Genomic DNA, 576,716 nt, shown 5'->3' on the forward strand with positions numbered 1-576,716 from the left:
CCAAGAAGTCAAAGTATCATGCCTACAGGAAATAATCCTGCATTACTAGGAGCATGGACTAGATCAGGGGTGACCAACCTGCAGCACGTGCTACAAATTGCGCAGACTGCCTCTATGTGTGACACATGACAGACTGAGGAGGGGGCAGGAAGCAGACAGGGCAGCAAGTAGAAATTGTGGAAGAGCACTGGAAGAGCATTCAGGGATAGCGTGGGGCTAACATGTGGCCTTCCTGACAAAAAAATCACCACCACTCAGAGGGCCTGATGTGCCTAATAGCTGCATAACAAAAATTTAAAACAAACGAGAAAAATGGTAACATTCTATCCATTTTATAAACACTGTTTAACTTTGTAAATACAGTCTTCTACTTTGGTTCTCAGAATTTCCTGGATAACTCTTGAAAAGGGTCTTATCTTATAAACTCTTTCAGGCTTGATTACTTGTATAACCTTCTATTAACGCTTGGAAAAAATTTTACAGAGTGCAGTCAGAGCCCTGGATATAGTAAGATCACGTATTTTTATTCCAGTTTTACAAGTGAAAAACCCATCTCAAGATGCTTCAAGATTCCACCACATTCTACATTCAAGCAGCCAGGGGTGTGTTGCAGCCTTAGGGAAGGGAACAGTCTCCATATTATGCACAGCTGAAACATCCACAGAGAACTCAAGGTTCCTCTCTATTGCTCAAAACCATTTTCTTATTTGATTCCTTGGGTGCCCAATCTAAGACACTCCTGATTCGAGTTCTTCAGAATTCTTAGACTTACAAGTTCAAAGAACAGCTTCTATTACCTTTAGTTACTTCCAGCATTCAGCACATCTGCAAAGCGCAGAGCAGGTGATCAAATCAGGCATCCAGAAAAGAAGAGGTACACAATTAATGACCAAATCTGAAAAGTTTCATTTAAATCAGTAGCTCACAATTTTTCTTGGCAGATGACATCCACTTCTGCAGTGAGTCCAACTATTACAATGAAAAGTCTGTAAGGCTTAAGAGTCCGCTTTTTAGTGCTGTGACCCCTCATTTTGGAACTTTGTGGCAGTGTCAGGGATAGAATTCTATTGTCCAGGACATCATTCAACTGCTTTAACCAGGAGATGTGGACAGACACAACAAGTAAAACATTTCAGGCACCTCTAAAACATACAAAGATAAAAGCCCTCTGAAACATCCCAGAAGTGGCTGAAAACGAGATACTGTTTTGGAGCATTTCACTTTTTGTCCTGTCTCCATGGGAGGAGATTAGAGTGTGCAACTCTTGCTGGACCCCTGCCCCCACCAGACCTGAAGCCAAGCTTAGCTCACTTTAAATTAATAGTAGCTGAAAACTTACTACATTACCAGGCTTGTAAACTGGATTGTCACACAGATGAGTAGCATTTATTGGGCACCCTCTACTGGGCAAATTAGGTATTGGTACTCAAAGACAGTGGCAAGCTGAGCAAGCATGGCCCCTACAAATATTTTAGTTGCAAAAATACTAGCCTTAATGGGTATTAGACCTGTAAATACTCTGAAGTCAGAATGAATTAAAGATATGGTTTTACCTCTCACCCTAAACTGTTTCAGTCATGGTACACCATATATCTCTCAGTCAACTTCTTATAAACAAAACTATACAAGTGATCCAAGTGTATTAGAAGAAAACTAAACCATGCTTAAATTTAATTTAAAGCATCAAGGCTGCTTACAAATGTGGAAAAAAACAAAACAGCACTTTACTTTCAGCTCAGTGCACCCCCATGCTGAGCACAGTGCAATGCCCAAAAGAGGCATTGCATTAGCTTGATCCAGCTCGCTCAACATCTGTATAGATAGTGTGCTTCAGCAGGGCTTTTTGGTGTTTTTATCTAACAACTTATTGAATCAGCTCTAGATAAGAGTGCCAAATAGCCCTGCTGAAGTGTTTGATCAATATAGACACTGGGGAGCTGGGTCAAACTAACATGATTCCTCTTCTGGTAAAGTGCTGTTTGTTTGTTTTTTTCACATCTGTCAGTGCCCCTAGATACTGCCTAAACTTCTTCACACAAATATGTACTAATGTACCTTCATCTAAACTACATTGGAACCCTGTTGTGTACAGACTGTCATTCTATTTCCACATGCAGTGAAATACTGTCAAGTATTTTAATCTATGCATCTGAAAATCTAAACTGCATGTTCTGGAGACAAAAGATCAATGCATTCACTCAGTGAGCTATATAGCCTTTACATTTTCATTATGGCCATCTTTATTAATTCCTTCAGTCATGGTTCCTCAGGGAACAATGGGTTGTTTAACAAATTATTATAATTCCCCAAAAAGTAGTGACCTGTTCAGGTGGCCAATTTCATAGATAATGCGTGCTACACTGTTCAAAATACCAAGGTGATGATAGTTACCTACCAATAGTAATATAGATCTCTTGATTCCCAGTCTAAAGTCAGCATTTAAAAAAAAAAGCAATTCTAGCCCCAGTTCAGAAAAAAAATAATTAAACACGTGCTTATAGTCCCTTCTTAAAAAAAAAAAAATCTTTTCTGTATCTGAATTTCAGTTTGGACAAAGCTGAGTATTCACAGAACTGTAGCAAATTAGTGTTGGACGGGACCTCAGAAGATCATCTAGTCCAACCCCCTGCTCAAAGCAGGACCATCCCCAACTGGATCATCCCAGTTAAGGCTTTGTCTAGCTGGGTCTTAAAAACGTCCAAGGATAGAGATTCCACAACCTCTCCGAGCAGCCTTTTCCAGTGCTTTACTACCCTCCAAAGTTTTTCCTACTATCTAACCTAAACTTCTCTTGCTGCAACTTGAGACCATTGCTCTTTGTTCTGTCATCTGCCGCCACTAAAAACAGTCTTGCTCCATCCTCTTTGGAACCACCCTTCAGTTAGTTGAAGGCTGCTATTAAATACCCCCCACTCAGTCTTCTCTAGACTAAGTAAACCCAGTTCCTTCCCAATAAGCCTCTCTACGTAAGTCATGTGCCCCAGCCCCCTAACCATTTTCACTGCACTCTGGCTGGACTCGCCCCAATTTGTCCACATCCTTTCTGTACTGGGGCACCCAAACCTGAACTCACTACTCCAGATGTGGTTTCACCAGTGCTGAATAGAGTGAAATAATCACTTCCCTCAATCTGTTGGCACCGCTTCTACTAACACAGCCCAGTATGCTTTTAGCCTTCTTAGCAAGAAAAGCACACTGTTGGCTCATATTAAACTTACTGTCCACTATAACCTCCAAGTCTTTTTCTGTAGAGCTGCTGATTAGCCAGGCAGTCCCCAACCATGTACCGGTACATGGGCTTATTCTGCAAGCAATCCTTGAAATATTCTATACCAGATTTTGTAAAAAATCTAGTTATATAGATCCAGTTCTTACTATCATTTTGACTATGTTAAAATGTCTACACTCACAATTACTCTTTAGTATGTATAGTCTGAGTCACTGGCAATTAACAAGTCAAACCATTAATGATGCCTCCCTTGTTTTTCTCCTATCACTATTATTTCCATATTAGAGGCATGATTTAGTGAAACAAACTTTTTATTTATTTCTCTAATACAGAAAACTTATGAGTTTACAGCTAAAAGGTTGACTAATTTAAATTTATACCATGTCTCCATTTCAATTTTGAAACAGAAAATGTTTTATACAAACAACAATTAACAACAGTATAAAAAGCTGTCAGTGTCCACAGGAATCGTGTCAAGTCATCTAGTCACGTTTTCAGTCAGTCAGTTGGAGGTCAGGTCATTATTTAATCTCTGCTCTGTAGAAAGAACACAAGTATGAAATTGTATCAAAGGTGAAACACCCATTTTTATTTAAAAACAAACATATAAAAAGGATATTTCTTACAACGGCACCATGTGTCATACACAGAAAGTTGCATATGGTCAATACACTTAAAAAAGATAATACCATATTCCATTTATGATTACTTGACATAGCCTAATAAGATTCTGTCTCTCTCGAGTTTGGTGTGGGAGCCAATATTTTTCCTCATATAATGTTTCTCATATATTTTGGAACGTAAGTGATATTGTAGCAGAAAGCCCCTTTTCCTCTTGCCCGCAGTTGCTCTCCCCTCCTTGGATATGTTTTTCCTCTTCTACCTTTTCTTCCTTCCTCTTTCTTTCATTTTAAGATAAGGAATTGTGTTTTGAAATTTGTATGTGTGCATTTTGTATCTCCCCTTGTAGTTTGGTATTTTTATCTATTTGTGTGCCATGGCATTACATTTGTAGCTTATATTTTATACTCCTCACCTTTCAACTTTCAACTAAATGTGTTTAGTTTCATAAGTAAGTTATACATTGTAACAATGTTAACAAGGGCAGGAATCAAACTGCCCTTCCCTGTATCAGGCTGGCCCCTGAAAGAGTGAGTGAATCAGCGATTGAATGTGTAACACAGTGGCAGGCAGCAATTAACACCTAAGAAAACTGCAGATCAACCAACGGAAGAACTCAATAGAAGACAATGTAACAACCGGGAAATCTCTAAACCTCACTGATCAAGGGCTAGAAGCCTTGGCCTGAGTTAATCAACACCAGGGACCAACTTTTGGGCTGAATATCTCCAAATCGACCGCTCCCAGAGCCCTATTCAAAATTCATCAACGGACTCCCAAACCTGCACGTACATGCGGATGACCCCTGGGGCTGACAGATGCCATCCAGTAGCCACCGAGGGGGGAAGTCCCACGAGGGTCAATGACCCCTGGATTGGGCAAACCTGAAAACTGGGAAGTCACCAAAGTCTGCTAAGGACAGATAAAAAGCAGTGAAAAAATGACCCTCAGTGGCGCCCTCTTGATCTCCAACTTGACCAGCACTCGACCTGTCCAGCCAGAAGGACCAGCCGGCGACCCCCTTCTGGAAGATAACACCACACTGAAAGAAGCTTCAACGACAGACTCCAGCGCCTGTGGGATAGGTATACCTGACTCTTGTAGCTTGCTACTGTGTGTGTGTGTGTGTGTGTGTGTGTGTGTGTGTGTGTGTGTGTGTGTGTGTGTGTGTGTGTGTGTGTGTGTGTGTGTGTGTGTGTGTGTAAGGACCAGCCCCAAGGTTTATGATTTAACTCATTACAGCGTTTCAATCCGCTTAATAAACCAGAATTTTAAGGATCCCAAGTTGGACATTTGTAGCCAACAACATAATTGCATTTTGAATACGTGTATACAGAAATAAACAATTATAAACGCGCACACACACACACACACGTATATTATAAAATTCCCCTTTTCCACAATTTTTTTTTACTTAAAAAATTGTATGCAAAAGAAACTGATGAAACAAAACTTATTCAGAATAAGAACAATAAAAGATATGAAGCTTAAGTTAATTCTTAGAGAACACATTGTGGATTCCTACCACTGGATATTAGAGATTCTATTTTAAAAAATCAAATTCTGTGACTCCAGCTAGGGGGGAAAAAAAACCTACAACAGGTTTATAAAAACAGTAACTCAGCAAGATATGGCAAAAATCAAGAACAAAAACCCTACCATCATCTACAATGGTGAAATAATGTAATGATACCTCTTTGTATAGGGCTACTGGGATTCAGTAGCAAAGATTTATTGCATTATGTAGAGACTTTGTTTTATTCATTTTCAAGATGATGTTACTATGAAACCCTACTCTTTTAGAAAGCATTCTGTGGGTCAAGGCTGCAACAAACATGAAAGTCAATATTCCATAACACAGTTCTCTGGAAAAAAAACTTGATTATTTCCTTCATTTTTTATAGCATAGAGCATTAAATGCCTTGGTAAAGCAATGACATTATAATAGAAGAATGGTAAGGTATTGGCTAAGGAGAGATCTAGGGACAGTCAATGTAAAGAGCTGTAATACAATATAAATTTGTAAGCACCATTGAAATCCAGTCACCTGTGTGGCGTAAAGAAACAGCCAGCTGTTCTGCTACACGAAAAGGGCCCTTGTGGGAGATTTTTTTCAGAGGAAAGTGAGACAATTTCTCTATCTGAAAATTCAAAGGTGTTTTAGGTAAGCAGTCTATAAGTACTCAGAAAGAAAACTAGTAAGAACACCAGGCTTGGTGTTCACAATATTCCACTATTTAAGAGGTAAATGGCAAGAGATTGTACATTGATTGTATTCTCCATTACTGATTCCAAACAATCACTTACTACAAAAGTTAAATAAAGCTACTGCTGGTCAGCCAGCTCAGTGCAGCTTTCTGCTGTGATAAACCTGATTTGTCGGAATGAGGTTAGAAACAGATGTTGCCAAATGAAATGGATCAGCTATGCCACAAGGTGTCAGAGCACAGCTAATCTGTTTCACTGGGGGAAGCATGTGACCCCTTGTCCTCCCCACTGATAGTGCAGGACAAGAAGAGATGGGGTTCTCCCAGGGTTTGAGGAGCCCAGTCTTGCAAACTCTGGGAATTCCCAGACAGGATGAGCCCTTCAAGTCCTGAGAACACCTGCCAAGCCTCCTCCTCCAGCCCTTACCCAGACTTGCCACAAGGATCTCCAAAGATGATCTGGGTAAACAGACTTCTCCTGCTTATCAGGGCTGAGCCCAGCAGGGGCTAAAGGTCCAGGAAGGACAACAGCCTGGAACTGCCAGAGCCAGGGAGCCTGGAGATCCCTACTGGCCTGTGAGCAGGGCCACGGCCCAGAAAGGACCAAAGGTCTGAGATGGGCCACTGCCAGAGACTGACAGAGTCAGGGTTCTGCAGGCAGGGAGGCTAAAGCCTAGAAGCCATGTCCTTTACCATAGGCCTTGGCTAAAGGATCCAGCAAGAGCCTAGTGGGAGGAGTCTTATAAGGCCCCCTACAGAGTGAATGATAGTACAACACCACCCATGAGGGTGTGGTGTAGGGAAGGATGGAGCCATGCAATGAGCCTTTAAGGCTACAGGTGCTCTGGAGGGGGCAGATGCACAATTAGCTGTTCAGACCACAGGTGCCTTACAGGGACATGAACAAACCAAGAGGGTCTATTGAGCTTAAGGGTCAGAGCAAGACTGGTAGAGTCTGAGAGGGGCTTGATTGGATGGAGGCTCACTCTAAAGCCTGTGGGCAGCCTCCCTTATTAAACCTTGATAAGAACAAGACATGGTGGGAGAGCAAACAAGGGAGACTGAATCAGGCAGGAGTTTCATGGCCACCTCTACGGCTCAAACCTTCCACAGTTGGGTATTAAATACGATGAGAAAGCAGCTGTACTGTCGCTACCAGACAGGGTATAGCTTAAGGTACTACTAACAAGTCTCCTTTTTTATTGTCTTCGATGATTCACAGATATTAAGGAAGGGAACAGTTATGATCTAGTCTCATGCCCTAAATAACACAGACACAGAATTTTACTCAGTAATGTCTGTGTCTGAATAAAAAGGTGACCAAATGCCAGTCCACATGCCAGACCAATGTAAAGCACGAGAGCAAGTTATGCTTGGGGTGTGAAAACCTCATGATCACAGTGCTGACAGGCGCGTGATCAGATGGCCTCAGCCAATCAGAGGCTACATGAAGCATGTGACTGCAAGGCCGGCAGTCACGGGCTCCTGACTGAAAATCAGCAGCACATTCTAATTGGCTCACTAGCTTATAAAAGGGACAGAACTCCAGAGCTTAGGGGGGATCCACGCATCAGTTTGGAGAGGCCTGATCACCCTTTCCAGGATCCCATGTCCCCTAGGTTGAAAGTATACTCGATACCCAAACATAGTGAGCTCTCATGTGGCAGTTATTGTTGCTGTTGTCGTTATTGCAATCGCTCTCCGACTGTAACATCGCAAACATTTGTTAAAGAGTTTTCTGTCTTCTTACGCAAGTTGTAAGTAACACTTCATTTTACCATACCATCTTCATTTGGGTCAGTGTCCCTTTCGTCCCCGGCCTGGTCGTACTGGAGGGGTGGCTATTCACCCACCGCAGTTTACCACAGTCTGCATCAATCTATCACTGATCTACAGTAGGAGTGTCCAGCATATGGGCCTGTAAACTGAAACTAGCCTACGGGACTCCCAGATGGACTAGGGATTCAAGGGCGGGACAGAGCTGACTGGGGACATAAGTTGGAGGCTGGGAATAAGCAACAGCCATGTTCACCCCCAGTCCAGGAGACGCTCTGCAGTCCAATTCTCCCCAGTCTTATGGTCCAGATCTGGCCCAAGAAGCTGAATATCATTCTAAAATCCATGCTATAGATCAGAAGAGTCAATCTTAAAGAATTTCAGCAATAGAGTACCTGTCCTGCCCTTATACAAATGGTTCAAATGGCTAATTACCACATTAAAAAATTAATGCCTTATTCTTATCTCACTAATGTCATATATGGAAATAATGTTACATCCCTAACTCTACTGAACATTCCTTGCATAAACATACAAAGAGAATGTCAGCTGTCATGGCTACTTTTATCATGGGAAACTTATAGTGAGTTGCTTACTTGGAAGGTTTAAGCCCCTTGCAAAATCGCTACTTTCCAGAATGCATCCCACTTACAGGATGGCAACACAATCACTTGAGGAGTAAATCTAATCTGAAACTTCACTTTTGAAGAACAAGCTATTTCCACAAATGCATAACTGAGCAGTTGCAGAATGACAGGTTAATCTCAAAGGCATGCTTCTAAACAGTTTAATAGGAAAAGGAAAATCTGAAAATTCAATATCTGGTTGAAATTGCGAAAAATTGTTAGACAGGAGGATACATGCCCTCCTTAAATTACATATTAGTTGAAGAAAATAAACATATTACCATAGCAACCGGTACTTACAACAGCAGTTATAATTTGATAGCAAAGCACAATTTAAATATGCTGAGCAATCTCCGCTTTCTCATATGTTTATTTTTAAAGAAAATACTTTGAATTGCTGTTATGCTGAGCCTCCTAAGCATTCCCAGTAGGAATGTCAACAGCACTCCAACTTCAAGCCACAATTCCAATGGCTTAAGTACTTTGAGTTAAAATACCACTTCAACTATATGTTTGTGTACATGTGAAGCAGTAGTTAGAGATTAAGACTGCAGTGAGAACAAGTCCAGCATAGCACTAGAAAGATATAATTTGCTATAACTGTACAATAACACACATTATCATCCTAATAACTAATTCCCTATTGCAAAGTAAGACTTCAAAGAATCTGCTTTCTGGGTGCGTCTACACATCGCCGTGCTTTAGTACTCCCTTTTAGAAGGCATCTCCTCCTAGAGGACCTTCTTGAAGTCACTCCCAGATCTCTATTTCTATTATTCTGATTAGGATGGCTGCTTGTTAGCTACTTTTAACCATTACTGTTATAAAACCTGTACATTCTTGTACATCACCAAGTGATGCCCTCCTACATTTGGAGTTGCACAGCTTGGCTTGCACTATTTTACTAATGATGTGATGGGGATAAGAAAAGAAAAATCCCAGCTTAGTTCAAAGATTCAGGATGAGGCTGCAGAGCTACAAGTTAGAAAAATGTTGTTTTATTTATGAACTGAGCTACCTGTAATAAAAGAACAGTGAGAAAAAAATGGAACACAGCAATGCTACTTTTAGTACACTGGTAGCCAATCTTTATGGTAGGTGTGCCACAAGTTAACCTGCACTGTCCCAGAGCGCCGGTCTGATCCCCACCCCTTGAGGTGTACCTAAAGAGTTTGCACCCTGGGGCACCATGCAGCTTTCAGCCACAGTGATGCAGAATGGAACCGGGGTTGGATGGTACTGCAAGAGTAGGTATCACCACCAAGAGCCTTCCCTGGTCCCACAGCCACTGCAATTTTGTATGTTGAGGAAGGATCCAGAGCCCTAAATTCCACAACAATTGCAGGGCCAAGGAAAGCTTAACTTGGTTTTTGGTATTGACACCTCCTCTGACAACAGCATCCTGTGTCACATCTTGTCCCCGCTCCAGTCCAAGGAGCGCTCTGCTCCCTGTCAGCATTCCAGTGCCTCCCTTTACTGAGTGCCCCAGACTCACGTGCCACATGCAACAGCTGCCTGTGTCACTTGTGTGACGTAGGTTAGACACCCCTGTTTTAGAAGTATATTTTAACTAATAAATTACAATGTATGTTGTATTTCAGAATTAGAAAGGCAAGGCATATACCCTTATGCACTTATTCCAATTTAGCATAAACATTCAAAACCAATTAACTGCAGCACTGTCTTCTCTGTGGGATGAGCAGCCCTAAAATTCCTCTCATACACACAGTTTCTAATAGACTCTCTCAGGCTACTATTAGAAGTTGAAAATGAGGGAAGATGGCAGCTGCAAAAGTGACTAGTCCCCATCATTTTCAAAGCTTCTTCTAACACCCTTTGACAGCTGCTATCCATTCACCACATCTGGCACAATTAACTGGAGTAAAACCAAATTACAAAGCAGACAACAGGGCTGAAAGATGGTATACACTTAATGTGGTTTATGCACCTAACTGACATGCAAATAACTGAAATTTTTTGGAAGCAACAGGCATCTAGCTGAAACTTCCATTACAATATGCAGTTAAATGAACAATACTGTTGTGGAGGGGAGTAAGAATTATGTACAGACTTCATTAACTTTGGTAACTGCCTTTAAAGTTTATTGTAGCACCTACAGTGCAGTCAAACTTTCACAAACTGCTTTGTTCTTGTGTCTTGGACCTTGTCTTGGACTTGCCTTGTATACATAGGCTATATTAATGACAAACCTATACAATAGCTTATATTGATATGACTGACCATCCTTTAACTTCCTTTAGATTCTTCAGTAGTGAAAAAGAGGTTTTAATTTTATTCTTTCAAGTGAAAAGCAGAGTCTAGATGCAAGGGAAAAGCATGGCCACTCGCTGTAAAAGGCACATTCCTCCGTGTTGCTGTTTTTCAAAGAAATGAGCTAGCAAAAGCCCTTTAAAATATTCCAGTCTATTTCAATGCAAATAGAGTAGTGTTTAAAATGTTATGCAGGATACTGGTTTTTTGTATAAGGTTAAGGGCTACATCTTGCATTTGTCCTAGAGATTCTAAATTTTTTTGCATTTACAAGTGGCAGAACCAGACCTGCGAAGACTGGCTGGACATGTGATATAGAAAAAGATGTAAGTATGGATGTAAGACGTAACTCCTTAGAATGAGGAACTGCATCTTAGAAAAATCAACTCCATTAAATCAATTAAGGATAATATAGCAAAAGATAGTGGGTTCCAGAATTCCATAGGAGAAACTTCCATGTTTCCAAGAGATTCTGCAATAAAGAATGGCCAACTCAATACTATTGATGATTAAACTAACATACAATGAACTAGTTAACAAAGACATAAGTAAAAATCCTGATGCAATTTCCTCACTCTTTACAAGCTCCACTTCTCAAATGCAATCCCATGCAGTTAAGAGATTGTGACACCTCTGAAATAAGTCTGAGCCTCTGAGCATGATGTTAATTATTCAGTCAACAAAAGGAAAAGGATGAGCAACTTTGTTCAAATTATCAGGTAATTAATCACTTTTACACACACCTCACCATTACACAAGCTGAAATCTAGGGTCAGCCTTACTCTCCTCACTAGACTATACATGGTTTATGAAAGGGATTTTTTGATGAAATATAGCTGGTATGTTTCTGACTACAACACAACAAACATACCAGAACAACAGGGCTCTATACTCCAGTGGCCCCCTAGAAATGGATCTTTACGCTAAAACCTTTGCTTTAACTAAGCAGTTTCTCTCAAATCACTCAGGCCTCCTGCAAATACCGTATACAATATATTTACCTAATAATCAGTGTCTCAATCAGGGTGACATGAGATATTAACACTATTAGACCTATACATGATTCACAAGATTTCATAGACATTAGGGCTGGAAGGGACCTCGGAAAATCATCGAGTCCAGCCCCCTGCCCAAAGGGCAGGAAGTCAGCTGGGTTCATAGGATCCCAGCAAGATAAGCATCCAGTTTGCTCTTGAAGGTGTTCAATGTAGGCGCTTGAACCACCTCCGGTGGCAGGCTGTTCCAGACCTTGGGGGCTCGGACAGTAAAGAAATTCTTCCTTATCTCCAGCCTGAAACGGTCTTGTAGTAGTTTATAACCATTCAACCTAGTCGTCTTCCCTTGGGGCACTCTGGTGAACAAACGTTCCCCCAGATACTGGTGGTCACCCCTGATAAACTTATAGGTGGCCATCAGATCACCCGAGCCTGCGCTTTTCCAGGCTAAAGAGCCCCAGGGCTCTCAGCCTGTCATTGTAGGGTCTGCTTCCCTGACCTCTGATCATGCACGTGGCTCTTCTCTGGACTCTCTCAAGCTTCTCCACATCCTTTCTGAATTGTGGAGCCCAAAACTGGACGCAGTACTCCAGCTGCAGCCTCACTAAGGCCGAGTACAAGGGGAGAATGATGTCCCGGGATTTGCTTGAGAAGCATCTATGGATGCAAGCCAGCATTTTGGTCACTTTACTAGCCGCAGCATCGCACTGCAGGCTCATGTTTATCTTGTGGTCAATGATGACCCCCAAGTCTCTTTCTTCCACAGTGCTAGCCAACATAGCACTGCCGAACCTATAAAGATGCTGCAGGTTTTTCTTCCCAAGGTGGAGAACCTTGCATTTATCGGCGTTGAACACCATCAGATTCTCGTCCGCCCACTTGCTGAGCCTGTCCAGGTCAGCCTGGATCACCCGCCTGTCTTCTGGTGTGGATGCTTTTCCCCAAAGTTTGGTGTCATCGGCAAACTTGGCCAGTCCGCTTCTGACTCCAGTGTCCACATCATTAATGAAGATGTTGAACAGTATGGGTCCAAGGACAGAGCCTTGGGGGACCCCACCAGTCACAGGACACCACAATGATTGACTTCCATCAATTACTACCCTCTGGGTCTGACCCCGGAGCCAATTTTCCAGCCAGTGGATCGTGGATGACCCAAGGCGACAACTGGCCAGTTTCTCCAAGAGGTGATCATGGGAAACCAGATCAAAGGCTTTTTTGAAGTCAAGCTATATGACATCAATCTCTTCTCCCTTATCCAGGTGATAGGTCACCTGGTCGTAGAAGGAAATGAGATTGGTCAAGCAAGACCTACCCGCAACAAACCCGTGCTGGCTATCCCTTAAGATGTTGGCGTCGGCCAATCCATTAAGGATGGCCTCTTTAATAAACTTTTCTAAGATCTTCCCTGGGACAGAAGTCAGGCTAATGGGCCTATAGTTAGCCAGATCCACTTTCTTCCCTTTCTTGAAGATACGCACCACATTGGCCTTCTTCCAGTCTTCGGGCACTTCACCAGAGCGCCAAGAGTTTTCAAAGATCCATGCTAGAGGCTGGGCTATGATGCTCGCCAGCTCCTTGAGTACCCTGGGGTGAAGATTGTCAGGGCCGGCTGACTTGAAGGTATCCAGCTTCTCAAGATGTTCCTTCACGAAGTCAGCATTAATGGAGGGCAGGGGATCACCCTCACCCGGACTTCCCGGCCCTGTAGCGGGCATGGGCGTCCCATGGGACTGATGAAAGACCGACGCAAAGTACCTATTTAATAGGTTGGCTTTTTCCTGGGCGTCAGTTGTCAGTTGCCCCATCTGGTTCAGCAGGGGTCCAACGTTGCCCCTGCCTTTCCTCCGGCTCCCCACATATCTGAAAAAGGACTTTTTATTGTCCTTGATGCTCAAAGCTAGTTGGAGTTCAGTTGCAGCCTTGGCTTTCCTGGTCTGCTCCCTACAGGACCGGACCAGTGCAGAATAATCCTCTTTGGAGGTGACTCCCATCCTCCACCCTTTGTAGGCCTTTCTTTTTAGCCTCAGGAGGTCTGCTAGATCCCTGGAGAGCCAGGGGGGGTGCTGTGCCCTCTTGCTGCCTTTCCTTCAAGATGGAATAGACTTAGTTTGTGCATTGAGGATCGCTCCCTTAAGGAGCAACCACTCTTCTTGAACTCCCCTCTCCCCATGGTCACGGTCCCTTAGGGCCTCACTGATAAGCCTCCTGAGCTTGTCAAGTCAGCTTTCCTGAAGTCAAGGACTTCCGTGTTGCTGACTGACTTGCCAGCTTTTCGGCGGATGGTGAAGGTGATCAGCTCGTGGTCGCTGTCACCCAGCTTCCCATCGACCACTAGGTCGCCGACTAGGTCATCCCCAGTAGCCAGTACCAGGTCGAGCAGCGCTTTGCCTCTTGTTGGCCCATAGACTTCTTGAGTCAGGTAAAGGTCATCCACGCACGAGAGGAAGCTTTGCAACCGCTCAGATTTAGCTGAGCGATCCTCCCACGAGATGTCCGGGTAATTGAAGTCACCCATGACAACCATGGTCCTGGAGCATGCTGCCTCAGCCAGTTCCCGGGCAAACTCTTGGTCAAGCTCAGGACTTTAGGTGGGAGGTCTGTAGTAGACCCCCACCATTGTGTCCCCTGTGCCGTGTTCCCCACAGATTTTAACCCAGAGGGTCTCCAGCTGTCCACCCTGGCCGCCAATATCGGCTTGCAGGGACGTGTAGCTTTCCTTAACATAGAGAGCTACACCCCCGCCCCTTTTCTTTACACGATCCCTCCTGTACAGGGTATAGCCATCTATACCCGTGGTCCAGTCTTGGGTGGAGTCCCACCAGGTCTCCGTTATCCCTATGACATCATAATTATTTGCATTGAGCAGGAGGATGAGTTCCTCCTGCTTATTCCCCAAGCTCCTGGCATTTGTGTACAGGCAAGCAAGTGCCCCCTGGGGGGCTCCTTCCTTGCCCACAGATTTTACCAGGGCAGGGGCAGGGGTGGGCTCCCTTAAGTGCCTTGAACTGCTGGCTTTGCAAGGATTGCTCAGCGGGCCAGCAGTGGCGGTAGTCCCCCCCGTCCCCCAGCGGGCTTAGTTTAAAGCCCGGTGGAGCAGGTCAGCCAGTCTGGCTGAGAAGAGCCTCCTCCCTAGGGGAGAGAGGTGGAGGTCATCTCTTCCCAGCAGCTCGCTGCCTCTCTCACCAAAGAGCGGGCTGTGGTCATGAAAGAGAAACCCAGAGATTTCAAATAGGAATTGATAGTGTCAAAATCATTCTGACCTGTTGTGATCTTCTTGAGTTCTTGCAACAGAAGAATTCCTTTATTATTTTTCTGTTGTTAAAAAATGAATGAAAGCTAAGAAATGGCATTTTCTGAGGGGTGCCTCAAGTCTCAAAAGATTGAGAACCATTGTAATAAATAAAACAATACAATAGACTTATTTTGTCCTATGTGACAGATCTGAACTGAAAAGAGTGACTTCCCTAGCACCTAGTCAATCAGCACGCTCCCTTTAAATATCTAAGCTCAATTCAGATTTTAAATTCATTAACTACGAAATCTCTCAGAAATTTGTCTCAGAGCTATCAAAAAATCTAATGGATGGAAAAACCAGCTAGAGCTTCACCAGTACCCACTTGCCCTATAAAGAAAAGAATCACCATAAAACAAGCATATTTTGATTTATAACAGACAAAGCCTGGACTTCACCTGTAACTGCCAACCTCCAACCAAAGGATTCCATCATCAGTACTGATTTATTCATGAAAAAGGGATGGTTTTATTTAATATATTCATAGTCTTCTGATGTTTGTCTTTATGAAGCAATCCCTACCCAAGTAACATAATAAAATTCTTCATAAAGACCCCTGGTCGTTACTTAACATAAAACCATTAGATCTAATTGAAAGCCCTTTATGTCATTTCCCTTAAATTCCAAGCATGCTCTTAAAGTCCCACAAACTTGAGCAAGTTCTGTTGATAAAACATTATTTAGATGCATTGTTTCCATTTGGAAAACATAGGTTAATAAACAATGGTCATCGATACTGCAATAATTAATATATATGACTACCATTTTCCATTCCCTTAGACAAGTGGTTGTCAAGTTAAAGTTATAGCCACTTATATTCATTTTATGCTATCCTTTTTGTATCTCCATATTATTTAGTTTCTATGTAACTTAGCATAAGTGTAATGTCATTTTGTTTGAATGTGGTATGCATGTGAAGGGAAGCTTGTTCTAACAACCAAGGATCACCATGACCTCTTGCCCCTATGATTTTTTGCCTCCACAGCTGAAAACTGCAGATGCAGCAAAGTCTGACCCTAAAGACAGGAACAACACATCAAGAGGAACAAGACTGAAGACTGCCTGTAACCATTCAATGACAGAGACCTATCGGTAAACAAGCCTGTAAAATCAGCACCTGGGATCATGACAGATCAGCCTGGTCAGAATGGAAAATTACTACACGCTGGACAAAGACTTGAAGCACCCTATAAAAAGGAGAGATTTAGCAGCAAGAAATTGGGCTAGTTCCTCACAACAACAATGAAGTATTGGTATGTATCTGACAGAAGCCCAGCTCCCTCCTTGTGCTCAGCTTAGCTGGCCACTAAGCTGACTTGAGCAACTAAAGACTGGTAACATCTTAGCATCTGCAGAACTGTTTGTGTATAGAGTATGTGTGTGAATGCAAATGTGATGCTCTAATGTTTTTGTATACTCAGTAAACATAGATTCATAGATGTTAGGGTCGGAAGGGACCTCAACAGATCATCGAGTCCGACCCCCAACATGGTGTATTGCCTTATCCCGATAAGGATCTTGCTTGTTTTCAATACACTGTATGCCCAGTACATACAACTTGGTGGGCAATTATTTGAACTGGAGGGCTAATCAGGGAGCTTTGGCGAGTTGTTGCAGGCTGGGTCAGCACTCCCACTTCCCTGGAACAGCTCACCAAAAGTCCCTAAGAGGCTCTGCCCCTCACAGGCAGATGGGATGGGGCTACAGACAGGCACAGAATGGCATCTGGGAGTGGGATGGGCAGATGGGGCTGAGGCTGGGACTGCAGGGAAGTGACAGAGTGAGGCTGTGACCCAGTGCAGAGCTATGATCCGATTCCCAAATGCTCATGATAGGCGCCAGTTCTGTGGGCAAGGTCACGCAGGGAGCAGATTGCAGCTCTGTCCCAGGCCCCAGCCCTGTGCTGTCACTATCCCATGATCCCAAGGTCACAATGGAGACCATCTGGGACCCACATGGGTAGTATGCACAGCCAGGTGGACAGGATGGGGCCAGAGGCAGGTAGGAAGCAAGGTCCAGGAGTGGACAGGTGGGGCCAGGGCTGGGATTGTAGGGCTGTGATAGCATGGAGCTGGGGCAAAGGGCAGAGCTGTGACCTGCTCCCAGCATGCCCCTGCCCATGGAACCAGAGCCTATGTGTGTGAGGAGCAGATCACAGCTCTGCCCTGAGCTCTGGCCTCACAGTGTCACTGCCTGGCAATTCGAACCCATCCCACTCCAGGACACTGCTCCCCATTTGCCCACAGCCCCATCCCATCCACCTGGCCATGTGCCTTGCCTGCATGGGTCCCAACTCAGCGGGTGTGGGGTAGACGGGCCGGGGTTCTCAAGCAGTGGGGCCAGGTCTGGCAACAAAGGCAACACTGGCAGCAGCAGTTGGAAGGAGCCACCAGCCACCAAATAGCCCCAGCTCTGCTGTGTACCCTGGGGGGTGGTGAAACCAGCCTCATGCTCTATGGCCCGAGCTGCCCCCCGTGCCTGGGCTGAGCCAGACAAAATCCCTTGGTGAGCCAGATTCCCACCCCTGTATTTTGCCCACCCCTGTATTAGACCCTCAAACCTCCTGAAATCACAGAACCCTTTCATATCACTTCTCCTGTGGAGACCCCTACCCGTATCCTAAACGCTGGCATGGAGCCAGGTAACTCAGCCCATCAGTGGTGGTGCACCACCTTCCAGCCCACTGCACTATTACCCCCAATCTCTTTGAAGAACACCTGATGACCTTATGTGTAACCCTAGAGTTCCACAGAACAGAGTTTGAAAATCATTGCCTTTAACCAAATCTAAGTGGCATTTTAATACAGTTTAGATTGATTCTGTTGTAGACCAGTTACCTCACACTTTGCAACTCCAGAACAATTGCTTTTCTTGGTCTTGCAGAAGATACATCACTGAATGGAATTTCCATTTTAACCTATATAGGAGGAGTTCTCAGATATCCACATTATGGTCTTTGCTAATCCTTACTTTCTTATTTTCAGTGATCATACTGAAGAATCACGAAGCACAGTGCAAAAAATACCACCAATTTTGATCTTTGCATATGGAGATAAAAATCATTCTTCCCAGGAAATGTAACTTAAATCTAATGGGCAAGACTTTCAAAAGTGCATTAATGACTTATGAGAACAAGTCCAATCTACTTTGTATAGGTCTTCCATTTCCAACTCCATTGAAAAATCTTTCATTCCCTCTTTTCTGGGAGATTCTATAGGACATCTAAAAGATATAATCCCCCCAAAAGGGCTCAACTCTCCAAAACATTTGGGTTCTAACCTGGCATGTTTCCTTCTCCTCCCTAGATGTGCCTAATTTGAACTTCCTTCCTCTATTCTCTTTTTGGCACCTAAACTCTTTGTCCTTATTAAACACCACTGTGATAGCAGATGTGTTCTTTAATGAAAGAATGATACAGACACGTTGATTATCAGACTTTTTATTCTTTTATACTTTCATCCCCCTCACTTTCATCAACACTGAAATTTTCAAGTACATAATGTGATTATTTTAATTTGAATGAAAAGATAGTTATTTATCAACTGGTAAATATCTCCTTGTATATTACAAAAATATAATAAATATTCAGTTTAACTTAAAAAATAAGTCTCTTTCTGGCCAATAACCTTATATTCCAAATGTATTATGAGGCAAGTGTAGACAACCAATTTAAACTGCTGTAAATGAGATCAATCAATTTCACTAGCTACATTTTAGTTTACATAATAATACAGATCAACTACTTACCCACTGTGTCAATAAGTTCTCTGACGTTTGTTGGACTCTTCTGTAGGTGAATCTGCCAGTCTTACTTTAAGTCTGACGCCATTCACAACCTTGCCATGTAATGCAGTTATAGCATTGTTGGCGCTCGTTCTGTCTGCAAACTTGGCATAGCCCACATTTTTTCCTGGCACACGGTAAACCTCAATAAGGTGTCCAAACCGACTAGAAAATACCAACAAGGAAAAAACAAGTGAAGTTATAAACTGCATAATATTACCAACTTGTAAACACTGCTAAGCTATGATACCCACAATTCTGCATCAACTACATACTACTTTAACAGTGACAGTAAGTTTTACTTCCACGGATCTGGCAGCTGATTTTGCGCTGCCCTCCCCCATATCTCCCTCCATTTTAATTGCCCCAGAAGATGAAGAAAGAAAAGCAAGAACTGTTATACCAGAACCTCTAAGCTAGGGCTGTCCACCTTATTTGGCCCCATGAATCCAGTACTTCTTATGGACCAGACAACCAACTTCTAGCAGCAGGAGGCAGCACTGACACAGCTTCAGAATCCAGGGATGAGTGCTGGCACCATTCACCCCTGCTTCTTCCCGCTGATGCTGATTTGAGTTGCCAGTGATGACTGAAAACCCTGAATTTAGTTGCAAGCAGGGAGGCTGGAGGGTGAAGAGCAGCAGTGTTCCCCCTGGGTTCCAGAACCATGCCAACAGTGACCCTGGCATCTGCACTGACAAACCCTGCAGGCCCCAGTTTCATCCTTTATGGGCCACACACAGGCCATGGGCTGCCCCTTGGAGAGCCCTGGTCTAAGCAAACCAACAATAAGCCTACACCATATGAATTACCAACGTTTTGCCTAATACACCAGGGAAAGTATATTAGGTAATACACCTGATTGACATCTTGGTTGGAAAAGATAAGTGGCAGTATTTCTGGCAAAAGTTCTTGAGCTCCAGTGTGACCAATGGAAATGGATGTTTGTTCACTTATGATTTCCATTTTGAGAATAAAATGACTAAAAAAAAAAAAAAAAAAAGATATTTTAACGTTTTTACAAAAAAGTGTCATCCCTTCCTAAGTTACTAGGTAGTTCCAAAGCAGGGTCACAATGTACAGAAAAAGAAAAAACCCCCACTTGTATATTATGTACTTTTTACTAGGTTGTAATTTAGATGCAAAGACAATAATGAGTTGCTGTCCTTAGCTCTAGACTCCAAGACCCCAAAGAGGTACATTTTAAATTCCTTATAACTCAACATTATCAGTTTCTTCTGTTTACCTGCTTTAAAGTAGTTGAAATTTTTAAAGAGCTGTTCTAAGTCTCTCCAATAGAGATGCCAGAAAGTTGTCTTTGTGGACAGTAAGCCCTGCTACAAAAACTTAAACTTAGAGAACAACTATATGGTGAAACAGAATTTTCCCACCGTGAGAGCTTGACCTAAAAGAACAGGAACTTTCCTTAAACATAAAAATCTTGACATACTATAAAATAGTGTTCCTGTATTCATAATTAAACTAAAGCTGCTGCTGCATTTTACACTATATAGGTTCTTTGTTAAAAAGGATTGTTTAAAAATTTGTGTTTTTCTGGAATACCATTCTTGTATTCATTATTATTGCTACATCCACTATTACTTTGTCAGAGTTTATTAATGTTACTTTTTCACCTAGTTTATTAATAATAAGTTGCCTATTGTTTCTCTCTTACTTACGCCATTTATTCCATGTGTGGAGGCACATGTACCATGCCAAACATAACACTTAATTTTTTACTAACTGAATCATTGTTGTACTGTGTCTGTTGGTCAGCTTGGCCTTAAGAGAATACTCAACATCAGAGATTCCCATTTCAGAGTGGTAAAATGTTGACTCTTTCAGAAATATATAATAATCCAATAATGCAAGTAGACAAAGCAATACTAAAACTGGTTTTAGAAGACTGAAAGCAAGAATTGTATCTCAGGTCTTGGGGCTGACATGCTAGTTGCCTAAAATGATTCCTTGAAGAAAGCACCAAAAAAAATACGTATTACATTGATAAACTTTACACTGTTTCAGATCAAATGTCTGCCCAAGACTAGACGATCCATGGAGTTGCTGTGGATTAGATATATCAGTTTCTGTAGCCAACAGCACACAAGGGAGCAATGTGGATTGCAAATTGGCTGAAGGGTCATACTCAGAGGGTGGTGGTGGACAGGTCATATTCAACCTGGGGGGAAGTGGGCAGCAAAATCCCCCAGGGCTCGGTCCTTGGGCCCGCACTGTTCAATTTCTTTATCAGCAATTTGGATGACGGGGTGAAAAGCAACCTGTTTAAATTTGCTGATGATACCAAAATTTGGGGTGAGGTGGGCACGCTAGTAGGGAGGGAAAGACTGCAGAAAGACCTGGATACGTTGCAGGGGTGGGCTAACAAAAACAGAATGCGTTTCAATATGGACAAGTGCATGGTGCTGCACTTGGGCAGTAGTAACCAGCAGCACACTTATAAGATGGGAAACTCCCTTCTTGAGAGCACGGAGGCAGAAAGGGATCTTGGAGTCATTATTGACTCCAAGATAAGCATGGGCCGACAATGCGAGGTCACGGTCAGCAGGGCCAACCAGACCCTATCGTGCATCCACAGGTGCATCTCAAGTAGGGCCAAGGAGGTGATTCTCCCCCTCTATGCGACACTGGTCAGGCCACAGCTGGAGTACTGTGTCCAGTTCTGGGCACCTCACTTCAAGAGGGATGTGGACAACATTGAGAGGGTCCAGAGGAGGGCCACCCGCATGATCCGGGGACAGCAGGGCAGACCCTGCAATGAGAGGTTATGGGACCTGAACCTGTTCAGCCTTCACAAGAGAAGGCTGAGGGGGGACCTGGTGACTGTCTATAAACTCACTAGGGGGAACCAGAAGGGTTTGGGGGAGACCTTGTTTCCCCTAGCGCCCCCCAGGATAACAAGGAATAATGGCCACAAGTTGCTGGAGAGTTGGACAGTAGGTAAGAACTACTTCACAGTAAGGGCGGCTAGGATCTGGAGCCAACTTCCAAGGGAAGTGGTGCTGGCTCCTACCCTGGGGGTCTTTAAGAAGAGGCTTGATGCCTACCTGGCTGGGGTCATTTGAGTCCAGTTTTCCTCCTGCCCAGGCAGAGGGTCGGACTTGAAGATCTACAAGGTCCCTTCCAACCCTACTTCTATGATTCTATAATATGAATGTGGTTTTCACAGAGGTGGGCAATTATTTTGTTAAAGGACCACTTAGGGAGTTTTAGTGAGCTGTCATAGGCTATGTCAGCACCCACAGCATCCCTCCACAACAGCTCACCAAAACTCCCTAAGTGCTCCCTGCACACTGCCGGGATGGGGCGCAGGGAGCAGCATCTAGGAGCAAGGTAGGTGGGTGGGCCAGGCCTGGGATCACAGGCCAGTCACAGTGTGGGGCCAAGGCCTGGAGCAGAGCTGCAATCTGCAGCCTGCAGGTATCTGCAATGGGTGTCAGTACCACAGGCAGGGGTGTGCAGGGGAGCAGATCATGCCTGTGTCCTGGGTCCTGGCCCTGCACTGTCAACACCCCATGATTCTAGTCCTAACTCCACCCACCCATCCCGCTCCCAGACGCACCTCACCACCTGCCTGCGACCCCATCCCATCAATTCAGCTGCATGCCCTGCCCACATGGGTCCTGCCCCCAGTGGCAGGAGGAGTGGCAGACAGGTCAGGTCCAGCAGAGGTCCTGATCATTAGGACAGGAAGTCAAAGATGGATGGATGACGTACTGATAACCCAGGGGTGGGCAAAATATGGCCCACAGGCTGGGTCTGGCCCATGAAGGCATTTTGTCTGGCCCACACAAGATCCCTTGGCTCTGTCTGGCCAAGGTGCAAGGTGCTGCCTGGCCAAGGTGTAGGAATCTAAGTTACCATGCAAGCATCTCAGCATATCTCAAATGAAAAAAAAAAAATGCTCATTTCCAAAATGAAATAGATGCAAGATAAAATTTCAATGAAATGCTAAAGGAGTCAGTAATACAACCATTTTCTGCAAATAAACCTTATGAAACTAAACACATCACTTTAGATTAAGTTATCCACAGAGCAAGTTAATGTATTAGTAATGTGCTGCACTTTTTCAGGCTTTCACCAAATACTGACAAGTCCTCAAAAATGGATTATGATTTACTGACCACTTTAGCTGCTGTTATTTCCTGATATAATTTTCATGATTTTGATCTTTTAAATTTTTTGCACTATTTCTAAATTTTGCAAAATTTATTCCACTATTTTATTTATAAAAATTACCTAAATGGAAACTTACCAAAACACATCCTCAAATACATGTACAGGTAAAGGGTGGGGATTAAACACTATAAAAAGCCTTTCCTTCACAGAAGTATCAGGTGGAGCTTTTTTTTTGTGTGATGGAAGCAGAGCATCTGTTTGGGGCTGAAGTAACTGAAAGCCAGAACTTTCTCCATAAGCCTGGTAAAATGAAAAGAAAAGGTAAAGGAAGTTTTCTATTTCATCCCACTTAAGACTTCTGTAACTGTTCTAGAGCTTTGGAGTGCTGGATTATATAGTGATTCTCTGATAGCCAAAGCTTAAGTAATATCTTTTTCTTGCACATTTCAATGACAATATTGTTCATGGGCAATATATCCTATTAAGACCAGATCATCTTTAAAAAGAACAGACATTTACAAATCCATCAGCTATATTGGTTTTTTTAAAAACCAAACAGTTCCTAAAGCAGAAAGGGATAAAAGAAGATTTTGGATACTGATCTTCATCAGACACTTCAATTTTTTACAAAAATTGAGCATTGAGGAGAAAATATTAATAGTATACATGGTAATTACTTACAGAAGATGTCCTGTGCTGCTGACTAACTAGATTACTATTCCACACCACTGAGGACACTTGTGCAGTCACCAACTGTGTTGCCATTTTTCTGATAAGGCTACAAACAGAAGTGTCTTTAGAAAAAAGCCACCTTACTACAGTCTTAAGAAATTTGACAATGCAAGAAGATACATCCCAATACACACCTAAAATTATATGTATAGTATAAAATCTAGTCAAGCTTTTCACTTTGCCATGCATAATTTTGAATGTATATATACTTATCACTTTAGCACTTAACATAGACAAAGTAGGATGTACTATGTAGTTCTCTTTTACTTTGTAAAAAATAATTCCACATATCTTGATGTAATAAAACAATTTGCAGCCCACCCACCGCATTTGGGGGTCGGACTCGATGATCTATTGAGGTCCCTTCCAACCCTAACATCTATGAATCTATGAATCTATGTGGCCCATGAGGTGTTAAACTGAGGCCCCCAGAATCCCTGCCCAGCCTCGCCATAGCTCCAGCTGCAACAGCAGTTAAAGTCTCCATGCTTCCCTTCACTCCTCTGGCTGCTGCTTCCTGCCCTTGCCCCAGGGGATCAGGCAGTGCATCAACAGAGTGAGCCAAAAGCCATCTCAGGCCACACAATCCCAGGATGGTGGGGGTAAGGCTGCAGGTGTGAGGTGTAGTGGGGAGGACCTGTGCAGGTACACAGCATGGGGAGGGGAGGATGACCACATGGGTGAGCAAGGTTTATGGGCATGAAGTGCAGTGGTAGGAGGAGGGTCATGGACAAATGATGCAGTGGTGGGTATGGGCATCTATGGGGCATGCAGCTCAGTGGCCATGGCTCACCCTGCAGAGCATGTAGCCCCAGCTGATGCAGCCTGCGGAGCACATGACCCCTGGCTGCTTGGAAGTTGGACAGCCCTGATAAGGCATCCTTCAGATACATGAAAAATGCACCCTTTTCTGTAAGCAATGAATAAAAAACAGAAGGGACCGACAGAAATTTTAGTAGACGTATGAAAAATGATTTTCACAAAGTGGAAAGTAATACTTTGATGCCACAAGAATGGACTGTGTAAAGGATGGATGTGGCAAATTAGCAGCTTCTTTTCTCCATATATTTATTAAATCAAAGCTTTCACAGAGGAAAAAAGCCAATTGAGAAAACTGTTTGTTCAGTCTTCCATTATATGTTCTAGGAACATCCAAAAGTAAACAAATACTTGAAAATTTGTCTTGTTCATAATCCAGAATCAGCTACATGTATCCCAATATTTTATATTTGGTTATCAATATAGTGAAATGGTAGACTACCTTTTTTGGCAGAGGACCACAATGATCCACCCTGAGTCAGAGGCAGGCAGACAAGCAGGCACTAGGACTCTGCCAGCTTGTCTCCCCAGCAACAGAAGGAGAGCACCTGCCACCAGCATTTGTCCCCTTGGCAGTACAAGGAGAGTACCTGCAAAATGTACCCACCCTGCTGCCAAGTATCACCAAAGTCCACAGTTGCCAACCCATGATATAGTGCATTTTGATCATCATCCTTGTTGCATCAGAAGCATACAAAGATCCCATTCACAAGTTAAGAACTGTTCTGAGTTGCCTGAAGTATTTCTTGCACCAAGTTCATTTTTAAATGTCCACCTTTCTTATAATTCTCTTATCCAACAACCACACCCTTGAATTCAGCATTAAAAGAAGGTTTAAAATAGCTTTTGATATATCGCATGTTGGCTCATAATGAGTACTTTCATATACAGACTTAAGAATTTTCTCTTAAAGATGATTTATGAAATAAACTGGGTATTCAAGGGAGTATTTTGTTTTGTTTTTTGATAACGCATATCTGAGAAACATCAGGAAGATGAAGTCCTTGCTTTCTCTATTTTTCTGTATGGTCTCCTGGAAAAAAATGAGAAAAAGGAGCTCACCCAAATTTTTAAATGGAGAAACAGTCTGCTGAATCCTTAACACAGATCTTTCATTTTATTTGTAAAGAGTTTAAGTTAAATAACATCTGACCAAAAAATTTCTTCCCTATGTCTGCTCAGGTTCCCTTCTTTGATACCTGTGGAACCAAAACCCTGATGTTTTTACAGTCATGCAGAAAAGTCTCTCAAAAAGTCTCTTCAAATCAGAAGAGTTCTGTCCAATTTTTATTTTCAAGAAGTCTTCTTAAATATTTTCCCTTTTCCTTTTAAGGAAAAGCAGTGATGTTTGGTGTGTCAAAAAACTTCCCTCTCTGGGAAGTTTGGATGAAACACCTGAAATATAAGAGGACATAACTGTGTAATAGGCACGAAACTGTACAGCAGCAGTAGCTAGGTTTTATTCCCCAACACCAAACATAACTACTGAAGAGCAACATGACTCTCCAAAATGTGCAGGTCACAACCTACGTGGGTTGCTACTCACTCTGATCCATCATTTCCATCTTCAAGGAAAGCGACTGCCAGCCGATTTCCAGGTGGGTATTCAAAACCATGTAGCTTGTATTTAGCATATACAGCTGATGCTGCACTGCTGTACTGAATCACAGCATACCCTAGAGATGGATAAATGATATATACTTTCAACAGTATCTGGGTAAGTTTAACATTCTGAAAACACTATTAAAGTGAGGTATAAAAAAGCAAACAATGCAGCAGGGTCCAATTTCAAATGAGTCATTACTTTAGTTTTAACATTTTAGAAATCCTTCCCTTCTTTTATTGGCCAAAACTATTCACTGAATATGACCTGTATTTGCAAATAGTTTCACTAATCCTCAAACTCCGTTTTTCAATTAATTTACTATTTGTCAAAGAAATGTCACCCAACTTTTCTTATAAACAGCAGCTTAAAGAAGAATACACCTTGGTGTCTCATATCATATCAACCAAACTGCTGATAAAAAAAATACTTAACAATGCCCCAGTAAACTAATTTATCTTGTTCCACCACAGCAGTATCAGTAGTGAAATATTAGTGAAGAAATAATAAAATATTTAATTTTAAAAGGTATGAAAGATGAAAGCAACTTACACAAAAAACACATACACATTTCATTTAACAATTCTAGCTATTGTTGATGTCATAAATCTATTGATGACAGGAGTCTATTATGAAATAGCTTTCATTTGATTTCAGCTTCCAAGCATTTGAAACCTGGGGGTACCTGTACACAAGCACAGAGGCTGCTCCAACGTGTTGTGATTACAGCACATCACAGAGCATACTTAATTAATCAAGTCTACTGGACCATGGCAATTACTGTACTCTAGCAGCCTTCTACATCTCGTGTGTCAGCATCACCATATTTCAAAATGGCAGCGGGGGCGCTTGAACTAAAAGCTCATTGGATGGGCTTTAGTTCAACGAGCTAAATGAGATTGAATTCAAGCACTCCCACTGCTATTGTGAAGCATGGGGATGCTGATACACAAAGCGTGGCAGTGCTTTAATTAGAGTGGTTCTTGGAGCCACTTTAATTAAAATGCCACTCCCCCCACCCCCAAAGCATGTGTAAAACTTCCCTAAGAGTTGTTGTCAGCTGATCCCATATATGAAAAGTATCAGGTACTTTCAGGAATCTAGTAAGGGAGATAACCCGTTCAGACCTACTGGTTAGTCAAATGTGGTGATACAGAGTAGAAAGAGTAGGAGAAAAACAGCATGGGTATGTCCAGAGGACCGCGCACATGTAGTTTGCAGTGCTACAGACCCATCTATGGCACCACAAACCACACATGCAAGCAGTCGCCACACTAATTTGTGGCGTGGCAGGTTTTTTTGATGCCAGGAGATCCTAGCGTCAAAAAAACCTGAGGCAGAAAAAAGCAGGGCAGTGCAAGTGGCAGCAGCATATGCCACCTGAAACCAGATCTTGCTGGCCAGAGCCAAACTCCATCTGACAGCCAAGCTCTATGTGCCTGGATTGCCAACAATGGAGCCCTAAGAAACGCCCACAACCTGAGGTAAGGCTGCTGAGGCCAGCCCAGGTGCTGGTCTCAGCCTCCCATTCCCCACCCAGACAAGTAGCAGCACCACAGCTATGTGCCACGGCTATGTCTCTCCTGGTAAACGCATGTGCACACTTGTCTGGATGCACCCCATGAGTACCAAATTAGTTTATACTCCATTCCCAAAGAAATATGTATTTTTGAACAAAGGCAACTAAGGAAAAAAAAAAAAGGGAAAATATTTTCAGAGGCATACATTTTTAAGAAGAAAGGGGTTCCATGCATATTGCCATTTACCATAGTTAGTATGAGGATCTCGCTGCACATCACAGTATTCCAGCCCTGGAACTAGATCAAAGAGGGTAAACAGCTGCTCTTTTATGAAGGGGAGTCGTGATGCCACTGACAGGCGTTTGGAGACTGATTTCTGAATTCTGGTCTCATTTTTTTCAAAACTGCAAAATTCTGTCTGCCCTCCTCAACAGCCAATAAAAAACAAGAATAAAAATAAATTACAAGTCATGATACTGTTATGTCTTAAAGTCAAACATCATTTTAAAAATGTCTAGGACCTAAGTCAAGTAAAAATGAAGTGTTTATTTCATCAATGCACACTTATTTTCTTCAAACAATTAACACAAGGCAAAGTGTAAACAAATAAAATAGACAGGAAGCCTGAACACAAAAATTATGCGTCTGAATTGGAAATGAAACCAGACACCCAGGGTGTGTCCAAACGAGCCCACACATGTCTCTTGCCGCATCTCAAAGCAGTTTGAGACGTGGCAAGAGGCACACTGAGAACAAAAAAAAACCATTCCCAGCGCTGCATATTTGCAGTGCAGGCTCAAAATTTGATACCTGGATAGCCAGGACAGCCCCCAGGCAGGTCCATGCACGCAGGACCCAGCCTGTCACATAGGCCGTCCCCGCGAGCAGCACTGGCCCCCAGGTGACATCCTGAGCAGCCCAGAGCTCCCCGAAGGGGCATGGCCCCGCACTGAGCCAAGCCAGGCCCACACGGTGTGGCATAAGCACCATCAGGTGCCAGGCACCTGGAGCCGAGCCACGCTGCCCCACACCACATGGGGCAGGGCTGTGCCAGGAGGGCCCCCGAGCACCCACTGCTGCTGTGGGGGTGAGCTGTAGGCCCTGGTGGTGGTGGTGGGGGGGGGGCTGTAGCCCTTGGGCATGTAGGCCCTGCAGGGGGGCTTTGGCTCCTGCGGTGGGCTGTGGACCCTGTTGGGGGGGGCTGTGTCCCCTGCGGGGGACAGGGGGCTCACCCCTCCTGAGCAGCCCCCCTACACAGCTCCCCACACCCACAGTTCCCCCATAATCTACCCACAAACTCCACACACCTCTCACCCACATACCTGGCTCCATGGGCAGGAGTGAGGGGATTGGGGCAGGCTGTGGGTTCAGAGTGAGGGGCGAGGGCAGGGGCAGGGCACTGGCATATCAGTGCTGCTCAGCACTGCACATCCTGGTGAACTAAGGGGGTAGAGACAGCTCTGAATTTTCTATGACAAAAAAGCCAAAAGTAAATGCCAAAGTGTATAGATTTAGAATTTATTATGATGCTAGAGGCACTGGTAGGCTTCCAAACTGCTTTAAACTTGTAAATATATCAATAAAACATTGCCCAATTGATCTCTCTGTAACTAGTGGCATTTCATTTTAATAGCGAAAAGACACTATTCAGGGTATTTTAATGAGTGAATGTCTGGGCACGTGTGCCGAGGCAAAAAGCCCTGGCTCAAATTTGTGCAGCTCCTCTTTGAGCTGCTGCAAGCACACATGTCTGCATGCGTGGATGCGCCCCTAAACTCTGTGTTTTAAACACTAATGGAGTGTACTTATTGCTTCTCTGTTCTACACAAACATCCCTCTGAAACACCCTTATCATTATTTTATGATCATATTAAGAGACTTACAAAACATTACTAACATGATCAAGTTGTTACTTACCAAATGGAAACATATTCCCTCTTGATTCCTGCTCAGCACTACCATAACTAATGTAATTTTCATGTTCAGAGGATTCACATGGCTTTTTTCTAGGTTCAGCCAAAATGGCCCTGTAATCTGAAAAATCAGCCACACGTATTTCAAGTTCCTCGATGCATTTTCGTACATCTATAACCACATTAATGAAGCATCATATTTTAAGAGTATGACACAGAAAGCCCAATTAGTTACCACTTCTTTACAAAAACAAAACACAAAAAAAAATAAAGAAGTAGTTAGGGTAGAGATGTACCTTATAAACAAGAAAGAACAACAAAAACCTTTCATCTATAAGAAATCAGAACTCATGGCAGAAGTGATATCTTTTATTAGACCAACTATATATTTGCAAAAAAAAAATCTTTACTTGCAAGCTTTTCAGCGCGCACACCCTTTTTCAGGCCTAGGTGAATACAAAGATTGTAAAATTTCTCCTAAATGAAATATGCATTTTCAATTTCACAGGACAGCTTAAGGTGTTGTAAGATCTCCAGGTGCAAATTAGGCTCAGATAAGTTAGAACAGCCTTTTTACCTCAAAGTTGTCTGGTGGTATGATACCGCTATAACCTGTATACCTGAAACATGGAAAATACTGAATTTTAGCTATTTTTTAAACTGAAAACTTCATAATTTTGTAACAAGGAAACAAAATGTACCATCTGGAAACCTGAAAGCTGACATCCTGCTCCTGCCTGTTGTTCAAACTAAATTTGCATTTTCACAGAACTTAGAAGCACCTCAATACAAAATAAATTCCTGCCCAGGAGAGCATTTCATCTCCCCACTCTCCTGTGAAATATGAAACATCATAACTAGAAGGAAATACAATTCTACATCCCGCTTGACACCACACAACTTCGAGGTAAAAAGACTGTTCCAACTTTTATCTGAACCTAATTCCCTACACGGAAGTCCTTGACTTCAGGAAAGCCGACTTTGACAAGCTCAGGAGGCTTATCAGTGAGGCCCTAAGGGACCGTGACCACAGGGAGAGGGGAGTTCAAGAAGAGTGGTTGCTCCTCAAGGGAGCGATCCTCAATGCACAAACTAAGTCTATTCCATCTCGAAGGAAAGGCAGCAAGAGGGCACAGCAGCCCCCCTGGCTCTCCAGGGACCTAGCAGACCTCCTGAGGCTTAAAAGAAAGGCCTACAAAGGATGGGAGTCACCTCCAAGGAGGATTATTCTGCACTGGTCCGGTCCTGTAGGGAGCTGACCAGGAAAGCCAAGGCTGCAACTGAACTCCAGCTAGCTTTGAGCATCAAGGACAATAAAAAGTCCTTTTTCAGATATGTGGGGAGCCGAGGAAAAGCAGGGGCAACGTTGGACCCCTGCTGAACCAGATGGGGCAACTGACAACTGACACCCAGGAAAAAGCCAACCTATTAAATAGGTACTTTGCGTCGGTCTTTCATCAGCCCCATGGGACGCCCATGCCCGCTACAGGGCTGGGAAGTCCGGGTGAGGGTGATCCCCTGCCCTCCATTAATGCTGACTTCGTGAAGGAACATCTTGAGAAGCTGGATACCTTCAAGTCAGCTGGCCCTGACAATCTTCACCCCAGGGTACTCAAGGAGCTGGCAAGCATCATAGCCCAGCCTCTAGCGCGGATCTTTGAAAATTCTTGGTGCTCTGGTGTAGTGCCCGAAGACTGGAAGAAGGCCAATGTGGTGCCTATCTTCAAGAAAGGGAGGAAAGTGGATCCGGCTAACTATAGGCCCATCAGCCTGACTTCTATCCCGGGGAAGATCTTAGAAAAGTTTATTAAGGAGGCCATCCTTAATGGACTGGCCGACGCCAACATCTTAAGGGATAGCCAGCACGGGTTTGTTGCGGGTAGGTCTTGCTTGACCAATCTCATTTCCTTCTATGACCAGGTGACCTATCACCTGGACAAGGGAGATGAGATTGATGTCATGTATCTTGACTTCAAAAAAGCCTTCGATCTGGTGTCCCATGATCGTCTCTTGGAGAAACTGGCCAATTGTCACCTTGGGTTCTCCACGATCCACTAGCTGGAAAATTGGCTCCGGGGTCGGACCCAGAGGGTAGTAACTGATGGAAGTCACTCATCGTGGTGTCCTGTGACCAGTGGGGTCCCCCAGGGCTCTGTCCTTGGACCCATACTGTTCAACATCTTCATTAATGATGTGGACACTGGAGTCAGAAGCGGACTGGCCAAGTTCGCAGATGACACCAAACTTTGGGGCAAAGCATCCACACCAGAAGACAGGCAGATGATCCAGGCGGACCTAGACAGGCTCAGCAAGTGGGCGGACGAGAATCTGATGGTGTTCAACGCTGATAAATGCAAGGTTCTCCACCTTGGGAAAAAAAACCCGCAGCATCCTTATAGGCTCGGCAGTGCTATGTTGGCTAGCACTATGGAAGAAAGAGACTTGGGGGTCATCATTGACCACAAGATGAACATGAGCCTGCAATGCGATGCTGCGGCTAGTAAAGCGACCAAAACGCTGGCTTGCATCCATAGATGCTTCTCAAGCAAATCCCGGGACGTCATTCTCCCCTTGTACTCGGCCTTAGTGAGGCCGCAGCTGGAGTACTGCATCCAGTTTTGGGCTCCACAATTGAAAAAGGATGTGGAGAAGCTTGAGAGAGTCCAGAGAAGAGCCACGTGCATGATCAGAGGTCAGGGAAGCAGACCCTACAATGACAGGCTGAGAGCCCTGGGGCTCTTTAGCCTGGAAAAGCGCAGGCTCAGGGGTGATATGATGGCCACCTACAAGTTTATCAGGGGTGACCACCAGTATCTGGGGGAACGTTTGTTCACCAGAGCGCCCCAAGAGATGACGAGGTTGAATGGTCACAAACTACTACAAGATCGTTTCAGGCTGGACATAAGGAAGAATTTCTTTACTGTCCGAGCCCCCAAGGTCTGGAACAGCCTGCCACCAGAGGTGGTTCAAGCGCCTTCATTGAACACCTTCAAGATGAAACTGGATGCTTATCTTGCTGGGATCCTATGACCCCAGCTGACTTCCTGCCCTTTGGGCGGCCGGCTGGACTCGATGATCTTCCGAGGTCCCTTCCAGTCCTAATGTCTATGAAATCTATGAAATCTATGAAATAATTTGCACAAAATGAATTATTCCAACCTGGAGATTTTACAATCCCGTCATCAGCTCTCCTGTGAAACATGAATTTTCATTTCCACCTAAGAGAAATTTTACAATCTTTGAATTCTCCTATGCATGAAGAAGGGTGAATGTGCCCAAAAGCTTGCAAATAAAGACATTTTTTTGTAAATACCTAATCTAATAAAAGACATCACTTCTGCCACAAGTTCTGATTCCTTTTGCCTGTAAATCAGTATGGCTATGGGGTGTATACCCTCATCTCCAATTCATTTAATCTAACCTAATTAGAAAACTGAAAGCAGTTATCTCAGAATCTCTTCTTTCACAAGTAATCTATAAAGAACTTATTTTATAGCATCAAGAAATACTGTTATTCTGGGCATAAACAACACAGAAGAAGGCAATCAGAAGCTGGACATCCATGCAGGCTCAGTATTACTACTGCTGAACACAATACGTTTAAAATTAGGCACTGCTCTTGTGTTAACAATTTAGTCAGCTCTCAAATGACCCAATTAATTTCTTTCAGGCCAAACGTGAAAAAGGATTTAAAGAGAAACACTAAATTTTTAGCAGTGTCATAGAATCATGGGGTTGGAGGGACTTCAGGAGGTCACATCTAATCCCACCCCCTGCTCAAAGCAGGACCATCCCCAGCTGGATCATCCCAGCTAAGGCTTTGTCTAGCTGGGTCTTAAAAACCTCCAAGGATGGAGATTCCACAACCTCTCTGGGTAACCTGCTCCAGTGCTTTACTATCCTCCTAGGAAGAAAGTTTTTCCTAATATCTGACCTACATATTCTGACACTCTTTACACTGTGACTAAATGTGGCTCAGGGTATGGACATTTCAATGCATGTGTTTCTGCATACTGATTTTAGTTATGTTACATTAAGCTTTATTTACTTGTGTATTAAAAATGAACATTCATATTTTGGGATACATGTACAGTCTTTATAAACTATTACAGATTGGGGTTAATAATGTTAGCTGTTATCTTTCCATCCCAACCCACTCAGAACAAAGTTATCCTAATATATATCATGATTTGTTGGCAGATTCAATCTCTAACTGTTTGTTGGCTCATGAAGGAAGATTTGAAGAATCTCTTTTACTAAAATCACAACAAGTGCTAGTGACTGCTTAACACATTTGTGAGGGAGTAGTGTCAAATACTGCTACTTTATAAAACGAGACAGTGAAACAAATAGCTATCATACAGCAGCTAAGAAGCATAAAACATTCCAAAAAGGTGAGCTTTATCATTTCCATTTACAGATGGAAAAACTAAGATACAAAAAAAAAAAAAAAAAATTAACTGCCCAAGGTCAAAACGAGAACCAACACCCATCTCTTGACTCTCAAACCTGTGCTCTAATCACCAGACAACAATTTTAACTGCAATACAGTTAAATTGTAATATTTAACACATTATTATAGTCTGAAAAGTCATTATTTAAATAAATCTTCCTTCAATGCTATATATACTTTACACAGAAGTCATCATAATACAGTTTATTTTTATCTTTGTAAATTATCATGCTCACTATTTCGTACGGATCCTGCACACACTGAGAATTTTGTAAAATGGGGGTTCAGCCCATGCACTGAATCTACATATACTGCACCATACTTGTGTGATACAGCATCAAGAAAATCACTGTAGTCATTCATACAGTCATTTCACTATTTTTATTTTTAATCAAAGACCTTGAAAGTACTTATTCAGGTGATTAGTCAGATGGGTCCTAACTGTGTGTGTGTTTGTGGGATTAAATCCTACAGAAGTTACACATACTATGGTGTAGTTAAACCATAAATAATTTCTCTGCTAATAATAACCAAAGACATGAGGCCAGTGTTACTTAAAGCTACACCAAAGAGTACGCAGCGTCTAACAATAAATGTGCATAGAAAAATAATACAATTACACTCTTACTTCGATCACACTCTTCTATTGCCAGGGCAGCTTGAGATGGTTTTATATACTTCACATAGCCCAAACCTTTACTTTCTCCTGTGTTCTTGTTCTTAATAATGCTGCAGTAGTCAATATCTCCATATATCTAGGATATTTAAAGAGTTAAGTTATTATATAGCATTTTACAAAACAACAGATTTTTAATCTCTTCTGACAAAAAAATAAAATGAAAAAAATTCAATTAGAAAAAATAATTAACTAGGTGTCAATTAGTACCTTAAATTTATCTCGCAAATCCTCCTCCGTATAGGACTTCGGTATCATAACAAAAATTCGTGTAAGTTCTTCATCTTCAACATCTCGGTGGCTTCCAGAAGCTCTAGACTGCGCAATTAATACCTAACAGAAGAATTAAATAAAGCATTAACTAACAGACAAGGAGACAAATGCATGCATGGATAAGCAAGACAAATAACTGGATGCTGTTAAAAAGCTCTGCATATTTTCCCTACTCCTGAAATAAAAAGCACAAAAGACTGTCTAGTATCAGCATTCATGACAAAATACCTGCTACTGCAACCAGTGTAAGCCCCTCCAGCCAGGAACCCAGCTGAGAACAATCCTTCGTACATTTTAGGTAGAATAGAGGGGAACGGACAGAGTGCCTAGCCTGGCTTACTGTCAGCAGTGCTGCTATCATAGCTGCCCCCTAAGAATGTGCTGCAGTAACAAAATGTACTGCTATTGAAGTCCATCCATGATTCTAACCACATTTAACAATTTTGTGTTGATGCTCTCTTTACTTTAATGAGAGTCTGTACATTTATTGATTGATTGCTCAGTCGCTGTGCCACCTTTCCCATAAGCTTCAGGGCATCTTACAATAAAAGCATGTTGCATGCAATATAGGAGAAATTAGGCCTTGTTCTTAACTATACTTCTAATAATATTATTCATTTCTATTGCATCCTTCAGAAGATTCCAAGGCAAATGCTTGGATAGGAAGTAAATCCACCCAAGGTCATCCTGTAGCAGATGGATCAGAACCTGTTCTTCTAACTCCCAGTCACAAGCTCTATTAAAAACCATCCTGCCTATCTGCATGACTTGCTGTGAACAAGTAACCCTTCCTGACTGTCTAGGCTCATTTATACTTAGTTCCGATAACAAGAAAACAAGTCAACAGGCAGAAAACCTTTGATTCCACTCACTTGCACAAGTCTTGCTTCTGAAGTGCCACACTTCATCAGTGAGGCATCCCCTGGCCTTAAAATCCAACCCAGGAGTGTCAAATATACAGCCCACTGGACCAACCCCATGTGCGGGCCCTGTGTGCTGCACATGATGTGTGGGCTGGACCTGACATTGCATGCGCTGCAGACGGTCCTAGGTGCTGCCAGCCCCAGGGGTTGCATGCACAGCAAGCCCCAGGCCAGTGCACGCTGCACGTGGTGTGCAGGGCTGGACCAGCCGCACACAATTCATGCAGCACAGGGGGTTGGCACAGGGCACGTCTCGCATGCAGCACCCAGCCAGACTGGCCCTGCACACTGGCTCCAAAGCCGGTCCAGCTCCCTGTGCCAGGGGCTGGTCCCATGGGGTGGAAAGTTTGACATCCCTGCCCTAAACCATTTAAACAAAGAAGATAAAAACTCATCTCGGGAATCTTATCTTTCCCTGAGCTTCCTCTTGCAGATGCAGGGTCATCTTTCCCTCCCTGTTTCTCTCCCCTCATCCTTTCCTGCATTGAGGAAGAGGCAAACAGGCAGTCTGACTACCGACAGGCCAGGAGAAATACTGTCAAATGCACAGAAACAAGCGCAGCGTGGACAAGCCTTGGCTCCAAGGGGCTACTTGTGACAGTGGTGGTTGACGCGGATCAGCGGGGAAGTGTCTGAACCCCCGAGGCCCAGCGGGGACCAGTCTTGAGAGGAAGGAAGTGAGGAGAAGCGGGGCGCCAGCTCTCCAAGCCCCGACCCCGATCCCCACTCCAGTCTGCCCAGGCGGGACCAGGGCTTTGCCACGTGCATAAGAAAGCAGCATCCTTGACACGGGTAAAAGCCACCGCGCCGTGGCCACGGCCTGCTCGTCTCGTCCGTCGCCCCTGAGCACGGCGGCCCCAGGACCAGCCAGCGGGGCCGGCCGGCCGGGCGGTACCTTGATGGGCTTGGTGTCGGGCGCCAGGCTGCGGCCGTGCAGCGCCTCCATGGCCCGGCAGGCCTGCGAGCTGCGCGCGAACTTGACGTAGGCGACGCCGCGGGACTCGCTCGTGAGCCTGTCGCGCACCAGGCAGATGTTCTGGATGTCGCCGAAGGGCGCGAAGCGCTCGCGGATCAGCGCCTTGCCCGCGTCCTTGCCCAGCACAACGAACAGGCGGCTGTTGGGCGGCTCGTCCACACACTCGGCCGCCAGCCCGGCCCCGCCGCCCTCCTCCATGACCGCCGCCAGCCCCGCCCCCCCACGCCCTCTACGTGTGCGTGCGTGCGTGCGTGCGCGCGTGAGCCCCGCAGACGGACACCGCGCGTTTCACAGCGGAGGCAAACGCAGGGGGCCGGGTCTGCCCTTCTTAGCGTTTTCCAGCCACTGTCTTGTCTGCACAGAGCAGAAGGACGTAGCCGCGGGCGGGTTTGCGTCGCAGCTCGTCCGGCGGTTGTTATCATCGGGTTGCAAACCTGACACCATCCAATCTCCTGTGTTTCGGGGCTCTCATTTAGATTCTGCCTTCGTCTCCGTCCTGCTTTGTTAATGCAAAGAGTGTATTAGACTAAAGCCCATAAAAAGACCTTAAATTTTAAGTCAATTTCACATGATTTTTGTTCTCTGTTTCACACAAAACAACATGAATTGCAACGCCCGGGTTATTCATGTGTCACCATCACATACAATTCTCCTATGAAAGACCTGTTCCTGTAGGGCCTTCGGGTACGATCCCACAAGGCGGCCCTTGGCCTTCACACTAGAGATTCCTTTTCGGGACAGGATTCTCACCAGTGGCTATTTTAGAGGAGTATTTTGCTGGGAATTTTTCTTTTCTCTTTTATTTTTTTATATAGCATAATAAAGCGGGTATTTTTATCCAGTGGCAGATTTGGCATAGCAAAGACTGTGTTTTAGTTAGCATTTTAGGATCTAGCATATAACAGGTGTTCTCTGAATGTCGAGGCAATGCTTTAGGGCAACAATTCCCAATCCATGATACCGGGTACCACCAGTGGTATGCAGACACCCTGTCAGTGGTACAGATTAACAGATAGATTATAATGACTTTATATGACAAAAAATTAGTGGTGGTATTTAAGGTTGAACTGAAAAATTTGCTGGTGGTACTTAAGGTTGTATCATTTTAAGTTAGTGGTGTGCAGTCTGTCAGAGTTTGGGAACTCTGCGGGGTTTTTGACCCAGGGCGGGGGTTTTGAGTGGGGATTTTGACCCAGAGCAGGGGTTTTGACCCAGGGAGATCCTGGGGTCAAAAAACGCACGCAGAAAAATGCGGGGCAGCACATGTGGTGGCAGCATCCACAGCCCAAAACCAGAGCCTGGCCAGCCGGAGCCACAGTCCAGCTGTTGGCTAGGTTTCCAGCTGCAGGATTGCCACAGCTGCAGCTTCCTCAACTCCCAGGGCCCACAGGTGAGGTTGCTGGCCCCAGCCTTCCCTACCCCCCAGGGTGACCTACCGCACACTACAGCGCGCATGGCACAGGTATTCCCCAGGGACAAGCAGCAGGCACACCATGTGCTACTGCTGCTTTGTCCCCAGGTAACCAATGTCTGTGCTTGTCTGGACACAGCCCAAGGTTGTACTCTGGTGATGTTTTGAGGTTGAGTGAAAGCCGTTTTTCTACAGTGCACTATATAGCATTTTGAACACATTTTGAGTAATGAGTTGCGAATGTCTCTGAAAGGGTCATTGTGTTTGGTACACTGTGAGAAGCAACATTGCTCTGGAGGAGGGCATAGACATGGTGCTTTTGAGGGTATAGTGTGATAGAACTGTCTCGGGGAGCAGCAGTGTATCTGAGAGCATGCATTTGATTTATCTCAGAGCTTTTGGACTGTTGTGTAACGGAGCGGTTTGGACAACTAGAGTGCCAGCTTTTTAGCTTAGTGGGGAGTTTGTCTGGAGTGGTAGGCCCCAGGGCACAACACAGCAGGAACTGAGTCTGGAGGAGGAAAGATGTTGCTGCAATATGAGCATTGCAGAGTGAGACAGCTTGGGAGTGACAGACAGCTTGTAGAAAAGGCCTAGGTAGCAGAGCTGGGGTCCAAGGGCTGTGCTTGGAGGACACAGGGAAAGGGGAAAAGCTTGTGGGGAACTTGCTCAGCAGACGCAATGCAGTTTGGGAACTGCTGGGATGCATTACATTTGGAAGTGCTTTAGTTTATGAAAGAGTTTTATGGATAAGAAGTGAGGTTTGGGTTTAGGGTGGAGAATTTTCACTGGGCAGCCCGCAACATCCTCACTAGCACCAAGGGCAAGGCAGCGCAACAGCACGTGCGGGCGAAAGCGAAGAGGGGAAGGGTGGGAGAGAGGGGAAAGCTCCTATTGGCTGAATCGGAGCCAATAGGATCCTTCCGTTTCGCGCGGACAGTTGGAAGCTGAACAGACCACTCCCAAGCCGTTGACACGCCGCGCACGTGTAGCGTCCATAGCACCCCCCAAAGCCCGCCTCCATGAGCATGGCAACCAATGAGCAGGCGGGGTGTCGAGCCCTGCCACCTGTGATTGGACAATTTCGTTGCGTTCTGTCTCAGGGGCGGAGAGGCGAGGGCAAGGCAGCTCCACGCGGGTCAGTGCGGGCGTGGGCCCGCCGGCGGGAGGGGTGGGGTGCTTCCTTGTATGTTCAAGCGCCGGCTTCTGCCCCGCGGGGCTTGTCCCGGGGCAGGAGGGGCGCTTGGGTCCTGCGCACTGCCGCCCGGCTGTGGCCGCGGGGCGGGACGGCGTCTTTCCCGGACGCCGCGTGTGCCGCTCTCTGAGGCTGTGGAGGGGACTTCCTCCGCCGCCCGTGGGATGCTGTTATCAGCATCTCGATTATCTCGCTCTCGGGAGTCTCGATTTTAATTACTTCCACCCAGTCACTGCTAAGTGCGTCGTCTTGCAGCTCCTTATATAATAACCCTTCCTCCTCCTGCAATGCTTGTAGATAATTGCGGTTTTCTCCCACGCCTCTTGGTGTTACTTAGCCAGACCCTGCCTCCTGCTTCAAACTATTCACCACAGTAATGTGTTCATTGAATGATCTTAATGCAAACTATTCCTCTCCTGTATAGAATATAAAGGTAACAAACGTCTACATAAGCTCTTCCAGCCTAACGCAACAGAAGGGGAAAAGTCATACACTGACAACCTAGCAAATCAATAAATATTTAAAATGTTTACTTATACTCACTCTTTTGTTAACCACCAGCATGAAGGTAGTACTTGTCTTAAATAGACGGACAACTAAAATTGGCCAGCGATCACCTTTACTACACTTGAAGTAAAGGTTGGAATAAATTTTCAAGCAGGAAACACACTATTGCTAGAGCAAAATGTCATGGCCCCCCCAACCCCCCCCCCCCCCTTTCAATTTAAACTTAAAGTGTTTCTTTTAGGGTTGTTTTTTTTAAGTTGTCTATGCTCAGTTTCTGGCTTTAGATGCATACAGTTACAACTGGATTCTTAAGCCACGTCCAGATGAGCGCGGGCAGCCAGGTGGTACGTGGTGCTGCAGACCTGCTTGTGGTGCCACGCATGGCACGTGCAGGTGTTCTCCGTGCTGCAAGGTAGTAGCATGGGGGTGGGGGTTGAGTCCGGAAGGTCCTGTGTTCAAAAAAACCCATGCAAAAAAAAAAGGCACACATGGGCAGTGCGCTCTGCCCAAAACTGGAGCCTGGCCAACTCTGAGTCATTCTCCAGAGTTCAGTGACTTTTGCCAACATTTTTAAACCTAGGTGCCTAAAATTAGGCTCCCAATTCTTAGTCTAGGCATCTTTATATTTAGCCTAATGTTGATATGGAATTCTTGTGAAATTCTGAGCCCTTTCATTTGTTTAAATTTGTATTTGGGAGCCTAAGTGTAGGCAGTCAGGCTTGAAAATCTTGGCACTGTACTGAAAATGTATGACAATAATTAGAAACATATTTTATATCGATGTGTAAATGCAAAAGGGTTGATTCAGGTGAACATTGCATCCTTTTGCAATCAAATTTTAAGGCCAGTCTTGTTTTACTTCTTATGTTTCTTGTTTCACATCATACTGTTGGATACTTACTTGGATATGATTTATTGTATATGTCTGCATGCTATTATGTTTCACTTTTTTTTAAGCAAAAATTCTTTGTGAATATAAAATTTAATGTGTGTTCATTTTTAACATCCTTTCTGGGTATAAGGACAGTATTTTTTCTTACAATTCTTCTTAGTCTTTAATTAGAAACATGCTGTTTATTGTGGTTTTTTTAAGTTTAAATAAAGAGGAAAATAATTCACATAGAGGGAAATTTAAATCTAAAGGGGGTTGCAACTTTCCATGCTTCCCTCCCTAGAAAAGTACTTGTCATGATATGACCATCTTGATATCAGGACTTTACAGTTTAAGGGGAAATCCACTGTTGGTGTCTATTCCTTTTATATGAAGGACTGGAGGTAATATATATTAAACAAGTTCTCAACTTTTTAGGCTTAAGACAGTCCTCATTAAACTCAAGGCAGCCCTTGGAAAATGCCAACTCTTAGTTTTCACTCATTTTTTACCTATAGAATAATAGAGCAATTTTTCTATTGCAAAGACCTCAGAAAGCTCACAGCAAGTTAAAACAATTTTGGAATCTTGTATGAAATCATTGGCTTTATCTTATGCCCTAAGAGTGCTAACATTGTGTCGCACCCTATGGCATCCTTGGAAGGATCTCAAGGCTCTCCATGCTTGGTTGAGAATTACTGCATTAAACTGTAGACACTGCATTAATTGAGTGTTAAAAGTGCATTTATACAGTGTGTGAAGGGTAAGAAACCAGGACCCTTGCAGACATTACACTTAAGACATGATTAACCAGTTAATCTCATCTTAAGTGGTAACAGGGCCACATGTTCATGCAATTAATGGCATGGTAAAACAGGGAATAAGCCACAAACTTATTACCGAAAATATGCGTAATAATTTTGAGGCTGATTTCCATCACACCTTAAACTGAACATGTGGCTGGGGCTGAGAGAGCAGATCAACTGATCAGTGCTCCCAGTTGCAGGAGTCCCAGTTAGCTAATCAGAGCTCCCAACCACAGAAGCAACAGTCAGCTGATTGGCACTCTCAACCACAGGGACAGGCATGCTACTTACCAGTGCAGAAGGAGCCCAGGGTCATGATCCCAGACTCCCTTTACTGGCAGTAGGGTTTCATTGGATATGATTTCCAATCCCACAATCACAGATGGCATGGCAGGAGGCGTGATCATTGGGATTGGGGATCAGATGAGATTGGGCAGGACCTGGTGGTGCTGCCAGATCCTTTGAAGGGTGCCACAAGGGGAGGTATGAAGAGATAAGCAGATAAGGATAGACTCAAGCTTGTCGTTGCCTACTAACCCCTCACTCCCACTGTCCAACCTCTCTGGTAGGAGGTAAGCACTGTAATATATAAATTAGTTTTGAAACTGTGCACCACTCAATTCACAAAACTTATGGAGGGGTCCCTCGAGTCCACTGAGGAGTGCCTTGTGGACTTCCTAGCCAAAAAGGCTAGGAACTACTGGGATAAAGGGATCCTAAAGATTCAGGTTCTGCCAGGATTTTTATGATAAAAGTACAATAGAGGTATCTGGAGGGCTTTTGAACATGTCCTTCAAAGTCCTGGTGTAGGGGGTGAATGGAACAAAGCCACAGTACTGCAGACATTCTGTGGAGCACTTTGTCTGTGCAATTATAGGAGGCTAATGTTATTTAATAGGTTCCCCAGAGGTGCCTCAAGCCACAGAGCAACCGAGAAGTGGTGGCTTGAAGTACTCTTAACTGTCTTTTAACTTTTAAAGATACAACACAGTATCTTGCATCTCACATTTTAGCTTATTTCAGTATTAGGTTGTCTCTAAAACTTTATTCATAATCATAAATTGCTAAATGATACAAAGGACTCTGAAGTTTACTAGAGTGTCCCACAAATTCTCCTATTCAGATTAAGTTCAACTCAACAATTCCATTAGCTAGCTTCAGAAACTGTCTTTTCTTCTTAACTTAGCTTGCAAGATGGAAATTATATATGTGTAGATGGTATACCTGATAAACAAGCATTATGTTTTCAGAAACATTTTTTAGTTTCTTGTTTGCATTTTGCTTTATAATAGATCGATATGGGTGATGTTGAAAAGGGCAAGAAAATCTTTGTACAGAAATGCTCTCAGTGCCACACAGTTGAAAAAGGTGGAGTGCACAAGACTGGCCCAAATCTTTGGAGTTTATTTGGTCGCAAAACAGGACAAGCTGCAGGATTCTCTTATTCAGAGTCAAATAAGAACAAAGGTAAAAAATAAAGGGTGACATGAGTGGGGTGAAGAACCAGAGGGGAGGTATAAAGAAGGAAATCTCTTAGGTAAACTTGAAACCATATTAAAAAAAAATCACTGTCACAGCTATTGAATAACAGACTTATAAGATGAACCTGAACCATGTTGTTGAAAACAGAATGCTGTTGTCCAGCCACTGATTTAAGATGAGGTTTTAGTAACCTACAGCATATAACAATTTTTTGAGATTGGAATCTCTCATCCTTTCCAGAATTTTGAAGATGTTAATGTCAGTTTCTTGGAGTGATAGCTCTTAGTATGATTTTGTTACAGCTGGTCATCACCCTCTACTGGTATTCCTCTGCTCTGCATTCATTATGCTTACTGGCATTTATTAACTTCAATTGTCTAATACAGGAAACCCTTGCTATTCGCAGGTTTGGCATTCACAGTTTCAAATATTAGCAAATGCCAAACCTTCATCTTAAATACACTTATAGGAGCTCCTCGGGAGCTCCGTGCTTGCCGCCGCCATGCTTCCGCTGCCGCCACTGGGCTCCCACCGTCACCACTGGGCTCCTGCCGTCGCCAGTGCAGCCGTGCCCTGCCTCCCCACCCCACTCCCAGCCACCAGGGGCACTGCATTCATGACGTTCCTAAACACAGTGTTGTATTTGCGGATTTCACTATTCACAGGGATATCAAGAACGTATCCCCTGCGAATGGCGAAGGTTGCCTGTATTATATGACAGTGTATTCATGTATTTTAATTCAGATAATTCTGAATTATCTGAAAGCCAAACAGGTATTTTTATGTAATTAAATAGAAGGGTGTTCATATTGGGAGTAAAGATATTGGCCACAAATGTTTTGTTTCAGTTATTCAAATAAATTCCAAAACTACTTTAATCTTTGGTTTTACTTACTGAAAGACTTCTTAGGATATTCAGTCTTATACTGGGACTTCATTGGTAGGAGAAGAGTATTCCTTCATACAAACAAATATATATTTGGCAGTTACTGGCAGTTTCTACTCAGAAAATGTAATTCTGTGAACTAATAATACAAGTGATACCACATGTATTTAAAAATAAACTGGCTGTGTGGTATCTAAGTGGACTTTAAACATGGATTCATCTTAGAAATCATGGTAACTAATTATACGCTGAAAATGAATGAAATGAGTGATGCTGTTGCTGCTTGATCTGTTAATGGTCTTCAGTTCTGTTTGTGTGAAGCCTTTATTGATAGGATCACAGGACCTGGCAGGGCTGGAAGGAATTGAAATTAAGTGTTTGAGAATTAATTTGATAATAAATAGAAAATCTTTGGATTCAATTTGAAATCTACTCCTAGGTAGAAGTCTGTGTTGCCGGAATGTATGGTCTCTTTTTCCAGATACTGAAACTATATTTATTACTTTAAAGTAGAAAATATTCAAAATGTGAACTGGCTTTAATACATTCAGCTCTCCAAAATGCTCAAGTGATTGCACTTTTTAATTCTGGCTTACTAAAATGAATCAAAGTAAATTTAACAGTTGTGTGTGAAATATGAAATGTATTCAGGCACTATTGAAAATTGGATGTCATATATCATTCATTTGCATACTCCCCTGACAGTCTAAGTAGATTATTTTCAAAAATGCATACTCTAGATCTTGACATGTTTTGAGTGTGTAGGTTGTAGCTCTGTTGGTCTAAGGACATAGGCAGACAAGGTTCTTTGGGTAAACGTGATATATTTTATTAGAACAACTGAATCATTGGAAAAATTGTTCTTTGCAAGCTTTCAGGAACAAGCACCCTTCTTCAGGCAGAGGGAGACTGAGACCCAAAGAACCTTGCCTGCCTATACCCTAGATCTTGAGACTCAATATGTTTGATATACTTAGCTATCTGTTGAATCAGCTGTTAAGAGAGTAGTACATAATTCTTAATTATATTTCAGGTATCATCTGGAATGAAAATACATTGATGGAGTATTTGGAGAACCCTAAGAAATATATTCCTGGAACAAAAATGATTTTTGCTGGCATTAAAAAGAGCAGTGAGAGAGCAGATCTTATTGCATACTTGAAAAAAGCAACCTCTTAAAATGTTACTGCAACAGTTGTAAAGTCAGTGAGAAAATGTTTTTAAAATGTTAATACCTCTTGTGTCAAAGTTCATGTTTCAGTATTTTGTTAATATTTGTTCATTAGGTACTGGCAAAATCAAATAAAATCTAATATTTTTAGAGGTTAACAAAATCGGGGGGAGAACTATATGTTGGGGTGATGTAGGTTCCATTGCCCTTACTATGCTGATCCGTTTTCCAAGTAGCTTCTGATCTAAGGACCCAGTCCTCCAAATATGTATGTGCATAATTTCATTTAAGTCAATATTAATTATTGAAGTGAGTATGGATTCAATTATAAAAGCATTAGGCTATGTTACTACCTTGACATTTTTACTGAGGAAAAATTAATCAGAATCTGAGAGATGTAGGTAACCAGCACATAGCAGGATTTAGCCCTAATGTAAAAGAGCATGGACAGACAAACAAAATGGAACCAGATTATAGGGAAAAGACTGTTAACTGATAGTTTTATGATAAAAGTCACCTTTGAGTTAAGATATTATATAGAGAATCTTGAGGATGATACAGCTACAGTTTGGTCTTTTCTTTGGTCTTAGTTTCACTTCTTGGCCTCTTAGATCGCTTCTCAGCCTCTTGAAGGCTCAGATCAAGTGTAGTATCATTAGTGTTTCTTTACATATTAAAATGACTTTACTGTCCATGAACTGGCAGACTCCTTACTACAGTTATGAGCCTGTTCACTGAGTCAAGTATTTTGAAGCAGGGACCAGGTCATCCCCCCCACTGGAATCCCCGATAGTCCCAGGGGAGGCACAGCCAGGCCCAGGGTCAGAGAGGACCTAGTGAGGGAACTTCTGGTGGGACTGGACATATTCAAATCAGCAGGTCCTGATGATCTCCACCCCAGAGTGCTGAGGGAATTAGTAGAGGTCATTGCGGGACCCCTGGCACAGCTTTACGAGCACTCATGGTGCTCTGGTGAGGTGCCAGGGGACTGGAAAAGGGCCAATGTGGTCCCCATTTTCAAAAAAGGGAGGAAGGAGGACCCAGGAAATTATAGGCCTGTTAGTCTTACCTTGGTCTTGGGGAAGCTCTTTGAGAAAATTATCCAGGTGCACATCTGCGAGGGACAAGCAGGGGAGTGTATGCTTAGGGGCAACCAACATGAGTTCATTAAAGGCAGGTCCTGTCAGACCAAACCTGGTGGCTTTCTATGACCAGGTCACAAGATCCTTGGAAGCAGATGTCACAGTGGATGTAGTATTTCTGGACTTTAGGAAGGTCTTCGACACTGTCTCTCACCCCATTCTCGTTAAAAAATTAGGAGATTGTTGTGTCGGTGCCTACAGTCAGATGGGTCACCAATTGACTGGAGGGTCTCACCCAGAGGGTGGTGGTGGACGGGTCTTATTCAACCTGGAGAGATGTGGACAGTGTGGTCCCCCAGGGCTTGGTCCTCGGGCCCGCACTGTTCAACATCTTCATCAGCGACTTGGACGAGGGGGTGAAAAGCACCTTGTTCAAATTCACAGGTGACACTAGGATGTGGGGAGAAGTGGGCACACTAGAAGGGAGGGACAGGCTGCAATTGGATCTGGACAGGTTACAGGGGTGGGAGGATGAGAATAAGATGGGATTCAATACTGACAAGTGCAAGGTACTGCACCTAGGGAGAAAGAACCAGCAGCATACCTACAGGCTGGGGATCACCGTTCTCGTCAGCACAGAGGCAGAAAAGGATCTTGAAGTCATTATAGACTCCAAGATGAACATGGGCTGCCAATGTGGGGACGCAGTCAGGAAGGCTAACCGCACCTTGTCATGCATCCATAGATGCATCACGAGCAGGTCCAAGGAGGTGATCCTCCCCCTCTGTATGACATTGGTCAGGCCGCAGTTGGAGTAGCGCATCCAGTTCTGGGTGCCTCACTTCAGGAGGGATGTGGACAACATCGAGAGTGTCCAGAGGAGGGCCACTCACATGATCAGGGAGCAGGCCCTATGAGGAGAGGCTATGAAACCTGAACCTATTCAGCCTCCACAAGAGAAGGCTGAGAGGGGATCTGGTGGCCCTCTATAAACTGGCCAAGGGAGACCAGCAGACAATAGGAGAGTCCTTGTTCCCCTGAGCACTACTGGGAGTAACAAGGAATAACGGCCATAGGTTGGCGGAGAGTAGATTCAGGCTAGATATCGGGAGGCACTACTTCACAATCAGGGTGGCTAGGATCTGGAACCAGCTTCCAAGGGAAGTGGTGCTCGCTCCTACCCTGAGGATCTTTAAAAGGAGGCTGGATAATCACCTAGCCAGGGTCATTTAACCCCAGCATTCTTTCCTGCCCCTGGCAGGGAGTCGGACTCAATGATCTGCCCAGGTCCCTTCTGACCCTACTAACTATGAAACTATAAAGTGGTTGGACACTTTAGGAGAGAGAAACAAATGAAAAAATCAAGCAGTTTGTATTGGTAACAGATACATTTCCCTTCACCAGCGGTAGAAGGGAAATGAGTGTAATTGCAACCTCTGAAACCTCTTCCTTTCTACCTCCTGGATTATATAACTAACAGGTTGGTCCCTACTTTAAAATGTATTTCACTCAACTAAGGCTCAAGGAAACAGGAGTACAAAAGCCCTTAATCATCAACTATTAAGGTACCTAAATATTACTTACAAATACATACTAGGCATATCTACTTAAAATGTTGACTGCGCAGTGGCTGAAAACTACTGCACAGTAGCACATCGCAGCACAGACAGTGCTAATACACTACTGCTCTGTACTATTAGGCTATTATGTAGTAGCATCACCTAAAAGACATTTGTGGGCACTACTGTGCAGTAGCTCTGGTTACTGCACTTTTATTTAGTACTTGCTAATACAAGTACTAAATAAATGTGCAGTAATGACTGCACAGCAGTATCTCATGTAATTTGCCCATTGCATTGTCTCACTGTGCTACTTCGAGACTTTTATGTAGGTATTATTTTTATTTTATGGAATGAGTAACAGGCCAAAGCACTTAAGTGATCAAGTCTATGGTACGCTTCAGCCTAGAACCCAGTTTTCTTTCTTATGCCTTAGGTACAAGACAGTCCTTTCATCTTACAGATAACGTTTTCAGTTAATGACATTAGACCGGGGTCAGCAATATTTTGTACAGGCAGGGGGCTGCTTTAAGGGAGCTTATATCTGTGTCTGGGCAACTTGCAACCTTCTCTGCATGCCTGGATCTGGACCATACCGCTCTTGCTCAGCCCCATGTGCCAGGATCAGGGTCCTGGGACCCTGTGCTACCCATGCTTGGCTCCATGTACTCAGATCAAGGCCCTGGGACCATCACCAGCCTCCGCACATTGGGATCAAGGCCCCAGTACCTTGCACTACTGCCCAGCTCATTGCTTCTGCCCATGCTGGGATTGGGGCCCTGGGACCTCGTGTGCCAGGACATGGGCCCCAGAATCCTGTGCTGCCTCTGCGAGGCTCTGTGCGCTGGGATCAGGGCCACAGAACCCTATGCCACCTCTACCAGGACCCGTGTGCTGGGATTGGGCCCTGGGGCCCCCTGCCACCGCTGCCCAGCCCTGTGTGCCAGGATCATGGTCCTGGGACTTTGTGCCATCTTTGCTGGGCACTATGCATTGGGATTGGCTCCCCCACTGCCCTGTGCACCAGATCTAGCATGCAAGGCCACATTTACAACGTGCTGAGTGCTGGATTTGGCCCTTATGCAGGGGGGCGTTGAGCACCCTTGTGTTAAATGATTAAATTAATGCATGCAGTAGTAACTTGGAGTGCCAAGAAGCTTGTTTCTTAAGCAGCACTTTAAAACCTGCTTTCATTGACACTATGCCACTTTTGCCTGTATTGGTTGTCAATGATAGGATTTATTTATTCGATTTATATGCTGCCCTTCCCAGAAGGGCTCAGGGAGGTTTACAAAAAAAATTATAAAAAGCATCAAATATTAAAACTACATACATATTATTATATGTAATAATAAGCACAAACAGTGCCTCAAAACTTAACCCCTCCTGCTAAAATCCTACCCATTAAAACATGCTAAAACACTTCCTGAAGTTGTCCAGACTCAGGTTCAGATGAACTGCAAGGTGGAAGTTCAAGAGCTGAATTTTAATGACCATGAATGGTTTCCTACATCTTTTCATCAAACAAACTTGGTGCACAGATGGTACTTGTAGAAGGTTGCCCTTGGCTGACCTGCAAGATTGTGATGGAACATAAGCAAGAAGTGGTCCCTTAGGACTTGATTCCACTACTGACAAATCCAGGGAGGCTTCTCATTTTGACCTGTCAGGCTAGTAAAAACTAGACTATCTCTGCTTTAATTTTCATTTGTCTCATAAAAATATAGACATTTGTCTCATAAAAATATAGACATTCTCATTTAAATTAAATATTATTTGTACCAAAAATATTTTAGATACACTACTTCAAACAATAACACAAACTTTGGGGCTTGAAATGTTTGCATCCTTAAATCAAATATTTGATAGAAACTGCCAATACGAAGATTTTTTTCTATAATACAAGCTAACATTTTGAATGTAGCATATAATCATTTGCCTTACTAGTTTGATTCAAATATTCACTAGAAACATATTATTTGCATTACCAATTAGATTCAAATATTCACTTGAAACATATTATGAAAATACTACCAGGAAAACTGAGATCCTGCTTTTCTACACATAGACTTGCACAAAAACCTGTATTGAATTTAATTCAAACTTTGGGCACAAGATTATGTAAGCATCCACAGAGGGGCCTGAAAGGTATTAAGAATGGCTGCAAAGTAAAAATGATGTTGTTATTTTGGTGAAAGATCACAGAAAATTAGGGTTGGAAGGGACCTCAGAAAGTCATCTAGTCCAACTCCCTGCTCAAAGCAGGACCAACCCCAGCTACGCTGCATTATGTACACCAACCCCCAGTCATTGTCTTAGCAACATGTAATAAACATCCCCCTCCCCTCCCCACCCCCCGGGCGCCATAAATGAGAGGCCTGTAATGTGGAGAAATGTTGGTTCATCATAGAACAAGGTGTAGAATCTAAACCGTTTTATTTGCCTGTTATTTCTTTACATTTCTTTACATGTGAGTTGCTTGTGCCACATGGTGTTGGGGAAAACAAACTCAAAGTCCTATGTGAGAGGTGGTTCTGATAGTGCCAGCAGCTGAGGGGCCAGGGCTGGCCAGCCTGCAAAGGAGAATCAGCTCTGAGCTATAGCACTGCAGTCAGCGGTCATGGCATGTGCAGATGTAGCTAACAAAGTGAATGCCACAGAGACCAACAGGCACACTGCGAATCCAGGGCGGCATCTCAGTGGTTCCCTTCCCGAAAACAGAGTGGGCCCTGGGTTGCACACCCACCACTTTAGGTGGAATTATTGGGGGGGGGGGCTGAGCCCCCAATAAGGGAGGATAACCCCCCTATAAGATTTGAAACTCATAACTGGGGGGTCTCTGATCTTATTAGGGCCTGGTGATGGACAACCCAATTTTTTTTGCAGACCCCAACAAAAGTCAAAGTGTAATTGGAGCCCAGGTTGAAGTGCTGCTCCCACTGCCCTAATGGAAGCTCCTTGGGTTCAGGGCTGTTGGTTGTAGCCATGCCATGTTGGTCTCAGGACACAGGTAGACAGGGTTCTTTGAGTAGATGGGATAGCTTTCATTAGACCAGCTAAACAGTTGGAAAACATGTTCTTTGCAAGCTTTAGGGCAGTGTTTCTCAACCAGCCCCTGTCAGAAATAAAGGGGTATGCGGTGGAGTTTTTCCATGGCAATGAGCTACAATAGGTACGAGGATGGATGAGGCTGAGGTTGGTTCCTTATTCCCAGTTCCTTGTTCCTTATTCCTGGTTACCGGTTCCTTTGTCAGAGAGAATCTAGACCCAATAAAAACTTGTTATTAATGAATTGCACATCCTAAAGAAAGAGAATTTCATTACCTATGCATATGTAGTAATTAATATGTAAAATAATATTCCACATCAAGTACAGAGCCCTAAATGAAGGTCAGATTAGGATGGGATTATGCGCAAAATACTTCTTGGGCCACCCCAAATTTTGTGGCGATGCCACTGGGGAACTGTCCCAAAGAACCCCGAACACAGTCCCGCCCAGCCCAAAGCACGGTTTGGCTGTGCCATGCTGCCAACTAACAGCCCCCATGCCCTCTATACTAAGTATAAAGGCTTGAATAAAGAACTAGCTTTCAGGCTGGGATTATGGCTAGAAATTCTGCTTAGGCCACTCATCAGAATACCTCTGTGCCATGGGGGGACTGTCCTGGACATCTGTGACCAGAGACTTCTCTGGTCCAAACTGCGGTTTGGCTGTGCCAGGCTGACAACAGACAGCACCCCAGCTGCTGTGCTAAATACATGGAACTGAATAAGGAACTGGATTTTGGACTGGGATTAAACCAAGAAATCCTTCTTGGGCCACCCCAAACCATGTCTCTGTGCCACCAGGGGACACTCCTGGATATCTCTGACCAGATATTTGCCCGGACCAAAACGCAGTTTGGCCATGCCAGGATGCCAACTAACAGAACTGAATAAGGAACTGCATTTTGGGCTGGGATTATAGCTGGAAAGCTGTCCTGGGCCACCCGAGACCACATCTCTGTCCCACCAGGGTACTGTCCTGGACATCTCTGAGCAGAGACTTACCCAAACCAAAAATGGTTTGGCTGTGCCAGGCTGCCAACAGACACCCCCCCCGCCCCCCCTCACCGACGCTGTGCTAAGTATCTGGAACTGAATAAGGACCTGGATTTTGGCCTGGGATTACACCCAGAAATCCTTCTTGGGCCACCCAGACCATGTCTCTGTGACACCAGGTGCTCTCGTGGACATCTCTGACCAGAGATCTGCCTGGCCCAAAATGTGGTTTGGCCTTACCAGGCTGCCAACAGACAGCATGCTAGCCACTGTACTAAATATAAGGATCCAAATAAGGAACTGGATTCTGGGCTGGGATTATACCCAGAAATCCTTCTTGGACCACCCCAGCCCATGTCTCTGTGCCAGCAGGGGACATTCCTGGATATCTCTGACTGGAGACTTACCCGGCCCAAAATGCAGTTTGGCCGCGCCAGGTTGCCAACTGACACCACACTCCAGGCACTGTGTTATGTATATGGATCCACATAAGGAACTGGATTTTGGGCTGGGAGTGTACCCAGAAATCCTTCTTGGGCCACCCCAGACCACACCTCTGTGGTACCAGAGGTCTCTCCTGGACATCACTGACCAGAGATTTGCCTGGCCCAAAACACGGCTTGGTCATGCCAGGTTGCCAAAAGACAGCACCTAAACCACTGTGCTAAGTATACAGTCCTGAATTAGGAATTGGTTGGTGGATGGGATTAGAGATGGAAATGCTTGTTGGGCCACCCCATGCCATGACTCTGCGGCACCGGGCCACTTTCCTGGGCACCTCTAACCAGAATCTTGCCTGGCCCAAAGTGCAGCTTGGTGGTGCCAGGCTGCTGACTAACAGCCCCCCATTCGCACCGTACGAAATGCATTATCTTGAATAAGGAATTGGCTTTTGGGCTGGGATTATACCTAGAAATTCTTTTTGGGCCACTCCTTGATTTACCTCTGTGCTACTGGGGAACTCTCATGGACATCTCTGACAAGAGACTTGCCTGGCCTAAAAGGTGGTTTGGCCGTGCCAGGGTGCTAACTGACAGCACCCCAGCCACTGTGCTAGATATACGGATCCGAATAAGGACCAGGCTTTTGGGCTAGGTCACCACTGGGGGGTGATGTCTGTTGGCAGCCTGGCACAGCCAAACCATTTTTTGGTCCGGGCAAGTCTCCACTCAGAGATGTCCAGGACAGTACCCCAGTGGGACAGAGACATGGTCTGGGGTGGCCCAGGACAGCTTTCCAGCTATAATACCAGCCCAAGATCCAGTTCCTGATTCAGTTCTACATACTAAGAACAGTGGCTGGGGTGCTGTTACTCGGCACCCTGGCACGGCCAAAATGCGTTTTGCACTGGGCAAGTCTCTGGTCAGAGATGTGCAGGAGTGTCCCCTGGTGGCACAGAGAAGTGGTCTGGAGTGGGCCAAGAAGGATTTCTGAGTATAATCCCAGTCCAAAATCCCGTTCCTTATTTGGGTCCATTAATTTAGCACGGTGGCTGGGGTGCTGTCTGTTGTCAGCCTGGCACGGCCAAACTGCAGTTTGAACCGGAGAAATCTCTGGTCACAGATGTCCAGGACAGTCCCCCAGTGCCACAGAGGTGAGGTCTGGGGTGGCCCAAGGAAGATTTCTGGGTATAATCCCAGCCCATAATCCAGTTCTTTATTCGGTTCCATATATTTAGCACAGTGGCTGGGGTACTGTTAGTTGGCAGCCTGGCACGGCCAAACTGTGCTTTGGGCCAGGCAAATCTCTGGTCAGAGATATCCAGAAGTGGGTGGCACAGAGACATGGTTTGGGGTGGCCTAAAAAGGATTTCTTGGTTTAATCCCAGCCCAAAATCCAGTTCCTTATTCAGTTCCATGTATTTAGCACAGCGGCTGGGGTGTTGTCTGTTGTCAGCCTGGCACGGCCAAACCGCAGTTTGGACCAGAGAAGTCTCTGGTCACAGATGTCCAGGACAGTCCCCCCATGGCACAGAGGTATTCTGATGAGTGGCCCAAGCAGAATTTCTAGCCATAATCCCAGCCTGAAAGCTAGTTCTTTATTCAAGCCATTATACTTAGTATAGAGGGCTTGGGGGCTATTAGTTGGCAGCCTGGCACAGCCAAACCGTGCTTTGGGCTGGGCGGGACTGTGTTCGGGGTTCTTTGGGACAGTTCCCCAGTGGCATCGCCACAAAATTTGGGGTGGCCCAAGAAGTATTTTGCGCATAATCCCATCCTAATCTGACCTTCATTTAGGGCTCTGTACTTGATGTGGAATATTATTTTACATATTAATTAGTACATATAGATAGTTAATGAAATTCTCTTTCTTTAGGATGTGCAATTCATTAATAACAAGTTTTTATTGGGTCTAGATTCTCTTTGAAAAAGGAACCAGGAACCAGGACTAGGGAACCGGGAAAAGGAACTGGGAATAAGGAACCAACTTCGGCCTCACTGAGGATGTGGAATGCCTTAACAGGTGTGCCGCGGAAAATTTTTATTGCTGTAAATTTGCCTTGGGCTGGAAAAGGTTGGGAAACATTGCTTTAGGGGACAAACACCCTTCTTCAGGCACAGGAAAGGAACCCCTGGCAGCATCTTTCACTGGGCGAGGGGTTCAGCGACGCTCCAGGCGGGATGCTTCAGCCGGGAAACTCCCCCCTCCCCACAGGCGCTGGCGGGGGGCCGGGCGGGAGTCCCCGCACTGAAAGGGACGCAGCGAGCGGCCGCGCTGTAGCTGGGTGGAGCTGGGCGGCTTCCGCTGCGTCCCCGCGGGGGGCCCCGAGCTCCGCGTCACGCAGGAGGGGAGCAGAGGCTCCGGCCCCCCCGGTGCTTGCGCAGGGCGCTGCTCTCCTGCTCCGCTACTGGCGGGTTCCCGGGGCGGCCGCGCCAGATTTCTCAATGAAAGCGGCGCTGTAAGAGACTCCCGAAGCTGTGCGGATCCAGCCCGGCAGAGACCAGCACTGAGCGATGCCGGAGCTGAGCTGCATCGTCCGAGCGAGGGGCGGGCAGGCAGGGGCGGGCGCTGGCAAGCCGGTGCCTTTGTCCAAGCTCGTGTCCGGGAGTGACCGGCGTCAGCACCCCCTTAGGTTACGCGGAGCCTGCTTCCGCCTCTCAGAGGCTGGGCACCTGCGGCAAGCAGAGCGGATCAGCTGTTAGGGGCACCCCCCCGCCCCGCAGCTGTTGCACAGACGTGCACTATTTTCACAGGCTCCCTCCCTCTGGGCACGGCTCATGCCGGAGGGGCCGCGGGCCGGCACGGATTAGCTCTGCGGCCCCCGAGGAGCGCTCTGCAGGGACACACGGAGCCGCCCCATTCGTGACTCGCCGCATCCAGCCTTCTCCGCTCCGCCGCACGTGCTCGGGACCGCGGCGCCAGGCTCGCCAGCCCTCCTGCGCAGGCACCGCCGAGCAGTGCACTGCGTTGCTCCACGTGCGCTCAAAACTCACCCTGGCTCGTCTGTCCCGCCCCGGGCCTTGCGGCGGCAGCTCCCGGCGCCCGCGGACCCGCACCTGCCCGGGGACAAGTGACCACGTGCGACCCCGCGGGATGGAAAGGGGGGAGGGGGGCAAAGACCACAGCACCCCTCGCGCATCGTGTCCCCCAGGCGGCCGGGACCGTGAGCCCAGCCCCCGTTTTGCGCGGGCCTGGCGGGCAAATGAAGAGGCGGGAAGCGCGGGGCTCCCCGCGAACACCTCGCGGGCGACAAGCCGGGCACAGCACCGACCCCTTCCCGCGCCGCGCACACTCCGAGCGCCGCCGCGGCTGCCTCCGGGGGAGAAGATGCCGCCGCCGCCGCCTCCCTTCCCGTCCCCGGCGCTCGCTCTCCGCCCGCCCCCCGGCTCTGCCGTCCCCCGCCCCGCGCAGGTCTCCGTGCCCGGCTTGCGCAGGAGGCAGGAGCTCGGTGCAGCGCCAGAGGGAGCCGCGGCGGCGCCCGCCCCCTCATCCGCCCCGAGCGCCGCCGGGCAGGACGCGGGGCACAGCCCGGCCCGGCACAGCTCGGCGCCCCGGAGGGAGGGAGGGAGGGAGCGGCGCGGGCGGCACGTCGCGGCCCGGCCCGGGGGGCGCCTCTGCCATGCCTGCGCGGGTGCTGAGTTATTGGCACTTGGCGAAGTGAGGAGCCGCCGCAGCCCGCCAGCATGTCGGCCGCACCCGCCGCCGCCCTGGACTTCGTGGCGGTGGAAAGTTTCCTGGACCGGCACCCGGAGCTGGTGGAGAAGTGGCTCAAGAGGAGGAAGCAGCTGAGCCCAGCGCCTCCCGGAAGCGCCGGCCCCGGCCCCGGCCCCGGCCCCGGCGGTGCGGACGAGCGCAGGAGCAGCGTCTGGGCCGGGGCCGGGGAGGCGGGCGAGCTGCAGCGGAGGGCGTCGCAGAAGGAGCTGCGCCAGAGCTTCGCCCGCTCCAAGGCCATCCCGGTCAACCGCACCTACGACGAGCACGTGCACGGCCGGGCCCAGGAGCCGCTGAGCAGCATGAGGCGCCGCGCGCTGCTGCGCAAGGCCAGCTCCCTGCCGCCCACCACGGCGCACATCCTCAGCGCCCTGCTCGAGTCCCGCGTCAGCCTGCCCCAGTACCCGCCCAGCGCGCTGGACTACAAGCGCCACCTCAAGGAGCACAACGAGCGGCAGTTCTTCCTCGAGCTGGTCAAGGACGTCTCCAACGACCTGGACCTCACCAGCCTCAGCTACAAGATCCTCATCTTCGTTTGCCTGCTGGTGGATGCGGACCGCGGCTCCCTCTTCCTGGTGGAGGGCGCCGCAGGGGGCAAGAAGAGCCTGGTGTCCAAGGTCTTTGACGTGCATGCAGGGACCCCGCTGCTGCCCTGCTGCAGCACCGAGAACTGCAATGAGGTGCAGGTGCCCTGGGGCAAGGGCATCATCGGCTATGTGGCGGAGCACGGCGAGACAGTCAACATCCCTGATGCCTACCAGGTAGGCCTGCCCTGAGTGTGTGTGCAGAGACTTGCAAACTTGGTGCATGTCCTGCTGTGTCTGATGCCCTGCCCTTTACCACACAGGGAGCAGAGAAGGGTGATCCCCTCCCCCTTGCTGGCTCACCCCCATGCTGTGGGTCTGGATAGGCCTCTCTCTAGGGCTAAGAAGCTAAGTGGAAATCCCGGAGGCCTCTAGCTACTGAGCTCTTGATCAGATCCTTAGATCAATCACAAGGTCCTGGCTTGCCACTCTGTGGCAGGGCAGACCACTCAACTACACTGTGCCTTCCTTCAGTTTTTGAATGGACCTCTTTTGCCTTGGTAATGCAGTGGCTCTCAATCTTTTTAGACTTGAAGCACCTCTGGATAGACTCTAGGAGCCCCTGGATAGACTCAAGGCACCCCTTGGAAAATGCCAGCTCTTAGTTTTTCATTTTTTTTGCCTACTGAAAAATAATGGAGCAGTTGTTTCTGTTGCTAAGAACTCAGAAAGACAACACACGGAGCTGCCCCATTCATGACTCGCCGCATGTGACAACTGTGAATTTCTGTTTGAAGTCTCCAGGCTTGTCTTGTGGGTCATGTTTGTAAACCTGACTGCTAACATTGTATGGCACCCTTGAAAGGATCTCAAGGCACTCCAGGGGTCTGTAGCACCCTGGCTGAGAGTCACAGTGGTAGCATAAGAGTGATAGTGTAGCCATGACGGTCCAGAAGTTATACAAGTGGCAAGCATTTCTTAGGGCGATATCTTTTATTGGACCAACTGGGTTGTTGGGATAGACTTGATGAAGAATATCTTGCATTCAAAAGCTTGTCTAAGTCTGTCCCAACAACCCAGTTGGTCCAATAAAAGATATCACCCTAAGAAATCCTTTCCTCTTTTGTTAGATGTAGTCTTCTCACATCCAAAGCCTAAGAAATCATAGTAACGTATTGTGGCAACATTACTTCAGAGCAACATGACATGTTACCGCACTGTGATTATGTGTCGAGGGTTCTTCAAGCTGGATTTAGGAACTATGACTATTTCATGAGCCAGGACCTCGTCTAGGAACTATGACTATTTCATAGACATAAGATTGTGGGTCTTTCTGATCTTCTTTTAAACAAGATTTGGGGTAGCTGGCACAGCTGGCTTAAATGATTGTAAAAGGAGTACAACTAATGTTTTGTACCTTACAGGGATTTTTTAAGCTTTAATTCACATTTATAACATGCTTCAAAATCTTCTGATGAGAAATGGTATTAAAGTGAATATTATTTTTATTATTTCTCTCTAAGTTAACCTTCCCTGCCTATCAAACCAATCTAAAGATAAAGTGTTTTCAGGAAGTATCATATTTATTCAATTCTAGGACAGGGTTTCCCTTCCCCTCCCTCCCAGCACATTTAACGTGGTGGGGAAAAAGTATCTCCTTAGATTCACATAGAGGGTGGTGGTGGGGTAGGGGCAGGTGGCTGCTGTGGCTCAGGCTCCAGCCCCTACCTGAGGTTGAGGCCATAGCCACCTTCTCTCTTGCTGTCCCCTCTCTGCTACCTCTGCACCCCACCATCTCCCCCCTGCAGCCTTTTCTCCCCCCCCCAATTCCAGGCTCCACTCCTGTGCCTGCCCCTCTGCCTCCCCCCTTACCTTTGCTTCGTGCTAGCAGGCTCAGTTCACACTGCAGCCTGGAGTTCTGAGCATGGCCCCAGCCCAGCCAGGAAAAGTGGTAGAGGCTGGGCTTGGGACAGATTAGAATGGGGATGGAACAGAGACTGGGGGAAGGGTGTAAGCAGAAGCTGGGGGGGAAAGGCACAAGCAGGGGCAAGCTGCCTGACCTCCGCATACCACCTGCCTCCCCACTGCAGCGGTGGGAGGAATGAATTAAAGATGACTCTCCAATAATTAGAATAATTGTAACAAATTGATAAATTGTCCATATATAGTATCTAATAATTGGGAGGGAAGGTCATCCTAAATTCAGGGTCATCTTAGATTTGAGTAACTGCAGTATATACTTTGATCTTTGCAAAATGTGCCCAATTTTGACTTTCTGGCATGTTTTTTAAAACCTTTCCTGGGGAATATGATAACGAATCCTGTCTCCTTTTACAAGGACTTTCTTCGTGGATTAATTTACTTTGAACACTAAACATGAAACCCTGGCTGCAGGGAAAGCAATTAAAAAAAAAAAAACTTCCATTGATTTCAAAAGGGCTTGGATGCATCCTGGTTGTACTTAAGTACAAGGCAGCTTATTCATTTTATTAGATCAACATTCATTTCTCTCCTTCTCAGACCTATGTATTATCTTTAGCATTCATTTTTGTGAGTTCCTATCAGAAATAAAAAGATATTTAGAAGCAAAGAATCACATGTCACTTCAGCTTTCGTGCCTTACCTGTTATTTGTCTCATTTTTCATTTTTGCCACCTGTAAAAACAGACTGTCACATTTAGGTCAGAGAAATACATAGCATTGATGTATCTGTCTCCACGATCAGAGACTTCAACATTTAACTACAGTACAATCTCACTATAACAACTCTGCTTATAACAAACCCTTGGTTTCAACAATCCCGACAGCAGGAACTGTTTTTTTTCCCCATTATTATGACAGCAAATTGATTAACTGTGTTAAAGCAAATACCTTTTTATGAAATTTTCTTCTAGTCCCAGGGCAGTTCATTATATTAAGGTTGTACCCTGTAGCATGATAAACATTTGCCCAGTGTCTAACCTTGCCCTAAAATGACATAACACATAATAACAAAAATAGTTTATAGCACTGGCTAGTAAACCGTGCAGAGAAGACACTTGGACAGTTAAGAACTGAGTGTGGATTTGCTTTTAAATACAGGAAAGTCAAGATTAATTTTTGTGATTTGAATGGAACAATTATTTATCATTTGTCAAGTAACTAAGTATGCTAGGCAACTCATAAATCTAGGCTGAAAGAACTTCTGGCCCAGAGACTTTACAAGCTGAAGTGAAAGAATAGGCAGAGGTTAGAAGAAACGAAAGTGACTTAGGAAGCAAAATAACTGAAGCTAAGTGTTGCTCTCATCTTGTATGTTCTATAATTGTTTTTCTTCCTTCTCTCCATTATCTGTTTCCCAAAGCCATCTATTTCTGATCCAGCTCTACCATTTAAAGTGGTACCCTCTTCCTCTATCCATGTATCCCTCTCCTCTTTCCTTACCATTGACACTGGTTTGGATTTAAAAGGGATGCAACATGAGGAAAATAAAACTGAATATGTATTTCAGTCATTTTGAGCATGCATAGAATCTAAAAGGTAGTTTGCTGGTGTTAGGGCCTTTGCACTCATTACATATTCTGTTTTCCCTGTTCTTCAAAATGTTGGACAGCTCCATTTTCTTCTTTTGCAGGAGGTGAGAGTGCTACTGATGAGAGGATTTCCTAGGAGTGAAGGACTGAGTTCTTTTTTTAATCTTTCTCCTGTTCCTTTTTTTGGTTTTGTTTTGTTTTTTTGCTTACTGTAAAAATTCCCATTCAAATAATTTACTGTGGCTAGTTGGTTGGTTAGTGTGACGAGGAAGATCATGTGGCCGGTCACAGTGCTGGCCCACCCCTCTGTCTAGGGTAGTCCACCCTGTCTCTCCTGCCACGACTTGCTGTTCAATAATACAAGATGAAATAAGCAGGAGGCTGCCCATTTAATGCCCCGATGCCATGGGGTCTACACATGACTCTAATCCTGCCATCTGCAAGGCATGAGACACATCGAAAGTTACTAGTTGCTCTCGCCAGAGGCCAAGGCAAACTGTCCCTTGCTGGGCCTCTCACACACTACACATACATTCTGCCCCCTCTCACAGGGCCTCTTTCATACTGCCCCTCACTGGGGCAACCTACGCTGCTCCTCTTTAGCAGCCCCTTCGGGCCATCAGGCTTACCTACTTCCACTCTGGGCGATCCCCCCTCAGCCCTTTGGGTGCCTCCTGCAGCCTACTCTGTGGGTAACAGTTCTTGTACCTAACTCTAGGCCAACTCTAGCCACTAGCCCTTCACCAGGCACCAGGCTCTTCCTGCCCCCCTTTCTGGGGACATTCTCTACCCCTTCACTGAAGCTAACTTTATGCCCCCTTCCTGGGGCTTGGGGTTTTATATCCCCAGAGACTCAGGTGCCTTTCCCTTGGCGTGCCTGGCTCCACTGTCTGTTCTATCACCAATGAGTAGTGGGGGCTAGGGTTATAAGGCACCCCTACCCACCTTTCCCTGGGGAGGCAACTGGCCTGGCATTTCTGGGGAGCTGCCCTGCCACAGGCAGCCCTACCAGGCCATCATTCCCCAGCAGAGTGCAGTTTCAAGTCATACCCAGGACCAGGAGCCTCCTGCCATCCCCATAGCTCCTGCCCTTAACTCCAAAGTGTTCTTGAGTAGTCACTCAGCTGGCTGTTGTTCTGTCAGCTGCCAACAACAGACTGCTTGGTCAGCTTTGAGGGCCTGAGCTAAAACGGAGTCCGCTTAGCCTCCTCCTCCAATCACAATGGCTTTCACCGGGTCATGTGACTGCCTCATCAGGGCTGGCCTGCACCTGCTGACTGCCTTGCTGCCACTCAAAGCCCTTAAAGTGACAGGCACCAAAGCTGCTCTGTCACAGTTGTTTGTGAAAGAAAATGAAGAAATGCAATCAAGGCTTTGCCATTAACCATCTGATTAATATTTATTTTGTATTGTTTCTTATGACCGGGTTCTATTTTCCACAGTGATCAGACTAAAATTTTATAACACACTTTTTTAAGTGTTAAAATTGCAAATCTGTGCTTAGTCATAGGTGGAAAAGATCTTGAGATCAGTTCCCTGCTTACTATTTTGGATTTATACTGGTGCAGTTCCATTGAATTCAGTGGCATTACTTTTGACTACTTTTCATGTGAGAAGAACTTCAGGTCCTTTGATCTTAATAAGGGTTTTGTTTGAGAATGGGTGTGGTTTCTCTTTTGTTTAAACTGTATGCTTGTGAGTTAGCACAGTTTACCTTCTTGTACCTGGCACACACATGATCATTGTGTATCTGTGAGGAAAGAGTAGGCCTACTCAATATTGTCAAGAATAAAGAGCTCTAAAGAGTTTTGGTTATATGTCCATAGACAAGTGACAGATGTTCCATTTCAGGTGATTGTTAGCATTCACAATAGACTACTTTAAAAATTAATACAAATGTGATAGGATTTTTGTTAATGTTGCTAATGATGGTGCAGATTGATCACCTGTGAAGTGAAAATTTATAATTGGGTAGCATTATCAGTTGACAGATGGAGATGGAAAAAAAGGGATGATACTGTAAGTCTTTTGTATTTTGGGGAGAATGACAACTTTGAAGTTGCTCAGGTGTTTTCTTGTAAGAGATACGAGATGAACACCCACAGCTTAATTTAAAGTGTTTCAGAACATAAACCAAGGTGTTTATAAAGAAACAAAGATATTCTCCTTATACCATTCAACTTGGTTACAGAAAATATCCCACAATCATTTGGGAGGTTTATCCAACATCTTTTCCTCATCGGGCCTGATTAAATATCAGCTGAAATCATGGGAAGTATTTCAGTTGACTTAGTGGAGATTGCTCTTATTATATACACAATATCTTTAACTACTACTTAAGTCAATGGGAGTTAAAAGTGATCATAGCCGTGTAAGTTTGAGGATAATATTGTAAGCCACAGTCCTGCATCCTGCTGTGCCTATCCAGAGCTCTGTTAGTTCCACTAGTTTGTAAGGGACTTCCAGTAGTGTTTTCAAAGATGATATAATATTTTCACTGTAAATGCCCTTTTCTAAAAGAGGGAAAGTAACAAGAAATGAAATCAAGTAATAGGTGGGGGCTATATATGAATAATTCTGGTGGATATTACTGTTATTGGGTCAGACATTCAAATCCTTACTCATACAAGCAATCCCATTTATGTCAAGGAGTCTACATACATGTATAATGTTTTGTATCATGACCAGAATTAACTATAAATTAATTTGAGGATTGAATAGTAATCAAGTTTTTAATATGAAATAATAAATAATTAACTGGCTCTGTAATTCCACAAGGCAAGTTGATTTATGATGTTTAACAAATATAAAACAAACATTTTATAGGTCAGCAGCAGCACAGAATGGCAAATTTTAGCTTATGGTGAGTATGAGAATCCTGCTGACATACATTCTAGTTCTATGATATGATTTTTCTTCATTATGTTCCATTTTAAGACAAAGCATTAGTAATTAAAGCACAATATCATCTGTTTTGACTGGAAGCAAGACTTTAAAAGGTATATCAGCAGAAAAAACTAAAGACAATTGTCAATTTTGAGCTATATCATTATGGATACAGGCAGCTGATAAAAAGTTTGTGCTAGTAAAAATTTTAAAACTTGAATGAAGATATTTTCAGTGCATATACATTCATTCTGTCAGTTTAGGATTCTAATCTTACCAACTTTACTGGTATCACTAAGTGGGACTTTTAGCCAGATTTAGTTTAAAACATATATGTCCCTTGGCCATTGACACTGGGATGGCTTGTATCAGTAAGATTGCTCTAGCAGTTTGTGTTTATTGGAGAATATTGCAATTAGAACAGAAAGTAGGTAACAATTTTTCATTCAAATTTCTTGGAACATCCTATATTCTTAACTACTTTGCTGTAAGATTGCCAAGTCTCCTAAATGAGAATGTTTTCGGAATCAGATTGTTTTAATCAGTAAGGAAATCAGGACCTAGTGCAGCAAGGTATTGAACTCAATTCTTGTTATCTTCCTTGAGAGTTAGGCATCTTACCACTTGATAACGACGATCAGCAGCTTGCTTTATGCTGATAATGCGTTTGTTTATCAAAAAGTCCTCAGATTCAGCATACCTTTTCTTTAGGCAAGCACAGGAGAAACTGCAACTCACACTTCATTTATCTTAACTCTGGTTCTCTAGGCCTTCAAGCAATAACTGGGAAGTCTTGACTTGTCTCTCTAATAAAAACAAGGCAGAAAAAAACACAGGAAGAACTGCCATCTTATCATGTGTATGAAGTTTTGCACTCTGCCATTAGAGCAGTGATTCTCAGCCAGGGTGATGTGACACCCTGGGGTACTGCCAGATTCTTTGATTCCTCAAGATGTGAAGGGGCGATGAACAGATAAGCACAGGCTCAGGCTTGTCCCTGCCAGGGTGACCCCCCACCTGCACTGCCCAGCCTATCTGCAAAGAGATATATAAATTAGTTTTGAAATTGGGTGCCAATCAATTAACAAGTTATGGAGGGGTGCCTTGAGTCCAAAAAGAATGAGAACCACTGTATTAAGTTAACTAGTCCAGGGGCAGAACCAGAGTGGGTGCAGTTCACAATTACACCCCCCACCCCTTTTTGGACCATGGTGCAGAAGCAGTAGCTGAGGACTTTAATTCCCAGTGGGTAAGAATCCCCCCTCCCCGCTCCTCTCAGCTTGCCTTCCCTTGCCCTTCTTGCTCAGTGGCACCTCCCCTTCTTTCCCATTCTCCCCCTCCCCTGTCCACCACTGCCATTGTCCCTGGCTGATTGGGGGGATGGGAGGTCAGACCTCCAAAGCTGCTCCTATCCCATTCCAGCCAAGCTGTGCAGCGAGCCTAGATTTGCCTATGAATGAATGCGTTATAAATATATAGACAGAGCAACAGAAGTGACATGAAAAATCATTTGCAATCCTTTAATCATTTTATTTAAAATGTTTCAGTTACTTTCAGCAATTTAAAGTTTCAGATAGGTGTTATCCCTTTTTCTCAGTTTTCCTGCTTTTCAGCCTTGATAACTGATTGTTTCAATCTTACTCTGACTTTGTACAGTAGCAGGGCGTGTTGGGATCCCAGGGATAGCTGTGACACCTCCCGCTGGCTCTGCAACCATGCCCTGTTCTGCCCCTAGAGCACCTTCCCTTCTTGCCCACCACACCTTGATGTAATAGTAATGATCATAGGGAGGCTGCCTACAGGCTTTCACATGGCCCCAGTCCAAATGGATCCCTACTGGCCTTTACTGTTCTCAGGCCTCTTGCTGGGCCTCTCTATGGCTGTGCTGCTGCAGGGCACCTAAAGCCTTAGGGACTAATTGTTGGCTTTAAAACCTCCCCTATACCATACCCCAAGCCTTGCAGTGTTACTGTAATGATGTTTGGCCCTTTAGGACACCAGGCCCCAGCCCCCTGTCTGGCTGCACCCCTTTCAGGCACCAGGTTCCCTGGCAGGGAACTGCTCCCCTGGCCTCAGCCCCTAGGGTTTATAAGGGAGCCAGGCCCTGCCCCTTTCAGTCAGCTGACCGCTAGCAGGTGTGGGTTGGTCGCTAACTCCATTTTTGCCCTAGTGACCAACAGCTGGGCTCCTTCCTCACTGCTAGGGCTCTTTCCCTACCAGTTTCCTGTCTTTAGGAGCAGGGCACCTTAGTGCTCTGCGACACTCTCCTGGACAGGAGCTCCTAACCCTGTGGCTGGCAGGACTAGGTCCCCTGACTGGCTCAGGTTATGGGCTTATATAGCTCCAGCCTGAGCCTTCTTCCAATCATATGAGCCTCTCCTTAGCTCCCTGCCCCACCTGCCAGCAGCCTGTGCGCGTGCTAGCTCCTTTAAAGTGCCCTGCTTCAGTCAGTAAATAAAGCAGTATTTTAAATGATAATGTTATAGGAAACATTAAACTGTGTTTTGTATAAAAAGATACTACTTTAGCTGGGGAGGTAATTTGATAGCAACTTAACTTCTTCCTCAGATCAGTGGGAACAGAGAATTTTCTCAGATGAAGAGATCCATAGATCCAAAATTGGTGAAAATTATACTCTGTTTTTCATAGTGTTAGTTATTTTAAGGAACATGGTCTTATAGTAAAAAACAGAAGTTAGAATGGAATTGATCATTTAGAGGTGATTTTTCAATAAGGTGGGAGCAAAAAAGAGGAATAAGCCTATCAGAAGAGAATCATACAAGGACCATTTCAATTATATGTTTTTTAATCTGATGGGGTAACAGCATAAATAAAACCAGGAAACAAACATGACATTTTTTCCAACAGAAGCAAATCTTTATAGAAGTGAATAAAAACAAGTTAACAAAATTAAATCTAAGTAGAACAAAAACAAACAATGTTCTGTTTCCTCCTTTCCAAATTGCCCCCAAACTCAGCAAACCCAAGTATCTGTAGGCTGGAGTTTTTCAAAAGTCATTAAAACCTCCGTGGGTATTGTCTCCCTATCAGAACTCTTTTCTGAGTGATTTTCAGCAGGCATTCTAAGAGGCTTTTCTCTCTGAACACTTGCTACTAGGTAAGGGAAAAAGAAATCAGAGAATTCTTGTTGCTTACTGGAAACGTGTTATTGCTTTGCAATTTGTCACAGTTCTGTGCGTTTCTTTATGATGTACAGATCTTGACAATACGAATGTGCATGGATTACGGTTTTTGGCATCACACAGTAGTATTACAAAGGCTCACACTTGTTTGTATAAGCCTTACAGGCTAGGATTCCCTTGTTGGAAAGACCAGCTGGATGAAGGAAGGTCAGGGACAGAGGGAGAGCTGTTCTCTGTTATGAAAGGTAACTTAGTTATCAGTATTAATACTATGCCTCTTGCAACTTCAAAGAGCTGTTAAATCATTGACAGCAGAGATCCTGGGAGGTGCAATTCAATGTGAGAGAAACATTTGAAGAATTATTTAATTCAGCATCTCTTGGGAAGCAAACACCAGCTGGTAGTGTTGTATTCATTTTAGTACTAGCCAATTGCAATCCTCTCTCTAAGGACAGAATGATATTTATTAAAGAGCAAGGATCATAAAACATGGCAAACATGAATATAAGAAAGTCATCAAGTACATGAAATACAGAAAAAAATTAAATAAGACAATTTTGCAGCATGTTAAACATCAGTAGAGAGGACAGAAGGAAATGGTGGGGGAGAATTAAAATAGTAGAGGAATATGATATTGCTTTCATGTGCAGTTGCACATATACACATTACTATATTTTCCAGAACAAAAAATTATTTTGTTTTAAAATGAAATTAAGGCTGAGAGTATAAATCTGTAATGTAATGATAAAAAACCCATTGTAGTCATTGAAGAGATTTTGTAACTATCATAAATTAAAAGTTACAGGCCCATGAAACTCAGATGTAAATTTAAAATATTCTAAAATTCAAGCAAGTAAATGAACAGTTAAGACATCTCAGCAGTCTTAACTGTACCATATATTGGTGCTGTACAATACCCATTTAATTCTGTTTAAGGCATCTGTTTAACTATCCGTCATTACAGATTAAACTGATTTTTAGAGCTACATTAGGGATTTTTTCATATACTTTCTTCCCTTCTGATGTCACTACAAGACATGGAGTATGGATGGATGTCTCAACCATGTTTCCATACCAGTTTTAAAAACACTGAATAACAACTATTCCAGTGGACATGAATGCAAATTATGGGTTGTCCGCATCTGTGAAAATCAGACATATAAATTTCTTTCAACTTTTACATTCACCTTTCTTTTATTATGCTGCAGAATTGTTTCAGTTAATTTGTTCTTTACATGAATAAATACATATATGTACACATAACAAGTGTGAAATACAAGTGAGTAAAGAAATCAGAATCAAAACAAAATAAAAATCAAAATTAAGAAATTAGAGAACTCATGAATATTGAATGCCAATATTCCTTAAAGTAAGGAAGCATAAAAGTCAGTAATAGGAATTCAGAGGAGAAGCTAGCACTGATAGTTGAAATAACAGGTCACCAAAGATCTGGAATAAGAGAGATAATGCAGAGATTTGTTAGTCCCAAATTTGCTAATCCCGTAAATTTATTAATATGTCCAACAGAAATATAGCCTTAAAGATGGTGATTCCTTAGAAAAAATAGCACTATTTAAAAATTGACACTCAGAAAAACTCATATGATAATAGGAATTTGCTTTGAGAAGGTGACTTGACTTCTGATTCTGAGAACCAGCAGCTTCGTTCTGTATTTCTCAGTCTATGAAGAATCCTGGTACAAGAATAAGGACTAAGAACTGTAGAATTGCAGTTGGAACAATTTTCTTGTCACTTGAGAGTTGTCTACTCCTTAAAGTTGTTATTAGCTTTTGGTTTTCTATGGTGATTGGACGGTTAATTCTATCATTTTTAGTTGCATGCCATTGTGTATATATTCCCCATGAAACTTCTGGTGAAATTACCACCTCAATATCATTTTGTGTGTGTGTGTGTGTGTGTGTGTGTGTGTGTGTGGTGGGATGGGTATGTATGTGTGTGTGTAAAAGGACCAGGTATACAAATTAACTCACTTATTAGCTTTATTTTTATTTTATAGTAGTATTATATAATTAACCATTACAAATATAAATGTCTCAAACTAAGTCAGGTGCTCTCTTTTTTTAGAAGAGGAGGATTGTGTCCAAATACACCACCATACAATAATCAGTCTAACTGTAGCTCAACAATATACAATGCCTCATTGCAACTGAAATGCCGGGAGTTTGTTCACAACATTTAATAACATACAGTGAATTTGTTAACAACGTTATCTCTTATTACCCAGGGATATTACCAAGGGTGACAGAACTCTAAGATCTTGATCATACATGTGCAATTTTTAAAAAGTGACTTAAAAAAGTCTATTCACCCTTTTGGGCCAAACATGTAATGTTATTCACATGAGTAAGCATTTGTGGAATCTAGACTTAAACCTGTAAAAAAAAATCCACTGAAGTCCATGGGAGTTTGGGCACCTCTTTGACCTGAAGATGTGTCAGTTCTGAAGCCATTCAGTATTTTGTACATTGATGGGCTGACATCTAAAAATAAATGTGGAGAAGAGGAACATACAGAATGTCATTGAATTATAGACAGTAGGGCTGGAAAGGACCTCAGGAGGTCATCTAGTTCAACCCCCTGCTTAAGACACAATCATCCCTGTCTAAACCATCCTAGACAAGGCAATCTGCTCTTGAAAACTTTGGGAACAAACAGTCACACACAACTACCGGGCATAGTTCAGAAACAACAAACATAATAATAAATATTAAAATAGATAAGGACTTCAGATCATTGCTCTAATAACAACAAATATAACCTTTAACTGCCCACAGGTGAGCAAGGGGACCAGGTCACTATCAATGTCCTGTCACTGAAAAAACAAGAGGTAGTTTCCTAAAATACCTAAAATACATTCAACAGATTTTAGGAAGATGACCATCCCCATGCTGCAGAGGAAGGTGAAAACTCCTAAGTTTGTGCCAATTTAAAGTTTTTCCTGATATGTAATCTAAATCTATTTGTTGCAATGTGAAGTCAGCGCTTCAATCTTATAGTCTTTCGTGGAGGAGAACAATTGTTTGAGGCAAATCCCTTCCTGTTGGTGAATGACCGGCTCTCCTGGGATGGGGATAGGACTGGGATGTGTGTGCTGTCTAGTGTACCCACACAGTTAGAGAATCCCATGGCCCTGAAGCCTTCAACAACTTCCCAGGAGTTATGGAGGCAGATGAACATGTTCACCACAATGTCCTGCAGCAGCTGGCATACCTCATGTACCACCACCCTGGCCATGCAGGAAGCCACACTGAGCTGGTTCCTGATGATGTGGAGGCTGGTGGGGGTGGCCTGTTTTGCAGTGGCGATGCGTAGGGGATGCACGGGGGTGCACGTTCACCCTGAGAGCACTGGTGCACCACCTGACAGGCCTCACTCCCCACATAGGTGATGGGCAGGGGGGGCAGGCAGGAGTGCTGGTGCTCTTCCTGCGAGTGCCAGCCAGGGAATGAGAGTGCCACAGCCACTTCCAGGAGTGTTGCAGCCATTTTTGGGAGCTCTGCTTCCCACTCTGCATGATCGGCTGTGGAGTAACACCTCCCCACCCCCATCAGCGAGACCCCTGATCAGTGAGATTAGCTGTGGGGGGTCGCTGGTGGGGGCACGTGCCCCCCCCGACTAAGGTGGCACCAGTTGCCCATGCAGTTTCATGATGGCTATGGCCACCCTCTTTTCTGGTGTGATGTGGTGACGCATGACATTCTCCTGGCAATCAATGTGCAGCAACAGTAGCGAGACTGTGGAAAAATTAGGGATGCACCGATAGAGGTTTTTGGGGGCGATACCGATATCCGATTTTTAAGGAGGCATATTGGCCAATGCCAATCCAATTTCTGATATAGCGTGGAGAGCTGTCTCCAGCTGGTAGATCCGTTGTGGAAGGGGAGGGGAGCAGATCAACCCCCTCCTACAATGAGGGAGGAGGCAGGGGCAGTCACTGCCCAGCTGGGTCAGGGCACAGGGCGGAGGCACAGCTCATGGGGGGGTGGCTCCTACCGCTGCTTGCACCCCAGGAGCATGGGGTGGGGGTGAATGTGCCCCTGGATCTGCGCAGGGTGAGCAGGTGGGCTGCAGCTGCAGACTGGAGCTGGGCTCTTCTCGCCAGGGACTCAGAGCGGGGGCTATGGAGGGGGCTGCAGCCACCCCAAATTTTGCCATAGCTCCCTCCCAGTGCCACTGCTGCTGCCGCACATCCAGCACAGCCGCAGCTCTTCCTGGCTCAACCCCAGCCTCCCCCCACATGCTGGGAAGAGCCAGGGCTGTGCCAAGTGCACAGCGGCAGTGGTGCTGGGAGGGAGCTGTTCCCCTCCCCAATGAGCCACGCCTCCATCCCGCGCCCCACATGGGGGGAAGTGGGGGTAGAGCTAGGAAGAGCCCATGTTGCACCAGGTGCGCAGCAGCACTGGGAGGGAGCTATGGTGAAATGTGAGGTGGCTGCAGCCCCCTCCATAGCCCCCACTCCAAGCCCAGCCCTCGGCGAGAAGAGCCTCAGCCTGCCCGCTTGCCCTGCGCAGATCTGGGAGGCAACATGCCCCCGTCCTTCTGGGGTGCAAGCAGTGGAAGGAGCTGCCCCCCCCCCACAAGCTGCACCTCCACCCCATGTCCCACTACTCCCTAGCTGGGCAGCACCTGCCACTGCCCCCTCCCTCCCTTACTGCATTGATCTACCCCCACCCCATGCCTCTTCCCTCCCTCCTCCCCTTCCACCACACCAGACTTACCACCTGGAAGCAGCTCTCCATGCTGCAGACTGTGCTTCTCATTGCCTGAGTGCATGCGCACACTGGCATTTATCAGCCCCATCAGGCCGATTTCTGATGAAGCCAATTTTCTTTATATCAGTACAAATCTGATATCAGATTGATGTATCGGTACTGATCTGATATCAGACTGATGTATTGGTGCATGAGTCCCTGCTCATGCAAAGGTCTCGACCCACTGCTGATTATCCCAAGTCAACACTACAATGCTTTCCCACCAGTCAGAACTCCTAGCGTGTGTCCAGACCTTGTGATTGTTGCTCTGTAGGCTGATCCACAGAACCCTTTCAGCTGCGAGATCCATGGCTCGAGAGCCTCTTGGCTCATAAACTCCAGCTGATGGCCCATTGCCTTGTATAACAAAGCATGTGAAGCTGCTACCCTGCACTGGCGGCTCTGTAGAAGGGATAGCATAGTCTGCATTGTGTTCAATAGCAGCATCTCTGCATTATCGAGTGCCTCCATTCTCCAGTTGGACACCTGCAGGGCATCCAACAGCTTCTGATTCTCCTTGGATATTCCATCAGGAATCAGCGAATCCATTTTGTTTTGCAGAAAACAACTCTTTTGCTCAAAGCTTGTGTTAAAGGGGTTGACTAGGTAGGACTTTTGAACAGAGTTATTAGCATTATAAAAGACATGCTTTTTAAATTTCTGTTCCTACGCAGCTCAGGTTCCTGTGATTGCCACTCCTGTAAAAATGTGGGGTATCCGATGGCCCTGGAAACCTGTGATTGATCCAGGGCTGCAGATAATAGCCTATTAGTGGAACAATGACTAGACCAGCCACAAAGCATCACCCCAGCAAGCACCTCCAAATAGGAAGCTAGGGAAGAAAGGTGGGTCTGAGGTTCGTGTGCCCCTTTTTTGAATAGGTCCCACCAGTGCATCAGGAGTTATGCCAGAATTGAGGAGCCAAAAGCAACAAGTAAAATCAAAGTCACAAATATCCGAAATCTCCCAACACCCAGTTTTTGATGACACGTGTTCAGTGGAAAAAAAGCAGGTGCTGAAATGAATACTAAAATGGCCGAGCCCCAATTTAAGGCTTGGTGAATAGCAAGACATGAGCCTTGACAGCTTTAACAACCCTGCTCTTTACATTTTAATTCCTACACATCCCAGGGAGAAAAGGGGGAGTGTGCTTGAAGGGACAGCCGAAATTCCTTTAATTCAAGCTGCATTGCAAGCTGCCAGACACTGAATTTTGGGTGTTTGTGCCAGTGAGCCATTAAGAATGATTGTTTTGGACAGTGGGGCATCTGGGGGACAATTTGGGGCTGGCTATGATTTGCAAAGGTGTTCTGTTAGGAAGGGTAACATGAGCAGATTTGCTTGAGTGCCAGTACTGAGACACAGTTCGCATCTGTATAGGTATGCGTATGTGGCAAGTCAGAAGTGCACAAAAAGGTTCCATACAAATATCTATATAACTTCTCTCAGCTGTGTGCAGAAAACATCTGGCAACTCTGGTCAGAACGCAGTGACTCCTCTATCAGTGACTCATTTTGGCCCTGAAAATATACTTGATAGAGGCACAAAAGAACAAGCAATGTCTGCCAGGCTTGGAGCAGCAGCTAGATACATTTCAAAGCTGTGGCCCCAACTGGGCCCGGGAAGAACTGGACTATTTGATTGATATTTGGGAGGAACGATAGGTTCTGGTGCAGCTGGAAAATCCATGAAATAAGTCTATGCGTCCATTGCCGAGCAAATGAAGGAGTGCAGCCACAACTGTGACTGGGTCCCATGCTGCAGCAAGATGAAGGCCCTGAAATGTGCTTTCCATTGGGCCAAGGACCAGCGTTTTCGTTCGGGGTGCAGGATGCACATTAGCTCCATACTATGATAAATTGTCCTGCATTCTTGCAAAGGATGCAAGAGATGCTTGCCTCTGATCCTTCGGCATAGCGGGGTTGCAGGATGCCACAGAGTCATCTACCACACAAGATGCCACAGACTGTCTTGCCACTGTAACGAGCAGTGTGATATGCACTACACAGCCTTCAGGTCACCAGTCAGAGGCAGGGGACAAGTGCTACAGAACACAGAGGACCAAGATGAAGTTGTCTTGACAATGATCGCAATCTCCCCAACCTTTTTCCTGCGTATCCCAGAAGAGGAGGATGCATCAGATTCCATGATGATACTGACCTCAGATTTGTTTGGCATGCCAGAAACTCCAGAGACCCAAATATCTGTGTCGGTGTCCAAGATGCCCAAGGTTCCTGGGGACTTGTAAGTTACAGGGAAGGAGCAATAGATTGGTTTGGGCAGCTAGGGCTTATGTGGACCTAGCTTCACTTTTGCACCAGGGTCAAGCGTGGTGATGTGGGAGGGAGGGTGTTAACGCTGTAAGCGGCAAATATGTCCGCTGCTTGCAGTCCTGCGATATTTCGTGTACAGGAGGGTGGATGTGCTGGACTGTCTAAGTTGTTTGGGGGTGGGGGAAGTGTTAGTTCATTTAGCATCAGGAATTTGTGTTGCTGAGAGATGTACAATGATCTTCTTAATGGACTGGGGAGACATCTGGGTTCCTGCATAGTCATCCTTTGCGGGTGACTGTATTAATTCACCAAGTGGCAGGAATAATGTCTCCTGATCACCAATAATCAGTTCAGTACAGGGAGTGGGGATAAGACCATCAGCACTTTTTTTTTTTCAAATTCCTGTTACCAGCTACCACATCCACTGAAATTTTGGGACATGTGCCTGAAGCATGGACACCAGCATGGACCAGAGCTGAGCAATGTATGAACACCACTACCAGCAGTGACCATCAAAAAAAATCATGATGGAGGCTTTTGTGGCAGCCTTTGAATCGCATGGTCCATGGATGATTGGCAGGACAAACTCCGGGAGGTGTACTGAAAGGTTGAAGAGTGAGAGGCAGCAGCTCACTAGGACATCATGGACATCACAGTAAAATTCCTTGACCTGACCAATAAGTGCTGTGAGAACATCGCTCCTTAAATGCATGACTCCAGCCCCCATTCCTGAGCTGACCCCAACCCCCCCAGGACCACCCATGTGACAACCACTATGTTTACTCCTAACTGTGAGCTGACCCCCATAGAGATCCCTATCTGTGATCAGCCCCCCATAGCGAGAACCTCAGCGACAGCCAGTGTGCCTATGAGTAAGGGGCGCCCCCTACTCTAGCAGGACAAAGAGAGCACCACAATGCTTTAGGGATGAAGGGGAGGGTGAGGCAGAGGGGGTGGTGCGGGAAGAAGAGCCAGTGACATGTGGTGGGTTTTTAGCTGTTAGTGTTGTGCTGATGCTTCTGTAGCAAATCAGGGGGATGGGTATTGTGCTCCTGTGTTATTTCTGTTGTGCGTTGGTTTACTGACAATCTAATAAATGCTTTGTTGAAATTAAAATGAATTTTCATCCATGCCTGTCTGCTGACAGGGGAAGGGTTGTAATGGCATGGCCTGCTTGCACTTTCCCGAGCCCCAGGTTCCCCCTCCCTCAGCATGCAGAGAGGTGGGACACAGTTCAAACTTTTATTAAGAAGCCCATATCCCCACAGCTGGGTGACACAGGCCTCGCATGCTGAGGAAGGCATCATTGCTGGCGGCAATATCCTCCTCAGCAGTGGGGGGCAGCGATATATAGCACTGTGACAGGTAGCCCTACAGGTGGTGGCAGAGGTTGCTGGGCAGCCAGCTTGCCCCCCAACCTGTCGTAGCTCAGAGTCCTGAATCAGAACCGTAGGTATCAGCGGGATCAGCAACAGCAAGGTGTAGTGGCTTGGGCACCCCTCCGCCTGTACAAACAGCTCATTGCACACCACCTGGGGAACACACAGCAAGGGCATGCTTGGGGGATGGTGGTGGCACGGGGGGTGGTCCCATGGCTCCTCCTTCGAGAGGCAGGGGCATGGGAGGGTGGGGGCATGGCCAACCCCTTGTCCCAGTTGTCTGGGAACCCTGTGTGCCCCAAGTCTGGGCACTGTGGGCTGGGCAGCAGTGCAGCAGCAGAGCAGCTGGCCTGCAGGGAGAGAGCAGGGGGCAGTGGGGTCTGGAGCTGCGGCAGCAGGTGCTGCAAGTAGCCTGGCTTGGCCAACCTGGGGAAGGGGGCAGGGAAGGCAGGGTACCTGCATCCAGTATCCAGTGGACTGCTGGTCCCAGAGGAGTGAGCAAGCCTGGGGAGCTCAGCCGGCAGCCACCTGGACACCACCCTACCCAAACAGCTTACTGTGTTACCTGGGCATCTGCGCACAGCTGACTTCCAATCCAAGGCCAGGCAGCACAGGGCCTCTGGAGCAGAGCATCTTATCTTTGCAATGTTGCAAACTGGCACAAAAGGCTTATACCTCTTGCCTCTGCAAGGCCAACATCTGTATGCGGAGGAGAGGCTGCAGGCATCTATGGGAGTGACACCTCAGGGTCACTGCCACCTGCTGCTGGAGCCATGGGACAAGACTGGACCCTCCTGCTCCAGCATTGAGCCCATAAAATTTCTTCCGAGCTCATAGGAATCAGAACTTGTGGTAGGCGTGATATCTTTTATTAGACTAACTAGATTTTTGGGGAAAAAAATCTTTATTTGCAAGCTTTCAGGCACAAGCACCCTTCTTCAGGCATAGGAGAAAAGATTGTAAAAGTTCTCCTAGGTAGAAATGAAAATTCATATTTCATAGGAGAGTTGAAGGTGTGGTAAAATCTCCTGTTTGGAACAGTTCATTTTATGCAGATTAGGCTCAGAGAAAAGTTGGAATAGTCTGTCTATCTCAAAGTTATTTGGTGGCAAGCAGGATGTAGAGTCATATTTCCTTTTGGTTATGATTCATATTTCACAGAAGAGTAAAATGATGGAATACTCTTCTGGGCAGGAATTGTTTATGTGATGAAGTATCTCTGGGCTCTGTGATAATGCAAATTACCTCAAACAAAGGCAGGAGCAGGGTCTCAGGTTTCAGGTGGTAAAACTTGCTTCCTTCTTGTAAAATTAAGAAGATTTCATTAAAAAAATTATGAAGATTTCATTGCAAAAATCTAGTTGGTCTAATAAAAGATATCACTTCTACCATGAGCTCTGATTCCCCAGGGCTTCACATATCAGCTGAGAATGTTGAGCTGTGCAGTCTATCCTCCTCAGAGGAAGTGAAAGGTGACATGACTGGGACCCTGCTGCTATCTTCTCCCCTGGATTTCCCACGACCTGCAGTGCTGGTTGGCGACACCTCACCAGGCAAAGAAGTCCTTGGAGGCCTCTGTCCCTTTGCATTCACGTTAATCCAGTACCTCTATTAGTGGATAGAGGTATCTGTAGCAGGCCACATCATGCAGTGGGGAGCCCTGCTACTGTGCTCTAGTGACATCCCTGCAGAAGGCAGCCCACAGCATCTTTGCCTTGACTTGATACAGGAGCGGGATCCAGTTGTGCCCCTGTTCTGCCATTCTCCTTGCAACATCAAGGTAGATGTGCCAGTTGGCTACTCTGATTCTGTAGGCAGAATTCTGAAAGTGAGAAGATTCAAAGGTAAGGTACATTTTCAGACTGTATACAATCAAGGCCTGATGCAGGCAACTTGTGGTACATTGGGTCATGTGGCTCGTGCACCTGTGGCCTTACCCACGCTGGATCCAACCCCACATTTAAAAGTATAGGATGTGGAATAACCCATTCGTAGAGTGCCTGCTTGGGTAATTTGGCAGGGGGGGGGGAGCGAGGCTTGTGGTCTGTGCATCTCCTCTCTAGCTACCTGTGGGATCCTCTACTGGGCTTGTGCTTAGAGAAAGGAATTTGGGAGATAAGGCCTTACTGCCATGACTTCATCCTGCTCACAGCAGTTTTTCCAAGCTGTGGGCCTTCTCAAGCAGATCTGTTACTTATTCCCTTGGTCACACTTTCAAGATTGGTAACAACCTTAAGGGCTAGAAATATCCCTTTTTGTCCTGAATGGTGAGATTGTGATATAATCTCATGATTCAGGAAGTGTAACCACAAGTCTGAAATGACTGTTTGCTAATTTGGTTCTGTGTATACCATAAGAACACCTAGTTGTCTGAAAGTATCTTACATATTTCTAATATGTGAGACTAGATAAGACAGAGAGCAGTTGTACTATAATGTTGTTGCTGCAGCAGCTAAATAATTGGTGTTTGGATTGATAAATCAAGTCTTCTTTCCTTTCTTTCTCTAATCGACCATCACATTTTACAGGGCAGTACTTTCCCCAAAGAGGAATTTACGATCAATAAAACAGTTGCAGACAAGAGGTGCTTTGTCCTCTAGGTTGTTCCTTAAATATAGTTTTCTAAGTGTTTACAATAATTGTTTTTCCACATCTGGAAGTGTATAGTTCACTAAAGGGTTAAAAAAAAGACAGGATTTTATTCAATATTCTCTTCTCTACCCCATCCCTCCACCCCCATAAATTGCATTTTATAATTCCTGTGTGTTTTATTAAATGACACAATCAGTGCAATTTGTAATCATAGTGACATATCTCGTATAAAAAGGAAGTTTCATATCTTGTTAGAGTTTTTTATTAAAACTGATAAAATACCGAAGCAAGCATTTGGAGATGTATTTACTATTACTACTGTTATTGTTATTTATTATTCCTTATATTCTGGTAGTATCCAAAAGCTCCAGTTCAGGTTAGGGTCTTGTGAGAGGTGCAGTTAAAGCTAATGTCTTTTTAATTAAAGACAATGTGCTGAGGAAAAAACACAAAGTGTGCACAAATTTTAATTTTTACAGCTTGGGTTTTCTAATTGGACAAAACGGTAAAAAGCTGGTTGTTATGAGGCCATTGCATATTTTGTTTACTTATGCCTGTCTTTCCTCTTAAATTCTTACTAACAATCATTGAAACCAATTTCCTGCCTACCAACCTCCCCCTGCTACACATGCATCCCACCCCTCCCAGCTAAGTGCCAGGCAGGCAGCAGCCTCACACCCTCCTGGCTGCACACACCATGCAGGCAGTCCACTTGCACCATGCAGCATAGGCAGCCTAGCTCCTTTCTTTGCTGGACTGTGCATGCTGCATTGGGCTCGCTGCATTGGCCTGACTCCCTTCCACTGTGCCACCGTGCCTCCAGGAGCTAGAACAGGAAGCAGAAGCTGGAGGAAAAGGGCAGACTGGAAACCCTGGTCCTGCTGCCACAAGAGCAATGGGTAGTAGCCAGCCAGGCTGGAGGCTGCATGTAACGTCCTTGTAGGCTGCATGTGGCCTGTGAGCTGCCAGCTGGACAGCCCTGCTGTAGATAACATAACTTTGTCAAGTTGGCAGGCTGTGTCAAAAAGTACTTGGAGTGACTATTTTGGGAAGTTTTATAGGATGAGAAAGAAGTAATGTCACTAACATTCCAATAACTAGCATGGTGTTATGGTGAGGTAAAAAAATTACAGTGTGTGCACATTACAGCAGTCCCATGCCCTTCCCCTGAAGTGGCTGGATTCCCCAAACTCCAGCCACTGTGTGCATTCACCTGAAGAAAGCCTGGCAACTACATTTTTAGGTTAGTAAAGTGAATCATCACAATTTTAATAAAACTAAGTAGCATCTTTGGTGTTACCTTTTATCCTGATGAAAACCTGAGTTTCCACACATAGAAATATTGCAGAATATTTATAATATATTATAATATATATAATATAATTATATATAATATAATGATGTAATAGCTTCCAAAATTGATACTCTGATGGGGGGAGGGGAGAAACTTTGAAAAAGCACAGGTTTGAAATCCTACAATGCAGTAAATCAAGCAGCACGTTCAGCTTCCCACTTCCACCTGCTTGAGGTGGATTTAAGAGTTTGGATTAACCTCAAATCTTGTGTCGTATTGACTTAATATCCTTCGCTTTATATAAATTTGGGCTATTCCCTGAAATTGCTATTTTTTCTGAACTTTCAGGAAACTGACACATGATTATATCACGATCTACAAAATTGTAAGATGTTAGAGATTTTTTTTTGGCGGACAGGTGTCTCTAGAGCAGTCCACAATTTAATCTGTATCCTATCAATCCTTCATGGAGTGTGCATGGAGATTTATTTCTCGATGATGGAAGAACTCTGTACCCGCCAGGCCTCGTACATCTTACCTCGGGCTTCCTTGATCCAAGTGCTTGCCGGTACTTGCCTTGCCATCGCAGGTGGCCTTCCGGGAGGTCTTCCCATGCGCCGCAACCTGCCCCTTCTCGCCTGCCACGACTTGAATCTTTCAGTGGGTGGGGCTTCGTGCAGCTCGGTTGCCCTTGTTGGTCAACTGCTTCTTAGATGTCTTCTGCGAGGCTCCTCCTCCCCTGCACCTCGCCCTTTACCCAGCCTGGTGGATCTTGGCCATTTCCGTGGTTGACCAAATATTCCCTAGATACTTAAACAATGAGCTCACCTCTCGCTCCAACTCCCTGCCTCCACCACCACAGCCCCTTCTAATGCGGGGAAACACAAAACTCCCTCCGGAACTCAAACGAAAAGCTCAATGAGCCTCAAGAGAGGCATAACCCTGCCCCTATTGGGCTTCCTTATGGAGCCAACAGCCTCTCTATCCCTCTGCTTGTTGACAGGGCCACCTGCCCGTGGCTCGGTTCTGTGGCCCCTCTCCACCTATCCCAGCCTCACGCCACTCCTTCTCCGGTACCCTACCAGTATGACCCTCTGTCTGGGTCCCCTGGGAGCAGTGTCCCTCTCTCCAGGTCTTCCCCGAACTGCAGCCCTCTCTCCGGGTCTTCCCCGAACTGCGGCCCTCTCTCCGGGTCTTCTCCAGCCCGTTGATCTCTCCGCGCCGCTGGGGCTCTTACCGTTTCCTCTCCCGGCTCGCCTGCAGCTGTCATGCTGGTCTCGGGTGCTGGCTCACCCCTGGGTTCCTTTAGTTCCCCGTGGTGAGCACGGGCAGTCACCTCTGGCGTTCCACGTCTCCAGCTGACTCCCCTGGCCAGGCTCCCTCCCAGCAGCCATGTGCGCGCCCCGCTCCTTTTTGCCACTGGCCCTTTTATTTCCGCTGGCCGGTGATTGGGAGTGACGTCATCCGCCAGCCGCCAGTAACTTAAGGCGTGATCTACACCCCGCGCGGGCTTCTCCTGCCGTCCCTGCTCCTGGCTCTGAGGCTCCCCCCATGGACTCGGGAGTCTCCCCGGTCTTTCTCCCCCTGTGACAAACTCCATTCAGCAAATCAGGAGATCTTCTTTTCACTGATGTGCTGGGGACAGTTGTTAAAATTCTATCATCAAAGCTGAATGTCAGATTGGCATAATGTTTTAACTTCAAATGTATTTCACCCTCCCTCTTTTTACCAAGTCCTAAATTACCACATTGATTTAACTCAGGGGATTGTAACAGTGTATTAAGTATTTTGTCCTATTAATGGGTCATTTGTCACTAAATGACAGGGATTTAAAAAAATCTGGGGATGCCGCCCACCCCAATCTCAATAAGACTACATAGTCTTTAATATCACTTTGCACACCAAATTACACAAGATGAATGCTGCTATATTGTTATACTATCAAGATTTTTTCAATAATAAATTATCAACATTCAACTAAGTGGTGTTTAATCCAAGTTCCTTTGTCAGCAGTGTTGCTTCATTAATTTATTCAGCTTGTAAGAAATCTTTTGTAAGGGCAAGAGTGACAATGTAGGAGCCTAATGTTAAAATATTGGCAACACAATGTTATGTTTTTGCTTCATACGTGACCATAGTTTCCAGGTTCTAATATTCTTAAAACAAGCCAGAGCTGCTCACATGGACTTGAAGTCCCCTCTCCTTTCTCCTCCTTCAGATCTTGCCAATCACCATGCCTCTCTGCCTCAGTAAAAGCATCTCTGCCTATACCAACTAGATCAGTGCTTGCCTGCTCTGCCAAATGCTTTCCTTTGTTGGATGACTGTGAAAATTCCCTGCTCACTGTACAACAGCTGGCTGATACATGCTGTATGGCCTGATTAAAAGTGGAGCCAGGAAAAAATAGATATAACCCAAAACAAAATTATAGTGTAGCAAAATGTAAAAATGAGTAGTTTCCACCCCTTCTCCTTCCCCAAACTATAAAGCACTGTTCTTGCTGTGATGCCATAAGCCAAGCATTTGGGCCCTTACCATACCATGAGTCTCCTTATTGTATACAGAAACATTCTTTCTGCAGGCCGGTCAGTTAAGGGGAGATATTACATATACCCTGCTTTCCTGGATTTTCACTTTCATTTTTAAGCTCCTTTTTTCCTCAGAAAACAAACTATGATGGCTGGTTGTCACTGGAGGATTTATATAATCAGAAAACAATCTTTCAAAAGAGGCATTAAATATATTGTCATAATTAATTGAAATATTAAGTAAGTTTGTAGAAATGCTGCTATTACCAGCATTATAAGGGGAGTCTATGGCAACCAAAGTAACACCTTTCACAGTAAAGGAATACGTAGCCTTTCTTATACAAGTACACTCACATTCAAAGTACAGGCAGTCCTCGACTGACAACGTTTTAACTTACAACCTTTCGCACTTACAACATTTATAAATTGACACCGTTTGAGCTTTATGAGGTCAGTTTTGACTTTACAGTGCTTGATCCGATGAGACGCCATGCCAGTGAGCAAGTTCACTGCGTTGCCCGTCTCCCTGGAGAACATCTGTCCAAACTTCCTTGGACACTTTCTTTAAGAAAGCAGACAAAACTCCAGAAAAACCTGCAGCCAAGACTCCTGAGAAGACTCCAGCCAAAAACCCTTCAAAAAGTCCAACCAAGAGCCCTTCAAAAAGTCCAGCAAAGTCACCTCAAAGAAGTCCTTCCAAATCAATATGATTGCTATTTACAATATAAATACATTAATGTACTCATCTGTAATTGATTGAGTACAAAATTCTAGGGTATTTTTGGTGAAAATAGGGTATCAGGCCTCGGTTCAGGAACCAATCCCACATTTATAACGTTGTTTCTTATGAGAAAATTGGTTCCAGATTACAATATTTCAATTTAAGATGTGGTTTTCAGGAACCAATTGTGTTGTAAGTCCGAGGACTGCCTGTAATTACACTGAGAGCTAAAATTCAGCTTTATAGCAGAAATTATCTTTAAATAAAGAGTGACCAAAAGTGAATATGAAATGTTTTGTTTTACTTCTAAGGAGGCCTTTTAACAATATTGGTCAGCTGGAGGAAGCCCTGAGCATTCATTTCACTACCTTTCCAAAACAAATGTGCTATTGAACTATCAACTAAACTCAGTACTTTCTGGAAACTGAATCAATAGATCTATATCTGGAAAAGCATCTGTCTGTGACTGACAGCTGTGACTGCACCCAGTCTTCTTGTAGTCTGGAGTGAGAGATTAATCTGAACCTGATGGAGTAGTGGAGACATATAAAAATACAGCTCTGGACATGCAAGATTACACATACTCCTGTTTCAAGTGATATAATGAACACTATTTTATTTGCACAGTACTTAATAATTGAGATTTAAAGTAGTATCATTTAGACATTGGATTATGATATTAAGAAGCATATTCACGGAACATCTTTAGTGATATAAGAAAATTCATATTCATTTCCAACTGCTTTATAGATTTAACTGTAAATTATCTAATTAAAGATGCATGGATTTTTGTGAGTGTTATCTTTTATTGGACTAACTCTTTAGTTGGGAGGTATATAGATGAGCATACCAACCTGCTCAGGTCTCCAATGAGAAAAAAGCAAATTCAGCTTAAACTAAGTAGCAGGTAGAACAAAGGCATGTATAAAATTCTATGTATAAATTAAAACAGGATATAAGGCACATTCTCTCAGATAGCTAGCAGACAAGAGAAATGCAGTAGAAAGGGTAACCTGGTAAGTGGAAGAGCAAAGCCAGTCAGAGGAGGTCCTTATCACCTGCGCAGTGTAGAGATTAGCGGAGATCACGTAGATTATAATCAGGGATCCTGATTTTCTGTTTCCCATGGAAAAACAGAGAAAACCACAGATTTCCCATTTTTATCAGAGAAAACATGGATTTTCCCTTTTAGAAGAGAAACCCATGGATTTCCCCTCTTTTGTAAAGAGCTTTGAAGGCTGGCAGAGTTCCAGCCTGTAAGAGCTCTTTGCAAAAAGGGTGGGGAAACCCTCAACCCTGCTGGGAGAGGAAGGGAGGAGGGAAGGGCAGGGCCCAACACTCACACTTACCTAAGGCTGCTTCAGGCTCACTCTTCTTGCTGGAGATAGGTGGGGCTGGTGGGCAAGGAGCACAAGCAGGGCTGGGGGGCTGTGAGGGGGAGTGAGGGAAACCAGCAGAGCTGTGGGGGGCATTTAATTTTAACCACAGATTTTGGGTTTTTTATCAGAGAATTTGTGATTTTTTATCACGGAAAACCAGGATCCCTGATTATAATAAACCATAAAGCCAATGTCTTTGTTAAATTCCTGTGTCTTAGCATTCAGTAAGCTAATGAATATTTGTTCATGGGCCCATCTCTTAAAGGTATTTTGTAAATTTCTCTTGAGCACAAGGTCTGAGAGGGCAGAAAGGGAGTGTGTTTTCTGTGAAAGATGTTCTCCTTCCTGTGTTTTAGTGTTTCTGTCCTTTATTTTTTGTTCTGTGATTGTTCATTCTGGTGTGTAATTTTTGTCTAGTTTTACTCTTATAGTGTCCATGAGGGCATTTGGTACACTGGATGAGATTATACCACATTCTGGGAAAGACATGTTGAATCTACGGATTCTGATGGTTTCATTGTGGGGGTGCTGAGTTGACAGGTTTTGCATTTATTATTAAGGAAGGGTTGTGTCCCGTTTGGTGCCAGGTGATCAGCTAGGAGTTCTCTTCTGGTGATGAGTTGGTTGACGAATAAACCACTCCCTTTGTACTGTATTGCTCTTATCTGTCAGCTTCCTATAAATCCTTTTTTTATTTATATCCTGTTTTTATTTGCATATGGAATTTTATGCAGGCCTTTCTTCTATCTGCTGTTTAGTACAAGCTATTGGCTTTTTTCTGAGACCTGAGGAAGGGTTTTGGTACCCGAAAGCATGTCTCTATCCTTTCCAACTATACAGTTGGTCCAATAGAAGTTATCCCAGAAATCCTTGCCTCTTGCATTTTTTCATGGACCATCACAGCTACATCATCATCCCAACACTAATTTGGGAAGACATTTCTGGGCACACATTACACTCTAATCCAAACTATCTATATTAGTCTGTTCTAAATTTTATGTTCTACATTAGGCCTATCCAATTGGCAACTTTTGGGCCACATGTGGCCTACAAGGGGTTAATGCATGGCTCACAGGCTCTTATCTACCTGTCGCTCTCCCCCATCACTCCAAGTGCTAGAGTGTCTGGGGTTTCCCCACCCTCCTCTAGCTGCCACTTCCTGCCTTTGCCCCAGGGAGTGGGACCGTGCAGGGAGCTGAGGGTGAGTCTGGGACTTAACCCCAGACAGAGGGATCACACATGTGCAGGGCAGCAGTGATGGGGGATATGCTGGGGGGGATAGTGCCCATGCAGAACAACAGTGGGAGGGGCACCTGCATGAAGTGCCTGGTGTGGCCCCCAGGGCTTAGAACTTGGACAACTCTGCTCTACATTTTTTAATTATAGATATAAATTATATTCTGACCTGTAAGTATGGTTTCCTGTTACATGTGGTTGCAAGCTGCAGGTTACAGAAACAGATCACTTTAGTCACCTTAGAAAAATCAAATACCTTGTGATTTAATGTTCAGGCAGCTAAGTAACTGAGGCATGTACTTGGCCATCTTAATGTCACTTAAGTTATTTATTTTTTATCAATATGAAAAGTACTGACCACAGTTTTCAGATCTCAATTACTGTGATCTGTCCCAATCAGCTTAGGGTTTGTTTGGTTCTGTTTAATCTTTTTATAATTCTGTAACTTTATTAGGAGTTGTTGTTCTTCCTTGGGCCTGTTTGTGCCTCAGGAGTGTAGTAACTATCTTGTGTCTCTACAGAGTGGGTTATTAACTGTAATCATTGCTTTATCAGGGAGATTCCCTTGAGTTACTTGTCTGACAATTTCCTTAACAGAGCTAGAAAACTCCAAGATGAATTATTTTAATAATGGTATCAAGGGCCCTGTCTTGCATAGTATTTGAACCCCTGAAAACTGCTATGCACCATCACTTAATTTCAGAAGAAACTGAGGATTTTCAGGCTCCTAATAGCTTGAAAAGAGCTTTGCACCATGCAGGATCATGCCTGTAAATGTGTGTTTTAAACCTGTAATAAATTAAATATAGTATAATTATAAGAGTAAGCTTCCACAGTTCATAAAGAGAAACAGCACAAAGGTTAAATCTGTTACTATTTCATCAACTATTTCTTCATTACATCTGAATTATTTTCTACAATGTTTTATTATTCCTGGAGCGCTGATAATGTGCTTTGCATTATTTAAGAGACTGAAAGTACACGGTCCTTACCTCCTGGGATCCTGGTGGTAGCAACCATCAATCCTCCTGGATGATGGTGTATACATGAGGGCCACCCAGACCTTCAATGCATACGTGTGGGCAGGAATTTTCAGAGGAGTGGAGGCTGCCCAGACCTGCCATCCTCCTTTTAGGCCACTGAGACAAAATTCAAAGACCAGATGGAGTCCAGGTGTTTGATGCCTCGATGGCTGTAGGTGTATAAGTATCTAGGAATCAAACCCAGGTCTCCTGTGTGGTAAACAAGGATTCTACCACTGAATCACAGGCAACTCCTCCTAGACTCTTACTCTCATGAAAATATAGTAAACTGGAAATAACAGAGCGAGCTGGAACCTCTATTTTACCATTAGCGTCATTGTGTCATTGTTGAATCACCTCTTGCGGGCATTATAAAAAGTGAACCTTTAGGATGGATTTCAACGAAATAGAGTAGCAGCTTGGCAGACTACAATAGGGGTGGCATTCTGTGTAGGGATAGGCTTAAACACAGACAGCTGAAAAACAGATCAATGAGGCAAGAATTAAGATAATTTATCTGTGAGATATGAAAATACCTTTTAAGTAGTAGGGTCTACAGATTAACTGCAATAGGAACTTCAGCCTGCTTACAGCTTGAGGATAGAATCAGCAGAGGGGGATATCCAGTATCTTGAAGTGCAAAAAATGTGACAAAACATCAATAACAAGAATAACTACATTCTGTTCTCCTACATTACAAAGAGGTTAACCATGCAATCAACTCAATTTGGAGCAATCAAATGCACAAATACAAACTGGGGAATGACTACACAGACTGCAGTACTGCAGAAAAGGACCTGCATATGAGTCAACAGTGGTAGAATATGAGAGTCAACAACATATTCTTTTTTCAAAAACATGCCAAAAGTATACCAGCTTGTATTAACAGAGGTATTGCTTGCAAGTCAAGGAAGTGATTCTTTGGCTCATCTACACGTTACACTTAAGGTGTGATTAACCAGTTAATTGCACCTTAAGTTGTTACCCAGTCACATGTTCAATCAATAAATGGTGTGATAAAACAAGAAATACATCACAAAGTTATTCTACAGAAAATGTTTAATAACTTTGTGGCTTGTTCTTATAATGTCATTAATTGAATGTGTGGCCAGATGCTCCCCTGTGGCTGGGAGTCCCATCAACTGAGGAGGTGCATTTATCAGCTTGCCTTGCAGCTGATGAGACTTGCAGCAATGGCAATGTGGAATGCTGACCTGCTGTGAGCCCTGCAGCTGATGAAGCTTGTGGGGTGGGAAGCAGCATGTGGAACTGCTACCCTTGTCACAAGCCCTATTAGCTGCGGTGCTTGCAGCAGCAGAAGCCAATGCAGGGGGAGCTTGGAATGATCCCCGGAATCCCAGGCTCCCCCTGCAGTGGTAGTAAGGCGTGATAGGATCTGGTGCGTGATCCCACAACCATGCTTCCTGACATGCGCATGGTCCTGGGTTAGTGCCCCAGTTGCCCCCACCATGATGCTACTGGTTTAGATGGCTTTGCTTTTGTGTAGAGCAGGGGGGAAGACTAGGTAACTTTGTGAGATCCCTTCCAGCCCTATTTTTCAATTATTCTATGATAACCTGAAGTATAAGTACAGCAGTTTATCCTACTGTAAAACATGTGAAATTTCCCCTAAAAAATCATCCCCTAGCCTTTAGATATCAGTTTCATCTCTATTCTGACTGACATATATGTCTGCAGAGTGGGTTAGATCTATAGACCTTATTTCTTAAGGACACTTTGACTTTTGTTAGGTTAATCAGGCCTCAAAATCACAGCCTCTTCAGCCTGAAAGGCATACACCAGAGGTTCCCAAACTTTTTCTTATTGCGTACCCCCTTCTAGATTTACCACCTGCCCACATACCAGCATACATTTTATATTTTAACCCCTTAAATGCCAATTATAATGAAAATCAAATCTGCCATTACACAGTTTCTCCCATGTACCCCCTAGAGATGTTCTGTGAGCCCCACAGGGTATGTGTACAACAGTTTGGGAACCCCTGGTATACACAGTATCTCCATGTCTTTCCCCTTTCTGTTCCTGAACGGTGCAGTGGAAAAGGTGGAAAGGCATAGAACAAAGATCTTGCCCTCCTTGTGCACGATCATCTGTCAGTTCATACCTGCTGCCTCTTGATACCTGCAGAGGTCACAGGGTATTTAATTGTTGTTTTCAGATGTGAAGAGGTCAACCACCAGTCCATCAAACTGACTTAGGATGAGTAAGGTAATTTCCGGGCACAGATTTCATTCCTTTTAATCTGACTTTTTCTTTAATTGTCTTTGTATTCATCTCCCTCTTGGTGAGCGCTGCAGAGTGATAGGAAATTTTGCTCTGTCAGGGACTGAAAGCATTGGCCTTCTTTCTGGTGTTGGGCCAATCATGTTCTTTCTAGTTCATTTATCAGCTCCTCATTAGACTATCCAAATGAAAACAAATCTATTATTCATGGAAGGAACAGTGTTCCATAATCTCAGTGAATCTTTATATTCCAGCATGTGGATGCTGTACAGTGGCCCAGTGGAGAGTATCAGACACAGTGGGTGCATCTAGGTGTGCATATTAACGTGTGTGAATAAAACTTGGAGCTTATCACTTTGGAGTTTATTGGTTCCAGGCACATCTCTTTATGTGGACTGAGGACTGCAACATTGTGTGCCGGGGTGGAGCAGCCCCAACTGGCAGGGATCCTGGAGGCTGCCAGCCCAGGGCTGCTTCCCTCAGCTCAATGTGCTGTGGAAAGGCTGGCTGGGCTCTGTGCAGGGCTAGCCAGAAGGCAGCCCCTGCACTGAAGCACCCTCATTCCCCAGCCAGCCAGGGCAGCGTCTATATGTGCACTGCTATGGAGTAAATTAGTTTACTCCAGCCCAATAGGGACGCATGTGTAGACTCGAGAGGTTTGCTGCACAGGTAATTAGTATACTGCACAGTACGTGTCTCATGTAGACATGCCCAGTGTGGACACTTCCAATTCTATAAAGTGCAGTGAGGGGTCTTTGAGCATGACTCCTTCCTGCTGTTACCACCACTGTAACAGGCCTCTCTGAAACTCCCTGCTTAGCATTTAGAATTTTAGATCTCAAGCAGCATGCTAAATGCTATGTGATTTAGCAAATATGTTGCCAAAAAGACAACAAGGATTTGGGTTGAAAAGAGCAATTTCCATGTTCTGGCAGAGTAAATTTGAGCATCCAGAGGAGTGGGGCTGAACCCAATGATCTCACGAGATCCCTTTCAGCCCTAAACTTCTGTGAATCTGTGAATCCACATAGAATACCTGTGAAGTAGCAATGTGATCCAGCATGCTTACATTTTCTAGTCTTACCTTCATTGAATGCCCTATTCAAAAAATGTTCAGCATAGTAATGTATTTTTAGTTATAAAAATCAGACATATGTCAGTTTTCACTTGATATTTCTTTGTTATACTTGATTGCATTCCTATAATGAGAATGGATGGATGTGCACTTTCTTTTTATATGCTGAGGTATTTGTTCTACCTTCATCACTGCAATCTGCGTGGCTAGGGTCAAACATTCAAAAAGCCCGAGACTGAATTGATTCAATCTTTGCAGGTTTGTCTAACCTGCAGAGATTGAACCAATTTGCAAGTAGACAGCCATCCACTGAAAATGTAGGCACATGCCTGCAGTGGTTCAGGCCAGAAGCTTGGGGTCACTAGAGCAGTCCTCCCTTCCCTTCCAATGTTGACTTGACATGCGCCAGATCAACACTCAGGATCATTGCGCTGTTAGACAGGAGGGCATGATACAAAATTATATACAGACACACAACCTACACAAACACTCTGTGGGTTCGTACAAAACTATATGCACATACCTAAACACACAAAGATGCACTTTCATGGCTGTGTGTTAACACTAGGGGGCATTTGGGGTAACTTGGTGCTTGGAGTTACCTGAGGTCAAATGGCCCCGGGGTTACTCGAGGTTAAGTGGCCCCTGGAGTTACTTGGGGTCAATGTACCCCGGGGTTACTTGGGGTCATTTGGGGTTGGAGTAACTCAAGGTTAATTGGGGTTGATTGATCAAAGGAAAAGCCAAAAGGCAGCAGGGCAAAGGAGCGGTGCCAGGGAGAAGCCGGCACAGAAGCCAGGGCCGGGGCCGGGGGCAGGGCCGGGGCCGGGGCCAGAGCCATAGTGGAGAGACTGTGGGGGAGCCGGGAACTGGGTTGAGGAAGCTGCGGGTGCCCAGGTAGCTGCAGAGGAACTGGGAGAAAGCTGTGGGTGCCAGGGGAAGAAAGCGAGGAGCCGCTGGAGGTGGTGGAGGCAAGCCAGATCGGGGGATGCTATGGGAGGTGCCGGGGAGATTGGGGAGAAGGCAGAGGCAGTGAGGCACACCAGAGAAGCCGGGGACGGACAGACAGAGGAATGGAGGGAGAGATCAGGATCAGGGAGAAGGCAGTGGTGGCAAGACACAAGTGGGAATGGAGAGAGAGAGATCATGGAGAAGACAGAGGCAGAAGACAGAGTGGGGGCTAGAGCTGGGAAGCCAAGGAATAGGGCCGGGAGGTCAGCGGAGAGGGAGAGAAAGCCAGAGCTGGGGGAGATAGAGACGACAGAGAGGAATGAAGCCCAGAGGGACGTCAGAGAGACGGGGATTTAGTTGGGAGCCAGCAGCAAGACAGAGACCAACGTGGGGTCAAAAAATATATATATCAGTTTTATTAGACAATCAATGTACTATACAGCTCACGAAGTTATTGGTTCCTATACACATAAGCACTCACACACACACCCACACAACAGTAGCAGGAGAGGAAAGGCTTGGTGGAGGGATTGAACTCAGGGTGTGTAGGAACAGAGTCCAGGCCCTTTGCTTGGGGAGGAAAGGTGGGTGATAGCTATCTATCCTGGGCTGTGAGTTGATCCTCGATGGCCAGTTGGGGTCTTCCCCAGCAAGGTGTTGTTCAGAGGCGGTCGGCGGCAGGGCCTCTGGGTGGATAGGTGGTATGGCATGGTGCTGGTCCAGATGGAGAGGGCGTCTCAAAGAGATCACACTCTTCCACCCCTTTTATAGGGGTGGGCTACCTGTGTCTCCTATGGGAAGGACATGTCCAGGCAAGGACAGTTCTGCTCAGATGCATAGTGAAGATCCAGGTGTCCTCATTGTCTGATGGAACACAATGGTGAGGTTGCTGGTTTCTGTATGGTCTTTGTCTTCCAAATGTTGGGTTCCTGTAGGTTCTTTATCTTTCAAATGTTGGGTTTTGTTTCTGTTCCTGGGTGAGGTCTGTGGTTCCTGGGTGAGTCAATGCAAGGCAGTGGTCTGTTTGTTGAATTGATGGTCCAGTTGTGGAGTTGATGGTCCAGTCATTGAGTTAGTTGATCATTCAGTAGAGGCCTGCTACCATTGTACCTCAAGCACCTTCATTCATTCCCATTCATCCAGGAACCAATTTACATGAGACTAGTTAGACATGAGTCACAGTTATAACATATTATAAAATAGGTTATACCAGGGCAGAGGACACAAAGTGGAGGCTTGACATACAAAATGGAAGCTTGACATTACTTGACATTACTTTACAGACACAGGCCTAAATCATATCAATTAAAACAGTAAAAATCAATACAAACATAATAGAACACTATTTACAATGTAAAAGGGGCTTGTTACTATAAGGGAGTATAATAACTTAACTTAGTTTACCTAGTACAACTTGTAATCATGTATAAGGGTTAGAGAGAGCAGAGAGAAAGTAAAAAATGGTTGGGGAAGGGGAGGGAATATATTTTCAAATGAAAAAAAGAAAAACTGGGGGTTTTGCTAAACCACAGGGAAGCTGAGCTGGCGGGGGGAGGAGGGGGGCAGGTCCCAGCAGTCCTGAGTAAGACTGAGGAGGGGTTTAAACCTCCACCTTGGCCTGCAGGGTTCAGAGGGTGGGGGAAGAGGGAGTATGACCAGATGGGGACATAATCTGACTCCGATGGCAGAACAAAAGGAGGAGGGGGAGAGTGAGTGGCGGCAGCGGGGAATTAAACCCCCTCATTGGGCAGTTCACTCCAGTCTGCTGCCAGGGCTGACCATGCCCCCGCTGCTGGAATAGCCAGTGGAGAAATGCAGGTCACGCTGGTTGGACAGGGGATGAAAGGGGGGTGGGAATTAACCTCTTCCCTGGGCTGGCGTCTGGCCAGGCCCCCACCCCCGCCAGTTCCTGCTCCAACTAGGGAGCAGAGGGGTGGGGCCAGGCCTGTTGCTGGAGCAGAGAGCCCAGTCCAGAGAGCATGTCAGGATGCAAAGGGACTCTGGTTTAACTTAAACCAGGAAGGGGTCTGGGACAGAAGTTGCATAAACCAGTTTGAGCTCAATCAGTTAAGTTTGATACTACATTCAACCAGGTTTATCGCAAACTGGTTTCGACCATTTTGAAACTGATTTATGTGCACTGAACTTATGTTCTGTTACAGGTTTAAACCAGTTTTTGAACACTTAAACCGGTTTAGTATAATGTCTGTTCCTAGCCTTTATGTTCTGGTACAGGTTGAAACCAGTTTCTCATCACTTAAACCAGTTTATGTGTAACTTGTATCCATAGCTGGTGTGTCTCAGAGACAACACTGAGTGTCTAGTAGTTTCACTGATGGGCGACTGGTGTTGTCCTTAGTCGGGGGGGCATGTGGCACCGGTGTTCCCACCTGTCCGCTGTACCCATTGCCTAAGTGGCAAGCGCGGCCGGTCAGGTGGTGTGCTCTCGGGGTGCACATGCCCCCCCGTGGTGCACCCCCTACGTATCGCCACTGGTCTCACTACATCTAAACTGGAAGCAAAATCAACCGTGAACTGTAAAATCAATTTTAGTATCTATTAAATTATTTTAAATGTCAATCTTGAAAATTGAGGTCTTTTGATTAAACAGAAGGAACAAGCATTGTTAATAATTTAGCTTTTAGGTACATGCTTCCCTAACAAGGTATATCTATGTGTTATCTTAGAATACATTTTCAGTACAGAATACTACTATTTCTGCATAGTTGAGTGTGGTTATGGTATTTTCACTTTTGGTTATGCTGTCTATTACTGAAATTCCTGTGTTAATTGGATTTTTAAGTACAATCAAACAGGTTTTCATAATCCTATTGAGAGAAGTCCTTTATGCTCATAATATACATTCACATGAATATTAAATGTATGATTTCTCTGAGAAAATATACATTTCATTATTTCTTATGTGGATTATAAATATCTTTATTGATAATTTAATTCAGTTTATGATCTGGAAATTATATACCTACATTCACTAACATAGTTCATGAAATCCTGAGATGATAAAACCTAAGTGAAAACAGATTAATCAGAATGTAAAAATCAGGCTAATACATATTTTTCACACTCATTGTAGTATAAAGAAGTATCTAGTCTGTTTAATGTAACATACAGTGTCTGGTCTGCCTAATATAAAAATAAATAACATTAAGTTTGCAAATTCCTTGAATAAATAATCTCTACTTGCCATGTAATTAATACTTAGGGGTAGATTTAAATTTCAGTCACACTGATCCCATTAACATTAATGAAAGTTGTGCTACTAAATCCTGTACACCATACTGAAAACATACCCCTTAGAATGCTACAAATAAATGTGAACATGAAGCCAGTTAATGAACAGTACATTTTAAGAACATTCAGGTTAACATAGTATTATCCTCTACATGAATAGGAGTATTGATATTGTAGAATTAACATTGCAGGCAATACTAATATTGTGGGAAAAACTCTGGACACCACTTTGATAATACAGGGGTTGTTGTTTAATTTTATATTGTTATTCATATGGCCTCTATGAAATCTTTCATTGTTTCAAAACCCATGCATTTCTATGTGGCAAACTGGCAAACTTAATTGTCCAGCATCATCATTGGCTTCAACATAGCATTTCTGTTTGTTTCTGTGACATTACTTGTCTAATTTCTTGACTGTGGGGAGTACTGCTGGCTGGATGACATGGCCTGGAGCACTAGATCACATCGGTGTGCAGTCAGGCTGGTGTGCAGAGTTGCTCTGTAGCTAGATCTGGGTGCATGAGGCCAGATCGGTATACAGAGTTACTCTGGTCCTGTGGACCGACTCTGCCCAGGGTCCAGCCTGTGGACAATCCCCATTTCACTCCTCCAGTCTGGGGCTGCAAGGTTGCATATGACGTTGCAAGGGATCATAAAGCAAAGAGAAAGAAAAGATCCTGGTTTTCTTCTCAGAATGCAGGATGATATTTTTGTTACTTTCAAAGATCCTACACCACTCTTCTCCTCCCTAAATCCTCTAATATTGTATTAGTTTCCCCTCTATGTTCCTCATAAGCTTCTATCTGTGATGTTTCATTTATATTCTTCTTGCAATATCTTCTGGGTACCTACCTTTGTGCTGTAGAATGGTGCAGTTATCTCCAGTGTCCTCTTTGCCACTGGAATGTAGGATGGACATAGGCGTTGTGATGTTTGGACAGCCCTTATAAAGTAGACTTATTTCTCTCAGTATATTACCTAAGAAATGCAGTTCTGAAGCATGGTACAGTAATTTAACAATATAATGCCACTATTGTCAAGACACTGAAGAAAGTATTTAGTGAACTCCTATCCTTGAAGAAAACTCAGACATATAAGATGCAAGAATACTTACCTTGTTTCCTTTTGTAGGATCGTCGCTTTAATGATGAAATTGACAAACTGACTGGATACAAGACAAAATCATTGTTGTGCACGCCCATTAGAAACAGCGATGGAGAAATTATTGGTGTTGCCCAAGCGATAAATAAGACGCCTGGAGGTGCCCCTTTTACAGATGATGATGAAAAAGTAAGATTGTGTTTATTTTGTATGCTTCATTTCCTTAGTATTTTCAGAGGTATTCTCTGCAGATGTTATTGTTTCACCACTTATCTAATTATGTAAGATGAAACTCTTATCATCTGTAATCAATTGACTTTTTTTGTCAGGGTGATAATATTATTATATTTTGATACCTTGCAGGTTCCTTGTGTACTTATTCTAAGTTATTTTAGTATTTATGCTGTCAGCTCAGTTAGTTTGTTGCTTCATCTATCTGGATGGGTTTTCTAATTGAGAATGTGTCTTCTCAACTCTTACATAAAGGTCTAGGTAGAACTAATAAAATGTTGCTGTCCCAGCCTTGTGATATAATGATCGTCACACACCGCAGTAGAGCTCTATCCTACCTATTCCTTATTTCATGAAGTCAACTGTTAGTTTTCTATTATTGTTTTATTCATTAGTTATTATTAAAAAGAAGCATTGTTTAAAAGAGTTAGTATATGTGGTATTTCACTTTCTTTATATTTCACTTAATAAAGACATGATATAGGAATAAAAATTCACATTCTATTATTTTTATTTATGCTTGATGTAATCACCACATTTGATTGTGTGCTGCCTCACATTGTTAACCTTCTGAAAGTAAAATAATAGAGGAGCCACAATTACTAATACAAAATGATTAAAAGAAAGTATTTCAGAGTTTTGTGTGTTAAAAAGTTATGATACAATATGCATAGCTTTTGCATTAGGACACATCCTCTTAGATAATTTAATTTTAATAAGAGTCATTGCATTAAAAATCTATTTAAAGTGGGAGGGAATTTATTATTCATGATCTCTTTTTATTTTACAGTAAACTAATTGTTTTTGACAGTCCTTTGGCTGTGTCCTTATGAGACAATCTTTGCTAATCTTTCCCGCTATTGGAATCATTAGTTCAGCCCCACTGATGGGAGCCAGAGCCAGATTTACACTTCACTTGCTCATAGGCACAGGATCTTTGGCACTGCCTATCCAGACACGAGAGGGAGGGGGTGGTGCACGGCTGAACGTGGAATGGGGAGGAGGGGATGGCTCACAGGCGGGTGGGGATGGAGCGCCACTGCCTCCCAGGAGCAGTGCTGGGGCAGCGGTGGCAGCAGCACCCTTCTGCGGTGGGGAAGGGGAGTTAGTGGGTGGTGGCAGCTGCCACCGCCTCTGGTACGTCGGCACCCCTTTGCATGTGCCTGCTTTGTCTTACAGGTAGTCTGGCTCTGATGGGAGCGTTAGTGCAGATGTGATTATAGGTGGGAGTTAGTTTTTTAAAGCAGTGGGTGTCAACCCTTTTGACAGGCATACCACGTATTAGCCCTATAGTCTCCATGAGTGCCACTCCAATCCCTTTCCCCTGTCTGATCTTCTGTTTGCTTTCTGCTCCCTGCCTGGTTTCCTGACTATTCTACTGCTCTGCTTTTCACTCCCTGACCTATCTGCTGCTATGCTACCTGCTTTCTCCCTGATCTGCTATGTGTTATACACAGAGGCTGCCCATTTATGATGTCTGCAATATATCTACATGTCTAGTATATTCTGCATCACATATCTAATGCTAAATACTGATATTTCTTCATGGAATGTTCTCCATAGATTTCTGATTTGGGATTTTGATGCACTCAAGGCTGTTTAAAAATTAATAACGTAGAAAGAGTCCTATGTCCTAATACGTAAACCAATATGTATCCACCAAAAACTTACATCATTAGTTCCTGTTTTTCTCTCTGTTAGCAATGCAAGTATGTCATAGTCTAGAAGAAAATCAGATATAATATGGGCATACACCGACATTGTGTGTGTGTATAATCTTATTTTCTTTTAGAACATGATAAACGAATTTAACATTGCCTATAAAATGTATAGTCTATATTACAAAAAACAATTTAACCTGGATATGTATTTAACATATTATCATATATTATTTCTCTTGGAACATGGCATATGCATTATATGTGTGGCTGTATATAGACACATACACACAAACCTGCTTTTATGGTATGTGACACTTCACTCTAAAGGTTCTCATTATATTCTCAGTGCACTTTTATCATTGTGAGCTAAAATTATGTGTAGAATGCTCTTATGTCTTCTTATTGTTTCAGATATTGTCAGGTGCACCTAGACTGAAGTCATTTGACACCTTATTGTGTGTTTGTTTGAGAACTTGGTGAATGTGTCTTGTAGTAGAATCCAGCTTCTCCGATATCAGTATCTTCAGAACTGACAGTTCTTTGACTACAGGTCTGCCTTTGAACACCACTCCATGGCACATCTTTTCTTACACAGCTTTCAGTCTTTGAAATGTTAAATATTTTTATGTGAGCCATGTTTAGGTAGTTACTTTTATACTACAACTGTCATTTTCCATGTCTAGCCCTCGGTTTGCACTGGGTTCCACACCCTGGCTAACATTTTAGAGTATATTATCTTGCGTTGTGGAATCTAAGAGGGTCTTAAAGTTATACACCTGGATACTTACACATTAGGAGTTCTGGTTTTTTTAACCACTCAGGAAAAAGCCCCATGCAGCATTATGGGGGTGACTCAAAGCCAATGTGTACTGAATATCCTAAATGTTCAGTTGTAGTTCAGATAAGATTTTAACGTTAAGAAGAGAGGCAGTGGATAATAATTTACCTTCCTTCACACACACATGTGTGTACAAACAAAGAGTATAGTATGAATATTGACTCTATATACACGACTCACACATTTTTAGTCACCAATTATAAATTTTAGTCAGCCATTGAGGTTAACTAATATAGTGAAGTGCATGTTGTGTGGATCAGAGATAGAAGAGACAAAGATAAACCTTGTCTTGTCTTGTCTTTAACCCCTTAAATGCCAATTATTATTCTAATGAAAATTAAATGCACCATTACACAATTTCTCCCATGTATCTCCCCAGAGATGTTGTGTGTAACCCCAGGGGTACACATACCACAGTTTGGGAACCTAATCTAATCCAACCCCCTGCTTCCAGGAGTTTGTAACTATTACTTCTGGTTTTCCCCAAGGGTGCCTTGGTGAACAGTTTTCACCGAGCACTTGGTGTATGCCCCTGATGTAGTGGTAAGCCACTCTCAAGTCCCCTCTCACCCTTCTCTTTTTCAGGCTGAAGAGTCCCAGGTCCCTCAGTCTTTCTTCGTATGGCTTGCCACGCAAATCTCTGATCATATGGGTGGCCCTTCTCTGGACTGTCCCAAGCTTTACCACTTCCTTGTTGAAGTGCGGTGCCCAGTACTGAACTCAGAACTCTAGTTGCAGTCTCACCAATGCCGAGTAGAGTGGAAGAATCACTTCCCTAGTTTTGCTGGAGATGCATTGATTAATGCATGCCAGGGTATTATTTGCCCTGTTGGCTATAGCATCGCACTGCTGACTCATATTCATACGGTGGTCTATTATTACCCCCAGGTCCCTTTCATTTGGGGAGCTGGTCAGTTTGGCGTTGCCAAGCTTGTAGGTGTGTAATGCGGGGGGGTTTGTCCCTAGGTGGAGCATTTTAATTTCTCAACATTTAACTTCATCTGATTCCGATCCACCCTGCTAGCCTGTCTAGGTCCACCTGTATCTGCAGCTTATCTTCAAGCGTGACCACGCTTCCCCATAATTTGGTGTCGTCTGCGAACTTGGCCACTGAGCTCTTTACCCCCACATCCAAATCATTGATAAAGATGTTGAAAAGCACTGGATCAAGCACTTTGCATGCTGTGATGTGCTGCTGTGCAGTATTATTAGGCTACTGTGCAGTTAGAGTCTCTTGTAGACGTGCTCTCTGATTCAATGGGTATCTTTTGGAAAGAAGCATTTTTGATTAATGGTAATGTTTTGCTTATTGTTATGCAAAGGTTCTCCTTAAATAGAGGCTGGTGCATAAAATGTTCTCCTTCAGAGAAATCCACAAGAATTGCCATCATTAAAAATGACCACCTTCTATCAGTGTTCTCAGTGTCTACTGCTTACAGCGTGTGCAAAAGAAACTAAGCTTACTGTAGAGAATACAACACCTGCTTATGCTTTTGGAGTGAGAGTAAAACTGCAAGAAAGAGGAATATGCAGGGACAGAGAGGTAAGAAAGAAGCAGTGGTTGTGTGTGATGGGGACTGTGGACTGTAAGAGGGAGTTAAAGGGGCAGGAAAATAAGAGAAGCAGTAGAGAAAAGTTGGCATAAGAGACAGGGAGGGTAGAAGTGAGAGCAAAGATTGAGAAAACAGGAGTGTGCATTGCAAAAAGAAGCTTATGAATGAGCATGGTGGGAAACTGAATGAAGAGTGGGTGGGGCAGAGAGAGTTGATGGCAGGTTAGTGATTGAAGAGCAGTAGAATAGCAATCCACCCAACTCAGGTATTAGGATAGGGCTAAGTTGAGTCTGATCAAAGCCGATATTGGAAAGGCTCAATTTGTGTGTGCGTGTGAGTGGGGAGTTAATCAGGATTGACTCCCACTGTATGCAGACATATAGTAAGAGGCAGACCTTGCTCTGAAGAGATGACCATGCAAAAGTTTGGAATATTTTATAACTGGTAATTTATAGTATAAAATATATTTTTACTTTACTACACAATGACAATAAAAGTACAAGTTTATACTTAGTGACTAATAAGGTCTCTTAATAAAATTCCTGGCTTTGTGGTTCATCTCCAAAATAGAGAATGATTTTTCCAGAACAGAGAAAGATATGGCATTAGTGAAATGAGTTAGACAACTGAAACTAAATCCACATTTGATCTGGTGTGAAATGCTGCATAAATTTAGCATGTTTTCTAATAAGTGTGAGTGAGAAGAATACTGTGAATATCCTTTTTTGTCAGTATTATGTGCTTTTTATTTATTAGTAATAAATATAAAACTTTAAATCAAAAACTGTACAAAAATAAAATGTTGCTGGAAAAAGTGAGTTGTTACAAGAATTACTGTTTGGTAATAATAATAATATGTATCTTAACATGGATAATGGTTTTTAATAGAATTGGAGATATTTAATAGATATTGATTTGGTGTATACTGCAAGTAATTCAAAACTGATTGCCTTTCTGAGGTTTCATTATGTGATGGAATCACATAAGGCAGCTGAGAAGGGAAAATCCTTGCCAACTGAAACTAATAACTAGGTACACATTGATGCTGAGAGAGATGAAGGGTTATTGTTTCTGCAATTGATATAAACTGTGAGATGTCTTAATACAGAGACAGGGAAGAATAGATATTTCTCTGTATTTCTGGGAGTCTCGCTGCTATGGTACCTTCCTGCTAGCAGATGGAGACTTCTCAATATATAGGCCAGTGATTCTCAATGGTGGTGCCACAGCACACTGTGGTGCCATGAGATCCTTCTAAGAGTATTGTGGGGTGCCACACAGTCTTAGCGTTGTTAGGTGTGCAAATACCTACAAAAGATTCACAAACTAAACCCAAAGATTTCAACTAGGAACCCACAAACTAAGAGAGGCAATGCACCATCAATTTGTATATAAGAAGCTATCTTATCCAAATCACACTTGTTTCCATCTCTAGCAGGTTGAATTATCTATTTTGTTTTCTTTGTTCTAAATGTGTTTTACTTGTATTTTCTAGTCTGGTGCTTACATTAACTGACTGAACTAAGCTTGTAGTTTTTGTTCTTTGTTCAAACCGAGTTGTTTGAAACCTGTTTAAAAGGTGAGACTAGGATTCGGATTATCAAAATTCAATAAGATGAAGGAATGAAGAATAAATTAGGTTATTAGTAATAAACTTCTGTTGTACAACAGGCTAACAGTACCCAGGACTTGAAATTTTCAAACTACTTTAGAAGCAGCATGTGTGAGTTTTTAGACTTCTTTCTTTTATAAATATCAGTTTACACTTGGCTGTTCCTTACCCCAGCAATTTTTAATTATGATAATTTTTAAAACTGAAAATGATAATCACATAGAAATGTTAATTACAGTAAATATGTATAATTTAGATCTACTACTGGTTTGACTTTCTTTACAGCATGAGGGGGATGACATGGACAAAAGTGGCATTTTTGTCTATGTCAGCAACACCAGATGTGGCAAAAAAAAAATCATTCTAGCACTGCACTGAAGATAGTATTTCCCTCATGTAGAAATTGTATAGTACATGAACATGGATGTGAAGATGGATGATGCTAATGTCTCGGGTTTTAACTTTACCTGTCATATAATAGGATACTGAAGGTAAAGTAAGAGAAAATTGTCTTTCCCAGTTGCTACTTTCATAGTTGCTACTGGTCATTAACACATTGTTATTCTAAATTAGTTTGTCAGAATTATGTCAGGATACATTAAAAGGCCTCTAGTCTAAGGAAAAATGAGAACATACATGGGAATATCCCTAACTAGTGCCATTTCATAGTATTCAGATTCAGTGGAGCCTAACATTTTCTGTGGTAGATCTCTTGTTTAGGTGTTTTCCCCCAAAACTGGTATGCTCTCAGATTTTTTCAGTCAATGCTAACTTAAAATGCATTACAAATTGTAAGGCAGACAAGGTTCCTTGGGTGAATTTGATATCTTTTATTAGACCAACCCAAATGGTTGGAGATGTCCTTAGACCAACACGGCTACAACCTAAACCCTTACAAATTGTAATGCACTACAAACTCTGGGAAGCCACAGAGTATATTACATAAGATTTCAGTAGAACATCTTGCAGGGTTTAACAGGCAAGCTTAGTGTGATAGTGTTAATAAAGGTGTGGACACTTGTTAAAGCTGAGGAAGACAGCAAGGAAGTACTTTTAGATAGACTTTTCTGAGTGAACAGGGCAAGGGGCATACATTCAAGAAGTCCGAGCCTGAATTGATTCAATCTTTGCAGGTTAGTCTAACCTGCAGAGCTTGAACCTATTTGCAAGTGGACAGACATCTACTTTTGAGTCAGGAAATCCAGGCACATGCCTTCAGTGGCTTAGGCTAGAAGCCAAGGGGTGCTAAAGCAAGCCTTCTCCTCCCTTCTACAATGCTGAACGGGGGGGGGGATGGCCAGGCCCCTGCAGGACACTATGATTAGGGAAAGGTTTAAGCTCAGGGAGCAGGGAGTGTTGCCAGCCTCCAGCTAGCACTCTAAGGCAAAGGGTTGGTAGGGGGGGTGGGGGGAGGGAGGACTGCTTGTGTGGAATACATGCATCTTTTGATGATACTGAGCTTTTCAGTCTCCTTCTCCCTGCTTCATAGATTCATAGATTTCATAGACATAGGGCTGGAAGGGACCTTGGAAGATCACTGAGTTCAGCCCCCCGCCCGAAGGGCAGGAAGTCAGCTGGGGCCATAGGATTCTTAGTATTGCTTCTTAGTATGCTGTCTGTAGCAAACTGACGGCACCACAGGTCCCATGCATTGCAAACCAAGTCATTTCTCACACCTCTCTCTGCTCCCTCCTGAACACTGTCATACTGCGGCCTTTGAAGCAAGCCAGCAGGGAACTTATCAGAACACAAAGCTTACCAGCTTATGAAGAAAACTGAAGCCTGTCTCACATTAGTCCAAGCTCTTCTTAAACAGCTTTTTCCAAGGCATTTGTAATGAAGAATGGAGGGACATTACCAGCTGATCTGCTGATTAATTCCAAAAAGCCCTAAGTGGACACCGTTCTGTCTGCCTTTGTTCCAGTGAAATTGGAGACACACACACATAGACACCCCTCAGCATTAGCTACTGTGGGGGTGGTGTGACCATGACCAGATGCTGGCTGGGGTCCGTACCACTGGGGTCCCTGCTGTGGGAGAGGGGAGAATCTCTGTTTGAGCAGCGAGTGTTAGGGGGGGTGTGAAGGTCAGGGAGAAGCCAGGCAGATGTTGCTGTGCCTGGAGTCTCTACCTCCTTCTCAGCCAGCTGGAGCTCTAGCTAGGGAGGAGAGGGGTAGGGCCAGCCCCAAGAGCAATACATAGGGGGTGTACGCAGGTACGTGTGCACCCCCTAAGTGTGGTGGAGCATCCCCTACAAAAAGGATCTGCTGACATTGTTGGTGCCTGCGGGTGGTCACAACTCTCCGCTCGCCACCCCCCTGCCCACCGCTGATAGTGCCAGTGGCACCTGCAGGAGCTCCCGCTTACTGCCGCCATGTTTGCCGCCACGAGTGCTGCTGCCACTGCACTCCAGGCACCAGTGTCCCCTCCCAGCTGCTTGGGGCACATATTGTTCATGGCCAGCCCTGATCTCTGAAGTGGACAGCCCAGCCCAGGGCTGAAAAGCATGCTGGGATGCTGGGGGACTCTGATTTAACTTAAACCAGGACAGGGTCTGGGACACAAATTCCATAAACCAGTTTGACCCAAACCAGTTAAGTCTGATACTACATTCAAACAGGTTTACCTTAAACCAGTTTTGGCCATTTTGAAACTGGTTTATGTATATCACTTAAACTGTTTTTTGTGTAACTTCTCTCCCTAGCCCAAGTGTTCAGGTTCTGAGTGTTGAAGTTCAAAAGGATGGTGTGCCCACCTGGCTTCAAATATCTGTTCCCGTGCTGCCTTGGTGTGGGCGCCTGGTGGTGGGCATGGTGAGGCTTCATGCAACCACTGAGAGGGACCTTGATCACCCCAGAGAAGACCCCTAAACTCACCTGCCACAACTTTGAGTGTATCTTCAGTAGTGTGGTCTCCTGTCAAAGGTCCCTCATGGTTGGTCACTCCTCCTGGCAGATATTCGTGGGGCTCCACCTCCCCTACACCTCTTCCTTATGCCAAACTCGGGTGGGCCACTTGATCTTGGTATGGCTGGCCCTCCAGTCTTGATGATCTGTGTTCTTCATGCCCTTGCTGGTATCGATTATTATCCTTGTTTTTCTTGCTGCGGTGTACAGGTCTGCTGGGTTTCACCCCTCTTGGTTACCTCTCCTGCTGTATGCCAGCTACTCATCGAATCTCGGGAGCATCCCCTTTGTTTGGGTCTCAATCTAACTCTCGACGTGGGCTTAACAACAATATAGCAGAACAAGACAAAACCATAAGAAACAACACACAAAATACACACAGGCAGGAGGAAATGAAAGAGAAAAAGGACTTCAAGGAGGGCGGATAGGAAACAAGAGATCAGGCTAGATAGCCCCTGCTTTCTCTCCACCCTGAAGCCTGTGCCTGATTGTGTCCCCCGATGCTGCTCCTCTCTCTGTCTCTGTTGAGAGCATCCTCCATTTCTTCCCTGGTCAGCCCCTCTCCTACACTTCAGAGCTGTGGGATCTCGGTGTGGAGAGCCTCTGTGGTCTCCCGCGTTCCTATGGCTCCCCCTGGAATGAGGTCTTCCCCTATACGCTGGTGTTGCCTGTGACCAGCATGGGGTCGCGCTGCATTCGTTGCCACCTGAGGAGCCTCTCCCCAAGTGGGATCTTCCTTTCCATGCCGGCGCGGACTCCTGCTGGCATGGAGAGCTTCTGCAGCCTCCACTACCTTTCCCTCTCTCCCCGCTTCTCTCCACATGTTCACTTTTATCCCAGCCGGGCAGCAATAACTCCTGATGTCACCCGCCAGCCCCAGCTGTAGATAAGCGCGCCTGGTGAACCACGCAGGCTTCTCTCGTCGCTTGTCCTGCGTCTGGAGTCCTGTAGCAGGTAAGTAACTTCTGATTTGGGGGTCTTTCATTTCAGAGTGTGTAGCCCCCGTCCCCGGTCCCCCTGTGGGGAGGGTTTCTAGTTCCCCCGTGGTTGTACCCCTGGGACAGATGGTATGCTGGCTTGTTCTTAAAATGTGGTTTATCCATTATCAATGTTAACTGATTCTAGTATGCAAATGAACCAAACTGATCAATATCTTGATTGTTTTTGGCAGCAGTTTCAGAAAGCATTAAAAAAATGAAAGTATATAACTTTCATTATAAGGTGTGTTATTTCCTTCTAAGTCTGTTGTTTCTACTCCCAGAATTACACAAAGCAATTAAGAAATAGTCTGTTTTTTTCAAGACCAGAAGACTAACTTGTATAATAAAATTACACTTGGGAGCACTAGTAAAAAGAATTATATTTTCAATTAGAATTAAGTAGATATTAGCATTTTAGGAAGTTGTTAACAGAAAATGATATATTCAACATTTGTGGAATTTTTAATGCCCCTTAACTGTAACTAGGTTTATATTTTGCATTATGTAGCATTGTGGAATGTTAGGTTTCACATTTTGAAAGGTATTTTCTATTTTTTAAGGCATATATTCAGTTTCCTATTTTCTATAGTCTCAATGCAGCTGCAATAAAAGTATTAATAATGAGTCTGAGTGACTTTTCCATACACATTGGATATTTTTCACTATGCAGTAAATTTCTTCCTGCTAAGGCCCACAGATCTGTCAGAATGGATTCTTCGGCCTGCTTGCAGCTTGGAGGCAGAACCAGACCTGTCAGTGCCACACATTCATTTGACTCAGCCAGGCCTCTTGGCTTTAGAGCTTTTCTTATTTAAAATAAGTTTAAAAATAGGATGGTTTATTTGGTTTTGGTAGCATATTTTATTACATTTTGTAAAAATTTATAGGGGTTGGCACTACCCTGGGAGGATAGAAAGGAGGGTTTGATTCCACTCTTCCCTTTGTAATGGTCGGAAAGGAAACACTGGGACTCCTTGCCCTAGGCTGGGCAGAACCCAGGTGCAGCTGCCCCATGGTGGGAGGTTGTGGTGACCCCGTGTGTCCCTCACCCTGATCTTACAATTTGCTGACATAGAGAGCTATTGCTGTGCGCTGGGTAAAGTGAGGCTGGAGTGGGTGGGAATATTGTACCAACTGCAGTGGCACCCCACCTGTACTCCACGCTCCCCAGAGAGCAGAAGTAGCTCTTCATATTTCTGCTTGGCCAACGCTGAGTTAGAGAGAGCCTGGGGGAACCATGTGAGCTCCCTTATAGGCACTCTCCCTTCAACTTCTCAGTGAGGAGCTGGGAGCCTCCTCCATACACCCTGAGCAGGAATCAAAGCGGGTGCAACTTTACTACTGCACCTACTTGACCCTACCTGTGGCCACCACAACGCTTTCCATTGTGTTAGGGAATATTTCTGGACACAGGTGACTGGTGCCTCCCAAGGCTGGGGAGGCACCCCGCAGGTGCTGCTGGCAGCGTTGGCAGTGGGGCCAGAGTTAATGAGCTCCCACAGGTGCCACCAGTGGTGTTGGTGGCAGGGCCAGAGCTGGCGAGCTCCCACAGGTGCCACTGACGGTATTGGTGGTGTGACAGAATGCCACCTGTCTCTCCCCAAAAACTCTGCTCTGTGACAATTTGGTTAACATGGTCCCTGTGGAGGGCACACATCTCATCTCTTTAGGTAACCTGAGTTGGATACATTTCTGAGGGACGGGGGGAACCTGCTCCCTCTGCCTACGTGACTGGCATCACAAACCTGGGTGAGGGGCTTATGCTTCCTATTGTTCTAAGCAATGCCAACCTAATTGGGAGGGGGCTAGAGACCCTGCCAGTCTGCCCAGCAACCAGTGATGCATTTCAAATTGGTTGGCTGGCAGCCAACAGGTGCTGGCCTCCATTGGACCAGGTAAATGAGGTCATAAGGTCTATATAAGTTAAGGACTGCCCAGGAGGAGGGACAGCAGCCATGATGAAAACTAAGAAAGAGAAGAGCTGGACCATCTGAAACTTGCTCTCTCTTGAAACTCATGATCAATGAACTGCGTGCCTCCAGAGGGAATCTCCACCTGCCTCTGGATGATACTCGTGAGTAAGCTACCTGAGATCTAACTAGATATATAGCTTGCAGTAACTCAGATGTGTGATCAAAGGCTACCCAGCTACCCTGTTTGCTCTATGGGATTTCTCTGATATTGCTTTACCCTGTACCTTATTTCAAACCTACTCCTTGTAACCAATAAAGTTCTCCTTTGTACCTAGCATGGGAGACTTACTGGGAGAGGGGCTAGATTTTGCCTTGGGGTCCCCTTGGTTTGGCTGACTAAGGGAGACCACTATTTGTGCTTCAGTCTGAGGGAAGCACCCCAAGTTCTTGAAGTGGGTTGAATACCCTTGAGGGCTACTAGGCCTGTGTTTCCCAGGGGGCACAGTGCCAAGATCAGACCAGATCATGGGTGGTGGTAGCACTACCCCCAGGCTAGTGGGTGTACTCCAGGAAGAAGGTCAGCCAGATGTGAGGTGCCCCCAGGGAGGCACTCAGAGCCTGGAAGGTGGTCAGGCACAGTGAGGTGGGTAGCTCAGCACAGGAGCACCCCCTACTGGCCCACCACACGCAGTGGAGCTGGCAAGCACCCGCAGCAGCCCTGTTCATGGGGGGCAAGTCCCACCCTCCGTGTTCCCTCCTACATGTCGCCTCTGTTTCTGGAAACTATACTGATATTTACTATTTTTACTTATATTTTGTATACTTTTTTGTTTCTATTGTACTCAAATTTTAAATGTATTATGCAAGCAGGGAACATAAGTTCTAAGAAGGCTTGAGGTTAGGAGGGCTCAAGGAATAACGCACTGAGAGTAGGTTTGTTTGTATTTCTGGTGTTTTCTCATTAGCAGATTTTAAAATATTCTCAGTGTTAGCAAATAGACGTATCCCATAACTAGTGAAAAACCCAACCTAACAGGAGCTTAAACAGCTGTGATTTAGAATGTGTGTTTTTGTTTTGTTTTGTTTTTTACCTTTTTTAGTCAGGCAAATAGAGAAACAAAACTTCCAACACTCAAGTAAAATACAGGGATTGCATGAGGTTAGAATTATTAAATATTTACAGAAAAAATAATGTGTAACGATTCTTATAACTTATCAATATTATCAATATAATGTTTATATATGTAAATATACTCATTAACACTCAAAATCTGACTACAGATACTGGCTTACTGGCTGGTAAAAATTGTTTATGTGTACGTGTGCGTATAAAATTATTTTGAACTGCCTTCATGTCTTTATAAACTAAGAAATAAAGATATCTAGATTTATGTTATATGTACTTAATATAACTGCAGTAGTGTTTTAGTCCATGTGTATTCTTTAATACATTCTTGTCCTAAAATTAACTTTATATACTAAAGACCCCCATCCCCCCATAATTTTACTCAGTCCAGTTTCCCTCCCCTTTAGATTTCCAAACAGTCCTTATGTGTGTACCTTTTTGCCCCTTTCCTAAAATGTTGAGATTCGCCCTAACCCCCAGATGGAAGAGACTATTTAACTCTTCCACACCTGAGTAGAGAACTCTTTCCTGGGAGGTTCCTGACTCCTACGCTATATGGTAGTTTGTTGGATACTGTTTTTTGGAGGGAGCTGTGTAGAGCCATGTTTCATGCCTCTCTGATGTTTCTTCCCATGTTGCACTATATTTAAACCCTCCCCCATTTCCTTACCCTTTTGCTTTTAACCCTAGAATGTATTTTTACTTTCCCATTTTCCTAATTATTTTGGTTCCCAACACTGCCATTTTAATTTTTTTTCTTTCCCCTGTGATATTCCCCTTCATTTTTCCTTTTCGTCTCCCTTATACTGTCATTCAGTCCCACTCAAATCCTTTTGAATACACCTGGTTTTGTACTTCTCCCAGTCCTCTGGTTTTTGTACTTTAGTATCTTCTTACTCTTGGGTTTAACAGTTTTCCAATCTGTATTATGATGTTCCTTCATGCTCAACATGTCAGTCTCAGGCTGAGATTCCAGAGTGCTTTCCAGTAAGTTTAATTTCTCGAAGATCTTAAGACCTTTTTTCTTCTTTATGATGTACTGCTGTTGTTGATGTGGAAAGATAAGGTTAAAAGGAAAGCCCCATCTGTATCTTATATTTTCTTCTCTGAGAGATTCTGTAATTTCAGTCAGTTCCTCCCTTCTCCTTAATGTTGCCTGTGAAAAGAAGACTTGAAACATTTGTATTTTATATCCTCCCAGAGTACCTTCAGAATCTGCTGCTTTTGTTCAAAACAGAGAAAATGTAGTATTATGTCTCTTGGGCTGATTGAATGAGGGGAGTGTAAATAATTCTCTGTGCTTTACCTGCAAGGACTGTTGCCTTTTTCCAGCAGTAAATATGTAAATATTTATATCTAAACATTGTTATACATTCTTTAAATATTCTGATGGATCTCCCTTCTCCTCACCTTCCAGGAGACCTCTTATTCTAATTTTCTTCTCTCAAGAATGTCTATAATCTCAGTTTTCTCTGCAAGCTCCTTTTCATTTTTTCAATCATCTTTATTTTATTTTGCAGATTTACTGATGATTGCAGGTTTCCCTCCACTTCTGTCTCTAGGTTTGTGACCCTGCCCCTTATTTTCTCTTATTGTTGCTTTGATTTTTATCAAACTGTGCCTCTGTAAAGGATTGTAAAACTCTGATTTCTGAGATTAACCCATCCAACTCCTCCCTGGTCAAAGGTGCTGTTGTGTCTTCTTTTCCCTGCCTATTCTGTTTCCCCCTGTAGCAGCCATTTTGATTCTACAGACTCTGTGAGCTGTTTTGAATGAAGCTCTCCCAGCAAGTTTTTTTCAGGGAAGTAGCTTTGGAGCTGGAAGGCTTATAGAACAACAGGTATCTCACGCTTATTTAAATTGGAAGTCTCAACCCCTTTAGTCTTGGCATCCTCCTGGCCTTGAAAGGAATAATGCATCTGCAGGGAAATTGTACAGAATCACCAGTTTGAGCTAAATCCTGCTTGACTTAAGTAGTTTCATTGACTGCAATGATATTAGTCATGGCAGGATTAGGCTGTTTATACTCTGAACATGCTTTCATGAAACATTGCATATTTAGCTTTCTGGCCTCTATGCAACTGATTGTATTAATTGTGATTCTCATAAGTGATGGACACTGTCTCTTCAGTACTGTGGGCTATACTAGTGATAAGAGTTGCAGATAATTTTTACTTTTTCTGTTTTTTTTCTGCAAATTGTTGCAGAGATGCTCATTTAAGGGGCCTTTTCACCCACAGAGATGTATGGTAGAAAAACAATTCTGACTAGTTCTTTAATATATGGAAGTACTAATCTGGGAAGGGAAAAATGCAGATTGGGAAAAAATGATTGGCTACCATTTGTCTGACTGTTGAGAAAAGAAAGCCAGCCAGCCAATCTGTACTGGTTGCCCAAAAACGTGTCACCCAAATGCCATTATGATGGGCTGTCTGGATAAATAGGAAGGAAATGTTTATGTATTTAATATTTCATACGCAATTGCAGTATATGTTAATTGTGTTTCTGAATTACTGGAGCCCTCTCAAGTACATAGAAAGCACAAATTGGCATAATCCTCAAAGGATGTTATTCCTGTGCTGCATGGCACTTGCCAGAGGATTTGCTGAAGGAAAATAGGCATTTGAAGGATGAGGAGGTTCCCAAATTAGAATTGCCTGGGAAACTCTAAGTCTGTTAGACATTGTTCTTTCAAAAGTCATTTACACAACATCAGATGAAGATAAAACACATTAAACGAACTCTCTTCCTGGATAAATTTTAAATTCATGTGTCACAAGAATTGATTAGATCAGCAGCACTTAACCCCATGGGCCAGGTAAGCGGCTTGGGGTTGATCGTTGGGCCAGATGGAGCCCTGTGTGCTAAAACTGGGCCCCTTGGACTAGGATTGGTACCTCACACTGACCCTGTCTGGCCCTTCATGCTTGGATCAGGAACTCAACCCAGGGTCCCCAAAGGTCTAAAATTTAGCAGCAAGGGAGCAGTGCCACTGCCCCATTGCTAGCTTTCTGGACCTGTAGGGAGTCCTGTGGGCTGGATGACATAGTGCTGTGGGCCAGGAGTTGAGCACCTTTGGGCTAGGACTGGTCAAGAGGCTTACACTATTTCCACACCATTGGTGCACATCTTGTGTAGCACCAAGGGCTGCACTTAACTTGCATAATTTACTCAGGATTTCAATAAAGTATAAATACCCAGTTTTGCATTATTTTATTATTATCATGATTATTGTTGGTTGTTTTATTATTATTGATATTGTTGTTGGTATAGTTGTTACTGTTATTATTATTTTTGTTCCATAAGTAATACAAGGTACTTCACAAAATACATTAAAAAAAATATAACTGAATTTTTGAGGCCATAGAGGAATGAGTACTAAGGTAAAACATTTTGGAACACAGTGAAAGCATTATTTTTCCAGAGCTAGGAACTGATGACTGGAGTCTTTTGATCTTTTAAGTTTGGACTAGCAAATACAAAACTATTAGCACCTTGGAGCTGAGGCTACTTTTACATTATATGTGTACATAGAAGCTAACAAAAAACAGTGTCCTGATACATACTCTAAACCCTACCATAATACAAATAATAAATAAGCAAAGCCTGGAGCAAATAGTAGCTCTGTTCTGTAATGAGAGCTATCACTTGCCAGACATTTATAGTAGAAAAGAACATTGATTTTCTAGAATAATTAGTGTCACCATCATTCTCAAGAATCAATTTTTTTCCAGATAATAAAAACACCACTGTATAAATTGTGGAAAACGATACTTTAATTACTGTACTGTAGAGCAAATATTAGAAAAACAACAAGAAATAAATGTATGGTACTGTGCAGTCTTTTAAAATCTTAAAGCACTAGTAAGTAACAATACACAGTTATCTTGCTGACAAGCAAAACTCAACTGTGGGCTGATGCTTTTGTTAATACAAAATCTTCTGGTTAATTGACTTTCTGGATAATTAACTCTTTACTGTAATAAATTCATAGCCTGACCCAAAACCCTTGGGAAGGGTCTCCCCCAGTTGAATTCAGAGGCTTCCTTAATCTTCCTTAAAAACTAGTCAATCTTTCATATTAGGATATTTCATTGACTTTAGGCCCCTACAAAACTTATATTGGTCTGGGTCAGACCACTGTAATGAAATCAGTTCCACCTGAACATTGGTTTAATGTTCTTTTTGTTTGGATGCAAATTGGTCCACAGATAATCTGAACTTGGGTTTCTTTGAAAGACTGGACTGTTGATAAAAAAATTCTTGAGGCTTTTTAATCCATTCAGCACAGGATCAAGAAGACCCCTGTATTCACTTAATGCATTTTTATTGGTAGTTCAGAAAGTGGAAAAGTTTATTCTGCTGTTCAATCTATGAAAACACTTCTAACTGGGAGTTTAATGTTAAAACTTTTAAGGTAGTATTTTGCCATCTGTTTTGAAGTCTGAAGTCACGTCTTGATTTGAAATGAATGGTAAAATATAAGTTACTACTGACCCAGGTAGAAAGTAGAGTTGCACTGATATAAAGGTGCCATATTGGATCAACACCGATAAAATAAATTAACTTTATTGGCTATTGGCTTTTTTTGGCTGGTGTAGCCAATAATGTACCAATAAATATGCCTTCTGGCTGGGGCACCCAAATGCCATGTGCATGTGCGCAGTCAGAGCATGCACGTGGCTAGGAGCACAGCTGGGCAGTGTGGAGACCAGCACCCTGCAGGTAGGTCTGTGGAGGGGAAGGGGTATGGAGGAGGGAAGGAGAGTGGGGGGACCAAGGCCCCAGTGGTGAAGGATGGAGTGGGGCAGGGGCAAAGGCTGGAGCTGGGTGGGGGCGCTAACTAGCCAGGGTGGTGAATGGGACACTGGGGCTGGGGCTGGGGTGGAGACTGAAACAGATCTGCAGGCAGCGCATCCGGGGGGCACAGGGGGGAGTGGGATGGGGGGGTGGCTCCTCACTGTTGTGTACATCCCTGGGGGAGGCATGGGGGGGTGTGCCCACCTGGATTTGTGCGCAGGATGGAGGTGGGCTGCCTGCTGTGGCTCTCCACCATGCTGACTTTTGCCCTGGGAGCCCTGTGCCAACCACATGCCCATTGCCCGCTTGGCGGTGGTGGGGGCAGCGAGTTGTGCCTTGCGCCACTGGATGAGCAGGGGATGTGGCGCAGCCAGCACACAGGTCTTGGGGCAAAGGCAGCAGAGCCAAAAACCCTGAGCCCACAGTGGGCAGCCCGCCTCTGCCCTTTCCCCACCTGGCTCCACTCCTAAAAACATCCCTGCGCTTAGAAATGGTGGCGGTGATCCTCACAGCCATTTTTAAATGCTGGGATGCTATTCCCCTGGATGAGCTGCCTGTGGCTCCATCCTGCTTTCCGCACCGGCTGTGGGGTCTCATTAACTGCCCTGGCTGGGCAGTGCACCCCGTCCCAGCCCCTGCCCGTGCTCCACTTCCTCCCTTACTGTGGGGACCTTGATTTGCCCCACCATGGCTCTTCCCTCTCCCCTGCCCCTTCTCCTCCACAGATTTATCTGTAGTGTGCTGCCCTTCACACTGCTCAACTGTGCTCCTGTAAATCAGTTATTGGTTTGCTATCAGCCAATATGCCTGGTGAATAATCAGCTCTTGGTATTGGCCAAGAAAATCTGTTTTGGTGCACCCCTAGTAGAAAGTCATGTTGCAGTTAAATGGAAATTGGTTCTTCCATGAACTTTCCTTTGCTGGTGAGTGTTGAATTGCCTGGATTTGTTATCTTCTGTAGCATTCACAAGAATTCCCTACACCTTTTCCTGTTGCTGCCTCTTACTCTTATTCCATGTTTCAAGAACTGTATTGAAACCAGGCCTAGGAGAATTAATATTCTTACACAAGAGACTGTCTGTAAGTTCTGCCTTATTAAAGCTGACTGGATAGACATGTTAATTAGATCTTTCTTCTAAAGTTAACAGTCGGAGTTAGAAATATTGATATTTAAATTGGTGTCAGTTCATCAGAGTTAGCACTACTGAGATTAATGGGGAGGTTCACGTGTATTTTGGACTAGATGTTTCAGGCTATCTGACTGAAGAATCCTGAAAATATCATTTCAGTGGTTTATATCACAATTCCATAAGTACTGGATAAGTACTCCATATTGTATGATATATATAATATACTTATACATAAAGCACTAATATATATATATATATATATATAAACATGCAAAAACTGAGGGGGTCCTGGGTTGTCTGCAACCTGAAATAATTGAGATCATATGCAAACATTACTGTCATGTTTGGCAATATGACAGGCCCAGCTGTCATAAATATATTACAAATTATTGTAGTATACCAAACATGGGAAATCAGTTCGTTTTCTTCAGGGGTTTTGTACAGAATTTAATAGCACTAAGTAATTATGTCCACTATGAAATTTGGAAACACTAATAGAGAAGCAACTCTGCTTCTTTGTTGCTTGGCAATTCAGTATTGTTCATTTTATCAAAATTACCCCACTATGATTTCTCTTAACAGTGTTCTTGTTTACAGAGGAGCTGTGAGAATGAGGGATCAATTTAAAAATACATTAATTTTACGAGAAAGAAAACAACCCCCAAATCTCTAATTATAAAATTTAGGGGTAAATCAAACTGGGGACTTCATGGCTAAGTCTTCTGAGCATCTGCACATTTTGAAGCATGAGACTAGCAGTGGAAATTGTTCAGCATAATTCATGCTTGCTGTAATGATCAGGGTGTTGCAGATCTATGGAAAACCTTTATAGCTCAAACATGTGGTCAGATTAAAAGGCTTATATCTGGAACGAGATTTTTGTATGTGTTATTAGTTCATGGGGCCTTTTTCCTTACAGAGAAGCATGGAATATGTTCCTTAGCTGTTCTCCTGCCTAGATTTGCATAACTGGAACTAATTGTATCTGAAGCATATTTCTGTTTGTTCTAGTAGATTAATGAGTAATAATTAATGCAAAAGATTGTGCAGCATGGTTTATCTCATGGTGTATTTTAAGGAAAATAGTATATAGTACATACTTAAAACTCCATTGCTTGCCCTTCTGTGCAGCCATATTTACTAGACTCAGGTGAACGGAAAAGCAATCTAGAGCTCAATCTTTTGGCCCTGTGAGCCAGATAAGTGGTACAAGGCTGGTCTGTGGACCAGACTGGGCCCTGCTCTCTCCCGCCCCTTGTATGCCAGAATTGGGTGTTGGGGACCCTGACAATACCTGTTCCTGCCTGCTACACCTTGGGATTAGTTCCTGGGGACCTAGAGCTGCTGCCCCTCCCTTTGCTCCAGGACTGGCTCCTGAGAGCCCAGCAGTGCCCCTTCCTGTCCCACCCCCGCTTGCACCAGGATCAGGTCCCAGGGGGCCCAGCACCACCCCCTTCTGGATCCCCACACTGGGATTGGGCCCTGAGGCCTGGTGCCACCCCCACCCTGTCCTGTGTGCTGGGATTGGGTGCCCAATCCAGTGTGTAGGGCACAGGAAGCAATTTCTGGATCCATAGGAAGTCCTTGCCCTTGAGGTTGAACACCCCTCATCTAGAAGTTTCAGTACAAGGACTGAAAGATTGGCATTTCTGAGTTCAGATCCAGGTTTTGACACCACTCTGGCTTTAACCTTGACCTTTTCTTCTTAGTATCCATTATTATAAGATTAAGATATTACTTATTACTTGTAGATATTGAATGTTAATTCAATTTATGAAGGGCATTGAATTTGAAAGTGCTACTGTTAATAGTAACAATACAGTAAGCGAAATCAGTAGACATTACAATATTTTGTGGTGTATGGGTTAGTAAAGGGGAAGACATACTACAAAACAGCTCTTTAGCTGTATTTCTTACACTGTCGTATGTCTATTGAACCTTGTCTACATGGGGAAATTGACTGGAAAAGCTATTCTGGAATAGCTCCTCATGTGAACATTGTTATGGAATAAACCTCTCTTTCAGAATATTTGGTTTTCTTTGTGAGTTTATTTTTCAGCAGCTATTCCAATCATTTTACTGGTGTGACCAAGGCCTTATAATAGGATATGTGGCATTGTCTAATTGTCCCATTATGGTTAAAAACAGTTGATTTGTATAAATAACCCTATGTCAGTCACCCAAAGTTGACAGCACTTTTGCTGTTTAAAATTTTTGGAATAGACAAGGCCTATGCCTTCCTCTTCCTTGATATAAATCGCACAAGATGCCTGTCAGCTCAAGGGTAGTACAAGAATTTGCTAATGCCTGTGTAGCACATTGAAAATTTCAAGTGCAGAATAGTATTTTAGATTACATGACATAAAGGATGAAAATAATTTGGTACCACAATAGACTTGTTAACCAATAAAAAGATGACACACCAACTATTTTCCCTTTCATAAAACTTTGCAGCAATAAGTATATGCAGTAAATGCATTGCCAATGTCTAGTTCTAAAAAGATTGTTTCTCTACATGCTTCTATGCTGCAGCTGAGAGCCTTCATTTCTGCTGATTGAGATCTGCCCTGTGGGTTGGTTGGAAGGATTTAGTCCCTGGCAGAGTATTTGTCTGAACTTCATTCAGTCTGTTCAGTTCCCTATAGCTGCTCTTCATAATAACGTGAAGGACTGATATCCTTTTAGAAAACAGCATTTCACATCTCTTGTGAATTGCTTATTTTTCCTAGAGCAGAATGAGATGTTCATACAGCAGTTCTCGCCATCAAAAGTATTTCCCTCTGGAATCATGGTGTTGGGGCTTTCTGTTTCTTTAGCTTATATGATTGAGTATAGAGACCTGCTTAGCAAATCATTCTGCTTACCAATCCAATTGACCTCTGGCCTTCACCATGCTTATACTGGATTCATGTGAAAACTGGAATCAAGCCTATATTACTAGACTCTGGCACTGATTCATTTTGTGCTCTTGGGCAAGTTATTTAAAGTGTAGTTCTTTTTTGAAAAGTGACTATAGAATAGCATCATGCAGTTCCCTATTGATTGTCTCTCAGTAATTTCAGTTTCATATAAACCTCCCCTTTACAAATAGGAAGCTGTTTTTCTCCTAACCATCAAACCTATGGACAGTCTGAGATTTTAGAGTCAAACTGAGCTATTTCTGTCTCGCAAATTACCTGTAATTAGAGATGGATCCACCCAGAACAGCAAAAACAAACAAAACAAAAAACCTTTCATAAAAAAATTAAATGACTTTTTAACTAATATGGTCAACTTTCTATATAATAAAGGTTCAGCCAGCTAATTAAGCATATTAATGACTACTGTGCAACCTCACTGTTTTTGGTGTTGCACAAGTGTGATCAGTTTGGATTTGGGAAACAATACCAATGAAGGTACATAATGTGGACTAGATTCCTGCCGATGTTCTGTAACTGGTTCCTTTCCTTCGATGTGTGCCTTCATCCCTGAAAATAAACTGTGGAGAAGAGTTCCATTACAGGAATGAAGGGCCCTTTGCCCTCAGGAACATAACCAAATCAAGCTTCCTGATGTCCCTGTTTCTCATTCAGAAATGCCATAATCCCTCTTTCTTAGGGCCTTACAATATCTAAGGCAGAGAGAAAGGATTTAAACCACACACTGCAGAACTTCATTGTAGAAACTGGTACCAAATTGTTCGTCTTATAGTAGGGCCACCTGACACTGATATCCAGAAATTAAAGGAAGAACTTGGGTTGTTCATTGACATTTTGATGTCATGGCACTACCAAAACACTTCAAAAACCTTTGTTTTGTTCATCAGTTAATATAATTGGCCTACTTTGCTAATTGTCAGTTTTAACAGAAACTTTTTTTATTGGTCTTACGAAAGGTTTCAGAGCTCACTTGTGTGTAGATTTTGTGACGTTCTATTAATGAAAGAACAAAGCACACAAAGTAAAATATGTCAGGTCACCACTGATGCTTAGACAACAGGGCTAACAATTCTTGTGGCAAGGTAGAACCTTTTAGAAGTCCAGCCAACTAAAATTATGGGAAAATTATAGTAAATTAACTAATTAAGTTGCTAATGATAATTGCCTTCACCCTTTTGCTTTGACAAGCAGACATAACTAGGTGTTTACAAAAATAAAATCAATTTTATGATTATATTTTTCAGTTGCAACATTGTTAGAGCTGTCAGAGTTAATTGAGGCTCAGCATTAATTGAGGCTCATAATCCTGTGTAGTGACTAAGAATTTCAGCAACAGCAAAATGTTGAATGCTTTTATAGCTCAAGTTTAATAAGAGAAATGTGTGCAGAAAGAGAATTTCCTGTGTATAGCACATCCATGCAGTGGAACCTGTAAAAATATTTCATTCCAGGATGTATTCATTCCAGTCAGCTCTGACAGCATCACAGTGCTAATTGCAGGGGAGATCCAAAAAAACAGAGTCTAGAAACGGAGCTGAGCAGGGTCAGGACATCAGAGAGCACGCTGATCAGAGAAGCTGTACATCACCAGAGCAGATGTACAGAAGACCTGCTGGCTGGGCTACCGCTTGCTGCCACAGGTAGAACCAAATGAAGAGGCCACTCTCCCCAGTAGCCAGTGCTGACAGAAGGTCCTGACAGTGGCCAGCTAGCTTATTAGCTGTGATACGGCTTCCAGTTATGGCCTCAGACAGGTTTGGCCACCTGGGCAATCAGCCCAGGCTGGGCTGCCTGTTAGGACCCCTGACAATTTTGGCCCACAATCTGAAAAGGTTGCCAACCACTGCTCTGTGTCATGTGGTAGTGTGCTGGTGGAATTTCTGGTGTTGTGTCTTGTAGTTTTGTGAGAGGGGGTTGAAGTAACTAGGTAACCCTTGGGTAAATGGTTGCCTGAGAAAGCAGGGGAAGGGACTTGATGGTTATGTTCCTATGCAGAAACTCAGGTTTTTAGGTCTGGCTCTTCACTTCAGTGCACAGTACTGGCCAATTTGGCTGCTGTTGTGTATGTGCAAACAGTAGAAATGTACTGCAGGAATTGAGGCCTAAAATCACTGTGATAAAGAGATGTACAATAATCTCTGTGTTTGGAACAACATCCAATAAACAGTTATTTTTATGTGAAAGTTGGCAATGCTGTCATTTGAACTGTCAGTTGGCACAGAGCTGTCATTTGAACTCTGAAAGTAAATATGAAACACATTGGTTTTGAGAAGAGTAGGTAGTACTTTCAAGAGGGTAATTTACCCTAGAGCTGTGGCTGCTTCAGTAAGGAACGAAAGTTAAAAAAAACAGGCTAATATGCTTCTCTGTGATTTTAACAAGAAGCACGTAAGCAACAAAGTGGAGAAGTGCAAAAAGATCTGATTTAAGATGATAAGAACTGTACAGTACATAGCCTCTGCATTTTTCTATATATGTGGATAGAAGATTATGTCCTCCATGTGGAAAGATGATTTCTGTACTTGGTTGAATAGCAATTGATTTTATGAATATCTGCCAAAATGTGATCACTGAGCAATAACCTCATTAGTTGCTTACCATCACAGATCATTACACAGATGAAACTTTATTTTTTTTTGTAAACTGTGGCTTGAGAGCAGAGAGGAAAGACCATATCTGAGCAGAAATGTAAATGTTAGGAGAGCTTATAGCAGTGGAGATCTCAAGCATATTGTTTGTACTCAGCTGCCTGTCTTCAGTAACTTGGCATTTATATTTTACATTTGGAAGGACCATGAGTGATTTTTAGATGATAATAGAGGCAGACAGAGTCTAAGATCACAGATGAAGCTTCAAAGAAAGAAATTATGAGAGAGAACATATGAGAAACATGGTTTAGTGGATTTTATCTGGACCTCCTATATATATAACCCAGATGCACTGAATAAACTAATTCATCAACTAAATAATCAATTCCAATGAAATCTGATCAGCAAGCTTCCTTTCCCAGTGCTTTAATGTATAACGATTTACACTTCAGTTACTTATTTTTTCCACAAATGCTCACATTTTTTTTTCGTTTTAATTTTCACTGAGCTGTGAAATAAGTAAATTGATTCTGAATCTAATTCAGTAGCATTGGGTGCATCTACACATGCATATTAATGTGGAGCAATAAACTCTGGAGCTTGTTGCTCCAGAGTTTATTGCCCTGAGCACACCATTTGCATGTGTGCCTGGGACTAAAGCAAGTTGAGCTGGATCAGAGCAGCCTTGGCTGGCAGAGGGTCTCATAGGTCAGCCTGCCAGCCCGAGAATGCTCCCCTCAGCTCAACATGTTGCAAAGGGGCAGGCTAGGGCACAAGGGTGCTTCAGTGCAGGGCTAGCCAACAAGCAGCCGCTGCACTGACTCACCCTTTTGCCCCAGCCAGCTGGGGCAGCGTCTACACATGCACTGCTGTGGAGTTTTTTACTCAAGTATTATCCTGCTGCAGAGTAAATTAAGTTACTCCAACCTAATAGGGGCACACTTGTAGACATGTGATGTTTAGTGCACAGCTGATTAGTTTACCATGCAGTAAACATTGCGTGTAGACACACCTATTATGATCATAAAAGAAACCACTAAATTATCCTTTTGTATTAACACTTCTGTTTTCAAATTTATGGGTAGCTATGATAACTTGGTGGTTAAGATTATATCTTTGTCTGCCAGAAAAGCTAATTGATATGCTGATTCTTCTATACTTTGTAGGAGTTTCATTTTAAAGTGCATAAATAAAGGTTATAACTATGCATATGGTATAGCTTAAAATGATACTCACTTTTTTGGAATCTCTTTGCTGCAGTTCTGACATGCAATTAATCAAGGCAGTGCCATTTTATGAAAATGCTTAAAGTATTTTACTGATTATTAAAGCCATGAAAGTGAGTATTAGGAATAACAATTAGTGGATTGTAGAATAGCATGTGTCCACTGTGGGGACCGAGGGTTGGTCTAAGGCTATGGCCAGTAGCCCGGACCGTCAGGTGGGGTTTTTCCATGACAGAGTAGAGTTAGGCACAGAAGCATATTGGTTTTATAAAGAAAGCTTTACTTACACTGCCGATGGTCACAGTGCAGGAAGGAAACTTGCTTGAGTTGCAGTTGCACACAAACAAACACAAGTGAGATCTCTTCCGAACCGAACCGAGATGAGTTGTCGATGTACGACTCCACAAGCGCTTAACACGGGGGATACGTCAAATTTCCACTATGACGGGGAGTGGCTAGAAGCTGATCAGGCCTCTATATCCTCCTCCAAGACACACGCAGAGTTTGCTAGGCTCCACAGCGCACTCAGAGTTCCCCACGAGATGGTTGTGGAGTCCTCCAACTTGGGCAGAAGCCGCTCTGACCTTTTGTACGGCTAGCGAGCCAATTGCTAGCCGCCATGTAGGAATAATTTAGAATTGACCAATAGTGGGACACTAATTTGCATATGTGTGGTGGGAACTCTTTGCACCAGGGATTTCTCTCTGCAGCTGAGAAATCCACCGTGCAAAGAAAGCTCCATGTGGCGGGAAAATTCCAATGTTCCGAGGCACTAAAAAACATTGGGTTATGACATCCACTAGTAGATTTTAAAAAATATTAACCAAAAAGAGAATAACAGCAGGAGAAGATTCTTTTTTAAATAAAAATCTTGTATATCTGCTTCTCTCTATTTTTCATTTCTGACTCAGTCCTACATTGAATTTTATCTAGACTGCAGGGATCTATGATTGGTTGGTTGTTGTCTGCTACAATTGAGGATGGAAGCAGTCAGTATCGCTGCCAAGTATAGTTGAATCTAACAATCAAACTACATACTCTGTGGCTGAAGATCTCTTTGCTAGGCTGGTACTGTAGTTAGTGAATGCTGAATTAGAACATGATCTCCTTATCCTTATTATTCAGGATTTCATGTTGATGTTTGCTTATCTTCTTTCACAGTTACTGTTACCATGAAAGAAAATCCAGAAGAACAAGTAGGTATGCAGACATTTTTGTTTCACCTTTTTTTGTACGGAGATGTTATCAAAGGCTCTGTTATGCCTTTAAAATAGTATTCTGTTCAGGCAGTACAAAACCACATTTGCCCCAATGGAAAGTCAGGGAGACATTGCACTAACATGCCTCTTGGGGCTTTGAGGGCCTGGATGCTGCCCCACACTTGAGGGGGCAGGATATGCTTTCATCTGCATCTCGTTAGCTTCATGGGTGAGCTCCAAAAATGGCAGTAGTCTGCAGAGTCCTTACATTCTTAAACACAAATTCTCCCATGATGCTTGATATAAAAAGAGCCAGTCTCATAATGTTATGCCCCAATCCAGACTTGAAAATTATGTGGCTGGGACCTTGATAAGGGATTTATTGATTTAGATATTTTATAAGTAAAGCTGGCAGCAGCACCAGTGATTAAAATGACCTAGTATTTTCCATTGTAAGACCCTGTTTTCATTTGCTTATAACTTTGCCAATATTCAGCTGTTCTGGCTGAAATTTTCCATGCTGGATGTCAGCCACAAGCTGATTTGTTTTGTTTTGTGTTTTATGGGGGAGATTCTAGCAAAAACAGTTCAGTTCCTTCAGAGTAAAAGTTGGCAATTAAAAATTAGGGCTAAATCTTTCTTAAAACATGAAACTGCACAAAATAATGGCTCAAGATTTTGGTTCCATTTATTTACCTTCTGATTTCTGATCCTTTAGGATTTACTTGTTAAGATTTTCCCAGCAACTGTGAGGGCTAAACATGGGGGTTACATGAGAATTTATAATGTATTCAGTTCATGTATTCAGTCCTCCAGACCTCCAAGATGTTAAGTTTAGGAAGAACACTACTTTCATTACAAGATGCTGGTAAAATTGTAAAATCAGGAAACATGCTGTTTCACTAAATATATACACAGATTTCAGTGAAAAACGTTACGAGTTTCTTTGAAGTAAAGATTGTCTACTTGGCAGAGATTTTCCCCCACTATCTCTTTTATGTGCACTGTAAAAATCTACTCTAAGATAGGCAAATAAAGGCCTCTGAAAATCTCTATTAGCATTTGCTTTGCTTTGCCAGACCTGGCAACAAAAGTATTTTGAATGCTTCATCTCCAGTATACCTGTTCCACTTTTCCCTGGCTTTTTACAAGCAACGTTCAGATTTTATTACTAACACAAAGCTCATTGAGCATCCTGGGAATGAGCATGACTTTTTCTCCAATATCTTCTCTTAGATGCATGTGGAGATTACTGTGGCACCAGATTCCAGAACTGAGAGCAAGGATTCTCTTATTCCTTTGTCCTTATTTCTCCTTCTCTTGGCATCCATACCTGTGGGAGGAGAAAGCAGGCTGACCACAATGCAGAGGAGTGAGGAGCAGAAAAAGACAGAGGAAAAGGAACAGGAGCAGCAGGATAGAATCAAGGAGGATAGAGAATTAAGGGGACAGGCTTTGGGCAGGCGTAGGCTGGGGAAGACAAGGACAGTATGTTCTATAATCAGAAGAGCACGCTCACCACCAGGACTTGGAACAGACACCTGAATTCCTGCTCCTTGACGTTCCTCTGCTTTTGACATTCTGTGAAATGCACCAGCAGAGTGCATCTCATCCCCCTCTAGTGGCTTGTCTTGTGAGTGCTTGACTTCCTAATTTCAACTTCTTTGTTTGTAATAGCAATAAAAAGTGAATGTGATTAGAATATAGTTGCTATTAAAAGGCATGACTGTCTGTTGACTTCTATCTTAATGTTTCTGATAAGTGTTATAGCTAACTAAAGAGGTTATACACTTTATAAGCTTTAATTCACCGTAAAATCCTAATTACCTTTATGTTCTTTTCATATTTTGAGATTCTGTGGCATTTTGAGGCTATAAATTTAATCTTAAACCTAAGAGTTTCACTAGTTTTTAAAGCTCAGACATGACAAACCAGTGTCTTTAAGTAGATGAGAATTCAGATAATTCTGTTCCGCATAATCATATTATATACATAGAAATAGTTATGCACAGTGCCATCAAGTGGATGCAAGGTATTATAACACCAACTCTAGGTTTGGTTTATGGAGATGACCTCAGGTCTGAGAAACTCCCGTTGCCTGTGCAGCTGTATTTAGTGTATCTTGGAAGGTACTTAATGACATTGACAGCTATTCCATAATTTGTTCTCTCCACATTGTTCAACATGTCTAGTCCTTCCTTACATGTTGCACACTATTCAATCCTTGTTCTGAAGACAGATTAATTTCCACAGCACTCATTATAATACTGAGTGCTTCACAAACATTGATTAATTTACCATCACAATATCACCAGGAATTGAGGAGACCAAATTATCCTAATTTTGAAGTTGGTGACAGAAATTGACTTACAAAGGTTTCACTCGGTTTAGGTGCCCAATTTGGAATGACCAGAATGAGTACTTGGCATCATAGGACACTTCTATATGTTCAAAGCATAGCTCTCAATTGACTTAAGTTGTATCTGCAAATGTTCAGCATGTCTATGCTGCAGACCCCAGGGTCCCAAGCTGGGTACCCAGAAAGTGAGAAATACAGTCAATGACCACTTGTGAAAAACTTGGTTTAAGTGACTTGACTAACACTACATGGAGCTCAATGGCAGAAGCGGGGATAAAACCCAGTTCTCCAGAACAGCATTCAACTGCCTTAAACATGAGACTGTCTCTTCTCTTCCTACAGTCCCCTGCATCATTCACTACTTTACAACAAATGAAGCAGCAATCCTACAAGAAATGGCTTCCTTTTTTACAATGCCTAGATTCAGCCCGTGGGCAGGGGGATCCTGTGTACTGAGACAGGATGAAAAAAATAGATGTCATCACAGAATTAAAGATTATATCATAATGCATCTACAGAAGGGGCACAGATTACTTCAATTCTTATATTTCCTGACTTTTGACTGCTTGACTTTGTCATTTTGGGGGTACAGTTTCCTAGGTTAAAAAACAAACAAACAACCAGAAATATCAGGTGGCATCCTATTGACACTCACATTGCTCATCAACAGTGAGAGTGCTGGTGCACCCCCTGACAGGCTGCGCTCCCCGCTTAGGCGATGGGCAGGGGGGGCAGGTGGGAATGCCAGTGCCCCCCCATGAATGCCGGCTGGGGACTGGGAGCACCGGATGAAGTGCTGCGGCTGCTTTCTGGTCGGTGAGATTGACCTCAGGGGACACCTCTCCTCCCTGGTCAGTAAGATTGGCTGTGGGGGGAGCCCCCTGGTTACTGACTGGTTGCTGGGGGGAGGGCATGTTACCAGTCACCCATGCTCATCAACAAGGTTATGTTACACCTCAGCTCTGTATTCTTGGGCAACCCTGGCACAGGATGCAGTCTGTCTGACTCACAAAGGACTCCCCCCCCCTCCTCTACATAAACGAAACTGATTAAGATGCAGTGAGAGACGCACCTAAAACTCTCCAGATAAGGGTGATAAGAGTGAACAACTGCCCTCGGTCTCATCTGCATCTGAGATGGAACCAGATGACCATTCATTTACATGAGAGATGGAAAACAGAAAGCCTGAAGCAGAGACTGCAGTGAATTCTGGGACCAGAGAAGCAGGAGAGCGCTGCATGATGGGGAATCTGTGCTTCCAATGTTAATCAACCCATGTTCACACACACCCAGCTCAGCATTTATCAGACCAGTTCTAATCTGGATTTGCTAAGGACTTTTCTCCCCCCAGACACACACACACAGCTCTAAGTTTAATAGGCATCTCGGGCCGTACATTCCCCGGTCCCACTATGGGAGGCCTATTTAAACTTGATTGACTAAAACTCGGTTGCCGGGCTAGGGAATGCTGAGGCAAGAGACCGAGTCCGAGGGGGTACGGGCAACATTTGAACAATGGTTAAGGGTTCATCACAGCATCCAGCCTGCTGGAGCCCTAATCCCAGGTGTTGTCGTATCTTTCCCGAGACAACTGGTGGGAGTCCTCTCCACAAAAGGTTTTGAGCACCCCAATAATTGTTTTAAGTCTGTTGAAAGACTATAGTAAAATCTGGAAAAGTCATGCTAAGCTGAGGCTTGTGCACAACAAGTAAAAATCCAAAATCCTGATGCTGCAAGCTATCTATTGTTCCTGAAGAAACCATGAGATATCCCATCAGGATATCTGCCATCCATAGGAATCTCAAGCTGGCTCCCAAGTATTTGGGTTACTCCCTAATCTTAAGTGTTTCCTGATTATCAATCAGTTTCCTGAGATGGTCCAAACCAGATAACCCCTTGTCAATAGAAAAGACAATGATTTACACTACTGAGGGTGCTTCAAAGCAGCTGAACTGAGGGTATAAAAATCTGTAAGTGTGTGTGCTTAAAAAGAAGAAAGAGAAGAAAGAAAAAGAAGAAGCAGGAGGAAAGAGGGAGAAAAGGAAAGAAGAAGAAAACTCCTGTGCTGACACCATCCCCTGTCATTCTTGGGACGCTGGTAGAACAGATCATCTCTCTCTTCAAGGACTGTGCTACGGACTGTGCCTGTCAGCTTTGCAGCCTGCGTACCGTGGACTAGGTGAGATTCCCAGCGTTCTCTCTCGTCTGTCTAGGCATAAACTTCTGAACCTGCACTGTATTAATTAAGCTTGAGCTAAGTTTCCCCAAATACTCAGTGAAACCAGAATATTATTGTCATTGTTTGTGTTTGTTTTTCTTTTGCATGTCTATTACTACTAGTACTATTATATATTTCATATGCTTAGCAATAAATAACTTTTATAGGCAAACTGGTAGTAATTGGGTATATTTTTCCTTCTCTGCTTCTTTTTCCTCCTGTGCTCTGCAGCAACGCTTCTTTTACCTATGCTAAAGATCCCTGTGAAGCCTAAATTATTGTGGGGTCTGCTCATCAAGAGGCCAAAGATTGGGACGTGCTGAGTTTGAAACACATAAGGGGATCAGCTTGTACAGGCTGATTGACCCAGTTTGACTCAGACGTGCCCTTATGAACTGAATGCTGGCCCATGAGGGTGTCAGCTGGACACCCAGCCGGATTCAGAGGGATTCTGTTTACCTGTGTGCTTGTGTTTGACTGCATTTTATTGTTGCTCTTATGAACTGATTCTTGGCATATGAGGGTGTCAGCCTGTCCATGCTGATCAGCCCGGCCAGGTCAGGCGTGTCACGTTAATTTGTGTGTGTTTGTGTGTATGACTGATTTGGTGACTGGAGGAACCCAGTCCCATTGAGATTGAGTCCTGCAAGATAGCTCCACTGGGGATGAGGGCTTGCAGAAGGGAGAAATACAGCTCCGTATAGTAACACAAGCAGCACATTGACAGAATCACTAAGACCCTAGAAACTATCCCTAAGAAATGAGCACACCCCAAAGTAATGGGCAAATTTGGTAACAGTTAGCACCTTGGACCTCTGCCATTTAAGACTGGGCAGCATGCATTGCTGAAAAATGAAGTCAGGCCAGCTGGATAATATTCAAGCTCTTCTTAAACAACTATTTCCAAGGAAAGAACGGAGGGGCATTACCAGCTACCTGTTCATTAGCTCCAAAAAGCCCTAAGCTGACGCTGTCCTGTCTGCCTTTGTCCTGTCTCCTATAGCGTGGACCGTAGCCAGCATGGGATATGCTAGCTAATGCTGAGAGGTGTCTGTGTAAGGCAGAGGGAAGGAGGGCATCCCTGCTTGAGCAGAAAGTGGTGAAGGGGAGGGGGGAGCAGGAGGAAGCCAGGCAGACCCCCTGTACCTGCAGTCTCTGCCAGACCTGCAGCCAGGGAGCAGAGGGGAGGGACCAGCCCTGCTGGGCTGGAGCAGAGAGCAGAGCCCCGCCCAGAGTTGTAAAGCATCTGGGATGTTGGAGGATTCTGATTTAACTTAAGCCAGCAAGGGTCTGGGACAGACATTGCATAAACCAGTTTGACCCAAATCTGTTAAGTCTGATACTATATTCAACCAAGTTATCTCAAACTGGTTTCAGACATTTTCAAACTGGTTTATGTGCACTGAACATCTGTTCAGTTACAGGTTTAAACCAGTTTCTGATCACTTAAGCTGGTTTATGTGTAATGTCTGTCCCTAGCCTTAGAGGGAATATGCATCTATTGGTACTATAGGAGGGTAATGCTCTGGAAAAAGACTGTTTTTGTCACTTCTAACTTTTTTCTTATAATATTTGGTATTTAACCTAGGTTCCCGAAGTTGTGTAATTTTATGAAAACTCAACTGTCATTTTAAAAGGAAGACACTGTTGAGGTCTCAGGGTTGAAGGCAAAAGGTTAAAATCCTAAAGATTCAAACAACAGAATATAGATTACAATAACTCCAAATGTGTGACTTTTAAACCACTCTCGTACTTTTGGTGGGCCTGACTGATGATTTTATTTTTAACATTTGGGTTTGGCAGACCTGGAGACTACAGTATGATTTTATCAGCCCACAGTTGGAAACAGGGGTGTAAGGATCAGGGTTTGTACCCTGGCACCTGTGCCAGAGGGGACAGGGTGCAAAGAACCAGCAGGGTAGAAGTCTTTCCTATTCTGGGAACTCAAAAACGGTCCCCAGCAACTGCTGCCACAGTGTAATCTGCACAGCTTGGTTATTGCTCCTATAACTTCAGTGCATTGTCTATGTGCTGGGCTGCTGCTGGTGCAACAGCAACACTGTGGGGCTGTTTCTGCTGTCAGGGCACAACTCTTCTGTAGTGGCAGCACCATTCTGGCACCCATGTAAGCTGGCCCTGGGGCTGGTGCTCTGCTCACCTCCTCCCTCAAGATATGATACTGAGTAAAATAAGCCTTAATCTCACCCTACTTGGTCTAAAGAAGAAAGAGGGTGCAGTAGGGAGAGCAATAAGTAGACTTCAGGGAGTTGAGGGATTAAGGGGGAAATGGTGAAGGGCAAGGTAATATTCCCAGTAGTGAAAGCAGTTGTGGAGGACAGTGTGTCCAGATGGAGTAGAACCATGCTTGTTTTGTGACTAGAACTAGTATTTCAAAAAGGGTAGTGAAACAAAAAATAATCACCAAACAACAGGAAACTTCCATGTAAGTGTTTGAACAATGGAACATTTTTTGAAAACTTTATTTTCATAACTATGCTATCTGGAAAATAGTCAAATGTTGTTCAAAGAAAAAATTTCAAATTGCTTAAACTGTTAAATATTAAACTGTTTCTACCCCTGATGTCTATGAGTCCCTAGATTCCTTCTTTATACAGTTGTATCTTTCACATCATTCTGTAGAAGGGGGATAGAAGAACAGATACATCGTTTTCTACCATTTCAACATATTTATCATTCTCTCTCTTTCTGCCTTCCTATAAATTTTCCCTTGCTTAATGTAAAGCATCTTTAACCCATTTAGATATGGGTCTTGTGTGTTTCCTTGCATTGTTTTTGCTTCTTTCTAATTTTGTTATCCTTCTGTGTTCCCCTTTCTATTACATGCACATGTGTGTAGGCATTTCTCACTAGGTTTGCTGTTTAATATAATTCAGAATATATCAGTTCTTGCCCAAATATCCAAATGTGTCAATCATACAGAAAAGGTCATTTCATATTCTGTGCTGATGGTACATGAATTTCTGCATGATGAAGAAGCTACTGGATTTCAGGACAGTGCAAACTGTCATTTATGATTATCACAAATACATGCAACTTGGCATATAGAATTGTGTCCCACACAAAAAGAGTATGTCTCCACATTCAGGTGTTGATAATGACTTAAATGAGTCATGCATTATGAAGAGCCAGAACACACTTCATGTCACTACTATATTATACAAGGCAGGAATAACTAGATACATACAGTGCATACTGGATACTATAGTGTCTGTTTCTGTCTCTACTCCTCATTTGGATCTCAGTTTTCCTTGTTAGTTCTTTGTCTTAAAACTTACTTTTTTAATTTTTAGGGCTTTATTTTTCATATTGTGTTTATTACCTTCCTTTATTTCCTTTCTTTGTATTGTGGAACTTCATTTTTACCAAATCTTTCTACTGTAATTTGCTGTAACTATAACTTATTTTCTGTATTGCTAAGGGATTTTTCTTGCAATTTATCATGCTTTTGTGGTTGATTTATGTTTAAATTTTATTTATGTTATTCTGGTTCTTCTTACTTGCTATTTTTGGAAATTTTTGTAATTTAACAAGTTATTTCTTTGCATTTGTGCTCTTCTCCCTCAATTATTTTGTCCTTTGTTCAAATTAGCTACTGAATTGGTGCATCTACACATTCATTAATGCGCTTTTGCTTCAGCACATTAAATTTAGTACTTCTAATGTGAGGTACTAAATTCATGCACAATAGGCTGCCCTAATGCACAGTAGCGAAAATGCATGCTTTTTTAGTGATGCTTAATGCTCAGTAGCCTATTAGTGTGTCTAGATGCCATTTAGTATTCAATAACTATCCTGCAGTTACAATTAGCAGTTTCTCCTGATTCATCTTTTAACTCCTAAGAATGATATCCTACTGCTTTATTTGTGTGTTGGAAATGTATACAAAGACAACCGAGTTAAATAAAACTCTTTTTACTAACTTCTTCCTAAGAAACCTACCAGTTTTGAATCTTGCCTGTTCATACCCCTTCTGCTTTTAGTAGAGAACATTGATCAAAATACACTGTAATCACAGCAGTTATTACTGTGGATTCCATTTCTTCTCTCTGCATCAGTGCATATGCATTATTTGGTGTGGAATATAAAGGGGCAGATTCTCCAGTCTGCGTAGTCCACTTTGCAGTGGTGTAAAAGAAGGGATAAGGAGGAGTGTATTCAGCAAAAGGGAGTAGTGGAGAAGAGGTGCTATGTTCTTTGACTAATGAAAGGTAGTATATATTAGAGCTGTTTTAAGATCAGGTAGCACCAGCCAGCACCTCAATGATCTGTTGTGTCTGAGCAAGGACACAACTGAAAACCTGCCCTTTTCAACCTTCTATTCTTATACTTGGCACTAGAAGGATCCCTGATTCTTAGATCTTTTCATTGGTTCCTGAGCATTTTCCTTTATTAATGTAACGTATTCTACCTCCCTGCACTCTAAACTGTTATCTTTGGGAAATATCCAGATTGCCTTAAGTTATCTAGTACCTATGTTGTACCAATTAGAAACCCAATTTGTACCTCATCTAGATGCATAGTCCTCTCATTCCTGCCTGAAAATTCCAGGGGCTACATATCTATAAGTTGATTTTTGTTTCTAGAGGAAATGGTTGGGGGCATCTGAGCAGCAGGTGAAGTAACACAGAGTGACAAAGGAAACTAATATACCAACAGCCCAAGTGGAGCAATTCAAGGGAAGGATATAACAAGATGACACTTCAGGCAAGACAAAGCTGGAAAATCAAAAATTGAAGAATTTAGAATATATAGGAAGGGCAGTGATAGAGAGACTTTCCTGGACATGACAGAGTGGGATTTCTTGGAAAAGAGCATAGCTGGGGTGACAGCACCTTCCAAGGGGGAACAGGACTTAGTAAATTCTTTAATAGATAGTATGCTATCAGGCAAATACCTGAGTCCACTTTCAGTATAACAGAGAGCTCAGGCTCTCTGTTACTTTAAGATAAAGGCAGCTCAGCCAGGGAGTGCTGCAGGGCAGGCAGGGCACAGCAGCTGCTAGTTGCCAGGACAACCAGGCAAATGAGGCAGTTAGCAGACACCTGCATGCAGTCAGCTGATGAGATGTAGGCAGGGCCCGGGGTACATATAAGCCCAATGCTGGGGCTAGTAGGGGAGCCTCTCCCTGGCAGGAGCCTAGAAGAGACACCCAGGGATGCTTGACTCTGTTTTACTGCCCACAGGAGTAGCGAGGCCCCAGGAGCTCACAAGGCAGCCTGACAGGGAAGCAAGCTATACTAAGGGTAAAGGTTTACCCTCTTAAAGGGGCAGAGGCCTGTTTCCATTATTATTATTATTATGTTATAGGCCAGGGGCTTATGTTTATGTTGCCATTTGTACTGGAGGTTTGGGCTGGGACCATAAGGGGTGGTTTTGGAGGTCCCCATTAGTGTCTGCGAGGCACACAATTGCCTGGAGCCCTTGCCAGGGGTGGGCTCAAGGACTGAACGATTATTGAGCCCTGGAGAGGCAGTACAAGGCTACAGAGCAGATGGGAGTCAGAGGCCCAGTGCCTGAGAGGCTCACGCTGAGGCCTGCTGGTAGACTCCCTTAAACATTTCTTAATAATAAGATCAAGGCACAGTGGGCAAGTGAACGAAGAGGGAGTGGCCATAGAGTTTGAGCCAGACAGGAGTTGCAGTTTCACTGAGAGGTATCATAGCCACCCCAGCGGTTGTGACCTGTTACAGTCAGTGTCTCTTTTTAACTGAAACAGCCTCAAATTTTGCTGACCATCCAGGTCAAAAATGGGGGTTGCAATATATAACATTATTTAGTGTTTGTAACTTCAATACTTTCATTAGCAATAGCACCTCTTAATTTTACATGTTCTTGGCCTTGGAAAATATCCTCACAGATGAGGCAATTTATGTATTAACTGAAAGCTACAGACAAAACTGAGAGGTTGCTACTGGACACAAAGAAGTGGAAAGCTATTCTGATCAGTGGAGCCCAGGCTGCTCACAGTGGTAGGACACTTGGACCAACAGCATTTGTGGTACAGGCAAAGGAAATGGCATGGTAGGCTTCTTTTGATTGGCAGTGCAAATAAAATCACGGTAAGGAGGTCGCAAAACCCAAGGCATGTTAGGAAACAGACTGTACCTGGAAACACGTAGATTTAGTCTGCTTTCTACATTCAAGCTTCATTGGTGAAATCTTAATCCCATTGAAGCCATTGGCAGAGCTGCCATTAGCTTCACTGTGTTCATGTTTTCCCCTGCTAGCTTTATATTTGATCACTGATGGGTGCATCTATATGAGATGCCTATATACACAGTAGTGTAGTTTACTGCACAGTGAGCATGTTCATCTATATGCGTGCGTGCTTACTGCGCAGTAAAAACGCTTAATCCTGCATAAATTTGCTACCTGGAAATGCAGGTAGCAAATATAAGTGGGATTAGTTACCGTGCAGTAACAAATGTGTAGATGCGACCTAGGAGCAAGTTTGCTCCTGGGTCTGCCCTGCCATTAGATTTCATAGATTTCATAGACATTAGGGCTGGAAGGGACCTCGGAAGATCATCGAGTCCAGCCCCCTACCCAAAGGGCAGGAAGTCAGCTGGGTTCATAGGATCCCAGCAAGATAAGCATCCAGTTTGCTCTTGAAGGTGTTCAATGTAGGCGCTTGAACCACCTCCGGTGGCAGGCTGTTCCAGACCTTGGGGGCTCGGACAGTAAAGAAATTCTTCCTTATGTCCAGCCTGAAACGGTCTTGTAGTAGTTTATGACCATTCGACCTAGTCGTCATCCCTTGGGGCACTCTGGTGAACAAATGTTCCCCCAGATACTGGTGGTCACCCCTGATAAACTTATAGGTGGCCATCAGATCACCCCTGAGCCTGCGCTTTTCCAGGCTAAAGAGCCCCAGGGCTCTCAGCCTGTCATCGTAGGGTCTGCTTCCCTGACCTCTGATCATGCACGTGGCTCTTCTCTGGACTCTCTCAAGCTTCTCCACATCCTTTTTGAATTGTGGAGCCCAAAACTGGACGCAGTACTCCAGCTGCGGCCTCACTAAGGCCGAGTACAAGGGGAGAATGACGTCCCGGGATTTGCTTGAGAAGCATCTATGGATGCAAGCCAGCGTTTTGGTCGCTGTACTAGCCACAGCATCGCACTGCAGGCTCCTGTTCATTGGGGAGCCAGCTTCAGCCTAGCCCCAGGGCTCTGGGCTAGGAGCCTGTCCTGCCTCAGGGCTGGACTGCCTCTATGGCAGCCCCCGTCTCAGGCTTTAAAAGCCTATAGGCATTTTGAGCCCTGCGGCACACCAGAAAGGAGCCTGAGGGCACTCCAGGTTCTGTGTCCCCCTGGGTAGCCTGCAGCTTAGCTCTGCCAGCCTGCCTGCAACTCAGTGCTACTGCCTGGCACAGCAGCGCTGCATGGCTACCAGGACAGCACTGTCCAGGCCAGCAGGGTGTTGCAGGCTGCTGCCCAGGCCCAGCAGGACAGGGACAGCTGCTTGGGGACCCAGAGAGCTGGCATGGGACCCATGATGTCCTCCACCTCCTTGCCCAGGCCCATACCCATGTCAATGCCCAGGCCCATGACTTCCACCCAGGGCCCCAACTGGACCAAGTTGGAGACTGGTGACCTCGTGCTGCTGTGGGGTGAGACAGAGGTGCAGCACCAGTTTGAGCGGGATGAGTACTCCAATGGCCACATCTATGAGGCCCTGTCAGACTGGATGCGGGAGCGTGGGCTTGACTGGGTGGTGCAGCAGTACCACATAAAGGTCGTCTTGAGGGTATAGTGGTTCTCCATGACCAACCACAGTTGTCAGTCCGGGAGTGCTTGTAAGTTCATGCCCTTTACTTGGCAACTGACAGCCATCCTTGTGCCCTGGGACCCACACCAAGTTGAGGCTTGGGTTGAGGTTGGGGTGTTTTTTGGCATGCCAGCCAGAAACATTGTCAATCGCTGCTCTATTTCATTAATAAAATGTCAGCTATTATATTCTTTGGGTAAACCCTACCAGTGGAACTAGGAAGGAAAGCATTGACATACATGCCTTCTCAGTCAAAGAAAAGATGGCAGGTAGCAACAATAGCTAAGAGAGCTGGGGTGGGGGGAAAGAAAGGTTGGGGACCATGCACAAGAAATAAATTGAATCCATTCTATTTCTTTCTAAAAGACAAGTACAGTGTCACTATTAAGTATCTAATGAAGGGTTTTAATCAAATTTAAACCAAAAAGATTTCCACAGGGTTGTCAAAAATTAACATTAGCTTCTGTATTAACATTAGCTTCTGTATCAGAACTATCACCTGGTCCATTCAAACTGATGAAATAATATCTCAGAACAATTGGACAACCTAGTTAAACTGACCAGTGTTATCTTTCTCTTTTGTGGATTGCTTCTATTCAACAGCTGCTTATTCTCTCCTTTTCATATACTTGTTTCTTTTCTAACTAATTTAACCTAAGGCAGGAAGTGTTCTCATTTTTATGACGAACACAAAACAAATTTTGAGCTCTGGAGATAGGAATAAAGCTCTATTAATCAAAGCTGTCAGCTTCATATAAAAGAAAGAACGAAAGGATGACTTCATGCAGAGTTTCATAAGCTTGAACAGAAGATTTTTACCACTGGTGCCTGAAAATAAACTGATGCAGCTGGCTTGAGGCTAAGTTCATAAATAGAATAACAAAACAGTAAAAATATATTTGTTAATACTTTGGTTGGGAAAATTAACAATCCCAAAATATTTTTGTAACTACTGTCTTGTCAAGCATTTTTGTTAGTACAAACTAATAAAAAAAATCAGTAATGATGACAAAAGGGAACTGGGAGCCTAGATAATGGCAAACTGGTAATTAAAATACACTTGTGCTGAAATTTCACATCATTTTCCAAGCATGCTTGCTTGAAAAGCCAAGTTTAGATAACTTCAAAAATATTAAACTTGCTATTAGCCTCATTGTGTTCATGTTTCCCCCCTGGGGCAGATGGCAGGGAAACTGCAAGGGGCCTGATCCTCGTTGCTAGCAGCGGGTGTATGCACGCCTCTGGGTGCACCTCAGAGGAGGGGCCAGGTTTGCACTGCTCCAGCTCCTTCCCTGCCATACACTCAGAAGTGCATGTGCAGCCACCACCAGCTGTAGAGCTTGGGTTGCTCACAACAGGCAGGAGGCAGGCTGCGAATAACTGCACTGGTATCTGAAGCTGTGGTGGTCCCGACCCTTCCCCTGCCATCTTCTCAAAGGTACACATGCAACCACTGCTGCCACAGAGCCTGGACAGGCTCCAGACCCCAGTGCAGCTGTTTGCACCTTCCTAGCTGCCCACCACAGCCAGCTCTGGCTCTGCAAACAACTGTACCTGTGTCCAGAGCCCCAGCACCAGCTCCGTGGTAGCATCAGCTACACGTGCGCCTTTGTGGGGGGGACCAACCTGGCTGCTGCAGTGCCAGTGTGGCTTTCAAGGCAACTTCCTGCATGCCTGCTCGCTCCTTTTCCCCTTCCCCAAAGTCTAATTATAGCTCAAGCCAATTATAGCTCAAGCTGCTCCCCTTGCAGCCCCTGCTGAGCGAGCCAGTGGGGCCGGGCACCAGCAGCAGCAACCAGCAGAGGCAGCGTGTGGAGTTAGAACTTTGGTGGCTTACCCCACCCTGCCCTGAGTTCAAACCTGAGCTCTGCTGCCCCCCACCCCACACTGCCCTGGGCTAGGATGGACAGACAGCTCCAATGAGAGGAGTGCAGTGCAGCCCACCCATGCCGCAATCCCCACTGGGGCATGTGGACACGGTGGAACATGGGAGCAGTAGCTGGGAGGCTGCAAATAACTGCACTAGTGTCCAGAGCCCCAGCACTGGCTCTGTGGTGGTGGTGGCTGCACACATACCTCTGGGTCAACAGTAGAGGAGGGACCGGGCTTGTACTGCCGCAGGCTCCCCCCCTCCCCGGCCCAAAGGCTTGCATGCAGCCACCACTGCCATGGAGCCGGTGCTAGAGCTCTGGACACCAGTGTAGCTGTTTGCAGCCTCCTGGCTAGCTGCCACAGCTGGCTCAGGCTCTGGGCAGCTGCCACTGGCCACGGAGCCCAAGCTGCTTGCAACAAGGCTTGCAGCTTCCCAGCTGCCTGTTACAAGCAGACTAGTTCCATGGTCAGCAGCAGTTGCCCAGAGCCTGGGCTGGCTGTGGTGTGCCATGCTTTGGCATGTGTATGGGGCATTGCTGACCCCTGAAATAAAGATTATCAAGATGAACATAGTGAGGGTATTCCAGACCTGATTCAGGCCCTGTATGCTGCTCCTGTTCTTTCAGAATACATAGTTGTTGCAGCTTACAAAACAAAACTCAAGTCACCTATCATAATTTGGTTTTATGATGATCATAATTTGGTGTTATGATGAGGCCAGTATGGACCAGGTATGATCCCAAGCATCAGAGAGATTAAAAATTTATTTACAATGAAAAGGCTTTTTTTTTACACCAAAGTAAATTGGTTATTTAAAGTGGTGTTACACCACTATATATATATAATAAATTTTGCTGACATGTTTGTAAACATGGAGTGAAAACTGGAGTGAAGCAACGTTGTGTCATTGCTCCAACTTTGTTTTCCGTCTTCATCTCCACCATAATGCACCTCGTTGATAGAAAGCTCCAACCTGGAATTGAAATTGTGTATAGGATGGACTGAAGATTCTTCAGCGTCAACAGACTCAAGTCCAAAATGAAGACCACAACAGTATCCATAGGGAAGCTCCAGTATGCAGCTGACAATGCTGTCATTGCTCAATCTGAATAAGACCTCCAAACCATTCTTAATGTATTCTCAGAAGTCTACGAGAGTATTGGCCAAACTCTAAACATCAGGAAAATGCAAGTCCTTTACCAACCTGCTCCAAATGGAGAAACAAATCCCCCCTCCATTCAAATCAACAGAGAATTGCTGGAGAACGTGGATCACTTTGCCTATCTTGGAAGCCATCTTTCATCAAAGGCAGACATCAACGCAGAAATACAACACCGCTTAAAATGTGCGAGCACAGCCTTGGGTTTTTGAGTAATAGAGTCTTCTTAAATCATGACATCTTTGCTGAAATGAAGCTCTTGATTTATCGAGCCATTGTCATTCCAACTCTGCTGTATGGCTTGGAAATTTGGACCACATACAGAAGACATTTCAAGAGCTTGGAAAAATACCACTAACAGTGCCTTTGCAAGATCCTTCAGATTAGCTGGGAGGATGGACGCACAAACATCAGCGTCTTGGCCAAAGCAAATTCCAACAGCATTGAGGCCATGATCATCCAAAACCAACTTCGCTGGACAGGTTATGTTGTTCTCATGCCTGACTCCTGCCTTCCAAAGAGAATCTTCTTCTCACAGCTGAAAGAAGGTCAGCGAAGTAGTGGCGGGGAAAAAAGCGCTTCAAAGACACCTTGAAGGCAAACATGAAGAGGTGTAACATTGACATTAACACTTGGGAGACCCTTGCTCAGGACCTACCAAAATGGAGAAAGACTCTTTGTGAGGGACCTCAACACTTTGAAACAGCTCGTCAACAGGCAAAAGAGGAAAAGAGGAACAAGTGAAAAGAACATCAGAACATCCAACGCAGCAACACAGTGCCCATCCCTCCTGGAAACACCTGTCCTCACTGTGACAAGACATGTGGATCTAGAATTGGGCTATGGAGCAACCTACAGACTCACTATTAAGATCTATGGAAGACTATCTTACTTGCTCACAAGTGATCACCCATCATCAGAATAAATCATAATAGAATTAAGTTTCCTTCCCTTTATAAACTGTAAGCTATATAACTGTGCTCACTTGTTCTGTCTCCCCTTTTATCTTTAGACAGAACAGTGCTTGAAAGATTTCAGAATCACCTGTCCATCATTTACTATATTCGCATCCATAATTAAAATGTGAAAACTACCTCATCTGAATAAGTCTGATCTGGGTTCTTTGATATTTGCTGTTAAAAAGCTATACTGTACATTTGTAACTAGGTATCTCATTCTTCTACTCATCATTTAGACTGTTGTTATTAAATATTGAGTTTAACACTACATACTGAGACATATCAGTGCCCTCCAGCTACTACAAATTAACAAAAATGTTTTTAACTATTAAAATGGTGAACTGTGCTACAGGGCTAGGGACAGACATTCAAAGAGCCTTAATTGATTCGATCTTTGCCGGTTACTCTAACCTGCCTAGGTCTAACCAGTTTGCAACTGCACAGACATCCCCTCTGGACTGAGGAAATGCAGGCACATGCCTGCAGTGGCTCAGGCTAGGCGCTGGGAGACGCTAGAGGAGCCCTCCCTTCCTCCACAGTGCTGAGCTGGGAGGGGCATGGCCAGGCTCCAGCAGGACCCTCTGATTAAGGAGGGGTGTAAACCCCTACCCTGCCTGTACCAACCCAGGCTTTTTTCCACTTGCTGCTCAAGGGGCAGGAGTGTTACCAGACCCCATTCCTGGGCTAGCACTCTGAGGCAAAGAGGGGGTATGCAGTGTATGCATCTGTTGATGATACTGAACTTTTCAATCTCCCTCTTCCTGCTTCTTCATACTGTTTGCAAACCTGTCAGATGAGGGATCCAGCAGGAAGCTGATAACACAGTGTTTATTAGCCCATCAACAAAACAAAAGCCTCTCTCATTAGTTCTAGCTCTTCTTAAACAGCTTTTTCCAAGGAAGGAATGGAGGGACATTACCAACTGACCTGTTGATTAGCTCCAAAAAGTCCTAAGTGAACATTGTTTTGTCAGCCTGTTCCAGTGAAATTGGAGACACACACACAGACACCTCTCAGCATTAGCTAGCATACCACATGCCTAGGGTCCATGGGGCTGGGATCCATGCTGTAGGAGATGGGAGAGAGGGAGGGGGGAATCCCTGTTTGAGCAGTGAAGGGGGTGGGACAGGGGGAAGCAAGGCAGACCCTGCTGTGCCTGCAGTCTCTGCTGGAGCTCTGGCTAGGGAGCAGAGGGGCAGAGCCAGCCCTGTTCTCTGGAGCAGAGAGCACAGCCCAGCCCAGCCCAGCTCAAGGCTGCAAAGCATCTGGGATGCTGGGGGACTCTGGTTTAACTTCAGCCAGTAAAGAGCCAGGGATGGACATTGCATAAACTGGTTTTACCCAAATCAGTTAAGTCTGATACTGCATTCAACCAGATTTATAATAAAGCATTTTCAGCCATTTTGAAACTGCTTTAAGTGCAATGAACTTATGTTGTATCACAGGTTTAAACCAGGTTCTGATCACTTCAACCACTTTATGTGTAGCCCTGATAGGCAAGCTACACAAGAGGTGACAGGAAATTGGTGCCCTGAACAGTAGAAGAAAAAGATTCTTCTATTTTTATGTGTTGTTAATTTAGGTCTCTCCTTTTGATTAGTGATGTATTTCTTCTGCTTTACCTGTTTAAGAGCATATTATAGCTGTTTCTCAGAACCCACTGAATATTGTTGCTTTGTTTTGAATTATAGAAAATCAGAATTCTGTGGAATTTCGGCATCATCCCCAGTGTAATTTTTTTTACATTGGGTTTTATGAAGGGGATCCTACCAAAGATAGATAGATGCTGCAAGTGTTCTTTGTAGGTGTTGGTATTAAATAGTTGCTATCTCTTGGAAGACAAAATGGGACTTTTGTTCAATTTGTATTTGTTAATTGCCTTTTGGAAAATGTTTTAAATAAATTAACTATCTTAGATAGCAGACTGCCATAACAAACGTTTGCATTCCAGAGAGAGAGTTACATTGTCTTTCTGGATACTATTTTGGTGTTTACAAAAATAATTGTTCAATAGAAACCTAGTAGAGATTGGGAAAATACTGTTTTTCTTTCAAACATAATATTCTTCTGTTATAAGAAAGTGTAAGTTTTAAGTTCTGATTTCTCTTTTCAGTATCATTCAATATTTTGTATACCTTTACCATTTAGTACCTATTGGAACACCTGCTGTTCTTTTAAGACAGCATCTAACCCTTAGCATAAACATTCAAATACAGTAATACTGCAGGATAACTATGTTTCTTCCCTTTGTGAAACTGGAAATTTTTATGGACAGGATTTTTTTTTTCTGCTTCTAGCTAGAGAAATAAAACTTTTCTCTATTTAGTGGTAGTGTTTATGGAACAAACATTTAAAAATGAAAACCAGCATTTGATAATTTATACATTCTTAGCTGTTGTATTAATTCCTTGCTTAGGATCAAATGTTGTTTAATTATATTTAAGAAGTTTGTTTATAGCTTGAAACAAAGTATAAGGGGTATATATTTAAGTGTTGTGCATTAATATAACTACACAAATCCCAGTGATATTACAGGGAGTCATGTGATTAGATCCTTATGCATTACCTGAAGAATTTATCCCTTACTCTCATAATTTGCTGTTCCCACTTACATTTCTGATAAAGTGAAGCAGTATTTATTTTGCTCCTTTTTAGAATTACTGAAGAGCATGAATTAAGTATACTGCTTTCAATAATTTTAATTTAAGTTTATAGTTATAAATTATTACCAAAGGATAATAAATTATTTCTACATGGTAGAAATTTAATATGAATTGGGTGCTGTTGCAGGTACATATTGTAAGGCTTAAGTTCCTTCTTAATTGAGGCCTTACCCCTGTGTGACGTCAGGGTGGGATCCTAAGTAGTGTCACCTACGGGTTCTGATCATTGTTCCTGCTTTCCGGCCACGACTTGATGTTCGTCTTGGGAGACAGTTCCCACAGGTAGGTTACAAGGTCCCACACCTTTGTTTTTTTGTGGGGCTCTGACCTCCCCTTTATCCCACCCTTACTGCATCCAGGGCTGGAACGGACATTATTGTCTTGAGACTTCACAGGTGATTGCCTCTCACCTGCCCATCCCACTGTTACAGAGATGAGAGACCTCTTGGCTGGAAGTTCCTTTTAGACTGTCCTTTGGCTACAGGCTGATGTCCCTGTAACTGGACTCACCGCAGCTTTACGCTAATGAAGTTTTTGTAAGGAAAACTTAAAATAAATCCAACGTAAAGTACAACCCAATCAGGTTCTGCTGCAACGCACTTGTGGCCATGTTCCTTGCCACTTTGTGCTCTACAGGCTTGTCAGCTTCTTACTGCGCCCTTGCAGCTGTACTAGGGGCCCTTACTGTGTCTTCACCACTTTATCTGCAACCCTACGCCTCTGTGCTGTTAGTTGTCTTGGCCTGGCTAGGCCCTAAACTTCTGCCCGTCCGCAGGGCCTCTCTGTGCCTGGGCCTCCCAGCTTTCCACCGGCTGCCTCCCTCTTGCTCTCTCTCTCTTGGCCTGGATCCAGGTTACTGGCCTGCCTCATTTGGTGGTGCTACTTGGCTCCCTTCCCTGCACTTCCCCATGGGGTACCTGTCCGGTCAGATGCAGGCTTTTCTGGCTGTGCTCTGCGTTGCTCTCCACTTTGCAGCCAGGCTCAACAGCCTCTCTAGGACTCTCTCCTGGGGCTTTGCCTCGGTGGGCCTCTGCTGGGGCACACAAACAGCTCGGCTCTCCTCATGGGGCTTGCGTGGCTCCCTGGCTCCAGTCTGTGGCTGTCCCTTCTTTCCTGCCTGGCTCAGCCTCTCTGAGACACTCTCCTGGGGCTTTGCCTCCGCATGCCCTTACCAGGGCACACAAACAGCCCGGCTCCCCTCCTGGGGGTTGTGTGGCTTCCCAGCTCCAGCCTCCCTCCCCTCCTAGTGTTACCTAGCCACTCTCTCCATTTCTTCTGGCCCGCTTCACTCTTGGGCCCCACCCTTATCTCCTTTTAATTGGCAAGCTCAGGCCCGCCAGTTTAGTAGTAGCCTGAACCTGCAAACCTGCAGGGAGAGCTGCTTCTAAACTGGTGTGCCTGATTCTGCCATCTTGGCGTTTCCCCACAGGATGTGGAGCCTGGGGAAAATGGGGAAAGCTTCCGTTGGCTGTCTCTTCCCCTTTCACAGGTGAATACAGATGTTCAGGGAGGTTAGATTGCATTAAAAATGGCCACCCAATCTGACGTAATTCACCCAAATGCACACTTTATGCTTAGATCCCTAGCTAAATTAATCTGAGTGTGAAATAGACAGAAGTTCAGGAAGGTTAGATTGATCTGACTTGATCTAAGTTAACCCTACCTCTGAGGTAGTCTAACTTAGATCAGGTTGATCATTTTTAGACTGATCTAATTGTCCTGAACTTCTGCACAGTTCCCAGGGCTAGAAAAGCCCAGCTGCTGCTCACATCTCCAGGGCCGTGCTTTTCCTAACAACCCTCTGGTCCCAGGCTATTTTTAGCCCCCCAGCCTCTTGCCTCACTCCCAGATGGACAGGCCCCACCCTCATGGACCAAGCCAGCCTCCCCTACCCCTGAGCCCACCGAATCCCCATCCCACAAGCTGCACCAGGTTCCAGTTTTATCAGCATTCACCGATGCCAGGAGCAGAGCCGGGTTAACCCTCTAGTGGGTCCTAGGTAAACAAACTCATGAGCCCCTACTATTTTTCACTCAATAATTATAATATAATAATTACAATATAATAATATGTAAAACAAAGAAGGGACCTGAAGATGTCTGAAACAGGCACAATCTCCCTTTCAGCAGTAGTAGCACTGTGTACCAGGACAGTGAATGCAGTAGACAGAAAATGAGCATGAGTACAGTAGCTGGAACATAATGTTTAAAGTGCTCCTTTCTGACTCTCCTTTGTATAACACCTGTTCCCTATTTCTGACACAGCTGTGTCCAACTGGAGTATACTTCCTCGGTTCCTGGCCAGGGACGGATTAATGCACAGGCAAACTAGGCACATACCTAGAGCCCTAAGTGAAGAAGGGGCCCTGTTGTGCTTATTTTACGTATTATAATTATTGACTGAAAAATAGTAGGGGCCCATGAGTTTGTTTACCTAGGACCCACTAGAGGGTTAATCCAGCTCTGCTCCTGGCATCAGCGAATGATGATAAAACTGAAACCTGGTGCAGCTTGCGGGATGGGGGTTCAGTGGGCTTGAGGGAGCGGGGGCTGGCTTGGTCCATGGGGGTGGGACCTGTCCCACTGGGTTTGGGGCAAGAGGCTGAGGGGCTAAAAATAGCCTGGGACTGGAGGGTGGTTAGGAAAAGCACAGCCCTGGGGCTGTGGCCAGCAGCTGGGCTTTCCTAGCCCTGAGGCTGCCCTGGGAACTTTACAGAAGTTCAGGACAATTAGATCAGTCTAAAAATGATCAGCCTGATCTAAGTTAGACTACCTCAGAGGTAGGGTTAACTTAGATCAAGTCAGGTCCCTCCTGTGTTGAAGATTCCATAACTCCATAGAGTTTTGGGGTTTTTTTAGCTTAAAAAGTAACAAGACATTCTGAGTTTAATTTTTTTCACAGAGCAGCTGCTATGCTGTTATTGTTAGGTATGCATGGTCCTGTAGGAATACAAAAAGCTAAATTGCTCCAACTTTCACCTTGGATGAAGCAGCATTAATAATATTGGAGCAATTTTGCAACATGTGTATTGCAAGTTGCAATTTGTAATACACACCTAACTGTTTACAGCATAGCAACAGCAGCTTCCCCTTCCCCTTTGTAGTTGCTACAAGTGTACATTTATTACCCTCTAACAATCAGCAGTATTATTAATGTGTATTGTGAGGAAGCTACTGCTATGAGAACTTAACAGTGGCATTTTCTTATTCTTTTGACATGCATATGTATTAAATTAGTAAAAACTGCACAAGCTCAATGTTGTTGTATAGGCATTTGAATCCATTTATAAATGTTATATTTAATAATTTAGAGGGGGAGGTGATTTGACTTAATTTGTTTTCCATCTGTGGGTACTAAGTGATACAGGTCATTTACCACCAGTCTCCAGCTGAATTTTATCAGATACTGTCTGAAACTAGAATCTGACCAGGATAGCTTATATATTCATGGATTCATAGATTGTAAGGGGCAGGAAGGGAGCTTGCGAGATCATCGGGTCCAGCCCCCTGCACTAGACAGGAAAGATAACTGGGGTCAGGTGATCCCAGCGAGGTGACTGTCCAGTCTCCTTTTGAAGATTTCCAGGTAGGCGATTGCACCACCTCTGGAGGGAGTTTATTCCACAGTCTGGACACCCTGACTGTGAAGAAGTTTTTCCTAGTGTTAAGCCTGAAACAGTTTTAACTACACAAACATTTCTGAGTATGAACTCCATGATTTTTGCCACATCTCAAGCATAGATGTTGAAAGGTTTGGTGAAAGGCAGGGTAGATAAGCACTTTATAGACTAACCAAATAAGATATTTATAGAGCACAAGCTTTCACGAACTTGAGTTCACTTGGTCAGATGCTGTGAAAGGACCATGTGGAGCAGTGTATAACGTGGAGTTAGTGATTTGAATGCAAAAGGGAGGGAAACAGAAGGGGGCTGGGAGAGAGGGACAGTGCTGAGGGAAGCAAACGAGCAAAGAACCCATTAGGAACAAAGAGGTCACAACAGCTGAACCAGGTAATGGGATAAGAATTTGTAATCCCCATTTAAACTGTACTTATCACAGTCTAGTCTGTGGATTTCTTGTTCCACAGTTTCCCATTCAAACTTTTAAAAAAAATTTTGCTCCCTGAGAACAGCAAACCTGAAGTCAGCAATGGAGCATCCATGGAGATGAAAGTGTTCTGAAACAGACTTTTTTGTCTTTCTGCGCCTGATGTCAGCTCAATGTTCATTCATTCTTGCAAATAAAGATCACCCTGTCTGAAGTAGACAGCAGATGGGCATTATAAGCAGGTGATGTCATATATGACATTGGTAGAGTTGGAGGTGAATGAATCTCAGATGTTGTAGCTCTCATTATTCAATCTGGTGATGATGTGGTCTGTATTAATGTGGGGGTACATCAGGCATTTTGGTCTATTGCAAGGCCCAGTACCTTCGTGAGATTGGAAGTTAGTTAGTCTGTTGCTTGAGAGTTGTCATTTGAGGTTGGGGAGGCTATTGGTAAGCCAGGACAGGTTTGTCACCCGTGGCTACCTTGAGACAGACAACCTTTTCCAGGAAGGGTTGGAGGTCATTAATGATGTGTCTAAGGCATTCAAGGTGACAGTTGTAGGTGACAACCAGAGGGAGTCTGTTGTCCTTTTCCTCAGGCTGGTATTGTAGCAGGGCAGAGTAAGGCCTGAGTCTGGCTTTCTTGATTTGAGTGGCTTCATTTTTGGGATTGTATTATAATTGTAGGAATCCTTAAGTTGTGCATCCCAGTCAGTGGCATCAGAGCAGATAGAGTTGTAACTTATAGCTTGGCCATAGACAATGGACTTAGTAGTATGCTTAGAGTAAAGCTGGTATTGTGAATGTAGGTTTGGAGGTTGGTTGGTTTCCTGTTCTTTGGTGTCCTTATACAACATCCAATAAAGTGAACTTCAGTTCACAAAAGCCTGTCCTCTCTATATAGCTTAGTTGGTCTAAGTTAGTTTAAGGTGCATATCTCCCCTGCCTTCTGTCTGACTTCAGAGTAACACAGCCAACTGCCTCTTTGTTGAAAGGTTGAACAAGGTGTGATGGTTTTGTCAGATAAGTTTCCCTTAACTGAAATTACTTCATTTTGTACATAGTTTAATATTTCCATGTTATGGTGTTGCTTTTAATTATGTTAGTAAAATAAATATGAGAATTTGCACCCCCAAAACTGGTTTAATTTATTCAGTTAAGTGCTTTTTCTGTCTCTATGAAACTCCTGAAGTGAAACTCCATTCAGTCTGGCAGCTTTCAAGCCCTCACTCCTCTGCCTTTTATCCTGGTAGTGCTTCAGTAGCCTTGAGAAGCCTGGCACTAGAGTGGAATTAGGTAAGAGAATTTCTCTTCTACTGAAGTTGTCAGAAGACTGTAGCCTCTCCTGGTTTAGCACAAACTGCAAACCATTCAGCTTCAAGGTTAGCAATCCTCTGATTAACTTCAAAAGCAGTTAGATGCAGCAGTGCATTTTGGGAATCTCTGAGAAAAAAATGAGGGGCAGGGGGTGAATCTTTTTAACATCTTAGCAATGCAATTGAATTTGGGAAAGTGTATATAGTACACCTGTTTCTCACATGTACTCACTCCCTTCAGGTGTGTGTTTGCATGAATGCACACCAAGTGGGTGATAGAAATGGGAGTTAGAGTGTCTTCTAAATACAAGTAAGATTTTTAAAGAATGAGAAAGCATCCTAATAAATTGAAAATGGAGTTACTGTTTTCACTGCATAGGAGCTTCACTGACTGGAATCTCTCAAGGGAAAAAAAGCAGAAAAAAATAAAAAGAAAAAAGGCTTATTCCTGTAACATCTGTAATGCTTCTGATAGTCTCCCCTGCAGCATTCTCTTTAATGGGGTTGGGGAGAGGAATCTCACAAATCAAGTCCTGCTCCAAACAAGAAATCTAAGCAGGCTGCCCTGCCAGAGCTATCAGTGTACACTGGATCTTCCTGAATTTTGAGGAAGTTAAACAATTCTGCCCTTAGTGAACTTGTTAGAAGCACACTTACTGCTCTCTTTTTGATTTGCCAATATTTCTCACCTTTATCATCAACCTGTTTCATCAAACCAGCTTTTAAAATTATATGAATAATGTTGAAAATTATTATCTCTATGGCCAGGTTATCCGTCTGTTGGGAGACATGCCCCTGAGGAGGTTCTAGGGCAAGTCCAAAATATAGCCCTGTTGTCTTGGAAGGACATTGGGACCTTGTCAAAGGTCTAGTTTTGGGTTTCATAAATGGTAATAGAAACATGTCCTATACAAAATGTTATGTTAGGAGATGAAATGGGTTGTGATATGTATTCCCTTTTTCAGTTTTGATTGTTGGATGCTGATAAAGGACTGAGAGTTGCTCTTCGTGCCTCTAATTTTGATTCCCTTGCCAAAGCGTGATCCATAAAGTTCACAAACAAAACAGATAAAAGGACAAGTTCTTCTGCCTGAGGAAGAATCCCACTGGGTTACTTCCCAGCTGTGTCAGCAGGCTTATCTTTATAGAGCCGGAGCCAAATTAGTAAACTAAGTGCCTAAAACAGGACATAGGTGCCCAAATTCTGCTTAAATTACAAAAAGCAATTCAGGAAAAACACTTTTGTTTTAGCAGCCAGACAACTCCTACATTTGGATTGCAAAGCTATATAAATACCTAAACTTAGGCTTCTGTGCATGTGTGAAAGCCTGCAATCTAAGCAGGTAGACATCTAGTCCCACCACGCTCTATTATGATCTAGACACGGGTGCACAGGGCATAAACTCTGCCCAGATCATGTGCCCAATCTGGTAGATGTGCTCAGAGTACATCAAACAGATACCACAAGTACAGAGTTCAGTGCAGAAGCACGAGTCATTTTCACTTCAAAACACTGAAGGGGGAGATGTATCCACATTTTGCAAAATAACCTATTGCTTAGAGCAGGGGTCAGTGATGTTTTTGGCCATTCAAAAGCAATGGGTAGCACCATGTTCTTGCAGCTTGTTCCTGCTGTGGCAGCCAAGGGCTCATGGTGTCAGGCTTCTTCCTGCAGTGCTGCCAGGGCTCCAGTGCTGAAGCTGTCACCCAGGCATTGGGTTGCCACCACAAGAGGAAGCCACAGTGCTTCTGGGGCTCCAGGGGTGTAGCTCTCACCTGGGCACTTGGCTACAGCCAGGGGAAGAATTTGCAATATTGCTGAGACTCCAGCACTGCAGCTCTTGCTGGCTTAGCTGCCAAACATGTAAGCAAGAGCAGTGGTGCTGGAGTTTAGGAGCACTGCAGAGAGAAGTATGGCACCACAGGTTATTCCCACAGTGGCAACCAGGCACCCATGATGCCAGGCCTCTTCCCACTGGGTCCTGGACCAGCTGGAAGAGTGCCTCATGAGCTGGAACAGGCAAGGCATGGAAGGGGTCCATGGGCCCGATCCGGCTTGTATATCTGTCCTGCATTACTTATCCAGCCTTCAGGCCAGACAGGTTTGATGCCCCTGGCATACATTATTAGCTAATTACTTCTCTGTCATTACAATGACTGAGGACTGGCAGTCAGCTTGTAGGGTGTTTCTGGTTTTGTGCATTGTAGTTGTGAATGAGGACACAGAGCTGATTTTTCAAGAATCTTTGGGGAAATATGTATCTGCAAACACATTTGTGCATCCCATCAGGGGACTGGACTATGTGACTCCTCCCAATCCTACATTACTTAGCGTGCAGTGGGAAAATGTATGTGTTCATTAAATGCTGTGTGTGTACATAGAACTTTGAAAGATAAGTAAAATCTTATCATGATATTCACAGTGTTCCAGTCCATGAGCTAGGAAGCAAAACTTGCAAGCATCAGCTTATTTCCCAGTTTGACCTATACTCTTATTTTTTGTTAGTTGAAAACAAATCATATATACATGTGCAAGATTTTTGTTTTGCCACAGGCCTAATTAGTATGGTTTGTTTGACCCAGCAAGCATAAGAAGATTTAATATCTTTTTTTTAACCTAAAAAGATTCCTGTGTTCTTATCTGGAAAAGAAGATTCTTTCATCTTGAAAACTGGGGAAAAAATAAAATTAAATCATTAAAATTGAAGGTCGTGAGTTTAAACAATGTACTTCAGGACCAAATTCTTCTTGCCTTATCCATACACATTGTGTTATTGATTTAAAAGAGAATGCTTGTAAGAGTAAGTTGAACAGGGTTCAGATTAAAATAAATAAAAACTCTTACTTGGCTAAGCAGAGTAGGTAAACCTTTCCTGTACTATCTTCTTCAGTCCTAGGAAGATCATTTCTGGCTGCCACATGTAAAGCAGGAGCTACCTGCCTGATATGGTCCCTACTCTGCATTCACTTTGTTATATAAGCTTTTCCCAGTCCTGTCTGAAAAGAAAAGAAGGTGGGAAAAAGGTTGATGAGGACCAAGTTGTTGGAGAAGCCGTGACTTCACACTGTTGTTCAATAGTTAGAGTTGTTGGCTGGGTAAGTAAAGCTGCTTAGCCAGAAAGTAGCTTGCTTCCTTCGCTGAGACAAGTTCAGTGAAGGAATTGCAACTTGGATTTCCAGTGTATTCTTAGATCTGTCCTAGGAGTGAGGCACCCCTGTATCACCCTCACTTTAGGGTAGGCTGTAAAGGTACATTCTCAACCTGAGCTGTTAGCCTCTTCTGCTTAGCTAGATAACTGCAGGCATACTGCAAGCGAGCAACAGATCTAGAATGCCAGAAAATAAAAACGGAGTATTTGAAACAAGATAATATCAGAAAAATATAGATTAATAAAATATCAGAAATAGTAATATTTTACAGTTCTACAGAGCCTTTCACTGGAGGACCTTAAAGCTCACTGAAGCTATTAATTATTTCTAGTAAGGTTGGCAAGTGTTTTTATATTCACTTTACACACAGAAAATTTCAGTCACACAAATGTGAAACCCCTTGTCAAGTAGACCTGACCCCCCCTGCCTTAGTCACTAGACTGTATTTATTAATGGCAACAAAGTTAATCAGCTGAAAAATCATTGTAAAATGCAAAATAGAAATGGAAATTGGAATACATAGATCCAAATTAGTAGGCAATGAAAAAAGTAAGGAAAGTGCAAAAATAACTAATGCTTTTTGTTTTAGGTTCATAGCTATTACAAAAAATCACAGAGAAACACTCCAGCACATGTAGGAAAATGTCTAGGCGCCAAATTACTGTAGCTGTTCAGAACTGACTCCCTTAGCAAAGAAACAACTGATACTGTTTTTGTTTAGGACAGCGATTCTGATTTAGGGTGCTGTGGCATGCTGGAATGCTGAGAGATCCTTTCAAAGGTGCTGTGCAATATTAGCACTGTTAGGTGTGCAGACACCTACGCATGATTAAAAAAGGAATCTATAGTGTAAAAAATATTCTGACCTGTGGTGGTCTCTCTGAGTTCTTTGCACAAGAAGAGTTGCTCTATTATTTTTCTGCAGCAAGAAATGAGTAAAAGCTAAGAGCTGTCATTTTCTGAGGAGTTCCATGAGTCAGTGCCTTGATTCTAAAAAGGGGTGTAGACAGAAGCGCTCCCTGCTGTAACTGAGAACACTTTGCAGGAAGCGTTCTGAGTTACAGTGATCTCCTGGAGTAAACACAAGCTCGCTGTTGGTTCCAGCTGTTGGCTGGGAGCCTGCGGCGGGTTTCCCCTAGCAATAGCCCCTCCTCTCTCTCAGCCTATTCCTGTTTCAGAATGGGAGCAGGGAAAGCTCATTCTAGGGGTTCCCCAGCCGGCACTGGAAGGTAGGATGGGTGTACTGGAGCCCCACAACACAGTGGGAGCTCCAAAACCTGCCCCCTCCTCCAGCAGGGACTGAAAAACTCCAGACTGAACTCCCTCCCTTCCCTTTCCCCTCCCATTCTGAAAACAGCATCAGTCTGGTAGGCAGGTGGACAGAAGTTACAGAAGACACTCTGTTTTGAAATATTTTCATCTGACCCCTCATGCAATGGGGGTTCAGATTTTCATTTAATCTGCCATTTCTGAAGCTGTCTGCAGCCATGGACTTGTGTTTCTTTACGGCTATAAACCACTTTCTGTGGCCAGATTGAGCAAGAATTGTCACCTCTGTCTGCATCCAAGGTTGAGAACCACTGGTTTAAGGGGTTTTGTGTCCTAGCAATTGGTAGAGGGATGTGGAGCTTTTAACTGCACTTCAGAGATGGTGGTATTGTTACTATTATTTGGGTTTTTGCATTGAATGAAATGAGTTTATGATCTAAATTTGGTTCTTAGGAGACATCAAAAAAGCTACCATCATGCTTGGTGCCATTAAGCAACACTGGCATTTTTACTAATTACCACATTTTTACCTCCATTAATGTGTATGGAGTGCAAACGAGCTAAAGTTTCAAGTGTATGAGTGAGTAAAGCTCTCCCATTTTAGCTGAAGCAATGCCACTTTTGGGAAAAAACAAAACCGAAAAAAAACAACCTTCCTTTTTTATGATGGTATATCCTGGTCATTTAGAAAGCAATAGAATTCTTTTAAAATTAAGGGATTGTAGCATTCTTTGGAGAGGAGATGGCTACATTAAAGCTGGTTGCCGCCCAGTAAAAGAGGGAGTTGGAAATGTGAATGTTGTCTTGAGTAAAAAGTATAAGCTAGTATTGAAGGAAGGGATGAGGCTTGAACTAAGATTGAATGATGATACAAGATGAACATGAGCCTGCAATATGATGCTGTAGCCAGTAAAGCAAGCAAAATGCTGGATTGCATCCATAGATGCTTCTCAAGCAAATCCCGGGACGTCATTCTCCCATTGTACTTGGCCTTGATGAGGCCGCAGCTGGAGTACTGCGTTCAGTTTTGGGCTCCACAATTCAAAAAGGATGTGGAGAAGCTTGAGAGAGTGCAGAGGAGAGCCACGTGCATGATCAGAGGTCAGGAATACAGACCTTATGACGAGAGGCTGAGAGCCATGGGACTTTTCAGCCTGGAAAAGTGCAGGCTCAAGGGCAACCTGGTGGCCACCTATAAGTTTATAAGGGGTGTTCACCAGGACCTGGGGGAATATTTGTTCACCAGAGTGCCCCAAGGGATTACAAGGTTGAACACTTATAAACTGCAAGACCGTTTCAGGCTGGACATAAGGAAGAATTTCTTTACTGTCTGAGCCCCCAAGGTCTGGAATGGCCTGCTGCTGGAGGTGGTTCAAGCACCTACTTTGAACGCCTTCAAGAGAGACCTAGATGTTTTTCTTGCTGGGATCCTATGACCCCAGCTGACTTCCTGTCCCTTGGGCGGGGGGCTGGACCCAATGATCTTCCGAGGTCCCTTCTAGCCCTAATGTCTATGAAATCTATGAATGTCTTTTTCAAAAGAGTTGGAGCCTTGTTGTACCTGTGATGGCCCAGAATCAATAAAAGATATCACAAAAAAACCCTCACTTTATCAAAAGAAAAACCTGACAGAAAACTGAGGCTCTTAGGCAGAGAAAGCGAAGATAACAGTTTTGAACATATGGAAAGAGGGTTCACGATCTTGTGAAAAAGAAAAACAACCAAATATCAAAAGCCCATGGGATAAGCTGAATATTGCTCTTCGTTAGAGGTGAAAAGTGTATCTGGATGATGCATAAGTGGAATTAACTTGTTTATGCAATCAGTTATTTCTGTGAAATTGCTTTTTCAGCACCAAGAACTTTTTGGTTAAATGTATGACTTTATCTTAGGACCAAAATGTAGTGTGACATGCAGGATGCAGTGTCGTATAATACCTATACAGTACCAGGTCTAATATTAGAATTTTTAAAATTTACATTGCAACAAATCACTATTTAATATTTACAGGGATGTAACTCATAATTATTTATAATGCTATTCATACAGAGGGTTCAACCAACCATTTGTTCTGCATTGTTATTTTTTACCATGCCTTTCAAAAAATTACCCTGAAGCAAGAAAGGAAGACAAATGGCTTCATCTGAAGCTGTTCTAAAACTATTTCATGGCCAAGTTGCAGAGGAAGGAAAGAAGAGATATGTAATTGTCACCAAGGTTTGATGCTTCTGCACTCCCAACTTTGGCAAAACACCCACTGACTACAATGAAACGTTTATCTGAATAAAGTGGAGAGCGTGTGGTCCATGCTTTATAACACTACTCTGGATTAGAGACTGAAATATTTCAGGTTACTCTGTCATAAGGCAACCAGCAGATAAAGCTTTTGTTTAAATAAAATAGCTGTTTTTTCTATAGCAAGAAATGAGTGAAAACTAAGAGCTGGCATTTTATGAAAGGTTCCGTGAGTCTAACAAGGGGTACCTTGAGTTTAGCAAGGTTGAGAACCACTGGGTTAGGAGGTTGTGCGTCCTAGCAATTGGTAGAGGGATGTAGGGACAAAGAATACAATGTCTACAATAGCATTGCAGACATGTCCCCAGGCACAGAGGGCAGTGCTACTTGCACATTACATCTGAGGAGCTAATGTGCAAGATCTGTTTTCCTTAGGGTGGGTCTGGTAGATCCATGACAGTGAATATCCAGTAGCCTATCTTCTCACCTCCAAGGCTAAGTACAGACATTTGGAGGCACTAGGGGGGGGTTAAATCAGATCAAAATGGCTGCCTAATAGATAAGTCAGGATTGGGGGGCTAGTGGAAGATGGGGAGGTCAAGCAGGCTGGAGGGAGTAGGGGGTCTGCTGTGGAATGGGGGGAGGTGCAACCTATGGGTGGTGTGGGCAGGGCTGACATGACCCATGGTGGGGAAGGCACAATGTGCAGGTAGGGTGGGTGGGGCTGACATGACCCAGAGGGGGTTGGGGCAGTTGTAACCCATGTGTGGGGTGAATGTGGCTGGCATGATTAGTGGGGGGGGGGGAGGGCAGGAGCGGCAAACGCTAATAAAAGTGGCCGCACCTGGAGCAACTTGCAGGATGGGAGTTAAGAGGGCTGGCTGGCCTGGAGGGTGGGGAGGAACAAGAGGCTGGGGGAGGCAAAAAATAGCCCGGTGCAGGGTTGGAGGGGTGGGTGTGAAAAGAACAGCCCTGGGGCTGGGGAGAGTGCCTGGGGTTTCCCAGCCCCAGGGCTGTGCAGGGAAAGTGTACAGAAGTTTCATGCACTGGTTTGACCTACTGGTAAGTCAAATAATTTTGGTACTATGTAGATCCAGGTTTATCTTAAACTGGGTTCTGCCATTTTTAAACAGGTTTGTATGCATGGAACTTCTGTACAATTACCGGGTTAAACTGATTACAGGTCACTGAGATGGGGCCTGTAAGTGTAAGGTTGGCATCGGGACAAGCTGAGTTTAAATCATGTGGCTGTTTTGAACCCAATTTAACCTCCCCAAATGTCTATACTTAGCTCAGGTAAAAGGAAGATTTACAACAAGTAGGCTACAAAAGACCTGGTGATATGCTTGAAACTACTGAGCACTACCGTGGCCTGAGTGGTCTAGAATTCGTTGTTTCAATCTGTCCTACCACACTTGGACTATACTTTAGAGAGGTTCCCAGACTTTTTCTTATTGAGTACCCCCTTCCAGATTTACCAGTTGCCCACGTATCCCTACTAGCATACATTTTATGCTTTAACCCCTTAAATGTCTATTATTATTATTATTATCATGAAAATTAAATCTGCCATTATACAATTTCTTCTGCGTACTCCACAGAGATGTCTTGCATCCCCCCAGGGGTATACATACCACAGTTTGGGAATCTCTAGACTATAGGACTAGAAGTTAGGAGGATATGGGTCTGCAGTTCCAGTGTATAAATAGCCTTGGTACAGCTCAGGTAGCAGTAAGTGCAGGTGTTAAGCATTAGTACAGGAGATACAGTGATGTGTGGGATAGTCATGGCTTGCATCTAAATCAGCCCACACGCTTTCATCAATCCCTTGAAGTCTGCAGCACAGAAAAAGCAAATTAGTGAGGTCCGGCTACCACAGCTTACATCAGCTTTAAAACTCAAAGATGCTGCACTGTGGCAGTATCAGGTGGTACTTTCCCTAGCAGTCTGTGCATCAGTATTACTTTGAAGATTTTAAAGATCTGGCAGCTAAGCATTTACTGTAAAATTAATATATTTTTAATTTTAACAAATAAAATTAATTTTAACAACAAAAATGCTGTAAATTAACACTGATAAGAGATTTTTTTGGATTAAATAGTTTACCTATGAAAAAACAAGGGTTCTTTATCATCATTTCTCGACAGCCAACATTTTAAAGAATATTTAATATCACTATATGTAAGAACTTGTAATGCCTCTTTGATTATAAGACCTTCCGAGAAGTGTCCAATATAATCTGAGGACATTTTTCTAACCATGAAAAAGTACACTGAGATGAAAGTTGTTATATGTATATTGTACTGGACCAAATGAAGGAAGGGGAGTATTTAATTACTCCTGGCATTTTTAGATTCAGAATTTCAAAAACACATTGTTATTTTTCCTGCTTTTTAGTCAAGTGCAGTGGGCTTTAGGGCAATCTCCTAGAATAAGGGGGCAATCTATAAAATGCACGTTTGGCATTTCTTAGTATTTACTTTAGAATAATCTTTTATAAAAATGTGAAGAATGAAAAAGGCATCTTTTTTTTTAAAAGAATCTGGACACTTCAGATTACTCATGTGACTACATAGAGCTAAATCAAAGAAAAAATCAACAGGAAATAAAAGCTCAGACCAGGTGCTGTCAGAGAGAATACCAAATGTCCTTGGAGAAACAATAGGGAAGCAGTTAATAGGGGAATAGCCTTAATTTCGTACCAAAGAAGACTGGCAACATTCCTTTTTCTGTCTTCTTTTTTAGGCTCAGAGAGGAGAGTAGTGCTTTAAAAGTTAAGGGGTTGAGATGTTCAGCAGCAGCTCTCTGAAGGAGAGTCTCACCCAGTAATGCAGTCTGCTTTCCTAAGAAATGGATGTATCTGGGATGGATGGCTTTTACCAAATCTGGTAATGTCTGAAGTGTAGGTCTAGGGAAATTTGCACGTAGGCCTTTGTTTTTGCCCTTTGCTTTGCATGCTATTTCTTGTGCATAAATACATACTGTTTTATTTTAATTAGCCAATGCCAAAACCTTCCAGAGGAAAAGGTCTTGCCAGTGCCAGATACAGCAATTTATCAAGTTAACATGGCTGGGAAATGGGATCTTCAACCTAGGAATCTAGTCTAACAGTGATATGACTGTTGTTCCATACACAGGTGGAGAGTTGATGAAGTAGCAAACCTTGTGCTTTAAGTATGTTAGAGAGGGAATATAAAGGGATTAAGGAAATGCTTGTCAAGCCTGTTAGACTTAAGGCACCCCTCAGAAAATGCCGACTCTTTATCTTTCTGTAGTCAAAAGCAAGTGGAAACTAAAAGGGCAATTCTTTTGTTGCAAAAAATACAGGAAGACCACAACAGGTCAGAATAGCTTTGACACTGTGAATTCCTATGTGAAATCTCTGATTTAGTCGTGTGAATCATGTTTGCACCTAATAGTGCTAACATTGCTTGACACCCTGTGGCTCCCTTGAAAAGATTTCCAGGCACTCCATGGTGCTGCAGCACCCTGGTCGAGAATCACTGGGGTAAGGTGCGGCTTGCCTTAGAACTGTAGCAAGTATAATCAGTACTTGAAGTCCAACATATCATTTGCCATCTTCATGGATTCATTAATGGCATTCCCCTTATAAGAAGATTCTGGCTGGGGTTCAATTTACCCTTTATTAGGAGCTGTACAGATAAAGATGGGCTATGGGCATCTGTGTTGCCATGAGGGGAAGGGGAGAATGCTTGATGGGTAAGAAATCCCAGGCTTCCTTTCTTAATCAGGCCTACTTAAGACTCTGAAAAAGATGGTAGAATTCAGGAAGTGCTAAGAAGCTGCAATAATTTAGGACCTAGGCATACCAGATTTCATGGATATAAAACATGATTTGCATATTCAAATAAGCATGTTCTCAGAACTCCATCATAAACTGTAGGCCTTTGCTTTGTGAAGGTCCAGTTCTACAAGTTGCTTGGCACCTTTCTTTTCCTACATTTCCTTTTCTTTCTCCTTTAAGTGGTCTGTTAGACATAGTACAGTGAAGAGACAAGGAATGTCAAATCACAGTGTCTGTCTTACAAATTGCAGGATTCTAGAGTAGCACAGTAAATATTTATGGTTGGCTTCTTCTGAATTGCATTCGGCTGGGAAGGTTAAAGACATTTTAATGTCAATGTAACTTCTCTACACTTGATAAGGCCAGAAACGTTGAAAAGGTCCTTGAGGCATAAACCAGTGAACTAGGGCTGGGTTTTTTTCACTTTCTCATGTGAAATTTACGTAGATTCGCTTGTGAGTGTTAGAAATGCCCCTAATCAGTTCTGAAATATGTCAGAATAGTCTGTCTCAGATTCTGTTTCATAGAGTCAGAGTCAGTTCCCAAGGTAAGAGACAAACTTTCTTGTGCTCATTCCCTATTTTTATCATTTGTATTCAATTATGTTATCTAGTTTACTAGATTGTATTATAAATTATCATCTTATGTATGAGAAATATCACTGTTCGCAACTGTTGGGAGGAATAGAGCCAGATCTGAAGCAGCATAAGTTCTGTTCTGACAATATTGAGTTTCTTTGTTAAAATTTAAATCAAGAAAGGAGCCAATATTGTATATTTTTGCTATACACCCACAAAGTAGAACAAAAAAAGTAAAATCAATACATGGGTAAAAGTAAAATATTAGAAAGCTGGTTATGAGGACTTCTCGTAGTTGTGTTGAATTACCAAAAGACTATAAATCTGCCATTGATTTGCCTCCTAAAAATAGGAAGGAGAATAGAGCCTTCTTTGGAAAAATGAATGAAGAATTATGTCACTAGCAAAAAGGTGCAGTGACATGTTGTGACAATGACATTTGTCACATTAATACCAAATGTATCTAGCTCAAAATAGGCAAGTATAGAACACCAGTGTCAAATGTCACAGTATTCAAAGAAAAGTCAAAAACTGATGCATGGATGTGTTTCAAAAAGGTAGAATATAAGACTGTATGAACCTGATTCTATATCTTATATACTAACTTATTTTATTATATAATACAATAATTAAGTAGTCAGTAGTTACACATATAATCCAGCTATCAAAGATGGATAGAAATATTGTGGTAAAAGAAGTTGTAAATTATGCTACATTTTGTCCTTTGCGAGTTATTTCTATTCCCCATAAGAATTCCTGTACACATCATTCTCTTTGGGGGTTAAATGCTACTGCAGAAAAGGCACCAGTTCTACCCTGATTAACTACTAAAAACATTAATGTAGTGTCAAAGTCTGTTAATAGCTTCCGAATTCTGAATATTTCACTTTATTTTCCAAATCCTAGGTTTTACATACCAGCTTATCAATACCTGCCTGTACTCAGATTTTTCTTTCTTTGTAGAAAAAGAGAAGAAAAATGCAACAAGTCCATATTGTGTCAATACAACAAATAGCAGGCAATTCAGTGGAGCTGTGCCAGCTTATATGAGCTGAAGATCTAGCTGAAGAAGCCTGGTTTTTGTAATTATTCTCCCCAGGCTTTCACTGCTTCTAGGGGATTAGAGCTGTATGTAAAGACTGCCATTAACTTCAATCAGAAGTGAGGGATTGTATCACTTAGGAACCACAGCAATGCACACCTGTGCATTATCTTTAGCTATAATTTAATTGATAGAAAAAGTAAAGTAAGGAAAGAAATTTAGGTCCCAGTGTAATCTAGGAACAACTAGAAATATATAGACCTGATGAAAAATGTCTTGCATTTAAAAGCTTGTCTAACTCTATCCCAGTTATGCAGTTGGTCCAGGAAGAGATATCATCCTAAGAAATCCTGTCCACTTACATAGAAATATGTACTTATATTCTAATGCAGGGGTTGTCAGCCAGGGGTACGTGTACCCCTGGGGGTACTTGGACTGGTCCTAGGTGGTACACGTGGGCAGGTAGGGATGGGGTGAGGGCAGTGCTGCCCCTCTGTGGGGTGGGAAAGCTCGCATGCGGCCACCACCACCACACACCAGCCCAATGACCTTCCCCAGTCCACAGAGGGGCGCTGCTGCTTTCACCCAGCCCAGTGAGCTTCCCTGCCCCACCCCGGCCCTGCTCCTGGGAGGCAGCAGTGCTCTGTCCCTGCCTGCTCGCACGCCATCCCTGCCTCCCTGCTCCATGTCCAGCTATGCGCTCCCCCCCCCCCCCTCCGGCTCGCCATTCAGCTGTGTGTGTCCCGTCCTGTTCCCCCCCCCCCTCCCCATTCAGCATCTGGCCACCAGGGGTACTTAGAATAAAAAAGGTTGAAAACCCCTGTTCTAATATGTAAAGTTCTCTGCAAGTAGAGGCTTAAGGATTAATTCTTATTGTTGATAGGAATATAGAATTGAATTTATAATTGTTTTTTAAATAGAGTTGTCACTTAAAATTATGTATGTATCTTATGTGTGCATAACATAAAGCTATGTATGTAGAGTTAATTCCTGATTTTTTTCAAAGCCACTTTAATTAGAATGCACTTACAATACTCCCTTTGTATATTTGGTGCCATTGAGGGCTTTTGTCCTGCCTTATCAGCTGTTTTAGTGTGGCATAGCACAGCTATCCACATGTTTGTGCTGTTTGTTTTGCTAAAAAAAATGGCTGATTTGCCACAATAATAACAGATTCATGACAAAGAAGTTGTTTGAAAGGTCAACTTCTTTGTCTTTCCAGGACATATTTAATGTGTGGACAGGTCTGAAAGACCCCCACTAACCTACAGTGCTTTCCTTCCCCCAGTACAAGGAGAAAGGAGGGAAGTAGAGTACCCGGGTCCCTGATAACCTGCCTGACAGGGAACAGCTTCCAGGCAGCCATGTCTCAGTTGCAGCACTGGTCTCAGGTGTCAGAGACCGCTGTAGTGGTTTGGTCTTGGGCTGCCTGCCAGCTGGGCATTTTGACGGGCTGCTGGTTCTGAAGTTCCTTTCTATTTTTGACCATTGGGCTAATTGACGTGTTCCCCTGGAGCAGGGGGAGATAAGGTGCAGTCCACTGTGGCCCCTGGCTGCAGTGTGTGCCCTGCAACAACTTTGCCCTGCTCCAGCCATAACATTCTGTTTTTGTAATGCTACAAACTTGGTAGCACAAGAAAAATACTTTCCAGAGCCCTGAGACTGATCTAAGAACTTGAAGACTAAAAGCAGAAATATTTTATTTAGAAAACTAAACTTCACAAGGATTTACACTAATACAACCTTCACAGTTTAATGTTCTAATCCACAGCTTCTATTTTCACAGGATTAAATTAACATCAGCTGCTGTCAGCCTTTACATATCTTGTTCTATGATTGCACTTCCAGGATCATCATGCTTCATTAAATGAGCTTCATGAAATTTTATAACTTTTGAATGCTTCAGCCATTGTCAAAGTATGGTCTAATGATTCATTGAGAAACAGAAGCTGTTTTTTTTTCCTAACTTAGTTAAAGATTAGGTTCATTACTCTAGGTAAATAATTTAACCCTTTAGTACCTCAATTTGTCTACCTGTTGGAAAAAGATAATACCTACATCATACTGGTATGTTAAAGCTTGGCTCCTTAATGTTGTAATGCATTTTCAGATGCCAAGATTTAACACATTGCAATATTGTCAAGCATTTCTACAGAATGACCTATGGCTGCATTTGGAACTGTTCCTTAGTGATGAGCTGCCCATGAGAGAGATGGCAACAGGTGATAATGCATCAGTTTATCACCTCTGAGATAAAACAGGCATGTGGTATTGTTACTTGGTTTTGTATCTCTTGTGGTTCTTGCAGGTATGGGTTGTGGTCACAAAGGAATATTTCAATGATATTCTCACCTGAGTGCATTTAATCACAGAAAGATAGAAGCCTTGGCTGACATTGTATTTATGCAGATGTTCCTTGTTTCCTTTATTTCCCTGCTCATTCAAAAGCTATCACATCTGACCTCAATAAGCAACTGAAAACAAAGCCTTATAATTAGAAGTGTATGACAACCTTAAGAACCTGCTATGAATCCCACCTATAATTATATGATTGCTTTAAGTGTTCTGCATAGATTGAACTCTTATCTTATTATTAGCTCAAAGAATCAATACATGCCTTTTTGAGCCAATTATTGTAATTTCCTCTTAATAGGACTTCCAGCAGAATTTTTCCATAGCTTGTAACTTGTTAAGAAGGCAGAAGCATTTCTGCTCCCTGGCTTTATTAGCCATGTTCATATAATGCTAACTCTGTAGTATTTTATACATACTGGGTGCATCTACATGTGCACTTTATTATGGAGCTGACTAATTAGCTCTGCAGTAAAGCATCACCATTTATACTTGTTCCCATATGAGGATGCAGTAAATTAATTAACTCCACTGTAGGATAGTAGGAAAAGTACTATCCTACAGTGGAGTAGTTACGTACACTGAAACGCAAATATAGGTGGTGACTGGGGCTGGCTGGGGCATGAGGGTGCTACAGCATGGGGGCGGCTTGCTGGCTAGCCTGCACTGTAGCACCCTCATGCCCCAGCCAGCCCCTCTGTGGCATGTTGAGCTGGGGCAGAGCAGCCCTGGGTTGGCCCCCCAGGTCCCCTGCCAGCTGGAGCTTCTCTGCCCTGGCTCAATGTGTTGCCGTCAGTCCCAGGCGCACATGTAAGTGCTGCACCGGCGAGTAATAAACTCCAGCACAAACTGCCAGAGTTTATTGCTATGTGCTAATTCCCTGTGTAGATGCATTCACTGTCTATAAAGTAACAAGTTGTCCTTTGGCCCTATTGTAAACTTTTTTATCTGTTTAAAACTTTCTCCTTGAACATCCTTATCATTGACACCATCTTCAGCTTCAGGGTTTCATGGTCATGCAGTAGGTTTGCAAGTGATTGTGCCTTTGATGGACCCTAGAATGTAGCACTTTGTTCATCCTTGTCATTCATCTCAGGCCACCCTTCCTCATTTCTACTCTTCAAAACTTCTCTGCCCCATCTTTATTTCTAGGATGATTATGATTGTTCCTACTGTAATTTGGCCTGTCCTTTCAGACATCCTGCTTTTATGCTACATTTTGAATTACACTGTGGCAATTTAAGTGAGATTTGTTTAGAATAATATCACCATTAAAGAGTCAAGTAGGTAAAACTTACAATAACCAATAGAAGGAGTCTTTTTCTTGAGTAGGGCCTCAGGATTTGGTCCCTTAAAAAGTCACTTTCCCCAATCTCTCAGTACTTGCATAAATCTCTTTTAGCTTTGGAATCTTTAACAGACATATTTCAGATGTACTTGAAACAGAAAAATGTATTAAGAGGTTTTTATGGATATTTGCATACAAATTATTGCACACTGAATGCTAAATAGAAGAAAACATTTAAGCATTTAGGTATGATTAATGGAACATAACTAAAACAAATTCAATAAAGCTTCCCAACAGTTTTTTGTACATCACAGAACAGTCCACAACATGATTTATCTAGTGTTGTATTGTTTGTTTGTTTTTGAAACTTCAACTCCTTGTAGTGATGACAGATATTAATAATGCTGAACAATCAAGTGAAGTGGCTGAGGTAAGAAGCCTACAAAGATTATAGAAAGAGAGATGAAATAGGGTTAAAAGGTAGGTGTAGCTCTGATTATATATAAACAATTTCAGAACTTTTATTATTATAAATCAAATTTAACAAAAGGCTGTGGGGATTTCTTGGTCTCTTTTATTCTGTGGTTTTAGGCAGATATTAGAAAAGATATGGTTACCATAGGAGATCCAGTTTTCCTGTTTGTAATGCCACAGGTCCTAAAACAGTTTCTAACAATATTTTGGTAGCTCACAGACCTCCATATAATGGTCTTGTCCCTTATTTTACCTCCAATAGTTCCTCCAACACCAGGGATTATGGGTTTAGGGTCCTACATAGGAGTCTTTTTTTAACTTCTAAAGGATCTTACTGTCGCTAGGATTTTGCTGGAGAAGCAACAGTATAGCTTCAGTGTGCACTAAGAATTATACGAGGCAACCCAGTACAGTGTCTGTGTTGTGGAAATCCTGTCTGTGGCAGGCTGTTTAGGGTATCTGTGTGCTGCCAGAGTTCAGATTGCAATTTTTTTAAAACAAGCATATTGCCTTTCATTTCTCTGTGAAACATAAGGCGTTTTATAGTCCTGTATAAATATTAGCATGCAAACAAAGATTTAAAAAAAAACCTCAGCGGTAATGGGGGAAAAGGGCCATGTTCTGTATATCTTTCATTGATGCAGGAAGGAATTACAGTTCCTAAATCAAGGTAGATAGTTCACAGAATGCTCATAAGATGTAGGAATTTGACCGTAAACTAAATTCAAAACTCTGGTCTTGGAAAATGTTTCTATGAAGTGCAAACTTGACCTAAACTCTGATTTGTTCAAAGACATGGAGATAAGAATAGACAGACTCTGCACAGGTGACAGAATGTAATGCAGTTTGGAGCAGTGTTTGGACTTAACCATATTGCAATTGATTTTGGTCTTTGGATTTTTTAACTTAATGAAACATTTCATACAGTATAGCTATTTTAAGAACATAATGGTTAAAATGGCAGCTGGCATCCATGAACAGCTTTTTAATAAGTCAGGATGAATGAAAAACAAATTTTAGGAATTACAAACCCTATATTCTAACCACATTCCCTGTTCTTTCTGTTTCCCTGTCTTACCCCCAGCACCAGAAGTGGCAAGAGTAGGGAGCATAGATTATGTATTGTGTTAGGTATATGTATTGTGCACTCTTGCCAGGAAGCTGGGGCTATTAGGGCTGTGCGAAACTTTGCTGGGTGCTTCATTTCAAAGCCGTTTCAATGCATTTCGAGTTTGAAACAGCAAAATTGAAACAAAACAAAATGCTTTGAAACAGTTTCAAAATGAAACAAGGGCACTCAAAATGTTTCAAAGTTTCAAGTTTCGAAGCCAGGGTTACTTGGCTTCAGTGCTGGTTCCAGGTGGCAGCAGCAGCCTCCTGCCATCTGGCATGCAGATCCAGCGGCTTGCACCCCTGGGAGGAGTCTGGCACAGCTTGGCAGCACTCCCGGGGGTGCGAGCCCCCAGATCTGCGTGCCAGATGACAGGAGGCTGCCATTGCCACCCGTGACCAGCAGCAGCAATCTTTACTGGCACTGGGTGCAGGCTGTGCCAGCGCCAGTCCCAGGCAGCAGCCTGAGCCTCTTGTCATCCGGCACATATCTGGGAACTCGCATGCCCAGGAGGAGTACGGCACAGCCCAGCAGCCCTCCCAGGGGTGTGAGCCCCTGGATCTGCGCCCTGGTGAGAGAAAGCTCAGCATGCTTCTGCCACCTGGGACTGGCACCCCCCAACTTGCCTCCCCACCTGGCTCCAGCCCCCCGTGTGGCCCCTACCCGGGTGCAGCTCCCCCACATTCTCTCCGCCCAGCTCCAGTCCCCTCTGCCTCCCCCACAGCTTACCAGATTCAGCAACCATGCTTTTGGCCCCCTGCATGGTGGGGGGCAATGCGGCTTAGCTCCAGCCACCAGGTATCCGCCGCCTCTGCCACAGTGCAGTGCTGCTGCCCAGTGTGGCATGGTGTGGCGTGGGGCCATCTGCTTTCAGGCAGCTCCATCTGGGGCTGCAGGCCACTCGCGGGAACCGCCGGCCACACCGGCCCAGTCCTGTGTGCATGAGCCCTGCATGCTGCTTCTGCTGGGTTGTGCTGGACTCCTCCCAGGGGTGTGAGCCCCTGGATCTGTGCTGGATGACAGGAGGTTCAGGCTGCTGCTTGGGACCAGCACTGGGTGCAGCCTGTGCTCAGTGCCTGGAAAGATTGCTGCTGCCGTCAGCCTCAGGTGGTAGCAGCAGCCTCCTGTCATCTGGCACGCAGATCCAGGGGATCACACCCCCAGGAGGAATCTGGCACAGCCTCACAGCCCTCGTGGGGGCCTAAGACCCTGGATCTGTGCGCTGGATGACAGGAGGCTGCTGCTGCCGGCAAGTGTCAGGACTTTTGGTTTGATCACTTTGAGGTATAGTTTCCCAGAAACCTCTGCACCTATCTCTTTGAAACTTGTCAGGCTTCATGTCCTCAGAAGGGGCTACCATCCCTGCAATTTTCATTCAAATCAGGCAAGAAATGACAAAGTTGTAGGCATTTTCATGATTCCCCATTATAGCCTATGGGCAACACATCGAAACTCGTTGAAACAGCAAAACAGTTTTGACGAAACAAAACAGGACAGTGCTTTGAAATGAAATGATGAAACCAAACACTGTCCCTTTGAAATGGTGAAATAAATGTTGAAATGAAACAATTGTGTTTTGCAGAGCCCTAAGAGCTATTCCATGTTGTGTTTGGGGCTTGTCACATGTTCCTTTGCAACAGTTGCAAATCATTGGAATGTAGTGATCTAACAGCATATTGTATGCCTCTTTTTTGCAGCATCATTGGGTATCAGTTCATAGAGAAATTACTAAAAAAGCTAATAGTATCGCAGAATTGGAAGTGTCAGTGCCTGAATGTCTATATAGAGGTAGCATCAGACAAAATTATTTCCTACTGTTGCTGTTCTGTGATTGTATGCTCTTTGAGCCATTTGTGGAGACAAAGCAAAGATTTACTCATTTTGGAGACAGGTATTTTTACACCATGATCATCTAAATTTTTTTCCAGTCAGATGCCTTCCCATTTTCTATCTTCCCTCTATCATCAGAGAAGAAAGGGGCTCAGTGGTTTATTGTGGATATTGTGCTCATCAGCTTTTTGAGGGGAGGGGTGGAGGGGGAGGGAAGGAATTCTTGCCTTTCTGCCAAATTGGCAGAGGCAGGACTGTTTTTTTCACCTTTTCAGGTCAGAGACTGGGTGGGTAGCAGAGCAGTTTAAAGTCAAATTGTTGTAGATTAGCAGGTGACAGGTGTACAGTGCAGGTCCTTGTCCAGTGACAAGTGTCCAGTGCAGAGTCTGTTTACTTAGTTAGTTGGAATTGGAAATGGGCTTAAAGGAAGGTTCTTGTTCTGACCACCAAGAAAGGAGAAGAAACATTCCACCATATCTGGCTCTCATCTTTGACCCAGCCACAATGAGACCTTAAATGGAGCAGGGAGCCAGTGGGCTGACGAAGTAGCCACAGTTTAGGCGGGCACCCAACGTCTTTACACTTTATTGTAAACAATGGTACTAGTTAAAACTCTATTGTTTTTATATATATATCTGCCTGGGTTTGACAGTGTTTGATTGGGAAAATATGACTCAACAAAACTGTGAGTTTGTAAACTGGGAATGTTTTGGCTCACATTTCTGTCACTTAAAGGGTCCAGAATTAAAGAAAACTACTCTTGCAGACATCCATTTTCCTGAATGATTAGGTGGGATACTGAGACTTAGACTAGGAGACAAAATACAATTTATAATAAATATAAAGTGCAGTGATCAATGCCTAACTTATAGATTCTGAGTGTTTAGCATGTTTGAAATCAAAATGAGGGGAGCATGCATAACTTGGAAAAACAGGTGATTCACTAGTATAGTGAATAAATATTGTTGCAGATGCCTACATTTAGGCATACAAGGTTGCAGTCTTTGGCCTCTGATATTGCAGTGATGAATAGTAGAAAACAAAATAGAAGACTGTCATCTTAAATTCTGTGGATGAACTGTCTTAGTTGACCTGCAGTTCAAAACCATCATAAAGATAATAAAATAGAAGCATAATTATTTGCATATTTTTGTACTAGTGTGCAAACACATTGGGATTTGGGGATGCTTTTTGTCTCTGTCTGAAAATCAGACTACTTTTTAAGGTACTTGTATATAAATTTAGGTGTCTAACTTGGGGCATCTCAGTTTGAACATTTTGGCTCAACTACCTAGACAGGGGCATATCTAAGGGAGGTGCAGTGGCATGGTTTCACTCTCCTTCTGCAGTGAAAGTCACACGCTTCATTTCCCTGTGGCTCTAGATGCCTGGGTCACCTCTATCAGGGTTGGAGTCCCAGGCTGGACTGGGACATCCAGGGGGACCAAGTGGGGAGTAAGTGAGGACAGGAAGAACTGTCTGCTGCCTCCATAGGTGACATGGAGGCCCAGGAACCCCAAACTACTCACACCATGCTCCATCCAAGGCCTGTGGGGAGCAGCTGTGCAGGGTGCTGGGCTTGGTGCCAGGGGCATGGGGCAGGTCCCTGATCTTTCCCCCTCCACCACATTTCTCTCAGTGGTCCAGGGCTTCCAGCTGCGGGGAGCAGTTGTGCAGTGTATAAGGCAGGGCTGGGGTCACCAGCATCAATGGGTGGTCCCTCCCCTTCTAGGCACTCCCTGTGACCGGAGAGCCAGCAAACAGGGACTGCAAATGGGCCCATATCCAGGATGGGGCAGAGAGGATTCCTAAACTCATCTGGCCCTCTGACCACTACCCCATGCTCCTCATCCATGTGGGAACAAATGATACAGCTCAGAGCAATCCTGGCCGGGTCATGAGTGACTACAGGGCTCTGGGGGCTGGGCTCAGAGGGCTGGCGGTGCAGGTAGTTTTCTCCTCGATCCTTCTGGTTACAGGTCATGGACACAGGAGGGAGAGACTTATTGAAGAAGTCGACCGTGGCGTTGGTGCCATCACAAAGGCTTTGGCTTCTTCAATCGCGGTCTTCACTTCAGAGGCAAAGGCAGCGGTTTGTTGGGAAGAGACGGCCTCCACCTCACTACAATGGGAAAGAAGCTTTTCTCGACCAGACTGGCTGACCTGCTTGACAGAGCTTTAAACTAAGTATCCCAGGGGATGGGTGGATAACCATCAGTGCAAGCCCAGGAAGTGACAAACACATAATCAGCAGGTCAGGTAACACAAGGACCCTAGCCCAAGGATGGGACTCTCCTAAGTGCACAAAGAAGCCTAGGGCTTCCAATGGCAGGCTTAGCTGCCTGTACACAAATACCAGGAGCATGTGGAGCAAACAGAAGGAACTGGCCTTTCTGCTGAGCAGTTAACAAATACAATCTCATAGGGATAGTGGAGACCCAGTATAGATGGCTATACCTTGTACCTTGTTAGGAGGACATTGGCATCCAAGAAGGGTGACTCAAAACTCTCAAAACCCTCTGGGTTAGAATACAGGAAGAATGTGGTGAAGGGGACGTAACTGTAGGAGTCTATTGCAGACCTCCTACCCAGGAGGAAGAGCTTGACTATGAATCCTCTAGGGAACTGGCTCTGCGGTCAGACCCAGAGTGTGACTGTCAATGGAACCAAGTCAACATGGTGCATGGTGACCAGTGGCATCCCCCAGGGTTGAGTTCTTGGACCAGTACTCTTTAATATATTCATAAATGATCTGGATTCAGGTGTCAGAAGTGGACTGGCTAAGTTCACAGATGACACCAAATTATGGGAAGCACAGTCACTCTAGAGGATAGGCTGGGGATTCAGGCTGACTTGGACAGTCTTGCAAGGTGGGTGGATCAAAACCTGATGACATTGAACGTAAAGAAATGCAAGGTGCTCCACCTCGGGAGAAAGAACCCACATCATACCTATAGGCTCAGCAGTGGTACACTCACTAGCACTATGACCAAAAAAGAGTTGGGGGTCATGATTGGCCATAAGATGAATATGAGCCACCAATGCAATGCCGCAGCTGGCAAGGCAAATAAAATTGTGGCTTGCATCTACCGATGCATCTCAAGCAAGACCCAAGATGTCATCCTCCTGCTTTACGTGGCCTTGGTGAGGCCACAGCTGGAGTACTGCATCCAATTCTGGGCTCCACACTTTAAAAGTGGAGAAGCTTGAAAGAGTCCAGAGAAGAGCCACACACATGATCAGAAGTCAAGAGAGCAGGCCTTGTGAGGAGAGGCTAAGAGGCATGGGACTTTTCAGCCTGGAGAAGCAGAGGCTCCGGGGGTACTTGGTAGCAGCCTATAAGTACATAAGGGGAGTGCATCAGGATCTGGGAGAACATCTGTTCACCAGGGCACCCTGAGGGAAGACAAGGTCAAACAGTCACAAAATGCTGGAAGACTGTTTTCGACTGGACATAGAAAAAGCTTCTTTACTGTTTGAGTCTCCAGAGTCTGGAATAGACTCTCCCCGGAAATGGTGGAAGCACCTACTCTGAACATGTTCAAGAAGTGTTTGGATGATTATCTTGCTGGGGTTATGTTACTGGGTTCCTGCCCTTTGGGCAGAGGGCTGAACCTGATGATCTCATGAGGTCCCTTCCAGTCCTAATGTCTATGAGTCTATAAGCCTATGAGTCACTCCTGCTCTCTGCCCACTCCATATGTATTCCCTGTAGTCTGGGAGCAGGACTGCAGCGGGGTGGGAACACTGTAACCTCCCCTGCATCACCAGTGCCATCTCCTGTCCTCCCTCCCTCCCTCCCTTTGAATTTTTAGATCTGCTCGTCTATGTGTGGAGATATATCAAGCAATTCTGACCAATATCTCTGTTCAAGAAAAAATAGCGGTAAGTTTGTGCCAAATTTTGCCTCCCTCTTTTATAGTAAAGGAACTCTGATACTTGCTAAAATTAGAATGGGTGTGACTGCATTTTGAGGTTTTTTGTTTTTGTCTTTTAAAATTCTCTTTGTGTCCACATTCTAAAGTTCCTAGAATAAAATAATCCTGCAACAAATAAAAGGACCTAGAGGTGAAAGGAACTAAATATAGAAATGGTGTTCCTCAGTTTGTTCTCTCTCCATAAAATTCCTTGTCCTGATAAAATTTTAAACAGATTGTAACTCAGCCCAGCCTTTTATGTTTTGTGAGTCATTGTCAATTTGTGAGGTAAGTGTAATTCCTGCCCGAGGACATCAGAATTGCTGTTAGAGGGTAAGTCTTGAGACACTGTATCCAATTAACTGGACCCCATATGTTCATGTAATTTTACACTATGTTCTTGCTAACTTGCACTTCTTTTATCCTCCACTTTTTGATTGGCACCAAAAATGGTGGTCTCTCCCAAATTCTGAACAGATTAGTGAGATTAATTTATTACTAAAACTGCATTATTTTGCTGAAATGCTGTTGCACAATTGCTAATATGCTATATATCATTATAAATCATAAAACCTAAATTACAGTTGTGGAAACAAATGAAAAAGTATGTTTTGTGAAGCTGCTACCTTTGTTTTTCACATATTGTGTTTGTTTGTGTTATTAACAGTTTGCACTGCTTAATAAATTGCAGTAACCCCCCTAGTCATTACTGCAAATTAGATCAAATAGAAATTATCTTAGTAAGAAATTACTTTCATGAAGCTAAGTAATCTCCTAGTGGCTTTAAATTTAAAAATACCTACTAATTACTCATTGGGCATAGTAAGGAAAATACCTTCACTTCTTAAGCTTCAATTTTTCTGTGTGTTCTATACTGATGGTCCTTCCATTGGTGTGATTGAAAGTCATAGCTGTGACCTTCCCATTTATTGCACATTTGGGGATGGACAGAATGAATTTTACTCTTACAAACTCAAGTTTTAGACTGATTATCAGCAACTACTAGTACAAGGCCAAGAAATGACAAACATGGAACCAGCAAACCGGGGAACAATATGAAACATATTCTGACACCAGCCAAAGGATAGGATTTTCCGCAGCACACCAGGAAGCCTAGGGCCTGCAATGGCAGGCTTAGTTGCCTGTAAACAAATGCCAGGAGCATGGGGAACAAGTAGGGGGACCTAACCCTCCCGCTAACCAACAAGCAATACGATCTCATAGGGATTGGACCACAAGCATACAGAGCTACATCTTGCATAGGAGGCATCATGTTGCGAAGAAGGGTAAAGCAGTTGCCCTCTATGTGAAGCAACAGTACACCTCCCTAGAAGCTGAGATTGGCAATAAAGAAGGGTGATTTGAAACCTTCTGGGTCAAGATACAGGGAGCATACAGGGAAGGGTATTTGACTATAAGAGTTTACTACAGACCTCCAAACCAAGAGGAAGAGATCCACCAAGAATTCTCTAGAGAACAGATAGAAGCTTCACACTCCAGAGCATGGTCATTTTTGGTAACTTCAACTACCAAGACATTTCGTGGGATGAGCACTCAACAAGATCTGATCATTCACAAAGCTTCCTCACTTGCATTGAAAAGCTCTATCTGACTCAAGAAGTCTATGGACCGACCAGGGATAAGGCACTCCTAGACTTGGTTCTGGCCAAAGGGGACAATCTAGTGAGCAACCTGAGGATCGAAGGGAAACTAAACTAGGCGACAGTGACCATGAGATGATCACTTTTTGCATCTACCGTAACACAGGGAAATCAGTCAGTAGGGTAGAAATCCTTGATTTTAGGAAAGCTGACTTCCACAAGCTTAGAAGATTGGTTGGCAAGGCCCTGCAGGACCATGGTCCAGTGGGGAAGGGAGTACAAGAAGAGTTGTCATTTCTTAAGGAAGCAATCCTAGCACAAAGGAAGTCCATTCCTTTTCTTAAGAAAGGCAGCAAAAGGGCTGGAAGACCACCTTGGCTCAATAGGGAAGTCATGGTCCTCCTGACATTGAAAAGAGAAACTTATAAGGGATGGAAGTCAGAAATTACCGCCAAAGAGGAGTACTCAGCAATAGCCCACACCTTTAGGGAGCAGATTAGGAAAGCAAAGGCAGAAACCAAATACAAATTGGCAGCCGGAATCAAGGACAACAAAAAGTCCTTCTTTAAATATGTAGGAAGTCGGAAAAAGAATAAGGGAAGCATAGGGCCCCTGACGAACAAAATGGGACAGCTGATAACTGATATTCAGGAGAAAACCAAACTCCTAAATGAATACTTTGCATTGGTATTCCACAGTCCAAGGGTGTTAGCCTGCTTGACAGGATACAAGATGATAAAGGTGGAATTGATCACCCTCCCATAGTTGGCAAATATCCTGTGGGGGAACATCTAGAGAGGCTGGATATGTACAAGTCAGCAAGACTGGATGAACTACACCCAAGAGTGCTAAAAGAACTGGCTGACATCACTCGACTTATGGCAAAGCTATTTGAGGACTCATTGCACTTAGGAGAGGTCCCAGAAGACTGGAAGAGGGCCAATATGGTGCCTATCTTCAAGGAAGGGAGGAAGGAGAACCCAGGGAATTACAGGACAATCAATTTGACCTCGATCCCTGGGAAAATCCTGAAAACAATTATTAAGGAATCCATTATTGATAGGCTAACTGAAGGTGGTGTTCTAAAAGACAGCCAACATGGCTTCATTGCGGGCAGGTCAGGCATGACTAGCCTCATTTCTTTCTACGATTAGGTAACTTGCCACCTGGATAAGGGAAATGAGTCTGATGTGATACACTTGCATTTCAAAAAGGTCTTTGACTTTGTCTCCCATGATGTCCTCATGGTAAAATCAGGAAAATGCAGCCTTGACTACTTTATGGTCTGGTGATTAGGTATGTGGCTCTGAGGTAGAACCCAGAGAGTATTAATAGATGGAACTGAGTCAACATAGTGGAAGGTGACCAGTGGCATCCCTCAGGGTTCAGTACTTGGACTAGTGCAGGCTGTGCAAAAAAGCAGCGTTTCATTTTGATTTCAGATTCTCCATTTTGAAGGGACAGTGTTTCATTTTGCTGTTTTGAAGCACTGTTCTGTTTCGTTTCACTGACACTGTTTTGCTGTTTTGTCACTGTTTCAGTGTTTTGCCCACAGGCTATAATGGGGAATCATGAAAATGGCTATAACTTTGTCATTTCTTTGCCTGATTCAGATGAAAACAGCAAGGATGGTAGCCTCTTCTGAGGCCATGAATCCTGTCATGTTTCAAGGAGATAGGTGCAAGGGTTTCTGAGAAACTGCACCTCAAACTGTTCAGAGCAAAACTCATGACATGTGTGACTTTGTGTGTATGTTAAGGCAGAGCAGGATGAAAACAGCAGGGATGCTAGCCCCTTCTGATGCCATGAAGCCTGCCAGCTTTTAAGGAGATACATACAGGGGTTCTTGGGAAACTGCACTTGTCACGGAGTAGGGTCCCTAGAGATGGCTGTGATACCCCTAGGGCCCTGTGACCGTGCCAGCTCCACCTTGCGGGTGCCTTCTCTTCTCACCTGCCACCACGTTTTGTTGGACAAGATAATACATAAGGAGGCCCCCACTAATGGACCCCACTAAACCCTGTAGATTCTTGGACCCCATGCTGGGACCCACTCTAATTAGGTGCCTCAAGTGCCTTCTGGGGAAGGATACCTGGCTCTAGGGGACACTTGAGGCATGTGGAGCACAAACTCAGACGATTCCACCTCCTTCTCCAGAATTTCCATTGCTATGGCACTCGGATCCAGCTCCAGCTCTTCCTCTGGCACTGGAAGGCTCAGGCTGGACATTGAAATTGGGGTGGGGGAGACTATAATGCTGGTGCTGCTTGTTGTTGTCATGGTAGTGGTGCTTGGGGTTGTTATTACGGCAGGTGTTATTGGAGGGGATGCAGACACTGCTCCCATCTCCTTGGTACCACTAGCAGCAGAAGCGGCATGGCTGCTAGTTGTTGGAAAGAGGCTGCATCTAAATTTTTTTTGAGGGGGGGAGGACTTAGAGCTCCTCCTCTGCCCTCTTTTCCACCCTGGCCAGAAGAGTGGCCACCTGCCTTTCCAGCATGCTTCATGTTTGGTGTAAAATCTGTGTGTGTTTCTATAATATAATTAATGTATTTATGTTATATATAAATATATGTTCTGTGTTATATGTTGTGCTTTCCTGCACAGTCAGTGCAGACTGTCAGGGAAAACACAGATTTCTTTTATGTGGAGAAAGAATTACAGAGAATAACAAAAACAGAGGATTTTGGGGGAGGAATAAACTGAAAGGAATGGATTAGGAAAGGGTATTAGGGTATTTCAGAAAGGATTGGACCCCACTTGTTAGGAACAGACTAGCAAGTAGGAAGTGAGAGCCTTCCTGATGCTGCTGGAGGACACAGCTCAGTAAGCTGACAAAGGCACAGTTGACAAAGCTCATTTCAAACAATGCTTTTATGTTCCTCTGGCCCTTCCCCAGAGCACTGGGATTGGAAAGGACCTCAGGGAAGGATCACAGTCATTGGCCAGCTACAGATATCAATATCAGAGCAGTCCTTCCCCTTTCTTCCCCCTCCGTCTCCTTAGTTTGTATTTCCCTGCAAACCCGGCTTCGAAACTCTTCAAAATTTTTGAAATGTTTCAAGTGCCCTTGTTTCATTGTGAAGCTGTTTCAAAGCCATGTGTTTTGTTTCGGTTTCGGTGTTTCAAGTTCAAAATGCGTTTGAAACTAAATGTCCATCAAAATTTTGCACAGCCCTAACGTTCATCAATTATTTGGATTCATGTATTAAAAGCGTACTGGCAAAGTTCATGGACAACACCAAATTATGAGGAAGTGTGGTCATACTCGAGGACAGGCTGGTGATACAGGCTGACCTGGACAGATTTGTGAGGTAGGTGGGTTATAACCTGATGATGTTTAACATAGAGAAATGTAAAATGCTCCATCTGAGGAGAAATAATCTGCAACACAATTACAGGCTCAGCAGTACTATGCTTGCCAGCACCACAACTGAAAGAGACCTGGAGGTCATGATAGACTAGAGAATGAATATGAGCCATCAATGCAATGCCATATGTGGCAGAGCAAATCAAGCACTGGCATGAATCTACTGGTGCATCACAAGCAAGACTAAGGATGTCATTTTCCCACTCTACTCGGCCTTGGTGAGACCGCAGCTGGAGTACTGTGTCCAGTTCTGGGTGCTGCACTTATGAAAGAGGTGGAGAAGATTGAAAGAGTCCAAAGGAGGGCCACACTCATGATTAGATGTCTGGAGAGTAGGTCGTATGAGGAGAGGCTGAAAAACATGGGACTGTTCAGCCTGGAGAAGAGAAGACTTAGAGGGGATTTGGTGGAAGCCTATTGTCACAGAGCACTGAGGTGCCCTGTTCCTAGAGAGGGGAAAACTGCCAGGGAAAGAGCCCTAGCAAGGAATAAGAAGCCCAGCTGGGTGTTGCCAGGACAACCAGGAGGTCAGCTGACTGAAAGGGGCAGGGCCTGGCTCCTATATAAAGCACAGACAGGATGCCAGAGGCGGTGCCCTGCCAGCAGCCAGAGAGGCAGGAGCGCCCTAAGCCAGGATGAGAGGAGAAGCCTAACTGCAGGTACAGCTTGACCTGAGTTGAGCAATGTTGGTTTAGCCAGGCGGCTTTAAGTTATGTTATAGCCTAGGGGCTTGTGTTTTGCTTTGTTGTTGTTATTACCGGTGGTTTGGGTGAGGCTATAAGGGGATAGAGGAGGCCTCATAGGGAACTCACAGCTAAGTGTAAGGACCCCAGCGCCAGTGAGGGCGCAGCATACGGGGTGCATAGACCCCAGCCCCAGAGAGGGGTGTTTGAGAAGCCCCAGGGTGGGCGTGGCGAGCCCAGAGAGGGGGCCCTGTTGAGAAGCCCTAGTGTGGGCGTGGCGAGCCCCAGAGAAAGGGGGCACTATTGCGAAGCCCCAGTGTGGGCACAGAGAGCCCCAGGAGAGGGCCACATTGTTGAGGAGCCCCAGTGTGGGCATGGAGGGCCCCAGGAGGGGGCTGCATTATTGACGAGCCCCAGTGTGGGGCGCGGAAGACCCCAAAGCGGGGGCCGCATTGTAGATGAGGCCTGGAGAAGAGGGCACAGAGTGAGATAGGGCTGGGGAGAGCCCTAGCCCCGGAGGGAGCGTGTATCCAAGGAAGGAGGGCCCAGAGAGACCAAGAAGGGGCCAGACAGTGATAGAGCTGAGACAACGGCTATTCCATCGGCGAGGTGTGGACTGCGGTGTAGGGGAGGAAACGGAGCCGCAGATAGTGCCCCCTGGCAACGGGGCAGTACAATGGCAGCCTCCTGCTAATTAACATCAATTAATTAACAGCAAGGCATGGCAGGCGAGAAGGCGGGCGGTTGCCTCAGGAACAGGTGTGCGGGCCACATTTTGGCTTGGCCCAGAACGGCTACCTGTTACACCTATATTAGGGGTGTACATCAGGACCTGGGGGAGCATCTGTTCACCAAGGCACTTCAGGGGAAGACAAGAAACAATGGGCACAAACTGATTGAAGATCACTTCAGATAGGGCATAAGGAAAAACTGATTTACAATTCAAGTACCGAGGATCTGAAACAGACTTCCCCCCCCACCCCCTCCCCACCGAGGTGGTACAGTCACCTACCCTGGCCATCTTCAAAAAGTGTCTGGACGCCCACCCTGCTGGGGTCATCTGGTCCCAGCGGTCTTTCTTGTCCAGGTGCAGGGGGGCTGGACCCAATGATCTTGTAAGGTCACTTCCAGACCCTAAAATCTATGAATCTATGAAACTTTAATATTTCTCTGAAGTCAGGCAAAAGACAGGGCAGGTTGGCACCTTATAGACTAACTTATTTAAGGTGGCACCCTGCCCTGCATTCTACCAATCTTCAGTAGCTAACTAGCTTTCTCTACTAATGAATGACACCACACTCAGCCAGATGATATGGGCTGCAATAATTTTTTAATGAATTAGTGTCACTCTGCCTGGCTTTCTAGTTTTTTTTAGTAATCCTATAAATCAGTATTTTTATTGTTAAACCATTTCTGTGCCAGAGGTGTAGCTGTCAGAAATGGTATACTGTGACTGATATCACTGAAGTGCTTAGTGCCTTTTATTTTAAGCAAGACAATTCTATTTAAAGATATGCCTTTAGTATGGCCAGTGGTGAGGAAAATAGAAGTACAGTACTTTACAATTATATAGATTCTGTTGCGCTCAGTTGCATAATATGGTATCCTTGTACCTGATATGCCAAGAGATATTTAATTACTTACCCCTCAATCAGACAAACAAAGAAATATTATTCATATTCAGAGGGATACATCCATGAAGTAGTTCACTTGCATTCTCTTTTCAGAGCAAAACTATTGAAGTGTAGCTCCTTACAATATATGGCTAAAATATAAGGGGTATGCAAACATATGACTTGATGTTTTACAGTCAACCACCATAACACATAGATAGATGCTTTAATAATACTTCAAAAATTCTGTCTGTTAAAGCATAACGAAATGAGTGAAAAAGTTGTTTTAGTATTGCAAAAATAAAGGCACATTTAATTTAGTAATTTGAAGCCAAAATGTAATAACTATTTTCTTCTTCGTTCTTTGATTTTTGCAGGAAAGAAATAACAATGTGATTACCATTAGTGATATCTTTATTACTATATTATGGTTTTGCCAGAGGCTTTTTAGGTAGCTAAATCTTACAGTTCAGAAAAGACAGGAGTGGCAGAAAGATTTGATTTTGCCAAAGGCTCTCAAATGTTACCAAATAACATTGGTTTAAAACAACATAATTCTCCATATGATGATTGAAGTGTATTACTTTAATAACTCTTAACCTTTATTAACTCTTACTATCATTATAAAATATTAAATACTTTGCACCTGTTCCCTACCTCTCCCTTAGACCAGAGACTGCCTGGTGTGTGACACTGGTATATCACTTGTTCTGGGCTCAGTACTGTGAGACATTGGGCACATCTACATGAGATGCTACATTCTTCTCTTTCCTATTCATCACATTCCCACCCAGTCTGATTCTGCTGCTTTCCTTTTCCCCTATAATTTATAAAAAAAAAATTTAAATCCTGTTTCTCTGAGATCTAATCAACTACTTCTTTTTATAGCTGATTTCATGTGTTCTGTTTCAACTTGTCCTACCAAGTCCATTATTAAGGAAACTCAATAGGAACATCAGTCTGTACTGATCTTGTCATCTTCTGATGGCATTGCATGTTTTGGGGATTACCAAAACAGAAATAGTAGAATCCAGTAGGAACAATTCCTTTGAATTGGGGAAACTCTAGTATTTTTATAGTCTTTTTTGTAACAGAGATTTCAGTCTTGCTGAGAACACTGCAATGAATTTATTGGATTCATAAACCCAAATAGTTTGGGTTCTTGTTTGGTTTAAGGGCAAACTTTTTGTTGCTTCTTTTCTACTCAGTCACTACAAGCCAATCATTATTTTGCATTGTTTTGGTTTTGTATGAAAGACTGTAAGGGCGCTGAACATCTTTTGTGAAGTGTTGACTGTCCTCAGGTTTCGTAACGAGAATTAGGGGTTCTGTATTTCAGTAGCATTTCTTAATGACTTCATATTTATCTTTGTCCTAGGTGATGCAGATGTATCTCCCATTCTGTGGAATTGCCATATCTAATGCCCAGCTATTTGCTGCTTCAAGAAAGGAATATGACAGAAGCAGAGTAAGTAGAAAGCAGCACCTTGGACAGCTATGAAACGCTGTCACATCTTTTTCCCTCTCAAATTCTAGCTATGCAAAATGTTTGCAAAACAGGCTGTTTTAATTAAACAAACATGTTATATTTCAAAATAATCCAAACACTTTTACTATAGAAGATACATTTTCTTCAGATATTAAGTTTAGAAAGGAATAACTAAATATGCTGTCGTTGAAAACTATTATTTCCTGTTGTCAGTTTCATGTTGTTATTTTGTTGATATGGGTGTGTTTACAACATGAAAGAATTACATTTCCATGAATTCAAAACTTTTTTTTAATCTCCAAAATATCAAACATCTAGCATCTAGGATTTATAAAAAACCTACAAAATAAGGTTGATACGTATCTATGAAAATGGGTATTCGCAAGTACCCGTGTACTTATTATAGTTTATCTAGAGGAATGCATAACTCATGTTTGGGGCTGCCATTGAAGAGTTAATACAAGTTATTCCAGAGACTTAAAACTGTAACTTTTAAAACTCACCATCCTGTAGCCTGTACATTTTCTTAAATAAAAATTGCTATGGAGATGCTCTAGAGAGTTCACATTTATTGTATTGGTACTATGTTTTGCTTTGATTTTTTAATCTGCCTTTTTGTGAAGGTGGATCTTTGTTACCTTGGATCAGATCATCCTTTGACTTTAGTGAGGTCAAGATTTTACACCATGTATTCTCCAACTACACTTGCTTTGTAGAAGTCATAATGAATAGGTCTCATAAACTTCTAAAAATTGCCTTAACTGGGGGCTTCGTGTGATCTGGACCTTTGGATCCAACCCAATAGGCCAGAAATTTGGTGCTGGCACCAGCACCAAGGGGGATTAAAGCTGCTGCCGCTCACTCTACTACAAGAGGTTGGTCATCTTGTCCACAAGAAGCCCTGTGGGCCAGATCCAGCCTGTGGGGTCAAATGAGTCTGATACCCTTGCTATATGTTATAACATAATTTTAAGATTTGTTACCTCATTATTGGCCATGATTTAAAAACTTGTGTTTTGTGTCCCAGTTGAAACATTAGGAATCTCCCCTTCCCCACAGTTTTGAGCTCTAGTCTATAATTTGGAGGGTCATGAGCAGGGATCTGGGTTTTCCATTTCTTATAGAAAAATGGAAAAAAAATGCAGATTATCCCTTTTACCCAAGAAAAATGCAGATTTTTCATTTTAATGGAGAAACACATGGATTTTGCAGTTTTGAAAAGAGCTTTTTACAGGCTGGCAGAGTTTATGTATATGCACATGGCGACCAGGTAGCCTGGGGAGGAGCTCTCGCAGATAAGTCTGGTGAGGGAGGAGTGGGCATTGAGGCCCCCATAGGGAGTATGGGGAGGGAGGGAGTGAGTTGCACAGGGCTGGGGCTGCTGCCCAGCTGGACGGTATGTGAGGCTCGGGGTCTGGGGCCAGAATGCACGGCTGCAGGGCCCCAGTGAGAAGCAGAACCGGGCTATGGGCAGCTCATTAGTGGGGAGTAAGAGAGGGGCAGCTGGCTGCCTGCCACTTTGTGAACTCCTGGGTGGTGCAGGGGGACCCGTGTCCCCCAGATCTCTGCATGGGGCAAGTGCAGGGGTGGGCTGCCTGCTGCACGCCCAGGATCTCCACCCTGCTGCCCTCCGCCAGAGCCTCTGCGGCCCAGCGGGTGGGACCTGGTGCAGCAGGGCAGAGTGGGGCCAGGTGGAGAACCTCCTTGCCTCTGCAAACCTCATGTTGCCCTGGCAAGGCATCCCCTGCCTGCCCAGCAACAGCGGGGGCAGCAGTGTAGGGTTGTTCCCCTCGCTGCTGCAGGGCGGGCAGGGGGCACGTTGCTAGGGCAGCGTGGAGCTCGCAGTGGCAAGTGGCTTCCCCGCCCAGCCCCACTCTGCCCTGTTGCACCAGGTCCTGCTTACTGGGCTGGAGAGGCTATGGGGGAAGGCAGCAGGGTGGGGAGCATGAGCCCACAGTGGGCAGCCCACCCCCACATCCATCCCCACCCCGTGCACAGATCTGGGGGACACAGGTCCCCCCTGCTTCCCGGAAGTGCATGAAGCAGTGGGGAGCCACCCTCCTTCCTGAGCCCCTCAGCAGGCAGCCTGCACTCCCCACCATGGGCTCCGCTCAGGCTGTGCGGCCTCCAAAGTTGGGAGGGAACCAGGTTCTGTGCTCTGCTCCTCGCTCAGGCTGCAGCAACCACCACATCTCATGGGCAGCAGGTGGGGCTCAGGTACTGCTGTGGGGAACAGGGGGCTGCGGACCTGGGTCCCTGGTCCCATAGCTCTGGCAGCTGGGGGCCTCCTCTGGCAGGCCTGGGGGAGTAGGGGGCTGTGGGTTGGGGACAAGGGGAACCATCAGGGTTGTGGGGCTGTAAGAGGTGGGAGTGAGGGGCACCAGGGCCAGGAGGTTGTGGGAGGGAAGTGAGGGGCACCATCAAGGCCAGGGGCTTGCGGGTAGAGAGCAGTGTTCCCTCTAAGGAGTAGCGGTCTGTGAGCGCACTGCTTCGGTCCATGAGTGTGCTGCTTCGGAGCTGGTGGAGCCCATGGAGCAGTTCCCCCCATGCTTGCCCATGCATGCAGTGGCGGGAGCCGCCCTCTCCGCATCCCCGTGCCCCACAAATGAGTTGCTCACGGCTCCATCCCATGCCCCACACTGGCTGGGCAGCGCCTGTTAGCGCCCCTTCGCTTTAGCAGCCAGGGTAATCGTCCTGCTTGCCCCCACCTTGCTACGGCATGATGTCTTCCCTCTCCTCTCCTCCCCCTATTATGGGGTAAAGTGCCAAAGAGAATCTATGATGTGAGGAACAGACAACGATTTTGAAGAGAAGTATTTTTTGTCAAAACTAAAAATATAACCAACGGTCAAACGTTTATCTGTTCCATTTAGCAGTCTGTTAGGGCTTCTGTTTCCCTAACAGCTTGCTGCAGAGCTCAATATTTTTCCATTAGTAGCTAGTGAGAAGTGCTCCGTTGGCTCCTCCGGCTCCGGGGAACTGCTCCGCTCTCCAGCCCTAACACCATATGCCTCCTCACTCCCCGAGGCGGTGCGGGGGTGTGGAGCAGTTCCCAGGAGCTGGTGGAGCCTGTGCCAGACTCCAGCCCCTGCCCCCATCCCTGTCTCAGGGAGAAGCTGCTGCCTGCCCTGCATTGAGGAGCTTACCTAAGTGTCCCACGCCAGCCCTGGTGCATCTGCTGTGCTCCGTGCCCGGCTCCTCTGTGAGCAAGTGCGCGGCAGGAAAAAGTTTGTTCATGGCAAGACTTTTAATTGTGCGCAGCCGCGCACACGCGCAACTTAGAGGGAATACTGGTAGAGAGTGAGGTGCTTGGACCTGCGTTCTGAGAGCAAAGGGGGCAAGGGGAGCTCTGAATGTCCATGATAAACACAAAATCAAATACCAAAATTTATGGGTATTTAGAATTTATTTTATTATAGTGATTGAGGCACTGGTAGGCTTCCAAATTGCTTTAAAATTGTAAATATATCAATAAAACACTGTGTTCAATTGATCTCTCTCTCTCTCCCTCTCTCTCTCTCTCTCTATTAATTGTGCAAAAACACGGATTTTGCAGGTTTTAATCACAGAATTTGGAATTTTTAAACAGAGAAAACAAAGATCCCTTGTTATTATATTTAAAATGTTGATAGATTGCTTTTATTACCTATTTCTTTCTTCAAGGCATTCCATTCCATTGGATACCCCATTTAAATTGGGTGAAATTTGAGGGCTGTTTTTTTGTTTTGCTTCTAGCTCAAGCTGTATGTGCTATTTAAAGAAAAGTTTGCCTGACAAAACATTTCATAGACATTCAAACAAGCTAGTTCTGATATCATTCCTATTGTCAAATTGACTGTTTTGTTATTTTTTTATATGGGAAGTAATTCAATTTGTCTTGCAAATATAGACCTCTTTAATTTGATTTGGCAAGACAGAGCAGCCTCTAAATCAGCTAACACAGAGACATGTGAATGATTTGAACTGTAACCTATGAAAATCAAGATTTTTCTCCTTTTAGACCTCACTTACTCATTAGCAGGGTTCTGACAGCTAAGATTTTTTAAGTTTAGTAATATGGGTACACTTTACACACACACACTCTGAAATTGGTAAATGATCAATTTTAGCAAAATTGGTATAAAGGTACTTGGATTTGAAAGATCTTAAAATAATTCATGTAACTTTTAAACCTCATAATGAAGAAAATAGGCACAAACCTGATGGGGTAAAATATCTTCAGAGGGTATAAATTAGCACATTGTATCCTCAAGGGAGCTGTTCCAGTTTATGCAAGCTGAGCATCTAGCCTGATGGGATTTTTATCTTTCAGGGAACCTTCAGCTATCCCCTTAGCCTCAGGGTACACGTGGAATTGTTTTATTTGTCTGATGTCTTATACCTTTTTTTGATTTGAAAAAAAGTGTTCACATTGTATTTATCAACATTAAATTTTAGTTAAATTTAGGGTCAGTCAGATAAAATTGTTTTAATACTTCTTCTCTCTAACTCTGAAAATGTAATATATATTTTAAAATAAATGAAAAAAGCCAGAGAGCCAGTATTACTGTTTTAAGGTCATCATCAGATATTAGAAAGCAAACCTCAGTCAAGTGAAACTAAACCAAACTTTAGCATCTGTGCACTTTTTATTAAAAAGTTTTCCATACTGCCTTGAAGGACCTTGAAATCTGAACATTCTTGTGAAACCTTAAGATGATCTCCCTTTGGAGTCCATCCAATATCCATTAAAATAAAAGGAAAAATCCCCATTGGCTTAATTGAAGTTGGATTGTACCATTGAGACAAAATGAGTAGTTCTTACTCATCCCTTCCATAGGGAAAAATTCCATTAAGTCAGCTGACACAGAAGTCGGTGAGAATTTTGTTTAAATGAAGACTTAGGAATTACTCTTGATTTACTTTATTGTAACTGAGATCAGCAAGCTTGCATATCTTTACAAATAAATAGATAAATATTTCTATAACAAAAAATATATACATACATCTTATGCAGGCTTTGCTGGAGGTGGTTAATGATCTCTTTGAGGAACAGACAGACTTAGAGAAAATTGTCAAGAAAATCATGCACCGGGCCCAGACTCTGTTGAAGTGTGAACGCTGCTCAGTGTTACTTCTGGAGGACATTGAATCACCAGTAAGTGGTCCTTCAAATTTTATTAAAGGTCTAATACATAAGTCATGTAATGTATCTTTTTATTGACCTGAAACTGTTGCATATAACATGTAAGTACTTTGCAGAGAATTATTTTTAATATAGAGGGTGCATCCAGGCAAGTGTGGACATGCATCATGTGGCACCACCTACCCACCTGTGGCTCTGCACACCACACATGCTGCACATGCAGGCATTTCCCACACTGCTAATTTGCAGTGCAGAGTGGGTTTTTGTTCCCAGGGTTAAAAAAAAAATGCTTAAAATAAGTGGGGTGGTGCACGTGGTGGCAGTACACACCGCCCAAAGCTGGAGCTGGCCGATTGGAGCCACACTTCAGCTGCCATCCAAGCTCCTCTCTGCAGGAGTGCCAGGGCTGCAGCTTCTGGAGGCCCCCATGACCCCAATTTAAGCTGCTGGGGGCCAGCACAGTTGCTGGCCCCAGCCTCTCCTGCCCCACCCACGGCACAGGTGTTCCCCAGGGACAAGTAGCAGCAGCATACATTGTGTCACTGCTGTTTGTCCCTGGGGAAACACACATTTCCGCTTGTGGGGACATGCCCATAGTTCCTACTTGAAGTGATATGCACTTTATTTTTTTTATTGATATTTCTTTCAAAGTGTCTTCTGGTCACCTGATGGCATAAACTGAACTCATGAGTTCCTGATGGAATTGGTGATACAGAAAATGATCCACCTTAAGTTGTATGGTCCTCTTGCCTGTGTGAATGAAACAGGGTTTATAGAGCAGCTAGGGGATCATGTAACTGTGAAGGAAAGCGCTACTTTTTAGTGCCTATTTAAAAAAAAGGAAAAAAGAATTTATATGTATTCTTTTCCCCCACACGGCACTCATATTTTAGGGGGACATTCTTGTTTTTTAGTATCATCTTCCTGAAACTTGCTGCTAAAATGGTAATTTATACATCTTACCCGCTGGTAGGTTCTTAAAAACAACTTCATTATATAGAATCAGTTCCAAAGACCCATAACCCAGTTCCTTTATAAGCAGCTTTTAGAATCTAGTTCTTCCTTTATGCAGTGTCAGCAAACAGACACTGAATAACTACATAGGTATTTTTACAGGGGTTTTTTCTTCTGCAACTTTTATTTTTGTTCAAATGTAAGTTCACAGATATATGTCTGAATCTTTATGATTTTTTTATTCAAATATATAACATTTTGGTTCAGTGTGAAAATTACTATTAAACACAAATCTGGTCCCTCCAAAATAACAGCAAATAAATTTGCCAAGGATTTCCAAGCAAACCATTCTGTTCTCTTAATATATACATATGCCTGATTCTCTTTTTGCTTATAGAAAACGGAAATGAGGAGTTATAGTGGTGTAAGTGAAAGGAAAAGTAGAACCAGCACCCTTTAATGCTTAATTAACCAACATGCAGCTAATTGATGGCAGGTGAAATCTGCTGTTAGGGGCTAAATCTGTAATATTCTGAGCTTCCTCAACTGTCTTTGTTGCTTATTTCCTTACAGAATGTGGCCCTTCCTGCACATACTATTGATGGAGGTGTATGTAGGATCTAGTATTTGTATTTTTATGCTCACGCTGTTAATAAGGTTTTGTTAATACTATAGGGAGTATACCATTTAGGAGACTAAAGTAACAAGAGAACTAGTCTTAGTTCCCACATAGTGGAAATATTGTGAAAAGACCAGACTTCTTGTTATTTTGACCCATTAATTGGTCTCTCAGGCAATAGAAAATCCGGTGAAAAATAAAAGACATATGAATACAAATATCTAGTCTGTTTAGCTTTTATGATAGAAGGTAGCTCTGGCATTGCACGGGGAAAGCAATTTTCACCATTATTGGGACACTCCTGTATTTTTTCAGTTGTATGTGAAGCTTAAGTTTATCCATGCAAAAAACCTCTGATCTGTAACAGAGGAAGAAAATATGTTTCTTGACCCAAAAAAGCACTTGAAGGGAAAAGCTTTCTTCCCCTATGCAATGGGAATTCTCTACTGGCTGTCTCAGATCGGAATTTGACCATGTTGTTCTGCTGGAGTGTTGCAAAGCAACCAAGAGAATCTGGCTTTGCTCTGTGGCACTTTAGTATTGTCATAGGGTGAAATTTGTCCGAGTGATCCCTTCCCTTTTCCTCAATGGCACCCCTCTCTCACCTCTCATCTCTGCCTGAGTACCTGGGGTTAGCAGAGGCTTTTGCATGGAGAAAAAGGTTCTCTCAACCAAGACACGATAATTAATTGCCAGGTGTTCTGCCCCAGATTTGTAGCAGGGGCATGCTGTAGAGATATTCCATCTTTATTCTCATCTGCCTTCCTCTGTTCTGTCCACACGGTTCCCTGTGTAATAAAATAGAAGCCCAGTGGAATTTATCTGTGGTTCAGATACCAAGAAAGGATGATGTAATGGGGGATATTCTGTCCTTCTGACTAGAGAATAATTGCTCTGCAACAAAGCCATGTTAATAATGTAGAAATCCTTATCAAGAATTTGGTTTCTTGCACTATTTCAAACCTGCAGATAGGGCTAGAGGGGACCTCAGAAAGTCATTTAGTCCAACCCTGTGCTCAAGGAAGCATCATCCCTGTCTAAACCAATCCAGACAAGTGTGTTTGTCTGGCCTGCTCCCTAAAACTTCCAAGGATAGAAATTCCACACCCTCTCCAGGTAACCTGTTCCAATGCTTAACCTCACTCATAGTTAGAAATTCTTCCTAATATCCAATCTATGTTTCCTTTGTTGCAACTTAAGACTGTTACTTCTTGTCCTGTTCTCTCTAGTCAAAGTATAGTTCATCATCATCCTCTCGAATAACCACTGTTCCTGTATTTGAAGAGTTATCAAATCTCTTCCTCCAACACACACCTTTCCCAGTTCTTCCAACATTTCCTTGTAAATTCTCTTTTCTTGAATGTCTGATCACTTTGATTGTGCTCTTTTTAATTTATCTATGTCTTTCCTAAAGTGTGGTGCCCAAACTGGACACACGACTCCAGGTGAGGCCTCACCAGTGCTGAATTGAGTGAAAGAATCATTTCCCTTGACTTGCACACTGTATTCCTGTAAATGCAACCCAGTATGCTATTGGGATTTTTGCCGTTTACTCCTGCAGTTTGTGGTCCACAATAACTCCAGACCCTTTCCTGCAGTACTGAAACCCAGCCAGCCATTCCTGAATTTACATTTGATTGTTCTGGCCTAAGTGGTGAACAGATCCTTTGAATGAACATTTGGATGAATCATGTAAATGAATCCTTCTTTAAGGATGTTCACCTTTTTATTTAATTAAGGGAATTGACTGTCTTTACATATATATATAGCTCTTTGAAGTGTTGAGCCTACTCAATCAAATAGTCTCTGGACTGTGCCCTACTTCCAGAAAGAGTAGTATGGTAAAAAACATGTGGTAAGAGAAAATTATCTTTGGACTCACTGGGCATGTCTACACGTGGCTGTATGGCGATGTTGCTACAGCGTCGAGCTTTAGTACTTCCTTTTGAAGTTTGCAAAGTGCTTTGCAAAGAGAGGTTGGTCCCCCTTTGCATAAAATAGAGGTCACTCCATTCAAGTCACTGAATAGACAATGGTATAAGTGAGATTAGATTCTTAGCCATCTTTTTTAGGAAAGATAATAATCTTCGTACCCTATAAACAGAAAAACCCACTGGTGATTCTCTCATAATTTAGACCTGTCCAATGAGCCTAAAACAAATAATCTTTCAGAGTTAGTGGGCACATCTACACGTTGTTGTACAGTGACATAGCAACACGCTATGTCACTACACAGTATGCTATGGCAACATAGAGATGAAGATCTGAGAGCCAGTCTAATTAAAACACCTAGAGTGTCACGTGTATCAGCATCCCCGCACTGAAAAATGACAGCAGGGGTACTTTAACTAAAGCTTTTTGAACGAGCTTTAGTTAAAGTGCCCCCGCCACCTTTTTTCAGTGCACAGATGCTGATACATATAATGCTGGAATCTGCTAGAGTGCGGTAATTACCACGCCCAAGCAGAGTCAATTAATTGAGTCTGCTCTGACACACTGTACTTACAGCACATTGGAGCAGCCTTGCTGCACATGTATAGGCATCCTCAGTGAAGGTACTAGATTTATTGCGCATTAACTAAAGCACATTAATGTATGTGTAGATATGCCCAATGGCAGCCATATGGTGGTAAATTGATTGTAGGAAAAATATAGCTTCTAAAAGGACTATTAAGAAAATATCAATTATTATAGTTGCTTTTCTGTGATTTACAATGTATATTTTGGAATATGTGAATATTCCAAAATATATGTGTGTGTGTGTGTATTTTACATTGAACATTTAGTCTAAGGTGACTGTAAAAATGTTAAAACGTAAGATGATATATTCCAATATAAAAATTAATATATATTTTTATAACAGGTGGTGAAATTTACAAAATCATTTGAGCTGATGTCTCCAAAATGCAGTGCCGATACTGAGAACAGGTTAGAACTTGTGTCTTCTGTGGTAATGGATTAATTTTTTTGTAGCTGTTTGGTCTGTTAAAGCTAAGTATACTTTTATATAATATTGGGCATTACTTAATATGAAAAGAGCCTGACCCTGCACTTTTTACTCAGGCAGAACTCCTGTTTCTTTCAAAGGGAGTATTGCTTGAATAAAACTCCACATTCACTTACTACCTTTATGTAAATGTAAACTGCAGAGGAAGCAAGAAAGATCTGATGTCCTATTATTGTTCATGAAGAATACTACGCGATTTACAATTATACACATTTTGCTTTGCTTGGTAAGTATAAAAATAGAAATGTAATTTTTGTATATAGTCATAGTATTTTTTCAGATTTGTGTTAATTCATGGGGCATAAAATATTTCTTTGCAATACTGTCAAAGATTTGGCTGTCAGACTGTCCAATGGGTTTTGATTCTCTATCCGTTTTCAAAGGGGGACCAACCTCTGGAAGTGGGGACTAGTCAAATGTTAAATTAGTATGCTTGAATGCTAAGTGAGAGTTCATCCAAACTTATACAAGTTTTTTAAACATAACTACATTTCTAAAATTATCAAGATAGAGAATTGCCTGTAAATCTGACCTTGATAAAATAATAGATTGGAAACAGTAGTGCAAACAGATTTTTCTTGTTATTGGTCTGCTTTCCTAGGAACCAGTCCTGCAGTGGTCCTGCAATGAAAATACAGGGGTGGTGCTGAAAGATTCTTACTTGACGTTATAGCTCAGCTTGAAAACTAAACCTTTCCTATAAATTACAAGGGAAAGAATAAACAAGCAGTTTATTCTGATTTTGAAATTAAAATGATGCACGTAAAATGCAAATGTTAAACCTAAACTTCAGTAATCTGTCAGACAGGCAGAGAATTTTGTAATTTACCAGCTTTAACTGTGACCTTTTAAACCAGCCTTTAAAGTATGCAGTAAACAAAAATCTACATTTCTTAAAGCTGTACTTCATCACTTTCAAAAATGTAAGGAGAGCTACCATAGCTAATTACTATGGTGATTAAATGCATTATAGGTTATACCATTTAAATAATATTTAAATCTTTGTATCTGTAGCTCTCAAAGCACTTTGCAAAGGTAGGTAGCAGAGGGAGAACCTAAGGAGCAGGGACTTGTCCAAGTAAGACAAAAATAGGCAGAAGCAAAGCCAGGAAAAGAATCCAGGTCTCCCAAATTCCACTTTTGTGCCCTGTCTCCCAACCAAGAGAAGTGGGACAGGTGAGGTAAGGAGTAAAAGGGAAATGACTGGAAAAGAATCTAGGTAAAATTGAGGTTATTAATGTATAAACTTTTGACCTGCTAGTGCATATTGGAATTGCAAATCATTGCTTTTGATTAGAAAACACATTATACCAGTTTGTTTGGGTTTTTTTCCTGAGAGAATTAACTGGGAGGGAGACCTCATTTGTCAAGGCATATAGTACCGGGAAATGTGGGACAAGGTTTCTGTTTGTGGTAGTGCCACAAAACTACAGTTCAGACAGGCAGAGCATTTAGAGGGCCCTTGTCCATTCCACATTTGTGTATAAAGGTAATCCTGTGCTCACAGAAGGAAGGTGTTCCACCCCTGTGGCATTCTGTCTCATGTCCCAAGGAATTTTCCCCAGAGGGCAAAAGGCAGGTCAAGGGATATCCTCAAAATTATTTTGTGTTTTTATTGGTACATATAAAACAGATAAGATTTTACTTCAAAAATTTGATGTAAATTCCTAGAATTTCTGTTGAAAAATTACCAAACCAGAAAAATTGTCATATGGCCTAGCCAAGATGGGTTTCATTTTAATCTTATTAGATATGTGAATACTTCCATGCCTGTACTGTATCAGATTTTTCGATAGGCAAAATGGTATATATATATATATATATATATATATATATATATATGGTCCTTTATCTTTGGTATGAAGAACAATGTTGCTTTTCTTTCATCTCACCTCCTTGGAGAGCCCAGTTGGGTATACAAAGGTTGCTTTTAGACTAGCACTCAGTCTATTGCATTTTGATCTGCACAGTAATCCTAGCGCGTGCATTAGTCTAGCTATTTGAACTACAATAAGAAAATAAAGGTTAGCCAGGATACAAAACAATGCCTGAAGCATTTGACATTTGAAAATTATTTCCAATGACTTTTGTCCTTTTCAGACTAGATTCTACAGACCATATTCGTGGTGAATTAAAATCACTGGATATTTCAGCTGAATAAAAGCTGCAAGAACAGGTCCTTCATTATGACCCCAGTGAGGATCAGTACCATTTCTTTGAAGCTATAGTAGGAAGCCAAGCAGAATGTAGGCTGAGGACAGGTCTAGTTAGAAGCTCTAACTGAAAGACAAAGCAAGGGGTGTGAGGAGGGAGAAGAAGAGGAGAAAACTCTTGGGATAATTCAGCTTTACAAATTCTGATAAATTTGCTTTCTAAGTTTTAAAAGAAATTGACGTTTGATTTGTTTCTTTGCCCTCCTTTGCCTAAATAATCATAACAATAGATTCATACTCATTTTGAAAAATTATAACTTGTGTTTTAAGAATGAAGTATCAGACCTTTCTTAATAGACTCCCTTTTCACAAAACTATCATACCAGTATTTTCTTTCATTCGTGATTCTCTAATTATATCTGAAAAGTCCTGAGGACTCAATCCTCATCTTTGGTATGTAATATTTGGTGGAACTGGGGTGAGAGGACAGTGACTTCTGATATGTCTAATCTAGCTTGGGTATAAAAAGCAGAGAAAATGCAGTAGCATAGTCTAGTTGCTTGTGTAAATAATCAGGATCTCAGATAAGCTTGAATGGTATGTACTGGAGTCTTTGAGGCAGCCATTTTGTTTCACTGATATCAAAGCTAGCTAGATTAAAGCACCTTGTGCATTCCCTTACATGCTGCAGTCACACTTCTAAGTGCAGTATAAATGTTTTAAGGCATTCTTGTGATCCTTTGATCCTAAGCGCTGAAATGGCTTGTGGTATGTTTTTGCACAGGCTAAAGGTTGCTATGAGTTCTGTTGGCTGTAACAGTCCTATAATGCACCATGAGCTTGCAACAGTAGCTTGTTCTCATCCTTGTCCCTGGCAGTTCCTATGTCTGTCCCTCCATAGTCAGAGTGGGTTAAAACTAACAACCAATCCAGTTTTGTTGTCAAGGATTTCAGGGTGGATTGCTGGTCATACTTTTCTAGGGTACCTACCTAGTGGTTTTGTGCTGCTGAAGCTGAGGATTGAGTCATAGAAAGCTAGGTTTGGAAGGAACCTCATGAAGTCACCTGCTCAAAGCAGGACCATCCCCAACTAGATCATCCCAGCCAAGGCTTTGTCTAGCCAGGTTTTGAAAACACCCAAGGATGGAGCATCCACAACTTCTCTGGGTAACCTGTTCCAGTGTTTTACTACCCTCCTAGTGAGAAAATTATTCCTAATATCTAAGCTAAACTTCCCTTGCTGCAATTTTGAGACCATTGCTCCTTGTTCTGTCATCTGGCACCGCTGAGAACAGTTTAGCTCCATCTTCTTTCAAACCGCGCCCCGCCCCCCCCCTTTCAGGTAGTTGGAGGCTGCTATTAAATCCCCTCTGTCTCCTCTTCTCTAAACTAAATAAGCCCAGTTCCCTCAGCCTATCCTCCTAAGTCATGTCCCCCAGCCCCCTCACCATTTTTGTTGCCCTCTGCTAGATTCTTTCTAATTTGTCCACATTGTTTCTGTAGTGGAAGGCTCAGAACTGAACTCCAGATGTGGCCTCACCAGTGCAGAACAGAGGAGAATAATCACTTCCCTTGACCTACTGGCAATACAGCTACCAATGCAGCCCAATATGCCATTAGCCTTCTTGGCAACAAGGGCACACTGCTGGCTTATATTCAGCTTATTGTCCACTGTAACTCCCAGGTCCTTTTCTGCAGAGTTGCTGCCCAGCCTGTGCTGGTGAAGGGGATTGTTCCATTCTAAGTACAGGACTTTGCACTTGTCCTTGTTGAACTTCATGAGATTCCTTTTGGCCCAGTCCTCCAATTTGACTAGGTCACTCTGAATCCTAGCCCTACACTCCAGCATATCTACTACTCCCCCCATGAATTTAAATTAATTTCAGAACTGAATACTAAAGTGTCGTCTTTCTGAAATCTGAGTACATCTCTCCAGAGGGTATTTGTAAAATATTGGTTCATGATGTAGATTATATGTTGTAACATACTTCTAAAACTTCATCCTGAACGATGTCTAGTTTTTTAAACTTAAATTTATTTGCCACTTCAAATGCTTGACACATAATTTAGTACTGATTTAATCAGTTTCTCATATAATAATAATATCATCCAGATTCTAATCTTCACTATATGTCTTGCATCTCTACCAGTTCTATGGTTATTCTTTTTCTTGGGGGTTTTTTTTTTAAGATACAACCAACGGCTCTGCATCTGTAATTAAAATCTTGCCCTTCAGAGGTTTTTCCTTTCAAACTGTTATGCCCCCAGAAATAAATCTTAAATTGTTAAACTGAATGTTTCACTTATCTCCAACATGTTAAATTTCAGTTAGGTTTCTGTCAAACCAGATACTTCATAATTTATTTGTTATATTCACTCAAAAATGCTGACACAAAAGGAAGTCATCAAACTTCCCCTTTCTTTCCTCCCCACCATTCATTGGGCAGATCATTGTTATTTATGCTTTTACTGATTTTTTTTTAAAGAATATTAGGATTTTTTTGAAATAGACAACTTCCTTGAATTAGTCTGTAGAAACTAGCGCAGCCAAATGAAATCAATCCTTCTGCATTGACTGAAGCATTCAGGTGTTCTAATACTTTGCATTCTTCTTTTTCATTCATTCGTCTGCACTGCCATGAAGCTGCTAATCACCATGAAAGCTAGAATATACTTATTTATTTATGGTAAAAAAAATGCTTCTTAATGTTTTTAAATTAATCCATTGCTGTTTCAAAACTAGGATTTACATGCTCATACAAATAACTGTACATTGCTAAGTATGCATTGCCACTACTCCCAGGCTAAGGGCAGACATTACACATAAACCGGTTTAAGTGATCAGAAACTTGTTTAAACCGATAACAGAACAGATGTTCAGTGCACATAAACCAGTTTGAGATAAACCTGGTTGAATGTAGTATCAGACTTAACTGATTTGGCTCAAACCAGTTTATGCAATGTCTGTCCCAGACCCCTTGCTGGTTTAAATTAAATTAGACTCCCCCAGTATCCCAGCATGCTCACTGGGCTGGGCAGGCTCTCTGCTCCACAGCAGGGGTGGCCCCTCCCCTCTGCTCCGTGGCTGCAGCCCCAGCAGTCTCTGCAGGCGTCTGCCTGGCTTCTGCTCCCCACCTGCCCTCCCCATTCTCTGCTAAGAAGGCATTCCCCTGTCCCTCACAGACACTTCAGCATTAGCTAGGAGAACACATGCTGGCTACCTTCAAGCTGTGACACACAGGACAAAGGCAGAATCAACAGACAGCTGATAATGTCCCTGTGTTGTTTTCTTAATGGGCTGATAAACATTGAGTTAGGGGTGATAAACATTCCCTGCTGGGTTGTTGGAAGGGAAGGGAAAGGAGGGCTGCTCTAGCATTTCCCCCTCCCCTGCTTCTAGCCTTAGCCACTGCAGGTATATGCCTGCATTTCTGGGATGTCTGTCTGGTTACAAAACTGATTTAGCCTGATTTGCAGGTTAGATTAACCTGCAAAGATTGAATCAATTTAGGCTCAGGCTTTTTGAATGTCTGTCCCTAGCCCCAGTGAGTCAGTGGGAATTTTACTATTGACTGATGACAAATAGGATAATGACCTTACGGCTTATGCAGTCATCGGGATGTTTGTATATACAAAGTTGATAAATTGAAACCATAACGCTAAATTCTTATGTTCCCTTCTTGCCAGTTTTGCAGGCATATTAGCAATAGCAGAGGTTCAACCACAAAAAAAAGAGTATCATTTCCCTAATTCACTCTTACTGGTCAAACACTTTCATTTATTGAAAGGACTATGTTTTCTTACGTCGCAACAGAGTCCAAGGCTGCAGGCTAAAATTAAGAAGTGTGGCTTTCCACATGATTTAATATTTTGCAGTTTTTGCCAATGCAAACTGCAAAAAATGTCTGTTGAATTATTAAAAAGTTTGAACTAAAAATGCTGAAAAAGAAGTTACTGTAAGCAGTTTCCTTTTATTTTTCAACCAAGAAATCTGCAAATGGTACATTTTTTAGTTACTCGATAACATTTTCATTTACAGTTTTCTGGTTTTAGGAGTCACAGTCCCACACAAAAAATAGAAAAGAATTCCACTCTAGATTCAGGTGTATTTAGAATTCTTTATTGAGCATCATTTTTTTTTAATCATAGTCAAGACCTAATACCGTCCGCTTAGGAATGACATTGAAAGAAGAATAGGAAAACATGAGTTCTTGTAAGTGTAAAACTTACAGAAATACAGTTATTGTAAAGCTGTAGCACCCAAACAACAATAATTCTGATACCATAAATAAGATATTATGAAAATAATCTATTCTGCCTTTATACGTCAGTTATATTGGTACTGATGCCATGCAATAATCATACAGGGTAGAGTAAAGTTTATCTGGGTGTCTGTTTATGCATATTAATCGTGATATGTTTTGATTTGTTTAAAGCTTAACCTTAACTGTAAATTTAATTGTTGTAGAAAGTTGGGGTTTTGGGGTTCTTTTGGGAGGGGGTAACTGCAATACTGTTGTAAATTATTGATATATACTTTCAACTTGAACTCTGTCATAAATAGTGTTTATCTGGGGATTTTATTCTTTGACCAAAATCTTTATAGCATTTTTTAAACAGTGGGGTAGGTGAGAAATATATCATTACATTGTAAACTGACAATTTATTCTGGAAAACTAGCTATTTAAAATGAAGAATCTTTTTTGACACCTGCTGGAAGCTATTAGTAGTTTCCTGCAGAAATGGTGTTAAACAAATTTCTCCTTTCTCTGAGTTTTGATGAATTTTTAAAATACTAGCTGGAGTGGAATTAACCCAATAATGTTGCATCCTTTCAAAAAATCTTGAGTAATATTTTTCTTTTTGTTGATAGATTAACTTGTGATATACATATTAATGGGGAAAATGAGTTGGCTAACTTGTCTTGCAAAAAAACCTGAGATTTATATTCTTGCTATGTATTCTAAGTCCTTATTTTTACAAAAAAAACCCTTGCATTTGATCCCTTTCCAGGGCGTTTTGTGAATTAATAATTTCTGATCATTTAGTTACCTGATCTTGCACTTGCCTATGTCTCATGAGTACCACTTACGTGAATAGTCCAGTTGAAGTGAAATCCTGGCCCTAGTGAAGTTAATGTAAGTTTTACCAGTGATTTTCAAAACTGTCATCCAGCAAAAATATTCACGTGAATAAGCTTTTCTGGTATTAATAAAAGGTTTATAGGACATGCCTCATACATGACAGTTTTTTACAATATAATCAAAACTAATACTTTTGGCATTGCTGTTTCTCTTTTGGCTGATGGACTTTATTAGCTATTATTAATTTATAAATAATTTTGATGTTAACTTGACTATGCCTGTGAGATACATGGTGGACTTCAAGCAACATTGATTGTATTCTTTTCTCCCTTACTATGCCTTTATGATAGTTTCAAAGACAGTATGGAGAAATCATCATCTTATTCTGACTGGCTAATAAATAATAGCATTGCTGAGCTAGTAGCTTCTACGGGTCTTCCAGTGAACATCAGTGATGCATATCAGGATCCTCGCTTTGATGCTGAAGTAAGAGATTTTTTTAAAAATTTAAATACACTGTCATATTCATGCAGTTAAGAATAATAAATCAGTTTTATTATCAAGTCCAAATGAATATAAAGCACAGGAACATTTGAATTACAGTTTTTCTTTTCAACTTGTTTAATTTGGCCTGTCAACAGCAGCAAGGCTTTAAGTACTTGGGCATTTACTGTATTTACTCACCTGTGATGCACACCTTTTACCCAAAAAGCAGCCATCCAAAAGTGGAGTGTGCATCTTAAACGAGGAAGCAGATTTTTCTTTTCTGTGACAGAAGCAAGCATAGAGACACTGCTGTAAAATGGCTACTAGGCTTCTTCCTCTGGCAGCTTTGGGAAGGGGGGGAGTAGCGTTCACCCTTCAGGGTGAGAGCTACAGTGTTAACCTCTCTTGCAGCCACAACTGCTGCAGTCAGAATACCCTGCATTCAGCCATGACTGGACAGTCATTCTGCCTTCCCAAAACAAGGTGCATGGTTTTTTCAGGAGCATCTAGTATGTGAAAAATATGGTGCTTCATCTATTATCTCCATTTTTCCTATCTGTATATGATACTTTCCTTTATAAAGTGCTTTGAGATCTCTGAAAGCTAATGATTGGTATTGAAAATTCTATTGATAGCTTTTAATGTTCCCCATTAGCAGAATCATAATAGACAGCTATTATATTATATCTATTATGTAGACATCATAGCTGGGACTGTAGCGTAACTGGGACTGTACACACTGAATGTAAACAGGATCTTCATTAATATTATCAATAATTATAAATTATCAATACAGCATCAGGCAGTGGTGTACTGGAACACTGTGTGCATGCTGTGTGCTGTTGTGTGCTTGCTAGTAAAATATGCTGAGAGAGCTCACTGGCAAGTGTTGTAGCCACCGACTTCCTGTTTGGGAGGCAGTGTTCACAGGACTGACACAGCATGTCTTAGGATGGCTCTGCCTGCCACTGTACTGGATTGGTACAGACCTAACCTTAGGCACTCAGGTTCAAAACTGTAATCTTAAAAAAATCACTACTCAACTGCCACCTATGCATAAAGTCCACAGATATTTACCTCCCCAACATTAAAATTCCTCAGCAATAACATAATCAGAGGTGGGCTAGCAGGACACGGGCCCTGGCATAGAAAGAGTGCTCTCAAGTCCCCTCCACACTCTCCCTTCCCTCTACTTAGCATTTTTTTAAATCTTGTGGGCATTCTCACATCCCTCTAATGGTCCCCTTTGCTTGCAAGTCTATTGCCACCTCCCCCACCATTAATCTTGACTGTTTTCTCCACTCAAAACTTTCCACAATGCCCCAGCTACTCTGTCACTCGCTCACACCCACTGCCAAATTTTGCTTTGTAAAATGTCACTAACATAGGTTTTGGCAGCAGAGAGAGTAAGAGAGTTGCCCTTGGGCTAGAGCAGGGAGGTTTGGCACTCTGTAAAGGGGGAGAGAAGAGAGATGCACTGGTATCTGGAGCAGGCAGAGGGGGCCATTAGGGGGGTGTGAGAGTGTCCAACAGGTATGGGAAAGGCTGGTCCAGAGCACAAATCAGCAGGGGGAGAGGACCATTGGGAGGGCACGTGATTGCTCACCAGGTTTGCCCAGGGCACAGATCTTGCTAGTTACTCTCAGTTGCTGATGTTCCTCAGTTACTAGTTCTTCAGCTGCTCTCAAGTTCTGTTTCCAGGTATGCTCAGAGTGCCCCAGTGTTGATGGTGCTGATCAGCTCAGTGTCTGTCTCCACCTCCCTCCACCAAGGATTCACAGCCCTGAACCCTCTTGCAACAGTTGGCACCTAAACCACTGCTGAGAAGAGTAGCAGAGGCAGGACACAATACCCTTTTTTCTGGTAGTTCACTGATATGAGCACTTACATAGGATCTGAGTTTAAATGACTCCTCTGCCTGAGAAAATTTAAACTCAGAGTTCCTGTCTCTTAAAATATTTCCCCAACCACCAGACGGCAGCGTCTTGTGAAGTTGGTACTCTGGCTCCTCTTCTGAAACTTTTCTATTGTGAAGTAGAAGCGCTTCAACAAGAAGAACTGGGCTTATTTAGTCTGGAGAAGAGATGGCTGAGGGGGAATTTAATAGAAGCCTTCAACTATGCGAAGGGTGGTTTCAAAATGATGGAGCTAGACTGCTGTCAGTGGTAGCAGGTGACAGAACAAGGAGCAACGGTCTCAAGTTGCAGCAAGGGAAATTTAAGTTGGATATTAGGAAAAACTTTTTCACTAGGAGGGTAGTAAAGCACTGGAACAGACTACCCAGAGAGGCTGTGGAATCTCCATCCTTGGAATTTTTTAAGACCTGGGTAGACAAAGCCTTGGCTGGGATGATTTAGTTGGGGATGGTCCTGCTTTGAGCATGGGGTTGGACTAGATGACCTCCTGAGGTCCCTTCCAACCCTAATTTTCTATGAATCAGGCCCCATGAATTACATGTCCATGCCACATAAAGAATGCTTGGGTTTGTGTCTTCAGTTGTGCTGTAAGTGGATGAGTTACAATACTGTAACCTTGTTTTTCAGTATTTATTCACATGTAGATTTCTGAAATTATATCAATTTTGGAATACCATTTCAAGTATAAGGAATAGCTCTCAAACCAACCCAAAACAGAAAAGAGTATTTTAAAAATGAACTTGCTGAAATAGCTTCTGGAAGAACTTTGCAAGAAGTAATTTATTCAGAATTTCAGAAAATACAATTAAGGTCTGAGCAGTAGCAGCCTTAGGGGAGGGCAAACCAGGCGACCGCTGGGGGCCCCACACTTTATGAGAATAAAGATTAATTATAATGAGTATTTGTATTATCAATATTGTATTCAGATACTTTCATTGCAGTTTTATGGATAAGGCAAAGTAAAATTGAAATCGAAAATGTCCGACTTGCTTATAGGTCATCAAAATTAAGCCTCTAAGTAGAGGTGCACCAATACATCAGTCTGATATTGGATCAACACCGATATAAAGAAAATAGTATGTGTTGGAAATTGGCCTGATATGGCCGATAATTTGACTGATAAATGCATGCACACCTGCAGCACAGCACATAGGTGGTGAGAAGCACAGCCTGGCAGCTTGAAGAGCAGTATCCAGCTGGTAAATCTGTTGTGGTGGAAGGGGAGGGGAGACGGAAGGGGTGTGGGAGGGCAGATCAAGGTCCCCCGTGGTGTGGAAGGGAGTGGAGCTGGGACAGGGGTTGGGTCAAGTGTTGCCCAGCCAGGGCAGGGCAGGCACAGGATGGAGTCGCGGCTTATCTGGGAGGTGTGGGGATGGGGGCAGGGGCGACTCCCGCTGCTGTTCCTGCCACTCATCTGGGAGGGCATGGGCGAGGGGGGGTGGAATATATGACCCCAGATGTGCACAGGGCCAGGGTTGCACTGGGCTGCATTTGGGGTGTGTGGCACGGGTGCTGGGAGGGAGGCTGTGGGGAGCTACAGTGAATTTTGGGGTGGCTGCAGCCTCCCCTTGTAGCCCTGCTCCCAGCACCACCGCTTCCCACCCCAAGCACAGCCCCACCCACCCTGTGCAGATCAGGGGGCACATGACCTCCCCGCCATGCCCTCCTGCATGAGCATCAGGAGCAACGGCAGAGCCACCAAACCATTGGGCAAGTGCCAGATGAGCCACTGAACAAACAGCTCCTGGAAGAGCAGTGTGCAGCAGCAGGAGCCACCCCTCCTCCCACCTGCGTCCCCCGGACGAGCTGTGGCTCTGTCCCATGCCTGCCCCGCCCTGGCTGGGCAGCTCTTGCCCTAGCCCCTGTCCCAACTCCACTTCCTCTGTCACCGTGGGGCCCTTGATTTACTTCCCCATGCCCCTTCACTCCCTGCTCCCCTTCCACCACAGCAGACTTACCGACTGGACACCGCTCTTCAGGCTGCCGGGCTGGTATCAGAAATCAGATTGGTATCAGCCAATATGTCTCCTTAAAAATCAGCTATTGGTAGCGGCCTCAGAAATCTCTATCGGTGCACCCCTACCTCTAAGGGGCCCCAAATGACTCTTGCCCAGGGCCCCAACAACCCAAAGGCCGCTCAGTGAGAGATGCTGAAGTAAAACACACCAATCCTTGATGTGTCTGTAGTTACACTTTCATTATGTCATGATCTAATTACTAATGCAGCCATACCGTATTTGTTTCAAACTTACTAAAATTCTAGACACTGAGTGATACTGCCTGACTTACATAGAAAAAGACTACTGTGAATCACTGTATATGTTGGTATGAACATAAACATTTAATCTTCAAAACCACTGTTAGAAATGACATCAGACAATCAGGTGTATTAAAAACAATCAGGTGCACCACTCATTAAAGTAAAATAGAACAATGCATGGAACACTTATCTTGTTGTTCTGCCTCTACACTTACAAAAACACACTCACCCTTCCCTACGCTAACTTAGATCTTCAAAGAAATGTTTAATTGTCAAACCATTTTTTCATTGAACAGTTTTATTAATAAATATTTTAAGACCTACATCAAAACAAGATCTGCAAAACTCAGATAGCAAATGAAATATAGAAGGATCTTCTTTTCTTCTTTTCCCTTCTGCAGAAAACTTGCATTATATTGCATATAAATCATAACATTTCATCTTACGCAAATTTACCTCACAGAAAAAAAATGAATCTATAACTTATTTATGACTGCTATATAAAAATCCTATGTTTTACATCTTGCACATACGTGAGATTATATATAGCTTTTTGGAACAATATGAAACCCTTTTATATAAAACATTCCATATGCTTATAAAGGTAGGAGAGCAAATTTATAGAGCTGGAGGAGCCTGGTATAACTTAGTTGAACTCAGTAGTGTTTACTTGTAATATAGTAACTATATAGAAAAAAAATAATCTTGGAAATACTACTGTGGCAAAGGAAATATTTATGTAAAACCGTTTTCATCTGTACTGAGTCCATCTGAGTTGCTTGAGGCTGGCCCAGCTCTGTAAATATGTGATAATAAATATCCAAAATATTTCAAAATACAAAAAAGATATGTATTTTCACTGTATGTCAAAAAATGTCAAAAAGCCTATTGTTAGATAGTAACCCATGCTTGAAGTTTGCTTTTTTAGTTATAGTCAGAGTTTGTTAGTCCGAGTTCAGGATATATCACACATTCCTTCATCTACTTAAATAAAATTACTCGTTTCTTAACAGAAAAATCATATGTCTAATAGAGCAGTGTCTTATGCTGAATTTCATGTAGCACTCCCTTCTGATTTCAGTGAGTAGTTCACATGTGTAGATACTTACAAACATTGGACCTCTGCCATATTAGAATAGCACTTAGTAAGATATGCCTCCGTCTTGACTGGGGTAAGCCTTTCTTCTTGGCCTTCTCTCAAGTCTCTTCAGATATTCAAGAATCACTTATCTTGAGGTATCTTGTGACAATAATTATAAAGAATAAAGCATAGGAAGTGAAGAATTAGTTGCATTAAAAGTAGATCACAGTATTTCATACCATGGCCTATCACCTTAAAGCAAGAAGGAGATATTATAGTTACAGGTATCATTTATGTAGGAAATCTCAGATTCTCCTTTTGACCGTATTCCTCAGTTCCTCCTGAAGCTGCCTTTTTTCCTCCCAGAAAGTTCCCTGCTCATTTCTTACCTTCTTTTTGCAAATATGGCTTTACCTATGTATTGTCTCTTTCTGTCTGTTTTTCAAAGCCAATCTCAGATTAATTTTTTTAATTAAGGACATCGGGCCCTTGCTTCAAATCTGTTTGATGGATTTTAACTCACAGTAGCAAAGAGTGGATGCTGAAAGGGAGAGTGAACAGGGTATGGCCAAGGTTTTTTTTACTGTTCCTCTTCTACTTGCAGCTTCCAGGTTCAAATCAGTCGTCAAATACCATGAGGTTTCTGAAGCAAGGCCTTTGGGTTCTTTATACATTTGGAAAGGTTCAAGTAGAAGCTTTTTCCAGCAAGTAGTTGGTATTAAAAATTGCTCGCTATTTTCATGCAAATAATATTCCTCAGCTTTTACTTGAAAGGCCAGCATGATGTGAGCCAGGTGGATTTGTAAATGTTTTCATACTGAAGTCATCCATGACTTTATTACTGGAACTTCAGAAGGCTGTAAATAACTAACTAGATACTGTATCAATGGCTAAAATTCTCATTTTTTACATCCTAGGCTGACCAGATTTCTGGCTTTCACATAAGGTCTGTTCTTTGTGTTCCTATATGGAATAGCAATCACCAGATAATTGGTAAGTATACTCCTCATAGCTGTTTGTGCCATTATAGTGCTAATGTAAATTTAATTCCATCTTCTTAATGCTGCATTCCTTTTCCTTCTTTTCCACAGTTTAATATTATTAAGAATTTGTAATACTTGCAATGCATTTTAAGTATAGGGGAAGACATTTTTTGACTTGGATACTGTATGGATTTCTTTTTTAAGCTTTCCAGTTTCTTCATTGTTATCTTACTTGTAATAATAATCCATTTCCTGAAACTCAAAGTGAAAGATAGACAACCTGGTAGGTTCTTCTGACAGTTTTCATGTTTCCACGTAGATTGGGTAGCTATTGGTTTTATCCAGTCATGCTCACAGTTTTGGCTCTGTGGGCCAAACAAATGGTACAGGGTGAGTCCATGAGCCAAATTAAGATCCCCTCTGCCCATGCCTGCCCTGGATTGGTTCCAGTCACCCATGTCAGCTCCATGTGCTAGGATCAGGCCCGAGGGCCCTGGGCTCCTTCCACCTAGCTGGAGCCCATCCCGGCTGGGTGGAGACAGCACAGGGCTTTGTGCTGCCTCTGCTTACCCAATATTGGGTTCCAGGAGCCCCCTACCACCTCCACATGCTGGGATCAGGCCCCATATTGCTTGCATGCCAGATCTAGCAAGCAGAGCCATGGCCCATGGGGTTGCATACAGGAGCTATTGGGATCCCCGGGGGGGCTGGATGACACCACACTGGGGGCTGGATCTGGCCCATGCACTAGTGGTTAATCACCCCTCGTGTAACCCAACAAGGTCCTCACTGTCTTCTCTCAGGATTAGACATACAACTACTTGATTTTACACACAAAAAGGTAGCTCTTTGAAAAGTTTGAGCTGTGTCCTCAACTTGTATAAATTGTCATAGCTCAGTTAAAGTAAATGGTCTTACAACAGTTTACACTAGTTGAGGACATAACCAGATGCTATGACATGTAATTGATGACACTGGGGAGTGTACTCCACAGAGGGAACTCCTTACACCATATGATCATGTTCTTTGTGTTTGCTTAACCAAAGCAAATGTGCTGATTGTAGTTTATAAAAATATGGCTTATGTCCCTTATCTAGTGTATATCCATCAAAAGAAGCTGAAGAAAAATTCTGTATGCAAAATACTAGTAAACATTACAGTGTTTTTATTTGGGTATACAGTAGATAAGTAAAACAGAAGGAAGAGAGTTTTGCGAAGAGAGTTTTGCAAAGGAATTCAATATTATTAATTTGGAGCCAGCAGCTTTGAATAGATTTTTTTCCTTCAAGTTGCTTAATAGAATTATGTATTAAGTGACTAAACAAATAGTTGGACCAGTCATAGGGGAAAGAGACTTATATGTAGGTCATAGTAAATTAGCTAAGTTTAAGCCACTGATTCAGCAAATTTACATAAGTAACATGAAGTCCTTTAGTCCTTGGTATTTCATAGCTCCTCCTAGTTTGACAGCTGCTTAAGCAGCTTAAATACCTTGCTGAATTTGGGCCTTAGTCTTCCATGCAAAACATATGCAATACTGTGTAAAGTAGCAAATATGGCACTTGCAGAGTGAAGACAATCCCTAAAAGTAATATATTCCCTGGATAAAGGAATCACAAGAAATCATCAATGTTTCAAATATTAACATTTGTTTATTTTTTCCATCATGAATGTCTGAAGTTTTGTTTTTCAGTGAGAACATATTTTAATTATTGGTAATGGACAGCAATTTCTGCATGATAAATTTTATATACATATATTATAAACTTTTTTTAACAACTCTGTTTAAAGGCGTAGCTCAAGTGCTGAATAGGCTTGATGGGAAGCCTTTTGATGATGCCGATCAGAGACTATTTGAGGTAAGAAGTACTTCATTTTGTGGTAACCGTCTATTTTATCAGCATAAGTTCTGTGCACCTACAGTACAAATAGCCATTGTTTTGTTGCCCCATCAGCTAGTGGTGTCCCAGCAAAGCTAATGCTGTTGAACAGTACAAACAGATGTCACCAGGACTGTTCTCCTGCACAGTCAGGCCCCTGCCATTCCCAGGGCTTTAGAGGTCCAACCTGGGACAGGGGTTTCATGCTGCTGAGCCCCAACTGAGGGTGTGCAAGTGGGGAAACCACCATGGGGGTTCCATGGCCTGCAGATACCTACCCCAGGAGTCCCCTGAAGGGGATTCCTGGAGCACACATTTCACACTGCAGCATCCCAACCCAGGTACACATCTGCAATCTGGGGAATCCTACAGGGCACTTCTCAGGTCATGCAGTAATTGAACAGTTGTCCTCCCCTTTAAAGTGTCACAAACAACTAGCTTTGCACAAACATTTTCAGGCAATTGGAGCATTACCAGGGGCAAGGACATCTGTTCACTATCAACTTGTTCTGCCATTAAATTTTTTAGGGAGGCACAAGGGCGATAGCTGCTTGCACCCTGGCTTTTCTATAAACAAAAACAAATAAGAAAAGGCATTATAATTGTCTTTTATGTAATTTCATTTAAATTGGATAATCATTAAACATCCTCACTGGTACCTTTTTTTTAGATTTTTTTTCCCTACATTTTCTAGGTCAGAAGCTATGTAAAAATGACAGTAATAAGACCATCAAATTGGGGTTTTATCATATCAAAAATCTCTATGGCTAAAGGGGAAAGGAATGATATTTTTAAAATGAACACTTGCTTAATATCCCCTTAGCCCTGAAAGAAAGGAAGGCAATGGGATATCAATAGTAGTCTGGGGCCCAGCTGTGGCAGAATAGTGTGTCGATACCAACTCCTCACCAGGTTAAAACAATTAAAGATGTGCATTGTATGTGTTATTGCTAGTTGTTCCTCAAGACATGAAGTCAGGGGTGTAAAATATACTACTAGCAGGTTAGATCTGGCCCATCAAACAATTCCTTCTGGCCTGCTGGACTTATAGCTGTTCAGAGAATTGGGGGCATGATTAGTGGTTGGGTTTGGCTTGCCACAGAATCCAGGGACCTGAGGCTCCAGTAAATATGGCCATTGGTGGCCGGGGGCTGAGGAAGGGCTTTGCCAACACGTCCCTTGCTTGCCTTTTGGCACCTGATCCACTGCCAATTGCTTACCTCCACCAGAGCAAGTGCTTACTTGATGTGCAGCCCCTTGTCCCAAGATGCACAGTAGCCACTGTGACTGTGGTAGCTACATCCACTGCCACCACCACTGGCGCCCCTTCTGCATGAAGGATCTGGCTAAGTTAAAAGTTGCAGCCAAATTAAACAGCATCCTTGGTATCTCATCTTTCTTCTCTCATGTCTGAGACAACGACCTTCAGATAACATATCTCTGCCATAAACACAATTACCATATATTTCTATAATTTTATATTTGTTTTCTAGTTTGCTTCTCATCCTGTTCTTTGAAATAACTAAATCAGCATTCATTTTGTGTTGGTAATTTAATTTAATTCTTTTCTTCTTGTTAGGCTTTTGTTATTTTTTGTGGCCTGGGTATCAACAACACAATAATGTATGACCAGGTGAAAAAATCATGGGCAAAACAATCTGTGGCTCTTGATGTAAGTATTTGATAAAAGCAATTGCTCTCCATAAACTATTCTTGTTGTATATGAAAGACTGTTCTAGTACAGGAGTTTTCGCAGCAAACTTTGTAGTCAATCATTTTCTAAAAATCCCCTGCTGTCCACTCCAAATTCTTGTTCCTTTAGAAAAACATTGCAAAGAGGTTTACTTCAGGGAATATTAATTGTAATGGGCGTAGTTCTCAGCTTAAGTAAATTTTCACAAGGCACACACAGCAGATAAGTATTGAATCCTAATCATATGGTATGTCTACAGCTATATATTTGAAATGTGAATTCATAGCAGTGAGAAAGGATGTCAAGGTCCAAGTCATGAAGCGCTTATAATAGTATAAATCAAATGAACAACCACCCTTAAACGAACTCAAAGACAGGGATAGTGAAGAGAGAGACACAATTTAAAAAGTATATTGTGAATGAAGCTGATAAATTCCCACTTAAGGGAGAAAATACATCAAAGAAGGCCCCAGTGGAAAGTAAGTTAAAAATGGGGTTTGGGTAGAGATTTGAAAGAGGATAGAAAGGATACTTAGGGAGATATCATGATGCATGTATTAGCAAATACTATTATGTTTGTGTTTAATTTTCAGTATACCAAATACTGAAAATTTCTAGAACTTCGTATTTCATTCAGGTTTTTCTTTTCTTTTATTCAGGTTTTGCTTTTCTTTTATTCCATTAAATGAATGAGAGATGGAAAAGTCAGGGAAAACTGAAATTAAGAGTTTAAGGGTCATTGTAGCTCATTGCTATGGTGACAAAGTGTCTCATGTAGATATGCCCAGTATTACTAAAAACTTTAGGAATTGTACATTAATTGATCTAAAATTGTTGGAAAGATTTTGCTTTTCTTATCCCATTACTTCTCTTAACTCATCCCAAACTAAACAATTATGAGGGATGAAGCCAGCAAGGTTCTGTAGAAATTACTCTGAGATCTATAATACTGTATTTTATTCAATTATGTCCTTTTTCCCAACTAGTTTAGGAAACATACTGTGAATCATTCCATTCTCTATAATGGTTCAACAACATTGAAAGACTATGTTCTTTTAAATTCTCTAACTAGTAAAAGGAATTGCATAAAAGGTTTACCAAAGACTGCTCAAAGATGTTTTTCCCAATTAGAAGAGAGCTTTAGAAATTGTCTTATAAACTTAGCTTGCTCCTCCTGAAGTGGACTGGGATATGAATGAAATTTTGGGTATCCTAGAGTCTCTCTGACATTCAAAAGAACTGTAAAATCTTTTGGTCAGTTTTAAAACACAATATTGCATAATTATGATATATACTTCATATTGAAATATGGAACCATTGGTATTACAGCCATGAAATGAGTCTTGTTTTTCACTGGGGAACAATGATTTTTTGTCATTATCCATTGAATATATTTTAAATATGCATGCTTGATATAGTCTTATAAATTAGAGGCTTTTACAGCTTTGTATTTTGTGGATGATGTCGTATTCAGGAACCTTACCTCTGCATCTTTAAAGCGGTGCTCAGTTTTTAGGCCTGAGAGTTTCATTAAAGTCATCATCATGATTCAAAACATCATGCTGTTTTGAAAAAAGATGGCTGGTTGAAAAGGCTATTAATGACTATACTGGAAAACAAGATTTTGTTTAAATTCCCAGGCTTACTGTTTTATTAAAAAATGTGAGAAATGTATTAGTAAAAGAAAGTAGTATAAATCATTGAGTAGGTTTTGGCTTAGTTTATTGTTTTTATTATGTGTAATATATTTAAAAATACCCCAAATATATCTGAAGATTATATTTTTCTTGTATTTCATGTACTCTGTAATTCTGTTATACTTTACAGTCTGGTTTTATACAATTACGAGAAACCCTTGCTTAAACTGTAGTTTAATACTTAATGTCTATCTGGTATCTTGTCTTTCTGAAGTCTGTGATCATTTAATACTAAATTTTTGAATAGGCACTTGCAAATTCTGCTTATATTGGAGAAATTTTGGTCAAAGGAAACATAATTTCCAAGAACGTCCTGGATTTCACATATGATTAATAACACAATTTTAATAATTTTAATAATGTACCTATCTTTTGAAAATGTAAGTCCACTAATTTTATGCAACATTACAGGATCTACAGGTATGTGATTCCTCATTAAGAACAGCAGAAGTTTATCTGAATACAGAAGTAAAAGTCAGTATCAAAAAACAAACATATACAGAGTACTTGGAATTTGTATGCAAACCTGGAGATATTTCGTTGTCCCTGTGGTCTCTGTTCAGCAAAACACTGAAACATGGGCTTAACTTTTAAATCCCTTTGAAAGCAATGGCACTACTTGGATTCTTAAATATAAGCATACACATTTCAGCATTTGTATTTGCATAATGCATAATTGGCATTTGTGTTTATACTGTATATAGCTTAAAGAAAGTGCAAATCCTCTTCTGTATTTGCAGTCATAAGAGTTAATTGGTGTTCGCAATGCAATTGGCAACACAGTTGGCTGATTAATATGGAATTGCATCTTGGATTGAATTCTTTTCCATGAGAAGAGAAACAAGCTATAACAAATACAGTGTGCAGCCAGGTGCAAAATAAGTAAAGTTTAGATAGGATATGAAAATCCATTATTTAATCAATAGAATTAAAATACAGCTACTTTCTTGGAAGATATACAGGGACTACTTGTCTTATGGTATAGATGTCAGTAATGGGAAATTGAATGGCAATCATAATTTAATGTTGAGTCATCCTTTCCTTAAATCAAAACAATGCAGGTACCTCTGCTCGTTTACTCATCTAGGTAGACCTACAAAATGACTTGGATATCAGATGAGGTAAGGCATTTTGATATAAACTCTAATGAGATTCAAATCCAAATATACGGGCACTACTTCTTATATAGAACGCTTTTAGCAGTACCTATAGCCCCTGGCTCACATTCATTAAATGGCAAGACAGGATCTGATCCTTAGTCCCAACAATTGTGCCTCCTGCCATGCCATATGTGGGAATAAATAATGAACTTTCAATATGGCAAAAGATTAACAGTAGAATGCCTTAGGGTCCTATTCCAGGTAAGTGGTGTTTAATATAATTCTTGAGGAACATGAATAAAGTGTGAGGAGACAATATTTGGAAATGATTAAAAAATGATTTAGAATAATAAAGACTAGACAATTGTGAGAAAATGGAGAGACCTAACAAGTATAAATGAGCAGCACAATGACAGAAGAAATGTAGTACTGATAACTGAAACCTAATACACATCAGCAGAAAGAATTTGAATTAATTGTTTTTGCAGCTGCATTCAAAAGTGATTAAAATTAGGGGAAAACTGAGGCAACATTTGTGAACAGTTAAATTAACAGCTCTGTTCAAAATATATACATGGTACAAAAGTCAATAGAATATTAATGAATGAGATTTTTTTAAATCTTAAAAATACTGAAATGACATTTTTTGAATTTTTGCTGTGTCCTTGCCTGGAATTCTGTGTAGAGTTCTGGTCATTTTTTTCTGAAAGAAGATAGAAACAGATGAGATTTGAAGATTGGCAATGGAAATTAGTAGGTAAACAGAAATACTTAAATAAAATATGTGGAGAAATTAAATAGGCACAGACCTGAAGAATGGCAGTGTGCGCCAAAATAGCTTGTCTCCGATATCTCTTGACTGTACAGTTGGTCCAATAAAAGATATTGCCAAAAATCCCTTGCTTCTTAAATAGGAATAATAATAAGGCAGAAAGAAAGGTATTGGTTAGAGGGAGACATAAATATAGAAAATAATAAAGGAGGTAAAACAGAGAACTTGGGTTTACCCTTTCTGGGGATATTCATTGATGTTTAAAACTAAGAAATACTAACTGACTGATTGACTAACTAACTAACAAGTTCCAACTTAGTTGCATTACTGATAAAGCATAACTCTGTTTGGAACTCATGTCCACAAGATTTCTCAGGTGAAAAGGATAGTGTGATTAAAAAAAAAAATCAGAGATTTATATGCATGAAGAGAACACCCTTGTGGCTAAGTAGGAGAAAAACCATTTTGGAGTAAGGGGAGGATTTATATATTTTTATATATATATATCTATAAATGTCAGTGTTTCAGAGCATAAATCAGCTACCGGTTATGTGAGCTTAGGAAGAAACTTTCTCTCTGGTAATGTAAATAGTTCTCCTGTCTACTAAAGTGCTCCAAAAATACCTATCCCATTCACAGTGGAACTTTTGGTTCTGATGTGGGGCAAGCTTTCTGCAGCCTCTGGCCAGCTGCTCTGGCCAACAGTCTCTTATCCTTGCTTCAGGCATATCTTTTATTCAGGTTTGCATACAAGTATTTATACAATGTGTCTAAAGGTGTGACCCATCCTTTCTATACTTGCCTACAATTTCTATCTCCAGAACACCACATTGAAGACTATGAAAGCTGTTGGCTGGAAAAACTAATTTGCTAGCAGTGCTGCATCTTTGGAAAGCACATAAGAAACTCAATAGCTTAACAGGAGGTGTTATATAAAATCAATTTTAATTTTTGTTTTGTGTTCTTTCTCTTTAAATTTGAAGGACTTCAAAGGAACAGAAATGCATGGAATATTACATTACTTACTCTCCGTGGTTTCCTAGATGACAATCATAATGTAAAAGCCAAGTGTATACCTGTTAACCTACAATTAAATATCTTTTAATTAAAAGCTTACTGATAATGCCTAACTGTTACCTAATTGTGTTTTTAAATCCATTTATTAGACAGCATCAAGGAGCCCTATAATTTCTACTTGTCCCCTAAGAAAAATGTATTGTTTTCATTTTGTTCTGGGTCAGGTACTGTCTTACCATGCAACGTGTTCAAAGGCAGAAGTTGACAAATTTAAGGTAAGGATTTAAGTTTTGGTTTATTTTGCAAAGCAGCTATAAAGCAAAAATGAATCTAGATAAGCTGAGAAAAATAATGGCTTTTACTTTTATATTAGCCATAGGTTAGAATATCTTAGAAGGGGGTTGTACAACTTCAGAGGCCAAACATACTGCATTGGTTGCACGCCCTAGGTTGCGCATGGAATGATCTGCACGCTCCAGGGGCCACAAGCTATCCTGCTGCTACCACCGTGTGGCCAAGGGCCCCCCCTGCTGCTGCCCCCTCTTGCCACTGCCGTGTGAGTCTCCCACTGCTGCCACTGTTCAGGCAAACCCTCACCTTGATTCCCACACAAACAGTGAAAGACCACCCTCTACTGTGCAAGCAGTGAGCTTACTGGACTCCCTCCAACCATGCAGTCATGCCCCAGAGATGCTGGCCTCTGCAGCAGGAGCAGCAGCCAGGTGGGAGCCCATGAGCCTTATGTTAATCCCTCGCAGGCCAGATATAGGTCATAGAGTGGCATTTGGCAGCCCTGTATTAGAAAATATAATCATGTCTTTTAGCACCTTCTTTCAGTGAACATTCATTTTGAGAGAAGCAAATATCTTGTGTGTGGGCTTCAAAAAACACATTATATATCAAGCTGCAAGTTATAGGGAATTCCTACAAAATGTAAAGAGCTACATCAGTGGTAACCTAACAGAAATGTTTCAGGGTCCAGCCATCAGCTCCTTCTCCCTCTATCTAGAGGTAAATTCAGCAGCCACCTGGCTACCTCTTAAAGAGTACCCTAAGAAATGTATGCAATGACTTGAGGTAAGGAAGTGTATAATCAAGCCAGAGTGAAACCCAGGGCTTTGTGATACATAGGTTTCACTGTGCTAAGAGCAGGTCCTACGAGAGAAATTTGGGGGTCCGATACATACTAATTAGTCTCCCATTTTGGAAACAGAAAAGAGAGAGTGATCAAATGGCTGCTTGATGCAACTGTACCCCTATTTCTCCTTCTTCTTTTAGGCCCTGGCTAAGAGTTTATATAAACTGTTCTATCTGAGAGATGACTATAATGTCAACAGGCTTGAAGTGAAATAATGAGAAATGCTGAACCTCCTGTGTCCATATAAAAATAAAATACTGTTTCAACTTTGCATTTTTCTCAGTAGAAACAACAAAAAATGTAAAGAATGCCATGTAGAGCAAAGGGTAGGGTAAAGCCATTAATTGTGTGTGCATTATGGTATCGTTTTTTTGTCAAGAACTCTGTGAACAGAGCACTTTAGAGTTATTCTGACCTTATCTGCATGAAGGGACTCAAATTATACTTATCAGCAATTGTCCTGATGCCTTGAGAATTCTGTCTTTTGGACTTCTGTTCAAGTTGTAGAGCAGGCTGTGGAGAAGATTAGTATTGTCATCATTCATATGCAATGCACAGAAGAAGCTGCAGGGAGGGTTGGGTTGGTTAAAAGGGTTGGGCTTCAATGCCCATGTGTCCTGTGAGAGAGTGAGAGGGAAGAGGCACTTAACCTGAGACAGGTGTGGATTTAACATTGTCATATATGCTGGGGGAAAGGAAGGGTTGGTGAAAGATCATTTAACCTTTATATTTTGTATTTTAGTTTATAGCATGTAAATTTCTTCTAAGTTAATCTTTATATATATAAAATGTATTTTATATATGTATTTTGTGTATGTGTGATCTCTACAGTCTCATCTTTTTCTTCCTTATTTATCACCAGGAAATTTTTACATTAATTTTTAGTTGCATTAACTTTTATAGAATGAGAAAAATTAGTAGGTATTCTTGAGGCTTATTTTTCCTCAGACTTTTGCATATTATTCTTGGTTATATTACAGTAAATTCAAGGAGCTGGTAAGCAAGGCTTCTATGGGTTATGGATGAAATTCCAGCTAAAAATCAACTTTAACCCTTGCAACTGAGACCTGTGCATATAAATGCCCTTTTAAAAGAGCTAACATTCACCAGATATATCCTATTTGAGCAAGTTCTATTTCTGAGTTCATGAAGTAACAAATGACACCTTTATCGATGTTGCTGCTATTCTCCTTTGGAAAATTAACTTTTCTTAAAAGGCAGTTCCTTAATTTAAAATTTACTGCTGCTAGGCTCTGGAAAAAACACTTGGGATAAGATGCAGAATTACCATTGGTTGGGGATTTGAAATCCACAGTAGGTAGCATAGACAAGTAATATATAGCATGAAACAATCTTTCATGAACATGAGGAGGAGCCATAGATTCTAATATGTCTGATTTCAGAGAACAGATAAGTGTTGTTTAGTACATGTAGTTTTTCATGTTTTTTGGGTGAAATTCAATATCTCCCTTTAAAGATAGATCAGTATTTCCTGACTCCCTTTAAAGATGCCTCTTTGTTAATAGGAAATATGAGAACTGGGTTGTTCTCTTTAAAATTGCTAACATTATTAGAAACTGTTCTCCTAATAACCAAGAACTGATGGGCATGCCAGGATATTACTCCAACTGGACATTCCATCTCAACACAAAATCAAATTATGTGAATCATAACTGCATATTCATGTTATTGGCCTTTTCTAATACTTTCACTAACAAATGGGATTGCGATATAATAAAAATATATTGATTCTTGCCATCCATTAGCACTTAAGTTACCTAGCACACAATCTCAAAAGTTCAGGATGAGAGTCAAAATTTTATGAAACTTAGGGCTGCAGTAAATGGCTGTACTGACCTCCATGGATCTTTCCCTACTCACTTTGCTGTTGGTGACTTGGAAATAGTGAGAAAATATAATTTATGTTCTTATCCTACCTGAACTTGTCCCTATAATGAGAGAGGAAGCTCAGTTTTTCAGCAAAAACACAAGCAAGACTTGAGAGATCTAGATTCAGAACCTGAGCAAATAACTTATTATGTGAGTGAATTCTGGGCACACTGAAGTTAGAGGGAGGCCTAAGATTTTTCTCTTTGCCACAGTTCTCCATTTATAAAGCTATATTAATATATATAGCTGATTACATATATCGCTTCATTTATAAAGCATACCCTTATATGCTGTAAAGTTTCCTTTCTCTATCTTGTTCCATGGTGGTTTCTAGGTACCATAGTCTTCTGCAGGGTGTCCCTGACCTTGTGTGTGTGTGTCTGTGTGTACAATGTGTAGCACAATGGTTTCCTTATCCCAATTAATAACAAATGAAACTAAGACCCAACCCTGCCTTTTAGTTAATTTGAATATTCCTTATAGTTAATGGGATTCTGATGTTAGCATGCAATGAAAAAATAGTCTGCTGTTCTGTATTATCATAAATCATAAGTAGGTAAAATTTTAGAGGAGAGAGAAATCAGGGAAGTTTATACTGGTAGAGCTACTATCAATACCAGGTGTCATGCCTGTAATTGGGATATATGCTATAATTACATCCCCATTTGAAAATGGGTTTTGCTTGTGTAGAAGGTGGATAGAAGTGAAAAATAAAATAAAAGTTGCCTGTAACATTTGTTTAACAACATGACATTATTGTCCATAGCTGATCAAATAACCTTTAACAAACACTGAGGGGTGGGATGGTTTTGGATTTTGTTTTTTGTTGCATGAAAGTTTTTCTTACACTTATCTGCTGCTAACAAATATTCAGCATTTTTGGAATTTTTGAAAAAAAATTGATAGCTTGGAACTCAAAATTGAAATTAGATCTGTGTTGCTTGGTTTAGACTGATTACACAAGTCACATCACCATATTTTCTTGCCTACAGCATAGAATAAAATACTGAATTTGTTTTTGAAAGTCAGAAAGAGGAAAAATGAACTTTCCTTGTAGTAAGTAACTAAGTAGCAGCAGCTAGGAAGCCAAGCCTACTCATTATTCTGTTCCCAGTGAGTTGCTTTAGCTTCTAACTGGCAGCTCTTACTGTATTTCTCACGTATAATGTGCAACTGCAATTCCCAGCAGCTGGTTTTTGGGAAAAAAGTGTATGAGTATGAGAGAAAATAGGGTATGTTGTTTCTGTTCTCCATTAGGAGCACCATGATTCTTTATAGTCATGTGCTTACAATTACTTTCCTTTCAGGAAGCAAATATTAAATTGGCTTTCTACAAGCTTCATATCTATTTTACATAAAGTTCTCATTAGTAAAATGCAATCATAAGAATATTCATGGGTAGTAGAGACAAAAGAAGTGCAACTAAGGTAACGTGCATTTCTTTAAAAATTTTGAATGAATTTACTATGGATGGAAATGTCCTCTTGTATGTTGAGAATCATTTGACTTGAATTTATGAAGGTCCTGGACTTGATTTACTACCTTTTTTCTCCTGCTTCACATAAGTGTAACTCCATTACAATCAAGGTAAGTTATGTCAATATAAAATTGGAGGAATATATTTAGTAAATCAAGCAATAGGTGTACATTAATTCCATTTCTTTAATTTATTGTTACCTGATTTCTAAATTAGAATGGAGATTTAATCTCTCTTGCCCATCCCCTCCACCCCCATCCTTCTTTTGACTTGAAACAAGGTAGACTTTTCTAATTTCTGTTGTTATTAGTGTTTGACTAAAAATATACTATTATTAAATGAAGTAGCCTCAGTTTACCAAATTCTGTTTAGCCTTGGCTTGGTTATTTTCTGTAGCAGTGTACTGTCTGGCTCCTTCTCACTGAGATGTAGGGCTCTCCAGTTCTGAAACATAGTCTTGTCCTGGTTCTAGCACTAGCCAGATTTAGAAAGCCATCCTGCGTAACTACAGAATGTAGGACTGTGTCCCAGGAATGGATACTTATAATAAGAGGCACTGAATTCTGAGTCAGGATTAAATAAGTGCTGTGATTGGTTTTTACAATCAAATAAAAAGTACTCTCACAAAAATATATCACCTTACATTTTAACTAATGTATTTTCCAAAGAGAATATGTAAACTCTTCTCTATTGATGTGTAATATATAAGAACCTATTTTTAAAAAGCTAACCTAATTGTGCAGCTGTGAATGGTATAAGCCAGATCAATATTTAATGACTGTGATGCATTATTTAGAACCCTGCTAGATATTCCCTTTTGTAGGGCAAATGGCACACAGGAGAGCCACACAACAAAAATAATGAATCACCTGCTTTACAAAGTCTTTGATTCAGAGTGTAGTATTAATAATATATCTTGTTTGCCTCAACTATTTTGACTGAACTGGGACTGATAAAGGCCCAGCCTAAATGTGGTACAGAGAACTGTGAAGAATCAAATATGCTCTCTCTCAAACATTTTCAGATTTCTCACTAAATAAAGTTTAAGACCATTCAGCCCAAACAGATTTTAAGTACTACTCTTCTATTTGACAACATAAACAGCTGGACACGTTGATGACAATAGACAACTTATTTAAATTAGTTCAATACTCTGAGCACACAGCTGTAGTAATATAAAATTAGTGTATTATATCCCTTATATGTTGCTATAATTTTACATACATCCTTAGATACGCCTCAGTGGGCAGCACAAACAAAATTAGAATGGTATGCAGATGAACTTAATGGCCAGATCCAGACCTTCAGGCACATGCAGTTTGTGGCACTACAGACCTCTTTGTGGTGCCACAAACGGCACATGTTGCATGTTAAACTGTGTGCAGTGCTGCTAATTTTCAGTACTGGGGCAAAATTTGCTGCCAGGATTTCCTGGTAGCAGAAAAAACCTGAAGAAAAAAGCAGCACAAAGCATGCCAAAGTGGTGTGTGCCGGGACAAACGCAGAGACGAGGGAGTGCTCCCCAGCTGGCTGTGGCTCAGAGTACCTCAAGATGGAGGAGCAGGCAGCCCTGGGCTGGATACTACCCTGTCTCTGCGTGCATCAGCGTAGGAGCTGCACTGCAGTGCCCCTGCACTGAGGCACATGGAGACAGTGGAGCTGGCTGCTCCCCTGTCTCAAGGTACACTGTACCCCAACCAGCTGCTCCATGGCTGGCTGGGATGCGGTGTGCCTCAGTATAGGGGCTCTGCAGCACAGCTGGGGAGTGGCTGGCTGGGATGCAGGGTGCCTCAGCACAGGGGCTCCACAGCACACAGGACTGCCTGCTCCCCCATCACCACATGCCACTCTCCCAGCTGGCTGGGGCACAGGGGGCACATCTACACATGTACATCTACACATCTACTAAAGTCATTTAGTACTTGCTTTAGTACTTGTTGCTACTGTGCAGTAATGGTGGGATCACAGTTACTGCCCACCAACACTAGTGACTAGTAGCGGGGGAATGGAGAGGCATGTGCCCCCCCCCCGAAATTTGCCTCTGACTCGGCACCACTCAGGACAGGGCAGGCCCACCCACAAATTGTGCCCCCCCCCCCCCCCGACTCAGGAGGCACTAGTCACCCCTGCCCATTAATTGTGCGTCACCATTGTGATGAGCTATATCACTGTAGCTCATTGCTATGGTGACGTAGCATCTCATGAAGATGTGCCCAGGGTGTATTATTGTAACTTCCAGGAGAAGGAAATATTGCACACTTAAGTGCCAATTCCACAAACACTTATGCATAAGTTGTCCTTTTCAGGTTTGTAGATCTTCTTAAGTACATAGAGGGTGCATCTACACATGCAGGTGCTCTGGGGTGGGTTTAAAATAATTTACTGTAGAGTAAACCCACCTCAGGCAGGTGTCTGCATATGTGGGGAAGTGAGAACAGATTTGCTGCTCATGGCAACAGTCTGCTCCTGCCCCTACCAGCCCTGCACCAGCCCTCTGCACCAGCCAGGGGAAGTTCTTGCTCCCCCTGGGTGCTAGCCCAGGAGCTGGCAGGAAGCACAGGTCCAAGAGACACGTGTCTTCTGGTTGGGCCTGAGAGATTGCTCTCTGCCCCCAGGAGCTGCCTCCTGCCGAGGCATGCTCTGCCACCGGAGCCCGAGCAAGGGTAATGTCCTCCTGCCCCAACAGCACAGAGCTCCCAGCCTCCATTCCATGATCACAGTAAGAATCTGCCAGCCCTGCTCCATGATCACAGAGCTGGGAGCTCCATGCTGCCAGAGTAGGGGAACATTGTCCCTGACCTGGCTTCAGTGGCAGAGTCGCCCCAGCAGCAGGCACATCCTGGGTGTAGGGAGCAATCTCCCGCCCTGCTGCCTGGCTGACTAGGAGCACATTTGCTTCCAGTTGGCTGCCTACATGTGCCATAGTGTACAGTAATTACTCCCAACTAAATTTGGTACTTGTATTTACTGTACAGTAAGCGTCTGCATGTGTAGAAGGTAACGCTTATTGCACAGTAATTTGCTCTAATCTCGAGTAAAGTGTCTTGTGTAGATGTGCCCAGGGTTACTCACATGTGCGAGTATTTACAGGGACCCCAAAAGCTGATAACAGAAGCCATTTTAGGTACAGGCAATTTGGCTGTATCCTTGAAATATATGAGAGGGTATGTGCCTACTAATTTTTTCATAAATTTCCTAGTCTGGCCTCAGTGATAGTAACAACAATGGGAAATTTTAAGGAAAATGTGCTAAGGTAGACATGGCCTTAGGGATTAGTACTGAGATGTCTGTTCTTTTCCTTTTTAAGAAATGGTCTACATCAGTGGTGCTTGACCTTTAGGCCTCATGGCCAGATAGGGACATTAGTCCCCCTCCCCATGCCAGGATCAGGTCCCACGTGCTGTGCCACCTCCATTCAGCTCCATGTGCTGAGACTGGGCCCTCAAGCCTGATGCAGTGTGCAAGGCCACACTATCTGGCCTGTGGAGCTCCCCACAGGTCCAAAAATTTGACAGCAGTAGAGTGATGTCACCATGGCCTGGATGGCATGGCTCTGGGGACTGGATTCAGTCTATGGGCTGGCAGCTGGGCACCCCTGATCTACAACTACAGCCATGTACACAAGGGGTAAAGCAAGGCATATTCTCACTGCCATTTCCACATAGAAGACAGCAATGCAATGTAAGAACTTCATAATTAATTTGTGATAACTGTTGTTTTATGAGTTCATACTGCTTTCCTACTGGAAGTGCCTGTGTTGGTAGGTGATTTGGAAGCAAGGAGAAAAGGACTTGGTGCATACACTGTATAATGTAACTGATTTCTGTTTGATGCGGTTGTTGAAGAATAAGGACCCTGTTAAAATCATCCCATAGCAAAAGGCATGGGTCAAAGGTAATGAAGGCAAAGATTTCCTTCATTTACATAGACTTAAACACAACCCGTTTTTATGTTTTTTAATTTAGCTTGTATGTGCTTCTTTCTAAAACCTGAAGAAAGGCACTTGTCAAACCTCTCTGCCAGCTATACAGTTAGTCCAAAAAAAAACCCTGCAAAAAATCCTTGCCGCATACATTTCCTGGACCATCATGGCTAGAACATTCCAGCCCTCCCATGATATCTGTAATCTCTAATGGTAGTGCCCTGCAGCCAAGGTCAAGAAAAGCTAATTCTAAGGGCAGCTTTGGTTAAATGTAATCAATCAGGGGGGGAATTAAAGGAACAGAAGCCTTTCAATTTATTGGGAACATTCTGAAGGAATGGAAAACCACACTTAACTTCATATTCTCTGCACCATTGACTATCTTGCCTTACACATGTAAGCTGCAAAGCAAAGGTGCCTTTTGGACTGCCTTTATTGGGTTAGTGATCATGGAAACCAACAAAAATCAGAACTTAATGGTCTATAATCTGGTTAAATCCACTAAACCGTTTTAATCCTTCCTCTTATTCAGCTATTGCTTTTTCTGACCCACCTACCTCTCCAGCCACTTCTCAACTTGCGTACTAAGATAGTCCCCAGCTTTTTCCACATAATCTACAATAGGTTTCCTGCTTCTAGCTTCATTTTCTCGATTGCAATAGGTTATATGATTTCTAGCTCCCTTTCTTTGTAGAGGGTATTATCAACATGGACTGTGAGCCTCTCTGACAGATTTTGTTGGGATTAAGACCCACAAGATTTCCAGATGCAGACAGCTCAGTAAGACAAAACCTATTCTCTCTTGCCTGTGTTTGTACTGCAGTAGATTTTTAAACACCTCAAGAAAACTGAGAAAACTTTTGTGGTCACAGAGCAAAGATGTGTGCTCATCAGAAATTGTAGTCTGGTGTTTAGGCTATAAATCAGGAGACCTGTGTCCTGTTCTGTCTTTAGAACACAGACTCAAAATTACACGTTTTTATTAAGAGATTTTTTTGTCCTAGAATTATTCTGCAATTGGTCAATAGAAAGCAAAAGAGATTGTGATTTCCTTTTTCCCCTCCCCAATTCAAATGTTAAAAACATTAACCAGCTTTATAGTCTATCAAAATTAGGTTAAAATGTTGCAAAATAACTGAAGTTTCTTTTTTATTATTATAAATAAAAAAATCTTTGAACAGCTATAGTTAATCCATTTGAACCATATTGATTTTATATAGACAAAATCTACTTCCCTGAATGACAGGATGAATAGTAAGATTCCAGGACATTGGTTGTCTCTCTTTTGTACTAATATGGGGTCTCTCATCAATCTAAGTATTGCTAACTAGCTAGCTAAGTTCTCAGCAATTTTATTGTCACAACACGGGACTGAGGAAGAGCAGCCACTTCTTCAGGATGGATTTGAGAATCTTTAAAACATCTCTGTAAAACTTGAACGAGAAGATACTATATAATATTGTTATTATTGTCCTAACCAAAAAGCACTGGGACCCACTTTGGGTTGGAATGAAAAGCAAGATGATTTTTGTGTTTTTCCTGAGCTTGCTAGCCACTCTTTTATTTAAAGATCTTAGGATATTGGTGTAATATCTTGTTATGAAAAGGATCCATTACAACTTAGTGGGATCAAATCAATAGGGTTTCTCACCCATTTAATAAGGTTCTGTGGAGATTATTCCAAAATTTATGGAATATAAGCGGGGGCGGGGTTTCAGTAGAACCATCTTATAACATTACATAAGAGAATGATTTCTCTTTTATTATACAGTATGTGTTAAAAGGAAATGCCAAAAATCAATATTAGAGTGAGGGAATGTAATAACTAAAACATTCAATAATAAATGAGTATTTCCAAAGTTGACAACATTATAGTCAGACTAGGGTGTAAATCTCATTTAAAAAAAATAAAGCACCTAGATAGCAGTATCTATAACCTGCTGAAATAAAAATTATTACTGTAGGTAACAGGAAAATGAAACCTATATACTGGGCGAATAAGACATTCTACTATGTGTTTTAAAGGATTCAGCACAAAAAGACTGAATATTATTTAGTGATTGATTTATAGTAATATACAAAGTGTTTGCTCTGTGTTATAGGCTCTTAAGAAAATGCCCAATTTGGCATCTAAAATATCAACAATTTTCCCCTTCTAATGTTATCTGCTTTCACTTCATTAGGCAATTGTTCTCGCTATTGTAGTGCTATTTTGACTACTGTCAGGATGAGAGTTTAAACAGGGAGTGATGTAAGAAACAGGTTTATATTATTGACAGGTTTGTTCCTATGCTAAGAAAAAAAGTCATGTATGTTATGCTGCTGCTATCCTTTATCATACTGTACTCTGTTATACATATTGGAAATATCTTTTTGTTGAATGTGTTGTAGTGTCCAAAAACATTATTGCCTTGGAGCTTAGAAAAACACATTGGAAGCTGTAACCGTTAGGAATATTGGTTTACCTGTAGCTGAAGGTGAAATGACTCATAGCTATTGTTTTTCCTTCCATCTGATTGGCTATCTACTTCTATGGAAATCTCTTTTTATCCAAAAAGCTCTGAGGAATACATTCAGTCCAGCATTATTGTATACACCCCACCACAAGGCAAGAAAGGTAGTGCATATGGTACATAGAGAAGTCATATGAGTGTGCGAAATATCTACTTTAGAATAAAGAAATGAACACCTGTCAAATGATAAAATAATATGTTTCAGGCATGAACACTTGCATGTAAATTTAAGGTGATAGTATAAATGGTGTGCAAATAGGAATAAATAGCATTTTGGTACATTTGTGTCAAATCAGAACAATTTTGAAAATCAATGTTTTTTTCAGAATGACTCCCCAACTCAAGGAACTATTGCTTATGTGGTAAAGATGTTTATCATGGATATGATATCGAACCACTCACAACAGTGAGCAATTAATCCCACAAGTGATCTGTTCACATCAATTAGGCTACTTGTGTGTGTAAATGCTCACTAGTGTGAGTACAACATTTATAAACTGGCTTTATAAGAACATTTTACTGAGATTTTTTTCAGCTATTGCAGGAACAAATAAATTAAGTAAATTTGTAATTTTTCTTGTAAAAAAATATTTTGTTTTCATGAAATTATATTGCAAGGGAAATGTTATGACTAGCTTTTGTGTGTTAAAGGAGTGTGATTTAAAAAGAACCAATAACCTCCCTTTTAACCTCCCAATGATGTTAAAACTAAAAAAAAATTTCTCTCAAGGTGGGCAGTAAAAACATACAAGATGGTTTTATATGTTTGACTTCCTGGTTTCTTGTAATGTTTTGACTGCAGATACTGAAGGGAATGTTTAACTTTTTTTTCTCTTGAAATTGGTTTAAAAATATTAATGGTAACACTATACAATTTTTTTTAATGTAAAAACTCCTTTTCACAAAGAGAGGGAGAGAGAGCTGGAGATAAAGTTTGGCAGAATGAGCTGCATAATGTCCCTTTAAATATTTTTAGACAGCACCAAATGGTTTGCATTTCAGTTAGATACTCGTTGCAATTAAACAGTTCTGGAAAGGTAAGAACATACAAATCAATAAGAAATATATCTGAGATTAACCTGTTTGGCCACTGGGTGCCATCCTTGCTCCACATTAAGGCTGGTAGCCGAATCTCATTTCTAAACTGTAAAATTCCAAAGAAGGTAATTTCAGTGTAATTTCACGGCATAATATCTTTTGCATGCGTACATGTACCAGAATACGTTAGCAATGCAGTTTATTTCCCTTGACCAGGAAAGTGAGGAGAGAGTTTAAAGAAATATCATTACTATTAGAGCAGTATTAAAAATCGAAGTCCATATCCAATATTTCTTGTCACAGATTTCTGTAAAGTGATACAGGAATGAGATCATGCTGGAGAGCTTGATCTTCTACTCATGCATGTGAGTAACTTTATTTTTGTGAGTAATTTCATTTGGACTTTATTGAGAATAAAGTTACTCAGGTGCATGAGTGTTTGCTGGATCAGTCCTTAAATGGGTACAGAAAGACTTTTAGATATGTCATTCAAACGGTATTTTATTTATTTATTATTTTAAATTATGATTTACAGCTTCCTGAAGGCTATTTATTATATTTTTCCTTATCTGTCAGGTGGATTCAGAATTGTTTAAATTTACTAAGTGTGTACAATTCTTTTCTTTTTTGTACAAAATACTAAGCCTTGAGAATACAGTGGACAGAAAAAATGGTTGGTTAGTTTTTGCATTTTTAGGCTTTCAAAGTATAAACATTTAATATATATGAACATTTGACTCCAGCACTTCTTTCTTGTTGCAAGTGTGTGAAGACTGTACAGATTGCACCCCAGGCAAGAACAGTAAACTGAATATTTTATGACACAATTTCTGTGAAAAACTCTTGTCATCTTTTGCTCTGCAACAAGCTATATCCAGCCCTGTGAACAAGAAAAACACTGAGGACATTGCACATCAGTGTCTTCTAGTAGTTATGATCTTGACTGCACACATAGAGCTCAATATGCTCCATTTAAATGTAATGCCACTGACCCCACTTTGTGTTTCCATGGATGTAAGCGTGTGTGGTGCATTCTAGATATATCACAAGCTTGAAGGCAAGAAAAATGGGTGCTTCCATGCCCTGGTCTCTGGTGCTAAATGGTTTCCAGATAATCATTTGTATTTGAAGTAGAATTTTTTTTGCTTTGATATAAAGAAAAGGCTGCTGAAATTATAGGTATAGATATGTATACGATACAGTTTATTAGCAGTCCCGTACACAGGCAGATTGAGAGGGGTGCAGTGGTGCAGTCACACCCCCCTTCCACAGTGAATGTCACATACTAGCAACTCCATTTCCTACAGCCCCGGATGCCTGGGTCCCCTGGCCTCAGGCTGGAGTGGGACACCTTGAGAACGAACTGGGGAGTAGGCGAGGAAGACGGGACTCATCTGCTGCTTCTGCTGTCCCCAGCTGAGCCAGGGATAGGCAAAGCCCTAGGACTGCTCCTGCCTTGCTCCAGCTGGGCAGTGGGGAATGGCTGAACAGAGGAGCCAGATCCTTGCTTCCTCCCCCTTCACTATTTCCCTCACTGCCTGGGGGCTTCACCTGCGGGGAGACCTGGGCAGAGTGAGGGAGGGCTGGGGATAGCAGCATCAGTGGGTTATTTTCCCATTCACCCCCTTTCAGTGCCTGCTCCCAGACAGCAGGGGGATACCCAGGGGGTGGGCAGGGAGCAGGAGCTTCTGGAAGTGGGGGACTCACTAACTGATGGTGCTGTCCCCAAGTCTGCTCAGTCCTCCACAGTTCTGCGGCTTCCCCCATCCCCACATCAGTTGAAGACAACAGCGGCAGCAAGCTGCCAGGCATTCCTTCTCCCTGGTCACCCTCTGAGCGTCCCCCACAGTCCAGAAGCAGGCATTGAATGTGAGGGCCCACGTGCTGCTGCTGTCACCAGACAAGCCTGGTACCGCATGCAGCTGCTTACCGAAGAACCCAGTTGGAGCAGAGCAGGACCAGCCCCGGGGCTCCTCCACCCCCAGCTCAGCTGGGGACAGCAGTAGCAGTGAGCAGTGTCCCCCCTTCTTGCACCCAGAGGCAACCCCTACTGGGGAAGAGGAGAGGGGAAGGGAGGGGAAGGGCGATGCCTGCGCTTGAGGGAAGGGGGTGTCAGGAGCAGTGGGGATGGAGAGTCTTACCTGCTTTGAGGACTCCAAAAAGTCCTGGCAGCTGTTGCTGTGGTGCATCCTGGCTGTGAGAGGGGGAGGAGGGGCTGCAACCTTCCTTGCGTCACTGGTGGCATCTCCTGCACCCTCCTTTTGGAGTTCCTAGAAGATACGAGCTTGTCTGGCACAGGAGTTGCCTACAGATTCACACTTCCACAGCCAGAGTACTGCTCTGTGGCCCTCTCGACTTCCATGTATCGAGCTCATTCCCTTGTGATAAAGGGATGGAGGTAGCAAAAGTATTTTCATCTGGCTCTTTGTTGTAGCCACTAGACTTACTCAGTTCAGTCAACTACACCTTATGCTATGTCCTGGTCTCTGCCCACAGTGTTTGTTTCAAAGTCCTCAAAACATTTTCAGTTTTCATTCAGAAAGGAAGTCTGTGACCCACCTATGTGGGTAGACCCACACAATGTGGTGAACTGCCGTTTATGTCATCAGAACATTGCTTGCTCAGGACCTCCATAGGGTCCTTCCCTATCACTTCCCCAACTTTTGGTTCCTAACATTCTTTGCTTGTGTCTAAGCCAAGTAGGCAAAGGGACCTTCTGACTTAACTCCTGCAATACCAGAACTTATATTATCTTTAGGGCAGTCCTGTTGCTCCCATTGAGGAGTTTCTGACCCAGAAATTGTAGCAGCCACCTTATGTCTTCACAGCTTTGAGCATTTGAACCTAAATAGAAGCTTTTTATCTGTCTTTCAGATAATTTCTGTATTAAGTTGTCCTTCCTATTTTTGCTAATTAAAGTATTCTGCATGTATTTTAGGATACTTTTCCAGATGTGTTTTCATAGCTTTTCCCCTACTTAATTTGGAAGGGAGTGTAAAGTGAATCCGTAGCATCACAATGTCTATGGAAACAGAAAGCTGTCATAAAACAGATCTATGACTGCAGGATCACAGGGAACTTGTTTGGGTGTCTGAGCAGGAGAAAGCTCTAATTTACATACACGTAGGCTCACTACCAGCAAGGAGAATTAATGATGTGCATTAATGTTTTTTTATTTGAAGTTCTCTTTTTTCTTTTTCCAGTTTGCACCACTGTGGAAGGCTTTCTGTCTGTCGTTTATTTTAAAAAAGAAAAAGTGAACAGCTGAGTATCAGAGTTACCATCACATTAAAATGAATTGGGGAATCTGCCCCCGCACAAGTGTCTGAGCTTTTGTCTGCTTCCACTCATCAAGACAGCCTTGCATTCATTTACATAGTAAAGGAAAAATCTTTACAAATTATAGGCTAAGAAACAATTTGAAAGCTATAGGCCTGAGCAAGATATCATGGGTTTAAAATTCCTGCCTGATTAGAGTATTATAGGATGAGACACTATAGGAAAAATGTAGATGGCAAACCATATATATTTTGTAGGAAACCTAAAGATGTTTATTGCTTACTAATATTTTACCCCTAAAAGAAGAAAGGGAGAGGAAAGTGAGGTTTCTCTTAAGAGTCTCATTGATCTTTGGGCCTAGTGATACACAAGATCTCTATCAAGAGCTATCAAAATGAGGCTTTGTGTTGTGGTGTTAAATAGGATGCCTCTACGCATACAGGTAAAGGTGCAATGGGATCTAATGCGCAGTCCACACAATCATGCCTCCTGCCAGTCCTGGACTCTACCTGCACTGTCAAGAAGCAAGTTCCCATGGTTGGGAGCTCCCTCAGTTGAGGGTTTCCCAGCTACAAGGGCACCCCATGGATCCCTGGGGTTGGGGAATTATGGCTGATGCAATTCCCCAGCCTTAGAGATGTGTGAAAGCCCTGGGGCTGGGGAATCAGAGCTACTGCAATCTCCCAGTCCTGGAGGTTCTGCCCAACCTTGGGGTAGCCATGTCCCCCTGACACCTAGTGGAGCTCTTGAGTCCCTGTGCTGCTGGGACCCAGAGTTGGCAGCTGCAGGAGCTGAAAGTCCCCTCAGTTGTGGGACTCCCAGCCCTGGCTGGGCATGGTGCACCCCTGTAGCTGGGAGCCCTGTCAGCTGATGGGGCTCCCAGCTACGGGGGGGGCGCATCCTGATACACATGCAAATTACACATTTTTGAAGTCTAACTTTATAGCTGATTGGCTCTTGGCATAATACATACTTTGCACATGTAGCTGGTTTCATGGTAAGTGCACAATTGACCAGTTAATTGCATAACACCTATAACGTATAGAGGGGGCCATCTTGTAAAAGCATTTTAGTAATGGTTCAAAAAAATCTCTATGTTTACAGATAATTTATAAAGTTGAGAAAACGTTCCAGGATACCTTAGGAAAACAAATGTCCAAAATAAATACTTATTGTTTATGTTTAGTGTTGAAAGGGCAGGATCATTGTATCTGTTTTATAAAACCTCTGATAACTTTTCCATAATTAGGTCAGAATTGTCATAGACTAGATTAGAACTGTATGTCCATAAATTGATGCAGATTTTGAATTTGAACTTGGTCCAAGGTAGGCAGGGGGCTAAGTGATACTGCAGAGGTACCATCCTTCTGAGAGCTGCAAGAACCCAGGTAGCCCTCTTGGCTTTGTAAGAGCTGAAGTAAGGTGAGACTTTTTAAAAATTCTAACTATGTTGGAGGAAAACAAGGCAACCCTTACAGTGCCTCAGAAGTAATTTAATGATTCAACGTATTAAGTGTGTTTTTTAAACCTGGAATTCAATGGCAACAAAAAGAACAAGACAAGGATAAACATGTACTTTGTAATGTAGGAGGTCCTTAAGGCTTTGCTGCTGCTGTTCTGTGAATGTATGTTCTTAATATTATTTATAGTCAATCTAACAAGGTTCTGCTATAGCTGTCTCAAGTACATCTGAAATAGGACTTTCTCCCCAGTGGAACACTAGACCAGTCATATATTTACATAACTTTTCCCACCTGTCACTGTTCTGCCAGCCTGATTTGTCACAAGTTCTTAAAAAAAAAAAAAAGCTAGCAGTCAACAGGAAATCTTCATCCTGTTCAATTACTGTTCATACTTCCAAGACTGTATCAGCTGAGCTGAAACAGGGAAAAATCAGATTGCCCTATTCAGCTTTCTGACAAGCCAATAGAAACCAGTATTTTTTAGAGCTATATCAAGCTGCAGCAACAGAAGCAGATGCAGTGAATGCTGCTGAAGTACAGTGAAACAGAAAATAATTTAATACCTGCACACTTCTGTTGCAAATGTATTTTTGAAAGCCCTTTACTCACTTCTGTTTTTGTTTCTTGTACACACAATCAGTAAGACTCAGTTTAGACCATTTCCTTTGCCCTCTGCTATCCCTGGGATCCTCCTCCCACCTTAGAATCATAGAAGAGTAAGGGTGAAAGGGACCTGAGGAGGTCACCTAGTCTCCAACTCTATGCTCTGCTCCCCTGTAGGGAGGGCAAATCATCCCTGTCTAAAACAGTGATTCACAGGATAAACTTAGATATTTCAAATAGGAGTCCATAGTGTTTCTGACCCATTCTGACCCACTGTGGTCTTTCTGAGTTCTTTGCAAAAACAGAATTGCTGTATTATTTTTCTGTAGTAAAAAATTAGTTAAAACTAAGAGCTGCCATTTTCTAAGGGGTGTCGAGTCTAATGAAGGGCGTCTTGAATCTAAAAGGTTAAGAAACACTTGTCTAAACCATCTCAACCAATTGTTTCTTTAATCTGCTCTTGAAAACTTTCAAGGATGGAGATTCCACAGCCTCTCTAGGTTGGCTGTTCAGTGCTTCACCCCCCTCATAGTGAGAAAGTTCTTCCTAACATCCAACTTAAATTTCCCTTGTTGCAATTGAAGACTGTTACTTCTTGTCCTGTACCCTCCTGCCACAGAGTATAGTCATCTATCAACATTATCTTTACAGCCACTCTTCTCTAAGTGAACTAATCAGTTCTTCCAATCTTTCCTTGTAAGTCATTTTTTTTCTACCTCTAATCATTTTTGTTGCTATCTCTGAACAGTTTCCCATTTGTCTATGCCTTTCTTGAATTATGATGTCCAAAACAGAACAAAGTATCCCAGGTGAAGCCTCATTGGCACTGAGTAGAGTAGAATCACTTCCTGTGACTTACATGTGACACTCTTGTTAATACACCTTTGTATACTATTAGCTTATTTGCAATAGTAGCACACTCTTGATTCATATTCAGCTTTATGGTCCACTATTAACCCCAGGTCTTTTTCTGCAGTACTGCAACCTACCTAGTCACTCTCCAAGCTGTATGTGTGTTTGATTGTTCTGCCCTAAGTGCAGTATTTTGTACTTTTCCATGTTGACTTTTAATTGATTAACTTGGGGCCAGTCCTTCTATTTATGGATTCATTTTGAACCTAATCCTATTCTCCAAAGTAACTGCTGCCCAGCCATCTTGATGTCATCTGCAGATTTACTAAAGATGCATTCCATGACTTCCTCTAAGTCATCAGTGAAGAAAATATTCAACAGTGTCAGACCCAAGACAGACCCCTGGAGAATCCCATTTGATACCTCATCCCAGTTAGACACTGAGCAACTGATAACTACTTTTTGAACATAATGGTCCAACCAGTCACACATCCACCTTACAGTAATTTCATCTGGACTGTATTTTCTTAGTTTACTAATGAGTTTGTCATAGGAAACGGTGTTGAAAGCTTTACTAAAATCAAAATACATCATATCCACTGCTCACCCCCATCCACATCCTTATCAGACAAATCTGACAAGTCCATCCTGGCTATTCCTGGTCTCCTTGTTCCTGATCCCCTTGCTGTATCCTAGGCATTTCTTTGGTGATCTGATCCTGAATCTTTCTACATCTTGAGGGTAGTGTGACTGGTCTGTAATTTTCTTTGTTCCTCCCTGTTCTTTTTTTCAGATATTTAGCTGTTTTTCCAACTGTCTGGGACCTCATCTGTCCATGAGCTTTCAGAGATAATAGTCAATGGCTCTCCAAATTGCCTCAGGCAATTCATTGAGTACTGTAGGATGAATTTCTTTTGGCTCTGCTGACTTGAAAAAATTCCAGCTTGTCCAAATAACCTGTAATTCAGTCTTTCCCTATTCTAGACTGATTGTGTACTTCCTTTCCTATCCTTTAATTTTTTTTTGAAGACTGAAGTAAAAACCTCTTAAATATTTCAGCTTTCCATTGCATTCTCTTTGAGGAGCCTGACTTCCTTCTGCCTCTCCTATTGGGTTCTCTCCCGCTTCTGGATTTTATTGGGGGGCAGCTGGACCACTCTTCTCCCACCTAGAACCCACAGGGAGCCAATTAACCATCCTTCCTTTTCATGGGAGCAGCAAGTTTGCCTTACTCCTCCCAGAGTCAGGTAAGAATGTGCAGCTCACTATCTGCCCCATACTTTGCAGCATGACTGAGGGAAAGCTCAAGCTAGATTTGCTGCTCGTGACTTTTTTAACTCTGAGACTGAGATTGCATTCAGCCATTTGGTACATGCACTGGTAACCATTAAAAGTCAAAAGCTGCTACACAGTGGGTGCATCTACATGTTCATTAATGCACTGTTGCTACTGCACATTAAGTTTAATACCTTCAATATGAGGTACTACATAAAGGTGCATTAGGCTGCACTAATGTGCAGTAGCAAAAGTGAATGCCTTTTTAGTGATGCTTAATGTGTACTAGACTAATTCTACATTAGCATATTAGCACTGTTTTTGCTGTGACGCTTTCATGTGCAATAGAATAGACTACTGCACATTGAAGCGCACATGTAGATGCCCAGTAATATATGATACATTATTGCTAAAGCACCTACAAAAATAAGGCAAAAGAATACTAGCTCCACATTTGTACACCTGCAAAGATCATTATTTGGAAAGTGCTTGCACTGTACAGCTTTAGTCCTAAGCTTCTGTGGTTACATACTTTGCCATTAACAATAACAGTTGGTTCATACCATTAACTGCTTTTGTTATACCTCTCGTCTTTTAAAACAGAATTTTCTTCTTCTCTTTTTAAGCTGTCATATGTTTTGTTTCTATAAACTAGAAAACAATTTTAACAGTGAAAATTGCTTTTTAACAATGTAAATAATGTATGTTGTGCTGTTTCTATTGTGTTTTGTGACAAAGTTTGAAATATAGTATTTTTACATCAGTGACCTATGAGATGTATTATCTTTCATGAGTCCCTGTTTAGAGAAATTGCTTATTCTGAAAAGCTCAACTGACTACTCAGAAAAAAATTGAGGAAAACTTGAAGCTTTTCAATTTTATTTCAGATTTTCCTTTTGGTAACATTGGGAAAGCGTGCAAATGTTGTTGTAACCATTTTTTCTTCCTAGGCATTAAGAAAAACATTAAAAAATATAGACCTCTTCTACATCATTTTTTATATAGAAACAAAAGATTTTTTTATATATATTGAAACTAAAGATAAATGTGAAACATATTGTTCTAAGCCTTTAATTCAAGACAGTTATCAAAGAATTACTCAAGTGTTGTATGTAGCTGGATGATGTAGCCCAGTCCAGCCAGGATGCCTGAGGCAGCATGATTGTGGCAGTGTAGCTACTGTTGCAGAACCTGTTTTTGCACCTCTCCAAAACTGGGGCTGCTCCCCAGTTATATTCCTGAATGTAGCTTTTGAAACAGGCTGAATATAATTTTTCTTGGTCTTATTTTTTATTTACTTTGTGTTCAGCACTGGTGATTGAATTCAACATTGAGCAAGACAAGCAGTGGACAAGACACTTTATTAATTGAGTCTGCTGGAGTATTCTAATCCAGTGTGCTGCAACGTCACATATATTCAGCATCCTGCATTTCAAAATGGCAGCAAGGGCACTTTAGCTAAAACTTATCAAACAAACTTTAGTTAAAGCAACCCCACAGCCATTTTGAAATGTGGGACGCTGAATACACATGATGCTGTGGTGTTTTAATTAGAGCAGTTGACCAGGAGCCACTCTAATTAAAATACGATCTCCCCCCAGCCCTGGAGCTTGGGTATAGATATCTAATAGTTCTTTATATATCAAAGCCAGTTACAAAAGAAGGGTAATAGAAGAATGTACAAGTGGTGAATAGCTAGATCCAGAAGAGACCCCATGGAGGAACAACTTAGATAGCTAGATTCTGCCTAAATTCAAATTGGTAGTCCAAACCACCCCCTCCCCTCACCCCTTGCATGGCTGTTTTCAAAGTCTAAAGATGCTTAACTCTGTAAGCATCTCACAATTTTATTTTAGCATTACATTAAGTGCCTGTGGATTCACAAGTGTCATCACCAAAGCCCCTGTCTTGACCAGGTTGAGCAGCTGGGCACTTAAGTTACATCTAAGCTCCTTGGCTTGATCAGTTAGATGTATTCTGGGTACATCTACAGGACATGTAGACAGGATCTAGCTTCTCAAAAAATCCAGCTGTGGGTTATTTCTTTTAGCTTAGTTGTGGACTCCTTGTTCTCTCTCCAGTTTTATTTATATAATTGTTTGTTCTGTAGTGTGCCCAATAGCTGTCTGCTAAGGTAAAAATAAGTGAAACAAAACACATTTATGGTTTATGTGACTGGAAATCATTTCCATCCAGCATAGTAGGGTACTTGCTCAATAATGATTAATTCAAGTGAAAGTATGGAGCCTGCAGGATTGCCACAATCAGAAGTATTTCAGTGGAGTAGCGCTAGTGATGCATTTTGAGCAGTACGTGGGAAAAGTTAATTGAGGCACCAGAACATACAAAAGTTACTTATTTGGCTCAGTTCTTCTTAAAATATGCAGCTGGAAGGACCTGAAGATAGCATCTAGTCCAGCCCCAAACACTGGTGAAGAATCAGCTATGTCTGTTTAATTCCATTCTTAAAAGCCTCCATTGAAGGAGAGTCCATGGTTTCTTTTAAGAACCTCATTCCAGTACTTTACTACCATTTCAATAGGTTTTCCTAATGTCTAACTTACAAGTTGTTTGCTGCAAAATAAGTAAAATCACTTCTTGTCCAACCCCCAGTGGAAATGGAGGACAGCTGATCACCACCCACCTTTTAACCTTTTTTGAAAATTGTTATCATGCAATTTCTTCCTCAGTCATCTCATGAACCACATTTTGTTGTGGCTTTGAGAACTAGAGCCACACAGAAGGGAGAAGGGAAACTTGAGGCACAATGCAAACATAGCAATTATCTGCAGAACTGTGAACAGAGAATGCTTCTGAGGCCTCTCCCACAGATGGTATATGATGTACTCATCCAGAGCCACCCACTTTTTCCCCCAAGCTATGGTTTCAAGTTGCAGTGAGAAAAATCCTTCATTTAGGCTACAAAAACGCTTTGCTTAAGCTAAGCACCTGGGATGAAGTCCTGATCCCATTGTCATCAGTGGCAAACCCCTATTGCTTACAGTAAAGGCAGGATTTTAGCCATGTAGCACAAGTCTGGACAGACCAGATATCACCTTTAGGGCAGGGAAAGGAATGTTGGTTGTTGTTACTTTGTGCATGTGTGTATGTGTTTATAATGATGAAGCTGCTTGTGTCTAGATTAGAATTTGAACTCCCAAAAAGTCCATGAAAGCTCAAGTCCAGTGTCTCCTCTCAGGACTTTTTCAAGTATTTTGTCTTGTTTCAATGACTGGTTAAGAGACCCTTTCCACCAGCTTGTTTGATTTTGCAGTTGCATCTTTCTGTGTGGTTTCCCCCTTCTGTAGAATGATCCCCAACATGCCTTGACATGATACAGAAGCTTGTGTGTCTTGGTTCAGCATTCCCCCATTCCTAACTTATATTTGCTGCTCCAAAAGGTGCAGCTAGCCAGATCTCCCAAGTCAACTGTCTTAAACATACCAGGCTAGTTGTACATCATGTACATACAGCTTAAACAGAAGTTATGAAACAGCAGGAGCGCATCACTGTGGCAGTGTAGTGTTGGCATCACGGTTTGTGCCTGCCGACACTATGTTGCTGTAGCCTTAAGAATCACTATGGGATGTAAGAGAGAAGGCAGTCCCTTGGGTACATACGGCCTGGACCATTAATTTTTTTGTATAAATTGTATTATCTAAAGTCCCAGCTTAATTATCTAACATTTGCACATAAAATAATTTGTTAAAATACTTATATTTATGCCTAGGTCCTGATTCTGCCCATGAAAATGTAATAGAGGGATTTCTGACCTATACAGAGCCCCACATACTCTGGTGGGACACCATAACAGTGCAGAGCCATACCTGGGAGGAGCTCATTGTTAATTCCATGTTAATTTCTTTTCAAAGTACTAAAGCATGGTGCAGTAACTGCCTATTTTTAGCCACTACTTTGCCATAGCAGCATGCTAAAATGGGGGAGCCTGCCACTACGGTGAAGTAGCTGCTGGTCACATGTAGACTCACATAATCACTACATTTCCACAGCACATTGTACACCAATGTATCATGTAGCTTTGGCGATGTAAGGTGACATGTAGACGTGCCTTTTGTGGCAGTGATTTTTTTACAAGCAGAACACAATAGTATGTTCTAATTCCATGCATCCTCATCAAGAGAAATACTGATTACATGAGCAGGATACACTAGTATCCTCACATTTGAATGTGTAAGGTTATCAAATATAGTTTATATCAAGATGCTAAGAATTCTTCATTGTCAGAGGTCTACTTAAAATAATTTATATTCCCAGCCTACACTGCAAGATGAATAATATGATCCTCTGCACTGTGGTATTGTCAAATGGGAATCTAAATTCAGGGTTTTATGTAAATAAGCAGTGCTGAAAGGTATTACTATAATTGTAAATTGGATCTGTGTGGAGTTTAATTGAAAGAAATCCCTAATGTCAGTGTCACTTTTCAGTATACATAGACTTCTATGGAACATCAGTAGAGTAAGAGAAATTTCAAAAGTCAGAGGCTATTATAATAACCTTCCTTTTTAAATTTTCCTATTTCTCCATCACCTGACCTAAATAGCTCCAGAAATTAATTTTGCTATATGTGTCCCCAAACAACCAGGATGCTTTTCTAAAACTGTTTCCAACCAATTATAAATTATCTCCACGCCAGAGCTATCTGACTTTTACCTCCTGTGGCAGAGCATACATCATCCCCTGATATCACTTAACTTAATGTGAAGATATCTGAAATGAATCGAGATTAGAATATAATAAGATCTGGAAAACTGTAGATCCCTTTTATATAGAACAGCTTTAAGTCTGTGACACTGGATCGTTAGAGACTCCTTTAAAGTTACAGTTGGAAGGATCTGTAATGTATTTCCAGGCCCTAAAATAGAAAAGGTGCTTGTCATGAGTTTGTGACCAGCTGTCATCCACAGATTATTCAGTAAAGGCAGTTTCTCCCTAGGGAATTGTATTTCTGTACTGTTTATAACTATAAAAGTGATTTAAAGACAGGTTGTTTATTATGGCATTAATAAATTGATGAGTGTATTTAGTAATACATTTTGCAAACCTTTTCAAAGATGGTATTACAGCACTGGGTATTAGGAGGCTATTAATGAAATAGGCAATAGAAATGGAAAATGCAATTAAAAGTAAAGTTCACAGCAGTAATATTCACCAAGCTGAATGTAAAACCAGATACATTTCGTGTGTAGGAAATACTGAGCAGAAGAAGCATCCTCTTTTAGTTTGCTTGCTCTGTTGTTCTTTCCTGCAAGTGATTGCTTTTTATAGAATGAGCACTTTAAAGTGATCTCTGTATGTTTTAGTATATTTTCTGGTCTACACACACACACACACACACACACACGCACGTGCACGTATGGGCACAGACACTATCTGTAAAAACACAAAGGTATACTTATTTACTTATTTTCTTAATTAGAGTCTAACAATGTAAAGCAAAATCTCTACAGCCATGCGTCTAAAGGTTGCTGTAAAATGCTTGTCTTCAACATTGCCAAGTTACGAGTCTGCTCCCCCTGCAAAATTAATTGAAATAAAGAAGCTCTCAGTGCTTCTAAAATATTAATATGCTAAGACAGCTATCCAGTTGGCATCCCACAGGCCACATGAAGCCCAGGAGGGGTTAACCTGTGTCCCGTAGGCTCCTGGTCTGTGCACCATTCCCTCCACAGTTCCCTGCTGTTGTCACCAGCCTCTTCAGGCTCTGCCTTCTAATTCCTGCCCCCACCCTGCAGGGCAGGATGGCTGGATGGGACAGAGCAGGGGGTACGCTGTGCAGTACAGCTCTGGGGAGCGGGGGTGGGGGGAGATATTCTATGCGGCATTGTAGCAGAAGACACAGAGTCCAGCCGGGAGGGCATGTGGCCTCAAGCCTGTCAGAAGTTGCACAGCCCTGTACTGAGGTTTCCTTTTCTAGTGGGCAGTTTATGCCAGTATGCTCTCTCAAACAGTGGCCAGAACCATAGGCTGTTGTCATAAAAGAACTACAGGCATCAGTGAGCTCCATTGACTGTTGTTCCAGTGTTTATACGCTGGTTCCAAGGGGCTCGTGACTTGTCTCCCATCAATTTACCTTTAGCATGCATGCTGTGAAGTCATTTAATATTTGTACTTTAAAGTCAAAGCAGCATGGATATGAGGAAACTAGGGCCCAATTCTGTCTGTCCTCAAATAGGAGCTTTTTCCACCGGGGCAGGGGGCATGGACGGATGATCGGCCTGGCTCCCGGCTGCAGGGAAGCCTGCAATGGGTGCTTTACTTCCCTGCCTGAGCCAGGCCAATCACCCAGCCAAGCCCTCTGCTTGGCTGACAGGCCAGCTGAGGAGGGACTGGAGGGGAAAATGCGCCCCTCCAAGCACCCTGGCTTTGGACCCCAGCCAGGCTGTGCCCAGCACAGGGGGTGGGGGACCCTCAGTGGGAGCCGTTTTCCCCCCCACTCTCTCGTCAGCCAACCTGCCAGCTGGGGCGGAGGCATGGCCAGGTGATCACCCCAGCCTCTGGATCAGATCAGGGCTGCAGGCTTCCCTGCAGCTGGGAGCTGGGCAGCTAACCCTGTGATATGTTCTCCCCGGCCAGCCTGCTGACTGAGAAGGAAGTGGGGAGGAAAAACAGCAGCCTCCTCCCCCTCCCTTTCCCACCCTCATTGCAGACCCCTGCTGCGTCCCAAGAGCGGCGGAGCAAGCACAACCCCTGGTGCTGCCGCTTCGCTGGAGCCGGCCTACGGGGGTCAGAGCATCAGGGCTGCCCGGCAGTTCCTAGGCAGAGCTGTAGCACGGTGCCTTATCCCTGCCCCTGCTGGGGAGCCAGGCCTGCCCTGCGCCCTCTGTGAGTGTTGGGTGAGTCCTCCCCTCCTGCATGGCCGGAGCCAACCCCTGCTGCCCATCAGCCCTGCCTGGCACAGCCTCTGTGGCTCCTAGCCCACTCCACCCACCAGGCTGTGGCAGGGCTACAGTGGGCTGACGCTGGAGGAGGGAGGGGGCTCATATCCCAGGCTGTAGCTCCCTTGCCCCAGCCTGTCCTGTAGTGCAGGGCTCCCCAGTGAGTGCAGCCCACAGTCTGGCAGGTCCTGTGGGGCAGCTGGGGGGAGGGGAATGCCCACCCTGTGCCCAGCAGAGGGGGGAAGCCAGCAGTGGGGGCTTTATTCCCTTGCCAGCTTGGAGCTGGGTTGATTCCCCAGCAGGGGAGGGGGTGAGGCAGGGGAATCCACCCCATTCCTGGCTGCTGGAGATGGAAAAGTCCCTGCTGGCAGCTGGGGCCAGCCCTGCTCTGCTGGAGCAGAGAGCACAGAGCACAGCCCAGGGCTAAGAAGCACGACGGGATGCTGGGGGACTCTGATTTAACGTAAACCGGGAAAGGGTGTGGGACAGAAGATACATAAACCAGTTTGACCCAGATCAGTTAAGTCTGATACTACATTCAATCAGGTTTGTCTTAAACCAGTTTCGGCCATTTTGAAACTGGTTTAAGTGCACTAAACTACGTTCTTTTACAGGTTTCAACCAGTTTCTGATCACTTAAACTGGTTTATGTGCAACTTCCATCCCTAGCCTTATAGGGTGCTTGTACATGCATCAAAATTGGCCTTTAAAGCAGCTCAATTGCTCTTTTGCACTGCTTTAATAGCTTTGCTATTTACACCTTCGTCAGTGTATTTCGCTTTATTGTCATGACAATGTACACGTTCGACAGCATATTTCACTTTAAATGACCTTGTTACATCATGTAATATTTTAGTTTGCTACATAACAAAGTGCAATGTTGCACAGGGAGCTGGAAGCCCAGACATGCAGCTTGGTGGGATTCCAGTGCCCCATGCACCACTCCCACTGCCTTCTCCCGCCACCAGCACACCCAGCCACCATCCTGCTGCCTTGCTGCACTGCCCCAGGGGCAAGCCAAGCTGTTCCTGGGTGGTCCAAGGTGGCAGGAAGGCGGTGGGGACAGTGCATGGGGTGCTGGAGCTTGCCTGCCTCTCCCACAGCTGGAGGACCAGCTGCTGGAGGGCCAAGCAGCTCCTGAGCTGTGGGGGACCCTGGACCTTCCCTCCGGCACCCTCCTACTAGCACCCCGTCCAGGCGGTCCTGGGGGGTGCTACCACTGTGGAAGGAAGCCCTGGGCAGCTCAGGCTGTGCAACCCGGTGGCAGCTCATGCAGGCAGGCTCCACTGAGAAAAAAAAGAAAAAAGCAGTGAGGGGCCTGATCTTTTTCTTTTTTTTTTCCCTCCCAGAGCCTGCCTGCCTGCCTGAGCTGCGCAGGGCCTGGTGCTTCCCTTCACAGTGGCAGTGCCCCCTGGGACCAGCTGGGTAGGCTGCTAGCGGGCAGATGCTGCTCAGGGTGCACTGCCACCTCAGAGGGAAGGACTGGGGTCCTCTGCAGCTCAGGGACCAGTCAGCCTGCCGGCAGCTCAACCCCTGCACTCCCCACCACGGCAAAGGTAGGTGGGCTCTGGCGGTGGAAAGATCAGGCCCCTCACCTTTTTTTATTCTGGTGCAGCCTGGCCAAGGCAGGGGGAGGCAGGTGTGCTGACGGGGGACCATAACACACTGTGAGGTCACATGACATGACGGAGGTCCCTAAATTGAAATGGTGGGTTTTTAAATGACACAATTAAAAACCCACCAATTAAAAACCCACCATTTTGATTTAGGGAGAACTAAACCCCTGTCACATGTACAAGCACCCATAGTTTATTTTATTATAGATTCAGAATGTATTGTTTCTCCATTGTTTGCACAGAGAGAAGAAAATGATAGTGCAGTCAAACAACTGAATCAGGTATTTGTTTTAGAGTTAGAGCTGATTGGGAAATACATTTTATTGCTAGTTTGGATAAAGCTAAATATTTATGACAATTGTTGTAACAGACAAGTTTCTAAAAATAGAAACATAACATTGGGGCACACTCAACAAATAATTAAAGGCATACTTTCTATTGTATGAGCAAATCAAGTACTTTACTGTGTCAGAGGCTAGTTAGGTGCCACATTAATTATGTCCATATATATATAACTAATGTGTATTCAAAGCAACATTAACTGTACTGACATTCCTGTGCGCTCTTTAGTTCTGATTTTTTCACATAACATTACTTTTCAGTTTTTTTAAATGTAAGCCTTTCTGTAATTTATGTATAAAATCAACTGAGCACTTAAAACAATTTTGCTTCTTTTTGGAAAATATTTACACTAGATTATTCTTGTACTAATGTTTTAGTCCCTTTAAGTGTACAATAAAATGTGTGTGACAAAGGAGCCTTGTACAATTATAGGAGGTAAAGATACTTGAATACTGAAACTCTTCAGAGTGGTATATTTACTTTATCTCTGAATAGTAGTAGTAAAAATTCAGAGCTGCTGGCTAGCTGTCCAAATGTTTCTTGCATTAGAGCATTGTAAATTGCATTAGGATATATTGCATTGCTCAAGTTGCTGTAAAATGGACAACTCTTACAGTCTAAATTTTTACAGGCTACAGTATGGATGGTTAGCATACTTCTTGATCAAAGTAGCGTCCTCCCATTGGCATTTGTACTTCCAAAACAATAAGGTATACTGTTTGAAATGTGGGTCTATAAGACTATATTTTCAGGTCAGGAGCAGTACATAGGAAATTTATTCTAAGAATGAGACAAAGGGAAACAAATTAATTTTGAGTATGAACTTTTCCTGTTCTTTTGGCATTTCTAGGCAGCAAACATCCCACTGGCATCAGAACTTGGCATCGATGACATCCATTTTGATGATTTTTCACTTGATGTGGATGCCATGATTACTGCAGCCCTCCGGATGTTCATGGAGCTTGGAATGGTTCAGAAATTTAAAATTGACTATGAGGTAACCATCTGTTCTGTAAAGATATCTGTCACTTTTGTCTTGGCAGTGTTATGTCCGTTTGTACACATTTTAGTAGCCCTGATACAATTTGTACTTTTCATTTCAGACATTGTGTAGGTGGCTTTTGACAGTTAGGAAGAATTATCGAATGGTTCTGTATCACAACTGGAGGCATGCTTTCAACGTGTGCCAGCTGATGTTTGCAATGTTAACTGTAAGTATCTATTCAGAGAGACAGTTCCATAAGAGCTTTTATTGTCATGATATCTTACCTATCTAAACATGTTTTCCCCAATATTTGTTTTCTAGTTATGATATTAATTTATTTGAAATAGAAATGTACAAGAAATTAGGACATCCAACTTATAGCATCACATATTTGGCAACTTTTTTAGTATTTTAGCAACAGTGTTATTGCAGGCACATTAAAATGACTAATAACAGATGGCAGTTTTGGAGGACTGTATTATTATCTAGCTCTCAATTTTACAGCAGTGATTTCCTTTCCTGATTTTGCATTTACTTCTGTCTTTGAAAATGGAGGTCACAAGAATGTGGAAGATTAGGATTGTTTGGTTTGTTTTTCTGTCCTAGTTTCATTTAAATTGATATAGATGACATTGCCCTAAAACATTTTAGCAATGGTCTTAGCTGTGAACTATATGGTTCCTACAAACTCCTAGACAGCATAGTACTGTGTTCTGCTATCAGCAATCATGGAGTCTTATCTCCTGTCAGCATAAAAGTAACTCTTGGTGATGCTAATAATCTCTTTTACCTGTAGAAAACATCACTACAGGATAGAATTCATATTTTCAAAAGTTGGTAATGGTATTCTGCAAGTAAGATGGGGCAACTGACAACTGACGCCCAGGAAAAAGCCAACCTATTAAATAGGTACTTTGCGTCGGTCTTTCATCAGTCCCATGGGACGCCCATGCCCACTACGGGACAGGGAAGTCCGGGTGAGGGTGATCCCCTGCCCTCCATTGATGCTGACTTCGTGAAGGAACATCTTGAGAAGCTGTATACCTTCAAGTCAGCCGGCCCTGACAATCTTCACCCCAGGGTACTCAAGGAGCTGGCGAGCATCATAGCCCAGCCTCTAGCACGGATCTTTGAAAACTCTTGGTGCTCTGGTGTAGTGCCTGAAGACTGGAAGAAGGCCAATGTGGTGCCTATCTTCAAGAAAGGGAGGAAAGTGGATCCGGCTAACTATAGGCCCATTAGCCTGACTTCTATCCCAGGGAAGATCTTAGAAAAGTTTATTAAGGAGGCCATCCTTAATGGACTGGCCGACGCCAACATCTTAAGGGATAGCCAGCATGGGTTTGTTGCGGGTAGGTCTTGCTTGACCAATCTCATTTCCTTCTACGACCAGGTGACCTATCACCTGGACAAGGGAGAAGAGATTGATGTCATATATCTTGACTTCAAAAAAGCCTTTGACCTGGTTTCCCATGATCACCTCTTAGAGAAACTGGCCAATTGTCGCCTTGGGTCCTCCACGATCCACTGGCTGGATAATTGGCTCCGGGGTCAGACCCAGAGGGTAGTAATTGATGGAAGTCACTCATCGTGGTGTCCTGTGACCAGTGGGGTCCCCCAAGGCTCTGTCCTTGGACCCATACTTTTCAACATCTTCATTAATGATGTGGACACTGGAGTCAGAAGCGGACTGGCCAAGTTCGCTGATGACACCAAACTTTGGGGCAAAGCATCCACACCAGAAGACAGGCGGGTGATCCAGGCTGACCTGGACAGGCTCAGCATATGGGCGGACGAGAATCTGATGGTGTTCAACGCCGATAAATGCAAGGTTCTCCACCTTGGGAAGAAAAACCCGCAGCATCCTTATAGGCTCGGCAGTGCTATGTTGGCTAGCACTATGCAAGAAAGAGACTTGGGGGTCATCATTGACCACAAGATGAACATGAGCCTGCAGTGCGATGCTGCGGCTAGTAAAGCGACCAAAATGCTGGCTTGCATCCATAGATGCTTCTCAAGCAAATCCCGGGACGTCATTCTCCCCCTGTACTCGGCCTTAGTGAGGCCGCAGCTGGAGTACTGCGTCCAGTTTTGGGCTCCACAATTCAAAAAGGATGTGGAGAAGCTTGAGAGAGTCCAGAGAAGAGCCACGCGCATGATCAGAGGTCAGGGAAGCAGACCCTACGATGACAGGCTGAGAGCCCTGGGGCTCTTTAGCCTGGAAAAGCGCAGGCTCAGGGGTGATCTGATGGCCACCTACAAGTTTATCAGGGGTGACCACCAGTATCTGGGGGAACGTTTGTTCACCAGAGCGCCCCAAGGGATGACGACTAGGTTGAATGGTCATAAACTACTACAAGACCATTTCAGGCTGGACGTAAGGAAGAATTTCTTTACTGTCCGAGCCCCCAAGGTCTGGAACAGCCTGCCACCGGAGGTGGTTCAAGCGCCTACATTGAACACCTTCAAGAGCAAACTGGATGCTTATCTTGCTGGGATCCTATGACCCCAGCTGACTTCCTGCCCTTTGGGCAGGGGGCTGGACTCGATGATCTTCTGATTTCCCTTCCAGCCCTAATGTCTATGAAATCTATGAAGTACAGAGTTTAAATAATTGGTAGAAAAAGTGGTGACCCTTCAGTATTTATATTTGGTTAATAGGGCTCAGTCAGGGGATTGTTATTATAAATATTTATCTATTTATGTATTTATTGTAGGTGTGGATTTTATTTATATATTTATTTTGGAATGCTCCACCTTTCAGCTTAATTTTTTACTAGAGATGAGCTATAGCCAAAATGTCAAATTCAAATTCCTTCATTTCAATGGAATATAGGATGAATTCCTGGATTCAAATTGGCTCTTAAGACTTTTGTTCAAGGTAGAACCAAAAATTACAGGAGCTCTTTTGATTTGGAAGTAGCAGAAACCCTGGGAGAGCATCTGTACTTGGGAGACTTCAACCCAGGATGGTGGAAATCTTGTGAGAACAGATTATTTTGTAGATCTCATTCAAGGCAGCAGAAGCCCATTTGCTGTGAGATTTCTGCTGCCTGAGGAATGAGCTGTGAAGTTTCACTCCACAAACCTGAATTTTGTCCCTTTTACAGTCTCAGACTTGAATCCTCAAACCCTGATGTAATTCTAATCAAAACCTGGCTCCAAACACAGGGTCCATCTAGACCCTTAAAGAAGGCCCTGCAGTACAGTGTTTGTGCAAACACATCCTCATTTGTAGCCTGAAATAAAAGTCTGAAATTTTGGTAAACAGGGTCCTAAAGTGATACAGCTTTAAAAGAAAACATAGGGATATGAAAAGTGAATATCTTTAAAAGTTTTTTAAAGTCTTTGTTCAAATTATAATATAATCATAATAATTCAAATTATAATAACATTATGAACTATACCAGTAGTACCAGTAATAACTGATGCAAGTTATTTTTTGTGAATCAACTGTTTTTATTCCTTCATGTATTTGCATTTAAAATTTGGATCTTCACTATTATTTTCAAACTTGTTTTGAAGCAACAATTTGTTATTTCTGGCAAGAAACACACCTTAATGGGAAAAAAATGATACATTTCTATCTTTTGGGTAAAACTGTGATCTTTTCAGGGTGAAAAGACAATTTTATTGTTTTTTATTCACCCAAAAATGTTGAGAGTAAAGAAAATATAGCCTTTTTCCCCTGTGAACTTGTGAAAGTTTTTTCTTTTCTAGTTTTGCAGTTTTTAAACTTACACAGGTTTAAGACACCCCTAATATGAATAGCAATACTCTAGTGTTTCAGAACAGATACTACAGTTGCACATTAATCATAGAAAGTCAAATTCAGGTACCAAAACAATGGCTGCTTTTGAAAACATTGGTCTATTTACTCTTCAAGGTCATACAGGAAGCATGTAACAGAGCCAGGAATAAAACCTGAATCTTCTGATTTGTTGCCCTAAATTAGCCACAATAAGATTATCTCTTTGAATCAAGGGCTGTGCAAATAAATCTCATATAATTCTTTTACACTATAAAAAATGAGCTGTCATAAATTGGTATGGGGGATACTACAAATTTCTTTGTGTGACCAGTAATGTCACATTGTGGCTTACTAACTCTTGTTTTAATGGAAGAGTGTAAAAATACTCACATGTCAACAAAACACTGGCAGGAAATCCTGTAAATCAGTTTGAAGTTCCTACCTTCCCTCTATACCAATTCTTGTACAAGAATGTGTCATATGTTGAGACAGCAAACATATGGATGATGAAACCCAGGGTGGAATATATAGGATCTAAAAGCAGATTATTTAGGCATCAGTTAGAAATCTCTGTTCAAGAATTAAGAAGATGTAATGCATTTTGTTGAAAAAAATCTATCAGCAATCAAAGCACATGAGCACTTTTATGATACATTACCAATATATTGCTATAGAACTCCATTTTGGAGAATCCTCTGTCATTTTTGGAAATTGAGCGGAAGCATCGCAAAGTTCAGCTACTTGTTCTCTTCCTTTCCCTCAGGAGAGCTTAATCATTTTTACTCCTACTGCCAGCCAGTCTCTGAAATGCTATTAGTATTACTTACATTGTTGGAGGTAGCATTCTCAAAGCTGCATAGCGTGAACTGTTACCAATACACATCAGATAAGACCTGATCCATTGCCCACTAAACCCTTTTTGCTCACTTCAGCAGAGGTTGGATCAGGTCCTTTGTACTTCATGGTTGCATCCAAGCATGGATGTTTGTTTCCCTGGGGACAAGTAGCAGCGGCACACCTTGTGCCATGCTGTTTGTCCCCAGGGAATGCCTGTGCCGTACACACTGTGTTGTGTGGCAGGTTACCCCGGGTGGGGTATGGGAAGCTGGGGATAGCAAATATGCTGGCCCCAACACCCTTACCTGGGGTCCTGGGGGCCTTGGGGAGGTGCAGCCACAGTGCTTCTGCAGCTAGAGCCTGACCAGCAGCTGGAGTGTGGCTGCAGCCAGCCAGGCTCTGGTTCTGGGCAACATGTGTTGCCACCATGTGTGCCGCCCTCCTTTTTTTTGGCGTGGGTTTTTTTGACCCTGGGATATCCTAGGGTGAAAAAATCCCCTCGCACTGCAAGGTAGCAGCGTGGGTAACACTTGCATGTGCAGTGTGTGGTGCTGCAGACAGGTCTGCAGTGCCACATACTGCACATCCATGTTCATCCATGCTCATCTGGACATGACCTATAGTAAGAATGTCATCTAGTATATCTCCATAACTCCCTTATACCTATCACAACCTCACTGGACTCAGGGCACCTCTCATTAGTCTCAAGGCACCTCTGAGAAAATGCCAGCTCTTATCTTTCACTCATTTTTTGACTATAGAAAACAATAACACTATTCTTCTGCAAAACAGTCAGAAAGTTCACAACAGGTCAGAAGGTTTTACATTGTGGATCCCTATTTGAAATTTCTGGGTTTATCTTGTTAATCGTGTGTAGATATTTTCACACCTGTGCACTGTGTATTGTGTGGCACCCTGTTACACTCTTAAAAGGATCTCATGCACCCTGGGATTCTGGGGCACCCTGGTTGAGAATCACTGTATTACACAGATCTACAAAGTGAGGTAGAAGAATAAAGAGGTATGAAGCCATGCAGAGTTCTGATCTGCACTCTATCATTGGCTTGCTGTTTCATGATAGTGTCTCAGACCACTAAACCATGTGGCATTTCTTAAGACAAAGTATGTTACATTAGTCATTATGAAAGGAATAGAACAGAAATGTTCAGTGAATGAGAAATATAACTTGAAAGAGGAGTGAGAATTGCAGTTGTTCTCATGGTGCTTTAATGGTTGGAAGAGTTTGCTCTGCTGCTTATAACTGCATATGTTTCCCTGGCTAAACCTACAAGATATTTTTGTGTGTCTGAAACGTTGTGTTGTTGTGTCATTAGATAACGGATATGAACCTTAAGCTAAACTTCATGAGCATGTTGACTAAATGCACGCAATGGTAATTTTTCAAGATTTATAAGCTTGACATTTTTAGCATTCCGAACACACCACTGATACATGACTAAATAGTAAAACAAAAGCCATGGCAAACTGTTTAACAAATGGAAATTGGACTGAATTGAAATCTGTTCAGTTCTGTCAAATGAGCTCTGTGTATATTCAAGAGGAAAAGATGTTTGTAGGTGATATCTTTTATTGAACCAATTGTATACGGGAGATATACAGATAAGTTTTTACATAGAAAGTACCCTTCCTTAAGAGTACTTTCCACCAAAATTGGAACTCATGGGTACTTCCTAAGCTTTCCAACTCTACAGTTGATCCATTAAAAGATATCATTCACAAAACCCACTTCCTCTCCTATTTTTTACACACCATCACAGCTACAGCATCACCCCCATTCTGTATATATGGCACCTGCATGCTTGGAATCTTGCAGATTTCATAAATGATACAAAATGTCCTCTAGGTGGAGCCCTAAGGTAAACTTTGTAGGAGACTGCTTTTTTGAAGGGAAAGGCATTCTATCCTACCCTTTCATTGGAAGATCAAAAACTTGACATCAAGTAAGAAAAAAAAACAACCAGATCGTCTCCATTTCTTAAAGGACATGGCTTTGGTTCTCTTCAGTTGAAATCGTACCACACTTTGATACTCTTTCCCAAGCCTTACTTTCTGAATCCCATCAGTAATCACTATTTAGGCTGACATAGTACTTTGAGATTTTTCAAGCAATCATAATATCTGAGTGCCTGAGTTCCTAAGAATGACTGTAAAATCGACTAATCAAACCACTTTGCATACATGGCTGCTTCTCACTTCAGTGAGAATAGGATTGGACTCAGTGTGAAGCCCAGTTGGTTTATCATTTCTTCCAGAGGTAGAAAGCCTGATCTTGCAAATGAAGAGCAAGACTGGCACTTCGTTGATTTGATTCAATTTCTACATCTGCTATTCATTGTCTTTGTAACCTTGGGCACATTATATAATTATTCAGTGCCCTGATTTTCCATCTGGAGATAATAATTCCCTTATTTTTCAGGACAGTTGCGATTGTAAATTCATCATTATATGCATGTGTAGTGCTTAGGTACTACAATGTGGGTGCTATCTATAAGAAGACAGGTGCATGAAAAGATTTTTTTAAATGTGCTGTAATTAAAGATCACCCCAAAAGTCATCCCAAAATATTCAAAGTCATCTTTGCTAACATTTCAGAAATATTTTTGGATGGAGCATAAATAAAAAAAATATACCAAATACTGTCAGGCCTAGATGTAATGTACCTGATTTCCTATATCATAAAAAGGACCACTCACTGAAAATCACATCTGGCTCAAAAAAAATGACCTTAAAGATTAGCTTAATTTTTAAAGATAGATTTATATTTTCAGAAATAAATTCTGATTCAAAATGAAAAATCAAAATAACAGTTACAGATCTGTCAAGTGTGATTAACCTGTGTTATCCTAGTTCTCCAAAGGCATTCTTTGTTCTTGAAAGTAGTATCCAGGCATCAAATAGGTATGCCACTAATTTGTTCTTTAGCTGTTGTAATCTTCAGATGATGATACCTGCCTCCCATTATAGCATTATTATAGAACATTACCCCCCCCGCCCCGCCCACATACTCCTGTTACTATTTCCCCCCACAACTTTTGCATAGCTGCTTATGGCATATCAAGATTCGATAGAAAACACAAGTAACACATAGGAAAACATATTAACATTTATGCTGGTGCTTCCAGTGAAGTTATACAAGGGAAATGTAGTTCAATACTGACAGCAGAATAACACAGCAAGCACACTTACTTCTGTCACTTTTTATGCTTCTTGAAGGAACATCTTGAGAAGCTGGATACCTTCAAGTCAGCCGGCCCTGACAATCTTCACCCCAGGGTACTCAAGGAGCTGGCGAGCATCATAGCCCAGCCTCTTGCGCGGATCTTTGAAAACTCTTGGCGCTCTGGTGTAGTGCCCGAAGACTGGAAGAAGGCCAATGTGGTGCCTATCTTCAAGAAAGGGAGGAAAGTGGATCCGGCTAACTATAGGCCCATCAGCCTGACTTTTATCCCGGGGAAGATCTTAGAAAAGTTTATTAAAGAGGCCATCCTTAATGGACTGGCCGACGCCAACATCTTAAGGGATAGCCAGCACGGGTTTTTGCGGGTAGGTCTTGCTTGACCAATCTCATTTCCTTCTACGACCAGGTACAAGGGAGATGAGATTGTTGTCATATATCTTGACTTCAAAAAAGCCTTCGATCTGGTGTCCCATGATCGTCTCTTGGAGAAACTGGCCAGTTGTCGCCTTGGGTCCTCCACGATCCACGGGCTGGAAAATTGGCTCCGGGGTCAGACCCAGAGGGTAGTAATTGATGGAAGTCACTCATCGTGGTGTCTGGTGACCAGTGGGGTCCCCCAGGGCTCTGTCCTTGGACCCATACTGTTCAACATCTTCATTAATGATGTGGACACTGGAGTCAGAAGCGGACTGGCCAAGTTCGCAGATGACACCAAACTTTGGGGCAAAGCATCCACACCAGGAGACAGGCGGATGATCCAGGCTGACCTGGACAGGCTCAGCAAGTGGGCGGACGAGAATCTGATGGTGTTCAACGCCGATAAATGCAAGGTTCTCCACCTTGGGAAAAAAAACCCGCAGCATCCTTATAGGCTCGGCAGTGCTATGTTGGCTAGCACTATGCAAGAAAGAGACTTGGGGGTCATCATTGACCACAAGATGAACATGAGCCTGCAATGCGATGCTGCGGCTAGTAAAGCGACCAAAACGCTGGCTTGCATCCATAGATGCTTCTCAAGCAAATCCCGGGACGTCATTCTCCCCCTGTACTCGGCCTTAGTGAGGCCGCAGCTGGAGTACTGCGTCCAGTTTTGGGCTCCACAATTCAAAAAGGATGTGGAGAAGCTTGAGAGAGTCCAGAGAAGAGCCACGCGCATGATCAGAGGTCAGGGAAGCAGACCCTACGATGACAGGCTGAGAGCCCTGGGGCTCTTTAGCCTGGAAAAGCACAGGCTCAGGGGTGATCTGATGGCCACCTACAAGTTTATCAGGGGTGACCACCAGTATCTGGGGGAACGTTTGTTCACCAGAGCTCCCGAAGGGATGACGAGGTCGAATGGTCACAAACTACTACAAGATCGTTTCAGGCTGGACATAAGGAAGAATTTCTTTACTGTCCGAGCCCCCAAGGTCTGGAACAGCCTGCCACCGGAGGTTGTTCAAGAGCCTTCATTGAACACCTTCAAGATGAAACTGGATGCTTATCTTGCTGGGATCCTATGACCCCAGCTGACTTCCTGCCCTTTGGGTGGGGGGCTGGACTCGATGATCTTCCGAGGTCCCTTCCAGCCCTAATGTCTATGAAATCTATGAAATAGAGTATACATTTAAAGTCCAGAGGTTCATGTACACGCCATGATTTTTGCCTTTTCAAGCACTGCAACTGCATGTCTGTTTGTATGAGCGGGATATCTCAACACTTTAAAGGTCTTTCTTGTGCATTAAACTAAAACTTATTGGATGCAGTTTAGTTTGGCTCACCAGGAATTAAAGCATTGTGTCCATGGATTCGTTGCGTGCAAGCACAAAGGCACTCAAAGACATGTAATGGGCCTCTTGGTCCACCAGATGGCGCTGCAACTTTTTTTGTAGTTCATCCCTGGGAATTGCTTTCACTTTTGAATTGTTTCTGGGTTTTTTTCTTATGTGGTTTGCCAGCTCCCTGCTTCCACAGCTGCGTGGCAGGGCCCGAGCACGGGGTGGGTGGGGGGCCACAAGCTGGGGGGGGCAGTGCTGGACCATCCTGCTTTCCTGTAGTACTGGCCAGGGATCTGGCTTAATTTGTTTGAAAACCTAGTGCGTGTAAACACAGATGCAGCGCTCCAAAATAAACAAGTTTAAATTTTATGAACCTGTTTAATTTAATGAGGATTAAAACTTGTGGTGTTTACAGCCACCCCATATTTCTGATTTCAACTAATTACTTTTCAAGATAGGCTTTTTGATCATGCAAATTAGAGACAGTAGGGACCGAAGGTATTGTATCTTTCCATTTCACTGGGACCTGGACATCTAACTCTTCTCATCTCTTTTGAAAATCCCAGTCTTAATGTTTATAGAAGACTTTGCTTTAGTCTTGGTTTGCTTGTAATTAAGAACTGGAATTTGAATATAATACACTAAACCAAGATGTTAAATACCTGACTAGCTAAATGTTTATTATTAGATTTTTGAGGGAAGAAATTATCTGTACAGGGCCCTTTCCTGCAGTCATTTTTAGGGGCCTATTTAAATTGCAGCAAGACAGTTTTTCACAACACACAGAGCCAGTTTTGCACGCATTTTGCAGTGACCCTGACCTTTACCGCTGATTGGCCAGAGGGGCCCCAGTGGGCCCATCCCTTGCTGCTGATTGGCACTGAAACACTTTTGCTTTCCTCACTGGCACCTTCATTTAGTTTATGTCGCTACCTCAGCCTCTCAGTATCTCTCATTCAAATCATATGCTTTATGACTGTAGTGATTGCTGTGCTTTCTTTGTATTCTGGAAAGCATTTTGGGGGGTTGATACCAAAGGAAATTGTGGCCAATCCCATTTTTCATGGCAGTCAAGGAGATAGCTGTTTTTCTCACTTTTCATGAAAATTGCAAAATTGTGATTTAAGTAGGTCTCTAATCATTTTACCACAACACTAATTCCTCCAAAATCCCACGGAAGCCAGTGATTTGGACACAGTAAATCAAGAGATCCATATTTGTTCTGCATTATCCCCAAAACAGAGATCTCGGTACAGTTACAGAAGTATTCCCCAGATTAAGCTCACAGTATATTTTCAGGTCTGGAGTGTGCAAGTGGGAACAGATGGGCCAGAAGTGTTCAGGAACATCCTGGTCAAAGCACACTGCTGCCACAGAGTAGATATATTCAAAGGGCTCAGTCTCCCATTGACATTAGTGACAAATTTCAAATTTATTTTAAAAAGAGTAGGAATATGCATATAAAACCCACTGAGCCCAAAATGGTTTGAACCACTTGAATGGGAGTTTTGAAAATGAAAAGAAAGCAGGAATGGTGTCTAAAAGTGCAGAAGTGAAAGCACATTGTTGTTTCTTCTTTTCTGATTTTAGTTTTCATCCTAATTAACACAGCATTATTAAGATCATATATAAACACACACAAACTAGGGGTGCACCAATAGATTTTTTGGGACAATACCAATGGCTGATTTTTAATGAGCCATATTGGCCAATACCAATCCAATTGCCAATATGCAGCCTGGCAGTGTGGAGAGCAGGGTCCAACTGGTAAGTCTGTTGTGGAGGAAGAGGTGGGGGGAGGGAAGGCAAGTGGAGGGGCAGATCGAGGCTCCCATGGTGAGTGAGGGAGTAGGGCTGGGGCAGGCACTGCCCAGCCAGGGCAGGGCAGGGCACAGGACAGAGCCACAGTTCACCTGGGGAACACAAGGGGGGCAGCTCCCGGCGCTGCGCGCACCCTGGGAGAGCAGGGGGGGAGCATGTGCCCCTCTGGATCTGTGTGTGGGGCACGGATGAGCTGCCACTGAGGGCTGGGGCCAGGGGCTGTGCCAGTTTCTCCCCAGTGGGGGGCTGGGCTGGGCTGTGCTCGGGGCGGGCAGCGACAGCACTGGGAGGGGAGGTTGGGGGGGCTATGGTGAATTTTGGGGGTGCTGAAGCCCATCCTCTATAGCCTCCCTCCCAGTGCCGCTGCCCTCCCTGAGAGCAGCCCAGCTCAGGCCCCCACTGGGAAAAGTCCAGCACAGCCCCAGCCCCTGGCCCCAGCCCACAGCAGCAGCCCTTCTTTGCCCTGCGCACAGATATGGCGGGGCACATGCTCTGATATGGGACCGATGTATCGGTGCACCTCTAACAACAACACATATGTGCATGGTCACACAAACATATATATGTATTTACATATAGAAGTATATATGTGTGTGTATGAAAGACACAAATGCTTATTAAAGCTTATTAATGGATTTTGCAACAACACAGCTAAGATGCCATCAGTTAAACATCAATGTCGTAAGGACCATTGTAAATAGAAGTGTGCAGTGATATGTCTACTCTTCCCAAAAAAGAAGGTTTTTACTTTCCAAAAAAACAGTTACAGGTCTGGTTGCTAAGTAAAGGAAAGAGGCAGCAATTCTTAATTCAAACCAAACTTACAGATTTCAAGGGAATTGTTTTCCTGAATAATGACTGCACATTGGACCCAATGGAGCCTTTAAATCCTTTTGTAAGTGCCTGGGATAAGAAGATAGCTTTCAAATTGAATTTTTAAAAAGCCTAAAGTTAACAATAAGAAATTTATTCCTGTGTAATTAATGTATATTTTACACCCTTCTTAGCTTAGGAGAATTACGTGCAAATCCTGCAACCTGCACTAATGGATTCCTAATGCACGTGAGTGTTCCCATAGACTTCAGTGATCCCAGTCATATGAGACAGAAATAGTGGTATGAGAACAGCCACAGGATCAGCTCATAGTGTAGTAACCATGCCTTCATCCAACATCAATAACTGTTTTAAAAAGTAAAAATGGGAAAAAGTAAAGCAATAGATAATTAATATCACATCTGGTGTGCTAATAACAAAATACATAAAAGTGGGGCTAGGTATAAGGCAACTCATTTCCTCACATGAGAGAATGACCTCCATAACTCAACTGAAGCTCTGCCACTCATGAGTTATGGGTCATTCCTTTTCTGGTGAAAATAAATTTTACAATACCATCATCCGTAGCTATGTATTTTTCCTCTATACATGTAAATTTAAAAATTGCAGAAACATAACCCCTTTTCTTCTTGCATTACATACATAGCAGACACCCTCCTACCATAACAGTTTTTAAATTAATTGTGTTTTTGTGAAGTGAAATATCCTCTGCTATATATGTATTCCATGACATGATTTTTGATTAAATGAAAAAGCTGAATTTATTCTTGCGCTATTGCTACTGTTAGTAAATTGCTTAATCTGTACTCCCACGTTTATGATGCGGGTTGAATCCTTGAATTCAGTCAAACCTTGTGTTAAACTAAGAACCATTTATTACAGCATCAATTTTCCAGTATAAAACTCCTATTTCCAGTAGTTTATAACTCAGCTGTGGACATTTTGTCTGGACTAAAACTTGGCACATGACATGTTGTCAAGCTGTTTTTTTACACTTTAAAAAAAAAAGAGACCTTGATTATTCTTTGTTATATGAGAACAATCTTATAAAAGTAGCAAACGCTATATTTTTCAGATGCTTCTTCTGCTCTTCTATGTTATTGAAACTGAAGCTTTAAAGGCCACATATCTATAATTCAGGCACAGAGATCTTATAATAGTCAAGCTATTCTGTCTATAAATCTATGAATTCTGCATGAGTAGAACTTTCCAGCTTTTGATTAGTCTTTTCTATATGTAGTCCTAAAGTCCAATACTGCAAGGGACAAACCACCCCAGATACCTGCACATTCAACTCCCGCCAAACTTGGAATGCTTAGCACAGTGATTGTGAGCTAGAGGTGATACTGCATCCTTTTTAAGAATGACGCACAATATTATCACCATTAAGTGAAACTTACACATGATTTACAAGATACCCAGAGATTTCAGATAGGAATCCAGTGTCAGAATATTTCTGGCCTCTTGTGGTCTTTCCCAGTTCTTTGCAACAAAAGATTTGCTCTATTATTTTTCTGTAGTCAAAAAATGAGTGAAAACTAAGAGCTGGCATTTTATGGTGGCCTAGCAAATTGTCTGTCAAGGATGACTCGGGGTGGGGGGGGTGGAGTGCCGCACGCCACCACCCCACACTGCCACTGCCTCCCAGGAGCATGGGGAGGGGAGTGGGGGCGGGGGGGAGGGGAAGCTTGCATGCGGCCACCTCTAGCCACCAACCCACTCTGCTGCTGCTCTGCATCCAGCTGCATGACATCCCCCCCTCCACATCCAGCCATCTGTCTGTGTGTCTGTCTGTGCAAAGCACTCTGATTGGTTGTTTCTCCAAGAGCGTTACGGACAGACACACAGACAGATGGACTAAGCCTCATAGATACATAGAATACCTTGAGTTTATTGGGCAGAGGGGGCGGGGGAGGTTTCTTGAGTCTAAGTAGGTTGAGTACCACTGGCTTAGCACCTTGAAAAGTCAAGTCCTTGATTTGCATAAAATGGAATTGACACAGAAACAAGAGACCAAGGAAGTTGCTGGCTTATATCAGTGATAGAAATATTGAGAATGACTTAAATAGGATTTTTGGTCTGCAGAGTCAATAAGATGCATATTAGACTTCACAGTAGACTTTACTGTAACATGTTAGTCTCTACAGATAAACTGTACATGGGTGAAGGAGCTTAAGTGCATTAAAATACACAAATACAAATCCACTAAAATTCACTAAAAATATAACATTTATGGGTAGGGACACACTGAATTCATGGTGGAAGTGGGCTGCATGGCAGCTCCTTTAATTTTGAAGGTTCCTCCGCCCCCTTCCCACCAAATGGCAGAGGGGCCTTGCTACTCACTACTGATTGGCAGGGAGGCGAAAATAGTGGTTTTAAATATGCCGTTCTTGCCTCCCAGCCAGTCAGCAACAAGCAGCAGGGCCCCTTAGGCAATCAGCAATGGGGAGGGGCATGCAGGCAAACCTGTAAGATTAAAGGACCTGCCACGCAGCCCACTTCCTCCATGAATTTGGTAGGTCCCTATCTATGGGGTACCTATTTCCCTTAAGATCCTTTAAGACTCAATGGGTATATCTACTCTGGTATTTAGGAAATAGAAATCACCAGTCTGGCCTCTGTCAAACTGTATTTCACAGTGTAATAAGTATACTCAAACAGGTAGATGCTGCCTACTCCTCCCTCTCTGGACTATACTCATAGGTGAATAGTCCAGCTTAGACAATTATGTAGAGGCAGTATTTAGCCTAGAGGTGAAAAAAATTATATAGTTGGTGGAGTTTAGTTCCCTATTGCCAATTAACACTGATCTATTATTTGCTATGTAATTGGTTACTATGTTACATTATTTTTGTTCCCTGATTGGATGTTTCTATACCCATATGACTTTCAGAACTTTTTCACACATTCAGTTTCTTTCTGAATCTAAGCCTCTGAGTAGATACCCGCAACATTAGCAAAGAACAAGTAACCATTCTGTATTTTTGTCTGAAGACAAATTTGTTCATTCTGCGCATTTGCTTTGTTGATCTTTGCTTATTTGCTTCTCCATTGTTTCCATCATTTACACAATTGTCTTTGCTGCCATGTTCACTAAATTTTTCCATAAATTATTTCCTGCGCAAGTATAATATTTTACATAATATCCCCTACTTTTTCACCAGTGTGAAAAGTTCATTTTTTTCCACTATACTAAATACTTTGATTTTGAATTTACTAACTCACTTCATAGTATGATTTTGGGTCTTTGGTAAACCCCACCTCCTTAAATGTTTTCTTGAAATCTTCTTTGGTTTTTGAAGTTATACATGCATTAAAGCCATAATCCAGAACATGGTATTCTAGGCGAGCTTTAACCTGTGCTTTGAACAGTAATAATATTGCTGCTCCTGATTTGTATTTTGTCTCAGTACTGATACAGGCCAGCATTCTGCTTACCCTTGTTACTCAAGCCATATGCTGGGCCAATGGCTTTCAAGGATTTTTCTTCCATAACCCCTAAATCCCTGCCCTGGTCAGTGTGCTGCATGGCTGTTCCATCTAATACATGCTCTATATGTTGTTGCCCCCTTTCATACCTCCTATCTTTATTTTATAGTTGCTGCAATAAACTGTATTTTCCATTCACTTAACCTGTCAAATAAAAGTTCAAAATCTCTCTGCACCTCATTGTCTTGTTCTTCATTAGTCACCACATCTCCACTGTTGGCCTCAGAAACAAACTTTAAGATTTTACATTCCCTTCCTTCAACCAGATCATTTACATGTTGCATCTTGTTGACAATGGTTAACTGAAAAATAAGGCATGTCAATCCCATTATTAAATAAATGTTCACCTTGATAAATTATCAGTGAGACTTGTTAATTTCCTTTCTCTCAGTTACTTTTCTGTCTATCAAATTCTATTACATTGGGTGAAACTCTCTTTCTCTTTCATATGGCATCAGATATCATCTTTCAAATCTATGAACCACTGTCTGGTATTGTCACTCAATGTGTAGACTCCATCTATCCTGAACTGATTTGCCAGAAGTCTCTAGTACTTGTAGCTCCCATTGACTTCAGTTTGAATTGTTGGTGCTCAGCATGGATGAAAGTTAGGTTGTACACTGTAACTTGCTACTCAAACCAGTATTTTTGATGCTTCTGGAATATCTATGGGCCAAATCATGCCTCCCTCAGAGAATGTGACTAAGGAGATGAGTTGGCATGAAATACAGTTTGAAGTACCTCAAGACATTGTGCCTGTGCAAGGCAGAAGCAGGCCTGATTGTTGTGTGAGGAGCAGGGTCACTGGTGGGCCCTGTTACATCTTTTGAAAAAAAATGCCATGCAGCCTCTCCAGTGTAGTTCTCCTAATCTTTGCTGGATATGCCACTGGCAGGACACCGCTTCCACCTCACCCTGGCACACCTGTCCTGGAACTTCAGTGGTGTCTGTAATCCTACTACCTCCTGTGTGGTCTCAGGAAGCCCAGTTTTCCTATGCCTTCTACCCACCCAGAGAAATATGGCATTGGAAAAGGTTCCCTATATCAACTCTCCCCTTCAAATACTTGGGCTGTGGTAGTCATAATTTGGGTCCTCTGCACTTCTCACATCAGTTTGATCTCTGCAGAATTCTCATGCTTTTAGAAAAAAAATTCTCATAAACTCAAATTTATTCTCATTCTCTCATAATCTCATTCTGGAATTCTGCTATCCAAGGTATTTCCTCTTCAAATAGTACAACATTGTTTCAAATTCCGTTGTCCAAGATTACAAAACAGTCTCTAATAGCCTGTAGTATTAGCACAAAAAAGCATTTAGTTCTTCTCTCTTAAATCCTCTTTGATTTAGCTTTTGAAGATGTCTCCAGCAGTGTTGATAAACTAGTACAGCCATCTCAGGAGCTAAGAAATCCCTGTCTACATTCTTCACTTAGAAAAATTAGATTCTTGTCTTAGTGTGTAATTATTGTTTTTATTTTCTATTTCAGCTTTTTTCCACCCATATCTTCTAGATAGTGAGTGTCTTACAAATGTAACACAGAGATAATAATAGATCACTCCAAGGATACTATCTATTCCACTAACAATCTAACATACAGCAGTAAATAAGATATGACAATAAAGCATTTATCTTGCCCTTACCTAAAGGATGGTGGTATCAAAACAAAGTTGACTGTTGCTCAGTGGACTAACATTGTCTATCTTTCCTGCTTCTGATAGTTACAGATGCTATTTTTTCTGTTCTTAGACAGCAGGATTTCAGGAGATTCTGACTGAAATTGAAATTTTAGCTTTGATTGTGGGATGTTTATGTCATGACCTTGACCACAGGGGAACCAACAATGCCTTCCAAGCCAAGTAAGTTTTCTAATTCTTATTACTTTAATTTGTTTTCCTTCTATACAAGAGCAAAAGGTGACAGGGGATAAAGAATGAAGCATTAATTTCAGGGCTCCTAGGCCAAGGCCAAGTATTTCTATGCTTGCATGTAATGAGGGACTATCCATCTTTATAATTCCCTATTCTTTTTGGTAATTGCTGACTTGCCCTTAGTGTCATGCTGTTGATTTTGGTTACCCTTTGTGAACTGACACCTAGTATAGAAATGTGGCACCAAACAGTGATGCCTCTTCCTGTCAAATTTCTGTCAGTTACAGTCCTGTAAGTGCTAACCATGAGGAGCTTTGCAACTACCCTGATTTCTCCCTCACTGGTATTGGAACCCTAGTGAAAATGTTTCCAATTATATCAGATCAAATTAAATAAGCTAAAACTGAAACCACATGTTCACCAAAGGATGGCATCTATTTAATGTGCATGAAGCCCAGCTTTTATTTTTTTGGACTGTGGAATGGTTGGCACCTGTCTAGAACCACAGTGTAGGCTGCCCAGAACAGATGGGCTGAAAAACCAAATGCATTTCTTTCACATCCACCATGAAAAGCCCTAGACCAGCTCTTCCCAACCTTTTCCTCAGCATGACTCCATTTATGACCCCATTTCCTCAGCGTAACTCAATTTCCTGAACATGGCCTTTCACTCCCAACCTGCAGCCCCCTGCTCCCCTCCAACCCTGCTGGAGGGAGTCCCCAGCTGCCAAGGCTATGGGACCAGGGCCAGGGTCTGCAGCCCCGCACCTCTCCTCAGCAGTGCCCGAGCCCCGGCTGCCACCCTCAGGAGGTGGTGGTTGCTGTAGCCAGAGCAGAGTGCAGAACCCAGCTCCTCTCCCCCATCCTGCAGGCAGCACGGCTGGAGCAGAGCCCATGACCCATAAATCCTTGAGGGGGGAGGATGTAAGCTACCTGGTGTGGGCTCAGGGCTCCCCACCTTGCTGCCCTCCCTACAGGGGCCTCTGCAGCTCAGTGGGTGGGAATGTGAGGGCAGGGAGGTTCAGTGTTGCTACTGGGAGTCTCATGCTGGTGGTGCCACCATGGCAAGTTGCCCCCTACCCACCTGGCAGCAGTGACAGCAGCAGCACAGAGTTGTGTCCCCTGCTGCTGTCAGGTGGGCAGGGGGCACCTTGCCATGGCAGTGTGGGCAGAGTGGGGCTCCCAGCAGTGGCACTGAGCCACTCTGCTGTGGACACAGGCAGGGTGGTGGAGAGCCCTCAGCCCGCAGTAGGCATCCTGCATCTGCCCTCATCGTGCACACAAATCTGGGGGGCATACGCTCCCCGCCTATGCCTCCCTCCCTGGGAGAGCACACAATGGCAGGGAGCTGGCCCTTCTACTGCCCCCCCAGACAAGCCTCACTGTGGGGGTCTCAATCTGCCTTCCCCCGCCCAGACTTACCTAGAGGGAGCTGCAGGAGCTGCTCTCCACGCTGCCTGGCTGCCATGTGCATGTGCGCACACATGCATGTGGCACCCCCTGCCTGATCACCCTCCTCCCATTCCCTGCAGTCCCAAGCAGCCCCTTGCAAGCTGGAATTATGCAAGCATGCAAGAGGAACCTGCCATTTCCCACTTTTTTCTCCTTTAAAGGAGAAAATCTGTGATTGTCTTTGCAACCCCATTTTTTAACATTGTGACCTCAAAGGGGGTCATGACCTCAAGGTTGGGAAGTGCTGACCTAGAACTGCTGACTCTGTGTAACACAGATACATGGTTCCTTCCCAACCCATCTGCTAGATATCTTGTGTGCTGGACTAGTGTGAACTTGTGTGCTGGACTAGTGTGAACTATAAATTCATTGGGGAGGTCAACAGGGAATAGGGGAAGCGTTGTTTTCTAAGGCATCCCAGGGAGTGACTAGCAATAGCAGGTGTAAACTAGTTGAGAGTGGATTTAGGTTAGATATTTGAAAGACATTTTTCACAGTAAGGGTGGCCAGGATCTGGAATGGGCTTCTGAGAGAGGTGGTGCTATCACCTAGCTTGGAGGTCTTCAAGAGGAGGCTAGATAGTCACCTGGCTGGGGTCACCTGACCTCGGTCCTCTTTCTTGCCAGGGGCAGGGAGTCAGACACGATGATCCATTGTGGTCCCTTCTGACTCTACAATCTATGAATCTGTGAGCATTTGACATAACGTAAGGTGTATATGCTCTCAAGGGAGATGGGCTGGCTGGTTGTCAAACATCCCACAGAGCTGTTAGCTGGGCTTACTCCATTTCCTGAACATGGCCTCGCACTCTCAACCCGCAGCCCCGTCCCCCTCTAACCCTGACAGAGGGAGTCCCCAGCTGCCAAGGTTTTGGGACCAGGGCCAGGGTCTGCAGCCCCCCCACCTCTCCTCAGCAGCCCCCGAGCCCCGACTGCCATATAAATTCTTATATAAGCTAGGTGGAATCTCGCAGTGGCCCTCCAGACCCGAGTGATACAAATGTATCAGAGTAGCTGCAATTTTAATATTCTTTCATTCAGAGTTAAAGTTGGATCAGTTTTGCTGCATTTGTATTGCTTCTGGCTTGTGCACACATTACTTAAAACATAACAGCTGCTGTGCCCCGCCCCCCACCAAATGAACAGCTCCCCTTTTGAAACAGCTCCAAGTGTACATGTCCACACCCTATGCTAGCTTATTCTTCCCTATTTTTGTGCAAAAGAGGAGGATATTTGCCAGAATGTGTGCTGTTTGCAGACTGCTGTTTCTGTGGGCAAACTGCCTTGGTGAACTCCTCTAATTGATATCTGGCTGTTCCTTAAACTGCAGTCTCCTTAGCTCTTGGTGTTCCTGCAGTCTCAATGAAATGCTGACATTATCTGGATCCTTGCTTGCCATTACAAGGGAAATGAATTGCAGTTCTGAAAAACAGAACTGCTGGTGCAAAGGTTACAAAGCATCACCAGTTGCTTTCTGCAGCTGGAGTCTCAAAGAGAAGCAGAAAAGATGGGAAATTGTGTAAGACAACTGGAAAAGCTGTACCAATTGATGTTTGTGTTCCTAATTTATAAAAATGGATCTTGTGTACAACTTAAATTCTTACAGGTTTGGGCTCTGATTAAACTAATCGCCATTTAATTCTGTTTTGGGGACTGTGAAGCAGAGGGTTTCAGCATTAGAATGCTATCTTCTGCAGTTGTTTGACAACTGCATACAAAGAGGAGGCTGTCTTTTTATAACATCATAAAGAAATAGTTGAAGACATTTAACAAAAGACATGGTGTGACATATAAAATATCCCTGAATATAGAAGTTGTAACTTTCATAACACCAACTGTGATTTATTCCTCCAACCTAACTAATAAAGTTAAGCATCACATTTTCCTATTTTATCTTTAGTGTTCAAGACTAGTGTTTTGTGCAATGAAAGATCAAGAGGCATATGATAGAAGCAGCATCACAGTTCTCTGAAATTGCTCTGTTAATACACCTCAACACTGTTTTCTCTAGGGATGATGTTTTCCAGTCATCCCCCTCTCTAATACAGCTGCCCCTGATGATTAAATATCAGTATGGTACAGCTTTGTAGTATATACTCCTAGGAGACTCCTTCTATTCGTTTCTAGCATAATCTCTTATACTCATTTCTTTGGAAAGAAAACCCATCTTGTCGCTTTAGGCTGGGTCCCAGAAGTGAAATAGCGGTGAACATTAATCTACCCTGACAGTCCAATCCTATTCCTTTCCACCTCCCAACAATTTTCAATTTCATAATTACATTTCATAGTTTTTCCTCCTTTAAAGTTTAAACTTAGAATTTTTAAGCCCCATACCATATATATTTTGTGGCTGATCTTTTTTTAAACAATAAGCATAACTGGAAAATATATTCTAAGGATTATTTTAGACTTTCCTTTTCTATCTTCAGGTATGGCTTCTATTTCCTTATTCACCTTAGCATTTTTTAATTTACATGGAAGTTACCTGTAAGAAGCTGTAAGGACTACTCTTACAGCTTTTCCACAGCAGAGTTTTTCAGATACCCAGTAGATATCACTTTTGTTCTGTATACTGAGGATTGGAGCTGTGCAGAAGTACAGGAATTGACTGCAAGCCCCAAGGCACTTACAGTTCATAGTGTGTGTGTGTGTGTGTGTGTGTGCGCGCGCGCGCGCTAGATATGCACACATATATTTGTGTGATATACCATATATATAGGTGTGATTGCTTATTTACAAGTATATATAAACTATGAAACACAGTGTGACTTGAGATGTACCCAACTTTTTTTTTAACTATAGACATTGAGAAGGTACCAAAAGTGTTGTTTCTAGATTTCTTTGGTTCAAAGGGGCCTGTCCTCCTAAATCATTTAGATGTCTTTGAATATTCCCACCAAAAATTTAATGTTGCTCAAAAGGAATCATCAGTTGGTCAGAGTAAATGTATCAGGCACCAGAATCTGAAAGCCTGGCCATAGCTGTAAATTAATATAGTGAATGTGAAATTCCACTTACATTTCAGAACACTGTATCTGAGAATGGGTGGATGGCCTGGTAACTAAATCTCTTAAATTAAGAAAAAAAAATCCCATTAAATCAAGGGGGGGATGCGGGGGGGGGGCGGACACTATGAACAATTTTTGTAATATTTATTTGTGTTTTTTACTGATTGCTGATTGTTAATTCCATGTGTTGCCTCTCAGGAGTGGATCAGCTTTGGCTCAGCTTTATGGAACCTCTGCTACCTTGGAACACCATCATTTTAATCATGCTGTCATGATTCTTCAAAGTGAGGTAAAAAGCAGCTGTTTTATTGTTATATGCTTGGTGGGCTGTTTCACCAGCCAGGGAATGGAAATAAACACCACACACAAACCCAGCTGGGTGGCACACAGGGCTTATATGGCTACTGGTGCATGGGGAGCCCAACATCAAGCTGCTGCAGCCCAATACCAGGCTCCCCATACACCGAGACCTGTCAAAACCCCATGTGCGGTCCAGCTGGGTTTGGACGTGATGTGTATCTCCATTGGCTGGGCAGCACATGGGGTTTGACAGGCCACTCATTCAACTTAAGGCGCAGTAGAAATGTGGAATAACTGTGGCCACCCATAAAATCAGTGAATCTGAAAAATATTTCTTCCTTGTGATCCACCAGAATCTCCTTCTTGGACAAACCATTGCTTTATCCGGTGCGTATCCAACTACTGTCTCTCCTTGCACATTTCTAACTCAGGCAATTCATCTTGCCAGGATTCTAATCTTTATATACTGTATTACTACTTCTTTGATAAAAAAATGTAGAAGTAAGACAAAATGCTTTCAAGCTAGAATAAGTGCAGATTCAGAACCTCTGCTAGCACAATCTGGAGTCAAACAAGTTATGCCAGGTTGCCACTGAAGTCAAACAGCTTAAACCAGTTTGCATCACCGAAGGACCTGGCCTGCTCTCTCTAGTACATTGTAATTACACTCAATGGAATACACTGGTATTTAACACAACAGTCTGCAATTGTTATCGTCAGGAAAACTTCCATATTTGATTATTTTGTTAGCTTCCTATTCGTGCCATAAAAGGTGTCTATATTTTGCTCTATACAAAAGGTGTCTATATTTGTCTATATTTTGCTCAAAGGTGTCTAGGCACCTTTGAGAGAGTCTTGCACACTGTGGTAACATTTAGTTTTTCACAGGATGTATTAAGTCAACAAGGCACTAGAATCTTGAAGACAACAGGAAAATCCTCCTTAGCTATTTGTAAGGCAGTATTTCAGATATGCTGGTGCATTAATCTATACTCTGAATAGCTGCTGTTTTTTAATACACACTGGCATGTTTTTTTCTGGCTACACTGAACTTAAATTGTATTTATAATTAACCTTCTAGATTCCCCCAGCTTTCCCAATGATTGAGTGAAAAAAAATCTTTTTTTGAGGATAAGGTCACTCAGGGAAGGAAACGTGTCCTTTTTATGTATGGAAAACTCTTTGTTTTCCTTACTGTAATGTTCTTCTTCCTGAGCGCTAGATGGCAGTGCATATTGGATTTGAACATTAGACTGCTACAAGCTACCAAAATTACATTTGGTTTGATACAACCATTGTTATTTCGAAGGGTAACAAAGCAGTATGTGAGTGCTGTGTTATGTATATGAATGTAAGCACACGTGACTGATGTTCTACAGTTCAGTCTTTAGCTTAAAGTTCAACTTAAATGAATGGCAGTATATTCTTTCAATTTGTTTTCTCCCCTGGATTTATGGAGAAACGAATGGCTAATCTGTTCACCCTAATTTGTTAGATCATGATCTGTAAAATTGTTCCTTCTACCTTCCTTATTTAAAATATCAATATTTAAATATTTTGTTTCCTTTCATTATGGCTATAAAACATTTTCCAGGGTCTTACTCCTTTAGATTCCTTCAGAAGTACTCTACTGAGCCCACCCCTGTTGTTAAGCTGGCTCACATTCCATGTGCTTTGCTACCTCGGTCTGTGTGAGAAAAATCTGTACATACAGCAAGACAGTGGAATAATGGTCGGGGTGAGCAGAAAGACTATTTTGAACGAAAAATTGATTTAGTGCCTTTGACTGCTCTAACAGCAGCTTGTGGGCAGCAGCACAGATAAATCTGTTAAGAACACAGCTCAAAAGCTGCAAAACATAGTTCCAAAAACATTTGGTATAGGGAAAGATTGAGCTGTATCCATAGTTTTTCTCCATAAACTGAATCGGTGCAGAGTCAAACTAAAGAATAAATCTTTTCACAAGAGGCTATAATTTTGGTACTGCTTAGAGAAACACAGCCCAGATTCTTGATTACAGTGGTTAACATTTCCAGTCTGAATATAACCTTAACAGCAATAACTTTATTTTGTCTTGGTTTCCCATAGTCCAGAAAAAAAATCGGATGTTACAAAGTAGCAGAATGCAGTTAGGAAACCTTTTAAAAAACTATATTGATTGTTAGCCCTTTACCTTCTCTATCTCTTTCATTATAGGGTCACAACATCTTTGCTAACTTGTCCTCCAAGGACTATAGTGACCTTATGCAGCTTCTGAAGCAGTCAATACTGGCAACAGACCTCACTCTGTATTTTGAGTAAGTATTGGCATTTTTGTATTTGACAAATGAAAATTCGAAGAATGTTCTCTAATGACCTATTAAACACCAGTAGCGATATATGATATGAGAAATTAGTGTTTAATTGTGGTTGGAGAGATTTAGTCTAATGCTTATATATTAGACTAATGGGAGTATCTTGTGTCCAGATAAGTTTTATTTTAATGTTTAATTTGTCTGTGTCAACAAAACCCAAGAGAAGTCTTAGCCTCAAACTTTGAAGCTGTTGCAGAAAGGAGTCACACTCCAGTCCTGTATTGTGTGAAGCTTACATGTGTGAAGAGCACACAACCATTTTTTGGGCTTTTTAGGAAATACAAAGTAACTTTACTTTTTTAACCTTTTCTGAACTGCTAGCCCAGTTCAGAGTGAGTTTTTTTCTTGTGCTAAGAAAGAGCTGTACTTAGTTGCACAGGAAGGTGCTTAGGTAGCAAACTGTGGTAGGTCCTTTTGAAGTCAAGTTATACTGCTTTTCACCAGAGTGCCCCATTTTGCAAAACTGAGGCAAAAGACATTACTAGATGTCTTCTTCAAATTCTGTTCTTTCCTCTTCCTTGTTTTTACATCATGCTAGTGATCAAGATCATTATAGTGATCAAGATAATACCATTTCCTTTCATTTTCTTGCAAGTTTAGTAAGTTCCACCAGGAGAGTCAAACTAAGTCAATGTCTTGGACATGGCGTTGTATGTATGATAATTTGCAGTGCAGTGATGTTACATTTCCTGCACATCACACTTCCAACAAAGTGTCAATCAAAATCTTACTTGCTAGCGCCCACATGGATAATTCACTGGGGGACGTGTTCTGGGGCTGTGTGTACATAGCAAACTCACACTCCCTGGTATCAGGGTCTTCGGATACATTACATTGCTTGAGATGGGCTATTTCCTAAACCAGAAACTGTGTAAATGAGCTACTTAGCTCTGCTGAGTAGCAATGCCAGTTAGCCCAAGCAAATTACCTTGAGAATGAAGATACTGCTACACTGCTTCAGTTTAAAAGTGGTCCCTTAATCTTAGAGCAGCACAGTGGGTTTGTGGGTCACGCACTATGATAAGTTTATGGTACAGAGATTGAAATGCAGTTGTAGCTTACTGTCATAAGCATGACAAGGCTCCATCCTAAGGAATTTTTCTGTATTAGGAAATAACTTGTCTATTAGCATCTTCCTTGCACTCTACTCATTGATTTTTGAGCCTGTAAGCAAGGAGATATGGATTATTTCTCCTCAGTCATGAGCACTGACGGCTTGATGCCAAACCAAGATTCTAACAAACCCTGGGCAAATGTTTAGCTGCTATACAATGCACGTCACTCCCTTTCTCTTTTAAAGATTTGCCAAATCACTAGGTATTACTTAAAATGGTGCAAAGTTTGCTCTGACTACTTCTTCCATTATTTCTGTTAAGAGCTCACTCTCTGTCAATATTTTCTTTATCTCAGAGAAAGAATATTCCTTCCTTTTTTCCCCCATTTAGCCTATTATGAGAGAGAGCTTGATCAATAAATTCAGGCATCTGCCTCTAAAGCTGCATTCTAAAAAAAATTAGTGTTGCTAAAAATCATTTCTAAAAATAACTTTATCCAAATATTCTTTTTGCAAATTTGCAGTAGGCTTCAGAAAGGACCTTCATAGTTTTTTATCTCACTCTTTCTGGGCCTTCTGGCTTTTGAAGCTGTCTGCGAAGACTGCTTATGATTTTAAGGGGTAATGACAGTAGAAACGGGCAGTACTGAGGGCAGTGATATTTTCAGGCGCACACAGTGCTCAGTATTGCTCTTGATGTCCTAACATAAGTGTCTTGAATTTAAAAAAATAGTTCATACTATTGGGAAGGGGGTACACTGGTAGGCAGAAGGCTAAAATGATTTGAGATAGATCCTGAACAGACTCCAGCAGTGGAGATCCTGTAGAGAGATTTCTTCCTCAGTAAACATGGCCAGGAGAGGGCAGACAGTAGCTGCTTTCTCTTTGGGATGAATCCCCACCAGGACAGTAACCTTTTACACCTTCCTACACCAAAAGGGGTGTCTCAGGGTCAAACTGTCTTTTGGGGTTATATCAGCAATACTCATGTCAAATAACATAAAGACTTTTGAGCAAGTACATGCTTACTTCATTGACTTTTTTTTCAGTTTTCTGCCTCTTACATGCCTTTGGATTTAAAAAAACAAGCAAACAAAAACAGCATTCCTGAATTTCCTGTGTACTAAGAGTGATATTTATAAAGTCCATCTATGAATCAGAGATTTGGTTTGTGCTGGAATAAAAAATAGTATGTGGATAAAAACCCTTAGAACCTCTTCACATTTTTGCATATTTGTAGAACTTTAACTAATCAACAAATAAAATGATGACCTGGAAGTGAAAAATCAGATCTGGGCTGTATTAGATATGTGGGTAGTAAATTATTGTGATATTTTAATAGATAATTTTAACACAGGCCATGGAAAAATCACTTAGAAGATGCAAGTTTTCATAGAATGCTTAACCTCTTCTCCCCCGAATGCATAAACATCATGTTTCATCTCTTATAATTTCACTGAATTTAGATTCACTGAAGTGAGGTCTTGATTCATTGAAGTATATACACTTATTATATAAAGCCAGCTCTCTGAGGATAAAAACAGCATTGAATACTGAAGAACAACATTTAAATGGACATGAACATTAATTTATTTTTGCATTCTTGGATGTCATGTGTGTAGCTTTATTTACCCAAGTAACTAAACTAGTCTTCCTAGCTGAAACCATGTTTAAGCATCCACTAAGGCAGCATTTTCAACTATTTTCATATACAAGGCTGATTTTTCCAGACAAGAACCTCTGTGGGGATTTAGTCTGTTTCTCCAATCACTCCAGTGGATCTTAAAGTGGCTCTGTCATTTAGAAGTGCATGGCTCAGCAAAATGCCTCCACCACCTACATTTAAGTTAATACTTAGAGATTGCTCTGTTCCATATTTCTGATGCCACACAATTCAGGGTGGAAATAAGAGGTCACATTTTCTTCTGAACTCTCAATATGTAATTGTTGTTGTCTTGATAATATACGCATTGCCTAGGAGGAAAATGAAAGAATTATTTTCCTCCAATAACATTTTTTTCTGCTAAGACTTTTTTCAATAAAATGTGAATTAAAAATAAGCAAAATGTATTTTTTTAAAGGCCATCTCTAGTGGTGCAAATACAATGTAATAGCTGTAGTTGCCGAGGACTAGCTCAGGATTAGGCTGATTTAATGTTTATGTGCCAGCTCCTTGAGGCCATTAAAATTTTCATTATTGCAGTATTTATTCCTACAGGAGCTGTTATACCATCATGCCATTAATTTGTATGAGAGAAATGAATTTTGTTTTCTGCATGTGTGACTTTGCATTGTGTTAGCAACTTTTGTAGTGTGCAACCACTTTATATCATGTATCATAGAACATGGGCATAGCATCATCCTATCAGCTGCTTCAATAATATGGTAGGAACCTTTGCATTAAAATAAATGGAAAACTGAATGACAAATTCTGTACTTTGCAACAATTTCCTGAGATAGCTTTGCTTTACTGAGGTCCAGCCAGCCAAAACAGGCAATTATTTCTACTTAATTCTGCTCTTATTTTAGACATGTATTAATTAAAAATCTCCCATTATGCATCAAAATTCTAATTGCCACACTGAATTCTATAATGGAGGAACATTTAAGCAGGGGTGACTTTCAGGCACACTAGAGTTTACCTCATTTCAACTGGATTTGTATATGCCCTGTTTTCAGTTTTATTTATGTGCCCAACAAAGTATATGAAATGTTAACTAATTATCAAGTCTAGATTGTATTTTCAAATGAACATATTGATGCATTCATTTCGGTGTAAAACCAATGCAAAAGTGCATGTATTTTGAGGGCGGATGAAGTGATTTCTGTCTATAATTTTCGTTCAGGTAGACCATTGCTTTGCAAACTGTAGCAACCTATAAGACACCTTAGCTAGGGACAGACATTACACATAAACCAGTTTAAGTGATCACAAACTGGTTTAAACCTGTAACAGGACAGATGTTCAGTGCACATAAACCAGTTTGAAAATGATTGAAACCTGTTTGAGATAAACCTGATTGAATGTAGTATCAGACTTAACTGATTTGAGTCAAACTGGTTTAATACAATGTCTGTCCCAGACCCCTTGCTGGTTTAAGTTAAACCAGACTCCCCCAGCATCCCAACATGCTCTATGGGCTGGGTGGGGTTCTCTGCTCCACTGCAGAGCTGGTTTCCCCCCTCTGCTCCCTGGCTGGAGCTCTGGCAGAGACTATAGGCATTTGCCTGGCTTCCCCCTTCTCCCCCCTCCCCTTGCCACTCCCTGCTAAGCAGGGGTCTTCTCTGCCTTACGCAGGCACCTCTCAGCATTAGCTAGCAGACCACATGCTGGCTACAGTCAGTGCTGTGGCAGATGGGACAAAGGTGAATCAACAGGTAACTGGGAATGTCCCTCTGTTGTTTTCTTAATGGGGTGATAAACACTGTGTTATCAATTCCCTGCTGGGCTGGTCAGAAGGTTGGTGTGGGGTGGGGAGGGTGGAGTTGTGACAGGGGCAACCTTTCATGCTTCCCGTCCGCCTCCTGTCTATGGGCCAGCACCAGTCCGCCTCCCATCTATGGGCCAGCCACCTATCTCACTTGTCTGCCATACCTTGATGTAATAGTATTAGGATGTTAATCAGGCAGGAGGCTGCCGATTTTGAACCCCAATGTTTAGTCAGGACCCTAAGCTTCTTTGCTCTGTGGGCGTCCCTTGCAGTGGTCCCCTGGGACCTTTTGACCCCTCTCTGGGTCCTGGCCCCTGCATGGACCAGTCAGGTACCTCATGTCAGGTCTAAGCTGCAGGACTGCATAGAGGGTCCCCCATTCCCAGCTCAGGTGCTTTGCAAAGCGTGCCTGTCCCCACGGGCCCACTCACCTAAGCAGGCTCTGGCGCTTCAAGAGGCTTAGCTGGCCTTCCCAGCATTCTATAACCCACCCAAAGGTGAGGGGCTGAGGATAAGGCGCCCTGACCTACCTTACCGGGGAGGTGATCACTCCTGGCATTTACATGGGGACTGCCATGCCACCAGCAGCCCCACCAGGCCTTCTTGCTCTGGCAGGGTGCAATTTTAGGTCATGCCCAGGACCAATGAGGCCTCCAAGCCATCCCCATAGGCTCACCCTTACCTTCAAGGTGTTCCTGGCAGAGCTCAGCAGGGAGGTGTTTCTCCTCTGCTGGCTGATCACGAACTGCCCTCAGCTCGAGGGCAGCCATTTTAAGGCCCAGCTCCCTATCAGGCACCTGCCCCTCCCTGGCCCAGTCCTTAAAGTGGCAGGCACTACCAGTTTCACAGAAGGCAACCCCTCCCTAATCAGAGCATCCTGCCAGGCCTGGCCACGCCCCCCTCGGCTCAGTTCTGTGGAAGGGAAGAGACGGCTGTTCTAGCACCCACCCCCCAAGCTTCTAGCCTGAGCCACTACAGGCATGTGCCTTCTTTTCTGGGATGCCTGTGCATTTACAAACTGATTCAGCCTAGCCAGGTTAGACTAACCTGCAAAGATTGAATCAATTCAGGCTTAGGCTTTTTGAATGTCTGTCCCTAGCCCCTAAGTTTTGCCATTCTAGAAATCAAACTACCGTTATCTGATAGAGTCAACATAAACTAGTACAGCATAAGGACCTGGATAGTTGCTCAGGATTCTTGGATTCAGTTCCCACCTCAGACACTAATCTGTTGTGCAACTTTGAGTGAGTCACTTCCGTGTTGTTCTGTTCCCACTCCTATTCCAGATGCTTTTTAACATTCTTTGGAAGAAGGTCTATTCCACACTATGTTTGTACTGTACTTAACATCTGGGACACCTATACACATGCTTCGGCAGAGGAAGGTGTTTTAATTAAAACAACTCTCAGGAGGCAATCTAATTAAACCTCCCTCAGCGTCTCATGTATTCAGTGACCTGTGTTTCAAGATGGCAGCAGGGGTGTTTTAACTAAAGCTCATTTGACGTGCTTTAGTTAAAGCACCCCCCTGCCATTTTGAAATGCGGGGATGCTGAATACATGAGACACTACAGCATGCTGGAACATTCTGATTAGAATGATTAATCAAGTCTGCACCAACATGTTCTAATCAGAACATGTCAGCACATGTAAAAGTGCCCCTAGCAACTCCAGTTTCAACTGGGTTCTTTGGACATTAGTATCTGACAAATAATAATGATAGATTTTCATAAGTAAAGATTTTGATACTGAAGAGGTTCTGGAGCAATCCTCATCATGCATAAAATATGAAAAATTGTAAATCAGTGTGGAGATAAACCATGAATATTGACAACAAAAGCCAAACAGTCTATCCTTCATCCAATCTTTCTTTAACTCATGTTATCTAGTCACCCTAAACCAGGGGCGGGCAATTATTTTGGGCGGAGGGCCGCTTACCCAATTTTTTCAGGCTGTTGAGGGCAACATGGGTAGCCCTGCCCCTTGACAGTTGCCCCTCCCCCTGGTCACCATCTTGGGACCAATGTCTCAGGGCCAGCACTGGTGGGCCCAAAGTGGGGCACAGGCTGGCAGGGGTCTGTGGAGCTGTGCTGGGCTAAACCAGCAAGGAGAGGGGGGAGCTGGTCCAGCTCCATAGAGCCCCTGCTGACCAGGACCCTGGACCCCTGCTGCCCTGCTCTGGGCCCTGCCAGCGCTGGCACCGGGACACCAGTGTGTGCTTCTGCTGGCTCCCCGCCCACTCACTCCCAGTGACCCCCCCAGCCCTGCAGAACAGGCAGGGGGCAGCACACAGCCCTGACCCCCTGCTCACCGGCAGGGAAGAAGTTGGTGCTGAGCACGGGGAAAAGTGGCCCCTCGCCCACCCCATGGCTGGCGCTCCCTGCTGCAGGTGCTTGCAGCCCATGGGGGGCTGTCTGGAGCAGGCACAGGCAGCCCCACGCGGACTGCAAGCGGCTGCAGTGTGGGGCACCGGGCACCGAGCAGGTGAGGGGCCACTTTTCCCCATGCTCAGCACCACCTTGTAACCTGGACCTGCTGCCAGCCTGGGCCCTGCACTGACTCCGGACTCACCTGTCAGAGCTGTGCATGGCAGCAGCAGCTGTGGCCCCCAAATTGCTGCACCGGGCACTGTTGACTGCTGCTGCCTGCCTGGAGCTCATGCGCTGGGCAGCACAGAGGCAGCGGAGGCAAGCACTCCCCTGCGCAGCAAGCAGGGGGGCTGCAGCTGCTGTCGCCACATGCAGCCCTGATGGGCGAGCCCAGAGCCACCACGGGGCCCAGGCTGGCAGCGGGGCTGGGTTACAAGGTGGTGCTGAGCACAAGGTGGGGGGAAAAGTGGCCCTCACCTGCCCCGTGGCCGGTGCCCTGCACTGCAGCTACTTGCAGCCCACGTGGGGCTGCCTGTGCCTGCTCTGGACAGCCCCACATAGGTTGCAAGTGGCTGCAGCAGGGAGTGCCAGCCCTGGGGCAGGAAAGGGCCACTTTCCTCCATGCCAGGAAGGAGCAGGAAAGGAACCTGGGGAAAAGTTGAGCATGGGGCAGGGGAAAAGTGGCCCCTCCATGGCCCTGTGGCCGGCACTCCCTGCTGCAGCCACTCACATCCCACACGGGGCTGTCCAGAGCAGGCACAGGCAGCTCCAAGCGGGCTACAAGCGGCTGGAGTGTGGGGCACCAGCCATAGGATGGGGGAGGGGCCGCTTCTCCCCCCATGGCCAGCTTTTCCCTGGGCCACATTTCCCTAGGCTCCTTCCCTGCCCAGGGACCCCCCTGCCCTTCCACCCCAGTTCCCGTTTACCTGAGGTTCTGGCACCATCAGGGCATCCACGTGCTCCCAGGCCAGAAGCCCCGGCTGGGGTTTCCGGCTGCAGGGGTGGGGCCAGGTGGGCCCTGCTGTTGTGGGAGTCCGCCGGGCTTCCCCTGGGTCCTACTGCCCTTGGTTCCTGTCATTTTTGACAGGAACCAAGGGCAAAGAAATATTAATTTTCTAAATTTTTTAGGGGCCCTGCAGGCTGGATAGAATGGCCTCGTGGGCTGGATCCGGCCTGCGGGCTGTATTTTGCCCACCCCTGCCCTAAACATTATTAAAATACTCTAAACATAGCGAGCAAAATTCTTTCTTTGAACACAGATAGCAACTCTTACTCTCACTGAAGGTGGCCAAAGACACAGCTCTGGGTGTAAATAGGCCTCTACATGGACTGCCCAGTGCCAGTTCTGCTCCTGTTTATCTCATTTGGAGGTTTCTAGCTGGCAATCTTGACCCATTATCTACTCTTGCCACTTGCAAGAGATAAGCTACATCTCTCACCAAAGCCATACTTGGGGGTGGACAATGTGGGCAACTGCCCAGGGCACCGTGGTTGGGGGGGTTGCCACACACGCGCGCACACACACACGCACGCACACACACGAGCAGCTCGTGCTCACAGCAGCACTCTATCTGTGCTGTCCTAGTCAATCCCCACCCCAGGCAGGAAGAGCAGTGCTTAGCCCAGCCCACCACCAGCCACTGCTCAGGAGTCGTCAGGCCAGGCATGTGTGGGTGGGGTGGCGCCTGCTCCAGTCTGCCTGCTTTGATCCTGCACAGCACTTTCCTGCCCACCCACTTGCCTGGTGCACCATGCCACTCTGCATCCCCACTGGACTGCACCCCTGCCTGCTTTTGCTTGCACCAGTGCTGCTGGCTTGGAGGTGGCAAACTCAGTTTGCCCCGGGCACCATTTTCCATAAAGCCAGCTCTGTTTCTCACATACTATTGCTGTATACCCACTGCCTACTTGAATGAAAAATTAACACAGGGTTTGATGGAGAGACTGCATGTGGTTTTGTGGGCTTCTACATAACATAATTAAGAAAGTTAAACAGGAAGCATCAATTTGGATTGTGTTCTAGACAGTGTTTTTGTCTGTCTTGTGGGAATAGGCAGAATGTTCCAGCAGTTAGAGCACCAAATGATGTAGGGAAACCAAGCTTCTATTCATGAAAAAGACAAGTCATCATGTGACCTTGGACAAATCATAAAACATTTTTGAGCCTCAGTGTTCCCATCTCTAAATTGGAAATAACAGAATTTACTTATGCTTGCAAACTGCTCTGATAGTCTCTGATGAAAAGCAGTATACAAATGCAAAGTATTTTTAAGGTATACTTTATGGGCTTAAGTCCCTACTAGCTTTGTGTTTTTGCTGTTGAAGCACAGAACTCTCAGTATTATGGTGCCATTTATTTCCTTATCTTTTCTGTGTGTAAATACTGCACAGCACAGTCTGTTTTATCAGACAGCACTAATGTTCAAAATTTGTCAGTGTAACATTTTCTAACATTAAGGTAGTGATGTACTCTCACAGAAGCATTTGTATGACAGCACAGTCCTAGAAGTATCTCTTTCTCCCCTGATTATGTGTTTTGTTGCAGGAGAAGGACTGCATTTTTTGAACTTGTCAGTAAAGGTGACTATGACTGGAATGTCAAAAGCTACCGTGAAATATTTCAGTGAGTGCCGTTATTCCAAAGCTTTCTGATTACTTTAAGATATCACTATTTATAATTATTTCTAGTATACTGACTTCCTAAAAGGTTTACAGTCTTAAGAAAGAGCCACATTGTTTTAAAATAACTAAGTATTTTGCCACAATTATTGGATATTGTCTGGAAAACCGAGGCCACTTGATCCAGGAAACATTGTGCTGACAATCCTGGTCAGAGAAGCCACTGTTTGAATCCACTTTTACCAAAAGCTGATAGGGTTGGTCAGCATTGGCCTCACTTACCTTGTACCTGAATCTGTTCTTTTTCTTACTTCCTCTGATCCAGCTACATTTTCTTTCCTCTTTCCCCAGCTCAGCCCTTCTCCCATTTCTCAAAAATATTCTGACATTTTGCATCATCCCTCTACCTTACTGTGGACTTATTGATTCTTCTTTCCTGCCCCCTACCACCACCCCCACCCCCTCATTGCACTTCTTTCCCATTCTATTCCCATGAGGATAGAACATTGCACCCTGCTCCTCCTTGAGAGCTGCCAGTTGGCGAAAGGGTTGAAGGTCCAACCCAGCAGGTTTGCCAGATCTTCAGAGTGCCCACCTCAACCACAACCTCAAAGACTAGGTGTGGCTTGGGCACAACTGAGATATTAAAACTCTAATGTATGCATTCACAGATGCATGTATCTCTTGATTTAGATGAAATTTCATAAACAATTTGTTTCATTTTGGTGTTTTGAATGAAGTTTTGACTTTTTTCCATATCATTTCACCCATTGCTTATTTCAGAGATGGAGCAGTATATTTGATGCTTCATTTTCAGTGTCCTTGTTTTTCATTTAAAGTTTCTCATACTTTTATCTGCATCATCTACTGTACATAAACGCTTTCCACAGCTGAATGGTTTCTTTCTTCTAATGCTTATAAAACTTGGTTGTAGCCAGATATTAAACTACACTGCAACAGTATAGCCCTTACAGTAAATCTAATTTTTTTATTACAGATGAGCGATAGAAACTGCTTAAACAGTGTCTGGGATGCTTCTTTTGATTATAGGTTCTCTTGCTAGAGCAGTCACTTATAAATAGGCAAATAAATTAATCCAGTCAGCATTTTATTATATAATAACTCCTTTAACTTACAACATGGTAAAGAACATGCTACGGGGTATATTAAAATATCACAATTATTAGTAGTACAGCAAAAGTAGTGGCTAGTTTCATAGTTTCTAGGGTCGGAAGGGACCTGAACAGACCATCAAGTCTGACCCCCTGCCCTGGGCAGGAAACGAGTGCTGATATCATAATACCCCAGCCAGATATCTATCCAACCTCCTCTTGAAGATCCCCAAGGTAGGGGAGAGCACCACCTCCCTTGGGAGCCCATTCCAGAGCCCAAAGGCCCTAACCGTAAAGTAATGCCTCCTGATATCAAGCCTGAACCTACTCTCAATGAATTTGTGGCTGTTATTTGTTGTTATCCCAGGTGGTGCCCAGGGGAACACAGCCTCACCTATTTTCTGTTGGTCCCCCCTGGTAAGGCTCATCTATTTTCCCCTGGTCTCCCCCTCTCAGTTTTCTCTTGTGGAGGCTGAATAGATTCAGTCCCTTTAGTCTATCTTCATAGGGCCTGGCCTGCTGCCCCCTGACCATGCGAGTGGCCCTCCTCTGGACCCTCTGAAGGTTAGCCACATGCCTCTTGAAGTGCGACACCTAGAACTGGACGCAGTACTCCAACTGTGGCCTGACCAGTGCTGCATAGAGGGGAAGGATCACCTCCTGGGACCTACTTGTGATGCATCTGTAGATGCATGACAAGGTGTGGTTAGCCTTACTGACTGCTTCCTCGCATTGGCAGCTCATGTCCATCCTGGAGTCAATAATGACTCCAAGATCCCTTTCAGCCACTGTGTTGTTGAGAAGGGTGTTCCCCAGCCTATAGGTATGTTGCAGGTTCCTCCTCCCTAGATGCAGTACCTTGCACTTGTCTGTGTTGAATTCCATTCTATTCTCATCCTCCCACCTCCCGTAACCTGTCTAGATCTAATTGGATCCTGTCCTTCCCCTCCAGTGTACCCGCTTCTCCCCACATCTTTGTGTCATCAGCAAATTTGCACAGAGTGCTTTCCACACCCACCTCCAAGTCGCTGATATAGATGTTGAATAGCACAGGCCCGAGGACCGAGCCCTGGGGAACTCCACTGCCCACATCCCTCCAGGTTGAAAACGACCCATCCACCACCACTCTCTGGGTGCGACCATCGAGCCAATTTGCCACCCATCTGATTGCGTAGGCATCAATGCCAGTCGCCTAATATGTAGTGATACCGGTTTCTTTTCAAACACACAATGCATAACATTGAAAAATCATTATCTAATGATCTATAATGCATTAGGCTTCCTAAGCATAATGATGATTTGAAAACTACACTAACAGTTAAGATTTCAAACAGTGCTGGTCCTGCTAGAGAGAAGGTTCCTGCTAGACAAGGTTCTAATTCTGCCTTTTTTCCTTATTTGTGTGTCCAGGGCAGATTTGTTTAGAAATATAACAAAGCTTTATTCAGCCTGTATTGTTCATTTCTTTTTTCCAGATCAATGCTAATGACAGCCTGTGACCTTGGAGCTGTGACCAAACCGTGGGAGATTTCAAGACAGGCAAGTCATGATTAATAGCAGGGCTGGGAAGAGGCAGGACTGGTGGGACAATATTCCCAGGGACCTGACTTACAAGGGACCAGAACTGCAGTCAATTTACAGCGGTATTAATGCAGTAAAAAATAGCAAGGGGGTTCTCCAAGGCATGGTTTATTGCACAATTTTTTCATTTGCTGGTTCTGCTGAGTAATATTTAGACACCTGAAGAGATCTTATTTTATGACCTCTCCTCCTCTATTAAACTTTTAACTCCATTAAAAAAAAAAAGGACTTAAAAAAATGTTGGCCCTGTGCAGGTACTTTTCTGCTAGTCCCGGTTTTGTTTTTTTACAGTACATGTAATTGTAATTCTGTGATCAAATGACACTGATGGAATCTGTTGCACATTGAGAACATCAACAGGTTTTTTGCAGCTGATCCACACAGAGGTGCTCAGTACTTGGGGGGCCTAAGGGCCCTGACTCCCCTCAGGAAGAGGGCTGTCACCTGAAATGTGTAAAACTTTCCACATGTCCATCATCGTAAGCCCCTGCCCACCCCCAGCAAAAATACAAGTCAGAGCCTTTGGATCCACATGCTATAATGGAGACAGAATATGTATTTTTTCATGATAAATAGAAATTGACTATTGTTTTAGCAGTGGTTTAACATTAAATATTGTAGTTCTGGGACTCTGTTCAGCAACCCTTTCCTAGGGTGACAGTTTATCAGACAGGGCCCTTCAAAGCGTACATTATACCCAGGCAGTCATTTAAAGTCTAAAGTTTGGCAAGGTAAGCAACTAGAGTGTGTAACTAGAGAGCCTTCTGTAACTGGAAGGCCATCTGGGTCAAGACTGGCCTTGAAAGCCACCAACTCCCAGAAAACTTGCTCTCCTCAAGTATCCATCACCAGTATGACCCACATTTTGCTAATAACTCAGTTCACCTGAATTAGTGATCAGAGAGGGCGTGAAAATACACAGAAGTGAAAGATAGAGGCTAGTAAAGAGGCAAAGTGTGATGAAGTAGTCTGATTTTCTTGAGAAGGGAAAGGAGGAACAATAGCTTAAAAGAGAGTAAGACTCTGTTTGGAACATGAGGAGATACTGAAGATAGTACAAAACATTCCTCCTCAGTGGAATTAATTATCAACACAACTACAGTTCATGATCTGGAATATTAATGTACTAGCGAATTGCCCATCAAGAATGATGGGGGAGGTGGGGATGGCACGCCACCACCCACCACCCTGCGCTGCTGCTGGCCCCCCGGGGAGGGGGGGAAGCTTGCCTTGCCGTTCCCTCCATCCCTCTCCACCAGCACCCTGCACCACCGCTGCCTCCAGTGCTGCTGGCCTCGCCCCCACCCTTGGAGGTAGCGGAGCACCACCATGATGAATTGGTGACAGATAGGGGGGACAAGGCTGAACTCCTCAACGAGTTCTTTGCCTCAGTGTTCCTAAGCAAGGGGCACGACAAGTCTCTCACTGGGGTTGTAGAGAGGCAGCAGCAAGGTGCCAGACTTCCATGCGTAGATCCTGAGGTGGTGCAGAGTCACTTGGAAGAACTGGATGCCTTTAAGTTGGCAGGCCCGGATGGGCTCCATCCGAGGGTGCTGAAGGCACTGGCCGACATCATTGCAGAGCCACTGGCGGGAATATTCGAATGCTCGTGGCGCACAGGCCAAGTCCCGGAGGACTGGAAAAGGGCTAACGTGGTCCCCATTTTCAAAAAGGGGAGGAAGGAGGACCCGGGCAACTATAGGCCGGTCAGTCTCACCTCCATCCTTGGTAAAGTATTTGAAAAAATTATCAAGGCTCACATTTGTGAGAGCCCGGCAGGACAAATTATGCTGAGGGGAAACCAGCATGGGTTTGTGGCGGGCAGATCGTGCCTGACCAACCTAGTCTCTTTCTATGACCAGGTTACGAAACGCCTGGACACAGGAGGAGGGGTGGATGTCGTATACTTGGACTTCAGGAAGGCCTTCGATACGGTATCCCACCCCATACTGGTGAACAAATTAAGAGGCTGTGATGTGGATGACTGCACAGTCCGGTGGGTGGCGAATTGGCTAGAGGGTCGCACCCAAAGAGTCGTGGTAGATGGGTCGGTCTCGACCTGGAAGGGTGTGGGCAGTGGGGTCCCGCAGGGTTCGGTCCTTGGACCGATACTCTTTAATGTCTTCATCAGCGACTTGGACGTGGGAGTGAAATGTACTCTGTCCAAGTTTGCAGATGACACAAAGCTATGGGGAGAAGTGGACACGCCGGAGGGCAGGGAACAGCTGCAGGCAGACCTGGATAGGCTGGACAAGTGGGCAGAAAACAACAGGATGCAGTTCAACAAGGAGAAATGCAAAGTGCTGCACCTAGGGAGGAAAAATGTCCAGCACACCTACAGCCTAGGGAATGACCTGCTGGGTGGCACAGAGGTGGAAAGGGATCTTGGAGTCCTAGTGGACTCCAAGTTGAACATGAGCCGGCAGTGTGACGAAGCCATCAGAAAAGCCAATGGCACTTTATCGTGCATCAGCAGATGCATGACAAATAGGTCCAGGGAGGTGATACTTCCCCTCTATAGGGCGTTAGTCAGACCGCAGTTGGAGTACTGCGTGCAATTCTGGGCGCCACACTTCAAGAAGGATGCGGATAACCTGGAGAGGGTACAGCGAAGGGCAACTCGTATGGTCAAGGGCCTGCAGACCAAGCCCTACGAGGAGAGACTAGAGAAACTGGACCTTTTCAGCCTCCGCAAGAGAAGGTTGAGAGGCGACCTTGTGGCTGCCTATAAGTTCATCACGGGGGCACAGAAGGGAATTGGTGAGGATTTATTCACCAAGGCGCCCCCGGGGGTTACAAGAAACAATGGCCACAAGCTAGCAGAGAGCAGATTTAGACTGGACATTAGGAAGAACTTCTTCACAGTTCGAGTGGCCAAGGTCTGGAACGGGCTCCCAAGGGAGGTGGTGCTCTCCCCTACCCTGGGGGTCTTCAAGAGGAGGTTAGACGAGTGTCTAGCTGGGGTCATCTAGACCCAGCACTCTTTCCTGCTTATGCAGGGGGTCGGACTTGATGATCTATTGAGGTCCCTTCCGACCCTAACATCTATGAATCTATGAATCTATGATGGTGGGGATGGCGCTGCTGGCCTTGCCCCCCCACTCTGTCCCCTCCATCCCTGCCATCATGGCAGCGCTTTGCACTCTGATTGGTTGTTTCACTAACCAATCAGAGTGTTCCTAGAGCATTACGGACAGACAGACAGACAGACTGACTAAATTATAAAAGAATTTTTTACCTTTAAAAGAGTAGTATAGCTGTTTGGTACTGAATTCAAAAGTTTTAAAAGATATATCATAAATATATTTAATTTTTAATTTTTCTGTATTTTTGTGCATATTTCCTTCCAAAGCTCCTATTCTCTTGTTGCAGACTATGAGAAATAGCCATGAAATATCACCAAAAATTACTTTTATTCAGAAAATTACTTTTATCTGGAAGTGGGAGAATCAGGTCCCCAAACTTTGGCATTTTCCTATATGCAGTATTCCTTCCTTTCCTGCCTCAACCTAATTAATTTTCGTGCATAGGAAATGGGGATAAGTCAGGCAGGATTTGCTTAATGCTTCTTCAGTGAGTTTTGGGCTATAGGAGAGCTAGTGCTGCAATTTATGATCAACTATTTTTCTGTTCTTATGCTTCTCAAGGACTGTAAGTAGACCTGCCCCTGTGGCCTAACTACAAGTCTATTTTCTATTGAGCAGCCAGCATTATCTGGTTGAACAGAGATGCTAATAAGGATGCAGAGGGACATCTGGGGAAATCTTTTGACCTCCACCATGCCTGGAGGAGGAGATCTTGACAAGCGAAGGAGGTAGACAAAAAACACATAAATGGAAGGGACAAAAGGGAGAAAGTGCAGAGGATAAACATTCCTAAAGATGAGACAGATAAAACATACAAAAGGCGATAGGGAGATGGAATGCTGAGAAGAGCAGAATCAGAGCAGCAGGAGTCAAGGAGAAGAAAACGCCTTGATTATTCGTATACAATGCAGTTGGAAAACTCTTAATTGCTGTTGAGCTGTTAAATTATTCGTGTGTGACATGCTGGTCCATAATTTTAATCAGTGATATGGGTTTACTTATGTTACATGTTCCAAAATGTGTGATCCAAACTGTGCAATCATACTAATAAACGGAAAAATCATGGCTTAGCTGAAGATTTAAAGCCATTTTATTATGTTACTCCATCTGTTTTTACAGGATAGAGCATGTTTAAGGACTGCTGCTTGTTGACTGCTAGGCTGTGACCTCTACTTGCTTTCCCCATGCTAGACTAGGATATTGAGTTAGCATGAAATACAGATTCCATCCTTAATTCAGCCTGTTGTGCCTTGGTTCCATGTGTGAAATGTTTTTTTGTCACCATATCTGAGAAGAATAGGAAGGTGCAACAGGATGTTAAGAACAGAATGTCACCTTGAATGGCCAAATTTCCTTTTGCTATGTAAATCATGCCTGTATCCCAATAATAATCAAATATTTGTGTGTGTACCTGTGTGCCCTCACATACAAGGGTGAGAGTACATTTAGTTATTACAGTAGTTGCCTGTCTTTAGGTTCCTAGTGTTTGCAACAATAATTTCGTCTTTAAATCCTGTACGCTTCCAAGAAACACATATTAACCAAAAGAAAAGCAGTTTGACTCATGCTGCCAAAAGCATTTCCATTTCCAAAAGTCATCCCCAAGTTCTTTAGATGCTCAGGTGCTAGAATAATGACAGTAATAGAACAAAATATATCTTAGTGGACAAAAAGGTTTAGGATTTCATTTTAGCTGGCTGAAGTTACTGGTCAGCTGAGTTTCTCTAACAAAAGAGAGAGTTTTCATAGGCAGCAGCCTATAAAGTACCCCGAGAGCTCATGGGGTTTGGGTTGTAGCCGTGTTGGTCTAAGGACATAGGCAGGCAAGGTTCCTTGGGTGAATTTGATATCCTTTATTAGACCAACCCAAATGGTTGGAGAATAGTTATTAAGCAAGCTTTTGGGTTCAAAAACCCTTCATCAGGCTAAGGAAGCTTCAGCAGTTGGTGTGAGCACACACCAACTGCTGAAGCTTCCTTAGCCTGATGAAGGGTTTTTGAACTCGAAAGCTTGCTTAATAACTATTCTCCAACCATTTGGGTTGGTCTAATAAAAGATATCAAATTCACCCAAGGAACCTTGTCTGCCAGAGAGCTCATGCACACTTTACAGTCTTTTGTAGAAATAATTGTATATGCCTACATGGAACTATCATAGGGGTCTATTTTACTCTCCATGCCTGAGTAAATTACAAGAAACTCCAACTAACTCCACCATCAGTTTGTCTTGTCTTTGCCACAGGCATCAAAAGGAAAATTAGAATGTGTTTTTGCAACATGGCCACATCGTACAGCTCTATAAACCCCAATTCACCAAGGTACTCAAGCATGTGCCTAGCATATGTACTCAAGCATATTTAAATGTATGCATAGGACTACTGTGTTTACAGATATACACACGCTAAAATATTTTAGCCAGAGCCTTAGGTAAGAAATTCTTGACCGTAAAAACAGTTGACAAATATATCTACCTTTAATATAATTATATTTCAGGCAGCTGAACTGGTAACCAGTGAGTTCTTCGAGCAAGGAGACAGAGAGAGATCTGAACTCAAACTAACCCCTTCAGTAAGTTTGTTACCACTCTTGAAACGCACTTTCTAAGAAAATGGTGATCATGTTGCTGCTTTACCTCAAGGAAGCACCTCAGTTTTGTACACAGAGGGTACTATGTGTAGGGCACACCTGCATGCCTTAATGTGCCTTAGACTAAGGCACATTAAGTGTTAGGTGCGCATAAATTTACGTATAGATATGCCCAGAGAAGCACATTGGAATAAATATATGACCAGCTTAAAAGCAGAATTTTTTAGGACCTGGTCCAAAGCCTGTCATTGACTTAAGTAAGTTTTGGGCTGAACCCTTACTCCCCACGTACTGTTGATACCCTTATATTCTCTGTGGACGTTCTGTAACAGCAGTGATTACAACCATATTCAAACAACTACTGTATATTCACAGAAATAATAATTACCAAGTCAGCTATCTCTGATATCTGTTTTATTTGCAGTATCATTTCTAAAGAACCATTTTGGTGTACCCACAACAAGTCCTATGGTTCTTGGGTAATTTGGGATTGTCGGTCCATCTACTATAATTGATAAGATATAATACCTAAAAAGGATACAAAGTGTAAACTGAAACCACAGAGAGGAAGAAAGAAAACAAAGATTTGAAGTGGGTGAAATGAAGAGGAGACCTTATTCACACCTAAATATGTTTAAAAGCTTACAGATCATCATCTGGGGAAACACAGGAAGGACTTTTAAGGAGTTCATATTCAAAACATTAAAAAAAATAAGTCATCTATCTTTTCAATCTGTATATAATAATACTTCAAGGAAGCAGTCACAAAAAATGTCACTTGCATACTACAATATGGGAAGCACCAAGTTGATGTAAACCAGCATAACAATGAAATCAAGAGTTGCATCGTTTATATCAGCTGAGGATCTGATTCAATTGTTATCAACTCTGTACAGTATGCTAAGGGATGTTAATAGCTCTCTCATAAAGTAGTTCTCAGTTTCTGCCTTCCTTTGCACATAAACAAATTAATTATCTCTAGTACAGTTAGTCAGCCATAGTACTGACAAGGCTGGGGTCTTGGATCAAATATAACCTTGAATAACTGAAAATACTATTCCATATAGCACATACATAGTGCATTTTACATAAAGTGGTCCTTGAAACACTAATAAAATCCCTCTGTAAGAGAAAATAATTTTACTTTAACACACATTATTTTTATTAATGTACATAATTTTAAATATTTATATATTTATTTAATGTTGATGGTGTTCACAAAGCTTAGGGTGTGAGGGTTAAAGTCATTTGGAGCTTTATTGTTTGAAAAAGGTGGATATTTTAAAAAACTACAGCAGTCACTTAAATGTTTCATGTGATAACTCTATTCCAGATCACTCAACAGAGTCAAATGCAAGAACTGCTGCCTCTACAAAAGCTAATGTAGCTCTACAAAAGCTACATAGAGAATATGCAGTACACATAAAGTGCAATTTCCTTGCATTAAAATATTATAAGAGTCTTCACAGGCCATAGAATGAAAATTTTAATAGTACTCAACTACCTTAAGAATAAAGGGGAAAACATTTCAAATTGCATCCAGAATGCTGTTCCCTTTTCTGATCTATAACTTCTTGAAACTTCTGTTCCTACTAAGATCCATTAGGATATCTGTGCATTTAAGAAAGAACAATGAGCATGGACAGTTAATGTAACATACGCAATTTTGCTTTTGACATGATCTCCCTCTTTGACATGCTTTTAAATAACAACATTCTCTCAAGCAAGCTAAGGAAGTATGGATTTAATAAAATGTAAGATGGACAGAAAACTGGCTGGATTGTCAGGCGCAAAAGATAGTAATCAATGGCTCAATGTCTAGTTGGCAGCCAGTATCAAGTGGAGTGCCCCAAAGGTCAGTCCTGGGGCTGGTTTTGTTAAATATCTTCATCAACGATTTGGAAGATAGGATAAAATGCACCCTCAGCAAGTTTGTGGATGACACCAAGCTGGATGGAGTACTAGATACACTGGAGGGTAGGACCAGGATTCAGGGACCTAGAAAAATTGAAGGATTGGACCAAAGGAAATCTCATTAAATTCAATATGGACAAGTGCAAAGCCCTGTACTTAGGGCAGAACAAACCTATGCACTGGTACTGGCTGGAGACTAACTGGCTAAGCAACAGCTCTGCCGAAAAGGACCTGGGCATTACAGTGGACAATAAGCTAAATATGAGCCAACAGTGTCCCCTTGTTGCAAAGAAGGCTAACGGTATACTGGGCTGCATTAATAGGAGTATTGCTAGCAGGTTGAGGGAAGTGCTTATTCCCCTCTATTTAGTACTGGTGAAGCCACATCTGGAGTACTGTGTCTAGTTTTGAGCCCCCACTACAGAAAGGATGTGGACAAATTAGAGAGAGTCCAGTGGAGGGCAATGAAAATGGTTAGATGGCACGGGAACAAGACTTATGGGGAGAGACCAAGGGAACTGAGCTTATTTTGTCTGCAGAAGAGAAGACTGAGAGGGGATTTAGTAGCAGCCTTCAGCTACCTGAACGGTGGTTCCGAAGAAGATGGAGTTAGACCACTCTCAGTGGTAACATAGAACAAGGAGCAATGGTCTCAAGTTTTAGCAAGGGAAGTTTAGGTTAGATATCAGGAAAAACTCTCACTAGGAGGGTAGTCAAGCACTGGAACAAGCTATCCAGAGAGGTTGTGGAATGTCCATCCTTAAAGGTTTTTAAGACCCAGCTAAGCAAAGCTTGGCTGGGATTATCTAGTTGGAGATGCTCTTGCTTTGAGCAGGGAGTTGGACTAGATGAACTCCTGAGGTTCCTTCTGACAATAAGTTTCTATTATTTGATTCTATATTAAGTTTCCAAAAAGTACAGAAAACTTAGCTTATATTAGCATCAGAACCTAGAAAACATGGATCCAGGACAAGCCCTTTTGTTCAGGAAAAGCCTAAGGAAAAGTAAAACTTAAAAGTACCCAGGATCAGGGGAACAACAGTAGACAACAGTAGACTGACTCATGTTGCCTGCATCCTTCCCATCAAGCAAGTAGGACAACCTCAGACAAGTGGCAGGAAATGAGGGTATAGAGCAGCATTTCCCAACATTTTTTGCCCCACGGCACACTTACCTAAATTAAAAAGCACCGTGGCACACCAGACGGGGTGGGAGGTAGGGGGTGCACAGCCAGCCAGCCAGCATTTTGGGTTGGAGCCACGCCCCCTGCCTGGCTGGAGCCACACTCCCCATCTGTGTCCTCAGCAGCAGCAGGCAGGGGGCTTGGCTCCAACCCAAAATGCCATGGCACACTTGGGCGTGCCTGACTGCACACCAGTGTGCTGTGGCACACTGGTTGGGAAACGCTGGTATACAGAATATGCAAGAAACATGGGTTCAAACCTCACAGAGCTCAAGTCTTTCCTCCTTATCTCTAGTCTTCCTTGACTCTGACAGCATGGTCAACTTCCAAGTGTTCCAGCAATTGCCTTCATCCCCTGCAGTATTCCCTGTGGTAGATTCACAAATGACCAAGAAGTTGAGCTCTCTTTCCCAAAGGAGCAAACTGTAGAGCGAGTATTCCTCCCAGCTCAATCTGATGATTCCCCAGCGAGAAGACTGCAAGATATGGCTGTGCTCCTGGGTCCTCTCAAGGCAGCATGACACATACTCTCCTTAGTTTATTCTGATTAATTCAAAGCCTTTTTGCTTCTTTTGTGGCAGAGAATGGTATTATCTGGTCTACACAAAATTACCATGCATCCTTTTTAGGGTTCTTGCTCTTGTCCACCGGCAGCATTATATTGACATTTAGAAATTGCATGCTATAGCAATCAAATAACTTCAACTTACAAACTTCAAAAAAAAAAAAAAAAAAAAAGCTGAAAATTATATCTCATCCTGGACAAAAAACTAAAAAGTATATGTAAAGATTGTTTATGGTTTACAAAGTGTTCTCTTGTTAACAATCTGTTCAGAACACCCAAGTGTTGGATTACATACAGTAGTTAGTTACCCAAAGTAGGATGTGCTGTCAACCTACATGATATGTGGTACAAAGGTACAAGTAACTAAACAAAAGGAGAGTGAACTGTTTTAACTACTGAGAAAAATGTAAAATAACTGACATATTGAAATAAAAGTCTGTAGACATATTGTATACATTGCACATATACATATTTGTTGAATATTCATTTTGTCAACCAGTTCGATCTTATGAATGAGCTTTTATCCCAAATAATTTGGATAACTGACTCTGTACTGTATTGGTAAAAATATTTCAGTATAGTAAAGCATGATACTTTTGTTTTCCTCTCAATTCAGGCTATTTTTGATCGGAACAGAAAAGATGAACTGCCCAGGCTGCAGCTGGAATGGATTGATAGCATCTGCATGCCCTTATACGAGGTAATTTTACTTACTGCCATTGCAGAGTCAGGACAGCACTGGCCCTTCATTTCCAAATAAGAGAGTTGTTTATATAGCAGTCTCTAATGCTGCTATACACAGCACACTTACCTTCCTTCCCTTCCCTTTGCTCAGAATTTTGAATCGTAGACAGAAATGTTTAATTTACGGACTATGAAGACAGAAATATCATTTCTCTTTGAAATCCAGAGCTGCCCAGACAAAGATCTCTTTTATATCAGGCAATGATTCTTAATGCGGTAAAAGTTCCCTACTGTGCACTGTGTTTTGTTCAATGAATAATTCTGCATATAAGCACAGACCTGAATAGGCAGGACCCCAGGGAAAACACAGGCCTGAATTTTTCAACCCCAGTTTTGGCTCCTCCAACCTGAGAGATGGAAGGGACATTCCATGGCACAGCCCACGGGATCACTTGGTACAGGCACATATTGCATCCAGCTTAGAATGTGCTAATGTGGTCGTGCACCCACACAGATTACTTGGATGCTTGGAATAAGTACCACAGCTGTAAGATGGATGGCTGTGTTATGGGCTGCAGATACCTACAATAAAGTGCCACTGCTAATCAAATTACATCAGATGCAGTGTTTGGCCCAGATGGATGCTTATTTCTTCTGCCTGACTAGAAAATAGTTATGCAAGCAAGGCTACAGATGGTAAGCAACATTGTGGAATCCTGTCATCACCAGCTTGCATACTTCTTCATCAGCCAAGCTTGGGGGCCAACCCTGCAGTCTGAGGCCAGCCTCCTACTGATATCAGGGTTTTGCCCGGATAAAGACTGGAGGAGTTGGCTCTCATCATGTAGAAAAAACAAACAAACAGACTAATTACTCTTTTTCTCCTGATCAAACATTCCCTCTGAAATCTGTACAAAATGTAATGTTCTCTTCTTCCTGCTCTTCACGAAGCCCAGTCGCCAAGTGATCTCAGTCGGTATTTGGGTGTACATAAAGTGAATGACTGGTCATGCCAGAAATGTAACTGCGACTGTAACTCCTTTCTACATATATATGCATGCACAAAAAGATTTAGGAATACTTCCCTGCTATAGACAGGATGCGTCTCTAGTAGCTACTAATGTAAGAAGATGGACTGTGTTCCCCCTCCTCTGCATCCTTGTGAATGAGGAAGCTACAGTCCTGCCAGCTGGTTCGTCCTTGTGCCCCTGCTACACAAGGATGTGGTACCTTTGGCTCTGAGTTGCCACAACAGCAAGTCACTGTCTACTACAATAAAGTAAGTATTTAATGATCTGATGAATATTTAGCTTCATGGGAGAATACAGATCCATGCAGTCTTTTAAATTCACTAGACTCATCTCTTACATAGACTAGGATAAGGGGAAAATGTCAGAAGAAGAGCAAAATATAAAAACAAAGTTATTTCCCCAAACTAGGTAATGTTATAGCCAGAAGTCATGATTTATGTTGTGACAGAATCTGTAATATGAAAGGGTACAATAAAGCAGGGTGGGTGGAGAAACAAAGCAACCTCTGTGTGAAAAGACTAGATCTTGAATACTAAAGCACTGGTTAGTTAGCTCCATCCTAGCAGGAGCTCTCTGGGGAATATATTCACATCTGATTCCCCTACTTTCTGCTGTCTTTTCATCATGCTGTGCAGCTATTAGCCTGCTGCTCAACAACTTAAAAAAAAGAGACACTATCAAACCTTGAAGTCATTGCAGCACCAGCCTTAGGGGTAAACAGAAAACTCGATGTCACAGTATCACACTGTGTGAGCTACTCTCTTGAATATAAAGTCAAGTTTTAATTTCCACATCCAACTTAATCAAACCTCAGTACACCCATCACACCAATGACACATTCAGACACTGTAAATCCTCTGTTTACAGAGGGTACAAAACCTACAGTTGGTGCATTTTGTCGGCTATATAATATGGGTTTGGGTTGTCTTCCCTTCTAAAAAATCTTTTAATTTCAGCCTTTGTAATATGTTGTATAGAGTATAGACTACGTTAAGACAGAGTGGGTTACAACATTATGGTTACTTCATTAAGAATAAAGTATGAAGAGGTGGAGTTCTCATTGATAAAGATTCACAAAACCTGAATGACACTTACATAAATCCACTAGTGTCCTATTTAGGAAATCAAATGTTTGTTACAGAATTCTATAAGTACCCAAATGATAATACAACATTAATCCATCAGGTGCATGATCCAAGCAAGTAACCCCTTTCATAATAACAATGCTAGCCCTGGATCCATGCAGGCAGAAACTGATGTCCATTGTCCTTACCAGAACTACATGTGGGAACATATATCCACCAACAGAGATCCAGTCATTTAAATCTGTTCCATTATGCCGTATTTCTACACAGAGGGCACAATTCAACCTGTAGCTAACTGTTCTCAACTCCCACTGAAGCCAGAGCGGAGTCCTGCCTTAGCAGGAACTGCAGTAAAATGCCTATGAGTCACATAGATAATATGCTATTGGGCATTCCTCTGAAGTGTCAGAGAAAGCAAACAGACAAGAAACTCAGTATCACAATCCTAGCAACCCCATACTGAATGTTCATCCCACACTTCAAAATGGTGGTGAGGGTACTTTAACTAAAGCTCATTCAACAAGCTTTAAATAAAGTGCTCCCACCACCATTTTGAAGTGCAGCAACGCCGATACATGAGGGCACCTTAATCAGACTGGCTCTCAGAACCACTCTAATTAAAAGAGTCCCCCCCCCCCCTTTTCCCCATTTCCAGAGCACTTGTAAAAACATCCTTGTAGTCCAACTGGCCTAGACTTCCTAGACCACTGCTGACACCATCCCTTCCAAGACAAGCCAATGGTTTAAGAACACCCTTTACCATAGCTTCAATCCTGGTGCCATTTGGCTATGCATTTTACCCCAACAGAAGCATGAGGGCCAAAGCATAAAATACAGTTTCTAATAACATTTCTCTTAAACAGCTTAAGACATACACATAGAGATGAAACAGTAAGACTTCCATGCCCACCCTTACTTCTTATAGTCTTCTCACTACTCCAAAGCATTCTTTAGTCCTCTAGTGCATCCTAGATAAACCTCCTCCTCTTGTGCACAATACTGCCTTCTCCTCTTACCACCTCTCGCTGACTCCAGAATAGCTTGTGAAAAAGTCATCCTTTATTAAAGTTGAAGCCCCTTTTGTCAAGTGATTAAAGTTGCCCACCAACTGATCTGTTCTTTGGTTATTAAAGCCATCTAGCAGATTAGTTTTCTTGGTTTTGCCACTTTCTTTTAGCAAGTTCCTTCCATGCGAGCAGCAGCTCATCAAGACTTAACAATTCTCCATAGTAGCCATGCCTCATCACCCCTTGGAATTGAGTACACTGCTGAGGTAAAGCACAGGGAAAGCAGACAAGTTGAATATGTATAAATATCAACTTCAACTCCCATTTCAGAGGCCATAATATCAAGAACATTTCCTAAATAGTAACACTAGCTGCCAAGCTCTAAATCTGACAACTTTTTGTATCCATTTAGAATAGGCAGGCCTACTCTCTAGGTTGGGGTCAGCCATGATCAGTATAGGCCTTGAAATGTGGAGGACTGATGGTTGTAAGCCACCTCACTGTTCCCTTGTTCTTGGACTGCTCAGATTTATGGGCTAGGGACAGAAGTTATGCATAAACCGGTTTAAGTGATCAGAAGCTGGTTTAAACCTGTAACAGAACAGAACAGAAGCTCAGTGCACATAAGCCAGTTTCAAAATGTCTGAAACTGGTTTAAGATAAACCTGGTTGAATGTAGTATGAGACTTAACTGATTCGGGTCAAACTGATTTATGAAACTTCTGTCCCAGACATCTTCCTGGTTCAAGTTAAATGAGAGTCCCCCAGCTTCCCAGAATGCTTTCCAGCCCTGGGCTGGGCTGTCTGCTCAGAGAGCAGGGTTGGCCCCGCCCCTCTGCTTCCTAGAGGGAGCAGTGAGGGCTGGCTGACAAGGAGGGTAGGGGGAAGGAAAGCCCGGCTGCGGATGCAGCCCAGTCTGCAGTGGGGGGAACTGCCCCCCCATGGAAACCCCGTCTGGGGCCGGGGAATGGGGTTAAACACTCTTTCCCCCACTCAAACTTACTGCTGGCTGCAACTGTGGACTACAAATCCCAGAGGCACCTGGAAGGAGGAAGAGAAAGTGATAAGCAATTCTGCAGAGGGCTGCTATTGTAAGTCTAGACTGCAAATCCCAGAAACCTCAGGGGCAGCAGGAAGAGGAAGTGAACACACAACCAGAGAGCCATGCTCTAGCACTCCCTGGCGGTTGGCCTGAACCACTGCAGGCATGTGGCTGCATTTCCTGAATCTAAGGTAAATGTCTGTTCACTTCTGTTTCAGTCTAATCTGTGCATTTTAGACTAATCTGCAAAGACTGAATCGATTCAGCCGCAGGATTCTGACTGTCTGTACCCAGCCATAGTGACTAGGATCATCACTAAAGGCCTGCTAGAATGCAGTGCATTTCAGCTCTGCCTTGTCAAATCCTTAGCCTGCCCAGAAATGAACCCTGCATTGCTGCAATACAGGGCCAGGATCAGATACCTGAAAATTGATTGTTTTTTGCATTGACAGTATGAACTGTTGCTTCTGACTTTATTCAGGCCACAAGCTATCACAACTGTGTTCAGAACTGCAACTGACAATAACCTCTCAAAGTCTCTATAGATTAAATTGCTTTTGCTTCCCAAGTATGTTGGCCATTTTCAGTTAAGAAAACCATTCACTGGACTGTTAGGGAAGCTAAAATTAGGTTTTTTTAGCAGCACCTCACCCCGGATAAGCTGGTTTCTGTTGGTTATCCTATAGTATGCTCCATTTCAATCTACTGTTGTTTAATACAGCTTTATAACATCCATTTTAAGCCACTGCATATTTTTTTTAAACATTACATATGGTACTAGTGGTCTGCAATAAAGATGTTGCAAATGTAGTCTGTTAAGAATATTTGTTATATATAGCATTTTGAACCCACCATTAGTGTCAGGATCTCCATTAAGTGAACAGAACTGCTATCTGCACTGGAGGATGCTCTGTCTTTTAGAACTTACAGAAATAATAGTTTCATTCTTAATTTCTAATTGTGGAAAACTGAGGTATTTTATACAGCCATGCTGCCAGTACTGTACCAATTACCTATTTGACTATGCAAACACCCTTGGTGCTCAGGAAGATCTTGGAGAGAATCATCAAGGAGCACATCTGTGGGGGGCCTGCAGGGGAGATCACGCTTAGGGGCAAGCAGCATGGGTTCATTAAAGGCAGGTCCTGCCAGACCAACCTGATTGCCTTTTATGACCAAGTAACTAAATTCTTGAATGATAGTGTCACTGTGGATGTAGTCTTTCTAGACTTTAAAAAGACCTTTGACACTGTCTCTCACCCCATCCACATCAATAAATTAAGTGACTGCGGCATTGATGCCTGCACAGTTGGATGGGTAAAAACTTGGCTGATGGGGCGCACTCAGAGAGTAGTGGTGGACGGGTTGTACTCAACCTGGAGAGATGTGAGCAGTGGGGTACCCCAGGGCTCGGTCCTCGGGCCCGCACTGTTTAACATCTTCATCAGCAACTTGGACAAGGGGGTGGAAAGCATGCTGTCCAAATTTGCTGATGACACTAAGGTGTGGGGCGAGGTGGACACACTTGAAGGGAGAGAGAGGCTGCAACTAGATTTAGACAGACTACAAAAGTGGGCAGACGAGAATAGGATGGCGTTCAATGAAGACAAATGCAGGGTCCTGCACCTTGGGAGAAGGAATCCACAGCATACATACAGGCTGGGGAGTTCCCTTCTTGAAAGCACAGAGGCAGAAAGGGATCTTGGAGTCATTATTGACTCCAAGATGAACATAAGCTGCCAATGCTAGACCGCAGCCAGCAAGGCCAGCCATACCTTGTCATGCATCCAAAGGTGCATCTCAAGCCGGTCCAGAGAAGTGATACTCCCCCTCTATGCGACTTTGGTCAGACTGCAGTTGGAGTACTGCATCCAGTACTGGGCGCCACACTTCAAAAGGGATGTGGCCAGCCTGGAGAGGGTTCAGAGGAGGGCTACCCGCTTGGTGAGAGGGCAGCAGGACAGGCCCTACGAGGAGACTGAAGGACCTGAACCTGTTCAGCCTCAGCAAGAGGAGGCTGAGGGGGGACCTGGTGGCTGCCTACAAGTACATCAGGGGAGATCAATAGCAAATAGGCAGAGCTCTTTTCTCCCCAGCACCACCTAGGGTGACAAGGAACAATGGTAATAAGCTGATGGAGAATAGGTTTGGGTTAGAGATCAGAAGGCAATATTTTAGTTAGGGTAGCCAAAATCTGGAACCAACTTCCCAGGGAAGTGGTCCGCGCCCCTACATTGGGCAAATTCAAGAGAAGGTTGGATGATCACCTGTCTGGGGTATTGTGAACCCAGCATTCATTCCTGCCTGTGGTAGGGGGTCAGACTAGATGATCCGTTCAAGTCCCTCCTGACCCTAGCTACTATGAACATCTCACATTTGCAACATATTCTTTTCTTAAATCAATAACTTAGCCTTTTTTGCTAGAGGCAACCAGTGTAACAGTATTAAGTGTTCACTTGGCTTCTCTGTAACTGGAATACAGCATTTGGAGCATTAAGATGCATTCATTTGCATTTCTCAGACTAAAGGTCCTCAGAGCTTCTTTTCAAATGGTGTTCAAGTTTCATCATCACCAGAAACTTGTTGCATTCGGAGTGAACATAGGACAGGATCAACGGCCTTAGAGCCTGGATTTCCTCCAACTAGATCCTAGCACTCCATATAAGGCTGTCTCAGAGAACAGGGAGATTTCCACAAACAATATCAAAGCATTTCACTTCAAACAAAGGATGCTTACAGAAGCCCAGCCTTTGCTCACAGCCTCCTTAAACAGACAGCTACATCCTGAATAGCAAGGCCAGAGGTCATGCTCTCTTGCTCTTCTGTGTATAAATACATAATCAGATAGTCAGTGACATCGACAGCAGTTGTTTTAAGTTTAAAAGAGATGTCTTTATGGGAGATAAACACGCCCACAACTTACGTGCATTGGAGAGTGCTCTGCTCACTCTCATTGTGAAAGGAGAGATTCAAATCTTGGAACTCCTGCAGTTCTTCTTCATGCAAAATCTTCACTGAAATCAATGAATGTACTTGACTATGAGTTAAAAAAAAGAGTTGGTGTCTCTTGTGTAGGTCCCTATGCTTCAATTTACCTCCTCCTAAGTAAAGAGATAAAGTCAGTCTCCTGATTTTCACAATGATTTAAACTTTTGGCACAAATCCTTTAGCATGCATTTGCAGTTCAGATGTTGGATATCATGGCAAATTCTTGCAGGATTAAAAAGACAGCAAATTGTTTGCTATATCTGTTGGAGATCTGCTTGTTTCCCTGCACTTCCCAGAAGTTCTATCACTAAAAGCCTTTGCCTTTAATACATGCTTGATGATGAGTGGACCAACTTAAAAGGCTGTTGTAGTGACATCATCCTAGAGATGTTATTCCACAGGTAAGTTTAATTATGAGTCAAACAACTTGCTGTAGGAAAATGAGAAAGGTAGGTATATCAAAGGTCTTGGGGCTGTAGACAGAGGGAACTACTTGATTATTGCCTTTGTGTCAAGTGCAGTGTGATTATTGTTTCTCCATATTTCAGACATTAAAAATATTTTATAGAATGCACTGATACCTCATCAAATCTCTCCGAAAATGTTGTCAAAAATACTTTGATCAGTTCTACACATCTTTCACTGAAGTTGGTTTTACCTCAGAGAAGATTTCATGGCTGGCTCCTGATGGGCAGGTCCTCACTGAAGATACAAGAGGCTCTTTTTATAAAACTTTTGATGGATGTTAGAGAATACTGGTGGACACACCTATACATGCATATTTATGAACAGCAATAAACTTCAGTGCATATCGCACCAGAGTTTATTGTTCCTGGGCACCATGTTTACACACGTGCCCAGGACTGCAGTATTTTGAGCTGAGTTGGAGCAGCCCTGGCTGGCAGGGGTCTGGGGAAGGTCACCTTGCCAGCCCCGGGCTGATCCAACCCAGCTCAATGTGCTGCGGGAGCGGCTGGCTGGGGCATGAGGGTGCTTTAGTGTGGGGATAGCCAGCATGCAGCCCCTGCACTGAAGCAACCTTGTGCCCCAGCCAGCTGGGTTGGGATCTACGTGCACACTGCTGTGCATAAAAAAACTCTACAGCAGGACAGTACCTGTATTTACAAGTACTAACATACTGTGGAGTTTATAGGTTTCCTGAACTCTAATACGGCTGCATGTGTAGACGTTCAGACGTTTCCTGCGAAGTTAATTTAGGCAGCTCCGCAGTAAATGTCTCATGTAGATGTGCCCGCAGAGAAGTAAACTTTTGGAAGGGTTCATATTTGACAGTTAAGCTGAGCACTGACATTGAAATATAATGCCTGTGCTCCCTGGGAAAGCCCAAGTGACATAGATAATTAAAGCATATTGTCTCAGCATGCAGTACATGATACACCACAGACCACACCCAGCAGAGGCTGGCAGTTTAAATGACAGTATCATTCTCCACTGAGAATGCTGACATCCACAGGGCAATATTGCCCAAACTTTTCAAGGAGCAGTGGCAGCATTGTCTGGTGTGTTCATAAAAATGTCTGCTTCAGGAAAAGCTAATTAAGCCTAGCAGACATGTTGGCTGGGGCCTAGGTAGCTGGGGATCTTGTTAGGGAAAGGGCACTTACAGCTAAAAAAAAAAAAATGGGGCTTTTAGTAGGTCTTAAGCAGGAACAGAAGGACATGGTTCACAGTTTGTTGCCATTTTTACTAATGATGACCTTAAACCAAGGCATTCAAACCAAATCCACCTGGACTTTGAGTAAGTTCAGCTCTGAACTTTGGGTCTCTGGCCAGCCAAGCGGTACTTTCTTCTATGTTTGGCTGTCCTCAGGAATGTCCAAGGACCAGATCTCTGCACACTGGCCATCTAGCTGCTGTGCACCAAAAGTACAGGTTCTTGTGCTCTATGATGGTTTGGACAGCCAGACACTTGAATTGTTGTGTATGTATTTCCCACTGTGTTTTCAAGATACTGCAAATTCCCCAGAAATTCTTGGTGCTTCAAATGAACACCTGTCCTCAGTTTGCAGCACAACAGAAAGTAAGCCAGTGTGAGGGGGCATAAAAGAAATCATATGATTTACAGTTTCCTAATCAAATGAGTTATATGAATTCTACTAAATACCTTGTCACAAGGACATGAAAAAGGAAGAAGGAAAGGAAAGTGCATATGTAAAGGGTTATGATGCTGGAGGGTCTGTAGAGGGCCTGCAGCAAAGATCGTTTGGGTTTCTACAATCTTCAGACTTCTCATTACAATGAACTTAGAAAAAAAAATCTTAACTTTCCTTCCTCCATTCCCTAGCATGGTATTTTTTCTTTGTTAATATGTGATTTTGGAAGAATTATTGACAAAGAGGTAGATCAAAGAAGCAGTCTGCTGCCTTGCTGCTCAGAATTTATGGAGTCTGCAAGCTTTCTCAGACTAGCTGGAGAGGAAGACAGCAGTATATTTAGCCCCTTGAGGAACAAAGTGTTTCAGGTTGCTCTACAAGCAGCTACCTGACAAAGACCTATCCCATCCCCAGAAGGAATAGTAGATCAATGACTAAGGAACATAAGAATAAGTGAGGAGTACTGAAATCTGTGGGAGACACTTCACTGAAGTCAAGGGAGCCTGAATTTCAGGGTTAGACACTTTTGCACCACTGTCTATAAAAAAATGAATCATCTGTGCAATGACAATTTATGTTGTCATCCTATTCAAAATTAGCTGCAAAGTTTATTGCAAATGGACTTATACTGGTGAATGAAACATATAAAACCAGAAGTAAACTGAAAATATGGCCAATAAGCGAGAGAGACAGCCAGCACAATCTACTCAAATTGTACTGCAAATCTGAAAGAAGATAAATGGATAATTTAACAGCCATTCAGTTTTCAAGAAAGACAAAGCACAAACTACATTGCATCAGAAAAGGACTAGAAATGATGATGGATGGAATACTTCAAGTAAGTGTTGAGAACAAGAGAATCACAGTTACTTGCAGAATTCCCAGCTGAGGATAAATTTTAAAGACCTAAATAAGGATATGAATCTGATATGGCTTGAAGAGATTTTCAAAATCTATTTAATGATGAGGCAGAAGGTATTGATCGTTGCTCAAAAGACGTGTTGAAAGGAAAGGTGCTGAGTCCTCTTATATTCTGCACAAGCTGTTAGCATGTGAGATTAAGAACAAAACCACTGACTTGCAGAGCCAAATAAGAGATTATGGTGACGTTTATGAAATGGTGTTTTCCTCTTCTACCAGGAAATTACTAACTTCTCAGGTTTATTAAATTATTGTGAACAGATGGGTTATCAGCTTGCCTAGCAACTACAGTAACATATTATCTGAGCTATTTCAAAAGATCTCCACTCTCTCAGTAACCCATTCCTTCCCTTTGACAGCAAAAAGTTTTCACTCTGATCAGAGCACACTTTGCTAAAACATATAATCCCTATTTTCCTCAGTAAAAGTACCTGGGCATATTTTACCAATGAAGAAGTATGTTATTGTAAACCACCCAGCCTTAATCTTTCTTAGGAAAGGATTGAGGCAACCAGGAGCTTTAACAAAAGCTAAATTCATAGGACCTGAATATATATGTTTGCTAGAGCTGGTCTGTCAGTTAGCTTCTGTCTGCTGCATTAGGATTTGCTATAACTTCCCTGGGTGGGGAGGAATCCCTACTCAGGTCTGGCAATATATTCTTCATGGCCCTCTTTTGACAGTGAAGAAAGCTGCCAAAGTTTTCTGCCAACTTAGATTGGTGAGCTCCAAAAGAATTCCACTGGCTGAAGTCCAGAATGAGCGCGCTGATGTGCTACACCTCTAGAAGCCCTTGCCATATCCCTCCCCAGCAAAGATTTTGGCCCACAATGGACAAGAAAAGCACCCAGTTAACAGTAAGAAAATTACAGCCATTTTCCACCAATACATACTCCTCCCATGGTACACACAAGTTCTGGAGTGTAGCAGCTGAAACATTTTGTATTCCTAAAACAAAGACATGATTCATATAAATAGCACCTGGAAGCTATTCCCTTTATTATCCCTATAGTTAGGCTGCCATAGGCAGGTTCTTCCAGAAACAGTTTTAATTTCCAGTTCTAGCCCACGTAGATAGAGATTATTTTAGCTTTTCAAGATGTCTTCTGTCAGGCAGTTGTTGTATAAGACCAAAGCTTTGAGTGGCTAAGATATAGCTCCCATTTTACCTGAATGATAAAAGTTAAAAAGAGTTCGAAATTAATACTTCCCCTTTGGAGTTATATAGTTCAGGTTCAGCTGAGTTGTGAAGCCATTGGCATCAGTGGCACTTACACCAGGAGAATTTATCTGAATTTATCCCTCCGGCTTCCTGGTCACTAGTCTTCCCTTGGAAATCAAAAACTGTCTACATAATAAAAATGATTAATTAGAAGCCATTGGGTTCCAAAGTAGAGTGAACAGTGTGACCTATAACATTCTGATATGTGCTCAGTAATAAAACTGAATTTATATCGTCTTATTCCATAGACTCACTTTACAAATATCAGAACTAGAGCCAGGCTTCCGTGAGCTGTAATCTTGTCAATGCTCATAAATTAGACAAGGTCAGAACTGGTCAATACTTGAATGGGAGCCTCCAAGGCAGATCTGAGGTTCTGCAGAAAAGAGTATTTGTCATTCAAGAGGTGCCTTGCTTACACTTGAACAGATTTGGCACTGGTACTAAAGGACACAGAGATGCTGATTTTAACTGAGCAGCAGTTTGGACTGCCTGAATCTCTGTTACTCTGCAAGAGTGTAAAGGAGAGAATCTGACCTAGCAGGCTTACCAGAAGCAGCACAGAACTCAGTGTGGGACAGTCTACCTTGCTGACTGTCTCAGCAGGTATAAATTAGCCCAGGGCTTGGCAACATTTTTGGGCAGAATGCCCAACATCTTGATTTGTAAGATGTTAGCATGCCAGGGGTGGACAGTGGGGGAACCACAAGGGGCCTGATCCTTGTTGTGGCAGCACAGCCCCAACCCCTTCCCCACCATCCACCCCAAGGTGCACATGCCAAGCAAAATGCCTTTGCATGCCCCACTGGTACCCATGCTGGGGGTTGCCTACCACTGAATTAACCTATGTTGAGCTCCCTGTGACTATAGTTAAATTGCTTGTGGTGTATATCTACCGCAGGACAGGCATACACTAAGACATACCTATCCCAAGCTTTATCAGTGCTGGGAGGCCATAAGGTAAGAGTTCTCCTAATTTTTAAGTGCCTCAGTGCTGGTAGCTGTGTGTTCTCAGACATCCCAACTCTGAAGCTTGCCTGTGATCTGACAGAGCTAATAATTAGCTGTTCAATGCAAGAACCATAACCTTCCCTGGTCTTTTGCTCTTCTTTTCAGGTGCCATGCTTTCTTAAGGAGCACACATATGCCCTGAATTTTTGCAGTAAGAGAGACTAAGGATAGAATGCTTTGCATCCTATCTTGGCTCTATTCCAAAGATGCTTCTCCTTAAACACACCTGGCTGGATCACCAGGAACAACAGCAAGGGTCCTCATAAAACACTGATTTTACATACAGACTGCAAGATTTTGATACCTTGGCTCATGTTGTATAGCAGGGGTTGGCAACCCCTGGCACGCATGCCAAGCATGGCACATGAAGCCATTTTCCTTGGCACACGTTGGGGCCAGGGAGGCGGCAGCTGTTTGCAGCCTCCCAGCTGCAACCGGCCGCAGCTCTGGGTAGCTGCTGCCAGCTGGGAGCCCGAGCTGCTCCCAGTAGGCAGCTGAGATGCTGCAAGCCCTGCTGGGAGCAGCCTGGGCTCTGTAGCTATCAGCAGCTACCCAGAGCCGGGGCTGGCTGCAGCTGGGAGGCTACAAACAGCTGCCTCCTGGCTCCAGCCCCAATGGGTGCAGTGCCAGCACCTGATGCCTTCCTGGAGCCTGAGGCCGGGAGACAGCTGGGGCCAGGGCCAAGGTGGGAGGCTAGCAGCTGTTTGTAGCCTCCTGGCTGCAGCCACCCCAGCTCTGGGTAGCTACTGATAGCCACAGAGCCCGGGCTGCTCCCATGGAAGCCCTGCTGCAAGCAGCCTGGGCTCTGTGGCTATCAGCAGCTACCCCGAACCTGGGGCAGCTGCAAACATCTGCAGCTCTCCGTCCTGGCCCTGGCCCCAGCCGCCTCCCAGCCCCAGCCCCAGGGAGGCAGCACGTACCAACAATGCTCCCCACTGTGCTGCCCTCGCCACTTCTGCAAAGCAGCGTTGGTACCCGGTGCAGCAGGGCACAGCTGGGGGCGCAAAAAGCTGCCTACTCCCAGCTCCCCTGCCAGACTTCCCCTGTGTGTACGGGAGCAGCGGGGGCAGCAGCACAGAGTTGTGCCCCTCGCTGCTGCCCCCACCAGCAGGGGAAGTGTGGCAGGGCAGCGGGGAGCAGGCAGCTTTCTGCACCCCCCGCTGTGTCCTGCAGCACTGGGTTCCAACACTGCTTTGCAGAAGTGGCAAGGGCAGCGCAGCGGGGAGCACTGCCAGTATGTGCTGCCTCCCTAAGGCCAGGACAGAGATGCAGCAGATAGGGCTTTGGGTGGGAGGCAAGGGTCATGAGCAGAGCTGGGGGGCACAGGCAACAGGGCTGGGGGGCAAGGGACACAAGCAGGGCATCCTGCCATGTACCCCCTGCCCTCATTTTGTTTTTCTAGCATGTCAGCACTCCAGCACCTTCCAAGGTAGGTATTGTGGGGTTTTCTGGTACTCCAGCCAAAAAACGTTGCCTACCCCATTGTATAGCATCTTCCTCTGTAGTCAGTCTGACTGAAATAGCCATCAGGATCTGTGGTTTATGATGACGCCATTACTTATCACAGCAGAGCTCACCCTGAATTACCTTGGTAAATTAGACAATTATTCTGTTTGTCTGTTGCAGATAAGGAAATAGAACAAAGAGGTTAATGGACTTGCTTCAAGGCTACAGAAGCTATCAGTGTCAACCAGCCTGAGAAGTCCCCTACTTCTGAGTACAGAATCAAGAGGCAGACTACTAGATTATGTACACCTGTTAATGTAGGCAAAGCAAAAGAGTACATTAGGGACACTAAGTATGTGATTCAGACATGCCAAGTTGTATGTTCTCTGCAGCCCCACGTGCAGTCTTCACGTAGTCTTTCACAGCCTTAATTCAGCCCTCTTATTTGTGTGTCATAGCAACACATTACATCCCATGCTTTCAGGCAGTACATGGCTCCCAGACTTTTCTGTTGATTAGATGTATCCTGTTGGCTGCACAACAGACATGGTACTGCCACCCCCTCGCCCGCTATGGTGTTTTTCCCTAATCTGTATCAAGAGGAGCCTTGATCCTTTCCTTTTCTAAAGCAATAATATCCCTCAAGTTCTAATGCATGTCTTTCATCAGCATTAAAGAAAAAGGTACAAACTCAGATAGCCTTTTCCTGTTACTCTCCCTTCTACTAACTAGACCACTTGACAACCACTCTTCCAAATAGAGGTTTAAACCATAAATTCTGCTGGATAGCTCTCCGCCTTGTTGGGTATGAGAGTATCATTTCCCATAGCCATTCCCTCCCCCGCCTTTTCCTTCTGCTACCACTACCTCCAAGCCTTTACTTGGGCCTTCTTTTCAGGAGACAGATTCCCCTTTCTCCTGGGAAGGCTGTTTATGAATACATTGTTCTTTTAAGTAAGTTCTTTCCTCAAACTAGCTATATAATCTTACTTAGCTAACTGGGGTGAGCAATATAGGATTCCATCTCTCTGTGTACCTGTGTGGCGTTAACACCCCACCCCACCAGTCTGGCAACACACACCTTTAACACGCCTTAAATTGCGCTAATGTACATTAAATACGCACACATACAGACACACCCTTAGAGTAGTTATGGTAAAATGAGGGTTCCAGTCTCAGTACATGATTCTGCATCTGTTGTTCATGTGACCAGATGGCACTTGTAGGACTGCTAACAGTTTCAGAATCAAAAGTATCCAGAAGGGAGAGGTGGAAGACCTTTGTCAATCCAGGATTGTGCTCAGGCTTCAGAAAATAAGATGGTTACCTGCTAGGGTTAGAGAAAATACATTCTTATAATATGAAGAAGTGCACACTAACAGGTGTATTACTGGGATTTTTTTCATTTTTCTGAACCATTCAGGATCAAACAGCTGTTGGGGACCTGTCCTCTGCTCTCTGAAGTAAATAAGAATTTGGCTTTGCAAGTCTGGGTACCAGATGAAATGGCTCAGCAGTATGGTAGTTCCACTTAGGAGTAAATGGAAAAAGACAGGTTGTATGAAAGAACAGGGCATTAAGGGATTTTCATGCAATAAAACATGAAGTACGTAGTACAGGAAACAGCCAAAGATACAGTCTGCCTGGACCAGAGCCAAATAAATAGCTTTCGAAATAAACTGGTGGATTAATTCAGAATATGGACAGGTGCTCTGAATGCAATTCAGTACATTTTCAGAAACCTGCCAGTGGGGGAGAGAATTGTGTTGCTTTTGAGATAATTTCCCAGAAGCTTCATAAAAGAAAATTGATTAGAGGAACTTAATAAGTAAGAGAGAGCCAGAAATACAGTAATCAAATGAGTTTTTAATTACATCTCAGGCTGAAAAAATCCAATATGTGTATTTTGTATCAAAAAAGTCATAGTGAAATGCTGTGGTAGCTGGACAAAAATGAAGTAAAAGCCAATTTCCATAGGAAGTTTAGAAGTAGGTTTAATTGAAAGACTAGATAAAGGAATAAAGCAGTCCCAAATCTAGGGTACACTGAATAGTAGTAATGATTTAAAACATCAAATGAATGTCTTCATTCAAACATTCTATATTTCATGTGCGAAGTCTGCACTGTAGAATGTTTCTAACCTAAAAGGTAGCTTGACTAATGTGTAACAAGCTAAAGTTTCTTAAAATTGCACTACATAATTTACCACTACTCAACAAAATCAATTGTCTGTGCTATAGTAAAACTAAAAATCAAAGACCTGTTTTATTCTTCCTGAAATACCCCTTTTAATTTACTTTAGGCCACGTTAATGTTCTTTAGGTAAGCTTAAAGAGAACATTAAGTATCCTCATCCTTATTATTTAATTGGTAAACACACAAGTTACCAGACACTTTAAAATATGCTTAAATACAAATTTACAAGACCCTATATATCAGTGTTGGGAATTAAAAGGTGTTTACAGCTCATAAGATATGCTGATTAACTTGAAATACAAAAATAGCTCTGATGCCCAGGTCCATTGTAAGCGCACTAGGGAATGTTTATACTGCAGTCACTTGACAAGCTCAGGGTACCAGAAGCAGTCTAGCTGCGGTAGCATGGAGCCTAGCACAGGCTGCAAAAGCTGCCTGTGTATCTGGGTAAGTACTACAACACTTATTTCACGGGAAATATATACAGAGGGGAGATGTATCATAAAACCAAATACTGGTCAGTGGCAAAGCTTCTAATGGACCATATATAAGCCAGAAGGACTCAGTCCTTTAGATCCAGCTTAGCATATGCTTATGTATCCAGAGTTACTACACAGCAAAATGGTAGCAAAATGTCTTGGCCACATGCAATACCAACAACTCCTCATTCATCAATTTGTGTAACTGGAGTTGATTGGTTGGAGATTGGTTGGCGAGGCCCTTCAGGACCATAGTCCGATAGGGGAGGGAGTCCAAGAAGAGTGGTTGTTCCTCAAGGATGTGACCCTTGGAGTACAAAGGAAGTTCATTCCTTTTCAAAAGAAAGGCAGCAAAAGGGCTGGGAGACCCCCTTGGCTCAACAGGGAAGTCATGGACCTCCTGATATTGAAAAGAGAAGCTTATAAGGAATGGAAGTCAGGAACTACTACCATGGAGGAGTAACACAGCAATAGCCCACACCTGTAGGGAGCAGATTAGAAAAACAAAGGCAGAAACTGAATTCAAATTGGCAACCAGAATCAAGGACCATAAAGAGTTCTTTAGATACACAGGAAGTCGGAGAAAAAATAAGGGAAACATAAGGCCCCTGCTGAACGAAAAAGGACAGCTGATAACTGACACTCAAGAGCAAACCGTACTCCTAAATGAATACTTTGCGTCAGTATTCCACCAGTCCAAGGGTGTTAGCCTGCTTGACAGGATACAAGATGATCAAGGTGGAGGTGATCATCCTCCTGGAGTTGGCGAAGATCTTGTGGGGAATGTCTAGAGAGGCTGGATATCTACAAGTCAGCAAGACCAGATGAACTACACCCAAGAGTGCTGAAACAACTGGCCGACATCATTGCGCAACCTATGGCAAAGCTATTTGAGGACTCGTGGCACTCAGGAGAAGTCCCAGAAGACTGGAAGAGAGCTAATGTGGTGCCTATTTTCAAGGAAAGGAGGACCCAGGGAATTACAGGGAAATCAGTTTGACCTCAATCCCTGGGAAAATTCTGGAAAAAATTATCAAAGAATCCATTATTGATAGGCTAACTGAAGGCAGTATTTCAAAGGACAGCCAAATGGCTTTGCTGCAGGCAGATCATGCCCGACTAACCTCATTTCCTTGTACAATTAGGTAACTTGCCATCTGCATAAGGGAAATGAGGCTAATGTCATATACTTGGATTTCAAAAAGGTTTTTGACTTAGTCTCCCATGATGTCCTCATGGTAAAATTGGGAAAATACGACCTCAACTACTTTATGGTCTTGTGGCTAGGTAACTGGCTCTGAGGTAAGATCCAAGGAATATGAATAGACGGAACTGAGTCAACATGGCGGAAGGTGACCAGTGGCATCTCTCAGGGTTCAGTACTTGGACCAGTGCTTTTCAACATGTTCATCACTTATTTGGATTCGACATTCTGGCAAAGTTTGTGGACGACACCAAATTCTGAGAGAGTGTGGTCATACTTGAGAACAGACTGAGGATACAGGCTGACTTGGACAGGCTCATAAGGTGGGCGGATCAAAACCTGATGATGTTTAACATAAAGAAATGCAAAGTGCTCCATCTGGGGAAAAATAATCTGCAATACACTTATGGGCCTAGCAGTGCTACACTTGCCAGCACTGCGACTGAAAGAAATCTGGGGGTCATGATAGACCACAGAATGAATATGAGCCACCAGTGCAATTCCATAGCTGACAGAGCGAACAAAACACTGGCACGCATCTACCGATGCATCTCGAGTAAGGCTAAGAAAGTCATCCTCCCATTCTGCTCAGTCTTAATGAGCTTGTAGCTGGAGCAGTGCGTCCAGTTCTGGGTGGCACACTTCAGGAAGGATGTGGAAAAGCTTGAGAGGGTCCAAAGGAGGGCCACACATGTGATTAGACGTCCGGAGAGCAGGTGATATGAGGAGAGGCTGAAAGACATGGGACTGTTCAGCCTGGAGAAGAGAAGACTTAGAGGGGACTTGGTTGCAGCCTATAAGTCTATAAGTGGTGTACATTACTGCCTGGGGGAACATCTATTCACCAAGGCATTCCAGGGGAAGACAAGAACCAATGGCCACAAACTGCCTGAAGACTGCTTCAGATTGGACATAAGGAGAAACTTCTTTACAATTCAAGTGCCTAGAGTCTGGAACAGACTTCCCCCAGAGGTGGTACAATCACCTACCCTGGAAATCTTTAAAAAAGTCTTGATGTGCACCTTGCTGGGGTCATCTGACCCCAGCAGTCTTTCCTGCCCAAGTGCCAGGGGCTGGACTCAATGATCTTGTGAGGTCCCTTCCAACCCATAACATCTATGAATCTATAAACACCAGCCCTGCATCGCGTATAGTAGGCAACAGCTAATGATACTGAGATGCATGTGGGAATGGATCATGCTACAGAAAGCACAAAATAGACTTCTCTCAGTTCTAGGACCCCTTTATTACTCATACTGGACACGGGTGGAAGCAGGCATTATAGATGTCTTATCTTAGAAAGGTTAGTCTGCCTGGAGCAAGAGGAATAGCACAAGAGCAGACTGTTTCCAGAGCTGTCACTCAGTTTCTTGGAAATGCAGGTGAAAATACTAATGATCACAGTCGTGCCATACCATCTGAATGGGTGGCTGCTGAAGTACCAAAGCAGGAGAACTGCCTGGAACTGAAGAACCACTGGGAGATATGATCAGGTGTGCCCTTATCCTATACCTTCTTTAAGTTACAGTAGGAAGATATTGTCAGTATACTCATCTACAACATGAACAATATGTGCTTCCAGGTCCTGGGGTTGGTAAGATCAGTCCTGCTTAGAGCTACTGAAAAATGGTGATTGATTTATTTATTTACTTACTTATTTTTTGCAAAGTATTTTCTTAAAATATTTGTGGCCTTTTACTTAAATATATTGGAAATGGAAGCTATAACTGATAGCTCTAACCCCATCTCTTGACAAAAAATCTGTCCAGACATTGCCATTGCTATGACAGGATTACTGCTTTGCTGCTATTTGAGCTTGGATGTCTCCTTGGCTGTATCTGAATTAGGAGGGGGACGGAGGAATTGTCTCCTCACCCTGAGCAGTTTTCTATTGCAGGCATTTAGAGTGGGCTGGATCACGCAGGGTTGCAGACACATGTAACACTCTGAAATAAAAAAGCTAAAAATACAGGAAGGTTTATGATGAGGAAGTTGCCAGTAAGAATGTTGTACAGTTGAACAAGCTGTTAAGTCCTAACATGGTATTACAAAGGAATGAAATGCCTCTGCTCAATAACAGTGTACCTGACACTAACCAAAAGACCTTAAGCTCCATCTCTAATCCATCCACTAGACTACAAGACAACGGTGCCTAAACCTTGCTTTCTTCCATTTTAATGCCAAGTTGGAAGCATTTTGCAGCAGATCCACTCCACACAAATCAATTAGCTACTTATGGCCCCATTTTGAAAACTGCTGAGCTTTTGCATTTCTTATTAAAGTTAACTGAAGTTGCAGGTTTTCAGCACATCTTAAAATCAGGCCATTAACCCTTAATTATCATATAATAACTCAATTAAAATCTACCAAGACTTACTTCAGTAGCTACCAAAATCCCATCGTTTGCAGACTAGTCATAAAAATACTATTCTTTAGAGTCCTCTGGGCTCCTGGGGCTATTAAAGCCGACTGCTGTTAACCTTGCTAGTTAAACCAAATCATCAAGAGATTCACCTGCAAACAATTTACACTTCCCCACTTCCTTACATCTTCCTGAAGGTATACAAATTATTTCCCATTGTCTGTTGTGTTTGCTGCTTTGTTCTCCCTTCTTCAAACCAAAAACATGCACTCGATGTTCCATAGCTGACCAACTAATAGAGTCCCCTAATCATGAACAAAAAAGGCTGCAGAAAGAGAAATATGAAGGATTCTCTCAGTAATTGAAATCTAGCACATAGTCTGACCAACTCAGGGCTCCATGCACTTGTTTCAAGGTTAGCAAGCATGTCATTTTCTTGATATATGCTTGCTGCGGTTATAAAGTTTCATACTACACGTGCTGCATCATAGACAAGAAGAAAATGGTGACTTCAACCATATACATAGTTCTAAAATAAAAAAAATTATTCTGATCAAATTCACAGAAATCAACAAGGAGATTGTAGGTGACTTCAGCTATCTGGTTCAAGCCCTATAAGAAGCTAGTGGATTCAGTGAGACTAGAAAATGAAACAATTTCTATTCTTCATTCAGGGTTGTTTTGCACGTTTTAAGCTCCCATAAATTATATAAGTACAGTATTAATGGCCAAACTCAACTGAGAAGCAATAAAAATAAAGCACCAGCTTTTGCTGGTATATGCAGATGGCAACAGCAAGTTACAGTCACATTTTGCTTAGTCATTTAGGCTAGGAACATGGGTTACACGTAAACCGGTTTAAGTGATCTGAAACTGGTTTAAGCCTGTAACAGAACAGAAGTTCAGTGCACATAAGCTGCTTTCAAAATGGCCCAAACCAGGTGAAGATAAACCTGGTTGGATATAGTATCAGACTGAATTAAGTCATACTGGTTTATGGAACTTTTATCCTAGATCCCTTTCCAATTCAAGTTAACTCACAGTCTCCCAGTATCCCAGAATGCTTTGCAGTCCTGGGCTGTGCTAACTGTTCCAGCAGAGCAGAGCTGACCCCTCCCCCAGCTATCACAGAGCTAAAGCCTCTACTCCCTGCCAACACCTGTCAGCCCAGTAGGACCGGGTGGGGGGCAAGGGAACAGACCCCCAGACCTGCCTATCCCCCTGTCTGTACAGGACAAGGGAAAGGAAAGCCCCAGCAGGGGGTGCTTTTCATCACTGCAGCAGTCATGTAAGCAGGGCTGGCATCAGCTCAGCCCCACCCCCGAGCCTGTGATGTGGGGTGGAACAGGATGGAGGTCAACTGCAGTGGCCTGGCCTTCCCAGGTGGGGTCTGCCCAGCACAGGAGGAAGCCCCGCACTGGGGGCTTTTCACTCCCCTGCAGCCAAGCTTGCTGGGCTGGCATTGGCTCAGCTCCACCCCCTCCCTTCCCCCCATATCCAAGACAGGTGGTATAGTAGAAGGGGAATGCACTGGCCTGGCCCCAGACCCCCCAGCCAGGGTCTACCTGGTGTGGGTGAGTGGGGAGAAGCTCCCACTGGGGGCCTTTCACTCCCCTGAAGCCCAGCTTGCCAGGCTGCGATCAGCTTAGCTCTGCCCCTTTTCAGCCCTCACCTTTGAGAGGCAGAGTAGAGGAGTGAATGCAACAGTCCACCCAGACACTGGCCCCCTCCAGCTGGGCTGCCTGATGGGGGTGAAGGCCCACTGAGGGCTTTTCACTCCCCTGCAGCCTGGCTCACCAGGCTGGTATAACCCCCCCTCTCCCTCCCGTGAGAGGCGGGGGCAGGGAGAGGAACACACCAGTCCAGCACCAGCCCCCCTAGCCAGTGTCTCCCCAGCACCAGGTAGTGAAAGCCCCCACTGGGGGCTTTTTGTTACCCTGCAGCCTGGTGAAACAGGTTAAGATTGGCTCACCCCTGCCCTCTTCCCAGGGAGCCCTGCTAGCCAGGCTGCAGGGAGGTGAAAAGCCCCCAGGTGGCAGCCTTTCCTGCACCAAGTAGACCCCAGATGGGGGGCCAGGGCTGGGTGGTGCATTCCCCTCCCCATCCCCCTCTTTGGGGGCAAGGGCCAGATTTTCTGCTGGCTCTCCCCTCCCTGGGGCTGACAGCTGAGGGGAGGAGAGTGGCATGTGTCCAGCAGCCAATCAGGCCTGGGGTGCCACTAGGTGGGGTTTAGCAGCCTTAGGCAGCTGGCCATGAGGGATCATGCGCATGAGCACCCCCAGGCTCTTGGCCTGGGTCAGTGCAGGCTTCCACCTACCTTGGTCACCCAACAGTAAATGTCAGTTCAGTTGGTTATCAGTTCAAGCTATGCAACTTAGAAAAACGTGTGAAGATTGAACCAATTCTGCCTCAAGCTTTTTGAACCTCTTTACTTAGCCTTAAACTGAAACTGAAGCTCCCTGTCTTGATGGGGAACAGAACAGGACATGTTACAGTCCTGAACTCAAACCTTGTACATCTTGTGACTTCCACCTCACCAATGTAAAAACTGCTTCTACCCAAGAAGCACGCTCCACCTGTGAAACAGACATCTTTGAATGAGCTCTCCAAGTACTCTGCACAAAACTTCAAAAATACCCAGGGGGCCACCATTGTTGCCGACTTGCATGGTTTTACTGAGATCCCTGTGATTTTTAGTGTTTTATTTAAAACCCAAAATGTAGAGAGAATGGATCATGTCAGACTCTCATCTCTAATTTTAAACAAAAAATGTTAGGGTGAAATTCTATGCTGCACTGTTAAGACACCACAGTATCCTAAAACACACACATTGTCTTATTATGGGTTGTCTTGTGGGCTAGGGACAGACATTACACATAAACCGGTTTAAGTGATCAGAAACTGGTTTAAATCTGTAACAGAACAGATTCAGGCACATAAACCAGTTTGAGAATGGCTGAAACCGGTTTGAGATGTACCTGTTTGAGTGTAGTATCAGACTTAACTGATTTGGCTCAAACCAGTTTATGCAATGTCTGTCCCAGACCCCTTGCTGGCTTAAATTAAATCAGACTCCCCCAACATCTCAGCATGCTCACTGGGCTGGGCAGGCTCTCTGCTCCACAGCAGGGATGGCCCTTCGCCTCTGCTCCTTAGCCAGAGCTCGGCAGTCTCTGCAGGCGTCTGCCTGGCTTCTGCTCCTCCCCTCCCCACTCTCTGTAAGCCGGCATTTCCCTATCCCTCAGCATTAGCTAGCAGACCACATACTGGCTACCTCCCAGCCGTGGCACATAGGACAAAGGCAGAATCAACATGTCCCTCTGTTGTTTTCTTAATGAGCTGATAAATACCAAGTTAAGGATAATAAACACTGTGTTAGTAACTGTCTGCTGGGTTCCTGGTGGGGAAACCCCTCCCTAATCAGAGCCGCCAGGGCCTGGCCACGCCCCCCTCAGCTCAGCTATGTGCAAGGGACAGGAAGGCTGCTCTAGCACCCCTGACTTATAGCCTGAGCCACTGCAGGCATGTGCCTGCATTTCTGGGATGTCTGTCTGGTTCGAAAACTGATTTAGCCTAACCAGGTTAGACTAACCTGCAAAAATTTAATCAATTCAGGCTTGGACTTTTTGAATATCTATCCCTATCCCTAAAGTGGAAGAAATGTAATGACACTATAGGTGGGGCAGTTTATATAGGAGCACAGTGGCTGATGTTGTCACCCAACAGTGCTAATTAACCTACCCAAAGTAGTGTAGTCAGATGGCTACACTCCTTTCAGTACAGAAGACAACATGTGCAGAGCAGCATGGCATGTTTGAGGAGCAGAAACTATCTCACACAGTTAGATATATATGCCCTCCTTTTCTAGTCCTTGTGATAGTGGTAAAAAATATGAAAATGAGACCTGTACATAACCTAAACACTCAAGAACATCAAACAAGCAGAACCCAGAATAGACATTTTAAAATGTAATGTTTTTTAAGCTAATTACATGAATTTGGGGCCTCAAGTCCAGATTTTTGAACAGTTAAGGCTCACAATACAGCCAGAAGGCTTCTAGCCTATGGCTTTCTATACTTTGAGTCAAATGATAAGACATACAGTATTTGTTTGTTTTTCTCTTTCTGTTTTGTATCTTCCCCCAGTCTCTAGTAAAGCTGAACATGAAGCTGAAGCCCATGCTGGATTCAGTGGCAACAAACAGAAGTAAATGGGAGGAGCTGCACCAAAAAAGACCTCTCTCTCAAGCAGCAGCCTCCTCTTCCAGCTTTACTGTGTCTCTTGAAGACTTTAATTAAGCCTGCAAATGCCAGCCATTGTGGTGCTGAGAGCTGTCTGAAAGGCTTTCTTTAGCTTAGTTCCATCAATTGGAAAAAAAACTTAAAACTTTCACAGACATACTTAATTGACTGGATGTTATCTCGATGACAGTGGTTGCTTTTGCCTGGACATTCAGTGGGCCCGGAAAGAAGGCCTATGTTGATTAGGGTTATGTTGATATCAAGTCACAGGGAAGCTATAGTACAAGAAGCATTCATTCAGCTCCACTACCTTTCAGCTGCGGCTGTAAAAATCACACAAAGCTGACTATGGACTGAGATACAAGAACTTACAGCTTCATAAAATTAATAATACAGAACAGAAAGGGAATGCGCATTGGTCAATTCATATGCAAGGAGCTGGAGGAGAAGAGAATAGTGTGTAATTACCTTGTTGTTTTGCATCTCTCTGGTGTTCATTATGAACCAATAATGCCTGCAATTGTGATGTTTCTCTCTTACTCTTTCCTCCTCTTTTATGCTTGAATGTTCTGAAAAGCCTGCTTTATATTCTACAGAAGTATTTTTTTACAACAAAGTTCCTTGTTGATTGATCAGGACCTTTAGAATTGCCTCTCTTTGCTACCTTTAAAAACAAACTTTATTATCTTGAAAAATATCAACTGTCCCAGCTCTCCTAAGAAATTAAGAATAACAATTCTGTAAATTACCCAGCAAGTAGGAATTTGTGCAAAGGCAAAACTACTGCATGATATATTTTTAGAAACACTCCTTTAAAATATTAATGTTACTTTGCACTGTCGCCTAAGTAAAGTACTAATGGACGTTAACAAAAACAGGATAAAAAGGAAATCTGTTGCCTTGTGCTACAGAAGCTGTGTTGCAGAGTGCACCGTGGATATGCCTTTCTGATATAATTTCCAAATGAAATTAATATTTTGACTGTTACCCAACAGAAATGGTGGAGAAATGTGTACCATCATGCTGAACATTGACTGCCTCTTCTTTCTCTTGCCAGCTGCTGCTTGCTTAAAATTTAAGTCAACGTCCTGTTACAGTTACTGAAAGCAAGTCAACAATCATATGCACATATATGGGATAGAGTTGTTTGTAACACTTTAATCAAACATCATAGGTCAAGAAGCCAAACATCAAGTTCTCACTAATATTATGTGACCTCTCCATTATGGCAGAGATTGCTGGCAACCTATGATTTGAGGCTGTGCACGCCATTCTGAGCACCTGAATACCTGAGGACCCATATTAAAATACTTAGGACTTGACACACAGAAAATTGTTCCATTCAAAAAAGAAATAAAAAAACAAACATACTAATGGCCCACTCTTTTGGCCATTAGTTCCTGAAGTTCCTGAAGAAAGTTATTTAGAAAATAGGAATGCCCACAGGCACTCACATAAGAAATGAAAGCCAGATTCAGAGCTCAGTTATACCTGCATATACCGGAACAGCTACACTGACTTTGGTACAATTGCTCTGGACTGGCAGAATCTAGCCCATATGACTTGATGTGCAAAAGATCTCAGTCCCCAACACAATGTCTCCCATCCAGGCATTTATGGCTTGTGTATACTAAGCACTTTCTAGAAAGCTGACCAGTGCTGTGTAATTGATAATTAAACAAATGAGAACTTATTTAAAAGCTCTGTGCTGCTACTAAATTGTGTAGACAGCATACATGGGAGATTCCAGGACCACTGCAAAATCTAAGCTACTGAATCATAGTAGTCTTTTCTACCAAAGAGAAATGGGGAAGGGGAGAAATCTATGAATACAAGCACTGTTTGAACTTGTTTCTATTACCATTCTCCTTCCACAATAAATATAGAGCTGGGATAGTCTACTGCAAGCTTGTATAAAACTTATTTATATAATGCATGCTTTATGGGAAAAGCAGACATCATGATCGACATAGTACTGTTGGCAGCTTCACAGAGCTTTCCTGAATTTTGATATTGCATATCGCTAAATATAACATAATTTATAGTACACATACCCTACAGCTCCTCCAAGGTTGAGTTCTCTTATTTCCTTTCCTTTTTATTGGCTTCAGTGCACTGTTGCCCCTAGCAACACTCACTGGCAGTGATGGGAATTCAGCATTACTGCAACCTGACATACAGTTGAGGCCCTAACAATGTCAACCATCAATCAGTCGGCTGCTTATAATTGCCTCCATCTATTTCTCCTGTCTTGTGGTATCCTTCTTATTGTGGGTCAAATTCAGAAACTGCTGACTAATGTTACGATTCTGTTCCTCCGTTGCAAAAAAAGGAATAAAAGAGCGCATGCTTGGATCCTCCTGCAATTCTCTTCTCAGGAAACAAAAAACCTCTGCTGAAACCAGTAGATTGTACTGGTGTGTCTGAAAATAGAATTTGGCCTCTGCTGTTTTTTTAAACTTCAATTTAAAAAGGCTTCAGCGTGTTTCCTTAGGGAAGCACACGTACACACATCTCTTACCATTAAAGTATTCATGTTTTTGGCTCAAAATCCTGGCGGTGTTTTTGAAGCAAGGGAACATTTTGTACAGAAATAATGTGTCATATTGTTTCTCACAATTAGGATGGTAGCGGGTACACCGTCCCTGTTTGTCAGATTCATTTATACAGATTTTGGCAACTGTTCATTGTTTTGGTGCAAAAGCAGCTTTTCTTGAGGGAATGAAGTATTTTTCCAGAACTTTGAGCCATTTTGTAAACCTATTCCAGTAAAGACTGTAATGAACTCACTGTAAAACACAGTCTAAGCTCAAATTCTGCTCTGCTCATTACTCTGCCCTTTGAACAGGCAGAGATTACCTGGCACAGAAATCAGATTGGTTCTGCTGCACGAGTGGGAAAGACAGGATTTTTCACATGAGAGGGTCCGTAGTAGACAGACTACACTGTTAACCAGACAGCAGAACTACTCTGCTGGAGATGCCCAATGCACAGCTCAGTATTTAGTCTGGTAAATAGGAGGATCTTCAGTCATTCGTCCATTCCATGCCTTCCATGGAATTTTTGCCTAAAGTGATAACTAACATTTGTCTATATTTGTGGCCCAATATTACAAGGTACTAAGTATGTAGATCTCATAAAGTCCATTGGGGTATTTCATGGGATGTGCGAAATTTCAACGGGTGTTTCATTTCGAAGCTGTTTTGAGCTCGAAACAGCAAAATCAAAATGAAACAAAAGGCTGGAAAATCGAACCGGGAGCTGGGGGGAAGCAAACTGGGAGCTGGGAAGATGTTCAGGTTCCTAAACATTTCCCCATTTCCCGGTTGGATTCCCCAGCCCCCTGATCTTTCTCCCAGCTTTTCCAGGGGGGCACGGGCCCTCAGATGATGCAGGATAACAGCAGGCTGCCATTGCCAGGAAGTGATACAAGTTTTGCTTTGAACATTCTGAAGTTCAGTTTCCCAGAAACCCCTGCACCTATCTCCCTGAAACTTGGCAGGCTCCATGCCCTCAGAAGGGGCTACCAACCCTGCAATTTTCATCTGAATCAGGCAAGAATGACAAAGTTATAGGCAGTTTCATGATTCCCCATTATAGCCTATGGGTGAAACATTGAAACAGCAAAACAATTTCGACAAAATGAAATGGAACAGTGCTTCGAAACAGCGAAATGAAACAGTCCTTTCAAAACGGCAAAATGGAAGTCGAAATGAAACCATGCTGTTTCTCACAGCCACTCCTCCAAGGAGTTGCTTAGGGCCAGCTCTGCAGAAGGACTTAGGCACTGCAATGCTTACCCCTTAGAGGTCTGAACAACTACAGCAATCCTCAGCTGTAACTTGGGTACCCAGGATACCTGTGTAAGTGAGGGAAGAGGAGGGGAGCAAGGTGCCTAAGAACAGAATCCACAGAAACCAGCAGGCTGATGAGGAAACTATATAAAACTTTGCCAGTAGAAATGCTCAGGAGAGGGACAAGGCCTAAATCCAGTTCCTCAAAAGGCAGTTCAAGCACTTAACTCCACTCAGGATTCTCAGCAATGAGTCCTCTGCAGTAGTTAGGCATGCAAGCTAGGTCAGCCCTCTCTCATGAGGAAGGGGGAAAAAATCCTTTTCATATCTCCTGCTAGCTAGAGCTTCACATAGGAGGTGGGAGACCTGTTTTCAAATCCCCACTCTGCCTACTTTGCAACAGGATCTTGAACCTAGCTCTCACGTCCCAAAAATTACCCAATCACTGGCTTATTGGGTGTTCTGGGATGAACCTTACCTAGTCTTTCTTGAAGTTGCTCTACAGAGTGTAACTAATTAGACAGTCATTTGGAGCACAGATTTGAACCTGACTGTACCACATAAGTACCCTAATCATCACACTACAGTCAATCTTTTTTTTCTCCCTCCCTGGTCCTACTATTTAATTATTAAAAGCAGGGGGATATGTTCAACAGAAGAGACTGAACAGGACTCTTTCCAGAATACCAAATAGCAAAATAGGAACGTCTGGGTTCAAGGTCCTACTCTATATCAGACAGAGAAAGGAAACATGAAACAGGAAAACATCTCCCACTGCCCAGGTGAATCTCTAACCCCTGGGCTAGTAGCTAAAGTATGATTCACCTGGTTGAAAAGTATTTTCCAGCTGTGAGACCCAGTCCATAGATTTGCTCTAAAATAGCTTATCCAGACTGGGGAGAATACCTCATTTAACTATCCTGTCAGGGCTTAGATGCAAAGTTGGGCTCTAAGCAATTTAGCAGTGCCAAAACTTAGGCAGATTTGTGCGCTAAAGTAGACACATCCATGCCTTTCAGGTTAAACAGCAGCTGTGTACAGGGTTGATTTCAGTGGTACCTAACTGTTGGACTTAAGTGCTTAAGTGTGTTTATGTATCTAACCCAAAGTACCTTGCAGGATCTTGGCCACTGCTGATGATTAGTTATAAAATTTGAATGGGGGATTAATAGACTTTGTACCCATGAAGAAAACAAATGGCAAATAATAGGATGAGTATATTTCATTTTAGCTCAGGTATTCATTACATTGTGTCACCGGTAGAGTGGCTGCATTTTCTGGCCTGGTGACCTTCTTAACCTTTCCTACTTCCTGTGCAGTACAGTTTTATGAACATGCCTCCAATTATCAACAAAGCCAATGCCAGTATTCACAAAGTATTTCTAAAAACTGCAACCAGTGGTGCCTGACAAAAAGCTAATTACTGAGATACAGACAGTTCAATAATTCATGCTAAAAATAAGACATATTTCAGTCTATAGATTTTAGCTGTCCCTTAAGGAATTCCTCAGTATATTGAGATATTTTGTGTATTTATTAAAGACTAGCTTTAAGACTTCATGATTACATAAAACATCTTTCAGTCTATACCAGATTAACAGAAGGAACTTCCAATGTCCAAAATGACAGGAAAATGTAAAGTGAGAAAGTGGTATTTGCCTCTCTCAAGGAATCTGGGGATTTCCTTTACATGTTTAAATTATGTGAATGGGTTCTAACAAAGCACTTGTAAATCAGCTGAAATAAAGAGAATTCAGAGGTTATCAGTGATGATATGTTATTGAATATAACAGTAAAAGAAAAAATACTGTGTATTGTTAGCCCAAAATAAGGTATGAAGCTTTCATACTTATTTTAATTTATCAGCATGTTAGACATTGCATCCTTTAACTGTGTGAGAAATACTGTTGTAAACTATCAGTGTCTGTGTTTGTGTATGTGTCTGGTATTACACACATACACAGTCAGACAAAAAAAAAATTCTATCATAAATGGAGCTACATCCTATAAAATGCATAATTTAGGACTGGAATTTGTCTTACCACATCAGTTTCCTTTGTGCATTTTAAAACCATTTTCCTCATTGTTTTGCTTTAATCTGTCAAACAGTGATGGTTCAACATTTTTTTAAAGGCATGTTTTTGAAATGGAGAACTTTGTTTGATTCATCTCATTAAAAAAAATTAATAAACCACTTTAATGGTTTCTGTAGTTTAACTTTGTTTCTACTGGGGATTACCTAATTATCAAGCCCTTAGCTATTGATTATTGCATCACACAGAAAGAGTAATGGGGAAATAAAGACAACATTGATGGAGTGCTGCATTTTTTCTTTTTGGAGCATAAGCAGGAAAGTGTGCTGGGGTCAGATGACCCCAGCCAGATGCTATCCAGCCTTCTCTTAAAGACCCCCAAGGTAGGGGAGAGCACCACCTCACTTGGAAGCCCATTCCAAATTTTGGCCACCTTTACCACAAAGAAGTTTTTCCTGATGTCTAGCCTAAATCTGCTCTCTGTCTGTTTGTGACCATTGTTCCTTGTTACCCCAAGAGGTGCCCTGGTGAACAGAGCATCTCCGATCCCTTGCTGCATCCCCCTAATGAATTGGTAGGCGGCCACAAGATTACCTCTCAGCCTTCTCTTGTGGAGGCTGAAGAGGTCCAGGTCCCTCAGTCTCTCCTCATAGTCCTGTAAGCCCCTAACCATATGAGTGGCCCTCCTCTGGACTCTCTCAAGTCTATCAACAGCCTTAAGTACAGTGCCCAAAACTGGATGCAGTACTCCAACTGTGGTCTGACCAATGCCGCATGGAGGGGAAGTATCACCTCTTTGGATCTATTTGTCATGCATCTCCTGATGCATGATAAAGCGCGGTTAGCTTTGCTGAGGATTTTGTCACACTGACGACTCATGTTCATCTTGGAGTCCACTATGACTCTGAGACCCCTTTCCGCTTCTGTGCTGCTGAGAGGGTCACTTCCCAGCCAGTAGGTGTGCTGGATATTTTTGCACCCTAGGTGCAGCACTCTGCACTTGTCCTTGTTGAACTACAACCTATTGTGTACTGTCCACTTTTCTAACCTGTCCAGGTCTGCCTGCAATCATTCCCTACCCTCCAGAGTGTGTACTTCACCCCACAATTTAGTATCATCTGCAAACTTGGACAGAGTACGCTTCACACCCACATCCAAGTCACTGATGAAGATATTGAAGAGTACAGGTCCAAAGACCAAATTCTGCAGGACCTCACTACCCACACCCTTCCAAGTCGATACCGACCTGTCTACTACCACTCCCTGGGTGCGACCGCGAAGCCAATTTGCCATCCACTGGACTGTGTAAACATCTACCTCACAGTCTCTTAATTTATTTATGAGAATAGCAAGGCCTTCAATACAGTATCTCATCCTAAAGTCCAAGAAAATGACATTCACCTCTACTCCTGTGTCTAAGCATTTCGTGACCCTGTCATAAAACAAAACCAGATTGGTCAGGCATGATCTACCTGCTACGAACCCATGCTGGTTTCCCTGCTGCATTATTTTTCCCACTGAACTCCCACAAATATGATCCTTCATAATCTTTTCAAAGACCTTTCTAAGGATGGAGGTGAGACTGACTGGCCTATAATTACTCAGATCCTCCTTCCCCCCCCTTCTTAAAAACAGGGACCGTGTTGCCCCTTTTCCAGTCCTCTGAGACCTGACCCAAGCACTCAAACAACCGTGCCACTGGTTCTGCTATGACACTGGCCAGATTCCTTCAGTACTCTCGGATGCAGCTCATCCAGGCCTGCTAACTTGAATACATCCAGTCTATTCAAGTGACTCTGTACCAAGTCAGCGTCAAGAGTTGGTGGACTGGTGTTCCTCCAATGCTCATCTAAGAACCCATTAAGAGACTGCCTGCACCTGCCCTGGGTACAGATCTGGGGGGCGCAGATCTCCCCTGCCCCCCAGAAGTGCACACAGCAACGGGGAACCAGCCCTCCCTCTCCCCTGGACAAGCCACCCGTGGCCCCCTCCTGCTCCCCACTGAGGCCCTGCAGCTGCACCTTGCGGCCCTGGGCCCCAAGCCCCACCTGGCTGGGTAGCAGCCCCAGCCCTGCCCAGCTCCCTCCCTACAGGGGCCTCAATCCCCCTCTCCCGCTCCCCACTTACCTGCTGGAGCTGCTCTACAAACTGCCTGGGGCCATGCGCATGTCTATGCACGTGGCACCCCTTGTCTTTCCGCCTTTCTCCCGCTCCCTCCCAGCTCCCTGCAGGCTGGAACTCTGCCACTCTGCAGGGAGCTCATTGCAAAATGGCAAAATCTGTGGGGTTCTCTTGTAAAATGAAAATCCATGGTTTACTCTGTTTTTCCATGGTTTACTCTGTTTTTCCATGGGAAATGGAAAACCTGGATCCCTGGTTATTAGTGTGTGATGGTGCAGCTTCAGTGCTCTGTCACTTTAACGGTTGGTGCCTGATTAAGGTGGCCATTTAATGCCCAGCTCTCAGGGCTAGAGGCAGCAGTTTGCTACCAGCCAGCATGGGAGAAACACCACCCTGCTGAGCTACTGCTCCAGGAACATCTCAGAGGTAAGGGTGAGGCTATGGGGAAGGAGGAGGCCTCATGGTTCTGAACATGACCTGAAACTGGACCCTGCTGGGATATGGAGGCCTGGGGGGACTACCTGTGGCAGGGCAGCCCCACTAAAATGCCAAGACTGAGAACCTCCCCAGTGGAAGGCAGGTTGGGGCGCCTAAACCCCAGCCCCCACCTTCGGGTGGGTTATCAAGAGGCTTAGAGTGGACCAGGCACACTTAATAAAAGCACCTGTGCCCAATGGGGTTTACACCCTGGAGGTGGGCCAGGCACACTCAGAAAGGAGCACCTAAGCCCAAGGGGTGTAAGACCCTGGGCCCTGATAAGAGAGTGGAGTGGAAGTCAGGCACACTTAAAGAAGCACCTGAACCTGTAGGGGTAGAAGACCCTGGGCCCCAGCATAGGGGCGGAGTTGTAGCCCAAGAGAGGGGCAGAGTGGTCCAGTGAGGGGACAGAGTTAAAGAATCGTCCAGTCCTGCTCAGATGAGGACCATGGGAAAGGTCCAAACAGCTGCGCCAGGGCTGGCCAAAGTGTGTAGAGCAAAGTCTGATGGCCTTCTGGGGTTACTCATGTGGAGCAGGGCAGAATGAGCATGGCCCTGGATAGGGCAGTGTAACAGACACCGGGTGAGAGCCAGTGTAGTGCAAGAGGCCCCGATGAGAGGGGGGTGGTGGATGTGTGACCCTGTATGGGGCAGTGTGTGAGACACAACTGTGTGCCCAGTCTGACCCAGACTTGAGCTGGAGAGTCATCACACAGTGTGACATGTGCAAGGCATGGGACACGTATAGGGAAAGTCTGCATGTATGTACTACCCTGTTACAGCTGGGCACTCGAAGGGCAGCCTCCTGCCTAATTACCAACTTACCTGACTTATCAACAAGGCATGGCAGGAGAGCAAGGCAGGCTGATATCGAGACCATGCCTGGGAGCATGCTCCTGTCACACAGTGGAAGTACAGTGTTTGCATGCATTGGGATTACTTAAACTAGTAAGTTCTTGGTCCTTACTTCTTAAAGATCATTAACCAGGAGAAACAGTACATCTACTTAACCATTTCACATGCACTGTAACAGTATAATAACCCATTTTTAAGTGAATGACTGTAGAAGAATGCTAAAATGTGTCTGTCTTGCTCCATTACAGTTTTAGAACTTACTATCAGATTTTCTGATAGAAAACAAATATCCTGCCTTACTTTGGGCTCTGTTGCCTACAGCTGCTGTGTTCTAGAAGTGATGTCTCAAGGCCTTGTTACACAGTAATTTTAGGTGGCTTCTGGAGCTCTTAACCCCTAGATTGGCTGCACATTAATACCTTTTAAGTGGTTTAAGTCACTTGTTATTTATCTTAAAACTTATACCACTCCAGCCCAAGTTAAAGTCCTCCAGCATCCCAGGATTCAGTGGGTGAGTGGGAACACGAAGGTGCTGCATGGCTGGGTCCTGCCCACAGCAGAGCAGGACCCAGCCATGTGGGTGTATTTATTAGCATTGCAGCCAATGCCAATAAATACAACAGACTAAAAAAGAAACACACAAAATGTGAAGACACTGTTGCACTAAGAAACATTTTACATAGCCTCCTAGTCCTACCTCTGCTCACCAAACTCTAGTGCTAAGTCACAGCTGTGCAAGTGAAGGATAGTCAGAGATGGTTTTTTGCCTTAAGGTGTGATTGCTCCACTAAGATGAACAACACTAAGCTGATTAACATCTGTTCAGCTTACAGTGTAAGGTATAACAAGGCCCTTAGGCTCAACAAGGTACAAGATGTTAAATAAAACCCTTACTTACTATCACATTAAATAGTTCAGTGTTTTATGTTCTGGGGGCTTTACTCCAACCACAACAATCACTCTTAAAATCTTTTAAACCTTTTATTCAAGACAAAGGAAAAGGAGTTAAGCCCTCTGAAATATGGGCTTTTATTTTAATATTATCCTTTCCCCCCTTCAGAAGTAGAGCTTTTAGAGGTAACACAATTTTAGATGGTATTAACCATCCCTTTTGGTGAAGAGAGAAATGAGCTGAGGTGATCTGGAGCTACTGCAGTTAAAAGTCTCATCTCATTTCTTTAAAGACGCACATTTGAACAGAAAAGACAGAAAATACAATTTTTGCCTCCAGTACTGACTCTCACTTGCAAAATCACCATGGGGAAAATAACATGCGCAAAACATAGCACCTTATCAGCCACTCTAAGACCATGAAGCACTTTACCACCACTGAATTCTTCAGACCACTCGTTTTCACTGGCTCACTAGCCATAAGCTTACACCAACACTGCAAAAGATATTATCCTGGCTAGCTAAATCAGCCTCCTGTTAAACAGAAGGCAAAAAGGATTAGGATAAGAAAAGGAAGGAAAAGGACACAAGCAGGGCAGTGTTAACAGTTGGAACTCACCTCCCAATTATTGTTTACTACAAGCCAATGAGGAATGTGATGCCACTGAGTCCTTCTCTCTGGCCCACTTGAGATTAGGATGCCTTTTAGTATCAGTAACCTTGAGGCACAAAGCTGTGTTCGGGTGGATTCCTGGGTACAGCTTTCCACTGCAAAGAAACAGTAATAGTGGTAGGAAAAAGCATCATAGGAAGCCTTACCTCTCCGTTCCCCTTGTATGCACTCCAAAGTATATTTTTAAATACCCCAAAATGGGTTGCTTGAGAGGCTGAATAACCATTTCTTCATTGATTTGGTAACTAACTAGGTGTTTTACCAATTTCCAATTCCATTCTCCTTTTGATTACTGACCACAACTTTTACCAATCCGTGTTATACTAACAGATGCCTTTGGACTAATATAGCTTCTTCCCCTTTTTTGTATCTTTTCTGTTATTGTCAAGATATACATACAATGTTATATTTTTTCTCTGATTCCAAATGGGATAAGGCCTGTTAGACCTAAACTACTACAAACTGCCCCATTCTCCTTTCTGTTTCATAGAGACGAGTAGGGGAAAAAACTATTTGGGCTCCCTTCACCTTTGAAAAACAGTGTTCTAGAGACTGCCCTAAATTAACTTAAAATTGCATTTTTTTTAGTTTGTCTTTTTTCATACCTATACAAAAACCAAAATTGGTAGGTTCCCCATGAAAAAGCATGGGGACCACAAAAAAGTGCAAAAATGCCCAGCAAGTTGGGGGGCAGCAATGCCCAAATGGCAAAGAGTGCGTAGCCCTGCCATCCTGAAGCATGGACTTATGGGGGAGATTTATGCAGTGGAGTGAGACAGCCCCCCAGCCCCAGGCCCCTGATTGGTTGAGGGGCCCCAGAAGTCCTGACCCTCCCCAGAGATTGATAGGCAGCTCCCTGTCAATCTCAAGGGAGGGGTGGGACTTCTGGGGGCCCCCTGTTGTGCTCCACCACAAAAATGGTAACCGGTGCCATGCTCAGACCACAAAACTGGGGGAGCAGTCACCCAAATTTGGTAGGTCCCTACTCACGTGCAAAATGCTCTAGACCCATCTTTAAGGTTGGGGGCAATTGTGGCTAGAGTTGCCCTTGGAAGAACCATGCCATCAGTAGACCGCAGAACCAGGCAGCAGGGTAAAAATGAAAGATTATCTGTGCAGAAGCTTCATGATTCCACTAAGTTGGGAAGGCAGCGCCCCTGGCTTAAGATGGCTGGTAGGTGGGCCATATATGGGAAAGGCCTCAATACTTAAAATACCACAAGTTTAGGCAGGCTGCTATGACTGCCTAGCTGGCTAAATTCTGCTGTTTATTAGGAAGCAATTCTTGGGGCCATGATAGAGCAGAATTCAGGCAACCGCATATGTTCATTCTCTCTTCTGCAATTTTACAAGAGCAAACTGTGCAAACAACCAACAGCACTTGTAGGTGGCTCTTAGGGAGTCATACCTTTTCTATCACATTTGTGAGCTGAAAAGTTAAAATTTATCATCTTTTCTTCCTTGCACAGATGAAAAGAACAATACCTGGCACTTACAGCACATTCCAAAGAATTACCATTTCAGGGATCTGAAACTGTTATAACACCTCACTGTATTTACTGCTCAACAGAAGATATGGCATTAATTAAATGACCTTAAAAGGTCTCCAGCGCTTCTCAAAAGGCAAATGAAGTTAGGCTGTCAGCGCAATTTTGATGGTCATGCCAAATCTGGTCTGCAATTTGTGTATTCATTTCACTGGAATGACCCTGCCTTCCATCTGTCTATGAAATCAGTGCCATGCCCTCCAGCCAGTTCTCTAAAACAATAACATAAAGGCAGTCCTCAGACTTACAACACAATTGGTTTCTGAGAACCGTGTCTTAAGTCAAAATGTAACTCGGAACCAATTTTCCCATAGGAAACAATGTTATAAATAGGGGATTGGTTCCTGTACCAAGGCCTGATACCCTATTTTCACACAAAATAACCCAGAATTTTGTACAGTACTCAATCAATTATATAAAATAAACCAATGTAGCTATATTACTTATCTATATGTATTTATATTATAAATATACCAGATCTGGGGGTCACACATCCCTCCCCCACCCCCCTATGCTCTCCTGGACAAGCGGTAGGAGCCACTGGACAGGCTGTGGATTCTCCTGCGGCTGCCCAGCTCAGCCACGGCACTATCTGTCTCACCCCAGTACTAGCAGCTGGGGGATCAGCTGGATTAGCTTCGGTTTGAGCTGTGGCTTCTCCCATGGTCGTCCGGCACAGCCCCGGCACTGCCTGCCTCGCCCTGGCAGGGGCAGGCAGGGGAGCAGCCGGAAAAGCTGAGGCTTCTCCCACCACCCATAGCCCCCACTCCCAGAGCCTGGCAGAGCCCCAGCTGGGCAGCATTTGCCCCACCCCCTGTTCCAGCCCCAGTCCCGCAGGGGTCCTGATCTGCCCCCCAACGGCCCTTTCCTTCCCCCTCCCCTTCCACCGACAGACCTGTATCCAGCACTCAGCGTCATAAAGTTGAAACCCATGTTGGAACTTTGAAACCCAGGTGTCAATTTGCAAACGTCGTAACTGCGGTTCGTCATAACTCGAATAGTCGTAAGTCGAGGACTGCCTGTATTAACAAATAGGAAAGTGCTGCTCCTTCCTATACTCATTATTGGTTACATTCACAACTCCGCTGTCAAAAAACTCAGGAATGGTAACTAGAGAAGAGCAAAACGAAAGAATCATTTCATTAAAAAAAATAATAAGAGATTTCAACTCATCACAAGGTGAGCCCTTATTTTTTGACCACTTTGGTACAGACACTACTCCCCAGCTCCTCTCCCCACCCCCAAACTACCAGAAGTGATTACTGGTTAATTGTGTGGCAAGTTTAATTTTAAAAATATTAAGTCTGTTAACCTGTTTTTAAGCACCAGTATCTTCAAGCAAGTGGAACGCACTTGAAGTGTTTTATGGCATGTGCAGAAATCCTGTGCACAGCGCACTGCGCCTCGCTTCCCCTCCAGTGAAACTCTAACCTACAGATACCAGAGAAAAAGGTTTATAAAAGGCATTATTACAGTCAAGCCACTGAATCCAAGAAAACCACATCCTTCTGAGCCTTGATTGCTCTTTACCCAGTGTTTAATTAGTAAATACAGTATATGTCTGCGTCTGGCATTATGCTGCTGCTTGATTTCAGGAAGAAACAGTGGGAGTCAGGTTGAAGACTTTGCAGCTCCCAATACATCCCCCAGCTGCTCCACTTATACTGGTGTCCAAAAGGCTAAGAATTAAACTGGATTCCCAAGTCAATTACTGACTTTGGCTCGTCTCTCCCTGGGTTTTTCCACCAGGAGCCAAGGGTGCCAACAGACGGCAGCAACTCTGAAAACTAGGGGCTTCATTTCTAGAAAAGGCCTCAGTTTCTCCGCAGAGCTGGGTAGCTTGGGCAGCCTGTTGTGCCCGCCTTCAAGCAGCTAGTGGTTTTCAAGCTTTCCAGTCGGGGTGCAGTGTGGTGTGGTGCAGTGCAGGGGGCTCAACGTGCTCCTGGCGGGCTTTGGCCCACACTACCGCCACTCTCTTCCTTAGCATCCTGTCTGTCACTTTCAGACATGGGACACTGGGTTCAATGGACTTGTGGTCTGATGCAGTGTGGTGTTTCTTGCCTGGCCCAAAATGTGGTTTCTTTGTGCCAGCCTGCCAACTGACAGCCCTCCGTGCCCACTATACTAAATATAATGGCTCAAATAAGGAACTGGTTCTTGGGCTCGGATTATGTCTGGAAATTCTGTTTGGACCACTCCACGCCACGCCTCTGTGGCACCAGCGGACTCTCCTGGATATCTCTGACCTTAGTCTTGCCTGGCCCAAAGTGCAGTTATGCCTTGCCAGGCTGCCAACTGACAGGTCCCCCAAGCCACTGTACTAAGTATAACGGCTTGAATAAGGAACTGTTTTGGGGCTGGGATTAGAGATGGAAATCCACCCCACACTATGGCTCCATGGCACTGACAGACTCTCCTGGTCATCCCTGGCCAGATGGTTCTCCGGCCCAAAGCATGGTTTGGCTCTTCCATGCTGTCAACTGAGAGCCTCCCCCCACCACCCCCAGCCCCTGTACTAAGTATAATGGCTTGACCAAGGAATTCTTTTTGAGCTAGGATTAAAGATGGAAACCTTTCTTGGGCCACCCCACATTATGACTCTGTGGCACCAATGGACTCCCCTGGACATCCCTGACCAGAGCTTGCCCAGCCCAACACAGGTTTAGCCCTGCTAGGATAGGATGTCAACTGACAGCTCCCCACAGCCACAATACCAAGGATATGGGTTTGAGTAAGGAACTGGATCTTAGACTCCGAATATGGTTGGAAATCTGTTTTGGGCCACCTCACAGCATGCCCTGGTGGCACCAGGGGACTCTCCTGGTCATCTCTGCCCAGAATCCTGCCTGGCCCAAGACATGGTTTGGCTGTGCCAGGTTACCAACTGACAGCACCCCCCCACCCCCTCCTGTACTGTACTAAGTATATGGGCCCAAATAAGGAATTGGGTTTTGGGCTGGGCTGATGACAGGAAATCCTCTTTGGACCACCCCACACCATGCCTCTCTGCCACCGGGCACTCTCCCAGACACTCATGACCAGAGTCTTGCCTGACCCAAAGTGTGTTTTTTGCTTGCCAGGCTGCCAACTGACAGCCCCCCATGCCCACTGTACTAAATATATGGGTTTGAATTAGGAACTGATTTCTGGGCTGGGAGTAGATATGGAAATGCTTCTTGGACCACCCCACACCATGAGTCTATGGCACTGGGGGACTCTCCTGGACACCCCTGACCAGAGTCTTGCTCGGCCCAGAACGTGGTTTCTTCGTGCCAGGCTGCTAACTGGCAGCCGCCCATGCCCACTGCACTAAGTATGTGGGCTTGAATAAGGAATTTCTTTTGGACTGCAGGTGGTAGAGTCCCTGGATGGCAGCCGTGGGTGAGACTCCCTTCCCCAGTGACTTGGCTAGGAGGAAGCTCCCCAGGTTGGTTTGCCACTGACTGTGACTATGATCCATTTTGAGCTACAGTTAAAGGTTAAATTAAGGTTTTGCTTAAGGAGTACCACTGTTCCCCTTTTCCCTTGTAATAAATAAACTTGTTTTAATTTAACATTTGCTAGCGAGTGAACAGCTTGCTTTAAATTACAGCACCCAGTTTTAAGTTACTTTACCAAGTTTCTGAGTGGCGGCTGGAGGTAAACGTGAAAAGATGTTGAAAAATCCCTAGGGGCCTCTATACACATGCTCCATGGGTGTGGAGAGGAGTGCTTTAAACAGAATGGCTCTGAAAGCCACTCTAATTAAAGTGCCTACAGTGTTACATGTATTCACCATCTCATGCTTCAAAATGGCAGTGGGAGCACTTTAACAAACCTTGTTAAACTTTAGTTAAAGCACTGCCACTGCCATTTTGAAACACCCCTGCTCTGATGCCATGGTATTTATCACATCTGAGAGCAGACTCAATTAATCGAATCTGCTCTCAGATGTGATAAATACCATGGCATCAGAGCAGGGGTCCGTCAAGTGTACTAGTGCCCTATATTTGCATGCAGCCATTCATCCTGCCATCCAGTGCCTGGTGGAAGAGCAACATAAAGTTCTTAAAGGCTAGGTGTCAGCTGGCATGAGGAATGATGTGGAGTGGTCCAAGCAGGATTTCCAGACATAATCCAAGCCCAAAAACCAGTTCCTTATTTGAGTCATTATACTTAGCACAGTGGGCATGAGAGGTTGTCACTTGGCAGGCTGACACAAACAAACTGCATTTTGGGCCAGACAAGACTCTGGTCAGGTATGTGCAGGAGCGCTGCCTAGTGCCACAGAGCCATGATATGGGGTGGCCCACAATGGATTTCCAGCCATAATCTGAGCCCAAAGCCAATTCCTTATTCGAGCCCATATACTTAATACAGTGTCTGAGGGGACCCATCAGATGGATGCATGGCTTTCCGGAACAAACCATGCTTTCCGGGCAAGACCATAGTCAGAGATGTCTGGGAGTGTCCTCTGGTGCCCCATAGGCACGGTTTGGAGTGGCCCAAGAAGGATTTCCAGCCACAATCCCAGATCAAAACCAGTTCCTTATTCAAGCCATTATACTTAGAACAGTGGCTGGGGGCTGTCAGTTGGCAGCCTGGCACGGCCAAACCATGCTTTGGGCTGAGCACGTCTCCGGCCAGAGATGTCCAGGAGTCCCCTGGTGGTACAGAGGCACGGTGTTGGGTGCCCCAAAAAAAGATTTCCAACCATAAACGCAGCCAAAATTAGTTCCTTATTCGAGCCACTATATGTAGTACAGTGGGCATAAGGGGGCTGTCACTTGGCAGCCTGGTAAAGCCAAGCTGCGCTTTGGGCTGGGCAAGACTGTTCAGAGGTGTCCAGGAGATTCCGCAGTGCCACAGGGGCATAGTGTGGGATGGCCCAAGAAGGATTTCCAGCCTAAAACCAGTTCTTTATTCAAGCCATTATACTTGGCACAGTAGCTGAGGGACTGTCAGTTGACACCCTGGCACATCCAAACCGCATTTTGGGCTGGGCAAGTCTCTGGTCAGAGATGTTCAGGAGAGTTCCCCAGTGGCAAATAAGTATGCCATGGGGTGGCCCAAGAAGGATTTCTAGGTACAATCCCAGCCCAAAAGCCAGTTCTTATTCAAGCCTATACACTTAGTACAGTGGGAATGGGGAGTTGTCAGCTGGCAGCCTGGCCCGGCCAAGCTGAGTTTTGGACCAGGCAAATTTCTGGTCAGAGATGTCCAGGAGATTCCCCCGGCAACACAGAGGTGTGCCATTGGGTGGCCCAAGATGGATTTCTGGCTATAATCCCAGCCCAAAAAACAGTTTGTAATTCAAACTCACACACTTAGTACAGTGGCTGGGAGGGTAGTCATTTGGCAGCCTGGCACAGCCAGACCGTGCCTCAGGCTGGGCAGGACTGTGGTCAGGGTTCTTTGGGACAGTCCCGCTGTGGCATCAACAGGAAATTTGGGGTGGCCCTAGAAGTATTTTGCCCCATAATCCCATTTTAATCTGCCCTTCATTTAGGACTCTGTACTTGATGCAGGATATTATTTTGCACATTAATTAGTACATATGCATAGCTAATCAAAGTATCTCGGTTTAGGATGTGCGATTCATTAATAACAAGCATTTATCGGGTCTAGATTAGCTTTGAAAAAGGAACCGGGAATTGGGACCAACTTTAGCCTCATCCCCTGGGTTCTGCCAGTGCCAGCTGCCACCCACAGCCCCCACTCTCACAAGACCCTGCCAAGTCCCTCAGCCCCAACCCAAACTCCCCACTCCCTTCTGGGCTCTGCTGGTGCCCGACCCCCCAGCTGCAGAGCAGCTCCGGCTCGTGCAGGTCGGGGTGGAGCAAGGCCAACCACCGCGCGGCCTGGAGGACAGGCCTGTGCACCCCTGGGCCTGAGCAGTTTCTCCCCGCCGGCCCTGCTGCAGCCTCAGTGTCCCGCCCCGCCCCGGCTGGGGCCCCAGACCGTCCGGACCCCGCACCTTCCGGCTGACCTGCATCCACGTGCTCGGCCGGGCACCTCCCACACCCTGCCAGAGCCGGGCTGTCCGCGTGCGCGCGCAGACCAACATGGTGACTCACCCCTCCCCCCGCCCGTGGCAGTGGCACCGCCGCTTCCGCGTTTTTCCGCGATAAACTGAAAATCCGGATCCTGCCGCTAAGACCTCCGCTCCGAACCGCGCACGCGCCGCCCTCGGCTTTCTGGGAGCTGTAGTTCGACCTAACGGCGGCCATGTTGAAAGCAGAGCGGGGGAGGAAATCCCAGACATTTCGCCTGTACTTAAAAAACCCAGCCGCACGCAGCAGACGCCTCCAAAAAGAAGCCATGTGCGGGAAACCCAGACGCACAGTAACCCCGCGACAGTTGCAGTTTAATCGCTGCCAGCACTTCCGCGTCCGCTTCTGAAACGCGGCGTAATGACGTTGGAGTGGGCGTGACGGGCGCTTCTGCTTCCGGCGACGCGGTTGCCTAGGTAGCGATGGCGATGGCTATGGCGATGCCGGCGCCGATCGCGGACGGGGAGTACACGGCCGTCATCTACGGGCTGATCCGGGCCGGGCGCTACACGACGGCGGCGGCGATCCTGAGCAGCGAGCTGCAGCGGAGCTGCCGCTCCCGGGCCGGCCTCTCGCTCCTCGGCTACTGCTACTACCAGCTGCAGGACTTCGCGGCCGCGGCCGAGTGCTACGAGCAGCTGGTGGCGCTGCACCCGGAGCTGGACGAGTACCGGCTCTACCAGGCCCAGGCCCTCTACAAGGCCGGGCTCTACGGCGAGGCCCTGCGGGCCGCCAGCCCCCTGCTGGACGTGCCCGCCTATCAGGGCCGCGCCTTTCGCCTCCAGGCTGCCACCCACTACGCTCAGGGCGATCTCCCTGCAGCCAAGAGCCTGGTGGAGCAGGTGCTCACGGCTGCGGCTGAGGGGGCAGCGGGGGGCTCCGACGGGTCGTGGGAGGTGCCTGAGGCAGAGGTGAACCTGGGCTGCCTACTGTACCGTGAGGGGCGGCATGAGGAGGCCTGCAGCAAGTTTGCAGGTGCCATGCAGGTGCTGGGCTATTCCCCAGAGCTGTCCTACAACATGGCCCTGTGCTGCTATGCCGCCAAGCAGTACGACCTTGCCGTGAAGCACATCTCTGAGATCATTGAACGAGGCATGCGCCAGCACCCGGAGCTCAGCATCGGCATGACCACCGAGGGCATCGACGTTCGCAGCGTCGGCAACACCCTGCTCCTGCACCGCACTGCCCTGGTGGAGGCCTTCAACCTCAAGGCAGCCATTGAGTACCAGTTGCGCCACCTGGAGGCAGCCCAGGAGGCGCTGACGGACATGCCGCCGAGAGCCGAGAAGGAGCTGGACCCCGTTACACTGCACAACCAGGCGCTGATGAACATGGACAGCCGGCCCACTGAAGGGTTTGAGAAATTGCAGTTCCTTCTGCAGCAGAACCCCTGCCCACCAGAGACCTTTGGAAACCTGCTACTGCTGTACTGCAAGCACCAGTATTATGACCTGGCTGCTGATGTGTTGGCAGAGAATGCCCATCTGACCTATAAACTGCTCACGCCTTATCTGTACAACTTCTTGGATGCCATGATTACATGTCAGACTGCCCCTGAGGAGGCCTTCCACAAGCTAGATGAGCTGGCAGGGACACTGACTGAGCAGCTGAGAAATCTTGCAAAACAGGGGCAGGAAGCTAGGCAAAACCGGGATGCTGAAGCTATCAACAAGTCAGTTAGCGAATATGATGAGACTCTGGAAAAATATGTGCCTGTCTTGATGGCTCAGGCCAAGATCTACTGGGACATGGAGAATTACACAATGGTGGAGAAGATTTTCCGCAAGTCAGTTGAGTTCTGCAATGAACATGAAGTGTGGAAGCTGAATGTGGCTCACGTGCTCTTCATGCAGGAAAACAAGTACAAAGAAGCCATTGGCTTCTATGAGCCCATTGTAAAGAAGCACTACGATAACATACTGCAAGTCAGTGCTATTGTGCTAGCCAACCTTTGTGTTTCCTATATCATGACAAGCCAAAATGAAGAGGCAGAGGAACTGATGAGGAAGATTGAAAAGGAGGAGGAGCAGCTTTCCTATGATGACCCTGATAAAAAGATCTACCATCTCTGCATTGTCAACTTAGTCATCGGAACGCTCTACTGTGCCAAAGGAAACTATGACTTTGGCATCTCAAGGGTAATTAAAAGTTTAGAGCCTTATAACAAAAAGTTAGGTACAGACACCTGGTATTATGCCAAAAGGTGCTTCCTGTCATTGCTGGAGAACATGTCTAAACAGATGATCATGCTGCGTGACAACGTAATTCAAGAGTGCGTCCAGTTTCTGGAGCAGTGTGAACTCTATGGCAGGAACATCCCAGCTGTTATTGAGCAACCCCTTGAAGAAGAGAGGCTGCATAGTGGGAAGAACACAGTTACATATGAAGCCAGACACCTGAGGGCACTGATGTATGAGGTGATTGGGTGGAATATGTAAATGATGTTGGAATATAATCTGGACGGGGCTTTGAATCTTCAGTTTTGTTTTTTTGTTGATACAAATTTAGGCTCTCTAGAACAGTTTGTTTTCTCTTTGATCCACCATATTTGAATATTTTTGTCCTGCTGTTTTGCTGTATTAAATGGAAATAGAGTATTAACAGAAAATTTATGTGATTAATGGCTAAAGCTATTCTCAGTGGTCATGTCTGCACATAACTCTTTTAAATAGGATTAGCCTAACAATTGCCATTTTTAAGGTGCATGTCCACACGTGTGCGCCCTTAATGCACCTTACAAATGTCGATTTTAGGCTAATCGTTCCTAAATCTGATACCTGCGTAAAGCAAGTATGACATTTAGGTGCAAATAGTTGAGTCACATTAGCCCACGTGCATAGACTCTTAATGCGCATTAATGCAGTGTGCGTCAATGGACACACACCGTGTTAGTGCATGTTAGCACATCTGCACGTGGGCTAATACAACTTAGCTATTTGCACCTAAATTTAATGTGCCTTAATGCACATTAGCATGTCCATGTATAGATGCACACCTAAATTGCCTTAATGTGCCTTAAGCAAAGGCATATCAAATTTAGGAACACGTAAATACACATGTAGACATGCCCAGTCATTAGTGTATTGACTTACCGCTGTGTATAGTGTGTTGACTTAAGATCGGACTATTAAGAACTCCATAGAAATCTGTGGAGTTTCTACTGTGTGAATAGTTCATTGTTTTGAAGCTATGTTAACTGTATGTTGTCACTTTGAAATAAGGTTTCATCCTTCTCTTCCCAATTTCCCTCTTCTGAGAAATGCTTTCTTGCATTTTTATTTTTCTATTGAGCTTTTAATATTTTTAAGCCACGTTGGTTATATTTTCTACATATAGAAATTACAGTAAAAACAGAAAAAATGAATGCTCTAATGCAGTGCTGCTCAACCTTTTTCCCCAGCAGGCCACATGGGCAGTGCCTGGTCTAACTGCAGGCTGGATGGTAGTTCCAGTCCAGTGCCCAGAGCCAGTGTGGTAGGCACCTTCTGGCCACACAGAGGGGAGTGGAGGGCAGCCTGACTTGAGCCCTGCCCAACAGAGGGTAAAGGGACTTTACCCAGCCCCATGAGCAGGGGGTGGGGATGAGCCTGGGAGCAGGGGTAAAGGGGACATGGTTTGGCCCTGCAGGGGGGAGGGAAAGTGACTTGAGCACCACTTAGCCCTGTGAGGAGGGTTAGGGGGCCCAGCTTGGCTGCAGTCCAGCACTGTGTTGGGGGATGGGGCATGTCAGTTCCCAGGGCCAGTGTGGTGGGCACCACTGGCCACACAGAGGGGAGGGGAGTGGAGGGGAGCCCTGCCCCGCAGTGGGTAAAGGGCCTTTACCTGGCCTCATGGGGATTGGGAATGGGACATGACCTGGCCTGGGAGGGGGGATGAAGGGGACAAGGCTTGGCCTTGAAGGGCAGGGGGAGGGCGCATGGCTTAAGCAGAACTCAGCCCTGGAGGCAGGGAGGAGTAAAGGGGGCCCAGCCTGGCCCCAGTCCAACCCTGTGGGGGGAGAGGGCGTGGCTTTCCTCCGACCAAGCCTGCAGGGCTTGGGGTTTGGGAATTTGGCTAGGGAGAGGATGGCCATATTAATGGCCATTACTTCCCCGCCACCCAATTTCCCAGCCTATGGGGAGCCCCACAAACCAGGTGTGATGGCTCTATGGGCTGCCTTTGGCCTGTGGGTGGAGATTGAGCACCTGCTGCTCTAGTGCTTGAGCAAGTGATGGGTCTAATTCAGAAGCTGAGATGGCAGGGAGCCGAGTAAAACAGCAGAGAAATGGGAGCTTGCTCTGCTTTTCTTTGTCCAATGAGAGGCGAAAGAAGGCTGTAGTCCTCCTGATTCTGTGGTTTACAATAGCTCATTGCATTGGTGGGAGGAGTATTGCTGCACATTTTAATATAAAATGGGCTGTGAGATTGCTCAGTCCTCACTACTTATAGTCTATCTTCAGAGCTGTCTGGTTAGGTCACTGCTGTTACTTCCCTGCCAACAAGAACTGTTAGATACAGCATACAACCAGTCTTACACTGGTGTAGGGACTCCCTTTTCACTATTAATGCTTAAAATAGCATCTCTTACCTTGTTTGGCACTGGGTATTTGCTCTGTGAGCAATCCCTCTGTCCATCTGCTATCAATACCACTCTCAGGATTTACCAGCCTCTAGTAAAGAGACCATGTGAATGGGTAAATAGACCAGGATCTGCACTGTTCAAAAGTACATGATTCCAACCTCATGCAAGATATATAGTTCCTAAGAAAATAAGAAATACCATATTGTGTCAGACCACAAGTCCATTGAACCCAGTATCCTGTGTCTGAAAGTGACACAGATGGATGCTAAGGAAGAGAGTATTTAATCAGGGGCTGTCCAAACTGATCTGTACTCTTCTCTTATAGCTTACAGCATTATAGAGTCCTAAGAAGTCCTATTTGGAAGGCTGCAGCCCTACTATCATGCGTATTCTGAAGTGGGAGAAAAATCACATTGAAAGTCAATTTTTCTCCTCTTACTAAATGCCTGTCCAAAAAAACTAAAGGGATCTCCTACCTCTTGTGATCTATGTGCAGCCCAGTAGTCCACATATTGGCTGTTCTCTCCTTTGCAACACCTTTCCTTACAACGTGATGCTAAACCTGAAATTTCCTGATTTAGAGTTCTAGATTTGTAGTTTTAATTCATTCCCTTACCTTACATGTCATGCCCTTACACTGAAATTTCAAGTTCAAGAACACTTCGTCAAATTGGAAAACCTGGTTCTTAAGCAATGGCTTATCTGGGGGCAGAAAAAAGAGTTATTTTTGAACAACTTGCCTGTGAAGGTATTTTTATTATTTATGTGCTGTTTATGAAGAACCTGAATGCAGTGAGAGCTGTATTAACATATAGTACTCACCCCCCTCTCCCCCATCCACTCTCTGCTACTGTACCTTTTGTTTTTAAGAGGGGCCAAATGAGTTATCCCCACGTAACCTGCATCACTTCTATAAGATTAGCTGGAATGATGTGTGGATCTTTGTTTAGTGTCATCAGACAGGGCACTTGTAGGAGATATTACACAAGGAAAGCAAATATACCCATTTACTGGGTAGAGGGAGAGGGGCACATTTGCCATTCAAGTGCTGCACCCAAGGACAGGTTAAGCATATTTTCTGAAATGATACTGAGCACAGTTTGGTCCCATCTGCACTTGTAGTTAAACTATTTTCAGCTCTGATCTCATCTGCACCCATTGTCAACAATAGGCAAATTTCCTAGTATAGATGGGATAGAGAGTAACATTTGGCACTGTGTCCTACATGTGAGGATTGCATAGCTCATTACAGGTCTGTGGAGGCATCCAGGTTTCCCTGTTACACTTGTATTAAATATTATCCAGTACTATTTCCATATGAAGAGGAGATGTATGATTTCAAATCTTGTTCACCTTCATGGAGCACAGCAGCAGGCAGTAAAGTATGTTTCTAATTTATAGTGGAATGGTATTATATATTATGCAGTATAAACAGCATGACCTTTAAAAAGTTTTTAAAAGTCACTCCACATAATAGAAAATGAAGTACAGACTGTGGGCAACGACACAGGGAACATCCGGGCTTTGTTTAATATTCATTGCGCGTGTTCTGTAAAAGTCAGTGGACATTTAAAAAATTTCAATTTGCATATTTGTGTCAGTGCAAATGTTGAATGCCTTCTGAGCAATTTAAAACAGAACAAAGAATGATTTAGAGCTTTACTTGTGGCTGACTATTTTATGATGTTTACATGCTCTGTTTCCATACCACCTGTATCTAAATGTTCAGTATTATGCGACAAGCTGTACCAACCACGCGTAGAGTTTGTCCTTTCCCTCCTCCACAAAGAGAGGCCTCAAGCCACTGGAGCATAGAAGGGGGATTACTGGCTCTGCTACATGTTTCTTATCCAGCTCAAATTCAAAGGAAGCATCTCTATAGGGTCCAAAGTCCCCAAAGTAAGGAGGGTGCAATCAGGAAGTGAAGAGGACAACCTCACACTGATGGACATTCTGCTCTATTTTTCACCAAACTTGTAACCCAAACTCTTGAGCCTATATTGAGTAAATTCCCCCTCTGTAATGTGAGCTCAACCCAAAGGTGGGCATGAGAGTATGCACTGCTGACACTGGTGAATTTCAAGATGGATGAAGAGTCCAATCTGTGCCCTGCACATTTTTCCACAAATATGATAGGTGGTACCTGGGTGGGGAGGGGGGGACAGCTGTTGGCCAGGATGTTGTGCGCTTTCCTTCCTCCTCACTGTTTCTTGGCTGTCTGAGCAAGACGGTTCTCTTTGATTTATGGTCCAGCACTTCCCCATTTTGTAAGGTTGATGGGGAGGCCACCCTTCTTAAGGTATGCTTTCAGGGTGTCCCTGTAACGCTTCCTCTGTCCTCTGTGGGTCCTCTTGCCATGACTGAGTTGAGAGAAGAGGACTTGCTTCGGAAGATGTGTCAGCCATCCACACACAGTGGCCAGCCCACTGGAGTTGATGTTTCATGATCTTTGCCTCAATGCTGGTTGTTAGCTGCAGAGAAGATGCTGGCACTGGTGCTGTGGTCTTCCCATCTAATGCAAAGGATCTTCCTGAAGCAATGCTGATGGAACCATTCTAGGCGCTTAAGATGTCTTCAGTATGTCAGCCACATCTCACACCTGTGGAACAGCATGTAGATAATTACTGCATTGTAGACCAAGATCTTATTTTTCCATCTTCAGATGGATCTGGTAGCACCCTGGCTAAGAATCACTTCAATAAATTTGTGTAAAATGGTAGATACATTAGAATATATTGCTGCATTATAATGTGCCAGCTGGGGAAGGTAAAGGTTTATGCAGTATGTTTGAAGCTTATTCCTTTCTCCTATGACAAAAGAAAAAAGAAACTGGATAATATATGAAGAGCTAAGTCTTTTATGTTACTCTTCATACAACATCCCCACTCACCTCCCTCCCCAAAATATCCTGAATACTAAGGACTAACTCTGCAAAACACAGCAGTGGTAAAGTGTATCCGCTGCTTGCAAAAAGCCTGTCTTTAATGGCATCTCAACTGCAAAGCACTTTGCTCATGAAACATGTTCTATAAATATTACAACCAGTTTTATTACTATCTTCATATGGCATCTAGTGTTAGCATTATGTGACTTACAAATAAAAAATTTAAGGGAAGACATGGACATTTTTATTTGGAGTGAGGGAGAATACCAAATAATAGTTTAAGCTCCTTTAGAAAAGGAGTGAAATCTGTCCAAATTCCTGCCCTCTGCCAAAGTGCTTCCTACTTAAGCCCATAGTCAGAATTGCTGTTTTCATTAAATGAAGCTACTACCCAGAAAGAGCAGATCATATTCCTGGGGAGTCATAGAAGGCAAACATCTAGAGATAAAAACTTTTTTTTTAAGCAAGAGCATCTGTTTTTTGGGATGGAGTGCAGAGAAGGAAATTAGCTGCCCCCTTTCGTTACATCATTATCTAAAAGTTCAGCAGCGTGAAATCCCTCCCCCTGCTTTCCTTCACATAACATACAAATCCACTGATCCCAAACTCCTGTTGAGATTTTATTCAGAATACTAGTCTTATCTTCACAGCTATTCCTCACAGCAAATCTAATGCAGTGTTCTTGTCTCAAACCTTGCAAATAAATGCCATGTTTTTTCATCCGTTCAGTTCTGGTGGAGACATGTATTGTGCTGTTGTGTGCAGTTTTTTTTTCCAATTACCCTTGTTATAATTACAGCACATATTACAGGGGAATGAAGGCCTCACACTGCCATTCTACCAACAAGCCAAAATGAGATAGCAGGTGAAGCAAGGATGGAATGAAGCATCAGCTACATGATTTACTTCATACCCCACCTTGGAGTTTAAATCTCAGTAGTTAATCAAATGGCTGCTGACATCTACAGCAGAGCAGAGGTAATGGATGCCAGGGCCATTTATACAGCTCTACAATCAAAGCAGATCAAAGAAGTTCAACAATCAAGGGATGGCCGATGTCACAACAAGACAAAGGCATAGAAGCCACATGAGATAAACATTATTTTTTAAACATAAAAAGGAAGGGATTTCATTCAAGATTCTCACAGGAGCTATGGGGTAAATTTTGATGGGAAAGGAGTCCATTTGTAGATGGAATGTGTGCAATCTTATTTCTTTAAAGTTATTGCATTTATTTACAAGAGTAAGTATTATGCACACAGGACCCACTGCTGGCATCTTCCCTTATATTCCACTCCCCCTTCATTTGCAAATACAGCCATAAAGCAAATAGGATAGTTTTTAAGTATAATATATTCAGTAAAGCTATACTAAAGCAGGTGTCTAAAGCAAGGCATGGGCAGAATTTAGGCACCAGAATCTAAAACTGTGATCCAAAGAACAGTTCAGGTGCTGCCAAGACTCCCTGGCTAACTTACTTTGTGACTTTAGAGTTCCTTATGTACCTGGAGTAGCACCTCCAACATATCCAGATGTGGCCAACAGACACCAGATAATACAACAGACACCTAGCTCACATATAAGCACAATCAGGATCCAGCAACTAGGTATTCTTCCACCTACATTTCACAGGGACTTGTCTGGAAGACATTCTCAGAACATACCTAGTACACATCATCAGGGCAGGCTTCCTGAAAAACACAGCTGTGGTCACTTCCTTTTAAAACAGCCAGAGAAGGAAGCAGCAATGGTGCAGCATTCATCTTTTATATTGGAAAGAGAAAGGCAGTGGAGACCCACCCTTCATGGCTCCATGCACACACAGCCATGGGCTCTGGTGCAGTATAGGGCTAGCTACACCACCTGAAAAAGAAGTTATTTCAAAGAAAGTCCGACTGCTGTGAGGAAGAGCCTGGGCTCTATCTCACTTTTTTCTGAAAGCACATGACTCTCCTTGCTGGAGACACTGGGGCTAGGGACAGACAAACTGGTCAAGTGATCAGAAACTGGTTTAAACCTGTAACAATAGAACTTCAGTGCACATGGTTCAAGTTAAATCACAGTCCCCCAGCAACCTAGCATGCTTTCCAGCCTTGGGCTCGGCTATGCTGCCTTCTCCAGAGAATAGGGCTGGCCCTGCCCCTCTGGTCCCTAGCTAGAATAGTGAGAGCTGGCTGGCACATAGCCCCCTCCCCGCCAGCAAACCCCAGCTGTGGTCTGGGGCCAGGAAGAGGGGTTACTCACCTTCCCCCAAGTACAGAGCTTCCCTGCCTTTCTGGCTTACTTAGTGCTGGCTGTGACTGTGGCCTACAGATCCCAGACGCACCTGAAGCAGGAAGAAGTGATAACCCTGCAGAGTCCTGCTGCTGTGATTGTGGACTGTAAATCCCAGATACCTTGGGGGCAGCAGGAAGAGAGAGCGAACACACAGCCCATGCTAGCTATGTGCGAGAGAGCCATACTTTAGCTCTCCCAGTTTCTGGCTTGAGCCATTTCCTGATTCAAAAGTGAATGTTTCTTCATTTTGCTTATTGGTTCAATCTTTGCAGCTTAGACTAACCTGCAAAGACTGACTCAATTCAGCCTTGGGCCTTTTGACTGTCTGTACTTAGCCTTGGAGGGCCCTGGGAAGAACAGGGAACTCAAGTAAGATAGTGCTGCCAGCTGGATAATTTCCATCTGTTATCTAAAAGACTTCTTTAATAAATTTGTGCAATGTTATGGTTGGTCTTATTATTTTGTAATGATTCCAAAATGTAATTATTTTTATAAAATTTAAATTAATACTACAGGATATTGAACTTTTCAATTTGTATTAATAAGCCTAATACCACTAACACCTATTTTTTCCTTTCTGTCATTACTTAAAATACTTCATATTAGGATATGCCAAAGTATAGAACCATCATGCTTTTCTATGCAGCCCCTGGCCCTTTTCTGATTTGACCCACACATAAAAATGGTTGAGCACCATTGGGCTGGTGGCTCTAGGCAGCTGCTAAGCACGCTGATCTCCCCATGTATTGTATAATGAGGTTACACAGGGTTCTGGATTCCACAACCAGGGCTAAGCCATAGCACATCTTCCAGGGGCCTACATTCTTTACTGGATCTAACCAGTAATGAATGCGTTCAAAGCAGCAGATTCAGGTTTTGAAAGGAGCTTAGCAACCTCAGGACCCAATGTGTGCAGCATCACGGTGTGTACTGAAAGATAAGAACCGGAAGATCTATCTTCTCCTCCCCCTCTGTCTTTTGTTTCTTTATCTCCGCTTGTCCTTTCAGTCACTAAAAATGCCTGTTTCCTGATGGCCCATAGTTGCACCTGCTGCCAGGAGCTAGAGAAGTGGATAGGATTTTCAAGAACACCATTTATAGTTTGCTCCTGCAAGCTGCCAAGTATTCTCAGCTCTCAAAGACTTCAGTGACAGTTGAGGACTTCAGAGGAAGGTTAAGGTTTCTCTGTCCCAGGCAGGATAAATACCATATCAGAGCCCAGTAACGGTAATAACCACTCAAAACATCAATGCTCCATCATTAACAGCTATGAATCTTTGTGAGATTCCTGGCATGGGCAGAAGAGTGAAGGTTATTGCTTCTATGAATCCCACATTTATGTCTCTAAACCCTCATTTTCATGCAGAATTCTGAAGCCATTTTAGTTCTCAAGATCACTTGCATATTGTCAGACAGGCACTCTTTCAGTAAACTCAACTTTCGTATTTCCTTGGTTTGCATTGAAAAATCAGATAAATTATTACATTTGCAAATCTTTTTTAAAAAACAAACACAAAATCCCTCTAGGCTTGGGGCTTACTTTAACAGAGAGAGGTTGTTTTCTTAAAACATGAAGTGAAGCTGGTCTGGACAATGAACATCTCTTCCAATTTCTGGGTATGTGAAAAAAATAGATAAACATACTGTCATCAAATTATTTTGCAGCATGTTTCTTGATAGGCTTCTTCTCAGCAAAGGCTTTTCTTTATTGCAAAAGACCTTGAGTTGGTTCAGTAAAATAGATTTTTGTTTTCATATCAATTTATTTCCAGTTAAAATCATGTTTTGTTTGGATTTCAGCATTCTCCAGAATTTGCATTGTGCTAGCCCATAAAGCAGGGAAATAAAAGTGAACAGCAGCAAAAGCAAAGCCGGTCCGCTGAACTTCACAGCCAAGCAAAAATTATGTAAACAGCAAAGATGGTAAAAAAGTGAGGTAGATTTTTTAATTCGTTCCATCTGAATTATCTTAATTGTTCTTTGTCATGTATAAGGACATCTGACGTGTTTGTTTATAGTGACTGATCAGCATTTTTTCTGAAGTTCTCACCTGATATGACAAACAGCTGTTTTCAGACCCCAGCACTTTATTGAGCAAGCATAGCTTAACCATGACCATGGCTCAGAACAGTTTCTTAATATTTTTTTAGTCTTGACCAACAACTTGAATTTGCCTTAGTAAAATGCTTTTTTCAGCTGACTCATCTACTAAGTAGGAAAATGGAGACTATCAGACTCATTTTACAAAGGGTCTCTTGATTAGTTTTATTTTCCTATGCCCTAGCTGTATTTTAGACTAAACTCCCAGAAAAGGCCCAAGATGCTTTTATCTGGGGAATCATCCTACAATTTCATCATGGTTTTAGAGCCTAAGTGAAGCCAAAAGAAAAATTCCAATTGACTATAGCAGCTTTGAATCAGCCCCTTAGAAAATATCCAGTTTCACAGACTGTTCTTTCAGACTGTCAACCAGTAACTTCCTGTAAGTTCTGAAATATCAGAGCACTACTGTAATATAAAAAATACTATGTTTGTGACCATTTAAAAAACCCTTCCACTTGTAAAACAGTTCACCTGTCACTTCTCACAATATAACCACTGTATAAAGAGAAAAACATGCCATCATCAAAAAAAGTACACAGGTCAAATCATAAGAAGGACATCAGGCTTCTGTGTGGATCCATTCAAAAAAAGCCTTTCAGTGGGACTCCATTCAGGCTCACGTGGATTCAACCAGAGGATGAAGCCCTATATAGAGTTTACATAAAAAGCAAAGAGAATACAGACACTAGACTCTGTTAATTTCAATGTGCAAAACAGCTGCATAAGAAGAAAACTGGCTGCTTTGTCCATCTAGCATATTGGATAATGATGATATAATTAAAACACAGCTATATCCATATAAATCTGGTCTCTATTTTTATCGATATCATTTCAATCTTATGTTTTAGAATAAAGCAACTGTGGGGAAATTAATGCCCTTTTAAATATCAACACCCACATCTCTGTTAATAATATATTTAGTTATTTAAAATATAAAAACTTTTTATGCTCTTCGAGAGCCCTCCCCCCCCCCCCCCAAAAAAAACCCACCCTTTTCCCAGTTCACTCAGTTTTGATAGTAAAATTGGGCTGATATAGTTCACTTTTTTGTTCAGTAATTTTTACATAATTTGTTTTCTTATTTTAATGCACCAGCCCAATGCTACAACGTTCAATTTGCTGACACTGTATGTAATGTGTAACTCAGAAAAGAACAATTAAAATAAACTAACCATTAATTATAAGAACTGTATTCAATCCTTCATTTTAATAGCTTTTTAAAAATCTATAAACCAAACTCTAGGTCATGAATGTGAGCTGGACAGACAAAGCTAAAACTCTACCCATAAATTAAGCACATCATGGGGTATTTTTGAGGAGCAAATTTTCCTAGGTTCTACTAGGAAAATGGAGATGCCAAAAACATCATCAAAGTGGGGCTGCCAAAAACATCATCAGAAGTACAATTCTTCATTCTAAGAAGTATGTTACTCCACAAGTTACTGTGGAGCTACTTGAAGTCTTTATTGCAATCTAGAGATACCGCAAAAGTCTGAACAGTAGTGTTCATTTGTGAGAAAACCTTTCCAGACTGTTTTCCTGTTACAAAGTATCCCCTCTGGTCACATATTTGCAAAATTGCATCTTTTCTAGCAAATACTTAATAAAAGATAGGTGTTTAGGCCTGAGGAACAAGCAGTAGCTACATTTCTGACAAAATGCAAACAAGATGAGCTGACTTGTCAGAATGGAAATGCCAGCTAGCTTCTACATGAGCAGTGAAAAAAAATTAAATCACTCTTTACCAATCTGATTTTAGCATTCAAATTTGTTGAGATATGGGAATTTGTCCACAGTCTTGCAGCCTAACTTTTAAAATTATTTGCAGTCAATCTACAGTGACACAGATATTCTTTACTGAACATAACCAGACCGTCTCTGGATTTATTTCTTTTCCTTTTGCTGCCGACTTGTCTTTTTCTTCTTAGCAGAATCTTTCTGCAGAAAACCTACTTCCTTTCTTAAGCCCATGTCAAAAGCAGAAGACAGTTTAACTAACCACTTTTTATGACTCGGTTTTATTTTACTGCACTTTGTCTGCTAGACAGGAGAATGGAACTAGCTAACATTCAGACAGCCCTGCAGGGGGAATTCCTTTTACACACAATGCCCTTCCATCTCTAACATAAAAATAACACACCTTTAATTTTTTTCAAAACACATTTATTTTATGCTGCATGAAGCTCTGTCATTGTCTTCTGATTCATGGCAACTCAAATAGCCTTGACAAGTAGAAATGCAAAAGCTCAGTCACAGTGTATCTGATTTTACTGATATGCTGATAGTATTTATCACTGTAGCTCCTATTTGGATTTAAGGGATCTGCTCTTCCATCAAAGCCTTGGGATAAGGTTTTTCAGAGGACACATAAATCCTCAGCACATCTACTGCAGAACAGCCCAATCACTGCGCATTTCATGGTAAGACAAAAGCTCACATCTTCACAATGACTGTCATCAGTCTATTATTAAAATAGTAATAAAGATATACCCAGCATGTTAACTTACAGAATTACAACTGACTCAGAGCTACAAACAAAACAGCTGTAGAGAGAGATGCATTAGGAAATACTGCCTGATTTCTATGTGTACCTTTATTTCTCTCCTGGCAGCTCACGCCTTTGTGTAACCTTTAGAGAGAATTACTGCTAGACAGATGCATGCTATTCTCATGAGCTGCTACAGAGGGTGCTGATAAGCCACACATTGGCTCATAAACCACCACTCGGTACTCCCACAGGAGGTCAGCATGCTGACACTGAACCAAGTGCTGCAGTCTGTTAGGAAACCACTTCATGTATGAAAGATGAGAAGTGCGGAGTAGATGGAACAGCAGCCACATGCAGCATTCAGTAATAAAACACTGAAACTGGAACCACAACCACCAACTCACAAATAAGGCAAGGAATATACTTCAGCCTGAGAGACGCACACAATTCTGCAAGATCCCGGACTTTCTCAACTGCCACTATGAGCAATAGGAATTGATGGCGTTTGGTGCCTCCTAGGATTTGCTCAGCACTGGCCCAAGCAGCAGAATGATTACATTTGGCACTAATAAGAACACCCTTAGGAACAAAAGGAAAACAAATAAATGCTGAGTATTCAAAGCAGAGTGAGAGAGAGAGAGAGGCAGCCTCTGCCCCCACCAGCACAGAGCCTTTCCTCCAGATCAAGGTGGGAGTCAGTCTCTCAATTAGTATTGGCCAGCTATGCTAGCTAGAAAGAAAAAAATATCCAAACAGCTTGCAGATTTGGGGAAGGTGATGATGGCACAAGTGACATTGTCTTCACCTACTTCAGGATCAGATTATGCAGGTTATGGGGGAATGGACCAAGGGCTTTCTTCTGACAGGTCTGGCAGAACTGCAGACAGTGATACAGCGCCTTCAGCATCCATTTCCCCAGGGGGCTGCAAAATGCACAGAGGACATGGAAGGGATAGGGTCATGTATTTGCCAGTCAGTCTTGCTGCCAAATGCACATTAGGGGGGAACGTGAACCTCACAAAGTAGTTTAGCTTCTAGTGTCGGCCTCTGCACCAGGAGGCACTATGTTTCCTAGAGACAAAACACCTTGTGGTGTTTCCTCAGGACTATGCTGCTCCACACTGCCTCTCACCATGGCTTTGGCCTTAAAGGGGGGCTGGCCCACAAAGAGTACTGCTCGCTAATTTAGATCAGGAGTATGCCCCATGTTCTGCTCTCAGCCATTTCAAGGAAGGGCTCAGGGGACACCACAGATTCCACTGGAGTTACACTTCATTTGTGCTGATGTAACCATAGCAGCATTTAGGCTAGGGACAGAAGTTACGCATACTCTGTCTTAAGTGAGCAGAAACTGGTTTGAACCTGTAACAGAACAGAAGTTCAGTGTGCATAAACCAATTTCAAAATGGCCGAAACTGGCTTGAGAGAAACCTGGTTGAATGTAGTACTGATTTAGGTCAAACCAGTTTATGAAACTTCTGCTCCAGACTTCTTCCTGGTTTAAGTTAAATCAGTCCCCCAGCATCACAGCATACTCTGCAGCCCGGGGCTGGGCTGTCTGTTCCAGCCAAGCAGGGTTGGCTGCACCCCTCTCCTCTGTAGTCAGAGTGCTAGCACTGCTCTGGCTGGCTGAGAAGGGGATTGGGGTGCAAAATGCTGCTCTGGAGTGCAGCCAAGCCTGCCTGGCAGGGGGGAGCAGCCCTTGCCAGGCATCCCTAACCCCCTCACCCCACCTCGCTGCTCCAACGGGAGTGTGGCCAGACCCTGTTACCCTGAGTGGAAGTGGGGGTTTAATCCCCCCATTGCAGGGGGGAGAGGTAGTGTGGACAATTACAGGGTCCACTCATGTACCCAGGGCTGCAACTGTCAGACACCAGTAGCCTGAAGGGAAGAGGGGGTTTAATCCCCCCTTTGCAGGCAGCAGTGGCGTGGGCACCAACATAGTGTTGGCTTCGTTCCACGCTGAAAATCCCCTCAGGCAGGGTCCATGCTGCAGTGCCTGGGCTGAGTCCCTTGGAGGAGCAGCAAGCAGCACCTGAGGCCGATGCAGGTCCAGCCACAGGGAAGGGGTGGGGAAGGGGGGATTTGACCTGGCTGTAGGTGCAGAGGGCAGGTGGGGGGTTAATCATGGAGCCCAACTCACTGTTGCCTCCTGCTGCGGCAGCGTGGCCCAGGTTGGGGTGGCTGTATGGGGCAGGGGGCAGTGCCTGCCACCTCCTACCTCCAGCCCTATGTGGGGCCTATAGTTTGCAGGTAGACTACAGCTGAAGGGCAGCTCCCCACCACCTTCCTCTCCCAGGGGCAGTGCAGAGTGAACCATTGTGGCAGGTAAAAGGTGAGGCACCTGTCACCCGCTGCCTGCTCGCAGCAGCATCAGGCATGCAGGGCGGGCTGCCATGGGCCAGTTGCTCCCCATGCCCCTGGGTCACAGGGCCAGGCCAGACTGGGCTGCAGTGGTTCATTGCCTCACCCCATCACTACCCACACCCCTAGCTAACAGCAGCCAGCCCCAAAAGCCCGGGGCTACCACAACCAGGCAGCTAGTGCCTCACCTCTGCCCACCATGAAGGTTCTTTCTGCCACCACCAAGAGAAGGAGGGGGGCATGAAGCCATACTCCAGCTGCAGCCCACCTGCAAACCATGGCCCCCACATGGGGCTGGAGGCAGGAGGTAGTGGGAGCTGACTCCCACCCCCTAGGGCTGCCCCAGCCTGGGCCATGTTACTGCAGTGGGATGGAGCAGTGAGTTGGGCTCCATGATTAGCCCTGGATTCCCCACAGGCCTCCCTCACCCCCTCTCCTTCCCCATGGCCATACCCACATTAGCCTCTCCCCTTCCCCATGGCCAGACCCACATCAGCATCAGCCCTGCATGTATAAGTGGAGCCTATTGGTGCCTGCACTGCACCGCCCCAACACAATGGCAGGATTAAACACCACCTTCCCTTCATGCTACCGAGGTCTGGCCACACCTCCACTCCTCCCCCTGGAGCAGCAACCAAGTTAGCAGGGATGGAAGTGCTGGAGACCCCGGGCAGGGGCTGCCTCCCCCTGGCTCCAGGCACACCCCAGCTAGGGACCGTGCAGGCCAGGATGGGGGTTTATACCCCTCCCCAATCACACTCAGGCCTGTCAGGGCCTGGCCATGCCCCCCCGCCCCCCAGCTCAGTTTTCCTGCAGCCAAGGACTTGCTCTAGCGCCCCCCGGCTTCTCGGTTCTCGCATTTCCAGAATCAAAAGGGAATGTCTATTCACTTGCAAATCAGTTCAATTTACACAGGTTAGACTAACCTGCAAAGATTGAATCAATTCAGACTCAGGCTTTTTGAATGTCTGTACCTAGCCTTAATCACAGTCATTTGTAAGACACTGCCCATTGCAGGACTTCAGAGTCTCACAACTTGAATCTATAAGCCTCAACACCGCTGCTGTAAGTAAGATGGGGGAAATGAAGGTTGAACTGAATAAGTGACTTACTAAAAGGAACAGGCTTGTGACAAAGCCAAGAATGGAATCCAGATCTAGTGACATTAAATGTCATGTTTTACTTACAAGAGAACTGGCCTCTTCCTGAGTGAGAATCAAATGGATCTTTTGGTAGACATAACATGCAAGTAACAAGAGTTAATTACTATGACAGAATCAATGAAAATGAAGTTTTAATGAAGTATTGAACTTCTTTGCAAACAGAGATGCAAGGGGGGATATCATTGTTTTCAGCTTTTATACTTCTCCCTAACCATAACATGCAGAGATGCTTCCCTGATTTTGTGAAATGCCTGTAAGTTAGTATGTGCAATGTACTGTAGAGTTTTGAAATTTGCTAGGTATAGACCTGGTTATAGAATAATTTAATAAAAAAGGAAACCAGTTTATCTTTTTTCTATAATTTTCCTATGGCTTCAGGGTCTTATTCCAGTCCCCTCCATATGCCTAGAGAAGTGATCCTAATATTCAGTATAAAATGTACAGATTCCCTAAAGGAAACACAAAAGAATTTTTCTGCTTCAAATTCAAACCTGACTGTACATATCACATCAGGGGATCCTTTTTATCAGCAGGATATTCAGAAGGGATGAATGATTTACTCACATAATCTCTTAAACCTTTCCCTTTCAGAGTTTAGATAGAATTTATGGCATTTTTATCTGTTGGTGCTAAAAAAACCCACAGCAAAATTCCTCTATGAAATCTGAAACCTTAAACATCGATTTTCTAGCTGATGAGATTTCAAAGGAATGTATTCTGCTATGACAGTCACAGCAGGCCTCTGCCTTAGCTTTGGTAGTCCCTCCTATTCCAAATCAGAGAATCCATCCCTAAAGAAAGATGTTAACTAGATACTTTCCATCTTTTGTGTTTGAAAACACTGAGGATTTGTTTTAACCTCCCACAACTTAAGACTGCATCAAGTTCCAGGGAATTTATTCCTCTCATTTCTTTTGCCAAATAGAAATAAATTTATATGGGAAGCCTAAGCAACTAATGGCTTCATTCTGAGTTTTAACCTAAGTAATCAACTCTGAGTTAAAGATGATGAGGATAGCAATTTTTACAACTGACATTTGCCTAATGAAATGATTGTCTATTACAGACAAGTGACATCAGAATTAAACCAGAACTAAATTGCAATTTTTCCCCCTGCCCCCTTTTAGAAGTCTTTAAATTTTTCCAATGAATACTCTTTTTTATTAAATAGATTAGCTGTTTCTAAGTTGTGCTTAGACTGGCTTTACACTGGTGTTAAATTTTAATGCCTATGGAATCATTTCTGAATTAAGGAGGTGTAACTAAAATCAGAAAGAGTCCTATTGATTTGAATCTCGTTATTTTTTTCTCTTTTTCTGAGCAGCTGCTTTTCACCATCTTTTCATTTAATGTTTTTACAACACTGGGCATGTCTACACATGCAATTAATGTGACTGAATAAACTCCAGGACAGTTCATACTGGAGTTTATTGTTCCTGGGTACTGTGTTTACACGTGCACTCGGGACTGCAGTATGTTGAGCCTGGTCAGAGCAGCCCCAGCTGGACGGGGGATCCAGGGGGTCAGCCTGACAGCCCAGGGCTGCTCCTACCAACTCAACATGCTGCAGAGGGGCTGGCTGGGGTATGAGGGTGCTCAATTGTGGGGCTAGCTGGCAGGTAGCCCCCGCGCTGAATCAGCCTCATGCCCTAGCCAGCCCTATCAGCATCTACACATGCATTGCAGTGCACTAAATAATGCTGCCATAGGATAGTACTTGTGTTGACAAGTACTATCCTTTGGTGGGGTTTATTAGTTTCCGGCATCCTAGTAGGACTAAGACTTCATGGTGGAGCTAGTCAGTTCTGCAGTAAATATCTCATGTAGGCATGCCCACTTAGTTCTTAGTCTAGACCTTGAGTTCTTAAGTGCTATAGTAACACAAATCAAGAAATAATAATATTTTGTTTCTTTATTTGATTTAAGAAACACTAAGATTTAGGAGCAAATATGTATAGCTAAAATGGCAATGAGCCCACTATAAATATTTACAAGAATAAATCTGAGATTTATTTCTGATCTTATTGAACTTGATCAGAGTTGTTCCCTTAGAAAGGGCACACTCTACAAACCACACTACAGGAGGCTGTTCCTACAGGTAGCTAAGAATCAAGTTTGTACTGCATGTATCTGAATGTCATCCTAAACCATTCTGACACAAAAGTCCTTCCATTTACTTTGGTAGCACACATCCAAATATACATCTGGGTAAGTTAACAGCAGGATCAGGCCTGTAAGAATCTAAGACATTAAGATAAGCCTTTGTCAGTGAAAAAACACATAGCTCCATTTTCATCAATGGAGCAAAATTTGTTTCTATCAATTTAAGATTGGGCCCAGGGTCACACTAAGAAATTTTCACTGAAATAAAAGTCCCTCCCATGAGATTGAGAGCACTTCATCAGCCAGAGCTTTATTTTCCTTCCTTAAAAAGTTGGCATTAATTTTGTGACACTGAACAAAAACAGGCAAACCTAAATATTTCCCCTTACAGCTATTTTCTCTGATTTCTGCATTTTAAATCTCTGAAATTAAATTAGATCCTTATTGAGTGACTGGGCACTACAACACCACATAGGATCTAATGCTCATTTGGTATTAATTAGTACTGTTTTTTCAGTCAGTGAGGGATCTGTTCCATACTTTTCAAACAATAGTGGCAGCATCTTAGATTTGTAATTATCAGGGCCTTGCTTTTCTCTATAATGACATCCAATCCATCCCTTTGTATTAGTCCTGGATAGCAGGGGAACAACATTAGTTATATAGTCATGAGAGCCATTCATACATTATGACTTGCATGCTTACTTCTTTCTCTAGAAATATGCTTTTCACTCCTTACAAAAACAATCTGTCTAAAGCACAAACTTGTCAGCTACACTGCTGTTCTTTCTCCTGTTACTCAAACATGAGTGACCTGTGTGATCAGGAAACAAGAGCAAGACGTTTTGAGAAAGTACCTCAAACCTCATTGTACGTAAAGTTAAGTTCAAGAACAATTATGTTTCTAAAAGTATTGTGGAAAGTCTTCCATCCCTTCCCCATAAAACACTAAGCAGGACCTGGGAATGTGTCAGGAGAGAGGAGGTGCATCAGTATAGAAAGAAGAACCCAAGTGGGAATAAGAGTGGGAGAGTCTTCCTGGTAGCGGTGGCTTCAGCAGGATTATGGAGAGACTAGAAAGGGTAAGAACGCTCTTTGGTAGCTTCCTTTCAAGTAAGAGGTCACTACTTAACTGCGTAGGCCTTGGCAGGCATATCAGATGGTTTAAAAAGAAGCAAAGAATCTCTCTGTGTAGGATGGGTCTCAGATGGTCTGGAAAACATACACTTTGGGGTGTTAGAGTGAACAGTGTGAACCAGGTTCCAGGTGAAAGTGAAATGATTCATTTACATTATTACTGTTTCCACATAGAAACAGATCTGGGTTTATTATGTGGCGCTAGCTCCTCAGCTGCCATAAACTGAGAAGATGCCTCTGGAGCTTCATGCATAGACACAAGCTGAGGTAACAACTCTGCATTCCAACTCTCTGTTCCCTTCTTACTGTCAGTTTTTTGGGGTTTTCCCCTCCCTATTTCACCATTTCTAAGTTTTTGCCTTATTGTTTTGCTATCATGGTGTTTGTTTGGTTGATTAGTTGTTTTAACTCTGCTTCTTTTTTCACTTTTTCCTCCAAACAAATTCTGAGCCCAGTGATAAAGCCTGAGCTACTGTCAGCATTTCAAACTCATGCTAAGAGGCTGAAAATGAGACATCCCCAATCATCCTATCCCTTATAAACCATGCAATGCAACTTTAACATCCAGGTCCACACAGCTGTGCACAACAAATGTCACACCGCCTGGGCAAGGATGCCAATCTGCCAACACCCTTGCCCCCCTACCAAATACACTCCTAGTTTGCAATAATGCTTTCCATTTCTCTGGATATAAAGTTTGAGCACAAGAAAACCCAGACATCATGTAATCTTGCTTTGACATTACAGAGGAGCTAATAAAAGTGCATAAAACTTGCCAAAGCCTAGAGTTTTGTTAAAGGCTCGTGTTTATATTTGGAAATGGAGAGAAATCAAGCAGGGTGAGATGGGATGAGCTAAAGAGAGGAAAACCATTTCCAAAAACTGAAGAAATTATAGAGCACAACCTTTTTGGGAAATCCAAGTTCTTTTTATTTAGGATTGCCCAAAGCTTGACTTCAGGCCAAATGTGACTCAAATTTCTATTGCACTTTCCATTTGGAAGGGATAGGCATTGCAACTGTTAGAGGAAAAAGCTTTTGTCCTAGGACCGTTTAGCCATACATGTCCACTGTCCTGATTTAAGTCCCTCTGAAGCATGTCAGATAAAATGTACTAACACTTTTCCTGACATATCCTGTTGCCTATCTGTATGTTTACTGCAGTTTATTCCAGGGAGAAGTCAGTCAGGCTGTTACCTACTGGCAAAGAAGAAGCAAGGCAGTTTGGAAGTGCAATGTGTGTAAATGACTGTGCGTCTCTTGTTCTGATCCAAATCAAGTGAGGCATCTGTTTACAGCCTTAAGTCTAATGCTGCTTTATACCACTGTTGTTCCCTTTGGGATACCCTGATCAGAAGGTCTCTACAGTCAGGATTGAGTTAGGATAAGGGCTTTCTACAGACATAGGATCCAAATTGAAAGGTACCCAGCCCATGGCCCTAGTACACTGCATTCTGACTGCAGTAAAGATGGAAACAAGCTCTGCAGCAACACCAAATGGATGCATAAGATCAAAGTTCACAAAACAACCCAGAACCTTATCCTGACTGCATCATCCTGGCAGCTACCAGAGGGACATGTCCTTCCCTCAGGCTTTTGCAATAGTTGTATATTTATTGTCATGTCAATAAAGACTCACTGAAGTGAACTAAATTATTTGGCCTGGGGACTGTGTTAGCCTCTTTAATGGGGCTCATCTGCTTAATGGGAATAGCTTTCCTCACACACGAACAATTCCTGCCTTAATTTTGTCCCATATAATTGTGTTGATTACAGTAGATCTGCGGTATATTAAGGCAGACTGTGGTCCAAGTGCTTTGGGAAAATTGATGATCTTTACCAGTGTTTTGCAAATACAACACCCCGTAGAAGTGCTATAGGTTAATGGAGTTTTTTTTTTTGCTTAGTTACAGCCAGTAAATAAATCAAGCTCTTCTCTACATTCTTGTGCCTCTTGTTTTGAAGTTGCAATTCCTGCATCCTGTCATGAATCAGAGCAGCATGCGTGTTTCTGCTGAACAAAAATTCCCAGCTGGAAACAAGCATTGGAAAAACTGGTACAGGGAGTGTATCATGGTGTGCTAAGGCAGGACTGTTCAACTGGTGGCCCTGGGCTGCATCCAGACAGCAAAGGGTTAAAATGCAGCCCCTGGGCTTGTACCTGGAGGCCACTGCCCCTTGCTTTGGCTGTAGGAGCAGCAAGGGTCTTGGGGCTGCCACTCCTTCTCCCAGCTTCCACTGCCTGACTTAGCCCCAGAGGGCAGAGTGGGGCAGCACAGTCCAGTTCATAGTGACAAGTAAGCTGCCAGCCTGCAGCACCCATGCAGTGCTGTGCGATGCAGTGAGGGGAAACACCTGCCTACACAAGTGCATGGTGTGCAGCATAGGGGAGGCCCATGCCCCTCAATGGCACATCCTCCACAGTACATGGCCTCCAGCCACTGAGAAGTTGGACAGCCCTGTCCTAAGGATTTAAGCAAAAAGTCTATTGATGCATGCAAGCATTCAGGAGTTAAAAACTCCTGTCTCAGGGGACATTTGATGATTTTACAGGGCTGCTGGCAGGAGCTGGAGTGAAGGGAATCCCACTGGTGATTTATACTTTTTTTTTTTTCAAAAGGGAGACCAGAGCTGCCTAACTACCAGGAATTTGATTTCTGGCAGCAGCCGTTTATTCCATTTCAGCACCACTCCCCACGCAAAGCAATCCCCAGCCTCCCGCAGAGGCTACAACATGCTCTGCTTGTTTTTATCACATCACAGGAACTCCTCACTCTGCTCTCACTCTCTCCTCCTTTTATTTTTAAATACTTGCCAATTCTCACACCTTGGAAATAAAACTTTCAACTCGCCCTATGTTTTGGGGTTTTTTTTAATATAATTTCTCCCCTAGCAACTGGACATATCCGAAAGTATTCTACTGACAAAGTAGAAAGCCTTGGCTCTGGTTGATATATGCCCTAGTTAAAATAAACAATAACATTCATATTTTCCCATGGGCTGCACCACAGCACTGGTCAACCATTCAGAAACTGGCCCATATTTCTTCTTTCAATTTATGGCCTCACAGATGGACAAGAGCTAATGCAGGTGTCCTAAGCTTTTGTGAAGGATGGTGCAGGATGCATAATAGGCTTGTATCTACCCACACTAAGCCTCTTCATTGAAGGTACACAGTTCACTGATCTGTTAAGCATTTCTGAGATCATGCAGCATATAAAAAATACTATGTACTTGTAAATGTCAAGAGGAGTTACTGGTATTTATAGAAAAGTAACTGTTTTACTATTTCCAGTTCTATGGAGCAAATATGCTGTATACATTAAGATTCAGCTCCAGCAGCTCAGTGGTTTCTGCATCATTAAGATTTTTAAGGTCATAAATAGACTGAGATGACCTGGGCAATCCAGTACCATATCTGGCCTGTTAAAAATATTAAAACTCCTGAAAAAGTAAAATGACATTCAAGAGAAGAAAAAAGGACAAAAATTAAAAAGAAAAAAGGAGGATTGGTTTTAGAATGTGAAACTTGGAAGCCTTCTTTTCATATGGTAGCTTGTATTTCACCAAGAGCCTGATGGTGCTTCCATTTGCAGGATACAGCTGGATGCAGAAAAAAATCCATCTTTAGAACATACTGTGGTCTGTAATTCCAAACAGCTTGCTAGCTGAATTTACCAAGCACAGAATTGAGTAAAAAATTAAATCCACCTAATCTGACAATAAAAGTACATCCTGAAAAATCATGATCCCTAATTTAATACATCACACAGAAGGCTTTGCATTTTAATTTATCCACTGCTTTTTAATTGACCAGATTAATTATTTCTACCTTGCTATTTGGCAGGTAGGTCACTGATCCTTTTCACATCATTAATGAAGTAATTCAGTTTTTCCCCCTTGTAATTAAGAGAGTAAGTTACAGAGATCACATTTATAAATTGGTTTGGTGCACCATAAAATTCACTATTTATTAAGAAAAATGTGACATCAGTTATTTCTCATTTCATAGGGATTTAGTTTCCACTGCATTTTACCCACCAGCAAAACAAAAAAAAGGTTGCCAATAAATATGACCAAAATAAGATTTTAGTATAACCCTTGAGCCCACAAGCCTGTGAAGATGCATGTGGAAGGCCTATTCCGTTCCCACGCTGTAGCCCAGGGGCGAGCAATTATTTTGGGCAGACGGCCACTTACTGAGTTTTGGCAAGCTATTGAGGGCCGCATGACAAGTCAGGGGCAGATAAATATTAATTTTCTAAAATTTTTAGGGGCCCTGTGGACTGGATAGAATGGCCTGGCAGGCCGTATTTTGCCCACCCCTGCTGTAGCCTTATTATTGCTAATCAGTTGATCTTGATCTGCAAATTTAAAGGCCGTTGAAAGATTCACCAACATTACAGGTCTCATCAAGGTCTTTTGTGATCAGTTCAAAAAGGCAGACTTAAGAGCACTGTCTTATGTTAGTTTAGGAAGATACATTGCCATTGGCCTATTTAACTTTATATTTTTGCTTTAGGGGAGACTGGAGGAACATTAAGATTTACTCAGAGCAATCAACACAGTAGTTGAACTCAATGGGGTAGATTTATTTGTTGGGTCTACAGCGCTCACAGCTCTTCAAGTCAGTGTCTTTAATTGCGAGTTTTTCTGCCTTCATGTACACCACCCACTGATTTCCAATGAATTTGTGCATTCTACAACTTGTGCAAGCTTGGGTTGCATTATTTGGTTATATAGTGAGTAGGGGCACAGGAAAGGTATGTGTGTGAGGAGAGGTTAGGGATATTTTACAGGATTGGAGCTGGACAAATGCTACAAATAATAATCCCTGGACAATAGTTAAAAAAAATGTAGTGAAATAACTTCAGTGAGATTCAGTGCATTTTTGTGTTTGCTTTCAATGAGCCTATGAGTTGTGATACTGCTGTAAAAACTGTTAATGGAAAACAAATTTCCATGATTGATAATCATGGAAACCAGGGAAAACTGGCTTTTAAATTTTCACATGCGCCTGCTAGCACTGGATATGCCTGTCTACTTATCCAACCAGATAATAGAAACAAAACCTTGTGACCTATCTGACCCTTCCCTACTAAATAATGCAGATCACATTCAAACTATTCAAGAGTGATACACAGATTAAAAGATTTTTTAAAAGAGAGTAAATACATTTGAATAATGAAAAAATAAGACAATCTGCTCATGGGTGTGTGTCAGAAACTGAGAAACAGGCTAATTTTTTTCTGTAGATTGTTATTTGCCCTGCACTAGTGGGAGAGAAAAGATAATACAGTGTTTAGATAGGAGGTGGTGGATACAACATACCTCAAAGATGATAAAGAAAAGATAAGAATAAAACTGAGAGGATTTGCAAGGCTCAGGGGGAGATAGGTTAGTATAACGGTTGCAATCCAGGGACTCCAGAATGGAAAATGGTGATTCTTTTACATAAACTTGCAGGTGGCCTTCCCCCCAGAATGCTAATGTATCAGCATTCATCCTCTTTTCTCTCGTGCCATATGCATTTGAGGCTCAGTTGCTGTGGGGCATCAGGCTTGTCTCTTCAGGCACCATTTTTTTCATAAAAAGGAATAAGCAAATACTTTAATGTCTAAAGAGACATTTGGAATAGCCCTTGGTATGTCTACAAGAGTGAAATTCATTCGACAGGATTATGAATAAAAATACAGCAATTGGTATTTCTAATTCCATTTCTCTTCCTCAATGGAAAGCTTCTAGCAACAGCTAATAACTAAGTCATACTAATCAACCTAGTGACAAAAGCTCTAAGGTATGTAATATAACATAGTTTCTGATATTTTTTTTATGGAACCTGCATGTTGCAATCTCTTACTCCATGGTTGTAAAATTTTATAGTGGTCTCTTTTGTCTACTGAGATTTCAGGTGTTTAACCAGTAACTTGGAACCAAACGAAATCTAAAACAATAATAGCATCCATGTGCTACAATAAATAAATATTTCAACCAGGCTAGTAGCGCTGGTTTTTATGCACACACAAATATAGTGGTCCAACTTCTGTTCTGAGTGACAGTGGTGTAATTTAATTGTAGTCGGTTGAGTTATCCTTGATTTACTTTAAAGGAATTAAGAGCAGAATTGGTCTCAGTTTGTATATACATACAAGGCTACAAGACAAAAAAGATGGTGTTCTGTTCCTGCTTAGTATGTGGCAGGCACAACAGTGTTGGTGAGGAAAAGCATACGCTTCGATTGCAATTGAGAGACGGGGGGGAGGGGGGGAAGAGAGTGTGCACGTGCGCATGCATGCACACACACCCATTACAATGGGCTAGAAATCTGGTACTCTGCCCGCTGTCTGTAGGATATTTTATAGCATTTACATGTAAATTACTTTTCAATTCAACCTTAAACCACAAGCACCTCTGGTAGGGCAATAGTAGAGGTGGTCAGTAATGGGAGTTTCAGGTAATTAAAGTTCAAAACTGTATGCAATGCTAGAACAGCCTTGTCCACACATTATATTAGATTACACTGAAACCCAGGTCTCTGGAAAGTTCAGTAATAAAAGACATAGGAGTACAATGAAATAAGCTTTCTGGGCATAAAAATTGAACGGAACTAGGGAAGCACCTAAATTCTTTACCAACCCTGACAGGCCAGAGTTTTGCAGCAACAATATAAGTTAATTACAAATTACTACAATAGAGTTTCATGCCTTACCCTACAGAAATAGTTAAGGGACCCCTTGAGTAAGTACCATCCCATTGACCACGTGGAAAACTTTTCTTACCGAAGTTTACTGCTGCCCCTTCTATTTTGTTTTTATTTTTGTGTAGTAATAAAATGCAGCAACAGCACTAATGCTGTTACTATGTATTATTGTAGTGCCTGCTAGTGCTGCAACAATTAAAGGTCTAATGGTATTTCAATAAAATAACCTAGTTTCAGTGTTTTGGAATTGGGTTAGAAAAATTCATTTTGTGCTACAATTTTGCACTAAATAGTTCTGTCTGGAGAAAATAATAATAAAAAAAAATAATTTGGTAGTTTCAAACTTAGAGCAGAAGAATGAAGAGAATGGAAACAAAAATTAGTCCAAGTTGTTTAGCTGATATCCAGCAGCAAGTTCTGAAATCTGTTTCTTGGTTCAGTTCATGACAGGGAAGAACCAGCTCAAGACCTGAACTTCCTCAAAGCTTGGGGAATCAGTATCACAAGGGAATTGTTTAGTCCCATCTTATGGAAATGAAAGCTTCATGCTTTTCAGTGGCACTAGAATTTTTTTAAACTTCTTTCTTTCAACAAAGATTGCTGTTACTCCATTTTAGGGATAATCTATGCCATCTGTTGATTATATGTATTTTAAAATTATTTCAAATTGTTAGTATTTATTACAAATAATTTTTTTTTACTATTGCACCAACAGTATGCAAAATGAAGGCAGTTCTGTAGCAAAGAGTTTATAGTCAAATAAACAAAATCCGTAAGAGAAAGGGTGCTCTGGGAAGTCCAAAGGAAAGATTATATTTGAATTTTATAATACATGATATTTCTGAGCAATTTAAGAATGAAAGTAGGCCTCTTTTTTTTTGTTTTGCTTTTTTTAACCAAAACAGGGGCTTGCATCAGTTTAATTAAATCCATTTTAAATCATAAATTTAGTTGAAACAGTGCAGCTTTCACATATATGTGCCTGAATCGGAGTGATTGCACCCAAAAGTTTGCAAAAGATCTTTTTTCCAGCTACTCAGTTGGTCTAATAAAAGATATCACACCAACCCAAAGAACCTTTCCTGTCTATGTCCTTAGACCAATACGGCTACAACCAAAAACCAAATTAAATAATAAAACAGGCATATATTTAAGAAGAGAGGAATCAAATACACTCTGAATACAGGCTTTCACACAAGACTAAAAAAGTGAGGCCATAGGATTAAGATAGAGGGTTTTAAAAGTAAATGTACAATTCCCTAAATGCTAAACATCTATAACATACCAGTGAGAGAGATTGGAATATCCTGAAAGAGAGGGTGGGATTAAAAAAAAAAAGCAATTTAGACCTCTGGTTTGCAGATACCTCTTCTCATTTCTGCCTCCAAATCAACAGGCTTCTAGTCAAAGCTGTCCTCAGAGCTGCCTGAGTTGTCTCCATAAAGTTAAGTTTCAGGGTGCATCCAAGGTTATTTCCCTGGGGACAGAGCACAAGCTAATCTCAGAGTTCCCTCTTTTGTGTGGGCTGGAGCTAGATCTTGGGGCTGAACAGGGGTGCATGCTTTCTTTACAACCTAGGACAGCTCTGAAGCTTCTGCAGGGTTCCTCTGCTGAAATACCCTTTATAGCGATTTTGTCAAAAATCCTTATTAAAAACCCTACAAATAAGGGTTTCAGATAATCCACAGTTACAGTCGCAAATAAAATGAGTTTTAACCCTACTTCCTGGGTCACGGTTTGAAGAGTAATCCCAACGACTTGGTATCATCATTTCAGTTTGATAAAAGGAACTGATTTTATTCCTACAGAAATAAAAAAAAATTCCCATTCAAAGCAGAAAAAGTAGGGATGCACTGAACTCCCTCAACTCCCACGAAAGGGTGTAAAAATTGAGAGGAATCCATGTCTTGCAGGCCTGGGATCTTTAAAAGAACATTTCTGGACTGAGAACTGAAGAACGCTTTGGAGAACTATAGCTTATCATAGTTCAGAAAAATCAATGTTCACGTCAGTTTCACTTCCTCCATAAGGGCATGTTTAGATGAGTAGGATTATGTGTTTTCCCTGGGACAACAAGCAATGGCACATAGTTGTGCCACTGCTACCTGTCCCTGGGGAACAACCTTGTACACGTGCTCTGGTGCATGGCAAATTGCCCTGGGGGTGGTAGAGGAGGCTGAGGCAACCTTACCTGGGGTTCTGGAGGCCTCTCAGGGCTGCAGCAGTGGTGATCCAGGCAGACAGAGCCTGGCCAGCAGCCACAGCATGGCAGGTGCCAGTTTTGGGCAGTGCGTGCTGCAGCTCCATGTGCCGCCCTGCTTTTTTTTAAGAGGTTTTTTTTTTTCAGATACCAGGATTTCCCTTTTCGTATGTGCCCCATGCATTTTGCAGCACTTTTGAGATATTGTAAAGTGCAAGTTCTCGCTTGTCTGGATGTGCCCTAAGTGGCCAGTCTTTGGAACAGTTAGTTCTAGAGCACACAAGAGAGGCTACATGCCAGATACCCCAAAGAACACAGCAGCAAGGTGATTCAAGAAGTAAAGATAGTTGATACACTATCAACTAGCAAGGTGACCACCGTATAAAGTTTAAAGTCCTTGGAGATGAGGTCATACCAAAAAACTACTACTGCCATAGTAACTATGGAAAAGATTTTTTAAAGTGTGGTAACTATTTAAAAAAAAAACCCACCAAAAAAACCCAAACACACACATAAAGAAACCAAAAACAAAATCCAAAGGAAATTAAAACCTTTATACTCAGCATGGAAGCAATTTAAGAAACTTTAACATAGTCAAAGAAAGCTAAAAAAGAGACAGGAAGGCAAGGGGAAAAAAGTCAATATGGTTAAATGGCAAGATGCTGTTCAAGCCAAACAGGTGTCCTTCAAAAATTAAAATTCAGCCCAAGTGAAGCCAATAGAAAAGGAACATGAGTTATAGCAAATAAAATGTCAGTCTGGAAGTTTGAAGACTGAGAGGGATTCTGAACAGTCAATAATGAAAGACATAAAAACAAATAATTAGAAATTCTTGAAGAGTTTCAGCTGCAGGAAGTTTATGAGAGAACTTGTGGCTCATGTGGGCTACCAGAGGCACTGCAGAGATGCTACGTGGTTTCTCTGCATCAGAGGAACTTGTGGGATAGCTACCTCAGTTTTATTCTTTTCAGATACAGTATTAAAACTCAGAAGCTATTTAAGAGTGAGGTGTCAGAAGAGAAAGTACCAAGACAAAGCACACAACAAGTAGGTTATTTCTTGGGAAATGGCAAATTATTTCTAAAGCTAATATAATGTAGACATGCAGGGCCAAATTCATACCTGGTGTTGTCAGTGTGCTGACATGAACTGGACGAGTACCAGTGAAGGATGCAGGGGGAGATGATTCATACCACCATACTTACAATACTCTTATACCTGGGAAACAGTAAACATAATTTGCATCAAATATTGCTTCATAAAACATCTCTTTGTGGGGACCATGTACCAGAGGCTTCAACAGGCAGCCCATTGCACCCCTTAAATTATGACAGGAGTAGTTTTAAAAATAGGAGTCCTACCACCAATTGCCAAATACCACCTGCTATGTCAAAAACAAAACCCACAAACAAACAAACCCCAAATAAGCCTAAGATCCCTGCTTCCAGTTCCAAGAGCTGGTTACTAGACATCTTACATAATAGTTCCATTTAATTGTCTGCATATGTCTGGCAATGTTTAGTTCATCTATGAATTCATACCATGGTGAATTCAGCCACTGAGTTGACTCCACCACATAAGTATTAATGTGCCTCATGTCTCCCCTAAATGGTCCAGAAACAAAGCTATCAGTTATCAACTATATTAAAAAAGCAATATGAATTCATAGATGGACTAAATTTTACCAGACACATGCAGACAGGCATGCTTTATGTCCATATTCACACTGGTTTAAAATAAGATGAAATGAGGAAAAGGTGAAACAGACACAGAACATTTGGTTTGTGTATTTGGAGCAAATAAAATTTCTGCATAACAACTTAATTTCTTCAGACTTGTCGCATTTGGATTGAGTTGTGGTGGCCAGAAGGTGTGATTCAATTTGGTTTTAAATTCAGCTTGCCGCACTATGAATGCAGTCATTGCTATGGGCTCTATAAAATTAAAGGAGTGAGTGGATATGTGGACATGTGGGTGGGATATTTCCCTGGGATCTGTAAAAGCAGAGATGGGATCCAAATGCATTAGAGGAGAAAGCCATCCAAATAGATGCCCTAAAAGAGCATGTAATATGAGAAAGTTTTGTGATCTATCTGTATAAATCTTAAATCCAATAAAGAAAACAACAGTCTGGAACATCTTATCTCTATTAGTAGACTTCTGTAGTCTGATCCACTTATGTTTACCTCCGAAAAGGGTTTGAGAGATCATTTGTTAACTGAAATGGCCAGCTGAGGCTTTTTGTAATGACTCCCTAAGCTCCCTGTCCTGGGGCTCTGGTCCACGTGCCAAGCACATTTCAGATGAGAATGTGCAAAAAGGGGCATGCATATATCTGACACATTGAGCTATGAAATTTATGCTATAAATAAATACCTAAGGACTATAAGTATATAGGGCTGGAAAGGGTTATTGGTTGTAGCTGTGTTGGTCTAAGGACACAGGCAGACAAGGTAAATGTGACATCTTTTATTAAACAAACTAAATAGTTGGAAAAACTGTTCTTCACAAGCTTTCAGGTGCAAACACCCTTCTTTAGGCATAGGGAGAGTCTGCTGGTGTTTTGTGTGCTCTTCTGGGTGGAATAGAAGCCAGAATGCAGGTCAGTGAAAATGCAAATGCATGGCAGTGAGGATCAGAGGGAATGGGAGACAATAGGTGTGAGAGAGGTGGAGGGGCAGAAGGAGGGAATGTTGAACTGGTGATAATTCTGGTAAAATTCAGACAGGTTACCTGGGGTTATCAGATTGATGGCAGGTTATAATGTGCCATAAATCCAATATCTAAATTTAGTCCATGATTTTTTGTATCCAGTAGATTTATGGAGTGAAGTTCACTGGCTTGTCTGTGAAAGGTGTTTTGTAAATTCCCATTAAGGATTAGAACTGCGAGATTGGAGAGAGAGGGGTTGTCTTGTGAGAAGTGTGCACCGACAGGTAATTGGATATTTTTGTCCTTGATAGATTTTCGGTGTGCATTTATTCTGGTACAAAGTTGTTGTTTGGTTTCTCCTACATATTTTCCATCAGGGCATATAGTGCATTGGATGAAATGTATAACATTTCTGGAGGTGCAGATGTAAGATCCAGGAATGGTGATGGTTCTGTTGTGGGGTGTGGTTATTGTGGGAGTGTTAGAGATATGTTGACGAGTTTTACATTTTTTGTCCTGGCATGGTCTGGATCCATTTGGTGTGCTTTGGACTATAGGAAGTTTGCTTCTGGTGATGAGGTTGGCAAGGTTTGGTGCTTGTTTAAAGATTCTGGAAAGATCTCTTTAAGAACTGGGTCCCAAGAAAGCTGTAATATACAGCCAAGCCATCGAATACCACCCAATTTGCACTGAGGAGAATACCCACGATTCTCAAAAGGGCTTTCACCCAAGAAGGACACTCTTCCAGAGAGATAGACTGCACCTTTGAAAGAGCCACCCAGATACCACATGAAGAATTGCTGCATTACAAAAAGAAAATCCCCATAAATCACACACCATTAGTTATGAAATACCATCCTTCCCTATAAGGAGCCTACACGGAAAATCCTCAAACAATTGCAACCCATACTAGAAGAAGACCCGATTCTCAAAGAGATCTTTCCAGGACCTAAATATAGACATTGGATTTATGGCACATTATAACCTGCCTGCCAGCTGATAACCTTAGGTAACTTACCTGCATTTTACCAGCTACATTTTATCACCTTCTCACCTACCTCACCTACCTGTCTCACACATGTGGTCTCCCATTCCCTCTGATCCTCACTGCCATACATTTGCATTTTCACAGACCTGCAATTTGCATTTTGGCTTCTATTCCACTTAGGAGAGCACACAAAACACCAGCAGATTCTCCCTGTGCCTAAAGAAGGGTGTTTGTGCCTAAAAGTTTGCAAAGAATATTTTTTCCAACTGTTAAGTTGGTCTAATAAAATATATCACATTTACCTTGTCTGCCTAAGGCTGGAAAGGATCTTTTGGATCACAATCAAGTCTCGGCCATCAAAGGCAATAATATCATATAATGCTGTAGCAAAAAGCCCCCTTTTTCTCTTGCCTGCATTTGCTCTCCCCTCTTTGGATATGTTTCTCTTCTTCTACCTTTTCTTCCTTCCTCTTTCTTTCACTGTAAGATAAGGAATTGTGTTTTAAAGTTTGTATGTGTGTATTTTGCATCTCCCCTTGTATTTTGATATTTGTATCTATTTGTGTGCCATATCATTACTCTGGTAGCTTATATTTTATACTCTTCACCTTTTAACTAAATGTGTTTAGTTTCAGAAGTAAGTTATACATTGTAACAATGTTAACAAGGGCAGGAATCAAACTGCGGCTTCCCTGTATCAGGCGGGCCCCTGAAAAATTAAGTGAATCAGTGATTGAATGTGTAACACAGTAGCAGGCTTCAGTAACAAGGGTCAATTAACACCTATGAAAACCACAGATCAACCAATGGAAGAAATCAATAGGAGACAATGTAGCAACTGGAAATTCTCTAAACTTCACTGTTCAAGGGCTAGAAGCCCCAGTCTCAGTTATTCAGCCCCAAAAGTTGGTCCCCGGCTTTGATTATCTCCAGATCGACTGCTCCCAGAGCCCTATTCATGACAGCGGTAAATTAATCGAAAGTTATCAACGGACTCCCAAACCTGCATGTACATGTGGACAACCCCTGGGGCTGACAGATGCCATCCAGTAGCCACCGAGGGGGAAGTCCCGTGAGGGTCAAAGACCCCTGGATTGGGCAAACCTGAAAACTGAGGAGTCACCGAAGTCTGCCAGGGACAGATAAAAGGCAGTGAAAAGTGACCCTCAGGGGCGCCCTCTTGATCTCCACCTTGATCAGCGACCCCCTTCTGGAGGATAACACCATGCTGGAAGAAGCCTCGACTGGCCATTGACGGCAGACTCCAGCGCCTGTGGGATAGGTATACCTGACTCTTGTAACTCGCTACTGCGTGTGTGCATGTGTGTGTGTGTGTGGGGAGGACCAGCCCCAAGGTTTATGATTTCACTTCATTACAGTGTTTCAATCCGCCTAATAAACCAGAATTTTAAGGATCCTGATTTGGACATTTGTAGCCAACAATGCCATTCCTTAAACTGAAACTGAAATCCAGTTCAGCAAGACATTTATTACGTGGAACAGGCCATCATTTGCATCTTTGTGTAAGGGGAGCTGTCCAATCACAAGTATTTGTTGGAATATAACATCAGATGAAAATACTCCAATAGTAAACATGCAACTGTACGCAGAAGGGAGGGACAGGTTTGGGGGTAAATCAAAGCATGGCTGCCAGCATAAATAGATAAAGCTCTCTTTAAATTGATAGAGCTGTGCTCCTTTACACCAACAGAAAAGTTGGCCCTCATAAGCTCATAACATGTATATCAGTTTTCTTCTGTACCATTCTATTTAAAAGCAGCATTAAGTGAGTATGCCTCTTGGATTAACAATAAAAAACTACATAGGACAGAACTGGCATCTAGTTTAAAGCACAAGAGTAAACTGGCCTATATGTTTCTTTAAAGGGAGGCTAAATATTACAGATTATAAATAAATGCAGAAACAAATGGAAAATGCTGAGACAGCATGTCAATTATGTCTGTGGTTTGATATCATGCCTTTGGTATTACTAACCTTTAATTCAACCCCTCACACAGATGCCTCTATGGATTACATATATCAAATTGAGGTTTAGAAATAAATACCGTAAGTTGGAAAGAATGAAACAGAACCTTGCACCCAGCTATATGCCCTTTGTACTACCCTTGCTGAAGACTTCTCACATCATTGTCTGTAGTTAGGGTCAAACATTTGTAAATTTTTAATAACCAAGTGTTTGCTTCAAGTATTTCAGGCTTTTGGAGGTGGGTGAGGATATCATGAGCTCCAGAAAATCATGGACTAATGGAACAGTCCTTTATATCTTCTCTTCCTCCCCTCCCCTCCCCTCCCCTTCTCCTACCCCTGAAATCACGGTGTGCCTTATATAGTGAAGCTACGTTTTAATAAAAAGTGAAGAAAATTCAATTAAATTTGTGTTAAAAACATTTTCCTACAATGTTATCGTATTTCTGGATTATGTCTTATATACAAGCGCATTTTACACACTTGAAAATATGGTACCTCAGGAAATCCCAATGCCTCTAGCAGTATATTTCAAGTTCTTCAAACAAGTTTCTCATTATACTGAAGAGAAAGACTTTCCTGCAGGTTATTGAAGCTGTACAGCCTTCTTCACAGGGTGAAATGGGAGCAAGAAAGAGTATTACATAGAGTTTTCCTATTTATCTGATTTGTTCAGAAGTGCCAAACATCAACATATTACTATGGATTCCGTTCAAGTAAGAATTGGCAAATACCATATTTACTCAAATACAAAGTGAGATCCCCCACCTAGTTGGATTGGGGGATGCCCATAGTCTTATAATTGCAAACAAGGAAATCTCACTAAATACATTGATTATTATTAAACTGTAGAGGTGTGTAATGGACTGTCAAGTGAACTGGATCAGTCATGAGACAGAACAGTAAAGGTATATATATATATTTAACTCTCTATATAAAATATATATTTTTGCAGAAAACCCCCAAAGTACTACATATAAATAGGAGCAAAAGTGCTGCTCAAAAGTGTGTTTATAGAGTACATGTGCTAAAACTTGCAGCAGTTTCAAACAAAGGTAACATTTATTAATTCTGGATAAACTAAGTCTCTAGGTACTAAGGCTGTGTGCAGCTTTGGGTAGTGATTCGATTCGGAGGATGTTCGGTCCGATTGGCGGCCAAATCTCTGAATCTGAATCATCAGGGGACCAATTAAAAGGTCTGAATCAATTCAAAGCTCTCCCAAGCTTCAGAAAAGATTCTGCATGAGCCTGCCAACCCCCCGCCTGCTCCCCCAGCCCCCCCCATGGCTGCCACGCCCACCCCAGGTTCCAGTGCTTAAAAAATACAACCCACTCACTAGCTGCTCCTGGGCCAGGGGAGATCCCCACTGCCCCACACTGTATGGGGGGCTCTGTCACGAGCCCCCTGACCTCCTCCTTACTCCCCCAGCCTCCCTACGGGTGCCCCGCCCTTTAAGAAAAAAAAACGAGAAAAAACCCCAGACTCACTGCTCCTGCAGTGGCCTCAGAGCTTCAGGGGGCTTGTGCAGAGCCCCCCCCATGCAGTGTGGGGCAGCAGGGGACAGTGGGGGTCACCACCCCCTGGCAGGGGTGTGCACTGAATTTTTGTTGTGTTCAAGCACCACTGTTCTATTCCATCTGTGTATCAAAGCAAATAAAAATACACTCTTATTTTGAGATTGCTTAAATGTTCACTGTTAACATGCTATTAAATGCAATGGAGCAGATTTTAAGAGATTGTCAAACACACAATTCTAAGTACATAAGGAAAAGAAGAGGCTTATTTCACTGAAATCCTGATTATCACTGTGAAGAGGAAATCCAAGTTACACTGACCAAAGGGCTTGATTTTTAAAATGCTCAGGCAAACCTCATAGCCATCAGTGGGAGTTCTGTCCAAGTGAGAAGTTCAGGAACAGATCTATATGATATCAGTGAGAAATCTATTTTCTTCAAGAAGACCAGAAACAAACTATAGTACTTGTTACCCACTATGACAAAAGATATTAGCTGAGGTGAGTTAACAAAATCTGCCATTAGGATCCAGGTTAGTTCGTGCCATACACCTGGTTGTACACTGAGAAATCATCTTTTTTCAAATTATAATTTGAGATTGCACCTGGCTAGGCAGAGGACCATCAGTGAAAGGATCCCAAGTGGCTAGGTCCCTGGTTTGGGTCCCTACAATATAAATCTATTAATAATTTAAATGTGTATTTATGTATCATCTTTTCTCCAAGGCTCTTGACTTGGTTTTCACATTTTTAATCAATCTTGTGATACAAATTTATTATCAATCCCATTTTACGAAAAGATTTGCTCTTTGAAAATATTCATATTTGCTAGGCAGAGAAATAACTCTGTGTACAAGATTTAGTTATAAAGTGCATAAATAGGAACTGGAGCACCACTCTGGGTATAAACAGCTGTCAGCTGTTCAATGTGGGAAGTCCAAATATGGATCCACATTTCATAGATGTTCCAATCTTTACTGTATTCCTGCATGCAGAACATAACTTACCAGTTAGCACCATGTTTTTAGAGCCTTTCAGTTTTTTTAAATGTATCACATATCTAAGTAAGGCTTATGGGAAAGAACCAGATGAGGATGCCCTCAGTTAAGTTGAATTCAGAATGTACCTTGGCATTCAAAATGTAATCGGAAGCAGCAGTGTCTGATAAAATATGTGCATGCCAAACTAGAAAATTCCTAAAGTAGCCTGAAGACATCTGGTTGACATTTCAGCAGAGTCCTATTATTGACACATATGCATGTCAAGCTATATAATCAACTCATGCCAATGGGTTTAAGATTGCTTATAAATTACATATGAAGATGCTCATGAAACATGAACTTAAAATCAAAGAGCCATTGGCCAGCATTGCTAGCTGCTAACTGAAGTGAGTATCAAACGACTAACAGAAAACTCATCATGCAAATGATTGGTCGCTGCATCCCATTATGCACCACATTTGGTGCTCTCAATTCAGGACATACAAGAAGTACATTTTCAATCACACTAACTCTTCAGATATTTTTCGGCCTGGCATTCACAATAGAAGCTGCTCTTGTTCTAGATCAGCGGTTCCCAATCTGTAGTACGGGTACCACCAGTGGTATGCAGACAACCTGTCAGTGGTACACTTAACAGATTTATTATAATTACTCTATATGACAAAAAATTGCTGGTGGCACTTAAGGCTGAACTGAAAAATTTGCTGGTGGTACTCAAGATTATATCATTTTAAACTGGTGGTGTGCAATCTGTCAGAGTTTGGAAACCGCTGTACTAGATAGTTGCATTATTGAAAGGAAAAATAGTTGTATACAGTCTCCACGTACAATATTATTGATGAATTCTTACTGATTTGTGAAGTAATGCTGTATTTTCATTAGCAAATCTAGTTAGGCAAAACCTTCTGGATTAAAACCTGCCAAATCACAACAATCACATTTGAAATGCACATGATTCATTTATAACTCTTTTGAGATACGACCACTCCATTAAAAATAATAGCATTTGTACTTATGAATGCTAAAGCAGAACCAATCAAATCTCATGTTTCACAGTGTAAAATGATCATGGTAAATGTCAGGAGGGAATTATTTCCCCTCATAAGTGACATCGCAAAATAGGTTAGTAGCTTCTGAAACACTGCACACCATATCTGTCAGGAAAAGCATACTTGGTTTGCTAAATTAGTAGTCTGCCTCAGAGCAAATTCTATAGTTCAATGAGAAAAATCAACCTGCCCAGGATAGTCAAGGCATAATCTGTTTTGCCCAGGAAATAGCATACTCCAAATCTAAATTTTACATTCAATTTACACAGCTGAGTCTACATGTCTAGAATAGGCTGAACTAAGGCCGAATCCAAATCCTATTCAGTTTTGTGGTCTTTAAAATCTAGTCCTGAGTATTGTCACAATGGCTTGGACCTAATGCCACTGTATGATTTTCTACAAAGTTTTAATGAAAAAGGCAGCAAAACCAACACAGTGAGACAATCTGAATTTGTATTATTGAGTTCATTTTTTGTCCACTGTTGCAATCATTACTAAAGTAATTAGTGCTTCCAAAGTCTGGCTCATAAAAAAGGCTAATACCAGGAAGCAGCTGGAGTACAGCTAGGGCAGATTGCTGACCTAAGGGTTATGTGAAGTGTAAAATGTATCCTTTTTCACCACTGCTTCATTTCTGTACATATATGAGTAGAGAGGGAATCTGGAATAGCTCCAGCTAGGCAAACATAGCGATAATGAAGATGTACGATTTCTGTCACCATAGAGTAGATGATAGTTTTTGGTGCCATTCCTGGATCATGCTACAGAAAGGCTGGCGCTTAAACGGCTCCAGTAATGCTTTGGTACAACAGAATCAGGATATCCTTTTTCGTCTCTCAGAAGACATACATATTTGTAGAAGTGGGCTAATGACCCTAATGAAAATGTCACATTTGTAAAAATTAAAATATATCACTTATTACTGGAAGCGAGATCACAGACTACATTGTATATCACCCTGGCACATCTTGCTTAAATTGGCTATGTCAAAGCATCCTGGTACCAAAAACCCTACCCTAACATTTCAAATCACCTTGGCATCAATGTCCTGGAAATGGTATTTTCAAATGAATGACCATAGGATCAATGATGGCAAAATAATTGGCCAATAAATTGTTTTCCTTTCAAGAAGCAACCCATGCTGGTTCTGTTGGCTTCACAGCCACTTCTTTTTCTCCCTCAACTCCTCCTCCTTTGTCCCCTTGAAACATGGTGGCTTGGATTTTTATTTGCACTTACCAGTAATTTCTCTTCCACTCAGTGTCCCTGGATGTAACCTAGCTGTTTAAGACTCTGCAACACCTATTAATCACCATACCCATTTGAGGAGTTTGTGTTATAAACTTTTTTTTAATATCTGCTTTTGTCAGTTACGTCATCTCTTATTCTAAGTTGCTCTGAGACTTTTTGGGGAAGAGCAGCCTATAAATCCAATACATGCATACCTTAGGTGGGGAGGAGGAAGCTGGCAATCAACCCGACACTTTCCCTCAAGAAGCAAGGCAGCTCGGATATCCCACGTGCAAAGACAAAGCAGTTCAAGAGTCAGGATCCATCTGACCTTTCTGAATGGCATGATCTCTCTACATGTAGCATCTTCTCTAGAACATCTTGCATAGGCTTAGAGAAAGAGGAGAAGACCTCTGTTCTGATTTTCAGAGGTGGAGATTACCTTAGCACCAACAGCTGCCCAATCCAGCCTTGGAGACCAATGGCATAACAAGGTCAGCTGGCACCCAGGGCAAACCCTGAGGGAGAGTGGGGGGAGGGGTTGGGGCACAGGGTTTAGGTCAAAGAGCAAGGGTAGAGGGGCAGCACTGAAGCAGCCTTACCCAGCTGGCAACTTCTAAACAGTCCTGGCCAAGAGGCTGCCTCTGCTTGCTTTGTCCACCCATGGTCTGTTACTCTTAAAGCAGCAACAGCCAGAAATGGTTTTGAAGTTCCTGGCATGGTAATGCCATCAGTGCAGGGACTCTGTTGGTGTGGGGAGCATTTTGGCATCCCTTTACTTGACACCGGGCCGGGTGCTCCTCTCGCCCACCCCTAGTTACAGTACTGCCAGCGAGACTCAGGAGCCAGCAACTTGCCAGGCATGGGCATATGACCCGTTCCATTCCCAGTTCCAAGTTTCTCCCATTCTCAGTCCTCCACAGCAGTGAAAATCCTCATTTGTTTTTTTTCCCACAGCGCAGCATGGAGAGGCCACCCTATGTGAATCTGAATTTTTATTCAAATAGTGGACTGTGGTCCCTAGTGGGCAGGGAACCACTGACCTGGTCTCTTCCCTTTCTGCTTCAGGGTTGTTTCCTAATGTACATTAAACAGTGAATCGTCTAGTCTAGTTTTAAAAGCCTCAGTCATAAATAAGACTAGTTTACGATATTACAATGAATGCCAAAAGGAGCTCAGGCTTTGCATTATAATGAGGCATGAGCACAAGCAGAAATAATCCAGCCCTGTCGTTTTCAGGGTCACACACCTTTCAATCACAAATCAAAGTGTCCTCTATTGTTGGCTGTGAGATATAGGGGTCTTTTCTTCCTTTCTCTTCTACTCTGCTCTCAAGATTTGAGGAAATGTCAGCCAAAGCTGGCTAGCCATACAAGCAATTCTTTGGGGCCCCAGAAAAATGAGTCAGGGCTAGATTAAGGATCTAATCTTCCAAGTTCATGTGAAAAAGTCTACTCTAAACTGGTATTTTCCATCAATGTCAACAACTAAAAAACAGTTTTAGAAAGACCAAGGAAAATATCCAAAAGAAACTGAGATCCTATCAGGGCAGGGAAGCTCAGTGCAATGACTGTCCATATAGGGTTTATTGTCCTCTTCATATGTCAGTGAGGCAATGGAAAGTACCCCAAGACTCAGCTTCTGAGCATGTCAGAAACCCAGGTGTTGAACAAGGTGCCAGGAACACTCCTCAGGGCATTCTCAATGCCCCATTTCTAGGTTGCTGTGCAGACAGCAAGAACAAATGAATGGAACTTATTTCTTCAAGGGCAGACTAAACATCTACCCCAGAAGTTCTCAACCTTTTGAGACTCAAGGCACTCATCCATAGCTTTCATAAACTGAGTGGTACCCTATTTAAAAAAAAATACATATATTACAGTGCTTATTTCCTTGCACAGAAGGCCAGGCAATGGGGATAGGGGAATCAGCCAGGCAGAGACCAGCCTGAGTTTGTGCTCATCTCCTTATCTTCTGAAGCAACCTCCAAAGGACCTCACAGCATCCTGGTTGAGAATCATTGATCTAATCACTTAGATATACCTGAAAATCTAGCCACTTATTGAAGTCCATAACTTTAGGCACCCATGTTTGAAAACCCAGTCCTAAGTGACTTGCCCTAGATGACAGAATTAGTAAGGGAGCTAGAATTAAATCTCAGGTTTCTTGCTCTCCAGCTGTTGCTTGCACTAGTAGACCACATCTGTGCTGCTACATGTTGCTGCTACACAGCAGCACAATTTGTATATTGTAAGATTTCTCCACACTTTAAAAAAAGGCAAAATGTTCCTGTCAGCCCACCCATACTGGCCAGAGTTGGTAATTAAAGTGTTTATACAAAATACCTTCTGATTAATGGCTGAAGGATTGAAAACTATAACATATGTTGTTCAATATATAAAATCATAAGTCTGTCAAACTCTGAGTATCTGGCATGGAAGGGGGACAAAGATTTATTTCTTCTGTTAGAGGTTATACCCTCCATGTTTAATTTTGAATTCTTCCTAACATTTAAATCATTACAGATCTAAGCCAATTCACAGGGAGAGCTTAAGTACAATCTCCATAGCAAACACTGCTAAAATGTCAAGAAATATTAAGACAAAGGTGGTATGTGTGCATGCTGATAGAACAAACACTAAATTTTAATAAAATAGAGCCCTTTCAGGCACAAGCACTGGTGGGATTCCTCCAACAGCTCCAGGAAGCTTAGAAGATTAGAATTCCAGATGAGATGTTTGTCTCTCGCTTCTTTGGAGAATTCAGCAAAACAGTTCATTTCTTGAAGAGATTTAGCAAAATGGATTAAGGGCTGTAGTTTCAGTTCATGTGGATACTGACTATAGAGGGACAGTGTTTCACACTAGCTGTGACTGTACCTAAACTTGAAAACTCAAAGTAAACACTTGCACTGATGTGTATTTTATCTATTTTATGAAATAAAACCTGCTTGATCCTCCTGCTCAGCAAGACTTCTCCTGCCTAAACTATAGTTATCAGCCCATATTCTCACTACCTTAGTTCAGGCTAGGATTTAGGAAGATCCAGTGTTACCAGCTCATATGTTCTTCCACTATGTGGTATTTTTCAGCCACAACTACCTCCTGAATTAGAAGCATTTAAATTAATTATTAATAGTTTTATATTGTAGGAACCCAAATAGATGCAATTATACTTAATCTTATGTTAACCAGGGACCTAGCCACTTAGGATCCTTTCACTGATGGTCCTCTGCCTAGTCAGGTGCAATCTTGAATTATAACTTGAAAAAAGATCTCTCTGGAATTAAGTTTTTTGTGGCAGTCACAACAAAGAGACCTCCCCCCCCATTCAGTTACACAAGACATTGAAACGGATTCTCTAATCAGTATAAATTTGAATAGCTCTACTAAAGCTAATGAAGCTAAACTAATTTACACAAAGTGACAATCTGGTTTACTGTCTCCAATACAGATTAAACAGGAGGCCAGGAAACTACACAAGTACACAGCTAAAGCCAAAAAAACCCAAATAACTTCATACGCTTTCTACCCAATCCCTAATGTCTGGGACCACAGATATCTCAGACCAGTGAAAACAGATCAAAGGAAATCAAAATGCAAGAATACCATTAACTTTTTTATTCTTTGAGCAAACCTTGTGGGTTGGAAAGCAGTGAATGGGATGATGAATTGAAGGCAGTAGAGGCTTCACAAGAAATGAATGACAAGAAATCTATTGTTAGCAATAAAACCAAATAAACAACCAAGTTACAATCACTTCAGAATCCCACAAGCCCTGTGATACTTCCAAGTGTGGCAGAATAGAAAAGGAAGACAATTGAAGAGATGGAACAGAAGTAGAGCCAAACAGCAAACAAAAACACTTTCAACCTGTAAACTAAATTATAAGGAATAGCTACAGATCAATCCCTAACACATTCCAGTGCATGTAATTGCTCTGGCAGGGTCCCATTAACACTTCATAAGAGTAACTCTTTTCTGATAACAGGCATTACTATTTCATAATAACTCAAAAAGTAATCAAGGCAACCACTGGAAATCAGATTCCAACTGAGCCCAACAGAACATGACCTGTAATAGAAGATTCTCAAGCTTTTGAATGGTCAGAATGGGTTAAAGCATATGCCACCCGAAAGGCTTCCTCGCTCTTCTCTGAGACAGGCCTAGCGTTCAGCCCAACTAGATCACTTGGGTTCTCATTCTCAGGTGGGGAGCATGGAAGGGGCAAGCCAGGTAGATTCAGCAGTTCACTGTACAACTTTATATCCTCTACAGAGAATGGATTATTGTGTATCAGATGAGTCGCTTCTCTTGATAAGGTTTTTAATGGACAGGTGTCTGTCTACCTTTTAGAAAATAATGCTACTGAGTGCATGTTATTGGCAACTAAAGGCTGAATGAGAGTACATACAGACATCTGGGGAGGTTAGATTACATTAAAAATGGACACCCAACTTTATTTCACCCAGGTGGAGACCTTATACATTGGGTGCAGACAGAAGTGCACCCAGTGTATAAGGGTGTAATACCCTTAACTTGGAACAATTTTCAAGCTGTAACTTGGAATGATTTCTGCAAAGCATTCTGAGTTACAATGTTACCCCGACCAAACAGAAGTTCACTGTTGGCTCCAGGGGGGAGGGGAATCTGCCTGGGAGCCTGCAGTCAGGTTCCCATGGCAATGGTCAGGCTCTCTGCCAGTGCTCGCTGTTTTCAGAATGGGAGGGGGGAAAGGCAGCAGAGGGAGGTTGTTCTTGGGACTTCCCGGCTGGTGCTGAAGGGTGGGGTGGGTGAATTGGAGCCCAACTGTAGACAGTGCGAGTCCTGGCCTGGTCATGGTATGATCACACATGCACAGGATGGCTAGAGGTTGGAAGTCTCTGGAACATCTAAACTTCTGACCTTGACGATGCCATGACCTACTTAGAAGATTTGAGCATGTGCAGTTCGGACCAAGTTATATAACCAAAGAGCAGGAACATTATGTTAATGAGTTCTGAAGTGATGTTTTATATGAGTGGTCCATGAAAGAGATAGTGTTGATTGACATTGATTGGGAGCGTTATGCAGCTACTACAAAAACCAGCATGAGGCACCATAGTTGCATGTGCCTGTGCTTGCATGACTGGCAGTACATGCGTGCGCATGCATGGAGGTAGCATGTGTCTTGACTGTGAGTCTGTGAGACTAGTGCCTGTGTGTGGTGTGAAGTTTGTTAGAGCACATTGAGAATAAGGTGCATCTGTGTGAGAGACTGAGGACATTGGTAGTTAAAAGGATCAAGTGTAATGTATGGGGATCAACCTACCAGGATTCACTCCTTTCGTGGACTATCTGGGCTTACCTGCCTCATCCTTGACAGGAGGGGAATGTATCACCCACCCTCTTCTGAGCTGCTGAGTATTCATTGAGAGTGAAGGAAAAGCTAGAAAGCCTCAGGCTGTTAGAGGCTCTGCAGCAAGCCTTCCTGCTGGCCAGGGTGCTCTCAGCTGCCACCTAATAGTGACAGGCCAGTGCTGATTTTTCCTGGTATATACTGTATATAGTGGTGTATTGACTGGATCACTGTTGTTGCTGTGTGGATTCATTCTTCTATTTTGATAACAATATACACTTTGGTTAACTTTAACTTTGTGTGGAGTTTTCATTGGTGCCTTGCACCTCTGGATGCGGCCAGGCTGCAGGCTTAGCTCTAGAGGGAATTAACCCTTGGGTACCTTGAATCAGAAAGAGAGCTGGCAGGCTATAGAGGCCTAACAAACCTCTGTGCATATAATTAGGTTTCCCATGCCAGGCCCGTCTTCACCCCCACCTTGGGGAGGAGAGGTCTAGTACACCTGCCCCACTTTGAGGGGGAGCAAAAAAAACCCCAGACTGAACACTCTGCCCCCTTCCCCTACTCCCATTCTAAAAATGAGAGGCTGGGAGCTCTGCAGACACAAGTTACAGAAGACACTACATTTTGAAATGTCTTTAACTGATACCTCATGCAATAAGGGGTCAGATTTTCATTTGACTGGCCATTTTTGAAGTTGTCTGCTGCTGTGCACTTGTGTTTGGTCATAGCTATAGACTTCTTTCTGTGGCTAGATTGGGCAAAAATTGTTACTTATGTCTGCACCATTAGATCCCTAGTTAGAGTCATCTAAGTGCAAACTGTCCTGAACAATGGCCGACCTGATCTGTTAAGTGTACCTTGGAGGTAGTCTGACTTAGATTACATCAGGCAAGACTCCCTTAACTTTTGTACAGTTCCCAGAACAGCCCCAGGACTGGGAAAGCCCATTTCCTGGCACCAGCCCCAGGGCTACGTTTTCCCTATCTGGCACTGGGCTATTTTTGAACTCTCCTTGGCCCCATCCCCCATCCCCAGATTTTGGGGGGGGAGGGGGGGAAAGAGTCATCCATGATTGCCAAACCCCTTATCCCAGAAGCTGCTCCTGGTGCTGGTTTTACTGGCATTCACCAATGTCAGGAGCTCCAAGTAAGTTGGAGTGGGGTAGGTGGCGGGGTGGAGGGGCAGGTGGGATGGGGGCAAGTAGTATCCATGGGGGGCTCTCTCCCCATCAGTGTTCATATTAGAATAGGGAGAGTTGGGGAGAGCTAAAATAGCCCCTACTCCCAGGAGGGGAAGAGAGCCCTCCCACCCCCAAGTCTCCCTAATCCCAGCAAATTCTCCCAGACCTCACCAACCTCCCTGAAGATGCTGCTTGCTTCTGCCAGCCCCCCAATCCCCTCTGTGGATCCCACCTACCCCTCTGATCCCTTCCCCAGAGTCTGTTTGCCCTCTCCAATCCCCCTAAGCCTTCCTCCCTGCTAGCCCTCCCCCCCGCCCCCCCCAATTTACCTTAGATTGGGTGGCTATTTTTAACTTGATCTAACTTTCTTAAATGCCTGTATGTACCCCGAACGTAGAAACTATTCTCTTATGCAGGTAGCGTTTAGGGCATCTTGGAGAATTGATGCCAAGACTCCTTTTCTTAAGCAGGATGGCACATCTCAGGTATGCTTTTTATACTACTTTTTGTAGCAATTAACTTGTTTAAACTTTGCCTATGAACTCATTATTGTTATGAACCTGCTACCAGGGGAAAGATGCTTGTATCATTGGATTATGTACATATAAGAATTTTTAAAGGAAATGAACGTGGTAGATAATTACTTAACTAAAAGGAGCTCTCTAATTCTTCTAAATAAAGTTCATGAATTACATCAATCTTAATTGGTTTGGGAAGGCTGGAGTAATTGTTTTAAACTGTTGTTTCTAATCCTCATGTGGTTTCATGATGGTGGCAGTAAATGAGAACACATACACTTCAAGGAGAACAGAAGAGAAACCTAGCAAGTGTAAGTAAATATTCTATCATGCTGGTTACTCTGATTAGTTTTAGAGCTCTAATCTTCTTAGCATTCAAACCTACACCATCTGGCTTTAAAGTGCAAGTTAACTTTTTACACATTTGTATGATAATTTTTGACCTACAGTTAAAATTAAGATTTACTGTATTTCCAGATAATTCTTGGCCTGTTATGGGAGGGAGAGAAAGAGACCCACTTAACCAATATATCATTTTAAACATTGTGGGTTAGATGAGGCTTTCAGCTTTATCTATCACTGAGCATTTTCCTTGGATACTAGTAAATGGGATTGCTTGTTCTCTCACTAGGCATGTCATTAGTTTTTATTACAGCTCTGAATTATAAAAAGGTTGGAGGGCAAGCTTTATGTAGCAATTCCGGACGAAAACAAACCAAACTATAGGGTTATGTAATGCTTACTATAAATGCGACCATCGGAAAAGTAACTTGAAACATCAGGTCAGACAATTGCGGCAAATTAAAAAGCACCAATACATATATGCAAAGTGCTGAGTGGCAAGCAAGGGTCTTTGGGTAGATGTGATATCTTTTATTAGACCAAGTGAGTAGCTGGAAAAAGGTTATTTGCAAGCTTTCAGACACATGCACCCTTCCTTCAGGCATAGGAAGTCTCTGCTGTTTTGAGATCTCCAAGGAATGAAAGAAGCTAAAAGTGTGACAGGAGGTCAGTGAGAATATAAAGAGGTGGAAATAAGGAAAACAAGAGGTAGAGAAAGGAGGGGAGGAAGGGAATGATGGGGAAATAATGCCAAAGGTAAGAAAGGGACACTGATGTAGTTGAGTTCTCTAGGGTAGAAGAGAGGCAGTCTGTGAAAAAGTAAATAGCTGGAAATTAGGAAGACAAAGGGTAGAGGAGAGAAGGGAAGGGAGGGAAAAAGTGTAAATGGGAAAGTCAGGCAAGTACTGGGTGAAGATGTCAGGCAGGTTGTAATGTGTCATAAATCTAACATTTATATTTAGTCCATGTTTTTTTGTATCCAGTAGATTTATGAAATTAAATTCATTGGCTCATCTATAAAAGGCATTTTGTAAATTCCTTTTGAGGATTAGAACTGAGAGATTGGAGCAAGTGGTTATCTTGTGAAAAATGTACACCCACAGGTAGTTGGATATTTTTGTCTTTGATGGATTTTCAGTATGTATTAATTCTAGTGCACAGTTGTTGTTTTGTTTCTCCTCCATATTTTCCACCAGGGCTGTGTGAGTTTAGAAATGCTTGGGACCTTAATTCTGACTGCACTGACTTATGGACCTGATCCACAGCTCTTTGGTTAGGCAACTGGTGGGCTCTGATCCCTATTTATCACACCAAGTAGCTAGTACAAGGAAATTCTAGGGTCCCCCTATTTCAAAACCTCTCCTTTTTAATAGGAAAAGCAAAGAAATCAAGAACAAGAAGTGAGATCATAAGGCATTCTTAACCACGCCACCGTAGATTTATGTACTTCCTAATGGAGCTAACACCTGTTACACTTGCTGAGCTCTGATCACAACCCATTTCTAAAAACAGCAGTTCTATATAACAGTTCATCTTTATTGTGAACCCAGACATTAAGACATTTGTTACACCTGATTTAAACAACAAGCAAGTGTAATGCAAATAGCAGATAGGCCTATTGGTCAGAGTAAGTTAGGTACATTGTACAAGTACAGGCTATAAGGTAGTTGGCAGATCAGAATTTTGAAACAGACAAGACAGTCAAGAGGAAGATTATGCTCACTGATGTTCATTCACTTGAAAAAACCCATCCCAGATGACACGTGAATAAAGATTCTTCCAGTTCCAAATCCCTGGTGCTAGTTGGAGACCTAAGAGAGAGTCTCATTAGTGAACTGTCCATTGACACGTAAAGCTGAACTTATTGTAAACTGAAGTTTAGCTCTGCATTTTTAGACTGTATTACAGTATTTTTCAAAAGCCAGGCATTATCCTACTATTTCACATTATGGACTGTACATTACTTGTCTTGTGCATCCCCCTTCATCCCATTCACGATGTGTTCTTTCATTCACCACACTTTAACGATGCTCCCTCCCATTTATGGTCATACAACTTCACAGCAACAGCTGCTGCAACTGCTTGCATATGGAAACACTGTTAGGAAAATATTTAACATTTGAAGTCCATGTCCGTTTAAAGGAAGTTTATCAACTAAAAAAAAGAAGATGACTCAGCATGAAATGGCCACACATGCTACAAACCACTAGTGAGTAGCGGCAGATTGCCAGGAGTTCACAGACCAGCTTGAAAATTGCTATTGTAGAGAATTAAGGAATTATTGGTACTTCATTTATTGCCTTGAAAAGAAAATAATATTACTGATTCATTGCAGCGTGATGCACTTGCCTGCTTGTTCGGACCAATACCACAAACTTAGCTAAGTAATCAATGCTGGGATATGGGGTGTTGAATTACTACAAAGACACCTTTAGATTACACGGTTCAGCTATGGCTCCAGTGTGTTATAGACTGCTGCATTCTTGAAAGAAACCCCACTCCTCTTTTGGCAGCTTGTACCATCTGACAGTTACTGATTACAGGTTCACTACATTTGGGAATATCTTTGGCATACTGGACCAGCTCGTGTCTTGCTCGGCTCATCTTGCTACTCCACTGGCTTCAGTTTTACACTGATTCTGGAGCTGTAACTCCTCACCAGTGCAAGTCCACTGCACAAATACAGCTGCACTGTAGGCAAGGCTAAGGCATTCTTGCCACTGTTTCAAGTCCTTGTGGTGAATTACAGCTCCAAAGCTTGCCTTGCTTAACAATGGGAAGAAATCACAGCAGAATTTCAGCTGTGCGCTAAAAATCCTTCCCAAACATTAAATAAATATACAACTGAATGGTAAAGAGTGCAAGTCAGTGCAGAATGTACCCATTTACTCATTATTGCCAGGTTTACTTGGATTACCAGTGCAGAACACTGAAAGCACCAGTTTATGCCCTTCATAGCAATCAGGCCAAACCTAACTAAAACAAGCACCAAACAAGATTAATTCAGATCTGCACCTGGCCCCTGCCAAACTCCAGGAAGTCAACGCCCACACTTCTATCAGGTCTATCTGGAAATGTGATGATGGAGGTGTTATTACCCACACAGCATACCTTGTTGCATTCCCTCATTCTGTATTCCAATCCAGAATCCCTCTCCAAGTACATCTCTTACTCTGCTTCTTCAGTAACTACTAGTAAAGACCTAAACCCACTCCCACTCAAATCAATAGGAAAACCCCTATCCAATATGCTGGCATGCATCAACCAATGCAGCTCAAGCAAAACTAAGGACGTTATTCTTCTGCTGTACTCTGCACTGGTGAGGCCACAGTTGGAGTACTGTGTTCAGTTCTAGGAGCCACACTTCAAGAAGGACATGGAGAAGCTTGAGAGTCCAGAGAAGAGCTACTTGTATGATTAGAAGCCTGAAGAACACGCCCTACAAGGAAAGGTTGAAAGATATGGGATTGTTCATCCTAGAAAAGAGAAGACTTTGGGGGGATTTGGTGGCAGTTTACAAATATATCAGGGGAGAGCATTAGGGGCTAGGCAAACAACTATTCACCAAAGCTCTCCTGGAAAAACCAGGAGCAACAGTCAAATTCCTAGAAAAAGGTTTCAGACTGGATATTAGGAAAAACTTCTTCATGGTTTATGTGACCAGACTCTAGAATAGACTCCCAGTGGGGGTGGTGCAGCCCCTACTCCAGAGATCTTCAAAAGGAGACTGGATGCACACCTTGTTGGCCTTATCTGACCCCAGCAGTCTTTCCTGCCCAGAACAAGAGAGCTGGACCCAATGATCTCACAAGGTCTCTTCCAGCCCTAAACTTCTGTGAATCTGTGATTTCAAAGGAAGTGTGTGAGAAATATTACTGTTTCACTGGTAAAGCAATAGTTATTGTTCTAGAGCAGGAGGTAGCAACCTACAGCTTAGCAGCTGGATCCAGCTTGCAGAACCACTGAATCCACAGCCCACAGGCATGGGGCTTCTGGTGGTGGAGGGCTTCAGATGGGAATAATCTCCCTGTGCTGCCATGGGGAGAAGCATCAGCTGGGAGCATGTCCTAGTACTGACCCACCCACCTCTGACCAAAACGTGGGTCATTTGGATCTGCACTGTTGCCAACCACTGTTCTGGAGGGTTTAAAAAATGGGTTTGTCAAGCTTAACATCATGCCTGTGTAACATCATCTCTCAGTTTTTTTTAATATCCAAAGAGATCAATATGGACATTGACATTACTATTGTTTTAATCCAGACAAAACTTTTAAGAGCCCATTCATCTGAAGTAAGTAAATATTTTTGTCACAGGCAATTAAAACACCAGGAGGTTTTGTGTCTTTTTTTTTTTTTTTTAAGTCACATGAGGTTGGAAAAATATGTTGTGGTGCCTGTACATCTTCATGATAATTTTATTATTTATTTTGATTTAGACTAAACTAAAGAATGTCTGACCCAAAGCTCTGGGCTCCTTTGACGATCTTTAAAATATACAGTAATAAAATTAAGTTAACAGGCTCTCTCCCTCAGTGACTTCCAGATGGCAATATGCTGGCAACAGCAAAAAGAAGAAAGCAAGCAAGCGTGGCCTCCTCTGCTCTCTCTGCCTCAATATGCTGCCCCATACAGCTCTCTCCCTAAAAAGGGGGCAGAGGGAATGGATGAGAGTCGAGGCAGAACGTCACTATGTTTTGAAGCATATGCAGAATTCAAAACTCCCCCATTCCTAAATACCAAAAGGAAAAAATGGGCCTGACAAAACCATGCCAAGATTTTGGAGCAATTTCAGTACAACGGAAGTGTACAACTAACTTGGGACTTTCCACACAAGGAAATTAGGGCACTCTAAGGCTAGGGTATAAACATACTGCACACTATGCACGTTTCTCCATCCCAATTTCCTGCCTAGAGTACCTCCAAAATAAGATCTTTAAGTATAGCAACTTCATTTTCAAGTGAAGTACAGTACCTTTGGCTTAGGGCACACTTAGTTCACAGGCGGGCATAGAAAATCCACTGTAAATTCACACCATAGCTCCACATGCACTTATTTCCCTGCCAAAGGCTCAGAATCCCCTCCCAACACCTTTTAATTAACCTAGAGGAAATAAGCTAAACCATTTCCTCAAATTTTGACAAGCAGGTAAATGAAATCCCTCTTGAAATGAAATCAGGAGCAACAAGAATCAGGCCAGGAGCAATTTTTGTCCCAGATGAAAAAATCAGCATTTGTCTAGTTATGCTAGCTCAATGCCAGCATTAGTGACATTAACCTCAAGCCACAGTAACACTGACAGAACCCTTGTGCTGTGCCCTGAAGCCAAAGGAACTGTTTCTGTTATAAAAGCGCACATCCTAGGGCCACAGTGCACTTGGTCCAGAGGTCCCCCCTCCCTTTTTCCCGCAGTAGGCACATTACAGCAAGAGGGCAAAGGTACAGTCTGGATATTCGAGTGCCAAGAAATGGAAAATCAATTTGTGCACACAAAAGCCACTATAGTATCCATGCGGGAGGTAACTAATGTTGCCAGCTGCTAACAGATTAAAAAAATGTGGCTGTGGAACAGGATCTTGGACTGAGCTGCTCCCCAGGGACATTGTAAGAGGGCAGAGGGAGCTGAATACGTGGGTCTGGTTCCATAAGGTTAAGCAGTCTTTGAAGGCAATGGGAACTAGAGGTGGTCAGGAGGTTGCTGGATTGTACCGTTTGTTTCCTTCATAAACAAAGGGAGGGAACATAAAAACCGGCATCCTGATGCTAAAGCATCATAGGCGAGTAAGTCTAAGTAGCTTGCAAATAGTCAGAATTTCTGTTTTGTTGAGGTTCTTATACTTCCAGTCACCCCCTCTCTCTCGCTGGTCATTGAGTGCTTTGGAGAAATGTTGCTTTGAAATGTTGTCCATTACTGCATCACACAATTAACATGCAATTTAGAGGGTCCAGAACAAAAAAGTCTCAATTTCCAACAAATAAAATTAAACACCCAAAATGTGACTGGGAACTGCAGCTACAAACTCAGCTGGTGTAGACTCACTAAGCTCTGTTGATGTTAGGGGAACTCCACCAAGATATGTCAATTGAGGAGCTGGCTCAAAGACCCCAGCATCACAATCACTACCATCATAAAGCTGAAATCGTACTTTGGCCAATGGTTCAACTGAACAATTTTCAGCATAGTATAGAGCAAGAGGCTTTATCATGCAACAAAATTGTACAGTAGAGCAAATAACTTCCACGCTTCACTTCCCTTTTCCCTACCTCCCCAAACCTGCACCCCCTTATCTATATCTCCTTCCCATTCTGTACCAATCAGAGAATATTGCACATTTGGCAGGTTTTAATCTATAGATGTGCTGGACATGTCCTTCAACTCATACTGATCTCCACCAGTGTCTGCAGATAAAGTCCCTGCTTGCGTGCTTATACAGGAGCATCTGTACACCTGGCTAGATTTTTTGAATTTGAAAATGTTCAAAACAATCTGTTTATCTGTAAACGGTCTGGAAGGCAAATTATCCACCACAGTGGCCATTTCTCCCTTATACAGGGAAGACTTAAAGTTAGTGGGCTTGTTTTTCTAGTCCTCTCAGGCTACTTTATACTGTGTAAGTATAAGGAACACAAAATAGCCATATGAAGGTGGCTGGAGATGGCGACTCCATCCTGAGAGGTACGGAAGGACCCATCTGTCGCCAGGACCCCTCGGCACGAGAGGTATGGTGCCTCCCTGGAGCAAAGATTCGGGATGTGATGGAGGTAATCCAGGCCAGGATCAAGCCCACCGATTACTACCCCATGGTCCTAGTCCATGTGGGTACTAATGATGTGGCCAGGAGAACCCCTGATCACCTGATGGCGGACTACCATGCTCTGGACGGCGTGCTGAAGGAGTTCGGTGCACAGGTGGTTTTCTCTTCCATCCTACCAGTGACCGGACGAGGAAGACGGCAGGAGAACTGCATCCGAGAAACCAACTGGCGGCTTCGGCAATGGTGTCTCGAGGCAGGCTTCGGCTTCCTGGACAATGACCCGCACATCACGACAAGGGACGTGCTCAGCTGGGATGGGCTTCACCTGTCCCCCAAAGGTAAGCGTGTGTTTTCTACTAGGTTGGCGGATCTCCTCCGGTAGGCTTTAAACTAGGCTCGTCGGGGGGAGGGGAGTACGAGGGCAGGGGAAGCTGTGGACCACCAAACCATGTGGCACCCACAAGGACAGCCCAGCCTGAAGAAGGAGAACATTGGAAACCTGAAAGCCATGGGGAGACCAGCACTACAGAACAGGTAAGAAACAAGAGGGTAAGAAACAATGGGCCCCATGGGACTCGGAGCGGGGGGGCAGCAAAGGCACCAGTCGCAGGGCTCAAGTGCCTGTATACTAATGCTAGGAGCATGGGGAACAAGCAGGATGAACTAGCGCTCCTGCTTGCACTAAACACCTATGACTTAGTGGGGCTAACAGAAACCTGGTGGGATTCATCCCACGACTGGGCGGTACATATTGAGGGCTATAGATTGTACAGAAAGGACAGGTCGGGGAAGAAAGGGGGGGGGGGGGGTTGCACTTTATGTCAGTGAGCAATATACATCAACCCTCATCAAGACAGAATCCAAGGTTGAGGAAGTAGAAGGATTGTGGGTTAGGCTACATGGGGGGCAAGAAGAAAGGGATTTGGTGGTAGGGGTCTGCTACAGACCCCCACACCAAGGGGAAGAAATAGATTCAGGGCTCCTGAGGCAGCTCTCGGAGACCATAAAAGCTAAAGAGGCAGTAGTCATGGGGGACCTAAACTACCTGGACATCTGCTGCGAGACACAGACAGCAAGGTCCCATCGCTCACGCAGGTTTCTAACCTGTGTACAGGACCTCCACCTGACACAGGAGGTGCATGGTCCCACTAGGGGGAATGCCATACTGGATCTGGTATTGGCAACAGGGGATGACATGAAAGGGGACCTCGAGATCGGTAGCCATTTGGGAGACAGTGATCACCTTATAATAGAATTCAACATAAGACGTCGAGTGGGTAAGGTAACTAGTAGGGTGAAAGTGCTAGACTTTAGGAAAGCTGATCTCAATGCACTCAGGCGATTAGTCAAGGACGCACTGCAGAGTAGGAGTTTTGAAGGGATGGGAGCCCAAGAAGGGTGGCTATGCCTTAAGGAAACGATCCTTCGGGCACAAAGCAAGACGATCCCCGAGCGAGGCAAAAAAGGGAAAGGGGCCAGGAGGCTTCCCTGGCTGACCAGAGAAATCCAGGGCAGCCTAAGGGCCAAAAGGGGAGCACATAAAATGTGGAAACAAGGTGAGATCACTAAAGATGAATATACCTCCTCTGCTCGTGCTTGTAGGGAGGCAATTAGACGGGCCAAAGCTACCATGGAGCTGAGGATGGCAACCCAAATAAAAGACAACAAGAAATTGTTTTTTAGATATATTGGGAGTAAAAGGAAGGCCCAGGGAGGAATAGGACCCCTGCTAAATGGGCAGAAACAATTGGTGACAGATAGGGGGGACAAGGCTGAACTCCTCAACGAGTTCTTTGCCTCAGTGTTCCTAAGCGAGGGGCACGACAAGGCTCTCACTGGGGTTGTAGAGAGGCAGCAGCAAGGCGCCAGACTTCCATACGTAGATCCTGAGGTGGTGCAGAGTCACTTGGAAGAACTGGATGCCTTTAAGTCGGCAGGACCGGATGAGCTCCATCCAAGGGTGCTGAAGGCACTGACCGACATCATTGCAGAGCCACTGGCAGGAATATTCGAACGCTCGTGGCGCACGGGCCAAGTCCCGGAGGACTGGAAAAGGGCTAACGTGGTCCCCATTTTCAAAAAGGGGAGGAAGGAGGACCCGGGCAACTATAGGCCAGTCAGTCTCACCTCCATCCTTGGTAAAGTCTTTGAAAAAATTATCAAGGCTCACATTTGTGAGAGCCCGGCAGGGCAAATTATGCTGAGGGGAAACCAGCATGGGTTTGTGGTGGGCAGATCGTGCCTGACCAATCTAGTCCCTTTTTATGACCAGGTTACGAAATGCCTGGACACAGGAGGAGGGGTGGATGTCGTATACTTAGACTTCAGGAAGGCCTTCGATATGGTATCCCACCCCATACTGGTGAACAAGTTAAGAGGCTGTGATGTGGATGACTGCACAGTCCGGTGGGTGGCGAATTGGCTAGAGGGTCGCACCCAGAGAGTCGTGGTGGATGGGTCGGTCTCGACCTGGAAGGGTGTGGGCAGTGGGGTCCCACAGGGCTCGGTCCTTGGACCGATACTCTTTAATGTCTTCATCAGTGACTTGGACGAGGGAGTCAAATGTACTCTGTCCAAGTTTGCAGATGACACAAAGCTATGGGGAGAAGTGGACACGCCGGAGGGCAGGGAACAGCTGCAGGCAGACCTGGATAGGTTGGACAAGTGGGCAGAAAACAACAGGATGCAGTTCAACAAGGAGTAATGCAAAGTGCTGCACCTAGGGAGGAAAAATGTCCAGCACACCTACAGCCTAGGGAATGACCTGCTGGGTGGCACAGAGGTGGAAAGGGATCTTGGAGTCCTAGTGGACTCCAAGATGAACATGAGCCGGCAGTGTGACGAAGCCATCAAAAAAGCCAATGGCACTTTATCGTGCATCAGCAGATGCATGACGAATAGGTCCAAGGAGGTGATACTTCCCCTCTATAGGGCGCTGGTCAGACCGCAGTTGGAGTACTGCGTGCAATTCTGGGCGCCGCACTTCAAGAAGGATGCGGATAACCTGGAGAGGGTCCAGAGAAGGGCAACTCGTATGGTCAAGGGCCTGCAGACCAAGCCCTATGAGGAGAGACTAGAGAAAATGGACCTTTTCAGCCTCCACAAGAGAAGGTTGAGAGGCGACCTTGTGGCTGCCTATAAGTTCATCACGGGGGCACAGAAGGGAATTGGTGAGTATTTATTCACCAAGGCGCCCCCAGGGCTTACAAGAAATAATGGCCACAAGCTAGCAGAGAGCAGATTTAGATTGGACATTAGGAAGAACTTCTTCACAGTTCGAGTGGCCAAGGTCTGGAACGGGCTCCCAAGGGAGGTGGTGCTCTCCCCTACCCTGGGGGTCTTCAAGAGGAGGTTAGATGAGTACCTAGCTGGGGTCATCTAGACCCAGCACTCTTTCCTGCTTATGCAGGGGGTCGGACTTGATGATCTATTGAGGTCCCTTCCGACCCTAACATCTATGAATCTATGAATAAAGCTGAGACTTCCTCATTTGTAAAACCCTCCACTAACATAAAATGGACAGAAGGGACTCTACCACCTCCTGATCCCGTCAGCTATTTACCCAAGGGAAAGGGTATGTTGAGGTATTCTGAGGGTAGACTTTGGGCAGGTGAGGGAGGGGATGAACAAAGCTGTGGAACTTTACACCAGTGGTATAAATACGGATGCCTCTGTGTAGTCCTAACCTGAACTGGGATAGGATGGCTCTGAATCAGGAAGTTGCAACCAGTTCCCTTGTCTTCCCACCATCTGATATACTTTCCATATGCCATTCCAAAAGCTGCCCTATTAAGTCAGAAAAACACAGATATGAAACTAAAATAAATACAGCATACTTAAATGAATAATATTGAACACACCGGAACAGCGCAAGGAGAATGTACATTATTTTTAAATTGCAATTTTTATAAGTTCATTTTTATTGCCCAACTAAAATAAATCCAGGACCTGATTTACCATTATTAAACTTTAAAATTTCACATCTTGGTTTCTGTTCTTCTAATTTATTCTATAGCTAACCTTCTGAAAGGAAAAAAACTAGAACAGCTGGAAAATTTTACAGCCAGGCTATGCCCAAGTTGCTACAATACAGTGGTTCAGAATAAATTCAGTTGTAGCATACATTTTTAGGAAACTGCTTTACTATTTATATATAAATACAAATTTACCTTATATATAAAAATTTACTGCTCTTGAAATGCAGGTAAAAGTAACAACTAAACCACATTGGGCTGACCTTCACACCTGAGAGGTGAACTCTTGTATTGTGGTTTTAGAATAACAAATAGCAAAGCTTCTGAATTGCTCAAGACAATAAATGCGAAAGCCAGGCTTGTTTAAACAAAACACATACAACAGTCGCAGTAATCAAAGTACTGATGTTTTCCTCTCGTCTTTTTTTTTTTTTTTTTTTTTTTTAAATACAGGTCTGAATATACCACACTAGATTTGAACTCATAATTCTCTCTCTTTCACTCAAAGATTGCTAGGGGCATCTTTACACATACTCTAGGGAGGGGGGAGCTGCTCTAATTAAGGTGCCCACAGTGTCTTGTGTATTCAGCATCCCGCACTTCAAAATGGCAGTGGGGGCACTTTAACTAAAGCTTATTCAACAAGCTTTAGTTAAAGCACCCCTGCCACCATTTTGAAGTGTGGGAACACTGAACACACAAGACACTGAGGCTGCTGGAGCGTGCTAATTACAGTCTCAGAGCAGGCATCCTGCACATCTGCAGGCACCCTAGGTGTTTTCAAAACACTGAAGTAGATTGTTACCCTGCTTCACACGTGACAAAAACAAAGTGGGCAGTTAAGCCTAAGGTCACGACACAGCTGGGAGCAGAACAGGTCTCCTCTCTCTCAAACTTATTGTGACAGGAGCCAACTCAGGGCTAGGTCTCAACATTGGCCCACCCACCTGCCTGTATGGGGCAGTCCACCCAGTCTTGTCTGCCACAACTTGCTCTTTATTAAACTGGTTTAAAAGGCAGCAGACTGCCCGTTCTAATGCCCCGGTGCCAGGGTGTGCTACACATGGCTCTGTACAGTCCCTACACTTTGTCCCATGCCTCGCAGATGGCATCCAGATTATCATCACACCTTTGGTTTAGGACTGAGTTTGGCCCAGCCTTATGCTGAGTCTGTTGCACTCTGCCCTTCACTGGGCCACATGCATACCACCCCGCTCTTACTGGGGCCTCTTTCACACCACCCACTTTCACTGGGCCTCTTTCATACCACCTGCCACTGGGCCACTCTCTACCTGCCCTGCTCCCCTGAGCAACCCCTTTTGGGCCATCGGGCTTGCCTATTCTCACGTTGGCCAGACCCCATGCAGACCTTTGAGTCACTCAAGCTTCCCTACTCTACATGGCTCTGGCCTTGCTTCACACAGGGCTGACTCGGCCCCTAGCTCCTTGCTGGGCAATGTCACAGGTTCACATACTTGTAGGGGTTGGCCTGTGTGCTCCTCTTCAGGCCACTTCTACAGCCCTACTCAACACACCCCCTGGTGCAGCCCTTCAGATTGCCCTTACAACCCTACTCTACAACCGCTTACGCATAGTCCTTCAGGCTGCAATGGTGTACCCTACTCTATGCGGGCCACCACAAACTTCTGCCCCCTCACTGAGGCCACTATCTTCCCCTTTGCTGGGGCTTCCGGGTCTTACACCCCATGGGACTCAGGTGTCCGTAGATGTGCCTGGCTCCCATGCCTGTCCCTAGGTATGGGTGACCCACCAGGATGTGGGTCTGGGGTTATAAAGCATCCCTACCTGCCTTTCACTGGGAAGGCAACTGGCCTGGCATTTCTGGGGAACTGCCTGGCCTCAGGCAGTCCCACCAGGCCATCCTTCCCCAGCAGGGTACAGTTTCAAGTCATACCCAGGACAAGGAGCCTCCTGCCATCCCCATAGCTCCTGCCCTTACCTCCAAGGATATTCTGAGCAGCAGCTCAGCTGGGTGTTGCTCTTTTGGCTGCTAGCAGCAGACTGCTGCCTCAGTCCTGAGAGCCTAGAATTAAAATGAAAGCTGCTCAGCCCTGTCCTCCTATCCCAGGGCTCTCCTTCAGTTACGTGATTGCCTCATTAGCGCTAGCCCATACCTGCAGGCTGCCCTGCTGCCTGCTCTCAAGCTGTAAAGTGGCAGGCACAGTCACTAACAACAGTCTTAACAGAAATCTGCCCAGTTCTAGCTTATTTTTTTTTCAGAATCATTGGCATTTTGATAGGTATAATCATACTGGAGTAAGGCCTTACTCAGCCAAGAAAACTGCTCTATGACAACAGCATAGATACAATTGATATAGCTCTAAGTTTAAAACTGTAAAAAAAAAAAAATGTCATTGTCCTCCTTAAACATATTTCCTGCATATTCAGCTCACGAAGCAATAAAACAAGATATTACTATTTATTCTGGACAACCGAAACAACTAAAAGAGAAGGGACGAAGTACCACTATGCCTTTGTTATTAATACATCTTATTTCTACTTCTTTCAATCTGGTTTCCCATGATCACCTCTTGGAGAAACTGGCCAATTGTCGCCTTGGGTCCTCCATGATCCACTGGCTGGAAAATTGGCTCTGGGGTCGGACCCAGAGGGTAGTAATTGATGGAAGTCACTCATCATGGTGTCCTGTGACCAGTGGGGTCCCCCAGGGCTCTGTCCTTGGACCCATACTGTTCAACATCTTCATTAATGATGTGGACACTGGAGTCAGAAGCGGACTGGCCAAGTTCGCCGATGACACCAAACTTTGGGGCAAAGCATCCACACCAGAAGACAGGTGGGTGATCCAGGCTGACCTGGACAGGCTCAGCATGTGGGCAGATGAGAATCTGATGGTGTTCAACGCCGATAAATGCAAGGTTCTCCACCTTGGGAAGAAAAACCCGCAGCATCCTTATAGGCTCGGCAGTGCTATGTTGGCTAGCACTGTGCAAGAAAGAGACTTGGGGGTCATCATTGACCACAAGATGAACATGAGCCTGCAGTGCGATGCTGCGGCTAGTAAAGTGACCAAAACGCTGGCTTGCATCCATAGATGCTTCTCAAGCAAATCCCAGGACATCATTCTCCCCTTGTACTCGGCCTTAGCGAGGCTGCAGCTGGAGTACTGCATCCTATTTCGGGCTCCACAATTCAAAAAGGGCGTGGAGAAGCTTGAGAGAGTCCAGAGAAGAGCCACACGCATGATCAGAGGTCAGGGAAGCAGACCCTATGATGACAGGCTGAGAACCCTGGGGCTCTTTAGCCTGGAAAAGCACAGGCTCAGGGGTGATCTGATGGCCACCTACAAGTTTATCAGGGGTGACCACCAGTATCTGGGGGAACGTTTGTTCACCAGAGCGCCCCAAGGGATGACGACTAGGTCGAATAGTCATAAACTACTACAAGACCGTTTCAGGCTGGACATAAGGAAGAATTTCTTTACTGTCCAAGCCCCCAAGGTCTGGAACAGCCTGCCACCGGCGGTGGTTCAAGCCCCTACATTGAACATCTTCAAGAGCAAACTGGATGCTTATCTTTCTGGGATCCTATGACCCCAGCTGACTTCCTGCCCTTTGGGCAGGGGGTGGGACTCGATGATCTTCTGAGGTCCCTTCCAGCCCTAATGTCTATGAAATCAATAGATAGAAGGTGCTCCAATCCATTACATGCTTCAACAACTCAGTGAAGGCACTGGTCTGGCATAGGTGTTATTGCAGGCAGTGTAAAGATGCTTGGGCTGGTAGGCTGTGAACTGGTAGGAAATACTCCCTTTCCTTACTAGTAATTATTATTGTTAATGAACTAGTATTAGTCCTCCTTTAAATAGTTGGGCAGCGTTTAAGACTTTTATGTTCTTTATTACAGAAGTCATTAGAACTTTGCCAGAACAGATGCATGCAACTATTTTACAATTAATACATATGGTTGTTTTGAACATACATTCATGTCACAGGTGGGGTCTCTAGAGACAGCCATGATGCTCCTAGGGCCCTGTGACTGTGCCAGCTTCACCCTGCGGGAGCCTTCTAGTCTCGCCTGCCACACTTTGTTAAGATAGTAGACAGTGAGGCTGCCCTCAAGTTGCTATGCAGTCACAGTCCTGATGGGGTTTTAGACCCCTTGCTGGGTCCTGTTCTAAGCAGGTACCTCGCGAGACACCCCAAGCCTTATGTGCTAGATGCATGGCTCCAAAATCACCACTTTACCACAGCTTATGCCTTGCAGATGGTATTTAGACATTGTCTCTAGTGATGAGGTCTCAGTTTAGTTCAGCCTCTTGCTGTCACCAGGCCCTGGGCCCTTGTCACTGCACCTTCACTGGTGCTGGGCTCTCTGCAGCCTTGTCTGTGTGCCCTCACTGGTGCTGGGGTCTCTTCACCCCCTGTCACTGTACCCTTTGGTGCTGGGGCTCTGTACAGTAGTGTGCCCCAATGAGGCCTCCTCTTCCCTAATAGCCTCAATTTGGTCCACCAGTGTACAAAGAACAACCAAAATATGAGCCCCTGGGCGATAATGCAATACAAACAGTGCAGGATGCATTCTGTCTCTTTAAAAGACACAAACTTCTCCCCAAGTATTAAGTGCTTCGTAGCCCCAGGTACCTGATGAGCTCCTGGAGCCCCATAAGCAGCAGATCAGGCAGCCACAGTGTCTCTGAACAGTTCTTCTCTGCAAGAACTCCTTCCCCTGGCCACTGCCGGGGAACTAACCCATCTAGGCCCAGCCCTGGGGCTTGTATGGGCCCAGGGCCCTGCCCCCTTCCGGTCAGCTGACCAGGTGCAGGTGCAGGCTAATTTCCTCGTTAGTCTGCTGCCATGGCAACCTGCACCTGTGGGGTTTCTGCCTGGCCCCTAGAGCCCTCTCTCTAGGCAGTTTCTGCCCTTGAAGGAACAGGCACACCTTAGAGCCCTGCACCAACATTTCACTCTTATTATTAGCATTGATTCAAGACTCAGCATTATTTATAGTGTGATAGTATACAAGATAGGAAAACATTCCCTGTTCCAGGGAGCATCTGGAAAAGGAGAGAAAAATCCCTTGAATCTTGGATTTCAGATTAAGTTTACAGGCCTGCATATATAATACTTGGGGTGGTATCTTTTCACTTGCAACAGAAACATCCTTTTTTCTGGAAGCTTCTGAGTTACAAGCACAGAACCTCATGATGCCATTTTAACAGAGTAGAAGTGCACATTACAAAGCAAGGCATGATGCCTGATGACATGACCAGAAATTGTGGATCTTACCTGACAATCAGCGTAGCAGGCCTTTGTCTTCTTCTGTTGAAAGCTCTTACTCAGGGTCACGTCTTACCTGCCAAATTTGTAGGAAATTACCTCCTCCACACACACCCAAATCAGTAGTTACTTTGCAACATAGGAAGCCTTAGTTTGCTGAATTTGGCAAAAAGGGTAGAGTCGCAAAGAGATCACTTTTCCCACCTCAAAAGCAGAAGAGAGAAAAACATAATGGATTGCCAAAAGAAGGTGACTAGGATTACAATGTTAGCATCTAGGGAGATTCAGGGATATCTTGTACAGCTTCTGGGTCTGCTTTTCAAAACAGCCCTGGTAGTGTTGTTCTTTATTTTCTTTTCCAACAACTTTGTACCTGCAAACAACTACAGGAAGCACAAACTTGTAAGCTGCTCTGCTGGCCAGCTCTGACCACAAAAGGTGGCAAGTCCTGCTCTGGCATTTCAGCATAGGGACTCCTCAGTGGCTTACAGCCTCTGAGATTGCTACTCTGCATTCCCTTCACCCCCTTCAGAAGGCGATGGACTGATACAGTCAACTATGCTCTGGGCAAAGGTGTAACTGGATGCCCCCAGTTCCTTACACCACTGGCTCTGGGAGTTCTTCAAACACCCAGAGGATATTAGTAGATAAATAGATCTGGGGAAGAACAGGTCTTGAGCACTTAACACTACAAACAGGTCAATGTGGACAGCAGCAACAGCTATTTAAAAAGGAGGGAGCCACATGTGCAGAAGCCAAAAGCCATCCTCCATTTTGGGAAATAGGAGTCCAGCATGCAGACAGATATAGACTGCCATCAATGTCTGGTTGGCTTGCATTACATAGAAGCCTCCCCTCTGTCACCTCAGTTTCAGGGCAGAGGTTTTTAACCCATGACAAGCTTTGTTTCACTTTCCACACACAGATTTCTCCCCCAACCGTCTCACAAGCCACCTCTGAGGAGAGTATGGCAAAAAACTGACTCTGGAGGTGCTGCTGGGTGAGCACCAGTGATTGGTCTCACAGCCTCCGGCTAAGGAGAGGGAAAAGCCACCCAGAGCTGAACTAGCTCTTTGCAGCCAGGTAGACTACAGCACGACAGCAACTGGATACACCACCTATTCCGAGAAGATAATAAAGCTGTTTGCTATCATTTGAAGCTTAGAAGCTGAGAATGACTGACTATGATTGCCCTCTGGGGATGAGAGACATGGAAAAGGCAAAGTGACTTTTCCAAGGCTATACAGGAAGTCTGTAGCAAAGCAAAGGCTTGAGCCCAGGTCTCCCAACTCTGAGGCTGATGCGCTAATCTTTGGACCATGGTGCGCCACTCATCCCATGTTTGTCCCTCCGGTAGCCCACATATTTATGCACCAGAGCCCTTGTATCAACTGTTCCCCAGACAGTGCACTTCTACTCCTGCAGCTCCAGGAATTCTATGTTCCTCTCCCCCAGACATAGAAATGCAGCTGAATGCAGGTCTAGCAAGGGGAACTCTTCCCCTTGCTAGACCTAGTGTTGCAGGAATAAGACGGGGTGAGGGAATAGAGATCAACTCAGGCAGAAAAGGGAACAAAGCTGTCCTGAGCTGCTGGGCTTTGTTTCTTCCCATTCTCTCCCCTCAAAAATAGCATGTATTGCTTATTTTTATTCTTTTTCTAAACTCAAGAATTCTTCTCTAAGGACCAGCCTGGCTTTCACCCAGCTGCAGCACTGCTCACCTCCTCTATTCTAGAAAAATGTGGAAAATTGAAGAAGGCAGATTTCCCCTGGACAGGGCTGGAAATTTTATGAAGGCTGGAGCATCTCATTGCCAGACTGGCTGTAACAGGGACCAACATTGCTTAAACTTGCCAAAAGTATAAGAACTGGCATCAGTGATAAATAAAAATAGTAAAGCACATGAGTCAGATATAGAAGCTCTCTGTACCTCAAATACCAAGACATATCTGGCCCATTACCAGGCAGAATACAAAGGTACACATCCTCTCTTTCTAAGGTATTACATGAAGGCAACAGCCCACAGGATCTATCCTAGTGTATTTATTTTAATTTATTTTTAAGCAGATTGAGGTGGACAGCAAGTAAATACTATCACATTTAATTCCAAAATTAAAGGCGTAAGATCAGTTGAAATTATTTGCAGGTCTACAAATTCATCAGAAAAACTGGTACCTGGGTTGAGATCTTTTGAATATCAGACCCTCTACACATAGTTGGTAATAGCACCATGATTGTACAGGCCCCTTACTGCAGGCAAAATTGCCCCACTAGGGCAATTTTGGTTGATAACAGCTGGACCCTGTGACCCGCTGTTATCTTACAACCTGTTGCTATCTTATTATTAAAGAAATATTCTTTAGTTCAAGCAACAAGCAGGTCCTTTAGAGCTAAGTACAGACAGTTAAAAAGCATGAGGCTGAATCAATTCAATCTTTGCAGGTTAGTTTAAACTGCATAAATTGAATGAATAAGCAAGTGATTCACTTTGATTCCAGAAATGCAGCCACATGCCTGCAGTGGCCCAGGCCAGAAGCTGGGCTATGCTAGAGCACACTGCCCTGCTCAGCTAGAACCTCCCTTCAGCCAAAGCTAACCCACTTGACCTGCAAGGTGGGGTCTATGGAGAAGGTGCAAAGCATCCTGGGATGCCAAGGGACTGTAAATTAACTTGAAACTGGAGGGGTCTGGGACAGAAGTTAAAGAAACTGATTTAACCTAAATCAGTTAAGTCTGAAAGTACATCCATCCAGTTTCTGACATTTTGGAAGCGGTTTATGTGCAATTAAGTTCTGTTGTACTACAGATTTGAACCAGTTTACGATCACTTATACCAGTTTGTGTATTATTTCTGCTCCTAGGTGTTGAAGGTCACAGTTTGATGTAGGTTGAGGATTACTACGTCTGTGTGTATGTAGCTGTGATTCATTACCAAAGTACAAATCACTTAATTCACAGCAAAGTGTGATCTTCTGATCTAAAGCACTTCATAGTATAAGTGTTTAAAAAAATGACACCCCCCCCCCTTAATTCTTACTTTACTGTACATTTTCAAATCAGTGCACAAACATTAACTGGATTTTCATTGTAATACCAGTAATCAAAATACTGGCTTTTCTACACAAGTTTACTTGGACAGGTGTTGCATGAAAATGGTTGAGCCTGTGGAATGGTTCAGAGGACCAGTGAATAATGTATTCAGCAGTAAACACCCGAATGGTGACAGCTAAAACCCAGATGTGTGGCCAATCCTTCCAAAATGCATTGAAAAAAAAGGGGGGGGGGGGAACGGAAATCAGAGGAATCTTTTTCACCACGTGCATAAAGCAGAATATCATTCTACCGAATATAGTTATACCATTGAAGAGACACAGATTTCCTTTTCATGTGATTTAAAATAACTCTTAAAGTTAAACTAAGGCAGCAGGTTTATTGCCATCCTAAAATCAATAATTTCTCCTTATCAGTCAAGTTCCTGGCTATTGTGAACTACTGTTGATTTTAGTGTAATTTAGCCAGAATAGCAAAGGCATGAGACACTACTGGCTTAACTGGTTTTGCTCTGCCTCTCTAGCTAACAAACCCCTTGGTTTCCTGGGCATTGCCTTGTTACTAATTTGTGTGATGAACAGGCAAAAGTATAGGAAAGAAGATTTTGTTAGACTATATATAGAGCACACTTACTTTACATGCAGAGGGTCTAGAATCCAAATGCCACAAGCTAGTGGCTTATCTTGCATTCCTAATCCTGGTGTCACGTGCAGTTCAATTCATCTTCTAGGTCAAGTACAGACAGTCAAAAAGCCTGAGGCTGAATTGGTTCAATCTTCGCAGGTTAGTCTAAGCTGCATAGATTGAACCAATAAGCAAGTGAACAGACATTCACTTTTGATTCCAGAAATGCAGTCATATGTCTGTAGTAACTCAGGTCAGAAGCCAGTGAGTGCTAGAGCATGCCTCCCTGCTTGGCTGGAGCAGACCAGGCTAGCCTGCCTACTCTGCAAGGTGGCATGGTTTGTAGAGAAGGTGCAAAGCATCTTGGGATGCTCAGGGACTGAGAGTTAACTTAAATCTGAAGGGGATCTGGGACAGAAGTTCAATAAACCAATTTAACCTAAATAAATTAAGCCTGACACTACATCCATCCAGGTTATCTTAAACTGCTTTGAGCCATTTTGAAAGTGGTTTATGTGCACAACTGAACTTGCTCTGTTACAGATTTGAACTAGTTTCTGATCACTTATATACTGGTTTGTGTGTAATTTCTGTCCCTAGCTCTAAAGCCTGATCCCTTTTCTTCAGTAACTTATAGACACTACAAACACTGCCCCTCCCTTTACCTCATCTTCTCAGGCTATAATAATCAAATCTTTCCTTCACCACATTCTGGTTAACGTGAAAGACCTCCATGCTTGGAAAGCCCATGGTGTCTTAATAGTTATCATCCTAGCCATTTGAACACATATCAACTTCCTGGTGCCTACTTCAATTCCTCCTCCTCTCACCCACAACCCACGCTTCTTCCTGAAAGTTCCTATTCTTCCCTTGCACCTTTTTGTAAGTTAGGTTGTCTGACTATAGTCCCTTTATGCACTGCTAGACATGTAACTGGGACCCCAGCACTAGTTTTCTACTATGATTTCATGCAGGTGTGTGCTGAAGCACCAGTGCATGACCTGAAGCAACTGACGCCTCATCATCATTATAACCAAACAAGGGCATCTGTCATAACATGCTTAAAAAGCAGTAGCATAAGCAGGTTCTAACACTGCCCCTATGTTAATAGAGTCAATTTCCTTACTCAAAAAGACAACTGAGCAAAAAAACCCCTTAGTTTACTCTTGTTCGCTCTTAAAAAAAAAAAAAAAAAAAAGCGTCTGAACCAGGTCTAGGAATAACCAAGTCTAGTTTTTCTCTTGTTTTGTACATTGAACACGGTGAAAGTGCCTTGGCCAAGGCTTGACAACAGCTAGCGTTCTAAAACCTTTTTTTTTTTTTTTTTTTCATTTTTTTTATAATCATTCACTACATTTAAGCCCTTAGCATTAGACAGATTCTGTAAATGCAACGTTTTTATTCCCTCATTCCTTATTTATCCAGCTGCTGTGCATTTGCTGGGCAAACACAAGTCATTTGATATTTCAAAACAGTTAATAACCCTTTGCCTCTGAACAGTAAGAATTTCCTGGCCAGCAGCACTAATAGACTTGAATCAGGAAATGCTGAAGGCTACTGCCATTGGGTAAAGGAATAAAAGGTCAATTGCTGTATTTGCCCCTTCTTGTTACCCCCATATCCTCAGGATTTCATCTATTCAGGATTGATGAATAGCTGGACAGCAATAGGTGAGCAGGACTGTGAGTGTGCACACAGAGCTTTTACATTTTTTTCAACATTTAATGGGAGCGGGGGGGGGGGGGGGGGGCTAAGTGAATCCACTTTAATCAACATTACCATTACTGTTTAGTTTACATTGCCACTACTCTTTAGCCAGCATTCAACAATATTCTTAAAACATCACTATCCAGAGAGAATCATTTAAGACACTGGTCACCAACCAGTGGATCTTGGGGGGGGGGGGGGGGAGGGGGTGGCACTGACTCCCAGCCCAGCAGGTCAGTCTATGGGGGAGGGAAGGGCAGGAGCTAGATCAAGGCCGCAGAGCAGAAGTAAATTGAGTGGGGCCCTGGCCGGGTGGGACTTATCTGCTGGGGAGGTGCACCGCCAAATAATTTTCTCTCCCTCTGCCCCCCCCTTCCACCCCACAGACTTACCTGCTGGGCGGGGGACAGGGTGGGGTGGTGGTGGCGCACAGTACATCTTGGGTTGCTTTTAAATGCCAAAAGTGATCTCCTACTTCAAAAGGTTGGAGACCACTGATTTAAGAGGTTAATGGACTGTCCACTTTCCAAAAGCACTCAGACATATGGCAGTGGTCCCCCAGTTCCTGGAATTCCTGTCCCTTCATAATTTGCTCTTAAGAGCAGCCAGCCCAATGTTAGGCTATGTAAAACTGAACTGCCAAGGTGCAAGAAACAGTTAAAATATTCATGATTACTGCAAGACTTAAAATATATTCCTTTGAAAGTTAAAAAACAGAGCAGATTTGTTAATTTATCATTACTTTTCTAATTAATTGTTTGGATCAGAAATACAAGAGTCAACTTACACTTTACAATGAAACAGAATTCTAACCATTTTTGCCAATGATCTGCCTGATCTCAGTAAAAGGCTTGGGATAATACAGATCAGAATGAATGGCCATTCATTCTCTTTAAACCAAGTACAGTTTTAAAGAAAACCTGGAACCTGATGGGAACCAATATAGGGCTGTAAAATATGGGCAGATATTCTATTAACCAGGAACCTGTGTGACATGTGACAGACACGGGGGCCAAGCACAGATATTACACTTTTACTAGTACAAGTGATCAAAAACTGGTTTATATCTGTAACAGAACAGAAGTTTGGCACACAAAACTGGTCTATACCCATAACCAAAGTTTGGCGCACACATGCTGATTTAAAAATGGCAGAACTTGGTCTAATATTTGCTCTCCCCACCCCCCCAGCAAAGGTTGAATATGTTCTGTTCACTACCAATCTACACTATGCTGCTCACAGAACACTACATAACTTAGATCAATTCTGACTTGGCCTTTTTGACTGTCTGTACCTAGCCTGGATACAAGAGCCATCTTGAACCTGTTTAGTATATTCATCCAGCAACCATACAGACTATTTCTATAGAGTGTATATGTTAATTTATAAAGCCAAAGTATATATGTTGGATTTGATGCGAATTGGACCAGGTCCTAGGAAAAGTACAAAGTATTTTCATTGTATTGTGTGTTTAGACTTAAACCCAATTAAAAACACTTGGATCTAAGTTATTTAGGAGATAAATGATGTACTTAATTGGTAGATGCAGTTCCCTTTCTCAAGAGGCAATGTGAAGGACAACTCATTTTTCCAAATTAAAACTTTACAATGTTTACAAAAATTGTAACAAACTAAATTATACAATTTAGCAAGTCTTTTCTCTCCCCACCTACATATTTTGCAGTTTAAAAAGCTTACCCCAAAAAAAATCACAATTACATTACTGTAAATCTCTTAAAATATCCTTCAAGCAAATTTGAATGATTTAATAATGCAGAATGCTTAAGAAAAATGCACCTTTGTGTTCAAATGTATACACGATTGAAGACTGCATGTATAAAGCCTTCAAATAGTCTCAAATCTGCTGATGGCTCCGTCTAACAAATTTCCACATAGTAACAAGCACAATAAAACTAACTTACTACAAAAGTGGCATTTTGGAGTGATAAGAAATAGTGTGTGAGAGAAAAGTAGAGTGAAATTACTATGCACTGTATCTTCTGACAAGACCTTTCACAAGACTATTATTATAGCCAATAAAGTGATTCTCTTTTGTCCAGCAGAGGGCAATGAAAACATAAAAGTTGCTTTCTGAAAGCAATGCAACAACTAGCTCTTATCTTCACAGAATACTGTGATTACAGATGTTTTTCTACTTTATTTGAAATACAGCATACTGGTACAAAGCCTGTATTTCCTTTATTTTTATGATTTTGCATTAGAAACATGATATTTTGAGTTCATTCTCTTTGAATGCTTACCTGTTAGCATAACTGTTACAGGGGGCGGGGGGTCAATTTAAGGCAATCAAAAAGGACAAATGTGAGTAAAAAATATTATGTATGATCACTTAAGAGAAAGAAAACACAGGATTGTTTAGGCCCATTTTCTTTTTATTATTAATATAAGTTTCTATAATCTCTTAACATTACAACTGCAGTTCAGTTTTACAGTTAATCTCACACTAAATGACAAACACCATTTGGCTTAATTAGCAGAAAGTTGAATTACAACCTTGATATAGTTACAAATTTCCAAGACTGAGAAAAACAGCTTACATTTTCTGGAATTCAGTGCTAATGCATCCCTGCCTCTTTTGTTAAGTTGGTTTCAGTTAATAAATATTTGTACGGATGAACCATTTAGCTTGGTCTCTGTTCATAGTTTTAAGAGAAAGGTGACATCTCTATATGCAACCTATCCTTAGCAGTAATAACCACAGTATAGACAAAGCCACAAAGAACTGCTGTTTCTTCTGGCTTCTCAAGTTGTAAACCTTTGTGTTACTTCCTAAAAAGTTCTGTGTAATGACATTCCACCCAAGGTTTTGCAAGAGCAAACAAAATTTTTTAATTAAATAGATGTAACAGTCAACATCCTTATTCTCTAGCCTTGAAAGCTTACTGAAAAGCAGAAGAAAAATAGCAGCTTTTTATTCATTTAAAAATGCAAGTAATAACAAAGTTAGTTAAAACCTCTTGTATTGAACCAAAATATGGCCATAGTACTCCACAAAATGAAAAGCCAATTAATATGCCCCTTCCAAGACAGACACCTGATCTTTATAGACCAAGCTCAACCTCTGAATAGACTGTGACTATAACAAATAAAGCCTATGTGAAAAAAGCAGAGAGAAGAGGGAAGCATGTCAGAAGACTTATTTTAGTATTAAATATAGGGAACAAATAAAAGGTTTGTTTTGAGAGGGAAATTCATCCCTTTTGTAATCGTTTCCTGTAGGTGTACTAAATACAAGATCAAAGGTAAGTATTTAGCTCATTCTCTCACCTTTTGAGCTATTACGCAGGTCATGTATTCTTTAGAGGTGCCAGGGTTTATTAAGCTTTGAATAACTCAAAAAACCATTCAGAAGAAAGAAAAATCAGAGAGAAGAAAGTAAAATATAGTTGTACCAAGGGGTAGTTATTATTAAGTGCTCACATTAAAGTTCTATTTTGTCCTTCTCAGGCCTATCCATTGCTATATTTGCACACCAGAGCCTTTGTTATTTCATCATATTAAATCAGACATAACTAACTTGTGTGGTTTGTGAGCTTTTACTTCATAACATCCACTTTCCAAGTCACTTGGTTTTATTTCTTGGCAGCCACATTGAAAAAAAAGTTATCTGTGTAACTTATCAACATTAGAAAAGATGGGCAACATGGGTTAGAAAGGTAGCTCTCGGAGGGAAAACAGTAGTACTTTCATTCAAAATGAGCCAAAAGGTTTTTTGGGGAAAAAAAAAGAGTACACTAGCTCATACTGAGCTCAAAATGACCATGAGGAAGCCAAATCCTTGTTGCTTTAATCCTGCATGTGCTGTCACATACCACATACAAGAAGCAATTTTTCAACTATCTGCACACATTCCTTCAGAGTTATGATTCTTCATAGCTAGACAAGCTATGCTTATATTCAGGCACATAAGAAAAAAAACCCTTTCATATTACTGACTTTTAATGCATTTCAGAGTGACACTAACAGTCAGCAGGATTCTGGCTGCCAGCATGTAATCACCATTGGTATAGCATGCGAAGTTGAGAAACCTTCTGCATTAAATACATACACACAGACACACCCACACACCCTTTTACAGCAGTGGTTTTTAACCGTTTTTCAGTAACAGACTCCTAAAAAATTTCAAATGGAGATGCAGGCCCTTTTGTAAGTGTGAGTATTCACATACTTTTAATTGATCATAGTCATCTCTCACAGACCCCTTTGACAGTCTGAGTACCCCCAGGGGTCTACAGACCACAGGTTGAAAACCACTGCTCTACAAATTCACTTTGTTGACAAGTACCTGGTATAGATATTGAATAAGGAACACTTAGCCACATACAGTGCTGAAAATCAGAATTTCCTAGAACTGAATACAAATTTGAGTACTGCTGAAATATGAACTCCATGGGCCAAAACTTTAAAAATAAGATTCAGGAGACTAGATTCACTTTTTTTTTCTCTACATAAATTACATGAAACAAAGTCCATTAAAAAAGACCCTCTAGCTGCATTAAAATATAATTACTTCCCATTTCGTGACCTATGGACATATTTGTGTTGTTTTAATTTGGTATAATCTTGAGTTCATACAGTTTAAAGTGCTGTTGAGTATTCATGATCTTTTAGATTATTTTTAATTAGATAGCCTAAATCAGTTTTAAAACAGTATCAACTTTTTGGTTCAACACTATATTTTTTAATCATATAGATTATAATCTTCAATGTTTTGTTACTAAAATTTGACAGATAATTAGATGGTATTTTGAAACAGTGTTAAACTTTCCTTAGTTTATTACAGATATAAAAAGGAGTCCAAATTGCTCAGAGTTGTAAAGTTAGTTAACTAAAGAGTCAGTATGTCCTCTTAAAGGAAAAAAAAAATGGTATTTTATATTACTACATGATTCTATACTGTCTTTTAGATATCAAAAACTTGGCAAGTTTAAGAAAAGAATGCACTTAAAACATGAGTCTTGAATATTGACAGCAAATAGTTTAAGTTTTCATTTTGCTAATTTCAAGATCTAGGTTTCAATGTAAAAATGTTTAGTGACTGACTGATAGTTGCACTGACTGATTAAGAAAAGTTGTGTATGTTGATTACGCTGATTATATCTGTAGTTACTCTTCAAGTAAACCAATAATTCAAAAAGGCCATAAGAAGTTACAGAATATTAAAACTGGAAACTTCATTTTAAGATAACAGTATATCTTCCATTTTACTCTAATAAAACTGTTGAGACCACTTCAAATGACATGGTGCTGGGAAAACTTTTATTTTAAAATAACCAAAACATGTTTTCTATTGGAAAAGGGTTTGTTCCACATCTCTGCAAAAATAAGGAAGTGAAACCAGACACATTAGGATTGCAGTGATGAAGGCAAATTTATATAAACAAACCTGTTTGTAACATACAGTGAAAAATGTCTGCTGTTCTGTACAAAACTTACAACTATCTAGGATATATTAAAGATTATCCCAGCAATACAAATATAAAACTCAGACAACAAGAAGAGTTCTCAAAGATTTCATAGTTTTCATTGATGCTGAACAGGAGACTGGCAAGCCACATATTCTATAGAAGCATGCTAATCTTCTAAACAAAGCCTGCGTTTATTCTTTTACACATTTCTGGATCTGCTACACACTTAACCTTTCAGCACACAGAAGCATTCCTTGATGTAATCCACCTCTCATCTGTTTCCTAGCAGCTTTCCTCTAGGAAGAGGCTGGGTGAGCAGCTGCTTCTGTAGAAACCACTGGTGTCAGTCTTTGTTCGCCTTGTAGGGGATGGCTTAGTAAAAAAAACAGCTGGCTGAATCCAACATGGAAACTACGATCATCAGCTGTGCTGCCTAACCCAACCTGAAATGCCAAATCTGCATTTCCAGGCTGATAAAATACCTTGATACAACTCTGTTTGGATGCCTGTTGAGAGGTTTAGGAGCATAAGTAAATCTGTAAACATTAAACAATGAACATTTACATTTTACTGGAGGAAAATAAAAGTAAGAAAAATACTAGCTTTTATAGTTTAGTCCATGTTATATTTGATTACTGGGATACCAATACAATGAAAATGTTTAAAAGGAATTTTGACAGTCATTTTTAAATTTAGTACATCAGACCTTAAGTGGTTTTATAAAAGGTTTCTGTTTCCAAAGATATTATTAGGGTCCACGTATTCTTTGACAGACCTAAGCATTCCCAATCCAACATCAGAGATAGTCTCCTTCATCCACTGTTTCCGCAATTTCCCCACTGGAAAAACAAAAAACAAAACGTTTCAATATATGGTATGATACTAGGAGCCAATCAATCTTGTGACCATGAATGAATAAACACTGTGTGATAAATGCTTTTATTCAAAAATGAGAAATGTTTTGCTTTATTTGATTTATTGAGCCCACCAGACTATCAAGCTCATTAAGCTCAGTGTACTCCCAGAGGAAGCCTGTGTTCCATGCTGTCTACTTTCTTTGCAAACTATGAAATTTAGATGAAGCTAGGTTGAGATGTGTGTCATATTACAAATAGTAATTATATAAATTTTAAAAAGTCCCCAGAACCTCACTAATGGGGAATTTAAAAAAGTGTTGAGAGGAAATGATTAGAAGTAAAAAGCACATAAAAAATGTTCTGCTTAGTTTAAAAATAATTTTCCCTGCATAAAGCTACCAAGCAAACAAGTGACCTTAAAAACTTTTGTTTTAAACAGAATTAACCAAATATCTAGTGTCAACACCACTTTCTAAACTGAAGTTTAAAAAATGAGAGGGTAAAAATTCAATTTTATTTACCTAAAACACTGTTCCAGTTTAGAAAAATTTTACAACAAACAAGTCCTAATAATGGTTAACTTAAATGACCAAGTTAAAGGAATATTCATTTATTAATTAACTAACTCATCAACCCTGATTTAACAGGTCATTCAAAATAAGGGACATTATTTCATTCAAGACAGTGTAGTATTTAACATGTCAGCCTAAGACACAATCCATTTGTCAGTATGTGCCAATATACTATAACATCTGTCTCGAAAACCTTTAAGAGTATTTGAAACTAAATTCAAGTCATCTTTGTGTCCCATTCTCAGGGTAACCATCAAACTGTCATCAGAATAATAAATGATGGGGACACCACTGGGGAACAGAATATTTTTGTTTATACCTTAAGGAATAGAAGCTAGACACAACGGTGACTGAAAAAAAAAAAAAAAAATACAATGTACAATAATGCAACCTTCCCCCCCCCCCCAAAAAAAAAACAAACAAAAAACAACCCAAACCAAACCTGAAATATTGTCAAATGCACTGTTTATACTGGTATATAAATAATAAGCAAATATTCCAATTAATAGTACAATTATTAAATATTCATATGATGCAGAAACATCTGTCAATCTTACTTTATAGTGATAAGAAATCCCCATCTCTAAATAAACTGTCATTACAATTTCACTGTCTCCTAGATATTTAAGTTTAGTTAACTAAACTATAATGACTGTGTATATGGCTTGACCAACACTTCATGCCACCCACACTAGCTGTTACAAACTAGGAGTTGAAGAGCAGTCATTGACATTCTCAAACGTTATCTGTAATGTAGTTTCAGCGAATGTGTCCTGTGGTTACGGATGCAATTGTCCTGAAAAGACTGCAAACAACTGCTCCAACAAGATGGAGCACATTAGAACCACAGCAGGATGCCCAACAGCTAGCATGCCTGCCTCTTCTAACACCTCCAGTAATAATGCAATTCCATGAGGAACCGAACTACTGTCTGAGCAGCCACCAAACAGCCATTGCATATTTAATGAAGTCGCTCACCAAGTGCTGGAAAACAGAAGGTGCTTGGAGTGCATCATTAGTTCTGTCAAAGTGATAATTTACACATCTATCTTGTCAAATTTTCTATGGTTTATACTTTTATAATAATAAATCTAACATACATTTGATTAGTGAACTGGAAAGTAAAAAAGCTGTACAGCAGATATTGGTGGTCCTTCATGAACATATTTGATATGATTTTAACCCCTTGGTGGCAATAGGTTGTGAGCTCCTGCTGCCCACTTTAATGACTTTACATAGGTTTGTCAGCTATTACAACTTGAGGTATCAAGGGGTTAAAAACTAAGACGTTAAAGAAGCATTACTAGGGAATTTAAACTGTTTCCTATAGCTGCATCTCTCATACAATTACAAGGGCAAAGAAGTCGAAAAAAAGGCTAACAATCAGGCTTGGGTATAGAGCTTTGCTATCATACACAAAAAGCATTTCTCCTCTAGAATCTTACTCAAGGTTTATTTCCACCTTAGCTATTTCATTCATTCTCTGTACAGAATATTCTATCACATCAGAAAATAAGTTAACCTACTCCATGTAAAAGAGCTTGCACTTCAAACATTTTAGGGTCTACAAAGCATAGACATACATGCCCATGCTTTTAAGGATGGGAAAAAAGGAACAACATTGCTTAAAAGGAATAAATGTTTATACTGAACACAAGTAATTTAGCTTCTTACTTACAAGAATAACTTGGAGACAGTTGTAAAAATGACTAGGGGAAAACTTGAAGCTGAAAGGAAGCCTTTGCTTCCAAAATAGAACTTAGATCTTTGAACCTAATCTAGTAAGGACTATAACAAAGGAAAGTGTAAATAATTTTAAGCTTCTGTATTTAAAGGGTTACATTGAAAAACCACTTACATACAATACATGGACCTGTGTGCAAGAAGTAATGTACATATCTTATGCTGCATAAAGAGTTTGAATATTTATCAAAATCTCATCATCATAACCCTTCCTTAGTCCTGCCCTCCCTTCCCTTTAATCCTATTAGACAAAACTCTATTCACTTGGCATGTGGCATCACCATGATGCTACATTCTTTTAAGGCTTTCAGACTAGTGGTCTAAGATGAAGGTCATAGGGCTGATTTTGAAATTAAGATAAATGAAAAGAGCCCACTCCCCAAACTGTGCTTATAATTGATTATGCAGCTACATAAATAAGTAATGAAAGCCACCTACTACATTTCCATAATTATTACAAGAAACAAGAAGTAGTGGCAGACTGAGCAGGGCAAATTCAACAAATATTATATAGATATCTTATCAATGAGCTGCAATAGCCACGCAGTTTCTCTAGGCCTACACATTTGTAGGCAATTTTTGTAACACGTTTCCCCAGAAGTGTGGCTGAGGTCCATGAACCATATACATACACAAAATTCAGTACCACAGGATTCTCCCCTAGCCAATATAACTAAAATACAGTGCACGTCCAAACCAGTATCTACCTGTCCTGCTGATGAATGCCTAATGTACTGATACAGCATCCTATTTCAGTTGAAATCAGTGAAAAAAAATCAAAATATTCCTTAATAAAAATGAGTTATCATCATCATCCTCTAACTTCTCTTAAGTGAGATATAGGTAGAGGTGCATAGAGGTATTCTAAATCTTTTGTGCATTAACTGCAAATAAAAAGTCTAACATTAAGACTTGTCCACAGTGAGGAAAATTTCAGGGGCATTCACTGCATGAGATCATTTGTTGCACCATTTGTCCTTGCACTGGGGGATGTGCATACATCAGCCGAAGTACATGTTGAACATTTGGCAGTGATTCACATGCTCCCTATCAGTGAATCCAATGCTGTTCCTGGAGCCTCAGGCAACCTTTTTAGCAAGCTGTTTCTCTTCCAGTTGTTACTGTTCCTTTGAGATGGATCTTACCACAGTAATCCAGTCTCTGTAGTAATCAAGCCCTCTGATTGCCATGTGCTCTACTTGGAGCAATTACTGAAGAGTACCTTCAGTTAATGCAGAATACTGTTCATTTCTGCACCTTACGATCTGTGCTTTTCTGTTCAGAAGAGAAATTCAATGGTCTGTAAGAGCCCAGGAACCTTTAACTGTATTATTAAGGAAGCTGTCCCTACAGGCAGCACTCCAAGGTAGACAGGTAACATTTTCAATACAATCTCATTCTCAGAGTCCTGTTGTCTGATAAACCAAACCTAAAGTTCTGGCAAACTTTAGATTGTAATGCAAGACCCTCTTTGGTCAGGACCTCTGATTAACCTCTCCTTGTAGGTACCTATAATTTTTTTAATTAAATGTGTTCTGAAGAACTTCTGATAGCAGCCATTTCTGAGGATGTAAAAGATACCAAAGGTACAGGACAGCAGGTTGAAGAATTCATGGACAACTTTTGAGTTGGCACTTAATATATTCTGAATGTTAAAACTAGGGTTGCTAAACAATAAAAGCACAAAGAAAAGTAGCATCTTAAGTGTTTGTCCAGAAGAGTAGATTTTTATATTTTACCAACCAAATTTTCCACTACATTTGCTGGACCTTAAATTTTAACTAAGGATTGAGCCTGGTCAATACTGGGCTAGAGACCCAAGTAAAACCCAGGTATTGCATGCATTGGGGTTAGTAATTTATACTGTACTAATACAGTAGCATGGCAAAGACAAGCATACTGGTGTAAGCTGGAAGATGCAGAATAGAGGCTTTGAATCAAGTGTCAAGCCATCTGACTTGTGGCAACAGCATTTCAGTTCTTAAGTATAAAACTAGTGTTGAATCAGTTGTGTTTTTCCCTTTCCTGAAAACATTTGTGTAGCACAGACTATGTAAAATTGCTGGTGCTTCCAAACACTAAAGCATCAACTGTGCAAGGCTGGGTATACAGCATCAGATATACTTTGAAAATGCAACAAAAACAGAATTTCATGGAATTAGGCATTTTTTGTCTAGTTGCAATCAAAATCCATGTTTTGGACTGAAACTGCTATTTTGCTTCATGTAGGCACCAAAGATGCTCTTCTGCCTGACAAAGACCTGACTGCAGTTTTCTCTGCATGCTGCTTTCATCAGAAGGGGACTGCATTACCCAAGCAACATCCCTGCTGCTTAGGTAAGAGAAGGAGGAAAAGTGAGACAAAAAAGGGCTTTCCTGGCTCATCCTTGAGGAAATATGCTCAAGGATATGATGACAGGGAGAATGTGACAACAAGAAGGAGCATTTGTGGGCACTGGGCAAAATTTGTAATTGAGGGTCAACCTAATAGGACTGCATCCAAAAAAGGCAGACGTGGGCCAACCTGCACTGTATGCGTCTTGCATAATGCAGTTTGGGCAGAATGGATTTAAGGCAAGCTGGGGTTCCAGATGCATCTAATGTAGGTTTACCTGAATCTTCACCCCCATGGCCCAGCCCCCACAGCCCATAACAGGCCCACAGTATGTCTACTACCCTCTCAAAAGGGGCTGATAACAGCATGTGGCCTAGAAAAGATAAGACTTTACCCAGCTGTCACTTTTAGTAAGAGCTGGATGCTGTCTCTACAGTAATTTAACTGCTAATCTTACTGGAAGAATCTTTCCCCACTGACCTAGAAGTTTCTTAAAAAAAGGTTGTCTCACTAGTTCCAGTAATGTATTATGGAAAAAAAGTCAAATCCAATTCTGTGAGACTGAAGAATACCTGCTTTGGAATTTATGTCAGTTGTGCTACAGTAGGTACATCTATATGTGCATTAATACAACTTCTCTAGCATGCATTAAATTCAGTACCTTTCAGCATTTATACACATGCTCCAGGAGGTGCTTTAATTAGAGTGGCTCTGAGTCACGTGTATCAGTGTCTCCGGCCGGAAAAATGGCAGTGGGGATACTTTAACTAAAGCTTGTCAAACAAGCTTTAAAGTGCCCCCTGCCATTATTTTCAGTGCAAGGACATTGATACACATGATGCTGGAGTCTGCTGGAGTGCAGCAATTACCACACTCCAGCAGACTATTAATGTGCAGTAAAATAATCTATTGCGCATTAAAGTGCAGGGATAGATTAATCCAATATGTAGGAAATATGTATTGGTATCCTGTATCTGGCAGTTTTGTATTTGCCATTCAAACAACTCAAAGGAGCTCTTCAGAATTCAGAGTCCGAGCAAGTCCTCATTTATATTGGAAAACTGTTTTGAAAAAGCAGAGGAAGGCAAATCTTGCCCTAAAAAACACTATATAAAAGAAATGAAAGATTATAGAAGAATATGGCATATGAGAACAGTGATCAGGCAGAGGATAGGCACACAACATACCATCCTTCTCTGGAACCTATATTGAAAATCCTCTAACAGTTACAACCCATACTAGAAGAAGATTCAACTCTTAAAGAGCTCTTTCCAGAACCACCCATCCTAACCTTTAAACAAGCACCGAACCTTGCCAACCTCATCATCAGAAGCAAACTTCCTATGGCACAAAGCACACTGAGTGGATCCAGACCATGATGAGACAAAATGTAAAAAACCTGCCATCACATCTCCAATACCCTCACAATACTATACCCCACAACACAACCATCCCCATTCCTGGATCTTACACTTACACCTCCAGAAAAGCAGTCTCTCTCACCCAGTGCACTAAATGCCGATAGAAAATATGTAGGAGAAACCAAACAACAGTGTACCAGAAAACATGCATACCGAAAATCTATCAAAGACAAAAATACCTAAGTTAGCTTTAGGTGCATACTTTTCATAAGATACCCACTCTCTCTCCAATCTTTCAGTTCTAATCCTCAAAGGGAATTTACAAAACACTTTCAGACATTGAATTTATGGCACATTATATAACCTGCCTGACATCTGATAACCCCAGACAGCCTTTCTGCATTTTACCAGCTACATTTTATCACCTTCTCCCCTTTCCCGCCCCCCCCCACCTCAACTACCTTTCACACCCATTGTTTTCTGTTCCCTTTGAACCTCACTGCCATACATTTGCATTTTCACAGACCTGCAATTTGGCTTCTATTCTACCCAGGAAAAGCACACAAACACCAACAGGCAAACAAGGTTCTTTTGGTGAATATATCATTTATTAGACCAACTTAAATAGTTGGAAAAATTTTTTTAGCAAGTTTTCGGGTTTAAAAACCCTTTGTCAGGCTGAGGAAGTCTCTGCAGTTGGTGTGCGCTCTTCCTGGACGGAATGAATAGTAAAGAAGCCAGAGGCTGAGCTGGTATGCATGCAAGATAGGCAGTCAGTGCAGATGTAAATTGAAGAGTCAGTGCGTGACAAACAGGCTGGATGTGGGGGTAGAAGGGAGATACAGACTTTCCCTATGGTTGAAGAAGGGTATTTCTTGCAAAGAACAACTTTTCTAACTATTTAGTTGGTCTAATAAAAAGATAACACATCTACTCAAACAACCTTGTCTGCCTATGTCCTTAGACTAACATGGCTACAACCCCATTTTGAGCTAAACACTTATGAGATACACAGACAGACAGAGCTGCATTCCCTCTATGCCATGCCCAGAATTGCCATCATGAACCATAACGAACCCACTTGATCTGCCTCTACATTCAGCCAAATCCCAACCATGCAGCAATGTCATTTCACCAGAAGAGCAACTACAGATTTTTCTAAAGGGGATCAGTTTTTTTGTTTTTTTTTAAATGATCTCTGCTCAACAGATGCAAGTAAAAATATGGAAAATAAAAACCGTTTAATAAAATGTACATCAATTCAAGAATGCATGTTTGTGCAAAATATGATCTGCGCAAGTGACAATTTTCTAGTGTTTTAGAGGTGTAAAACAGAAAAACAGCATAAATGGAAGTAACTTATGCAAATGGACTTTTGAATTGTATAAATGACTGAAGACAGCATTAAGCCTAGTTCACAATATATAATGCTGTGTAGTACCATGACTACAATTGCCTAGAGTTTCTCTTCATACCTCTGTAGAAGGCAGTCAAATTAAAAGTACATCTTATTCTTATGAATAAAATCTGTAGTGACAGGACCTTTAAAAATTGACTAAATTAATTTTAAAGTGGAATGAATCAGTATATTGGAGAGTGAGCATGTGTACAAACGCATGAGAGCAAGAATGGACAGACAAGGTTCTTTGGGTGAATCTGATAGTCAGAAAACAATTATTAAGCAAGCTTTTGGGTTCAAAAACCCTTCATCAGGCTAAGGAAGTTTCTGCAGTTGGTGTGTGCTGGGGGGGGGTGGAAGGATGTGGGGGGAGAAGAGAGAGAGAGACACAAGGGAGATGAACAGTGGAGAGAAACCTGAGGAGTCAGATGTCAGGCAGGTTATAATGTGTCATAAATCCAATGTCTATATTCATCCCCCTTCTCTCTCCCCGCCCCCCCCAGCCTGTCTCTCACCCATTGACTCCTCAATCTACATTGTCACTAACTGCCTATCTTGTATGCATACCAGCCCAGCCTCTGGCTTCTTTACTTTTCATTCCATCCAGGAAGAACACACACCAACTGCAGAAACTTCCTTAGCCTGATGAAGGGTTTTTGAACCTGAAAACTTGCTTAATAATTGTTTTCCAACTATTTAAGTTGGTCTAATAAAAGATATCAGATTCACCCAAAGAACCTTGTCTGCCTATGTCCTTAGACCAACACTGCTACAACCTACACTCCTGAGAGCAAAAAGGTAATTTATTTGTTTTGAAAAACCTTTGTAAGTACCATACTAGTTCCTGCAGGCAGCCTACTCAGCTTGGATATCAACATGCCTAGTGGATATTTAAAAGGACTCATTGCTGATACCAGCGGAGCAAGAGAAAAAGTGATGCTCAAAGTGATTCTCTACCATCTTCTCTGACTTAAGGTGGGTAGACAGGGAAGAAGCTGGATCCAGCATCATAAATGTCTCTTTTAGACGAAGGGAGTTTGATTCCCGAAAGCTTGCAGAAAAGGACAAATTTTCTTGCCATTTTCCAGTTGGTCTAATAAAAGGTATCATTTTGGAAACAAGAGTTCTAGTTTTTTGTATGTCTTTTAGAAAGAAAAACAATGGAAGGTTTAAAAACAGGGGTATATCAAAATACAGCTCCCGGGCTGGATCTGGCCTGCAAAGATAGGTCATATGGCCCACGAGGCTTCTCATGGACTGGAAGACCCACTTAGGCAGGCTGGTTTTGGTCCATGCAGTTTATTGCCACAGCTGCCAGAGCCGCTGTGTCAGCATGACTAGAACCTAAGGGGGGTTAACGCTGCCATCACATGCATCCACCTGGCCCTCATCTGCCACTGAATTTAGTGTTTTTATTTGCTGTTGGTAACTGAGAATCATCAGCAGGGGAAACAGGGGGACAAGTGGCAGCTGCATTAACACCCTGATTTTTGAAGTATTTATCAATTTTCCAGTAAACAACAGGTATCTGAATTAGGGCACTGGGTCCATCAAAAGTCTAACTACCTACTCCTTGCAGTGGCCAATCCCTGCTACTTTAGAGGATATTAGTGGCTCTTTAGTTCACTTGGTTAGAACAGGGTGCTAATAACACCAAGGTCAGACTCAATCCCCATTTGGAAGTGATCTCTTCAGGTCCCTTTCAGCTTTACTTTTCTATGAGATCTATGAGGATGCCTAACCTTCCCACACAGCAAAATGACCTAAACAGTGATAACTTAGACTACCATTTTGTAGTAACACCAGCTTAGACTAAAATTCCTGCTAGATTTATGAACCAGATGTACATGACTGTAATAACAAAGTCACTTCTGACAGCTCCAGATGTTTAAACCCAAACATTACTAGTAAAAATTTCATTTTAAAATTAAAGTATGAAGTTCAAAATTATTTTTTGCAGTTTATTGTTGGGTACTAAAATGGATATAAACTTTAGCAGTAGAATTCAGTGGTCAAGAAAAAGTTCTCTTAGTAGCCATATACCACTGAAAACTGATTTAAAGTTGCAAATAGAATCGATTTATCATATCAGACAGGTTTTTTTTTTTCCTTTTTTTTTTTTTTTTAATAGAAAAAAGAGCCCTGCGAAGTTTTACAGGGTTTACAAACACTAAAGCAATCCCCCGGGATGAAATGTAGATGACAGCATGAAGAAAAAAAATCTGTGATTTTAAAACTGTGTCACATTTTACGGTTTAGAAAAAGGCCAGTGTTTAGATGTTACTTGTACGTTTCCTCTCTCTTGGGAATGACTCTTCCTGCAGGCTAAATCCCGGAGTATGCAATAAAATAATAATACTGCAGGCTAGATCCCGGAGTACACAATACAAAAAACAAAGCACCTTTTGCATTGTTGCCTCACTGCAACACTTGAGGTCTGAACTGTCAGTTTTGCTTCTACAAAAGTTTTATGTATCAAATGATGGTATTTCTTCCACTGTAGCTAGGCACATTTTCAATAAAATTTCAAGAGCTGAATTTTAAATGGTTTAATTATATACTAATTGGGAAAGAAGGGTCTTAGCATCCATTTCAAACTCAAATTATTTGTAAAATTACTTTTAAGAGTTTACTACAGTTTTATTAGTTTTCAATTCATCCGGTGATCTCAAAAGCTTGGGCCCTTTTACAAATCAACATGCCTGTAAATGTACAAATTAGTTTTATAATTATACAGATTTCTAGTGCAAACTTTGCTGCATAAACTGACCAGTTCTTCCCTTACAAGTATGATAAGATTGAGTTAAGCAGGCTTGATATTTCCTATAGCCTCAAGTCCCAGACTACATCTGTTTTCTTTGATACACAAAACCAGAGTTAAAATAGCTCCATTCATCACAGCATGATTGTAGGCAGACAAACCAGCCTGTCTGTTTCCAGATAGTGAAAGCAACTGTTATTAATCACAATTACAGGACAAACACTAAGAGAAATTGCATCAATATTCTCCCTTTCCCCAGACAAGAACTTGAAAGCAGTGCTGAGAACGTCTCCACAAGACCTGAAGGTCAGTAAATAAAAACAATACCATTAGATTAATTTACAACAGGAACTATGTACCTCAAAAAATTATAGCATGCATATTTTCACTTATACAACCCATGAAAATAAAACAACACTTCAAAAACAATTGAGGTTGAGACTATTAATCAGAAAATTATGAGTAAAAAAATTATAGGCATGCTGTAATTTAGCCAAACCCAAAAGTTAAAAACACAGAAATGTAGTCACTGTTACAGTTAAAAGAGATCCATAAGTACAAGGACATGGAAATGTAATTACGATACCCACACAGAGAAGGAGGTTGTAATGATGCCATGCAAATCCATACAATTATGACTGAAGCAAATGAAATGGCTTGAAGTATCCTTTATCCACAGCTATAAAAACACTAAGGATTTTTCCTCCCTTACATTTTGGTTCTTTCATGCTGTAACAGCTCTGCCATCCATACCTCAACAATATCAGACTGCTGGAAGAGCCTTAGAATAGTGGACAGTCGAGCACAAATGAAAACAGATCTGGATGTATCCCTGTAACTTTGTGGCTCTTCAAGACCAGGAAAAATACCTATATGACATCACCTTTGCCTCTCACAAACTTACATCTTATGGGCTTCATGTAGAGCCAATATAGGTTCAAGAATTAATAGTTAAACTTAAGTCATTTTATTTTCCTTACTCTGTCAGCCTGCAGTCTCTTGGACAATTTCCAGAAGAGGAAAGGAAAGATCACATTTAAAAATTATACAACTAATTTCAAATTCTAAATACACAAATCAAAAACAAAAACAATTTAAAACTGGAGTTCTACTCTCAGACCTTAAAATTTAAAGCATAGATACAGGGCAGACAGACACCTATCACACTAGACATTTACTTGATATATGTGAAAGATTTGAGGTTACATACATATATGATGGATCTTTGCTTCAAACCATATTCACAGAAACATTAACAGCTCAAAAAAAGTATGCTCGTTAACTATCCCTCATTTTCCCATTCATGATAAGGTGTCAAAAATCAGTGTTTTGAGTGAGACAATACATATTCAAATCAATGTACATAAGTATTTACAGAAAAATCAATCATTATATATCTAATAAAGTGAAGATGGCTCATTTGTAAAGTTTACTGAATTAATTTTTTTCTCCTTGCCATAGTTTAAATGACTTAAGGCATGATGCTGAAAGAGCTTGAGGTTAAAAAAAAAAAAAAGTCAAGTGGTCAAGAGTCTGAAAATGTAAAAATTAAAGGCTTCCTGTACAATCTTAATTTCTCTCTTTTGTGCTTATTTTAACTATATAAATCATCTACTATATTTTCCACAGGATCTCTACCTCATCCAGTAGAATATGAACAGTGCACGTAAGTGAGCAGCTGTTTAATTTTTTGGTTTACACTCATTGTTTGATGTGTAGCCTGATGACTTAGTACACATTATCTAAACTCTGCTCTGTCTAAAGACAGAATTATAAAAATTTCTCCATGGACCTTTCTATCGTACTCACTGTAGTAAGGAGTGCTTCACATTTTATGTTCACAGCACTTCTTTGAATTGGAGTGGTTGTGTCTCTATAGATGGAGCTGAAGCACAGAGAAATTAAAGACAAAAGCAACTGCTAACGTCCAGTGTCAACTATGAACATCTAATTTGACACACTTAGGACTTCATCTTTTAGAATACTTTAAACATAAGTACTGTATAATGCTACATACATTTCCCATTAACTTCAGCTGAATTGCTCATGTCAGTTTAGCCTCCTTGCCTCTAGGCTCATTATCCAACTCTAATATCTTTCCTCATACCCATCTCTGCCCAGCTTCTCATGTAGTACGTCTTTCCCCTTCTTGAAATGGAATGAAGAGTCAATGGAAGTCTCACACCTCCGTAGTTGCTCTTTAGACACTTTGGCCAGGCAGTCCCTTCTTAAAACACATCCCAGCTCTTTTCCCTTCTGCCCACTAGTTTTAGTCTGGGTGTCTTTATTCAGCCAGGGGTGTAGGTTGTAGCCATGTTGGTCTAAGAGCATAAGCAGACAAGATTCTTTAGGTGAATTTGATATCTTTTATTAGACCAACTTAAATAGTTAGAAAAAACCCTTTTTCCAACTATTTTTTTTCAAACAAAAATAGATTTTGCAACTATTTAAGTTGGTCTAATAAAAGATCAGATTCACCCAAAGAACCTTGTCTGCCTTTGTTCAGCCAGACAAGGTTCCTTGGGTGAATTTGATAACTTTTATTAGACCATCCCAAATAGTTGGAGAACGGTTATTAAGCAAGCTTTCGAGTTCAAAAACCCTTCGTCAGGCTAAGGAAGTTTCAGCAGTTGGTGTGTGCTCTTCCTGGATGGAATTCAGCCAGTTCCTTTTTATTATCCATTTCTTTTGCTAGCTCCCAGTCCTCTCCTCCCTCCTGACTTATCCACTTTCCCCCCTCCGCATTTAAACACTGTCCCCTCCTCCTTGTTATGTAGATGCCTTGAAAACAGATGAGGGACAGTTCTTCTCAGTTCCCGTGACCTGTTCTACCCTGGCCCAAAGCAGGTAGGAGCAGTCATTAGAATGAAAATCTCTCCCTGCCCTGAAGTGCTGTGTTGAAGCATGCAATCACTTGGCAGAAATAAAGTATATATAAATGAGCAGGTCACATGTAAGATTCAGGAGTGGCTGGAGCTTACTTAAGTGAGGACAATCTTAGAAGACTTTAGCAGCTAAAGTCTAAGCATGCATGAACTGCAATTTGTCAAAGGCTTGTAAAACTTGATTGTGGATTTTCATGTGATAGCAACAGGCATATCCCTTGACCAAAGCTGCCTCTCCCTTCCCAAATTTTGAGTTCCAGCTTTAAATCATGGGAGGTACTTAAGAGCAAGAAAAAAAAATCCCTTCCCCATGTTCTCAGAAGCAGCAGAACCATCTTGACAGATGTTTTCCTGAGTTTCAGCCTGAGGCAGACACTCATCATGGCAAATTTCAGCTTAAACAGATTAAATCTGGCACAGTTATAAGTAATTGAAAACAGAAGTCTTAGAATGGGAAATACTGAACAATTAATAGGGGGCACCCAACCCCACCTGTAAGTGGAACTCTAAACTTGACTAAAAAAAAAAAAAAAAAAAGAGAGAGAAACAACCAGATTTTTCATACAACATTTTTGAAATCTCGAACGTGCTTGAAAACAAGGTACTGTTAAACCAGAAAAAACACTTTTACAAAAAACATATTAGGTAGAAGGCAGGGAAGGGTGGCACCTTAGTCAGGTTTTAAGACCTGGCTGTCTTTAGAAAAAACACAAATTCAATCCACAACAAAATCTGTGCTCCCTTCTGTGCATATCCAAGGAAAATATTTATTACACTATAACCAGAACTACTCTAGACACAAAATCTTCTACCACCATTAACAAATATGCCAGTGGCATTTATGACTTAAATGCATTCATCTCGTCAAGAAGGAAAAGCTTTTGTACTAGCTTTACTTTTCAAGAAATTCTGTTACTGAAACATGATCTTATTAGCTCGCTTTGGTGTTTGTTAACCTAAAACACAATTCTTCCATAGTTTCATAGTTGGTAGTGGCGGAAAGGACCTAAGCAGATCATCAAGTCCGACCCCCTGCCATGGGCAGGAAAGGATGCTGGGATCAAATGACTCCAGCTAGGTGTCTATCTAGCCTCCTTCTGAAGACCCCCAGGGTAGGAGCGTGCACCACTTCCCTTGGAAGTTGGTTCCAGCTCCTAGCAGCCCTGACTGTGAAGTAGCGCCTCCTGATATCTAGTCTGAATTTACTTTCAGTCAACTTATGGCCGTTGCTCCTTGTTACTCCCGGTAGCGCTTGGGGGAACAAGGACTCTCCCATTGCCTGCTGGTCCCCCTTGGCAAGTTTATAGGCAGCCACCAGATCCCCTCTCAGCCTTCTCTTGTGGAGGCTGAACAGGTTCAGGTCCCATAGCCTCTCCTCGTAGGGCCTGCCCTGCTGTTTCCTGATAATGCGAGTGGCCCTCCTCTGGACCCTCTCGATGCTGTCCACATCCCTTCTGAAGTGCGGCGCCCAGAACTGGACACAGTACTCCAACTGCAGCTTGACCAATGTCACAGAGGGGGAGGATCACCTCCCTGGACATGCTCGTGATGCATCTATGGATGCATGACAAAGTGTGGTTAAGCCTTCCTGACCGCGTCCCCACATTGGTGGCCCATGTTCATCTTGGAATCAATAGCGACTCCAAGATCCTTTTCCGCCTCTATGCTGATGAGAAGGGAGTTCCCCAGCCTGTAGGTATGCTGCTGGTTCTTCCTCCCCAGGTGCAACACCTTGCACTTGTCCGTATTGAAACCCATCCTATTCTCATCCGCTCACCCTTGTAACCTGTCCAGATCTAGTTGTAGCCCATCCCTCTCTTCTAGTGTGCTCACTTCAAGTGCTTAATTAAAATAAAGATAATTAAAATAAAATAAATTAAAATAAAAAAGCCTTTGTCTGCTTAATTTGCACTCACAGAGCAGCCTTTGTTTAAAAAAAATAAATTAAAAAAAAAAAGGACTTTTCCACCGAGGGGGATCCTACCATCTCTCAGCTCTCCTCTGCAAGAAAAAAATTCTCCCAGGTAGAAAAGAAATTTCAATAATCTTTGAATTCTCCTTTGCCTGAACAAGATTGGGCCCAAAAGCTCACAAAGAAAGAATTTTTTTTGCTCTTTATTTGGTCTAATAAAAAATATCACCTCTACCCCAAGAGTTTTGTCTGCCTATGCCTATTTAGACCAGTGGTTCTCAACCTTTTTTTGTATCAAGGCCCATTATTAAACATTGATTGCCAGTCCTAACCCAATGCCCCTCACTCCCAACCCATAGCCTGCCATCCGACACTGCAAGATAACAATGCTAATAAAAGATACTGCCTCTACCCCAAGAGTTTTGTCTGCCTAATTAAAATAAACCATTCAAGATAAATTGATTGACCAAATTTGCATGTCATACTCTTATACAATGTTCTGGAACCAGGTGCCCAGGAGCATATTGTATGAGCACACAACATTTTTAGCAATATGGTCTGACACCAAATCAGCCAGGCCTAACTGGATTTACCTGAGAAAACTGGCAATGGTACAGAAGACTGTCAGCAAAGATGTCAGCAGGATTATGGGAGTAATTTCAAACTACATCCTTAGATAATTTTCCAAGTTTCATTAAGCAACACAAAATCCTTAAAGTTTCTAACATCATAAGCTACTTAAAAATTCAGAACTAGAAACAATACCTCCATGGTGATGTGACAAGCTTCCTCCATTTGCAAGAATTTCCTCTCTAGCAGCTGTCTAAATTGTGGAAGATTAAAACATTCAGTGAACACAATACAGTATAGTAGAATAGAATAAAGTTATAATAAAAATACTTTAGTTAACATAGGACATTGATACTATTCTGGAATATCACCATGGCTAGAGCAATCACCTAAAGTGGAAGAAAATGAGGTTCAAGACTCTACTTCAATATATAATTATTCATACAAAGTGAGGCAGTTTCAACAGAAAAGAGTATTTTCTGCATCTTTTGGTTTCACCCAGATGGAGAATGGGAAACTTTTCTGAAATACTGAAAATGTTTACAGGACAGAAAAACTGTTTCTTGTCTACCTTTAATTGTGGATACTTGGGCACCTTTCTGAGCACTCAGTGAGCAGTAATCACGTTTCCCAAAAATGGGAATGGAGTTACTCTTGACAGTTCTTCATTTCTTTAGGAAGTTACACATGCTAACTCAAGTAACGTTTTTAGTTATTATGCCTGGCCTCATTTGAGCAGCATACACTTTTTGCCAAGTGGTTTAAGGCTCATCTACACGTGGATTTTTCAAAACAACATCAGAAATTATTTCTACATAAGTCCCCTGTAGATGCTTACAATATATACCTGAATCCAAGATGACCCTGAATTTAAGACAGCCCCACAATAATTAGACTCAATACACAGAAAAATTTGAATTATTATAATTTTACAGTTGTAGAAATTAATTATCGGACGGCCATCTTTAATTTCTCCCAGCCTGGCCAACAGCAGCAGCAGTGACATGACAGCTCCGGCCAGACCTTAGAGCTGGGCTTGCCACACTGCCACCACTTCTAGGGACTGAAGTAGGTGTATTCTATGGTCCCAAGGTTAGACCAAGGCCAGAGTCTCTTGGAGCAAGAGTAAGTGGCAAGGCGTGTGTGTGTGTGTGTGTGTGTGTGTGTGTGTGTGTGTGTGTGTGTGTGTGAGAGACCAGAACCAAAACAGCTTCCTATCCCCCCATTTAACATGGGGGGGTGGACCTCATCTTAGATATCAGTAAATGCATTACTTAAGAACAAGAGAGTGTCTTTTCAAGCGTGTTCACATGGGGGATTAAAGAGAAATAGCTGTTTTAGAATCAATGTCTTTAATACCATATATTCTCACATACAACACATACTTTTCCCCTTAAAATCAGCCTCTCAAAATCAGGCTCCGTGTATTAAGCATGGAAGCTCAGTTTCTGCCTGGCATACAAGCATGCTGCTTGGATTCCTGCTCCACAGTACAGCAGCTGCTGCATGAATAGAGGCAGCTGAACAAGTTAATTGACTTAATGACTCATTGTTCACTCCACAGGTGTTAACAATCCTTTCCTTTTTAATGATCTGTATGTTCCACTAATCCACCTAACCCTTTTAAGGGCAATTTTGCTGTTTGCTAGGACTTATCCCTCCTATTTTATAGCCTAACTCTTTTCAAAATCATAGATCCACCCACAGAGACCAGTCTTCACCAGCAGTTAGGACTTGAGCTTTAGTTAAGCAAAAAAGGGAGGATGAGTGTGCTAAAGATTAGGTGCTGTTCTTGCTCTATGTAGCCATAACTCTGGAAAAAATATTTTCTTCATTCTGCCTTTCAAAATGAAGGTGACCATTACATTCAGAGGCACGCTGTATGTGACAAAATAAAACATATTACAAAAAGGGTATTTTGGTAAAGTTCTAAGCATGAACAAGCTTGTAGAGTTCTTGTGTTCTCTACTCAGAATACTGTTACTAGAGTCAATGTACCACACAAGTATTTTATGAATAAAAGGCACTAAGATAACAAGCTATATCCATATCTCCATTACCTCAACTTGTTCATAGACATGAAGAGGCTCACCGATTCCTCTGTAGTTAAAGGCAAAATAGAAATAGACGCATGCTCCTGCATCATAAGTCTGTGTCACCCTGTTAAAAAAAAAAAAAGTGTGTTGGTAGCTGTAAAGTAAAAGGTTGTACCCAATAAGCAGCCAGTAGTTTACACTACATAATTTACACAGTTATTCAGGATCTCACTAGTTCCTATATTCATTACTGAACCATCTTATTGGCTGGAGATTTTTACATTTTTATTATATAAACGACACTGGATGACCTGCAACTACTACTGACAAATGGCTGAAGGAAGAGACAAATGGGAAGAAAGGTTTCCAGAGTGCAGTTTTTTAACCACTGTTTCTAATCACACATTCAATAATCCTGTTAAATGCCATGCCACAATATTTTCTATTGAGGGGAAAAAAATAAAGGCTTTAAAGCAGCAGTTCTCAATCTTTTTAGACTGAAGACACTCCTCCTAACTTCTGTCAATTGAGCAGCGCTCCATTTCAAACACAAATTTAGTTATTACAGTGCTTACCTTCTTGCAGAAGGGCTGGGAAGTAGGTGTGAGGGAGCAGCCAGGTAGGGATAAGCCTGAGCCTGCATTTATCTATCTCCTCACAACTCATGGAACCCTTCAAAGGGTCTTGTGGCACCCCAGCTGAGAATCACTGCTTTAAAGATTAATTCCAGCATTTCCACAATACTTGCAGCAGTTCTTAGATAACAAAAGAAGGGTTCTTTAGGTCATGATTGGTGATAGCATGTGCTTAATATAATAAATTTCAAATATAGCATCCACAAATTTTGCAAACCTAACAGAACATGACAAAACCGTAAGCACCCTAAAAACAAGCTAACGACAGGTATCCAGCTTAAAGTCATCTTTAAAAAGAATGATTAAGCATAGTATGCAAATATACAACTGTTTCAGATGAGACTTAACAGCTTTTCATAATCTGTTTACTTTGTGATCAGAAGTGTGCTACTACTAACCCCAAATTTCTATCCAGAACGCATTAACTTTCTTCTCCTCACAAAGAGATGTTAGCCCCTAAAACATTTAACTGCATTTTAGTTTCTTTTTTCATTACAGGCAAATATCAGTTAGCAAGTAAAAGTGAATCTGGTTACCTTAGTATTTAAACAGAAAATAGCACACTGCTAGACAGAAAAATAATGCATTTATAAGACCCAGAACATATGCTCTCTACAAATAAAACCAAAGACATCAGTGAAGTATTACAGTCTTTTTAATGATTAGTCAAGAAAAAAAAGGCAGAGATGTAGTTTAAGCTGTGCACCCTTCACTCATGGTATTCAACCACTATATACTTTAGAGATACATTTTGACAAATGTCCTAAGGATCAGAGACCTCTTTAATGCAAAGCAAAGGATTATTAACTAAGCCAGGTACATCAAACGCATCAGACCCAGCTGTCTTCGATGAAAAGTGGAGGGGTCAGATTGGGCCTACTCATAAGTCCCATGCACTAGATCAGAGCACAGGGTTGGTCCAGTGCAGGAGCTGGGAGTGCCCCAAAACAGTCCTGTGTGCTGAGAGCCACCTGGAGCACAGGGCCAGTCTGGCACGTGTCACAAGAGGCATGTGGGTCCAGTTTAAGACTCACAGATGGCATAGCAAGCCAGATGATATGGCTCCAAATGCCAGATCCGACATCCCTAAACTAAGCAAATGCTTAAGTTGCATATAGTTTCAGTAACTTACACTAAAACAAGACAAACGCGGAATACCTCAAAAACCACAACGTGTAACAAAGGTCTAGTCCAAAACAAATATCTTACTAATCAAGCTATAATTGTAGACATGTTAAACTGGACAAATTGTTGTGGTCTCAGCCCTAATGAGGACAATCTAAACTGTATTTTCTAAAGTAATGGTAGAGAATGAACATTCTCCAAGTCGTACAGAGATGTAACTAAATTACTTTGATAGATTACTGTTGAGAAATTGTGAAAGAAGCATATTAATAAGAGGTATGAATGAAAAGACACCGAACGGTATATGAGTAGAGAAAGACTATTCATAAAGAATAGCACTGGAGAAGGTAAATGTAATAACAAAAGCAGCCTGAAGGAATGCTTGATTAGATTGAGTAGAGAGAAGTAGTTAGCAGTGTTAGATTGGGTACAAGTGAGAACTGAATTATGCACAGTGCTGGAGCCTCCTTTAGGTTCCACATCACCTTGAATATTAAGTATTAAACAAGTAGTTAAAAACTGAATGAGTGCTGACAAGAGCTTAACAGCAGTGGAACCCTGGAATATTTGAGCATAACAAAAAATGATGTTCAAGAATTTCTAAGGCTGTTTGTAGACAACACTTTTTAGCAGGTTTAAAGCAGGTTAAATGTCTTTTGCACTGCTTTAATGGCACTGCTGTTTGTACATTTGACAGCATATTGCACGTTAATTCGAGCTTCTGTAGCACATCTGGTGGTGTAATGCACCTTAAATGACTTCAGGACACAGCAAGCGACTTTGGGGCGCTGCACAGTAAAACATCTCTAAGAAGTTTTAATTTCCTACCCTACAGTCATGGAGGGAAGCACCGGGCTCTTGTGCAGCTCAGTAACTGTGCTGGCAGCCCATTCAGGCAACCTGGCAGCAGCCCGTGCAGGCAGGCTCCACAGAATGAGAAATAAAAAAAAGCAGCGAGCCTGATATATATATTTATTTTTCCCCCCGGAGCCTGCCTGCCTGAGCTGCGTGGGGGCCCAGTGTTTCCCTCTGCAGCTGCAGTACCCCCTGGGACTGCTCGAGCTGGGTGCCCCAGGTGCTGCCTGGGGGGAGAGGGTGGTCCACAGCATGGAGGGAAGCACCAGCCCTCCCCTGTAGCTCAGGGACTGCTCTGCCAACCAGCTGTTCACTCTCCCCTCCCTGCCACTGGAGAGGCAGGTAAGGATTAGGCTCTGACACGGGTGTACACGATATGGGAGTTTACTTTACCCTAAATTGAAGCAGCATTTTGAAAAAACCACCACTTCAATTTAGGGAGAATTAAACCCCCCATGTCATCTACAAATACCTTAATATACTGAATAAGAATAGAACTGTATGTCTGGTGTTGGTTAGTACAGCACCAGATACACAGGGGTTCTTACCACTGAGAACAGGTTAAAATTATTTAACATGTTGCTAGAATATGTATTACAATCATTGATTGTTATTACTTTTTACAAGTGATACACTAAATTAATAAGAATGCACCAGTGATCAGAAACAGTACAGAGCACAGGGGTAATGCAAATTCTCCTTTTTTTTACATCAGGGAAGGCAATTATTTTGGCTGGAGGTCTGCTTACTGAGTTTTGGCAAGCTGTCAAGGGCCACATGGGTAGCCCCACCCCTTAACAGGTGCCCCACCCCTTGGTTGCCAACTTGTGACCGGAAGTCCTACCCCCTAACCCCCAAGCTTCGCCACCAGAAGTACCTCCCTTTGCCCCTGGGAGTACTCCTTTCACCAAGGGGTTTTGCCATCTTGGAACTAGAAAAAATACCAAATTATATTCTAAAAATCAAACATCTACAGCATTCATTAATTTGATTTCAAAATATTTTTATCCTGATTTACATGAGTTTGTGTAGTGTATATAGGGGTGATTCCACAATAGCTTAAAATGAAGAATTATTCTTGTATATTATGTGCAGGGGGGGGAGGGGTGTGGAGAGTATGGGGAGGTTGGTATAGGTTTGTCGGTGGGCTGTCTGTGGGGGCGTGTGTGGGGGCAGAAGGAGTATGTGGGTATGTGTGCGTGTGGATATGAGGTGAGAGGGAGAGGGTGGCTGTAGTGTGAGGAGGTGTGGGTGTGTGTATGGTGTGGTGTGCATGTGGGACTCACCCTATGAACACACACACACACACACACACACACACACACACACACACACACACAGTCCCTCCCTCATTGCTCTCTCTCTCTCCCCCCCTCCCTTACTGCATGGGTGCGTGCATACACACACCTCCCGCAGCCGGCCCCAGGGTACTGGCACAGGTCCCATGCTCCCGCAGTCCGACACTGCAGCCGGGAATCACCACCTGGTGATGGGTAGGGAAATGGTGAAAGTGGCTGCAGGTAGGGGAGAGTGGCAGCAAGCTGGCACGCAAAGTGCAACGACAGCCAGGGAAGAGTGTAGGGCTTGCGCCAGTGGACTGGGGCCAGTGCCAGTTTGGCCCCGAGTGGGGTGGCAGGACTGCAGGGCCTGGGCTGGCAGGGGCTCTATGGAGCCGAGCTGGCTTCCTCCTTTCCCTCCTGGCGCAGCCTAGCCCAGCTCCATAGAGCCCCTGCCAGCCTGGACTCCATGCTCCTGCTACCCTGCTCTGGGCCCCACTGGCGCAAGCCCCATCCCCTCCTATCCAGATGTTGCTGCACTTTGTGCGCCAGCTCACTGCCACTCCTCCCTGCCCTTGGCCACTTTCACCACTTCCCTGCCCGCTGTCGGCCACTCCGGCACCACGTGGTTCCTGGCTGCATGGCTGTGAATGCAGGACTCAGCAGAAGCCAGCCCAACCCTAAGGACTGGGGCAATTGCCCACGGTCCTTCCCTGCCTCCCTCCCACTCTTACCCGAGTTTCCCTCTCTAGCAGAGGGAGGCAGGAATAGCCCCCAGGGTCCCAGTCTTCTGGCTGGGGGGGGGGTAGGGGGGGTGTTGAGGCAGGGCTGGAAGGGCATTGCTGCTGGGTCCTACTGCCCTTGGTTCCTGTCATCTTTGACAGGCAGCCAGGAGCAAATAAATATTCATTTTCTAAATTACTGGGGGGGCACCATTGGCCAGACAGAATGGCCTGGTGGGCCAGATTTGGCCTGCAGGCCATATTTTGCCCACCTCTGTTCTACATGGTTTCATTTTCTTAGAAAATTCCAGATTCAGCAGTGCTGAGCTGTGGGGTCAGCATGGCCTGAAATTCTACTATTTCTGCTGGGGCGCAGCCCAGTGAACTATATGGTAAATCATGAGCCTTTTGGCTTTGGACTACTGTTAAAAATAGATCATGCCACCTGCAAGTAGGTACAGAAGTACTGCTTAAATGTGTATTTATGGAATCTTGTGCTAAAACTTGTACCAGTTTCAAAGAGGTAAACTTAATCAAATCTGAATGAATTAAGTCTATTGGTATCTGAAGTAATTTCTTTATATGCAAGTTAAATGTACTAAAGGTACATTCATTTCTAGGTCAGTGTTTTCAGATTTGCTTCTTACTTCCATGTGCTCAGGGGGAACAGGGTCTGACGGGGTAAGGAAGGGGGGCAGAAGGCAAGGGAGCTATCTAACCCTCCAGATTTAATTTTCCATGCTGTAGTGGTGGGAAGGGACAAATTCAAGGCAAACCTCCAGTAATTAGATTTTATACCTAGAAAATTATAGAACACATTTATAATTTTTCCATATCTAGAATCTAATTGGAAGAGGGCCAATGTAGTCCCAATCTTTAAGAAGGGGAGGAAGGAGGATCTGAGGAACTAGAGACCAGTGAGCTTTACCTCCATCCCAGGGAAAATCATAGAAAAAATTATCAAGGAACACATCTGTGGGAGCCTGTGAATGTTATCTATCTGGACTTCAAGAAGGCCTTTGACATGGTATCCCATACCATCCTTATTAATAAACTGAGGAGATTTGCCTTGGATGATTATACGGTACAATGGATAGCAAACCGGCTCAGGGGTCGCACTCAGAGGGTGGTGGTGGATGGGTCAGTGTCAACCTGGGAAGATGCGTGCAGTGGAGTCCCTCAGGGCTCAGTCTGGGGCCACTGCTATTCAACATCTTCATCAGTGATCTGGACAAGGGGGTGGTAAGTACCCTGTCCAAATTCGTGGATGATACAAAAATATCATGATATGAGAAAAAAAAAAGCTAACACCCCGGAGAGGAGGAACCAGATCCAGGCTGACCTCGACAGGCTGGGGAAGTGGGTAGAGAGCAACAGGATGCAATTAAATAAGGACAAGTGCAAGGTGCTGCATCTAGGGAAAAAAAACTGCCACCTATAAGGCTGGGGGACGACCTTCTCAGCACCACTGAGGCAGAAAGAGATCTTGGAGTCACTGTTGACTCCAGGATGAACATGAGTCGTCAATGTGTTGAAGTAGTCGGCAGAGCCAATTGCACCTTGTCATGCATCCGTAGGTGCTTCAAACAGGTCCAGGGAGGCAATTCTCCCTTTCTATGTGGCACTGGTCAGGCCACAGCTGGAGTATAGTGTCCAGTTCTGGACACCGCAGTTCAAGCAGGATGCACACAACCTGGAGAGGGTCCAAAGAAGAGCCACTCATTTGACTGGAGGCCTGCAGGGAATGCCCTACGAGGAAAGACTACGGGACCGTAACCTTTTAAGCCTCTCCAAGAGAAGGTTGAGAGGGGACCTTGTGGCAGCATACAAATTCATAAGGGGAGAGCAACACTAAGTAGGCAATGATCTGTTTACCAGGGCACCCCTTGGAACAACAAGGAACAATGGCCATAAGCTACTGGAGAGTAGGTTTAGACTGGACATTAGAAAAAAAGTTCTTTACGGTCAGGGTTGTCAGAATCTGAAATGGGCTTCCAAGGGAGGTGGTGCTTGCCCCATCCTTGGGGGTCTTCAAGAGGAGACTGGACAGGCACCTGGCTGGGATCACATGATCCCAGGTTTAGTGACTCTTTTCTTGTCTGCCAGGGGCAGAGGATAGGACTAGATGGCCTAGAGGTCCCTTCCAACCCTAGAATCTATGAATTATTGGGGGAGTCATTTTATATATTTGAGTAAAAACAGTATTGTAAAAATTCATCATGAGCACATTGTCTACCCTATGCTACATGGAAAATAGGGAATTTTTTCTTAACTTTTGAAATTGGAGCTTTAACCTTGAAGTATGAATGTAATTTGTAGGCCACAAAGGATATATACATATATATAAATCTACAGCTATAGATACTTCTATCTATCTACACATAAAAATAAAAATAAAGAAAAGGTCATTTTTAGTATCTGCTTATATACAGCTACACTGAAAGTTCAACAGTTGACTAAACTATAAGATACCTGTTCCAAGAAAATTCATTTACTAGTTCTCCAATAATAAAAAACTGGCTTGCCAAATATTAAACTTGCGTATATCTATAATTTAGCCAGCTAAATAGGCCAGAAAAAATCTTATCCCTATCTCCTCTTTTGAACTTGTACAGAAAAAGGTAATTTTTTTGGAAAAAGGCATAGAAAAAGTTAGATAAGTACTAAAGCTCTTAAAATGTGACAAAAAATGTTTTTAAATGATTGATCTTTACTTGTTAAAGCAAAAATATTTCCTTGTACTAAAGAGATTTATTACCTTCACCCACTTGGAAAGTAGGTGATGTTGGAGTCTGCTTATATGACTAGCTGGCATCCAAGACGCAGTGAAACAACTCCACACGTTCTGCATCTTTTTAGGATTTCATCAGCAAACAAAAGAAGTATGTGGTTTATAAAATGGGGAGACAGAGGTGACCACTGTTGTCAGTAAACATAAGGAATAAAGTTTGTCTTTGATTATCCTCTTTGCCCTTTATCCATTCTTTTGGAATTACTGGTTTTTAAAATCCTGTTAATACTTAAACAGTTACAGGACTTGCATGTACTTTATTTATTTATTCTTAACAAAAGTGATATCAAGTAAAGACAAGAAACAAAGGGTTTAACGATTTTAGTTAATATTTGTCCTTAAAAGTGTTACTCAGGTTTAAGAGCCTCTGTTTTCATGATTTCCTAGTTCTAAACGTTAATATTTTAGAAATGTGTGTCCTGTGAACAATATAGTTAATGTAGTTTGTTTTCTGACAGATACTACTTAAGTTCACTTTAAGTTCTAGTACCCTTTTAAAAATGTTCACCTGCTTTTGACTCAGTCTCCATGTCAAATCAATGGTCTGACTTAGAGAGGTAAGAAGCTTTAAAAGGAAAAATCAATCTTGTAATACTTGGCTTCCTGTTAAGTACATGGAAAATAAATATCAGGGCTAATCAAGTGCCGCTATAGTCTCTTGAAATGATTACTTTTCAGTGTCTCTATTGCTGCTCACACTTGCAGTTAGCTAGAAAGGTCAAGATCACTAGTGGCTGAACTTTACACTGCCCCATGAGGGTAAGCTAGCAAGTTAACTGTTCTTTTGTACTAAAGAAGTACTTCAGCTGCTTGAAGGGAAAAAACTGAAACTATGAAAGCTTGAACTAAAGTGCCTTACCTGCAGGTGGAAAGGGGTGCAAACTGGACACCTTTTTCTTTGCATTCTCTTACTATTCTTTCTTTTACATTCCTGCAGAGGTCTAGAACCCTGTAACAGAAAATACAATTTCAGAAAACAAGAATAAGAAAGGTCTTCTAATGCAACTAGAAATATTTCAAAGCTAAATTTGTTCCTTTAGTTCAGTGGTCAGCAATGTTTTCCAGTGGTGAGCTGGACTGGCCCAGCTCAGGTCTGAGGTGGCCCAGTGCTAGGATTTAGTCATCATACCTCCTTCCTCACACCACTTCTGTGTTGCCTAGCTACAGCATGGCACAGGAAAACTCCCACCACTTGACTGCTGAAGCCCCAGTACCGTGCCCAGTTCTTGCCCACAAATTACAGGTTGCTAATCCCTGGCTCTAGTTTAAAGCTTGCAGAAAAACTTGCCAATTCTCTTAGAAGACTAGAATAAAACAACAAACTTTTATAACCAATTTATATTTTTGTCTTGCTTTAAGAAGTATAATAAAAATAATGCCAATCCAATCTCTATAAGCAGTGTTATTATTCTTTCCAGACATATATTGGACGGCAAATTTAATTTTTATGTTGTACTCTTGAAATTCTACTGCATTTTTTTCCAGGGGGCATAAAAGATTTGCAAAAGAGAACGTATAGCTATCATAGTGTTTACTTCTGTATCCATTCGGTGAGCATTTTCTTTTGTGCACCATTTTAGCCTCAAGTATTTGGCACAGTAGTTTATAAAATCTAATTCATAGTGGCAAGTATAACAAGACTCCAAAGGCATCTGTATTCTGCAGTCTGCATCTTTGGTTATGCTGTCAGGAAAAGGTAGAAAAAATTCCTCCTACTGGTAAAGGTGTGCATTAGTTTGCCAGATAGACTCTGATTAAAATGACTCTCAGCTATTTTAATGTACCATAAAAACAATTTTAAATATTTTATTTATAACTGAAATGGTTGCATCAAGATGTGAAAAACAAGTCTAAATACTTTAATCAATTTTTGAGACCAATACTTCAGTTAGTAGTTCTCCCACATAGAACTAATGGAATGTTATTTAACCATATTTTCATTTAAATTAGAAGTTAGGGGCATATATACACATACTTTTCTGTCCCACGATGCACCAGAGATCTGTTTAATCGATTAATTGAATCTGCTCTGCATGCAAGCTGAGGCAAACTGTGCTGCACTGCAGAAAATGGCAGCAGTATGTGCCCTGTCCCACTCCCGTGCCAGTCCACAGCATAAAAGGTTGGGAACCACTGAAGTGGATCAAGTGGATAGTGATTTGAATACAAAAGACAGGGAAAGGGAGAGAGGGAGGGAGTGAGGAAAAGAGGGTGAGGAGCAATAATGGGAGAGGCAAACAAACAATAAACCCATAGAGACAAGAGGGTCACAAAAACTAATCCAGTATTGGGATAATAATCCACAGTCCCCTTAGACCATATTTAACACAATCTGCTTTAGGTCCTCAGCTAGTAAACAGAGTAGAAGCTGCATTCTTCGGTTTAAGATGCAGGGTAAAATCAGACTATTTTTCTTTTCTGTTGTCTGTCTGTCTCTCTCTCTTAACACATCGATACTAATTTCTTATTTCTGCTTTAGCTTTCATAATAAAAACAGTAGTATAACAAAAATATTTATGGTCAGTGATAACTATGATCTCAGAGTATCTGACCAGACAGGCAAGCCTCTTCCAAGGAAAGGGGGAATTATCTTTTGAGTGAATGAACAGACAAGAGTGTGATTCTTGTAGCTAGCAAAACCTCTTCTGCTGAGAACTAGCAAGACTGAGTTGAGACAGCTAAGGTTTAGGTGCCACAGGCCAAGGAATTGGTTCCTGGCACATCTCAGCTGGTTCTCAGTGGTCAAGCAGCAGACAGCAGGGTGACAGCACACTGGGATTGCGTCTTAGAAGTGCACCTGGCCAAATCTGGGCATGTCACACTGGCAATTAAACGTTTCAGATCCTAGTCCTATCAGATGTTTAAAATGGTACTTAAAATGAAAAATAGTGAAATCTAAAGCCACTTTGCAACCCCACACCTTTTAGAACACAATGACTAAAACGTGTTCAAACACCCCTAAAATCTAAAAAATCATATGTGGATTTACTAGAAAGCTTAGTTATTTCAACCTTCCATTTCCTAGTAACTATTAACTAAGAGGGGACCAAAATAGAAAGAAATGGTTTATTGTACAACTAAACAGAATCTTAAAATAAAAATGCACAGAGAAAACAGAGTATTCTACATCTCAATTGCGATATAGTACCTGTATAAGTGTGCTTAGGCCTTGATTTTTCAGTTGCGACTGAGAATATAGTGAAGCTTAGGAGGAAGGGTTACTAAAGCCGAGAATACTTGATCATGTAGGTTATTTTTCTCATGATGCATGACAAGGGAATAACTAACCTTAAACTGCCAGGTGAGTGAACATGTACATAGCTGGTAGTTGGAAAACATTTTACTTCGAATCCGAGTAAATTGGATATGGAACCACAAAGGCACAAAACACGATGGCCCATTTTTACATCACAATTTTTAGGAGTGGCAAATTGAAGGCTTGATTTAGAACATTTGTCAAACAGAGAAACTTTGCTAAACAGTATGGAATTAACAGTAATTTCAGGAAGAATGTGCAAATGTAAGATTACTATGCAAAAATCATGGATTAACGTACATCTCTCTTCCTTAGCAGGGAAGTGTTAGGAATACCTCACTTCATTCACCTCTTTTGGGATATAAAAGAAGAGTATGAATGGACTCAATACAATAGTGCTTGCTCTGACTTATGGTGGAAAGAGATCTTTAAGAATCTAGAAAAAGAGGATTTTATCTACTTCCTTTTCAGGACAGAAGTGTAAATTTAATGTAAGGATCTGCATTGGATTACTTCAATCCAGGAGTCAGCAACCTATGACCCATGTCCAAATTCAGTGCATGGAAACTTTGGATACAGCCTGCAGATGTGAGGTTTTGGCAACACTTGGCTTCACGGATAAATACCGGTGGCAGGTACTCTCCCCATGACGCTGTGGATATGAACACCAGCTGCTGCAGTGTTCTAGCACTCAGCTGCCTCCAGCCTAGGGCCGGTCATTCCAGCCTGCAGCCAGAAAAGGTTTTCTACCCCGCTTTAAATGGCAAAAGTGATCAGAGTAATTGTATAAAGTTCCACATAGAGCTGTGTCAAAGCTCTCTCTAAAATCAAGCACATTTTTGCTGAAAAATTAATACTAGTGACAAATCTGTATGTAGGAAGATAAGATAGGCAAGTACACTGCAAATATATACTTTTGTTTTAAAAAGAGAAAAAACTGGATGCTTACTGCAATACAAAATTAGTAAAAATTTATATATCTTAGTAACTGGGAATTTTTCATGCAATCAAATATAAAAGGTAGATTCCTATCTAGCTTAGGATATTTGTCCCCTGCTACGTCAGTGGAGTACTCAACAGAACCAGAATTACTTCATCACTTTATAGCTTCAGACATAACCAGGGCATAAATGTCTTGATGATGTACTGAAATGCATTAATACTGTATCTCTTCAGCTATACTCCTCTGCTCCAGCTTGGAAAGCAACATTTCTCCTCAGGCCTTCCACCTTCTTCGGCTAATGAAGCGAATGGAACCCTACCCAGTTTTCCACATATACGCATGAACACATGCATTCTTTCAAATTTCATGTTTTGAAGGTAAGCATAAGAAACTGGAACTTTCCCCACCACTGGTGGAATATCCAAGTGCACTGGTATCACACAACAAGGAATTCTACATTCCGGGCTAGGTGTGCATGTTAAACAGAAGATGGAACAGAACTGAAGTATGAGACTTGAATTAGTTGGTCTTGACTAGACAACAGCATTAACTTTTTAACAGCAAACATCTTTCCCCCATCAGTACAAATTCTCTAGCCAGAGAAGCTGCTTTTTCAAAATTGAGATTTCAGAATTTGATTTGGTCTGTTTAGCTATACAAAATTGTCAATTTCTCCTTTTTCTAACGCGCAGAGTCCTCTTCCTTGCCTTCTTTCTGAAGGGCTGTTGCTCTACCTAGTGAATGTAAGAATGTGAAGGCTCCTCTCCGAAGTGCTTCCCCATGCCCCTGCCAATACATCTTGTGCCCAGCTCTGCCTCCAGCTGAACCAAGCACAGCATTAGAAAAAATAGACAATGGGGTGGCAGAACAACAGGGTAGGTGCTCATGTATCTGCCTGCCACAGTACAGCTTGGATAACGTTTTACAAAGTGGGTTTTTAAGTGTGGGATTGTTCTCTTAACCTGGATGATTGCTAAAAATGCTGGGTGCTTCCCTCTTTGGTCTATGACCTCCCCCATGTCTAAGGGATCCATGCAGAAGACTCTCTCGTGATGTTTCAGCTCAAGATCTCTGGTGCGTTCTGATAGAGGCAGAGAACATGAATTAGGAGTGGTTTGCTACTTATGCCGCTGGCAAACATTCATCTGCAGGTGCAATGGGATCTGATCCCCAACCCCCAAAATTGTGCCTCTGACCAGGCCACACATGCATGGCAAGAGGCACAATTTTGGGATAGGGTGTGATTAGGATCTGTTCCCCAACTTGCCAGTGCAGGGGCAGCCCAGGATCATGGTCCCAGGCTCATCTTGCACCAGTAAATTGAAAGCCAGTGCCCAACAATTAGCTAGTTGTTCGCTGGCTCTGGGATTACAGCAGGGCTTGAATCAGCCCTGGTGTGGCCCCTTAGCTGGTGAACAGCTGTTCATCATTGGGACTGGGATCCCACTGGGGTTCAAAGTGGCCCTTGTGGGGTCCCCAAATCAGCCAATGACTCTGGTGGTTCTGGGGACTGCACTGGGAGTGGCTGGACCACCAAACTGGTCAATAATCATCTGATTGTCTGACTGCTCAGGGACTGCACTAGGGCTGATTTGAGCCCCCCTGCAGTCCCAATCTAGCTGAAGGTCAGCTGATTTTTTCCTGGCTCCAAGGACCACACTAGAAACAGTTTGAGCTTTGGTGCAGTCCCAGATCCAGCAGACAATTGATTGTACCATTACTTGCCTGAACACGTGACCGGGTTACTATTTAAAACATAATTAACAAACTAACTGCATCTTAAGTGTAGCATCTGCCAGGGGCCCCTGGCAGAGAAGCCAAGCAGGCTTACAAAAAAAAGGAGCAAACTAGCTACTGTACTCTGCTTCAGTTCCATCCAAAAACTGTTTCTGCGATACAGCAGATGCCCAGTGATGCTACAGCACACCACAACCCTGGGAAAGACAGGAGCTGATGGATGATATTATAGCACCCCACAAATTATAAAACAGTGAATAACTTCAGGAATTCTTCAGTTCTGCAGTTTTATTTAAGCTTGCAATTTCTAATGTCATCATACTATCCAGTGCCACCTCTCGGGACCTACTGAAGATTTCTTTGGTGCCACAGATTTATCCAAAAAAGTATAAAAAGCAGCCAATTCATGTTCACTGAACTAACAGTTTTTAATCTGTTACATAAATTTCTTTTCACAAGTTACTTGAGAACTAGGATTAGGAGATATTTAACCCAAAACTTTACGTGACCTTTATAGACTTACAACCGATTCTCTACTCAACAATTTTTCTTAAAATGGCTATTAATTATAAGCATATTTTAACCTATATTTGCTATGGAAACAAGACAAAGTGAAAATATACTGAAGACTAAAAGAATGATGATGCAGTTTTCACACTTAAAATTCTATTAAAAACAGAAGCCTAGTGCCACAAAATTTAACTACAAAAGTGACAATATTTCAATTACAGAAGTCACACAGTGCTATACAATAATGCACATTTACATGCCTAGGAGTGTCGATTGCTTAACTAAAAAGTTGTTCAATATTAACGTCATATACAAACACTTTCAATTTAAATTTTCAAAGTTATATCAGTGTCCAGAACCAAAGAAAAAACCCTTTAAATTCTCAATGACAAACTGAATGGATGTCATACAATAATTAAAGTTATACATATTTTAAGAAAGAATACTGCAATACATATATATATATTTACCTATCCCAGGGAACAGATGTCTCAAATGATTCTCCTATTATATAGTAATCCAGGCCCAGGTCCTATTAAAAGCAGGAAAAAAAAGGGAGAGAGAGAGAAAAGTACCAATGGATTAGTGTTCTAACACAAGCCCAGAGATCTAATTTAATTTAGGTATCTGATGGTTATAAACAATGCATAACAGCATTATTTTCACATGCAGAAAATAGAATTGGCTATTTACATGTATCCACTTTACATTTGTCAAAATAAAATCAACTAGATTTTGTACTGGGATTCAATTAAGTTTTTAAATAGTTGGAACAGCACTACATGGGATCAGTATGGAGGTTTTTAAGACCTGGCTAGACAAAGCCTTGACTGGGATGATTATAGTTGAGGATGGTCTTGCTTTGAGCAGGGGATTGGACTAGATGACCTTCTGAAGTCCCTTCCAAACCCAATTTTCTATGATTCTATGAGCAAAACATTTCATTTTAAGCAAACAGTACCACATTGAGTCCAGATACTATTTGACAGAAAGTCGCTGCCATCTGAGTTCCTTGGTGACCCATGTTAAATTAGTAATCTTGCTCCTACTCCTTAATGAACAGGTATATTCCAAGAGCAATGACTATAAAAATGAATAACTTTGTTGGCCGTCTCAGAGGAAGCCATTAAATACAACCAACTTCTCAGGCTTAGAGATGTTCTTTTTCCAAGTCACACTCTTAGAAAAAGAAAAATGCCAAAACCTACAAACTTAAGTGGTTACAGGACTTTAGTTGCCAAGATTATGCAGCCAGTGTCTTTTAACTGTGTTTCTCAACTTGTGGGTCGCAAGAATATTCGAAAGGGTCACAAGCAAGTCCCAGAAAAATGCAGGAAAGATGGGAACCTGGGTTACCCCACCCTGCAGTGAGCTGCTCAGGGGAATTGGAGGCAGTGGGTACACGTGTCTGAGTGCACACACACACATAGCCAGGTAGGGTATGGGAGCAGCCCCAGCAGTTGGATGCAGGTAAGTGCATGGGGAGTGGGGGTTGGAGGACCAGGGCTTGGGGACTGTCGGGGGGGGGGGGAGGAGGAGAATGCATGTGTAGGTGGATGTGGAGGGGGTGGGTGTGTGAGGGAGGTCAAGTGCCTGCTGGCACTGGGGGAAGGTGGCCAGGTGCTGAGGCTCCATCAGGGCAGGTGGGGGGAGAAAGCGCCTGCCGCTCCAGTGGGGTCAGAGGGCAGCTGGAAGCTGCGTGGCTTGGCTGGTAGCACCATGGCTGGTGCATGTACTCGCAGGGGCTGGGTGGCTGGAGACACTGCTTGGGGGGGGTGGGAGGCACTGTGACCAGGCTGCCTGGCATGGCGTGGGGGCCCCAGATGCCATAGGTCTCCCCCCTCCTCATCCATCCAGCCTGCACTGCGGCTGGACTCACTCTGCTGCTGCCTGCATGAGCTGGAGCTCCTGCAGCTACTGTGCTCTAGCCTGAGCCAGACAGGGGCAGCTGAGGGCCCCTCCTGGTAGGGTTGTGGGGAAAGGGGGCTGAATGTTGGGACTGAGGGGCACCAGCTTGGCCTGGGGCGGTTGAGGATTGGCTAGGGAGTGAGGGCACCAGCAAGGCCAGGGAGCTGCGGGTGGAGTGTGAGGGGAGGCCAGGGGGCTGTGGGTCAGGACTGGCTGTCGTTGCTTACAAACGGGTCCTGGTACAAAATGTCAAGAACCACTGTTTTAACAGCATCATATTTATATAAATATTAAAAAAATAATACCTAGATACACATCTAGCAGTGATGTAAGCAGTTTCATATAAGAAGTTATATCTTCAGTGTCACCAGATAGCATTCTTTTGTGATGTTATTTTGGTTTCAGGAACATTGCAAGTCTCGGAAGTGTTAATCAAATGTACTGAGTACTGTTACTGAACTTTCAAAAAGTACTTTTCAGATCTTTAAAATTTAATGCAGCAGCATCAATCTTTCAAGACTGGAGCCTAACAGGTTTAAATAGTGCAGCTAATTACACAATCATGATCAGTCTCCTGAAAGTGATTTAATTTAAAAAAAAATAGTTAAACTAAAAATTTTACCAGTAAACTCAAATGCAAAAAAACCCTATACAGTAAAGAGTTTTATAGATAGTATCTGAATAATGAAAGAACCATACAAAATGAGACCAACCAACACAGAAAACAGAAGTCACTTATGGTAATAAACTTAGTGACAAACCACCACACAGGTAAGATATTTGAATTTAAATCTTAATTTGCAGAAATCCATGAAGATCTCTGAAAAATAAGCATAATCAATTCTTCAAATCAAACAACACTTTTTTTTTTTTTTTTTAAATATTCTGCACTTGAGATTGAGTGCCCACTAGAAAAATGTGGAAAAAGTATGAATTCTTAATTGTCATTTGAGTTGTACAAAAAATTGGGATCAAGACTAAAAAAAACAAATACTTTTTCCTCCTCCAAATTAGGAAAGACAGCAACAAACTGAAGGTAGAAATAAGACTGAGCAATGTTACAGCAGGATCGTATTAAAAGTAAGATATGAGTTGACAAGGGAACATAGTTTCTAAGTCATCACTGGATATCAACTAATTCAGAGAGGCAAAAGCTTTTGTAGGCAACAGGGCACTTCAAAGTATGAAAGCTTATACCTCTCTTAACTTGTTGGTCCCTAAGGTGCCACCCTGCCTTGCTTTCTGCCAGATGTAAGGCTAACACAACTATTTTTTGCCAATGATGGCTTGAGCCAATGGAAGCATGGGGAGGGAGGGAAAGAAAACAAGTAGGCCAACTTAAAAGATCTAAACAGAAGGGAAAGAAAATACTAAGGCAGGCAGGAATAAAGGAAATAGCAAGCACTACAGATTAATAGTAAAAGAAATGTACAAGTCCTGGTTTAAAATGTGTTGTTAAAGTTCATAAACACCCTGAACAAGTCATTGTCAGCCCCAGTCTGCCACCAAGTAAAAAAGGAAAGGAAAACAACTTCACTACTGGAATTTTATAAAACAGGATTAAGACTGCAAGTGATTAAAGAATTTTACAGAAGAGAAAATGAGAGAAAAAAGATCTTGAAAAAGGAAGGTATACAGGAAATGAAAAATGGCAAAAGTAGTGAATGTACAGACAGAGCAGCAATGTTATGTTTCCCATATAAACAATATCATTCACATGTCCACCTAAGAAAGGATAAATTAAAGAATGAAGTAAAATGCTGAGTAAGCAGACTGGGTTCATAGCAATGCAGGTGTGCATTAAGTATCTGATGTACATTATGTACATCATACCAAAAATATCAAAGTCTGATGCTGCAAAAGACAGGATGTTACAAATGGAAATCCATGTTACACTATAAAATAATGTTTGCAGTCTTTAAACCATGGCATCAAGGTAAAATAGCAAAACCATATAATTTAGTCAAATAGGTTGCTTGCAGATGTTTAAAAAACCCCAAACCTGTGCTTTACTGAAAGCACCAGTGTGTTACTTTGACCCAGCTCCAGAATGTTTGTATAGATTGGGTGCTTCAACAGGGGTTTTTGTCGCTTTTATCTAATAGCAGATTCAATCAGATATTAGATAAAAGCGACAAAAAGGCCCGCTGTAGTGCCTGACTATACAGACGTTGGGCGAGTTGGGTCCAAATAATGTGATGCCTCTTCTGGGGATGTGCTGGGCTTGGTGTGGGGGCACGTAAAGTAAAGCACTATTTTTTTTTATTTTTTTAAGTCCGCAAGCAGCCATAATTACGCTCACATTCCTAAAACACCTACTACTGAAATTCTTGCATAGACTTTGCAAACTATTTTGCATGAATATAGAAACTCCAGATAACTGTGAAAGGAAAATCAATTCTAGAAACATTTGAAAAGTTTTTGAAACTATCTTCCTATTAGGTCTTTGACAGAACTGTAACAGAATTATTGAGATAGTAAGCAAAATCTTGTCCCATGTGGAGAAACACATCTACAAATGACAAACACAGCTATGCATGTGTATGCAAGGACAGAAAAAGGTTCAACATATTGAGCTATTGGAAATCTTCATACCAAGACAGAATTATAAACTAGCCATCAGTCTTTAAAAGGTGGGGCATCCACTGTCTGCCGAGCACAACAGTTATGGAGTTTTTCTTCTGGATTATTAAAAGTTCTATGCACTATATATGAAAAATTATTTCCAGTCTTGTGCTTACACGATAGTTTTACGGAAGCCAGAACGACAATCCCTGAGAAGCACCCTCTTGCTCTACAGTGACACCTAGAGACAAACAAGGAGTGGAAATAATAAGCTACAGGACTTGCTGGACAGAGCTAGAAGGGTGAAATCAGAAAAGTTTCTGAAGAGATAGTATCAGAGATGGTGTAGGCTGCATCTGCACTGTAGAAGCAACTGTTAGAACTAGGGAGGGCTGATAGAGGACTGGGAAGACTTAGGGAGATTTGAAGTAGCAGTAAGTCCATCTAATTTCTCAGTTCTGGGACTGGATAGCAAGATTATAACAAACTAGTTAAAATTTTGGTGCAACAAGACTATAGGAAGGAAAGAATGTAGATATACTACATATCGCCCAACTCACAATTAACAGTCTGATTGGTTAGCAAATATATGATCAGCATTTTGCATGTTGGATACAAAATTAATTTAATAATAACCCACATATGTATAAAAAGATGTACAGTTTAGGAAGACTCTGGAAGCACGTACCATTGCATCTGTTCCTTTGGTCAGCCAGCCTGATCACTAGGGATCCGGGTTTTCCGTTTCCCATGGAAAAACAGAGAAAACCCAAGGATTTCCCCTTTTTGCAAGAGCTGTTTGCAAAAGGGGCAGGGCCCAATGCTCATACTTACCTGAGGCTACTTCAGGCTCACTCTTTTTGCTGGAGGCAACTGGGGCTTGGGGGTTGTGGGGCAGGGCTGGAGGGTGGGGGAAGATGGCTAGAGGCAGAGGAAGCGGGGAGGTTTGCAGCAGGCTAGGCTGTCCGGCCGGGAGGGGGCTTGTAGCCTCCCTGCTCCCGGCCAGCTGCAACCACCCCATCGCTGCTGGAGTGCCCAAGCTGGCTGGGGGCCGAGGGAGCAGGGAGGTTTGCAGCCAGGTGGGCACTCTGACCGGGGGAGGGGTTGCAGCCACCCTGCTCCGAGCTGGAGTGCCCAGCCAGCTGCAACCCCCTGCTCCCCTATCCCTCAGCCCCTAGCCAGCCTGGGTACTCTCCAGCCAGGAGGTGGGGTTTGCAGCACTCCGGATGGAGGCTCCTTCTCCATTGCTCTCCCCTCCCAGCCAGAGTGCCTGGCTGGCTGCAATCCCTGGGTCTCAAACACTGCACTCCCTGCCCTGCTGCCTTCCCCCAGGCCCTCTGAAGTACAGCGTGTGCGACTGGCACGGGACGGCATAGCAGGGTTGCACAGGAAAGTTGCTTGCTGTTGCAAGCTCCATGCTGCTGTGGCCACACTTCCTCTGTGTGCATGGGGGCAGTGCAGGGTTGCGCCCCTTGCTGCTGCCCCCCCACCTGCAGGGGAAGCGTGGCCAGGGCAGTGTGCTCGCAGCAGCAGGCAGCTTTTGTGCAAATCCCTACTGTGCACTGCCATGCCGGGTTGCACATGCTGTGCCCTGGAGGACCTGGGGGAAGGGCAGGAGGGTGGGCAGCACGAACCTGCAGTGTGCATCTGCCCTGCCCCCACCCCCCACAGATCTAGGAGGTGCAGGTCCTCTCTGCCCCCTGGGTGTGCACACTGCTGCTGGGAGCCAGCCCTGCCTGAGCCTGCAGCAGGCAGGCAGCACTAGGGGAACCAGCTTGTGCTCCTGCTGCAGCAGCCACTGCCTTCCATTGGCAGGGGGCTGCAGACCTGGGTCCCTGGTCCCATAGCCCTGGCAGCTGGGGGGCAGGGACTGTGGGTGGGAGGCAAGGGGCACAAGAAGGGCTGGGGGGCATTTAATTTTAACCACAGATTTTGGGATTTTTATCAGAGAATTTGTGATATTTTTATCATGGAAAACCAGGATCCCTGCTGATCACCCCTCTGACAGCAAATAAAGCTAATTTGGTTTTACTAATCATGTCTGCCTACACAAATCCTGTTGCTGTAGATGACAACTCCTTGGGATAAAATACATAGGCCAAAAATGTAGACTTTCACATGGGGTGGTGATTAAGTAGTTTACAGAGGACACAAATGAACAAAAGGAAATGATTATCATATAGAGGGTTGCCATACCACTTGTGTGCCCAATTGTTTACTATTGGTATTGTAGTAATACTTTGAGAAACAAAACAGAACCAGGACGCCACTGCAATAAATACCATAAGTTCTTGGTAAAAAACAAAACAAAAACAAAAACATAAAAAGCTTGTGCCCCTGCAGAGCTCACAATCTAAACAAACAAAGTTCAGATGAAAAGAAGCAATACCCCCACTTAACTGAAGTAAAGTGACTGACTTGCTCAAAGTCCACCAGAACTTGAAACTGAACCCTGATCTCCCAAATTCCAATCCAGCGCCTAAGCCATAAAATCATCCTTCGTCACTGAAGAACTAACTGTCTTTTAAATCAAAAGTTCAGCAATTAAAAGCAGTACAGGCTTTTTTGTAGGTTGAAATTGTAGGTGGGAATAAGGAACTTCAGGGTTGTAATCCTGCTTTTGTGTCCGACTCACTTAGCGATCTTGAGAATGTTATTTATGATCATTTTCAGCATTGAAGAGCCTCTGCACATTTCAATAAGGTCAATGATATATAAGACGACTCAGAACCTCTTTAATTTTATCCATCTTACTTACAATTCAATTTCTATATCTACATGGGGAGAGGTGGAGTGGGAGTGGAGTCCATCTTGACATGCAAATTAAAGTTTGTACAGTATTTTCAAAATGAAAGACAAGTTAATTGAAAGCTTTAGGTAAGAGTAGGAAACAGTCCTCAAAAGTAGCAATGACCTACCCGAAGATAAGCGATGACAAAAGTCAGCATGTACCCTCTCTGTCCATTATCTTCTCCAGCTGCCAGACCACTGCAATTAATGACAATATTATTTTCAACCAACTTATGCACAGATTTACAATAAAAAGTAAACACTCAAGCAGGATTGGGAGTGGGAGTTAATGTCCTTTATATTTGCTTGCCTATAAATTCAGCCTCAAGATGTAATAGACATACTATCTCAACATTAATTTCAATTTAGTGCACCTAGCAGAGTCCACCCATTATCCTTTAAGTCTGAGCTCCTGTATGTTACATGTGTCAGCAAAATTGGGAATTAAAAAGACTAAACTAGGAACTCAGAGAATGCTATCAAGTGATAGTCCTAATAAGGCATTACACAGGTCTTTGTGATTTCTTAAGGATGGATTCACCAACACATTGTGTCTATTTCATCCTAGAGCAGGGCTGCCCAAGGTCTAAGCAATAGGGGGCTGCATGCCCACAGGGCTGAACCAGTGGGGGCAACATGCTGGGCAGATGACTCCTCCCTCTCCATTGCTGCACCACTTGCCCATGCAGACCTGAGCTCACCCTCAACTCCCAAACACTATTATGCATTTTACCATCCCACCCTCTTGGGTGGGCACAGAAAGCACCCCAGGAGGGAAAGGGAGCCACAGACTCCAGGCACTGTTGCAGCCAGAGATTGGAGATGGGGAAGAGGAAATCAACCCCTCACAGGCCACACGCAGCTCATTGGTCACTAGTTGGACAGCCTTCCTCTAGAGCAACATACAGCAGTCTGAGTTTTTATTAGCCAATTTCTATTAGCTCCTGTGTCCTTATTTCCTTTTTCACTCCTGTAGTTCCCATCCTCCCACCCCCAGTTGCTCCTCACTCTACACAAATTAAGTAGTTCTGTTTCTCTGCACAATACCTCCCTCCCCCACAAAACTCTTTGTTGAACCAAATTAGTGCAAAGGATAGAATTAGAAGAGAAACGTTTAAAGTTAACAATTTTGTCATTTTCCATAACAACAATTTTCCTATTCAACAAGAAATGATGACATTTTCTTCAGAGAATTGTATTAAGACTTGGTCTCTGTTAAGCTGACTCCCATCTTCTATAGTTACCAACTTAAGAGACACCAGATTTTCAGAAAGTACTAAGTACCCCTCTCCTTTGTGGAGTTTGAAGATGAGCACATTATAATGGAAGCATTCCATGCCAGTCCCTTTTGACTATTTCAACCTAAATTCAAACCCTTGATACTTTTTATTAACCTCACAATTATTGTCATACACTAATTACTAGATCCAAGATCTAAACCAGCAGTTCCCAATCTCTGGTATGCAGACAACCTGTCAGTGGTACATGTTAACATCATTATTATAATTACTTTATATGACAAAAATTTGCTGGTGGTAGTAAAGGTTGTATCACTTTAAATTGGTGGTGTGCAATCTGTCAGTTCGGGAACCGCTGATCTAAACTATGAAATTTAGAATGAATCAAGTCTTAAAACACTGATCCAAAATACAACACTAGTCTTTGCATGTCCACTGACTTTAAAACCAATTATCTATATTCTTTCATAGATTCTGTTTCCAGAGAACATAAAGGGTTAACGAATTTCAATATGCAAGGGTATTAAACAGGTAAACATTAAACCAAACTCCACTTTTTTTTTTTTTTAAATTTGATTTCACAGGTTTTTGTCTGGTCAGCGATTGGTACTCCTAGCTGTTGGAGGGCAAGGCACACTGTGCTCCTGTGACTGGAAGCCCTGTCAGCTGTGGGGCTCCCAGCTGTGGGTGCTCACTGTGCTCCTCCAACTGGGACTTCTGATCAGCTGACCACTAAGCAGCGCTTCACAGGCTGGGAGCATTGGCCACACATTCAATTAAAAAGGCACGATAGGAATCATCGACACTGTTCTTGGGCCAATCTAGAAGAGGCAGTGCCGAACCAGCATGGAGGGCTGTTATAGAATGGCATCACTTTGTCATTTACTCCTGGTGTTATTGCACTATTAATGGAATGAATGCGTGGCTAAAGCAAGGGTCTTAAAAACAGCATTATTAAAATGGGTTCCAAATATTCACATGGAAAAGAGGGCTCAGGGACTATATTCCTCTGAAATACAGGGATGCAGCAGAAAAGTCTTGGAATAGTATGTTCACTTTTGCCTACTCTTATTTTTGCAAATTTACTCTATTAACTTCAGTTTTATCTACTGCCTTTAACAAATAACAAAACTGCTTAAGTACAATATACAAGAGAAATCAGAACAATCAGGAATATAGAGTGATGGATAGTTGGATGAACTTTGCTTTCTGATTAATTTTATGTTCTAAAGAGAGGCAATTTCCCCCAAATCATACTTTATACCTTTTCCAGCTGCAAGACAAAAAGCTTATCATTGCAAAGTAATATGAAAAGTATAAAAAAAACCCTCCAACCCTCTGAAGAGCATAAATAAAAGGACCTCTGCCTATGTAGTTTTGCTACAAAGTTAGGAATGATTCTCTAAAGCAGTGGTTTTAACCTGTGGCCCACAGACCCCACTAACTCCATTTTAGTAGTTTAACTTATCCAGATTTTTAAGTGCTTCATAACCTGCTTATTAGTACATTGTCAAACAAATTTTGAAGCTTCTTGTCTAAAGAAAAAAAAAATGAACTGTATCAATTTAAACTCTGACAAAGGTTTCTCTCCTCAAAATGTGGTAAACAATAATGACAAACAGGGATCCAGGTTTTCCCAACTGCCACAGAAAAACATGGTAGAACCTAGATTCTCTCATTTTAAGGAGAAAAAGCAGGAAGTGGCGAGTTTCTAGCCTGCAAGGGGCTATGGGGAGTGAGAAGGGTGATCAGCATCAGCTCCATGTGCATGTGTGCATGTACACAAGCACATGGTCGCCAGGCAGCCTGCAGAGCATCTCCCTACATGTAAGTCTGGTGGCAGGGGGAGTGGGGGGAGAACTGAGGCCCCCATAGTGAGGGAGGGAGAGAGTTAGGCAGGGCTGGGACTAGGGCTGCTGCGTGGGGCTGGAATCCGAGGTCACAATGCCAGGGCAGGGTGCGGGACAGGGCCATGGGCAGCTCAACGAGGGGACAGTGGGGGGAGGGAGGGGTGGCTCCCTGCCACTGTGTGCACTCCTAGTGGGGACATCGAAGGCATGTGCCTTGCAAATTTGTGCAGGCCAGGGGCGGGCTGCCCGCTGAAAGCCTGGGCTCCCCTCCCTGCTGCCCTCCCTTGGGGCCTCCGCAGCCCAGCAGGTGGGACCCGGTGGGTCAGGGCAGAGCAGGGTGGGGAAGCTTGGTGCCGTCACTGCAAGCCCCATAACGCCAAGGCGAAGCACCCCCTGCCCACCTTGCAGCAGTGGGGGTGGCGGCACAGAGTTATGCTCTTCACTGCTGCTATAATGGAGTTCCCGGTGGTGACAAGCTTCCCCACCCAGCTCCACTTTGCCCTGCCATGCTGGGTCCTGCCTGTCAGGCTGCAGAGGCCTCAGGAGGAAGGCAGCAGGGTAGGGAGCCCCAAGCTTACAGGAGGCAGCCCACATTTCCCCAACCCCCACCATGGGCTCTACTCTGACCATGCCATCCATGAGGGAGGGGGAGCCAGGCTCCACGCTCCACCACAGCAGCTGCTGCCTCCTGCAGGTGACAACCAGGGTTCTGGCGCTGCCGTGGGGGGCAGAGGGCCCCTGACTCCACAGCCCTAGCAGCTGGGGGCCCCCTCCAGAAGAGCTGGGGGGATGTGGGTGGGGAGTGAGGGCTCCCAGTCTGCGGAGCACTCTTGCGCTCAGTGAGCTCCCCCAGTTGGGAGCCCCAATCAGCTGAGAGCGCTTCCAGCTACAGGAGCACAATGTGCCTTGCCCCTCTCAAGGCTAGGAGTGCTAAGTCACTGACCAGACAAAAACTCTCAGTGAAATCAAAAAGCTGAATTTTGTTTAATGTTTACTTGTTTAATACCTTTGCATATTGAAATATGCTGTGGGTGGGGAGGGAGGGCCGGCCACTAGCTGGGCTCAGAGGGCTGTGGGTAGGGAGTGAGGGGCACCGGCAGGGCTGTGGGTGGGGAGTGCGGGGCAATGGCATGCACAGGACACCAGCATATCAGGGCTGCTCAGCACCACAAAGCGAGGGGCTGGGCAAAGTACAATTATTACAAACCCATATCCAAACCCAATTCTTTATATCAGGAGTAAAAACAGACAAAAGGTCTAGTCCAGGCAGCCATATCACCTAGCACATGAATCTCTGGAGCAACCCCATGCACTGATGCTGTCCCCATGTGCTGCATGCAGCACACTGTTGTATTGGTTCTGCATGCTGGCTCTGGGGCTAGTCCAGATCAGGCTGTGCCAGAGCCAGACCATAGGACTATTCTGGCAGAGTACCACATTAAGTGTCCACCCCAAGCCTACCCCCATGCTGCATGCAGAGTGCACACTGTGCATGGGCTGGACCCAGTGCTGCATGTGGCACAAGAGGTCCAGGGCATGGGTTGCATGAGGTACCCTCCTAGACTGGCCCTTTTGACTGGCTCCAGTGCAGTCCAATCCAGACTGCCCAAGGGGCCAGCTGCAAGGCTACGCTGGAGACACCACATGCAGTCTGAGCCCCAGCTGATTCTCTGTGTTGTCTGCAGTGCCAGATCCAGCCTGTACACCATGGGCAGCAGCCTGTGCTGGCTCTGCATGTTGCATGCGCAGAAAGACTTGGGGCTGGTACATGCTGCGTGCAGGCTGGACCAGGGCTGCAGGACCAGTGTCTCTCATCCAGCTCATGGGGCCAGAACGTGACACCATCACTACAGCCACAGTTGGGCACCATGCAATAGCTGTTTTTGAAAGATATTTCTAATTAAGGACATATAGTTATTTAGTCACAGTTGCTGTCAGGGATGCTACATATGCTTGCTTTCCTTAGTGCGGCATTCACTCTAGAGAACTAACTGAAGGACCTTACTATACAGACAAACTGAGATCTTGGGCTGCTGACAGATGTAAAAAAAACCAACTAGTGCTTTACTGTAAGCTCCATGCACCCCAGCACAGAGCCCAGCGCAGGCCCAGGAAAAGCAGAGTGTTAGTTTGACCTGGCTTGCCCAATATTTGTAAAGATGGGGTGTTTCAGGGAGCTTTTCTGACACTTTAATCTAATTGCTGATTGAATCAACTGTAAATAAAAGCACCAAAAAGACCTGCTGAAGTGTGTGATCTATACAGATGCTGCAGAGCTGGGTCAAACTAACATGATGCCTCTTTTGGGCATGTGCTGGACTTGGTGTGGGGGCATGGAGAGTTTAAAGTAAAGCACCGTTTTTTTCACATCTGTCAGCAGCCTTTAAGTCTACACTGAAATTTCAATGTTGTCAGTTTTTGGGGGGGGGGGGGGGGGGGGGGGTTAAAAAGACTCCGTTTAATCCTGTTTTCTATGAATTTCAGCCAACTTTTCCTCTAGATTTAGTTTAAATTGTTAGTCTCAGTTTTGCTTTTGCTTTATGAGACAAACTAAAAGGTCCCACTCTAATTTGCAAAAATACTTGGGCATTTAAAAAATTGCTGACCAACCACCACACTAGCTTTAGTACTTTAACAAAACATTAGTGACTAAGTTTGTTATCTGATATTAAAAAACCCAAGGATCCTGCACCAGGCTTATATGAACTGTAAGATAAAATTAAACTTGAGGTTCTGAACAAAATCAGATTTGCTGAATTTTGCTATGAATAATTTCTCAAGTTCTAGTTTTACCTTCTCAGGTAAAAAACAGATCTTTCTGCATCTTTGAAAAGCAGTGAGCAATAGCGTTACCCAAGTCCTTAGATCATATTTGATATTTACCCTTAAAAAGAAAAATAATCTCCACTAGAAAAATCACTCGTCTTGAAAATGGTAGGGCAGGATGGCACCTTAGAGACTACCTGGTTCAGAGAAGCATGAGTCAGGAAGAAACTGTATAATTTTAGAAGTAATTAAGACTACCCAGACTGATTATTCATTGGTTCTCTCACGGTTTAATAAGCAAACTAAATACTTCTAATTATGAGCTCCCCATAGTTCTTTAAAAAAAGAAAGAGACAATATATTTCAGCACATTTTATGTTACATGCTCCTAAAGTAAGAACTCCCTGTCTTCCAGGAAGTAGACCATTGAGACATTTCAGCATAACTCAAATATGTGTTCAAATATACACATTTATACTACCCTAACTTAGTCACAAGGTTAGATTCATGTGCTTTTGCAGTCAGGAGGCAAAAGGCAGCAAGACTAGAACAGTCTATGAAGCTCTCAAAGATGCTTACAATGTGGGTGGACAAGAACACAAGAACCAGAGAGGAGAGGAGACAGGGATCATTATTACAGATAGAGCTGGCAGCTCCACCTATTGCTGAGGCTGCCTAATTCTGTTATAAGAAAGTGTTCTGGGTGCACTGTATGAAGAAAGGGGCTTAAAAGAAAGTGTATCATGGGATCATGTAATTATGGATTAATCCCACCATACATAGGAAGCTGTTTTATGAATGTACAAGCAGCCTTCATTCTGGCATTTCTTAACTTTTGAGTGCCTGACTTCACAACCTTATTTTCAACTATATAAACATTCATGAAGAGAACATGAAAAGGAAATGAAGTGCACTCAACAAAAAATATCCAGCACTTTTTATTTATTTCAAGTCATTGAACGGTGTCAAATTGTTCATGTTAAAGACTTTTTCCAAACTACCCATGGAAAATAGGAATTAAAGTACAAGCTTCCAAAAAGGTGGTCTAGGAACAAAAGCAAAGCACAACAGGAATTTGTAAAGAGCAGAGCAGTTTCCATAATTAATTTGGTATGGAAAGTATGCTTAGGAAGTAGCACTGAAAATGCTGGTAAACGGAGTAAAATATTTAACTAGTATCTAGTAAATACTTTGCTTAAAAAGGAAATAAAAAGCATTTCTGATGAATGACATTTTTACCATGGTTTTCATTGATCAGGCTAGTAATCAATCAAACCAGATGGACAGAAAGCTCCCTATCATTACTCAGCCTGTTACTGAACTGAACTGTTTTCTGTTTCTTTGTAAGAGTACAAAATCTGTGACAAGGGGTGGGATACAGATAATTCATCACATTCCTTTGACTAAACACAATTTCCTTTTACAGCAAAATTTCCTTTATATATGCGCTCTAGTGAATACCACCAAATAGTTAGCATTAACTTTATAATTTCATCTTCCATGTTTTAGGGAGGACACTATTAGTCTACTAGAAAAAAATAATAGCAGGCCTATAGAACAGAATTCTATGACTAGCATAAGATTACTTTAATAAAATGTAGGATTCTATAATTAGATATACACAATAGTACAATATCTAGCAAGGCTGAAGCTTCTCAAAATGAAAACGATCTAACAAATTAATTTTTGCTTCAAATTTATATTTATAAAATGGAACAATTTCAAGTATTTAGATTCCAAAAATCATACCCAAATTTGGCAGCGATATCATAAACTTGCTTTTCATGCTGAAGAACTCTCTCTCTGTCACCCTCAAAGAGTAAAGTGGCTACACATAGTACATTGGGGTCAAATCCTTTAAACTGTGAAAAAGAAAACGTCTATTATGTCATAGCCTATATGTCATCACAGCGCAAGACAATGGTTAATTTTCATTACAATGAAAGAATCAATTTGCATGAGCAAGTACTCTTCTAGATCATAGTGATTAAAGAAATAAGATTCACAGAATATTTTTCAGACAGGTTTACTTCAAAGTTCTCGGATTTACTGCTATATTGGAGTAAAAAGTCAAATTCAAGGTATATTGGATTAAAATTTTGGCAAAACTGCTTGACAGAGACCAGCTAAAACTAACTAGGAAGATACTAGCATCATTCCACAATATAGTATTGTTATGGAAACTACATGCTGAAGGGTTAAAAATCAGTGGATTAGAAGCCAGTAACTTTTAAATTCTAGTCCTGGCTCTGCCACAGAATCACTGAGGTTTCAGACTATTAACCAGAACAGTGGCTGTGAAAAAGCAGTTATACCAGAATAGTTTCCTACTGATATTCTTATTTTGGATTAAGAGTATCCTGTAAATTAACTTAAAGAAAAAGATTTATTCCAAAATAAGCATCTACACTAGGCATTATTCTCATCAGTCAGCAGACAAGCCTTTTCCCTCATCACAGATACACTGTCTATATTAAAAGTATGCGCGCATGCGTGTGTGCGCGCATGTTACAGAGGACTAACTCGCATTGTAGGACATCCTCAGTTTTGTACAGACAAGAATTCATTCCTTTCCTCCCATTAAACTGACTTTCCATTTAGTAATGCTCAATCTGACTTTTAGTTTATTTTCAAATTGGAAATCTCAATAGCAAAGGTCTTTTTTCATCTACAATGGGATTCTTCAATGGACCATTACATGCAATTTCTATACTGGAGTATTTGTTACACTTCACATACATTTCAGTACATAGGATTGTATAACAGAAGTCTTTTGAATCCTGTGCATGGCATTAAAAATTGCTAATTACTATAGAAAACAAAGTTAAATACCTTTGTTATGTAGAATTTTTTCAGGCCATCCAAAAAGGATGTAAAAATTGAAGCAACCTGTGGTTTAAGAGCATGACCTTTGGGGGGGGGGGAGGGGGGAGGACAGGTGAAAAAGAAAAATAAAGAATTGTTATAAAGGCAAGAACAAGATCTTCAGAAGTTTGGTCTTATTTCATCATACAATGTAGAATACTCTAGTAAAAGATTTTCTGGGTAAAGGTGCAAAACACAGGAAGCATTTTTTGTAGCTTTAAGGAGATTTTTTCCCCACAACTACTTTTTACTGAGATTATAGGAATTTTTTTTATTATTATTTATTCAAAAGGAATATGTGGGAAATAGGTTAAATACGATATATTTTTATAAAGCATCTTCAATTGTGTGTGACTAAAACCAATCCTGTATTAGATGTTCTCAAATATATGATATATGTAAGCTTTTTAAAAATGAAGTGCTCCCCCTCCTCCATAAAACCAAGAAAGCCAGTCACCAGTTTTTAAGTTATGCCAAAATCATTGAAATGGATAGTCAAAAAGGGAGCAAGTACAAAGTTTAGAGTTTTTCCTTTAATGGTTATGTCACTTGTGCAAAATTCTTTACATAAAACTAGTAATTGCTTCCTCGATCACATACGGAGAACTAAAATTACCAGAATATATAAATGGCATCTTGGAGTCTGTTAAATTAACATCTTTGCCTCAGGACTAGGTTTAATTGAGATGAAAGCTTTTTACTGTTTGCTCCATTGTTTTCAGTTCTAGCAACTTCTGAACTCCCATAACTGCTTCATTTTAACAGCTTTACATCTGGCCTACATGTTGTGAGCCCAATTCATAAAAAAAGTTATGCACAATTTACATGATATTTTTGAAGTATTCTAGAAGTATCTCCTCCTGAGTAAGGCAGAACTTCATTAATTCGGTAGCCCCTTCCTTTTTTCAATAAAAGAGGCTACTCTTTTAGTCCCTTGTATACAATACAGATAAGAGTAAATACACCTCTTAATACTCAATTAATGTCTAAAGAGCACTGAAACACCCAAAAACAATATACTAGCTAAAGTAATAAAGAACATTAAATTATTAAAACGCAACCTTCAGAAGAAACAAATGCTCCCTGTCTGCTTAAGAATAAATTTAGGGTGCAGATCCTTCCCTACAATCATTAACTAGTAACTACCTCACTACTACCTAACAGGGGATTTAGCTTTTAAGTGCTTATGAAAAACTAAAAAATTCAAGTCTAAATACCATATTACCCAAATTCAATACAACCCTGAATTTAGGATGGGGGAAGGGGCAGGGGTCTCAAGACTACAGTGGGGCAGAACCAGTGCAGGGGAGGATGGGATGTTAGGGGCAGGGGTGGTTGAGCTGGAGCCACAGCAGTCGCCTGCCACCCCCCTAGACTGCCATGTACTCAATTCCAGCACTAGAGCTTTTTTTCCCCTAGAGCTTAAATGGGGGCGAGGGGAAAAGCTCCTTGTTAAACAGAGAAGCCCCACGTTAAATTGGGGGAAGAGGAGGAACGCATTTTGGAATCAAGTCTTGGAATCAAGTAAATATACTAATACCCCTTAAATAAAAAAATTCCAGCGTGGTCTGGAATTTAAGTAGAGGATGACTAATTTTCAAATATTTAAAGTTTAAATTCTAAATTTGTTATACCAGGTTCTTTAAAAACAAAAAAAAATACCCCACAACTTCAAATCCCGCTCAGCTAAACATTTACCCCTCTCATTTACCTACTGAAGCCAGGCATCACCAATCATTCTATTTGTTTAGTCCTATAATACACTCCCCCTCAAACTGGGAAGATGGGTAGGTCTTTCTGCATTCCCTGAAGTTCCACAGGCCCCGACTGTGGAATTAAAGGGTAAATTATTTCCAGAATGAAACGCTTCCTGTGATGAAATATGGGTTTTACTGTAATATTTCTTGTGAACTTTGTTCATGATGTAATAAGCTTGTGTGCCTCAGTTTCCCTTTGAGTAACTTATTAAGAGAATGGTTTAAAGCAAGGGTGGCCTATGGCAAACATGTCACAAGTAGCATGGGAAGCCTCTGTGTGTGGAACAAGGCAGATCAGGGAGGACAGGCAGCACAGTGGTAGATAGGGCAGAAAGCAATGCAGCGGATCAGGAAGGGGAAAGGGATCAGAACTGCATTCAGGGAGGATATGGAGCTAATTTGTGGCATGCCTACCAAAAAGCTTGACCTCCACTGGGTTAAAAAAAGGTGAGGCCAGAGTTGCCTGTGTGCAAAAAAGTCAAGCTAAACCTCTAGCATCAACAGAGACTTGAAAAACTTTGTTGACATGTCAGATTGGTTTGCCTCCTGGTTTCAAACATGGGAGGCTCTAGGAAAACTGAATAAGATGAGGTAGTTAGCCATGTTAGCATGAAGTCAGATGCTATGAATAGACCTGCAAAGAGCAGGGGACTATTTCCTTGTTATTTCTGCAAGCATCTGAGGTTGATGCCCAAAAAAGTTTACACCTCTCTAAACCAGTTAGTTTTTAAGGTATCACCCTTCCCTGCCTACAGACTGAATAAGCAGCAGAGCAGGTTGCACAAGGCACGAGTCAGCTCCTGGCCTAGGCAGTCTGAGGGAGATTAACTGAGTGGCTTTGTGGGGATTCAGGAACTGGGCTGACTACAAAAGGAAAAGCTGAGTAAATTTAGGGTACTCAGGGGAGTGCAGGTTGGATCAGGGAGAAAAGGGACTACATAATCCTTAGGAAAAGGCAAATGACTTCTGGCTAGGTACCCTCTGCCTCAGTAAACACCTTTGCTGAAGAGCAGCTGTCCATTTTGCTTTTTGGAGCTTTGGTTTGTATTTGCTCTCCTCAACAAGATGGAAAAGTCCCTCCCTCACTCGGGAACTAGGCCAGAGGCAGGCAATTATTTTGGGCGGAGGACCACTTACTGAGTTTTGGCAAGCCATTGAGGGCCACATGACAGGTTGCCAGGGACAGATAAATATTAATTTTCCAAATTTTTTAGGAGCCCCACAGGCCGGATAGACTGGCCTGGCACCGCATTTTGCCCACCCCTGACCTAGGCCCTAGGGCTTCCTCCCACCTCCCAACCTGCTCTAGAAGCCAGGCTATGCTTGGCTTCAGGGGGCACTCAGAGCCCAAAGAAGACTACATTGGCCCTGAGCAAGCACCCCACCCCTCCAGTGGGGTACTGCGTAACACTTCCATGAAGAAAATACGCTGCCATCAGCCAATTTCCATTTCAACCACAGAACAGTTAACCCAAGATCTGTGCTTGATATTCCTGTCCTATCACCTGGAAAGTTTATTTGGAGGAATATAGGTTCAGCACAGTCTGGAGGGGATTAAGCCCTTTTGCCTGACCCCAATGTATATAAATGAGAGTATGTGTACCTTAAGACAACAGGTATGACTCATTTCAGATCTCCACTAGGTTGCTGGGTACCTTTTACAAGTCTGGAAAGTGCCCTTGGAGTCCCTGTAGGTAGTTCTCCAAGAACACCAGTTCAATGTGCAGTAGCAAGCAAGAAAGCAAATATTGTATTCAGTACCATTAAAAAAGAAATTGAAAACAAAGTGGAGAAGTCATGCTGCTACAGAAAACCAAGGTGTGACCACATCTCAAATACCATGTGCAATTCTGGTCTCTGCATCTCAAAAAGGATGCAGTGTAATTAGAAAAAAAGTATAGAGATGGGCAACCAAAATGATCAGGACTATGGAGCAGTGGCCAAAGTGGGCGAGATTAAAATGTGACAGAATTTATCAGTTTGGAAAGCAGAAGGCTAAGAACAGATATGATGAAGGTCAATAAAGTCACACAGGATGTGGACAAAGTGAATATAGTAACTCCTCATTTAACGATGTCCCAGTTAATGTCGTTCCGTTATCATGACGAGAACATACTAGTTTAAAGAGTCAGATTTAAAGCAGCTAAAGATCGCCTAACTTGCTTCTAGGTGGTAATGCTGCCAGAGACACGAAGATGAAACCTCTGACAGCATACTATTCCGAAACACCATGAGCTCTCAAGGGATTTTCAAAGGAACACCTTCCGGTCATTTGGAGATCCAAGAACGCATGGATAACTGGAGCTGTTTTTTCAGAATGGCTGACTCTCTCTGTCGTCCCTGCATGGAAGGAATACTGTACCAAGGAAAAATCTTGATTTCAAGATTTTATTACTTACTGATAATGCACCAGCTCATCCAGTCAACCTGGATGACCTGTGCAAAAAGTCAAAGTTGTCTTTCTGCCACCTAACACCACATCACTCATCCAACCCCTGGGCCAAGGAGTCAGTGCTGCATTTAAGGTGTATTACTTACGCCATACTTTTGACCAGCTCATCAGAGGCACCGATGGGAAAGGTAAGCCTACAATTTAGCAATTTTGGCATGACTATAATATCCTCAAGTGCATCGATAACATTAGTGAGTCCTGGGCTGAAGTTACTCAGACATGCATGAATAGTGCGCGAGGTAAGTTGTGACCTGAATGTGTCAGTAACTTAAAAGGATTTAAAGATGTTGTCCCTGCTATGAAGAAAGATATCCTCAAGTTGGCCAAGAAAGTGGGTTTTGATGAGGTGGAAGAAGCCAACGTTACACAACTTCTGCAATCACACAGAGAAGAGCTAACCAATGAAGATCTGATGCAACTACAGGTGATGAAAGCAACAGAAAAAGGCGGCCAAGAAGTAGAAGAACCAACCTATCAAATTTTGACTACCAAATGTCTTTTCTGAAGCTTTCCAAATGAATGAAGCTGGCTTGCAAATCCTTTGTGATGACGATCCTAACAGGGAACGCAGCTCCGAAGTGATTAGGGGAGTTGGTGATGTAATGAGTTGCTATAAAGAAATTTAGCAAGGAAAAAAAATGGAAAGTAAAACAAAAATCTCTATATGTGTGTTTTTTGAGTTGGGAAAGTTCAGCAAGAACAGCAAGAGGAGCAGCTGGACAATCCACCGTCTTCCACCCTCTGACTCCACTACCTCAACCAAGCTTCACAAATCATCCTTATTTTATTTAAATAAAATTATTTAAAACCTATACTTGTATTAAATTGTTTGTTTAAAATTATTTAAAACTTATACTGTGTGTGTATATATATATGTCTTTTTGTTTGGCAAAAAAGATTCCTTGGAACCCAACCTCCACCCCAATTTACATTAATTCTTATGGGGAAATTGGATTCACTTAACATTGTTTTGCTTAAAGTGACATTTTTCAAGAACGTAACTATGATGTTACATAGCTGTACAAAACTGTTATTCACGAAGTCCTAAACCATTAGAAGCAGGGGGCACCCACTGAAATTGTAGGAGATTAGTTTAAAACTAAGAGAAAGTACCTCTTTTACACGCTGCATAGTTAAGTTGTGGAACGTATTGCCACAGGAGGTTGTGGAGAGAGAAAGTGTGACCAGTTTAAGGGGAAGAGGGGAGGGGGACAGGCTAGACAAATTTATGGATGATAGAGCTAATAATAGTTATAAAAACAGAACAGCTGGGGAGATATTTCTTCTGGCATCTCTAAACCGAAATGATGGTGGATGCCAGGAAAAGTAATGAACAGAAGAATGGTTTACTTTAGATATGTCTGGTTCAGTGCTCTCCCTCTGGAGAATCTACTTCTGCCACTGTCCGAGATAGGATGCTGGGCTGGACAGGCCATTTGTCTGACTCAGTACAGCATTTCTGGGGCAGGGGCAGGCAGCAGAAGCCAGAGAAGGAAGCAGAAGCCAAGAGATTCTCACTGCTGTTGCATAGTTGGCCACCCCTAATTTAGCAGACTGTTTGGCTGCAGGGTAGCTCCTGTTAAGAACAGTTCAAAAGCAGAACGGGTTACGTGCACATAACAGGGACAGCACACAAGACTGTAAAGATCAGGTTGCGTGGCTACATGCAGTTTGGTTTTCAGAAATGAGTTTTACTGAGCTTGGCCCTTCCAAAGTCTCAAAACACTAGAGAGAGAACTTTAACTGTGTTTAAGAGGTTGGTGGTCATTGAATTCTCCAGTTTCCTAAATACGTAGAGTTATATTTAACAGCCTATTTTGCAGTTAAGACTCTGATGTGGCTATGTAAAGAACACAATGTCCACGTCCAGATGAGCAGGGGCGCGCACTTGCAGCAACACAATAGTGGCACAAATCTGTGCTGCAGTGCACATCCCTGCATGTGCCCAGTAGACCTGTGCAAAACAGCAAGTATTTGATTCAATTTGGAGGGACAGTGACTCGATTCAGTGATGCGAATCGCTGTCCCGATTCAATTTTGCCAATTCAGATCCAAAAATTTGCCACTGACTCAGAGATTCGGCCATAGACTAAACAGGCAGCAGTCCTCGAGGATGCTGGACACAGCTGCCTCCAGCTCATAAGTGTTGTGGTGGGTAGAGGCAGGGGAGAAAGGTGTTTGTGTGGGGGTGCAGATCAACACCCCCATAGCGAGGGAGGGATTGGGGCTGAGGCAAGCTGCCCAGATGGGGCTGGGGGGCATGGGACTTGGGATCGGGAGCTCCTGACGCTGAGCACCGTCACACATCGCCAGTCCGGGAGGGTAGGAGAGTGGGCGAGTATCCCTGGATCTGGCCAGGCTGCGCTCTGGATGGATGGGTACGGGATGCAGGTGCGGCAACACTGGGAGCTGGGGCTATGTCCTCCTGCTGTTCACCCAGCTGGAGTGGGGAGGCATGGGATGGTGCTACTGCACTTGGGACGGTGCTGCGCACTTGGAAAAGCAGTGTGCAGCAGTGGAAGCTGCTCCAGCCTCCCTGTGCCTCCTGGACAAGCCGCAGCTTCACCCCACTGCACCTGACTGGACAAGCAGTGGCAGGGCATGGCGGCAGGCGCGTGCACCTGGATTGGGGAGAGACCAGCAGCAGGGGTTATGGGGAATTTTAGACTGTCTGCAGCCCTCCCATAGCCCTCACTCCGCTGCACTCTGCGGGCTGGGCAGAGCCAGGGCTGAGCTCCAGGCAGTGGCTGGAGCTAGCTGCCCAGAGCGCAGCCCTGTCTTCACCCACCCTGCGGAATACAGCCCAGAGGTGGGAGGCTAGGACTAGCCTCCTGGAGCGCAGCCTGGCCCAGCCCGCCCCACACAGATCCGGGGGCACACGCTCACTCCTGTGCCCTCCTGGACCGGCGGCATGCAGTGGCAGGAGCCCCCCCTCCCCAGGTCCCACACCTCCCATTCCAGCTGGGCAGCTTGTCCCAGCCCCAGCCACAATCCCTCCCTCACTGTGGGAGTGCTGATCTGCCTCACCCCACACCCCTTCCCTCCCCCCTCTGCCCACCACAACAGACATACTAGCTGGAGGCAGCTGTGTCCAGGGTCCTTGAGGACTACTGCCTTTTTAGTCTATGGCTGAATCTCTGAATCAGTGCCAAATCTCTCCAAATCAATTCAGATGCTTCCAATCCGATTCAGAACTTCTAAATAGTCTCCTTATTTGATTTGGAGATTCGACCGCCAAATCAGGCCAAATCTCCTCCAAATCGAATTGGTTGCCGAAGCATCACACAGCCCTAGTGCCAGGCTCCTCCTAGCTCCCAGACAAGCTCCATGTGCTTGGGGGGTGGGGGGAGGAGGGAGAGGATGCGCTGACTGAAGCACATTGCACCCCAGCCAGCCAGGGCATTCCCCAGTCTCTGTGCACTACAGAACCCTTAAACTGAGGCACGCTGCAACCCAGGCAGTCATGAAGCCCCCAAATTGAGGCACACTGGCTCGGAGTGACTGGATGGGGTGCAGCATGCCTTGAGACAGGGGAGCAAGCAGTGTGCCTCAGTGCAGGGGCTCTGCAGCATGCAGGAGGAAGCCCTGAACTAGATGCTCCCTTGTCTCTGCATTTGTCTCGGTACAAGCTATTTTAGCATGCTTTGCACTGCTTCCTTTTCTGGAGCAGTTTTTTTTGTCACCAGGAAATCCCAACAACACATTTTGCCCCTGCGCTGCAAATACACAGCATTGCACATGTTTTAACGTGCAATGCATGCGGTTTGTGGTGCCACAAGCCACACCTACCTGCACATCTGGACGTGCTCAATGAGATTTGTTACATGCTCATCCCCTATGCTCCACATTTTGTCATAGTGGAATAGAATCCAAGTCATGCATTGAAGTGATTGGTGCACAACATTAAATGGGGCAACAGAAGTCAAACACAATGTAGATCCCAAAAATATGGACAGCTTTATGCTTCAGTGCTACAGCCACTGAATGATATGAGAAAACAGGTTGCTTCCCTTCTTTAACTTTTTGGCCCACTACCACCACCTTCAGGTAACACTGCTGAATTCCATTAGATTAGTTAAAAGGAAGGAATGAAAAGAAAAGAAAGAACGTACTGTTTAGGTCTATCTAGACAGTAAAGGGCAATATTTAGATCGGGGTGGGCAAAATGTGGCCCGGGGACTGATGTGGCCCACCAGGCCATTCTATCTGGCCTGTGGGGCCCCTAAAAAGTTTAGAAAATTAATATTAATCTGCCTTGGGCTGCCTGTCATGCAGCCCTCGATGGCTTGCCAAAACTCAGTAAGCAGCCCTCTGCCCAAAATAACTGCCCACCCCTGATCTCGATCTACATATCTATATTCTTATTACTGCTGTACATTATACAGTTATCAGCTTATTAATGCTGTACACCTTTTTTGGTCACACACCTTAAGCCATATGATGCATTAGAACATGCACTCCCCCAAAATACCATAAATTCCTCACATACGTGTACTGTTTTCATAAAAAACAGCTCTTTGAAATTGGAATGTGCATTATCGGCGAGAAATACAGCAAGGACGGAATCTGCCACTGCAGGTGAAACAAAATGAGATCTGCAGTGATCCAAAGGAAGAAGAACAATGAGTGGGCTTGGGTCCTTAAGCTGCTGCTACTCGGGTTACTTGCTACAAGGAAAGATTGGGGGGTTTTTTGAAAGCCAAAATGAAGAAAAAACAAGGTGTATATTATATTCTGGGGGTGTGTTGTATGGGACCATTTTTCTCACATATCTGTTTTGGCTTGTCCTCTTAGCATGTCCTTAGTCTATCTGGTGGCCTCTACATTCATGCTGTCCTCTCCCCCACCCCCCATACCCTCTCCCCACCTGCAATCCTAATGTTTCAGGACTTTAAATTCAGTTTAATTCAGGGTCTGAGTTCTCAACTCATATTGGGAAAGAGAAGGACCAAGCTCCACTGATGTGGCAAAACCTCTCCAAATACCAGAGTATGCACAGGGTGAGGGAAAGGGTTCAAGCCCCCATAATGCCAAGGCTCCCAATAAGGGAGGGCACTGAGGGTGGCTCAAATCACCCAGCTTCTGGCTCGAATGGAGAGCCAGGAGAAGGACTGAGACACACCCAGAGGAGCATGGTCCTTGCCAACCATAAATGTTAAATTCATACATACTTGTGGAGGTAAAAGGCAGTAGATATGTTGAATACTGTGTTCAGTATTGCTTTCCCAAAAGGGGAGGACATGTCATGTACAAACCAGGATAAACACCAAGATCATTTGAAGTCCAAGCTCTCGTATCAGGGTCCACACCTTAATTTTCTAATTCTATGACAAAACATTGGTAGACTGTCTAATCTGAAAAAGGGAAGGGCTGGGGGAAAACATAGTTCTCTAGGGAAGGGCTCTCTTAGGAAAACAACTCACAAATGGTCCCAAATTCAGTCCACTAATCTGATTCTACACTCTGTGTAGCATACCAGATTTTAAGGATATTTGGTCCCCTGTGCAGATCCAGGGACACGTGCCCCTCTACACCTCCTGGGGTGCGTGTAGCATCATGTCCTGTCCCCCCGCCCCTCAAAGGAAGGACTTATTGTCCAAATGACAACTTTCTGAAGCAGTCCGACAGCAAAAGAACAAAGTATAAATTTTCCATCTCTATTATGTTTAGAAACAGGAACTCTACTTTATGCAAGTGGCAGAGATTGAACTCCAAATAGAATATAGATTTGGACATCAAAACTAAGATATTATACTTAGAATGACACCATGAAACACTCAATTTGGGATACGGTATTTGTGAACTTACCAAACTGAAATTGTTCATTGTCCATAAGGCGAATTGATGCAGGAGCACATCTCTTAAAAAGAAAAAGATTGTAAATACAAATTCTGCTGAAAGTGTTAAGCTATGACACTTATCCTTTTATATCAAAAGCCAAGGCAGAAATCAGCTTTAACACTATAGTTTATGAGCACAGTATTAAATCCTCAGTTATCCTTATATAGAAAAGTTCTAGTATGTTTGCAGTAAAAAGACTAAATGAAAGAATATTCAGTCTTACAATCTAAAAAAATCTATTTCGGATATATATCAATGTCTTCGCTTTAATAGCGTTTAAAAACACCTCAAGAAAACCAGAATTATTTTAAACTTATGCCCGGGGTGCTACACACAAAACCCTCTGCAGTGCTTCAGCTCTGCAAAAGGTAGAGATGCGAATATATGCATGCCTATAAATTGACCTTTACCAGCCTAAAGCTTTGCTTGGCCTCCAAGAGTTTCTGAAGACATCTTTTTCACAAGTTTACAGGGACAAAGAATCACATTGAACGGTTTATGCCTTATTCCTCTCCTGGTCAGCATTATGAATCTATATAATGAGCAAATGAAGCAGCTAGCCTTCCCAGTAGTTATTATTACAGACACCTGGGATTCATTTTATCTATCAGTGTTTTAGACATCAATTGATCACAGTTTATCTGGAGCACTACTGGAAACAACTAAGCAAGCAATCCATTCCAAGCCAGCTGCTGAAGTTCAAGTCCCAAGAATTTTGGCAATTTAAAAGCTAACCATGAATGTTGTTCAGCACGTTAATAAAATCAATTGACAGCAACACAACACTCCTGAGTCCTCCAAGAGACCCAAGTGACTGGGCTTTATGTTGTGCATGTGCCCGTGGAGTTAAAGCTACTTGTGTTAAGAGTTTCTGACAATTCCATGCAAAACTGATAGCCCAGCTACCAACTGACAAAGAAAAGACAAACTACTGGCAAACACATGCTACAAACCACCATATAAGAGAAGGGAAGAGGATAATTCGATCCTTATCCAAATGTATGTTTTGTTTTGGGGGGGTTCTTTTTTTGTTTTGTTTTTTTTGTTTGTTTGTTTTTTACACATTACATCTAACAGGGGGACTTCATATCTGGGCAGGGAGAGGGGACAGGAAAGAAGACTGGGGGACAAAGAACGGTATGTTGAGATTTTTCAATATGTCACTAGCAAAATATCTACACGTTTTAGAAAATTCAAGGAAAACTAGCATAAGATGATATTAACTAGGTTTAGATATTAAACCCCCATCTAATGAGAAAAAATATCTGGTCAACTATACTATATTATTGGTGCTCTATGTGCACCAATAATATATATATGCAAATATTCAAAATGCATATGCAAACAAATAGTCCTTAACAGTAAAAAATAGATGCTGGGTGCTTTAAAATGGTAACAGTTGAATATGAGCAAAAATGGAATGAGTAGAACTATTTAAACAAAAAGGCCTGAGGGAAATTTGGGATTTGTTTAGGAATGAATTGTAGGTGTCCCCTCTCCTCCCCTCCCCAGGCAAACACAGTACGATAGCATTTTTGCTAAAATTAACCTGAATAACAGGGGCACTGGAGACAACAATAAAAATAAAAATGTATGAGAAGTGGAGAAGCTAATGGCAATAAATATAGGTCAGTTAGAAATGATAAACTTTAACCACCAAATTTAAGTAGGGATTCTCTAAATACTGCTTTTGCACACCTACAAACAGTATAATCAAAGACAGATGGTAAAATCACTATAATGCTGAAGAGCAGACATATTTAATAAATATTGTATCTTTGTTGCATTCGAAATTGGTATGTATTCATCTTAAAAATGATTTTTATTTTATCATTACGGAACTAGTCAAAACCACTGTTAACATTTAACTACCTAAAACTGGATAATTTGCATCCAATAGTATTAGAAGGATTGGCTAAAGGACGAAGCTACTAGGGTGATCTTTAAACAAAAAAGATTTCCACTGCCAGAGAAGTTCCAAAAAACTGGGAAACAGCTTATGTTGTACCCTTTCTAAATACTGGCAACCAAGATGAACCAACTAAGCTATAAAATTAGTTAGCCTAACATTCACAAGGAAAACTGTGAAAAGGCTCACAAAGGACAGAAGATATCAGTAAAAATGTACTGGATGGTAATAGTTAAAGCCAATCAACACAGGTTTATAGGAAAAGGCTTTATTAAATACAGAATCATGTTCTGGATTATCACAAGTGTGATATGGTACAAAGAAGCTATATACAGTTAGTGGATCTTGAGACAGCTTTGCGTACGAGCCCAGAATCCTTAAACTAGAAATGTTTGGTCTGGGGCTGTACCTGAGCTCTGTGCCCACCTGAGGCACAACCAGGCCTAAATGCCTGTTACTGGGTGTGTCTACATGAGATGCTTAACTTCACATTAGCATAGTTTACTGCTATGTAAGCATGTGTGTAAGCACGTGCATGTACTTACTTCACAGTAAATCTCGCCTAATCCCAAGTAAATTTGCTATCTGCAAATAAAAGTAGCAAATTTATGAGATTGGTAACGGTGCCTTAGCACTCATGTAGACGTCTGCCTGGGAGCAAAACCTGGTCCTGGTCAGCCATCCACCAGGGGGAGGGAGATTGCTCCTTGCTCCAGGGAGCTGCCTGCTGCTGGGGTAGGCTCCACCACAGGAGACTGGGTGGGGACTATATCCCCCTGCCCTGGCAGCAGGGAGCTCCAAGCCCCTAGCTTCGCAATCACAATCAGGGACCAGGAGGCTGGGAGATAAGGGTCTCCCAGCCCGAGCCCCAGGGTTATAGAGCTGAGGCTGGCAGATAAGAGCACCAGCACCAGCCCCATAGTCCTGAAGCTCAGGATGGGAGCTTCCTGCTGGCCATGGCAGGGAAACCTGTTTCCCACTCAGCTCCATGAGCACAGAACTGGGGGAGAACAGGCTGTGGAGCCTGTTTCGTGCTCAGCTCCACACTCTCACAGAGCTGGGCAGGGAAAAGTCCCTGCTCAAAAGGCCATTCAAATAACGTGAATAGACTGGCCATATGCTGTGATAGCATCCAGGTAAACCCTTATAGGAATAATTCAAAGCACCCAAGTAACAGCTGCCCTTGACTCTACAAAACAATATAAGGTAGACTTAGAATAGGGAGGTGGAAAATATTAGTTTAGAATACCAGAATGGGTATACCCAAGCTACAGCTATCATCTGAGCTTTTTCTTGATGAACTTTGCTTAGCACTCAGGATTAGTGGAATGGGAATAGATTATTTCTTTCCCACCAAACTTACACAAGAGAACAGATCTGCTATAGTTCCTGGACTTATTTCTCCCTCTGGACATTTTGGAAACATGAAGTAGCAAGAATACATAACAAAAGAGCTCTCCATTTTAGCAACACTATCTAGGGAGGAGACTAATCGCATTTGTGAACAACAGACCTCTTTCTTCTCAGGTGATTTGTCAACTGTTTTAGGAATTTAGCAGAATATGGAATGCTATCAAATTCAGCTAATGTTGGATGCCCCATCCCCACAAATGTACGGTTTCCTAGAATAATGGAAATTACCTCATTCCCCTTTGTCTATTTGCATAATGTTCACCAGAATTTGAGTGGTGGTGTCTTGCCTAAAGTGTAAGAATACTTTGCAGGCTGAACAAGTCTCCCTGAACTCCATTATATGTGGCTGCATAAGTGATTCAGCTTGAAATCTTGAACTGAAGAGTCTAAATGAGCACTGCAGTTTGGCTTTAATGAAGCTGTTATCATGAAGACAGAGGAAACATAACTCTGTCAGATATTTAGAGGATCTGTCCAGAGATGATAGTATCTTGTGAGGAATTTATTAAAAACAGGTCCAGGCTATACCTCTTGGCAAGTAAACTGCCCTTGACCAACCTAGAAAGGGCTGGAGGCAGTTGTGACTACAGCTGCAAAAGTATAGGTCAGCATATAATGATCCAGCAAACTGAGACATAATTTTGATTCAGAGATCTAGAAAAGATTGTTACCCAGTAACTCAAAACTGCATATTTTATTATTTTATTGCCAATTCTGATTTAATTTACATGGTCTGCCAACAGATGGCAATGATGACCCAAAATCCAGATTCAGTTTAAGAATTTGGAAGGCATGGGAATATTGGCATGACTGGTTGGTTACCCAAGTAATGTGTGTAAATAAATTTGATTTTCAGGCCCTATCTATACTTTACACTTAAGGTACGCTTAACCAGTTATTCGCACTAAGTTATGACCTAGCTACACATTTAAATCCATTAATGGCATGATAAGACAAGCAATAAGTCAAAGTCATTCCACAAAAAATGTGTAATAACTTTGTAGCTTGTTCTTATTAAACTGAACATGTAGCCAGGTGCTCCAACTGGTAGATGTTCTAGAGCAGTGTTTCTCAATCCGTGGGTTGCGACCCAAAAGTGGGTTGCAAGAATATACGAAAGGGTCATGAACAAACTTGAAAAATGGATTCTCCTTTAAAGGAGAAAAATGTGCAAAATTGTGGCTTTTCCCTTGCAGCCTGGCAGAGTTCCAGCAAAGGGGTGTTTGAGGACCCCATGCCCCATTTGTCCCACACACTGGGGGGCTGGGGCCTGGGGCCAAGAGGCAGCGTGTCAAGAGTGAGGGGCACTGTGTCAAGACTGGTCATCGATGTTTATAAATGGGTCCTGGTACAAAAAAAAAAAAAGGTTGAGAACCACTGTTCTAGAGAAAGTATGCCCACTTATCTGAGCTGTACTTCCCAGAAGAAATAAGGGGGGTTTTGCTGTTTGTTTTTTTGTTTTAAACATCCTGTACTTTTTGGTTTGTGAACCTGATCTGCCATGTAGTTTAGCTCTGCAGCTGGCTGTTTGTCCTGGACTTTTAAATGGTTCTAAATAGGGCTAAGAAAACAAGATTGACCTATTATAGGAATGTCTTTGTTTCACAAAGTTTTCCTGTTACTGAAGAATCTAGGAATTTGAGACGGGGAAGACGCAAAAGCAATAAAGCAATCTGTGGATTTCAGTCTTATACCAGTAGAAGTAGCAGCAAAGCAAGTTCAAATATAAAACACGCAAACAAAAAGATCACTTTTCTGGACTGGATTAGAATCATTCAAAACAGTTTACATCATTAGACTAAGTATTTTTTTTCCTGGAGTGCACCAAGAATAGTCTTTAAAAGTTAAGTTCCACTTGTTAAAAAATATTTTGCCATGTAGATAGCAATAATAAATGTTTTTTTACCATGCACAGAAGCTATTCTCCATTTCTTTAGTTCCTTACCTCCCCCCACCAACTATACTAAGAGCAAGAAGAATGAGGATAAGTATAAGAACTGACCTGAGAGAACAACTGCCAGGAAAATTAAGTGTTGGCATAATCTGGGTACTTGAGAAAAATAGTGTGACATGAAGCTACTTTTTTTGCCTTTTGTTTTCTTCATTCAAAAGTTCATGGCCAAAGACTAAATTGCAAGCTCTAGAAGGGCCCAACTCACCATAAAAGGCCATTGTTGCAAGGGATATTGCACATCCTTTGTAGACCCAAGCAGAGGCTATGCTTTTCCTTACAAACTTTTTCTTGCGTGTTATATTGGGGTTTATAAATCCAACTGTCTTGTTTCAGAATTGAGTTTTGCTAGTTTTCCAAATTACTTTATTCTAAATAAGACTACCCAAAAAACAAATTCCACCTCCATTACAATTCCATCCTTGTGAATGCACATGTAACTCATTAAAATGAAATGGAATCCTGACCTTTTCTCAAGTATAACATCCTGTTCTTAATTTATCAACCAAAAAAGCAGATGAGAGCATTAGCGCGCCGCCTTGTGTTACAATGAGGAAAATGCACGTTAGTTTCAAGAAAGTAATATAATAGGATTTGAAAAAGCTTCTCCTTACTTGCTTTGCTACTTCTCTTAGACATGCCACCCCTCGTTCAAAGTTCGGAAATACCACAGAGCCATATTTTTGGTACTCTGGAACTGGTCGAATTTTTACTGTAACTTCTGTAACTACTCCAAAGATTCCTTTGAAAAGAAAAAGGTGTATATCAATTCATTTATTACAAAAACTTTCTTCTGTCTTCTGGCTTGTTAATACATTAGAGTTTCACATATTTCATTTTCCCCTAAAGATTCTCACTTGTCAGATTCGTTAAACTGATGTTTGATGTTTCTGAAACTGCATGGCTTAAATTTATTTAAAAAATATGGCAAGTGAATTCAAAATCATTTCTAAAACGTTAACAGTTTTAAAATTAAGGCAATACTTTGCAAAAGTATAACCCAAGTTTACTGAAGTTAATTTAGTAAGAACACACAGTGACACAGTGTAGTGTAACTAGATCTGTTCAGAATGGAAAACAGTACCCAGATGTTCATGGTGCTGAACTTTAGAACGATTTGTGCCCCTCAGTAAGATTCCATTTGTCAACCTTATCCTAATTTTCCACTTCCTTTCTGTCTCTCTCACTTTGATCTTATTTTAAATTGGACTAGGAAGAATTTTAAACAGATGTATATTAAAATGCAAAATATTTGGTAACCAACTAATTTGTTAAAAACTTTTCAACACCAAATGTATCCGTTTATCTGCCCAGTACCTACCAAAAACAGACTATAATTGGTGGGTGTCTTTATACACTATTCCATAATGACTTAAAGAAATCAATAGTATTTATATAATCACTGCAGAGAGGAAAATCTATAATGGCAAAAAATGAAAAATTTAAGCTAGCTTTTTCAGCTGAATCCTACAGGAAGGCTAACAGATTAAACTGAACTGTTCACAGAACTTATCCACTTTACAAACATGAGAAGATGCATTAATACTGATGATGAATTATAGATGAACTGTCAACCTTCTTTAAAAAAAACAACCAACCAGTCTGCAAAATACACATGCAAGACGAGGCCTGCACTTGCAAAACTTTTCATTCATGCACAGAATTTCAAGACAAACAGTTTTGCAGGTTTACACTTCTGGAGACACCAAGCTACAGTAATCCGAGCTGTCAAAAAGAACACTGAAAGACCATTGTATTGAACAACAAAACTTCTTTGTAGGGAATTAAGATTCTCTTACATTCAAATTCTTTACAGTATTTTCCTTCTCTTCATACATATCACAGGATTTACAACAGATGTCCCTAAAAGCTTAGAAACTTAAAAAAAACCATACAAAGCTACTGATTTGCTACAGATTAGACTAATATGGACACCTTCCCAGGGGGAAATTTAAACAAAGAAAAAGAGAAAAGATAAGGAGTCACTGTGTTAAAAGACTTTGTTGTTTTTGAGAAGTAGGATATCAAAAGATTTGGAACAGAAAAGAAAAATAAAATGATCAAGTAATGCATCATCTGCCCATTCAAAAAACTTCTAGTTTTTAAATATACACCTTTTCACTCAATGTACAGGAATACGTAAGCATTTTCTCTACCTAGACAAGTCTACAATGCTCCTAACCAAAACCAACTAGAACAATTTAAAATGTTTATAAATTGGAGGTACAAACCTAAAAGCCTCTTGCAGTCAAGTTCCTTTATTAACAGAGTAGGCATTTTCAATACCATTTTTCTAAATGTACGGATTAAATTTGGCAGGGTGTTTGCCTCAAAAGACATGCCAAAGTTTAGACCGTGGAATTCTGATTATCTAAGTAATTACGATACCAGTAAGAATTAAGTCAGCTGTATTCAGTCAATACTATCCCCCATATAGTAGGATTCTGGAGATGCAGAGATTCCTACATGAGCATTCTGTAAGAAATTATATCACAACAAAAAACCTCCAAAAATAAAAGCTGTACTGTAATTAACTAAAATTCTAATATTATAAAAAAAGGGGGGGGGGCACAGCAGTGGCACCCCACCACCACTGGGCCTTGAAAATAACCAGGAGGGGAGCAGGTTGCACATGGCCAGATGTGCAGTGGTGGCAGCACAGGACTGGAGGCAGAGTGGCAGCAGCGCGGGGCGGTGGATGGCGGTGCTCCATCTCCATTTGCCCACCTCCCCCCCCAGGTCATTCTTGATGGGTAATTGGCTATTGTTTACATGGCGATGATTGGAAAAACGATTAGTTTGCTAAAAGCTAGAAATTAAAAATAAAATTTGGTGTTAGAAATATGGAAACAATCACTAAGAGCATTTTTTAAGAAATGTCTTCTACTTTGAGTCTCTGGAGAATGCCATAACATGGCCCTGATCTCTGGTTAGGCAGGGCTGCAAAGTGGTACCACAATACATAAAGAAAAATTCATGCCAAAATAGTGCTACCAAGGGACTGGAAACCGTAATAGCTTCATTAGATAAATTCCTAAAGATTTTAAACTATTAAAGAAGCTACATGAAGATGCAGTTAATGAGATAATGCTTTGTTTATACCTTCAGATCCCATAATGAAGTGATGTACATCAGGTCCTGTTGACATGCGAGGTCCTTCACAGCTTTTCTCTATTACTCCTCTTGGGGTTACCATTTTCAAATGAACCACCTTTTAAAAACCAAATACACAATAACTATCAATTTATTACAGTATTAATATATGTAATCAATATTAAGGATTACAATATTCATATCCACATATACACTTGCACCTTAAATAATTAAGCTATACAGAATTTGAAGCCATATATAGGTCACCTCACAAAACTGTTGAGGATTAAACCCATCAGCAACTACTCATTTTAACACAGTTAATTGGTTAGCCAATTAAACTGTGAATTTAGTTTGACCTAGTAAGACGAATTATCTTGTATCTTTGTTAACTATTATTTATCTGACGACATGAATAGTTTTCTGTTTCTTATAACTTCAAGCCAATGTCTTCCTTTGTTTGTACACCAGGGTTAGCTCCTTGATATAGTTTCAAAGGATATTTTAAAACTTCATTCTCTCATTATTTAAAATATTTCTGCAAATAATTCCCCACCGGTTAATTCAAAAGCAAGTAAAAATTGACCTACAGGATAAGCATCTCTATAATATAAATATTATCCAGTGAAAATGTTTTTTCTTGAGCCAACATGCATATTTACATATTAGAGTCAAACTAATCATTAAAGCCAAGTACAGGCAGTCAAAAAAGCCTGAGGCTGAATTGATTCAGTCTTTGCAGGTTAGTTTAAGTTGCAGGGATTGAACTAATAAGGCAAATGAACACATATTCACTTTTGATTCAAGAAATGCAGCCACATGCCTGCAGTGGCTAAAGCCAGAAGCTGAGGGGGAAAGGGGGGGGGGGGGGGGGGCTGGCATTAGAGCACACCTGCCAGCCACTGCCAAAGAGAAGGGAAGAGAGAAAGCCCTGCTCTGCCTCTGGGGAGGGGAAAGAAGTGGCACTAAATTCATAACAGCTTAAACAAGAACAGTTCTTTCTCTGAAGAACTATAAACTGAAGAGCTATAAACACAGCATGGGTTATGTGTATGCTTCCTCTTCCTGCTGCCCCCAAGGTCTCTGGGATTTGCAGTCCACAATCACAATGGCAGGACTCTGCAGGGCTGCTCATCACTTCTTCCTGCTTCCACATGCCTCTGGGATTTGTAGTCCACAGCTGCAGCCAGCAGTATGTTTTAGCAGGGCAGGGCAGCTCTGTACTTGGGGGAAGGCAAGTTTAACCCTCCTCCCTGGCCACAGAACCCAAGAGGGGTTTGCCTGAGCCCCAGCCAATGAGCCTGCCCTGCTCTCTCTAGCAGAGAGCACAGCACATCCTAGCCCAGAGCTGAAAAGCATGCTGGGGGACTCTGATTTAACTTAAACCAGGAAGGGGACTGACAGAAGTTTCATTAACTAGTTTGATCTAAATCAGCTAAGTTTGATACTACATTCAACCATGTTTATCTTAACCCAGTTTCAGCCATTTTGAAACTGGTTTATGTGCACTGAACTTTTGCTTTGTTACAGGCTTAAACCGGTTTCCAATCACTTAAACCAGTTTATGTGTAACTTCTGCTCCAAGCCTAAATGGATTTTGTCTTAGGCAGCTTATGTAACAGCACTTAAGTATTAGAATAGAGCAAGCTGTTCTAGAAAAGCAAAAGAACTTACAGTGCAAAAGTTTAACAATAAGCTCTAAATTAATTTTTTTTCAAGGTTATAACAACAGTATTGTATTTAATGTGTTATTCTGGATAATAAAAGGATTAAACCACATTAGGCAACTGATTTATAATCAGATGAATCAAAAATCATCAATACTACACTATTCTCATTTTTAAATCTTTTGTAGGTAATACCATTTAAATAACATACATAAACATAGAATACAACTGAAGTTAGTGAATGTTTTGAATTATGGTTGAGAGTTGTTTTCCTCCTAAAGAAAGATGCATTCAGCTAAAATTTAGCATGGAATCACAGGATTATAGAAAATCAGGCTTAGAAGGGACCTCGGGCCATCTAGTCCAACCCCCTGCTCAAAGCAGTCCCCAACAATATAATCCTAGCCAAAGCTTTGTCTAGCTGGGTCTTAACAACCTCCAAGGATGGAGATTCTACCATCTCTCTGGGTAACCTATTCCAGTGCTTTACCCCACTACTGAGAAAGTTTTTCCTTATATCCAACCTAAACTTCACTTGTGGCAACTTGAGACCACTGCTCCTTGTTCTGTCATCTACCACCACTGAGAACAGTTTAGCTCCATCTTCTTTGGAACCACCCTTCAGGTAGTTGAAGGCTGCTATTAAACCCTTGATCTTCTCTTCCCAGACTAAATAAGCCCAGTCCCCTCACCCTCTCCTCAGAAGTCACATGCTCCATCCCCCTAACTATTTTTGTTGCTGCTCGACTGGACTCTCTCCAATCTGTCCACATCCCTTCTGTAGTGGGGGGTCCAAAACTGGACACATTTGTGGCCTCACCAGTGCCAAACAGAGGGAAGTGATTATTTCCCTCAATCTGCTGGCAACACTCTGACTAATGCAACTTAGTATGCCTTTAGCCTTCTTCACTGCAAGGGCACACTGTTGGCTCATATTCAGCTTATTGTCCACTGTAACCCCCAGGTCCTTTTCTGCAGAGCTGCTGCTTAGCCATCTGTCCCCAGCCTGTACCAGTGCATGGGACTGTTCTCCTAAGTGCAGGATTTTGCACTTGTCCTTATTGAACCTCATGAGATTTCTTTTGCTCCAGTCCTCCCAATTTTTCTAGGTCTCTCTGACAGTGGCAAGTAGTTAATCATGATCTAGCCCTACCCTCCAGCATACCTCCTACTCCCCCCCAGCTTGGGGTCATCTGCAAACTTGCTGAGGGTGCACTCCATCCCAGATTGTTGATGAAGATATTGAACAAAACCAGCCCCAGGACTGACCTCCAGGGACACTCCATTTGATATCAGCTGCTAGTTAGACTTGGAGTCATTAATGACTACCCTCCAAGTCTAACAATCCAGCCAGATTTTTATCTACCTTATAGTCCATTTATTAAACCTGTATTTCTTTAGCTTGTTTGCAAGAATGCTGTGGGAGACTATCAAAAGCCTTGCTAAAGTCAAGGTATATCACATCTGTTGCTCCTCCTACATCCACAGAGCCAGTCATCTTGTCATTGAAGGCAATCAGGTTAGTGAGGCATGGCTTTCGTGAATCTATGTTGACTGTTCCTAATCACCTTCTCCTCCAGGTGCTTAGAAAAATGGATTTCTTGAAGACCTGCTCCATGATTTTTTCAGGGACTGAGGTAAGGCTGACCAGTCTGTAGTTCCCTGGATCGTCCTTCTTCCCAGTTAATCATGTATTAAATTGTGACCTGGCCACATGTTCGAACAATTAATAGTATGATAAAATGAGAAATAAGCCACAAAGTTACTCCACAAAGAAAAAGTAACAACTTTGTGGCTGGTTCCAATCATTGCAGTAATTGAACACGTGCCCAGGTGCACCCATGTTGCTGGGAGCCCATCAGCTGATCAGGGCTCCTAGCCATGGGGAAATACCATACATCTCCAAACTTGGGCGTATGCAACAGTGGGATTCCCAGGCATGGTGATGCGTTTGAGGGGGCTCCCAGCTGTAGGAACTTGCTTCTTGCTAGTGCAGGGGGACCTTGAGATCACAATTCCAGGTTCCCCTGCACCAACAAGATGGTGTGATGGGATCTGATGCATGATGCAACAATCACTCCTCCTGCCATGCATGTGTCATGGTTGGAAGTCTGATTGTTTGGACCACACATCAGACCCCTTTGTACTTTTACCTGAAGGTCTGGAGGGGCCCTTAGAGGACATCCAGTGCTTAAAATGGGAGGTCATGCCACTCAGAATGGATGGCTGAATCTGTGTTTATGTTTTTCAGTCCCTCATTGTTTCAACACTTTCTAGCCAATCTTTCATCACCTTTTCATATTGTTGTAAGGTTGGAGTGTTGGTCCAATAAATAATTTTAAATCAACTTCTGTGGTCAAAAGCTCATCTAACATTTCTCCCAAGTCTATGGTTGGGCAAACAAAAGATAGCACAAAAAAAATTCCTTGTCATCAATTCTTCAACCACCCAGCTTTCTCCAGACAGAAATATTCTCAGCTTTCTCCAGACAAATATTACTTTTCAGAATTTCTTAGGAAGATTATTTTGAGTGCAAAAGAAAGGAGGTAGTTTTGTGCCATCTGTTAAAGTAACAATAACTACTGTGATTCTCATTTAATCATTCCCCACAGTTCACAAGGACCAACTTGACAGTCCTTTATGTTCACAAAAATACTAGTCAGCATGTCCAAGTAGACCAGTGTTTCATTTGCATTTTAAACTTTCGCCAATCATGTATTCGTGAGCTTTAAGGCTAATTACAGATCGCTGATAAGCTATCAACTTTTCATATTAGTTGTGCACATGTTGAGCAAGGTTGATGGCTCCTCTCAAAACAAGACCAGTTGTCCTCATGACGTACAGATATCTATTCAGACTCCTCTCTCTATCCTTTCCTTGACATGTTTTAAATTCATGTACAAGTTCCAATACCTACAACTGCATCACTTCCCTTATGACTAGAAATCCTTTATTTTTTTTCCTGAATGATTCAGTTTTGTGAATATCTTCTACCTTTTTGGCTCTTGAAATGCCCTGTATTTACACACAGTTAATCTGGTTTTCTTTTTTCATTAGTCATGAACTACTTTCTACCTAAAACACTTTTTTCTCAATTGCCTGGAAACTGTTGTTCTGTCTAACAATCAACTTGTTGACAATCAACTTGAGATTGGCATTATAATGTATCCACTTGTCTAGGTTCACTTGTGACTTCATTGACCCTTTCACCTCTGATTACATATAGCTTTATCTTCTACATGCCACACAGATCAGGTTACTCATGTAGTTGAAGAAAAAAAAAAATGTGCTCTGCACAGCTACAGTCCAGGCCAAGGAGGTGTAATATGGAGGCTCAGTTTTGCTGCTGTCATTGATCACTGCTTTGGGTGGCTATCTGATATTGGCTGTTGGACAAATTCCAAACATTCAATTTGTCCTGGTCACAGGAGACTATGATGGGATTGCTGCAATTGGGGGAGCACTACCACCACTTGTCTGTCACATATGAATAATTTACAGGAGCAAAAATTGAGTTGACTGGAGACTAAACTGGCTAAGGAAGCTATTTAACAAAGTACCTTCCTACACACAGACACCAACTAGCAACATACCAGATCTTCAATGTTTCCATAAATGTTCTTTTTCATGCCTGATGCTCGTGTAGCCACCCATCCTCCTAAGGAACTGAATTCCATGGAATCAGGTTCATGACCTGTACAGTAGCCTCTTTCAGCAAGCTAAAATACAGAAAACAACATAATCCATAGATAAGAGTCTGCTAATTATCAATTTACATTAAAAACAAATTACTGAAGACAAGCAAAGAAAGTCTCTTGACCAGTGTACTATTCATGTACAAATTTATCACTTGTGTCTTAACATCTATCCTCAATTTGACACAACAGTTCTGTTTCTACTATGCACATACTAAGCAGTGTATTAAATGATGATCCCTCTCCTACGTTTAAAAACCCAAGACCCCTGTTTTTTGTAAAATATGCCATTCAAATACATATAGAAAAAAGATTATAACTAAGTAACTGCCAACTTCACCTAAACGTTGCCAATAAATAAAGCACTTAATCTCTTGTTCACTCTAATGTGATATGCAGCATGTCTGCACAAAATATGAGTGAATTACCTGTACTTAATTCTCTCAGGGAGTGATGTGTTTTAATGTACAGCCATCTGGTTGGGCTTCGTGGATGCAATACCACTGACTATTTGTTATGCAGATCATGCATTCCTGTACATTAAATAGTCACTTGTTTCTCATTTTTCTATATTAGCCTGGATTTGCCATCTGTACAGCACCTGAGTTTGACTGGATGCCCTTATAACTGCAACACTGAAAGCAATCCCACTGAAATAATTTGAGAGACCCAGCAGCCTCATGTTGAATGGCACAAATACCACCAACTGTATTTACTCCTCTGGAGATAATCTGTTCTGACCAATCTGATCAGTTTAGTAAGGGTTCACATTTTCCAAGCATGCTACTTAGATATGGAATATTAGCTAGTAAAAGGTATCTTTTACATCCAAAAAGTTAGAATAGCACAGTCAAAATTAAACACTCAGAACTTGAAAAGCACAAAAAATTAAGATTGACTGTGTAAATTTAAATCTTCTTCTGTATAGACTTTGATAATCTACTTAACATGATCATATACTAGCTTTTTTCCAGGACCTCTGCCTCATTGCATGTCTTGGAGAAGGACCACTAAATAAACAATGATTCAATATGCAAGAGTGTTTCAGAGACTAATAGCAATTTCAAAATAAAGCAATAATTTCCTTGACCACATCACTTCTCTATACGGTCACCTCACTCTGCAACATGTATTCCTGCAAGTCACAACTTTCTTGGTACCATCCTCAAAAAGCAGCTTTTTAGTTGCTGCAACAGCCACTGCTGCACAGCAAATTGTACCTCTGCATCACTAGCAAGTCTGTATCCACAAAGAGCCTCTTTCAACTGTCCAAGCAGGTGACAATCACATGATGCACAGCAGGACTACAGGACACATGTAGCAAGATTTCAAAGACCAGTCAAAGCAAATTCTAAACAATCACACTGCAGGAGTGCCTGTTGCAGCAACCAAAAAGCTTCTTTGAGGACAGTACCAAGGAACTTGTGACTTGAAGGAAGACCTGCACTGCAAAAATCAGGGTGACTAGGTAAAGAAGCTATATGGTCCAATAAATGATCACTGCACACAAAGTTTTATTTTGAAATTGCTGTTAATTTCTAAACACCCTCATATTAATTTTACCCTCAATGTAAAGTGTGCGGCTTTAAGCAAACCATGCTCTGGACATACAATAGGCTTCTTCATGGACTCCTCACTTCAGCATGCGTGCTTCACCAATAAGAAATGAATTCATCTCAACACAAGCCAATCTTAACTTGGCTGGAATTTTCTGAGAATGTAGTATTTTATAGAATATCATTTGTTTAAAGCAGAGTTCTCCGGCTTTACAGTTGTAAAAACTCAATACTTATACAAATAAGACTGTGGGGTATTAAGGTGGACATAAAGAAAAATGAGTGAGTTAGTGGCCACCTGTGAAAAGTTTAAAGTGACTCACCAGCATCACACAAAATGTGCACCAGTCAGACTAAATGCTATTGCAGATATCTGGATTTTAATGCCTGAACCACATACTCCCAACCCACAGGCCCCCTGCCTTGTTCACTGCATTTTCCAATTTCTGCAAAGGAGACAGCAATGCTGTGAACAACCGCTTTATGAACTGCACCAAGTTATTCATTTCTCAAGCATGAACTACACCCCCCCATGCAAACAGCAGTCTTGCTGAGAAATAAGTCTATCATCATGTACAACAGAGTTCATAAATTACCATTATACTGGTAACCTTCTTTCTGGCATTTTCAACTTCTAAAGAGAATGCCAACAAATTATTTTCATTTATAAAAATATAAACAAATTCTGATTCTCTGCACCCAGAAACTCCCAATTAAGCCTTTTAATGAGCTCAAAGAGATTTCTTGTGCTAAAACTTCTGAAAAAATATTAATTAATTTATATTCAGTACTGACCAGATTGTTAGTCAAACTATACATTAAAGACAAATTCAAAATGTCATTTCCTGCTCAAGACGAGCCTAAGCCTAATATAGCATTTCAATTTGCAAGAATATGAAACTGAACTGCAACAGGAAAAGGGTTCTTCTTTACTCTAGTGGGAGGAAAATTCTGTGGCATTTAAAGGATGGAATAGTTGGCGAAATATCAGAAGTTACTACCCTAGAAAAAAAATGTCATTTAAATTAAGGGAATATGCTCTGTGCATTTTAATTCTAACCTTTAAAAAATTGGAAAGGTTAAAATATTACATCAAATGATAAAAAGGGAATATAAAGTAAGAGGCGTGAAAGGCCATCTCTCATTATAAACTGCTGTGTTGGTAAAGTTTTTGACAAAATATATTTAGAAAAAGTTATAGTGCTCCCTCAACTCCTCTTCAATAAAGTCCTTTCAAACTTGTATATGTAGCTGTCCCTAGGGGTGTGTGGGGCCTGGGGCATATCAGCCCGTGCGAGGCCAGGGGATGGCAAGCAGGGAAGTGGCCCGCAGTCGAAGTGCAGAGCCAGCGGCACATGGCAGCCACGTCAGAGCTAGCAGCACATGGCAGCTGCGGCGGAGCCTGTACGGCACTGTCTTCTGGGCCCCACAAACATGGGACCTGGGGCAGTCGCCCCAATTCACACCCCACCCCTCCCCACAAAAAAGATGGCCCTGCTTGTATAAAATTTACCTTTTGGTCAGAGTCCACTCAAAAATTTGTTGAAGAACACATTTATTTCTTATATGAATGGGTTTTTATTCAACATTTGGTTTTCTCTGCTGCAAGGAAGATTCTGGAGGCAACTTGGAACGTCCATTGACAGACATTAAATAGAACAGTCAGGGATATATCCTCCGACATCCCTAAACTAAAGATGGTACAACAGGGGATGGATTATAACAGATATGCCCTGTAGATAATGTTTTTTCTTCTAAAGCAGCTACTGCTTGCCACTGTCAGAGATACAAAATTGGGTTAGACCATTCTTCTGACCCAATATGGCATTTCTTCTATTCTTAATCACTGCCATGTACTAGAATGAGGAGAAATGTTTCCAGCATGAGCACAACAACTAATTTTAAGACCAATGATTCCATTAAACTGACTTAAAGATCAAGAATACCTACAAGGAGCTCAAAGTAAACATTTTTACAATACCATAGTCTGTAAAAAGGTGCCATTACAAGACACCTATTTTTAAATTTAATCTGAACTTCAACCTACTATAGGAAAACGTTTATTTGCAAGTTACTTCAACCTTCATCTCTCAGGCACACTAGCCTATCTTCATTGCTGAAATATGTGCACCACAGAATACTGATTTACATAAGTAGTTTCCTGTCTATATGTAATTGATAGTATGGGTGATGCCTTGTAACCACACATTAGCACATCTACAGTCTGGTAGGAAGCAAGTTTTGCATCATAAAATGTCACCCAATATTACTTCACATGTTGCATCAGAGTTGGCAAGATTATACTGATTAACGCTACAAACAAATACCCAGCATTGAAAAACACATAGCTAGGGATACAATTCCTTTCAGTCTGGCAAACAAGACAGACCAGAGTTTCCATGAAGCATTTTTGGGAGAGATCACCATTTAATGAACTGGACAAGATACAGAGGATAAAACTCAAATAAAGCTCAAACAAGAACTACTGGTACTTTCTAAGAAAACTGAAAATACCTGTCTTTCCAAATCTTGGCCAACAATGCCAGCTTCCACACGAGCAGTTAAGTTTCTCTCATCTATCCAGAGAATATGATTCTGTTGTAAAGAAAAATTAGAAGTTAACCACTTAATTGTAATGGTCTCTTACAAGCACCCTTGATTTCATAGATGATCAAGATAAAATTGCTAGTGTATTATTTGCTACTCTATCACTAGTAAAATTTTGTGGTTTGTTCAGCTTCTGTAGCCAACATTTAGATATTTCACCAACTTCTCTAGCTGTCAACAATATAAACTTCCATGTTCATGACCATAAAGATAAACAAATTATTGCTAGTAATTCTGCTTGTGTAGTCAGTGAACAGAAAAGCCAGAAAGATTAAGGTTACATTTCTTCTTCAGAATTGTGTATTATTTTCAAGATCAAATCTTTTTTGTATCAATTATTTCCAGTGGACCAGAACTGTACTGTCTAGTTATGAAAAGAATTCAGTTGTAACTCAGAAGAATGCCATATCTTCTTCCTAAATCTTGCCTCTTGGGTTTTAGATGATAATGTTAAGAATTATTAATTTAGCACAAAGCCTAATTCAGTTTAAATGTAAATACCTGAAACACTAAGTGCTTTATGTCACTACTAAGTTTTTATGTGGGCATGTCAGTGTACTATGAGAGGGAGGGAAGGGGAAGTCACATTTTCACAGACTAGTTAGTTTACCAAATAAAAGACTGCTGGACAGTAACCGTGAGCAAGAATCAAGTATTGAATCTAGCCAAACAAGAAGAGCAGCTCCCCTCTCCCCACGACAAAGGGAAAAAAAGTGAACAGCAAATTCAAATTCAGAGAACACCTCCTTCCTAGGGATGATAGCTGAGAAGCTTTGATGCCCCCACCAACCATCTGTTCCTAAAAGACTGTATAACCATTGTTCAACCAGGGCATAGAAAAAGTAAAAAAGAAGTGACACTGTGAATGATTTATAGGTCACCCATAGAAAAAGGAAGCATTTAACAAGTTCGTTTAGCAAAATGAAATCATCATCCAAATACATTGAGCTATATCAGTGTTGCTCAACCTTTTTGGCCAGCAGGCCAGCTGGGCAGTGCCTACAGGGCCCCATTTGGCCATGCAGAGGAGAGGAGGGGGCATCCCAGCTCCAACCTGGCCCCAAAGGAGGTGGGGAAGAAGGGGGTTTAACTTGGCTCTGCAGGAAAGGGGGGGGGGGGGAAAGGGGCTTGAGTCAGCCCTAACTTGTCCCCAAAGGGGGGGGGGGGGGGGAGAAAGAGAGGGAGAAGAAAGGGGGCATGGCCCAGCCCCATTCAGCCTGAGGGGGAAGGGGCCTGGCCTCATCCACCTGCAGGGATGGGGTGAGGGGGCATGACTTGGCCCCAACCTGCTGTACATGGCTTGGAGTTTGGGAATTTGGCAACAAGGGAGGGTGGCCATATTTATTATCACCACTCCCCTGCCACCAAATTTCCCAATCTGTAGGGAGTCGGCACTGACAACTTGAAATCAAAACTAAAATTTAAGTAAAACAGACTGTCTCAGCCAATCTGAGTTTCATAAACGTTTCTTTACCATTATCATGCAAAAATCCAGACAGTGAAGTTTCATTTGAGCATATTGTGGAGTACAGAGCAAGTAAGAAATGAACGTTTTGGAAACTTTCAAGGCTTTCATAGCATTGAAAGCTTGAGAAGTCCACTTAAGAGTCCTGGCCCACTTAGAAGGGAATATGCAGTTAAGACCCAGGAACTGGATGCACAAAATGATAGGATCTACTTCCCAAGGCCAAAACTGTTTTGGGGGGGGTTTGTTTGGGTTTTGGGGGGGTTGGTGCTTAACCATGGGTATTTTACTTGTGCTCCACCAGCCACAGCTTCCCAGGTGGTAGCGTAACTGTATCCCTTTAATGAGCTTGGATGTGGTAAGCCAGATAGTTTGAAGCCAGGCAGAAGGTAGGGCAGGATGTTACCTTAGGAATTCACTGATTCAGAGAGGCATGAGGTTTTGCAGGCAACAAACTGCTGCCTGCATAAGCTCATACCTCTCTGGCTCAGTTAATTTCTAAGGTACTACCTTGCCCTTCCTTCTACCTCTGCCCCTTGAAGACTTATGTCACACTGTACTTTTCTTGCTTTCTAGACTTTTAACATTTTTACCACTATTTTACAAAGGTGCCCTGCAAATTTACTAGTTATAAATCTGTGTATCTACTAATATATAGAAAAAAAAAAAAATCAACAGGACAATACTGGAGCCCAGACTCATTCCTGGAAAGCATGTACACAATGAATGGCAGTTTAGGTATGACACAGCATTGCAACATTGTATTATATTTGCTCTGCTCTTATACCTAAACAGTTAATAGTAAAGCAATTTTAAAAATACTAGAATGCTTTTTTAATCCTTCCAATATAGGCAACGACCACAGATTCTAGTGATTATTTAACCTTCTTTAGGAGAAAATTCACAGGATAAATAGTTAAAGTCAACTGCAGATATTTTAAAAAAAGTTATAACATACCATTTGTGAGGTGTCCAGTGAAATTATAGTTCTTTTCTCTTCTTCAGGACATTCCAGAGCACTAGAAACACTTGTTCCTCCTGCAGTGTCAGAGAATATCAATTTATTTAGGGAAGCCTCAAGACACCTTCTTTTAATCTTTTCTGATTTTCACAACACCCCAGTTTGAGAATCACTGAGGTAAAACCTAAATTCAGAAGAGATAGAGGAAGCCTTAGGAATCACTGGAACCAACCCTCCTGTGCCCTACTATTTCTACTGATCCTCTATCCCCACTACCACATCTGTACCTGAGGGGGAAAGGCAGTCTCCACTGCTGAGTTTAATCTGGAGGGTCTGATATGCTGGCAGTTGCCCCCCACAGTCCCTTCTGCCAGCCATGGGAGGAGTAGAAGGAACAAGCTGGACAGCAAAATGCAGCTCCATCTGTATGCTGACTCACCCACCTGCAGCATATTACAGTGCTGGAAGTGGTAGGGGCATCTCACATAGGGGCTGCCAGGGATCAGGAGGGACAACAGCAGTCCTCAGAGGAGCAGCTGCAGACACTACTGGGAGAGTTGGGGGCAAAGCACTAGACAAGGGAGGAGAGCAGTTAGCTCACACAAAGGCCAGGCTGCATGACACTCTTAACAGGGTCTCACAGTACCTCAGCTAAGAATCACTGATTTTGGGAGTTTGCCCTGATCACGGTTCCCTACATTTAGCAGACAGTCCTTTTACATATGGAGTACTAAAAATAGGTTAGTTAAAACTAACTGGTTACCTAAGATTGCTCGCCAAATTTTATAGACATTCTAAAGAAACACTGTTGAATGAATGTCATGAACGTCAGCTTAGTGCCTAACCTTCAGAAAGCAGGCTAAAAAGTCACAAATTTCCTCATCCATTGGTTCCTATTACAAAAATCTAAAACAATGTTAACGGAGCAAAGGTAGGAAGATGGTGCAAAAACAGAAAAAAAAGCACTTCTCAAAGCAAGCTTTCCACATGACAGCATAATGAATCCAAATGAGATTTGCATGAGAGCATAAAGAATCCACTTCAGTGTAGTTAGCTATACAAGATCCCAGGAAAATAAGATTGACTTCTGCTTGCTAACATGCTCAAGTAAACATCCAACTTAGATACAAAGCTGAGAGCACAGAACTGCACCAATTTGTAAGCATCTGAAGAAGTAAACCGTTGCTTACAAAAGCTTAGGCTTCTCCTGCCTTCTCCTGATTTCAGACTTACATGGCTAACTACTTCACTACAAGAGTATAGCCCAAGGTCAAAACCCTTTGACTTAAGATACAAAATTGTAAGTTATGTTTGTCAGATTCTGCAGAGCTGCCAATCCTGGAGGCCTTAAGGTTTTTCAAAGGCCAAGGACTTCATAAGAAGCAGGAGTCAGTTGTAAAAAACACTAAGGGTGCCCTGTAGATGTGCCAGGAGGCTGCTTCAACGTGCTGTAATTACAGTGTATTGGAGCAGACTAAATTAATCGAGTCTGCTGGAGTGTTCTCACGCACTATAGCCAGCCTCCACATCTCATGCATCAGCGTCCTTACGCTTTAAAATGGTGGCAGTGGCACTTGAAGTAAAGCTCATTTGATGGGGGCTGGGGCACTGCCAGGCTGTTCTCAGCAGGGTTGTTGGGCCAGGCTGTGCTGGGAATGAGGGGGTGGGGGGAGGGAGAGTGCTATGGCAAATTCTGGTGTGGCTGCATGCAGCCCCTCCCATAGTCCCCTCCCAGCACCACCACTGCCTGCCCTGAGTGATGCTTAGCTCAGCCCCCGACAGGAACAGCCCAGAGCAGCACTGGCACAAGCCTGCCCCCACCCTGCGTGCAGATCTGGAGGCATGCGCCCCCCCCCCAGTCTCTTGAGATATGTGCAGTGGCGGGAGCTGCTACCCCCCACATCATCCAGCTGGCCGCTCATGGCTCTGTCCCACACGCTGCCCTGGCTGGGCAGTGCCTGCCCCAGCCCCACTCCCTCCCCCACTGCAGAGGCCTAAGGGAGAGGGGCTGCAGCCACTCCAGAATTCGCTGTAGCCCCCCTCATGGTGCAAACCCCACCATCATGCAAGCCCTGCTCCCAGTCAGTTGTTGAGGGCTAGTCAAACCCCCTGTATGGTGCAAACTCCCCTGCCAGTGCCACTGCCGCCCGCTCCGAGCGCAGCCAGGCCCAATCCTTCACCAGGAAGAGCCCAGCGTCCGAGCCTGGAGCAGCAGCCCACCCACACCCCTTGCACACATCTGGGGGCACATGCTACCCCATGCCTTCCCAGTGTGCGTGTAGCGGTAGGAGCCTCCCCCCCCATGGCTCAGTCCTGTGCCCAAACCCAGCTGGGTAACTCCTGCCCCAGCTCCACTCCCTCCCCCACCACTGAGGCCTTGACCTGCCCCTTCACCCGCGCAGCGGCAGCCTGTCCTCACCCCACGTGCAGAGCCAGGGGTACACGCCCCCCCTCCCATGCCCTCCCGGGGTGCGTGTAATGGTGGGGAAATTGGAAAGGCAGAATGATCTGATCTCCAATAGATCCAGGCAGAGCATAATGCAATGACAGTACTCCAACACAAACTAATAGCCCAATTTTCTTTTATCCTTACATACTTGAAGTCACAGGATGAGCACAAATAAGGTAAACAAAAATGTCAGGCCCAGCTGAGAACTTGTTTTAGATGAGATGCTTGACATTAAAAACCAGAGGCTTCCATAGCACTGAAAAATTCCTAAAGTGAGGAGTCTGCTCAAGAGCGCTGGCCCACTTGGAGGGGAATGCACTGTCAAGACCCAAGTACCAGATATGCAAATTATGGGACCTCAAGGCCAGAACGGTCTCAAACTGCAAATGTTCTGCAAACTTGAAAGCATCAGTACCTGAACTAAACATCTTTTGTTTGCTCCAAACGAGGCCTGAAAAAAACCTTTCCATTTCTATGGAGGATAGTCAGGGGGCTGGTTCATATCACTTTCTTTCAGAAAGAATATCCCAGCAAGTCTGCCTTTTTTAAGCCTAGCTGCAAAGCCTTAGTCCAAGGTATCCCATACCTTGAGCACACCACACTTCAGGTATCTAAGCTGAGGCCTAAGAGTTGAGCCAGATATGATCCAGCAAGGTAGAACAATGAATCAAAACAGTAACTGCCTACTGCCTCCATGTTTACACAATTGACAAAATTACCAAGAAAAAAATAATCTTGAATGCAGATCAAGATTTGTTTAAGTCTTAAAGATTCCCAGAGCAAGGCAGCACTTGAATTTGGTGCACTTCCAAGAACAAAAAGTATGCAAAGGCTCTCTCAAAAAGAACTGCTTCTCTTATATACAGAAGCACGCTCAAGTACTGACAGACACAAAAAGTTTCCATCAGTTTTTAGTAAATCGAACATAGTATATGTACATGCCAGTGGACCTGTCATTCAAAACTGCAATTAACTACACCAGACAAGTTTTGATATAAGATTGGTTCTTAAACAGCACTTTGTAAACATACGTTCAACAAATCTAATTGGTTGAATTATACATGTGGAGGGGACTGATTTACTAGACTGCCCTCATGCAACACTAGCCACTTAAGATGAATTTATAAAGATAAAGTAAGTGTTCAATAAGGAAGTTACATATCTGTTCCATAAGAAAGTTGCATATCTGTTTAGAAAGGTATAATACTTACCACCAAATGGTATTATGCAAAGATTGTGTTTGCAGGCTACTTCCACAATTTTAACTACATCTTCATGGCAACCTAAGAATAGAAAATAATTAAAACAGGATTTTGAATGGCTAGCTTTCATATAAGCACATATACCAGTAGCCTGCTAATTCTTTAGGGCCTGATACTACTGTCACACAAGAGCACTGGGGAAGCAGCAGTAGCCTGTTTTCAAGAAGTTGGGTCAATGACACATCCCAGAATAACTGGGCTCAAGGAACCAAAGTTGTTGAAATGAGACAGCACCACAAATATATTGAGCAAAGTAATTCCAAGATGGAAGCAGCCCCAGATTTAAGTAAAATAAACCTAAAGATTATTGACCTACCCATGGAATACTATCAACAGGGAACTTTCAAAATAAGAGGGACAGGCAGGAGAGTTCAGCTGACTATGTTCAGAATAAAAGATTGAGGCTTTTGTTTTATTTCAAATAAAATTCTAACAAACAACCATGGAAGATGGCTGTTATTTTGAAAGAGAAATGTCTTATGAGTCTCTTTAAAGAGTTACGTATCAGACCATTAAAATCGTTCCGTCTTAAAAGTAACATCATATTACAAGAATTACCATTAAATGCCATTTCCTTTTAGAATATATTCTTTGCATCAGAGTATAGGCATTCTTCTAAAGGCAAGAAAGTGAAAATAGACAAGCTAATGGATGGAAAGCCAAAAGGAGAATGAAATTAAGTGTTGTGCCCAGAAACTGTACAGGACAGGAAAGAAGGTAAAAAGCAAACTATGGTGCAAACTCACCGCTTTGCTTTGGAAATGCAAAGCAGCCATGCCCTAGGTAATGAGTGTAGTTGACTGATAAAAAACAAGTACAGAAAGGACAAAACAACTTGTCAGTGATCATCAGTTGCACATGGAATAGGAGCAAGAAAAACTACTTTCAGTTGTAGCTCTGAAGTCACACTTCAAGTAAGAACCCACATTGTCATATCATCAGTTTTACATTACGAACAGAGTCAATTTTTCTGCTGCAACTAAAGATATCTAATAAAAAGTGACATGTGTCATGTCAGCCCTCACCAAAATGAGTTACAACACAATATGCATCTCAACCAGGACCATGCTCTTTAGCCTTTAAAAAACAGAGTTAGCTACCATATTTACTCAAATCCAAGACAAAGCCACCCCTCCCTGCCCCCCAGAGTCAGTGTGCGGAAAAAAGCCTCATCTTGAATTCCGGTCATCAGCCTGGGGCAAGCAGTGGCTCAGCTCTGGTTTTGGCCTTAGGCCTGAAGCCAAAGCCAAGCCACTGTCTGTCTCTACCTGGAACAGCTTATTTGGCAGGGATGGGGCACGTGACTTGGGAGGGAGGAAGGGGAAGGAGCAGCACAGAGGAGAGTGGGCGGGGGGGGGGGGGGAAGGAGAGAAGGAAAAAGAGGGGATGATTTGCAGCTTGCTTTGCCACCTGGCCCCTGTGCCTGCCTCCCCACTCCTTACTCCCCTCCCCTTTACCTTCTGCTTCAGCTTGGGTCCTTCAGCCCTGGGCAAGCAGGATCAGGAGCTGCTGCCACTTCTCTCTGGATGGACTGGGCTGGAGCGCGCTTCTGATAAGTGCTCTGGAGCTGAAGCAGAGCTGCAGCAGAAGGTAAGGGAGAATGGGAAGGGAATGGGGAGGCAAGTGGCAGCCTGGGCTGGGGCCATGCTGCCACTGACTGACCCAAAGGAGCACAGCTGTAGCAGAAGGTAAAGGGGTAGGAGGGGGGGTCTAGTCCCCTCCTCCCCACTGCTGTTTTTCCCATAGCAGGAGGGAGGGGGGAGACCACAAATAAGACAACCTTCCACTAAACAGATTCTATACATAGAAAAAAAAAATCAGAACAAAATTAATGGAAAATTATACATTTGTTCTAATATTTTCCAAGTATAGAATCTAAGTATTAGGGGGGTTTGTTAAATTTGAACTAGTATTGGATTTGGGTAGCTATGAGAACACTTTTGTAAAGCATTTTGAGAGATTTCAATTCAAGTTTTAGTTTAAAGTGGGTTGGTTTTGTGTACAAAAATAAAGACAGAAATGTTAAAATGTTTCAGCATCTGGTTTAATACTTCATTAAAAATTAAGAAGTTGCAAATATGACCAGGGGGCACCTTATGAGAATTAGCCATGGAATTTCCAGTTTGCAAGTTAAGTTAAATATTGTAAATGAGAACATATGCAAAGAGAAGACCGACTGATCAATTAAAACAAAAGCCATTTCTGATTCCTAGTTAAAAGTTCCAGTTCACCATTTGTGGCGTGAAGAGGCTATACATCCCAACTATTACCCATTCATGAGTGGTATCCATTCATGGGAAGCTAGAGCTTCTAGAGCAAAGAAAAAAGTTGAGCAGTTTACCTGGCCATACAACTATATCAGGAATTCGTTTAAACATTCCTTCCCTGAGCACAAGTATCTCATGTAGGCAGTGACCTGAAGTACAGAAGAAATAAGCTTGAGAACTTTTAAAAAGATATTTTTTTCAAACATACAGTTGAACACTGAGATTTTCTTACCATGAGCTCTGAATACCCTATCTTCTGGATCCTGCGAATATGAAATTTTAGTGGCTCTAAGATCCTGGAGAAATTCTTCATTTGCAAAGGATGGAGGCACATCATTAACATTTAAGGTTGCCTATAACATAAGAAAATAAATTTACAACTGCTAAGGTGAACAGCATGCTGGCATCCCATAAACCAGATTAACAAGATTACAGTTAGGGGTTGATAAGTATTCACAGTTTGGAAGGCTTCTTTACTTCATCGCAGTTCAAGTTCCCTTCCACATATCAGCTTCAGTCCTATCTGCACTACCAGTCCTTCCCTTCAGGTGAGTTTTCTCCTTTGCATACCAGACTGCTGATGGTAAATTTAATTTTACTGGGTGGATCCCATATTTTTTTCAAATAAAAGTGTTCAGCATGTTATAGACAAGTGCACTGTCTGACAAAGACAACCGTGCTTTGCAAAACACTACTCACCATATTACTATTCTCCAGTTCTGCTATTTAAAAATGTATGAAAAAGCAGCTGACCAGAAAAGGTCAGATTCAGGGAAATGACCCTGCAAGCAAGGACAAGGATCAAGGTCCAGATCTGAAAAAGGGCTTGGATCTGAAACCTAACTACTATCTAACCCAGAGGTGGGCAATTATTTAAGCTGGAGGGCCCCTTAATGAGTTTTGGTGAGCTGTTGAGGGCCGCACACATACAATCTTTTGAAAGATTTAGTTTGTTAAAGTTATACTGTAGATAAAAAAAATCACATAATATACTGAAAATCAAAACATTTACTGTAACAGATTTTAATTTAATAAAAAAATATTTTGTCCTGATTTATGTTTTATGAGTAGTGTATATAGAGGCAATTGCATAATAGCTCAAAATAAAGTCTTACTCTTGTATATTGTGTGTATGTGCATGGGGGGGGGTGCGTGGGGGGGCAGGCTGCCCATGCACTAGGTCTCAGAGGCTGGTCAAGCTCATCCAGGCAGCGTAGGTGCGGTCCATGCCCCCCTCATCTGGCCCAGGGCTACCCCCATGATGCTCAGCATGGCACCAAGTCCTACCCGCTTCCACCCCTGCCCATCCTGTCCCTGGCCAGCATGCACAGCTTCCGAGTGGGGCTGCAGCCACCTGGATGCTGCTTGGCTTCCCTGACCACCGCCGGGCTTCCCCGACCACTGCTTGGACCACCATTGAGTCCTCCTGCCCCTGCTGCACCACTCTAGGTGGAGGGGAAGCTGCACTAGATGGCTCTTGCCCCAGCATATGGTGCTCCAGCTCCAGGCTGCCTTCCACCCACTCCACCCGCCTGCTGCAATGAGCAGCCACTTGTGAGTGGCTGAATGAGTAAAAGGTAGCCTGGAACTGGAGCCCTACATGCCAAGCTGGGAGCTGCCTGGCTGCAGTTTTCCCCCTGTATGGAGTGAGGCAGCAGGGACAGAAGAGGCAGTGGAGGAGTAGCTCGAGGCTGAGCCACTGGCGACATGTAGGGGGTGCACATGTACCCCTGAGCATGGCAGTCCACCTCCTGTGGAAAGGCACTGCTGACACTGCCAGTGGCGCCTGTGGGCAGTCGCTGCTCACCACCCCCTCTTTCCCCACCAATGGTGTATGCGGGTGGTCTGTAAATCGCTGCTGGGCACCACCGCTGGCATCTGGTCAGCACTCGCCACCCCGCTGACAGCATCACCACCACCTGCAGGAGCTCACCATGCCCCCCCCAGCCTCTGGGGGCACATGGCATTCATGAGCTGAGCAGTACCCAGGCAACTGCAGCTGCACTGGGAGCAGCCATGCCAGGAAGATGTGCGCACTGGCCAGGGCTACGGCTGTCCAGCAGGCACAAGTGGGAGGGTGGCCCAGGCTGCCCCAGTTGGGAGCAGATGGGGCTCAGTCCCACATGGAGCCCCACAGGGGCAGCCATGAGCCGGACCCAATCAACTGGTAGACCCACGCCTACGGCCTGGATCTAATCAGTTTGCAGGTCAAATCCAGTCCACAGGCCATATTTTGCCCACCCCTAAGCTAACCCCGGGAAGCACAGGCTCTTCACGGACTTTCACATTTCACCTGAAAATTCTCTATGAGCCTTCAGTTTTGCTTCTGAATGTACCCTGAACCAACAGTCTGAGCAGCTAGGTAGAAGGTAAGTGCCTAAGCCTGACTCGAGTCCAGAAACGAGGCAATGCTCTACACATGTCCTCCGAGGGCCTAAATTTAGCAGGCGTGCTCTAAGCAGGCCTAACACACTCACAGGACTAGGCCTTAAGATGCAGTTAGGGCTGCTGGAAAAGTTGAACAATTAAGTCTTTACTGGATTTAGGCCCAAGGAAAAAGTTTACTATGGAGTAAGTACAGCAGTACTGTGAAAACAGTGTATGCATGCATGCACGCACAAACGCACGCACACAAAGCAAGGCATTTTTTTCTTCCAGTGGATTCATTAACAACCCCCCCCAAAAAAACCAAAAAGATCCTCAGTTACAAGTAAAATGCAGGTTACGTTCTTCTTTTCTTTTCCTACATACTGATAGCTTCCCAAGCAAAATTACACTGATTACATATGGACTCTAGCTTGGAATGATGATATGAGAGTATAATCAAATTTCAGTTAAGAACTATAAACAAAGTTTTTAATCCTAACATTCCACAATTCAATTCTAGTAAAAGAACATATCAAATGATACTAAGAAAGAGGGACTATTTTCCAGTTTGAGGTATTTTTGAATTAGTGATTATTTGATTAAAAAAATTAAAAAGGAAAGTATAAGTTTACATCACTTGCTTTTATTTCAAAATTTCAAGTTAAAAGAAATCAGAAAGTTTCAGTTCAGGTTATTTTGGGTAGTCTTTTTTTTGCAAGATTCAAAACCCAAGGAGTCATGTAATTCATTCATTTTTTTAAATCATCTTTGTTCTGTATCTATAAATGTGATGAGGCTCTGATATGGTAGTAGCTAGGAAGCCCAAATACAAAGGATGTGAGCATGAGAATCAGAGACATTTAGTGCCTGCTTAACTTTAACTGTGAAATTAGGCTCAGTGCAAAAAATGCAAAGTGTAACAGTGAAAGGTGAATTAAATAAAAACCAAATAAAGGAAAACAATGGTTTTCAGCCTTTTAATTTCGTGTTGCTACCGCTATAATAGGAAAGTTATCCATGCCTTACCTGCAAGTTTCAATTCGTGGAGTAATGTCTTTCACAGATCCATGACATTCAGTCTCTGCTCTAAGTAGCCTTGGAGGCAAACCATACCTGTCAGTGGCCAGAGAGGTATGGCTCCATCTTTGAAAAACCACCAACTGAGACTTCTATAGCCTGAGAATTCTCTAACTATTCTATACCAGTAGGGACAAGTAAGTAAGTATTAAGACTTAATATAACAATAATACAGAACAAACTGAGTGCCAACGAATGATCTCCCAATTAACGGCCTATTGTAGGGTGGATTGGACCTATTGCCCTCATAGGTTATAACTCAAGAAGGGATGTTTTTAGGTAAGGCATGGATAGAAATTTTCCTGTTCTTCTTGTAATGTGCTCCACAGATATATGATATTGGAGTTTCCACAGAAGAGTCTGCAGAGAACTATATAGAGTTAATACAGAAAGACATAACCCTTTGTCAACGGTTACTAGTATATTAAAGGAATGAGCATGTGTGTACTGAAGGTGGCAGCAGATGACTGGCTGTCCAGCTCATGGACTCTGGAGAAGGTATAAAGATCCAGCCCCAGCATTCAGCATACAGCCAATTTCTTTCATGGGCAAATTCAAGATAAGTAAGAGTGGTAATTTTGCCTCACTCCACAGCCTGCATACAGGGCTGTCTAACTACTGGCCTGGATGCAACCCATGAAAGGTTCTTTGTGTGGCCCCCAGGCCCCTACTTAGCTGCTAACCATCCCATTGCTCCAGCTACAGCAGCAGCCAGGGCCTACAGACCTTCCCTCCCTTCTCTGATTTCCATTTCCTACCCCTGCCCCAACGAATAGGGCAGCAAGGCATGGTGCAAGCTGTGGCCTTGGTGTCTGTGCAGCACAGCGCATATGTGGAGCCAGTGGCTGGGGAGCTTGGATGCAGCCAAAAGAGAATACTAAAGCCTTACAATACAAGAAAGAAGCAAATATACTGCTGGGAGACTGACAGATGTTTGTCATCATGACCAACTTGAGGTCAGTTGAACCTTGAGGTCCTATTTAATTGAGCACAGTAGATGCACGGCATTTTTGTTTGGATCAGATCTCCAAAGACAATCCTTGACCCCTTTGAATATCTTATCACCCTCAGTTTCCAGCAGTGATGGTAACAGTGTAGACAGGCTTATCTTTTGAAATGCCCAACTTCAATCAGTGATATAATCGTCTATATCAGGGGTTTTCAACCTTTTTTGATCAGTGTACCCCCAGCAGCTGGACATGGAGCACAAGGTAGCGCGTGGCCAGATGCAGAGCGGTGGCAGCTGCTGCACGCAAACTTTCTCCGCAGGCAGTGCCTGCATGATAGCACAGGATGGTGCGTGGCGGCGCTGTCCCCACTAGGGCCTTCTCAAGTACCCCCGGTTGACAACCCCTGATCTATGCGACTCAAAGACTTTTTTGCAAATGGGGCGCAGCTAGTCTGTGGCACACTCTGGACAAAGGGATAGATACTTGGATCTCTCTCTGTTTGACAAGATGCTATTAACACTTCAGCACTTTCCCAAGCATTTGGTACTAAGTCTAAACCATGTGTTGTACTCTGAAAACAGAACTTATGAAGCAGCTGCAAGCTTAGGTATCTATAAGCCTACTTGTTGTCACATTAGTTGCCCTTGGTTGATGGCAACTAAATGTGGATCATAAATATCCACCTTTAATATTGATTTCCTCACGGATCGGCTAAGATTAAGAACTACTCTGGCTTTCTGATACTCAGACAGGGTGGATTTGATTTAAATCACTGTTCAGGAAGCCTCAATTTAATCATTGTTTTCTACAAAAAGTGCATTCTTGTTGTTTGATATAACTGTAATACATGTTATTCACAACTCGGAGGTAGATGTAGGTTTCATTCTTAGAAGGTACACACTATATATTTAAAGCAGTGAGATTCATTTAGATTTTTTCAGATTAATTTTGTAGCTACATCAGAAAACTAAATTATTTGGTTATTTTATTTACCAAAGTTAATTAAAGCAGATAGTTTGCCTCCCAATGTCTTCACAAGTACCTCTAATTCACTAGATTAATCATGGATATTTGAGGGATATTTTTGCTACACTGTATGAGGAGGACATCGAATGAGTGCTGCAGCCATATGTTATTAGCTTGGGGCTTTCATCATTTTCTTCTAAATTTTTTCTCATCTTTGATTTCTCTTCTCTTTTACGGCCTGGCAAGCTTGCTGCCATGACAGGTTTTCCCTTCTACCATACTATTCATTCCCTCACTAGATCTCAAATCAATGGAAAGACTATACTCAAACTTATCCCTCGAGACTTCAGGAATATTCTGCTCAAAATGTTTCTCTTTTGTTTCTACTGCCTCTCCCTTCTTGCATTTATCTCTAAACTCCTCCTTGCCTATGGCTACTCCACCCTGAGACAATCCACTATTCATTTAACTTCTTGAAACTTTACACTTTTAGAGAGAGGTAAGGGCTTGATTGTGTACACAAACTTGCAGAGTGACAATCGGACTGATGGGTAGGTAATCAGGTCTGTTATCTCTCATCTCCATATACTGCTGTTAAGGGATGTTTTCTCTGGAGACAAATCCACAGTTTGAGAACTGAAACTAATCGTCACAGAGATGCTTAATAGGATCTTCTAAACTGAGCACAGAGTCCCATTGGGTGGAGTGGTTTTCTATAATCTTTAAGAATCTATAGAGGAGCCTCTGGGAACCCCATAAGATTCAGCCCTTAATATAGTCCATGGCCAGCTGTGACCTATTTATAAAACTTTTCTTAAAAGGTTACATGAATATATTGTCTTGAATAGTATATAATTATAAGTTTTAATCCCTATTCCATGATGATATCTCTGAGTTCTAACGTATCTTAAATTAAAACTATCTTTAAAATCATTTAAACCAAAACAAATACAATTCAATTTAAAAAAAACAACCTATTTTTAATTTTTTTCTTAAAATTGTTGATTTTTATCTACCCTGCTCACAGACTAGGAACAGTACAAGTAAAAACTTTGTTTCCCCACAGAAAGATGGATTCTACTGTTCCCATTTCTAGGGGGATCTAGGATGGCTGTCTGTATGCTCCAATTTTCCCGTGTCTCGGGGTATGGGTTTTTTTGTTTTGTTTTTAAAAGACGGACATGATACAGGGTCAGCCTATTTCAAATGAGGGGCAAAGGCTCCAAATCAGAAGCTTCCCTCCATGCTCCCCTATAATTCAAACCCTGGTCTTAGGGTACATGTGGCACTGTGAATAAGCTGATCGAACTGAGACTGTCACCAGACACTATCTGAGCCATTACAAGGCTGATTGGGGGTGCATGCTATAGAACAGAGAAAGGAATTAGACCTAAAGGCCCCCTTTCCAAACTCTCCTGTTATGTAGAGCAGTGAGGATTGGTTCCTAATGCTGCAACAGTTGCAGTAAAATGACTGAAGCAGCTCCCCAGCCCATCAGGGCTGCAAGCACAGGTTTCATTAGCTAGACAGAATTTTTTTCTGTCCTTCTGATATTCGCCTTACCCTATGCTTTCTCTGCACTGGAAGAGACCACTAGCCTGCTACTTCCTTGGAGCTCTCTCAGGAACAGCTTAGAGCAGTGGGATCCAACCTTTTTGGCATATATGCAACAAATTAAGCTCCATACCATGTCCCCCAGGCAACTCCAATCCCCTTTTCCTGCCTGATCTGCTTCCCTGGTTTTGGTTCTCTTCTCCAATCTGCCATGTGCCACACAAAGCCTGCCTGTGCAACTTGTGGCAAAAGTGCTCCTGTCTGAGGCAGCAGTCTACAGAAAACTGTCTGGTTTGGGCATCTGAAAGGAGAGACAGATTTCCATTCCATCAACAATCTGCAGAGAAGCTCAAGAGGCATGATCTCACTTTTCATCTTAACATTTGCACATTTGTGAACTGTGTGGGTTGCAATGATGGACAGAGGGTGGGGGGGAAAATTGTATGTGGAAAATGAAAACCCTTAAAAAAAAGTTGGATTAACTGCCCAAAAGCCTCTTCAAATTTGCTTTGCCTATCTGCAGCTGAAGAAGCAGATATAAAGCTGGCAGTGTCTCAGAGCTGGAGGCACTCCTCCCCTGCCACCAGTTAACAGGTTTGGTTTGTTTTCAAGGCTGCCTGGAGCAGAAATCTAAAGGCATGCATTAGGAAGCCCAACACACCCTTATTCATAAACAAAAAGCTTATTCATATTCAGTTGAAGGAAGAAAAAAAAAGCTTGCTGCTTTCATTAAAACCTGAAATATTTTATTTATTACCTATTTCCTTGACATTCAGAATCTCCAATGCCCAAAAGATAGATTGAAAAGTTATGTAAATGCAGAGATTACATACATGTGCAACATAACAAGTAAGCTTAGTAGACACTGTTATGGTCTATAAAATGTTTACAATCAGCTTAACCTTTAGCATTGCTACTTCCTTTTTGTTTCTAGTTGTAAACTGTCCGGTTCCCTCTACATGGTACAGGTATTGCGCAATTATCTGGAGACTAGCTACATGTGCTAAGTACCTATCATGCGATAAAAAGCTCCAACCAATGATAAACTTGGACCTCAAGAACATGCACTAACTGTATAGCTGGTTGCCTTCAAACTTCAATTTACATGTGTAGCAGGGTCTCCCCTGCAGCTGGGAGCCCCATCAGCTAACTCCCAGACACAGGAGTCCATCACGCCCCGTGCAAAACCTCTGAGCCCTAGACGATCCCCATGCCCCAGTGGTGCGGGGAAACCCTCATGGCTAGAGGATCACTACAGGGATACATGGAGCTTTCAGCTACAGGAGCCTGCTTCTTGTTAGTGCAGGAAAAGCCAGGGATCAGACTCTCTCCTACCCAGCAATCTACTGTGTGATCCTACAACCACACCTCTGCACGGTTGTGTGAACTGCACATTAGATCCCGTTGCACCATAAAATCTCCCCTCTGTCAGCTTTGTTCAGCAGTTAGTTTTAGAAAAGCCTATCAACAGACACAAAGAAAGCCCAACAATCACAATAACTTGAGTGGGGGATAAGACAGATTGACATTAAGGTATTGCAACTTTCAGCACTTTTTAAAAGTCACCCAATAGTATATATAGTATACCACAATTCATATACAACTTTTTAGAATAAGTGTTTTGTTTTAACAAGTAAGGCATCTTGAGAACAACATGAGCCATGCCTAACAGATGAATGGTTGTGTCACCAACAGTATAAGAATGTTAGAAGGAACTGTCTTCTTCAGCTTTTTACTTACTCTAGGCAAAGTTTTGTGCTCCAGACTTGCTCCAAATGTTTTTTCCATCCATTCCTTCAAAATTGGTAATACTGTACCACCTAATCTGTACCTAGAACGTAAAGAGTCAATGTTCATATTGGCTCTTTTTAATACGATTCCCTGGAGATTGTTATGAATTTTCTTGATGGAATTAGTTATTTAACTATTTACATATTTCTAAGAAAAGAATGGCTGAATCAAGAGATAAAGTGCATGTAAGCTTAAGGTGTGAAAAAGCTCAGCTACACATTAAAATAATTTACATAATTCTGTAAAAAAAAAAAAAGCCTGTCAAGTGACAACTCCAATTAGTACATGTACAGGACTCAGTTTTAATGAATATTTGCATGTTTAATTCTTTTAGCAATGCTTTTAACAAATAACTGAATAAAGTAATAACAAACTAGATACAATTATGAAAAGAGAGGAATAAAGTCACAGAAATAAGAGGTTAGAGCTAGACTAGAGAAAACTCAATGAAGAGAGAAGAGAATAGAATACAGTCCTTCCTTCTAGTGGCTAGAAGAGAAACAACTTTGTGGCTGCTCCTCTAAAGCATAAAGAAACAGCAGCAACCTCTACCTATGCAACAAAACCACTCGCTGGAGATGCTAGATAACCACCATGAGGAAAAGGAGGGGATCATATTTGCTTCAAACTTGACATACACAGAAAAGGCAAGGGGAAAAAAAAGTACAAAACCTTTTCCTTGTACCTAAGAAAGAGAATCACTTTTCCCTGGAATGGTAAAGGGTTATCTTCAGCCATTTCTATACTGCCTCTGTACAGACTATCTGGGACTGCTGCCAAAAATGATACTGTCTACTCACCTTTCAGTGCACACTAGAGCTCAGAAGTTTGCCAGAGTAACTGATGCAGAGCTCATTAGCTGAAACTTAACCAGCAAAATGATTTGCCAGTGGTTTATGAGATATTTCAAACTGAAAAACACTCAAGTGCTGTACGCAGACTAAACCTTAGGGGAGGGTTAGAGATTACAAAATCAAGTCAATTTCAAATAGTCATTGTTTAGGAGATCTTTGGAGAGTACTAGTTTTTATTAAGGCATAATCCTTGATAGTCCTTGCAAAGAATTAACCTTCACTGAAGGGTTGTTACCAATCACACTCTTAAGGGAAGGGCTTAACCTTCTGGAAGCCGAAACCCAGCAGCAGGTGGTTAACAGTTAATAGCCTGCCTGGCTAAAAAAAGCTGGAAGCCATGAGCAACTAACCCAGTAATGAGGGTGGAGCCACAAAGCTGATAAGGGCTCCAGGAGCAGAGCACAAGGGAGAGAACAGAGGAGGCTATGGTGCTGAAGCAGAATCAGACCCTAATTTGACAGGCAATGTCTGAAAACAGACCTTGCCTGGCCTTGATAAGGACCCCAGGCGAGTGATCTGCTTACTACACTAATTAATACTCAATTACACAACCAAGATTGTTAAAATTAAAAAATAAACAGTCTACACTATAGAATGAACAAAAAAAAAAAAAAGATCTTTCAGAGGTTGTCAAACAATGCACAGTTTTAAAGTACTTTTTTTGAAAACTGAAGTCACACATCAAACTTTCATTTCAGTGGGGCTGGCTAAGTCAAATTACCTTTTTCCTGTGAATTCTACTTGTCCCTTCTTATTGAATATGAACTTGGAGTCATTATATCCCCATCCATTCCACTTCAGAAGTTCTTGCCTTAAAGAGAAAAAGATTTAAATGAGACAAGTCAGAAGACCAAGTTAAAGATGACTGACTGATATACATTGCTGTAAATTTTGCAGAAGTTTAAAATGAACTTTCACTTAAATATTTTTTAAAAATTATAATACACATTACAAAATGAATGTCAGAAAGCTTCCTACCTTTATAATATACAACTGTAAACTTGTATAATATACTGTATACTAATACTGTTCACTTCTATAGCATGTATGAGAACTGAGTATGCAGAAACTAGTTTAATAAACAAAACCAGCTGTAACCATAATGTGTATTATAATCTTTATTTTCTTTTCCTTGCTTGAAAATTTTATAATTATGGTATGACAGTCTTGAGGTACTGGAATCCCAAAAGGTGATAAAGCAACAGGGAATTCCGAATAAAAAGGTATAAATGTAGGCATAGCCAATGCATTGGGGGGAGGGGGTGAAATGGGACACATGCCCCCCCGACAGGGCTGCCGCCAATGGCATCTGCGGGTGTCCCCCAGACTCAGGAGGCACCAGTCACCATTAACATAGGAGTGTCAAGCTTATCCCATGCCACAAGCCAGATGTGTCAATGCCATCCTTGACTGCCCCCATTACTGATGGCTACATGCCCCTTAATTCCTTTCTGGGGGCAAGGACTACTGCAAATATCCTGGTAAACTAGGGGCCCCACAGAGGGAAAAGCTCCATGCACTGGATCGATCTGGTCTGTGGGCCCTATACTTGACACCGCTGGTTTAATACATTTAGTTTGCTTAATTCATGAACATGTACAGTAAAAACCCTGTACTTTGCTTTTAGAAGCACCTAAAGTGACAAGAATGAAATGCTAATTTTAACCTTCTAATGTTAAGATCTAGTGTAGAATCTAATATAGGAGCAAAGAACTAGCATACCACACCCATAACTGTGGAATACCCTTTAGAACAGTTCCTTTTGACATGAACTTTTTCCAAACATTAATGTCAGAATATTTTTCCTTCTTAGTGATATTATTGTATTTTTACTCTTAGGCTATTTTCTCTCTCTCTCATTCACCCCAAATCCCCAGGAGTTCCATTATTTCACTTGTATCCATAACTAAACATACTAATTGAGATACCTTAGGAAATCTACTTACTCAAATTACATACCTTCAACTCAGTTATGAACCTTAAGTTCTTTTTATTTTAACTTTTAAGGCTAGCTAGCAGTTTTGCCTCACTGAAGCAGCACAAATAGTCAACTGCTGAACCAGGCCATTGGTCTGTCAGCTTGCGGCCACAAAGCTTTAAGACAGTTAACAGTTGCAGTCAATCCAGAAAAAGTTAACAACTAAAGAAGAATGGAGACAAGTGTCCAATCTCTAAAATAGTACTCATTCATAAACTGTGGCATGCAAAACCAGCTTCAAAAGGATGTTGACTGGTTATGCCTGGGCCTTCCTATAACAGCAGTAAGAATAACCTGACTTAATAAGGCAATAGCCTTATTTTTAGATACACCTGGCTTACTTGCAATATATCTTCTTCAAAACACAAACAATACCTGTAAGATTTTGAGTTTCTGCATACAGAACTCCTCCCACTTCAATAGGGCATGCTTTTAAAAAACAGCAGTGAATTAGTTCAACCTGGCTCTACAGCATCCGGATAGATTGGGTGCTTCAGCAGGGCTTTTTGGCACTTTTATCCAAAAGCTGATTCAATCAGATATTAGATGAAAATGCCAAAAAGCTCCACTGAAGCACACAATCTATACAGACACTGGGTGAGCCAGGTCCAACTAACATGATGGCTCTTCTGGGATGTGGTAGGCTGGGTGTGGGGGGCATGCAGATTTTAAAATAAAGCACCATTTTTTCTTGTTTTACATCTGTAAGCAGCTATAGCTCCTAACTAAAATCAGGCCTGGGACAAGGATGCATAAAAACTTACTTATGACCAGAATGCCTCTATAGTTAGTTGGCACATGGCTCCTGGCTATGGCCCCAGACTTAACTGTCTGTGTGGGCTAGTCAGTCTTTTGTAACCCAAACGGCACTGTGCAGGCTTGGCCTGGCAGATGGCTTGTCACTCTAAAAGGTATCTTTATGATCATCCCAGCAAAAAGCAACCTTGTCATGGAACTGAACAAATGCCAGTCGGTGAGATGAGGCTCTCTTAGGCATTTGTGTAGCCTTAAAATATGCTAGTTTAAAGACTCTGAATCTAAAGATTGAGTCCTCTTGACTCCTGTAAAATGTACATAAAAATTAACAACTTGTAAGTTTGCTGCACAAGGTCATATAAAGGTCCAGGTGTCTCTGGCAAGCTCAGATCTCCAAGTCTCATTCAACAAGCTACACTATCTTCTGAAAGGCCATGTCACGTGACAGTCGCAGGAGAGAAAAAACAGTGATTGTTTAGTGTTCAAGGAAAGGGTCAGCACCACAGAATGAGACAGCAGCATTGGAAGAGACATGTACAGCTGGAGAAGGGCCAATATAGTGCCTGCCCATCTTTAAGAAAGGGAAGGAGGAGGATCCAGGGAACTACGAACTAGTTAGCCTCACTTTAGTCCTTGGAAAAATTATGGAGCAGCTCCTAAAGGAATCCATTTCTAAGCACTTGAAGAAGAAAAAGGTGATTAGGAACAGTCAGCATGGATTCACCAAGGGCAATTTATGCCTAACCAATCTGATTGCCTTCTTTGACAAACTGACTGGCATTGTGGCTTCAGGGAGAGAAGTGGTTGCAATATACCTTGACTTCAGCAAGGCTTGAAACGGTTTCCACAGCACTCTTGCAAGCAAGATAAGGAAGGGGTTGGATGGGTTGGATGAATGGACTGTAAGGTAGATAAAAGGCTGGCTGGATCATCATGCTCAACAGGTAGCGATCAATGGCTAGATTTCTAGCTGGTAGCCAATATCAAGTGGAGCACCCCGGGGGTCAGTCCTGGGGCCAGTTTTGTTCAATTTCTTCATTAACAATCTGGAAGATGAGATGAATTGCACCCTCAACAAGTTTGCAGATGACACTAAGCTGGATGGAGTAGCAGATAAGCTGGAGGCATACCTATACTATCTGGAAGGTAGGGCTAGGATTCAGTGACCTGGACAAATTGAAGGATTGGGCCAAAAGAAATCTCATGAGGTTCAACAAGGACAAGTGCAAAGTCCTGCATTTAGGATGGAACAACCTCATGCACTGCTACAGGCTTGGGACCAACTGGCTAAGCAGCAGCTCTTCAGAAAAGGACCTGGGGATTACAGTGGACAGTAGGCTGGATATAGGCCAGCAGCGTGCCCTTGTTGCCAAGAAATCTAACAGTATATTGGGCTGCATTAGTAGTACTACTAGCAGATTGAGGGAAGTGATTATTCCTCTCAATTTAGCACTGGTGAGGCCACATCTGGAGTACTGTGTCCAGTTTTGGCTCCCACACTACAGAAAGGATGTGGACAAGTTAGAGAGAGTCCAGCGGAACAGCAACAAAAATGGTGAGGGGGCTGGGGCAGATGACTTGGGAGTGTCTGAGGGAACTGGGTTTATTTAATCTGCAGAAGAGAAGATTTAAGGGGGAATTTAATAGCAGCCTTCAACTACCTGAAGGGGGATTTCAAAGACAATGGAACTAGACTGTTCTTAGGTCAGATGACAGAACAAGGACCAGTGGTCTCAAGTTGCAGAGTTGCAGCAAGGGAAGTTTAAGTTTGATATTAGGAAAAACTCTCTTAGTGGACGTGGCGGGGGGGGGGGGGGCAGAGGGGGAGGGAAGGGTGTGAAGCGCTGGAACAGGTTACCTAGAGCCAGGGTGGAATCTCCATCAGGTCCAGCTCAACAAAAGCCCTGGCTAGAATGATTTAGTTGGGGTTGGTCCTGTTTTGAGCAGGGGGTTGGACAACATGACCTCCTGATGGCCCTTCCAACCCTAATTTTTTATGATTCTATGTAGATGGCTGTTTTTTTTACTGGGTTCTACTATAGGTTTGTATCACATAGGGCTAACTGCTAAAAAACAGATTTAAGACAGACATCCCCCTGAGGTTTGCATGCTTAACTCCACAGAGTCTTAAGGCAGACTGTCTTATATTTAAAGAGAAGGTAGGGTATGGTTGTACCATAGACTAATTCACAGATATGTAAGCTTTGTTAAGCAACAGCTCACTCTATCAAATGTTATTAAAGGACTTCCAGGGAACAGTGAACAGGCCTAGGACTCAGACTTGAAGCCTACTGCTGACTGCTTGACCAAGATGCTTATTAAAGTTGTAGTTTATACAACTTCTATAACAGCTTGAGTATTTTGCTCTACCATCTTACACAAAAAATTTAGAAGACAATTTTGGTGACTTGGTATAGAGAAATGGGGGTGTGGGGAAATAGTGATGAGGATTAGACAGGGAATGGGGTGTCTAGGAAGTAGCAGATGAGGGTCACTGGCATGCTTATTGCAATTCATTTAGATTGCAACTGAACCTTTGGATAGCAGCAGCAAGTGGGAGGTGTCCCCTACACTCATAATTCCCTGTTACCCCTGTTAATGGACTTGCAGATGATGCATATTACTAAGCAAGGGGAACTGAGGACAGAAAGTTCTGTATGCTATAGGCCAGGGATAGGCAACACCTGGCACATGTGCCAATTAATGGCACGTGGATACATTTTCCTCAGCACTCCAGGAGGTTTGCGAGGAAATTGTTTAAAAAAAAAAAAAATGTTTTTTTAAGTTCCTGCTCTGGATCGGAGCAGCCACAGGTCCCATTGCTGCAGCAGGCACCGGGAGCAGAGTCAAGACAACATAGGTAGGACCGCTGTCCGTGTTCTGCTGATCCTCCCCCTGTACCCAGGCTGTGCCCCCCAGCTCGGCCCAATCCCCAGAGAGAAGCTGTGAGTGGGAGAGGCTGGGGCCCAATCACTGCCCATGGCGGCTGCTACCGGGGCACAGAGGGCTCCTGTGGCTGGGCCCCCGCATCAAGGAGCTGGTAGCCCCCCTAAACCCAGTGGCCTGCCTCAATCAGGCAGTGCCCCTTGCAGGCAGGGCAGCTGTGGCCCATCCCCACAGAACTGCGCAGGCTAGGCCCTACCTTGGATGCCGCTGGGCACCCCCACCTACCCAGAACAGCCTAAGTCTACAGAGTCCCAAAACAGTCCATACTTCCAGCCTGGCCCCCACTCCCCCACTGGGCCCTTGGGAAGGTGCCAGCCAGAGGACTGGCCAATCTGCAGTGCCTCTCCCCGCACCACCCAGCCCTGGTGCTTGGTACCCTCCACCCCCACCCAGGTGGGACAGGGCATCCATCTGTCCCAGCCTTGGGCCCAGGCTCCCCCAGCTCCTGGACCACCGGGGAGTCCTCAGTGCCTCAGCCCTGGTGGCTGCTGCTGGGGTGCCGCTGCCTTAGACCAGCAGGCCTGAGCCACAGTCAGTAGTGGTGGGAGATGTGGGGGGCAAGGGACACACCTTCTTTTCTCCCTCCTCTCTCATCACAACGTGCTTAAGTAAAAAAAATAAAATAAAAATCACATAAAGGTAGTATATGAAGTTTTATTTATTGTCACCAGGTTTAGAATTTTTTTAAAACCTGGTATTTAGTGTATTAAAAAAGCAACATTTATGATTATTACCTATATTAATAGGCAGTGTCCTGCCATGTACTCCACACCCCGGTTTTGTTTTTCTGGCAGGCCGGCAGTCTGGCACCTTACAAGGTAGACACTGCGGTTTTTCCAGCACTTGGGTCAAAAACATTGGCTACCCCTGCCATAGGCACATGGCACGTAACCCCTTCTCTGCAATGGTGACCCCTTGGTAGTGCAACTTTCACCAACAAAGGAAATTGATACAAATTAAAGTGAAGTTAGCTACATGTCTCATGTTCCTGGGGCTCTACCAAAACACAAGTTAAAAGTCTGAAACTCAAATTCAGAAAAGTAGGAGTAGGCAAGGCAGAGTTGGCATTTCCCATGCAACATAGTTCTTTGTCTTAATAGGGACAGAAGTATTTTACTTCTCCCTAAATCAAAAGCCTTATTTTCTCCCTGCACACCACAAATCCAAATCAACGTTCCTATGAATGCAATCCTTCAGATAGTCACAGTCTTTTCTGGAGTACCACTGATGCAGATTTGTTTGCTAATACACAGGAGAGACTGAGGAACATGCTGGGTTGCCCTGGGAACCCCTTCCACGTGCTAAGAAGTGACAGAATTAAAAGGTTATGTGAGAGGTGTCACCTTAAAATCTTGCAGCTTCTGATTTTCAAACATTTCAGTTCCGGAAATTAAGCTCCCATTCTGAAAGTCTTGTAAAATTAAAATGTAGTCGAATAAACCCACGCTTTAAAAGAAAATTTCAACCCATCTTTCACTTGAATTCCCAGGGCTATGACAATTCATGCTGCCACCACTCCCATGCTGCCAAATTTCTGGACCTCTAGTGGTGGCGGTTGGGGGAGGAAGGCGGGACTTGTTCTGGCCAGATTGCACTCATGTACCAACCCCACCACTGAATTCAGCCCACAAGCCAGCCCTGAGCCACTAATCCAGTCAGATAACTTAAATACTATTAACATATAATTATAAAATAATGAAATAGTTTGGGAAACTCAAATTTGAGACTTAAAGGTATTTTAAAAGTTGATCTTGACCAGGGATTATCTGTTTAATAAGTATTCATTTGTTATGATATCACAAGGATTAGTTAAGATATGCAGAAGCCACAGTATCAAGGCATCACAAAACTTCAAGTTTTAAGCTCTGGACTGAAGAAAAAAAAAAAAAGTAACGACTGAAATAATAAAACTGAATACTTATGTTAGTTGTTTGACATAATATCTGAATCAGCAGATCTTTGATAAAAGTTCCTTTCTTCCCATGCTCCAAGAGTTATGTAGAACCATTATACTCATGACCTCACTGAAACCACCTGTGGGGGTCTTTACAATCTGAAGGATGCAAAATAAGACAAATCACTGAAGTACATCATATCTACACTGTATGCATGTTCAATTCTTAAAAGCTTTATCTTTGAAAAGACCTCAACTACATAATAGATTAATGGTCTTCACATTGGTATTACACATGTAAACAAAGACATTTTAGTGCGAGTACCAGATACCACTCAAAGGTTTCCTCGCCATTTTAAACAAGGGTATTATTTACATAGTATTCTGAAAGGAAAGTCTGCTTTTAGACATTGCTTCTATACAAAGCCTAAAAGAAAACAAGTACCCATACTAAGTGTTAATGCATAATAAATATGGCATTAAGCCAATCTAAATATTTCACTGTTAAGATACTATACAAAAAGTAAATTTGATTTATTCGTTTTTGAAAGGTTTTGGATAATGTTATTCTTGTATATTATGTGAAGTGGAGTCACCAACCAGGTTCTGTTCTTTACTCACACCACCACATAAAAGCCTGCTCTACAATGATAGTGAAACTGGAAGATGATCACATTATAGCATAAAAGTGCTGCTTTATGCCCTGAAAGTGAAAAATGGTGCCTCATAATTGCAAAACATAACCACAAGGTGGCAGTATGCCACTATTGCAGCCTAATGTGAATTCATAGTTCTTTATTAGAAACAGAGAGATTTTAACAGGAGGATGACAAGTATACATATATTTCTCTTTTAAAAAGAGAAACAAAAATAAATTTTGCTTCCAGTCTGCCTACTTGGTTCAGCTAAAATTACAAAATATTCTTACATAATTTAATGAAGTAGCATTAAAAATTTGAGTTTACACTTCACTCTGATAACTGCTCTTTCTTACTTTAAACTAGTAGAATAAAATCTCTAGGTGTTATTCTACTGTTGCTGTCTGGATTTATAGACTAAGTCCTAATTCAGTTAAAGTTAACTAAATACTTGCCTACTATTCTGAGACATGCCAAGATCTTTTAGGTCATGGAGTCTCACTCTCCATCAGCAACAGGAAACATTATAAAACCCTAATGAACTGCCCTAATTTAAACTTGTGAGATTTAAAGGGGAAGAGAGAAAGAAAAAGAAAACCATGGTTCAAAGACTTAAAACCAGAGGCAACATTAAGCAATGATTTGAAACTGCTTTGAAAGGGTTAATATTTTACTCACTTTGGTAAACAAAGCAGGCTGTACACTGATTATATGTACAAAACAGCAACAGTAATCTCAAACTGAAATGTGTACTGTATGGCTACTGCATACATCAAATCTACATCCCAATGGGTCCTCTGCCTACTGTTGCAGCTAGAGCAACCTTGTGTGTGCAAATCTGAATGCACAAAGCATTAGCCGTGGTTTTGGTACCTGAATCCCCTTTAACCACAGTCTGGTAGAGAATCAGACTGCTGGCAGTAGGAAGTAATGTAGGAATATATGATCCAAAGTAGCACCCCCCTCCCAACCCAGGTATTTTATACATTTTACTTTATTCACAAGATGATTCAAATCATATAAGTCCCTAAATGCACATTCATATACTGTTTAAACAGACTTTCGTTTTAAATAAGCAGATCATAGTGTCCCAAATGTTCTGCACCAAGCTGTGTTCTTTCATTTAAAAATTGTTTGGTACCAAGCACAACTTCTTCCTTTCTGCTCACTAAGCTCTGTTGGGTACATCCTAATCCTCCCAGATCTTCAAAATTTCCAGAAAGTTCTAGCAGTTAATCCTTTCTAGATGTCCTAGTTAGGCCTTAGCCTCTGGCTCAGTCAACACCTGCCAACCACATGCAGTGTGCCAGACTGACCCTGCAACTGTGCGCATAGAGCTGGACTAGCTCCAGGGGCAGCACGCTCGAGCTGCAGCCTCGTGCAGCACACAGCTGGTCTGGGGCACATGCTACACGTGGCAACTGCACCAGACTTGCTCTGCATGCTGGATCTGATACACAGGGCCAGTCAATGGACCCGATTGGGAACAGCCCACACCTCATACACCATGTGCCCGTGACAGGCTCTACATACTTTTTGTGGAGCTTGTCCTAGTTCCAGCCCCTGCACCCCTATGCATCCCACATCAAACAGGCTCACAAGCAGCACCGCTGGCCAGATGATAGGGCTTTGAGGACCAAATCTTTGAGAACCCTCCCCACTTCCCAACCACTATATAAAAAAAAAAAGAAAAGAAAGAGAAAGAAACTAGCAATTTTTTTAAATGGACCCTGGACGGTCAACTTTAGTCATTAATATTTTCTCTGATCTCTTAAAAACACTTAAATAAAAACAAGCTGAGTCCTGTATCATGGAAATTCAGTATGAATAAAAGAAACAATAGAGGAAAACAGATCTACTAATTTTAAGAAGTCCTACCTCTTTTTCGAGAGACTTAGGTAGGTGGGAACTTAGGTTCCAGTTGCTTTCGTTTAGCACCAAGATGTACATTAATTATAGAGAAGTAGCTAGAAGAGACTTCTGGGGATCATCTAGTCCAACCTCTTGCTCAATGCAAAATCATCCCTACTTAAGCCACCCCAGACAAGTGATCATCTAATCTGTTCTTAGAACTACAAGTAACCCTTATTCACAACTATAAGAAACAACCCCCCAAAAACCCATCAAGAGGATCTTAGCTTGCCACAGATAAAGCACAGGGACCAGGGCACTGGCAGGACAAGAAGTAGTCTGTTGAAATACACTCAAAAGATCCAGGAAGACTACTCCTTTTGCTACAGAGCAAGGGAAAACCTCTCACAGAGTTCTAGCCAAATCTGATGAGTGGTCTCACTCTGAGCAGAGGAGCAAGGAAACTCTAGCTAGAACTCAAGTGGATTAAGAACAGATAAAAAATTATTTAAGAAAGATTTTATGTAAATTGATCGTTCTGATTTTTAAATTATATTTTTTCTTTTTAAATATAAAAAAGCTTAAATGACATTTGAATTTAATACAACATAGCTTAGATTATACTAAATGTGTAACTGTATTAAAATAACTTAAATAAAATGTTTTAAGTCAAGGAGGCACTACTAACAACTCCAGAGTTGAAGGCTGATTTTCTTCTGTAAGAAGGGGGGGAGTGGGGAGGATGGGGGCGGGGGAAGGGGACGCATTTAACTTTTGAGATAAAGCTTTAAAGATATGGCAAGATTGTTTCATGGTTTAGGGGCTTGACCCTGCAAGGGATGCAGGGTCTACACTACTGAATACAAAAGGATCAAAGTTATTACCAGAACCTGCTCTTTGACTCCAGCAGACACCATCACATGTACTCCTCGATCAGGATTACTGACTTAGCCCACTTGGATGGTATAAAACACTTGTTTTATTCTGTACCAGAGCTGATTAGCTCAGCTCTCAAATTATGAAAATTTATGATTCTGCCTCTAATGGAGGCTCGCTCCCCAGCTCAGTAACTACCAACTCCCTGCTTCGAAATGGTTTGGGGTTTTTCAGTTAAACGGACTTTACTGGTCCCATTACACATGAAGTTAATGTTTACATTTTTGTATACGTGCTCTATTAGTGCCTCTAAACTAAAGTACTACAGCAGAGGCCAAGGGGTTGCAATAGCACACAAGTCATGGATTGTTGGGGAGGAGGAGCTTTCTGTTTGTTTGTTTTTCAGGGGGGACGGGAGGAGGTGGGAGAATAAAGAATGCACTAGTTATAATCACAGGAAAAAGGAGTCTTGGTTTATTGCTGATTTCTTGTGTGAAGGAGGGAGAGGAAGCACAGTAAGGAGCAGTATGCACAAATGACCAATGTTGGGCTCAAGACAGCGTAGAAAGAGGAACACAGTGTTCTGTGGAGCCTAGACTAAAAAAAGAAAAGAAAGCTTTTCTTTCTTTCAATCAATCTAGTCTTGATTTCAACATTTGGAAATGTTTGTGTTCATAACCTAGTGGATATGCTAGTTTGTGCGAGTATTTGTTAATTATACATTTTTAATATTACCCCAAACTTCTGAAACAAGATTTACTGTTCAGTGTAAACAAGTATACATGCCCTAGTTAAAGCTATCCTGTGCAAAATAAAGTTTATTTTGAAATTCATAAACTCTGATTAATTTTTTCCCCCCCAAGCTGTTTTATACTGATAAAATTAAAGGGTTTAAATAGAAGATAACCTTTATGATTTATTAAATATTTTCCCCTATAGAACTGGGTTTGGAAAAATTGCATCATTTAAACACTGGTTAAAACATCTGCTGTAGGAAGGATCTTTCATTTATAACATTAGTTTAAGTAATGCACTGTTTAACCATTTTGTTACAGGGTCCAATTTAGATGCAAGGAATTATGAATATCCATCATCTGCAACTTCAGAATCATCTACTGGTACTACCAGCAGGACTGCAACTAAACAAGCTCAGACAGTGAATCTAAAAGAGAGACTTTTTTCATTATCATCAAGTAAAATGATGGATGAGCTCATAAACCAGAAACAGCAAAGTCCAGCTGGTTCATTTATGCAGCAGTGCATGTATGCAGCAAGTTCTCCTTTTGTCTTGTTCAGAAGAAACTTTGCACTGGCATGGTTCAATCAGTACAACCAGTTTACTATCCACCCAACAAAATCTATTGCTGGAAGGCTTCTGCATATAGTGCATAAGGAGGAAACTGAACAGTATGTAAAAAACACAAAGTAAAAGGGTTAATCAAAGTCTTGAAGGATGGAGCAACGTACACAGCAATCCATTAATGTGTGCTTGTGTGACAACAGAAGATGAGATTGTTCATCCCAGAAACAATTGATACATCAGGAAAAGCCCAAACTGCAGAATATTTAGAAGTAGATGTAAAAGCTACAAGAAACTGTAAATAGTCAAGTGTCACATGCGTAGTTTTGTCCCAGATAATACTGCAAATGTAGCCAAGATTAAAAGAAACTTAGAAGATAATGAAGCAAACCTGAAACTTATAACATATGGGTGCAGTTCTCATTTGACACATCTTTTACCCAAAAATTTAAATACTCCAGAAATAAAGGAAAATGTTATGGAAGTATCTTGCAATTTCAACAACAAGCAGTTTGCTTCAGTTTTACTGAAGAGAGCTGGGGGATCCAAGCCAATTCTCTGTATGATAGAATTCAGTGGTTGACTGCTTTGAGCTTTTTATTAAGAACTGGCCTTTCTGATGACCATCTGTGAAGAAAATCATGACAAAATTGATGGAAATATCAGCTAGAGTAGTCAACATGGGACTAAAAAGAAGATTAGAAGATATGCTGAATACATGAAAACCTATTTCCATAGCCTTGGACAAACTACTGAAAGATTGTTGCTGTATTGCAGATGCTATCGAAATTTATAAAGAACTCCCAAGTAACATTAAAGGAAGGAATACTCAATGGCAAAGTTAAATTGCATATAGTAAAGAAGGATGCATCAAGCACTTACTCCACCTCATTTTCTTGCCAATATTCTTAACACAAAGTACCAGGCTTAACCATCCAAGAGGAAAATATTTCAATGACATAGGCATCTACTTATCACACATTAATCATGTCAAACATAATAAGTTTCAGGGCTAGAGGTGAACCATCAAAGCAGTACACGTTTGCTGAGGATGTTTTAAAGAAAGTAACACCACTGAACTGGTGAAAGTCACTAGGAAAGCACCTGGCCTCAGTTTGTTGAAGTGTTACACTAGCTTTTACCAGAAGTAACCTCTTCTGCAAATGCAAAAAAAATTTTTTTTTTTTCACGCAGACTAATTCAAAGCCAAAAAAAAAAAAAAAAAAAAAATCAACTGGGAGTTGAAAAAGCAGGAAAACCCGTTTCTCTCTTCCAGTCTATAAATAAAGAAGTGGGAGGTGGATGAGATTTGTGAGTCCTAAATACTTGAAAGGGGGTAAAAATTTTCCAAATGGCTTAGGTAAAAAAAAAAAAAAAAAAAAAAAGGACTCATTTTAAAGAGAAATGGACAACTAGGAACTTAAACTCAAATGACTTTTACCTAGGCTTTTGAGAAAATTTTCCCCAGAATGACTTGAGATAATTGGTTTAATTCACTAACCACAGTTCATATTTCCAAAACTATAACAATTAATACTAGTGCTTAAATTAGTTAGTTGTAGATGTGAATGTTTTGATTTAAAAACATTAAAGTTTTATTTAATAAATTTGAAGTGCTGGTTTTGTGCATTTAATTAAATTCTAGTTGCCACATTATTGCAGCTTGATACCAATATGAGCAAAGTTAATCACCTAGTGAATAAGAAATATACATTTCACCATTTTTGCAACATACTAAAATGTATTTTTAAGAATCCAAATGTTAAACTATATATTTAAAAATATATCTAGTTTGCATACCCAAGAAATGTATATACCAAATCTGTTAAAACTGTATTCCATTGTAAAGCAACATTTTAATTCTTATACCAACCAATGAAAACACACCTTTCTTTTTTTAACAACAAAAAATATACACAATGGGAAAACTGATAAAAATCTATTATTTAAAATCAGGCCCCCCCCCCCCCCCCCCGAAGCATCAGCATAAGTCAAAATCCCCAACCTTGGACAAGGCATTTTTACATGTGGTTCCGAAGCAGCGCCAGACTTAGAGTTGTGCTAATTAAATGCACCTGGCACCGCATCAGAAAAAGGTGCATTAGTGGTGTGACGCATGTCAGCGCTGAGAAAATGGCAGCAGTGTGCTTTGAACTAAAGCACATAGAACGTGTTTTAGTTCAAAGCGTATCACCGCCATTTTCTCTGCACAAGATGCACGCTGCACCACTGATGCACGTCAATTTACGCACTCGATTTCCAGTGTGCCAGAGCAGACTCGCTGCATGTGTGTAAGTGCCCCCAATGCTTCTACTCCAGAATCATGCCTAACCAATGCTTATCCAATCACCTACACCAAAATGTTTTAAAGGAGATTCACTGTGGGGCTAATTCTCCCAAACTTGTGGCCCGCAGGAGGCATTATTACAGGGCTTGCCCATTAAGTGGTGGAGAGAGCCATTTTTCACTGAGCAAATGAAACCCAGGATGAAACTACCAGGGGGAGGGGGGCATAGGTGAGGGAGACTTGACAAATTTTGATTAGTAACTTTCCACGTAGCACAGTAACTACAAATTTTTCCATGTTAACTTTACTAAGAAGTAAAAGTTACTCAACTTCAGGGTAGGGCTGAGCATTGTACATCTGCTCCACTATTACTACAGAGTAAAGTAAGTTTGATATGTAGGAAATACAAAGTTCATCTGCACTTCGTACGTGTACCTGAAAGTTTTGCTGGCTTAATCTGAAATAATTGATTCAGTTTTTCAATTAATCAACTACAGTTAATACTACCATTCAAATATACCATTTAATTGCAAGTGTGAAACATGCTTTGATAAATTTGATAAAGTTGTTTTAGAGAGCTATTCTGAGAACTTACATACATAGGAATTGCTACCTTAATGCAGCTGCTTGATAGTTAGCTAGGAAATAAGCACTATATCCACCTCCATTTTTTAGCATGCTAAGGATTAATGATTAAAACTTGCAACTATAAAAGTAAGTGTATATAGCTATAATGTACCAGATCTATTATAACGACTATTTTGTTGCAAATCTACATGTTTTAATCATTATATTAATTAGAGGTACACCAATATATCAGTTACATCAGATCAGCACCAGTAACAGGAAAATTAATATTATCAGCAGTCAGGTTTTTTTGGCCAATAATGTCACTGATAAATGCCATCTACAAAGTACACAGTCACAGCATGCATGCAGTCAGGAAAGCAGCACAGCAGCTTGGAGAGCAGTGTGCTGCTGGTATGTTGGGGGGGGGGGGGGGGGGAAGGAGGAAAGAGGAGGGGAGGAGTGGTGTGAGGAGCAAATTGAGTCCCCCACAGTGAGAGAAGGCATGGAATAGGGGCAGGTGCTGCCTGTCATGACCCAAAGGTCCGATTTTTTGTGTGCGCTTCGGCACCAGAATTATCCCAGTGGGTTTACAGCTTCCTTGCACGGTGGAGTTTTACTGTACAGAGAACCCGCATGCAAAGGAGAGAGTTCCCGCCACTTTGCAGCTGTCTTTGCAGGGTGCATTTTCTTTGCAACACAGAAATGCACGGTGCAAAGAGTTCCCACTCTTCGTATGCAAATTCGTGTCCCGCTATTGGCTAGTGCTAAATTATTCCCACATGGCGGCTAGCGATTGGCCTGCTAGCCGTATAAGAGGCTTGAGCAGTTTCCGCCCAAGCTGAAGAGGACTCCGCATCCAACTCGTGGGGACTCTGGGTGCGCGGCAGGGTCATCGAAGCCCTGTGTGTTACTCAGAGGAGTTTGGCGGCCTGATCCACCACCCACTTCTTCCCGTCTTCGAGCGGTAACTTTCTATAAGATGTATCGATGAGTTTTGAGGCGCGCTTGTCCTGGACATCCGGAGTTCTGTCTGCGTGGAGCCTAGCAAACTCCACGTGATTGTTCGTGTTCTTTCTGTTTGTAACCGCAACTCAAGCAAGTTTTTTCAGCCTGCACCGCGACCATCTCGGTGTAAGTAAACAATCTTAAAATCAACCATTAAGCGTTTTGTGCCTAATTCTAGCTCGGCGCCCGCCCTCTCCGACCCGGCGTGCCCAGGCTGCCGGCCACAGCCCGTGTGCTGCACGACAAAGGGCCCGGGTCCGACCCGGCCCGCACACTGCCCACCCTGGGTAGGGCATGGGACAGAGCCATGGATGGCTCATCTGGGGCACATGGGGGGGGGGGGAAAGAGGGGTTGGGAGGGGGGCCAGCTCCACACTGCTGAGTGGCCTCCTGAGGGAGGCACGGGGGGCATGTGCCCCCATAGATGTGTGGGGTGAGAGCAAGCTGCCTGCTGCAGGCTCAGGGCCAGGGGCTGCGCTGGCTTCTTGCCAGCAGGGGAGCAGTGGTGCTGGGGGGTGGGGGTGCTACAGGGAATTTTGGTGGGGGCTATAGCCCAAGCCCCACCATGCTTGGGGCACTGCACTGTGCAACAGCTGAGCCCACCCTGCCCCCACCCACCCCAAGCACAGCCCTGGCCCAGCCCTCCTGCTAGGAAGAGGCTGGTGCAGCCTCTGCCTCCAAGGTTGCAGCAGGCAGCCTGCCTTTGCCCCATGCACAAATCTGGGAAGCCACATGTCCCCCATGCCTTTCCCAGGGGTGTGCACAGAGGCAGGGAACTGCTGCCTCCCTCATACCCCACAGACATGCTGCCTATGGCTCCATCCAGTGCTCCACCCTAGGGTCACACTCACCGCCCTGGCTGGGCAGCACCTGCTCCTGCCCCATTACCTCCCTCACTGTGCGGGCCTCAATCTGCCCCCGCCCCCCCACTCCCCTTCCCTCCCCCACAGATCTACTAGCAGGACACTGCTCTCCATGCTGCCTGGCTGCATTCCTGGAAATTGGCTATCGGGTCAGTATAAGTCAATATGGCTAGTTAATAATTGGCCATCAGTATCAGCCAAGAAAGTCTTCATTGGTGCAACCCTAATATTACTGGAATACACCTTTAAAAAAAAAATTGAAATAAATGGAAAATTAACATCAATTATTTAAAAATCAAGGTTATCCATTTCAATGATGTAAAAATAAAATAAAATCTATCTACTATACAAGTGCATATAGGAAGATCCAGGCAGATTAAGCCAAGTTAGTTTACACAGAAACAAAAACGAGAAAGTTTTAGTCCCTCACTACTCAAAGTTGCATCCTACCCCTCTTATCTGGACCACAAGATACTGGATTAGGACACCTATTGGGTTCTCACTTCCACACAATAGTTTGGCAGCAGCAGCCTCATGCGAGCTCCCCTCCCCCTGCCATTCACCACTCCACACTGCTGCCATGTGCCGCTTCCCCACACGGCCGGCTTCATGCCCAGCCAGCCATCAACACCACCCCACATCTGGAAGGGGGTATACTCTAGAAGGGGTACCCACCAAAAGGGGTGCTCCTCCTTAAAGAAAGGTTGAAAACCTCTAACTTGGCTTAGCTGACCATCAGCATCAGGCTCCATCCCCTTCTTTCCCTGCTTATTTATTATAGTCATCATAAGTGACAACATTTGTCTCTTGGTCGTCTCAAAATGTGTTCAGTGCAAGATGAACACTTCTATCAGGTACAAAACTTTTATTTAAAAAGGTTAATCTGGTGAGGTTCAAATAGTACCATATTTTCTCAAATACAAAATAACGTCTTCCCCTTCTACCCCAATCAGCATGGGAGGAAAAAAGCCTGTTGTCTTGCACTTGCCTACATAGAAACCTCATTAAATACACTATCATTAAACTGCTGCCAAAAGCAGCATGTGCTCAGTTATGGAAACCGCCTATGAAACTGATTAAATACAACCAGCACTAAGTGCAACTATAGCACACATGGCCCACATTGGGCCAACAATCTGATGGAACCTACCTTTAAAGGAAAAAAAAAGTGTTCCAAGTCAAATCAACCAAATCAATTCCAAATCCGTGAGTCATTCAAGAACCATATGCGGCCCTACCACCAGCAAACATCCACCACCTCCGCCTGAGGCTTCAGATGCTTCCAAGTACTTTGGCAGGCAAGTTATGTGGAGGCCCAAGCCCAGAGGCTTAGGGTTTGGATGCCCTTGAGTTCTGCTTGTCCTCAGCTCTATGGCCACAGTAGCGAGCTAGGGAGGAGTCTCCCTTTTCCATAAAGTAGACATAACACCAAGATCTTCCCACTGGAGTGAAAATGGGAGACTAACTATGCATTACCTCTACCCAACTAGTAGCCCTTACCAGAAAAATCAGTTGTCCCCCACCAGTAAGAAAACCACCTTAGAGATCATGGCGTTTGCCACAAGGATAGGTTAGTGCAGCCAATTTAAATAAGATAATTGCCCATTGTGCTCAGTCCACCTCAGCACCAACTCTCTATAAAGTCGTGGTGAGCTACTACATTGCATACATTTTTTATTCCTCTTTACTCCCACAGCTCAGCTGTGCCTTTCTTTCCCATTTTCAGTGGTTCCTGTTTCTTCACCAGCCTTAAATGTCTGGCAAATATCATGGGTTCACCCAAAATCCCTATGTTGCATGCCCCTCTGAGCCTCTTGCACATGATTAGTGTGGCCCCACCATTCATGAGGTACAGACAGGCTAGGCTGCAGTACACCTCATTCACATATACATTTTTGGAGTATTCCAGGACTCCTGACAGGAACACCTGGTTCTAGTTTTAAGTGGGAAGCTAATTAGCACATGGCTCCTTTGGGCATGCAGGTGGCAGGGGGAAGAGAAGGGCTGTATCAGGAGCACACACACACACTGCTGAGTTGTGGAGTCACTGCGGCTCAAAATGCTGTTCCCTGCTGGGGACCAGCCCAAAGAACTATACGTATGGTAAATGATGAGCCTTTTGGCTTTGGACTAACGTCATGCATAGGTTGTACTATATGTAAGTAGGTATAAAAGTACTGCTTAAAAGTATGCTTGTGGACTACCTGTGCTAAAAGCTTGCAGAAGTTTCCAAAAAGAGGTCAAACACATCAATTTTGGATACGTTACATCTATAGGCACTATATGCAAATTACTACAGGTATGTTTATTTCAAGGTCAGTGGGTACATTTACACACAAAATTAACTGTGACATATTGCACCAGAGTTTATTGCTCCCAATCACTGTGTTTACACATGTGCCCAGGCCTGTAGCAGCCGAGCTGGGTTGGAGCAGCCCAGCTGGCAGGGGGCCCTGGCGGTCAGTCTACTAGCCTGGGGTTGCTCTGACCCGGCTCAACATGCTTCGGAGGGGCTGGCTGGAGCGTAAGGATGCTCCAGTGTAGGGCTAGCTGGCAGGCAGCCTCCACCAGCCACGTCACTGTCTACACATGCACAACTGCACACTAAGCACTGCTGTAGGATAGTACTTGTATTTAAAAGTACTAAGCTATGGCAGAGTTGATTAGTTTCTTGTGGCCTAATAAGGCCGCACATATAGACGCTTACACTTTACTGCAGAGCTAATTAGGCAGCTCCACAGTAAACATCTTGTGTAGATGCACCCAGAGTTTTCAAACTTACTTCTTACTTCCATGTGCTCAGGGAAAACAGGGTCCGACAGTAAGGAGAGGGGAGAAGAAAGAAGAGACAGGAGGGCAAGGGGGTTACCTGACCCCCCCAAATTTAAATATTTTCCCTGCTGTAGCAGTGGGAAGGGGACAAATTCAAGGCAAACCTTCAATAATTAGATTCTATACCTGGAAAATCATGACAAAGTTATAGTTTTTTTATATACATATACATACACACAGAATCTAATTATTGGGGGGGGGGTCATTATATATTAGAGTAAATATGGTATAAACAAAAGTTTAAGCAGCATTACAAAATTTTGTTACCCTCATATGTTCAACTTCTACTCCAAGGTGCCTTTTTTTCCCCTAGTGAGACCAAATTTTTAAAATTTAAATAAAAAATTCAGAATTTTTCAGGTTTTATTTTAGACCATAAAGCAGAAAAAATAGTTCCAATTTTACATTCCTGTAACAGTCAGCTTTAACTAGAATCCACCAAGACTTCCTAAACAAAAGCATTTCATATTTAACAAAGTACATCTAACATAAGAGATGGATTATACAAAATAGCAGTTATATAAGCACCAAAAATTACATTCATTTGGTCAAAAAGTATTATGAAGACAATTACAGGATGCAAGGATGGAAGACAGATAATACTGGAGGTGTGAAGTTAACAAATGGTGGCTCAACATGCTACAGTGAATATAAAAGATAAATTTAAAAATTGTGAAGTTACCACTGTGTCAGGAAAATGGTAGCTTTCAGAAGAGTTGACAGTTACCATTGCTGAAGCAGGCACCTGCTACAACTTTTGACCTCTTTTAAAATTTGAATTACCTAGTGAGGAAATAGCCTCCCTTGACCCTTGAAAGAAAGGGTGGTATGCTTTGGAATGGAAGAAGCTTAAGTTGCTTGCACAAGGTGTTCCTGGGCATCTTCTCCTGACAACACAGCAATAAGAGAAGAGCTCTAAATGGTTGGTTCTCAACCTCGGGGCACTACCCAAATCAGGGTTGAAGGGGGTCCTCAGTAGGTCCGCAAAGGGCCCGCATACGCATGCACTCACGCAGATGGGCAGGGCCACCACACAAAGGGGCCAATGGCAGCTCCCCTACCCCCAGGACATTGCCACCGCTTTCCACTCCCAGCAGCCCCTGCAGCACCAGGTTGGGAGGTCCTGCTGGTGGCTATGGCAAAGTGGGGCTCCATGACTAGCCACAGTGTTAGTTTCCCCACTTGCCTTTGGGCATGCCACCCACCTGACTCACCTGCCATGCCTTGTTCTTAATTAATTACAATGTTAATTAAGGCGGGAGGCTGCCCATTTTTGCCCCGATGCCAGGGGGTGCTATCTGCAGCTCCGATCCTCCCCTACACCACAGCCCAAGCCTTGCAGATGGCATCCAGATGACACAGTGCTCCTGGCTTACAGCCAGACTGAGCTTAGGCCTCGTCGCCAGGCCTCAGTCACACACACATTCTTACCGCCCTCCTCTCACTAGGGCCTCTCGCACTCCACCCTCTCTCACAGGGTCTCTTTCATGCATCGACAACTTATTCTGCCTTGCTTCCCCTTGGAGCAGGCCCCTTAGGCCATAGGTTTTATCTAGTTCATACGTTGGGTGGCAGACATACCGTCTTTTGGGCCTCTCCTGCAACCCTCACAGCCAATTACCCAACCAGGTCTAAGCTTGCTCTGTCCCCTTCTGGGGGTAACTCTCTCTCGTGTAATATAAAACAAACAAACAAACAAACTGGGGTCTCAGCCCTCTGGTTTTTCCCCCCCTTTCACTGGGGCTCCACACAACCCCCTCACTGAGGCTCCACACCACCCCCTCACTGGGGGCCACAGGGCTACCCTCCCCAGTGGGCTCAGGTGGCCGTATCCATGCCTGGCCCCAACTACCTTTCCTCAGGGTCCTACACCCCACAGGATTCAGGTGGTTGCAGCCGTGCCTGGCCCCCACTACCTCCGATGTTACCAGACCCACCCAAAAGTGAGGGCTAGGAATAAAGTACCCCTACCCGCCTTTCACCGGGGTGATAACTGGCCTGGCATTTCCTGGAGACTCCCATGCCACTGAGAGCCCCACCAGACCACCCACCTCCCAGCAGGGTGCAGTTTTAGGTCATGCCCAGGACCAAGAGCCTCCTAGCCATCCCCTACAGCTCCTCTTTGCCTCCAGGATGTTATGGAGCCTTGCAGCCAGGCAATGTTACTGCCTGGCTCACCAGCAGCTAACTGCCCTATTTATATGGGCGGCCAGAAATCTAAAATGGCCACCGCAATCAAGCACCTGCTAGCTGCTTGGCTCCAGTCTTAAAGTGGCAGGCACCAACAGTGCCCTGCCACACACCTTCCCCCTTAACATGGTACCTTGGGGAGGTTTCCCCTGCTGCTCCTCCAAAGCAGGCTCCCCTTCAAGCCTGTGTGAGCCCTCAAGTGGTGAGCACCCCCCAAAGGTGCTCCACCACACACTGCAACCCTTAGAATGACATTTGGGGGGGAGGGGGGTTCACTTGGCTGCCTTCCCTGCTGGCTTTGCCCCAGCCTATTGCAGCCCCTGCCATGTAGCAAGCACCCCAAATGTGCTCCGCCACAGTGGCCAATTTAGGGTCACAGCAAAAAAAGGGTTGGGAACCATTGCTTTATATACTGGTAGTAAGAAGTTTCACATCTCACTTTAGGTTACTAGCCTACACTCAAGCAAGACAAGTCATCCTACTGGCAGCCTTAGTAGTTTTAGTATAGCATCAAGAGACTAGACGAGTAGAGTCAACAATACTTTCACCCCAAAAAGGAAACTCCCCTATAAAAACAGTAAAAACAAATCAGGAAAGCTTACTTCCTCTTGGATGTATGTGGTAGTCATGTTGGTCTGAGACAAAAAGAAATGCAAAAATCTAGAACTCTTGGTTCCAAAATGATACCTTTTTCTTAAACCAACTGAGAAATTGCCAAAAAAAAAAAAAAAAAAAAAGATTTTTTTGTTTTGCAGTTGCAACAAAAATAAAAGGGTTTTTTTTGCAATTTCTCAGTTGGTCTAATAAAAAGGTATCATTTTGGAACCAAGAGTTCTAGATTTTTGTACTTCCTCTTGTGTTGCTCGATGACAAACAGTTTAGTACCTAGTTACTTACAACATACATACACAATTTAGGTACCAATAACTGTTGGTTAGAGACATGAACTTTATTCAAAAACCTTAAATACTCTGTTAACTTAAAACAAAAAGAAAAGAAAGAGAAAAGAAATCCTGCAATTTGAGCAACAAAGATTTTCCTAATAAACAGGCACTAAGAATAACAACCCAACTAGAAAATTGGAAACTCAAATCACAGGGAAGATTTATTAAAACCATTTTTGTCTCAAACTTTCCAATAAGACTTTGTCAAGTCTTTTTCTAAACAGATGAAACCACTTCTGAGGAAGCCAACATGGCCACAAGGGATGTACTAGATATTTTGAGGACTGGGTTCTTGATCTTAATGGTACACAAAGATTGAGAACCCAACTGCTTAAGGTCTTTTCGCCAAAACTGACCATAGCTAAGGATTACTTAATCTAAACTCAAGTGACCTAACTTTTGGCGTCAGAAGGGAGGCCCTGAAAAAGAAATACTACAAAGTACAGCAAGTGAAAACTTAAACCCCAGGAATCAAGAGGAAGACTGAGCAGCTCTGCTTTCCTGGTCAACCTACCAGATAGAACACTAATGTTCCAGAGCCTGTATGGCCATCCACCTTGGACTCTGAATTATCAAATGGGCCACAAGCACCTCAGTCCAGTCTCCCTGAAGCTCAGCCTGCTAACAAAGAGGTGTGCCACTTTCCAGTTCATTGTATTTCTAGCTGCTATTCCATAAGAATCCAGACTACTACAGGAACCAGACCCTTATTTTCCCCTTTCTCAGATGGTGATGTGAATGCCTATGTATAAGCACTCATGAGGTCAGCATAAGAAACGCTCTAGAAAGGAAGTTCCTACACTTGAACAGCCCCAGACAATCCTAATCTCATTAATTCTCAGATGTCTTGACTTTAGAGGTCCTAAGCAGCTTTAGTGTAAAGACTGGTGTGCAAGAGTTATTGGAATTTACTTCCAATGCTCTGCATTACATTGCTGATATGCTGGAGCAGAAGAGGCCTCCTCCTATACAAGAACAGAAATCTTAATAATTACCTGATGTTATGATTGGGCATCAGCTATATTGCTTTGACAGTAAAATTGCCTATTCAGCTCCAAGTTACAAGTCAGACAGACTTTAATACAACTTACTTGGGTTTTATAGCCCCACCTCCTAGGACCAATTCTTACATTTGGAAAAATGCATTAAATCTAATGGTGTAACTCAGGCATGCTCAACCTCCAGGCCAGGATCCCTACAGGTCAGATAATTTGGCTGCAAGACCAGATGGAGCCCTCCTATGATACTGCTGCACAGCAAGATCAGAGCAGAGCCTGTCCCCCGCCCTTTCCCCTCCCTCCCCAACATCCCCAGATTAAGCCAAATTGCTCCCCATCACTCCCAGCCCAAATGCATGCATCCCGATCAGGGGTCCCTCCACCCCACCAGGACACACAGATCAGGGTTGGGCTGTCTGGCCCCCCACAGCTGGATTCAGCCAACAGATGGTTCTGCAACTGCCCACCCAGCCGTGCAACAAAAAGGTTGGGCACCACCGATGTGACTAATTTGATAATCCAATTCCAACAAAATATTGAGACTAACTTAATTTATCAATTTGATTGTGATCTGATAGTTGCAATACAGATGTAATATGTATCACAGTAGCATAACTTCAAGAAGCTTTCTTCATTTTATACTTAAAAGGTCACGTTTAGCAGATATATAAGTCGCATTTTTTGTATTTGACTTGTTTTCGACAAAAAAAAAAACTAGGTTCTTTTTGCAATACAGCTTTTGACTTCCATTGTTCTGGAGGTTCCAGTGGACCACAAGGTGCATGAGTCAACAGCATGCTTTTGTTGCAAAAAAATGCCAGTAGCAGATGCCCCCCAGCATGCAAGTCTATGGAGGTGATTCTACCGTTATTCAGTGCTGGTGAGCTCTCACCTGGAATACTCTGTCCAGTTTCAGGCATTACACATCAAGAAAGGTACAGAAACATTGGAAATTGTCCAGCAGAGAGCAACAAGAATGATTAGTGTTCTAAGAAACATACAAGACAAAAAGCTGGGAGAACTGGGATTAGTCAGTTTAAAGAAGATGAGCCAGAGAGCAGGTAAGTCTTCAAATACCTGAAGGGTAGTTATAGAGGATGGAGCTTTCCAATTCCCTAAGAGTAGTCTAAGGAGCACAGGTCATAAACTGCAACAAGAGAAATTTAAGTTGGACAGTAGGAAGAATTCTCTCACTCCAAGTAAGGGTAGTCAACATTAGAACAGACTACCCAAAGAGGCTGCAGAATCTCCATCACTGGAAGTCTGAGAGGAAGTTAGATCAGTGGTGTTCAACCTCCAGGTCAGATGCAGCCCATGAAGCCAGTACGAACAGCCTGTCACCAGCATGTCAGCCCAGGTGAATGCTCCTGCCATTCATCCCCTCCTTTCCCCTACAGCTGAACACAGTGATAGAAAAGAGAGGGTACAAGCATCAGCAGTGCTTTCTCATGATGGCATGCTCAGTTTTCATACAGCTCTGGAGCCCAGGAACCAAGCACAGACACTGTCCACCAGGCTGGTCCCTTCCAGCTCTAGTTTCCTATAATTATATTTCCTTCCATTAAGTAACTTGGTTTCTGAACCTTTGCAAGTCTGGATAGACCAATCTAAATGCCTGGCTAGCTCCCTACCAACTTTGATTCTCACATGCAATCAGTAGCAAGGATTCTCTTCAATAGCTCTTATCTAACATCAAGATTCACAAAAGATGCAACCCTCTAGGCCAGTTTTTACTTAAAAGGTACCTAATAGAGAATTTTATAATACCCAAATATCTGAGGCTATTTGAGACTCCAGAGGAAGACTGTGGGAAGAATAAAGCTTAACACTCAAAGAGCCCCTAGAGACTCCACCTAGAACTCTAGCTCAAGAGCCTTACAATTATTTCAATTACAGCAATACACCAGAATACAAAAAGGTCTCCAAGGTAGGAAGTCCCAAGCTACTCCAAACATTATCATTCAAAACCAACAGCTTAAACACTATCTAGGAGTCAGCATAAAATGTGGAGCACTGGTGCTGGGTTTGCATTAAAACACTTCAGAAAGCTGCTGCATTCTGCACTACCTTCATAGCTTCCAAACTGATTTGCAGCATACCCAGACAAAGACCACACTACAGCAGTCTAATCTTGGGCATTGAAGACATGAATCACAGTCCCAACATCTAACCTTATAGAGAAGCTGCAACTCAAGAAAGTACTTAGGAGGATTTGAATTAAAACAAATCCTTTTTCATCTGACAAAATGATTATAACAAAGCAGGCCATTTGTTTTATATTTGTCCACTGCCAGGTTAGACAAAAATAGCACATATTTAAACAGTCACATTGAGTTAACCCAATCCTCAACTAAGCACTGAAGTCATGTTTCTGCAACAAGGAAATGCTAAATAGCTAAAATAACAAGGGTCTGAAACTGTTCAAATAATGAAAGCCAAGAAGGAAACTAAAGATACACTGAAAGTATATGGGTGAAAAAGTTATAGGCATCACATACAGCCACCAAAGCAAAGACCTGATTCTTTATGAGACCAAAACTTCCATGACTGCAAGGAACAATTGCTAAATGTTGATTTAAGAGAATAAGCAAGTATTCCATAGGCACAGGAGGAAAGAATTGGTTAGGGCAGCATATACTGAAAGGATACAAAATGGAAATGTATGCCAGAGCAAGAGAAGAACTCAGTACAATGTCAAATGCTTTTTAAAAATGCTCTATAACAGTAGTTCCCTAACCTTTCCAGCACACAGATCAGATGAATGGGGCACAGCCAGTCTACAGGCCAGATCTGACCTTACATGCTGCAAACTGGAGTTGGATGGTAATATTTTGAGCACCACTGTCCTATACAAGTCTGTTGAACTGTGATGCCCAATTCCTTCAGCAACTGTGGTCCTTCCTTCATAGCTGCATTGAAAACAACCACATATCAAATGGTAAGCAAATCCAGGTATCAGGTTTGCCTAAGTGCTCCTAATACAATCACTGCCCAGGATTTCTCTGGCTTCCACTCCTTAAACTCAACTAAAATAATTCTTGCCCAAGACTCCAATGATGTCAGAAGCAATATTCTACTCTCCTAGTCCTCACTCCCCATGTCAGCTACCTTTGAACTACCTGATCACACTGTTCTTCCAGAAGCATTACCTCCCCTGGCTTTCATTGGCTTTTCTGCAGTCTTCTGGTTGTCCTTTTGCTACTCTAGGTGCTCCTTCAGCACATCCTCTGGAGTAGCACTTCTTGCAATCCAAAAATAGGTCACAAGAATATAGGAAACAGTCATGAACAAACTTCAGAAGTGGATCAACAAAACTTTAAAAGCAAATTCTCCTTTAAAGGAGAAAAAGTAGGAAATTGCCATATTGAATGAAATACTTTGAATGTTTGTAAAGGTTGCCCATTAGCCAGTTTCAGGAAGAAGATAAGATTTATCTCCTTATCTAGCTCATTGTTTTTGGGACTACGTGCAAAAGGTCCAGACTTTGTTTAAAGTCTTAATTTAAATTTTATCTTTAGAAGTCTTTTAGAAAGAGAGCAAATATCCTGAGTTCCGAGAGATCAAACCCTAAGGCCTTTTGACCAGATTGGTAAGAAAAGGGCATTTGCAGTGATATGGAAGTTTCCCAAAGGTAATTTAAATGCTCAACAAAGGCAAAAGAATCTGTTGAGTAAGATCCGAGCCCAAATTTGGGGGTAATGACAGGTTGAGTAGGAGGAGCCCACTGATGGCAGCTCACTCAATAAAAACTGTAACTTACTGTCCCAATTTGGAGGTGACTATACTTGTAGAACAACGAAGGAAGAATCGCAAGTATAGCCCGGGTCAGACTGATCACCTGAACTACCCTCTCCGTGAACACGAATCTCTTAGTTCACGCTGAAGCTGCAGAACGCCCAAAAGGGACTGAAAAAAGGGGACTTAGTCCTATCAGTATTGAGGCCAGCCCATTGAATTGTATTGCTGAGGCGAGCCCATTCCATTGAACCGTACTACTGAGGCCAACCCATTAAATCGTACTACTGAGGAATGAAACCATATTTTGATATTTGGCTTCTTGGAATTCTAGGATTGTAAGTATAATATGAAAAATAATAGTGTTGATTCAAATTTAACTTTTAGTTGTAATTGTAGTGGTTTTTGTAACACTAATTCTTATAGTATTGTTTGGGAAGTGCATTCGGAGCATTGTTTCTGATATATGTAATTATTGTTTTCTTAATGTTTGTGGTGTTTCTTAAAGCTAAGCAGTGTTATATGTGTAGCAAAGAGTTTTAAAATAAAATTGTGTTGTATAAATTAAGTGTGTAATCATTGTGAAATCGTGCAATCAGTTAACTATTCCCCCAGCCAGTGCATCAAAACAAATCAGTAAATTGTGTGGGATTTTCTTTATTCCATAACCCACTAGAGACAGAAACCACAAGTTTCCCCTTGCAGGCTGGCAGAGTTCAAGCCTGCAACGGGCTGGGGGAGTGGAAGGAGGAAGACTGAGCAGGTGGTGGCATATGCATGTGCAAAAAATGCACGTGGCAGCCACGCAGTGTGGAGAGAAGCTCCCTGCCATGGCCCAGCCATACTGCTACTTCCCCTCAGGCCATGACTCTACCCTGGAGGGAAGGTGAGGTGGGGTGCGGTGGGGTGGCAGGCAAGGAGACATGTCTGCTGGGCTGGGGAGGCAGTTCCTGCCTGTGCCAGTTGAGTCAGGCTGCAACCCCATGCCTGCTTTGGGTGCATGTACCCCTCCCTCATGGTACCCCTCCCCCCCATCTACTACCCCACACACTGTGGGGGGCTGGGGAGATGGGGGCTGTGGGTTGGAAGCAAGAGGCACAAGCAGGGCCAGGGGGCAGTTTTCTACTTAAACTATTTACTGGGTCAGGACTGGCCATCAATTTTTACAAATGGCTCCTGGTACAAAAAAAGGTTGGAGAACCACTGCTTTGGAGGATCCTCTCTATCCCCACCCAAGTTGCCTCTGGGTGTTTCAGATAGCTCTCTCCTTATTGCCTTCTACTACTTCTATACTTTCATTTCTTTTGCAAAACACTCAATTCAGCTACAAGAAGACCTGTCTCAGCTCCACAGCACTCTCCTGACCAAAAAAGTCTTAATATGTATGACATTTGTTTGCAGAGGTCAAGCCATCAGCTTCACCTAGGATGGATAAAATCAATTATTTTAAAAATATATATACACACATAACAAAATGTCAGTTTATTTCATCATTTTTTTTATTTGTTTTAAGATTAAAAAAAAAAACAACCAACAACCTATATATAGTTTTAATTTACCATATGTTAGAACTCAAAGATATCATCATGGAATAGGGATTAAAGCTTCTAATTATATACTATTTGAGATAATATATTCATGTAACCTTTTTAGAAAAGTTTTATAAATGGGTCACAAAAAGCCATGGGCTACATTAGGGAGCCAATCTTATGGGGTTTCCAGAGGCTCTTCTATGGATTCTTAAAGATTAAAGAAAACCACTCTAACCAATGGGGCTCCATGCTCAGTTTAAAAGATCCTATTAAGCATCTCTGTGAAGCTTAGTTTCAGTTCTCAAATTGTGGATTTGTCTCTCCAGAAATAACATTCTTGTTAACAGCAGTATATGGAGATGAGATATAACAGACCTGATTAGTAGTACCTACCCACCAGCCCTATTGTCTCCCTACAAGGAGGAAGGGGCGGAAGAAAGAGAGAAACATTTTGAGCAGACTATTCCAGAAGTTTTGAGGGATAAGTTTGAGTATAGCCTCTCTACTGATTTGAGATCTAGTGAGGGAATGGTATGGTAGATGGGAAAACTTTCATGGCAGCAGGCTTGCCAGGCCATAAGAGAGACCCTGTTTCTGAATATTTTGATGAAGGTTATATCAAACAACAAGAATGCACTTTGTAGAAAATAATAATTACATCAAGGCTTACTGACGAGCAATTTACAATCAAATCCAACATGGCTTGACCCATCTTCAAAGTGTTCAAATGGGGCTCTTAATCCTTTATTCTGCCACCCTCTTCCATTACTGGAAATCTCAATCACTGTGGACATCTTCTCTGTGCTGCTGGTCCTCTGAGAATCATCTCTGGGGAGGAACACACTCTCTAGCTCTTCACATTCAGACCATGTTTAAGTCTTCCAGATAGATTCCTTCTGCATAACCTATTCATCTGCACAGCTAAAACTGGTCTGCGTACTCATCTTGTATGTCCATAATTGCAACAACTTTCTCTGACCTTGATGACAATGCAATCCCAAAAAATTATTTTCCAACCCAATTATGTCACCCCTTAATAGGCTCCTCCTCCTTTACCACAAACTTAACTACTCACCTTCACTCTGAAGGCCCTCTGCAGCCCATCTCCCAGTCATGCTTCACTGACAGAGCAGTTGATTCTTGTTAGCCATCATCCCAAGCTGTTAGCCTCTTGCTAAATTCTTAGAGCAGCATTCCACATCTCCTAGGCTGCCCCTCACACTTGAAGGGGCTCCTCTAAAACACCTGCAAAAATAGCTCCTGATGCTCCAAAACCACTGATTACTTTGCTGAATAACATTCCATAACTCCCTTGGCTTACACTCTCCCACCTATATCCACCACTCCTCTTACAGGGAGATAGAATAATACAAATATGACTGGAAGGATACTCAACTTCCTGCAAGCATCTCTTATTTGTCAGAAAGAAAGCTCTTTGGGGCAGAAACTGACATTTTTACAGCATTTATCCATTATAGGCCCTGAAGTAACTGACCTCCTGGTGTTGTTCCAAGTAATTTAATACCTGGTTAAATCTGCCTTTCTGAAGTTGGATGTGCAACTTATCCTTGCCAACAAATGTATTTTATGCAAATATATTTTATGCTCTCAAGACATGGAATGGCTGCCATTTTTATGATAGTGAGAAGCTGGGCAAGACTTGTCCATACATTCTAAGAACAAATTAAATGCAATGTTTAGAGAATAGCAAGGGAAATGTTATTTTCTAATCCAGCCTTCTAATCCTACAGCAGGCAGCCCAGAAAAGGAAACCTGCTCTACCAGGATGCTCTGTCTTACGTCAACAATCACCACCTGGAGGCATCAAAAATGGACTGCAATTAAAACATCACCATATTTCATTAATGCGAAAAGGGATAATTGTAGTCCAAGTACCAAACCTCTAACTCAGCGGTTCTCAACCTTGTTAGATTTGAGGCACCCTTCTTTCTACTTAAGGCACCTCTTGGAAAGTGTCAGCTTGTAACTTTCACTCTTTTTTGACTACAGAAAAATAATGGAGAAATTCCTCTCTTGCAAAGAAGTAAAAGACCAAAACAGGTCAGAAGGCTATTGACACTATTAATTCATAGCTGAAATCTGTGGGCTTACCTTGTGAATCATGTTTGCATGCCTAATATTGCATGGCACACCTCATGCCACTTGAAAGGATCTCAAGGCACTGCTCTATCTTATTCTCGGAAAATTCTGGCAACAGACATCAGCCACCACCACCCATGCATATCCACCTGCTGTTAAAGCTTTTGAGCAACTCCACTCCAGCAGCTAGATCACCAAAGTGCAAAATGCACTGCGAGATGGTATGTTCCCAGTTACCAGACGCATCACTTCCCTTTGCAGAAGTTCTGTAAGCTGCCAGCGGGAAGGAAGCCTCTCACACCACAGAGAAAGTTTGAGCACCAAAAAAGCTCAAATTTTTTGTAAGCAGAACTCGAGTTCTGTTTGCCAAAACTCTCTAATGTAGACTAGAGTCAACTTGATAAATCACTCAAGTTTACATCAGAAGGTTTGTATATTCTACAATGTATTGCAATTATAGGCTTGTCTACAGCATCTCCATACTAAGTTGTGATCTCACCCACTTGGTCTAGCTCTTCCTGTACCAAGCCCCAGATATGACCATGAGCAAATAGAGTTAAAACAGCCCAAGGCAGAGCCTAAAACCAATGGTGGGGTACACACTACAAGGTCCCTCTAGGCTGGTTATATCACCCCATTTTAGGTATTTAATATGTGCTGAGAGAGGAGAGGGTGGGGTGCACTTCCCAAAAGCACTTCTGGGCTCAGCACGGAGCTAGATATACAAGCCCACAGAAAAATGAAAGCAAGCATTATCAAGACTTTCAGAAAATTAACTTCTCTCCTTGCCCCAGCCCGCTATGGCATATCAACTATTTCTTATTCTTGAGCACAAGATTGGAGAATCTTTTTGTAAGCAAGAGCCCAGCAAGAAGAGCCAACAAAACCTAGATAACCCCAAAAATACTACAAGCAGTGCCTAAAGCCATTTGCAGAAGTTTCCATAGCATCAGATGAAGATTTCAAAGAAGTGCAGACTCTGGTGCACACAGATCAACAGGGTGACATCCCAACTTCTCCATGGGCAACTTCTCCATGGGCATCCCAAACACTGCTGATCTCAAAGTGTTTCACAAGCACTAACCAAGTCCCTGACTCATTTGTCAGCCTGATGCTCAATTGCTGCATTTAGCAACCAGGGGGAAATAGATGTCAACTTTGGGCCACCGTAACTTTTTACAGTGGCACAAAGGATGAGCAAACAGACACCCTTGTTGTGCCACAGGTGTGGCTCTGGGAAAGGTGGGATCAATTTGTTACAATTTAGTAGCAGTTTGCTTTATGGTGCAAGAGTGTGGACAGCCCCGAGCTACCTGCACTCTCCAGCTACCCCAGACAGGCACCGAGGGACCTGATGCTGCTTACCCCAGGAATTCCCATTGAGGACCAGGCCCCTCAAGCCCTAGCAGCACCTGCTTTGCTTCCCCTCTGGGGATCTCAGGGGACACATCTCCAAAAGCAAGATGGAAAGTTGCCCTGGGATCTCCAGGACGTTCCTCTGCAAGTGGAGAAGCCCCAGCTTGCCCTGCCTACAGAGACTCCCCAGGAAGATCGCAGGGCCAGAGAGGCCTGACCCCACGTGGGAACAGGACCCACCGTCCAGCCCTGGGAGAAGGCGACAACAGCTGTCCTGCTGCATCAGTGGGTGAGGACAAAGGTCGACAAGCAGATTTGCTGCTAAGAAAGACGCAGCCGGCACAGCTCAGCCCCTTCTTCCCTCACGTGCTTCCAACTTAAACCTCCACTTCCCCCAGGGCAGGAAGGAGACGGCGCCCCCAGTACAGCACAGCCCTGCCCCGCTACAGCGCCCTCCCTGCCCAGACGGGCCCCTGGCTCCGCGGCTCCGGCGCCCTGTGCTCCCTCCCAGGACTCCCAGGAGCCCGCGCAGGTCTCCGCCTGCCCCCCGGGCCCGGGCTGCCCGAGCTCCCCCCGCGGGGACTCCCGCCGCCTGCCGCGCTCACCGCCTCTTGGGGATGGTGGCAGGGCCCGGGAGCCCGGCTGCGCCCTGCGCCCCGCACGGGCTGGCGGACAGGAGTGCGGGCGCCTCGCGGGAGCCCCGCAGGTGGCCAGAGAGGACGCGCAACCTGCGCTGGGCGGAGGACGCGGATCCCGGGGCACCTCCCGCTTCCTCCGCCGCCGCCATTGCACTTCCGCGTCGCGCGGCCCAGCGCTGCCGGGTGAAGGGTCGCGGGCCGGGAAGACAGGCCGCGTGCCCGGCGCTTACAGCCCCTCCCGGCGTGCACCGCGCCCCCCGCTGCCACGCCCCGCGGCTGGCCACGCCCCCGCTGGTTGCAGGGGACTGGGGAGCTGGACCCGGCGGCAGCGGCTGAGGGGGACGGCCGGGCGTCTCGTGTCGGCCCCTCCGCGGCGACGCTGCTCGCCTGCCCCAGTCGAGCAGGCGATCCGGAGCCGTCGCGCCCTCAGTCGCATCCTGAGTGGCACCGGCCCCCTGGCGATTGCCCCCCGGTCACTGCGCGTCTCCTCCTTGCACCAGGCGTGCTTGCGCCAGCCCCCCCCCGCTCATCCGGGTGAAAATGCGGCCTCGCACTGGATGGGCGTCGCCTTCGCCGGGCGCTGAGCTCGCGTCCCGCTCTCGGACCCCTGTGCGCCGCGGCGTTCTAGATCCCGCACACCGCAGCGTTCTAGTTCTCGTCCCTGCGTCCGGTTTCAGACCCGCTCGGTGTCTCCACACTCCAGATCCCCTTTGTGTGCTGCCTGGTCGCTTCTAGGCCAGGGATCCACAAGAGCCGCTTCTAAGTAGCAATGTCTGGTAACGTGGATGATGGCCAAGAGCTCTGGAATTGGCAAAAATGCACAAAGACAGACAGCATTTTTGTCTTAGCAGAGAACTAGTCCACCTGCACTGACACTTTCTTGCCTGCTCCATGTCCTTCTCTTCCCTTTTTTTCTGCCCCTTTTCTTCACGCTTTGCAATCCTCCTCTCCAACATTTTGTCCCACCCTGCCAACTGCCAGCCCTGCCTCACCACTATCATCCGCTCGCACCTGGTGCTCTTGCACTACAGAATATGTCAGTACTTCTCCCAGTTATGTGAATCTTCGCCCCACCAACTTCCTCAAACTCTCCCAACCTCCATTGCTCTATTTGCACAAGATCTTGGTGCTTTCTTTCACTGACAAAAATATAAGAATGCCTTCCCTCCCTCAGCTTGCCTCCTTTCTTCCTGTCAAAAACATAGAGGTTTTTTGGCTCTTTCCTTCTCTAGTTCATTCCTTTAACCCAGTGACCCTGTTCCATCTCCTCCCCGACTTCTTCCATTTAGCTTTTCACTTGCCCTTCATCATACAAAAAGACTTTAACCTCTCCCATCTTAAAACAAAGCAAACCCTTTTAGCCCCACTTACCTGTGTATCCTCAACTCCATTCTTTATTTTACTTTAGATATAAATGCTCACTGCATTTATACCATCTACAGTTGTGGAATTCCTCTCCTGAAGTTTTATCCTAGAACCTTTCCAATATGGTTTCTAGCCCTAACATACCATTATGGCTTGAATGGCATTGGGAAAAAAGACAGCAATGGGCTCCTCCTGCTGAGGAAATGCACCAAACATCACCTCCTCATCACCAACGCAGTCTTCTGCCTGCCGAACCACAACAAGATGTCTTGGATGCACCTGCACTCAAAGCATTGGCATCTCATGGATTACATCATCAACAGGAGAAGAGAGAGGATGTCAGAGTGACAAAGGCCATGAGAAGTGCAGAATGCTGGACTGACCACAGGCTTTATAGTTTCCAAGCTGAATATGAAGATACATCTTAGTTTGACAACCACAATGAAAAAAAGCACCCCAAATGCTCGGTGTCTCCAAATTGAAATAGGAGAATGTGAAACAGGCATTTGTCAAAGAACTGTGCAGCCAACTAGTAACAACTGGTGTAAACTCCAATAACATTGAGGCATCCTTCAGAAACTCTGTCTACTCGGCTGCATCCAGTACTCTCAGTCCCACCACATAAAAATATCCAGATTGGCTTGATGAAAATGATACTGACATAGAGAAACTACTGAATGAGAAATGGCTCCATAAGGCCTGCTTAGAAGACAGCACTTTGACATCTAAGAAGGCAGCCTTCAGTAATATCAAGAGAACTGTCCAGTGCAAACCCAGAGAGATGCGAAACTCATGACTGAGCAACAAGGCAGATGAGATGAGAAGTACTTCTGGTCCACTTCTGGGTTTGCCAACCAGCATGCGTGGGAGGCCTCCACGCTTCTGTGGAATACTCCATCCGCCCCAGCATCACAGCATTTACAAGCCACACCTGTTACCTTGAGGTATGTAGAAAAAACATTTACAGCTGTGTCTGTGGCTGAATCGTTGATTCTCCAAATCAGCATTGAATCTTCAGATTTGGATTCAGCCGAATTGAATCCAAATCCAAATTGAATACGGCCCATTTCGCCACGTACGTGGTCCTACAGGCCACATATCAGGATGTCAGATGAGCAACTATGTGATAGGGGCAATGCCTGAGGGAAATCTTACCCCGAAAGGAAGAGCTCCCAAGCTGGCAGGATGTGGACAAAGACCGGAAGACCTGCAGGAGCAAACCACAGCGTGGAAAAATGCCATGGCAACCAAAGAGAAAAAAGGAACAACAGGTCTGGGAAGAGCCAGGATTGGCTCTAGCCCCAGCATGGACCCAATTTATGGTGGTGTGCCAGAGCCGATTCACCGCCCGGCCCTTTAGGGCAGAGATAAAAGCTCTGCCAGGAGCGGAGCTGGGAGGACAGGAAGTGAGGCTTCTGGTGGGGCCAGAAGAGGCCCGAGGAGGAGAGAGCTCCAGAGAGGAGCAGTGGTGGTTGCCCCAGGAGTGGGGACCCGGAGAAGGAACAAGCCCTCAAGGGCTAAGGTACCTACCTAAAGCTGAGTTGTGGATCCTGGACACCTTCAGATATGACTGGATGGTCAAGGACCCTGCAAACAGAAGAGAGAGCTGGGAGTCCGGACCACAATAACGACATAAATGAGAAGCAGAGACATCCCTGGAAACAAGGTCAAAAGGCCAAGACAAAAATTACCACCATGGCTCACCTTAGAGGTAAGCAAAACAACTTGAGGTTGGCATAAGGTGAGGTGTAGGGGAGGCAGAGCTCCAAATCAGGAAACCGCACAAGCAAAGTTAAGGAGGGTGCCAGGGAAGGTGAGATGTAACATCATACTTCCAATAACAAACTTATTTTTCCATCAAAGACATGGCAGACGAGAACCCCCTGAGGGCCTTCCAAAACAAATACTTTATCACCAAGCTATCTGGATCCCAACGAGATGGTGAGACCTAAGAGGTCCATAAGAGCCAGGCATATTAGTGAATGCCATGGGATTTTACAGACTACTGTTGTATAATATTTGCTGCTTGCCGCCGAGTGACCAGCTGTCATTTTGGAGGAGTACAGAAGTACTAAATGTTCTAGCTCACAGATAAGCGGCCGCAACCTTGTGCTTCACAAATTAGCAGCCACAGCTATTTTATAACCAACTACGCTTTTGTCGTAACTGTTAAGCGACCACGCGTTTGTCATAGTTAGTAAGCGTAGCTAATAAGCACTAGCTCAAGCCCCCGGAAGAGACCACCATATAAGGGAACGAACAGAATAATAGAAGCCAATTGGTTCACGGGGACACTAAAAATTGGGGCAGTCTTATAAAACAACCAAGGAATCCGGAAGAGCGCACTCCAGAGTCCGAGACTAAACGAGCAGGGTGGAATCTGGCCAATTCTATCTCAGTCTCGCGAACGCCCACTGATATCCAAAACCCGGACGACCCCTCCGTATCCCGAACGAGTGATCTCTCCCAGGGGAGCAAATAACTGCAGTATCTGTAACAGCTTTAAGAGAACTGAGCCTCACTGCCAATGTGAGTACAAAAATAAAACTTTTTGCATTACGCTTTAAGTGCCAAGGGACTCTGCCTCCGTGTTATTACCTCTTCATTCTCGCCCAGAGCGTTTAACTCCACCGCACGCGACAGCTACCAAAGAAGATCTTTTACTGTGAGCTAAAGGAGGGAAAGTACTCTCAGGGAAGCCAGAAGAAATGCTTCAAGTTCTCCCTCAAGTCATCCTTGAAACATTTCAACATTGACCCGAAGTCATGAGAAAAACTCATTTATGATCAAAGAACCGCTGAGGCAGAGAATAAATGCAAGCAGCGTAAAACTCACAACAACATGTCCGTTGTTGATCAAGCAACCCAAAGCAGCATCTCTCGCTCGGTGTGCCATAGACAGTTCAAAGCACAAATTGGCCTGATCAGCCATTCACGTGTTCACAAAAACCAAACAAACCAGCGATGTCATGGTCATCTTTGAATTTGAAGGATGAAAAACAACACCGATCTAAGACTGTTTTACACATTAATGCAAGCATCCTCGAAGTAGGTTGTGGAATGGATGGTTTCAAGAAATTCAAGAAGCAAAGGTTTTCTTCGGGATATCTTTTGTTGAACCAACTGTATAGTTGGGAGAGTTATTATTAGACAAGCAAAGGGCACTTTGTGCCTGAAACCTTTTCTAACATTTGTCCCAACTGTAGCTGGTTCAATAAAAGGTATTAGCAAAAAAGCTTGCTTCTCATAAGCTTCCTCACCTGTATTTATCATGCTTTATGTTATACTACATGCAGATATATGTACATAGTACAACTTAAAGCAGTGGTGTTCACCTTCTTTGGCCAGATGGGCAGCGCCCGAACTGTCTATGGGCTGGATCTGGCCAGTGGTCCCAATTCAGCTGCTAGGGTGGCTGGGGGGATGGGAGAGAGGAGAGGTGTATTCACGCATACACACACACGCACACACGTATATATGTAGTATAACATACACACATGCACACTATTGAGTATACTCTTCATATTCCTGGGTGTCCCTGAGAAGATAGTTCTCCTGGCATAAAGCTTTTTTATGGGTACATATGTTCTTTAAGAAAAGAAATGAATTGGGACAGGTAGGAAACTGGGTGAAAAGCCCTTACAGATGTCAGCTCATGGTTCCTTTCTTCATTATTTCCTCTGAGTCAAAAGGCAGTGCCCAAGTAATATATGAAGGACAATGGAGTCAGGAAGAAAATAACATTTGAGGCTTTCTTAGAAGGCCCCTTCATTATGATTACTCAAATAGAACTGATTGCATAGGATGGTGAAGACTAGCTGTCCAGGACCACAAGGAACTGAAAGTACAAATACGAGGTGTCAGTGTTGGGATCAGAAGTGGGAAAGTCAAATCCAGTCCAGGTGTGGCCAGCAATAGCTGAGCCAATAAAGATTCAGCAGATCAGCAAGCAGAGATTGAAATTTCTTGGCCAAATCAGCCTGGAAAATGAACATTAACTTGTGTCTCTAACACTGAAATGAGATTTATTAGGACAAATTTCTTAGAATGATGTGGAATTTCTTCAAGTGGAACTCTGCACTATTTTCCAACATGGACCACTTGACTGAGTACCATGTTAGGGAGAATTCACTGGAATAAATTAATCCAAGACTGCCAAAAAATGGGGGTACAAGACAGCATTGCAGCTCTGAAGAAGCTAAGCAACAGTTCCTCACAACCAAATCAGAGGTTTTTTACACAAAAAAGGATTGAATAAACAAACAGTCAATGGGTAGAGTAGTTTGGAGTAATTTATTAAGGCTGGAGTGAGATACTTGTTGTAATTGTTGTTTTGGTCCTCAAGCCTCAAGTGAGGGAAGAGGTGTGTGACAGGATGGTGTCTGAGGGCTGCTGTGATGCTCCTTAGTGGCCACCTCTGTCCTGCCCAGCTCCCACTCTTACTTCCCAGGGTCTCACCCTGCTTTATCACCTGCCATACCTTGATGTAAAAAGGTAATGAAGGGAGGCTGCTGAGCCTAGGGCACTCTCTCTACTCACTCCCTCAGGTCCTACTTGCCTTCAGGATTAATAGAAAATAGAAATAGAGTAATAGAAAATCAGGGTTGGAAGGGACCTTAGGAGGCCATCTAGTCCAACTCCCTGCTCAGAGCAGGGCCATCCCCAACTAGATCATCCCACACTAAATTTGGATACATGGGGTGGGGCTTGTCTGCAGGCTGGACTGGACCCATAGACATGCTCCACACATAGGAGCCGGCACTCAGAGCCAGTCTGGTGTGGGAAGCTCATGAAGAATGTGCCTTGAACCACCCCTGTGCACTGCAGGCTCTTGCTGGTACACAGGGCATTAACGGATGTGCAGCTCCCTGTTGTAACTCATAGTGCTTCACAGAAAGTGCCATGAGTTACAATGACCCCCGACCCAACAGACATTTGCTGTTTGGTTGTGGGGGGGGAGGATCAAGCTCCAATTCGGAGCTGATCCAGCGAAGAGAGGCTGAGTGGCTGCAGCCTCACACCCCTAGCCCTGCCTCCCCCCTCCCCATCAGCTCCAGTGCTGTCTTCAGAATGTGAGTGGGGAGAAGGCAGGTGAAGGAGCTCAAGTCTGGTTTCTCCAGCCTGTGCTTGGGGGAAGTGGGGGGGGGGGGGGGAGGGCAGGTGGTTTAGATCCCCCAAGCTGGGGGGCTCCAATCTATCCTGAAGATAGCACCAGGCATGCAGTTGAGCTGCATCAGCCCTGCCCTGCTCGCATGCAGAGACAACCAGGAGTTAATGAAGGCACTCTACTTTGGAGAACTTTCATCTAAACCCTCATTAAATGAGGGTTAATTTGTCGCATGATTGGGTACATTTAAAGTGCTCTGCAGCCGTTCACTTCCGATAGGGCATGACTGTAGAGCACTTTCAAGGGGCCAGTCACATGACAAATATCATTTCAGTCAGTGTCCGCAGGGATCATCTGTGGGCCTGATCCACCCCTGGAGCCAGTGCACAGGGCTGATCCAGCACAGGTGAAGCATGTAGTGTGCATCAGACTAGCTGTGAATGCTGCATGTAGCACGTGGGACCAGGACCAGTGCATGCTGCATACAGTGCCTGGGCTTGGTCCAAGACCCACAGTCCAGATCCATCCCATGGTCCAGATCTTTGACAGCTCTCATCTAACTTATTATATAGGGGCTAGAACTCTGAAAATAACCTAGATATCTCAAGTGGGACTGATGGAATTTAGGTGCCTATATTTAAAACAGTGATCCCCAAAATCCCCACTAAGCCCCTTAGACATTTGAAAGCCCAGAGGTACTTAAGTCTGCACTAGTAAAACCTCCTTAGGTGCCTTGAGTTCAACAACTGTTCATGACCTATATTTCCCCTATTTTGGCAGACCTCAGCAATTGGGCACCTATTTGATGCCTGGGCTTATGTGTGATTTCCACACTAAGCACTCCTGCATCCAAGTCACCCAAGCAGTCCAGTTCCTTAGCACAACAACACTGAGTTCAGCACAAAACACTATGGGCACCTTCATTAAAAGGTATGGCTGGAGAAGGATTGTGTCTCATCCCTCTTTCATACAGTAGAATAATGGTTAGAGGACTCACTCCAGAAATAGGAAACCTGAGGTCTGGACCTTCCTTACACTAAGGACACTTTTACACATGCTCCAGGTAAATTTGCTCAATGAGCTTTAGTTCAAGCCGCCCACCACCATTTTGAAGTGCAGGGATGCTGATATACGAGACACGGGAGGCTGCTGGAGTGCAGTAATTACCATACTCTAGCAGACTTGATTAATCAAGTCCAAATTAATTGAGTCTGCTCTGACGTGCTTTAATTACAGCAGCCTCTGCACTTACATACAGGCACCCTAAGAAGATTCCAATTCACATCTGCTTCATAACAAAGTCCAGCAGCTCTGCAGGCTTGATCCATTGGCTCCAGATCTAGCTCCCAGGCCCTACATTGCCAACCTCTGAACCAGGCTGCCTCTGTCACACAACTCTCTGCTGCTTCAAAGACAGCTCTGCAAATGCATCTCTCTGCCAGTTATATGCATACAAAATTACTCTAATATCTATGTTCAAGTAGCTAAAGGTTGTCACCATATATTTAAGCATCTGAGTCATAACGTTCTCTCCCCTGAAAAAAGCCACATCTCTGTTCCATGTGAGAGATTCCACATCTGTCCCCCTCTAACAAGCAACTCAGTCTAGAACTCCATACTAAATGCAAATACATTTTTACTTAACAATAATTATCAAGGGCTCACTGAGACTTGGCATTCATAAAATCACAGAAAATTAGGGTAGGAAGAGACCTCAGGAGATCATCTAGTCCAACCCCCTGCTCAAAGCAGGACCAACCCCAACTATATCAACCTTGGGTAAGCTGTTCCATTGCCATACTACCATCCTAGTGAGAACATTTTTCCTAATGTAACCCTTCTGCTGAGTACCTGTCAGCAGCAACAAGGCCAGGTTCAATTTTGGGGGTACTAAATATATTTTACATTGGGTCGAGCCCCCACCCAGTTGACATGGAAAACATAAAATGAATCACTAGGGTGTCCCAACAACCCTTCCCTTGCAAGCAGTATGAACACAAACCCCTGATTTATTACAAAGACAAACACCAGAACACGACACGAAGTCAAGCAAAACAAAAATACTGTCCTGATTCAAAGTATACCCTAAATCACTCCTACCCCTATTGAGGAAACTCCACCCCAGGTCAGCAGCCTGAGAGTGGGGGAGTCTTGACCCAAAAGAGGTCAGTCCCTGGGAATTTGGGTGCATCATCTCCCTCGCTGTCACTGTCCACTGGGGCCACTGGTTCCCTCTGCTTTGTGAAGGGCCCTTTGGTGAGTTGATGTAGCTCTGCCAAGCTGCTAGGGAGCACTGATCTCTGCTCCTGCCATGGACGTTGCATGCCCCTGGAGGCTGGGGGGGCACAGCGAGTTCCCACAGGCAGTGGCAGTGCTGTCGGTGGGGGGAGTGTGGTGGTGGGAAATGGGGAGCTCCCGCAGGCAGCTACAGGTGGGGTGGTAGCGAGCGCTAACCAGTAGTCAGTGACCACCTGCAGATACTGCCTGCGCTCCACCTGTAGACACGGTGGTGACAGCCCACAGTGATCACGGCCCACCTGCAGATGCTGCTGGCAGTGTCAACAGCAAGAGGGGTGGGGTGGCGGGCACAGTTTCACAGGGGGTGCACTGCCTCGCTCAGGGGGTGCACTTGCACCCATGTGCGCCCCCTACATGTCGCCAATGGCTCCTGCCCTGGATTTCCGTGGATGTGAATCCACCAAGCTTCAGTGGAACGCAGATCTCAGCCTGCTTGAGTGGCTGTTGGGGTGAGCTACCAGTTCCTGCCCTGGACTCCCAGTCCAAACCCCATACAGCTACTGGGATTGAAAACCTAGATCTCTGTATCACCTGGTCGCAGGCTCCAGCAAGTATTCCAGCATTCCCCCTCCCCTCCACAGGGGACCCAGGGGGAAAGAGAGAGCCCCCCCAGTCCAGGTTGCCTAAACCTTAATTAACTTTTCTGATCTCATCACAGGGCCCCAGTCAAGAAGCAGCCTCATTGGAACACTTCTAATTTAGACCAATCAATTCAAAGTGGGTCAGCACTCCAGGATTTGGCCAGAGTCTCTAAATTAGTTTTACAGGTTCTGTTGAGGAATCTTAAGGCAATGGTCTGGGGGTGGTGGTGGTGGTGGGAGGTGGTCCTCTCCAGTCCTAGAGTAGGCACAATATACAACAATCACACAGAAAGGACAATTATGCTTTACAGCCAAACAAGATACACAGTGACGTGAAACACAGTTTATAGCACAAAATGACTTGTACATTTTGGGTGTGCTGCACTAATATCTAACCTAAACTATCCTTGATGTAACTTGAAACCATTGCTCCTTTTTTGTCATCTGTCACCACTGAGAACAGGGGTGGGCAAAATGCGGTCTGCGGGCTGGATGTGACCCACCAGGACATTCAATCCACCCTGTGGAGCCCCTAAAAAATTTTGAAAATTAATATTAATCTGCCCCTGGCTGCCTGTCATGCGGCCCTAAATGGCTTGCCAAAACTCAGTATGCAGCCCTCTGCCCAAAATAATTGTCCACCCTGGTCTAGCTCCATCCTCTCTGGAACCACTCTTATAGCAGTTGAAAGCTTTTATTAAATCCCACTGCAGTCTTCTCTTCTAAATAAGCCCAGCTCCCTCAGCTTCTGTTTGAAGTCATGTTCCCCAGCCCTCTAACCATTTTTGATGCCAACTGGACTCTCTCCAATTTGTCCACTTCCTTTCTGTAGTGGGGCATCTGGAACCATTTTAACCTATGTTCTTATATGCATTTAGGATTAGCATAACCAAGCAGTCACCAAGCTAGACAATACATGCATACATATAATTTGGCTGGTCATCAATAAAAATTGGCAGGAAGATGAGTATTCCTGCTTAGCTTCACTGGTAAAGTGATGGGACAGCCAGGTGATGAATTCATGGTGCTGTAACAGCTGCTTGCACTCCAAATTTGAAATCAGGCCCTATCCATTAAATTCTGTTGATACTTGCATGCATTAATTTCAGGGAGAACCACACATGTTTTAGAGCAGAACCTGAGCCCCAATATTTGTTCTTTCAATTTCCCATTTAAAACATTTAAGTTTTTATCAGTATTTTTAATCTGTACTATGATATCACACTCTATGATATCACTAGATAGACAGAGAGATCCTGGGATCATAATGGTATGAGAAATTAACTGACATATTTAGACTACACGTTTATGTGAACATATCACATACTAAATCCTCAATAGTTATTAAACAAATGATTCACCTTTTCAGGTTTGGAACACAGCTGCTGCTGCCACTTTTCTTGCTGTAGACTTCTGAAATGTTTCAGAACATTTCTACTGATGACTGCTTTTATATTCCAGTTTCAATACATTCAACAATTTTGTCTCTATCATTTCTACTCTAGTAGACCATTTTACTCTTATCTTGTTCTTTACACTTTTCTTTTTTCCATTTAATTGATTTTACTTTTATATTAATTTGAGTAAGATTTGGCAAAGCTTTTAAACTTCGGTAAATTTTGATTAAAGCCTGTTGTAAGATGCCTAAATTGTTTCCTTTATTTTATTTTTTTGCTTTTATGATCCTTACCATTCTGATCATAAGAAAACTCCTCCAAATTTCAACCATTAGCCCTGTTGTCACACTAAGGCATTGGCTCAGCATTCGTTAAAAGCAGCATTGCTATCTCAAACAACTTGTCATTTCCCCTGGTGTGGGGGTTGGCATCCGGATCTGCCCTGCCATGTAATTTTTATGCACCCTACAAAGTCGGGACATGAGTGGCAATTTGGCAGTGAGGAGAAGTGGCAGGGGGAGTTGGTGGCAGCATCCAGCAGCAATGCAAGTGGTGGCAGCAGCTGGGTCCCAAGTGGCAGCCCACTTTCAGGCCAAGCTCCATTAGTTTGACCCACCATTGCTAAAAGGTTGCTAACCCTTGTGTTACCTTTTGATTGAACTTGTGGCTAGGAATGAGATTAATTGATCAATGAGACCATTCTAATCACAACTCAAAAGCTTTATTAGGATACGTAATAGCAAAGACTTATTGGGCACTTCTACACGTGCTCCGGGAGTGGAGGGGTGGTGGTTTAGTTAAAGTGCTGCTGTCTTTCCTGTATCAGTGTCCCCACATTTAAAAATGGCAAAGGGGGCACTTTGTCACAGGCTGGCTGGGCACTGTAAGTGTATCAATTTAGTTGCAGGCTGACTGGATGCTGAAACTGTATCTGCCACTGGGCTGTTTGGTTCAGGATCGAGGAGGCAAAGTTGGGAGTGAAGCAAAGGCAAATTTATTATAGCTTACACACACAACAGTTAACAGAAAGATAAATGCAACAAGCAGATAATGCAGTATTAAAGAGCTAATAATAAATAATAACAGATAATAGCAACAGATAGATGGATCAATCTGTCGCAGGCCAACTGGGCACTGCGAGGGTATCAGCCACTGGGCTGTTCAAAACAACAGATAGACAGACATGGGTTGGCAACTTATCGATAGTCCCTTGATGCCAGGTGTGCGCCAAGTGATTCCAGCGAAGTCAGGCATCCCCGATCGACGCTGTTGGAGGGATTACCGGGGAAGATCCCTTGATCATGATCTGATCCTCACTCACACCAGGAGTCTGGTGTCCGGGCTTGGAATAGCAATGATTGTTCTGTTCCCTCCTTCCTGCTGGTCATCTGATGCACGTGCTTTTTATACCTAGTCTTATGCTAATCTGTTGGCTTTAGAGCCACTCACAATTTTGCCCTGTAGCTGTTACCCTATGGGATTGAAAGGTGTTAAAAATTATCAGAAAAGGTTACTACCCAGACTCAGGTTTATCCAATAAGCAAATTACAACGTAGCATTTTTAGGTTTGGAATTAACATTTCTAAACCCAGCCCTTTTAGTTTTTTCTGAATATGCTTTCTTGAGACGTGCTTTCCTGGAATGTGTTGGGTGCGCCAGGTGGTTGGATCCAGTTTTATCGTCAAGGCTGAACCCTGAGCAAAAACCGTTAGGTCAGCTAATCTTGCAGCTACAGCTTCACCTTTGGGGCACAGTTAGTTCCACAAACAGTTAGTTTTATCATTTTGGTTAAATTTATGACAGACAAGTTACATTTGCGGGTTATGAACTTACAAGCTTTACATTAGTTAATATTGCCTATTAGGCAAAATACCAAATGCCTCCAAGAAGCACATATTTATTGCTTATTAATCCCTCTGGTTCTGGCCATCACAGTACTTGAACTAAAGCTCAGTGGGCCCTTTTTTGCCCACCTCTGCTTTAAAGAATCATCAGCTCTTCTGGACTCCTTTCCCCCTCAGACTGGCCTCCCAGGGAATCCTGCCCACCAGTTCCCTGTGTGAGTCAAAGTCTGTTTTGGTAAAGTCCAGGGTCCTTACCCTGCTGCTCTTTTTCCTTCCTTTCTTTCCTCAAGATCCTGAACAAAAACATCGTGTGGTTGCTGCTGCCCACGATACCATCCACTACTACATTCCCCACCAATTCTTCCCTGTTTGTGAGCAGCAGGTCAGGAAGAGCACAGCACCTAACTGGCCTCTCCAACACTTGCATCAGGAAGTTGTCCCCAACATTCTCCAAAAACTTCCTAGATTGCCTGTGCTCTGCTGTGTTGCTCTCCCAGCAGATGTCAGGGTGACTGAAGTCCCCCATGAGAACCAGGGCTTGTGATCTAGAAACTTTCACTAGCTGTTTGAAGAAAGCCACTTCCACCTCATCATTCTGGTCTAGTGGTCTATAGCAGACCCCCACCATGACATCACCCTTGTTGCTTTCCCCTCTGACCCTACCCCAGAGACTTTCAACAAGCCTATCCCCAGTTTCATACTGGAGCTCTGAGCAATCATAGCTCTTTTACATAAAGAGTAGCTCCTCCTCTTCTCCCCTACCTGTCCTTCATGAACAGTTTATGCCCATCCATGACAATGCTCCAGTCATGTGAACTCCCACCAAGTCTCTGTTTTTCCAATCACATCATAGCTCCAGGACTGTGTGAGGACTTACATTTTTTTCTGTTTGCTTCCCAGGCTCCGTGCATTCGTGTACAGATATCTGAGGTAACTACCCAATTGCCTTACTTTCGCAGGAAGAATGAGAAGAACCCTCCTGTTGTCCCCTCCTGCTTGGGCTTCCTCTAGGTCACCCAGTTTCCAGTTACCTCAGGGCTTTGGTCTTCATCCCCAAGTGAACCTAACTTAATGCCCTCCTCACAGGACCGGACACAGGCATGGGTGAACCAGGAGACTGACCGGGACCTGGACAGAAAGGGAGCCCAAAAATAGTATTTTAAAATTGTTATCATCATTATCTCTGGTGACAGGGGACCTGATACTAAAAGTTTGCCCCAGGCTGCCAGGAGTCTAGGTACAGTGCCTCACTAAGTTAGCGAGTTTGTCTGTGAAGATGCTCTTCCCTTTCTTTGTCAGGTGGATCCCATCTCTTTCTAGCAGACCTTCTTGGAACAACATCCCATAGTAAAAGAAGCCAAAGCCCTGATGGTGACACCATCTGCACAGCCACGCGTGATCTGCAGGATGTGTCTACTCCTGCCCAGGCCATTCCCCTTGATTGGAGAATTGAAGAGAATGCCACCTGAGCCCTTGTCCTCTTTATTCTTGCACTCAGAGCCCTGTAGTCACTTTTTGGGCTGGTCAGGGTCGCCACTGGTGATATCATTGATGCCCACATGGATGAATAGCATGGGGTAGTATTCAGAGGGCTGGATAAGTCTTAATAAACCTTCCATGACACCTTGAATCTGGGCTCTGGGCCAGCAGCAAACCTCCTGATACAACAGGTCAAGGCTGGCAAATGGATGCTTCTGCCTCCCCCACCCCAGAAAAGAGTCACCACCCAGCACCATCCATCACTTCCTCTTAGTAGCAATGGTCTTGATCCTCACAACCTTGGGAAGGCTTGGCCTGTCCTCTTCTCTTGACAGACAGTGCTCCTTCTCCTCTGATGCTACGGCTCTATATCTGTTCTCCAGGCAAACCACTGCAGGTGGGCATGAAGACCTCTCCCTACAGCCAGAGGTCACAAGCTTCCAGCTTCCACTTTCCTTGGAGGTTCATGTTCTCTTCCTTTTCTAGCACCACCTCTAGTAGTCCTTCCTTTGCAGTCCTGGAGCTCTCCTCCTCACTGAATCCATGAACTGTTCATGGTGGAGGATGCTATGGAGCCTCACCACCTCCTTCTGTAACTCTTTTGCCTGCTCTCTGAGGGATACCACCAGGAAACACTGCTCATATCACAGGCACTCCCCAACCTGGATTATTCAATGCAGGGACAAATAGTCAATGTACATATATTATATTTTCAGATTAATTTAGAAAAAGAACCTGATTTATTCAGTGAAGTTACTGTGTCTCTGTTTTGAAGTATGTCTGCCATACTAGTTAAAATAAATTTAGGGTGTAGAGTTTTTAGAGTTTAAGATACTGTGGATAACTTTCTAAGCATAGTCAAATATGAATTTTGGAGTCCAGCTCCAGTTTGTCATCTAGATGTTTAGCCTACCCATAACATTATGAACCTGCAATTAGCAATCTGGGACTTTTATTGAGGAATAAGAGGAAAAAATTAAATACTCTTACTGGGAAATTTTTTTCCATCTTTGTTGATCATTATTGTCTACTAAGTGCACTAAGGAGAATTTGTTACTTAAAAGAAGTAATTGCATAAAGAAATGATTAAAATGTTTTTTAGTGGCATTACGGTTGTTGGTTGTAACTGTGTTGGCCTAAGGACGTAGGCTGACAAGGTTCTTCGGGTAGATGTGATATCTTTTATTAAACCAACTAAACACTTGCAAAAATGTTCTTTGCAAGCTTTTGGGCACTGTCACCAGGTCTGTGGGGTACTGCCTGTTCCTCTAGTTCTCACCTGCCACAACTCTGATCTTATTAAAGGGAGGAAAAAGATTAAATATTAGTAGGTACCCATGGAGTAATAACACTTGGCCCATCACATGATTCCAGGTGCTTTTTATTCTTTCGTTTTTCTTTTACAGCAGCCTGGACCACAGGCAGCAGCTCATCCCCCTCCTGCTCCCCAGAGTCACCCTCATGCTTGAGGAAAGATCAACTTCACTGTCCTAGAGGTTAGGGCTGGCTGGGCAACTCGCAGTGCTAATTACCTCATTAGCAGCCCGTGTAAACAAGGACTGTTATCCCCTGCCTATTACTGGGAAGGGCGTTTCTGGCTGTTCCCCCTCTGTGGGTCTTGACCAGTGGGAGTCCTGACCCAGTCCCCCCTGGGTATGAGTCACTCCAGGTGGTGACTCAGCTTAATGTCCACTAATTGCCTCCTTAGCAGTGGAGGCTGGCCATGTCTTTTACTGCCTCTCCGCGGTTTGTGCTGGCTCGGCTCTGGGAGCTCCCGAGCTGCTGGTGCCAAACTTTGGGACTATCTTCCCCTTTCCCTTCTAGGCTGCCGTCCACTTCCCCCCTCGGGTCCTAACCAGGGAGCTCTTCTCTGCTCCAGGATGCTGCACCGCGTCACTGCCTGGATCCGCGGCTACTGCTCTTTGAGACTCACCGTAGTGGCTGGAGTTTTGTGTGCCGGTACCAGGCATCTGGCGGCTACCTGGCTCTTCTCATCTTTTCTCTGGGGTCACAGACAACCCTCCTCTTCACTCTCACAGTGCCAGAAGGCATTTTTCTTGGGGCCTCGTCCTCCCTATATTCCCGGAAGCGGGGTCCTATTGGCTCGCTGGTGGCGTGGAGAATCTCCTCCCTCCCTGCCCATGCCTGGGCCTCATAGATTCATAGATGTTAGGGTCGGAAGGGACCTCAATAGATCATCGAGTCCGACCCCCTGCATAGGCAGGAAAGAGTGCTGGGTCTAGATGACACCAGCTAGATGCTTATCTAACCTCCTCTTGAAGACCCCCAGGGTAGGGGAGAGCACCACCTCCCTTGGGAGCCTGTTCCAGACCCTGGCCACTCGAACTGTGAAGAAGTTGTTCCTAATGTCCAGTCTAAATCTGCTCTCTGCTAGCTTGTGGCCATTATTTCTTGTAACCCCCGGGGGCACCTTGGTGAATAAAACCTCACCAATTCCCTTCTGTGCCCCCGTGATGAACTTATAGGCAGCCACAAGGTCGCCTCTCAACCTTCTCTTGTGGAGGCTGAAAAGGTCCAGGTTCTCTAGTCTCTCCTCGTAAGGCTTGGTCTGCAAGCCCTTAACCATACGAGTGGCCCTTCTCCAGGTTATCTGCATCCCTCTTGAAGTGCGGTGCCCAGAATTGCACGCAGTACTCCAACTGCGGTCTGACCAGCTCCCGATAGAGGGGAAGTATCACCTCCTTGGACCTATTCGTCATGCATCTGCTGATGCACGATAAAGTGCCATTGGCTTTTCTGATGGCTTCGTCACACTGCCGACTCATGTTCATCTTGGAGTCCACTAGGACTCCAAGATCCCTTTCCACTTCTGTGCCACCCAGCAGGTCATTCCCTAGGCTGTAGGTGTGCTGGACATTTTTCCTCCCTAGGTGCAGCACTTTGCATTTCTCCTTGTTGAACTGCATTCTGTTGTTTTCTGCCCACTTGTCCAACTTGTCCAGGTCTGCTTGCAGCTGTTCCCTGCCCTCCAGCGTGTCCACTTCTCCCCATAGCTTTGTGTCATCTGCAAACTTGGACAGAGTACATTTCACTCCCTCATCCAAGTCACTGATGAAGACATGAAGTCATGACCACCAGCTGTGGGGATTTTCTCCAAGTAACAGGGCTTCGGTCAGGAACCCTGTTACACACCTCCCCCACTGGTCTCTTAGTCTGCCCCTCCCTTTCCTGGAGAAAAAAAAGAAAAAAGAGAACAACAAAAAGGAGAGGAGCATGAAGAGAGAAGAAAAAAACCCCTCTTCTCTGGAACCCCTTTACTCTGGGTTAGAAGGTAATATGGTCGGGGTTTGAGATCCGATCTTTCTGCATGTCATCTTCATTGGGTTGCATGTCTTTGTCGAGATCATCTCCAGAGCAGGATAGAGAATCTACATTCTTGTTCCTTCTGCCTGCTCGATGCTCTACAGAAAAACAAAATGGCTGCATTATTCAACCTAGCTGTCCGCAACCATCGTAGAGAAGCATGATCGGTAATGAGCACAAATTCCCTGCCCAATAGATAGTACTAAAAGAGCTCTATGCCCCACCATATTGCCAGGCATTCCCATTCTATCATAGAATAGCGGGCTTCTGTTTGGTTGAGCTTTCTACTGGCAAATGCCACTGGTCTTTCTGCTCCCTGCTCTTTCTGGAATAGTATCGCCCCCAGGGCTACCGATGAGGCATCCATTTGTAAAAAGAAGGTTTTTCAGAAATCGGGTGTATACAGAACCAGGTGCTGGCACAAGGCTTCTTTTAATTGGTTGAAGGCCCTGAATCCCACGGAACCGGGTTATAACACCCCTTAGTCAACTCCAAAAGTGGCGCTGCCTTTTCTGAAAAGTTGGGGATAAAACGCTGGTAGTAGTTGGCAAACCCCAGGAAGGACCATAGTTGCTTCAACATTCTCGGTAAGGGGTACTGTTTTATGACAGCCACTTTGTCGGTCATCGGCTTTATGACCCCCTGGCCTACCAAGAATCCCAGATATCGCATCTCCCTTTTTCCTAGTGCGCATTTTTTGGGATTGACGGCGAGCCCCACCCGCCTGAGACTTTCCAATATCTGCTGAAGGTGTTGACGATGGGCTTCCCAGTCAGGTGAAAAAATAATATCATCTATGTAGGCTGCTGCGTAGTCCTGATGTGGGGCAAGCATACATTCCATCAACTGCTGAAAGGAGGCGACGGCCCCATGTAGCCCAAATGGCATTTTTTTAATTTGGAAAAGGCCCCATGGGGTGCCAAATGCCGTTTTTTCTTTATCTTCCACAGCCATCAGGATCTGCCACTACTTTTTGGTGAGATCCAGGGTGGTTATATATCAAGCTTGTCCCACCTTTTCTAACATGTCAACAATTTGGGGCATCGGGAAGGCGTCAAACATGGCAATTTTGTTTAGTTTCTGGTAGTCAATGCACAAACGAATTGACCCGTCCTGTTTTGGTACCACCACTATGGGGCTTCTCCAGGGGCTTTTAGATTCTTCAATAATCCCCAGTATTTTCATTTGCTCGATTTCCTGCCTGACGGCCAGCCACAGGTGGCGAGGTAGCTTCCTCTGGTGATCTCTAATTGTGTGTCCTGGGGGGGGGGGGGGGGGGGTCATGATATGGTGTGGGACCCCCGTAGCCTCTCCTGGTACTTCTCTGAATACATCATGAAATTCGGCAGTCAGCGCTCTCATTTCAGCTTGATGGCTTGGGTCTAGTTGGTTGTCTATCTTTGGCTCTCCCCGAGCTTCTTTCAGGTCCCGGATGGATGTTCTGTTTTCTTCTCCAATCTCATCTACTGCCTTCATTAGCCACCCGTCTCCTTGACGCCACTTTCGCAGCAGGTTAATGTGGTATATTTGCTTTCTCTGTGTCGGTGTCGTTCGCAAAACCTTGTAATTCACAGGCCCTATGCATCGAGTCACACGAAAGGAGTCTTGCCACCAGGCCATGATCTTGTGAGTGTCGTCTGGGAGCAATACCACTACCCAGTCCCCTACCTGAAGTTCCCTTTTGATGGATTGGGCATCATACTGTTGTTTCTGTCTCTCTTGGCACTGGCTAAGGTTTTTTTGTGCTATCTCTTGGGCCCTTTTCAGTCTCTCCCTGAACTTCCCCACCACCCATGGTTGTGACAGGTCGGTCCCGGCTTGTATCCACTCCTCACATATTAGGTCTAATAGTCCTCAAGGGCTATGGCCGTAGACTAATTCAAATGGGGTGTACCTGGTCGAAGCCTGAGAGGCTTCCCTTATCGCGAAGAGTAGTGGGGGTAGCATGGCATCCCATTCCCGGGGGTCTCCCTGAATGCATGCTCTGATCATTCCTTTGAGGGTGCGGATAAACCACTCCACTAGGCCGTTGGTGTGGGTATGATAGACTGAGGTGCGCAGCTGTTTAATTTTCAGCACCTGGCAGACCCCCTTTAAAATCTTTGACACAAAATGTTTTCCTTGGTCCGTCAAGATTTCACAGGGTATACCCACCCAGGCAGTCCATCTCAGCAGAGCCCCCACTATGGCTGGAGCTGTTACTCACCTCAATGGTATCACTTTGGGGACCCGGGTAGCATAGTCAATGATCACGAGAATGAATTGATACCCCGTCCTGCTACATGGGAAGGGCGTGGCTATGTCCAGTGTAATTCTGTCAAATGGCCACCCAATCAGGGGCGCTGGTATCAGGGGAACACTTGCTGGCCTTACTCCCCCAGTTTTTTGACACTCTGGGCATTCTGCACATAACTTTTCCACCATCTTACATATGCCGGGCCAGAAGACCCTGCGCTTTAGCCTGGCCCTCCCAATATTTCCGGGGCACCAGGACCTGGGCTCTGTCTCCGCCCTCCTCTTGATCCTCTACCCGGTAAAGAAGGCCTTTTCTTTCCTCATACCACAGGTTTTGGGTGGTTTTCTGTGGATCTCTGGTTTCTTCCTCTATTCTGGCAAGTTGGGATTCCCATATATTCCTGAATAAGGGTTCCTGACATTGTTCCTGATGAAGATCCCCTTTTCCTATAATTTGGTCCACATCCAGGTCTTCCTCCAGATCTCTGAAACAAAGGGCTTGGAGACTCCTCTCTTCTTTGTGCGTCTCTGTAATCAGCTGGCGAATAAACTCTTTGAGGTGCGGCCAATCCATGCCCAACAGCATGGGGCAAGGTAGTGTCTCGGCCAACCCCACAGGAATCTCTTCAGTGCACCCCAGCATACTTTCTTCCGTTCGTATGTATAGGTGGCACCATGCATACATATCCTGGACACTGGGCTTCTGGGACTCCCCAGATGTGGGGGGAACAGTTCCTTATGTATCATCAACTGGGAGCAGCCGGTGTCCACTACCGCAGGTATGATTGTGTCGCCTATTCTTACTTCCACCACAGGCTTGCTCCTTTGGCCCGGACCTCTCGGCCGCCCAAAACTACAGTCTATCTTTTCATCGTGCGCGTCAGCCACGGTGGTTTGGGTCTGGGACAGCCTAGGGCAGAACCGGGACATGTGGCCCTTCTTTCCTCAGGGATAGCAGGTTAGCTCCCAGTAGTTCCCGGCACGTCCCTCCCTCCGTGTGCTCTCACCGCATCGTGGAGCTGTGGTGATGGTCTGTCGTAGACTCAGAGCAGGGCCACTGGCTCGGTCTCTTCTGGGAATCTCCCTTTCCCCTTCTGCTGACACATAACCTTCAGCGAGGCATAGCGCCTCCTCCATAGTTTTTGGCTGGTGGCACCATATCCATCTCTGGGAGCTGCCTGTGAGGTCTGTCAAGAACTGTTCCAGAGCTATCATGTCCACTGTCTCCTGGGTAGTGTGTGCCTCTGGCTGTAACCAGTGTTCGGCCAAGTCTTGGAGGGTCTGGGGCAGTAATTGAGGCTGTCCTACTTCGGGGCCTTTCCGTGCCCTGAATTTGTGTCAGTACATTTCTGGTGAGACCTCCAGACTGTATAAAACCATTTCTTTAACCTTGTTATAGTCCCAGGCGGCTTGTGCCAACCCAATGAGGAGGGGCCCCAACCTTGCCACCCAACTTCTTGGATCCCATTTAGTGGCCATTGCCGCTCTCTCAAATTACTCCAAATAGGCTTGTACATCATCCTCAGCTGACATCTGAGGCGGCCCCGAGCCCCCACCTTCTCATACCATTAGCATCTGTTGCGCCTTGATCTTCTCTCACAGGTCTTGTTGGCGTGCAAACAGTCAGATTCTTGCCTTGGCCTCTTGGGTCTGCATCCTTACCATTTCCTCAAGCTGTGCCTGCTGGCCTTGGAGGAGTCTTAACGTCAGGTTGAGGGCTTGCTGCCAATTGAGGGGAGCCTGTGTGTCCATCGCTTCCATCCTGGAGCCTGCAATGTTCCCAGCCAATGCAGTAGTTTGTCACCGGGTCTGTGGGGTACCGCCCATTCCTCTAGTTCTCGCCTGCCATGACTTTGATCTTATTAAAGGGAGGAAAAAGATGAAATATTAGTAGGTACCCGTAGCATAATAACGCTTGACCCATCACGTGATTCCAGGTGCTTTTTATTCTTTCGTTTTTCTTTTACAGCAGCCCGGACCACAGGCAGCAGCTCATCCCCCTCCTGCTCCCCAGAGTCACCCTCATGCTTGAGGAAAGATCGCCAGCTTCACTGTCCAGAGGTAAGGGCTGGCCGGGCAACTTGCGGTGCTAATTACCTCATTAGCAGCCTGCGCAAATGAGGTCTTTTATCCCCTGCTGATTACTGGGAAGGGCATTTCTGGCTGCTCCCCCTCTGTGGGTCTCGACCATTGGGAGTCCTGACCCAGTCCCCCTGGGTATAAGTCATTCCAGCTGGTGACTCAGCTTAATGTCCACTAATTGCCTCTTACTGCCTCTCTGCAGTTTGTGCTGGCTCGGCTCTGGGAGTTCCCCAGCTGCCAGAGTCGGTGCCAAACTTCGGGACAGTCTTCCCCGTTCCCTTCTAGGCTGCTGTCCACTTCCCCTCGAGTCCTAACCAGGGAGCTCTTCTCTGCACTGGGACGTCATGCCGCGTCACTGCCCAGACCTGCAGCTCCTTCCCTTTGACTCACCGTAACGGTTGGGGTTTTGTGCACCAGTACCAGGCGTCTGGTGGCTACCTGGCTCTTCTCCTTGTCTTTACTCTGGGGTCACGGATGACCCTCCTCTTCACTCTCACAGTGCCCAAAGGCATCTTTCTTGGGGCCTCGTCCTCCCTATATTCCCAGAAGCAGGGTCCTATTGGCTCACTGGTGGCGTGGAGAATCTCCTCCCCCCCTGCCCCTGCCTGGGCCTCATGACCGCCAGCTGCGGGGATTTTCCCTGAGTAACAGGGCTCTGGTTGGGAACCCTGTTACAGGCACAAACACCTTTCTTCAGGCATAAGGAGAGTCTTTAGTGGCATTAGGCATAGGCATAATGCCAAATAAGTTAGTGGCTACTAAAGTAAACTAAAGAATACATATAGGTGAGAATTACAGCTTTGGAATTTAAACTGGCATGAACAGCAGAAGCAAGAAAACACTGCAATCCAAAAATATGTTGAAGTCTAGCAACAGACTGTACTACTTTAAACTAAATTTTTTGGTTTTATATAGTAATCACTACGTCAGGACTTGCTCTGGACACAAGTTCTACCCTCTAAGGCAGCTGTGAGAAATTCAAAGCTTCTTCATAAATTGCACATTGGTTATAATGTAATTAACCAGCAACTATATTTTTGATTCCTCACTGTATTTAAAGTACAGACTAGAAAAAAGATCAGCATACAGTTTTGAGTTTATTAACTAAAAGAAATCTTAAATAACAAATAAGAGAAAGCAAAATAAAGATGGTTAGATAATTGTGTTCAAAATGTCAAAACTTTGAACTCAGTGTGGGCCATTGCAATTTTCAAAAAGTAATAAATTAAGGTCTTTACCATGACCTTCTTACTAAGGCAAACTCATTCTTGCTCGATACTAGTCTGGCCAAGAGATCCTGATGTCAACATGGCTCCCTGGATCCTGAAAACTGGCCAGTTCTCCAACAAGCTCATATGACTATAGTCATAGTCAAATGTTTGATTGCACATTGGTGCAATCAAACCATTCTAAAGTTGACTTTAAAATTTAAACAAGTTACCAAATTAACAAAGAATATAATTTCATTTCAAAATTGTCTAGTACAGGTGACATTCCAAGGTTTGCCACTTATACAAGCACAACTATCACACTGTAAACCCAAAGCAAGACAGCCAAATAATAACTATGAAACCATTCTAATTTCTCTGGAATTTGACTGTGCTACTGTAGACTCTTATGCCACTTCAGCCAAAGGTTCCAATAATGATAAAAACTTTAGCACGAGTCAATTGCAAGGTTCTTCCTCTTTGTCCCAAATAAGCTATCTTTTTGTTGCTGTTATTCATAAAAAAAATCTGTGACGTCCAGACGTTGAAAAATTCATGGATTCTCAAAGTAACTTTTACCTTAAGGAAACACAGTGTCTTCTTCTAGTTCAGTCTCACTGCAATGAGTTTTTCCAACCTCAATATTTTTACACATTAGTCTAAAGTAACTTTTGATCAACCATGATTGAACTAGTTAATGCAGTTCAAGTACACACAGAACATTCTAGTAATTCAGACCATTTTAGTCTCTGTTCTTATATGTATTTAGGATTAGCATAACTTCAGTTACAAGGCTAGACAATACATGTATACATATAATTTGACTGGTCATCAATAAAAATTGGCAGGAAGATGAGTATTCCTGCTTGGCTTCACTGGTAAAATGAGTTGGGACAGCTAAGGTGTATTCAAGTGATTAATTAATGGTGCTGTAACACCTGCTTGCATTCCAATTTTCAAATCAGGCCCTATCCATTAAATTCTGTTGATGCTTGCTCGCATTAATTTCAGGGGGAATCACACATGTTTTAGCACAGAACCTGCACCTAAATATTTGTTCTTTCAATTTCCCATTTAAAAGATTTAAATTTGTATCAGTATTTTTAATCTGTACTATGATATCACACTCTATGATACCACTAGATAGACAGAGATCCTGGGATTATAATGATATAAGAAACTAACTGACATATTAAGATTACACATTTATGTGAGCATAAAGCATACTTAATCCTCAATAGCTATTTTAAACAAATGATTCACCTTTTCAGGTTTGGAACCCAGCTGCTGCCACCACTTCCCTTGCTGCAGATTGCTTCTGAAACATTTCAGAACATTTATACTGATGATTATTTTTATATCCTAGTTTCAATACATTCAACAGTTTTGTCTTCATTGTTTCCTCTCTAGCAGACCATTTTATTCTTACCTTGTTCTTCACACTTTTCTTTTTCCTATTTCATTGATTTTACTTTAGTATTAATTTGAGTAAGATTTGGCAAAGCTTTTAAACTTTGGTAAATTTTGATTAAAGCCTGTTGTAACATGCCTAATTTCTTTTCTTTATTTTATCTTCTTGCTTTTATGATCCTTACTATTCTGATAATTAGAAAACTACCCCAAATTTTACCCATTAGTCCTGTTGTTACATTAAGGCATTGGCTCAGCATTCATTAAAAGCAGCATCACTATCTCAAGCAACTTATCATTTCCCCTGGTGTGGGGGTTGGCATCTGGATCTGCCTTGCCAGGTGATTTTTATGCAGCCTACAAAGCCAGGACATGAGTGGCAATTTGATAGTGAGGGGAAGTGGCAGGGGGAGTTGGTGGCAGCATCCAGCAACAGTGAAAGTGGTGGCAGCAGCTGGGTCCCAAATGGCAGCCCACTTTCAGGCCAAGCTCCAGCCAAATGTTCTGCTGCCTGCAATTTGCAGGCTGAGTCCTGCAGCCCTCTTAACTGGACTCCTTGCAGGCTGCATTTGCTCTGCCACTTCATTCTTCCTCCAAGTAAAGTGTGTGTGTGTGTGTGTGTGTGTGTGTGTGCGCGCGCGCACGCGCGCGCGGGGGGGGGAGGGCGGGGGGTGTCCTCTGTCACAGATGGCTCTAAGACAATATTCTAGGTTGCATTAGACACATCTTTTATACCTTTACCTTTAAAAACAGACCTGTTTTTCAGATTCAGAACTTAAACTGATTCAGTTACAAAATGTTGAATGAATAAAAACTCTCTCTGGAAAAATTAAAAGAGGACAGTAAAGTCACTTTACAAAGTGTTGGGCGACATGTGAAGTACTGGAAAAGGGCAAAGGTAGTGTTCCTCTGAATAAAAGCAAAAAAGGAGGACCTGGGGAATTATAGACCAGTTAGCTTGATGTTACTGGAGCAAATGATTTTAAAAGTTATTTTGTAAACATCTGGAGGAGGAAAGTCTGATCAAAAGCAGTAAGTATTGATTTGGTGGGGTTGGTTGTTCTTGTTTTGGGGGGGGGGGGGGGTTAAGTTGTGCCAAACAAATTTGATCTCCTCTAACAAAGTAACTACCATGAGTATGAAAGACATGTAGTGGATAGAGCATACTTGAACTTTAGCTAAGGCTTTTGGCAAAGTCCCATGTGACATTCTTACAAGCAAATCTGAGAAATGTGGGTTAGATAAAATTACTACAAGGCGGTACTGGCTCAGTCCCTGGAAGCAAAGGTTAATTATAATATGTCACAATGGCAGGAGGCTTTATGCTGGGGTTCTACAGGGTCTGTCCTGGTTCCAATGCTGTTTAACATGATTATTAATTATTTTGTACCCGCCTCCGCTCTACCAGGTATTCCCGCGCCGCGTTTGCCCGGGCCCAAGGTTCCGTGCGCCCTAGCTTCGTGAGTGCACCCCGGAGGTTACCCCTGCTGGTATCAGGGGGACCCCTGAACTTGCCTGCCACGACTTTGATGGTACCTTCAGTGGGGGGGTCCTCCCTTGGGGTATCCACCGGTGTCGACGCGTTCCTCGGCAGGTAACCTCGGGGCTCCGTCCTCCCCTACACCCCAGCCACTCACCACCTTAGGCTCTTCCTCCTATGGCCTCAACGTCATCCTGGCTTGCCACCCTCTCGTCTCAATACACCGGCCGTCAACGACGGTCTTCAGGCTGGGCATACTGCCTATAGGGATGCCAGCCCAGTCCCTCCGGCCTGGTACCTGCGTTCCTCCAGGGGTCCACGAGGTCGCTGTATCTACTGCCGGCTCTCCTCTGTATGGGGCACCCGGTTACCTCACCAATGCCCCCTTTCTCGATGTGGCTGGCCTCTCCGCCGCTCCTGCCACTCGCGCCGCAGCTGCCTTCACTATCAGCTCTGCGGTCTGGGATCCAGCTAGCTCCTCCCCCGGCCCTATTGCCGGTGCAGCAGCTGGTTCCTTCCCCAGCTAGGCTGCCTGGGGCCCTCTCTGCCCGTTCTCCGGCTCTATCTCCAGCGTTGCTGCTGGCTCCTTTCCCAGTTACGCTGATTAGAGTCCTGCCAGCTCCTCCTCCGGTCCTACTACTGGCGCTGCCACCGGTTTCCCCACTGGCTAAGCCAATAATCACAGTGCTGGCTTCTCCACCAGCACTGCTGCCAGCTGCTCCGCTCTGTCTCTCGGAGCCAGGTCTGGCTCCGCCTCCTTCTTTCCCGCACTCCACGGGTGGCGGCTGACTCCCCGCTCTCTGAGGCTTCTCGCTCCAACTTCCTCCATCCAGCCGCCTCGTTGCCTCGGCGGGGCCGCATTTTGTTCCTCCCGGAAGGCGTCCCCCACCCCCGCTGCTTTGCCGCAGCTGGATAAATGCCTGGCTGACAACCCGTGCCGGCATTCTCGCCGCGTGGGCCTCCCTCAGCTCTTCCGGCCCTTCAGGAGGTAAGCGGGACCCTTTGCTGCTCCAGGGGCCTTCCGGCGTCCCAGCTCCCCTAGGACATATTTGGATGCCAGACTACAGAGCTATTTGAGAAAATCTGTAGACAAGAAACTGGGCAAGATCGCATATATATTGGAGTATAGGAGTAAAGTTCATAAAGATCTTGATAGATTGGAAAGCTAGGCTAGAGACAACAGGATGAAAAGCAGTGAAGACAAATGGAAAATGCTGCACCTAGGGAACAATGATGAAAAGCATAAATATAGAATGTGAGATAACTGGCTGAGTGACAGTACTGCTGAGAAGGATCTTGGGGTTTTAGTGGACCACAGACTCAACATGAGTCAACAATGTGATGCAGATGCAAAAAAAGTGAACATATTTTTGGGCTACATGAAACTGGAAAAGATGGAGAGTGTAAGATGTAGAAGTATTTTGACAGGCTAGGCAGTAGCATCTCCTGCCATCCCTGGCCTGGAGAGCTATGTGGCCTCATGGGGAAGTAGTGGTGGCACCAATTGGAGGTGTCAGGCTCATGGTGGGGGCTCCTGCAAGGTGGAGGGCATGGCGTTGGGGCCTAGGTCCTGGGTCACAATGACTATGATATTGAAGCTGTCCCCTGGGTCCTCCATGGTGGGGTCCATCACCTTGATGACTCTGGGAAAAGGTTGAAGGAGCTGAAGTGCAGCTTCAGGTGCACCTCCAGCCCTGGATCCTCCAGCATACCAGGGGCCAACATCAGTGAGCAGAGGTTCTCGGGAATACCAGTATCACAACTTGTGCCCCAGGGTCCCTAAGGACCTGCATCTGGGCACCAAGCCACCAGTGCCCTCCTGCAGGGAAAAACCCTACTGGTGACACCTCCTGCCCCTCCCCCCCAGGTGGTGTGATAGGTGTATGTGGTGGAGATGGTCTTATTGAGGAAGGAAGTGGGACAGATCCTTCTAGAAGGGCATGGTATGCCTTCTGCTGCCAGACACCTTATTCACACCATGTACACATTTGTACTGCACCTTCACAAGGCCACTAAGGGTGCCTGTCAAAGGGTACTGTGTCTGTTACACTAAGGAGATGGTGTTAACGCTATGAGACTGTTATGACCACCTGGTCAAAGCTCTACTGCTTAGGTTGGTTGATTTAGGACAGGCTGGGGCTTTGGGAGCTGAGTGTATGTGGGTGTGCCAGAGCCAATTGGAGGTAGAGACACCCTGCTCAAAAGGTGATTTGGTTAAAGACTGGGCCAGATAGAGGTGTCTCAGTTATAAGCAGAACAGACTGAGTCATCTAAGGTCTCACACTGGTAGTCTGAAGGATGCCCCCAAAAGTCATAGTAATCAACATCAAGATGTGGCAGGACAAGACAGGGCAGTACCATGGTGCTGACCAGAGTGCCGAACAAGCCTAGGTGGCTGCTGGAGGGACCAGAGCTGCCTTTAGAGACAGAACCCATTACAGAGTCTAAGTTCCTAAGTCAGTTGTGCCTTTCTAAAAGCATCATTCCTGTACAGAGACTATACACATGGCATTATTCAGTCATCTTTGCCTAGCACTAAATGAAGAAAGGCCTGATCTTGTAACAACTGAAGAAAATGGAAGCTTTTCTCTTAACACCATTGAATGGGTCAACAGTTCAAGGAGCATTAGGTGTTAGTCATTTTCCTTTTTTTAAATTTTTGACAATTTCAGGGATGACTGGTACGATTGCCAACCAGAGTGGGGGGCTCCCCCCATGGCTGATCACAGACGCTGCTGGGGGGACTTTCAGCACAACCGGAAGTGCCGGCAGCGCTTCTCTGGGTGCCCACATGATCACAGGGGGGGGGCATTGGCCACTGGCTTCTTTCAGCACCCCCACTCCCCGGCCAGTGAGGGTCAATTTCAGGTGGAGCACGTACCTTCCGAGCCCCCTCTTATGCATTGCCCATGAATCTTCTACTTCATAAACAGCTTGTACTCCTGAAGCACTGCCATGATGTCACAATTCTTTTCAAAAGCTTGTCTCAAAAGCTAAACATAAATTTAAAATAAACCAGCACATTTACATAAAATCTGGGTTGTTTGTTTTTTTTTAAACATAACCTTCACTTAATCTGAAGAGGGACTTGGGTTGTCCAGTTTCAAAAAAAACAAGGAGTTCAAATATACCAGAGTGTAGTTAAGAAACTGTCCAAAACTTCTCAATGTCTTATGATTCATGATGTACATTACTGACGAGTTGCCTTTGTTGAAATACCACTGGGATTTACTAGGATTTTTTTTTCTTTTTCTGAAGGAAGATTTTTAAGTTGTGCCAAATCATTCTCTGAAAAAAAAATGTTTTATTTGACTGGTAATACACTGAAAGTGTTATGGCTTCCTGAAGTGTTTCTATCACAGTTAGTGCATCAACAGTAAAAATTCCCAAGTAGTTACATTAATTGATTCCTAGGTAGTCTGGATCTTCAAAAAGTAAAATGACTAACACCTAATAAGCAAAAGTTGACTACCTCAAGGCTCAGTCTTCCACATGAGTACAATAAAGCATATGACTGACATCCTTCAGATGTTTGAGGTTAATTGTATATAAGTTTCAGGGTGGGGAAACAAAAAAGTTATATATGTACTGAAAATAAAACCTTCAAAACAAAAGAATTGTGTAAATAAACTAATGAAGAGAAAACTATAATTTTCAGTAAAAGCTCTAGCAAATCTACAAACTGTAAGTTTAAAGTGTCATTAATTATTGCCAATGAAGACTAAAATATTCCTACAATACACACAAACTGTCTGTCATACATCCCAAAGTCTATTTACAGAGGTGATTATTGTTTTTAGAATTATTTTGATTCAACACTAATTTTTCTAGAGTAGGTTCATAGCGCTATCTCAAACAGTTGGACTTGTACAATGTTGATAATGATGTGTGTGTGTGTTCTTGGAGTTTTGCAAGTTAAAATGGTAAAAGCAGATAATATAAAATATTTAGAATTAATTCGAAAACAAACAATGTTTTGTACTTTTCAAGGGAGTATCCATAATAAGGTCTCCAGGGCCTTTTTTTAAGTTGTGGTTTTTTAGGGGAATAGAAAGAAAGCTTTCTCCATTACATATGTGGCCAGGTGTCCATCCCGGGTACCCATTTCTCCGATAGCTCCCCCCCGATTCCCACCTGCCACGACTTGATCTAAATACAATTTTTTTTTTGGGGGGGGGGGGGGGGGAGGGACAGTTGTTAGATACCGGTACCCTGGTAATGAACACGCGGGTAAGGTCTTAATTATAAGTGCTTTTTTAAGTTAGTCTGGCTCTCTTTCTCTTTAAACGTGAATCCCCCGGGGTCGCCGCGGGGTTCTCAGTGTCTGCGGTCTGGGCGTAAAGCAGTGCTACTGATTGGCTTGTTGCTCAACAATCAGCCACTAACAAGGCAATTAGCGGTTGGTTAACGCCGATATCGGGATTCCCTGGCTGCGGCTTGTGCCGGCTTGCAAAGCGCGGCTTCGTCAGTTTCCTTTCCTTTCTTTTCACTTTCTGGCGTCTCGGCTTCCCCCTCACCCTCCGGAGCGAAATCGGGGTTACAGGGGTTACCGGCAATGTCGGGGCTTCTTTGTCCTTTTCCCTCTCTGCCCCTTTCTTCCTCATCTCCCCCCTCGTTCGGGGAATCCCCACACTGAGCCCTTGGAGCTGTGGGGGAACTTTCGTGCCGCCGCTCCGTTTTAACTCACCACCGAGGCTTTCTCCAGGTAGGACACGATCTGGGAAAGAACGTCTCCCTTCCCCTCAAAACTCCCAACTTTGTCTAGGAGTGTTGGCCCTTCTGATTCCTCTTTGCGAGTGCGTGCCCGAAGGCAACCTTGGGCAGTTTCCTCCCCCCTTTTATTTCCCTTTCCTGGCTCTGTATTGGCTGCCCAGATCTAGTGAACATGAATTAATTCCCAGGAATTTAGTCTGAAATAGCTTTCTCAACATCACACATTTCTATGTTTGAATTTTTCTCTCTGGTTCTGTTTTCTTGCTTGTGTGTAGGTTGTGGAATTAGCTGAGAATACCTCCAGCACTCCCTGCTCTCATCCAGGGATTCATTATAATGATAGCGTTATATTTACATCATTACCTGGTACGTTTGAAATAGCTTGGCTTGATATGCCCCAAATCATCTTCAATAAGCACTAATTAATAGAGAGGGAAGAAATTACTCAGTATCAGTCTCACTGGTGGTAGTGGGCTTTTTTTTGCTGAAGATTTATAAAATCCACTATGGATTGGGGATTGAGGGAGATGTCTTTGTGGGTTTTACTTTAGAAACTTAGTCTTTCCTGTTGCTCTTTCTAGGAACCTCAAAGGATGAGTGAATATTACTAGTTGCAGGAGAGGGACACACCCCAGGGCTACATGGGGGAAACTGAGTCTGCTTAACTAAAGAATTCAGTTTAAGCTGGCTAAATATGTGCCTACTTCATTAAAAATACAGAAAATTGCTGGTGAAAGCCTTGGCTACTTGCACAATTCTTGGTTCATAGATTCATAGATTCATAGATGTTAGTGTCGGAAGGGACCTCAATAGATCATCGAGTCCAACCCCCTGCATAGGCAGGAAAGAGTGCTGGGTCTAGATGACACCAGCTAGATGCTTATCTAACCTCCTCTTGAAGACCCCCAGGGTAGGGGAGAGCACCACCTCCCTTGGGAGCCTGTTCCAGACCTTGGCCACTCGAACTGTGAAGAAGTTCTTCCTAATGTCCAATCTAAATCTGCTCTCTGCTAGCTTGTGGCCATTATTTCTTGTAACCCCCGGGGGCGCCTTGGTGAATAAATACTCACCAATACCCTTCTGTGCCCCTGTGATGAACTTATAGGCAGCCACAAGGTCGCCTCTCAACCTTCTCTTGCGGAGGCTGAAAAGGTCCAGGTTCTCTAGTCTCTCCTCGTAGGGCTTGGTCTGCAAGCCCTTAACCATGCGAGTGGCCCTTCTCTGGACTCTCTCCAGGTTATCTGCATCCCTCTTGAAGTGCGGTGCCCAGAATTGCACGCAGTGCTCCAACTGCGGTCTGACCAGCGCCCTATAGAGGGGAAGTATCACCTCCTTGGATCTATTCGTCATGCATCTGCTGATGCACGATAAAGTGCCATTGGCTTTTCTGATGGCTTCGTCACACTGCCGGCTCATGTTCATCTTGGAGTCCACTAGGACTCCAAGATCCCTTTCCACTTCTGTGCCACCCAGCAGGTCATTCCCTAGGCTGTAGGTGTGCTGGACATTTTTCTTCCCTATGTGCAGCACTTTGCATTTCTCCTTGTTGAACTGCATTCTGTTGTTTTCTGCCCACTTGTCCAACCTGTCCAGGTCTGCTTGCAGCTGTTCCCTGCCCTCCGGCATGTCCACTTCTCCCCATAGCTTTGTGTCATCTGCAAACTTGGACAGAGTACATTTCACTCCCTCGTCCAAGGGAGTGCAATTCATGAACCAATAACAAATATTATAAATTCATCAGGTAAGTTTAGCTGGAGATGAGTTTGACAGGTCCAGATTAAGAACAAAAACTCTTGTTCCATTGCAGTTTGCTCATAAACTCTGAAAGCTAGGGCAGGTGCTAAAAAATTACCCATCTCAAATAGAACTCACCTTATGGATACAGAGAGAGTTTTAGGACATGACCAGCTCCTTCTATTTATTATTATATTTTGAGAACACCTGAAGATGCTCAGGGGTATACAATGATATTTTACTTCAGATATGTGGTAAAATCATGAAATTATGTAAACATAATGCTTTACCCATGATGGCCTTAGCTGCAGTGATAGGATAATGGTCGCATATATTTATCCCAAAAGACAGATGATGACATGTAGGTCAATTCTAAACTGCCTTCATGCCATGCCAAGGAGTGTTGCCATAAAGTACTCAGTCCACACATTAGAACCCTTGAAATCAAAGCTGACTGGTAGCGGAGCATGGTGGGGGGCATGTGCCCACCCTGAGATTGGCTCCCAAAAGCAGGGCAGTTTTTTGCCGTAGTTTTTTTGCTATGCGGGCCAGAGGCATGTTGGGGAGGTGGCACTAAGCTGCGGCCCAGAAGTATAGGAATGGATATGGGGCTTTGGGCCCACTCCCCAGCCCTCTCACAAATTGTGCCTCCTCAGACTCAGGAGACACCAGTTACCCCTGCTCGAAATTTGGCAATGTAGCCACCAAAAAGCAGCCCTCTGTGCACATACTTGTTTTTCCACAGTCTATATGGAAACAGGCATAGTCAGAATGAATCATGCAGGCACACTTTGAGGGAGAAGGGAAAAAGTATAATATCAGCCAGACTGAGAAAAAACAGGGAGGGAAGTCATATTGACATTATTCAACCAGCCGTAGTCAGAGGCTTGTCACAGCTGCTTTGAATTCCAGCAATAGTGAAGAGATGGAACAACTTTGTTATGATAGTAGAATTTTTCTATTATGCATTTTATTTGAAAAAAGGTCTGTAACTTCTAGTCATGTTCCTTCTGCTTGGTTGTTCCTTCTCTTCACTATTTACCTCCTAAAATAAATAATGTTCAGCAAATTGTTCAATAAGCATGCATCTCCACAGACCTCCAAAAGCCCCTGTGTGGACACAGTTGCCATCCTTCATAGAACATTTTCCAGGAATGGAGACTATACCTTAGTGTTTTCACTAAAATATTTATAAATGTAAATATCTAATAATACTGCATAATCGCTCAAATGAAAGTCTAAAAAAAAAAGTAATGGAAAATTTAATAAACTGATAGCTTTCCTGAGTATCTCCCTGATCTCATTTTTATTTTCTCCTGTCTCTAAAGGGAGAGAAGTAGCTTGTTTCTGACCCACAGTGTATGGTAGGTCTGGGGGGTAGGAAGTCAAAGTTTTAGGAATGGAAGAAAAGGAAAATGAGACATGGAAAATGTGTACTTCCATTCCAATTCAAAATTAAACATTCCAAAGGACAAACAATTACCTCCAAAAAAATAACTTGATGGCCCTAAATCAAGAAATCCTTCTCACTGCACACTACAACTACCCACCTGACACAATCAAACTTGATAGAGGTGGCACTTACAAGGCTGTAGTACTGCTTCTTCTCCAGGTCTATTGCTGGCTTCATGCCAGAACATATTCTTGTAGAATTCATCAAGCTCATCAGGTTGATCCTGGGCATGCAGTGGTGCACTTTGCACTCTTTGATATCATCCCCTTCCTCTCCGTACATACATCCTACCAGGAACATAAAGAGGTCACGGAAGACACTGACAAATGCCTGCGGAGCTCTTTCTAGCAAGGTGTATTTAAATCAAATCAAAATCTTAAATTATGTACATTTACTAAATTGAATTAAATTGCACAATGCAATTATCAAATCAAAGTTACAACTGATATCAAACCAACAAGTTAATATATGAAATGAAGTCAAAAGCTGGTCAAATCCAAAGAAAACAATTTAAATTGAAATTATGAAACTTCATAAATGATTTTTATGAAACACTACTTACAGAAGTCTAAGGACATAGCTGATTTCTGCTCTGTGGCAGTGGGTAAGCCTTCAAAACTGTCATTTCTCAAATCCCTTACACAGTTGAACTATCCCTTGTTTACTTGATCTAGTTTGATACAGAATGTCTTACCACTCTCAATTTCTCTTTTCTAGAAAATTAGTTTAATGTAAGTACATGTGGCAGGACCTGTGGCCCATGGTGCTGTGGCATTATTTGGTAGATGCATACATCCTCCCTTCTCCGATCTCCCAGGTTAGGAACAGACATTACGCGTAAACCAGTTTAAGTGATCAGAAACTTGTTTAAACCTGTAACAGAACAGATTTTCAGTGCACATAAACCAGTTTGAAAATGGTTGAAACTGATTTGAGATATACCTGGTTGAATGTAGTATCAGACTTAACTGATTTGGCTCAAACCAGTTTATGCAATGTCTGTCCCAGACCCCTTGCTGGTTTAAGGTAAACCAGAGTCCCCCAGCATCTTGGCATGCTCTCTGGGCTGGATGGGGCTCTCTGCTCCACAGCAGGGCTGGCCCCTTTTCTCTGCTCTGTGGCTGCAGCTCTGGCAGTGACTTGCAGGCACAGCAATGTCTGCCTAGCTTCCTCCTGCTTTCCTCCCTCCTTTTCCCACTCCCTGCAGGGATCCCCCATCCCCCAATTCAGGCTCAGGCTTTTTGAATGTCTGTCCCTTGCCCCAGAGTGCCTTTCCCTGCTACTTGCCTGCCAATTCTTAATGTAGTTTGAAAGGAAAAGGTTGGGAGGCTGCCCCGGGGATGCAGAGGCAGTTCAGACCACTGTTAGTCTGTCTTTATTCTATCAATTGTGGCCCTACTGGTCCTATTGGTGCCCCCAGACACCAGATGCCTTTAAGGGCAGTGTTCATGATCTCTGTCCACCCTAGAGCCATGCCCATGCCTCACAGATATTACAGGTTATCACCTTGGTGGGGCAGCTTGCCCTACTGCAAGATTTGTCCCCTCTGATCTTAAAGTCTTTGTTGGGCTTCAGCCTTCTCAATCTTGGTCCTGTTCCTCTAGCTTGGCCCCCTTAGCACAAGGCCCATGGTCCTGGACCCCAGCTCCTGGGCCCCAGCCCTGGTCTCCTGTTCTGGGCCTGTGGCCCCTGTCTCTTGCTATCACACTTTTCGGGTCTCAGTTTTCTGCTATTGCTCTTCTCAGCTGCCAGCCCTGACCCTCTTGGCCTCAGACCACCTCTGTATTATCTTGCCTGGCTCAGGCTTTTACCCTCTTGGCGTCCACCTTCCTGTCTTGTCCCTGGCCCTGGGAGACTCAAGATCTTCTGTGCCCTCAGGCACTCCTGTGGCTCATGCCCCTTCCCCTGTCAGAGCTCAATAGTGTGCTTCTCAGGCACCCCTGTGGTCTCCTCTTCACCCCTTTTAGCCACATCTGGTCTTCTGGTTAAACTGGAATCAAAAAGGCAAGCTACCATTTTAACAAAAACGTCCCCATATTGGGTAAATGTTTATACCAGAATAAAAGCAGTCTCCCACTTTTAAATGAAACCTTCCCCAGCTGGGTAAATAAACACTTGAGCAGCCCTCATCTCCTGGGGCTCTCAGCTCTCTGCATACAGAGCGCTCCAGCATCTGCCCGGGAGTTTTTATGGAGTCACTCTCCTTGGAGAGCCCAGCTCCCTGCTGCTGGTCCCATCCCTTTAAGGTGTTTGGTATACCTACCTCAGGATGCTGCCCTGTCTGAGGCAGGTGACTCACTAGCCTGCATAGATATCGCTTTTAGCGCTGATGGACAGCTGGGTCTTCCCCACTGCAGCTTAGATCTGTTGCATGTAGCCATTGTCTCAGCTGCTTATCTGCCTACACAGCTACAGCACACTTTTACAACCCATGATGATGTAGCACAATATAAGGTATAACATACCTTACATTTAGACATACATGTACTACCATATAAATAAACATACAAATGCACATATACATGCTCATTCATACCATAAGCAGTAAAGAAAATCAGTAATAAATCAAGTGTCTCTCCTGTAATAAAACACAAAAAGTAAAAGCAAAGTTGCCCGGAGCAATAGTTTACATCTTTAGGTCACATGGTCTTTGGTGCATTAGAACCAGGTCATATCATCTCTGTCAGGCTTCTCCTGGACACCTGGGGTGAGCGATAGGCAGCAAAGTCTCAGCCTCTGCCCTTCTTTGGGTCAGCCTCAGGCAAGAAGGAATGCTGACCTTTCTCCTGACAATGTTGTCCAAGAGGAAAACACCTCATTCACGCAACTCTCTCACAAAAAAACAAATGCCCTCAGGAGTAAAGAATTATTTTAGAACATATTTCAAAGGGGATACCACATTTACTCAGATCCAAGGCAAGTTTCCCCACCCCCACATTTAACATGAGGGGAAAAAAAACATTCATCTCCAATTTGAGTACAAGGTGGGGAGGGAGAGGAGAAGTGGGAGCCACAGCAGCTGCCTGCTCTTCCTCCATCCCCCTCCCCCCCACCCCCGCCCACCATCTCCTCGATTCAGGTCCTAGCTCTGTCCTTGGAGCCCTTCAGGCCTGAAAATATATTGTTAAAGAATGGCTGCAGTTCTTTCTGTTGTGTTATTAGGTGAGGCATTCTAGAAACTTAATAAAGAGTAAAACTATTAAGGAGATACTTAGATTTAAGCAGCACGCCTATGCAATCCTTGTTGAAATCAGTCCCAGGCAAAGCTGTTTTTTTTGTAAAGGTGTATGTCATAATGGTTGGAACATGCTACAGGTGAGGCACCTTTTCTCTTGATTTGCACATCTTTTTGTATTTTGGGCCAATAGGCTCCTCACGGAGTTTGACGGTAGCTTCATAATACCCTGCAAAAGGTTCTGTTGGGGCACACTGAGGCATGATGCTTCCTTATTCTCAAAGTACTATTCCAAGTGACTTTTTGATCTTTCTCATTGTGGCAGTGCACCTTTGGTGCCTGTCACTTTAAGGGCAGGAGCAGGCAGCTGCCAGGTGCCTCACTAGGGCGGCCATTTTCAAACATAGGCCAGAGAGGCAGCAGTCTATGTTGAGCAGCCAAGGAGGCAACATTGGGCTGAGCTGCTCCAGGAACACCTTGGAGGTGAGGGTGAGGCTATGGGGAAGGAGAAAGCCTCATTGGTCCTGGGCATTACCTAAAACTGCACCCTGCCAGGGATTGGTGGCCTGGTGGGGCTCTCTGTGGTGAGGGAGCCCCCAAGAAATGCCAGGCAAGTTACCATGCCAATGAAAGGCAGGGGAGGGTGCCTTATAACCCAAGCCCCCACAACCTAGTGGGTTAGTGGGTAACCCAGCAAGGAGGTTGGCAGGAACAAGGGGGTCCAGAGTGAGGCAAGGTACCCAGAGCAAATGAGGGGCAAGGAGCCCAGAGTTTGGGAAAGGGCATGGAGCCTAGCAAGGGGCGGGGAGCCTCGTGAGAGGCAAGGAGCCCAGAGGCTAGGAGCCCTGACTGTGGGGCGGGGTGGGGGGCAAGGAGCCCAGTATGAGTGAGGGGCATGGAGCCCAATGAGAGAGGCCAGAGTTAGGGGTCGGGATATGATTACATTTTGGATGCTATCTGCGGGGCATGGGCCACGGTGTAGGGAAGGTATGGAGCCGTGGTTAGCACACCCTGGCATTGGGGCATGTAATGGACAGCCTTCCACATTATACTACCAGTTATGGGAACAGCAAAGCCATGGCAGGTGAGACTAGGTGGACTGCCCTACGTAGACAGGCAGGAAAGCCGACTTGAGACTCAGCCCCACACGTCACACTCATGAATATAGACTAATAAACCCTTGTTTAGCTGTAACATCATTTTTTGATCAAGTAACATTTTCAACTCAGGAATATCTTTTATTCTTTAGTGCTAAGAAGGTGAGTTTCAGAATCATCTATTTTTTTTTAAATAGTATTTAGCTTTTTCTTGTGCTTAGGCTTCCACTATTCCTAAATGTGCTGTTTCTTTTTCAGGGAAAAACTTAGGTCAGACACTGAGCTTGTGCCTGGGATTTTAATCTTTCTTGGAATGCTTGGCCCTTGCACTTGAGTTGACTGGACACCTAGTTCCTCTGTATCTACAATCCTCAAGGGGTTCTAATGACTGCTGCTTCTTTCGCTAATTGATAATTATTTCCTAGGGTATCAGGATCTTTTCTTATTCCCTTACAATAAAACATTAGATCAGCTTCCTGAATAAGCTCAATAACCTCAATCAATTCAATATACTTAATTCTCATGTCATTATCCTTTCTCATGCTGTGCTATTTCTACCTGGGCACGTAGGCCAAAAAAGGTTATTACATGGTGAAATCAGTCCAAACACCAAACACCTAATACAACATGCAGCTGCTTGTGGGGTAATCTGGATTCTAGCAATCTCTGCATGTTGTTCGTCTAGCATTTACAAATTGGGGATGGGACCTTAGTTCACCCATGCCTTTCAAGTTAATAACATAGCTCCTATTAAAATTAAATGGAAGAGTTGGTCTTTATTTTTCTTACTTCAACCAATGACCCCAGGTTGGCAAGGAGATATTAATTGTATAGTGAAATATATGCCTGGTTTATTAGCACAAGGACAAAGGCTTACATTAAAAGAATATGCACAGCATGTACAGAGCAAAAGGCAAAGGCTTACATTAAAAAAATAGGCACAGCATGTACAGAGCAAAAACAGATAGAACTTTAATTTGATGAATCATTAATTTTATTTATAAGATAGTACAGGTGAAGAAAGAAGTAAAACTTGTGCCATCTATAGATTTTATAGCAGAAATGTTGCAGAAAGAAGAAGTTGAAGTTACTGCAATCACAGTTCTAGGATAAATGGGATATTATTAGTAATTATTGCAATCTATATAATACAGGAAAATAAATCTGTGCATTTGATGCAGGCACCAATGCAGTATGACAGTTAAAAATCAAAATTCACCAGCCAACCAGAGTTCTTAGTACTAACATCTACTAAGCATTCAGAAACGTGGTATAGATTGAAGAGGTACATTGTTTTTTCTCCTATTTGAAGATTTTTTTCAGGGCTTTCTATAGTGCAAATCATAATATGTTTAGAAAAACTAGGCTACAGAGTAAGGGAAGGGAGGGATCTAATTACGAACTGTGGGGGAAAAATTGAATAATAGCATCATAGAAAATTAGGGATGGAAGGGACCTCAGGAGGTCATCTAGTCCAACCCCCTGCTCAAAGCAGGACTGTCCTCAACTAGATCATCCCAGGCAAGACTTTGTCTAGCAGGGTTCCAAAGCCTCCAAGAATGGAGATTCCACTACTTTTCTGGGTAACCTGTTTCAATGCTTTACTACCCTCCCAGTGAGAGTTTTTCCTAATATCTAACCTAAACTTTCCTTGCTATGAATTGAGACCATTGCTCCTTGTTCTGTCATCTGCCACCACTGAAAACAGTCTAGCTCCATCCTCTGGAACCATCCTTTATGTAGTTGAAGCCTGCTATTAAATCCCCTCTCAGTCTTCTCTTTTCCAAACTAAATAACCCCAGTTTTTTCCCCCTAGGCCTGTCTTCATAAGTCATGTGCCCCAAACCCCTAAACATTGGACTCTCTCCAATTTGTCCACATCCTTTCTGTAGTGGGGCCCCCAAAACTGGACACATTACTCCATATGTGGTCTCACCAGTGCTGACCAGAGGGGAATAATCATTTCCCTCAATCTGCTGGCAATGCTCCTACTAATGCAGCCTAGTATGCCACTAACTTTCTTCACACCAACAGCACACTGTTGGCTCATATTCGACTTCTTGTCTACTATAGCCCCAGGTCCTTTGTGTTGGCACTGGATTTATGACCCAGATACCTTGTTTCAGGTGGACCCAAATCCTCAGACCAACCACAACCTCTCCATTCGATAATAGGCAAAATGTATTGATACATAGTGATAGTAGATAAGAATAATGGAAACCATTCTGTATCTACCAGTCCCAGAGTTCACATGGTCAAGGTATCTCTAGCCAGTACGCGAACTTCACTCTGAGGTGCTCTCTTGCATGTCAGGTGTCAGCAACTGGGAGGGCAGAGGCCAAGCCCACCTCGTCCACAGTAGGGTGGATAAAACAGGCTGGTGGTGTACCCTCTGTCCATGGTAGCCTCAGGTTCCTCTATCAGGGGCTCTTTGCTGATCTGAAATCCCTCCTTTTGCATTCTTTATCCCCTTTGATGACTCTTCATCTCTGGGCATTGCTGATTGGTCTCACTGTGGTCGTTATACTGCCTACATTCTGTCCTGTCAGCATAATCCTTTGTTTCATAAATCTATCACATGCATGTATCCTAATTTGATTATTTCTGTTGTCCTCCTAATTTGATCTGTTTACCAAAACCAGAAATCCCAAGGGCTCTGCAGTGGGCCATGTGACCTGGTGCCAATGTTGCAGAGTCCCTTATCTCTGTTATGGAATAATGTAATATATATGCCTTCACTTTCCCAGCCTGTGTGTCTGCTTGCTGCTTGCCTGTATCAGACACAGTGGGCCTTGAAGGAAACTTTGTCACAAACAGGCTTTTAGAAATCAGTTAACCTTTGCCATACCTCTGGACCACTGTTCTAAAGCAATATCTACTTTAGCTACAAGCCAATTCCCAAAAGCAAACCTCTAAATACCATTTTCTAGTAATCACTTTGCTGCAGAACTGCTGCTTAGCCAGTCAGTCCCCAGTCTGTACTGGTGCATGAGATTGTTTTGTCATAAGTGCAGGACTTTGCAATTGTCCTTATTGAACCTCACAAGCTTTCTTTTGGTCCAATCCACCAGTTTATCTAGGTCTCTCTGAACCCACTGCATAACAGGTTTATCTTTTATGGCTCAGATAAAAGGATATTCCAGAGGTGTAGAAGGGCGTAGTATTAATAACCCAAGGCAGCTGCAGTCAGCTGACACTGTGGCAGCATCTGCTCTTGCTTTTTCCCCTTTCCTCCCCACCCCAAACAAAAGGCAGTGCCCAGGGCTATTGTTCTAGTTGCCATCCCCCCCACCTCCCTCAGTAATGCTACTGGGATATTATGGTGCCCTTTAAACCTGAACAGCAGTTATTGCTTGTAATGACAAAATAAGATGCAAACCAAGAGCCAGAGCTTGCCTTATGGAACATGTATGCATGTCTTCCCATGAAGAAGAAGGTATCAGCTACTGCCACAGCATTACTGCTATCCTTCTTTCTCTGAAAATCTTTCTAGACCAACGTTCAGTAACCTACAACCCAAACACCAGATCTGGCCTGCCAAGCAATGTCATCCAATCCCTGATGCCACAACACTGATGGCAATTTTCTGATGTAGGGCAGCAGCTAGGTTGTGTGCAATCCTTGCAAGGGGAATTGCCACCTACCTTCAGAATGAACTATGTTAATTTGGTTTCCTGCTTCTAAAAGGTTAGCCAACCCCTGCTCTAGACCATAGGAGTTGCCATGCTGCATCAACCCAGCAGTTCATCCATCCAGTAACTTTCTTCTGATCATGGTAGATACCAACTGCTTCAAAAAGAAATTCTGCAGTAGACAGCTATGAGGCATATTGTCCCCTCCCAGCCCCCAGATGTTAGACTTTGCTCTAAACTAGTGCTTATAGTCTTCCCAAAATTCTATTTTTTTAGATATTCATTAGAATAACTGTGGGTATTCTTGTGTTCCATATTCATGAGTAGTCTTCCCTTGAATCCTACAGGTCTGGGCTGCACAAAAAGGCTAGCTGAAGGAAGGCTAGGTGATGTATGCTGGCCACCATTGCTCTAATATCAAACACAGGAAAAAGATAATTCCAGATCCACGTCTATCTATTCTCTCAATTCCATTTTGGGAGTTTTGGGGAGTTTTTTTGTTTGTTTGTTCCTTGGATTTCTTCAGGATTTTCAACTGACTGGTTTGGTAGCTTGGTCTTTGTTCTGTTATTTTTAAAAGATTTAATGAAAATAAGTATCAGAAAGTTAAGGCAGTGCTTGGAAGAGTGTCTGTAGCCTCCTGAAGCATTACGTTATTTGTTTCTGACTAAATACCTTTGTTTTAATTCCCCCCTCCTTTTGTTTTCTAAACATTTGCACTCAGGTAAAGAAGCTGTTCCTAGCCCTCAGTGACATGTGCCAGCTGCGTGTCCTGGAAAGACCAGCCACTCTTGCACTTGAGGCCTGGTTTTAAGATCAGGAGTCATATGACAGTATAGCTAAAGAATAATACGTTGAGACCCAATCTATGTTTTAGTAGGCAAAGCTCTCCATTTCATATATTGCCATCTTAACTGTGCCATCAAGGGCATGTTCAGCTAGAGAGGCCAAGGATGGAACAACTCTCTTCTTTCACAGACAGTCTCGCCAGACATAAGTAAGGAGATAGCTGTGTAGAAATTTAGCTTCCAGAGATGGTATTGTAAATATATATTCCAGAAAGAGAGAGATACAGTTTGCTGTAAAGCATCTGGTATTTGCCACTGTTGAAAATACTGGAATAGATGGTGGTCTAGTATGGTGTAATATGTTTTAAATTTATATGCTTGTTTGATCATTACCTGACCTGTCAAAAAGGGTCAAAGGTCAGGATTGAGCCCAGCAGGTTAGTATGGTTAAAGCAACTTGGTTTCTTTAGCCAAAAAACACAAACAAGAGTAATGTGGCCATTAGCACATCCAGGCAGCTTTGACTCCCCAACTCAAATGACCTGTCACCCACTGACAGCTGAGAGCAGCCTTCAGAAGAGGTCCAGAGCAAAGCTCAAATTTACATCTTCATATCCACTGAGAAATGCCTTAAGGTTTTCAAACTTCCTAAAATTTTGAAACCCTTTCATATCACTTCTGCTGCAGAACTCCTACCCCTGGCTCTGCAAGCTGCATGAGCTGATATGGATCCAGGTGGTCATTGAACAGTAATGGTGGTTCACCACCTCCCAGCCCACCCTGCCATTACGCCAAATCTCTTTGCAGAACCCCTGCTGATGCACTGCAGAACACATTTTGAAAACCACTCCCTTAAACAACTAGTGTAGCACTCCTGCCATTCCAATCATTTAAATAGAAAAGAAGTTAATTCTCTGATGCTGCCAAGCCAACAGCTCTGGCTATCAGCATATTACCATTGCTGTATTTTTAGAAAAGTAACATTGTTACAACAGAACTGCAGAGCCTACAAGGAACAGATAACAAGGACAGCTCCCTTCTGAAGAATGCAAAAATAGATTAAGCTGGTCTCAGCTGAAAAAGATGTCATCAATTTAGACAGCAGCTTGCTCTTTCAGTGGAAAACATGGGAAATGGAGCGGCACAAATGGGTGAACTACTCAACTCTTCAAAATATTTGTAAGATAATTAATCTCTACTGCTCTCCTTGTTTGATGGGGGCTGGCTTATTGCTCCATTAAATGCAATGATATCACTAAAGAAGGAAGACAATTTCAAATGAGACACAAGAGACAGAAGTTATTTTGTCTCTAACACAACAATCATTGTATGCTGGGGGGAAGACTGTGCCTTTTTGTGTGCATTGCCTTCACTATTGGAAGTACAGGCAAAGGGCAACACAGAACAGTATGTGAGCATAGGAGAGGCGGTGCCAGACTCCGAGGGAGGTGGAAAAAGAGCTGCTAATGACAAACTTCGTGACTGTGTCTAAAAGAACTGTGCTGAAGAGAACTGTTCTAAGAATTTGTCATGCTTATAAAATTCATAACAAGCTTTGAGAGGAATCTTGATGCAATCCTTCCCAAGGTCACTGGAAACCAACTGCCTCATGGGGGTGGCAGGTTAAGCCTCCAGGGAAAGTGTGCTGGCTCCCTTGGCATTGCAGCACCCCCTCCTGGCCCATCTGCAGATTAGCATTAAAGGTGGTAAACAACTAAACAAGGATACTATTACTAGTGTGTGGCTGGAGATACAGCAAAACAGCAATAATATGGTAGTGGAAAGAGATTTAGAAAATAAAGATATAAATAAAAAAGAGATTGCAAGTTGAGGGCATGTAGTATTCTCAACATTTTAGCGCAAACACACTTAGGCACCTTACTCCATTTATTTGGCTAGCTCACTTTGGATATGGTGGAGAGGTAGAGAGTTCTGCTACATAGTAAAACAGCAGAAGAGTATTTGAGTATTTATTTATGCTTCTTACCTTTTCAGCTTGAACTTTCCTCTTCTACACAGGGGAAAAATGTTGCTGTTATGCAACTCCAGATCTCTGGCTCCTCCTAGAAAAGATGTGTTGCTACTTTCATCCAGTCCTCAGCGCAGAACTCAGACTATCCTGCGAGAGAAACACTTGTGAAAGCATGGCAGTCCTCCTCTAGATTTGATTGGTTCAGTGGAAAGTGTTATGATCCAAGTGCAGGAATGAGACTCAGCATATTCTTCCTATAGGAAGTTCTTTTAATCCATCTATGCTCTCTGTACTTCCTTGTTAATGTTAAAGGACTTCTAAACATGCACATGATTTAGGGCCCTGAGAAATTCACAGATTTCTTGTTGAAGATTCACGGCACATGCACAGGTAAAGTATCCCTTTTCATAGAATATTCACAGAACTACCATTGATCTTGGTAAATGGGTTGGCAAATACTTCCATGAATATTCCATGAGAAAAGATACTTTACCTGCACACACGCAGCAGGCAGGCACACAGCCGTAGGTGGCAGAAGGCCAGGGCTAATGGAGCTTACCTTTCCCCCAAATGTGGGGCAGTGCAGAGGGCTGCGGGGCAGCCCAGGCAAGGACTCTGGGTGGCTGCAGCAGTGGCGGGGGGGTTGTGCGCAGACAGACATGGAGCCTGCACACAGCCGGGACTTCAGCCGGTTGGCATGCAGAGCAGGTATGTTAGGGAAAGGGAAGGGGCAAGAGGGAACAGATCAGGGCCCCCACAGTGAGGGAGGAAGTGCAGCAAAGGCAGGAGCTGGGGTGAATATGGCCCTGGGGCGGGTGGTGGGATGCACAGAGCCTGGGCAGCTCATCTAAGAGTGTGGGGAGGCTCCCACCGCTGTGTGCATCTTGGGAGAGGCCCAGGGGGCATGTGTTCCCCATGTTTGTGCATGGGGCAGAGGCAGGCTGCAGCTGTGGGCTGGTCTCTGCGTGCTGCTGCCCTGGGAGTCAGCTGTCATGTGCAATGCCGTGTGCTTGCCGCTGCTGTCTCCCAGAGCTGGCTCCCAAGGCACTAGCAGCAGAGTGCAAAATCCAGCCCACAGCAGCAGCCCACCTCCACTCCACACATAAATCCAGGGGGCACGTGCTCCCAGGGCCTCTCCTGAGGTGCGAGCAGTGGCAGGAGCCTCCCTGTATCCCTGGACAAGCTGCCCAGGTTCTGAATCTCCCACCACCCGCCCCAGGGCCCCACTTATCCCAGCACCTGCTTCTGCCCCACTCCCTCCCTCACTGTGGGAGCTGTGATCTGCTCCCTCATGCCCCTTCCCCTTCCCCTTCTCTAACTTACCTGCTGTGGTGGGCAGTGCTCTGCACACCTTCTGGCTGCCATCCTGGCTGCGTGCAGGCTCCATGTCTGTCTATGTGTGCCCCTCTCTGCCACTGAAGCCTCCCAGAGCCCATGTCTGCGCTGCCTTGCAGCCCTTTGTGCTGCCCTGCATTTGGGGGGGGGCTAAGACCCATTAGCCCTCACTATGCTCACAACCCTTAAAAATTGCGGTGGGGGGCAAATTTCCACACAGTCCAAAATTGCAATGTTCTTAGGGCCCTGCACATGACTTATGAGTTGTAACAGGTGTTGGGCCCCAGGAACAACCATGACGCCCCCTGGTGGCCATGTAGCTCCTGTCCTGCTTGAACTCCTTAGTTACCCTCCCTCTTCTCCTTCCTGCCACACCTTGATATAGATATTGGTTCATGAGAAGGGAGGCTGCCCCAGGTCCTGAAGCAAGCCCTTGTCTGCTTAGTCAGTGGGTTCCTCCAAACCCTGCTGATACCTGCCCTGCTTTTAGTTTCTAGGTGGGGCCCTCCTGGCCTGTCCATGCTCTGATGCACTTGTTGCCTTAAGAGATAATGTTGTGGCTTCCGACCTCCCCTACAGTCACACCCATGCCTTGCAGATGATAATGGTTATCACTTAGGTAGGCAGACAAGGTTCCTTGGGTGAATTTGATATCTTTTATTAGACCAACCCAAATAGTTGAAGAATAGTTATTAAGCAAGCTTTCGGGTTCCAAAACCCTTCGTCAGGCTAAGGAAGTTTCAGCAGTTGGTGTGTGCTCTTCCTGGATGGAATGAAAAGTAAAGAAGCCAGGGGCTGGGCTGGGGAGTCAGTTGCCAGGCAGATTATAATGTGTCAAAAATCCAATGTCTATATTTAGTGCATGATCTCTAGTATCCAGCAGGTTGATGAAATGGAGTTCATAGGCTCGTCTCTGGGAAGTGTTGTGTAAGTTTCCCTTGAGGATCAGGACTGAGAGATTGGAGAGAGGGTGGCCCTCCTGTGAGAAATGTGCCCCCACCTGTAATTAGGTATTTTTGTCTTTGATAGATTTCCGGTGTACGTTCATTCTGGTGCGCAGTTGTTGTTTGGTTTCTCCTACATATTTTCCATCAGGGCATTTGGTGCATTGGATGAGGTATATTACATTTCTGGAGGTGCAGGTGTAAGATCCTGGGATGCTGATGGCTCTGTTGTGAGGTGTAGTAATAGTGGGGGTGGTAGAGATGTGTTGGCAGGTTTTGCATTTCTTGTCATGGCACGGTCTGGATCCTTTTGGTGTGTTCTGGGCTTGAGGAAGTTTGCTTCTGGTGATGAGGTTGGCGAGGTTCGATGCTTGTTTGAAGGCTAGGATGGGTGGCTCTGGGAAGATCTTTTTAAGAATAGGGTCTCTTTCTAGTATGGGTTGCAGTTGTTTGAGGATTTTTCGTACAGGTTCAAGGGTGGGGTGATATGTCATAACCAGCAGTATGCGATTTGGGGGGGGGGGGGGGCAGTATCT

At 43.2% G+C, this 576,716-nt stretch overlaps 5 protein-coding genes and 2 long non-coding RNA genes across 11 annotated transcripts; 3 read left to right on the top strand and 4 right to left on the bottom strand.

The window, feature by feature from the left end:
- Positions 1-503: 503 nt before the first annotated feature.
- RBM45 (RNA binding motif protein 45) lies at positions 504-37,042 on the bottom strand. 3 transcript variants are annotated; one of them, XM_019480599.2, is made up of 10 exons: positions 36,745-37,041; positions 34,864-34,986; positions 34,606-34,732; positions 29,529-29,696; positions 27,858-28,034; positions 26,035-26,164; positions 23,619-23,715; positions 23,074-23,237; positions 18,765-18,965; positions 504-3,766 (listed from the first exon to the last, which is right to left on the bottom strand). In XM_019480599.2, the coding sequence occupies exons 1-9, from the start codon at positions 37,021-37,023 to the stop codon at positions 18,773-18,775; spliced, it is 1,458 nt and encodes a 485-aa protein (XP_019336144.1). In that variant the 5' UTR covers positions 37,024-37,041; the 3' UTR covers positions 504-3,766; positions 18,765-18,772. The 3 variants fall into 3 exon arrangements, with proteins under 3 accessions (XP_019336144.1, XP_019336143.1, XP_019336145.1); XM_019480598.2 differs by having other exon boundaries at positions 27,858-28,037; XM_019480600.2 differs by lacking the exon at positions 504-3,766 and adding an exon at positions 19,659-19,782 and having other exon boundaries at positions 18,849-18,965; positions 27,858-28,037; positions 36,745-37,042.
- Positions 37,043-39,199: 2,157 nt separating this feature from the next.
- Positions 39,200-45,749, top strand: LOC102572390 (cytochrome c, somatic). Of its 2 annotated transcripts, none has more exons than XM_014599607.3 (3): positions 39,200-39,374; positions 42,908-43,082; positions 45,017-45,749. In XM_014599607.3, the coding sequence occupies exons 2-3, from the start codon at positions 42,914-42,916 to the stop codon at positions 45,160-45,162; spliced, it is 315 nt and encodes a 104-aa protein (XP_014455093.1). In that variant the 5' UTR covers positions 39,200-39,374; positions 42,908-42,913; the 3' UTR covers positions 45,163-45,749. The 2 variants fall into 2 exon arrangements, with proteins under 2 accessions (XP_014455093.1, XP_006265315.1); XM_006265253.4 differs by lacking the exon at positions 39,200-39,374 and adding an exon at positions 39,401-39,670.
- A 9,003-nt stretch (positions 45,750-54,752) lies between these two features.
- On the top strand, positions 54,753-315,056 carry PDE11A (phosphodiesterase 11A). Its single transcript, XM_059727249.1, has 20 exons — positions 54,753-56,749; positions 93,905-94,063; positions 176,635-176,724; positions 181,742-181,882; positions 186,307-186,371; positions 194,038-194,173; positions 200,348-200,423; positions 202,205-202,272; positions 203,873-203,965; positions 208,797-208,847; positions 237,730-237,876; positions 237,983-238,090; positions 255,304-255,413; positions 260,082-260,172; positions 262,380-262,480; positions 271,936-272,013; positions 274,597-274,664; positions 280,285-280,355; positions 284,652-284,735; positions 308,973-315,056. The coding sequence occupies exons 1-20, from the start codon at positions 55,961-55,963 to the stop codon at positions 309,123-309,125; spliced, it is 2,679 nt and encodes an 892-aa protein (XP_059583232.1). The 5' UTR covers positions 54,753-55,960; the 3' UTR covers positions 309,126-315,056.
- Positions 206,014-208,747, bottom strand: LOC132250387 (uncharacterized). Its single transcript, XR_009462084.1, has 2 exons — positions 207,593-208,747; positions 206,014-207,486 (listed from the first exon to the last, which is right to left on the bottom strand). It is a non-coding gene; the product is annotated as an uncharacterized LOC132250387 (long non-coding RNA).
- A 12,857-nt stretch (positions 315,057-327,913) lies between the features above and the next one.
- Positions 327,914-333,714, top strand: IFT70B (intraflagellar transport 70B). The gene has a single exon (XM_006271089.4). The coding sequence runs from the start codon at positions 327,914-327,916 to the stop codon at positions 329,927-329,929; it is 2,016 nt and encodes a 671-aa protein (XP_006271151.2). The 3' UTR covers positions 329,930-333,714.
- Positions 333,715-399,014: 65,300 nt separating this feature from the next.
- On the bottom strand, positions 399,015-529,741 carry AGPS (alkylglycerone phosphate synthase). The gene is made up of 20 exons (XM_014599342.3): positions 529,496-529,741; positions 496,961-497,050; positions 495,335-495,425; positions 486,913-487,033; positions 486,755-486,829; positions 484,363-484,434; positions 480,700-480,779; positions 478,184-478,264; positions 474,012-474,137; positions 468,761-468,869; positions 466,273-466,400; positions 460,353-460,404; positions 450,303-450,379; positions 449,220-449,332; positions 441,745-441,814; positions 434,824-434,885; positions 428,767-428,856; positions 420,527-420,626; positions 418,662-418,719; positions 399,015-402,910 (listed from the first exon to the last, which is right to left on the bottom strand). Exons 1-20 carry the CDS (start codon positions 529,675-529,677, stop codon positions 402,789-402,791), a joined length of 1,899 nt encoding a protein of 632 aa, XP_014454828.1. The 5' UTR covers positions 529,678-529,741; the 3' UTR covers positions 399,015-402,788.
- Positions 529,742-541,246: 11,505 nt separating this feature from the next.
- LOC109281397 (uncharacterized) lies at positions 541,247-574,070 on the bottom strand. Of its 2 annotated transcripts, XR_002088027.2 has the most exons (3): positions 573,917-574,070; positions 563,370-563,524; positions 541,247-551,015 (listed from the first exon to the last, which is right to left on the bottom strand). It is a non-coding gene; the product is annotated as an uncharacterized LOC109281397 (long non-coding RNA). The 2 variants fall into 2 exon arrangements; XR_009462085.1 differs by lacking the exons at positions 563,370-563,524; positions 573,917-574,070 and adding an exon at positions 560,025-560,419.
- Between the last annotated feature and the right edge of the window lie 2,646 nt (positions 574,071-576,716).

This window comes from Alligator mississippiensis, chromosome 4 (genome assembly GCF_030867095.1).
Source record: "Alligator mississippiensis isolate rAllMis1 chromosome 4, rAllMis1, whole genome shotgun sequence".
NCBI lineage: Eukaryota > Metazoa > Chordata > Crocodylia > Alligatoridae > Alligator > Alligator mississippiensis.

Excerpts from the sequence above, each read along its gene's own strand:
- RBM45 (XM_019480598.2), bottom strand. The coding sequence starts at position 37,023 with ATGGAGGAGGGCGGCGGGGCCGGGCTGGCGGCCGAGTGTGTGGACGAG. Across the intron at positions 34,733-34,863 it reads ATTTGCGAGATAAATTTAAG|ATATATGGAGATATTGACTA; the intron begins GTACTAATTGAC and ends TAAATATCCTAG. Across the intron at positions 29,697-34,605 it reads AATAGAAGAGTGTGATCGAA|ATGTACGAAAATGCATCGAG; the intron begins GTAAGAGTGTAA and ends ATGTGGTTATAG.
- LOC102572390 (XM_014599607.3), top strand. The coding sequence starts at position 42,914 with ATGGGTGATGTTGAAAAGGGCAAGAAAATCTTTGTACAGAAATGCTCT. Across the intron at positions 43,083-45,016 it reads AGAGTCAAATAAGAACAAAG|GTATCATCTGGAATGAAAAT; the intron begins GTAAAAAATAAA and ends ATTATATTTCAG.
- PDE11A (XM_059727249.1), top strand. The coding sequence starts at position 55,961 with ATGTCGGCCGCACCCGCCGCCGCCCTGGACTTCGTGGCGGTGGAAAGT. Across the intron at positions 176,725-181,741 it reads AGGAATATGACAGAAGCAGA|GCTTTGCTGGAGGTGGTTAA; the intron begins GTAAGTAGAAAG and ends CATCTTATGCAG. Across the intron at positions 200,424-202,204 it reads TAGCAATCACCAGATAATTG|GCGTAGCTCAAGTGCTGAAT; the intron begins GTAAGTATACTC and ends CTCTGTTTAAAG.
- IFT70B (XM_006271089.4), top strand. The coding sequence starts at position 327,914 with ATGGCGATGGCTATGGCGATGCCGGCGCCGATCGCGGACGGGGAGTAC.
- AGPS (XM_014599342.3), bottom strand. The coding sequence starts at position 529,677 with ATGGCGGCGGCGGAGGAAGCGGGAGGTGCCCCGGGATCCGCGTCCTCC. Across the intron at positions 497,051-529,495 it reads GCCACCATCCCCAAGAGGCG|GCAAGAACTTCTGAAGTGGA; the intron begins GTGAGCGCGGCA and ends TTTCTCTTTAAG. Across the intron at positions 495,426-496,960 it reads GTAGAATTCACAGGAAAAAG|GTACAGATTAGGTGGTACAG; the intron begins GTAATTTGACTT and ends TTTACGTTCTAG.